General features: G+C 39.5%; 1 protein-coding gene and 6 long non-coding RNA genes across 22 annotated transcripts; 4 read left to right on the forward strand and 3 right to left on the reverse strand.

Annotated features, from left to right (window-relative positions):
- Nucleotides 1–33966: 33966 nt before the first annotated feature.
- On the forward strand, nucleotides 33967–44352 carry LOC143694707 (uncharacterized). Its single transcript, XR_013183356.1, has 3 exons — nucleotides 33967–34149; nucleotides 37089–37273; nucleotides 42976–44352. It is a non-coding gene; the product is annotated as an uncharacterized LOC143694707 (long non-coding RNA).
- Nucleotides 44353–46437: 2085 nt separating this feature from the next.
- On the forward strand, nucleotides 46438–57467 carry LOC143694708 (uncharacterized). The gene is made up of 3 exons (XR_013183357.1): nucleotides 46438–47865; nucleotides 54625–54687; nucleotides 57334–57467. It is a non-coding gene; the product is annotated as an uncharacterized LOC143694708 (long non-coding RNA).
- Nucleotides 57468–58776: 1309 nt separating this feature from the next.
- On the forward strand, nucleotides 58777–105116 carry LOC129123668 (uncharacterized). Of its 6 annotated transcripts, XR_013183262.1 has the most exons (6): nucleotides 58777–59416; nucleotides 60964–61209; nucleotides 63735–63849; nucleotides 63986–64151; nucleotides 84934–102276; nucleotides 102876–105116. It is a non-coding gene; the product is annotated as an uncharacterized LOC129123668 (long non-coding RNA). The 6 variants fall into 6 exon arrangements; XR_013183265.1 differs by lacking the exon at nucleotides 60964–61209 and having other exon boundaries at nucleotides 58778–59416; XR_013183264.1 differs by lacking the exons at nucleotides 58777–59416; nucleotides 60964–61209 and adding an exon at nucleotides 61627–61745.
- A 12076-nt stretch (nucleotides 105117–117192) lies between these two features.
- Nucleotides 117193–448914, forward strand: DPYD (dihydropyrimidine dehydrogenase). 10 transcript variants are annotated; one of them, XM_054638674.2, is made up of 23 exons: nucleotides 117193–117588; nucleotides 139827–139937; nucleotides 163236–163318; nucleotides 208294–208381; nucleotides 217888–218049; nucleotides 227143–227339; nucleotides 231169–231250; nucleotides 233664–233751; nucleotides 270935–271042; nucleotides 274056–274225; nucleotides 275887–276097; nucleotides 284177–284361; nucleotides 291654–291869; nucleotides 322489–322653; nucleotides 342919–342987; nucleotides 345414–345497; nucleotides 362972–363092; nucleotides 363955–364074; nucleotides 388016–388158; nucleotides 406510–406689; nucleotides 436719–436862; nucleotides 445319–445459; nucleotides 448148–448914. In XM_054638674.2, the coding sequence occupies exons 1-23, from the start codon at nucleotides 117550–117552 to the stop codon at nucleotides 448316–448318; spliced, it is 3078 nt and encodes a 1025-aa protein (XP_054494649.2). In that variant the 5' UTR covers nucleotides 117193–117549; the 3' UTR covers nucleotides 448319–448914. The 10 variants fall into 10 exon arrangements, 4 of the variants coding, with proteins under 4 accessions (XP_054494649.2, XP_077038304.1, XP_077038303.1 ...); XR_013183267.1 differs by lacking the exon at nucleotides 448148–448914 and adding an exon at nucleotides 441773–442340 and having other exon boundaries at nucleotides 117403–117588; nucleotides 445319–445454; XM_077182187.1 differs by lacking the exon at nucleotides 117193–117588 and adding an exon at nucleotides 123586–123683.
- On the reverse strand, nucleotides 214903–221962 carry LOC143694645 (uncharacterized). The gene is made up of 3 exons (XR_013183273.1): nucleotides 221758–221962; nucleotides 216903–217019; nucleotides 214903–215052 (listed from the first exon to the last, which is right to left on the reverse strand). It is a non-coding gene; the product is annotated as an uncharacterized LOC143694645 (long non-coding RNA).
- On the reverse strand, nucleotides 311582–317083 carry LOC143694709 (uncharacterized). Its single transcript, XR_013183358.1, has 4 exons — nucleotides 317027–317083; nucleotides 315987–316128; nucleotides 314734–314835; nucleotides 311582–311828 (listed from the first exon to the last, which is right to left on the reverse strand). It is a non-coding gene; the product is annotated as an uncharacterized LOC143694709 (long non-coding RNA).
- Nucleotides 448915–472835: 23921 nt separating the features above from the next.
- On the reverse strand, nucleotides 472836–487923 carry LOC143694646 (uncharacterized). 2 transcript variants are annotated; one of them, XR_013183275.1, is made up of 8 exons: nucleotides 487676–487923; nucleotides 484465–484519; nucleotides 483353–483495; nucleotides 482813–482954; nucleotides 482021–482089; nucleotides 477257–478334; nucleotides 473720–473820; nucleotides 472836–473035 (listed from the first exon to the last, which is right to left on the reverse strand). It is a non-coding gene; the product is annotated as an uncharacterized LOC143694646 (long non-coding RNA). The 2 variants fall into 2 exon arrangements; XR_013183274.1 differs by lacking the exon at nucleotides 487676–487923 and having other exon boundaries at nucleotides 483353–486888.
- Between the last annotated feature and the right edge of the window lie 20411 nt (nucleotides 487924–508334).

Below are 508334 nucleotides of genomic sequence, written 5' to 3' on the forward strand. Positions count from 1 at the left end.
AAAAAAAAGCAACTCAGTAAACACTAACTCCAAGATAGCACCAGAAGTCAAGTTCTGAGTGTTTTATATAAATGTTTTTCCCAAAAGTAATCTTGTAACTTTGATCTTCCTAACATGCTACTTCTAGCACAAATTCCTTTGAAGCAAAACAAAAGCACAGAGCAAACAGAAAAGTCAAGCCCAAAAAGTTTCCCATCAGCAGGCTTTGCAGTGAAATCATAGTGTATTCTCAAGCAATGATTTCTCTTGCTTCCTCCTTATTACCCTTATTTACCCTTCCTTTATCTTGATGCTTGAATTAAATCAGTATACAAGTGCTTTTCTTCTCTGAATGTCCTTTAATTTGACAGCCTCATGGCCTCAGTGCCCTTCTTTGCCAAATATTGCCTTTTTGTAGACACAAGTTAATTCCTCTCATATTGTGAGACAGGCCTTTGCACAGTGAAAGCCCAGCTTGCAAACTGCCTGGTTTCTTTCCAGCCCCTGAGGAATCCTGGATGTGTCAGTAAGAGCAGATAAAACTATCGGCATGTTCCTTCTCCTTTCTTCTGAAATTTTTTCTCAGCCATATCCCAAAACATGGGGTGTTTGTTTTTGTTCTTTTTATTTTGGCCACTATTTGCCCCATCCACTTTGTTTCCATCTCCCCCAGTTCCCACCTCCCCTGTAGGAGTGCAGTGGCGATGTATCTTCACTAGATCTCCTTGCTGGAAGGAAGTGCACTGTCACTCATGAGCCTTTACACCTGCCAGAGCTAATGAGCTACGTTTGACCCTCATCCTGATAGATTATTTAGAACTTCACACTCCTAGGAGAGTTGTAGTGTCCCAAAGGAGCAGCTGAGTGCTACTACAAATATTTCTAGTGACAAAAGATTTAATATGCTTTATGTAACATAGATATTGTTGAATAGATCCTATTTCAGATCTAAAATGCATTTTTTGTTGAATATCAAAATTCAAGAAAATCATAATAGCAGAAATATGATAATGGTATTTTTATTGATAGCTGATGCTTCAAAAGTTTATTTGGACCAATGGAGGTGATGTAGAAACAGCAATTTTTAGCAAAGGTCCTTCTGTCTGGCCTGACCTGTGGTCCTGTACTTTGTTTTTGGTGTATGTCTGCCCTCCTTGTTTTTGGTGTATGTCTTGTCTTCCTAATCACTGATGGCAGTGACTACTCCTGAGTGATGGATACTGAGCTGGGATCAGAACTGGGTCCTAAAACTCATTGTTTTGGTGGCATAACTCAAAATGATGACAAATAGGAAAAGGAGATGGGTAGTTGCTCTAAAGACATTAAGTGATTAGTGATGGGTGAACATGATGTCTGTGGTCTGATAAGAAAAGCACTCAGAAAACTAACCACACATTTTCCAGAGCTTGTCTGGTGGGGAAGGGGGTGATGAAAGGCTGGTGATGCACCCTTGAGACTTTCTCCATGTCCTTCTGGATGTGTAGCAGAGAGGGGCAGTGCTGCCAGTGGCACTCTGCTGATGTGGGGCAGGTGTCCCCGAAGAGAGGGAAGGCTGGTACTCTCTGAATTGTTGGGGATTTTTCTTTTACCTCTGTGGAGAGACTGTTACTTTTTGAGGAATTTTCAGATTAATGTCTAGACAACCTAGAGTGCCTTTCAAAAGATCCACAAACCCTCTGAGCCAGTGTGTTGTATTTATGTCTTAAGGAACCTTGTCATTAGGCTCAAATTAAAAATGAGCTGTCAGTTTCTATTAATAATTAATGCCGAAATGTTAGCACTTTGAAAGACTGTTTCAAGTGTAACACATTCCATTTAATGCTGAACAGTTTTATATTTACAGTAATTCCACCTTTCATCCCTTAATGTCAACCTCTAAATCTTTAATGCTTTAATCACACTTCTTATTTTGATATCCCAAGTGAGCTGTTCTAACCTGTGTCCGCTCCCTTTCGATAAGGTGCACATTTTATATTGGAAGGTTAGTCAGCAGCACTTGTTAATTATTAAGGAAAACAAAATGCTATTGCTGGAAAATTGTTTGTTCCCAGCTGTATGTGTTACCTTTAATCTGTACTGACAAGAAGCAAGAGGAATCATAAAATAATCAGAGGAGCCAGGAGAGAGGATTGTTTGTGAAGAATATTACCCAGCAGAAATGTAGACAGCCTTGATTTGATTCCATAAATGAACCTAATTACTGGGTAATGTATTTTTCTATGGAAATAACATATCTGTAAAATACATAGTTTAAGGAAGGCTCTGTGAATTTGAAAGCAGATGATTTTTACTTTTGAGCTGTGATTCCTAAAGCATATTCCTGGACAGCACCAACTCCCTGAGAGCTTTAGTCTTGTGCATAGGCAACACAAACATTGCCCATCCTGCAGCATCTGTCTGTGAGCCAAGTTCTTTATTTGCAGCCTTCCAGTTGTGAATAGGGGAAAATTCTGTAGAGAAACAGGCTGCCTAAATGTGCTGTGAAGTTTTCTTTTTAGAATGCTTGGCTCCTGTAAATATCCAAGACATAATAAAATAAATACTTGTAATTTTCTTAACTGCAAAGCAAATAAGGAATATTCTAAAAAACTAGAAAAGGCACTTACATTACTTCCAAAGAAAGGAGACATTTTTGAACTTGTAACTATAAAATATATTGCTCCAATTTGTTTCCCTTGCTCTTTCAGAATAACTTCTTGAAGTGAGATGTAGCTATACAGTGAAGGGTATTTGTGATCAACTTTACATAATATTAACAGGTTATAGAACAATATTAAACTAATCACCTACTGCTTGATTACTGGGATCAGTAGAATGAGACTCCACTTTGCATCTGACAGATTCATGTGCCTTGTATGACATATCTTGCTACCAATTTGTTAGCAATTTCTTACTGTGTTTTCTAGGATAGATACTTAAGATTATTATCTATATCTTTTTCCACAAGTGCTATTGCATGGAGAAGGCAGGAAGGTGCTTCACTGTAACAGAAACCTCAGCTTTGCCCTTCTTTTGAGAGACTGAAAACAAAGCCTGGTGCTGGGAGGGATCTGCTCTGGCCTTTGGGAGTCCCTATAGATGGGCCCCATAAGGCTGTCATTGTGTGGACCATGTTTTAATCATGTGTATCTATCTCTGGGAAGACACTCATCCTCTGAATTTGAATGCTAATCATTTTTCCTTAATAATGTGTTATTTCTTTTATTCCTCTGCGTCATGTACTCCTTTTTCTTACCTTGTTTGTAGCCATATTTCTCATAGGTGTACATGAAAAATCTCTCCATTGGCTTTGTGTTGGTAGCTGGGAGTTCAGACATGTGCAACTCACAGCAAGTACTACCTCAGTGCATGACAATTCATTTGAAATCAGGGGACTGTTAGACTGAGACTCAAAAAAAATCTCTATCCTATTTGGCCATTCCCACACAGGCAAGCAGAGTGTTGTGTCAGTCAGGTAGTAATTTTGCACCCATTTCACCTAAGTGCTAGTGAAAGCAAAGTGAAGTTTTGATACTGTATTATGATCAATTCTAGCAGCATTTCCACATTTCTAGCATGTATTTCAGTGAGACCAAAGTAGAGTAAAAGAAGGTAGGATATTCTCAGCCTGTAAACTTATGCTTTAGTATGAGCTCTCTGCAATATTATCTGCTTCTTTTATCAGGCTCTCATTGTCTGGGCTTTTTTATAATTACATGAAGAGTGGATGAAGTCCTATTAAGTTGTCTGTGACTAGAAAAAGAATTACTGCACTGATACTTTCAGTCCTCACTGACATGTAAAAAAGGCATTCAGAGTTTACTGAACCTCTGCCTCACACATCAAAAAAGAAATAGAAAAATTCCTGCTGATGCATTATCATGCAAGCATCCAATTCAGTCTTGTCTTGCTGTGGGGACATGCACAACATACAGGAAAGACTTAATATTTATAAGATGCCTAACAGGACTAAACAAATGGACATGTGTAGAATGTGTATGTTATTCATTACAAACGTGATTAGTGTTTCTATATAATAGATGTGCTGTTAAAGCACAGTGGATTCTTCGAAGTTTACAAGTTTGTTATGAATTGATTTATTCATGAAATGCTTTGTTTCTATGACAACTTTATTGGTTTGCCTGTGGTCTAAATACATATAGGCATGGCAGGAATTCTACAGTACAAAACAAATTACATGCTCCCACCTGAATGGCTTGATGCCTTTAGGGAATGTACAGAAATAGTCCACAATGAGGACTGAAATCACCATAGACTGTGCCAGTATGAGAGGGCTTACTTAATAAAGAAAAATGCTTAAAGGTCTTCCACAGGTTCCAACTCTGCAATGAAAGCAAAAGATGGAAGCGAAGAAAGGAATCTGGTAGGAAAACATAAAAGGCACCCAAAACCCAATTGCAGAGATGCTAGTGTATTCAAGAAAAAGCCACAGATCAAAGACCAGCACTCTCCCACAAATAGAGCTTGCAAGAAGCTATTAATATTCATAACAGATCTAGACCTACAAAAGAAACTGGAGAGCTATTTTTTAGTAAAAAATTAGTGTGAAAGGATAGGACATTAGTTGATAAAAGGATAGGAAGGCTTGCTAGGGCAACACAAAATGGCATCAGAGAAAAAAGTCAATAAGTGGCTCAAATAACAGAAATGAAAATACAAGAGTAATAATTAGGACAGGGAGTTGTAAGAGAGGTCAGAGACCTAAAGAGAGTAACAGTTTTCAAAGCATGCAAGACAAAATTTATGTAGCAGTGCTTCTATGAGTGACCCCATGACACAGGGGTCTCTCCAAGACAGTGTTGTAAACTATGGTAGAATGAGGATGCTTTGGCTCCTTCTGTCCTGTATGATGCAAAGCTTTTTGGGAAGTGATAAGCAAGAGCCATGGAAACTGAAAGTTTTCAAAGCAGGAGCAGTAGAGAGTGCACTTCCATGCAAAAGCAAGTTTTCCAGCAATGTTTTTTTAATCTAAACAAAGCTGAATAGTATTCTGGATCATTTTTAGAAAATTGGTATGAGAATTTCAAAGGGAAGAAGGGGCACTGATAATCCTCTGCTTAGCCTGAAAGCCTTAAATTAGAGCAAACCAGTGCAAATGCAAATTCTGCATTAGTAGACCACAAACTGCACCTCTGGCTCTTCTGCCTCTCTTGGGAAGCTGGGCTATGGTTTAGGTGTTCCATGCTCACTTGGCTCAGACCAGCTTTTTGCCTTGTAGTTTGGCTATTGGGCAGTCATTCATTCAAGTATTTCACTGATTTTGTCTCTTATCATAGAATGTTCAGAGGGCAGGCAGATTTTGCAGCACTCTGGATTTAAGGATGCATTGCCTCCCTTGCACTGCAGTGAAGCCAGACTGTAAAGCCAGTGGGGTCAGTACCTGAGATTGGGCTCAGGGAGTGCCTTAGTCAAATATTGTTTTGCATTTGTGGACCTGGTCATCTTCTTTGAAAGGTGACCAGGCTGATGCAGGCAGGCACTGCACGAGAGGCAGAGTCCTGAGGCCAGAAAGCAGAGAAGAGAAAATGCAGGGAGTGAGGTGGGAGAGGCTGCACATGGCTTTGTGCTGGGCACACAGCATTCATAGCTCACCCACTCAGTAAGTGCTTAAGACAATTGACTAATTTGACATGGAAGCACTAATAAAACAAAAAGCTTCTCCAATTAGTGCATGCTCTCTATTATTTCTGACTTGTGTTCTGACCCAGTCCCTTCCATATTCCTAGTTGCCCATGCTGCACTAAGTGATATCACCTTCCACACATTTTTATGAGCTGTGGTCTCCTGCAAGAGGAGAGATTTGTGAGTAGCAGCCTCCATGACTGACTTGAAATGACACTGTTGCTTCAGCTGGTCAAACTGAATATTTAAAAGCTATGGGATATCTACAGAGATAGACTTTAGAGGGAGGGAGTGATCACCTCCTAGAACAGCGAGCCTAATTCTCAGCTGGTCATCCTTGTGTATCTATTATGCTTGCTTCAAAGCCCTTCATAGTAGCAATGGATTTTATTTGGGTTTTTTGTTTTGCTTTTCTTCAGCCTGGGTATAAGCCTTGGCAGAGAAAGGAGTGTTGACATCAACCAAATAGTTCCTTATTTCACCATGCCTTTGGAACTGAGAAAATGCTGAAGTAAAACTACTGGGCATGCTGAAACAAAATGCAGGGGTTTTTTTGTTTTTTTAGTTCTGTATTTCTAGATACCAAGTCTTCTGTCTCTGGAAGGTGTAGTTGCCCTTTCAGGGTTCAGTCTGGATGTGAAACGTGTAGTGAAGATCTCTTTTCTTTCTCAAGGAAAAGAATAACCACAAAATCTTTTTCCATTATATTCCTTTCTTGCTGGTTTAACCCCTATGTGGTGCAAATAATGCATTTTCAATTTAGCTTTTAGTTTAAGGAAGTACATAGGCTGAGCAGTGGAACAGGCTATCCCTCAATAAGGCACAGAGCCAAAAGTAATTCTAAATCTCCCTGAATGAGCTGGTAGAGGTTCTGCTTTGCACTCCTGAAATATCTGCTGGCTTTTCAGCACTGTTCCCAAGAGACCTAGCAAAGAAGGGCTTCTGGTGGAGCACAGCAGGGCACCAGATGCACCAGAAGTTTGATGGCCAGAACAACCCCAGAACCCAAGGCAGCTGGTCAGAAGCCAGTGGTGCAGGCACTGCAGAGATGGGCAGCCTGCATGTGCATACAACTCAGCTGTTTTGTTACAGTTCTTTGTGCATCCTCTTCTCATTTGGAGACACTGGGAGATGTTTGGAACACGCATCACAGGGAGTGCTGCATCTCCAGCATCCCAGTAAGACTGTGGTACACACATGGCACCATCAGATAATGCTGCTTGCAATAGATCAGCCCAGCTCCTGCTACCTAGTGCAGGGGTTTCAGTAAAGAGTGGCTTTTGACAAACCTTCTTGGCAGTGAATTTAAAAACTATTTGTAAAGTCTCATAAATGGTTTTATGGGCTCTTTTAAATGTTGTCTGAGCTATGTAGGAAAATGTCATAGTTTATCCCATAACTAACAACAATATTTAGTTTAATGATGGCTATAAAACAAGTGCAACAAAGAGAAAACTGTTCTGAACTTTCTTGACACTGTATTCAGCAAATACTTGCTCTTTACCTGACATGTCATCATTTACTCCCTCAGCCCTCAGAGAACAGCATGATAGCTGAACTATCGACACAGTAGAAGAAATCATAGACAAGGAAAGTAAACTGTGATATTTTGAAATTAATGATGTAGTTCACTTGATGCACTGCATGCCTAATAATGAAAAATCTAAAGGGAAGAGCTTGCTTAATGAAATTGTGAAAATCTCTGCATTTCAGTCATAGACTGGGATGTCATTTGTGTGTATATAAGGATATGCCCTGTATAAGTGGTAAGTTTATGCAGACAGTACTTTACACACACATCAAATGCTTAACTTAATAGAAATGTCCCTTTTCACTGCCTCTCTGGGCAGTGTATGTTTGTGTGTGCATATACATGCATTCAGAGGGGCTGGGAACAGGTACCCTTTTTCATTAAGTAAGTGACATTTTCATGCTGGTACAGCATCTATCTATCTATCTTCTTTCTGGCAAAGCTGTGTGCCTTTCAGTCAGCATCTGACTAAAGATCAATGAGAGAAAGCTTTTTGAAGGTGCTTTCAGGTCCTGCGGCAAGGGAGATGATCAGAAAGCTGCCATAAGCTTCGGACCCACTTGACAAATGAGAAACTATTTTGGTGCTCTGTAAACTGCTGTCACATCAGTTAGAAACACTAATTAGAACTACTTTGCTGTTGAAAGTGTCCAGTGCATTAAATACCACTTCTGCTTATTGCAATTAGCTTATCCATTGACTTACACTTTATACCACAAGACTATCAAAGATGGAAATGCATAAGGGATTCTTTAATAATTTATGAGGGAAATTAGAACTGAATGGCAAATAGCTTTTGCCTGCTACCCTTTGACCTTTCATTCCTTGCAGAGCATGAAACTCACATGTGAAATGTGCTCATCCTTGGCTTTTTCTAGCTAGAGGAGAGTCAACAAACCAGGATGCAAATAAGCAAATATCAGGTTGTCTTTTTCTAGGTGATGTAGAGATTCAGTGATGTGGGTAGCTTCTGAAAAGCAACAGGACATCGGGGTACCACACAATCTGTAAAGAGAGAATTTTATACACTTCCTATACTGCTCTTCAAACTGGTTCTTGTTTTTGATCAAGCAGGGAGATTTTGTTCAATAATTTGTACCATGTGGAATTGGTGATGATTTTTAATGCCATTTTGTCTTTTAGAGGGCAAATTTTCAAATTAAACACCTAGTAAAGAAGTGAATTTGTAAGGACTGAGACAACTTCATGTTTTTCTTTTAAAGTTAAATTTTGAGTCCATAATATTTAAGCATGCCATAGGAATAAGAACAAGGAAACAAAATTTTCTGATACTGTAAAAGCCAGAAGTAATCCAGCCATTAGGAATGCCATGACTCTACATCGTACACAGAAGTTTTTGGCAGAGAGGGAAAAAGAAAATATCATTCCAAGTAGCTGACTTGCAATCTAGCACCCAACATAAAATCACAAGGCTTTGTTCCTCATTTTGCCTTTTTACCTTGGTCTAAGCACTTACTCTTTCTGCTTGGATTCCCACTGATGATATTAGTTCTTACTTTGGCTGCCAGGGTGTTAAAGACCGGGATTTGTAATTTGTTATTGTAAATATAAGATGGCAACCACTCCTGAGATTACCACCACTCATACTTTTCAAGAGCTAGTATTATTTCTTCCTGAAGTGCTTTTTAGGTTTTTGTTCTCAAATTTTTGTTGTTCTCTGGGACCAGTCCAAAGAGCACCCATGTTCTCTTCCTTCAATTAGTAAGGTGTAACTGTAATGCACATTTTTTTCTAACGTGCTCTTTTAAAGATGCAGACAGAAAACAAAGCAGCAATAGGCAGTTCCATCTAAAAGCTCCTGAGAGGAGTCACCTTCCATTATCTGATTCCAAATATATGAAATTCTCCCTGTCTTCAAATTTCTTCATGATGGATGTGGAATATCTGCCTGAAGCCCAGTATTTCATCAGACTGCTCCATACAGAAATTTCTGAAAAAAGTAATTACTATTTCATTTTCAAAAACTTTAAATGATAAAAGATAAAATACTATTAACAAAGGAATGGGCTTACATGACTTACCAAAATGCAAGTAAAAATTACAGTTTAAAATGTTTTGTTCTTTGAAGCTATTTACAAGTTTGGGGGTTTTTGTTGATTTAGGAAGGAAAAGTGTCAGGAAGAGCAGAAGATAATTGCAAGATCTCAAGCCATAACTGAGCCTCCTCAGCCTGCTAACACCAGAGACCAAAGCAGTGATCTCATTTGTGCCCTTCCCTTTGCTGCCTGTAGCTGGGAGAAGGGAGAGAATTGGTTTGGTTTTTTAAATTGGATTAACTTGAAAACCCAAAGATGATGGGACAGACCATAGCTTAGTGTCACATGCAGAGCTGTCTGAGGCCTGCTTTGGTTTGGAGCAGCTCAGCTCTTTGGGCCCTTGGGCAAGCTGCACTTCCTTCAAGGGGTTCTGCTCTTCTGGCTGCCATAGCAGGAGCACAATGCAGACATTCATTTTTAATTTTTTTCCCAGAAATTCATTGCATTGTTGAGAGTTTCTGGCCGTTAGGGAGGTCCAGATCCATGTGGGAATCACAGGAAACTTTTGAGGTTCAGCTGTGAATCCACCCTTGCCACCAGCAACGTTGCTATCAATGCCATTGCAGCCAAGAAGCAATGCCTGACCAGGAGGAGTGGAGTGTGTGTCTAAGTCCCAGCCTGAAGCTTTGCTTCCCTTCATTTCTAATTGTCTGCTGCCTTCTTTTAAGACTGGTAACCTTAGATCAGAGGGAAAAAGAGGATTATTTTTAAGCATGATGAAATTTAACTTGTAATTGCTGTTTCCACAGCAGCCAATTGAGAGGTAAGAGCATAACTTTACCAGGCAGCTCATAATCTCTAGGATTTACAGATGCTGAAAATGAGCAGGAAATCAGGGCAGCAGTGACCTACCTGGAGTTCAAGTACAACATACACTCAGATCTCCATGCTAAAGACACAACATTCTTAGCAAATTTTGTCTCTCCTTTGCAACTTTGAAAAATCTCATGGTTTGATGTTTGTGCCATGTTTCACCTAGTATTCATCACTAGGTGAAATAACACCTGCATTGTATTTAAAGTCAGTATTGGTATCCCTCTGCTTGAGACAGGAACAACATATTCTATTGCTGGCAAATTCAACAGGGAAAGCAATAACTTACTCATTGACTGCATCCTATGATGTTTCATGTTCCTGTAAAATCAGCTACTTAGAAAAAAGCCCAGCATTAATTTTAGATTGCTCTTTCCCAGGATACTGCTAAGACAGCCCCTGTAAAAAGCAGCACTCCTTCAGATGGCCAGTGTTTGTGGTGTGTGCTGCAATGCAAGTTTTGAGAGCCAGCACTGATTTGTGTTTGTCCTTCATTTAAAGCCCCTCTATGGTGGCTGGCTGAATTTCTTCAATTCTAAGGAGCAATTTGGTTTTCCTACACCACACAGGGTAAGCAGAAAGTGTGCTGTCATGTATATGGTGCCTATTGAAAGGGTGCAAGTGTAAGGGTTTCTGTCCTAGAGCATTGGTAGTGTTAATCAAATTCATATGTATTTCTCAGAGTGATCACTGAGGAAGTCTTAAAATCCATACCCCACATAGAATGTTCTGAAAAAATTGTTAGTTATTGTCATTCTGTTCAGCAACTACTTTTCTGGATTTGTGTAATCAACAAATATCTAAATGAAGTATTGGCAATCTTTTTGTGTAATCCCAAGGAAAACATGAAAGAGGAAGTTATACAAATAGCTTTAGATAATGTCTCTATCATTATATCAGGGAATCTTTTTTTTTTTCCTGCTTTAGACATTTTTGTAACTTTTTTGTTTGTTTTGTATAGAAGACTCCTAGCCCACTAGGGAGTGTTTGGCCTTTTCTCTAGAAAAAAGGTTTGTCTGTCAAATATCTCAGTTTATTTCCTTCCCCACCTGCTACTAATTTTAACATACCCCTCACCTGAGCAGCAATAAAGCTTCTTAAAGTGACTGTGGGCTGTGTGAGTGTGGCCATGTGCAGGGGCTGCTGCAGGGGCAGGGAGCTTGGCCATTCAGGTTTGTGCCTGGTGGGGGTGTCTGGGGGCTCTTGGCCCCTTTTTCCCTGCTAGAGGGCAGGATGTTCTGTGGGGGGACTTCTCCAGTGCAAGGTCCCCTCCTCACAATTCCCAGGTATTCTTCCATGGAGTGCTGCTGGGGCCCAACTCCTCCTTGTGCCCCTGTGGCTGGTCTTACCCAGCTGCTCTTGGTGTTGAGGAGGTGTTATTGCACAATAAGGTTATTTTTCCAATTGACAGAAATAGTTAATACATTAATTCTGTTTAATTTAACCAGTGTTATGTATTAAAAACTCCCAACAGAAGCAGGCACATCTAGGACAACTCAGTTGAATGCTGTTGTCTTGGGAGGAAAAGGCTGTTTGTAAATTAGAATTGGTCCAGAGATGTCATTTTGTGCTCTGAATTAGTGGGACAGCAAAACTCTTTGTATCAGCTTTCCTTGCCTGAGAAGTGCTCTTGTGAACTGTCATAGTCCCTTACAACTTCTGTAGATGGAAAAATTCCAGTGAGAATTTTAAAATGGTATTTGAAAATAAATATAGGGTATATAAAAATACTGAATAAGCAGCTGAGCAGTAGAAAACTCCAAGAAAAATTGCTATTGTGTAAAGATATATAGTTGCAACAGTAGACTGATATCCAATAATTTACTACTAAGTTCTAAAAACCAGATGACTGCAAAGTGTTTGCTAAACCATTCTTTTTCATCTGACATGTGGTTGGATTATGTGAACTGACTCACCATTTAAATGGGGCTACTGAGATTGGTGTGTTATTGATTCAGACAATCCTTGACCCCAGGGATAACACTTGCTGTGGCAGAGGAAACTGTCTCTTAGAATCCTACATCTCTCTCTGCATCTATGTTATTTGACAATACTGAAAACAAAAAGATTAGAGAAGCAAAGAATAAGTTAATACTGGCAAATTCAAGCAGCTTGATTGATGAAATAGTGCTGGTGCTCTCTGTAGAAAAATTGAGAGGTGCTGAGACTTTAGTCCTTTGGATTCAAATTCTTTTCAAGAAAGCTGTCAGTGGGCACTTGCCTGTATGCCTTCAGAACCTTTTTTTTTTCCAGAGAAACCTTAAAATAACAAGTAATGCAACAAACTGATGATTACAGTCTTAATTAACTGAAAACTTGCACATTTTTATTTTAAGGATGTCATCCTTAGGCCTGTTTGTCTACTTTCTCAATCTGTCATTCATCAAATTCTGAACAGTTATCAATCTCCAGACATTGAGCAGGTAGCCTGGCACTTGCCCAATAGGTACTGGATGATGCTGCAGCTGTTGAACAAGTACTTCATCAAAAATTATTCTTTGGCTTTTTATCAGCTTTTTCAAATCCTAGGTTGCAAATCAGTTGCTTCCTTTTTAGTTACACAGAAACAAAATGAGATGCACCTGAATACTTTTAAAAATAATTACTTCTAATACTATTTACCAAGGCAAACATTCATCCATCCTCCTGTCTTCCTCTGTAGACTATAGCCCTCAGTCCTTTATTACTCTTTCATATGCAAACACTATGTCTGTGTTATAATCACTGAACATAAGTCAGATAAAAGCAAAATCTGATGTATTAACAATTAAAATGTTCTTCTGAATAAAAACATGGATTACTGTGGAATTTTTGCTAGGATTATGCTAAGAGTCTCAGAACTTTTCTCTGAAAGACTTATTCTTCTAATCAAAGTGAACATCCCATTTTTCTATGCCTTTTTCCCAAGCAGGTTCACAAATGATCTCTCTATATGTACAGCTTTTCCTAGGCACAAATTTCACTAAAATGATCTGGGGAGAGGGCAATGGGAAATGTCTTATGAGTGATCTTCCTTTAGTCTCTCCAGTGCTATTGAAACAATATGCAGACTGGGTTGGTCTTTGGGAGCCTGAAATCTCCCACTCTGAATGGTGTTGTGAAAACAAATCTCATTTTGTGTGGGAGTATGTGCACAGAACAGCTGATGTGGGCTCTCCTTGCCGAGCACCGGCTGCCGTGTTCGCACTACGGGGCTGTAGGTTCCGTGGTGGGAGGGAGTCAAATGTGGATTCTGGTGGGATGTGTGTGTGCTAGGCTTTGGAGATATTTCTCTTGGAGTTTCAGACAGCCCTGAGCCGTTTGCTGACCTTTTGAAGGATTCCTAAAGCTGTTAGTCAGAAAGCATTAGTGTTAGATGCTGACAGTTCTGAATGGGTTACATACAATATGTTTCCTTTGCTTTTACATGCTTATATGATGCTTTACCAGTGCCAACTGGTGGCAGACAAAAAGTTATCAAAAATGGGTATGGACATGGATGGAAGGAGATGCTATCTGTGCAGCAATCTTGCTTTCCTCTCAGGACACAGGACTACTGTTCAGTATCACTGAAGTGCTGGTAATGTGTAAAACAACAGCCCTGCCCATGCCCACAAAATGCAATGGCAGTGTCCTACTGCCATCTGTGACTCAAGTCAGAGCACAGTCAGCACAGGTTCAGTGCATTTTTCCTAGTAGTAAAAAAATCTGGTCAAGTCTTCACAATTATTCCTAGCTGGATCAATGTAGCATAACGTAGTAGTGCACAGATCAGATGAGTCATATTGAAGCTGACTCCATGCTGACAGTGAATTGCTTTCACTTCAGCAAATTCTTGAAGCACCTAATTTCCTATGAGCTAGATTATTTTTTCATAAATTGTGGACAACAAATAAGATGAGTTTTAGCCCTTGCCTTTGTTGCTGAATGTGGCAAGCTGATCTGTGAGTAATGGAGCCAAAAAGAGCAATCTGTTCCAGAGCCTCCACAAAGTTTTCCATTGTTTGGGGAACGAATCAGTCCATTCTCTACGTGAAAGGGAAAGTCACGCTTAGGAACTTGATTTGTTGCAATGATCTTCTTTAATGTATTGCACTGCTGGTGACATTCTCGCTGATATTGGGGTCCTTTGTGTGCTTTGTATCAGTTTTATTTTCTTGCCAGGAAATTGGCTTCCTTACATGTATAGGTATTTCAGTCTTGGATCCCTTTGAGCCCAGAAGTGTGCCTGCTAACGTGTTCCAGACCTGAATGCTTCACAGTGGCACGGAACCAAAGTGTGAAAAGCTGACATTAAGGATTTTTTACCCCATCTTCTTATTGCAGAGTTAAGTTTCTTCTTAAAATTAACTCCAGTTTATATGGGACATAAAGAGTCATTTTGAGAGCTCAGAGTGGCATTTGGAAGGGCATGGCTTTTGCCATGCTCAGGTGGTTGCTAGATTGGAGTTGGTTCAATGTTTCTTCTATACTGAGACAGGACTAAGAGAAAAATGTAGCTTGAATTCATGTGATTTGGTGAGTGCTAGCCTGGATGTTCATTCCTTCCCAACAAGAAAGAACTGGTTTTACAGGGAATTCCTACCTGGACCGTCTAAATCTAAAATAAGTAATAGGTGTCAGTATTAAGAAACCTTTAGAAAGAAGAAAGAAAATGGAGACAGAATTGAGAAAGAGGGAAAGGGAGTGAAGAGGAGCAAAAGTTAAACCGTAAGGGCAGCTTTATCTGCACAGATGGGGAAATGGAGAATCCTGGAATTTCCTGAGAATAGTGGAATTTCCTTTCTGATGAAGAGCAGGTTTTCCTTTTCCCTTAGAATGATTATATCATGTGTATAGAAAGTCATTCACCATTGTCAGGTGTTACTGTAGCTGCTGGATAGGCAGTGAGCAAGAGCTCATTCTTCCAAAATGCCTCAGGGCCTTGAATAGGGTGTGTGAAGTGTGACTAAGGAAAAGGTGGTAGCCACCATTCTTCATTGTCTAGCAATGTGGATTGCTATAGGAATAGAGTGGAAGGCCCTGTTGGGTTCAGGGGTAGGCACTGAGATTGCATTTTTGCCCTCTTGTATAGGACTGTTGACATAGATCCCTTCTCAGCTCAGAAAAAAACGAAGAGCTTCTCTTCCCATGGCAGCACAGGCAAAGGCTAGGAGGATGAGGCTCATGCCATTATTCTGAGCTCCCTCTGGAGTCAGCAGAGCTGCAGCCAGTGGTTCTCAGCTCAAAGCTTTCATCACCTCCTCCAGAATCTTGCCATTTTAGTGTTCTTGCATGGTCAGACTAGCTGGGTACAAGTGAATCCAAGAGGTCACACGGAGTTCACACAGCGCCTGTCCTGTGACTTGGGGAGGCAAGTCTGAAGTCTCAGCTAAGTGGCTGAGAAATGACAGTGTAAAGAAAATCATGTTTTCATTAAGATTGCTTATACATCTGAGCAGTTTTAGGGCAAACTCACTGTGGTCTAAGGCCACCCTCAATAGGTTTGGGATCCCAGACATGTGCAGTGCAGGGCCCCTGTTGACCCCTAGTATCAAGCTGTGCTGAGGTGGGGTGTTCCTGTCCCTGCTCCTGCTTGCCAGGACATCTGTGACTCTCCCCAGCTCTCCTGTTGCACCTTTTATGCTTCATTGAGCATTTCTGTTTGCTGTATCCTACAGAAGTGCCCTGGTCTTCCAGTGACCAGAGCCCTGCCCCTCCCTGCACCTTGCCTACTAATAGCCCAGTATGTGCCTCATCTGGCAGGGGGAAAAGGGACTTAGCCAAGGCTTCCCAGCATCTCAGAGGCTCTGTAAAATCTGTGCAGGGTTACTGGTGTAAATCCCAGATGTCCTCTGGAGGCTGGAAATGCCTTCCTGAGCCACTTCAGCTGAGATGCAGCTGAGTCTGATCCATCAGCTTAAGAGGAGGCTGGAAATGCTTGTGAGAAGTTGCTGCTGCTGATAAAGGAGTTAATATTTTTCAGATTTTTTTTTACTTTTTTGGTTTGTTTTACTCTTCAGTTTTTCTCTTTGCTCCTCAGAGAGGAATGTGGGCTCAGCTTACAATGAGTTAGAACTACACCAGACTCTTTTTAAAGAAAAGCCTGAGGTTCCAGGGAAGGATTTTGTTCCTTTTGTCTGCTTTTCTGTAGAAGATACTCATTAAAAGCAGAGTCTGAATTTCAAGAGCAGGCCTATTAGAGAGGTAGAAAGCAACTCTAAAGCTTGACTTTGGATCCTGATTTCTTCCAAAGTCTGCTGAAATTCAGATTTAAGCTGGTGTGATGTGTGCTGCTCAGATATATGCCCTGCAGAATATTTCTGGGCTATACCAGGCTCAATTAACTCCTGGCAGCTTCTGGTGGTCGTTTTGAAGCACATTCTGTGGGGTGTTTTTTTCAGGGGTCATTCAGCAATGTCTTGCTACAGAGAAGAGCACTATTGAACTCCTTGGAAAAGCTATGAAATTTCATACACTGGTTGCAACCCCAGGGGACTAATCCAGCCCCAAACACTATCACTCTTAGATTTGTGTTTCATTCAAGAAGTCATGAAGCAATCTATTTTGCTAGGGGAAAAAAAGAAACCATTATTTTATCATCATTCTGAGTACTTTCCATAGGAACAAAATTTATCAAAAATGCCTGAGATCTTTGAGAAATATCTCAGTTGTGCAGAAAAGCATTACATTGATTGTGAACTTAGCCTTTCTTTGGGTTTTTCTGCTTGTCATTTCTACTTAAATACAAATATTAATGAAGACCTAAACATGCCCTTTTGCTATTGCCCTTTATTTTGCTTTTCTATAAAGATTGCTCATAATCCTACAGCTATCTTTTTGCACTTTAAAAGGTTCTTGCTTCTTATTGCTGTCAGGATAATATTGCTGCATCATTCCACCTAACTACCAATAAATAGAAATGCAGAGCCATGACTTCTATTCAAAAGCATGCAGGCTCCTTTGTATGTTTTGGTATATATAAATATATCTTTCAACTTGTAGCTGTAGTACAACATCTGAATTAAATCATGACTTATTCTTTCTATTAAAGCTGTGTTGTCCTTGCCATTATCCCTTTTTCCAGTAAATGAGTACAATGAAAAATTGATTCTAGCTGTATTGGACTGCAGCAAAGTAACAAAAGATGATTGTTACATTATCAAAGTCCTCACTGCATCCATAATATAAGAATTGAAAACACCTGTCTTTATCTTCTCAATCAATATTGCACCTGAGCCACATTTTCCTGGAAAATGCTTTAAAAGGTGTCCACTGTATGTTATTTAGATTTAACAAATGCATTTTTCAGGCTGTCTTCATTTATTTTGATTACCTGAGATTGCTCTGCCATCCCTGTGAGTTATAAAAAGCCTAATATTAAAAGCCACACTAGAACTAGTATGTCAGTAACAATATCAGATGGCTTCTCTTATGTGAAGCTGTGTGACAGCTGAACAAGTACACTTTGTAAAATGTGTGTGGAAAACTGGTGTTCAAGGGGGACATTTCATGTCATGGCACTCTCTTTCTATAAAGTGGAGCAGGGCAGAGGGCTTCAGTCAAGGGTAGCTTGACCAGTATGACCCAATTGGAAGCAGATTTGGGGGAAGTGGCAGTGGACATTAGTCTGCATTTCTAGAAAGGGTAAGCCAGAGCTGGTTGCCTGAGACTGTCAGCTGTGCTTTACAGAAATGCTTTCTAATATTTTTAACATGCAGTGCTTAAGAGCAGCTAATTTACTGCATGTCTCAATAGCAGTCTGAAACTGTTGAGCATCCAGTAAGAACAGAGAAATAAGTGAGCAGCTCTAGAGACATGGCCATCATTTCAACATGTGCATTTGCATATTCCATCTAATGCCTCAAGTCAGATGCCTAAAATTAGTAGATTTATTTGGATGTGTGGAAATAATTGTAATTTGTTTCACAGCAATCAATTTGTGATGCTTTGATTTCCCTTTCTGCAGAATTAAATTATTAAGGGGCAAATATGATTTTCAAGATACTTTTTATCATTCTCTCTGCTTGAAGTTTTGTCAAGTTTGACACACTATAACCCAACATTCTGCCATGAGTAATAAGTACTAAAAAAAAAACCCAATCAAATAAAAAACAAATTAAGTATGAGACATGCAAAGAAATGAGGGGCAGCAGGCTAGTAGTACCTTGCCAGGAAACGTGACCATAGTAGGGGTCCCTTTTCCATATCCCCCAATTATCTGCAACCATGAGAGAGCAGCAGTGCTCTGAGTGAGGAGACTGTGCCCCTCAGTTTCTGTGTGGGGCAGTATTGGGACTTCAGGGAGTCAGATGAAGGGTTGAGCTCTTCTTCAGAGGTGCCTTCATGATCCTCCACACACAGCCCTTCTCTCTGGCAGGTCCCACAGGGCACAGGCTGATGGCAACTGCAGCAGCTCCATCCCAGCAGAGACAGGGCTGCTGCAGTGGTGCTCAGCAAGGGCTACCTGCTCCAGGGTTTGGGGCTGGCAACAGGGAGAGATGGTGGTCATCTGAGTCCTGCTGCAGCTCCTCAGCTCCCTGAACAGAGCTGGGGCAGGACTCAGGGCAGAAGGAGTGTCCTTGCTCTCCAGGAGAGGTCTGGAACTACATCTGAGTGCTGTTTATATTGCCCCCAAGATGCCTGGTGGTGCCCCACAGTGACATGACCCACGCTTGGGAAGTAGGAGGAAGCAAGTTTGAGTGTTCAGATTTTGGTCAGTACCTGAGGCTAACTCATGCCAACTCGTTCCCCTAGCCCTGAAGAGCAAGAGCCCCCCTCTGGTTCCAGTGAAACCATCAAAGCCCCTGCCTACACTTCTCTTGCATTTGGCAGGAGTACCCATATTTTTTCCATCCTCTGCACTCATTTTGTTTCTGTTTAAAAACCTTGTTTTTTGTTTTAGCAGAGGAGTAAAAAGATCTGCTTAAAAATTAACTTCAAAGCCCTTAGTCATTGCACAGCTACAAGCACAGAAATATTCCCTCTCAGTCTTTTTTAATCTTGATTTTGGTTTTTTGCTTGTTTCGGGGTTTTTGTTTGGATTTTTTTGTTGTTGTTTTTGTTGATTTGCTTTTGTTTTTACAGCTGGGCACAGAAAGGCTGGACTGGTAAGTCAGAACCTCAGCTTAACCATGCCTGCACAGAGCCAGTGCTGAAACCTGGCCCTGCTGCTGCAGCATCCCTGGGACCACCCCATTCATGCCCCATCAGTACAGTGTTTTTCCAGGATCCAGTAAAGCTGTGAGAGTCCCTCACTTGTTTGTGCCAGTTCCTCAAGTCCCAGAGGGGTCAGACCTTGCTGTGGCTCTGGACAGGTGGGCACCAAATTGAGAAGGGAGCAGGACAGCCCAGGCAAGTGCAAAGCCTTGTCTTCAGCTGGCCTGGATATTTCCAGGGATAATTCAGCAACATCCAAAGTTTGCCTTGGCTCGGGGAGACCCCGAGTGCCAGGATGCCTCTGGCAAACATTTTGAACCTTTAAATGGCAATTTCACAGTGATACTTTGATGGGAACTGGCGTTCTCGGGAGCTGTGCACCCCTCTGCGGCCAGCACGGCCTTACTGGTGGCATTTTGGAGCTTCTACTTCTGATCCCACCAGACCAAAGGTAAGGAGGAGAACAAGAAATAAGATAATACATGGAAAAAATGTCTGGCTCTGGTTAAAGGTTACTCCTATTGGAACTTGACCCCTGTGCATCTGTCTGGCCCCCTTGCATATGCCTGTCCCCTGCACAGAGGTGTGAACAAAGGATATCTCAGCTGAATTTCTTCCTCTGCTCAGGCCAGGAGTATTCAGGAGGCTCTGCCTGTGCCACTGGGGGTGATGGGAGGGGGCTGTACACCTGGATCCGTGGGAACCTGCAGTCCTGCTATCTGCAGAAATGAGCTGCAAAACTGCTGCTTAGTTCTAACCCTTAATATATTCATATTCTCTCATCAGTGCAGCTAGCAAGTGAACTAAAAACTGAGTTTATGATGCGATTCTGGCTTTCATTAAGGAATTTTGTACCTATTTAAAAAATATATGCAGGAGCATGTTGCTGATTATTTTGAGAACCTATGCAAATTTATTGATTTGCAGAAGGAAAGGCTTGCTGTGAAGTGTAAATTAAGCCATTTAAATCATCTTGCATGGTAACTGGAGCATCAGCTCTGTTTGTTCACTGAGTTAATACCCTATTTCCCACCATAGTTTTATAGTTGCATTTGTGGTCATTGCTGGCCTAAAAGAGCTAGCTGCTGTCCTCCTGTTTATCTTTGCCAGCAGATAACCCTCCTGCTCTCTGGCCTGGGTTTTGTTTGTTGCTATTTGATGGTGTCCCAAGGTATGCTGCCTGCTCCTCTGGCCAGGCAGGACTGGCTCCCCTCAGTAGAACAGGACACGGGGGCCTTGAGTGGGGGCAGTCTGCAGAGCCAGGACATCAGTGGCTGTGTCAAGCTCTGCTTTTGATTGCTACAGATTACTTAAAAAATATCTCTCTGTGGGCAGAGTTTCCACCTAAATACTTCTGCCAAACACGATCAGGGATATATTCAGTTTCATCTCCATCCCAAGTCACCAGCGGGTCAGATGTAATTGAAGATTAGACAGACCCTAAATTTTTTTCATGTCCCTGCATATGAACATATGGAGGCTGTTTTAAAGATAGACCAAGGGATATATTAACACATAAATCCTGTGGATAGTTGTATTGGTTCTCAGGCAAACATACACATGAGCATGTTTTCAGAAACGTGGAGCTGAAGGCTGAGGTAGAAAAGATTCTCTGGAATCCCTAACTGAAGCTCTGCCCTCAAAGTGGGGGATTGCACAAAGTCACACACCAGACAGGTGAGGCCTCCTTCAGCAGGTGCTCTTCACTAATTAAAAAGACGAGATGGAAGTTTTCTGTGGTGGAATAACTTTCCCCTTCTCCTATGTTTTATGTAACATCACAGTTGAGGCTTTTAATGAGTTGCTCTCAAATCTGCTTCTTCCTGACAATAGAACTAGAGTAATTTAGTAATTGAGGGGTTATTTGATACAGGAATAATGCACATATCTGTCAAGGCAAAACCACCCTGACTTTTGAAGGCCTTGCATGTGATGCGTACAGCATTTGCCTGTTTAGAAAAGCAAAGGCTTTTAGGATAACAGACCATTGGCTGAGTCAAGTGATATTGGGTGGCTCAAATCTGTAACTCAGTCCTGATACGCAATGCTGCATCCATTCAGGGAAAAAACAATGTTCTGAAACTTCCAGATGAAACAGAGAGAAAAAATTAAATGCAAATGTTAAAATGCATGTTTTAGTTCTCACATTTTACAAATTTAAGAGGTGCTGAATTTTACTGACAGTTTTCTTGGCAGCAAGTGAATTCCAAAGATGCACATGCAAATATTTGTCAAAACTGAATTTTCAATTTTGCATGCATAAGGATTACTCCAGAAGTGCTGGCATACTCACTTGCTCCCAGAAGAAAAGTAATGTCATGTGGTATGTCTGGCCAATCACAGAAAAACAGTGTATTTTTAATTTTAAATATTCTGATTAATCCATAGAGTAAAAAAATATAGTGAAAAGAAAGCCACTGAATATATTTGAATAATAAATTCAAGATGGTGTGATTGGCTTATATATATTCCCCAAGCAAGGAGAAACAAAATTAATCAAATAAATTATTCATTTTGAAGTATTTGTTCAGGTCTGTTTTTACAAGTAATGCCTACTAGTGATGTCTGAATTTTGCAGTTTGCTACAGAAGCTCTTGTATCATGTGTCCTATTGTCCTGATACCCACTGCTTTTTTTGAGTCTGGTTTCTTCACAGGTGAGCTCTGCATTTGCTGTGCTGGTGTATCTTCTGTGAAAGAGCTGCTAAAAGCAATCAGGTCTTCAGTAGCAGGCACTGAAAGTCCAAGGTGCTCATTGACCAAAAGTCATTAGAAATATAATGGTGCCCATTTCTACTAAATCATTACAGCACAAATAGCATTGCTCTGCCTTGGCCTTTGAGCAGAATTAGATTCAGGTTAGAGTGCATCTGTACACGTACCCAGAGAAGCACTCAGTGCTGCTGTCCTAATTGCACCCCAGATATCCAGACCATATTTACAGGGAGGATTTAATGGTTCTGCCACCAAAAGTCTGTCTTTCATTGCATTTTTTTTCATCAGAGAATCCAATCACTGTGTTCTCTGAGATAAATACAGTAATTAAAATATAATTCTTCTTTCTTTGATAGCTACGTCATGTATGGTACTTGTCTACAGTCTTGTTCCAAGCTCATAGAGGAGGGAGAGCACAAAGTCGAACTATTTAAGCATTTATCAGTCTCCTGACATTGATAAAGCCCTGCACTGGGAAGGGGATAGCGAGTTTCTAAGCAGAACTGTGCCTCCTTGGCAGCCCAGTGCTGGGCCAGGAGCAGCAAACCACCCCTCATGGTGGATGGGGAGCTGAGTGTGTGCAGGGGGACCGGGGGGCTCTGAAGGGCAGTGTCTGCAGCTTGCCTGAAGCCCCAGCTCTCACCACTTCTGTGAAGCAAAGCAACAAGGTGCTAGAGCATGGTTTTCCTCCATCCACTAAAGGTGAGTGATGGAATGACAATTGATGCTGCAGCACAGTCCTGCTGAGGGAATTTAAAGTGCTAAACAATGTGCGTCTGCTCCAAAACCCACGTGTGAAGCTGGGGGTTTGATCAAGAGCCTGCCAGCCACATCCTGCTGCCCAGGCAGCAGCCAGGGCTGGTGCACAGGGGGATTGTGACAAGGCTGGCAAAACCTGGAGCAGTATGGTCAGCTTTTTTTTGTAAAAACTGCCAGATGATTGTGAATTTCATTGCCAAACATGACTCTATTTGAAACACAAAAGTGCACAAATGTAAGTGGCACTGTCAGCTCCCTAAAAATCACATTTTTGGAAGTCTGTAATAGTTGTTCTGTTCCATATGTGGAGGGATTTTTATGAAATGTTCCAGGCAGAAAGTGAAAAACTCTGTGGTGTACTGGCACGATAAAGCTATCTTGCATGAATGCAGTGCTTTCCACTTAAAGTGACTTGCATAAGTGGAAATATTATCCCCATTTTGCTGATGAAGAAACTGAAGCCCAGCATTTTCTTTGAGTCACATCCAGTGAGCAAGGATAAAGCCAAGAATGAATGTGCTGACATGCAGGATTTCCCATTGCCACCAGACAGGTTGTCACCACTGAAAATATTTCATTCTGACTTTATAGTTGTCTTCTCCCTGATTAAAGCACCATCTTACTAACCACTTTATTTCAACATGATAGAAAAAAAGGAATCATCTGAATTTGCTCCAATCTGTTCTCCAAGGCATCTCGTGATGTGGCAGGAGACTTTGCAAGCTGCACTTGCAGTGTCTGGGCACACCAGAGAAGAGGCCGTGTCCTAAATTAGCTGATGCAACTGGTGCCTGCACTAAATCTGTATCTGTGCAGGTCTACAATATATGGAAAGCAGAAAAATGTGGCTCCTAGAAGACTTATGTTGTCTGTAAGGAATCATTATAACTTTGCTTGGAATTGTTAACCATTCAGCAAAACGATACGAGACGTAATTATGTGAGTTATTGATCGATGCATATTAAGAAAGACCTTCATTTGTAGGTCATTATGAAGCATTATTGGGGCCTCCAAGTGCATCAATAAAATCATTTATTTCTTCACATGGATACTAAAGAAGACTTAGAAAGATGCCATTTGCAGAAAGCTGCTTGTGCCAGTAAATTATATTTACATCTGCTGCATATGGATAGGCGGGATACAGGCCAAGTATGTGATGGTGGGAAGCAGCTTGCTGCTTCTGTTTTGGGAAAGTTCATCACGGTTGAAATTTTGGACAAATTAGATTCTGAATCAAGCTAGAGAGAGAGCAGCAGATGAGCTCAAAACTTTAGTTGCTCCAGAAACTCCATTCAGAATGATATACTATCTCACATGTCTTGTCTTTCCATCAGAGTTCAGAGGATATTTTCTGGTTGCTGATGGGAGCAGAGAAGAAGAGAGGCTCTTGCACTGAAAGGGAGAAAAAAACCACATAATGCGCTTCACTTGAGTTTTGTGTTTGGAAAATGAGGACATGGAAGAGGTCCATCTTTGCTGCCATTTGGATACAACTGCAAGAAAAATTAAAAAGGTATGAAAGTCAAACTATGCCAGTGGCAAATCTGGTCTTCTGCACTGGTTTGTGCCCAAACACAATATACATGATAGATAAATTCAACTACAGTTTTTAGGCAAATTGTAATGCTTGGAAATGAAGGATACAGATACAGGCATTTTGTCCTCAGAGGCAAATGAGTGCAGTAATTTCCCTGGTACAAAACCAGAGCTGAGCCAACACCTTCCACAAGGTCCTCTGGCCTGGCTTTGCACCTTTTTAGGCTCTTGTTCTGCTGCCACCTCCCTCCATTGGGCAGCAGCTGGGGGCTGGTAGGGAATAACCTGGAGTGTTATAATCAGGGTCCAAGGCTTCCCCTGGGTAGGAGCTTCCCCTTGGACAGGAGGATTCCAGGCACAAGCTGCTGAAGTGTGGGGGGCAAGCAGCTTTTGCCTTTGCTGGTTGTGCATTTTGTCCCTCTGGATGAGCAAGAAGCTGGATCTGCCTCCCAGTGCTGTGCCCAAGGCAGGAGGAAAGCACCCTGTGTGGACAATTCATCCAGAAATGCAGCCTGCACTTTGCTGTTGCAAATCAGGAACACGGTGCAGACCCTGACATTGTTTGCAGTGCAGAAAAAGCAGCCTTTTCTTTAGAGAAATCTCTACACCTGAGGCTGGATTAGTGACTGAAGCAAGCAGAGCTCCTGCTCTGTAACCCAAATAATGTCTGAAATGCAGCTCAGTGGAAATGGCTGCACTGCATGTTTGGGGAAACAAACACAGAAGGAAGGGGAGGATGAAGGGCTTTGCAGTCACTGTGCTGATGGTTTGGTTTGTTGGCTTGTAGCTGTTCCATGTGGAGAGCTGGCTGAAAGGTCACCAGGTGCTGTCAGGGTTGGCTGCTGACAGGTGAGATGTGTGTCAGAGTGGGTGAGCAGGCTGTGCACAGCTGTCCCTCCCTTGCTGGGGAGGAAAGCCCCATGTGCTGGCAGAGGGGCTCAGGGGCTCCTCAGCATTGCTGCTGCTGCTGCTGCTGGAGTGCACAACAGGGCCCTTCTGCAGCACTCTGCACCTTAGCTGTGTGCAGCAGCACACAGAGGCCATGGCTTTGGTCCAGAGTTATGGACACTGACTGATCCCTGTGCATTGCCTGGCCAGGGAGCCAGGGATATCAGCATGGAGCACCCTGCAAGGATGGCACTGCCAGCCTTTGCTGCCCAGGGCATCCCTGTGGATTATCTCACAGCACCTACCTCTGTTCCTCTGGCAACTCTTTAACTTTAATCCATGTTCTGAGTCACACCCAGACAGTGACAGCTCACCACAGGAGATCACAAACTGAATATTTTGCAAATCTAAAATAAAATTGTCCTGCCATGGATATGGGATGGGGATCAAAGGAGACTGAAGACCCTTTCCCAAGCTTTCGCAGGACAAGTGCTGCTGAGGCTGGAGCAACCCTCACTCTGCTGCAGGCAGACTTCTGCCTTAAACTCAGTGGCTCCTGGCAAGTAAAATTACAGCAGGTACCACAGTGATTTCCAGAAGTAAATGTTTATTTCACCAGTAAAATGCAAACATCTGGTGTAGTCCCACAAAGTATATGCTCCTGCTGATGGCACTTGTTTGTGGCTATACAATTTTGGATTATGTTTGCCTCTCAAATTTAATAATTTTGACAAGTTAATTTCAGCCTGTTCTTGACAAGGAAAGTGACTGTGAGGATTGTAGTTTGATGTGTGTCAGTGCCAGGCCTGGGCTCTGCCACTTGCCTCCAAGGCTGTTTCTTTCAGTAAGGGGCACACCCCTCTCCCTCATGGGCTGCTGTGACCAGCCCTTTCTCTTTAGCTGGAGGGAGTAGCTAAGCCTGTGACTAAAATCCACTACACCAGAGACAGAGCAGCTCCCAGCAGATCTCAGAGGAGCTGGGATGGTTCTGGGGCTCCCTGGCAAGCCCTGCTCCCAGTGGCCAGGACCCCAGGCATGCCTCTGCCTTGAGCATCTCTGGCTGCCCTTACTCCATCCAGCCCCCTCCTCTACAGGTGATGAATACTTGGGTGCGTAAATTCAGCGAAAATTTAAGAAAAATTGGCTAGAGAAATTAAAACTGCCTCAGGCAGCTTAACTTGTACAGCGACACATACAGTACTTAGCACCCTAGATTTCATTATTCTTAACAGCATAACTGGAGTCCTATTTTCACACATTAAATATTCTTGGATTTTTTTTCCCCAATGAGCAGACATATGATTTTTTTTTTCTGCCATCAACATGGGTGTTTTGTCCTTTCAGAGACTTTTTTCAAATTGGAATACAGATTAGTTTTACCTACGATTTAAAGAACTCCAGTACTTGGTAAGGCCTCGATTCCTGTTTTTTATGGAAATGCATAGCTGTGGGGCTATGGGGAGCTGCTCACTGCTTAGCACTTCTGAGAGCAGAGCTGTGCAAGAATGCACTATTTTCACATCTTGGCTTTCACAGACAATGTGGAATTTGACTGTTTGCTATGATAAAACAGTCTCCTTAAGCAGGAATAAGCATGCTCTTGTATTCTCCCAGGCCAGACTTGCAAAACCCTGAGAGCATGAAGGGAGAGGAAATGTCAAAGCCTATAATAGGCAGGGGCTAAATGACCAAGGCCCATTGTATGTACCTGAGGTAGAGGCTGAGGGTGTATAATGAGGAGGCTGGCAATATCTGAGATTTCTATTTGCCACTGGAAACAGTGAGGGGAAAGGATCTCCCCACCAAGCCCTGTGGCAGGCAGACTCCCAGGTAGGATACCCACAGTGTGGTGGGAATACACCAGAAGGCATTTGCTGAAGCACACTGGGGGGAATCTGGGGGTGGCCAGCCTGGGGGGGAGGGTTGGGTGAGTCCTGTCATGGGCTTTGGGAGGGTTGCTAGCATTGGTGTCAGTATTACTTTTGCATTTCCACCTCATGGGTTAAGAGAGTGTGTGCAGTGAAAACTTGTGTGTCAGGGTTTCAGTCAAAGGCAGTTTTTGTGTGCACACATCCCTGCCTAGACCTTGCTGGGCTGTTTCCTCACATCCTTCTAAAGCCCTCGAGCCCTTCAGGGTGAGATTTGTGCAACAGAGAGCTGTTCATCAGAGAAGAGAGCCCAGGGAGTCTGCCAGCTCACTAAACATGAGTGTCTGCATTTGAGGATGCTGAGCAGCTAGCTAGGCTCCTCTGCTGTCTAGTGTAAAGCCCTATGGACTGAAAAAAAAGTCTGGGGCTGCTTGTGGAACTGAATCCCATCCTTGGGACTCTGTGCTGTGAGACAGAGGGTCCCCTTGTCTCTGCTCACATATCTTACCCTCCCCTGGCACTCCTGGGCTGTGGGTCCCTGCTGGTGCAGTGCTGTCCTGCTTTCAGGCATACCAGGCTACCTCGTGTGAAGTGTCAAGTGGCACTAGACATTCATGATTAGGAACTTAAATCTTTCTGTAATTGTCCTGGGACCAGAGTGAGTGAGTGCTCTGGTGCAGAGTATCATCTTTCCTAAGATGATCTTCAGGTGTTTCCGTCCTACTGCTCATTAAACTTAAGCCTCACCTGCTGGGATGATCCAGGCATAGCTCATCTAAATAATTCTTTGCTATTCCAGGGGGCTCAGATATTCCTGGCAGCTTTGTCTGTCTTGTTCTCAACCAGTGAAGCACAATTTAATCTTAGGACTTGAAATGTTTTACTCTAATGAAGTCTCTGAGTTTAGAGCACGGGTGAAATGTAGTATTTTATATAGTACAAGAGGTCAAACTAAATGAACTGATAGTCCATTTTGGCCCTAAATTATGAAGTTCACAGAATGATTTCTAATAATGAATGTATTTGTAAAACTTGGATGCCTTCTCAGGGATAATCCACAAACAGAAAAACAACTTGTTTTGTTAAGCAGACTGTGACAAACAGTTCTTCCAACTTTATGCTTTGCAGACGTGTATTTTTGGATATTCTTTGGGGGAAAAAAATCTACTGCAGTCAAATCTACATAACCTGCAAGAAAAGAATCTGAAATAAAACAAAAGATATATGTAGATTATGAAAGGTAGAGAATCAGGTTGGAATTCTAATGTAAATGTATGTCACTATCAGTAGAGATCACTTGTAAAGCACTATTTTAACTTGAAAAGTCAAGAACTAGAATATTAAAGTGAAAGTCTTTTTACATGTGCATTTAGAACAAAAGGTACCCTGTCATTAGAAATGATATGTAACAGGCAGATGAGGGTTGTTGTTTTCAGTGTTTGGTTTAAATGCAGTAAAGATGAACAAAATTAAAATATGTTCATTGATGCATGAGGATGAAGTCAAGATCAGAAGTACAATTTCCTAATTTTTAGATTTATTCAAAGACTCTTCCTTTGTATTAACTGCTACAGATGTTTAATGAATACTTAAAACCAAACACCGCTTCCCACCTCCCCCCCCACTGTGTTCAATGTGTTTCGTACAGGCAACCTGATAAAAAGAATATCTAGGAGGAGGGGAAGGCAAAATCAAAGTTGATGTATCAGAACATCTATTGCATGTCTAAATACAATGAAATTTGAACTGTGTGGGTGTATTCACTCATTTTAAAGAGCATTCATTGATTTTAGTTTTATTATGTTTGGAATTGTGGTATGTTACACAAAGACCATTTTACTGATCTTTATGATTCCATAAAAGCCTATAACAATTTGGATAAAACTGGCTGCTCTGTATTTTTTCTTTGTTTCTGCTGTTAGACTTTATGCTTAGCTCCAGGTATAATGAGAACCCAGAGCTTTCTCCTCATCTCACTGGAAACTATAGAAACATTGCTGCATACTCTGGGGCATCCAGGCACAGGATCCATCCTGAACCCTTCAACAAAGAAATCTGGTTTGGCCATGTGTGGAGTTGGGACAGGATGAGGCTGACATGAACTGAACCTGTGGTAACAACAGTGTTGGAAAGGTACCAGTATGACCAAATTTCCATGAGATTTCAGAGGTGCAATGCCCCGTTCTGATGAGATTCTCTCCTCCAGCCACCTGTCTGAAAGTTCACTTCCCAATGTGAACATGGAAAGAAGGATAAGCTTGGTGAAAAGGTGAGTCAGTGTCCAAGCAAAACTCTGAAATTTTCCTTTTTTTGTACAAACAGGAGGAGGGAATTGTAATCTGAGGAAAAGTAAGACACAATATTCAGGAGTGTCAGATATAACCAGAGAATGGTAAGAGGACTTAGAGCAAGGGAGTGGGAGTCCTGAGAGTTGGGGAATATTTATAACTCTGCAGAGATCCCACTGTGTGGACTTGGACAAAGTGCTCCAGATTGATGTGAATATCAGTAGCAATACATAAGACCCCTGTTGGCTTCCACAAGCTTTGAAGTATGTTTGAACCAGACTTCAGTGGCTCAGTATGCACTGCACTACCTGCTCCTCTTCTCCCAGGCTGAAGCACAGACCTCCTGTGTGCAGCTGCCAGGCCAGAGCTTTTTTTCTTCAAGACCTGGAGGAGACAGAACAAGGATGCAAGGTATTGGAAAGAAAGGCTTTTGTATGGAGAGACTGGACAGTGAAGGACTGGAAGGTGTCACTTTTATGGAAAGAGGCCCCACCTGGTTGGGCACTCCTTGCCTTGGGTGCCCAGGGCCATTTTCTCTGCACACAGCAGGGTCTGTTGGACACACTAAGACATGGCAATTAACCCTTCTGTACCCACTGGCTAGTGCTTGCAAGGAAGCCTGATAGGACAGGGTTGCTGTGCAGCTGTCCCCAGAGGGGACAAAAGGCCAGCTGCTGCCAGGCACAGGTGAACCATTAGTGTCACCTGCACCTCCCAACCTGGGGTTGGCAGCTGTAAAGCTGCAACTGCTTTTCTGTTCCATGAGTGAGGTTTTCACTATGGTTTCATTTCATTTGATGGGTGAGAGATATTTTCTATAGTTAAGCTGGACAGAAAACACATCATCCTGGCTACATTTTATGAGGGTGTTTTTAAGTTTGTGTACACAGGTTTTCCACAAGGACCCACTTTTTACTCACCCTCTCCCTTTGCTAAGTGATAGCAACCAAACCATGCTACATTCAAACTCCTAAGCTTTGAGATAAGAAAAAGATTTTCTGAGGAAGGGAGCTTACAGTCTAATTAGTTGATGGTGTTTCTCCTCACACAGTTTCAGTTGTACTTCTGGATTGAAGGTTGAGGCAATTTAAGCACTGGCTTTCACCACAACGAGTGCCCAGAGCTCAGCTAAATTCAGGCAAAGCCCAGGCTTCCAGGCACAGATTGTATGCCCTGTAACACCAACCACTATAAAGATGGAGACCTTAAAACTGATACTGTTATTGCTGATCCCAGCTGGAGAAATTTTGGTGTTAGAAATAAGCTCATGTTTAAAGAGATTTTTCTCTAATCCTGGCATGTTTCAAAATCCTGGGTGAGATTTAGTTAAATCCATGAAGGGAAAAGAGATAAATTCTAACCTCAATATCCACAACAGTCCTGAACCAAAATGGACACCACAGGATCATTAGAGAGTCTATCTCCATCTCACAGACAGGCCAACCCATGCAGACAGTGTCTGTGTGTCACAGGGAGGTGTCACACACCGGGAAGCTGGGTGACACAGGGATGCCTGTGGCAGGACACAGGAAACTCATTCCACTGCAGTGAGTGCCATTGCTGCCCCACCTGCCTTCCTCTTCTATTTATTAATAGCTAAACACAAGTATTTGTTCATCTCCCATGCTGAGACCACTGGGGTTGGGAGTAGAGGGGACGCAGCACTGCTGTGTGGGAGACGGGGCTGTGTGGGCAGCATGGGTTCCTTACCTCCTTACTGGCAACCATGCACAAATTCATTATTAGTTACCACTCAGAATTCTATCAGCAGTCTCAACTGAATTACTGTGCGAGGAGAAGAGGCCCAAAAAGGAAAGTTCCTGGTTTTGTGACAGCAGTGTCCTTCAGGAAGCTCTGGTTCAAAGGGCACTGTTGGCAGTGTAGTGTGGGGGGAGGAAGCCTCACGCTGCCATGCTCCTGGTGCTCTGCCATGCTCTTTATTTTCCCCAATTAACTTCTGGAGTGCTCTTGCTACAGCAGCACCAATTCAGTAGCTGTGAGTGGAAAGTCAGCAGCCCTAATGCAACAGCACAGCAGCATACTTCCATTAGATTTTTCCAAAAGAGACTCTTCAGGCTTCTGTCAGAACATATTCATGACTTCTTGAATGTAAACTGGTCTCTTTCAAGACGCTGAGTTGTATTTTTTAAAAATATCCTATTTAACCCAACAGCAATGAAGCTGAGGGCTATGGGTTTGCTTTAACTAACTGGTTAATGAATTTTTCACCACCACTTTGTTTCACACATTGTCAAAACAAGAAGCTTGTGCTTCAGAGGGAGGCTGGGTCATCTTATGTAGACTCTTTCAATGCTAATTTTAAAATTTATTGAGGGTATTTGTAATTTTTTCTCTTTTGAAAGTATCTAGTTGCACTTATTTTTCATCTTTTTATTTTTCAGAATTATGCTGATTAGACTTCACTTTTTGAAGCAGTTCCTTTTCTATCTGGATTTAGTGTGTGGTTTGTGTGCTCAGGGTGCTCGGTATTCTATTTTCTTGCTGTTTTGCAGGGCATGCACCACAAACCCTACATAATTTTGCTCAGTTTAGGACAGACAGTCCTGGTTTGTGTGAGAAATAAATTTATCTTACATGATATCTATCTCAATGGCCAGTAGGATAGTCAGTAAAAACATCAGACCCGTGGCATGTGTGAATTCAGCTCTCAGACTGGCCTCAGACTACCTTCTGCAGGTACAGGCAGAACCTGCACTTGAGTGCCATACAAACAGAAACTCCTCTTCATGTAGACAGCTTCCCTGGCTGAAAATATCCATTTCCTTCTCCCTTGCTGGGAATACTGCAGTAGTCTTACTGAGAAGCCAAGGACAGGAAAGTTCTGGTGCAAATTCTACTAAGCAGTTTTCCAGGCTGGTATTTTTAGACAGCATCATCTCTTGCATTCATTGTGCTCTCCCAAAGACATGGCGCTGTGGAGAGCATTAGAAGGTAATATTTGTGTTAACAGGATTCAAATGCACTCTGGTTTTTAGTCTGATTTGCACCCACATTTAATTGTTGCAAGATTTTTGTGCCTGACAATAATTTACTGCTGGTGAGAATGTCAAGATGTAGCCATTTAGCTCACTGATTTGTGGGAGCAATGAGGTAATTTTATGCCTAGGTCCTCTCATTTGTACCTGCCAGCAATGCAGAGGCAGTCTTTCCTAATCAAGCATTAAAAGTTCTTCTTGATTAATCTCTGACTTTGTTGGAGACATTCCAGATTTAAGCCAGTGTAATTCATTTCAGGATCAGACCCATTAAGCGTTTTCCAATGAGTAATATACTGTGTCACTCTTCTGCTCTTAAAGATTTCCAAAATCACAGAGGTATTGGTGTTGATCTGGGAGATACATGTATCTTCTGACTCCACTGGCACCTTCTCTCCCATTTCCTGACTTTTGGAGATTTTTCTCTAGGTTAAATTTCTTTATTTCAATTTCTTTCTGCATTCAGCTGGAAGAATTAACAAATGGTGAAGTGTGATACTGTCGATCCAGTGCTCTGTGTGGCCAGGCAATCAGGACAGAAATAATTAACACAGAAAGTGGCCTGCCAGTATCCTGCTGAATGAAATTGGAAGGAGTTCAAATACAAAAAGATTTTTTAGCTTACCACTTCTGGGCTACACATAGCAATAGCCATTTGGAAGGACAACTGCCAGCTTCCATTTCAGATTGCTTGACAGCACTAACTAGAGCACTAAGAGCATCACTCCATTTCAGCAGGAGCCGTTAGCCAGATTTGAGATGCGAAGCATTATTTCCAGACAAGGGAAGAGATCAAAGAGGGAATCAGGTGCTGCTCTGATGCGTTGTAAGAAGGTGAATTCCTCTGAACATGGAAGGAAACGTGGTGTGGGGAGTGCCTCTGGTTTCTAGCCTGCCAGGCAGCCACACATGATGTCCTTGCTGTGTGGAGACCCCCTGCTCCCCTGGGTGCCTGCTGCTGCTGGTTCCTGCCGCCTCCCTGTCCCTGTCTGCTGCAGCCTGCCCCCACACAGGGACGATGGCTGGGCATGGCCACAGTGCCCAGCTGTGTCACAGTGTCTGTGCTGTGGGGTGATAGAGGGGAGGGGAGCTGCAGCTCTCTGAAGACCACTCTCCCCTTCCTCTTTCTGCCCATTTCAAAAACAGCTGAAAGCATGATACAGCATGAAAAAGAACAAATGCTGGCTGTAGAGGTTAAGAAATCTTCCTCAGGAGAAGGGATTTCTCCTGCTGGAGATGTGACCATCCCCTCTCCTACCATGGTGTAGCATGGTGTACTGAGCACCTGCTGAGCATCCAGGTTAAAGATGTGTTTGTATGACACTGCTATGCTTTAGCTCATTTCTCTGGCTTTGCCTCCCAAAATGCTTGCAGAGCCATCCTGCTATAGCAGACTCCCATGCAAAGAGTAAGAAAATAGTGCTTTACTTGCTGTAAACTGGTTATCTGCTCTGATAAAAACTGCAGCTGTACAGAAAAAAAAATAGTTCTGTCCTGGCAAGTGCTGCATACCTTTCATGCCCTACAATTAGCAGTGTGTTGCTTTGTCTTATATCTGCCTACATATTCCTTTCAGGAATATGCTTGGTGCTTTCAGTGTTTGCAGAAATGGCAATAGAGCAGACAAATAGGAAAAACAAGGGAAGAGAAAAAATTAGGAGTAGCAAGCTTCTGAAATGGTTTTCCTTTGGAAACTGTTCAGACTGGTGAGCTGAGATGCCTGTGGTGAGACTGCATTGCTCTGTGGGGGCTGCCAGTTTGCATGTACAATCAACTGCACAGCATTTTTTACAGGATCCCCAGTTCTGCCTTCTCCTGCTTAGTGGTCCTGAGATGGCCCACTTGTGTCTCTGCCACTGGTATTTGTCATGGATGAGCCATTACCCCAAGATCTTACAGACCATGGCCTTGCTTTTTAAGCCACTGGACACCCAAATGGAAAAAGTGCCATGCAGGAGCTATGCATTGTTTGTATTTGCAGGTAAGTCTTGCCCTTCCTTTACTTGTGTTCTGTGGTTCTTCTTGTTGAGCATGAAAATGGTGGTCAGTCTCCTCTCTCTGTTGCAAGGAGATCTCATGATGGGCACCTGAGGAGAGAGGAAGAAGCACTGGGATCTAGCTGAGTATTAACTTTGAAAAATGGCCTCATTAGCTGCTTGTGAGAGTAGTGTTTCTCACTGACATTGTCATTTGCTTCCTATCAGATGAGTTCTGTTGTCTTGGTCTGCAGGTCTGGGGAGCTGTACCTTTTCTTAGAACCAGGCATGGGTTGAGATTATTATGGTGCCATTATTAAAATAGCACCATAATTATTATGAAGAATTTTACTTCAGGTTTTTCCATGACTTCCATTGCATCTTATTTTTTCCTCAATTTGTACCGAATGCATGTATTTCCTCCTTCTCATGAATCCTGAATTCAAGTTTTAAAATGGACCTTGCTTAATTTGACCTTATCTAGCTAATTTATCTTGTGCCTTCGTTTCTAAACTATGTTAAATGGAGCACGTTTCCGTGTATCTTCCCAAGTAACTAAGTCTCCTGCAAAATTCAAACCATTAAAAGTGAAGGTGATAGGAGAAGCTCCAAGAAGTGAGTGAACTTAATATAAAAATTTATAATCATGTCAATTCCACTTTTTAAACAATTTCTGAAATGTTAGTTTGCTCGAACGGCTGGTCAGAAGCACAAAGGTTAGGTTAAGCTTCCTTCGTTAATGGTTTGGCTCAATGCACCCAGCAGTATAATGTATTTTATCAGTGAGGGAAATGATATTGGTTTAAGAGGTTTCATGTAACAGTCATATCCTGGCCAAATGTAATTTTGAAAACAATCAAGGCCATTATGGCTCACACAGAAAGAAAGATAAAGACAGATAGCTGTATATGGGTTTTTAATAAGTAATTCACCCTGGGTCTTGAAACATCAGATTGCCAAGTAATATTATTAATGTATAAGCATGTTGCTAAAATCATGTATTCTTTCCCATTGGTTGACTATAGATATGTTTCTGATGCAAATATCATGTAAGTGTATTGAATCCGAGCTATGTAAATAGACTATATAGTACATCCATCAAGCAGTTGACTTGATTATTCCACACACTAAAGAGCATTTTCTGACATCAATCTACATTCTGCCTAAATAGAACATTTTTCACCAATGATATTATGCATCATTTACTGTATATTTGATACTAATTGTTCAGCATATCGATCACCTGTCACTCAGAGTTTAGTGATCTTTGCAACTTGTCCTGGCAACTTAGAAGTTGCAGGCAGTTCGTTGCCCATTGTCTGTGGTAGCAGACTGAGATTTCCTGGACAGTGCTGAAATCTTGCCCTGGGCAGGCAGCATGGAGAGGAGTTAAGTGGGGGTAAGGGCCTGCCAAATTGGTACTTGAAAAAATTACACCCTTTTGATTTTCAGAGATTAGGCTATAGCAGCACACAAACACACTGCAAAGGTTAACAGATGTCATTTATTCTGTGCCTTTCTGTTTGGAAGCAATATTTCATTAAAGGGTCAGGATGAGGGCTGACCAGCACCCTTTACATGGATGAACTGTGCCATTTTGTTCCATGAGTTCAGGATGCAGAAGGTCTGCGAGCTGTTTCTCTTTCACAAGTAGTTAAAGCAGGGATATCGAGGGACTGAAGAGTCTTTTTTGCGTGCAGACTCTGCATAGAAGGCAGTTACTCATCAAAGAACAAAACATATTGATAGCTAAAGGACATGGCTCTAACTATCAGAAAATCTCCACCCCCTTGATAAAAAAGGATGTGTTTTAATATAAATATGTTGAACTCTAATCAATTTTAAACATCTGCTTCATATATGAAAATGTGAAGATTATTTTAAAATAAGTTTAACCGCAGCTGGAGGGGGCTGTTAATATTGACTGTTCTGTATTTCTCACAGCACATACATTATTGAACTCAAAAACTACAGGAAGCAAAGGCTTTATAAATAGGAGAAGAATATATTGATTTAATCATTTCATTCGTTCAGCAGTTCTTTTACAACATTTTTTACAGCACAGAGTGGGGACTGTCTTCTTCCCACTCACTTTATTCACCAAGCAGGTCATATCTTTACTGTATTTTGCTTTATAACCCCTCTGTGTTCCAGGCCTTTCCCTTTTCAGGCTATCATAGCTCCTACTCCCTCCATGTAAAATTGCTGGCTTTACTCCTCCCCAAATCTTTGCTTAGGTACCAGGAGTGCTGGAATGCCAGCAGGGAGCCTTAAGGGCACTAGGGGTAGTCGGACATGGAAGGACTGAACTGAGCAGCCCACAGGAAGGGGACTGAAAGATTTTTGATGATGAACAGTAAATTTTCTGGAAAACGGCATTTCAGGGAAATCAAAATAGGTTAGGGTGAGACTCAACAGCCAAAGAAAAATACCTGGGAAGTAGCATGTGGCAAGAAATTTTGAAAACCTTGAGACAATTCACTCTGATATTTAAAGAACCCAAGCCTGTTGACTCTTTGCTTTGAAATGCATTTCTCAATTCCAAACTGAACTGAAAGAGGGGAAAAGATTATGGAATGGATTAAAATAACCCCAAACTTGAAGCAAAACTTTGTCTGGAGTTGAATGACAACAACTGACTGATCTGATTTGAAAAAAACCCATGGATTTTTTTCAGTTGCAGAACTCAAGTTTATGTTGTTTTCCCAGCTTCACCCGTTGAGCCCCTGGTGACATACACAAAGTGTAATGAATTACATACTAGCTGTTTCTTTCTCAGTCTGACCACCAAACTATAGTCATCTGTTTCCACTCCTTTCACACATTTTGCTTTTTTTTTAGAAGGAAGGACTGTACATCAACTCAAAAACTGGGCCAAAATCACTAATATAAAAAAAAAATATGCAAGAAGAACAGTGTCTCAGTGGCTTTGCTTTTCTCAAAGGTATGATCCTACACTGCTTCTGTGGGGATGTGGTCTGCCTCCTGCTCTGGGAATCTGCAGCCTCAGAGGTTGTCCATATTTCTCATGAATTCCTGACTCTCAGGTTCCAAACTTCTGCCAAAGGCTTCTCTGAGTCATTCTGGGGACATCATCACCAAGCAAGCAAAGGGAATTCTCACATTCAGGTACATGATTGCCTTTGCCGTGTATGTTTTGCTTCGAATCTTTTCAGCTGTCGTTGTGGAGACCTTCATCCCAGGGGTTATTTATAAAAGATGCTTTGATTCAGGCAGCATGTGGGTTGTATGTGTATCAGGTAGTGCACATAGTGCACTCCCCACAGTGGCTCCTTCTTCCTCTCTGCTCTTCCCTCCCATTCTCTGCACAGAGCATTGTCTGTCCCCTTCATCTCTGCCTCCTGGCTCCCTCCCTCCCACCCACTGCTTCTGTCCTCCAACACCGAAGAAATTTGCTGGATCCACAGCTGTTTTTGGAGGGAGAAAATTGTCTAGCAGCAGCTGCAGCAGCAGGCATAGCAGCGAATTACATGAGGATACAGATTATCTGAGCACTTGTTTCAGAGAGGTACAGCTTATCTCAGATGTAGACTCTGCATAAGCAGTATGGAAATGCCAGCAGCCCAGAAGGATGCGGCTGCCTCTGTTTATTTAGGCTCTTCCCTGCTGGGGCGGGCATGGCCCATGAGGGGAGGTGGGCACAGTGGGGTTGGGGGCTGTGTGCAGACAGCTGTCCTGCCTGCACCTCTGCCTGGCCCCAAGCATGGCCAGGGCACCCAGAGCAGCCAGCGTAAGCTCCTCAGGGCAGGAAATGTTTCCCTTACTTACCCATGAAGTATCATGCAGAGCAGCAGTGGTTTATAAATAATAGATGTTTAGAAACACTCAGGAAAAAGCCTTCAGTAGAATCTACACAGTGAAACCTTACGGAGGCATCCCTGCGCGTGCCGCAGCCACAGGCACGGTGAGCGGAGCCGTAATGCCCCCCATTCATCTCCCTAACAGCCATCACTCCCTGCTTTACATAGCTGTTTACTTTTGCAGGCATCTTATGCCACAGCATTAAGACACAACAGGGTGTGCTTTACTGGGACATTAATAATACATCGAGTGCACTGTGAGCCGTGACTGCAAAGGCTGAATGACTTCAGTAGCCCAAGAAATGTATTAATGCTCCAGTAAACCACATCCGAGAGTGGTAATTCAAGTTTTATTTTGTCATTTTATTAATGACGCAACTGACATGACATTAGATGTGACTCCACCTAATGGCACACGGGCAATGAGGGGGCAGCAGGTCACAGGCAATGCCAGGCACATCAGCTTCTGTCCCTGGCATGCAGGGAGGGCAGCTTTGGTCAGGGAATTTTAACCAGCTATTTATGCTTTGGGGAAATAGCACAGCAATAGTAGAGACAGCCCATGCAAACCTGCCTAACACATACAGGGAGGCTGGTAATGTTATGAAAGTGCACATATACTACCTGAAATGGGAAGATGGATCTTTTGTATATGCCTAATGCTGAAACTAATCGTATCCTTTGGTAGAAAAACCTGGGATACTTGGTAGTGAGAGAAATGATGAAAGATAGGAAAAAAAGAAAGAAAATTACATCCTAAAGAATGTGAGAAATAAGGAAAGACAGGCACCAGTTTATAGAAGCATCTCACCTCATTAAGCATCTTAATTCCCTTTTATTGTCCCTACTGCACTGAAGCCTACAAGATGTATGCATGATTTATAAGCAGTGCTGTGCATCAGCTGAGCAGTTTTATATAGGGCTCTGAAAGGCTGAGGCACATGTGACACTCAGGTTTAGTTGGGTGTTTCAGCAGTGTAAGAATCTTGCCTGATTTCATTCATGGTGTTACTTGGCTCTGCCATACTTGTGTGTTATTATTTTGATAAAGTAACTTGTACACCAAATGAAACCAGGTAAGTATGAGCCCCCTTTACTTGGATATAATTTTAAAATTAATTCATACCTGGATTGACCTGCATTTCATTAAAGTCCAGTAAATAAATTTCTGATGTTTATTTGGAAGAAAGCTTTATAGATAATTTTATAGTTGTTGAATATATTTGTTGACTTTAGCATATTTTAGATTTTCTTAAACTCTTGACTGTATAGCTGTACAGTCATAAAGAAAATGTAAAACAACAATGAAAAATGCCAGTGTTCAGATCCCGAGATAAATCCAATAACAGCTGTGACAGGATTGATTACAACAGAATCAGCAAAACCTCTAGACTCTTTTTAATGTGGTTTGAGACATAAAGAAGATAATGAAAGATGTTACTTGTCAGTTGTAGGATCTATGTTTAGAGCTAAAAGCAAATGGCTCTGAATTTGGGGGTTTTTGGTTGTTGAAACATTTTTCCACTGCAAAATAAGATTTTTGTCAAAATTGACATATTCATGAAATCACGTTAATTTTGATGACATTTTCTTCCCAAAAAAAGTATTTTTCAAATGAACCTTTGGAAAATTCTATTTGGGAAAATTAGATAAAAATGAAAAGCACTTTTGGAATTAAATTATTCATGTGTATTTATTGTTTCAGTGCCATTTTATGCTATGTCACTAGTGTTATCATTTTCTGTGCTCATCTTACCGAACCTAGTCCTATTTGCCTTCTCTTTCTGTACCTTCCTGCATCTCTGGGTAATTTCATCTGCAAGCACACCATCAGCTACTGTCCTTGTGCAACTAACTTGCAGATCTACCTGTGTGCTCCCAACCTGTCTCCTCGGTCCAGCCTCATCTCTGGGCTTGTTTCCTTGTCATTTCATGTAGACGACAGTCTGTCAACTCAAGCCCAATGTGGAAGAGACAGAACTTTTAATCTTCCCCAGTTCGTGTCTTCCCTGCAAGTCCCCTCTTTGATCACAGCAGACAACCTCACCACCTTGCTTGTCACTCAGGCCCATAATTTGTGTGCCATCTTTGACTCAGATCCTTTCTCAGGTCCTCACATCCAGGATATGGCATAATCCCAATGACTGCTGCTTCTTAGCATCACTGAGGTGTTGCCTTTCCTGTCCATCCCCATGGCTGAGGCCCTTGTCTAGCATCTTCTGTGTCTCAATTAGTTCAACACATTTTTTATCCAGCCTTGACAAATGCAACATAGGTCTTTTGGTGCCCACTTAAAATGACACTGTAAGTACTATTTTCTTAAGCCATCAATCTCCCATTTTTATGTCCAAACTTCTTCCCTCTCCTCTTTCAGCATTGCACCAAAAGTTACCTGTTTGTCCTCATTTTCATGCTGTATTACAGTATGGATCCAGTTATCAACAGCTGCTAAGTACTGCCAGCTGAGGTGACCCTGCTGCCAGCTCCATTTGCCCTCATGCTGGGGGCTCAGACTTGCACCCCCAGCTCCTCCTCCTTTTGAGGGGACCATCCTGCAAGCAGCCACCTTGCACCCTCCTCCCCATCCCACAACAAAAGTCTCTCTCTTTTCCTAACTAGAGCTGAACTCTTCCTTTGCTGCTGCCTATCCAGTTGCTCACTATCACTCTGTTTCCCTGTGTATGACACCATTTATTTGCTGTACCCCAATTCTGTCTCTTGCCTCATGTTGTAAGGCTTTAGGAGCATCTTTCTCTTTTTCCTAATAGTTTGAGGTTCAGCCCATAATCAGGTCTCGTGGGGTACAATCCATTATACTCATACACATTACGATAATATAAGCAGTTACTCTTCATTAATATTATTAGTGTGAGAATATGGCATGGTATTTATCAACCCAGGCCCTTTTATTACTTATTTAATATTCTACTGTTTTATTATCCTCTACTTCTATATTATTATTTTTATTTTAATAATTAGCTTTGATAGCTATTAAGCAGATATCTGAAGCCTCCTATTCTCTAGATCAAAGCATCCCCCACTTCTGTTATAATGAAACACTTGAATTCTTGGACAGTCTGAACAGAAAACTTAGGTAAGAGTCAAAGTGTTTCATTACGAACAACGAAGAGATGCTTTGATCAAGAGAATAGGATTTAAACTATTAATTTTTCATCTTTAAGATAAGATACATTGTAAATATAAAGTGAAATGACAGTAAAGTTCAGCTATTATATTCCATAATTTGCAGAATATGTTGGGGGAACTTATTCATCACATGAGGTCAGAAGCCTCCCTGGCCCACCGCCTCAGATGCTGTGAGTTTCAAAATTCAGTACCAAACTCTATAACAAAACTTGAATTTAAAGCTGAGAGGACATTGCTGGGAGCTTCCTGTGATGGAAGTGTCCAGTCAGGCCAATGCTGCAGTTGGTGGTGGTCCTGCTGTGCAAAGGGTGATTACAGGGGCTCTCTGTGATCCACCTAGTGCAAGCCACACCTGCTGCTAGCATGACACTACAGCCTCTTTGGGAAATTTCATGTTTGCACTGTGAAATTTCAACTGACTTTTTTTAGTTTTTTGGTGGGTTTTTTTTTTTTGTTTGTTTTTTGGCTTTTTTTTTGTTTGTTTTTTGTTTGTTTGTTTGGTTTGGTTTTTTTTGTTGTTTTGTTGTTGTTGTTAAATTCTTTCTATTCTGGCATATATTGATACCTGACAATGCTCTCATTTACGGTGGGTGTGAAATAGCTGCCTTTCCCATGAACAGTTGTTCAGGTTCTGGGTTTTGCAAGTGTATATAATTTACACTTCCACCTAAAATACACTATTTTGCCATTTTACTTTGCTAACAGAATGCACTTTAGTGTGGATATTTTGCAATGTCACCAGAAAGTGGGAGGAGAAAAGTGTTAAAGACTGCCAACAAAAAAAAAAGGAAAAAAATTTGTGGAAGATATATTCACTATATACACAGGGAAGAGCTATCTTCTCACAGAGATTTCCCCTAAGCCGTGGCAAAGGTGACCACTTCTTAAAGAGTCCTTCCTGCTCCTGCTGAGAAATCCATAGCCTGAGAAATCCATAGTGCCTCTTTCAGGGAGTGTGAGGTCCATGGAGGTGCTAAACTCCCAAAGATCCTTTTGGGAACCAACAGATGATGGATTAATATATTTCATAACAATCTCCATGGAGACCAAAGCCAGGCTGGCATGCTCCAGACTGATGGTGATAGAAAACCCTGTTGGCAATGTGGATTAGTGGGTGCTCCTGTCAGAGTCAGAGGCTACCCTGGATGATGTCGTTTATCTTGAGTGTAAATCAGATGTGACTCAGCGGCAGACGCTGCGCAGCCAAACATGCAGGAAAGTCGCGTCAGTGTTGAATCAAAGCCTGCAACACTGATCATTATTTCAAGAGAGTTATGAGAATGCCATGAGTCTCAAGAAGATGATCAGCGCTGCTGAAGAACTGAAAGCCAAGAATTAGAGATATACTGATAGGAAGCTCTTTGGATTTATTAACTGTTTTGTTTGGACTTATTAAAAAGGAATGACACCTGTTAAAGTATATCACAGGAATGAGCTATCTAGCAGCCCCAGGGCTGGGACTGAAGGGGAGCTCTGTGATAAGGTGAGGGCTCTCTATTGCTTTCCAGTGACGAGGCACTCAGTACAAAAAAAAAAAAAAGTTTTGCTTTATAAATTGCTTGTTCAATTCAAGAATTTTCTCAAGCAAATGACCCAATTCTCATGAAATACATATATCTGGGCATCAGTCTGAAAAGAACTCCCATAGCTGTGTTATTTAAGGATGATGTGCGCTGGCAGTCAGAAGGCCCACTGTGAGTGGGGGTGGGCAGGAGCCAGCCCTGCCAGGGCAGCCAGTATTCCTGCCTCCTGAGGGGCCTTTACTGGGGAGACCTTGGCAGTGCCCAAAACATTGCCATTGCTGTGGGGAACATGGATGAGTGAGAGTACTTTGACCATTCTTTTTTTGCTGTCTCTTCACAGTGGTACTTCAGGTTGCTGAACTGCAGGCTGTGCCCTATGTCTGTCTCTACTGAAGCATTTCTGTATTCACCGGTGCACTTTAGGTGCTGGAGGAAACACATGCTCTCTCCTCCCCATCTTTCCACCAGCCTCCTCGTCGCATCTTGCAAGCTTTGCATAAGCAAGAGCCACAGCTGAAGCAGCTTGGGGCTGCCCCCAGCAGCAGGAGCATCCCATCTCTTTCTGTTCCCTCTTGCTGTCTCTCATCTCTTTCAGTGTTTAGTCACTTTTTGGTGTCAGCAGCTTTCTCTCAGTGCAGAAGGGAGCTGGGTACTCGGAGGTATGATTTACTCACTGTACATACACACCCTTGGGTCCTTTGGAGAGGTGTTTCTAATCCCCTTTCCATGATGGTGTGTTTGCCCCCCTGCTGCCTGCTGTGCCCCCCAGCACCTCGATGCCTCTGGGGTTTTCTACTGTGTGTCTTAATAAGCAAGTACAAGTCTCAAGGTAAGATAAATCTCTTCATCTCCTTTTGTTACATCTGTAACAGCCTTTGAGTCGTGTCAAAACAACTCTAGGCTCACTTACCTGCATTCAGGAAATTCTTCTTTACCAATGTACACTTCAGACTGGGTAAAAATGAGGCTATTTCTTTCAAATGGTAATTCTCAGTGAGAACTTTGAGACACAAAAGATGCAATCCTGCTGCATGGAAGGTCAAAGAGCATAGCTTGATAGGTTCTAAAATACTGTTGCAGGTGGATTTCCAACATGTACTTGAGCTATTTACCATGCCCTTTCAACTAATTGTTTCTATTCAGACCATTTTGTTTTTTCAGTTTTAAAGTAGTGATGTGTTGAACCTCACCAGGAATACTGGGATTCAGCTGGCTGCCTTTCTTTTTTGGAAAATAATAATTCACTCCTCCTATGATACTGCAACAGGAGAACATCAGACATCTGGTTTTACAGTTTTCCACCACTGCCCCATGGGGATGATTGGTCTTTTGTGCATACTCTTTTTTTTATTATTATTATTTGGGCAAACTTCATTGCATCTTATTATTGAAAGTTAGAGAAGAGATTGAAGACTGATTACAAGGATATGGTGTACCATGGGAAAAGTCTAGTTATACAAAAGCTTTGTTTAGAGTCAACTAGTTTGTGTTCTGAAAAAGCTACTGCAGACATCCCTGTTGTTTTTATTGATCTTGTAGATTCAGTACTGGGGCATTTAGAGTTTGGCTTTACTTTGGAGACTGGCATATTTTATTTGAATTTGCTCAAATTTCAACAGATTAAAGTGATCTGACAGCTTTTTGAATGTTGGCCTAGAAAAGGAAATAGTTTGTCATACAAGGTGAGACAGCTGTCTCCAGAAGAAGAGTTATCACTCCACATTGTCACCAGATTTCCCAATGCCCAGAAACTCTGGTCAGGTAGGAAGCCTCTGCCAGGGCAGCCTGGCAGGTGGCATTGGATCAAGAATCCTGCTCTGCAGACACCTCTCTTCTTGCTGGCACTGTGCCTCCCTCTGGGGTTTCAATCAATTCAGATCAAGCAAGTCCTGAAAATCAGCTGGGAACCCAATCCCCAGCTCCCTATGCCATGTACCTTGCTTTCCAAATCTTTACTGCAGTGGCATTTTCTGTATTTTAAACAGAAATGTTTCAAAACTGTGATATTCCCAAGGATATAGAATAGTGCTGTAGTTGCTATTTTACTTAATATTAAAAGGTTAAGAAGCCCATGAAAACATATAGCTGTGTGGAAATTAATGATGCTTATCTCTTGTAAACTACTGCTGTATATGTACCTATCCACTCATAATGTTTTAAAATATACATAGCAGAGTGCAGATAGTGATAACACATTTGATTTTATCTGCTACAAATATATATATATATATATTTGTATGTCAGACAAATAACTTCTCTTTCTGCTCTCTGTATTGATAGAAGTCATAGAGGATTTAATCTGAGTGTGCCTCTCCATGTTATTCATCTCAACTGAGAACTCAGAAAGTTCAAATATTTAAATTGGTTGAAAGTTAGAATATTAATGGCTGTTCTTAGAAAGTCAGTAACAGTTACATTTTCCCAGCTGATGGATACTGTCACAAAGGGCTACTGCAGGAGTGTAGGTAGTTAATTACTCAGCAACAAAAGTACATGAAGACTTCCTAGTATGTGTAAAGAGAAACACTGGAGCACTCTGAGATCCTGATTGCTGTAGGAGTGTGTTACCAATCCTAGCTGATAAACCTTGGAGCAGCTGTTGGCAGCAGTGTTGTGTATCACCTGGGTGCTAGGTCTGGAAGAGTGCAGGTTACCCCCTCCAGGGGACACGGGATTGGGAGTAGATGAATGTTGTTTACTCTTAAAATATCAATCCTGGTGTAAGAGAAAACTGCCAAGGAGAAATACAGTTTCTCTCCAAAAGCGCAGGTTTTCAATTAGAAAGACAGAAAAAGAAGCATAAAATTTGCAGAGAATTCAGCAGGCAAGGAAGAAAGCTGTGTGCAATGTTACCCTGCAACTAGCCACCTCCTCTTAGTGCAAAGACAGAACACATGCTTCATTTAAAACCTGTTTTTAAGTACACCCCTAATTATGAAATCATTACCCGAGACCTGCATGATAAGGAAAGAAGAATTATTATATTAACCTGGGGTCCTCGGTGCACTCAGAAGCATCACAAAGCAGCTCTCCTGCAGTCAAAGCCTGCGCACTCCCTCTTTTCTCTCATCCAGTGAGTCACTTCTTCCTTTTAATCTCCTATTAAAATCCTTTCTATCCTCTTCAGTTTATGACTCTGTTGCTGCAAGGTGGTTTGTGGCACTCGGTATGGCTAATCCTTGGGATCGCGTCGTATTGAGAACAGAATAATTGAAAACAGCTTGAAGCAGTTGTAGTTAGGCACACAAATCAATGACAGATAATCATTTAAGCACAAACTGAAACAGACATTTACATGGAAAATAATCATGGCCTTGGAGTTACACCCTGTTCTTGCCATGCAAAATCTTTCATGGATTTGGCAGAGTACCATTGGATGCTAAATCCCACTGCCAATGTGCCCATTCCTTTGAGACAGCCCTGGCAAACCCCTGCCAGAAATCTGAGCTCAGCTGTAAATAGGTTTGCATGGAGGGCTGTCCACCTCTGGGTGAAATAAAACTGCACTGACCCCCAGGCTGTGTGAGGGTCTTGGTCTGCGATGAGCAGCCCAGAGCAGTGCAAAGCCACAAGGCAGACCTGGTGCCTGGGGCTGCATCTCCCCTTTCAGGCTCCTGCTCGCATCCCAAGGCCCCACCAACCGAGGGCTCATGCTCAGGTGCAGTGTTCTGGGTATGGAAGAGCAATGATAATGAAGAAAAACTCCTACATTGGAATGTTTCCTGGCTTGGTAGTGCAGATGGGAGCACATATTTCCCTGTCATTTTCCACTGACAATCATATTCATACCAGCTGGTTAAAATGTTTTAATAAATGATTACCTGATGAGAACACTTTCTCATGGCTATGGTGCTGGGGTTTGCTCATTTTTGCTGTATCCAAATAATCATTCAAATTAAAAAGCAGAAAAAACCCCAATACAATTAGAATCTTTAGAAAGGGACTTGGAAACCTAAATCCCAACTCACCTAAAGAGCTCTAATTTGAAGAAATTATGTTAGGGATGTCAAATGCTGTCTGTTGCTTGTCCTTGGGGGCTGGAAGAGCTGGGCCTCCATCCCTGTCTGAGGGTCTATTTCATACTCAGATTGAGTGAGTGAGCATTGTTATTTGTGTGGGTCCCACAGCTCTGAATTTCTCTGGGTGAATTTCTCTACAGAGAATATTCCAGAGCGAATATCCCCCTCTGCTTCTGTGTGAGGCTGGGAGTCACAGCTGGCCCAGCAGCCCCCAGCTCCCTCACTGCTCTCCTGGCTGCGGTGCCTCTGCCAGGAGCTGGCGCCCTGCCGCTGCTATGATGCACATGCAAGCACAGAAACCAGCCCAAAAGGGCTGGTCTAGTAAGTTCTTACTAGTCACGTCTGCTTATAAGTAGGCAAGTGGGGTTTTATCCTATTATTTAACCTTTTGCTTTGAAAACATCAACACCTGCACCAGAGAAGTTTCAAAAGTTTAGTTGCCAATTTTTCTTCCACTTTACATGACTCTGGTGAAAGGGTATTATTTATCAAATAAGCATGTATTATAATCTTTGCAAAATGGTAAAGATCAAAGACTACCTTGCATCAAGCAGAATTACAGTGCCATAACATTTTTTCTTGTTACAGCTGATATCAATCACGGCATGACAGCAAGCCACAGAGAAGATTTTTCAGTCAGTACCACTGACACTGCAACATCTGAAATAGAGCAGCCAGCTAGCATGTGCTCTGGGTGTGAAAGGGAGCAGCCAGCAGCATCAATAAGTGCCTTGGGTGTGGGTGCCGTTAAGTACGGCCATTTGGCAGCACAATGCATGCACACAACTTTAATTCTGCCCACGGCTGGTGCAGCCTTGTAAGGGAAGAGATAAAACCTCTATGAGAGGAGAGGGCTTGATTTCAAGTGACAGTGGTGACATTTTCAGCAATGACCCCCGAGTGCTGCAGAGTCTGCCATATGATACTGCTGCCCCAAAGGCATGGCACCACCCTCCTCTCTCTGGGAAGAGGTGGGAATTTGGGTGAGTGGTGAGGCACCAACCCAGCAGAGCCCTGAGTAACATCTGGCTCTGCACACAGGGCCGCTGCCGGCAGCTTTCCTGCACCAGCCTGGAGCCAGTTACTTTCTTCCCACCACTCACAATCATATCTTTGTTTACTTTAGGCTTGAGAGTCTTTTCACCACGGCCACAGACTACCCAAGGAAAGGAATGATTTGTCTTGCTCCTCCCCAGGACCCTGCCGGGCTGGTGAGTTTTACAGTTCCAGCACTTAAAGTACTGCATGCATTTGTCCCCCAGACTTACCTCTGGGGAGCATCTGGTGGAGAACAGAAAGGAAAGGGGAATTATACCAGATCTGTTTGCATACATATCCCTTCCATCTCTCCTCTGCACAACAAAAGCCAGCCCATGTACTTCTCCTTGCAATAGATACGAGTCCACAGCAGCATCATTCCATGCTGTGCTCACAGCCTGTGCTTCTGCCAAGTGCCACCTGAGCTCACAGCCCATGGAGGGCCCCCCGGGCCCTGCAGCAGGAGCCTGCAGCAGTGGGGCACACCGAGGTGCATCCTGCTGGGAGCCATGAGCAGCAGGGACCAGCCCGTGGAGCCAGTGCACTGCTGCACACAGGTGGGAGCCCAGGAGCTGCAGGCAGAGCCAGGCTGTAGTTGTATCGAGCAGTATTGATTCTGGCAGTGACTGGAGCACTTTGGTTTCTGTATCAGGGTTATATTAACATTATAATTTCATAAAATGCAACTTCACTTAAATGGTCCTGCAACTGTTTCTCAGGAACTTCAATCTCTGCAATGAAGAAGAAACAATGCAAATTCAGTTGGGAAAGTACAAGGTTCAACAAATTTAAACCTCCTGCATTTTTCAGGATTCTTCTGCTATTTGAATACAAAACTGCATGGTTTTAGACAAAGTGCCCATCTTCAATTTTTCAGACTCTTTCTTCTTTGCTGCTGAGAGCCACACAATGTACTTCCCTGCCAGTTACTAAAATGCTTCTAAAAACTTGAAGAATTATTTGAAAAAGGGCATTCCTATTCCTTATGCATAAAACATGCATGCATATTCATATAAAACATTTAGAAAAATTTGTACCAGTTATAATTAGCATGTTTTGTGCATCTATTTTCTTTGCTATTAAATAACAAATTTGTGGTAACCATAGCAACTGGAACATCACATGATACTGGTGCTATTTTGGGGATAACATAAGTACCTTTCTTAAAGAAGCATTCACACCTCTAAGCTATGAATTTTAATAATTTTCACAATAAAGTATTTGTTGGGTAGATTGTATTCATTCCTCACTCTAATGTTGATTTAATGTGGAATGCACTACCTTGTATTGCAGTGGCTGTGGCCACTTAAAAGCTGTGATGAGTCCTCTTGTTTTGCAAAAAGACAAGTGACTTAAGAAAGGCAGAAGAGAAGCTATGTGTGTTGAGGGGGAAAGCATAGTAAAATGGTGGATTTCTCTTATTGTTTCTGGGGAAGGAGCTCCCATTGGTTGTGTGCCTCTTCATGCATAATTGGAAGAAAGAAGGAAGGATGTGCCTTAATCCTGGATTGGTACAACTCCCACTGGCATAAGCCATAATATTGGATTGGTATTTCTCCTACTGGAATAAGCCAGAGGTGTTGCATCATTTCGAGTGGAAGATGGGAGAGGTGCTTGGGAAGTTTTGGGAAGAGACCAGTTTGGCCATCTAAGCCAGTTCCCTCCTGCTGCAGTCAAGTGTGTTCTTCTACTGAGTATGTGCTGTACACCACACCTCCTACCACGGGCCTTCCAACACAGATCTGAGCCTCCTAGCTAATGAGATAAAGAGCAAGAGATCAAATGCCACAACAGTAACAAGCCATTAAAAGAGATTAGGTGGCAACAAGGTCAGTATCCACATGCTAGGGTAGGGATTCTCTTAAATAAAGTTTGCTGAAGTGTCATATTACAGAAAAGAACAAAATGCCTCAAGAATCCCTGCCAATGTTGTGATGAATTGAGGAAAAATGGAAGAACATGGAAGAAATTCCCTGCAGTCTCTGAAACTGGTAATTCAGTTAATTGTGAGAAGGTAAGATGAACCAAACAGGCACTGATGAGAAATGAACACTATTAAAAATACACTGCCCACACTGATGTTCTAATGAAAAATGCTGGATGACATGATTAATTGTTTTATCACAGAAATGTCTGTAGAGATGAAACCCACCCTGAGCTTTCAGGATGGTGTTATCCATCTCCCAGAGCAGAGGTAATGAGGGATCATTCACCCTGGGTGGCTCAGGCAGGTGATTTGGGTTAATACACACACTGAAGAGCCATTAGGCAGGGAATTACTTTGCCTGAGTCTGCCTGCCATGGTGCAGTTTGGAGCAGAGGAATTTTACCAGAAGGTGAAGAAAGGTGCTGGGGTGGAGAAAGGGAGCTGTAAGGAGTATACCAGAGTATGTACAAAAAATGAGGGGGTGCAGGGCCTGCCAGGGCTGTGCTGGCAAAGGGCCCCCATCCCCAGACAGTGTCTGGGGCTGGAAGGTGGAGACCCTGGTGCAGCTCAGCAAAGCTGCAGGCAGGCTTGGGGCAAGTTGCAAGGAGTGAAAGTTAATGGGAACTTTTTGAGTTTATAAGCTCATCCAGGTTAAACCTTACAAATCTGAGCTGGTCTGTGGGTATGAGCCTGAGTAAAGATTCAGAAAGTAATGCTTTGCTTCTGGCTCCACTCTGTTCTACCCACCTTCAGTTTTTCTCCATTCAGGTATATCATTGGGAATTTTTTTAAGGTCATCCTTTCTTACTTCTGACTTCTGTTTTATCAAGAAAGTCTGATTCTTTTTTTATTAAAAAATAATAGGGTCTTTGTTTTCATGAATAATTACAAATGTTCAACTTCAGCTATTTGGAAATTATGGCTTTTGTTTCAAAAAGTGCTATAGCAAACAGATTGAAAAAGAAATTAAAGCAAACATTTAGATATCTCAAAAACTGAAAGTTTTGATTATCCTAAACTAACCCTTGATTGTTTCCTATCTTAGCATGTCCCCCAAGATAAATAATCCAAGATGGAGCAATCCTTTTCCCCCCTCTCTTGCTACAGCCCTGGGGCCTTGCAGTGCTTGTTTGAGGAGGTCCTGGCAGGATGTGCTGTGTGGTGGCTGCCTGAGAGAAGAGGCTCCCTGCTCCCCTCCATGCTCACGCCATGTGTTGTTATCCCCTCACGACTGAACCTGCTTTGTTCACTCTTGCTGCAGCTCTATTTGCCATGTGCTTCTCTGCCCACTGCCTGTCCCTCCCCTCCACAGTGCCTGGGGCATCTCCTCTCTTTGCCTGTGCTCTAGATAGGGACTGCTCCTTGGGTTGGCTGAGGAACACTCACTTTTCCCTCACTCCAGCACTTCCCTCATCTTCCATTCTTGTTCTCTTCCAAATGCCCGCTTCTTCAGGAAAATTTTGGCAAAAGGTCTAACAAGGCAGCAGTATGGGGTTTCAGCTAAACACATATGCAGGAGCCCTGAGGGGTGAAGCAAAAGTAAACCTATTAGAGGCAAAAAGGGAAAGTTGAACAATATGGTTTTTTCCTTTTCTTGATCCATTCTGCAAGACAGGAACTTCCCAATCTACTTTCTGTTTGGAAGGGGAGCAACACAAAGAAAAGGTTTGGAAGATGCTGGCAAGTGATAAAATACAAAGACATTCTTTTTCTTATATGGTAAATGAATGGCTTTCTGCCTTGCCTTTTGTTAAAGCTCTTAATCCAGCCTGTAAATAGGCACTTTCCCTTTGGACTGACTGTTTAGATATGAGATTAGAGCTGATCTGAAGTAATAGGATGAGAAAATAGGAGAGATATATGAAAGGGAATGATACATTGGCTCACACTTCTGAGCTTTCTCTTGTAGCACTTTTTGTATACTGTATGTAAATGTTCACAAGTACAAAGTGCACTTGATTTTACTGGAGACCTAAGCTAAAGCATGGGCTCAGAGAAGCCTGGCTGTTTGATCCCCGGGGGGCAGCTCACCTGCCTCAGGGCAAAGCACAGATTCTCTGCCACAAAGCAGAACTCAAGAGGTAATTTTGTTTCGTGGCCTGGTTTACGTTAACAAAATGCTGGAAGAGCTCTGCATTTAAGGATGCTGGAAGTGGAGATTCACACTCCCGGATCTCAGAAATGGCAATGGGAAGCCTGACCAAGCAAAAAAGTCAGCAGAACAGGGACTTGGGGCCAACAGAACTCTTAATCAAAAAACATTATCTTCAAAGAAAAACATATTCACATTCATGGAAAAACTTCTTACCCTACTTTTTAAGCTACAGAAACTTTTGCAATGAAGCTATAGTGTTTCTGGCTGTTTCTTTGGGACTATTCCATGGCTTTCTGTGAGTAAGGCTGTGGCAATGCATTGTTCTTCTTGGATTTGGAAGCCCTCCAATTCATATTCAGCTGCTGTGGAAAAAATCCTAAAAATTCACAGACTTGTCTTGTTTCCAAAGACACTTCTGACCCAGGCAACATATTCTAAAATCCTTAATCATTTTCTGCTTACTGAAAATCTTCACCAACTAAATAGGAATTTTTCCCAAGTCAGATATTAAAGGAGAGAAGAGATTTCTAGTATGATTCTTAAAGATTAACATATATATGTATATAAGCACAGTGAGAGTATAAATATAAAATATGATGCATATATTTTCTTCTAAATTTAAAATGAATAAATTAATCACTTGCTTTCCATTTTGTATTTAGGAATATTTAGATGCTATTTGATGCTATTTATATTTTCCAGGGCATCTCTTCATAAGAATAATTTTTTTATTAGGTGCTACTAGGACTCTATTTTAGAAGAAACTTAAAGCCATATAACAAGGTAAACTGCCAACCAGCACTATCAAGGTCATTTGAAAAAGATGTTCAGACTAGAGAGCTGCAAAAACAAACTTAGTTTCTTCCATTTCTTGTATTATACTTGTGAAAACCAAGTGGAACTTTGCAGATCAATAATTAGGCCCAAGGAAAAAAAACAGTACATGAACAAAATCTTTCTTGTGCTGCTTACATCTGCTTTATGCATCAGCAGAAGTAAAGATCAATATTTGTGAAAGTAATGTCCTGAGCAGATTTCCTTCCCCATTGAAAATACTGCACGACTAAATGGGAAACCTTTAGAGGAGGCAGCGCAGGATCTGCCCTGGGTTCCCAGTCTGAGGCTGTCAGGACAGAGCTGGTTGCTTGTAACATTCCCAGCTCTTTCACTGAACAGTATGAACAACAGACTGACATCCATGTGCCTGCTCTCTTTTTCTTTAAAATAGTCTTTATCCCCACTATGTACTCTTCTAAACTATATGGGTGAGTTCTTCTGATCTGCTACTGGCTTTTGTTTTCTTTTCAATGTAAACCTGTTATCTGTCAAAACCACAAGTTGCGTTAACAGCATTTAAAATGGTTTTCAGTATTTGTGTATAACACACTTTTTCCCAGCTGAAAGCTGGAAAAAGTTTGCTTTGAATTTTTCCCTAAGATATCTTTTTAAATACCAGTAGAAGGGAAGTTTTAATTCTGTGCTCTAAGCAGTACAACCACTTGAATATCCCCTATTCAAATACAAAGCCATAGCATTTAAAACATTAAAATAAATCCTTTATTTGACTTCAGTGTCAGTATGACTGTTAATAAAAGGTGTGTCCTCCACTGCCTGTTTTAACATGACACGGAGAAGGTTTCATTTCAATTGAATTAAACCTCAACTAAGTTAACTAATAAACAGGAATATCAGGCGATGGCATGGCACCACCCAAGTTACTAATGCAAAATGATGAGTGAGCAGTGAAAGGTCAGTCTTGCAACGGGGGCCTGCAAATGCAACCTGATTTTCATATTGATTGTGTTTTCCAGTGGGCTTCAGGTCAGGAGCTGCGACCTCAGGGCTTGCTCTGTCTGCAGCTGTCTCGCTGTTTTCTTTGCTTACCTTGAGCAAGTTCTGCAATATTTCTGTACTGCTTCTCCAAGGATAAAATACGTCTAATGTTTACCAGTGTTGCAAAGGCATCAATGCCTAGGAAAAGGTCTTAGGTGCTCCCTATGAGGAAGATGCTATGCACAGTAAAAGATTCACTCTGTGTGTGTGCATATATATAATCTCAAGGGTTAATGTTTCTCTGCAGGATTGCAGGATATTTATTTTTACCCATTATTAAATCCATTGTGAATTACTGTGCTTTTTTTTACAAAATGGGTTTGCAACCAGGAAAAGAGAGGATACAGGCACCTGTTCTGAGAGGGAAGCAACATAGAACTGTAAATGTTATACCGAAATCATTTGTTGATACATAACAGATCAATATGCAACTGCATAATAAGGTTGAGGGATGAGATTAAATGTTCAAATAGGTATACTAATTAGAAAGGACATGTACATCCACGTATAGAGAACCTGATGGTGAGAAAATGACAGAGATTCAGCACTACAGTGAATTATAAATGTCAAATTACAAGGATGCATGTAAAAAAAGCTTGTAACTGTTAGGAACTAGACTCTGTATTCATGTGAAAGCTGTTGCCTTTATCATCTTCTTAGATCCCTCTAAGGTGTTCTGTCATTCACTGTCAAATTTTCTACGTAAGATAGTAAGACGTATGTCACACAAGTGTCCAAAACTGCTCCTCTGCCTTTGTCAGGACACACCAATATATTTAGAGGGATTTGTAAGCAGAAAGAATATTAAGCAGGAGATCTGCTTAAGCATTAGCAGTTAGTTACAGAATTTTTCCCCCTTGGATGTGACAAAATCTAACACATGCCCAAAATGTAGGGGAAAAGGGAAGCAGCAATGAGTGTTCAGATGTCTGTGGGCTCAATAGGTTGTTGGAGAGCCATAGTCTGCACAATAAAAATGGATGCTAACTAAATTTTGATGTGCAAGAACATGTCTTTAATTTGCAAGGTATTTTTTTTTAATTAAAAGGTAAATAGCATTTATTATTCTTCTCACAGATCGAGAGCAGCAAGAGCTCTCAAGACACCTGAAGAACTTCTTTGATGCATCTGGTCCATGGGGTAGGTACATTTAACAATTGACTACTTTAAGTGATATTTTTTGTTTTTACACAATATTGGTTATTGCTTCTAAAAATTTCTAAACATCAGTTGCAAGATATTAGATGAAATCTAAACGTAAAACGTTCAACTATGAAAGTGTGGTGAAAGTCCCTCCCCAGGTATAATTGACTGGCAAGACATTTACCATGATGCAGATGACTTGCATTAAGCCAGGACTTCAAGTGAATATGAAAGTGCAAAGTCTGTCTGCACAAGTGGTGTTCAGACCCTTGCACACAAAGGCCTCACAGAATGGTACAGAGCAGTCACAGCTTCTGAAGGTTCCTTTTCTTTGCTATATCCTCTCCTTCAACACAAGCCTCCAAGCTTGCAGAATTTATAGTTCATTTCCTCTAAGGCCTTTGAGACTCAACACCCCATTACAGGTTTTGGGCAGTTGCAGTTCCTCCAGCAGAACCCATCCTCTGGCCAGGGTGCTGCTCACTCCCCACATGCTGAGGCGAGTCCATGGCTGCACCCACAGAGAAGCTCTCTGAAGGTTTCTCACATTTGTCAAACAGAGCAGCTGAAGCCCAGAAAGGAACCAAATGGGAAGGCAGTGCCAGCTCAGAGGTGGGTGTTGAGTGTGGCCGTGTCACCCTGCTCACTTACACAGCTGCACTCTGAAGCCTGAGCATCTTCTGCAGGCTGCCCAGCAGCACTCAGCAGCTACAGCTGCTGTGGAGGGGAACTGCCCAGTTCTGAGAGACAGATGCCTCTCTTGCCAGTGGTCTGTAGGGACAGTATCTCCAGGTCAGCTTTTCCAGTGGGGAGCCCAGCAGCTCACATTTTGTTAGGTTTCTTGAAGTGAGTACAATGGCTGGGAAGAGATGCAGGCTGCTGACACCAATCTCTCTAATATGTTAAAGCTGGATCATGTTCTGCTCAGAGGGTCTGATGGTATCAGCCTCCAGAGAATCAGTGTCTGACACTCCCAGTCTGTTGTTCATATTGGTTTGGTCTCAGCTGAGCTATTTCTAACAACGAAGAACATATCTGAGTGAGTTACAATTTGCTGTAATCATATTTTTCCAGTTTTTCTCTGTGATAATTACTCCCATAAATATCATTGCTTCACCTCAGCTCAACAGAGTGCTCTCTGTTTCTGTGCTCAGTCTCAACCTTCTGTACTTGGATTGCTGGGGAAGAGCAATGATAGCATTTGTTGTTACCAGAACCACTCCAGCTATGGGGCTGTTGGGGCTTCCCAAGCTAGTTCTGTTTTTTCACAGTATTAGCTGATAAAAATTGCCTTCTGAATTGAAAAATGGTAAAGAAAATGCATTAAATTGCACCTATGTTTAAATTAATTAGTTAATGATAATGATAGTAACAATAATAATAATAAAAAGGTTTGACTTGGTTTTCAACCATGCAGAGACTTGCAAACCAGAAGCCAGGATGCAGATTTTCAGTGAAATGTCTGTGGCTTTACTGCTGGTCCCTGGGCTTAGTTTAATGACAGAGAGTGGTTTTTAAGGTAATCAGTGGGCTGAAGACCTCAGGAATTCCAGTCCCTAGCATGGATACTAAAAGCTTTTCTGATAGACCCTTAGAGCCTAAAGACTTTTTAAGAGTATTGTCTATTTTTGACTGCTACTTAAGAGTTACAGAAACATTTCAACTTCAAAGTGCCAGGCACCAGCAGTACCCAGAAAGGAGGTGCTTGGTCTGAGACCTTAAGGTGGAAATGAGTACATGGAAAAGAAAAAGAGGCAAGAATAGGAAGATTGCTGTTTCCATTTTAAAAGTGGTGAAATGTGGCAAAAGACTAAAGGACTAGCTAAAGTTACCTCTGTTGCCTATGGCAGACCTGGCATTCGAAGCCACGTCTCCAGATTTCTAATGTACCCTCTTAACTACAAGGCCATTCTTCCTCTCCAGGAAATGATATATAGGTATATAAATGTGCATTGATGTAATGCCAAGTTATAAACCACAAGCCTTTCAGAACTCATGTCCCTGATAGATTACAAAAGAACTTGAAGTCAGGAGAATTGTGGTTTGTCTGACCTTATGCTAATCATTCTCCTTACTTGTGTCTTGGTCAAACTGAAAATGGATAGAATAATGAACCCTTTTGAAAACCGTAATTTCTGGGTGTTGGTCATGACCCAGTTTTTATAAGTTGCTAGGATATGAGTATAATCAGGGAAATGAAGATTCTATCTTATGAGACAAGACCGAAAAGCTTGATTTAAACAAAAGAAATTATGAGAAGGAATATTAGTACACTGTGAGGGAAGTAAATATCAGAACTAATTAAGTTCAAGGACAAAATTGGCATCTGAACAAATGGATATAAACGGGCCCCTAATAAACACAGCCTGGAAATCTTAAGCCAAGTTATGAGATTCAGGAACAGTTTTCCAAGGGGAATAGTAGGGCCAGAGAAAGTAAGGGCTTTCAAATGGATCTCAATCAGTTTGTGAACTAGGTATCATGCCTGAGAAAACCAGAGAACCAGACTATCATTCCAGGCAAGTCCAGTGTCCCCAGGTAAAAGCCAGGACACCACCAGGATGTAACCAGGTGGTGTTCTGGAAAAACATTGTGACTGGCTACTTCTGTCTCAAATTCCATCATGTGTATTTTGTTTTTTAGGCTCCTCAGTTCAGAGTCTCTTCAATTCCTTGATTATCTCACCAGCCTCGCACTTGAGATGTTATTCAACATTTCCAGGTAATCCTTCCCTGCTCTCAAGAACCGATGCAGGAGCAGACCTGGAACAGGTCAAGGTAACATTGAACAAGAAACTCCTCGTGTTGGCTGCTGAGGATGGGAGAGTGGGGTGGTGGCAGGGGCAAGTGGCAGGGCAGCGTTCTTCTAGAACGGCTGAAGCCTCTGTGCAGAAGCTGGGCCCTACCCCCACGGTGCAGCCCTCTGGAGGGGCCGCCTGCCGAGAGCCTGCTGGCAGTGCCTTCCTTCCCGAGGGCAGGCGACCGCTCCCGCTGCAGGAACAGGAGAGTGCAGATGCTGGCGCAGCCCCGCACCTCCGTTGTCCTGCCACGGGAAGGGGCGGCTGACCCGGCTCCCCTCCTTTCCCCGCCCTGCCTGTGCCCATACCCTCGTCCCCTGCCGTCACCCCGGGTGGGGACATCGCCTCGGGCGGGGTCGGGTGGGGCCGGGCGGGGCGGGCGCTCCTCGGGCGGGGCCCGGCCCGGCCCGGCTGCGGCCCCGTGCGCGGCCAGCAGGGGTCCCCGCCGCTCCGCCCCGCTCCGCGCAGGCGGGCTGAGCCCGGGGGCGGCCCGGCCCGGCCCGGCCCCGCTCCGCAGGCACCGGCAGCCCCCGGCAGCGCCCTCCCCCCGCCTGCCCGCCGACCCCACCGCGGCGGCGCTGCCGCGGCTCCGCGGGTGCGGGACGCGCCGGCCGGGCCCGGAACGCCCCCGCGCAGCTTCCGCCCGGCGCGGCTCGGGCCGGGGAACGCGGGACGGGCGGAGCGGCAGCACCCGGCCGGGATGGGCGGCGGCTGCCGGGAGACAAAAGGCCGGCGCGTGTCCGCCTCTGCGGCAGCGCGGGGTGCGCGGCCGCTGCCCCTCCCCGGGCCGCCTGCGGCAGGGACCGGGGCCGCCGCCTGGCCGCAGCCCAGCCGCCCTCCCCGCCTCGCTGCGGCTCCGGGAAAACACCGTCATATGCGAAAGGGTGATAGGCGGCAGCGCGGCGCAGGCAGCCCGCGGGGGCAGGCGGTCTGTGCCGAAGCCCGTGTGCAGTGTTAACCCCGGGCAGCAAGCGGAGAGAGGGTAATAGAGCGGGTCCTTACGAACCCGTGTGTAGGTGTGATGGGAAAAAGAAAGGGAGCGGCCACCTTTTATTAGGCACCGAATCTCCTGAATTATAAGTAGCAAAACCCCAACGCCGTAACACTAGGCTGGTTGGGGTTTTATTCTCTGGTACAGCGTTTTGTTCGTTACCGTGTAAGCGGTGCCGATGCGTGCGGAGGCACGGCAGAGCGTGACTGCCGGAGCGGCACCGGGCGGTGCCCTAAGTTCCCGCTGTCCCCGCAGGAGCAGGAAGCAGCATCCCTTTGGGTTGAGGGGCTGGGGCTGAGGGAGGGGCTGCTGCCGGGCTGCCCCCTCGCAGCCGCAGCCCGCCTGGCTTCCCGTGAGGTCTCCCTGGGATCGGGAGTGAGAGAAGCAAACTCTGAAGTTGTGCCCGAAGAAAAGTTGCCCGACTGGAGAAGTCGGGGGGATCCTGAGTGTCGCCACCCGCTCAATCCTGTTTGGTCCTGGGTTCTTCCTGCTTTTTCTGCAAACCCAGGGGAAGGGCAGGGTTTGCTAGGAAGCTTGCCGTAGTCTTATGCAGACAAGGGGAGAAAGGAAACGACACGTCTTCAGAGCGGCACCTCGCCTTTTTCAGTCTTCTCATCTCCTGGCCAGGGTTGGAATGGAGGCTGAGGGCGGCCTGAGCAGTGCTGGTGCCGGCTCTCCCCACTCGTAGCCCCTCCTAAAGAAAACACGTCTGAGCCCTCGTGGTGAAGAACCAAACCCAACAAAACTTGGATCTTTGTCGGAGAGGGGCCGGGGGCGCCGAGCCCGGCGGCTCCGTCCGTGGGGCGCTCGACAGCGGCGGAGCGCTCGCCGCGGCTGGGACTTGACCTGCAGAGGGCAATAGTTGGACGCAAATGCCAACAAAGGCAGCGGGGCTCGCTGGCTCGGCGCCGCGGCCGGGACCCGAGAATGCTGTGTAGGTAGGCAGCAGTGCTTAATTAACGTGTATTGAAACAAAAGATCGGGTAAAGTGTTTGGTTTGTCTTTAGGCTATGTTTTTAAGGCTATTCTAATTCGTAGCTGTTAGACTTCTTTAAAGATATTAACACAAACTTCCAGGAAAATCATGGGGTTGACTCCACAATTACCCTAAATGATAATTGTTTACCGGAACGTTTACATTCAGCTGCTTGGATTCGTATTATTTGCGTTATTTTTCTTTGCGACTCAGACAGGAGATATGGAAACGAAGGGGAACTTTCCTAATTGTTGTAGCGATTGTCAGGGCGACCGCGCAGACTTTGTGGGAGGAGGCGGCAGGCGCCCGGCGCCCTGCGCGGCGGAGCGGGGCCATTGTGTGCGGGGCCGGGCCCCGTTCAGCACCGGCGGGCGGACAGCTCCGGCCCGGCCCGCAGCCTCCGCTCGGGGCGGGCGCATGGGAACTCGCCTTCGCCTGCCCTAGTAGTCCTCCTCCCCGCTGGTAATGGATGCATCAGGGAGTGGAAAAGAGCTCACTTTGTCTCCCCGTTGGTGCGTGTAGATGCGGCTGCCGTAGGCGTCTGTGGCTTGTGTACATACATGGCTTTAATAATTATACATAAGGCGCTATAACCTCATAATTCAGGAAAGACTAGAAAACGCGACCAAATTGGCGTGTTGGCAGCAGGGGTGATCGCAGGTCTGGATGCATACTCTTCCCAACTCGCCGCCCCCTCCCTCCCCCCCCCAATCATATTTATCTGAGATTATGTCAAATTTCAGTGATCGGAAATGTCTTGCCCAAGCCCCATTCCCGCTGGAAAAAGTCAAAAGGGTTCCTGGCATTAACTCGACCTTGCATCATTCCTGATGAAATTAGAAGAACTACTTGTTTAGAGCTTTGCTAAGGATGCGCTTTGGTGACAGTAAGAAGTAAGGAATTTGGGGTTTAACCCCACATCTGAGCAGGATCCGTCTGCTTTCACTGGCTGCAAAGCCTGAGACCAGCACTTGAAAGCGCCTTAGACCCGCAGTCCATTTTTCACTTGTCTTTAAGTGCAAGCGATGGGAATTGCTAACCTCGGCTAAGAAAATTTCATTTTCCCCATCCTGCTAAACGGTTCTGGTCGACATATGTTTGTTATCAGAGAGAGGTGCTATGAACACAGAGCCATTTTCTTAGCAGCTCTTTGACTCTGTGTTACCATAGTCCCACACGGCATTGGTCCTTTCCCGTTGGGAAGTCATGAATAAGAGACTATGAAGCTTGCACGTCAGATCTTCCTCAATTAATCCACCATTAGTATGTTTGGGATCCTCTACTGGATGGTTAACAGCAGCTTTGGTAACTGTATGCTGTCCATACCCAATTATGCTCTGCTAAAAATGAACTCCGCAGAAGAACCTTCCTGAGCTGTCAGTGTCTCCCGTTTTCCTATTTTAACGCTTGTGTGTAGTGGCAGGCGACAGATGGTGTAGATCAGATCGATTTGATTGCATTAGGCGATTTTTTTTTTCCTCCTCTCCCCCCCGACTCCTTTTCTGGAAGCCCACATTCATCTGAGAGGCGATCGCCGGGGACATGGGAAGCAAGAGCAGCCGCCGATGTGTGAAAGCAACGAGACATGGCCAGCCAGAGGCGCCGGGGTCCCTTCACGGGGTTTGTTAACATGGTAATCCGGCACCAGGAGAGAAAGCTGCTTTCTGCTGCCTAGAGCCCATTCCCCATCACACATCAGATGACTCCCTGGCTTTACACACAGTTGGAGTTCTGCTCGAAACCTGGATTTAAAGGGTAAGCGCTTCAATAGAGGTGGATTTCTGGTGGTTATTTGGGTAGGTGGCAAAAGGAGCGATCTTCCAGCAATTTTAAAAAGAGGCTCCCTTTGAGCAGGCATGAATATTTTCTTCCTTTCTTTTCTCTCTTTTTTTTCTTTTTTTTTCTCCGGTGCCCCCTCCCCTTTGACCAGAGAGCCCCCTAAATCAGAACAATTTCTCACACGGAGAGACATCGCGCCTCTCTATTGACGGATGGGATCAATATTCCCCCCTCTGAAATTTGCTTTTCGTAGAGAGCCCGAGCTCTGCTCAGACCTTCGCTGCTGATAGCTTAATTGTTTTAATTCCCTCCATCCGATCCCCCTCCCTTCTGTGTGTGTGTGTGTGTGCGGTGTGTGCGTCCCCCTCCGCGGGCACGGCAGAGGAGGCGGAGGTGCTCCCCGGGGCCCTTCCCTGGCCCCGCCGGGCTGGCGCTCCGACACCCGGGCTCTTTTTGCGCGGAGCGGGGCGGCAGCGCCGATAAACATGGCTTTCCGGAGCCGGTGAACAAAGGTATTTAGTGCCGCGGCGCGCCGCCACGGGCACCTCCCGCACGGCGCGGAGAAGGTGCGAGCGGGCAGCGCGGCGGGGGCTCGGTGCCCCGGTGCCCGGGGCGTGCGGCCGCCGGGAGCGCCGGGGCCGGGGCGGGCAGGGGCGCGGGGCTGGCAGGGCCCGGCGGCGGCGGCGGCCCCGGGAGCGGCGCGGCGCTGTCCGCGGCCGCGGGTGCTGAGGGGCCCGCGGGTGGGGGTGCGCCGGGCCGGGCCGGTGCGGGGCGGCGGCGGCGGGGCTGGGCACGGGAAGTTTCGGCAGGCGCTGTATTAGCGGGAGTAGTGGGGGGGCTGTTGTTCTGGGAGGGGAAGGGCAGTGTCAGATGGACACAGCGAGCACAGCGCTGGCGCCGCGCGGGGCTGCTTTTCCCCGAGAATCGCATTCTTTAATATTAAAAAAAAAAAAAAAAAAACCAAAAAACAAACAAACAAAAAACCCCCAGCCCTACGCAAAGTTTGGATTTCTGCCTAATTCTCGATGCATTTGTGGAGCGCCTCCCAATTTCGGAGAATATCAGTCTAGGGTATCAGTATAGACTGTTTTCGCCATGACTCGGTACATTTCACTTTTTCAAACGGCTTTTGTTCAAGTTGAAGGAAACCCACTGCATCAGTTATTTGAGTTCCAATGCCAGCTAATGGGGTTACAGCCTTCAGTTTCACAGCGGGGAAAAATTACAGTGTTTGTTATTTACTTTCCAGCTGCCATTTAGAATACGACTAGAAAGCTTGCTCTGTTAGAGGATACAGGAAATAATACCTAAGATGAGATTAAAATAGAGGAGAGTGGTGTGTTGGAAATAATTTTTAAATTATTTAAGATAATGTACCTATCAAAGTATTTATTTTCTCTTTCACTGTTTTTCTCATTTCTTTCAAATTCAACTAAGAGTCTGTGATACAAAACAAATGCTGTCTTCTCGTATGTTTTCATAGGAAGCATAGTGGTAATACGTCAACGGAGGCAAGGGCTCATGTTAAGGAAGAAATCTGTAGAAAAAGCAAGCATCTTGTATTAATTTCAGTTGGAATCTAATCAACAAGGTGGTCAGTCACCGAGTGCAGTGTATAATGAGGGCTGTGTGTGCTGCATAATTACTCATGGCTGAAGAAGTGCGGAGTACCCCTGCTCTGCGCGGGTTCGGACCGTGCGGTGCTAATTTCATTGCCCCCTCCCCGCCACTCACACGGAAGCTGTTCTTAGCATCAAGAGCCGGGGTGAAATAGCACGGAGAAGTTCCTTAGCGCTAGGTGAAGTGTGCAGTGCCATGACGTTGCAGAGATCCTTTCTATTTAGTTGGCGAACAATAAACGTTTATTATCACCGCGGCAGATCATCAGACAAAGCTTCCCCCTCCCGCCTCCCCCAGGCACGAGCGCTGCTGATAAGGGAACTGCTCCGGGTGACAGGCAGAGCCGCAGGCGCCATTCGGAAATAACTTCTTTTATTATTGTTATTTTTTCCCCCGGTTCGCCTTTTGCAAACCCTGGCAGGGCGGCGGCAGGTGTCAGGGCGGAGGTGCGCTGCTGCCGCCGCCGCCGCCCCCGCCCGCGCCGCGGAGCCGCCTGCCCGGCTCGGCGCTCGCAGCCGCCCGGCTCCGCCGCTCGGGCACACGCGGGGAGCGGAGTGCGCTCAATCTGTACTTTGAAGCCTTTTTCGCCTTAGATTTTGATGGCTCTAGGAGGCCTGACAGAGGAGTGCCTCTGCTGAGATCGGAGCCTTTGCTATTTTTTTCTTTGATTTTTTTTTTCCCTCTCCATCGCCTTCCTTTCCACCCTCCCTCCTCTCGGTAGCACATCGAGTCAGTGTGAGTCAGGACTTGTAAAATGCATTTCCAAAGCCCAGATGAAAAGTCTCTCAGGCGTGTCTGCTGCTTTATCGGAGCCTTCCCAAGCCCACCTATGCAAACAGATTTGTAATATTTGTGTGCTTAACCGTGCATCTCTTTTACAGGAATCTGTTGCTGCGTATGACATCTCTCGCAAGCTCCCAGAGAGAATTGATGGAGCATACAGCTAGGGAATAGGATACCAGAGAAGCACAGAGAAAGAATCCAAGCAATCACCAGGTAAAGTCAGCCTTACTTTGATTTATTTCCTTTCATCTCGCCCGCAAGCTCTTGCCCGCTCCAGTAAGGGAGCAGGAGAGCAGAGGGACTGTACGTGTCTGTATTAAATGCCTACTCCTCTCGTTCGCTTCCTTAGGATGGGAAGGTTCAGCGTCCACTGGATATGGGACAAGATCGCTTGGCAACCCTTGTGGATTCTCCTTCTTCTGGAGGCGAATTATAGTTATGGATTTATTGTCCCGGTGCAGCACTTCCACCAGCAGCAGCAACAGCAGCAGCTTTCTGACTCTCTTCGGTGACGGGTATTCTTGGGTGGATAATACGGATTACGTTGTTATTGCTTAAGAATACGCGTAGTCGAGGAGAGTACCGGCGGCGGGCAGGCAGGCAGGCAGCGCGACCGCCCCCAGCCCACCAGCTGGCTCCTCACCTCCTCTAGTTGCCAAGGTAGCACCTTTTCCATCTTTTCCTACGCTTTGCAATGTTTCATTCTGTGTCTCTGCCCGGGCGGGGGGAGCTCGAACGCCCTGTCTCTTGCGGAGGGGGTGCCCGGAGTGTGTGTGTGCGTGGGAGCAAGCCCAGGGCTGGGCCAGCTCCTCGGCAGAGGGTGGCCGGGGCAGCCGCGGGCGCTGCGGGCTGCGCCTTGGCGGGCAGCGCTCCTTCGGCTGCTCCGGGGCCGGGGAGAGGCTCTCGCCCCGTCCGGGCAGCCCCGGTGCCCCGGCACTCGGTCGGCAGCCCCAGCCCGCTCCGTCCGCGGCCCCTCGCCCCTCTCCGGCGTGGGGCGCGGATGGGGATCCGAGGCGGCCGGCCTCGCCTCCCTGGGCTCCCTCCCACCGGGACACGGGGTGCCCGCAGGGCCCCGGCTCCGTCCGCGCCCCCGGCAGAGCCCGGGCTGCCGCCCCGCCGGCGGGCACGGCCCCGGGCCCGCAGCAGCCGGGCCGTGCGGGGCTGGGGGTGCCCGCGGGCGGGGAGGTGCCGAGCACCCCGTGCTAGCGGCGCCAGGGAGGGACACCTGCACGGCCAGAGCGCCCGATGCCCGGGGAAGCCCCTCTTCCCCGGCTGCCGAGGGGTTCGGCCATCCAGCGGGGGCTGCTCCTGGGGAGCAGTTTGAGGCCGCTTGCTTTCAATGGGAGCAATGCTCCTCTTGCTCTTTTATCCTCACCCTGCAACCTGGGGAGGGCAGGGTTAGGAATCCAACTTCACACCAGCTCCAGCCCAGCAGAGTTTATCAGCTTCTGAGGCTCCAGATTGAGACACACGTTCAGGGCCAAAGCTGAGGGGCTTTTTTCCCTCTGCAGCTCAGGTGGTGGCTTATTTGTGTCCTTTTCTAGAGCTCAGGACTCCTCAAATGCTACTTGCAGCTGGAGAGGTGGGAGACACAACTAAGGGATGTTGATTCCCATAACTGGCCAAGATGTGCCCCATTGCTTTAACACAGAAAAAGTGCATCTGTCCTGTCTAATCTCAGCAGCAGGGTACAGGATTTCGTTAAAACCCTGATCAGTCTTTCAGATGTTGTGCTTAGGAAAAACCAGGCATAGCATTCATAGTTCTGGTCTTTTCCCCCTGCTCCTCTGCCCACAAGCCTGGCAGAGAAAAGGAGCAGGGTGTGATCGTGCCTGTGTTCTGCCATTCAAGGCCTCTCCACATGCCCATATCATCCCAGGTCTTGTTGCCATGAAGTCATAATTGTGAGACCAGATTTCAGCCTTAAGTGAATTAGATTAGAAGCCATTTTAAAGCAAGACCAGGAGTCCTGTGATAAGACAGACTTTTTGAATGCATCCTTCCCCAACCTCAGCTATGATGGGGCTAGGAATGATTTTTAACGTAGACAAGCCAGACATGGGGTGATCATTGAGCGTGTGAGGTGGGCTGATGGAGAATGTCTTCCTCTCTGTCTTTTGCTTAGAGATTGAAAGGCTGTCGATGTTCTACTTAATAATTTCCAACAACTGCCAGAGCAATCTTAGTCTGTTGCCTTTAGTAGTGAGTGGAGCGCTCGTTGTAACACAGACGTGTGGATCTGTTATTCTTTAGACACATCTTTGATGCTAGCACTCTGATCCTCGTGTTTCTCTAATACCACTTGAAAGCAGATTTTTTTCCTTGTAGTTTAGTATGTTCAACAGCCTCAGAAATAATGTTAAGTTATGCTTTAAAAAGACACAATCAGCTGCTAAATCGTAGTCAGCTCAGCACCGTAACACAGCCACAATCACAAGTGCTGCAGGAACAGCGATGGAAACACTATTTTAAAATCCAGGTTTGTATTACAAACCTTCCTCTGGTTTTACAGAGCTTTTAGTTTACGTTTTCCATTGAGTCATGACTTAGAATATTATTAAGAGTTCCCATTTCATCACATAAAGGGCGTGGATTTGTTTGCTCTTTGCTTGGTTGAGTACCTTGTGTAGTATGTATTGGACTGGTACCCGTAAATACAAGCTTAGCAAATGGTTCTTTATACTGGGTTTCTTCTAGTTGCTTTCTGTAAAGCATGGTGAGATGGTTTTGCTGAATAATGCCTTAATGACAGGGCTGATGCATTTTTAATGCATGTACTCTTTGTCATTGTCAAAATTAACATTTTGATGATTGTAGATTTCTCTTCTCCAAAATCTTTTGGGAATTGCTATGCTATGTGGGTTAAAAGAGTGAAAGTGTAGGATCTGACTGGAGAAATACTGGATATGCTCGCCAAAATGATTCTAGAATATTGTGTAAATGCTCAATGTGGACTCTTGGATGATGTTTCCCAATAGCATGACCTCAGAGGGACTCCCCCCATTTATTAGCAGTTCCACAGGTCTGTCACATATACACATAGAAGGACAGAAGGGGTCATTTCTGAACAGAAGACGTCTAAGTAGTGACTGTTCATAATATGGGTCTGATCCTGGCAATGCATGCAGCTTCCACAGGACTGCTCAGGAAAGCAAGCTTGCTCACATTAAATCCAAAATATTTAGGGCCAAATCCTACTATCCAGTGCAATAGTGAAGTCCCAATTGATTTCACTGTGGGAAAGATTAGACCCCTACTGAAACAGATTTTTTACAATGCTACACTTCCTACTTTGCTTTAGAAATTGCAAATCCTGTGTGCTAAAAAAAATAACTCTAAAACCTTTCTGCCTCTAGTAGTTTAATGATATTTCATTAATGGAAAAAATTACTCTAAAAGTTTATAGTGGAACATAGTAAGAAATTACTTTATAAATAAGGGGGTTTAATTGTACCAGTATGAGCAATTCCTAAGACATTTTAGAATGAGGTTTGTGGCAGCACCAACTGTGCTTTAAAAGCTATTTTGGTGAGGGCATATTTAATTAATTCAGAATGCTAAGTTTCTGTTTTAAAATGGATTTTGTAATCTGCGTCCTGGTAGAAAATTAAATTAAAAAATTACCCCAAAAATAATTACTTGAACTTAGCCTTGTCTTTAAAGGCCATAATCCTATGAAGATTTATATCTCTGGGTAATTTTCTCTGCTGGAGTAGCCTTGGAGGCTGCTGCCATAGGTAAGTCTTTGTCACGCCAGGGCCCCCAGAGCGGCACAGGGGGTTGGTGGCAGAGCAGATGCTGGTGTGGCAGCAGCCCTGGTGCAGTGCAGGTGACCCTGTGACACTGGCTGTCCCCCACCCTGCTCACCCTTCCCAGAGCAGGGAGCTGCCCAAGGGCTGTGTCCCCGGGCACAACGGGCACATCATGCCCCAAGGCAGGGGTGGGAGTACAAAGAGTAGTTTTGGTCCCTGCTGTCCTGGGCAGGCAGGGTCACAGCCCTGCCTGGGTCTGCCCATAGTGAGAAGCATTTCTTTGCTTAGCAGTACCCTAAATTAAGTGCTGGGGACTGCCATTGGACTTCAGGTGCTCTTTCCAGAAATAATTAAAACTACAGCCCTTATGTATGTATATATCCCTGAATAGTATAAATATACATGCATACATGCAGGCACCCCTCTCTGAATTCAGAGAGGCTAGAGCATAGCAGAAAAGCCCCATTCTCCCAGACCTGACAGAGGCACAACACCCACTTACCTCAGCAGGGGCCGTGCTGTTGCAGTGCGTATTTATGACCTGTGTTATGATTCCTCTTGCTGCTGCAAATTTGCCTAAAATAAATGCCCACAGTGTTGCATGTAGATGTGTACAGTTATGCAGATGCTTTTACTTTCTGCTTTTAAGACTACATATGATTTTGAGGGGAGCGTAAGTTTTCTTCCCATGAGAAGTTAATGTCTTTCGTGTCAGTTTAGGTGGCTTCTAGTGTTCATAGGGTTTTCTTGAGGAAGCTGAAAACAGCAATATCTATACATCCACACAGCTCCACACATACTTTGCAGCTGTGAGAAAAAGCTAACTAGCCTTTTTCTCTGCCTTTTTACATCACGCTAGCCATAATGTACACAACAAATTTTTATGCACTTTTTTAAATAGATCACCTCTTTACATACACAAAAGGCTTTTTCTTCTCTTCCTTTTAATAGATTACTATTTTTCTGAAAAGCATCGCCCCCAGGTATTACCCATAGCTGTTATGACACCTCACCATTTAGTGTTGTACTGGTAAATCATAACACTCATTATTAAGAGCCATAAATTTTTACCAGAATCATCATCTACGTCCTGAAAGCTTTAATGGTAGAAACATTTCCTGGGCTAACGCCCATGATGATTACATGCTTTTTATTGCTATCATTTAGTAACCAAATTGCTCAAAAATCAAAGGACTTGATTATCCCATACCTGCAATGCATAGTGCTATTTATAAATGTTGGCTCGATAATAACAATGACTCAAAAGAAATTTAAATGACAGGCCAAAAATAAGTAGTCTAAAAGTAAAAAAAACAAGCCAGAATTCATAGAGGGGATAGAAAGAGTCTGACTGCAAAGGACAGAGAGGATCTTGAGGAAGGTAAAGAGAAGAGTCTAGGAGGTGATGGTAGAAGGTAGATGTGACCCAGCTTTTTCAGAGTCAGAGGGCAGAGGAGAGGTGAGCCACCAGGGACTGTAGGTGAGGAGGCATTGCAGTGTGGCGCTGGAAGTATGTACCAGAAGTGTTGAAACCAGGGCTGGAACATCACACAAGTTTGGTAGTTTGCCTCCTGGAAAAACAGTATCTAGTTATAAGCAGACAGCAAAATATGAGGTGAAATGTTCCAGAAACTAGAGCGGGTTGATTGATGGGAAAAATAAGAGCCTTGAATATATACCTGAAAGGTGGTTTATATATATATTTTTATATATACACACACACATATATATATGACTATACATATCTAGCCAAAATTACATAATAATGCCCATATAGATAAATGAAATGAGTATCCTGCTTTTGAAATCGTTCTCCTGCAGAAACCAGCAGGAAAGCAGTGTAGCCTGGTGTGTGCAAATAGACCTAGAAGCTATGTATGGAGAAAATGCGGCGTGGCTATCAAGAAACATTTCCTTTCAGTGAACCCAATACCCCTCTAGCCAGTGGAGATGATATAAAGCAACAGAGCCATCTCCAGGCAGGAAAGCCCTTGCCTAGGAGATGTAAAATTAACTTGGCCAAGACACAGCAAGCAGCAGTCACCTGGGAGGACTGGAGAGCTGTCTGGGGAGGCCTTCTTGCCTCTGACTGCTGCAGCACAGCTCCGTGGAGCTGAAATGGCCCCGATAATTTCTCAGTGCTTTATACCACTAGAAAGAAAGGGCTAGGCTCACAAGAGGTAACTTACACTTTCCAAACTACTCAAGAGTATTTCAGATTAAGTAGATCTTTTATCTCTTTTGGGATCAGTTGTCACCACCGTGTTGTTCTGTATCAGCTCATCTGAGTTGCATGCAATGTACACCCCTTTCACATTATTGCATGAGGCATGAAATGTTGGAAAAATATAGCTGACTTTAATATTAATGGCTGATTCATAACCTTGTTAGTAATATTAGCGGTTCCTTTACTAAATCAGGACAATACCACAAAGTTTATTAATGATCACAGGTCAAGCCAATCTTTTAAATCATTGGAAATCAAAGATAAAGTGATCAACATGGGGCTGGTCTTCTCTAATTGGAGAAAGAGGAACATTCTGAACCAGAACAGTACAGCATGCAATTGTGCAGCCTGTTACCAAAAAAAGAACCATCTCACTGCATCTTACAGAGACATTTACATAGATAATGTAGATTTCATATGACTACTCTTAGATTATCTGATAGTAAGAGCGGTGCAAATATTCACATTCTCCTAAAAGATGCCGATAAAAAATCAAATAAAAAGGCAATTACTGCATTATTAAGGATTTTTTTTTCTTCAATTTAGTAGAAAATAGTAAAAGCAGGGGGAGGCTTGATCCTTCTCACCATCTGGAAACTCTTCCTTTAACAATCATTCTTCAGGAGATAACTTACCTAGTTACTCCAAGAAAATGCATCTCATGTTACCTCTTCATCAATTTGCCATGATACATTCTTCTGTTTTACAGTTTATTGCTTGCTGTTTTACTGGAGCAACACTTATTACAGTCTTGATGATCTAGTTGTTAAAAATGACCGCTATGGTAAAAACTGTTTCTTGTTCCCCTACCTTCCTCCACTGCCTTGCTGTCTTTCTTCCTGTTCACAATGTATGCAAAAGATTTGAGGGGATGGAAGAGATTTTCTGTCTCAACATGTTTTATTTTAGAAATCTCAGGATCACTTAATTTCCTAATTTTTTTGATGAAGGTCTTGAATTATAGAGGAGAGCAGTGGAAAACTTTCTCAGACCTCAGCTTAAGAGGTCGCGATTTTTCCATTTTTAAGAAAGAGACCTTTTTCCCCAAGTGTTTGCCAGGGTCTGAGTTATGCAGAACATAGTAACAAAATTACCTTCAAGGTTTCAGTACAATCCTTTCTGGTTTTACTTCTCATTGTCCTTTGTTGTGTTATGACATCTTGTGGCTGTCCTATCATGTGTCACACATGTGATAACATAAATCCATTTGCCTTCAGTTGTTCAAAGAACCCCTTGATGAAAGCTGCATCTGCAAGTCCCTGCTCTAGGAAGCAAGAGCCAAACCCACTCCCTTTTGCTCTTCTTGTTGAGATGCTTGTCATTTCTGTCTATTTAAATTCTTACCAGCAAAGGAGGCAGGACCAGTCTAGACCTTTGGTTAGAGATGAACATAGACATGTTTAGTTTTCTTTTTCTGGAGCTGCAGTGAGGCAGTGCTGCTCACTCTGTTCCAGCCTCCCTGGTAGAGAGGGAGGAAAAACTACAACGGGGGAAAGAATGCTGAATGGGCGGGATGAGAAATCCAAGGAAAACAAATCAAATAAATAAATCCACACACACAATACAATACCTAGCTAGGCTTTTCAGGTTTTAGTTTTTATCAAATGCAACTCTCTTTTAAGTATTCCATGTTTCTTGAATGCTAAGCTTAAACATGTGCCATGTAGAGAGGCTCAGAACAATAGCTCTGCTTTCTCTAATAAAATCTCTCTTCTGAGATTAACTCTGGAGCTAGCAGTGAGGTCAGTGTTTCATTTCATATAAGTCAGCTCATGCTGACAAGGGTCTGGCCTTCTTAGTGATGGGCCGTTTGCTGCTCAGAAGTGTGAGGAATGGCTTTCTGAAATATCGATAGCTCGCCTTCACTAGAGTTCCTGATCAAATTTAGCTGGCAAGTATCAATGTGCTACAGCCAGACTGCAGGGCTGAGATGCTCAGGCTTGGGCCAGCTGCTAAGGTCTGCTTCCTAAATCAGAGGCTAACTCTTCCATTAGTGTAAATCAGTGGTTTATAACGATGTCAAATGAGATTTGTGTCAGAGTGGCCCAGACTACAGCCCGGTCTTGGGATTTGAAAAGGAATAGAAAAATTAGGCTGCAACCATTAGAATTCTTTTTTCATTTGGTTTTGTTGTGCATATTTGTAAATGTGCCTATACACACATGCACACACATGCATTTTGTTCCCATGGACTTGTGGCCGTGTGGCTGCCATTTAACATGGACCTAAGAGCACAGAATCTTCCTTCTGGTGTGGTTTGATTGACATGTGCAGAGATCTCACATAAAGGCTCTGGGATCCCGCTTTTCATCCATAAAAGGAAAGCAGGCAAGCTTCATCCCTGGCTAAACCCTTTGCACAATATACATCAATAATGAGGCAGCATCTATTTATACATTGCTCACTGGAAATGACTGAATTCAGACAGAAGTTGGTGAGGCAGCCTGAGCTCCACCAGCCTCCATGGAGTCTATTGTTAGTACCCAGGATGACTCCTCAGGCAAATGGAGAAGAGAGGCACGATTTGGAGCCTACCATGCCACGGGAGGAATACCAGCTTCCACGCTTGGCAGGCGGTGTCTCCTCTCAGAGAATGCCTTCTCTGGCTCTGCCAGAACCCGGCAGTCATGGAGGAGGAACGCAGGAGAAATGGTCACAAAGCTGCTGCTCCCCAGGCAGTGGAATGCTGACTTAGGTTTACCCACAGGGTGAGAGCTCCCTGCCTTTTTTCAGGAGAAAAGGACATGTCCAAGAGGGAATGGGAGGAAGGCAATTCTACCTTCATACACACTGATGCCGTCTTGCCATATTCTTGCAGAAGGTTTTCAACAATATTTCTTTACCTAGAAAAAGAAGGATGCAGTAAAAAAGCCCCATTCAGCATTATGGCATTGGTTAGGTACGTCTGTGTGCCGATTGTCCACCAACACATATCTGTGATGATGAAAACTGGCTTGTCTGTGAGACATTTATCATAAATAAGGTATTCAGAACACCTTAGCAGAGCACAATCCAGACAGTGCTTTTGCTCCATATCCTTCTTCACTCCTGCTTTCCTCTGTGGCTCTTGTGTACTTTGCCCATATGTTCTGAAGCTATTTTGTTTTCAGTTTTATGTAAATTAGAGGAATCAAGCTCCTCTGCTTGCTAAATTATAAATTGAGTGGAAATTGGCCGACTCTCTTTAGACTATGTAAGTTATACAAGATGTAAGTAATCAAGCTCAGCAGGCTGGGCTGGGGAGGGAAAACACGTCAATAGCATGGGCCACGTGAGCTGTGTCCGTGTGTCTCCGTGCACTGCTGCTTGCCTTTGCAGCCTCAAATATCTCTTTGCTCTAAAGTGCCAATCCAACTCCTTTCAGACCATTCTCCAAGATGCAGGTTTATTGCCTCCTTTGGTAGTTTGCTCGGTATATTCACTACACCTTGTATAAATTAACTGCTCTTAAATGCCTGTTTCCACTCTCTTGCTTTAGGATCAGAGTAGATTCAGACTGCCTCCTCTGGGAGCACTGATTCATTTTCCTTCCCTTCTTCCCCTGTAAGTTAAAATGCCTGTTGATTTTAATGTCTGTCTCCTTGGCTTACTCCCTGCTTTGGCTCTATTTCCCCTACCCCACACTGCTTTTCATATGCCTGAATCTTGCCCTGGGTTATCTTTTCCTTAGTAGCCCACTGCAACCTCACAGAGTAGGACTGTGGTGCAAGAGCAGGAGCCTGGCACTGGCTGGCAGCCTGTGAAACACTGCCAGGAGAGCAGGGAATTTGGTTGATGTCTTGGGTCTTGGTGAGATGGTGGAGAATCTGCTGCAGGGCAGAAAAGACAGTCTCACTGTAGCCTGTTAGGGCACCAGTTAGACTGTTTTTAGAAAAAGGGGCTTTAAATCAGACACCTAGGCCTATCTTTACACAGCCAAGTAGGACCAGTGTTATTATGAGCAGATATAAGTACCCCTAAGAGATGAGACTGACTGCAGTCTCAGCACAGACAGGCATTGGCTGCACCAGCATCCACATGCTGCCAGAGTGACCAGAGCAGCCTTGTGCTGTGGCCAGCAGCCTGTCCACCCCAGCAGCACCAAGCTGCATCTAGGCAGAGCTTGGGGTAGCTCTGCTCTTTGTCTTTTAGCTCCATGCCAGGCAGTGAACAGAGAAAAGCATCTTCAGTGTAGTGCAGTTCTTATCAACTGACCAACATTCTAAAGCCAGCATCATGGAGATTGAATCCCATTGCCATGGAAAATCCAGGTTCGAAATTTATTGCTGGGGGTGGGGAATTGAGGGCATTGGGTGGGCCCTGCAGGCATGGTCCCAGGCACAGACCTCTAGCAGGCAGCCTCTTCCCAGGTACTGCACAGCCCTGTGTGCTCTGCTGACTCTGGCAGGGTTGAAGCGTGTGCTCAACAAAAAGGGATCCCAAATGAGTACTCAGATAGCTTTCAGGAATCTCAGGCTGGGACTCACAGGGCTCAAAGGGGACCCCCTCTGCTCAGGCTGTGCCCTGCAGTTATTTGAGTTTGGGCTCTTTTCACCGAGTTCATAAAATACATACTTTTTCTTTTAATTAATTAAATACTTTGATTCAGTGATATACCTTCAGAAAGTGGTTTGTTCTGTGCAGTCAAATGTTTACTGGGGATGATAAAATATATCCAACCTGCCTTTTTAGAGCTGCTTCTTTTACTTCAAAGGGTAGGCATAACCTTTTGTTTCCTGGTGTGATTTTTACTGAACCTCTGCCTACTTTATTTATCAGGCCACATATAAATTTATTACCACTTGTGTTTCCAAATAAAAGACTCATAGGTTGGTAAGTAGTCTATAGTTGAGCTGCTATTCCCTGAAACTCATAAAAGGATGATTTTGATCCATGGAATCGCTAATTAAAGCTGCTTTTCAATACCCAAAAATTAAGTTAACAGTAATTAATGTAGCCAGCCTGGAACCTTAGGAAACTACTGCCAGCAAGTGTCTTTTGGTGCACTCAAGAGGATGCAGTTTGATTGTTGGCACCAACAGACAGGTTGGGAATTGTAAACATGGTAATTAGCAGTAAGTTTCTGGAACTCAACTTGCCAGACTGGCAGTCTGATTCTTGGAGTAGTTGTCGCATGGGAGGAGGGAAAAACAAAGTAAGGGAATTAGAGCAACCTTGCATTGCTCCACCAACATATGCCACTGGACCAATGTTTTTCTTGGCAAAGATCTCTGACAAGGCGCTTAAAAGCAGCATTGCAGCCCTACTGCAAACTGTGAACCTCACTGCAGGCATCAACCAGGCAACTGCCTCTGGCTCTTCTCTTTAAACTATGAGTGTTGCTCCGTGGTAAGGAATTTCAGAGTCGGAGATCCTTCCACTCCACCTCTGTGGTGGAGCACAGTGTTGATAAGGTTATCAACAATAATGGGATTAAAAGAGTTAAAATCCAGCTTTTGCGGTAATCCCGGAGTATTCTATTGTTGAGCTATCAAAGATTAAGGTTATAGTAACCTTATTAATCCTTGGTGTAGGGTAAATAAAAAGGAAATGTCAACCTTAATTCCACCATGAAATTAAATCTTCACTTCTCTAAATGATGATTCCAACGCAGCTTACTGCGGCCAATGTGGTTTATGAAAATGCGTAACTCATGTGAATTTAAGAAATCCAATCTGAGAGACAGAGAGGGGTGATAAAACATGGCACTTGTTTTGTTTAAAATGAAAAAAAAAATAATGTTCATTCAGCCTGGATGTCTGCAGAAACTATACCAAGACCCAAAAAAGTATGCAAAGAATTAGGAAGGGACTGTGAATGCTCAAGGTGTATATCCCTGTGAGGCAGAGAATGCAGCTGCCAGCTCAGAGCAGATCAGTCATCCCCGTGCCAGAGAGCAGCCACAGCGCTGCTGGTGCTGTCCCATTCCTGTCCCTGCTTGCAGGACACTGTGTGGCCTTGTCAGTGCTGCCTCAGTAGCAGGGACAGGGTGCCCTGACACAAGCATTGAGCATTGATCCACTTGTGCTTTCAGTGCCAGAGACAACGTGATCAAAACCAAAAAATGGCAGAAATGAAACGGTTGCTGAACCTTCTGCAAACAGCAAGACTTCACAGGTGCTGATGTGAAGGGCACACGTTTTCCTGGCTAAGGTGACTTCCAGAGGGGTGGGAGTTGCCTTTTTTGGCAGTGGATGGTTTCCTCCTCACTTGTGCTGGGCACAGCCCCTGCTCACCCTGCCCACAGAGGTTGAACCTATAAATAGGTCTGAAACTGCCTCTGGGACCAACTACCTGAAGAGACGGAAAGACAGACTGAGTTTTGCTTAGAAGTCAATGGGATCTGGTCCAGGTAGATCTGTGTTTCTTTGTGGGGAGTGGGTGGGGAATTACAGTAAGCAGAAGTGGGCTGAGTAGCCTTTCTTATGCTTTTTTGACTTGGAGGAGAAATAAAGCAGTGGTAAAATGAGGTGATTCTGAATGATTCTGCATATTAAGTATCTCAATCACTCACTCTAAGTCTAGGAGAGTGGTAGTTAAATATCAAGGAGCTGCCTATAGCAGGAGGGCAAAAGGCGTTGTGAGAGAATAAGAGATGGTTTTAGAGGGGCTGTTCCTAGGGAAAGGGGCTTTCCCATCTGCCCCATGGTTTCTGCATGTTCTGGAAATTACTGGGTTTGTGGACTGATAGAGCTGGAGAGTGGGCATGTTCTGCATCTTCGTATTGTTTGCTCCAGTTCTCATAAACTCTGATAAAGTTGCATAATGAAACTCCGGCTCATAAAAGAACTCATTTAAGGTGGGTTTTTTTCCTTCTTCACTCACTGAATCATGCTCTTCTTTGGTGTGAATTGTCCCAGCTCCAGAGCATGCACCAGTTCAGATGTGCCCGCTGGGTCCTGGGCTGTCTCCATCCCCTCTGCAGCTGCAGTTGCTGCCACAAACACAAATTGGCTCACTCTGGCTCCTCTTGTCTTTCCGCAGCGTAGGAACAGATAATGGGCCCATGGGGTTGTTCAGAAATATTGCTGGTTTCCAGTGCTAGCATAATGGTCCCTTCTAGGTAGTATCCCTTTCCTGGACAATTTCCCAGTAAAATAGTAAATGGCAACTGCAGAGCAGTAAAAGCAATGGCATATTTGTTTGACTGACATTTCAGAGCCTGCAGAGCAAATGCAATTAGGATCCACAGTGTGCTGCAGTTTGCTTCCTTCATTTCCCTGCCTTGGAAGAACTACTGTTAGGATCAGCTGAAGTTGGTCCCTGCTACCTTAGAGTGATGGAGATGCTCCAGGGATGGAAGGCAGTGTGTGTCCAAGCCTGTGTGAGCACCCTTTGGATTGAGACCAGTCAGGACCTCAGAGGGCTCAGCTGGGACAGGAGCTGCTGCCACTCCCCTGCTGGCACTGCAGCCCCAGGCAATAGTGACTTTGTTAGTGGGTGTGCACTTCCCCTGGACTCAGCAGAGCTGACACCAGGGTGGCTCTGTGGCACTAACCCTGCACTTATCACTGGGGAGAAATCTCTGTCCATGCCTATGGGTCTGTGCTGGGCAAAGCACCACAGGGTTTGGGCTACCCTGGCCTTCACCAGGGGCAGACAATGGTTTATTTGGAATATTGCAGGATCGACAGTTGATGTGCTTTGAGCACTTTGATACAGACTTGGCAGCAGAAAGAAATGTGAAAAAACTGGTGATAATTATTCAGATTTGCCTGAAGGAGGTAATTGGAAACAAATTGCTACTAAGAGCCACGGCCATGGTTAATTGTGGTGAAGCACTGTGGGCCACTCACCTGAAGGAAAAGACTGCTAGAGGACAAATGGGGATCAAAATTGTTTCTGCCCCGGGTCAGAAAGAGGGTCTCGGTGATATTATTTGGTTTTCTAGGGTTATTCTGTAACTCCTAGATTCTGACATGAAAATCCAAGCCTGTGGAGCAATGCTTTAATGACTGGAAATAATGCAGCCAGCGATGGCAGGAGCAGCTGTGGCTTGCCTTGGTGGCAGGGGGATGGCCAGGCTGTGTGGCATCCCTTGTGCCACAGGCAGGTCCAAGCTGACCCCCACAGGAGAGACTCGGGCAGCTGTCACGTCCCCTCCCAGCAGGATGGAGTCTGCAGTGTGCACAGAGCCACCACCCTACAGCCTGCTCCAACTGTGAGTTTTACCTTTCATGTGGAACATTGCTGCCATGCACTGTTTTATTTGTTAGCAAATTTAAACATTGCAATGTCTGCTGTTCCTGGTGCTTCTTGGATGTCTGGAGTCAGGCAGATGCTGATGCCTGTGTGAATTGATGAAGTGTTTAGCACTGTGGGTCGTCTGGGCACAGGGTCAGGGAAAGCCAGGACATGGGGTGGCATGCATGGATCTGCTGCCTGGGGGTGACAGGAGGTGGGTCTGCTCTTGCTGGGCAGTGGCTCCTCAGGACAAAACCTCTTTGTCTCTCAGAGAAGCTCTTTCCAAAATGCTATTGCATGGATTCAGGAGATGAAAACAATGGTGAAAAGGATGATCCATTTTTTACTAAATTTCACTTTTTCTAGATATTTTGATTCAGAGTTCCTGCAGGGTAAAAAAAATAATAAAATTCTGCAGCTTCCTCTATCTGGCGACATAGTCCATACCTGCCTCTTTCAGGACAGATCCTTGCTCTAGGTTCTTGCATATTTGCTTTGTGCTCAGGGAACCAAGTATAGGAGCACACTACAGCCTGTGCTGCTCTGTTTGCTCCCTGTGCCAAGGTGCAAGTGGGGAAAAGACAGGACAGCATGAAAAACGGGAACCAAAGTTTTCTTAAAGCAGTCTAAATGCAGGGCAACCCTGCTGAGTTTGTGATGTTATATGAGAATTGGCTGAAACAGGCCTGAGGGTTGGGCCACCCCAATTAGAGCGTCAATTGCAGCATTTCAAAAAGGACATTAAAACGTACACATATAGCACAAGTATTACAATATGAAACCCCCCATCTAATCTGAGATATGGGAAGAGCCATCACCTGGCTCTCTTTGGTACAGAGAGATCTATGATCCTTTGATAGTTTAACATACCCTTATATAGAAAACCAAAACATGCTGATCTGACTTATTATTCTTATTATTATTGACAGCTTTTGGGTAGTCTGGTATTTTAGCCATTTCTCTTCCTTTACAGCAAAATACCTCAGTGCTGTCAATGCAGAAAAGCCTGTCCCCAAACAGTGAGACTGGTGTGACAGTGTTAGGGACATGCAGTCATGCTCCCCTCTGTGGGAGTCTTACCTGCACGAGAGCTGCAGGCTGTCAGGCTTTCCCCTTGGAATGGCAGCTCTGCTGCACAGGGTACATGAGCAATTGCTCCTGTTTTTAACATGTGGGATCATGAGTTGCTCTTCCACTCGGTGTTGGGGTTGAAAAATACTGTTGAAAATACAGGAGGCTGACTGAGAAATCAGTGAGTAAACTCCCTGATGCTCCAAATTTAGATATCATGATTGATAAGGGATATAAAATTGATTACTCTTTTTTCAAGCCAAAAGATACTCTGTTGATATGATGCAATTTCAACATGTTTGTTTTAAGAATACAGCTGTGTTTTACAGTCAGGTGTGCACCTGTATGCGCAGGCACACGTGAATGGAATAACTGCAGTATTCCAGCACTGCCTGGAGTTAGGTGCTGTAGGAAGCTGGCAGTATGAAATGTACTATGAGTTCCCCAGAGTAAAGCACAGTACCTTTACAATAGCATGGATGTTGGAGTGGTGCTGAGTGAGAATGTTTTCCCCTACATAAATGTGCAGCTAGTAAATAGAATTTCACAATCCCCTTATTTTCCTTTATTTCCTTTTATTTCTTTAAGCTGAAGGGAAAAAAGGGGGGAAAATGGGTTTCCTATGGAAGGAAAAGTTCTTGGCAGGACAACAGCTCTGTGCATGCTCTAAAGGTTAATGGATCCAAGGAGCTGCTGAGCACAAGGTGTGTGTGGTGGGTGGGAGGGGTTCACAGAGGGCCGGGTGGGGTCACCTGGGGCCAGGACTTTTGGGAGCTCAGGGAGCTTCGGTGGTCAGGGTGCTGGGTTATTGTCATGAACAGACACAACCTAATCCCGCAGAAAAAGAACAGATAACCACATGCTCAAGGCCCTGCCGCGGCCCCGGGTTTGCCCCATGCCGCGCTCCTCGGGGTGTGGTGCTGTGTCGGCGCTGCTCTGCCTTAGTGGAGACACAGGGGCACAGCCAGCTCTCCAGCAGCCCTGCTCGCTCTGGGGAGCGGGTCTGTGCCCGGCCGGGCAGGGATGCCGCCGTGAGCAGCCGGCAGCCGCAGCCGGGGCTCCGCGGCCTGCGCGCTGCTCCCGAAGCCGAGCGGCGGCTCCGCCCGGCCCGGCCCGGCCCGAGGATGCGCCTCCGTGGCACCAGCGGGGCCCCGGCTCTCGGCCTTGGGTTTCCTCTTGCTTACGGATAAAGTACAGTGTGGTGTAAGAGGGTTTCCATGGAAGGAAACTGAGGAAGCCAGGAAATTATTTTCTACGGTAAATATTTATACGTATATTATTTAAACTAATACAATCTTAAAAGTTGATGGTTTTTGGTTTTTTTTTTTTTTCACCCAGAAATTTGGTATTACCTTTAGAATATAAGAGCAGGAACTCACTGGAAATCATAAGAGAGAGGTCTTGGTTAAAGAAACTGCAGCTAAGGACCTCTTTCTTTAGGAACTTCCAATCTTTCTACTGATGGATTCCAAATAGCTACTCCGAAGCTCTTGAGTATGATTTGCAGAGGATATATCCATACAATGATTTAAACCTGATATTCACAAGACAAAAGGTTTTATTGCATTAAACAAATCCCCGCAGTTCTCTGGGTTAACTTGCTGCTTGGTGAAAAGCTGGGGACACCAGATTGCCAAGTGGGTGAGGAAAGGAAGAGGGAATTGGTCTGATGAGCTGAGGAGTCACAATCCAGTACTGGAACCCATCCTGCACCCTCCCTGCCCTGCGCTGTTCTTCCAGGCAGGATTCAAGCCTCTGATACCTCAGTTTTCCTGCCCAATTACATGAAATGAGATCAGGAAAAAAACTGTTTACTACAGCGTGTTCTAGTTTTTGGATCCAAACAGATTGCTGTACATTGGGTGTGAAACTTCTTAATGTTTTAGAAATTATGCTGGAACGTCTCTGACTGACAGCTCTGAGCAAAGCACTTTCTGAGGTTATGTAAATGCCTAAAAAGAAATCTAACCCCAAATCTTAGTTGTGTAGCAGATTTGAGGCCTGTGAATTCTATGCACTGCCAGATTTTAAAGCCCTGCTGCTACCTTACCTTACATAAATACTCATAAATACTTACAGTAAGTGTCCTAAAAAGATCTTTGGTTACTCAAGTGAGCTAGAAGAAAGCATTGCAGGGCTGCCCCATCTCTATTGGTCACAAGGAACATGCAATTCTGCCCAGGGTGATTCAGCAAGAGTCAGGAACCTGCCCCCCTTCACGTCCAGATAGAGCTGTACGTACCAGGGATCACATCCCAGGCAGAGGAAGGAAGTTATTTTCATTTATGATGCCCAGTAACAGGGCAGAGACCTTTCCTTCTGTGTCTGTGCTCTAGCATGACGCAGAAATAATTTTAAGACATGTTTATAAATTCCACCTGGGTGTTGCAGCCCTTGCTATGAATCTCAAAATTGTATTCAAGATTTATTAGTATTGGGCTGCTTCTGACACAAGGGATGTGGGGGACAAAGAGCAGCAGCTTCTGTGCTATAAGGAAGCACAAAAAACATGTCAGTACACTTGTAATTTTATTCCTCTAAATGTTGTTATCCAAATGTCATTGTACTTGCAATATTCTGTGTGCATTAAATCTTAGGTGCAGAACCCTATCTTATATCAAAAACGTGAAAGTAGCATCATAGTCTCGCTAATGTTTTAGTGAGAACCCTTGTTAGCTCTTATTGCCTTGTCCTTTGTGTGACTTAAGGCAGAAAACCAAGAGTTTACTGCATTTTAAAGAGTTCAGAAAGATGTGCTTAAGTTAATGGAAGTCTTTCTTTTCAGGGTTTGAATAGGTATGTAAAAACAAGGGGATTGAATAATTGCAAAGTTGATGTGACAGAGCACACTAAATAATAGCTGTGATTAATTTTGTAGAATTGTTCATGAATAATTGGCAAAATGTTTTCTGTATGCGGCAACTTCTAGAACAAGCTGACTCATTATTGCATTTAAGGAGTGGTACCTTGAGTTGAGATCTGTGGTACCTTGAGTTGAGATCTGATGCCTATTAAAAATTGCAATTGATTTATTTTTTTGGAGAGATTGAATTGGGGTCCTAAAGGACCTGTGGCATTTTCAAACAAAATACCTGTTGTTTCCTTTGCTGCTTGTCCCCGGCTCGGTAAGAAATCAGCACTAAATTACAGCATTTCCCACTTCTCCTCTCGCGAAGGGAGCAGAGGAGAGGGACAGAACGCCTGAGCAAAGGGAAAAGATAGAGGAGGAACAGGGAAGACAGGAATGACTGGAAATAGTAGACAAAGAGGGGAAATGGGAGAAAAAGCAGAAAGGAGAGAGAAGCAGAAAGAGACAAGGGAATGAAAAGTCGGAGAGTGCAGGGCTCATGTGCCCATGGCTGCCCTAATGAGCTGCTGCTGGTCACAGGCTCTGTCTGGTGTTCATCCACGTTCAGCTGGCCTGAGGTCCACGAGGAGCATGAGTAAGCACCAGTTCCCAGCTAAATCTCAGCAGGTTTACTGTTTACCAAACCGTGACAAAAGATGAAGTTATGTCCTATCTGGCCACACACTGGGCTCTTTTTATTTTTTTTTTTTTCTAAGAGGAGAGCTAGCTGATGTTTCTTGCTACTGTCAGAAAAAAGAAAGTCAGTGATTGTGATTTAGAGGAGCTAAGCATTTAAAATAAAATATACATTCATATAAAGTGATTTCATATAAAGATTCAGTGATAACCAGATGACTCAAATCAATGCATCCTCATCAAAGGCCAAAGATTATTTTGTAAGGTGTTCATACACTGTCTCTGCCCTCATTGTATCCTCTTACAGATTTACAGATGGGGACAATGAAAACACGTGTTCCATGCAATTACTTGCTGCTGCCTTATAAAAAGCCAAAGCCCAATAAACTTCAATATGGAGTAAACTAATAGTGTCCTTGTGAAAGAGCAACCTCAGGAGTTGTGTCCTACTACTGATAGCAAATACAGACCTGTCACTGAGATTCAGTCTTCATAAAAAGCTAGGTTAAGATAAGATTTGAAATAGTTTGGCTTGGCATTTCCAACCAGTTGAGAATGAATTCTGGATTTGGGTTGGCAAGAGTTAAGAGCATATCTTCTATAAATCTTTATTTTGTGCTTTGGAGAGACCAGCACACTTGTCCTCTGGTAATCAGAAATATTGCCTACCCTCACACAAAGAGTAGAGATCTGATAAAAGCTCTGATCACAATTTGTGCTTTGCTTTCCTCATCATCAATGCAATTTTGAAGTCATGTTTAAGAGGAAGTCCATGCATTCCTCACTGAGCAGGAATAACCCATCGGGTCTGAGCAGGAAGAGTTAACATCCTAGACATAGTGCTTTGTACAAACCAAAGAACATAAAGAATATTCCAGGAAAGCCATAAAGAGAGATGATGCAGTAATTGTTTCTGGGACATTAGAAATACTGCTGTGCTTCCAAGTTGCTGAGTGAGCCTGACTGCAGTGTCTGGCTCAGGGTGACTCTGGGGATGGCACTTTCACAGATATCAGCAATGCAGGGTAGTCCCAAGCAGGTCCTGAAACTTTAACATGTGATGAGGCCAGAAAGTAGTTTGGTGCAGTGATAATGATTTATTTAATGCAACTAATGTATGTAAAGATTCATCCAAGACAGTGAGGAGTCTGCCAAGAGCACTTTCTTGGACACCACAGTGATCAATCCAGGCTGGAGGCTGAAGGCTTGAGGACAGGTCTGTGGGATCAAGCTACTAATTTTTAGTGGGTTTGAGCTGCTCTTAAATATACTTTCATTAGTTAGGGTGGCACCACCAAGTCTGCTTCCTACTGAGCAATAGGAAGACAGAAAGAGCATCTACAACAGTAATAGTTTTACACAAATTGATTTAGTGTCTGGAATAATAGGAAACTTACAGAGCTTGGATGAGGGATGAAGGAGGTGGACAGAAAGAGGTGGAAATAGAGGAAGAGATCTCAGCTGGCTGCAGACAAAGGAGAAATGTGTCTTCTCTCTTTTCTCCTGTCAGCTGAAGCACACCATGTTGCACACAGGTGCAGAGAATGCTTTTGGCACACCCATGAAGCCATTCTTGACTTTGTGACCTGTTTAGTGACAGGTGAACAGCCCCTGGGTGAAGTGGGTGTGCTGCCTTTTGCACCCTTCCGATGTCTTATTCCACAATTGGGTCCCACCACAGGGTCCTTCAGGCTGTGGTTTACTGAATGGTCTGCTAAGGGGCTTAATTACAGTCTCAAATTCCCAAAGGTTTTTCTAGTCTGTCTAAAATATTTATGTCTGCAACAATTCAGACCTGTTTATGTCTCTTTTTTTGCCTGCTGGGTAAAAAGTAGTTTGGCTTTTACAATGTGTCTGTATACAGGGTTTTAGTAGCTTGGATTGCTTTTATATGTTTATAATGAAAGTAACAGCCCCTTAAAAATTGGATTATTGATCATGGGAAGACAGTAGGTATTTTTAATCTTCGAGGCAAGACTACAAATAAATCAAATTATATGAAGTATTTTATTTAAAGGCATTTGATTTTATTAAAACTGCTACATCTGGTGTTTGCATAAATGGAATAATTCTGCTTGTTCATATGAGGGTTCAGAGGAAACCATGGTAGGCGTTAGTGCTTCTCACTCAGTAAAGTGCACTGATGTCAACAAGTCAAAACTAAACTCTTTCCAAATTGCAAAAAAAACACTGAAAGATTAAAAATTAAGGATTTTGACAGGTGTAAAATTCCCATTTCAGCTGATAAATTGTCCACAGGAGTTGTGATCTTTTTGCACACATGCACATGACGCACTGAAAATGTAGGATACCATCATGTGCACCTATACATACATACGAAATGTAGTTGAGCATGTGTGTAAGTGTGTGGATGTATATTTCTAAACCTAAATACCTACATACATATTGCACTGTCATGAGGCACCACAGCTGCTTTTGGCCCTGCAGTCTGTGGCACTTCTGTGGATGTCCTGTCCAGTACCTGTAGCAGTCTCTCCGACTGTCCTGCTTGGAATTCCCACCCTAGTGATGATGAACTGCAGCACAAACACCCTCCCTGTCCAGGTGTCTGAATCTGGGGGTTTGTTTGCACATTCCAGATGTTTGCTCTGCCAGATTTGACCACAGGAATGTGAGGCCAGTGGGCTGAGCCTCATGAAGCAGAGAAGAGAAGCAGTTAGCCTGGAGTTTGCATCTTCCATCATTTCCAAGGGCGAGGCAGAAAACTGGTTTCTCCCTGGGAGAAGTCAACCAAAGAGGAGCTGTGCCTTGAAGGAGGTGGGAATGTGTGCATGCCAATGGCCTTTGTCATTAAACAGCCCTCTTCAAGCTGGCTGAGGAGCTGACAGGATCTGTCGATTCAATCTTGCCTTCAAAAGACAGGAACAAAATCACCACTGTAACTTTTTGGCAAAGCAAAAGGTTTTGTTTGCTGGCAAGGGTTTAACTCACGTGCAGCCCTGCTGCCGTCCTAGGATGTCAAAGAAAGAGGCTTTGCAAGTCAAATGCTGCCTGCCTCACCAGCCTGTCTTACCCCAGTGATGAAGTGCTCCAGCATCAGAAGTCACCTTCTGTGTTCAGCTGAGCTCAACTGGAGTCGTGCTCTCTGGCTGTGCTGTTAAGTGGCTCTGAAGATGTTACAGGTGCAGAGCTGTGCTGCTGTATTTCAAGTGATCATAAAAAATCACTGGATAAATTGAAAAAGTGTGACTTTTCATTGTAGCAAGCTTGGACTGGATAAGCAACTCCATCATTGTGCTAAGGCAGCAGATGCAGTCAGTGTTTGGAGGAAATGGTCATGACCTGATGATCCAAGAGATTCAGTGAGGGAAAAAAGATGCTGGAAGCTCTTCATGTCAGAGTAACACTGGTGGGACAAGCAAGGGAAGCAGAAGGACCAGACAGTGGGAGAGGATGGGAAAGGATGAACAGAAAGGTGCAATGCAAGCAGAAAACCCCTTTGCTGTGCTTCAGGCTTACTCTTGTGCTCAAAGATGTGGGATAAAAAGCAATAGCTTCAGGAAAATCCCTTTCCTGAAGATCAGCAGAGCATGCCAGGAGGGTGCTGCAGCCATTGTCTCTGCAACCAAAGTGAGGAGCAAAGCCACAATCTGATGGGGTTGGGCTGCAGGGGTCAGATTCAAGATCTGGATCACCCTGAGAGTTGGGTCCGATGGGTCCCCAGAACCAGGGAAGGCCCTCAGGCCCTCTCCCCACATGGGGACTCACAACCAGCTGGGACAGGGTACCCTTGGATGCTGGGATGGACACTCCCCACAGAAGCATCACATCAAAGCTGGTCCTTAGCCAAGCAAACGTGGGTGGGCTGTTCCTGGAGTGTTTGGGTCGGTGAACAGCTGGCCCTGGGAATGTGTGGGCTCTGGGACCCCAGCCGTGACCTGAGGAGGGCCCAGGGGGCCAGGATGCTGCCCAGGGACTTGACCCTGAGGAAGGGCAGCTGTGAATCTTGGCAAAAGCCAAGCTGGTCTTGCATAAATTCTCTGGTGGTTCAGGCTGGCAAGGTTAAACATGTCCCTTACCTTGGCTTTGTCACAACTCTGACAGAAGTCCCAGGTGTGGGTCAGAGCTGCCCCTGTACATGGCACTTGCTGGAGCAGGAAGGGTGTGCAGAGATGGAGCCTGCCTCTGTCAGGGCTTGGCCATCATGCTCCCACATAGGTGACTCACTGAGGAGCCCTTTTGGCAGCAGGTGGACACAGCCTCTGTTCCCTCTGAGCCGCTCCATACAGGGGCTGGGCAGGGCAGCCATGCTGGGGCCATGGCTGCTCCCTGGAAGGAGGAGAGAGAGATCAGAGAGGGGAAGAGTGTGGACTGGGAGAAGGGGATAAAACAGGTCCTCGAGGCAGGGGCTGAGGTTGATATGCTGCTGTTGTGAGCTGCATTTCCTGACAGGACTTGCCCCATGCCAAGGGTAGGTCATCTTTCCTTTGACTCAAGAGGGTGTTGGGGGGTGTGTTTGCTAGGCCCAGAAACCAGTCGCTGCTGCACTGGGTCTTTACATGGTCAGTTTGGTATGTTCTGCTGCCCTCTGATCTGCAATTTCTGTTTAATTGTTTACATGAACTCAGGCTCTTGCTGTCTTGGGGGAATTTCACCTAAGTAAGCGCTGGGAAAATTTACCTTTATTCAAATCATAGCACATAATTTTTCACTGTATTACGTTGTTTAGGTCCCTTTTAAAGAAGTTAATAAAGCTGGCAGCACAACTCCATTGACTCTCAGCAGAACATCTCTCTCATTCCTGAGGTCCCTTTCATAACCAGTTATATTAGTACCCTTCGTTAGCATCCTGCTTTTCTCTTCAGCATTGCCACGCAATGTGCTTTCTTTTGTAGTACCTAAAGCTTGTGAGATAACTCAGTTTGCCTCCCAGTGGGGGAGAAGGTATCTGTAATCTGCGTTTCGTGTCTTGGGTCTCTTGAAAGGACTAGAAATCCCAAATGAAGTAACTTGTGGGTTTTCTGTCTTAGAGAATTAGGATGTCTTTGCATTACTGAGCAGGCAAACAGTGAGCAGTGCTTGATCAATAAGAGGCATTGCCAGAGGTCTGCTATAGTCTGCCACTGCTGATGGTAAGTGTTGCTATAGGCTATGGAACTAGGAATATAAAATGTCAAATGACAGTAATAATTCATGCATCCTGGGACATATAAAACCAACAGCATGTCAATAGCTGTGGCATGCTCTGCAGAAAATATGCAGGATTTAGACGTTGCAGGAGTCTGTTTTATTTTAGACCACACTTTCCTTGGTGAAATATAGACTTTCCCTGTTTGTTAAAAGCATTTATTTTCAGTTTCATGTTGCTGCTTCTCTATTAACATTCTAAGAGCCACACAGCTCAAAAGGGGCCCTGAGATTCAAAAAGCAAAATATATGTATTTACTGAAGAAAAACACATAAAATATTTATAAAACAGAGGGTGCAATACTATTTGAGATTCATGGACCATTTCAGCATTCATAAAAGCAAATATGGTTCTAGTATTGGCTTCACCTGGAATCAGACTTTACTAGAGAGGTTACCCAGGAGGGACCTGCCTTAAAATGAAACTTATTACAATCATTAATTTTACATGGAAAATCATTACATTTTACATGGAAAGCAGAATGTCTTGTGAAATAAGTAAGAACTTCTCTAATATTCATCCTCTTTAAAAATACTTCAGGATAATTAATATCACTTTTCTTTTACAAAAAGATATGAAAAGGGTGAATTACTGCATCTGGGAGGGCACAGCAGGCATAAGAAGAAAGATTGTGTGTATCTGATACTTGTTTTCCCCTGTGCCTCTGCTGCTTGGGAACCTAAAAGTGAAGGGTGCTGTTTTACTGGCTAAGGCTCCCACAAAAATTCTTCAGATGAAACTTTAATGAGAGAAGGGTAAAAATATATTTGAGCAGCCCCATTCTTATGCTTTCAGCTGTTTGCTCCTGAGCACCTCAGCTGTGGGTTGTCAGGCCTCAATTTCTGTACATTTGCTTGAAAGTAGAAGGGCAAGACAGAAAAGTTGTGTGTCCCTCATGATTACATGAATATAGGGCTTAATGTACAGGTAATACTTCTAAAAGAATGTAAAATATTAACTGAAAAAAGAAAGAAGGAAAAGCATCACAAAGAAATCCACTACACATTATTTCAATCTCCCCCTGTGAGAGGCTGAGCATTCAAACACATACGAGTTGTCTGCTCTTCCATGTGGCAGCAACCCCTCTGCTTCAGAGTTGCACAGTCCTGGCGCTCAGTTGTCTGCTTGAGAATTTTTTTAAAAGTTATATATTAAAAAAAATGTCTTAAATATAATTTCCATTCTTTGAAGACCATAACGTGATTTTGGGGCAGTGGACTGTACCCATATAGACAGGCACTAATAGATATTTTGGCACATCTTGCTGAAGCTAGCTTGATATGGAGATGATTAAAATAAATAATAAGCAAAATTAATCCTGCTAACTGTCTGAGACCTAAGAAAAGGGATGTCTTTGTTCTGACGAGAACATCTTGGCTCGTTCTGCTCCTTTGGCTTGGTTTGGGGAGGATGTATTTAACAGTCCTCCCATGATACTTGGCAAATATAAAGCTGTCACATTGGATCCTGCTTCTCTTTGTATTAAAAGAATGTCTATGGTGTTTATGTTATGGGAAAAAAGCACTATTTCTACTTATTGTATTTTCATTGTCTCTTTTCTTATGACTGTACTGTTTGCCAGCAGCCGAGGGGCCACTTTGATGCTTGCTTTGATACCATGGTTTATTGTGTTGCACAGTTGAGCCTATGGTTTTCCTTTCAAATCAGAACTGGCATACTGGGTGAAAAAAAAACCAAACCAAAAATAAAGCTTTTCTCTAATTATGGTTATCTCATAAAGTCTGCATTTGTTACAGCTGCTGGGGTGTTGGAAATCAGTGTTTGTAAATACCTATATATTCTGATTTGTTTTCAGCCTCAGAGATGTTTTTGTCTGTCTGTGTTCCTCACCCCTGGCCACTCATGCAAGCAGCCTTCCCTACCTGCACGCCGAGCTGCACTGCCTCGGGAAGATACCAGCCTGTTACCCAGCTTATCTGCATGGTACCAACTTCACCTTGTTCCCTCTTCTCACTCTGAGGGATTAGCATCCAAAGAAAACCAAATTAGTCTGGTATCAATTCAGCCAGGAAAGCGAGTAGCCCAAGCGACCAGAAGGCTCCTGCTGGCAGGACTGAGTGCAGAAGGAGGCTGGCAGGGTGTGCTCTTTGTGTGCTGCCCAGCTCCACCACGCTCTCTCAGAGGCCCACAGGGACACCCTGGGTCCTGCTGTGGGGAACCAGACTCTCCTGTGCCCACAGGAAGCCTCACTTGCTGGCTCCATGCTCCATGTGGCAGTGCCAGTTAGGATGTGTATAATGCCTGCTTGGATGTGTCTGTTGCTTTTCTCCATGTGTCTTGTGGTCATCTGAGAACTGATGAGGAACCATTCTGTTTCCATTTTGCTGATGGAAAAGGAGAGCCTTTGAGAGGCTGAGTGATTTGTCCAGGATTATGCAGCAAATCAATGGGAGAAAAGGGGATCAGGCCATTCTACACAGGAGTGCCTTTAACTGTCCCATGGGCTTTCTAGGGAAAGGCATGCAGGTCCCCAAAGAGGCCTCTTCCAGCAGTGTTCCTCCATTATTTCTGTCAGATTATTGCTGTGAACAGTGGAGAAATGCAAAACATATTATTCATTTCTCCTACTTCTAAAATCAATAGCTATCAAAATACAAATACAATTTCAATCAAAAGGCACTTATTGAGTGCAGATCCTACTAATTAGGTATGATTTCCCAACACTTTCTTAAATTATTTATCCAAGGGATGGGTGAAAGGCGCTTTATATGTCCCAGAGTGAATATTATAAACCTCTTGTCATGATACAGAAAATGTGAAATGTAGTGCAATGCAGTGTGATTTGTAACCTTGATGAACTAATGTAATATCAATAGACATCAATCTGTGCAAAAAAATAAATCTGTCTCATCATAACATCTAACAAGATATGTCAAAAGTCAATAACCTTGTGAAATGGACACGTATCAGTGAAGGTTACAGACTTTGCTGCTAGGAATCAATTAAAAATGTAATACCCACTTGCAATGGAAATTACTACACCATCACCAAAAAGGAGGTTTACATCATGCATGGACATTTGTCATAAGGGCAGCTCCCTTTAGGCTGGCTGTTGGCTCTGTAAGCAATTCCACTGCAATAGATGGCTTTTTAGTTTTTTTTCTCTTATGCTGCTATTGCTTAGTTTAGCCCCATAACCAACATGCAAAAAATATTTATGCCATATCCAGTTAAATATATTTTTAAAACCCATACAGAAAAGAGCCAATGGTTTTGAAGATTTTTGTGTAAAAATTAGAAAGCAGCTCTCCTGTTAAATGAAAGATTTACAATTTTCAGACAATAATGTAGATCAATGTTCTTCAATTTTTAATTATAAGGATTTTTCTCAAGCTTCTTTGGATCTTAATTTTCAAACTTATACTTCCCATCCATACAGCAGATCTTAAGGCTCCACCACACCAACCATGTGTCAAGTGAAATTCTTGATCCCATCATATAGATGTGATACCCACTTACCAAATGCTTTCAAATCAATGATTTAAAAGAAGAGTACGAAATATTATATATGTTTTCTCCTCAATTTTTGAAACCAATTGATAAAATATTCACTTTTTAGGCATTTTACTTTGCCAATGTAATCTGATAATAACTTCAGGGCAAGTGTAACTTTGAGGCCAAAACTAAGGATTTGAATGGGAAGGGAGGTCCTATGGCTTCAGAGACAGCAGTATGTGAGGGGCTGAAGTAAAACTATCAGAGTAATTCAGAGCTTAAATTTTTATCTTGGTGCTTTCTTGTGTAGCCTTAATGGTGACCAGCCCCCAGGAAAGCCATCAGGAGCCTGAGCAAAAAGCTGCAGTGGTCCAAAGTGCCTGTGTGGTTCAGCTGCTGCCGGCAGCCCGCGATCACTCGGCAGCACTTCAGTGCAATTGTGCAACCTGGGATTCAAGGCAGAGCCATAACTCAGAATTTCATGGCATTTTAAAGCACAAGTCAGAATTTTAATGGTATTTCAACCTTCCTTATTAGTTGCACAATAAGTGTCTTTCAGCCAGTGTTCTGCAAATTCCTTCCTGGTGGTCTGCAAAAGACACAGCTTGAAAGTCAGAGCAGTGGAGGTGAATGCTGGGTGTGTGGAAATGGATCTTGAATTGATGGGAGGAATAAGGGATTCTGAAAAAGCACTGCAATAAGATGGCATGGGATAATAAGGGTAGTAGCAAAAAGTTTAAAAAAGCATGCCATGATTAAATTGGATATATAGGATAAATTCAACTTCAGTTATTCAGCTATCCTGCTTGTATTTTTGTTGGTTTTAATTAATGAAAGTTTGTCTGGCAGGTATGAAAGCAAAGTTCAATCTCAGAATGTTTGAATTAGAACTCCCAGCTCCATCAAGTGAAACAGGCAATGCTACATTTAATGTTTTGCATTTTCTCATTCTGTTTAAATGTGAATGAGTATCTGGAAGGAATATCCAACATTGCAGATACTGTTTAGTGATATATTCTTCTTATCTTCTTTTCTTCTGTCTAATGCCTTTCATACATGCTTAAAAACTGTGTGATTGTATCTCTGATTGTGTATTAGTGACTGCAAAGGTTACCTAAATTGAGACAATGGACTAATTTTTTTTTAAATGCAGGGTAGAAGCACATCTGTTTCAAACAGATTTTTGAAATGCCTTTTGTGAGTTCAAATCACATACAGTAATGACCACTTAAGTGAGCTCCTACACACACAACAAGTCATTTGCAACAGTGCTAACAAATGTATCTATAAAATGTCACTTGCATTTTGGTGTTCTGAAATAGGCTCATCCTCTCCATTGCCCTGGAAAATTCAGCCCTCTGTTATGTAGAGGATACTAAAGAAAAGCATGTGTTCTACCTCATGGAGGATGTGTTAGCTACTGTATAACTGTACTTGATAGATATTTTGTATTTTGCTTGGGTCTCCCTTTGAGAGAGGCATAAAATTTTTTTGAGTTGTAACTAACACTGTTTTCTAGCCATGAATTGTTATAATTATATAAGATTATGAATATAATTGAGGTAATAAAACCAAAGCAAACAGTCTAGATTATATCTCTGGATTGTATTCATAGGTCAGAAGTGTGGTTTTGCTGAATATCACATTGATTTCAGAAGAGTATAGTTTGGAAATGATCACATCAGCTGAGGGGCTATACCTTACCTATGAACCTACATCAAATAGCTCACTTAGCCTTTTTCCACAGATGTCCTTTCCAAAGATAAAGGTGTGTACAGCCTGCAGGTATCTACAGTGGGCAAACTGAAAGTAAACAAATAGAAATGTGTTCATTCAACAAATTTCTACTGTAAATGATTTTGCCTTAAACTGTGGAAGGATCAAAGAAAAGCTTTGCAGAACAGCTTCTCCATCATGGAGCTGGATTGCAGCAGTGCTGCCTGCCTCTGCTGAGATGCAATCTGTCCTGCACTTGTCCTGTGAAGCAGGAAAGTGCTATTATATTTAATTTTCAGAGAGAGAGCTAAGACATGGACAGAAACCACGGGACTTTTCTGCACACCTAAGGGAACTCTGCAGAAGCTGAGGAGCTGAAGAAAGCTGTGTGGAGGCCACGGCTAATAACCTAAACCATTAGACCATTCTCACAAAATCTATGTTGCCAAATCTGCTGCCACTGAAATCTGAAATCAAACATTAGCAGCCAAGAACATCATGCTAATTAATTGCCTCAGGAGGACACAATTTCCAAGATCTAATGAAAGATGGAATCCAGCTTCCATATGTCCCATTTGATAACCCAAGAAAACAGGCACACATTTTTCAAAGAAACAGTGACAAATGTCCAAGTACTTGTCTCTCAGCTGACTAAAACTAATCACCAGGTCCAGGGATAGAAATGGCTGCTCATCAGCACCTAGCCTGAAAAGCCAGCCCAGGATGTCGCTGACAAACCATTTTCCTTCAGAATGTTGAAGGCAGCTTCAGAAGGTGACAGCTGAGCACCAGAGCCCCTCTGTTCTGCCCACAGAGCAGCATTACTCCTGCCTTGCATGCAGCTGCCTTGTCATGGTGCTGGTTTATTTTAAAAAATAATAATTAGGGACAAAAAAAGTTAGCATGTCACATTCTTGACGAAATAGTGAGGAGAAGGCAGAGGTATCAGTACTCAGAGATATGTGCCAGGGCTGCCTTGCACTGCTATAAACTTGTCCTTGCTTGAACTTGCCATTCCTATAGATGGGATGTTTGTGCCAGAGTGGCAGTGGTGCACAGCCCAAGGGAAACAGTGAGGGCTGGAGAGCCTCTGCCCTCCCAGAGAGGCAGGCCTGCCTGGCTGGGGAAGCAGAGCCCCACTGGGATTGTCCTAGCTCTGCGTGGCTCTGAGGCATACAGAATCGTTCAGCCGGCTTAAAGACATAATGTTTCCTTTAAATATTTATTGTTTGAAGGATCCTGACATGCATGAGAAGGTCTGTAGTATGTAAAGACCACATGCTGTTGTGGCTGCACTCACAGTCTGCCACGTTTCAGGGGATGCAGGAGTCATCTCTGTGCACCCTGCTCCCACTCCTGCTTTGCTGGTGTGAGGTTTTTCACACAATTCCCAGGTTTGTTTGGATAGAGTTGAATGATCAGCTTGTTGTAGCAGACCTGACCATGAGGCATGAACATCTTTTGCTTGCCACAGCAACAGCCCCAGCCTGAGGGCCATGCTCAGAGGATGGTCGGGAATGTCTCGGTGCCCAGCGAGCAGCCTGGGAGGGGGCACAGCTATAGAGCAGGGCTGTGACAGGCCTTGGTGTCTAATCCAGGGTTTCTGAGTGACCCCTTATCCACACAAACAACATTAGTATTTTCTAAGGGGTCAATTCTTGGAAGCATACAACATTTTCACTTTCCTCTTTCACCTTTTACATATAATTAATGTGAAACTTCTAATCTAAAAAGAGTATCTTGACACCCTGTTTAGTAAAAATGGTTATGAGGAAAGCAGGTACAAATTGCACAGCAAATTTTCACTCTAAATATTGAAGAAAATATATTTTATTCTGTCTATCCTGAGGAGATTAAAGAAAAAAAATAAGAAGGTCAAGGTAAGTAATTGTAGCACACCATCTATTGTGTATTTCCTCAAGATTACTCCGGTTGTACAGAATAATGGCATTTCTGAACTTCAGTAACTTCCACCACACAAAGGCACAGCATTTTGACAGGACTCAGTAAATCATTTAAAATCATAAGGGCCATTATGCAGACTGTGTGATAAAGTTAGAGACAGGGTATTTTTCTGCAACTGGTCTTCAATTTCCCTCTAGATTTTAGGTGACATAAAGCTCAAAAGGAGCTCCTAGTGCTACTCTCCCAGAGATGAGATCAACACTTATGAGGACATGTTTTGATGACACAGCTCAGAAAATTGAAGGGATTATTATTATGGAAGGACCAAGGTGATAAGTACTGTGTTATATATGAATAACTGTCAGTCAGACAAGCCAAGAAAGGTCATAATCCATTATATTAATGTCATAAATGTTATCATAAACTGACATCAGGATGGTAAACTGGGATTCTTGCACTTTTTAAAGTGCTGCTGTTCTTAAATGACACTGTCCTGGAAAGACATGTTGATATTAATTTTTCTCTCAAAATAAAAGACTTTAAAGATTTTCAGCAAAACAGAAGTAGTATTTTACATATTTGTTTGGGGTGTTTAAACTTTTTTTTAAAAGAAACTGACTGAATTATCACAACAGTATCCAAGATACCATGAACAGATGGGAGAGGAGAGACCCAATCATTTCTGAATGTTTACTGTCCCCCTTTGCTTAATCTGAACTGTAACTTTCACACTTCACTAAGACACCTTCTGGGGGCCACTCTAGCTGAGGATAAGAGAAGCAGAAAGGCAGAGGTGGAAGCTCCTGGCCTGGCTGCTGACTGCCCCAAGTCAGAACTGCACTTCTCTGTAATTCACTCCCTTGACATTAGTATTTTTCCCATATCAGATATGAACTGTGATGATACTCAGGAATGTATGACAGTGAAAAAGACAGTTTTATGTCTTTTGTGTTGCTGAGCATTTTGATGCCCACAGAGAGCAGGCAGCTCAGTGGATGTTACCAGTGCATGGCTCCTCTGCCATCCTCCTTACCCTGGGCTCCCAGAGGAGGATCCCCAGGGATTCAAATGAGACTTTGTTCTTGCCAGCACCACAGAGTGCTCCATCCATTGCTGACCAGTTACGAGCCAGCAGTAAATTACTGTCACTTCTGTAAAGCTGCTCCCAGCACAGGCTCCCAGGTGAGAGTAAGGGAGGTGAACTCTGAGCCCATGCAAAACCAAATCCTTGTGTCCACACTCAGTAACATTGCAAATTCTACAAACAAACTGTGTAATGCTGAAATGTGGGTGCATCAGGGGTGAAACAACTGGACCACTCATTTCCAGCTTTGGGGAGAACGCCATGGTAAACTCCAGAAATGCAAGAGGAATTTAAGGTGAGTTTTCACATCCCACACAGAAGCCAAAAGAGAAAAGCAGGGTAAGTACTTCTGGAAGGTGTCATGCTGTATTTAATGACCACATCAGATCAGAGCCATGGTTTTCTGTCAGAAGTTAGAATGCAAGATGTCCAGCAGCCTCCTGCAGATGTATGGCTGTGGTGCCACTGTCGTGGGCAGGAGGCAGCCCTGGTGAGGCACTGCAGCACTTCCTGCAGGAGCTGGCTGTCTGCAGTAGGCATCCACTGGTGGAGGGTGCCTTGCAAAAATCACCCATCTAGTCCAGCTTGTACAATCCACAAATAAGCCATGTTTGTACCATGCAGGTAAAATGTTCAGGGTGAAACCAATGTGGGCTAACTTGAATTGTATAAATAACTGCAAATGATTACTTCAAATGAGAGCATAATGTCTGGAACCATAGGCAGGAAAATACATTTACAGACTATCAAATTATCTTGGGATAATAGTGCAATGCTTTTCACTGCTGTACTTTGTGTTCTTGTAGCTGAGCAAAGAATACTACTGCTGAAAAAGGCTCTGAATGTCAAAGAGAAGAGATTTCATAAGTAGAGTGCTTCCACATAAGAGACTGCCATTTCTGTTATTTTAGGGGAACATTAGAAAACCCCCAGCAAACAAAAAAGTTATTTTTTATGACTTGGAACTACACAGAATAACATCTGATGATAAACAAACCTTTAGAAAATTTGTCTACTTTATAATATAACCTGCAAAGTGCTTCCTTGTTCATATGAGGTTACTTATCCCTGTGATTGCAACAAAATGCTTTTGATCAAATGTGTTTTCAGAACTGGCACAACCAAATCAAGTAGCTAAGCTGTTATATCAGTTTACATGCACAAGTGCTGTTTGAGTATAGAATTTTTGGAGCACATTTTTAGAGAAAACAGAGTGCCCTTTGAAATCTTGGAACTAAAGCTGTATAAATGCCCTAATGCTGTTTATGATGTCTGTGGAAATACATGACACTCAAAGTGTTCTTAGGATGCTCCAAAGTATATCAAAGAGCATTAACTTCAGCACAGCTGGGAATGTCCCCAGCTTCACTTATGAATGCATGTTTCTTATATCCTGTATATTAACTACAGCTACATACAAGGCCACACTTAATATAGCCCTGCTCATTGAGAATAATCCACATAGTAAGCCTGTTAGGTAAGGTTTAGCATCTACATTTTTCTGCTCACATCTGCTTGCCTGACATATATAATCTGCCTGGATGTCACAGTTTACATCCTATTTTCATTGGACGATAATGAAACTTGATCAGTGTCTTCATCTCCTTCTCTGTCGCTCCAAGAAATATTTCTGCTTGTCAGCTCCCCCTTACCAGGACTCTCTGGAGTGACCCTTAGCCAGGTCCTTTATTAAAGGGTAGTGCATGCAAGGCTTGAAGGCAACTGTGCCATTTATCATTGTGCAAACTGTGTGCAGAAAGTGCTACTTACAAGACAGTAAGGAAATAAAAAGTGATATAGCAATTTCCTAACCTGAATTTTCTCTACTTCCTTTTCTCTCACAAAGGTCTGGCATATCACTATTTTAGTAGCAATAAGTCAGTATTTGCTTTCTGAAGACTTATGTTTCTGCTGAAGTCTTATGAAACTGAACTGTAGGCACCTCAGTAATTTTAGAACAGCTTAGTCTGAGAGGTAAATTAAAATTAGGGAAAATTAGACCATTTTTAATGAGATGGTTATTACACTGAATAATGATGATTATTGCTTCTGCTTAATAAAACTGTCAGCCAGTGCAAAATATATATTAAGGGAAATTACATTACATTCTATTTCTATCAAGTCAGAAATTTGGTGTGTTGCTATCCCAAAAACCATGGAAATAATGAAATGTTAGACAGGGCTTCCTTTTCCAAATAGGATCAAACATGGAGCTTTCAGAAGCAGCCCTTTAAAGCCCTGATGTAAAGCCTATTAAATCTAATGTTTGTGAAGATTTCTGCTGACTTCTGTGCCATGCAGATCAGGACTTGACTGAAATGAGCAGTGTTCCCCCTGTTGTCTCTACTAAATACCTAGACAACACCACATGGTGAATGCACACCATGCTCAATGCTTGTTGGCACACCTGCTTTTCTCTTCTGATTTACCTGGCAAATTAGGAGATGGACTGCATAGGGTGGGTGAGACACACTGTTATTCCCAAGGTGAAAACAATATTACAAGGAATATTACCTATTATCTGTTATAATAGATGTAAAAATTAAATCCTGCTGTGGAAACCTTGGTGTGGAAGCTCCAGACACTTAGAGGAGAGGCACCTCCCCAAAAGCCTGTCCAGAGACATAAATGACCAGGAAATTTGAGTGCTCAGCATTTTTTGTTCAAATGTAGGCCCACTGTCAAAGCCTGCCTTCAGCAAGAGCTGCTGTCCTGAGGAATGAGAGCTGGGGTGGCTCTCTCCTCTGTGCTGGGAGTCTACAGGACAGTAAACTGCCAAATGGACAAAGAAAGGAGGTGGGAAGTGAAGAGTGCATTCCTACTACCAGCCCTTCCCTGTGTAGGGTTCAATCTAAAAGGATATGTTTTTGTGGAATAATTTTATATAAATTAAGGCACGTTTTTCTTACAGAAAGGTGTTTATTGCAGCTGCAGTAAATTTTACAGATTCTGAGAGAGATCAAATAAGCAGCAAAAACTGCATGACTCAATTCATGCCTATACCAACTGAACCAGTGAACCAGGGCACAGAGGTGAGCAAGTCTTTCTATGGTGCATGTTAAAAACTGGACAAACAGAGATTTACCATATAATTTTATTTTTTGAGAGCACTATTCCTCATACAAAGAGCAATGTATTATCTTAAATGAGGATAACATGATTAGTAAGTCACAGCACATGTGTTTCTCAGGTTTTCATACTTTGAAACGTTTTCAAAACAACAAGATTTCTCATTTTATGAAGCCCATTTTGTAAAGTTCCATAAAACAGGTTCAACAGTCACAATTTCATTAGCATGATATTGTTGCCATGGTAATGTGGTACCAATTCAATGGATGGGCTTTTCATCCTGGGCTTATAGAATTGCTCTTCCTGTCAAAAATACATCTATATGGAAACAGCAAACAGACCTTACCACTGGAGTACGAGCACAAAATATCACATGCTAATTTGGCTAGGAATGCATCATATTACTGGCAGCAGACCCAGAAATCATCAGAAACATAGTAGAAGTTGCTAAGCACCATACACAATAGCAAAGTCACACTTCAAAATTAGGAAAGTTACACACATTCATTGATGCAGTATCTGAATGTATTATTGCAAAAGCCCTTGGTTCTACTGTGTTCATTCTCTGAAACCCTGTTAGGAGGGCACAGTGCAACTGGGAATAATGGAGGAAACAAAAGCAGTAACATACTAAAGAATAAAATGTGAGCTAAAGGTGTGTTGGCCCTTCTCCCATCTGGGTGTTCTGCAGCATGTTCTGGGCTAATTGCTGCCAAATGCAACACCTTGTTTCTCTGGTCTGTAAAACTGGGATAATGCCCCCTCTGCCCTTGTGCAGTGTACCTGGTGTATACCAGAGAGTGAGTGATGGCTGGTATTGCTAAACACTCTCATTAAGTAAAGTAGAAATGCTTTTAACAGCTCTGGGAACATGCACTGCACAGATCAACAATTTGAGAAATATCACTGGGAGGACCTGGACCCACCCAGGGAAATGCAGAAGAGATGACAGACTGAGCAGGTAACAGTACATATGAACTTATGGAGGAAGGATACTACATCATTAAAAAATCATGACACTTTGTAGGTTTTTAAAAATAAATATTGCAGGCTGCAGGAGAAGTATCCACAGCAATCTGAGCAAGGAATACAATATAAGAAATAGTACAATATAAGGCAACAGCGGGGTGGCTTGTTTATAATATGTTAAAACACTTTCTTGTGTATTTGCACTGGTTTTTATGATTATTTCTTATTTACATAGGAAAAGTCTTTTACCATCCTGACACATGATGTTCAGTCTATCATTCCTTAGTTTAATCATGTTGTGTCCTTTGTAGCAGCAAGGGAAATTACAGACAGGATAGTATTCCGTATAATCAAAGATGTGTTCCACTTTACATGATAAGTTTTGTCTGATTTACAAAAGCAGTATCTTCTCCAGCTGAGTAAGGAAAGAGAGACCTTAACTTGCAGATAAAAAAACTCAGAGAATAGGCTTCTCCTCCATTAGGATCCTATTGTTCACACACAAAAAGATAACTGTTGTCACCACTATTATCTATTTATTTACTTTTACCATGATATAGCCACAGGACCCAACTGAGGCCGGGACCTACTTGGCTAAGCACAGCAAAACCCCACAGAGTGCTGCAGTCTCTCCTTCAGACAATTTATAAGCCACAGGAGAGGAAAGAAAGAGAGAGGGAGAGAGAGCTCAAGTAACTAACTCTCTAGGTCAGAGGAGAAGTCAGTGGCAGAAGCAGCATGGATCTCCAGGCCCTGAACCCTCCATTGGGAGGCCTGTCCTGGTGGGTGAAGGATATATTTGGAGATATCCTCCACCAGATTCTGAGGATTCACATCTAACTCATACACAGAGCCATGCTTTACCCCCTCATTTCAATGGCTGCATCTGTGCTGCTGAGCAGGGGCAGCCTGAGGCAAAGCTTGAAGTCAGCTGTGAAGCCCACCCCTATTACCTATTAAACACCTTCAGGCTGGCTCCAGGACAACCCTGTTAATCCTCTCAGGGACAAAGGCTCAGGAATACCCTATGTTTTTTGAGCATGTTCAAGGGCACCAGGGTCAGGGTATCTGCCAGAGAAATATTAATGGGTTTCAACACCACAACTGAGGCAATAGGGATCAGGCTTTCTTCCTTTGGAGAAGGGACTTCCAAATCCAAGCTTGAACAGATGGAGGGAGGGGGAAAAAGACAGGAGATTTTGGTCACAAGAACAAGAAGTCAGTTTACATCAGAATTTGAAAGCTTTGATCAGATATGATGTCTTAGATTAGGAAAGCATTAGCTTTGAGTTTTTCTTGCTTTCTCCTCTCTCTCTCTCTCAAATCCATATAAAGTAAAACCATTAGACTCTCAGTGAAGAGAGACATTCATCTTCTGCTCGGTAAATACCTCCTTGTGCTGTGTGGTGCCTGCTGACTTTACTGCTGTTGCAGCCTTTTAAAATGCTTCCAGGGAATCTCATTCCATTTTAACTTTAATTTTTTTTTATTAAGGAATCCGCAGAGAGTTTATAATAATCCCAGTTTAACTTTTTAATAAAAACTGCAAATAATATGCTAGCATAGATTTGATCTCATATACATATCTGATAAAAATTCGGATCTGTAGTAAAATTTGTTAGCCAGGAGTCTGTTGTCATCATATTAATGAATATAAAAGCTGGCGGCTCCAAAATGGCAATATTACAGTAAGCCTACTTTTTTTATAATGGTTTTGCATTGTGCATTCAGTATTGATGAAGATTAAGATTTAGCATGCAGAAGTAATATCCATTATGATGGGATTGTCCACAGTGAATTGAGTAGGACATTTGCTTAATTAAAAGTATTTATCTTAGATGATTTAAGACATATGTCCTACTACTGAACTGATGATGTAAATTAGTTTCTTATAATCAGTTCACCACTGATGACTCCTTATACTAAATAGAAGAAGAAGAAAGTAAGAGAAGAGTCAGAGGAAAATAATAGATGCCACTGCCAGAGAATTTAAAAGAACTTTAGAAATAATGTTTAGCTAACCCTATGCTATGAGCAGGAAATATACATAATCACACCCCTAATGCAGAGATCTCATAGAGCCCTAAAAGGCTGCACTTCAAGCAGAAAGTTTGGAGATGAAGACATGAACACATACCCAGATTCCCACTCCCACCCACTGTAGCTGTGCCTCAGAGGTGTTTGGAGGGCAGAGCCTGGGGATAGGAGGTGGCACAGAGCCCGTGGTGGGTGAGCCCTGTGACACGGTGTGGGCATTCCCTGGCTTTGGGCACGGGCTGGGAGCTGAACTGCTGGGGCTGGCAAACTGGGGCAGAAGGGAGGGCAGGAACCAGTGGGATCTCCGCCTCAGGGTGGTTTTAAGTGTGTTTATAAAGGCATACTGAGTGGTTTAATCTCTTATACAAATATATTTTAAGGGAGAACCCCAATGGGTGGAATGCTTCAACCTCTCTCAATTTTACAGTCCTACAGCCCAAGTTTCCTGGACTAGTCCACCTTCCTTCCTGCCTCACCAAATGACTCATGGAAAGCTGTTGATCTTCAGTCTGTGGAGACAATCTAACATCAGCAACTTTCTGGGGGTGCAGCTACAAGGTAGGGCCACATCCAACTCCTTCGAGCCCTCCCATCAGCTCAGGTGTGCTAGTGACATGAAGAGCTCATGACTCCACTGCAGAGACCTACTTGTTTGCTTCCTGGAAACCCTGCAAAGCTGCCCCTGAGACAACTGGGCCTTCCATCAGCCAGACACACAAATCACTCACTAAATAGTTTTGGCTGGGGTTGTTGGACAAAATCTTCATAGACAGAGCCAAGAGGACGGGCAAGAAATATTTATGTTCTCTGTGCCACATGTTGTTTTTTCATAATTTCTTCTTTTCTCCTTTTCACACTCCAGGCATTTTTTCTTTCTACATAGGCTAATAGGAAGAAATACTGTGGCTTACTCCAGTCATTTAATTTAAGTAATTTGTTTTAATTCTAATGATGAGCATTCAAATAGCAAGTGACATTTGTTGATATATGTTACTCTTCTGAAACACTAGAAAAAATATCTGACCTATTCTCTGCTAATGCCTAGATGACATTTTAGGGACAGGAGCCACCCTGGGAAGGGCATGTGCAGGATGGGAGCTGTCAGTGGAGTGCATGGCCATGAATTTGGTTTTGATCTGTTCCCTGTGATTTTCCAGGTGAGCCTCGGACTCTGCCTATGGTCTGTGCTCCCAGATGACAGCCCCACGATGGCAGATGGAGGGACATCCCAGGCACTGCACGGGGCCTTTGCTGCTCCCAGAGCTGCCACATGCCATGGGACCCCAGCTGCTGGATGCCTGACCCAGCTCGACTGCTGCTGGAGATGTGCTGGGGCTGGCTCAGCCCTGCTTGCTGCTGCCTGTCTGCCTTATTCTTCTGAGTTATGCCCCAGCCCACTCCTGTCCTGTTGTGCTGCTGCCTCCAGGCTGTATTGAGTTTTCAATTATCACAATATACAGTGCAGATGCTATGCAAAACAGCCAGTGAGGCTGAGCACGCTGAACTCAGGAGAAACACAGTTAAATAAAAGTATTGCTATAATACCAGGAGGCTGATTGGAACCACAAGATACCAGTGTCATATCCTGTGGCTTTTATGTTGGTAGATGTAGATTTCAGCCATTAGAGTCTAGCTATCCAACAGATAGCAACTAGAGGAAACGGATCTGGGTACCTTCAGTTGTGAGTAAGTGAACCACATTTGCCAATAAATGCAGAACCTGGTAAACTGCAGAAGAAAGAAAACATTTGAGATACCTACAAATATATCCAGACATTTACTGTGGGGTAGCATCTAACTGTGTGCAACTTAAACTCCCTGAACACAAAATACACTTAAAGTGGTGCATCAAGAGAGCTCTGACTTCAGAGAAACAACGTGTGGTTACTTGTCAACCCCAAATTCAGGCAAGGAAATAGCCAACAAGTGTAGGTCTCAACTCCTCTATTTGTACATGCAGTAACAAGCTCCCAGATGATAATGATATTGTGATATCTATGTGGGGGTAAAAGACTATGACGAAAGAGGAAGAAATAAGCAATAAATACAATAATGTCAAACTTTCCTGTTATTAACTTCTAGAAAAGCCCAACAGCTGGAATTTTAAAATGTTTTACATAGACAAATGTAAAGAGAACAACACATCGAGTGTGGTTTTTTCCAAAGGAAAATGAAATAGGCATACAGAGAAAATTATTATATTTAGTACTCTCAGGGCAAATTCTAGTTAAGGACTATGAAATAATTTGAAAATATTAATGATTTAGCCTCACAGCTAGCTTTTAGGGAGATAATAATGATAATTATTACTATAAATAAATAGTATTATTATCATTTTTATTCAGAAGAATGGAATATTGATGCATAGAGAATTCCGTATTTGTCCAAAATACAGAATATATTTGTCTGTGTTTTACTACTATAACCATCCCTCTCAAGAACTATTGTATATATTAGGATTATCCTTTTCCAAATACTCTTTGATATACTATTCAGTTTATCAGTTCTAAAAACCAACCAACCAAGTTTCCTTGTGAAACAGTGCCAGTCAACATCTCCATTTGCATGTGAATTCTCTAGCAGCAACAGTCTTGGTTAAAAAAAAAAAAAGATGAAGAAGAGAAAAGGAATCATGAAAATCAGTACAAAAAAATCTGTCAAGGCCCCATCTGTGACTGGGTATCAGAATATCACCAAGAAGCTCTGAGGAACAAAGTTCATTCCAAGTCTAACACATAGAGCATTTTGGTCGATGAAATTAATTCAGGCAGGGAGAAATGAGAGTGCATATCGTGAAAAACTCTGTTCCTCCACTGAGGATCAAAGAAAAGAAGCATCACTGTGTGTGGTCTTGGGTTTGGTGCACAAAGCCATGCTTAAACACTACAATAATCAGTGTGCTCATGTCTTTTTTTGATAGCCAGCTGCTCCTCTGAGGAGTGCCAGGGAATGAGGGACCTCTGGTCCTGGCAAGATGAGGACTCCGATTACACGTGATTGCTGCAAAAAGCAAGATTTACAGCCAGCTACCTGAAGCAGTATGGAAACAGAATTATAGTCTCCACCCTGGCCTTGAAAATCCCTCTACAAACATGTTTATTTCCTTCTGAATGGGAATATATAAAGGCTGGGGACACTTATTTGTAGGCTATTTTTATATCTCCTCTTCAGGATCTGAATCTCGCATATTAATGAACTACAGGAAACAGGAAAACCAAACATTAACACCATTCTAATGCAGCATACTATTTTTCTTTCCCTTTTTTAAACTGTTAGAGTATGCAAATGTTCAGTTAACTGGTCCTCATGTTTTCTCTTTATTGAATTGCTTTCACTATGGCAAATAAATATTCATAAAGAAATGTGGACAATAAATCATTTCAAATAGTTCAAAGCCATTTTCTTTCTAGACTGCATATATTTTCAGCTGTAACTCGCCTTTAATATTTCATTCAAAAGACAGACTTGTAGAAGGACAATAGAGATAATGTGTCAAGTAGTAATTAAAACAGGGAGTAATGATTAAAACCATTTTGATCTACATTGTGCTCTGCCAGATTCATAATTTCCTGTGTTTGTTAGGATGACATTCTACTTGCTTTATACAGAAACTCAAAATAAACTTCTGTTTGAAGACATTGCTGAAAACACAAGATTTCAACCCCGAGCTTGTGGGTTTAGGTGTATCTTCTTTACCATGCTAGCAAGATAAACTCAGGCAGGCACTGTCTTTCCTGCTAATATTGTGACTTCTCTGGGAAGCAGATCCAGGTGCAGAGCAGAAGACATGGAAGGACCATCCCAGTGTGTACAGGTAAATGTCACCTGTCTCACCATTTAGATTTAAGCTAAGAGCTTCAAAAGAAATGGAATTTAAAGATCTGGTTAACTTATACATTTGGTTCAAATTCAAGTAATGATTACGCTCCTTGTCTCATTGTATGTTTTGGCTGTTAATACACATATTTGGCCCAAACTCATTATCTTTCCTGATATGTTGCTGACTTTAGACCCTGATTCAACAGAGCACTTACATACAGACTTAAATAAATTGATTTAGGATAGCATCCCTATTTGTGTTTAATCTTGGGCAGACATTCAACTTTCAAATCAATGGGACTTATGAAGAGCCCTGACCTTTGGGTCTAAATATTTGCCAAATCAGTGCATTGATAGAAATATATTGGAAAAGATACATGTCTAATAAGAATTTTAGTCCCTACTTTCATGGGTAAATACCCATAGATAACACATTATTCTGCTCAAGAAATCCATTTTATAGAATTTATCAGAAAGCCTTAAGTCATGTTCTCTGTTTATGTCAAAAATACCAGATGAACAGTGTCAGTCCTTGATAGTGTATCTGTAATATTCTTCAAATAAATAAATAAAAGTCAGGAAAAGTGCTGACACAAAAGGGCACTCATAATTATTTACCAATACCTTCTCAATTGCCTAGCATGTGGCAATTCTGTGGAGAGCAGAAAGGTGGAATGTCCCACAAACTTGAAGAAAATTGCATATGAAATACCATGGGAAACTCTTCCCTAAAACCAGCATTTATAACAGTCATTTATATACACATGGAATTTTGAGAGATCACATATTTTTATTAGAGAATGAGGGCAGCCAGGGTAAACCCATGGATGTTTCTAGTATCACAATGTAGAGGTTTTACAAGTGCACCTATAGCCAAATCTATGAGATTAAAAGAAGCAGATGCTAAAATAATTGATGCTATGAGTCTCTGAAATAAAATTATCTTCTTGCTGTTCTTAGAATATTCACACTTTAGTTTTCTTTATTATGTTATTAAGAAGGCAAACAGAGGCTGTCAAACATTGTTTATAGACTGGAAACAGATATAAAAGGGGAAGTAGATTACAACAGGTCCCATCATATAATGTAATTTGAAGAGTGATGAGTATGAATGTCAAAAGAAGACGCAGGAAGAATCAATGGGTGCTACATCTGTACAACCATAGGGCAGTACTGCAATCCACATTATCCCACTGGGTTCTGTGGGCAGAGTTTGGGAATAATGCACAAAAAACAGCTGTTGAGTGTTCACCTGGCTCACACAATCACATGGATCTATCCTAATGCTGCCTACACTCACTTTGGAGGTGGTGAGTCAGGAATTTGGAGCTGCTGTATTGTACACTCACTGCATGCAGGCTCTGGAGCAAGGCCCCTTCGAGCAAGGAGCAGAGTGCAAGGGGAAGCACAAGGGTCTTACCCTCCTCTATAACTCTCATATTACAAAAAAAAAAAAATTATAAAAAGCTCAATCTCCCTTTTGCATCTACTGTGCCACAGGGAGGGGGAGATTACAACAAATACAAAACAGTCACTATCTCTGATAGGCATTTCCATATTTAGTCATGAATTGGAGCTAAATTTGCTAATTTAAGTCACCTGCTCTCAATGAAATCAATTAGTGCCTAGCAGATGCAAAAGGATTATGAAGCTCAAGGTGAGCAGACATAGGTCCTTGGTGGATGAAAGGCATTTTCCAGTGTGGGGAGAGGATTTCTTTAATCAGTCCTTCAGTTTCTGCTGAAATTGTTCTGCTTTAGTGAACTTCATTCTAGAGGTATGTTTTGCAACTGATTTAAAGAATTTGGGGTTTCACATTTTTTCATCTTTCCTGATACCTTTGCTTAGAGTGTAGTAATGGTTTTTCTATGCTGCATATAACATACAGGTCATAGAAAAAAAAAATGTTCCCCCCTCACTTCACTAGTATTTACACTGTTATATCTTTTGAGGAACTAGAAAAAGTCACCAGCTCTGCTCTCAAACATTATCCTTTTATGCCTATTCCTGTTGTCAGAGTTTTTCTCCTTTTTAACTGATAATGATAATGATGTGTATCTGAAAGTCACTTTTATGAATCTGCCTTTTGACTTTATGTTTTGGTTTTGCTTACCAATATTGAGTCAAGTTCTGGAATATAATCCATTTGCACTGAGTTTGTCAGAGATAGGCAGGCTTCTAGATGCTTAATATTATATCCTAAGCAATTTAGCTTTTTTCATTACCCTTTTTACTAAAGAAAAGACTAGTGTATTCTTTTTGAAATGTGTAATAATAAGGAACATGTCAATGCATGCTACTCATAAGGAAGAAAGTCCTACAGATGCTCAAATTCTTATGCTTTTAGCAACAGTTTAGCATCTATTACTGTAGTTCCCTATGGAGCAAAAGAAGTTCATTGCAGGTTACCCTGTATACACCTCAGACCCTGGTGCAGCAGCCAAGCTAATGGCAGATGAAGTGCAACACAGATTAGAGTAACTTGATAGGAAAGAAATATTTCTAAATGTTCATCCACAGAAGTGGGGAAAGAAAAAACGTTTCCCACTGCAAGCATATTTCTTTTTTTCCATGTTTACCTGGAAATTGTGAAATCACCTGAAATAAGCGGGGTGTAAAGAACCCATTTGTATCTTGCATTGTGTTTGAATAATTTCCTTATGTTCAAAGCATCTTTACTGGAAGGATGCTTGGTTATGAGTTTTGGGTTTCTTTCTTTCTTTTTTATTTTAAATTTTTAAAATTTTCCAGTCCTCTGGCTTTTCTCCAAGCAGGAGAATAATTCTAACTTATAGCAGATGTAGTCCATTCCTTAAGACTCAGGATCAATCAGACAGAAGGTGATTGTTCTCGTTAACATCCTAAGATTTACTTGGGCTTAAAAGTCAGCTTTGTGTCCTGCAGACCCATTATGTACTAAAATAAATACTGCAAAAAGCAGCCATACTCTGCTTGAAAATTAACAGAAATTAGCTTGACTTTCTACTCAAAGATAAACAGCTCATCACAGAAGAGTAAGAAAACAAAGGGCTCCTGATGCTATGACAGAGTTAAAAAGCAAAAGTTCCACATGGATGATGGGCAAGTGAGCAAAGGGAATGAAGAACAGGTGGCAGAATGGAGAGAAGGGGAGGGGATAAAAAATGGGAAAGGTACATTAAAGGCAAAAGCTTAGACTAAAGAAACACATGCAGCCCCGGGGGTATGCCTGGGGCACTTCAAAAAAGTTATGAATAAAAACCCCAAACTCCACTGTGATGTATATCTTGATAACAGAAGTGGTATCTGTATTGTAGAAACTTCAGATAGTCAAGTAGGAATTGAGGTGTTATATACTAAAGCTTGGCCCAAACAGACTTTTATTTTGAGTGCTTTTCTCCACTCTTTGTATTTGATATGGTAGAATAGCAACCATAAGCTTAGTTGGTGGCCTCAAGGCTTCTGTGGTGTAGTAAAACAGCCCTGACAGAGTTGAGATTCTGGGCCTAGATGTTCCCTTAAAATGGGACATGAAGGGTCTAGTTTGCGTTTTAAGTTGGCAATAATTAATTGAGAAAGACCTTAATCAATACTTCATGTGATTTAAACCTGATGCAACCAAGTAGCCTGTCTCTGAGAAACTTTCCAACAGGGGTTTGCAATCTCCCTTGGACTCACTAGTATTTTGATGAATAATATTTCTAGCAGGCTAATTTTCTTGCTAATTATCATCAAACACCTAGACAGACATTCTGCTGTAGTAGATATGCTTTGAAAAAAACTAACAGTCCCTTCAATCATGGGCAAAAGGAAATTAAAAATTCATATATAAAGTGATATAAAGATTTTTAAATCTTAAAGCAATGTTTCATTACAATATCTTGGTGCTAAGATACAACATCTTATAGTTGATAGATAAAACACCCCCCATAATTGATTTTGAAATTGAAAGTCATATTCCATGGATAAGAGGCCTAAATTTTATATTTAAAAATAAATTAGGCTGTACAAATTCTAAATGGCTAACTGTGTTCTCCTCCAACCAAATGTGTTCTGACCAAAGGGATTCTATGAATTTTTGGTTTTGTTGAGTGTTTTATTTCCACTTTAAAAGAAAAAATAAACCCTACAATATAGCTTACCAAAATTCATGGATCTATAAAGAACTTTTGGCACATAAGTCCCAAGTGTATTCTTCCTGTTCCAAAATACTTTGAGGTTACACTTATTCATAATGTTTCTAGTATTCTTCATTCTATGCAAATGTTATGAGATGGAGGAGCAGACTTAAAAGGAAAAAAATTCTCACTGGAAGAAACAAAAGCAGGTATACTGTCTCTGCCATAGTCTGCATCCTTCCAAATCCCTCCTGCTGATGCCAAGGCTTGTCCCTCACAAGATCACAACTATGTCTGCAGTGAGCAGTACTTGCTTGGTATCATGTTACTCAAGCAGTGCAAAATCAGATCCAAGGAAACTTGTGTTACTGGGATCACTGGCTTTACTGGGAGCAGAGGGAGTTATCTTTAAAAGGCTGGGATGTACTTGCAAAGCACAGAACCCAAGCTCAGAGCTGGCAGTTTGAGGAGATGATGAGAGTAACAAGCAAGTGTACACCAAACAGATGGGCCAGCCAGGCTGTTACAACGGGGTTCAGCTGCAGCCCTGGCTCTGTGTGTGGGAGCTCCTCAGTCAGGCAGTATTGTCAGGCTGTATTGACTTTGGCATTTACAATACCTTTGCTTGTAGGATTATGATTAATTTCTTCTGTGATTGAGAAAAAAGATTAAAAAAATAAAAAAAAGCCTTTTAAGTCCTATGATATTCTGCTCCTTTCAGGCTTATAACAAATATCTAATGACAGTGATATAGGTTCTCTCTGCAATAAGTGTGAAATTACAAGTATGCATATGTATATGATCTCATTGTCAATATTTGACAAGCTTAAAAAAAAGATGTTTTGGCTATAGAAGCCACTGATGTAGCTGTTATGAGACATATGGGAGAGGTCTTTCAAATTTTTTGAATACTTGAGGCAGGAATTTGCTGTGTGGGCTAAAAGGACTGTAGATGTGGCCCAGCCAGGTGGAGATCACACTTCCCTAGCTGGCTGTTGTGGCAGTAGTCCACCTAAGCATTCTGCAAAAAGGTAGAATGCAGCATGGCCAAAAATTGCTATAGCAATAGATTATTGTGCAGCTAGAGTAAAATCTTGGGTAGGTGCATACTGCAATTAAAGGGATAATTGATTTGAATTTTTGGGAAGGAGCTCTACTGGACATAATCTTAAAAAACACAAACAAAACCTGAACAAAGCTACTCAACCAAAAGGGGAAAAAAGCCAGAAGAACATAAAACCTTTTATTCATTTGTGTAAGAAGTGGGTAGTTCCACAGCACCGTGATTTGTTTTTTTTTCCTCTTGCTAAAAGCTAAATTTTTGTGAGGTAACTGACATCCAGCATAATACACTACTTTTTTTGTCGGACATATCTTTCAGTTTCTGTGGAAATTGTTGTTTTGCAGTGTGAGACTTATATGCAATACACAGTAAAGAAACACAAACAAACACACATTTAGGCATGAGATTAGACAATGTAATCTTGTTTTATTGCAGAGGGAAGTTTTTTTTTTTAAATCATGCTGTGTTCTATAGCAGTAGTAATTTTCAGTAGAAATAAGATTCCCTACATTTATGGATACTGTTTGTTATAAAGGGTTAATTTCCAAAAGGAATCTGGTTTAGCTCAGATTTTTTTAATCAAATTGATTCTGCTTGATTTGATGTAGTGATCTAATATGACCTTGATTAAATTAGAGAGAAAATGATGATGCAGACTTGCAGAGGATCAGCAATGGGACATCACTCAATGATCAATGCGATCAAATGAAGCCAATTTATTGCAAGAACGAGCTATATTTATGTTGTGTTCTACTGTTCACGTGCCTCAAGCTAACATATGATTGGTTAAGCCTAACTGTGTGCACACGGCTCAAGCCTTCAGCTTGAGGTTGGTTGGTTAGTCTTCCTCCTTCATGTGTCTCAAGCATTCAGCTGGTTGGTTAGTCTTCCTCCTTCATGTGGCTCAAGCCTTCAGCTGGTTGGTTAGTCTTCCTCCTTCATGTGTCTCAAGCCTTCAGCTGGTTGGTTAGTCTTCCTCCTTCATGTGTCTCAAGCCTTCAGCTGGTTGGTTAGTCTTCCTCCTTCATGCACTCTGCTGTGGTTTTTGCACTGTCGTCTTAGCTTGCCCCACATACTGGACTTGTTTTTCTCCTGAGTAGGCTCTTCCTGTTTTCAAGCCATCAGGTATGCTGTGAAATTCTACTCAGACCCCATAAAGGCTGGCTTGAGCACTATGTCCATTTTCCTGCAAAAATCCCTCAACACAGACTGTTGGTCCTATTGACAATTGCTACCTTAGGCAAGGATGGCAGCGGATTAATGTCTTGCCCATATTTTGCAGGGACCTTGGCTAGGAATTAATTAATTTTTTCTATTCACTTTGACCTTGCTAAGAAGGCAATGGCTGTTGCTGCTCGTAAAGTTAGCCTATTTCACTGGTTCAGAAATAGCTACAGGAACTCACTCAAAACAGTCCAAGACAGATGACTGGCTTGCCATCTTGCCATCAGCCTAGTAGTTCACCAAGGACATAGGGAGGTACTAGAAGTAATTTATATTATTTGAACATCAGTTCTCCAGTCAACAGCTGAGATTGTGAATAGTCTTTATACATCATCTCACACCAGCAGTTGGGGGCTACATCTGAGATTGTAAGTGGAAATTTGCTTTCTTCTCTGCAGTGTAAATGTCCTGGGTAAAAGTCATCTATCTATATAGCAAGGTAGGGAAGAGATTTTCTTGAACTGTCCCATGGAAAACCTGGTTAAGTGTTTGTTTCTTTTGTCCTATTTGATGAAAGCTAGAGAGCAAAAGACGTGCTGGTTAGTGCTTTGGAAGCTTCTATTTAATTTTCATCCCAAGTACTATGTTACTTTACAGCAAATTTTTATAAACTGTAAAGCAATATAGAACTTTTTTCTTCAGCAACATTTCATTTCTTGGCTTAAACAAACCATTCACATTGTGTCTGTTAGTGCTGATGGCTGTTAAATACTATTATAAAATTCAAGTTCCAACTGAGGTTTGTTGCACTGAGCACTGTAAAGACCTATATAAGATAGTCTCTATTAGACAATGATTTTCAATATATAGTCTTTTAACTGTGTTTAAGTCTTGCAATAGGAGCAATACATTTCACTGTGTGTATGGCCACAAGTGCTGAAGTTACAGGACAGTGAAAATGGCTGGTGTCGTGAAAAGGGGAGACTTCCTCAACCCTTAGTGTGGTGAGGTTTACTTGATTCTTAGTGTTTAATTTGTCTGTCAATGCCCCAGGAAAGCTGAGACCCTCAGAGCAGTAAAAACCCAGCACATCAATTTAGCAATTCTCAGGCTTAGTAATAAATATAGAATTTGTCTACAGATGTCATCACTGGAGACTGGAGGGGGGAAAATGGCCAGATTTTTCTATCCCCTAAAATATCCTAATGAAACATTTAATGACACTTAAATGGGAAAAAATATGCCAAGCCAGGAACAAGTCTTACTTTTTAGTATTTCTTGGAATTGCATGGCAGTGGTTATCATAAGATGTTTGTGGTGTGAAAATACGTGGGTTCGTTTTTCCTAATTTTTTTTCCCCAAGATGATCATGTTGAAACTTGTGGTCCTTGCTACATCTTAGAAATTATTAAGCACTTTAGGAGACAAGCTTTTGTTTACACTGATACAGATGGCTGGAATAAATTAGTGGACTCACTAAAGAACAGCTCATTTGTAGTTTTTAAATGCATTTGGGCCCACATGGTGGCCATTTTGTTACTTATTCATCTATTTCTGCTTTACAGTTCCATGCCCAAAGGCTATGTCTGACTAATGGTCAGAGCTTCCTCCTAACAGAATTTATAATTATGTGTCTCTCACACCTAAAGAGCATTGGTACTCCTGCACTGTGCCATACCCTGGGTGATCATGTAGTTGCCCTCTCTGAAGAGCATTGAAGATTAAATCCAGCTGCAAATAAGCAGATTAGAAAGGCAGTGCATGTCTTCACTTCTGTGAATGTTTTAAGTTGAGCATTTTCCCTAAACTGGTGAAGAAATGCACAAAGTTGTAATTACATACTGCAACATCAGTGCTGCTATTTGGGAGAGGTAGTCAGAGCAAGCTTCCCTAAATTAAGTCTTGAATTCAAGTCCTCCTGTATTGGATTAGGATGGGTGAGGACAAATGATGGCAGAGTTACTCTATGGCTCTTCACTTATGCACTTTTCAGAAACAGTACAGTAAAATCTCTCTTTTGTACTTCAACTTTTTCATGTGTATACACTTGTTTCCTCCTTGCCACCAGTACACTGAAGACATGCAACACAAATCTCATGTTGATGAATCTGGCACTGGAATCAGCAGCACTGCTTTCAGCTTTAAGAGTGACTTACCTTGTCATGTTAAAGTCACCACCACTGCCACTATGACTCCTAGTGTAAGGGAAAAAATCAAAATAAATCTGAGAAGCTGTTGTGAGCCTTCAGAGGCAGCTTATATTCTTCATGGCATTTTCTTGCTAATCCAATTTCTCTTGGACTATGTGCATACTGGATATATCACCTTAACTTTGAATTTGGTTAAGCCAAACTAAGAGGGCAGAAGCAGCAAATAACTGAAATACAAATCTTTGCACTGTCATAAGTAGTAAGAAGGTAAAATAGCAACTTGGATTCACTTCAGGCTTTCCCAAATCCCATGACTTTGACAGGTGAACTTACTTGCTTATGTGTAATGAGCTATCTGGATAGCTAAATCAGGCATTCAGATGTTGGGAGATGCTAGCTGTGAGACTGTAACCATCACTCTTCATCATATGCAATGAGGGAGGAACCCAATCCTGGAATAAAAATAGCGTGGGATTAAAGAGTGCCCACTGTTCAAGGTACAACTACACAGCAAATTAAAGTCTGGAATGTCTGTCTCTCTAGTACTTGAACTGACGTGAAGCAGGGGCAGTTTTGATGAAAAAGTGGGGAGCTGCTTGTACCACATATCAGTACATGGAGACCTCTAGGCTCTCTAATACATCACTGCCAGAATTTGAATGCTGAACTTTCAGAGTTTACAGTTTACCCTTTAAACTTGGAGATTAAGTACTGCAATGGCTGGAGGAGGAATCCTTCATTTTAGATTGCAGGTTATGTTCCTGGAACCGTTTGAAATTGAAGGACATGGCTTTTCTCACCGTCTGCTGCCCTGCCCTCCTTTGCCCTCTCAGTGAGACAACCATTCCCAGCACAAGGCTGTAGCTGCTCTGGTAGCTGTGGGTGCCTGGAGCTTTTCTGAGAAAGTTCACATGCAATTATTTCTTTGGCATGTGAGCAAATTTTACCTGAAGAGCACCAGGAACAAAAGGTTAATGGCAATTTTTCAAAAGCCTATAACTCAACCAAGCCTCAACAGCATTTCATGTCAGAAGTGAAAGCTAAGTCTTTAGTATCCCTGCTCTGATTCTGCTGCTTTAAAAATCCTGTTGCCAGAAGAAAAAAATTAAAATCAGAGGCTGAGCACTTAATGAAAAAAAGGCCAAACTATATCTGCGTTAACACCTCTTACTAAAATTTCTTATAACTTCTACTTTAGAGAAGATTAAATATTTGTATTTTGATGCATATTTTGCATGTCTCCCTCTTTTTGTCCATTTTTTTCCTGAAACAAAGTTCAGCTGTAAACATGCTCAGTGCTGATAAAAGTGCTATTTGCCACAGCTGAGAATCCAGGCTTCAGATGGGTGATCCACGGAAGGCCAGCTCTCCCAAACTGCTGGGAAAGCTGGCAAACAGCAGCAGGCTGATACAGACTGGCTGACTGCCATGCTTTCAAGACAGTAAGTTGATTCTCAGCAGAAACATGGAAACAGAAATAAGAGGAGCTGTGAGTTAAAGCAGAATATGGTTAGGTCTGAGAATCCCTTTCTCTGACCTGTGTGTATTGACAGAGTAAGTTTTGCTTCATTTGCAGGAAAATTTCTATTCCCATGAAATCTAAATGGTTTATTGGTTTATAGGTAAAAATCCTGTGGGTGTCAGGTTCATTTGAGTTGCTAGATTACATGGGGGTAACCAAGAATTTACAACTTGCAGAACAAGACAGAAGATGTGTATAATGGAGAGTTCAGTGCCTGCTGCTAGTCTCTTCTAAGTAAATGCTCCTTTAGAACAAATGGAGGCAAACTCCAAGTGCTTGGTCACAAAGAAGTTTATTTCATATACACTGAAATATTCCTTGTGAAAATGACTTGCACCTAATGTACTTGCATAGTCAATATTGTGCTGAAGATGAGGAGCAAACACAACTAGAAAACTCCAGCTAGCATCACATCACTGAGCTGCTCAGCAATGTCAATATAAGTGAAATGAACCAAAGACTCTTGGATTTGTTAGAGATAAGTACTAGCAATGAAGGAGATCCTGCTTCTGATTATCCTGCCAACACTTCAGCTGCTTTACATGGGGGATTGTAATCAGCAAGAATTGTTATGCAATAGTGCTGAAGCAAAGACTTGAGAAAATATAGCTCTCACTTGAGACACAAAAGACCATAACCTTATTTCTTCACATCTTACAAAGGAAAAAAAAAACAAACCTCCACTGGGCATCTCTAAACTGCTCATTTACAGAGATGGAAAGAAATAAAATAATTACAAGGTAAAGAAAAATTTCCATGCTATTCTGTGAGAGACATTATCTCTGGAGATGTGAAAGGAAAAGGCAAACCAATTCTCTACTGCACCCAAAGGGTCACCAGTGTCCAGAAGCTACTTACAGTTTTCCAAGCTTTTTGTAAAGTAAATAGGAGTGGGAAACCCTTTTAAAATTTTTTTTTTAACACTGTACTAAGGAGTGGATAGTAAAAGCTAGCTGGATAAAATGAGTGCTGTAAAGGGAATAAAGAGCAGATCTGGGCTATGTTTTAAGAAGGAGAGGAAGAAGCCAGGAAGCTGCCTGGCATGCACATTGGAAAAAATAAAAGATTAGTTTTAAACTCCTCTATCCTTGTGAAATGGGGATAAATGTGCCCTTATTTTGATCAGTCATAGGCATGGCTAAATGAAAGTGCACCGTAGAAACAGATGTTACAGTGCTTGGTTGGCTGGTTGGTTTAGGTTGTTGCTTCCCGAAGTGGAGAATATTCGCTTTCTTTTCCTAGGCTTGTTGCAGCGAGAATGTTTGTTTCCGTGATATTATACATACCGTAAATATTGCGTTTCTAGTGTTAAACAATTGCAATGTTGGTAGGCTGTGACCTGGCCTTCGCGCACCACTCCCACCTGCTGGATGGATTGTGCGAGGGGAGGCTCCCAAGGGGGAAGGCTCGCTGTCCCTGCGGGGAGAAGGGTGAAGGTTCAGGGACAGCCCAGGCCGGTGCTGCTGGGAGGGTGTAACCCTGGGAAGGGTCACCGCTCTTTGCTGGGCAGGAGGGCGACCCCAGGCGCAGCAGGGCTGGCTTCAGCCGCGGCGTGCAGGCTGATCCTGTGGGATTTCATGAGTGGATAAACACAGCCAGGGCGGCGTTTGGTCCCTCCCGTGCAGTTTCTCGGCCACCACCAGGGATGAGAGGGGCAGGGCCGCAGGAGGCCGGGTGCGCGCATGGGGCCGTGCAGGGACCGTGCGGAGGGCGCAGCGGCGGGGCGCGGCCCCGGGCCGTTCCCGGCGGGGCGGTGTGCGGGGAGCCCCGAGCAGCGCTGCTGCCGAGCCGCGTCCCCGCCGCTCGGTGGCCATTGCCGCAGGCCCGGGGCGCGGGGCTCGGAGCGCTGCCGCCCCGCGGGACACCTGCCCTGCCCGGCGGGGCGGCCCCGGCCCGGCGCGGGGGCGCCCGCCCACCTGGGCGTTGCTGCCCGGGCTGCCGGCTCCGCCTCTTCCCGCTCTCCGCTCCCTTCCACTCCGGGACTGCGGGGAGCTGGGGGAAGGCGGTGCGGACACCATGGCTCGTGTGCTGAGCCGGGACCCGGTGGACATTGAGGTACCCACTCGCCCTGCCGGGACGTGCGGCTGTCATTAGCGGGGAGGGGGCTGTGTCCGGCGGCGCCGGCGCCCGATAAAGTTTGGCGGCGTTAGGAAGTCCCTCGCCGCTGCCTGCCGGCTGTGCCCGGAGCCTCGTCCCGCCGCCCCTTTCCGTGCTGTGCCGCGCCGTGCCGACCAGCCCCGGCACCGGCCCCTGGGGCTGTCCTGCTGCCCGGGCAGCCGCAGCCCTGGCGGGCAGGGGCTGTCGGGGCAGCGCCGGGCGCACCGCTCCAGCCGTGCCCCCGTCCTCGGCACGGCGAGCGCGGCCGGTGCCCGGCCGGGGGCCGTGAGGGGGCGGCGCCCGCCGCCTCCCCTCTGCTCGCCGCCTTCCGTCACTCCCCGGTGAACTCGAGGGCAGGATGTGACCGAGCCCCATCTCCGGGGCAGGTCGGGCTCCCGGCTCTGGCACGGTTCTTGAGGGGCGGGGCTGCTCGGGGTTCGTGACCTGGTGAGCCCTGGACGGTCTCAAGGTCCGTGGCCGATGGCCTCGGGCTCGGCGTCCCTTGGCTGGCTGTGGGCCAGAGGAGCTGTGCGGGACCCGGCTCATCGCTGTCCTTGTCACGGGTCAAGCTGCGCTCACGGACTGCACCCGGTCTGCTCGGACCAAAACAATTGCATGGGAGGCTGAGCAGGAGGGCCGGGCTAGTAGCCTCGCTGCAAGAGGCGTTCTCACCTGTGGCACTCGAGGTTTTTCGTGACATTCCTTGCTGCAGGTCGCTGGAAGGAGGTTCCGGACCTGGCCTTGGAAAGGCGGAGCTGAGGTGGGGTGTGACCAAGGCTGGTGCCCTGGCACACGTGGTGAGCTCCCGCTGGTGTTAGCCAGGTTGCAAGGTTGGACTTCAAGGTAGCATTTTCCTACCTTTCCCAGAACCTCACGTTTGGCTGTAAACTTCAGCTCTTTGTGAAGAGTCTAGTAAAACAAAAGCAATAACAAACGAACTTGTGGTTAATAGTCTTGTTCTAGCCTGACACAACTTTTTGTTGTTATATACCTTGAAGTGTAAAATGTTAAGTTTAGTTTGGGCTATTGCAGATCATTGAGGCCCAGACGTAATACACAAATACGCACAGCAAAAACTTGAACACATCTCTAGGTCAGTTGTGACTGAATTTTATCATTAGTTCTTGTATTGAGTTTTTGTGTCCAGTCCATTTCCTAGCTGAGCTGCTGTTTAAACCATGACTAATGTCCAGAAATGATCTTACAGATACTCTGATAAAACTGAAGCATGGAATGGATAGGAAGAATGAACTATCGCAGAAGTCTTCCTGGCAATTAGGGAGACACTGTGGTATGAAATCGTCACTGTCTCTTACCAGCTCAGTGTTTTCAGAGCAGCCAGTCTTGGATTTTTCTTCAAATGTTAAAGTTCATTTTTCTATGATAAAGTTTTGATTTTAGTTGTTTGGGTTTTTGAGTACTTTCCTTAAATTTTTAATGCAAAATGTTTTTTGTATAGCATTGTTTTGCATTTCTAGATACTTGTTACTCAGATTGAAAGAACAATGTTATGATAGGATCCTGTGTTGGTAGCAGTATGCAGTAGTACATGGTTTAGGAGATGAGTTGATGGATTTTTAAAAGGCTGGCGTTTACTTTACTCTGAGGTTTCAGATACAAACTTTGGTCAGTATCTACTGTATATTTGTTTTCAGCAGTCCTTTAAACTAGCAAGGAAATCAACGCAGTCTCCTTCTAACCAAACGTATTGTCCTGTCCTGCCCCCATCTATTCGAATAAATTTAGTCATTGTATGGTTTGTCTCACAGATGAGTGTATCAATAATTACTGATAATCTAATTGCAGCATTGTAGCATAGGACTTTATTTTTTTGGGGGAGGAAGTGCTGCATTTTCAAAAAATGTGTTTTATCTTTGTCTTTGAAGTAGGGACAGTGCCTGCTAGCTAATCCTATCATTGTAGATAAATATTTTCAGTAATTTGTTTGTTGAGTGGAGGAGTCTATCAATGTGAGCACTGGCAGCACAACTTGAATATTTTGGTCACTTTCTTGGCTACAGTATAAATGATGATGACATTTGTCTCAATGGTTAGTATCTCAAATTTCTATAATAAAATATTAAAAATGATCTCTTAAGTCCTGGTGCTACTTTACAATGTATTTAAATAGTTAAGGCTGGATAAAAAGACATTGGTTAAAGAAGAGGCAAGAATCTGTGCTAGAGGTAGCTAAAATCATGGATGATTCTCCAAGTTATTTTACAAAAGAAAACTTCCAGGAAACTGTCCCTGAGAAATCTTGTCCCTCTTGCTTGGCTTAGCCAGCAGCTTCAGTCTCTGGACCTAACTAAAGAAAATGAATAAATTACATAGAGAGTTGTTTTTTCTAAAACCTGCCTTCCAAATTGTGGAAGACTAGGCGTGTTGTGATTTAAATGCTTTTTGTTGTGATTTATATGCTTTTCTCCAATTTGATTTTTTTTAACACTAAAACAAAAATAACACCCAAAATACAAAAAAAAACCAACAACTCTCCCCTCAACTACCAGGAACTCCACAAACCCCAAACATTGCCTTTTTAAAAATAAAGTCAACTATCAAAGTGTGCTGCTAATATTCCTTGGACACTGATACTCTAAGCAAAAGGAAAGAAAGCTTGTTTAAAAATAGCTCCATGTGAAAGTACCTACCTTGGATTTATGGTATAAGGACTTGCCTTGGGTTTTTGTTTATTATCTCTCTAAATCTTTACAAGAACTTTTGAAATCTACACTATGAGGGCAGCATTTCCTTTCTAACTTGTAATGTGAAACTGTTAAATGTACATTTGAGCTCCAGAGAGTGTTTACAGACTTCATGTAAACTTCCCAATGATACTCTGGGAAGGAAAGTCTTCCATTCTTTTGTCTTCTCTTTTGTTTCACCTGATTCCTGACTATCACTGTGTGTAAACCATATATAATTACATCTATTGCAATCTTCAGGATTCTTTGAGGAATTAAAGTTGTGAAATCAAGTATTCAGAAATTAATGAATTGCAAAATGAATAGAACAGAATCTTGACTGACATAGTTTAGCATTGTTCTCTGCACCCTGTGTTTTCCTGACTGCATTCCAGTGTTGCTCTATAGTCTCTCCTCTTTACTCGGTGATGTTTGGGTTGTGGATGCTTTCCAGCTCTCTGTCCCCTTGACTACAGTCTGGGGAGAAGAGTAGGTCTCCCACTTTTTTGGAAGGGGCTTCTTCTCAGCAGAGTGGGGACACTTTGCCACGCTGTTGTCACAAATCTGAAACATTCAGAGAAAACGAAAACCAGCCGCCCAACACAAGTTAGTACGAAACAGCAGTATTGTTCTTGCAGTAGGTAGGCAGTATGTTGGCACTTCACAGATCTGTCCTTCCTTCTGAATCGTGTGTGTAGGTTTAAAGGGGAATTGGGTGTTGATGAGTGGGTAATTTCCTGCTAGACCAGCAGCTGGGTACCTAGAATGCTGTCACAGCTGTTTCCACCCCAACACTGAACCTTGACTTGTGAGAATAAAGTGAAAGGTGCAAAGGGCTAGAGCCATGCTCTGAAATTGCAATCAGGGAATTGTGTATTATCAGGGTAAATTTGTGTCACTTTCACTTAAAATGCAATGAACAGTGTTCAGTGGACAATGAACTATAACGATGTTATGCTTTCTCTTCATTTAGCTTCAGAAAGTATAAATGGCTCTTATATAATGTATTTTCATTTCAAAAGTTATATAATTCATCCACGTATTTCTTTGGTGTTACTTCAGGGTTCTGAGAAATGTTTCTTAATGGCCAGACTGTGTCCATTGGGTGCTGACCTTAGTGAGGACACAAGAGGCTCCAGGAGTTCCTCAATGCTCAGTAGGCAGTGTGTTTGTTCATTTTGAGTTCCTTCAGCAGCAAGTTCTACACTGCTGTCTGAATGTCCTAATGAATGTGGGGTGAGGCTATGGGCTGTTTGAGCAGCTCACTGATGGTACAGACAGCACATCTGCACTAAAGGCCTGCAGCTGGTTCCAGAGTCAGGCAGGGGAGCAGAGTCCCTTGTGCCATGTTTCCTGCTGCATGGAAGGGTCACTTGGGAAGTGCTCCTAAGTCTTGAGAAAGCATTATTGTACAGCCTGCAAATTCCACAGTGTTTTAAGCAGCAGGTTTGATAGCGGTGGCAGTTCTTCATTGCCTGGGATATAGTTAGCAGCTGTTACCAAGCATGGGCAAGGACAGGAAGGTTGGCAAGTTTCACATTTATTTTTCTCCCAATGCAAATGGACAAGAACAGTGAAAAAGTTGCAGGTAGAAAGGTATGTCTCAGGGCTAGGCTTGGTGTGCTCACAGTGGGAAGGAGGGCAAAGATTGAAAAATAAAGAATACTGTAAAAAACAGGAAACCTCCAGCATGATAGCAGGGAACTCTACTAGTCAGCATGGCTCACAAAGTTGCTAGGCAAAGGTCATGTGAATAAATATCTGAAGCTAGCTTTCTTTGATCTAGGCTAAACTTTTATTTTAAAAGCCCCACTTATTACAGTATCTCTCTCTGTTGTAAATACCTGCTAGTTTTTTGAAGTTCCATAATGAAGCTTTAATATGTAGAATGTTTTTATGCTACTGCTTTATAGCTTGTTGTGATGATCAGATGGCTGTTCCAGATTGACGGCTGTGTCTTCCTAGGGTCATTTCACAAGCAGTCAGTGAGAAAACAAAACTTTGCTGTTTTTGCCTAATGAATTTCTCAAGCCTTTTCATTGTTTTAGTGGTTTTATTGTAATAAACTCTTAGCTGAGTGGAACAGCAATTATAGCATGATTGCTTAGACCTTGTGGAAGATTGTAGACCACAATTATCACGTCGGTCTTAGAGAATTGAACAATGATTTACTCATCAGGTTAAAATTTGATCTGGCAAGTAGGGAGGAAAGTCTTCTGTGTGAAATATTTTTTCTTTTCATGTTTTATATGCAAATCCTGTTGATGCTCAAGGAATTATGTATGGTCTTGCCTCTACTGTTGATAGTCTGCCAGTCTGTAGCAGTCAAGCCCTCCAAATAATTATGTCGGGGGAAAAAAAATCCCTTTTCAAAACTTGTGCATTTCATTTTTCTTCAACCTTTGTGTTTTAATGTTACTTTCAAATTAAACTCCCATTTTCCCCATCCTTTAAATTTTTACTCTTTTTGTGAGGTCTTTCATGTAAGAACTGCTATTCTCACCCTTCTCATGGCCGAGATTTACAATTAATCTGCAGTTAGCAACTCTGAAAACAAGAAGGAACTGAAATTGATTTTATTTTAGTTACAGAAATGAATTTTGTGATGATTTTATGTTGTAGACCAAACTGGAAATTTATTCTTCCCTCTGCTTAGTGTCACATCTTTTAAGAAAGTGTAATTACATGCTGATATAGAAAGCTGATATCCATGAGGCAGGATTTTGCCGATCTGCTGTGACAAGAGTGCAGCACTGCAGGGCAGGCATTTGAGATGCATTTGGAAGAGTGCAATTTTAGCAGCAGGGCAGGACTTGCCCAGTTTTCAGTGCAGCCCAGAGGGGTGTGGCTGCATCTGATGGGCTGGTATTTGCTTGGACCCAAGACTGCTTGGCTCTCTCCATCCTATTGGCCAGTGTACATGTGTGGTGCAGTTTGTGCTACCCAAAGACACAAGCTGCTGCTTTTCAAATTTACACTTTGAAAAATTCTACTGTCCCTCCTATCCTATACCATTTTGCCAGTGTCAGTAAAATGACTCAGGGAACACAAAAGTAACTGGTACTGAGTTGGGAGCACACTTCTAGTTAAAATATTGAGAAAAGATGAAATTCCTGGTGGCTGCAGACAAGCTGGATTGAATGTGTCCTGTTTGTTCTGGCTATGCTAACCCTTTGACAGCACCGAGTTCAAATCAAAAACTGCTTTCTCTCCCTCCCTGGTTGCCTGGCAACCTCCCTCCTCTTATTAGCATATGATTTCTATTCCTTTTTTTATTTCATCAGTACAGTGTTACACACTCTGCTCCCTGCCCTGTGCTGCCGCCTTTGAGAAGAGCAGGATTTGTGCCTTTATATGAGACTTCGGCAAGTATGTGATTTGGCAAAGAAATCAAACATTTGGGATTAGGAACCTTTGGCCATAAATGCCTTATCAGAAGCTCAGAGGGTGGTGTTTGTGTGGGCATGTTTTTCAAAGTCTTTTCAGTTGCATTTGCTGTCATTTTTATACTAAGGGCAGAATTCTTGCAAATCAGCACAGCATAAATCTCTGGCATCCCGACATGTGCAGAGCATCAGTTTGTGAAACCTGCCAACAGAGATTGGCTACACAGATCTTGGGGGGCATTTTGCCCTCTTGGTCTTTATGCAGTTCCGTAATGCAGTATGCAATGCCATAATTCAAAATATAAATTTATAAAATATCCAGGTCAAATTGTGATTGGGGAAGAAGGCAGCTAAAGTAGTAAGTGGGAGAATTGAACTAAATTCTTCAGTTTTCTTCTCATAATAATGCTTTTTTGAAATTAGAACATTTTGCCTTTCAGTTGGCCAGGTGTATTCTTTTATGAAATAACAGGTGATTCAGACTGGGTCTATACTTTAAATTGCTTTTTTTCTGTTCATAGACTCTTACAACTATAATAAAGATTCCAATTTTTTTTTGCTCTTGCATAGGGCAAAGAATGTAAGATACAAGTAGGAGTAGAAAAAAACAGCACTAGCAGCAGAAATTAGAAGATGCAGTGAGGAGGAAATGACAAAGCATGTAAGTTTGAGGAGTGTTTATATCAAGATATGTAAAGGAATTTTTTCTTAATATTATCCAAATCATAAATCACAAGTGAAATAATCTACTTTTTCAACATCCTTGTTCTGAAGGAGGGTCAGGTGTCTCAGGAAGTATTTAAGGGGGTTGCTAGGGCATGTAGGAAAAAAATGAGGGAGGCCAAAGCTCAGTTCTTACTTAATTTGGCAACTTTTATAAAGGATAATAAAAAATATTTTTATAAATGTATTAATGGCAAAAGGAAGGGTGAGGCCAAACTTTGTTCTCTACTGGTTGTGGAAGGGAACTTAGTAATTGCAGATAAGAAGGCAGTAGAAGTGCTTAACACCTTCTTTGCCTCAGCCTTTAGTGGGAAGATGGCTTGTCCTCAGGACAGCTGTCCTCCTGGGCTGGTAGATGGTGTCAGGGAGCAGAATGGTCCCCCTGTTATCCAGGAGGAGGCAGTCAGAGAAATGCTGAGCTGCTTGGATGTTCATAAATCTATGGGACCAGATGGGATCCATCCCAGGGTGATGAGGGAGCTGGCAGATGAACTTGCAAAGCCACTCTCCATCATTTTCCAATAGTCCTGGCTCCCTGGGGAGATTCCAGATGACTGGAAGCTGGCCAATGTGACACCCATTCACAAAAAGGGTGGGAAGGAGGATCCTGGTAATTATAGGCCAGTCAGCCTGACCTCAGTACCCAGTAAGGTGATGGAACAGTTTATAGTGAGTGTCATCACACAGCACTTACAGGATGGCCAGGGTATTGGACCCAGCATAGGTTCAGGAGAGGTAGGCTGGGTTTGACCAACCTGATCTCCTTTTATGGCCAGGTGACCTTCCTGGTGGATGCAGGGAAGGCTGTGGATGTTGTCTGTTTGGACTTCAGCAAGGGCCTTTGACACTGTCTCCCACAGCACACTCCTGGAAAAGCTGGCAGCCCATGGCTTGGACAGGAGCACTCTGTGCTGGGTTCAGAACTGGCTGGATGGCTGGGCCCAGAGGGTACTGGTGAATGGTGCTGCATCCAGCTGGTAGCCAGTCACCAGTGATGTCCCTCAGGGGTCTGTGGTGGGGCCAGTTCTGTTCAATATCTTTATTGATTACATGGATGAGAGGATTGAGTCTTTCATTAGTAAGTTTGTGGATGACATTAAGCTGGCAGCATGTGTTGAGCATGTGGGAAATATAGGTTGGATATTAGGAAAAAGTTTTTCACAGAAAGAGTGATAAAGTGCTGTAATGGTCTGCCCAGGGAGGTGATGGAGTCACCATCCCTGGATGTGTTTAAAAAAAGATGGGATGTGGCACTTGGTGCCATGGTTTAGTTGAAGTGTTAGGGCATGGGACTCAATGATCTTGAAGGTCTCTTCCAACCTAGTGATTCTGTGATTCTTATGCTATGGTCTGAGTTTGGCAATTTCACTTATTTCCTCTGTCAAAATACTTAGACCTTCCTGTGAAACATCTGGGTTCTTACTGTAGTCATAGCTGCCTTCCTAAACCAGTGCAGAATTTTAAGTGGTTTTAGGTGTTGCAGAGACATTTGAATTAAGAGTAAGCCCACCTATAGGAGTATTTTGTTTTTAATAATGCTTTCAGTATTTAAAGATATCATTTCAGAAAGCATTCTTAGTTTGATAAATATTAATGTATGTGATGTTGGTATTTAATTTGTAGATTTAAAGTGATAAACACAATGAAGTCCTTGAAATGCCAAACCTTTCATCTCTGCTCAAGCCAAGGTTCAATTTTATTTTCAGTATGACATTTGCTGCCTGAAGTGTTACAAGTGACTTGACCTTAAAATTACGTTTATTTTAGTTCATTGAAATGGTTGGCCTTTCCAGTTCAACTTGACACCAACAGTGCAAATGGGAGAAGGCAGACATGCTTGCCTGTGACTCTATTTGAAAGCAAATTAAAAAGGTATCTAGGTGATGAATCTAAATATTTCCATTTAGATGGGATGCTAGTCATCAGTTAAAGGCAATCATGGTGCATTCTGACATTTTAATTTCAGGTTCAAAAACAATTATATATGTAATTAAGGAGCAAAGTGTCCAGGCAGCCAACCTGTCTGATTTACATGTCTTGTTGGGGTGTGTGTGTGTGGTTTTTTTAATAGAGGTACCTGTGCACACCACTTTGAGACTGTAGAAGGTGGAAAACTGGAAGGTTTGATTTTAGTTAATGTGTTCTTCCTAAGGACACTCTTCTTTCAAGTATCAGTCACGCATTCAATGTCATTAGGCTTGTATTTATCATGGAGATTGGACTCCACTCCATTTGCAAAGTGGTTGTTGGGAAACCTAGTTTATTTATTAGTATATTGCTGCATGTTTGCCTTGGTTTTTGGTGTGATTTTGTTGACTGTGCTCTGAGAGGCCTTATTTAAATTGGAACGTCCATTGAAATGAACTTTTCTGGCTGGGTTTTTTCTCAGTCAACAAAACATTTGGCCAATGTGGAGAGAATGAAGCAGGCTGCTGTGCATGCCTCCTAAGGCAGGGATGTTTTGTTGCACTGTGCACTCTGTGCAGGGCTGTCTGCACAGCATTGAGAGGGGTCCTCATGCTGCCCAATTGCATCTCTGTCAGTCAATTAAGGAATGAGAATACTGTGCTCTGAAGGGAGCCCTTTGCACTCTTGCGATGAAAGGACAGAAGGCAGGAAGAGCTTCTGAGAGAGGAAAAAATGCTAATAAATATGTGGAGGGATCTACAGGGAAGGAGAAATAAAATATACACTGAAAGCAGGCTATTGCTGAGTTTAATAATCACAGCATTTTCCTGTCCAGCCGTTGCACTGTTAGCATCTATACTAGTGTCTTGCTCATTATGAAATGCTTGGGTTTTCACTGATTGTGAAGGGCATTCTATGAAACCCAACTCTATTCTGCTCTTAACAATGCCTGACTACCCTTCCATCCAGGCATGTCTAGCATCCATGCAAAACTCCAGAATTCATTTGTGAAAGTAGGTAGAAATGTTAGAATAAGTTATTAAAAATGTAGACCCATAATGGGAGCAAAGAAGATTGGAAGCATAAAGGGAGGTTTTACACCTGGAAGTTATTATAGTTATTTAGATTGAGCGAGAATAATAACCAATTGTTTTCTAAGATGTATGACACATTTATGAAAAACCTTGAAGGATAAATGGATCTTTTTAGTATGCTACTTCCACAAAGGACTCTATGAATAAAATAATAGTGAGAGAACTCTCAGTGGATGCTGAATACTGCTAATTGATGAAATTATTACTTATTACACTGCAACTGAACTCTGCTTAGAAACACTATTTTCAGTATGATTTTTTGAAAATGACAGCTGAAGTGTGAGAGGCTTTGTATTGAAAGTGAATAGTGATAATTTCTTGATATCTTTGAAATGAAAGATATTTCAATGACAGTTAAAACTGAAAAACGTGTTTTTTCTTAAGTGCACAAACCATGGACTATGACTATGAAAATAAAATGAACTTTTCTAAAATCAATAAAGTAGACTTAATGTGGATTTATGAAGCATTTTAAAAATAACTTCAAGTATTCTATTTATAATAAAGCAGTCAATTATTTGTGTCAGCAGTTTTCATATTATGTCACATTTTAAGGTTAAAAATGGGGTTTGTGAGATAGAGTGTAGCCATCATATTAAGGAAAAATCTTAATTGTAAATTAAATCAGTATTGAAGAATACTGCTGATTTACTGCTCAGGGCAAAAACGGAAAAGACTACCAGATTTTCCTTGGTTTTCTATTGATGAAATTAGAGCCTGCTGTCCTTCTTGGTGTGTCTAGTTAGGTCTGTATACTAACTCTTATGGATTGTTATCAGTAATTGGTGTGAGCATCTGCGCTCAAAGGATCACGTGTAGTGTAACATTTTGGAATATGATACTGGTGAATACAAGATCTAATTTTAGCCTTAGCAAATCTGTTCATCAGTGCTAAGATGAACCTCTCTGTTAATTTCAACAGACTGCAGCATCTGAGGGACAAAGTAGGCTTGTGCAAAGTTATGCACACGCTTGTGTGGGGATGTGTGTGTATGCTACAGGAGCACAAGATGGGAGACTAAAAGTGGTTCCCAGACTTAACTCTGTTTCTGTTTTAAAGTTGTGTTTGTTATTGCCCTTTTTTCAGTTCCAATCGAAAATGCAAAATTTGAAAGATTTTAGTAAGCATGAACATAGCTTTTCAAAACAGATGGAAGTGAGATAGTGACAAAAGAGTTGGGAGGAAAAAAGCGAAGAAGATAACCACAACAGAAGCTGTTCTAGAATGTTGGTGATGAAATGTAGAAATAAAATGAATACAGAGCAGAAGAAAATGAAAATATTATCTCTTCTGAAAGTATCTATAGTGTGAGTAAAGTTTCAGTAGTCAGCAGTAACCAATACTAAGCTGAAGGGCCAGTGCACTTTTGTTAGGATAGGGTATGATAAGAAAGAGATTCTGGAAGACAGTAGAATAAGAACCGGTTCTTCAGTGAAGCAGAATAGCTTGCATGCGGCTAAATCATGGCACTAGGTGAGGAGAGAAGATGAATTGATTTAGGAACCCCAAGAAGTATTTAGCAATAAACCAAAGTTAGATAGTTTTTAACTTCCAGTATAATGTTCTTTATGCACTTAATCAATGAGCTCTTGGTGAAAAATACATAAGAAGTCTTTAGAGTTGCACAGTGCTGGAGCAGGATTCTTGTCATGTTCTCTGATTTGCTTTTGTAATCTTAGCTGAACAGCAAATGAGTTCAACTTATCATCCAGGTTTTCCTTCCATCCTGTGCAGGACAGATCAAGAACATGGGGATGGAGGCCTTCTTGTTCCAGGGGTGACTCCAGTAATGATTAGACTATTTTACCAAAGTGTCTGTTCTTGTAACTATTTGTGACACTTCCCCAATTTTTTCCATATTTCAAATGGAAGCTGGGAACTCATGTATTTGAGTACAGGTAAGTATTTAAACTTAGGTAGAGTTTCAGGCTGGGAGCCATCATCCTAGAGGCTGGTGTATAAGTCCAGGAGGGTAAGAGAGAACAACTTGTGGTTGTGTACCTCCTGTCTCTTTGGTGTTTTGTCAGAGCCGTCTAAGGAGTCCTGCTTGGCATACTGGCAGCTGTGAATCCCCTTCTCAGGTACTGTAAGAAGAAGCTTAATTGGCTGTGCAACTTCCACTCCTGGAGTTAGTCACCTGCCCTTACTTACAAAGCTTCCATGTCTGTGAATATTGGCCCTGACTCAGGAAAAGGGAGCAAACAATAGCTAAAAGAAGAGCTGACCTGAAGTTGAGTGGAAAGAGCTCAGTGTGACTTGGCAACAGGGCTCAACTATATCCTGAGCTGCATCAAAAGAAGTGTGGCCAGCAGTTCGAAGGAGGTGATTCTTCCTCTCTACTCTGCCCTTGTAAGACCTCCAGCTAGAGTACTGCACCCAGCTCTGAGGTCCCCAGCATAAAGAAGATGTGGACTTTTTAGAGTGAGTCCAGAGGAGAGCCAGAAAAATGGTCACGGGGCTGGAATACATCTCCTCTGAAGACAGGCTGAGAGAGTTGAGTTTTCAGAAGAGAAGATTCAAGAGAGACCTTAGAGCAGCCTTCTGGTACCTGAAGAGGGCCTACAAGAAAGCTGGAGAGGGACTTTTTTTTTTAACAAGGACATGTTGTGGTGTGCCAAGGTGGATTAGCTTTAAACTGAAAGAATCGGTTTAGATGAGATATTAGGAAGAAACTCTATATTGTGAGGGTGTTAGGATTCAGTTTAAACCCAGAAAAGCAAAGAAAACTGTCTCTGTGTATAAACCAGAAAGAACTTAGAAAGTTCAAAATATACCCAAAAATTAGATTAGAACCAAATGAGGTTAGATGTTGGTGCAAAAAAATTGGTATGTTTTATTTAATAGTAGAAGAGCCAAAGAGGAAGGAAAGAAAGAAAAGTGTGTGTGGGGGTTGGGGAGGCAGGGAGACAGTGACCGGGGTTAGGTGGAAGCGCATCACTCATCCGAAGGTCCCAGTCATGTCTTGTTGCTCCCCTCCACCTGGTGGTGAGAGTCCCCTGCCTCATGCCACATGCTGAAGAGTGTGGAATTCCCTGGATTAATGCATGCTGTGGGCCAGGTGGGAGTGCCCACGTGCCTCCCTTGCAGGGGCCAGTTTGACACTGTCCCTGCAGCAGGGGGGGGGGGGGTCTGTTGCATCATGCTGCAGTGCTCTGGTGCAGGGTCTGGGCACCCTTTGGGGGTCTTTGAGGGCCATGTCAGCCCCTTTGCTGGGGATAGGCTTTTCCCGGGGTGAAGGGCCCCTTAGCTGAGCTTCTCTGCCCACAGGAGGATGGGTGGTCACTGCCTCTCACCAGAGGCCTTTCCAACACACACCCAAAGCCTCTCTCCCTCCACCCTTTGGTGTCAGGGTCTGTTCCAGCCTGGCAGCTGATAGCCCTGGGGCTATCATCTCCACCCCATTAGGCTTGTACTTTGTGAATGTACCCATCCCTGACTTGTTACTTTATCTTATCTTCATCGGTGAAGGTCCAGGGTCTCTCAGAGGCCTATTCAGGCTGTGCTCGTGATCTCTTTAGCTTTTGTAACACAGTTCTGCTGTAATAGGCAAAAGTCTTTCATGAAAACGTTTAAGTCATAAACGATAATATTTCAGTCTCTGTGGTAAGGCACTGAACAGGTTGCCCAGAGAAGTTGTGGGTGCCTCATCCCTGGCAGTGTTTGAGGCCAGGTTGAATGGGTTTGAGCAACCTGGTGTAGTAGAAGGTTCCCCTGCCCATCACGGGGATTGGAACTGAATGAGCTTCAAAGTCCCTTCCAACACAAACCATTCTATGATTCCATGAAGTAAAGATTAAATCCACATTTCTGAAGCTGTCAGGCACAGAAGTGCAGGAAGAGGGTACTTACAGAAGAGTAATCTGGGTGCCTTTCCTTTATTTAGTTTCTAAAAAATGTTACTTCTGTTACAGCTCTCCCTGTTGCTCTGCAGGATGTGCTCCTGCTCATAACAAACAGCAAACAAAGGGATGCTGCTCTGAGACAAATGGTTTTTAATACTTCCATCCTAATTGAATGATAGCATTGTGGTCTTGTATCTTCTGTTCTAGGAAAGAGAACTTGGACCTGCCAGCAAGATGGGAATTTTACTTTTTTTTAAAGTCCAATACTTAGATTTTGATGCAGTTTGAAATCCACAGCCTTAAAATCATTACAGTATGTTTATAGGAGAAATATTTTGCTGTAATTTTAGAAAACCTTACAAATGATAAAAATAGTTCTTCCCTGTTCAGAGGTCTCACAGCAGAGGTGTAATTTTGCTTAATAAATAAAAGAATAAGAAAATGCTTCTACATACAATGCTCTTTAATAAGTATTTAAAAGTAAGTGTTCTCTACAAGCATGAGACAAAGTATAATAGATCAGAATCCAAATGTTTGCTGGCATGTTTCTAGATTGGGCAGCCTTATCTCATTATTTTATTTTGAGTATCACCTCTGCTTCCACCCCACACATTCATCAGTATTTAATGTCCATAAGATTTGAAAATCAAAATTGTAAGAGTAAAGAACTCCAAGGAATTTTCTATATTTCCTATTACTGATATATGTTCCACTCTCATCTATAGCATGTGAGTCCCTGTATACTTACAGAGTGTCAAGTTTCTTTGCTTGGAGGTGTCAGCATCACTGTGTGCTTCTGCAAAAGAAGACAATGACATTTTAAAACAAAAAGGAGAAACTGGCAACAGTTTCTTCTTGCCTTTCTGGCGCGGGCTGTCAGACTTTGTTGCTTGAAAATATGGTGTGGTTTTGGTTTTTTTAAAATTATCAGACATTTAATAATATGACTTCACATATACCTATTGCTTATAGGACACAATTAACAAATCATTTACATTTCCATTTATTTCTACATGCTAATTTTTTTTTCCTTTTTGATTAGGATGCTCTTGTGTATGCTCAAAGTTAATAGAAAGTTTGTAGTCCCATTGTCAATTTTGCATTTTACCATTGTATTAAACAGTTGCTATTGACATTTTTGTAAGAAGTTTGCACAGTAGTTGCAAAAAGGTAGGTTTACTTGTTACTTCTTCATGTTGCAACAGATTTAGAAAGTCAGTACTGATATGTAGTTGGCACGTTCTTGGAACAAATACAAATGTTCACATTTGTTTCAAGCACTGAATGTACTAGATCTTTTGGATGTATATTTTTAGTCTCATCCTTGCGTTTCAAGTTCATTTATTAGACTTTGAAAATCACCTTTTAACAAAGTTTTCAGAACATTGCTTTGCTCAGCTAAAATTAGTTCCGCTGATTTTGCCAATGATTAAACTTAAGCAGTATTAACTTTGCTAATTTCTCTCCTCTGATCAAAAGTTAGTAGAGCATTGGCTTGTCATTAACAGACGTGTCCCTAATGCAGGTTTGGGTTTTGCTTAAGCAAACACTCACAATTGAGGGTCCAATTCAGAGATTCAATTATGGGGATACAGTAGCCTTTTATTGGTTCTGAAAAAGTTTATTTTCAAAGGCAACTGAGATTGCTTTGCCTTGTGATCTGTTTGTCTTGTAGAAAAATAGAAGTGAGATGTAAATGTATATATGTGATAATGATCCTTTTTGCAGTGATCCTTTCAATAAATGACTGTGTGAGTGAGCTCTTATCAAATAACATTTGTATTCCTCATGTAAGAGAGCAATTTAATGTGCAAGCATTTGAGACATAGATCAATTTTACACTGAGGAAAAGGAAAAGTTCTGATATACCTGTGATGCAAACCTAATATTTTTCTGAAGCTTTAAGTTTTGATTTGTAAGGGAGGAAGATGTTTTTGTTAGGAAGATGAAAAAATGTGACTTTTGAATGTAGTGGGTATGGCAGACTGGAGACCATGTACGTGCTTACTTCTAAAGTAACAGCAGTCGTGAAGCTAAGAATCAAGGCTGTGACGTGTGTTGCTCTGGTTTTTTTTGCACTTTGCCAATTAGTTGGATGATTAAAGTTGATGTCCAGTTAGGGAGAAAAATTACTAAAATATTAACTGTGTGTAGAGGGATAGCTTTAAAAAAATTCAAAACCTTGCATTTTAAAGGCTGTAAATTAAGCAATGTTTTATTCAGCCAAATGAATACAAATAGTGAATTCAATGCTGAGTACATTGACAAGAGCTGTGCTCAGCTATGTCTTCTCTGAATTTTGTATGTAAAGGCTAATATTTTTGGATGTATTTTTTATAGTGCAAAAACTATAATGATGATCATGTTACACAGTAGTAGTGTCCCTGGAGGAGCCTCAGAACTGATCCTGTGTTGTGGTGAAGTTTAAGCCTGCTTTAGGCTGTGTGGTTTTGATTTATATATGCTTGTGTTAAATGCATGAATAATTCACTGATACTGGTACTACTTGGATACTCCAGTAAAGCCCGGAGGGTGAGTATTTGCTTTGGTATTCCCTGTGAGGTCAATGCATTTCTGCAGAGATTAGTTGTGTCAAGGAGGTAGCATGCAGAGTTTCCAAGAGCATAATTTACCACCCAGAGCACTTCCCATAGAGGAGAGTAGTTGGTATCTATGGGAAACAAGTAACACTTTTTGGGTTTCATTTTAATAAACCTTTTAGAATTTACAGTAATACCTAGCACAAAAATGCATTGCTGAGTTAGAGAAATCAAGCGCTCAATCTGAAAGTTAAAGTTTACAGCACGATTGTGTAAACCCTGCTTAGGGCTGTGTAATTTTGCTGCTTTGTTCATGTGTAATGCATTAACTTTGTTATGTAACAGAAAGTGCATGAAGTCTAACACACTTTTGTTAACATAGATGTATTCATGACTAAGACTTTCCCGACTTTTGTGGGAGTGATTTAGAAAACTGCTCATTTTGTTAAGATGTAGTATTTATATATTGTGGGAAAATCTGAGGACCATGAAATTCTGTAGTGGTAAAATTGAAAATCCCAATATCTAAGTACCTAGTAATGGATCTAGGACTACACCTCTAGGATACTAGTATGCTATGAGGGTGTCACAGGGTAAATTGTCATTCTCTAAGTTTTAGAGGCTTTGCAAGGGGTGCAAGAAATCAGAAAAGTGTTTATTGTGCTATCAGCAGTTTGTTTTATGGGGAAATGTGAAGATGGAGATATAGCACTGAAATGCTGTTATAGGCATATGGCAGTGCACAGGTAGCACATGCTTATCACTAGGTCATCCATTGGCCTTAGTTCTTGATCCATTTTGAAACTATCAGCTTGTGTGGCTCAAAGAAGAAATTTGTCTTGTGATTGAAAGTTGAGTCTTTTTCCAGCTGGGTTTGAATTCATGCCTTGGTCATCTTCTACACTGATGTGATTTTTCAACAAAGTTCCTTATTGTGGTTCATCTAATCTCATGAAAACAAATACGTTTGAGTTCTTTAGCCTTTGATTGAAGAGCAATTATTCCATTAGTTTCATATTCAGATATACTAGAAAATATTAGCGTAAAAGCCCCAGGTATTTGTTTCTGTCAGTGAAGTAACACTTGCATAGCTTTGAAATTAATTGTTTAGTATGCTCATTACTCTTAGAAAAAATAAATATGTTCTCATTATGTTCACTTGGTGAGCATATGTATCTTGCAATACATTTAATATTACTTGCTGTGAGGGAGATTACAACTCTTTTTAAGGAAATTGGGTAGATTAATGGAATGGGGTGGGTTAAATTGCTCTCCACATGCATTCCCTAGCATGCCTGGCCTACTCCCGAATTTTAATTGATGTATATAAAAGTGTTTAGCTGAGGGGGCTCTGTGAAGCAACAGGATTAAATCAGGATATAGCCAGTGTTCTGCAGGGGCTGGGCTAAGGAAATGAGCTGTGTGCTAAAACAAGGAGACTGACACATGGGACCTTGTTTTATTCCCGATCACAGTCTGTATGTGAACTGTTGCATTTTCCACATCTTCACTGTGACAGTACACCTATTGATCTGTGGTGAACTTCAGGAGGTGTTTTGGGGCTGTTCCTAGGAAACTTTCTCAACAAGCTACAGGAAATCCACAGAATCCTTGAAACAAGCAAATATTTACTTAGTCTTTTTAGAATTTTACGGAGTTTTGATATCACAACCTGTGACAGAGCCTGAAGATAGGTTTTCTGATCCTTATTCTGGCTTTGACTGAGCAGTAATGAATATGAGGATTACTAAGCACTAAATATTCTTGGTGCAACTCATTGGTTTCAGTAGGAGGCTCTCCAGAAGAAGAGTGAACTTTAACCATTGAATTTTTCCAAGTTTATTGTTTTGAATCAGAAATAGAGTCCACATAAGGAAGACACCTTGCTAAAGTTGTTACTTTTGGGGAGAAAAATGTAAAGCCAAAGATTTCACACCACAGTGCTTTAAAGAAAAGCTTTCAAAATTTGAATTAATGTCACATAATTTACAAACACGCTGCTAAACTCACAGGACTTTTTGATGACTGTCTTAAAGTTACTGCAGTCCCACGTCCCACCTGTGTTCTAAATCCTACTTTTTTCTTGACAACATCCCCTCTCTGCTGCATGCCTCCCAGTCCCCACTGGCTTTGGAGCATTCCCAATGAGCAAAGTGATTCCATAACTTTATATTTTATTTTGCAGAATATGCACTTAATTAAGAATCACATTTAATTGAAATAGCTTCTTCCGATTTCAGGAAAAGAGTGGCTTTATGAGATGAGAATAAAAAGTGCTTTTAATGAAATTAAAAGCAAAATGAAATGTCTTTAGAAATTTATGTTGCATCACTGCAGAGCATGTGCCAAGCCTGTCTTGATTTACCTGAAAGTGCTGTATCAGAGACAGGACTCCCAGCTGGAGAGTGTATCCTGTCCTGGATGACTGCTTTGAAATCACTTACTTGGAGTAATATTAATTCAAATTCCTGATAAATTACTCACTGTGATATAACACGCTGTTTTAAAACTTTTACAGCCTTTTCATTAATAGATGATAGTGAAAATTAGAGCTAGTATTTTTTGTGTAGACTTCTTAATCATGCCATTTAAAGTAGAAGCTAAGCAATAAACATCTAATGAATGGCTTATGGTAAGTTTAATCTCAGAAGCTATGTTGCTATTGGCACAGATCAACATAACCATCTATCAATAAATTCTCAAAATTTAAAAACTGTAGCTATGACTTATGCATGCTAGTCATTCTCAATGCACATTACATATGAGTAGTTTATTGCATTTTAGGATACTTGCAACCTAAATCGATATCTATTAGACATAACAAATATGTTCCTTTCTAGAAGGGGATGTATTCTGAAATTGAACCATTCTCCTGTATTTTTTAGCTTTTAATAATTGTTGTCTTTTAAAAGACCTGAAAGAAATAATTGTTATGGGTAATTATTAAAGGAATTCCTTAAGGTAATGATATTTGAGCAAGTCATCTGCAGAATATATTTGAGTTGCATTCCACAGAGATGGGCTCCTTGGCTTTTTTACTGAAGTGAAGTCTTCAAATTAATCTATGGAAATAGTGAAGGAAAATATAATACTTTGGTGGTGCCCATAATCATCAGTGCTGTGCAGAGCTGCAGCTTTAACTCAATTCTGTGTGTTGTGCTTCTGCACCAAGAGTCACAAACTCAACATGGGTTCAGTTCACTTCTGTGTCCTTAGCCATAGCTCTGTCTCTTTCTTGATCAGCAGAGTACCACAATGGATTTCTACTGAAGTAAAGTATCCTTATATTCTGATTTGCAGCCATTAATGATAATGGACTTATATCTACTATTAATGAAATAAATGGAGCCAGTTATGTAAAACTGTAAAGATAAAATTCCTAGGTTCTGCATTACTGTACAAATAGCATCTTAATGTGAAATCCAGAGTTCTTAGTACTTTGAAAAGGGATGCATTATGCACCTGCATCCTCTGTGGGGGAGCTTGAGTCTTGGCCTTTCAACATCTGGAGATATCAAACAACAGCTCATCTGTCAAGAATGAGAATTTATGTGGCAGAATAAGCATGGGATTCAGACAAGCAAGATTGCAGGTGCCCAAATAATTCTCTTCACCAATGAACTCTTCCCCTGCTTGGATGACCAGTGTGTTTGAGAGACTGGAGGTCTCAGGTTTCCTTTCTTGCCTATCCATGTGTTTGGTTTTTTTTTCGGTTTTTTTTTTTTTTTGTTTTTTGTTTTTTTTTTTTGTTTTTTTTTTGTTTAGTTGTGTGTATTCATTGTTATTTGCAGTATCTATTCTAGAACTTTCTTCTCAGTAATTTTGCACTTACTGACTGACCCATCTGAATTTATTTGTTAAATTTACTAAATGTTTGACTAGCCATAAGCTGTGAAAAGCCAACCAGGGAACTGAAATGAATAGGAAGAAAACACCCTCACTAATTTCACTTCTGACAGTTCAACTGACCCAAGAGCATTTACATTATTTTCCCATTTAAGCAGTTAACTTCTGAGTTGTTCTTAAACACCAGGGACCCCTAGCTAGAGCAGCCACTTTGGTCAGCAATCCAAGATTTAAGCAGGTAGTATATTATTTATGTAGTGGAAATACAAGCAATTTTTATATTTTATATGTGATTTAGTGTTTTCTGTGCCAGTTTTATTTCAGATTTAATTCTGGGACATGCTGTGCTATGTAGTCCTTTTGGATTTCTGCAACTGTTGCTCTTGGAGCCATGCTCCTGCTGCAGAATTCCAACAGGAGCAAACATATGGGGATTCTTCCGTCCTTGGCTTGCCCCACCATTTGTTCCATGTTTTAAACCAACTGGTGCTGTACCCAGTGGAGTACATCTGTTACAGTTTATTGCTAGAAATTTGCAATTCATTTCAGTTTGCTAAAATAATATTCATGGCCAAGCATTAAGCAATTACAAAAGAGAGTAGGCAAAATTTTCCTGAAGTTTTTATGTGATGCAGAACCTACTGCCCAGCTTGGGTAATTTGGGTACTGAACAGTCAGATAATGGTCTGACAGTTGAGTTTGATCATCCTGAGAAAATCAACTATCCACTGAGATATCCCTTATGTGGATGTCCAATGCTCTGTTTTAATTAAGGGCAAAATAAATTGGCATAAATAACCACTGAATGCATTTGGTTGACACATCTTGCCTGAGGTACTCATCTGGGGAGCACCCTGAACTGCAGCAGAGTCTTTGCTGCTGGAATTACAGGGGCACATCCAATAACAGCCTGTAACTCTTACTGAAAGTCAGCAGCATGTAGGCTGCTAAATAGTCTATATGTTTTTTGAATGTTGTACCTCACTTTTTGTCTCTGTGCTTCAGACTGTGTTGGGCTATGTTGTTGTTTGCAGAGGTGAGGTTTCTGGTTTGAGGGAAAATTGGATTACCAGTCATTACCTTCAGAGTAAGGCGTTAAGTAGTTGAGTAGAAAGTGACTCCTTCATATTTGACATAAGAAGTCCCCATAATCAGTGCAATAACATCTTAGTTCAAGAGATGACTGTTTCATCATTATCACCCTCTGAAGCAGATTTTTAAAATTAGGAAGAATCACAATATAATATTCATAACCCCATCACACTCATCATGTTTCTGTAAGTCAGTCTCGCACATCTTTGACATATAGTAACAGAATAAACACACTCTGCTCACTGTAGTGGAGACATGTAGTTCTAAAGCCAAGGCTTTTTTATAGGTAAACTTGCAAACGAATTCCAGAAGTTACAAGCTACAGTGTGCCTATTTTTGTTCTCCATCACAGACCTGAGCCTGGATCTGTCTCTTGGAAGCCTTTCATATTCATCCCTTGATATTAATGAGGTTGCTTTTGCTATAGAAATCTGTTACTTGCCTAATTTGTAAAAGAGTTTTGGTTCCAAAAATTTGATTTGATTTGTTGAGTTACATTAGGGTAGTGCAAGACATTGCAAGCTTCATTCTGCCTGTGTTATGAGACCACCACTTTGCCTTAAAAGTATGGCTACGTTCCTGAGATTTATTTATGTCCTTGCAAATAAAAGCATTTGAAGATGAATGAGTTAACTCATCAGCTCACTAGGCTTAGAAGGAGATTGTTTTGATGGGGAAATTGGAGTTTATACTGAAATGATGAAACATTCAGAAATAACCCAGATATTTTAAAATATTTTTGCTTGTTTTGCTTTACAAATGTTACTTGGAATGATACAATGAACCCGAATTATGTGTTTCTACATGCTGTACATAAAAAATATCTAGGAATGGAAACCGTTATTAAAGCTACTAAATATAATTCTGTTTTCTAGTAATCCTGGAAATGTCTTTAAATATCCATCATTTAAGTGGCATGGACAATGCAATCTAAACAAATTAGTATGGAGTTGGGCTATAATGTGGAATAATTGCATTTGGTTTTACAGAGAGAGCACTGTAAATAAGTGTGTAAAGAGGCTTTGAACCTTTATGGAAATCTGAATCTATATTTTAATGTCTTTTGTTCTTTTTCCACAGAACATTCTGGCTTTAAATCCCCGAAAACAAACACATGCAACTCTTCACTCAACTGCAGCAAAGAAATTAGTCAAGAAGCAATGGAAAAGGAATTCTGACAAAAACTGTTCAGTAAGTGCACGTTTATCATTGCATCTGGAACATGTTTATCATTGCATCTGGAACAATCATTGAGGCTGAAATCACAGCTGTGGGAGAAACAAATTAGTGTTATTCAGTAGCCACATTTGGCTTCTAGTTTGTTCTTGTAGATACAGAGTTACTTTGTGATGAGCTCTTTTCTTTGCAGAACCTATTTGCAGTCCATACTTTTTTCATTTTTGGTGATTTTAGTAAGTGGTTGATACAACTTTTGTGCCTTTTGTTATGGAGCTTGATCCCTCTCAAGTATCGCATCCTGAGCCGTGCTGAGCCCCTTGATTTCCCTGGGTAGCCTCTTCTGCCACTTCCTCCTTATCTTTCTGTTTTCCAAGAATCACACTGGGCTGAGCAGCACTTCACTATCCTTTCTGAGACTTCTAAAGCTAATTTTATTTTGCTACAGAAGTAGGGGAGCCTTTCATATGTACCTATTTTATATAAATACATAAATCTTAGATTAAAACATAACTCCGGAATTTAAATTTTGTGCATTGTAATTTTCAGGAAATAGTTGATTTTGGAATAAATACTTTTCTTGCTGTAAATTGTCTATACTCTTCTGTATTTCTGCCATTATATATCATCATTTTCTCTCTAGGTATTTGAATTCCTAGTCTCAGCGTGATATTTGACTAATCCTATCAGAATTTTTATGTCTCTTTGATCCCTCATCTGATTAGAAGTTTTGTACTGTTTTTACTGTCTTCCTACAGGTTGTCTTACAAAATCCTCAAAATTCAGAAACCTTTTAGGTAGAGTACTAGTTTCCTTATGAGTATAAGGATAGTGGTGTCTTTTCATAGTGCTGTCAAAACACCTCCCACTAAAAAGGAAAATTCAGGTAGGAAATTGATTATGTTTGTAATTAAAAATATGTCATCCAAAACCCAACAAAACACAAACCAAATCAAAAATACCAGAAAGTTCCTCAGTTTCTTAAAATCACGAAATCCAGTAGGAACAACAAATATTTGCTGGATAGGATATCCTTAGCATTTCAGCAATGCTCTTAGTGCAGTTTCCTGTTTTATAGTATTGATTATAAGAATCTCTTTTTTGCTATAGCTATTATTCCTATTTTCATGTATTTATTGGCATAGATAATGTTACATGAACTAGAAACTTATGTACATGAAAACCTTCTGGTTTTGAACTTGGATGATTATTTTGAGGTGTCTGATGCAGATATTGCCCACAACTGTCTGGTCCTGCTGCAGAAAATGTTGGGCTGCTTAGCGAGCGGCTCCTGGGCAGCTGCAGTTCACTGTCATGTTTGCAGGTGACCTGAAATCAATACTGGGCTGTAAACTCCTCTGCTTTCAGAAACTGTTAGGAAGCCCAGGTATCCATGCAGCAGGGCAGCTGGGTATCTGTGTAGTAGCCTAATTAGCTGTTCCAATGTAAATTATTCTGGTTAGTTAAACTGTAACAGTCACAGAAATATTGTACTAATGGGTGTGTTAATGCACATTTCCTAAAGCCTCTAGGCTTTTAAGTCACTCTTTGTCATTCCTGAGCTGTTCTTCATGTCAGCCTTGCTTGGTTTTTGTATTCAGTTTACTCATAAAGTGTTTGATATTTGCTGTTGATTTTGAAAGTGCACGGTTTTTTAGAAATTGTCTCTCTTCCTGTGTTCCTGCTGTTAGCTGTATGTGTGTACCTCATGGTGTCTCAAATATTTCTGGATTCCCAAGGTCTGAGCTTCTTGGGTTGTGCAAACACCATGGATTTGGGTTCAATGCCAGCTTTTGTGCCTTGTCTGTATTTTCAGTTGAGAGAAATTCTGAACATTGTCAAATATTGCAGGATGATGTTTTGGCATAGGCTTGCAGTCTAATAAACAACTTGGTTTTATAGTTCTGCAGTACTGCTTGGAGATCTGTGCAGTTATTAGCACCCTGTCCTGACAGGAATCTGCTCATGGAATACAGTTTACAGGATTAAAAGTAGAAGGAAACAAATGTGTATATGGGCAGATATAACTACTTTCATAGCAGATACTTTCAATACTGCATTATTATGTATTATTTGGTAGAAACATCACATTATTTGGTTTGGAAGCTATTATAAGAAGTGTAAAGTGGTAGAAGGAACTGTAAAGGGCTAGTCCTTATTTCTAGATGGGTAATGATCCTAGTTTTTAAAACTGACAAACTTTTTTTTGCTCAGAGATATGTAGCTTACTCTTACTGTGTAAGATTTACCACATAGCTTACTATTACCTTACTATAGCAGAAAAAGCCCTGAAAAATGAAAAAATAAAATATTTGTCTGGTCTCCCATTACATAAAAGACATCAGTAAAAAATAAGAGACCTTTTACATTCTCCAGATCATTGTTGTTGAGTGGCTTTAATAAAAAAATAAAATAAAATGGTTGAATCCTTTTATTGCCTCCCTAAATTAGGAAAGCTAATGTAGGAAAGGATCCACTGAACACAGTTTTCTGTTTTGGTCTAAAGAGCCACTGGCAATAATGTTTAGGCCTGCTAATGAATAGATCAATCTCCATTTGAAATCCATATGAACTTTATTTGTTTCCATTTCCTTAAAATCTGAATTTGGCTTTTAGCTTTGGATTCTTTTAAAGCTGTTCTGATGCTGCCTTTGCAGAACTACTGTTGAAAGGAAGGTGGGAGTATGAAAATACAAAACTAATTAAATTAACAGCCCTCAAAACTCTGAACAAAAGCTGCATCTGCTGAGGCATGCACACAGTGACTTTGTAATGTCTAATAGACTTCCAGATGGCAGACTTACATATTTCTTCAGAATAATTACACAAGCGAAATTTTAACTCCTAGCCTGCTCTGAGACACTTTGGGTTGCCCATTTAATTAGTTCTGAAGTGGAAATGGAATGTCAATATCTTTCCTCAGCATTGGAAAAGTATCCTCCTAAAGGAAGGTTCAATTATGCTTTCAATGAGTGCTATTGTTTATTTACTATGTTAGCAACCAAGTGTTGCTGTACAAATTATTTATAGTTTTAGGTGCAAGATTAGCCAGCTTTACTTCAGAAATTTTAACTCAGAGATATGTATCAGAGTAGGAAAACTCTTTATTGCTGTGTCACCCTCAGTAACAGTGTTAGACCTAAGCATTAACACTCTTATTTCTTATGAGTCATGCTGAAAAGGGGTATGTACTCATGCCTCTAGTTATCTGGGGGAACAAAGATTTCTGTTGTCCAGAAAAAATTACAAGTAGAAGAGTTTTGAAATAGCTGTTCTAATAGTAAGCATTAAAGAAGGGTGCAAAATTTAGGTCACATTAGATCATCAATTTACAGATAGAACAAAAGCAAAGGGATCAACTGTGAAACGATGAGGATTTGCTTTGATTTCAGGTCTTTCCTAAGTAGTTCAGGGTTGTTTAGACTTTGGGTAAATATTTTTATTTGTGGTTTCTAACTCTTTATAATTGCATTTTGGTGTGTATTTTGTGCTTGCCTACATTTAGGTCACTAACTAGGGGGGCACACATTGTGTGCGTTTGCATTGCACCCAGCACACTGAATTCCTTGCTTTATCAATAGGGTTTCAAGTATTATGGGACAAGTTTTGTTCTACCTTGTACATGTGCTGGTTTGTAATTTAAATGAAATTCACCTCCACAAGTTTTATAAATTGACTTGTCACTGGAGAATTCAGTGGGATATTCTAGTCCAGCCTTCTTTTTGGTAATGAAATCTTGTAGATACCTACTAAGGACAGGTGAGAAGTTGACATAGATGCACCTATGTATTCAGACTTGCTTCAGTTTCTGCGTTTAGAAATAATTGTAACATTTGCTCCAGATGGAAATGCTGGAAGTATTTCAACACGACAAGAAGGTGAAAAGGAAATGGGGTTTAAATTGGTTTGTAGCTAATTGCCATAGCCTGTAACAGTATTGATTTTCTGGCAGTATTAGCATTGTTCTTTGTTCTTACATGTGCTAAGCCTGATCAGCATTGTGCAAAAAGAGCCTCTCTTCCACGAACAAAACAATTTTGATGCTCACCTCTTTTTGGTTTTGGGTTTTTTTGGGTTTTTTTTTTCCTTTTTGGCAAGGGCTCACTTTGAGAAAGAGACTTTAACTATATTCTAATTCTTTCCAGCCATTAGAGAAAACCAAATTCTTCACCTTGTCTTTTTCTGTCCAACATTAAGTTGCAACTACCAGATCATTTTGTGCTAATGATGGAGCATGAGATCTGCAATTCATTGCAAGATATAACAGCTCATGTTGCTCTTGAAGTTCAGAGGACAAGGGTACTTTCTTAAAACAGTAGTAATAAGAGCTTGCTAAAACTTCTAACTTCTTTTCACTTTGATAGTATTTCTGTGGCTGTCACTGCTATATATGAGCATCTGTATAAAGAAATTCTTTAAAAAAGAATTACGTACGTAAGTAACTCTTGATGCACATATGTCCAAGCTTGCATAGAAAAATCTGTAAACAAGATGATCTTTCTCAGCTACAATCAGTATGTTACTCTAAGTATTGCCTTCCAGTGAAGTGGAAAAAGTTCACATGACTTTTGTGCTTAATAATGTATCATGCTTACAGAATAATCAAGTTAGCATTTCACAAATAACTGATGGATTGAAGCAGAAATAGTGGAAATTATAAACAAGTAGATATAAAACCCAGTACACCAAAGGCCTGAAATCAGGAACCTTAGTGAATAAATGCTTTTTCAGGGAATAATTTGTCCGTTTCTAGACATGTATTGATGAAAGATTCTATATTTATAAATAAAAAATAATCCCAAATATTGTAAAATAGAGAACACTCATTAAAGGAAATCAACTCAATTATATTTATAATCTAAACGTATAGTTTACCTTTGCAAATATTTATTTTTGTCTTCATTGCATATGAATATGCAAGTTTAGCTCTTTTCTGAATGGGTATACAATGGCAGATGTCTCTCTAATCGCTGCTCTATTCAAACATTAATTGGTAGAACATATGTAGAATTCTACTAGTCTGAATAGGTATAGGATAGCAGCAGTCTCTTTAATCACATCACTATTCAACCACTAATTGGTGTGATGATTAAGGGACATTAGAGGGAGCACTTTGACATCTGATTCTTTGAACTGATGTCTGCTCGAGCTGCGCTGTATTCATCATGGCCAGACTGATTTCTTAAATAAAACGCTCTGATTCCCAAATGTGGAAAATATTGCGTTAGGATCTATTGAGGTGATTAGGGAATTTGAGAATGATTCTTTTATTTAACTAGTGATTGACTGTATATGCACAAACTATTCATATGAATAATACATGTGTTGCTGAGTATCAGAAAGAGCTGAGAAGTAACATCAAGAGATTTTCTCTTTTCTCATAGTGTCAATAATTAAATATTAATACGCATTTTAAAATGTACCAGTTTAATCATTTAGCAGTCAAATTCCTACTCATGCATTTTTTAGATTAACTAATTACTCTGCATTTTCTCTTATCGATAGCATATGCTGGCATTTAAACCCTTTCACTGGAATAAAGTGGTTTACATGTTTATATATGATATCACATATAGTGGGTCTAAGAAATGCATATTATGAATTTCCTTGAATCTTATGTTTTATATGCATTTCAGTATCTTGAGGAGTTTTCATTAGAACATCTCAATATCTCCTAACTTGCCTGGATGCAACAAATTAGTGGTTTTATGCACATTTTCTGTGTATTAAATTGCAAATACTGGGTGATGGCAAGTTGTGCCAAATGCTTTCTTAGTACTGTGCAAAAGGTTCCTTCTGACCCCATGGCTCTTCTGGAGTGCTGTGCTAAACCACCTCCAGCCTTTTAACTGCTACTGCTGCTCAGAGTTCTTCATGTTTGGTGCTCCTCTTATTTGATGTTGGATGATTCCTCTTCTATAGAGAAGCATTCACCTTTTAGTGAGCAGCATTTAGTTCCAGTTATATATCTGATCTTAACCAATTAAAAATGGAAGTGTTTCAGAGTTGCAAATTGTTTAGCTTTGCACTTCAGTGTGTGACAAAAATGAAAAATGCTTGTCTGCTTAGAGTGCTGAATTTTAGGTAGGTCCAATTCATTCCCCTTCATTAAAGCTGAGCAAATCAGAATAGGGATAGGATCAGAAACCATCTTCACTGTCAACTTTCAACTTTTGCTTAGTATTATATTCTTTCAGATGTAGAATTCTGTATACTTTCCTGTGGTTACTAGATGGAGATAAAGACGCCTTCTTATGCTGGTTTTTTTTGGAAAACAGAAAAAAAATCAAGACTAGCTTATCTTTCTTCAGACCTTCTACTCCCACCTATTTTTTTTTTGCTTTTGTAAACTCTTGCCTATGCTGAAACCAAGATTGCTCTTTCCTGTACTAGACTTCCCTCACAGTGAAGGCCATCAGACATGTGCTGTTCCTTCTGCAAGAGTGTTGGATTATCTTGTATTTATGGCCCAAATTCTGACCTCTTAGTTTGCTTTGATTTTGAAATTCTCTTCTTGCCTTTTGAAATGTTTAGGATTTCTTCATTCCCTGTTTTCCTTATTCCACCAAACATTATGACAGTAGAAGCCATTAGTACATTAATTTTTTTTCCAGTTAGTCAAGTCACTGAGGTCTTGGGTGGATCATGAATCATTTTGATTCAGGTTATTTTTTGGTGATAGAAAAGAACCAAGTTGTTTTTCAGTTAGTTGCACACTCGCTGGATATTTGTTTAGTCTAGTCTACATTTTTAGTTGGCTTGTGAAAATGTGCTGTGGAATAATTGGGGGAGAAAAATGTTTATTCCAGATTTGCCACATCTACTCTGCCAGTTATTCTTGGCCAGTTTTACATGGCTGTGTTGGCACTTTTTATATCACAATGTAAGTTTTAATATATGTACTCCATTTTCTCTGCCTGGGAGTATGATTTCTGTTTTCACCTTTTTTTTTATTTTTTTTTTCCTTTTTTCCCCTCCCCCCAATCTCCCTCTGTAAGGGGAAGCATTATGTCTGTCTCTTCTCTTCTTTTGGAACCACAAGCCTTCTAGTGGGTGCAATTGATAGTGCTCCATGCATTGCTTCAGTTACTTCCTCAATGACTCAGTGATACATGAGCTGAATCAGTCTGATTAAAAAGATAAATTATTCTTTTTTTTTCATGCTCAAGCCTGCAATCTCATGTTATTGCTAAAAATTTATTTTTTTTAGTTGTAGTTATGGCTATATGTGCTATCTCCATGAAGAAAGCAGGGAGGGCTGTTTATTCTGCATCACTTATTTGCTCTGTTGTACATAATCTATACTTCTCTTCATTTTCTTCTTGCTTCTCATGTATATAGAACAGTTTTCTTACTATCATTTTATAGTTTTCTCCTCTTCCTTTTTAACTTAAATTTGCATAACTTTCTGGTTTTATTCCCACAGTGTTTATGCAGTTCATTTATACTTAGAAATTTATCTACTCTAGGTATGTGTCAGTTTCCCTGCTTTTATGATTTTGATTTCCAGGCCATTGGGGGGAGGCATGATATGATCATAAAGGTGTGCTAAGAACACTCTTTTGGGTGAGTTTTTGTTTTGTTTATTTCCTGTTTGTTTTGTTTTGTTTGTGGGGTTATGGTTTTTTTTTTCCTTTTTATTTGCTTTGCTTAGGAATAGTTCCCCCTTGTGAATTTCAGTAGGGTTTGCTCTTTCTCCTGCTTTCCTTTACTGATCAGTATAACTCTCAGGAGACATACCAGAAATTATGTTTTCTGAAGTTCACCATCCTCATTCTTTTACCCTCGCTGCTTTCTGCACTTGGAATTGATTGTAATCTATTACAGAGGTAAGTCATTGATTGTAAGATCCTTTGACTTTTTAAATGTAACCTGTAAAACACAGATCTTAATAATGGTAGCATGCAAGTATTCTTTGATGTATTAACTGACAAACTTTGTTAATAACAGTCATTTAATCAGAAACACTAATACAGAATTTTAAAAACAGTATCAACTCATGCCAATCTTACCCATTCTGGTATGAATCTGAATGGACTTTATCCCTTTAGCAAGTGGATGAAGTCATAGAATAAATACAGAATATAATTTTCATCAATCTTTTTTTTTAAAGTTCAATATAAATTGTATAGAATAAGGTAAACAATTTAAAGACATTATTTTTGAGAAGATTATTAGTATTTGAAATATACAAAATTTATTTGGAATTTGAATCCCAATTTGTAAAGAATAGTTCACACTGAACTGTTAAACAACTTCAAAAAGTGAAGACTATGAGGATTAGCCATAGGGACTTGAAACAAATGGGATTGATTGGCAAAGCAGGAAATACAGAGGAAAAAATGAGAACTTTCAAAAGTCAAGTTGAGTCACTCTGGGTGAAAGAAATTAAAACAAATATTAAAAGGTTATTCAGCTATATAAAACAAATAGTAGAAGATTCTTAAGCTATTTAAACTAAAAGAAATAAAAGAACAAGCAAAGTCAGTGTGAAGATAGGATTAAGGATCTTAGGTGTTGTCTGAAGTCTTTGTAAATTGTTGTCCTACTTTCAGTAAAATGGGAATGAAGCAAGAGGTGGCTAAATGGGCAGAAAAGTGCAGAAGTGGAAATTACACCAGACAGGCCAGAAAGAAAACTTGGAGTGTTTTATGTTTGAAGTCAAAGGAACAGTACAACATCCATAAAAGTATCACAGAAAAATTGACATGTGAAATTACAAGCTTTGTAGTAGAGCAAGTTCTTGATTAAAGAATAGGCAATGCAGTTTGTGTGTGCTAAAAGATAGAGAACTGACAGGCAACTCTTGCTTTGTTGGTCTTGTATTGGCATCATGCAAAACTTTGAAAACAAAATTTTGAAGCAGAGATTTATTAAATGCATTAAGGAAAATGGAAGATAGGATGAGGCATATTGGGCTTTATTCTTAGGGATAAATCGTGACACACTAACCAGGATTTTGGGTTTTTATTTTTGCCAAGTAATAACGAAGTGTCATCTGCTTAGATTAGAATAGAGCATGGATAAGGAACTGGATAGAGGGGAAATGAGAGTGAGAAGTGCTTAAAAAAGATCTGCTGGGCTTTTAGCAGAGCTTTTTGAAGGATCAGTCTTCAGATTCATAACATTTAATATTTTCATTAATGAGCTTGACATAAATATTAGGAGCATGTTACAAGAAAGTCGACAGGCACTGCCAATACAGAAGGAACTAGAACATCATAAAGGACTGTGTGACACTGAAGTTTAGAATAAAAAAAAGATAAGAATAAATTTAATAGTGCAATTAGGAGGCTGTACAGCCAAGGGCTGAGGATGAGAATGACTGGGGGCCTAATGTCTGGAATTAAGCAAGAAGAGGATTTAGAAATACCAGCTGATCAGAGGATGATGGTTCCATGAACTGGGTAAGAAAATCTGAATATGAACTGAATGTGAAAGCAAGAGCTTAATTGTGATTGTCCAAGTTGTCACTTCTAGTCTCTAGACTAGACTTCTATGCTTTAATGTTTTGGACTGTGGGGACTATGTAGAATAAATTGCATTTGAATCACATCAGATACCTAGTGAGTGTCATTGAAATGTTCATGGGGAAAAATGGGTCTGCCTTCAAGTAAGATCTGGTTAGTGGCCAGTAAACAAGGCTGCACACTGAGCCCAAATGCTGAAAGGCTAATGATTAGGTGTGCCCTCTCTGTTGTGTTTTCTAAGTCATGAAACATTTCTATGTAAAATAGTATCTGACTGTGTAGTTAAAACTGGGTTTGCTGCATATATGCGCAGGAGCCAAATAAAGTTTTGAAACCTTTTTTAGGCATTTTAAATTTAAGTGCCTGACTGTGCAATGCCTATGTTTGTTTTATGGAGTGTATGAGCTATGGGTTCTTCTATGTTCTCTAGCCAACTCTATGTACCTTACTTCAGCCTTCTATTTTTACAAACATTACTTGGGGAATGGGTTTAATTGAGTACCTGAATGTTAATTTCTGTCCTTTGTTTATTTGTGTGGATCATTTGCAGCCTGTCTTTACCAAGTAACAAGTTGTAGCTGATAGATGTAGATTAACGCTGTTAAATATCTTTTTAAGGTATGTGCTCTCTGATCTGCTTTCTTTTCACTTGCTACTGATGCAAGTGCTATGCAGACATGAAATTGCTTTGAGACTGATTTAGCTATATATAAAATTTCCAAGAAAGAATGCTGATTTTTGATGCCCTTCAGAAATTCAATGTTAATATTTTCATCATTTTGTGGGGCTTCGTTGTAGGTTTGTCCTTAGCTAAATATGTAGCTACCTTTTGTTTTAGCATTTCTAGTTTTTGACTCCCCTCCTAAGACTCCAAATATCCTTAAAGTTTCAGTCCCTTGCATAGGTGTCATTTCATCCACTTTCTTTCTCAGAGGTGGTTGGTGAAAGAAGTCTTTCACTGCTGTGGAACAAAACAAAAATGACTGTTGGTGAAGCTAGCTTAATATCTTTGTAACTCAGTGTAGCTCATGCTGAATCATTAATACTTTGAAAAGTGTGGACTTAATGAGCATTTGTTTCTAACTTCTGAGGACGGAGCCCGTAAACTTGCATTTTAAAGAGAACTGTTAGGAGGAGAATTCACTTTACTTTCACTTCTGTCATATCTGAAGTAATTAGAAGTAATACATATTGAAAATCTTTTAATAGTGAATCTATAATTTTTGGGGACAAACCTCACTTTCCTTATAATTCCACTTCATTTTTGACCATGCTTGCACCATTATTCCGACCCTATACAATCTGCAGGCTGTCTTTTATTTTTTAGTGTAAAGCTTTCAGAAGAGGCCAGTGAATCTCAGCCACTATTGCATCCACAGTGACTATATAAGAGTTGGTTGAATTTAGCACGTTTTAATTGCATAAGAAATCTTGTTTACAATCTGTTTCTCAAGGATTGTAACAGTAGTAGTATTGGTGAACAGCAATAACATAAAAGTTGCACATGTTTTGCAGAGTCCATTAGAGACAAGAGGGCAGTGTGCATCAGAGTAGGTGGTCATTTCTTGTGCTGTTGCTGATGCTTTCTCTGGAGTTTTTCTTTTTCATTTGTTTTCCTCTGCATTTATTTTTCAGTGAATGGCCAAACAATGTGAGAAGGATCTTGCATATATTTGTAGCAATAAGTCTGAAAAGCTCTGTTGCCACCAGGGCTCTAGAAAAGCTGTGGAGAGGTACAGGGCGTTGCTAGGCAACACCGCATGGCCACAGATAGTATTTTTCTTTTAATTTATTTATTCTTCAGTTTGAGTGTGTCCTGCTTGGAGCCATTTGGGTAATAGTTAAGCAAGCACATAGAAATCAGAGAGCTGCAGGAGTGGAATAAAGGAATGCAATATAAAAATGTAAGAAAGGAAAAGCCATGGCACATAATTAAACGACCAAGAGACATGAAATAATTAGTAAGGACTGGAGCAAAAAAGTAAACAAGCATGAGGAAATAAGAGCAGGAGAGAAAAAAAATGAAGTTATGAAAAAAAGAGAATAGAAAAGATAGGGCACTATTGAAGAAAAATTAAAAATTGAAAGCTCAAACAGTTTATACACAAGGGGAACAAGGAGCTTGCTGCATAGGAATAAGAATTAAAAATTAGAGATAAAAATTACTTCAAGAAGAAAAGGGAAAAATTTGGTAATGATATTAAAAGAATGATGATTTTTGTTTCGTTTTGATTTGTATCATCCTGTTCATTCCTATTACTCTGTTTGCACATATGCAATAGTAGCAGTGACACTCAGGAGCTGGGGACTGATTAATAAGTCCAATATGTTTCCCAGAGAGGAAAAATAATTTAAAGTAAGAGTTTCAGTGTTATTTAGAAATTATTCAATCTGTCTGTTTGGAAATAGCATTTTCAAAACCGGGTTATTGCATTTTATTGAAAAAGTGTGGGTGATTATACCAAGGGTGTTAGGTCAAGCACTGGTTGCAGAGAGGGAGTGGGTTGTTCATACTCTCTGACTTAAACACGATAAGCAGGGGCAGGTCTGTCCTGTGCAGTGTTCAGGGAACTAAAAGGCCTTCATCTGCAATAGTTGGAGCCATTTATAGGCTTGAATAGCATAGCAATGTGAGGAAAATTCTGTGCCAGAGCCAGCCTGGCTGAGAGACCCATTTAATTAGCTCAGGAGCTGTGCTACCTGGCCCAAATGTCTTGAACACTGTTTGTGGGACCCGAACTAGTCTCCTGCAAGCAGTGCTAAGCCAAATTCAATCTAGGAGTCTTGCATTGCAGTTCTCTTCTGGTGTATCCTGGCTCTGTATGGCCCTGATTGCTTGGGAATTGCTGGGAAGGTGCTTGGCTTGGGCCATGTTCATATTGTTCACCTCAGCTTGAACACAGCAATTTTCAAGATACTAGCAAGCCTGAGCTGTCTGAAGACAGGCCAGAAGGTTTTGGGAGAAGAAAACTATTCAGACTGAGATATGAAAGCTTCCAAAGAAGTAAAAACCTTACAAAGAAGACAGTCAATGGGATACAGAACCAGAAGAGTGCATAGTGCCATAGTGAGGTATTGAGTAGTTAGTGCTTTTCTCTCTAACACAGTAAATGGAACTGAGACCTGAGGCAATATATTTATCCTGGATGCTGTTCTCAAGCTACATGTGAATAAACAACCAGCATTACAGCAGCATTCTCTTAATGCTCTTTTGAATGCCTTGCTGAAAGATGTAGCTACATATAAGCCCTGTTCATTTCTGTGTATAGGAAAGTTATTTTTCAGGTAATTTTTAGGGAAAATAAATCAATACCACTTATTTTCTTAAATTTCTTTTGGAATTTTCTGAAGCTTGTTAAACATGCATGGTATCTTCAAAGAAGATTGCACTTATTTGAGCAGTTTTCCCTAATTTTTGATTATGCCTGTGTGTCTGTAAATAGATGGCACAACAGATGGTGACAACTTCATAGGATTTGCAACCATTGTAATAGCCTCATACCTATGATTTTCTGAATTTTTTTGAGAGGGAAAAAGCATTTTAAGTGTTTGTACTGTCCTACTTGGTTGGTTGTTTTGTACACCGTCCCCACCAAGACTTAATTTTCCGCCTTCTTAGCAGTGAGTGTAAGCTTTTGTTTTGACTAACTCAGCTTGATGCATGATATTTAAAAATAAGTAGTTGTGTTGACTATTAAACAGCTTTGTGAGTCTTTCTGCATTCTTATTCATGCTTTCCTTTTTTTATTTTGCCCTTCCATTTGTTTTTTCTAATTTGTGTATATTACAGAGACTGAGGCCACTGTCTTACTGTATCTTTTGCAATGAGGTTTGAGATACCAGTCATTGCTAAGCACAGTAAGGGATGCATGTAATTATTGTACTTTTTGCACAATTTTTTTTCTATATGGTATTTTGAAAACAGAAGGAAGATTTTAGAAAATTCTAAATCAGAAGAGCTGATTTAGCTATTTTAGATGGCAATGAATATAAATATGCTTAAATACTTGGCTTTTCTGGACATCTCAGCACATGTCATTTCAATCTCAAAGAAAATTGAAATAGAAGAGAAATTACAGCCTGTTTTTTTTTCCAAAGAGATGTGATTTCTCAACCCACTTATGTATCTTCTCCTGGCATGTCTCCTGTCACCTACAGTTACTTCTGAGTTAACAGACTTAAAAACATAAGAGCTGAGGTAGCATTTTGTTGGGTGTTCGCATATGGTTTCCATACTTTGTAAATGAACTTGAATTTTTTTAATATTATTATTCAGTTATTTGATTAATACTATTTTTATCATAGCTTATGAAAACCTGAAGAATAGTGATGGAAAATCTGAAACACAATGCCAGCATGTAACACAACTGCACCAGGGTCTTGATACAAGGGTTGTATTTCAATGTCTGCAACCTTTTTTCTAGTACTTCTTTGACTTGGATAGACACTTCTCATTGAATATTTCAAATTACTCCTCTGAGGAAATTTAGTCTCAATTTCATATTTTGCTTTATTTCTTTGCTACTTAAGTAGCAATGTGAAACTGATGCTAATTTTAGATAACAGAATAACCCAGAATATAAGTGTATATACTCTTCTCTGGATAATTCACCTGGTCAGGTACCTGATGACATCTTATAATATTCTTTGTGGAATTGTTTCAGTCACAACACTGAAGTATTTCACATGTTGCTGTTTTCTTCTCCTAAGCCAAGCAGACAGAGGATGGGATTTTTCCCACTCCTTCTACCAGACAATTAAATGATTATTAAATGAAAATATATGAAGTTCATTTGTGAAGTGTAGAAACCATATGCAAACATACAACAAAATGTTACCTCAGCTCTTATGTTTTTAACTATATGTTAACTCATATGTTAACTCAGAAGTAACTGTAGGTGACAGGAGACATCCCAGGAGAAGATAAATAAGTGAGTTGACAAATCACATATCTTCAGAAAAAAAACCAGGCTGTAATTTCTCTTCTATAAACTCATATTGAATACTATTTTATGGAAGTCTTTTAGCTGTTGGAGAGAATTAGGAGCACACAATTTAGTAAGTAGTACATGGAAGGGGGTAGTGCTCGTGTTTCTATAACTGGCAGTAGAAGGACACGATCTAAGATGTGATCTGTAAGATTAGGAGACAAGGACCTTGGTATGACCTCGCTGTTGTGGTTTAACCCCAGATGGCAACTAAGCACCACAGCCACTTGCTGACCCCCCAGTGCAATGGGGGAGACACACAGAAGGGTAAAAGTGAGAAAACTTCTGGGTTGAGCCATAGACAGTTTAGTAGGTAAAGCAAAAAAGCAAAAGCTGCACATGCAAGCAAAGCAAGGAATTGATTCAGTACTTCCTGTGGCAGGCAGGTTTCAGCCACCTCCAGGAAAGCCAGGCTCCATTGCACATAATGGGAAGACAAACACCATCACAGAATCATTAAAGTTGGAAAAGACCTCCAAGATGATCAACTCCAACCTTGGCTACATACTGCCATGCCCACTAAACCATATTGCAGACAGTAACCAACCTGGACCTCCCCTCTTCTTGCCCCAGCTTTATGTGCTGAGCAAGACTCCACATGGTCTGGGATATGCCTGTGGTCAGCTGGGGTCACCTGTCCTGGCTGTGTCCCCTCCCAAATCCTTGTGCACTCCCAGTCTCCTTGCTTGGGGTCTTGATGCTGAGTAAGTGCTGCTCAGCAATAGCTAAAACATCCCTGTGTTATCAACACTGTTTTCAGCACAAACCCAAAACACAGCCCCAGAGCAGCTGCTGTGAAGAAAATTAACTCTACCCCTCCCAAACCAAGTTATTTTTGGCAAGAATCTTATGTGAAACCATGAGAAATAGCTGAAACAGATTAGCTTCTGCAGAACTGTTTGGGAAATATTTTATTTACTTTTTTTAAATATTGAGGCAACAGCACGATGAAAGAAAATGTTTTGTTGTGGCCTGTCTGAACAATACTGCTGTTGGACAATAAAATGTGCCATGTAGGAGATGAGAGGTGGCATCCTGGGCTGAGGAAGCAAGCTTGTTACATATAATTTGCTTTTTTTCCACTACATAAGGCAGGACTATACTGTTTCAGGATGGTGTTTAAGCATTTAATTGTAAATTTAATTTTTAAAAAACTTTCATATTTGATAATTCTTTAGCTATGCATGAAAAATAAGAGATATCCTCTAAGTTAGTACTCTCAAATATGTGGAGTTAATTCCTTAAATTCTTGATCATTTGGGTTCTAAAAGAGCAAGGACTTTTGGGTATGTTTTTCCTTATAGTCTTTGTTGAAGGTCAGGAACATAAGCTGCTCCGTAGGAGTGCAGTTCTCCCTACATTTTAAAGATTCTTCCTTTTTTCCCAGGTTATGAGCTCTGTAAATGTTAATTCTCAATATGAGTCTGGTCTTTACCTGCATAGTCTCATTTTATTTAATCTCAAAGAGTCAAGGGAATATTTACCTAAGCAGAGTAAAGAATCCCAGGGGAAGAGCAAGCAGGGTTGAGGTATGTGAAAGTAATAGGAGAGGAAGGAAGTATAGCATTTGGGATATTTTTTTTTCTTAGTCATTAGTTATATTTTCACTATCAAGTAGAAATAGTATATTTAGAAATTCTGTGAAGAGTCTGTGTCTCTTTATTTAAACTTAGTGCTCTTGAAGAATTAGATTGTAAATTCATGTTAAGAATACCAGGCTCTTCAAGAGGAAAAAGCCAGAATACAACCACATATTGAAAAAGAAACAGTATTTAGATGAAGCTTTTGATATTCATGATGTGTATTGTTCCTGCTGCAGAACCCTGTCCCATAAAGGGAAGCAGTCTTGTAACTGTCCCTTCAAATGCAGGGGGACCAGTAGTTTGTTGCCAAGTCTTCTCATTCATCTGCTGATTAAGTTTAACATTTGTTTTGCTAAGAGAAAGAGAAATGTGGGAGGCAAAGGTTTTCCTTTTTTTTTGTCCTCCCTGAACGTGTTTTTTCCTGTCTTTTAAAGCTGAGTCACAAGAGAAAGGAGCACTATAAGTTGTCCTATCTAGTTAGTGGCATCACCTGTGTTCTTTGCTCCGTTATTATTTCCAGCTGTGCCTCTGGTTTCTTGCATATCTTTTGTAGCTCTTTATTCTTTTGAGTTCCTTGGTCTACTATTTTTTGTGTTGAATGCTTGGTCCTTTCAGAATGTTTTTTCTCACCCTCCGTGTATCACTACTATCTGATGTGTTATCCATTGCCAAAACACGTGGTGTCTGCATCTGCTCTGACAACAGCAGGTTGAATTCAAGCAAGATACCATACCCTTATGTGAGCATGAAGGCTGTGATAAATTTGCCACTTGAAATTTCTGCGTGAAACAGCATGAAAAGGAAGTTAGCAGAATGCCATCTCTGCACTGAACATCTTTCACAGCACCAGTAAAATTGCAAACTAGAGTGTTAACTATGTTTAACAAGTAATTAGCTTCTATATGATTACCTGTCTTTAAGGATTAAATGTTCCATATTTTGAACTGGGAAAAGTTAAAAAAATCCAAAATTGTCTGCTTTCATTTAAGAATTTACACTTGCTTTAACTGTAGTATTTCTGTAATAATTATTACCAAAATTCCACACTTGCAGTTTCAGAAAACAGCACATGCATCAGTATTTCCTGGTATCAGTTCTGTATTAGCAATATATCTCTCCTGTTTGTGGAGAAAATGTGATACTTGTTCTTGAGTTTGCATGTGTGCTGTTTTTAGTGCCTTAAATTAATATACTGCTAAAAAAATCCTGAGAAAATTAACATGGTTATGCTAATAAGGCATTGATTAAAGCCTCCCACAATTCTATGAAATGATGTTTCTATTGATTCTTATTTGATTACTAACACTTAGGCTGGTTTTCTCTTGGAATTCTGCTTTTTTGGATGTACTAATATCTATACTTTTCTAAGAGCTTGTCTGGACAATGTGGCTGTATCACGTAATGAAAAAAATATTATAACAAATGTTCATGTATTATGAATGGCATGCAGCCAAATGTTATGTAAATACCTGAGGGCTCAATATACTTTCTGCTGATATTAGGAATATGTATGTATTTAAATTTTTTTTTAAGAGCTATTTTTCCTCTGTGAACAACTGGTCAGTTAGCAGTTTAAAGCTGCTCTTTCCCCCTTTTGAAAAAAGAACCCCGTGAGAATGAGTCACAGCAAATAGGAAGAAGGAATTCAGTAACCAGACATTGCAAAGATGGTAATATGTTACAAATAGGATCAAACAGTCCTTTTATGTGTTTAGTTTTTAAGATTGTTCTTAAGGTAAGGCCCTCTGGCAAATGGCATCAGTTTTGTTAAGTTTCTCAGTATGAAGACGGTTTCAGGAGGCTTCCTGTATGGAATGCAGCTATTGGCTCTTGAATAACATTAGGATAAATGCAATATATGTAAGTCATTTTACCCTATAGCAGATGGGAGCTTAAGTCATTGAGAGAAGATCAATGGAATCATTTAGCTTTTTGTGTAGAAAGACAGTCTGGTCTTTCAGTGTAGAAAGACAGTCTGGTCCAAATCAAGAGAGGAGTCTGCTAAGGATATTTAGGTTTCATTGAAATAAAGCACAGCTCACATCAAAAGAAGATGTGCTATTTCAAATTCATAACAATTGACTATTAGTCTGTTTTTAATATTTTTCTTTGGCATGTAATCCTGTTTAATTAGATTCTACTCTCTCTGTTGTTTCAAGATTCCATAAACTGGAGTCTTATATACCAGCTGCTAAAGCAGGAGTTACTGTCTAAATGATATTCACAATGAGTATTTGGAAGGTTTACAATTATACCCTTGCTAATAAATTGTGCTATTTTCCCCAACAGTTTTAAGTGCTAATCTTCAGAAGGCATTTTAAAATTAGCTAAAATTCTGTCAAGAGATTTACAAAAATTGTTAGCATGAAGATAATTATGTCACAGTCCTTGGACTCCATCTCTGATTGTGTGCATAAATCAGAAAATGTCAGCTGTGTTTTCCCTTAATAATTATCCTTGCAGCAATATATTACAGTTTGGATTACTATTATAGTGTTGCTTTAGGTTTATAAACCACAAGTTCGTTATTTCTGAAGTTTTCTGCTGATGAAATAATTCACATTTCTGTAATAAGTAATATTTGTGTTAACACTTCATATCTATCAATAAGTGAAAATCAGCGTTCTACACTTTTTTACACAGTCCCCCAAAATAGTCAGCTTTTTTGTTACTATTTTGTTAAAGGAGGTCACTTCTATAGTATGGCCAGCATTTTCAAAAGAGCTAGCTGATGTGGTCACCCTTGTAGCATATGTGGAATTTGAAGTTTTAAGGACTTTTTGGACCAATCTTTGGAAATCTTCCTGCTGGATTTGTCCCAGATGTAGGTATTTACAGTAGATTTTGTAGGTCTTCAACAGTTTTGGTAATCTCTTCTGAGAACTACCTCCTTAAACATAATGAGTTGAAATATTAGAGTGAGTTAGTAAATCCTTCAGAATTTGGACCAGGTTGTCTCATTTTAAGGACTCAGAAATTTAGGTACAAATACACTTAATAAATTAAATTTGTCTGCATAAAGAGTAGGAAATTGACACAACATACTCTAGGAACCTTTCTCATGGGTTATAAAGAAGAAAATGGGAAAAATGAATTTGTTTTAGCAGTAGTGGTAATAGCAAATTTGAACTGAATAGGTAAGAGCTGTTCTGTCTTTCAATTGCTGTACATTCCTTATGTTTAATACTCAGGAAATTTGACATTAAAAGTGTGAGATTTACTCAGGCTTTCTAAGAAAATTTTCTAAAACCTATGCAGAAGCAATGGATTCTGAGAATTCAACACTCGTTGTACTAACCTTAAAAACCTCTTTCATAGAAGAGAGATGGTATTTCAAGTAGGGCTTTGAATTTGGCAGTGTATCAACAAGGATAAGAGATCTCCTCAACCTCAGTGGTGCAGGCTGCCTTAGAATAGGTCTTACACTGCTGTCAGTACAAAAGATTTTTATTTCTCAACTATCTCAAAATTTGTGTAGAGAAATTATCTGTAATTTTGAAAGTCTTCTGTGAAGTATTTCAGGATAGATTTAAAGTAGCAGGATATGGCTTATTGTGATTCCACTCTTGCTTTGGTGCTTGGAAGATTTATGGTTGATTTCAGTGGGAGTGGGGTCATATTTAGTCCTACTGTATCACAGAATGGGCAAGTTTGAGTTATGATTTTCCAAGACTGACTCTTACTTCTGAGCAGAGCAGAGGCAGCAGTGCTTTTGTCATTTAGGGACATCCTCAGTGGTGACACCAGGCAGCAGACTGCTGTGCTAGTCTGTTGGTTTCTGAGCTACATCTGCTAGGTTCTTCATTTGACTCAAATGAAGAATTCCTTTTCCAATAAGTCAACAAAGAGGGCTTTTTCATCCAAGACAAAAACATAGGTAAGAAAGCTAAGCCGATCAATGTTAAGAGATGGGTTTTAAAGAGTGTGACTTCACTTTTGCCAGAATATCCCAGGTTTTTATTTAAAACCTTGAGGGTTTCTTTATTTCTATTGCTTGAGCTAGATGGTTTCTTCAACCAGTGTCAGAGTACTTTGGACTTGTCACTTGAAATATCTGAAAATACAGAATTGTGAACACATAGTCTTTGCTCCCAAAGCTTGCAGTTTATTTTATTAACAGAAATAAATTGTAGCAGGGAAAAGTCATATTTTTGTGATTATGAGAGGAAAAGCTTTTCAACTTGTTCATTAATCTTCCTTCTTCCTCATCTTCATACACTCATTATTCATCTTTCTCATTTCTGGTTATACATTTTACCAGTCTGCTGTGTGTCATGCCACAGATAGTTGTGAATATCCAGTCCACATCTCCATTTTTAACTAGCTGTCATGAAGCTCAAGATCTCATATGATAAATAAGCCATTTATTTATAGATAAAATAGAAATACTTACTTCCTGCTCTTGCTTTTTCACTAAAAGAATTCCAAGTATTTATCCTAAAATCCTATAAGAAGCAGTATTTAGACTTATGTGGCTTTTTTCTGTGTAATGGCATTTTGACTTATGATGACCATGTCCCTAATTGCAACTCTGTACTTATTTTTCCTCCCAAACTTCTCAAGGGTGATATTTAATTTAGTATTGTGCAGAACTATAGATCTGCCAACGGCGATAACATATAGACTGCTATATAATTATTGAATCAGAGAGTTAAAACTTCTAGACTGTATCTATACCCACAAAAAAATCACTTGGCAGTGAGCCACCAAAAGCAATTTTTTTCATTGCTTGCGTTTTGATTTTTTTACTTTAGCTGTTGCTCAAAATGAAACACCTTGGACTTGAATTGCTCATTAGACTTAAATGTATTGTGATGTATTATGGGCCAAAATACACTGTCCTGTGCAATGTGCTTATACATATGAATTGTTTGGTAGCATGGATAATAGAATGAACTCAGTTTTTGCTAGTGATTTAATACTTCAGAATGTAAAACTCACCCTGGTCATGGTCTACTGAAGTTTCCTCATTTTCCAGACATATTCTTCAGAGTATTCTCATGCTTATAATTTCATTTCAAGCCTTTCTCAGAAACTGATACCCTTTCAGATGATCTACAATATTGCATGTGAGCTGACACTCAGACACATGAAGTGCCCTCTATGCACCTGTGACTATGCTTATATTTGGTATTTCAGACACCCTTTTCTCCTTCCTCTGAGATGATCAAGCATGCTTGCATGAGTGGAAAAGCAGTGGGGATGATCAGCAGTTGCTTACTCTCCTAGTCAGGACAAATGCAGTAACTGATGTCATGGTCCTATTATATCATTCTCCTTCATGAGTTTGCTTCTGGCTCCTTCTCAGTCTGCTTCTGAGCTTTTTTAGCTCATTTTCTTCTAGTGACTCTACGGTTTGCTCTCCAACTACTGTACCTTGCATGAGAGCTATTTGGCTGAAAGTAGCTGAGAAAAATACTCTCCAGAAACAATTCTCAGAAATGGTAGAAGTAAGTTCACAACAATGAACTGTGTGCTCCTCAGATTTTTTGAATCTCCAGTGAGGTGCTAGTGAACAATGGATCTTGGAGCAATATTCCAAATTATATTTTCTCTGGCTTCTATTTTCCTGGAGGATTAATTTTGCTTGCACAGATACTTGCGTCTTAGCATTGATGAATTGAGAATCCTTCATTAATTAGTATTGTTGATTTGGATTTCTTTTATATATTTTAAATGACTAGCCTGCCTGTATGTGCTTGGAGCTGAAGGTCAGTGTATGCTGATCTGATTAATGGAATACTTCATTGTACAGCTTCCATATTTCTTTTGCAATCCCTTTGACTCTTGAAGTGTGATTTTGCTATGCAAAGGACAACTCATTGTAATATAAACAAACAAATTACCAAATCACTTTAACTGTGGGACGAGACTTACTGTGACATGCGTAGATTTTACAAAGGAGAAAAAAGATGTCAAAATATGTCAAATATGTGTAGCTCTGTTAATTTTTCTGCTCAGAAATGTATTGTTGAAGCATTAAAACTTTGTATTAAAAGATCTGTAATCTTATCTAAAAATAATGATAGTTTAAATGTTAATTGGGCAAGATAAAATACGTTGCTAGGTCATTTATAAGAGTCTAATAATTTCCTTTTCAGTAATGCTTTTGTAGCCTCAGATTGAATGTAATTATAAAAATAAGGAATCAATGCAAATAAGAAAAAAACAATAGATAACTCCTATTGTATTTATTATAACTAGTTTTAAGATGTGGTCTTAAAAATGAAGTCACTTATTAAATACTATGAAAGCAATATGACCAAATAATAGTGCCCATAATGTCTTTAAAATTATGGCTACATATAGAACCTGGCAATCCTGACTTCGAGTTTGTTAGCAAAAGGAGCTGTTCTGCTTGCAACTGGTTTCTTTTAAACCCATATGGCAAAATTATGCCTCCTTGAGGTAACTTTTGGTATTGGAGAAAGTTGTTGTGTAGAACAGGGGTAACCTAAAAGCCTCCTGTATTGATGAAGCCTCAAGAGAATATAAAAATCTTATGGAAGATGCAGATGATTAGAGAATTCTTGTTCGCTGTCATTTCAGACTCACTTTGTACAGACACAAATTACTGCACTTCCCAGCATCTTCTGAATCAATTTTACTGTCTTTGTGGCAGCAGAAGAAAAGCATCAGTGCTCTGAAGTAATGGAACCAGTCACACATTTAGTAATAATTTACAGAATATATCAAAGTTTTACTTCATTTATTATGACAAAATTGTTGGTTTCATATTACTTTTATAAATATTGCTTAGCTCTAATCTGGAAGAAACATTGTAGTTGAGGTGTCTGTAAACAATTAAGCTTTTCAATTTCTGTTATGTTTTAAAAATTAAATAGGAATTAAATACAACTAGTTTTTTCCAACAACCCTGCCTGTTTTATTGGGATGTAATTTATAAATTTTATTACAATAATAATAAAAAATGCTCATTTAGGTTTCTGTTCTCCTATTTGTGTGCTATAGTAGCATTGTAGCCTCACACACATAAATAAAAAAAAATAAAGAAGAAAAAGTAAAAATTCTATACATTTCATTATGGAAAATTTATAAGATGATTTCCATGACAACCATATAATAAGATTCATGTTTACTTTAATTCTGAGTTCTCAATGGCTTTTTAATGACTCCCATGTAATTAAAACAGAATGCATAATTTGAGGTAACATAGTATAAATCAGTTTTGTTTGCGTGATGCTGAATACTGTTAATACATGTACAATGAACTGTTTAAGAGCCTTACATGGATATGTCCATTTGTTGCAGAACTGTGAGAAACTGGAAAATAATTTTGATGACATCAAGCACACGACTCTTAGTGAGCGAGGAGCACTTCGAGAAGCAATGAGGTAAGTCTGGGTCACCATAGCAACAGTCACAGATGTGGTAAAGAAAGAGTCATTCTTCATTATTGGGGGAACAAATGAGTTCATTGCCACCATTCAGCTCTATTCTCTAAGGTATTAATTTGTCAGTGGAGAGGCTTCCCTTGAGGCTGTACTTTGGTTTTGAAGCTGCATAAATGTTAAGCCTGACTGCACAGTAAAAAATGTAAATGTTTAATTTGTTATTTAAAATGCTTAAGGGGTGCCTTGCTTTATATTTATACTAAACTGTGAGTGAATGAAAATATTGTTCATCTAAATTCTGTAAGTGTTAAAGCAATTGTACAATGGTGTCTGAACAAACCTGTATTTGCTTTAAATTGAATTTGATTTTTATGTATGTAGTTCCTGTGTACTCTGATTTTATCACCAAAATGATGTGATTTTGGTTTTGATAATGGAATGTAAGAATCTGTCAGGTCCTTTATGTGTTGTAGAGATGTATATTTTGTTTAATATCATATTTTTATGCTTAATACTTATTAGAGGAGGTTAAAATTACGCAGAAGATGAATTTTCTGCCATCCTTACTTGCACTGCAGAGTATCTGGGTACAGGACTCCAAAGTCCTGCCAGATACAGTGCCTGGAAAAGGGAGTGATTGCTATGCAGAAAGGTGGTGGAATCGAAGACAGGTTTTCTAAAGTAACTCACCAAATAATCAGGAAGATGTTATTTATAGTATTATCTGTGAATCAGAAAATTATATAAGCTTCACTTTTAAAGGTTTTGAAATTGGATAGTAAAATGTAATGATGCAAACATAGTGCTTCATCTCATTTGCCTCATCTCAGAGTAACTTCTTACACTTGAACCAGTGCAGTAAAAAGTAAAAACAACAATCCCCCTAAGAATCTACTTGATGAAATAAATACACCTATTTGCTTTGACTGTGTCCGTTATCCATTAGAATTTATAGATGTGTGTGAATGACTTGATTTGCATGAATTACGTTCATGATGCTCGTCTCATGTGCACTGACTGTTTGAAAAGGTATTCTTACCTACAAGTGTTCTGAATATTTCAACTACCAGTGCTGCAAATAACTGTAAAAATAATGGCATTCACCTTTCTAATAGTGATTTTTGCTTTATGCTTGTGTTACTTCATATGTTTAGGGTTTTCTCCAATGTGGTTGGTCATCTGCATATGTAAGTCTTGCATTCTAGTGTCAGAAAATGGAAAGTGATTTAAAGTAAAGATGGGGAATTTTTGGCAAATGAAGCTGCCTTTAATATTTCCAACAAATTGGATTTCAAGTTGTTGCTGTCCTGTAACAGTGTTCAGGTTTGTGACGTTTTGCAATACATGACTCAGCAGGGATAATATTTAAAAAACTTGGGAGCTGACAGCTCTTCCGTGATCAACATTGAATAGCAAGAGGAGCTTTGGCATTTCAAAGGTCATGTTTCTGTTACAAAGCCTGTTTAGAAGACTCTTGTGATTCTTTGCTGTGCAAAAGCACTTTACTATCTCATAAATTTGTATCCTGGCTATTTCTGCTAGTGTAAAAGCCATTCTGAGAAATAGTTATTGATTGTGAAGAGTGACAGATATTGTGCAGTGCTGGAATTCTCTTAATTGCAGTCAGTATTGTATGGTTGTTTGTTTCCTTAGTTGCTTTTTTATTTTGAGATAAAGAAAATACCCGACTTACTAAATTTATACTGTTGTGTGTTTTTATAACATACTTGAGTGCCACATGAAAGATGGAAAATGTTAATTTAGAGAGTTATCTGCATGTAGGTGTACATATTTTTCTAAATGTGTGTGAAAGACACTTGTTGTTTTAGCTTGTACAGTTCTTTCTGCTGTATAGTCACCTCATTTACTGGGTTGGCTGCGTTTTTCTGTTTGGATCCCAAGATTATCTGTATGTGTGTAATTCAAATGGTACATTTTTATAGATTCAAGTTCACTTTCCCTTTCCATGACAAGAGTGGACATTGGACCAGGCATGGGAGGACATAGATTTGCTAACCTCAGTATTATGAGGTACCTGCCTCCTTTGGCTAAGGGAAGTTGTGGAGAGGGTTGCATGTTGCACAAAAGCACTAAAATCATGTGGGCATGAAAGCAACAGCAACAAAAAAATCCTAGTTGGATAGCTAAGTGGATATATGTGGATCTCAGATGAGCCTTAAGTTGAGTGGGCAGTCTGCCCAAGTCCTCTCTGATTTCCCAGAGTGGTACTACTGGTCTGCCAGATGAGAAAGACAATGAACACTTTTTCCCAGTGCTCCTGTTTGGAACAAGACCTTCCATTTTAACTTCATCTTTGAGAAAAACGGCCAATTTAATATGGGTTTCAGTACACTTCTAGTCTATGAGTATCACTGTGCTCTGCATAAACAAATACTAATATCCAAGAAGGATCTTGTTCTGTTTCCAGCTCTTCAGTATTCAAATTGAGGACTACATTAAAATTATCTTTCTTGTTTATATATATAGATGTATGCAAAATAAACTTTCTGAAGGGTTTTGAAATTATCACAAAGCCTACAAACTTTTTCTACTACTTTACACTTATTTTAGATTTTAAATGAGATAATGAGCTGATAGTAGTTTGCCATTATTCAGTATATAAAGAGTGGCATTCTAAGAATTTGATTTACTTGTGATTGCACATAAAATCCATAAAGCATTCAATTCATTTAATGTTTTGCTTATTTTGTTAATGTACTCCAAATGTTTTATTTATTACTATATTTTAATGCAGCTGCAAAGCTGAAGTAAACAATAAAAATCCATTAGTTGTTTTGAATTGGAGCTTATAAATGGACAGACTATTGCTTGCTTACCTTGAATGTGTATATGATAAATTAATTGGGTATTTTATGTAGTAACTTGTCAGAAAAATATAGCTATATACCTATAATGTCAGGTTGCATAAGTAAAAGCACTTTGTTATTTCATTAAACAAAGCTCAATTTGTTTTTAACATATAATCGGTGGGAAAAATCTGGATCCAAATCACCAGTAAAGATTCATCTAGAATTTTAAAGGAGCTTTTAGACTGGTTTTTCTGGTACAAGGAGATAAGTATTTGAGGAGCAGGAAGTGGTGTAGCTGGGTGTTGACACTGGGAGTCTTTTCATAGGTGGTAAAACCAGAATGTGGACTGCTACAGGAGGCATTTCTAGGGAAACTAGTGTAGAGTAGCCTTGAGGAGTCTTTAAATTAAGCGAACAATAATGATAAATACCCGTGCCCCCTCAAATTATAAGGTAACTTTAGGGAGAAGTGTGGCAGGAATCCAAACTCAGTTATTAATGTCAAATTAGATATTAATAAATTACTAAGAAAAGGTTTAGTGAGTTACTGGGTTTAAAAAGGACAAATTTCAAAAAGCAGCAGAAATCAGCAGGCAGGAATTCCTTTTCCTGCTGAATCTGTTCATTCTGTGTACAGGCATTCATTGTTGTCATCAAGAGAGAGAATCAGAATTGATGAAATTGGGAGGTTGAAGATGATCTAAACATGTGGTCTCTGCATTTTTTTGATTGCAGACCAGCAAAATATTTTTGAGCATGCATGCCCCATGTTTGTGTGTTTGTACATGTATTGCCACTATTCTAATATTTTATGTGCCTTATAGAACACACCCAAGAATGGAAATTAAAAAAAAAAAGACAGATAAAGATGACATAAAGACTACTTAATTAAAAAAAATCATTTATTAATTGCACAGAAAATATTTTCTTCCCACATTGACATGGTTTGTCTTGTGCATACTCTGCTTTGGAGATTATTGGTCTGGACTGTCTTTCCAGCTCAGAGCAGGGTCAAGTAGAGCAGGTTGCTTAGGACTGTGTCCAACAAAGTTTTTTTTGCATCTTCCAGGATGGATGTTTCACAGACTGTCTAGGCAAACATCCTCACATTAAACAACAGCAAAACTGAAACAAAAAAGCTTCCAACACCCTCCCCCCCGACCCTGTTTTTTTTTTTTTTTTTTTTTTTAAAAAAAACGAATTCCACTTCAGCTTGTGCCTGTTGTTTCTTGCCCTTTTGCTGGGGACTGCTCAGGACAATCTGGCTCTGTTGTCTTTATTTCCTCCCATCAGGTATTTATACATTTGGTAAGATTCCCCCCTGAGCCTTCTCTGCTCAGGGCTGCATATCCCTAGGTCTGTCAGCCTCTCCTCATATGACAGACACTCCAGTCCCTCAGACACCTCAGTGCCCCTTTGCTGGGCTCCCTCCTGTACATCCCCCTTTCCCTTGGCCTTGGGGGACCCAGCACAGGACCCAGCACTCCAGATCTGTCTGCCAGTACTGGGCAGCAGAGAAGACTCTCCACTCTCAACCTACAGGTAATGCTGCACCTGACACAGCCCTGGGTGCTGCTGGCCTTTGCTGCAAGGACTGTCTCATGGTTTGTCTTGTCCTTCAGGACCCCCAGGGCCTTTCCTGCAAAGCTGATTTCCAGCTGGTTGTTTGCGGCCTGTACTGGTGCCTGGGGTTGTTCCTCCCTGGGGGCAGGATTTCATGGTGGGTTTGTTTGTTTGTTGGTTTTTGTTTGTATTTTTTTAATGTGGTTTCTGCAGGCTTGTTCCTCCATCCTGTCAACAGCAGCCCAACCCTTTGGAGGTTCACTCAGTAGGTGGTAGATTGATTTTGAATGCTGTATGTATGTTACTATGTGTTCTAGACCCATGTCTAGTGTACATTTCATGATCCTGGTGTCAGGCAAATGAAGCCATAGAATTTCAAAGCAAACTTTTTCCGAATCTAGTGTTTCAGTTGCTTACTTACTGACTGAGTTGGTGAGCCACCATGGTGGGTTAAGGCAGTGAGCAATCAGCAAGGCTGGAGAGGTGTTAATACGTAAATGGGTCCTACTCGTAGGTGGATATGGAGATGGTCTGTCTTGTGAACACTGAGTATGTGTGAAAGCTTTGCAAGTCAAAATTAAAGCTGAGTATTTTTGTGTAGTCTTCTTGTTATTAAAGGAAAATTGAAACATATTTATTCATACTTGAAATGGGAAAGGAAAGTTTGCTTATCTGTTTAAATCAGTATAAAAGATACCAAAGTTCATTTAGAATTTTCTTTTGCATTCATATATTTGCATATGGTTTTAGATAATATGAACAAGGGAGTGAAGCTTCAACTGTGATTTCCAGTTTGCTAGAAACAGTTTCTGTTAATGATGATATTCACTGTTGTCTTGACAACTGTGCAAGCTGGGGTTAGTAATAATCAGGCTTCTTTTAATATGGTCTAGACTCTCAGATGTATTTGACAAATAGTTTCTATGACTGGGCAAAACCCAAGAAAATTGCAGTGTAAGAAGTTCCAAGGTTTCACAAGTATTCATTAGTTTGCATAGTAAAAGCTGGAAATTTAAACATGTAAACAAAACAGGTCTGCAGTGCAGACTACAAAACACGTAGTAGTGAGGAGTGGCTGAGGGAGCTGGGGTTTGGTCTGGAGAGGAGGCGGCTCAGGGCAGAATTTACCATTCTCTGCAACTGCCCACAAGGAGGGTTTAACAAGATGGGTTTAACTCTTCTCCCAGGCAAACAGAGATAGAGCAAGAGGGCATGGCCTCAAGCTGTGCCAGGGAAGGTTCAGGTTGGACATCAGGAGGGATTTTTTCCCTGAAAGAGTTGTCAAACATTGGAGCAGGCTGCTCAGGGAGGTGGTGGAGTCACCATCCTGGAAATGTTCAAGAAGCAACTGGATGTGGCACTTAGTGCTGTGGTTTAGTTGACAAGGTGGTGTTTGGTCAAAGGTTGGTTTCAATGATCTCAGGGATGTTTTCCAAACTTAATGATGCTATGAAAGTAGCCACTAGCCTTGTGTTAGTGTGTTTTGTTGGGACTGAGGGAGTAAGTTGAAGTTTCTCTTCTACCTTCTTCTATATTTACATTTATCTCCAGTGCAATCACTTGAATGCTGCTTAGGGCATGCTTTTTGGGGAAAAGCAAGTGACTGATTCTAATGTATTTAACAAAAATGTTGTGCTGCTTCCAAACTGCAACAACACTTTGCATCTTGGGTGACCAGCTCATGTTCCTCTGATATATCTATCTCAGCACCAAGAAACAAACATCCTCTGCCACAGAGGACATATTAATTAGGTAAGCCACTGATTGGATTATTGATTTAGACCCTTATTTAGACTGCATTTGGCTTAGAGATATTCCCTACAAAGATTAGCTGCAGAGGTGTTCTCAGAGTGAAAACAAAAAATCCCATAAAACTGTGGAGTTGAGGGAATGTTTAACTTACTCTCCTTGGAATTTATTTTCTATATATGCATCTTCAAAATTTTATAAATTTACCATATTATTAATAGCAAATGGAGATGAGATGCTGCAAAATGCTAGTGTTTCTAGTTGTGTTTGGTGTTGCATAGAAATGCATGCAGAATGTTAAAGCACTTGAGAACTTTTAATAGTACTTCCTTTATAAAAACCCACGTGGCTATAATTTTGAGTGCCATTTTGAAATCAGAACTTCACTATCACTCTTAGTTTACATTACAGATCAAACAGATTGCCAGCATCACTTGCACTGACGAAGCATTAGCCATATGCCTTCGCAGTGCAAGGCTGCCCTGGATAAGGAGAGCTATGACTAACCAAGCTGCTTATGTGCTAGAAGCTGTTTAGTGGCATTAACAAGGCACTGTTAAGCTCTGCCCATGCAATTCTACCATGCTCTTTGTTGGCTAACTAACTTCTGAGTCACTCACTAGACATCCTTTGAGAGCCTGGGATGAATTGCTCAGATCTGGCCACGATGGAATAATTTTGGTCTATAGACAGATGCTGCAGAGCTGTAACACCAAACATATTTAGGAAACCATGACATTAATGTAAATATTTTTGTGATAATTATTATAACTTGCATTGTCTTTGTCATTTCTATGGAAAGTTAAAGAACTTCATATTTCATTTTGCAACCAAAAAGAAAGTTCTGATATGCGTTAAGACCATTTTTTCAGGTGTCACTGAAAATTTTGTGGAACTAGTGATAATGCTTAACTTTGGCACTAAAGAATGTAACTGAATTGCCTTATATAAATCAAGAAAGTTATAAAGTACCTTGTTTTGGGCTTGAATGTGATAGACTGTTCTGTTGAATATCAGCTTCATAATACTTTCCCCAGAAATTTTAAAACTGAAAAGAATTTCCAAGTTTGTCAGCCGATTGCTGCACATCCCTTGTTCAAAGTATTGTATTTAATTTCTTATTTTTAATTTACGAGCTACATAATTTTTTTGTTCCAGTGATAGGCTGGTTTATTTAGATGTTACAGAGGAGGAGATTAAGATAAGTTAGATTGTTTTCCTTTGAATGTTCCTTTAGTCACCTAGCCAGGATAAACTGACAAATACAACTTTCACTGATTATGTTTCTGAATGGCAAATATGAAAGGATATTGATTTTTTTTTGCTATTCCAGTTGGCAATGTAGATTTGCAGTTACTTTGCATCAGAGGTTTGAATTATGCCTTGTAGTGTATATAACTTGTACATGGATATAGAACAAAAGCATTGTGAGCAAAATAGCAAAATAAATAATATTTACGGCTTTGGAAACTGCATTATAATTGCTGCTTTTGTTGATATACTGAAACGTGCTTTAGGAAGCATCTTACATGAACATTTTAGATAAAATCTTGTATGTTTCTCATGTGCTCTTTTATATGTATTACTGTATATATATGTATATATATATGTATATGTATATTTCACTATACATATATATATATATATATGTATACTGAAATATGCTTTGGGTCTGTTCTGAGTATGGTAAATACAATGTTTCTGTATTTGTGTGTAGTATTCCCAAGAAATATTTCAGAGAGGAGAGGAAAAAAAACCACCTACTTTGTGTCACTTCCACTGAGGAGAGCTAGTTTTGGTTTTGAATCATTTAGTTTTATGATTTAAAGAAAAGAATTGGATAACAGTCAAAATTTGGTTTTTAACAACCTGCAGGAGATGTTTTCTGATGTTGGTGGTAAAGAGATTTTGAAAACCACTGTGACAGATGGTTTACCACAAAGACTCCAAAGGTGGCGTGCAGGGGGTGCAGCATCGTACTCTTCAGTGACTAACAGCCACTCGTGCAAACAGAGTAGAAAATTACACTGCAGAATTTGGAGTTCACTCCATGGGTTCCCTCTTTGTTGTTTTGTAAAATGCAAAGTTTGAAAATATTTCTGAAATCTTTTCTTTGCTACCATTAGCGTTCAGGAAAATGTGTTCTGAATTGCCAGAGAGACAATGTATAAAATATGGACTACCAGCCTCTACATTTCAAAAAAGGTTTTGGTTCATGAAATATAAATGTAAAAAAAAAAGTACAGATATGAGTGAAGAAAATCTTCTGGTGGTTTTGCTGTGAGCCATGGCTTTTTGTAGATTTTTGATGCTTGATTTTGTGTTGCAGGGCTTTGGATGGTTTAGGTAGAAGGCTGCATTTTACCATTTTAAACCATAATGAAAGTTGGGGATGTATACAGAAGCTGGGTGTGTTGCAGCTTTGACAAAGAAGTCAGATGTTTTAGTGGAAGATGTTGAAGCTCATGCTGTTTTATTTAGAAATCATTAGTTTAATCTGTAGCCAGTCTACTGAGAGTACCACATTCCACATGTATTTAACAAAGGCCATTTCCAACAGTTTTGTCTACAGTCAGAAACCAGTCTGTCTTTACAAATGCTGTTTTACGTATATCTGCACTTATTTCTTTTCAGACATTTACTGTAGTTCTCAAAAGCCTGAAAAAAGATTTCCTCCTTTATTGTTGTCCTTGGAGTTTCTGTTGGAATGGATGTCTTTGAGTACATTCTCTTTGGAGTTCAGGATACAAAGCAAGGCTAAGGGTTTGAGGAAAAAATACAATCTTCATTGAAAATTGCATTAATAGGTAGTGTGTCCTTCTATTGTATGTTGATTGTTGCCAGGTAATCATTATCTTTTCTGATTATGGTGGTGTGCTGATTTGTGTGGGATACAGTTAGCTTTCTTCACAGCAGCTGCTCTGGGGCTGTGTTTTGGGTTTGTGCTGAAAGCAGTGTTGATAACACAGGGATGTTTCAGCTATTGCTGAGCAGCATTTGCACAGAGTCAAGGCCTTTCCTGTTCCTCACCCTATCCCCCAGCAAGGTGGCTGGGAGGGGACACAGCCAGGACAGCTGACCCCAGCTGACCCAAGGGATATCCCAGACAGGTATGGAGGTGTATGGGAAGAAGGGTGGGGTGGACATTCAGAGTTATGGTCTTTAGTTTCTTCCCAAGACACTAGACTGCCAGTGTAACATAGTGAATGTGTTACACTGGTTTTGCTTTGCTTGTGTATGCAGCTTTTGCTTTATCTACTCAACTGATTTTGTCTCAGCCCGTGAGGTTTCACTTTTACTGTTCCAATTCGCTTCCTTATTCCATCAGGAGAGTGTGAATGAGTGGCTTGGTGAGGCTTAGTTTCTGGCTGGGGTTAAACCATGACATGTGTTTAGAACCCCTTGGTTATAATGACTGTTATTAACTACTGGTACTTACCTTTTTTGCTGCCTCTCAAGAGCTCCAGTTTTATATTATACCGGCTGTTGCAGTTTTTGGATGTAAGAGCAAACATCCATTTTCCTAGAAATGTTTTGTATGTTGGGGTGAGGGTGTTTCAGAGATTAAACTGTGGGTCCAGCTCTGCCCTAAGATATTTACCTTCCATAAAAATTAATCTGTCTTCCCCTGTAGACTTCTGAATTTAAATCCTGTTTATTTACTTGAGGCTGTTTGGGAAAAGAAGAAAAGATTATCTAAATTTAATGTTCTAATGGAATCAACCTGTTTATTGAAAGTAAGACTGTAAAGTGTATTGGACTTGTTAAGATACACTGGAATCAGTACCATACATTTAACTAACTGGATAGGAAATTTAACAGAAACCGTTTCCCATCCTTGTTTCTTCAGAACAAAGATACTTTACATAGGAATCTGTTTCATTGGAGCTTGCTGTTGAAAAGTTGATGGGCAGCCATTTAAGCCCTAGACCACTTTGTTTTTCAGGACACCACCCAGAGGCTTTCCCTGCTAGTGCCTAAGGCAAGGCTACTAAATCTCGAAGGCATTTCTAGGACTGAGGAAGGTTAGGATCTCAGGCAACAGTTTGTACAGAGAAGCTGCTTACAGAGTGAGACAAACATAAGAGTTGTGGCAGAGAATAAAGGAACAAACTCTTCTGGAGTGACGCTTCCTGCCATCTTGAGTGCCCATGACTGCTTATCTAGGGTGTGCTTTGTAAGGTGCACAGAGTATTGGCAGTGACAAGGTTCTTTGTGGAGCAGACATTTGCAGAAGGCTTCAATTTGTATGTATTAAGTGTATTTAGGTTGTTCAGCATTTCGTTCTGGTTTGGTCCAATACCAAAAATTAAGGTGATTTGTGGTTTGTTGGTTGTTTTGTTGGGTTTCTTTTGTCCCCAGGAAGAAAAAAAAAGGTCTCTTCTTTAAAATAAATCCTGACTTGTTCTAAATATCACCATAGAATTGCACCATTTCAAATGAATTTTAATAGTTGATCTGTGTATGGAATGGAATGTAATGGAAAGAATTATAATGTGATTTCCATCAGAATACTTAAAAAGACTTGATTTATAATCTAATGCCATAACAACACAATAATCTTTTAAAATTAAGTTATTTTAAAATAGTATGACTACTTTTTAAAGTCCTATTTTTAATAGTATTAAATCTTTCTACTATTGCCACATTAAAAATTAGGGATTACTATTACTATATATAGTACTTTTTACATTTAATAAAGTTATTACAGCTGCTATATTTATAAAGACTATTAATTTTATTACTACTATCAAATAGTAGTGTTTAATGGTACTGATCAATGCCCCAAATACTTTTCTTACTACTATTTTGCCTATTGAAGATTTTTCCACATTTGTGGTCCTTAATTAGTATTAACCAAGCATTTCCTTTGTAATTGTTAGAATGACAAATGAAAAAAAAAAAATTAAATTGATATCTGACAGTATTACCAAAAAGACAAGAAAACACTCTTTGAGGAGTGTTGTAAAATAGCAAAAAAAAAATTATAAAATAATTTTTCTCTTTATCCTACCTGATGTATCTTCCTGATTGAGCAAAAAGTGGTTTTCCTAGTGCCTCTGCTTGCTTGTCTGTGTTTTTCTAATGAAGAGAAGATGCACTTGAGCACGTGCAGAACAGTTTCTGTTCGCAGGGAGCTACAGTGGCTTGCTTGGCTCATGGCTGGCTGTTACATGTTGGGCTGTGCCTCACAGTATCCACCCCTCAGTCTTCCCATTGCGAATTTGCTTGCATGGCAACTGCTGGTGCTGTTAACCCTCTTCTGTCCTGAAGGGTGTTCCCTTGTGGCTTCTCAGATTAAATATTTAATTGGGCTGGGAATTGTTCTTGTAATTAAAGAACCATACAGAGCTGTTTAAAAATACTTTACTAGGAATGGTTATATATTTAGAAGAGGTTGTGGCTGCACTGAGTGTGTTCCACTGAAGAGAGCTGTGGCAGCATGGCTGAGAACTGCTGGCCGTGTGGCTGCAGTAGCCTACACAGAAGAGGTTTCTTGAGCGCATCTTTCAGCCTGTGCTGAGGTGCAGCTGCACGCTGAGCAGCATGTGGCACGGCTTCTCTCTGGGTACCTAGAGGAGCACAAATGGCTCCTGTGTGAGTCACACGTTCAGTCACAGCCCGCCTGTCAGGTGCTCGGTGTCACCTCCAGACAGCGGTGCCAGCTGTGCGAGGGCGGCAGGGCAGGGCAGTGCGTGCCGGGCGGGGATGCGCTGCTGCCCCAGGCAGGTGAGAGCTCCCGTGCTGTCCCTGCCGTGGCTGGCACAGGGAAGCTTCAGGAACACACTTGCTCAAGCCTACAGGACTAGGTTAGAAGTAAGCTGAAATAAGCACTTTACAGGCAGGGTTGTGTCAGGCTTAATGCCAGCTGTTTTGTTATAGAAACCCTCTGCTTCTGGGCCACACTGTTCATAGACACAGTCATTTTCAGGTGTCTTCTACAATTAGAGATGTAGCCATTCCAGGCACAAATCCTTCTGCGGGCAGAATCATAGGGAAAGGCTGGTTATCACCTCAGAGGAAAGAGACCCACTCTTCACCCAACTGCAGATGAAATCCCTGATTTTCCTTTTATACTACAGGAAGGCATTTAATGAGCAGGGACTATACAGAATGAATCTTTTCTCCTTTTTCTTAGTTGAAATAGATGTGTTTCAGTAAGTGTAAAACTTAACTCCCTGCTTCTATGATCAATTTTTATTCCTTTATTCTATTTGGGTATATTGGATGAATGAAGACTTTGCCTCTAATTTGGAAAGGTCTGAGTAATCTTTTTGCTATTGGGAGTGTTAACTATTCTTTCTCCTGCCAGTATAACAGTGTCATAACACATAAAATTTATTTTGTTTTAAAACTAAAACTGAAAACAGAGCCTTGAAATGCAATTTCTCTTAATATTTTCTCTTCTATCATACTCATTTAATTCTTGATGTAAAAGAAGAATTCATTGGTTTTGTGCTGGGAGCACGAAGCCACAAGTTGATAATGGTAACTCGATGTTTGTAATATAAAGTGCTGTTCCTGTAGTGTGGTCCAATTACACAATAGTAAAGCAGGGATGTAACACAGCAATGCTGCTTTCCTATTTGTTTCAGTAAGTTTAGCACAGCGGGAAACATGGCATTCTTCCAAGGTAATGCGTCAAGCTTACAGTTGGATGGAAGTGCCATGGAAATTATTCCAAGTCTTCGCGTGCCAGCTAATAACTCACGCTGAATGTATGCGACAATTGTCTTGTGAAATGTATTTGATGTCATTTCATTACAAGGATTTTACATTTTAATTTTGAGATATTATGGTATTCTAGAGATATTTGAAAAAGTTTCTCTGTAGGTGCTACATTTATGGCATTGTAGTTTTAGTAATCAAATGCAATTTCTGTCTGGTTAGAGAGCGTGTACACCCTTTTAAAAAATCCTGCTGTATCTTCTGAAATCAGAAGGAAGTACTCCATTAATTAGATCAAATTATGTACATTGTTCCTCAAAAAATGTCCTATTTTTTGAGGAAGAATATATCTAAAACAAAAATCTTAACTGAAAATACATGCATGATAGCAACAGAATGTCTCCTTTCATTTTGAAGTGTGGAAAGTAATAATGTATCAGCCATTTGGCAGCTGGGAGAAACCAGAACTGTCGAGGCATCTTTTTTGGTAGTCATTTTGCTGTAGAGACCTGAGGGTTGGATAGGAATCAGAATTTTTGCAGTTGGTGTTATTCTTCACTAGTTTTCACATTGCTATAAAGCCATTCCCCAAGTCAGTAAATATCGCTGTTGCACTGTGGCATCAACCCACTGCGACTGTCTTAAAGATACATTGATATTCTTTACAGCTTTGAACAGTCCTCAGCAAAATATATACATTTCAAATACCATGGCAGTGGCTTTATAAATAGCTCTATGGTATATATTTTAATGTTTCAAATGTGGTGAGGAGCAGCCGCTGCTTTTGGAGCATTAGCAAATAGTTCACAATTAAGGAGTTTAATCTTTAGCCTCACTCGCAATCTTGGAACAGAGGGTGTCAGTGCATACTAAAAACAGTATTGGGTTTTCTTTTTGTGAACCACAGAGAGCTCAGAGTACATCAGTTAGTTCCAAACAGGCTATTGAATGCTATAATAGGTAAAAATATCAGCTGTACTGCACCTGGTTTAATTTTATGATTACAAAAGTAAAATTCCTAAGTCTCAGGCTTTTTTTTTGTTATTAATCCCCACTGCTCATTTTCAGTCAGTATTCTTAGAAGTGTATCTGACACCTCTTGCTCAGAGACATTTTCTCTGTTGGGCATACAATAAAGATAATAATTAGTACTAGTGTTTAAAGCTTTCCAAAGGTCTTTAGTTAAATACATACATATACCTTTCTTGAAGCATTTCTGAATGCCTTTGGCAGCCCTGATCCAGCAAGTGGAAGGTTCATTGTCATTGGCAGTGTTTGTTGTTCCAGAGGGTGTGTTTGTTCTGGTGGGAGTTGTTTCAATGCTGACATGTGAGGAGTATATAAAAGAAAATAAAGAGCAGAGGAGATGCACAGGGGTTAATCAGCCAACCATCAGCCTTGGCCCATGCTCCTGCAGGCAGAAGTAGTATCAGGTTTGGGAAAAAAATGAAAGACTACTGAGCTAGCTGAGCATCAAGATCTGCACAGGTTCAGCAAAGCAAACTGCGGACAATTATTAATGGGACTGAAATTGGGGATTAATCACTGCTGATATCCCATAGTAATTCCTACTAGCATCAAGAGAATCAACAAATTCTCTGTGCAGTTAATATGGTGAGCTTGCTGACTGCAAATGTGTGCTGTGTATGTTGTCAGCATTTAAGGGTCCTTGTGTATGAGAATTGCCTCACGCAGTGGGGAGTGAAAGAAGAGCGTGTTGAGTGGACGAGGGTACATGCTGATTTGGCAAAGGATATAGGATGAATTCCTGGGTCAATAGTGATAATGATCAGAGTGCCTTTCTGATGAATAATTAAGTATGGGGTGGTCAAAATTTTCCTCTCAGTAGTGACATAATTTGGCATAGTAAGTGCCAATATTTAATGAAGAATACACATTTGGGATTGTCCAAGCTGGTTTTAGGCTCTTACAGCTGCTTTCATAGCTTTGAAAGCTCTCTTTTGGATTGTAAAAAAACCAAAACCCAACCAACCCTCCTCCCCACATTTGAACATTACCTGTCAGGGGTTTTGGGGACAGCAATCACAAAAAGAGGATCAGTCAAAGATAAAGATCAAAACCACAGAGTGACAAAACATGCTTGTCCCTGGATATCCTGGATCAGAGTATCTGCTCAACACCTTGCTTTGCTTTGATGACTAGTGCTGACACTGAGATGGTGCTGCTTTTTCAGTAACAAAACTCCAGCTGAAGCACTGAGTCAGTATATGTAACATGTTGTGATTTTTTTTCACCTATTTCCCTGCAGACAAACAAACATACAGTGAGAGAACAAGTCATTACAGTATGCATTTCGAAGGCTACAAGCAGGCCTGAATTAGAAATAAAAAATGAAATCAAAATTCTATGAAATTAAATAGCATGTCTCTTTAATCCAAAGCCTCCTACCTATGGCTGTACAAAGCAGAATGACTGGAAAATTTAAACTTGGTGTTTTGTTTATTGTTATGAGTCACTCATTAATTCCCTTGTTAAATTTCATAATTTAATGTTTTCCAGACCTTCAATTATTGTGGCATTGAATTTTCACCAGTACATTTGTAATTATGTCTGTGCATTGTGTGGCAGTGTTGTCTTTTATATTTAGTGTGGAATTCATTTTAGACAGTAGTAGTGCAAAATAATTTTGAGTGTTCAGAGGCGAAAGAACTATACCACTTAGATGAAGTGAGGAATATTTCTGAAAGCATAACCTACATTGCTGCTGCAGTCTTACATATGTCTTAGTGCTTTATTTGCTTTAATATTTAAAATTAGTTTAAAAAGTTTGATGGTTAATGTTGGAAGTTACTGCAAGAAGGGAAAGGAAACTTTCAGCTCTTTTTTACTGCATCTTGGCTGCAGTTGGAACAATGGGTCAGTGGCACTAAGTATAGTCTGTTAGTTTCCTGATTTTATTTTACCTTTCCTCCAGTGGATGGATAACAGTCAGTTAATACCTTTAATAATCTTTTATTCATTTTTAATATATTAAAAAAAAGTAAGAAAAAAAAGCAGTGGAGAGGATTTTTTCTCATCATCATCTCTGATTGCCAAGTTATTTGTATGTAGAGGGAAGATTCTTTTGGTATAATCAATCTGCTGCTACCCATTTTACTGCCAAGCATTCCTTCTCTATGGTAGCGTAATGTTACCTAGGGAACAGCTTAAAGCTGACACATACAGTGGTGCCACAAATTAATTTCACAGTTATCAGGATATAGGGTGATAACAACAACATGAGCTACTGTGAAATTACCATTGTTCCTATTGAGTTACAGTGTAATTATTACTTTTGTGGCAACTATGCAAATAACTCATGTCAGCACTGTAGGATGGGATGTGCATTCCTTTCTCTGATTCAGTACTTTGTGCTTCAGAAACATCTTTATGTGCTATAAACTAGAGCTCTGCTTTGAATTAAAAGCTAAATATGGTTATATCTTCACAAAAAAGAAAGATGAAAAAGAGAAAAGCAGTACTTAAGAGACTAAAAACCAAAATCCATTGCAGTCTGTCTATTATCACCTGGAATCAGATCTGCAAATAAGCGATAATTTAATAGAATAATAAACACACTGTTATTCTTTCGTTGCTTCCAGAATGAGAGTTGGAACATTGCTTCAAAAAGGGAGCTTTGAATTAGTTACTTCTATTATGGGATGTTTTCATGTTTCCTTGCTGCCATTTTGGTTTGGTAAAAAGGACAGGCAAAGAGATGTTTGATTACATTTATTCTAATTGACAAGTAGAAAAAAAATAGTGGAGCAAGGTTAAGGTGCTGTTTCTAGTATATAAGATGGAATGTATCCTTGGCCCTGGACATTGGACCCTGGTTAAAGCAAAACAGCTGCTGAGGGTTAATGATGGCAGAAGAGCAGGTCAGATTGTATGGTGAAACTGGCACGGGTGCTCCTTATAGTGCTTGCTTAGAACCAGAAAAAAGTGAGCAAGCTTTGGGGGCTGCAGGGCAGCTTACATGTTTTCAGAAAGGTAAGATCCTTGAGGTGGTTTTTTTTTTTTATTATTTTTCTACCCATAGACTGAGATTTTCTAAAATTCCTATGGAGAGCTTGGATGTGCAACTTGCAATTATGTATGGATAGATCACCATAAGAAGCTTTCAAGATTTTTATTCTAGATAAGTGGCTAATGACCAGATTTTCAAAATTGCTGAGAATTCAAGAGCTCGTAATGTTTAAACATTAAAGAAAGAATGTTTTTGAGATGTGCCATTTAGAAAAAACATCACAGCTACTATTGCATGTAAAGAATGAACAAATGAAATTTGATTAAATAAGTCCATAATCGTCCAAGAGAAAATCTGTATCTGTAAGATAACTCACTATTATAAAAATTGAGAGCAAGATAAATTTCCCTGAAGGACAAAAGTCTGATGATGGGCAAGTTTTTTTCTTTTTTAGAGTTTAGTGAAACTTCATTGACAAATAATTGTAATGTAATGATACTCTCTGATGTTTCCCCCCAATTTAAACTCTTACTTTATATTTTGTGGTATATCAAAAATGAAATTGAAGAAAACATTATTTCATTTTAGTTATGACTTTTCAGATATTCTTTTGCAAAAGAATGTTTTTTTAATTAATTTTGAAGTATTGTTTTAAATTGCAAGTAGCTTCCAAAAGGAATCTGTTTCCTCAGTTCTTATTTCACTGTATGAACAGAAATACTGAACAGCTTGATGAGCCCGTTTCTGTGAAGGAGTAAATATGAACAACATTCTGAGGGAGCTGTCTGTGTCTGTGAGCATTTCTAAAATGTCTGTCTGTACTGTATCACCAAGATTTGAACTGCAGTAGTTGGGGTATTTTTCAGTAGTTTGATAGTTGTAAGTCTGTCTATAGAAAAGCAATGTTCTGTTTCTTTCTTGTTCTGGATTTTTTTTTTGTTGTTGGATCAACACAATCTGCTCAGGTTTTGCACTGATGGAATGTGTAGCAGTACCATAAAACCTCTGCAACTGATGATCTGGGGGGAAGTAATCACAAGATAAATAAACCTTATGTTATGGCTCATTTATTATCCATGTGATGAATAATGGTGGAAAAGTGTGTGGTAATTAATGGACTGGCTTCATGGAAAGACTCCGGTTTATCATATGGTTGTTGCTCTTTCTAGTGGTTTGCTGACAAGTATATTTATTGCAGTATGAGGAGGTCACTAATTGATATGGATATTAGTAAGGCTTTGTGATAATACTCTGAAAAATCTGATTGTTTAAAAATTTTCTCTCTGTTCTCCATTCAGTTTTTTTGGTTCTATGCATTGAAGAGCTAAGTCAGTATTTGATGCCACGTTATTGCCCAGGTGCAGTAATTTTTAACCCATATATGTAGGGGATAGAATATAAGAAAATAAAGATAGTGTAGCAAGTAATCTTACCCCTAAGTAGTTGCAGCTGGGTCAATTATCAAAGATTAGGAACAGGCCTGACTTTAACAGAAGTAGAATTTCATTAGAAAAATCAAATTATGTGTTTTGTATACCTGATGATACCTGATGACCCATACACTGTTTAGAATAAGTGTTACTTATTCACAACTCTTTTAATATAAGTAAATAAAATAAAGTTGTTGAGGTTTTTTTTTTGGTGTGGGTTTTTTTTTTTTTGTAAGAGCGTAATTTTGAACTATATGATAGACTCTTTTGTTCTAGTGTAACTACAACCTACCACCACAACTGCTTGCATAAAATTCTCTGGCTTGCCATAGAACAAAAATCAGGAATAATTTTCTTGTGAAATAGGTAGTGTCAATTATTTTATTGCTTTTGGTGTCATTTATTTATGGTTTCTTAGCTTTACTAGACAAATAATGGTAATTTTGTGCTGCATGTTGAGATAGATATTGTTTCAAGAGAGCAAGGGAGTTTAGATCTCTTCCTATGTTTTCAAGTAAGAGGATGCTCTCAGGTGATTATTTTGATAGATTTCTTTCCCCTCATCCATGATGACCAGTTTCAGATATCCTAATAGGGAGATAGGAGTGAGCTTTTTTTGGTGTTAGGCAGCTAACCTTGTCCCTTTCTGTTCCTTTTAATTTTTTTTTTTGTCTCCAGGTTACTTTTTAGCAGTTCCCCTATGTGTCCCACTAGCACTTCACTAGGGAAGAGGAGGTCCTGTCCTGTCCTGTACAGGAGCCAAGTCCTGTACTGTAATCTTTCTTCCTTTGCTTGTGGAATAGCTGTAGGAAAGGTGGTAGCTTTCCAGACTGATCTTACATTTTCTTCTTCAATCTCTGTGTGATTGATGAGTGGTCAAAGTTCTCAACAGGAGCAGCCTGAGAACTGAGATCCAGCCCTGACTGCCAGGGAAGCAGATTAGGATGTGATGGTTTATAAAGGGTCAAACCCGACATAATAACTGAGTCACTCTGCTGCTGCATGGTCACTTTAAGCCTCTGAAGTCAGGTCTGTAAGCAGAGTCCTGGGAAGGTCCCTTGACAGGTTCTCATGACCCCTGTCACACACAGGCAGCCTAATCTGAGCAGGAAATGCAACCTGAGCTATAGTATGCACTGTAAGGACGGATAAGTGGATGTGGTATTGGAATGGTGGTGTGTAAAGGTGAGTAAAATCTTTTTTCAGAAGTCTTACTGAAAAGGGCATCAGAATATAAGATACCTGTTGTTTTTATGTTTTCACAACTGACACCACTTTTTGCTTCATGCTTTGACTGGGAAAAAAATGAACCATGTGAGAATGAGAGAAGTCCATAGCAATGTTTCACTTGATGGAAGGTGAACTTGTAATGTGAAATTTGCATGTCCCTTCCTGTTTGTCACAGGTGCTGACACTGAGAGCACTATGGCCATGTTCTTACTTGAAAAAGCTTTCCTTGGAAGTTCCACCTTCTGGAAAAGACTTAAAATGGCTTGACTGAAATTGTGGCTCTTTATCAGACTGAAAACTGTGGTCTTCTTGTTTCAAAATAATAAACCTACAATTTCTTTATGCAGGGCCACTGAAAATTAACAATTATCATCTGTGCTCTGAAGAATATAAATAGTTCCTCCAGGGAAAAATACATAAATCAGTGCCAAATCTCACTAAATTAAAAAAACAAATAACCTATTTCATTTTGGCAGGGTTGATAATGTTCTGATCCTTGGCTTCAGGGCCAACATATTTTTCTAGGTCTACATAGAAAGATGTTCATGTCATTCTGCCTCTACAGTAAATAAAAAGCTGGATCAGCTCTCCTATGTTGTCTGTAATGAGTTCCAACTGGAGTACTATCCCTCCATCCTTGGCAGCCTAGGCAGCTTTTCAGTGGAAAATATTCTGTTTTTCAGAAAGCAAGATTTTTAACCTCTTCCTTGCTCAGAAAGGTATAGACATTGTAACATTAGAGATTACCTTAAAAACTGCATCAAAGTTTTGAGATTTATGGACATTAGTATATTTTGTGTTTAGCCAGAAGAGTCCTTCTGACAAGTCTTATTTCTTGTTTGGAGAATAGACTTTCAGTTTTGTTCTTTGTTATAAGATTGAAGTTCTGAATAAAGCCTGGTACTAAGAGTTGTCTCATACCAGCTACTTCTATATGATATAAATTTCTTTATATCTCTCTCTCTCTCTCTCTCCCCCTCTGCCCTGCAATTACTTTGCTCAGTAGTAATCTTTTGTAATGTTTTTTCTCATTGAAATACTGAAGCCTGCAAGAAGTTAGTTCATGGTGAAGTGATTTGTCTGGTCAGTTTACCTCTGACCAAGGCAACAAGTTCAGCAGTAGTGAAGTTTTAACCGAAGGCATTGTATGGCATTGTATATCAAACAATGCCAAACAGGTAAAACTGTATTACAGCAGAAATGTGATCTATACCAGGTTCTCTAGGACATTATATGTGATTAAGGAATTCCTTAGAAAAGAATGAACCCTTTTCATTGTCCTTCACTAAGAACTGTGACAAGCTTGCTTTGTCTTCCTATTTTGCCAATTTTGAGATACTCATGGTGGATAAATCAGATCAGTGTGCTGCTTTTACAGCTATGAATTCCTTCCCTCAGCACACATGGAAGACTCAGCAAAGTCCTGAGCACTTTGGCCAGCACTGAGAAAGCTCTTGCTCTTGCATTTGATTTTAAATGAAAGCAAATTCTTATGCTTAAACTTGAACATGAGCTTCAGTGTGTGCACAGCCTAGAGCCACAGTGCTTGTGTCAGTAAAGGTAATATCTGTGCTGTATATTGTATTGATGTTGGTTCACGGAAACAGACTCAAGCCATAGGAATTCAGCTGTTGCTTCTTTTGAGATGATGCCTGCCACGTGGCCAGTGACCTGCCCTGAAGCAGCTCATTTGCTGGAAGTTCTCAGTGGATCAATCCTGAGTTTCATCCAGAGACTACCTTCTAAGAACACTAATACTCCTGTAACACCATGGATCGTCCTGATCTTGTGTGAGTACGTTTCTGTGAGGAGTAGGATTAATAATTAATGCATGTTCCCTCTGTGTAAAACAGGATAATCTCTGACAGATGGTGATTTTTAACAAGAACATTGCAGCAATTCAGCATGAAAAGCATGCTTTTTCTGTGCCTCAAAACCAAAAGATGCTTACACGGAAGTATGTAAAACCTGCATGGCTTTCTTGTACTCTGTTACTAGTTTTGGATCATGGATACACTGAATTTTTGAGAGGTTGTAATAATAGTGGTGGTAGTGTGATTTTGTCAGATTTCATGGCATTATAAAAATGTCTGAATACTTCCTGTCGGTTGCACTATCCGTAGGTGAACAGCTGAGAGAAAAACCAAATTGCAACCAATAGTAGCAACCAATTAAAAAAAGTCTGTCAAAATATTTTTTATCATTTTTACTATTATGGGCAATATAAGCATACAAAAGCTGGGGGTTTTATTCATTATATGCCTTCTATAGTGTTTTTGAGGAAACAAGATGGTTAATCAGTTCTTAATCTTTTTGTGGTATGAAATGCTCTCCAGAGATCTGGAGGTCAAACTAGGCACCCATCCGTAGAGTGAAGCTGTGCTGGTCTCCAAGGGAAGATCCTCTGTCTCTTCCTGAAAGCTGCAGAGATGTATATTAATGAATGATTGAATGGTTGATGTGCTGTCAGGTGCCCCTCCAACATCAGCATCGGGCTGGTGTACTAGAAAGACTGCCTGCTATGTTATAAACATGTTGTATTTATTGAGAAAATTTAGATTTTCTCATTGTATGTAAAGAACTGTTAGAAAAAACCATGCACCACTGCATACTTCAGATGGATGGGTGTCACTGCTTAAATGAAGGCTTTGAGTCACAAATGTATGTGCAAGTAGCTATTTTCTTCCATTTGTAAAATACTCAGCTAACTATTTCTCAGGATGAGTAATGTACCATATATAGCACCAAAACAGTGTCTGTAGTGCTTTGTATCATTCTAAGCAGAAATAGATATGTTTATTGAATACAGCATCTAGTTTGCATCCTTGGAAGTATCCATTTGGACCTTCTTTCTCTGGAAATGGGATTTTTAAAATGCTGCACATCTGTTCAACAGAATATATCTATTTTTGAAGTTTATTGAACAGTATATAGTATTTTTCAAAGAAATGAACCGAGTATTTAATCAGTTTTTATATTGAGGAGGCTAAGAACATGTGAGAATATCTTTTTGATTACCAGGTCAGATAAAGTACCCCTGGTAGTTATGAGACAGTGGAGGGGAATTGTTAAAGTCACTTAGGAGTTGGCACTTTACCTTTCTAAAGCCCAAGAGCACCTAAAGGCTGCCAGAGTACTTAAGGCTGCACTTCCATAAAAGAGCTTCTCAGCACTGCACTCTGTAGTAGGTTTCCAAATAGGCTCTTCTTGTTCCTTGTTGATTCAGTCCCTCCAGATTGACCAAGCCAGATGTACAAATGATGTAGTCCCTACATGTATATCTAATTCTAGTGCAAAATAGTTTAATCCAAATATTTTTATTGGTCAAAGTATGACTGCATTCAATAGTTTGACAATATAGAAAAAAAAAGTCAAGAGATCCTACCAGTAGAAGAAACAGATCATTTATTTTAAAACACAGAGAGAGGAGGAGGAAGAAAGGTAAAACATCGGTAAAACAAAATGTCATTTCTATAGTGCTCAAGTACTCTGGGTAGTTCCTGCTAAGGTGGTTAGACTATTCAAGTTTTAATCAACAGAGCCCTATTCTGCTGCAGATGCTAACATCTGTAGAAGTTTCACCTCCTTCAGGCATTGTAGCACCTGGAGAAGCCACATGGAGTCTTCTTGACATTACTGCAGCAGCTGTCTGCTCAGGAGGAGGCTTATTCCGACTTGCACCAGACAGCAGCATTGTACTAACCTACACTCCCTCTTATCAAATACAGTTTATAAGCAACACTAGGAATTCTGTATTGAGAACAGACTTACCATATGATAAAAATATCAGAATTCATTAGTGAGATGTACTTAAAGCTTTTAATTTTGTCACATGGGTATAGATCTTGATTTGGCAATTGTTTCATGTGGCAGATACACCGCTAACAAAATCATACCATTTATGGTGACATTGCAACTTCTGTCTAACAGTGCAATATCTTTGATTTAAACACATAAATTTTAACAGGACTGTTGTTTAAAACCACAACCAAAAAGTTGAAAAATATTTGTTACACATGAACTTATTTTCGTGACTTCTCTTTTCAGTGGGTCTACTAACTGTAAGTAAAAAGGTAGGCACTAATGAGAAAACATTAGTACAAGAACCCAAAAAAGATATACTGGACACTACAGACAACTGTTCATGCTTCACCTGTCCAATCTTGGAACAAAGGACCAACAGTTTATTCCTTTTTGAAAGCACATCCCAGTTGCAAAATGAGCGCCACAAAGTTCCCCAAAGTGAGTTACAGAGCTGTGAATACAGCAGGATCAGTACAAAGAAAAGACTGCACCCCTTCCCATGTAAAGGCCATACCATGCCACACCACAATCCCAAAAAGTAACAAGCAAAAGCTTAAAATATTGGACATGCATTCATTGGGATTTCTTTTACAATTGTATACTAACAATAATGATCACTTTTCCAGGTTAAAGTCCCATCCGATTTGTCTGCATGGAAATAAACGTTAATATCAACAAACTACACTGCAGTGGCAGAAAAGCAGTCTCATCGCTCCTAGGTTTTCATTTGCTATTTACTCAAATCCTCTCCAAAGCCCTGGCACCCCAGTACACATTCATGAGAGAGGTATTTTTCATCAGCAACGTGCCCAGGAATATCAGGAGTTACAAAAAGTGAAGTACTCAAGTTTCCCTCAACTTCACAACACTAGAATGCCATGAAATAAAAACAGAGTGAAAGGCTGGTAACTTCAATATGTCTCCCAGATCCAGTGCAATAACAGCATAGCCTAGCAAGTCCCATAATATTTAATAATCTTGCTGCAAATCAGTGCAGCAAGAACAATCTTCCTTGTTCTTGCAATAAACTGCTGTTAGGCTCTTCCTAACTCCACAGAAATACTCTCTGAGCATTTCCACTGTGCTACAATAACTAACCTGAACACTAAAAAGTGCAGTACTAATGCCATGTACCAACACAACTCAGAACTTCAAATTTTTTTATACTCTTACGAGTCAATCCATTTCTACACAATGAAGTTTCTTGGATTGACTAAGATTGTGTAGAAATGGATTGACTTGTAAGAGTCAATCCATTTCTACACAATCTTAGTTTGTGTATCATTTAATGCAGTGATACACAAACTAAGGAGACAATAGATTTTACAGATTAGTGAATTTGTAGATACCACCATTATTTGTTCAGTACCACATTGTCATACTCAGCTCACGTGGAGAGGACAGGCATACCTCTCCCTTTTTGAACACTGCTTTATTGTACTGTTTCCTTTTCACTCATGGCTCTGCTATGCAGAGTATTTCTGGATCTGCCTGCTTCAGTTCTTGCTCTTTAGTGCAGAATGCATTTCCAGTCTCTGTCCAGTAAATCCAGTGAGATGATCACTTCATAAACACATCCATACACCACACATACTCCACACTAATAACACATACACCTAAGCAATCATCAGGCCTTTCAGATCCTCATCACAGTGATATCAGACCGGGAAGCAGCATACACAGCTCCCAGTCATTCCTTACATTGCTTCAAGTCTCCACAGCAGTCTAAAACAGAGATGACACTGGGATGGCTCCTATCATAAAATCCCTCTCCCATTGTCCAGGGCCAAGTAATGTATCCAGAGGAATTATTTTGATAACTTATGCTAATACTGAAATTATAATATAAAACAAGGTGTTAGAAGATGAGTGTATTCAAAACTCAGAGAATACAAAACTAAATCTCATTTTACTTCAAAGGAGACAAAGTCAGTTCCCCAGGCAGACACTCAGTTATTGATCCACTCGCATCTCAAGATTTTGAATCTAATTATTAAATCAAGAAGAGTAAGAGCTCAAATATGCCCAAGGGAGAGAGATTCTTGGGGGTTCCTGACAGATATGTAATTTTTAACACAGCTCTTACACTCCCTGTGGTTATCCTCTCTCATTTGCTTACATTTGTGAAAAACAGAGAGATGTGAATGATGAAAAAAACTTGTGGATACAACCTAAGGGGCCTTGAAGTCTAAACTGAGCCCAGCCATGCTAGATTATATCCCCTTGAGCTGTTTCTAATTCACCTCAACACAAACAGGACTAGAATGATAACAGTTATCTTGAGAATTGCAGTACACCTACTTGCACTGCCACACACATGGGAATTACCTTTGCACAAATCACTTGGGTGACCCTGCATAGTGGTTCAGGCTTGAAGATACAGAAGTAAGATTGGCTCTTCTCACTGTTCCAAAACTTAAGGGGTATTTTAAAATATCCTACCTTCTAATCTTACATTCAGCAGTATAACCTCTCATTCAGAAAATTAGCTTTTATTTTGTGTCATTCAGGCACGTGCTATTCCTTTTCCAGGAATTCAAAATGCAAGTATTGAAGCAGTATTTTTGACTGCTGTTTCATCTTCAAAAGCAAGACTTGAGCTTTGAAGACCCAAAGTTAACTAAAGCTGACTTCTTCAACCCAACTTGGATATTCATGCTCCTAACACACACTAAATGAATGGACAGAGCAGGTAGGGGTGTATGTAAGAAATTCTCAAATAAACAGCCAAGATGCTAGCTGCTAAGTGTTAAGTTGCTAAATATCTGACAGGGTCAGAGACAAACTAGAGCCATGCCTTCCTTTTACCAAAGGTTGCCACTATGCACTTGCTCATGAAGGAATAAATTTAAGCTCTGCTTTTCCATCTGAAAATAGAAAAAAAATCAAAACAGTTTCACAGCAACTATTATCAGACAACTTATATTTGAGCCCTGAGCTGAACGTTCTAAATTCAGGCATTTACTCAAAAATCAGGAAGAGTAGGGATTTGAACTCGCATATTTAACACATGAAATTCTTGGTAAACCTCTAACCTATTAACTTTAGGTGTCAGAGAGTTCCTAAGCTCATTTACAATCCTGATACATATCATTTAATACTAAATAGAATAAATCAGTCTCTAGGCTGTAACTTGCCTGCTGGATGGTCATGACAGTGGATGCATGGTACACTCCTCTGTGAGCAGTCCACATAGTGCTCATTTTAGAAGATCTGGAAAACATCTCTTTACTCAGTGTTGTGAGAGATGTATGTTTTCTGTACTCTGGGACAAAGTTTCATATGCTACTTTGCATAGCAGAGGGTGAAGCACCAAAATTTGGTTCTGTAGAAATGGCTGAAGAAGGATGAATCTTATGTGTAACTGACCTAGAAATGCAGCTCTAGCTATGATAGGGTAGGACGCAGGTGAAATTTGTGAGGACTGGCTGTGTGAGGATTCAGTGTGGGTGATTCCTTCCCTATCTAAGATATACTAAGGATATGAAAAGTATGTACAGTTAGAGGTAAATAGCTGTCCTGCTTCCAAATTCTTTCTGGTAGCATTTTGTGGTAGAGGTATTTCCAGGAAAGCCTAGTTTTAAGATTTAAGAGAACCACTTTTGGGAGGAATTTTTCTTAAGTCACTTCATGTACTGAAGGTTCCAGAATCCTACACTGTGTGCATCTTCTGTTAACTGGCAGCAGCTTTCATCTCATACATCTAATTATGACTTATATCTGGGCATATTCTGGTTTTTGTATTTCCTTGTTTCTTGTTCTTGATAATGGTTCTTGATAAATGCTTAGTGTTGAAATCTGTGTATTACCTACTCGTTTCTGGAATGGGGAGTAACTGCATTGGTTTCCTGCAAACTTGTTAGAAACTCATGAGGATGTTCCTGCATGCCACTTACCAGTATAAGTGTTTGCCTAGTTTGAGACAGCATTTAAGATGTTCATGTACCTATTTTAGAGAGACTTATAAGGACCAGTGATTTTTAATTAGCTGGGAGGGTGATGGTGCTCTTCTGAATGTGGCAGTACAGCACTGCTGTTGTGCTGGGCAGTCAAGGTAAGGGCTCATCATTCAAATGAAAAGCTGCTCTGTAATTCCTGGCTCTGCTGTGGCTTGGATCTGGTTACCTTGAGAGCATCTTATAAGCATCCTCTGCATCACCAGGCTTTTTCTGGAGCAGGGGAAAGCTGGCAAGAACTTTCTATTGTGTTCGTTCTTGTAATTTTTTTGTTTATACTAGCATTGATACTTTAAAGGTGAGAAAAAAATTCAAAGGGAAGGTAGGCTTTCATTATGTATTATAGATCAAAATAATGTGTTAGTTTGTTGGGTAGTTTTGTTTGTCTGTTTTTCTATTTCAACCAGGATATAAGTCAAACTTTCAGTTGATGATGTAGCTGCTGACCTTAGGAACAGTTCAAAAAGAGCTGAAAATTTAGCTTCTTGCATTTCTTCTGCACTCCATATAATGTCTTGTAATTTGAGGCTTCCCTCACACTGCTCCAAGGACGTTATTGGAGACTTTATCCCCTCTTAGTGCAGAGTTTCACTGAAACACAGACTTTGCAGCTCGCTAGGTACTGCAAGTTTAAAACCCCCCCTGTCACCTAGCTTGGCTCCCTGTAGGCTGGAAGTACTTTGGAAATTGTAGCACTAAAAGGCAACTTTCAGATGGGACTGATGGTTAGAGGCAGGAGGGCTTCTTCTCTGTGGTTAAGTTGCCTTTTGGCGGTGTGGCTCTGTCAGGAAGATGTGTTTAGTATGCTGGCTAAAAATAGGAGAACTCTGAGGCCTATCATGACAAGCCTCTCTTAATACCACAGATGGTTTAATTTAGAGATTGCTAAAGTATTTTGAGGGAATATAAGTCTTGTTAGGTGGAAGGGTCTTGTTTCCTTCTAACAAATTCCCTTTTATTGAATAACTTTGGAGTCATTCAATAGAACTTTTAGGTACCATAGTCAAACTTCAGTTTCACTGCGTGCATCAGATGGGTGCATGCTTTGTATGACAGGTAAGAGAGGAGGTTTCCTTCAGAATAGTTTCTTTTCAAAGTTGTTTTTTTACGGACTGCAGCCTCGGGATAGCACTAATTCTTTTGTTAGCTACTGATTTATGCTAGCCCCAATCCAAATAAAACATTTGGTTTGTGCATTCTATTTTAAACAGATGTACACATGCTTGCTCTCTTCAGACATACTGTATTTTATCAACACAAGGGATTCTTATTTATTTTATTACAGTGTGTAGTAACTACTGAGAGACAACAGTGTAGCAAGAAAGTTACCTAACATTAAGTTCAGACAAGAAGTGATAGTCTACCATTCAGAATGTCTTCAAAGTGCTTCATGCAGCTGGAAAACATTTGTGTGACTTTGTGGGAAGAAACTGTGAATATTGTTTGGATTCCTATTTAACCGAAAAAAACCTGACAGCTTCATTTTAATACTGTTTCTGATATGTTTGGTGATATCTTGAGCAGGTTAAATAATTTTATTCCATGTAGTAATCACAGTGTACAGAGCACTGTTTTGTTCAGTATATTTTGAATGTAGTTTGTTAACGTGCATTAATCTTCATGGGGTTTTTTTTCTTTAAAAACAATCCTAACACAGAGCCCCAGAACTTAGATGTAAAATAAAATGTTTATTTGAGGTAATGATGCAGTATGTACCCATGCTAAATTACACCTTATTTTTGTCATGAAACTGATGCAGAACCTACTAGATACTCTCTGTATGATTGCTGTTGAAGTTGATCAGAGAATCATTAGGGGAAAGACACTTCAAAAAGTCCTCTGTAGGATTTCTCATTAGTGTGAGAGTATATTCTTTATTGCAGTAATTACTGCTGTACTTACGTGCAGTGGAGGACAATGTAAAGTGAACTGAATATTGTGGTTGTGTGAAGATATTCAGTCTTTCCTGTTTACCAGTAATTTCAAACTTACTTTGTGCTTTTTGTTTAAAGAACTGTAATAAGAACAAATAAGACTACTTAGTTTTCTGAAAGTGTTAAATACTAAATATGAATTTACTTTAATAATAACAGGAATATGGCATATCTTCAGAAATTTTTGTGGACTTCTAACAGTGCTGGTCGCAAGACCTCTCTGAGCAGTAAAAAAAAAAAAAAACAACCACAATTTAGACACTTGAAATGTCTCACAAGTTACATCTCTTTCACCCTAAATATAAAAAGCATTTTATAAGCCATAATGCTGATCTTCACTGTTGAGGCTTCATCTGTATCTAACAGAAGTTGAAAAAAGATATGTTCTATACTATGAGATTTTATACTAGAAAACAACTGTTTCTTTTGACATGCATAAATATAGGGGTTTTTTAATAACTGTATTTCACGTCATTCTCATGCAAATGTTAAATACAATTACCTTGGTGCTCCAGTCAGTGTTCATTCACAAATGTATGATATGAAAAAAAGCGATGTAACCTGACATTATTTATTAAGGCATTTTCTTTTATCAAAGGAAATTTTAAAAATGTCATTAAGGAACTGATTATCTGAGTTCTAAATGTACTGGCTCTGTTTACATGTTATTTTTCCTTTAAAAATGTCTAAGCAATAGGCCTCCAACTTCAACAGAAGTCTAAAGATAAAACTTTTCTTTTTTACATTCGTATTAATGTCTGTGACAAGAATTCTTCATCTGACACTCAGCAGTCTTGCTGATGTTCAGTTGCAGCCTAAATTCCACGGAACTTCTGAATTGCCTTCACTCTTCAGAATAAATACAAAGTAAAAGTAGCAAAAATGTTGCTACAACTTCGCCTTGTGGTACACTGTGTGTGTGTCAAGACAGACATCTCATTTACTTCCTGGGAGCATGATTTTGTTTGCTTGGAGCAACAGGTTGGGAGTTACTCTCTTTATCACTGTAGCTTTTAAATAAAAATTTTCAGAAAACTCTTGTTAACCTAAGAAAGACTATATCATTGAACTTGATGGTCCAGCGGAGCACCCAGGATTGAGGGACAGCTTGGTGGTTCTGGTATTGCCTGGGAGGCTGGGATACAAGTGGTTTCTGTGCTGCAGGCTGCTGGAACTGCCAACATACTCTGTACCTTAGTCCTTTGTTGTCAAAACTGAAATAATATTTCATTACCTTGTATCTGGATGGGGAGAGGAGTACAAAGCAAGAGTGAGAGGTGCTCAGGGTCTTTGCTGAGGGTGACTGGGTAAATGTGGGTAGATAAACACAGTCTCTTGTACAGGAGTGAGCTTGCCTTGTCTGAGTTCTGTGTTGATGGGGGTTAGCATAGCTCTAGGGACCCTGGGAGGGCAGGCAGGCATAAATGATCTTCAAGCAGGTGGTTTAGTTATCTCTTGTACTATCACAGTCACTGAGACTGGAAGGGACATAGGGAGGTTGTCTAATCCAATCCTCTTATTCAGACATTGTTGACTAGAGCAGATTGCCCTGAGCTGTGTCCAGCCAGGTTTTGAATACCTCCAAGAATGGACATTTCACAGTCTCTGTGGGCAAACAGAGAATGTCTCAGCCTCATACTCAGCCTAAATTAACCGGCAGAATAAGAAATGGACAGAGCTAATTCTTTCATATGTGGTTATAGGCACTGACCTAGCTTTATTACTTCCAGATTCAAAGTGAAGGGTTATGGCTTTGCTTTCACCTGGCCCACTTCCCCAAGGAAGATCTGAACAATGCTGAGGGTTGGACAACACACTGAGAGTCAGTTATATTCTTAGGGCTGCTGAGATGCTGAACAAATCAAAGACCCTTATATTTTAAGGAACTAGATTTCTACATTCAAAACTGTAACAGACCATTTTCACGATGAACACTAATCACAGGAGTCACAATGCAGCTAAGTTTTATGTTAGCAAGAAGTCATGGTTTTCAAAATAATATTTTTGAAAAGTGGCTCATTGATTCATGACACTAGGTTCAGGTGTCTGTGCTTTTATCTCTTGATAAGTGAGGTAAAAGTTGTGTCACCTATTTTTAGTTTATGGTATAAGGCTGGGTTCTGAGCCTACAAAAATGCTGCTGGTCTCTATTAAAGAAATATCAGGTGATAGCTGGGCAGAAAAATTCAGACCAGCTGTGTTATCTCTTTAGAGATAAGTTTGTCACAAGATGTACCAATATAATGATTTAGTACAATAGAGCATACATGTTCATGAAACACTATGCAAATTTAAGCATTTTCATCTTGGAATATGACTCAAATACCTGTTTTTGTTTAAAAGGAGAATGTGACATTCTGAAAAATCAGCAAATTTAATATTAGTGTGTTTTCAACACACCTGTAGGTTTACAGCCAACTGTAGGTTTCTGTGCTGTAAGTAGTGGTCCCAGACTGGCATCTGGAGCATTCTGACACACTTGGCCACTTGGAATAGGTTTGGCATGAAAACTTGGCCTAGCAAGGTGTTTGTGTTTGGTTAATGCTTGCTGCTGTTGGGTTTTTGTTTTTGTTTTCCTAATCGACGTTTTTCCCACTTATATTTCCCCACCCCTGGATACAGTGTCAGTAATTGAATCTTTTATTTCTCAAAGAATAAGGTAGTAATGTCATACTTTATATTCATGATAAATTCATAAAATATTTAATAGATACTAGCAAGAGCCGTTATGAACTGACTATGTAAAAGGATGGAATACTTGAGGGCATTTGTCACACATAATTCATGGCTGACGACTAAACTAATTTCAGCTCTTCTGGTTGAGTTGGGTTGAGTCCCATGCCTTACGTTGCATATATTGTAAGAATATTGAAAATGCTGGAACTTGTTTTTTTTTTTGTCTTAATAGAAAGATAACACTAAATCACAGCATCTGAAAATAAGTCATGGGATCTTGTTCTTCTGGAACATAAAACTTAGTTAAAATGTTCATAATATTATTTGCATTGTGTGTGTTGTGTAAATAGTACACAGACCGTAGTAATGAGGTAGATGCATTAAGAAAAACCCTTCTTCCTCCAAAAATGCTGGTGCATGCAAAGCAATACTATAGTTGAACTATACTTGAATGATTTTTTGTCTGAATCTAAAACCAAAATATGATGTTTAATTTTTTTCATGGAACCTGCATCTAATTGAGGTTTATCTCTACACAATTACTTTGGCTTCTATATTGGAAAAGTGCGTGTTAGAGAAGGACAGGTACAATGTTACTGGTGTGGCAGTAATAGGATTCATCCAGTGAAGAGATGACTTCAGTTCAAAATATGTGAATAGTAGTGCGATCAGAAGCAACTCAGAAAAAAAATAGCTTTATATTGTCATGCTAAGCAGAAAAAAATGCTGGTGAGTGATATACTCTCACCAGGCTGATGTTGAGAGATATGTTTGGAGGTTGTGTAGAGCTATTTTCAGGTTCAAAATAATCACCCAAGAATTTCATTTGACCATGTAACATTTTTTCATCTTCTCAAAGGCAACAAACATGCAAAGTATAGTATACATTTGACATGTATTTTTAACTATGTGCTAGAAAATCACTAATTTGCACTAACGATAGGGAGACTCTTTTATGAATTACTGAATCGTGCAAATTAGCAAGTGAACAAACACAATAAAAAAAGAATAATGTATCACATAATGTTCTTAGTATGTTTTGACATTTGTGGTTCAGTGTTAACTGTTTTTGCCAGTACATCATCTTGCACAGTGCTAGTAAACATATTCAAGTATATTTTAGGAAAGATCATGCTGAGCTATCAGTAGAGCATTTTTCCAGAGCAGTGTCACTCCCTCTTTGCTGAAACCAGAGAGGGTTATTTTGCTGTATCTAATATATTGTGCATATTTCTATTGCTTTTGTTTTGAATTCAGGACAGAGTTTTGCATGGTTGTGTTTTGTAAGCAAAAGAGTGTAACTTAGGTTACTGGATCTTAGCATGTGTAAAGCACCAAAATGGATTTGTAGAGAGGTCTTCCAAAATACTGTCAGGAACTCTGCTCTTAATTACTCTGATTTTAATTGTTTTTTGCATTTTGGGGATTGATTTTTTTAAAAAAAAGTTCTCTTTGAGTGATAACTGTCAAACTCCTGTCTCTCTGAAAAGCTCCTGCTCTTTGAAGGGGCTAAAGAGACTGATCATGAGTAAGGAAATGAAGGGATGAAGAAAAGGTAGAGCTTTTACTGTTCTTCATTCCTGTCTTCATTTCCAAAAAGACAGACTTCTTATGATTGGAAAAATATCCCATCTGGTTTTGCAAAAAAATTACTTTAGTGTAGGAAACAATAAGTAGAGGCTATTTCCAAGAAATTGTTTCTAGTCATAAGAGAACTAATAGTACATTTCACATCCTTAGTGAAATAGGAAATTAAAGAGTGGAGAATTCTCTTTCCACTATTCTAGGCTTGCAAAAGAAAACCAAATTGCATTGACTAAATTAGAAGTGACTAAACACTCTTTAGTTGCATTTGTTGTCCTCTGTTCCATTGCTTCATGTTACATGCTTGAACACATATTGACAACACCACAAACACCCAAATGTGGGTTTGAATTTATATTGATAATCTTTGTTGAACTGACTAACTTCAGTCAGAGACTGAAGATGAAACCTAAGTAGCTCTAGGATCTTTGGGAGCCTTTCTTGACTGAGCAATGTTTAACTTCATCCAGCCCATCATAGAAAATACAGCCCCTGAATATACCTGAAATGGGAGTGGGATTCTAACACAAAGTATCTTTCCTTCTCCTGCTTAAAATTTGGAAGGCAATATCAAGATACCTTCATGAAAGTGAGCTAACTGCTTTTAAAATTGCTAACCAAGCAAGTCCTGCCAGAAAGGAATCTGATAAAGCAGCAGCATCATTCACAATCAAACTCTTACTGGTCTACAGTAACCCCAAACTGGAATATATTCTGCTGTGATCAGATTCTGGCCAAGGATGGTAGGGGGAACAATAGGTAGCCTTGCCTCCTGACATCCTGGAGCCAGGGATGCAGGAATGGAGCAGACTGACAGTAGTAGCTGTCAGGGAGTTTTTCTTGTTGGCTTAATTTGTAGCATGGGTACAGAGCTTCAGGATTCTTACTGCTGAGAAATGTAATATGAGCTGTCTGAGTTTGCAGCCAGCAGACTTGGGCATTCACCTGGAGTAAAGAAAACAATTGGCATCCCTCAGTGTTAAGGAAAAGAGACACTGGTAAGTAAGCTATACCTGTGATTGTGTTGATATCATAGGATCCTGCAAATCCTGAGGTATGAAACTCTGGAAGTTATTGGATGCATTCATTAAATCCTAATGCTTCTGGGTTAGAAAGAGCAATGCTAAAATCAGAGCATCTAAGTCTGGGATGCAGGAACAGTTGGGGAGTTGCTAATGTGTACTCTGTGTGATTTTGTGTAGAGGAGGTACTAATGGAGGGTGGATGAGGAGAAGCATTTTGTACTGATTCCTAGGCTTTCTGAAATGTCTGTGTGACTAGTCTGAGAAATGCAGATCTTTGTGGTGGTTTTTTTTATATATAAATTTTAATATTTTTCTGTAATTGTTTTCAAATAACTGTATAAAAAAGGATTGCCAAAAGGCAGACATCTGCTCATTTGTAGCAAGCAAAACTATCTACCAAAAGAGAATATTTAAATCCTTCCAGCAGGTTTTTGAAAATGCGGTGCCTTTGGGAAAAAATGGGAAAAGTGTGCTTTTTCAGCCACACTACATTTACAGTCATGGGATTGCTGTATTTGATGTAGGTCTAACAATTTAAGCATGTACAAAAAAGAACAATGCCACAAATTCAAGAACAAGTGATCTATCAAACTGTCGTGAACCAACAGATTAATTTTTTTTATGCATCCTAAGATTTCTTAAAGCTGTGTTTCTCTGAAAAAAAACCAAAAACAACCAAACCAACATTTCTTTTAATATTTTCCAGGCAGCACTTAACTGCTGAACCATCACAGAAAATGTATTCATTCTTATGCCATTAACTTCAGTATGGGAGGAAATGTGACAAATACTTCTTTTATATAATCTTCTTAAAAGGATGTGAAAATTCTCCCTGCTTAGCTTACAAAGGCAAAACCTAAAATGCAAGATTTTTGTGCCTTCCTTTTAGCAACAAATATTTGTCCTATTTTTGCAAACACTGATTATTCTCAAGTTACCCTGCCCAAGCCTTCTTGACATTGAGTCCAGAGTCTTCTCTATGTGTAGCTTGTAGATGGAGTTTTCTTTGCCAATATGCATTGACCTACAAGGCCATGCTGTAGTGCTCAGAAATCAAGCTGTTTTTAAAAGATTTTCATGTGGTTATCCTTACAAAATCCTTGTATATATTTCATATTTTAGATCCTTTGGGTCCTGTTATTTTAACTACAGTTCCTTTTATTTGTCCTAATTTTGGGGTGCCTGGTAGAGTGCTGAAGTAGTTTGCATTTTGGAGATTTGCATGTCAGAGATTTCTGCACTGGAAGAAGGAAGCTGTGAAGAGGTACTAGTGTACAGTGGGGTGCTTCTCTAGGCAGCCTTGCTACCAAGGAGATCAGGTGTTAAATTTATTTGGTGATCTACAGAAAGGCTTTGTCAGTTTTGTTTTGTTTTGTTGTTTGGTGGGGTTTTTTTGGTTTTTTTTTTGCTTTGGTTTGATGTTTTTTAGCTGGGGGAGATGCCCAGCTAAAAAAAATGTAAATGATGTATTGGTTTCACATAATGTGAAGTCTGGACAGTGACTTTCAGCTATGTGATTTATTCATATTATCATACTGTGAATGCGTGAATATTATAAAATTTTTCCCAGTGAAGGTGGTTATAGCAAAATTTGGATATAGCACATACAAGACCAATCATTTAGTCTTAATGAGTTAGTGTATTTCCCTCTTGCAAATAATTAAGACTGAATTTTCAGCTATCTACTATTAAAATGTTACTTACATCTTTAAACTCAAGATATAAAGAATGCAACATTGATTCTTAGTGTAATTTGTTCAGGGTTTGTTTTCAGTCTGTGCTCACCCCTCTAGTTTCCCTCTGTGATTTCTGTAATTGTTTCATGAAGCTCTTTCCATTTGCTGAGGGGATGCTGGTTTTGAATCTTTACTCTTAGGATAAATTTAGGGTAGAAAGCAAAGCCAAATAATTATCTTAAACATCAGTGCTTGAAAGAAAATGCCACCTTTTTAAAAAGATGTCTATATATTATAAGCAGGGTAACATTATTTTCTTATGACTAAAAAATGTACCAGTTATTTGCAGTGTAGAAAATCGGAACTGAAATAGCAGGCAGATTTCCTTTTTTCTGGGTCTTGATTACTGAGCATATTAACAAGTTACAGTATCACTTATTAAAGTATCTTAAACAAACCTCCTCATTTGAAAGAGAGGATGAAAGACAGTCCTTGTACACATGCAGTTTCTAGACAGAACATTAAATCTTAGAATCCTCTGCTGAATTCTCGCAGTTTCCAAAAGAGGGAAAAGACAGGAGTAGTGACACATGGATCTCAAATCTGAAGCTGCAGCAATTTTAAGTGAGGAAGGGTGAGGACACTGGAGTGCTGGGAGCTCACTTCTGAAGACTTGCATGAGGCTGGCTTAAGAAACTGCTTAAGCCTTTTCATTATAAGCAATTGAGTGGTCTGGGTCCCACTGGGGGCTACATATGTTAAAATAGAGCACATTTAAGCAGTCTGATAATGAACTGGAGTGTTCATTGTCTGGAAGGACTGAGCTTGATTTACTAAGGAAACTCTGCCTTTCTTTCCAAGTTTTAAAACTTGGAAAAGGGTGGTCAGCTGAGGTCAATGACTTATCTCCTCCCTTGGAAGAAGCATCTTTATCAGGTTTGCCGTGGAAAGGTGACTGACCTCTCAATTTTCTTTGGAGTACTGAACTGTAGTAGCAGCCAAAACAGATATTTCTTTTTTGTTGCTGCAAATCTGAAAGCAAGAGCAATTGAAACCTTTGAAGTTTTTAGTTTTATTCTGAAGTTCAATGATTTAATTTCTGCTTTTGCCTGCCTCCAGATTATGCCCAGTGTAGGATCAAATATTCAGGTGACACCAACAGCAAAGCTAAAACCCTCCTGGTCTTTTGCTCTCTTTTCTCCTTTTCTCCCACCTTCCCTACTCCTTGCTAATATCAGCATCGTGAGTTGGGAAATGCATTGTGTGCAGAGATCAGTGCAGCCTGACTTGTGAGTGGCAGGGTTCTGGATCTGCATTCAGTCAGATCTGTGGATAATGGCAGGCTGATAAAAAAGAGAGAGTTGGGGAATTTTTTGGTGCTCAGATCCTAAAAAGGGAAGCTTTAGCTTATTATGCTGTTATTGCCTTTCCCAAAACTAATTCTCCACAGAAGTTCTTCGTTTAAATCACTCTTCTCTTAATTGTGATAGAATTGCTGGCATGCCTAAATTGCAAGACTGATTGTGGTACTGTAGTGAGGCAATCCATTTCTTCTGGGTTTGAGTTATAATTGAGAACATTTTCTTAAACTTTCAATTAATGCATTTTAGTTAGGTTATATTGTATCATAGATTGTTTAAAAATGTTATTCTTATATTTAATCAATTTTTTCAGTGCAAATAAATGGTAGATTTGTACTACTGATATTGATATATTGAACAGAGTGGTGTTTGTAAGATGTGCATAGATGATTAAGGCATTTTGGGAGAAAAATGTCTTTGACTAAACTTGTGAAGTGTATCTTTCCTGAAGTGAACCCAGAGGACTTTTGTTGACATTAAGATAAAAAGACAACAAGTGTTTAATATTTTGGAAAGGTAATTTACACAGGACAAGAGTCATGCCACATAAAGCTCATTTCTGATCTCCTAAAAACCCTAGAAAGGATACTTGATGTAAGTCAAAAAATCTGTAACACTTCTGGGAGAATAGTCCAGGCGAAAGAAGATTATTGTGTACAGGACAAGCCATAATAAAAACTGTCAGTTCTGTCAACCTTTCTGTCTGCGGTCTATAGAGGATTAAAAGGATATTGAACATTGTGTAACAGCTGTCTCTTATGTGAAAGGGATCACTGTTGTGGTGAACAGAAATGTACCCATTTAAAAAGCTCCATAAGGCCAGGTGTGGCCGGGCCACAAGTGGCTGCTTTGGCAGGTAAACTGCTGCTTTCAAGGACTTGAAGAGCACAGTGCGAGGTCTAATAGGTACTATCAGTGTTTTATCAACAAGCGGGTTTCTTGTGTGTCTTTTACACTACTGGAATAGTATGGGTACTATCAAGTTTATTGTCATAAGCAGGAAACTATATTGTGTTCCTAGGATGTTGAGAAAATACTAATTAATATGTGGTGTGAAATTTAATCAAGTGTTAACAGAGAAGTTGCAGATTGACTTTTAAGTATTTGGTTTTTGTAACTCTAAAAACTTCAATATTTCAATAAGAATATTTTGTTGGCAACAATAAAACGTTTAACTAGACATAGTTTTTCTGGGACAATTTAATGAACTTTGAATGTTGATTAATACTGTTGAAAACACAGCAATTTCCTAATCCTTATCATGAAACAAGAAAAAAGGGGACCATGCTTAGAATTAATGTTGCTGTAATGGATGGTTAAAATTACTTTCACCATCAATATAAAAAAAAATTGATTTCTAATAGGTCAATAGGATTGAACAGTTTTTCTGATTTGGCATCAGCTGATATGCATGCTTTGTGCCACAGTATTCTGTAAGCAGAATTGTGTTTTCTATTTTTAATCCCTCTAATTTATATAACAGCTTTATTCAGCAACATTATAAATTGGAGAAATGCAATTAAAGTAATATATACAAGTTATATACATGAAGTTTGTGAAAGGCAGCAATCTTTTAGGTTATATTGCAAAATGATTGGTGAAATATTCTGTGTCCCAGTGAGATGACAGGAGGAATATAAGGAGAATATAACTTCCCATGAACTGTCTTGGAGCAGGCTGCTTCCCACAGTGCAGTGCAGACAGAGCCCGGCTGTGTTCCCACTGCTCAGCAAGGGGTTAAGAGGAGATCCCACCAACCTGCTTTTCCTCTGCTAGGCTCCATTTGTGGGTCTGATCACAGACCAAGATAGCTCTGTCCAAAGTATGCAGAAGACATGACATTAGGAAATGACAGTTTTAGTGCAGAAATGGAGGTTTCTGATGGGCTGAATGGTAGTTGACAACAACTCAGAAGATGGACTGTAAAATGAGTGGTGCACACTTTACTACACCACTGTCACTGATACCTGATGACAGACAGTGGCTCCTCTATTATATTATCAACATTGTCCGTTAAAATGAAGTTATGATGGAAGATGATAAAAAGTTATAGGACAGAGAAGTGGAAAAGTTTCAGATGAATGGGGAAGAAAGACTACAGAAAACGGGAAGACAGCCAAGCAGAAGCAAAGAGGAGAGGAGAGTTGCTGCACTTAAAGGGGATTCAGAGGTAGATAAGAAAAGAATTACGGCTGTGTAGAGAGCCAAAGAAGAAAAGAGAAAGATGAGGCATTGATGAATAGAATGATTTGGAGCCTATGTCCATATGATTCACCACCTCTTAAGTGTCCAAAAATAACCTTGTCTGTAAGTGCCATTATTCTGCACTAGGGTAGGAGGTTTTGTGTCTAAAGACTAAGTTTCAACTCTGATCATTTCTTCTTTTCGATAAAAAGCACCTCCCTTATGAGTCCTGTAACTGCCAGCAGCAATGCCACGTCTGTCTCTCATCCTGTACAGTGCCTCTATTTAAAATTTGCTTCCTCTAGTCATGTGAACTTACAGACAGAGAAGTAGTGCCATTTTTTATGGATCTGCAGAAGGCTTACAGGACTTCAGGTGACTGAAGAGGCAACAGGAACAGTGTGGGAGTCTTTCCTGCTTTCTTTAGATATGAGCTAGTATTGCCAATTTACATGATACCGAATGTTTGGTTTCTTACAGCTTCTGTGCATTGCTAACAGGCCAAGCATTTCTCACAAACAGAATTTTTCACATGTCATTCTGCAATATAACCTAAAAGACTGCTGCCTTTCACCCACTATTAAATATCCAGGACCAGGATATCTACTTGTCTGTATTGCTGTGTTTTGTACAGTTTCTGGTGCCCTTTATACTAGAGGTGTTTCTTGGCAATTAGATTTGTTTTTTCTGTAATCCAAAATTGTTTTCACAGTTGATTCTAATTTAAGATTTTGTGCTCTTTGCTACATTATATTTTCCACAACTGTACTTTGTGTTGTACATTGCACAACAGAGTCCTTGGCCTCGCATGTGAGAATTCTTTTTTCTGTTTCTTGATTTCTAGTATTCCTGTATCATTTGTCTTTGGTGCTCATCAGACCCATGTATCAACTGTTACGGTGTTTTGATATTTAAACCTGGCAAAGCATCTCCCAGTTACTTTATAATCCCTTTCTCCACTCCATTGAGAAATGCAATGAACACAAACACAAAAAAATGTAAGATTTTTATCTGTGAATGTTAGTTTTGGGTGTGTGGTTTTTTTGTTTGTTTGTTTGTTTTTAATTAGGGAAATAATGGCAGCTTTTTTTTTTTTTTAGCTGCCAACAGTAAGTTTTCACCAATGGCTTATCATTTACATAGTGGATCTTTATCCTGGCATCCCTTACCTTTATTAAACGAGTCTATATATGTCCAAATCTCAGTTTAGGTTTGTCCTTGACCTTCTTTCAGTACAGCAAGAAGTAAGACCAAATGGGGAGTATGGCTACAGGATTAGCCATAAGTAATTAAAGGATTGAACTTTAAGAGAAAAAGCTATGTAATGCTTTTCACTTTGGCCATCAAAGGCAAGGGGCATTCAACTTGGGATTTAGATTTATTTGGAAATGATAGATTCATTTCTTCCTGACATGCAGCTTTCTTATCTCTGTGCTTACTGTCCCCAGCTCAGGGTTTAGAGTGGTGCAAGAGACTTGGAACCAAGAAGAGCTTTGGTTGGGTCAAAGTTGGGTCTCCTGTTCATGCTGACCTCTTATTTACTGGGTGCAGTTAGCTCTACCATTCTCTTAAAGTTAATTGACCAAAGCCTCAGAAAGTACATACAGACCTTCACTGGGGCTATTTCTTGGAGTAGCAGATAAAGTTTTAGAAATTTCTACAAGTACTAGAGCTGGAAGCCTTTTTTCAAAATGACTGTTTATGTCCTGCAGAAATGAATTAGGATTCAATTTGCTTCTAAACCTCTGCCAGCAGTAACCATAATAAAGGTTATTTGCTCTGTTTTGTGATACATGAAGATTTGATGGGTTATCAGCTACAATTTGTTGAGGAATATTATTCCAGATTATCTGTTTCACCCCTGGTCTTTCAGCATTCATGTGCTTGCACTTCAGGTGATATTATTGCCAGTTACATAGACAATTGTTCACTGCATTTTTAGGTAACAATACAACTAAATTGTCCTTTGTTTGGAAGCAAAAGTGTGTTAAGAGCTGGCCTATACCTGGAAATGGGGCTGTTGGTCAGATATTTCAATTTAAAAATAAAATATTGGGTGATATTTCAACAACTGTACAACAAAGGTATTAACTGAAGACTATCTTGGCTATGACTTCCTTTTCTCCTCTGCAGTGCAAAGACTGTGGTGTTGCCTTTTATATGGAAATTAATATGCATGTGAAGTGAATGTGGTGTCTTTTGAGATTCAAAGCAGCCTATGTTTCTAAAGGAGATGATGTTCCATGAGCAGTGGGAGAAGAATCCATAATATAGGGTGTTTTCTGATAGTTGGTAGGAGTTTTCCTTTATTTTTACTAAGAAGCGCTGAGATATATATTCTCAGATTAATGTAGGTCCATAGGTAGTCCAGAATGTTGTTTGTTTGGGTTTTTTTTAGTTATGAGCATGCACCTCTTCATTTAATTTGCTAGGAGCTAACAGGTGAATTAGAAACATTTAATCTAAATTTCTAATTTGTTTACAATATTTTGAACCAAAATCATAGTAATGAAATAACCTTGTAAAAGGAAAGGTGGGATTTCTCAGCATGGGAGGATGGTTGAAGAAAAAGAAAGTAAGTACAATGCTTAATGTTTCTCCACTGGAGTATATGCATGTGGAACTGAAGCTCATGGTAATGGTGTGCTCCCTTGAGCAGGGTATTTTGCCTGTGATTTTTGAAAGGATCAGTCACTTGCAGCAATTTATGTAATAACTTTCTGGTGTGTGACTCTACTACTTTATTTATTCTTTTTGCCTGATTCACCAGAATGCAATACCTTTGCTCCTTTGTACAGTAAATGCACTCTGTGATATCTGTGATGGTATGGTCAAAGGATAATTTATTGTCAGATAGAAAAATAGGTCAACACTAATGTCACTTGATGATCAACCCCCCAAGTTTAATAAAACACCTCACCAGCATGCATTCAGCACAGTGCTTGATGTTTTATTAGGACTACAGTACCTTACAGTACCTAGCTATAGCAGGCATGTAATTACTGAGCTGTCATGGTGATAAGTGGGATTAATGGCAGCCTGGTGCACTTTAGTGTGCAGAGTGCCTGGAAGATGGTATTATTATAGGAGAAAGTCTGGACTGGCATATTCATGGCACCCTCCCCCCCCTCCCCAAAGCTCACATTCAAGTTTGTGTTACCTGCCCCTCCCAGCAGCTGACATTTTCAGCAGCTGTTATTTGTGAAGCAGCTCAAAAATCAAAAGAGAAATAATTTGGTAAAGATGCTTGCTAGTCTGAACAAGTAATCTGTACACATTTCATCCTGCCAGGTGCCATGCAGTTTTGACACGAGATTGTTCTATATGTAATCCACAGAATGCATTTTATGTTCAGTGTGCTTCCTCTGATTTTGAATACAGGACTGTTGTATTTTAAAGAAAACATCACTGAGGAAAGTGAAGAGTAAAAGATCATAATGGAATTGATGTCTTAATTGCATGATTTTGAGTTCTGTTATTTCCTTATTGCCTACACAGGCAAACTGCTCATCTGAGTCCGCATAGTGGTGTTATTTTGTGTAGTGCATCTCCTTTTTTGCTGGCTTCAAGTACTAGAACTTTGCTTTTTTTTTTTTTTTTTTAAAGAAGAGGAATTCTTGTTTGCTTAGAGACCACAACCTTTTGAGGTCTCCCTGTTCCACCTTTCCTTGTTAAGACCTTTTTAACATGTACCTGTCACAGGTAGTGCTGGGCAGTGTTTTGTTCAGCTGCCACAGCTAAAGCTGCCGATGCTTTTGTGACATCCCACCTAGCTGAACTTGTAACCCAGTGTGGTGTTGGGCCCAGGTTTGGCTTCTGCACGTTTCCCGTCCTTTGGAGCCTGTGAGACTTGTTTACTTTAAGTATGTGCTCTGGGGCCTTTTTTCAATGACTATTCTTGTGAGAAAATCCAAACAGCCATTACCACATGTGCCTTCAAATTTTTCTGTTGCCATATTGTCTGCAATAACCAGCTAGATGGTAATGAATAACAAGATGAAAGGCTAATTAATCTTTTACTTAACTAGCTGTTCCTTATCTTGTATTCCACCCTTAACTGTAAAAATGACAACAAAAAACCCCTAATATGTGTGATTGACAAAGTCAGGACAGTGTTTTGTTGCAGGTACTCCAGTAATTTCCTTTTAATGTAATCTTAATTTCTTTGTATATAGTCCACTGGCTTCTTGCAGCTTTTCTCTGTTTTAAAATATTCAGTTCCACAATGTTGTTACCTAGCACTGAATAAAAATAGTTAAGATAGACTTGTGGAACTTATGTATCTGGGCTCAAATAATACGTTAGAACCAAATTTTATTTCATTTTGCATACATTGTTAAACCCACAATTTACATTAATTCTGACTGTTACTAAAGCAATATCAAAGAGCATCTGGAATAACCTAATGAATTCTGAGACAAGTAGTGAGGCATTTGACCTGTGATAATCCTTGATCTATAAAACCAAGGCTGTGTTCTAATACCTTGGTACCTAATAGAGAACCATTTTACTCCTGCAGCTGACTTTTATCTTTTTTTGAGGTTTGCTTAATGCAATTGTGTAGACTGTCCTGAGGACTTAAGCCTTAGATGGGAGGGATACAAGCAACCAGATCATCACACCCCCATGTATGACTATGCAGAAACAGAAAATCAATCTTTATTATTTAGGATGTTTTGTCTCCTTATTGCTTAGTTAGCTTTTGTCATTAGAAATGACAGGAAGAAGGTCTTAGGGATTTTGGCTGGGGGTATGCATAAGACTTCTGAATTGTTTTCAGAAGTCACAGACTTATCACTGGAAATTCATAGAAACATGACTTGAAAATTCATCAGCTATTCTTATTCTTTGGACATACAGTAAGATGTATGAAATATCTGACCACATTTCCTTTGTGGAAATACTGTTGCTTTTGTAGGTCTGATGGTCCAACATTCAGCATTTAATCCATAATGAGACTTCGAGAACTTAGTTAATAAATTTAGGTTTACAGCACAAGTATTTTCAAATAGAAAAATGAACTGGTCAGAAGTTTAGCAACCATGCATTCCAGGGAAAAAATTACCTCTATGTAATTTGAGGGTTTCCTAATGCTTCAACAGGTGTTGTCTGTGTGCTTGTAAATGGTAGCCTCTGCCTTCCTATGTAGAGTACAGTCAACAAAACATAACTAATCTGTGTGATGACAGTCAATAATGATTATGTAGTGCTTTGAGATTTTAAACAGAAATTCTTTGTAAGTGTTTTGCATTATTGCTTTGTGACTTATCTTTTAGCATGTTAACTTGAAAACCTTTTGCTATTGGCAGCACTTGTATTCCATGTCTCCTTGACACATTTTCTTTTATTCCTAGATGCCTAAAGTGTGCAGATGCCCCCTGTCAGAAGAGTTGCCCAACTAATCTGGACATCAAGTCATTCATCACAAGTATTGCAAACAAGGTAAAGTCAGGCTTGCAGTTGTACATGGCAGGAGATAACATATAATGTCCCTTTGTAACTTGGTGGAAGGGGTAAGTTTTTAAAGGCAGATTAATTTTGAATTCTATGTTTCTGTTACAGAGCAGAGACAATAAAAGTGGGGTGACTGCAGAGCTTTGAGAGTTGTGTTTTGGCAATGCTGTACTGGAATAATATTAGTAAACTGCCTTGAAGGTTTGAAGTAGTCTTTGCCTTGCTAAGCCAATGAGTACATGCTTACTGATTCTAATAGGGCAGATTTAACCTGTCAGATGGTGAGTGAGGTGGATCAATCCTACAGAATTTGGGTTGTTTGATGACTTTTGAATCCTCCTGGAAGCTGCATATGCAGGGTAAGACACTGGCTTTGCCCTGAGCAGGTGACTTGATCACTCGGTGTTTTATCAGAATATCTTGCTCTAGAAAAGAGTTGCAGCTTACTACTATTCTCTCAGTAGATATGACTTTTTTTGTGGAGAACCCAAAGTATCTTAGATTACTCATAGATTAATATAAAGTTTCTTAGATTAATCATAGCATGTCTTTTTGGACTCTGTCCCTACCTATCAATATCGTCTGTATCCACTCTGAAACTTATGATAAAAGGTATAACACAGCTTTAGTGGCTGCTTTTACCTCGTGTTTATGTCTGGTGTTGTGTAAGCAGCAGGAAACATTCACACACAGGAAGTTTTGAAAAGTTGGATATTTGGTTTCTGCTGTTCAAGATGTTAGAATGGAAAATTGCATGCCTAAATCAGCACTGCTTCTGTTAATTCAACTTTCAAGTTTGAGTTTATGTACAGTCTTATGCTCTTCTTTCTCTCCTTACCCTATAAGGAGAAATCTTACATGGCATGATTGTGGAAGCATTTCTCTGCAACAACTCTAATGCTCGCTTTAAAACTAAACAGCCAGAAAACCAAACCAAAAGAAGAAACCTCCTAAAATTAGAATTTAGTAAAACCCCCAGGGGGACATGCTTAGCAAGTAGCTGAATTCATGGGCTGAGAAACAAGGCAGGAGAGTAGTGCATGCCCAAGGCAGGGGATTTGGAACTAGATGGTCTTCAAGGTCCTCTTCCAACCCAAACCAGTCTATGATTCTGTTTTGTAGCCTCCATGTCAATGGCTATGCCTCCTGTAATTCATGTGCCGAGCAACTTAAGGAAACTAACAGCGCAGAGAGAACCCAGCCTTGATGTGATGACTGCAGTCTGCTGGGTTGAATTTTCCTTTTGATGTATTAGTTTCTCATGCCTTTGCCATAAAATATCTCTCATAACAAATTCTGTTATTCAGAAAATTACTGGAAATTCTTATGGTTTACTTTATTAATGGAATCTTTTTATAGTTGTAGGTATGTACTGCTGTTTCTACAGTACAGCATTTTGAAACTCCTTGCTTTCTGTCAAAGGTACAGGATGAAGTTGAGAGGGGGGTACCAAAAGTTGAATTATTCACCTGAAATCATGACCTGGCCGAATCTCTGTAAGAGCCCACTACCATGGCTGCTCCTGTGGTGTCCTCTGCTCTCTTTGATTCTGCTGCTTGGTAGTACCTGCACCATACACATTTAGAGCAGATAGAAGACAAGAATAGTGTGCTTTTGAAAACTAAAACATATCATTTATAATTTTGATAGTTTTTAATGGAACCAGTAAGTAATTTTTCACTTTGTTATGCGTTTTGCTGAACTTCTATTGAAATAATAAGTTAGATATTTATCATTCATCAGTCTGAATATTCAGCTTGATGAGAATTTCTGCATTATTGTCACTGAAGTTCTTGCTTAAGATGATCAAGGATATTTTGCATGTCATTGAATATAATTTTCAAAATGATAAATTTGTTTTTGCTGTTTTCATCATATAAATAAACTTCCATTTCTAATCCAAAAGCTTATAAATATGTATGATAGCTTCTAGAAGAAATAAATAGGTGAAACATAGAACATTCAGGTGTTTGAGGTAAATAGATTCAGGGAATTGGGGTGCATTTTCTAGACTTCCTGAAGATTCGTGTCTGAATCTCTCATCACCCACTTGAGAAACTTGCTTCAGCTGGTACCTTTCTACTTGTTTAGAGAAGATTGTGTTCAATAAATTCCCTGTCCTTATCCTTGTGTAAGCAGTACTGCATGTAGGTATTTATTTAAACATGATTCATTATTAATATAGACTATTTAGACAGCAGTAAACTGAAAATGAATTACTTTGTCAGGTATTAAAAAGCTCTATTGTATGTGGTTTATTTTGTTGGGAATGGCTATAGTAATCATAAAGGGTCAGGGATTCTTGTTCTCTTAAGCCTGAGGCTTTTTAGATATTTACAGGCCATGTACAATGTAGCTGTTTTGGCTGTTCTGCCATTAGACCTGAGCTCTGAAGTAGAAGAGGGACAAGGGAGGAGGGTTGTTCCTGGGTTGAGAGGGTAATTGAATTGCCAGACTCAATGAGCCTTGAGCCTCTTTGAGAGAAAGGATGTCACTTACGCTGTATTGTGTTAGCTGCTGTGACTCAGTAGAGTTTAGGCCACAACTTCCATTCTCTTTTTCCATACAAACTGGATTACAACTCCACTTTATAAAGGTACAATCTATTCCATTGTGTCTTCCCAGTTCGTGTTTCTCAGTTCATAAAGGCCGCTTGCAATTGTGTCTCTCAGAGATCAGACTTTAAATTCACCAGGCACACGTTACTATTTTTGTTTCCAAACATCAGAAGAGGGCAAACAAGAATTCTGACTTCCAGCTGTCCTCTTTAAATACCACCACATTGCAAAACCTGTATTTCTTGCTTTATAATGAACGAGTGCTGTCATAGTTGTTTATTTCTTTAAAAAGAAAAAAATACACTAAAGAAAGTCCAAATGTGTTCAGCTGCTGCAGGAGAAGCTCTTCCCCCAACCCTGAAGTAGTACCAGGAATGATTTTAGGATTTTATGCTCTCCTTTTCCTGTGTTGATATGTCAAGCAAGAAGGAATTTGTAAAATGGAGCTTTAGCACTTGTCATCCTTTAGGACTGGCACAAGCAAATGTTTTACAGCAGCAGAAAATCCTACAATTTCCCAGAAGCATCTCTCAGCCTGAACACTTCTAGGGTGGGCAGCTTTTCTCCTGTTCAGCAAAACCGTGCCAGAGAAGCAGCCCTTTAGAAGGCAGCAGCTCCTCACATGCTTTACCTTTGAACTGCTCAGTGGGAGAGTCTTGGAGCTTTTTGTTATCAGATCCCTTATGGTTTGAGTAGTAGCATTGAAAAACAACTGTTGGTGTACACAGGGATATCAACTTTTGTTACACAGCACAGGCATAGGGAATGAGTGACTCAGCCTTTACAGTCTCAGTCTGTAATGAAGAACTGGGGGTACAGAAGTATCTTTTTTGTTATCTATACTCATAGAACTCACTTTGTTACTGACTAGCTCTCACAATTTTATTTCAAGCCATGCATTAATACAGTGATTCCTGACATTGACTCTACAGCTTTTTCTGTGTTCTGAAAGACCACCTTTTCCCACATCCTTAATGATAAAGATAAGCTGGTTTGCACTGACACATCAAGTTTTTTTAACGGACTATATGGAGGCCAACATTAGAAAAAGAACAAAAACAACAAAGAACCCAGTGCCCCCCCAAAAAATCCCAAACCAAATGAATACTCCACATTGGAAAACAAACTCAAAAAACAACCCAATCCCCAAAATCAGCAAAGCCATGCTGCCCTCTGGATAAAAGGTTGTCCCTGGGCTGTGCAGAACACTGGCAGGGAAATGGAGGAGGGAGAAATTAATGTCAGGAGCAGTACAGAGAAACTTGTGGAACCCAGGGGAAAGTTTTAGGATTTCAGAGGAATCTTTAGGTTTAAATGAAACCAAAGGAAATTCGTGTGGGATTTTCAAGAATGAAATTCTGTGTTTTTTCAAAGGAGAAATCAGAAAGGGAACAAACTGGAAGACAGAGAAGAACTCAAAGGGATAAGGGCAAATCTGAAGTTTGGGAGATTTAGGGAGTAAAGGAAACCATGTTTGTGGTAATATACTAGAAATAAGAAAAATGGCAAGTGTGTAGACAGAGGAAAAGAAGATACAAAAATTTGTGGAATTGCTAAGAGAAAATAAATGAAGAGAAGATTGCCACAGAGAAAGGGTGTTGAGAGACATAGGATTATGACAGGTGAGAAAAACAGAATGATGGGTTTTTTTCTGTGCCAGAGGAACTCTGACTAAACTAACAAAAGACATCTATATGCCATTGCAAAGACTGTAGAAAATGACGAGTCACAGTTCATATGTAAAATACTGTAGGTGGGGTACTGTTAATACAATGAAGGATTGTGGAAGTCAGAAAGCTGCTAGGTGACTGGTAATAATTATATACAGATATTAATCAAAATTAATCTTTAAGTACTACTTTGAGGCCCCAGGTTTTTCGAAAGTGCTGTTTTATTCAGCTTTCTCGTTAATCGTAGTATATTTCAGGTCACTAAATAAAATAGTAAGGAAAAAAAATAATTTAAAAGAAAAATTAGGAATGATGTTAAATTGATGCACATGAAACAGTGACTTTTCTTGAGATGTCTGTTTGTACTTAGTGTAATGGAATGGCTGACAGCTGGTTTCAGTCGCCGTAGTGTAATTATGTAGAATAGACTTTTGCGATGACACTATGTCAATTAAGGAATCTCTCACATTCTAGACTACAAAGGACAAAATGACAGTACAAGATATTTCTTCCGTTCTTTTTCATAAAAAGATAGTGACACTGTGTGAAATTACAGTCCTGTTATGATGACACAAGTCAAATGATGTGAAAGATTTCTGGATTGATTAAAAATCATCAGCATTATAATATAGAATATGTATGATTTGATAAGTTGCTGTTATGTTTTGTTCATTCTTCTTGGGAAGATATTTGGGGGGGCTGACAGACTGACGGTGTTTCTTGTTATATTTGAACTGGTGTGTGTCAGTGTGAAAAATGCTCCTTATATAACAACGTACTTTAAAAAGTGACTCTTCGCTCTGTGGAAATGTTTTAATCCAATACATCTTGAGTAAATTTTTAAGCCATCACAGAACATGAACTAGAATAAGAGGTAGTGATATTTTTCCATGTATTTTGCTAGGTCTCCCTTTGTTAAACTTAAATCTAGATGAAAAAGAAATAATATGACTGTTTTCTTCTTTCCGTTTAAAGTATTCACACTGTCTCCAAATTCTGATAAAGTCCGTGTATTAATTTGTATTACATAAAGCATAATAATACATATTCTTCAGGGTTTTTTTTAGAAAACTGCAATATCAAAACATCCTGATGCATAATGAATTTATTTAAAAAGCTCTTGAATTGAATTGAAAGAAAGGATGCTATAAGCATTTCCTGATAGTAAATACAATTTCTTCTGGTCTCTCAGTATTGATCCTATGTGTTTTAATAGATTTTTTTCAAGTAAAAAACAGTCTAATTTGCATGCAAATTATATAATGCTTCCAAATGATACATGTGGAGATCCTCTTCTGCCTGTTTTCCTCCGATTATTGATATCTGTTTAAGGCTTCTTTTTGTTCCCTATGTTAGCAATGTAGTATTTATTGACATTTTGTTGTAGGAAACCACAAAACAACTTATCCAGTTAGATTAATTTATTTCCATGGAAATCCACAGGAGAAAAAATTCTGTGAACAAAGGCAGGAGCAGATATTTATCTCATTAAAAAATTCAGAATTCTTGTTTTAGATTGCTTCCTCTGTGACGTCTGTAAGAAACTGGCCAACTGAGTCATCTTATTATTTAAACATCTACAAAAATTACTCCAAACTGTTAAGGTAGCTTGCATTATTCTATGCAGTGAAGCAACTGTGTCATTTTAATGAAGCCAGTCTCCCTTTAATTATGATCCTTTCTCATGTACAACATGTGCGTGGTTACCAGCCTGCCAGATCTGCATCTCTGCATGTCTATTTTATATGCAGCCTACTACACACTAGTTTTGTAAAATGAAGTGATCAATATTTTTTTAAATGGGAATATTCTATGAATATTTTACTTCTAGTGTCACTGATAAATATAATGATCATTAATACATGCTTTTAGCTTAAAAAGGATAAAGTTGCATAAGCAAAATGTTGGTGTAATTAAACATTTAAGATAATAGACACATTCTACAAACTCTCATTTATTATTGTACTACCATGCTTTGTAGTTTTGTAACACAGTTTGCATAACACCACTCAGTGTAACTTACTAGACTTACTGAATTTATCTGTCAGTGTTTGTCAAGTATTGTAAAACATTTTTCTAATTTTTTGGTATGTTAGATAATTTCACAGTAAGGATAAGATAAATAATAGAATAGGACAGAAAAGAATAGAATAGAATGACAAAAAGATGAAGCAACTCAGAGCAACTCAGGCCCATGCAGCCCTGCCCAGAGCCCAGCCTCCACACTGCACTGTGCCCTGGCAGGCAGGCGGTTTGCAGCTGGACTCGCTCTCGAGGCACCGCGCAGTTGTGGTGGCAGCACATGGCAATGTCCTTTCACTGGGAGTGAGCAGGAACAGTGGCAATGGGAACACTGCTGACACCGATCTTCAGCAAGGTAGAAGGGGAATAAGAGAACTGTGGCTCTTCTGAGAGAATGTTGTAAGTTTACCTATGGTAAAATTAGCACAGAGGAGTTAAGTTTTGGCAGACCATGAAACCAAGTCCAGTCCAAACCTGTGCTTCCATTGCATCTCTAGAGGTGCCCATGTTAGCACAGTTGGAACACACTAGTGAAGCAGTGCAGAAGCCTTGCCCTGCTGTTCTCAAATGTGACTGTCTTTTAATTTATCATTAAAATTATTTTAGGTGCTAAGACTAGAAGATACATACTGGTTGATACAATTTATTTAAGGTCTTAATATTTAGCATGGCAATGTGTACTATGTAGTTTTTGATATTCTTATTTGAAGAGAATGCAGTTCTTTTTTTTCTGATGCTACCACTAGTAGTGCCCACTGCAGGAACTCATGATCATGACAGCAATATCTCAAAACTTTCCAAATCACGTCTCAATCTTCATATACTCAATCATGTTTCTCTCAAAGTAAGGGTTCAGCAGTAGCTGGCCTTACCCCTATTGAATCTTCAGTTCCAGCTTCCTTTTTACCAAACTCTGGTATGGTGTTCTGAGACAGATTTCCTTAGATATCCCCTTAACAAACTGTGATCTTGGTCCTATACCCCTACTGACCCTGGGCCTTTCTCTCTGAAGTCAGTTGTGCCCTTTCTGTAGCATAGCTGTGCTCAAAGTTTGGTTTGAGCTTTCAAAAGAAGTAACATGTGCCAGCTGTGTTGACGTTGTATTGGCTCAGTTCAAGTGTGAGAATATGCTTAAAGATGCAAGAAAATTAATTTTAAAAAAGGAATATTTAACAGCTTTGCTTTATAGGTATAATAACTAGGTCTGTATATAGATTTTAATTACAAAGCTGAAAAATGTAGACAGTCCTTAATGAGGTTGCTTAAATAGAAATGCACTTTGTTTCCATTGAACCAGAGTTGAAGATAATAAATGTAATGATACTGGACAACACAGGAAGGAAAACTGGAAGTCTAATATGTGTGAAACATAAAAGAGAACAAAAGTTCATTGAAAACCATTTTGTCTTTGAGTTAGTGAGAAAAATAACCAGCACTAATTTGTAATTATTCCTTTAGAGTAGAAGAAAGGAAAGGCTAGATGTAATTGCCTGAGGAACAGGCATCTAGTGCCACTTAAGATGCTGCAGGGTAACTAGGCTGGTCTCATTGCTGCTTTGGAAAGATGTGGGTTTTCTCCATTGATTTTCACCTCTGCTGTCTGCAAATTTGTGTCAGTGACATCTCCAATATAGCTGGACTTCTTTAATTTGCTGCCAAATTGAGCTTGCAGGCTTTTTCTTCTTTACAGGTTTTTTTAAGCATCCCTAATAATCTCTGATATCAAAACAGTATAATAATCTGGAAGAACAAAACTGTTTGCTAATACGTACAATTCCATTTTAACTAATACTCCTTTACATTGGAATAAATGAGAATTAGGGCTAATAAAATGCCTCACTAATCACCATAGGGGAAATGGCCGAAGGTTCTTCAGAACGGTTGTATAAAGGTGTTGCCTGTTCAGCCAGGATTAGAATTTCAATGGGATTTAATGCTGTCTAGGCAGCTGGTTTGTGTTTCCAGATGAATGAGAGAGGCTTGTGGTCTGCCTTAGCAGACCAGCAGCTGTAAGCAAGGAGTCCAGTTATGTTTATAAATACATTTCTTGAATGTTGGCATTTTCTTGGAAATTTCTGTTTGTGTCTGTATGATCTGATTTAACTTTTAGAGAATTGCATGCTCAGTCTAATAATATGCCTGTAGTGAATTTGAACCTCCCAAACCAAATTCTTGTTACCCATTGTTGTTAAATTGTCAGATCTTGACACTGGTCTTTTTATTCCTCAGTGGATTCTTACTCTTTGTGGCAAAGGATACAATATGATTTCATAAACGTAGGTGCAGAACTGCCAACAGTAGTTCTCTCTCTTTAAATGACACTTCAGGTCACTCCTGGCATTTCCTCTGATTCTTCTTCTTAAGACAATTATCTAGCTGAAAAAAACACCAGAGGTTGTTTACTCATGGCATCAGACACTGGGAACTTGCTAAAGTCCATTCCTTAGAGTTTTAGTATGGAAAGAATCCTTGCTAGTTCTCATATAGCTGGTGACTATTCCTTTTCTGAAGAAGCCCACTGAATATTGAGAATCTTTGAAGCTGTGAATTGTAGGTAACATCTTTAATTAGTTCCCTGGTTTATGATTTAAGGAAACAGGAGAGTAAGTGTTTGCCCTGATCAGTATGTGTTGAGAAAAAAAAGATCAAAAAGAATTCAGTGCTGCAATATCTGCAGGTGGCTACATGGGAAGTCTTCTCATCATGTGTCTGGGAAAATTGGCACTACTGGTCTGGTGTGAAGGACAGGAATATCGACAGAGATGGTGTGCACAGATGTGTAAAATAAGATTTTCATTCCTGAGCTGTAAAGAACTGGTAATATAACTGGCACTTTCTGGTCATCCTTTAACAAGGGTTGCAACTCAGCTACTGCCCAATTGACCTAGAAATGGAGAGAATATTTTCAAGTACATAATGCAGCAGTTGTAATATTTGAAGTTAGATTTGTTAAGCTACTAAAAATCCTACAACCACCTCAGACTGAAGATGCTTTTCACCATTTTGCAAGCTAAAAAGCAACAGTTTACCTTTGCATAATCCACAGTTTTTGCTGACTTTCTTCTCAGTATCTTTGATGGGATTTTGCATAACATGTTAGTACATTTCAGTAATGTCAGTGTTATTTAACACATATGCTTATATATTATTTTGTTACAAAATTCTCTCTTGAAGGTTTGAATTTTTGCTTCATTGGTATGTGACTGTTGTTTTTATTTCTTCTTCCTTTCTCTTTTTCCTTCAGAATTACTATGGTGCTGCCAAAATGATTCTTTCTGACAATCCGCTTGGCCTGACATGCGGAATGGTGTGTCCAACGTCGGATCTCTGTGTTGGTGGCTGCAACTTGTATGCCACTGAGGAAGGACCAATTAATATTGGTGGATTGCAGCAGTTTGCTACTGAGGTAGGACTTACAAATGTCCTAAATTCTTTGTATGTACTATTGAGTATTGCCTGTGGTTACCTTTGGTAATGATTTTCTTCAAGAAAAGTTGATACTAATAAAATTAAAGCATAGAAAGCTTTAATAGTTATCCTTTTTCTTACAGCACACTCAAATGCTTAGAAATACTTTCATAATGCAGTACATTATAGGAACATAAGGAACATTATTTGTGAACAAGATGATTCTTTAGACATACTGGTAGTTGAGACAATTTCTTTTATAATGAAAACTTTATTTCAGGTGAAATTGTGGATGTTGCTCCATTGTAGGCTGCATAGGGGAAAAGATCAAGTGCAGCTGTATCTGTAAATGCATATTAAGGAGATCTAGAACTGTTCTTGGCATAGGATAGATTCTGTAGCAGAATTAATGTGTGTTTGTGCTGGCTTTGAGACAAAGGATAAACTTCAGATGATTTTTTCTTCTTAATGTGTTTACTTTATTTATTTTCCAAACCTAAGTAAATACATAGTTTAAGGTTGACCTAAAATACATGTCCATGTGTATCTATTTATATAGGTAAGATTCACAGTGTATATGTGTAAATTTACTAGTTCATAAAGGTAGGTGCATGTTTTGGCTACTGAAGCAAAGGTTGTTACTTGCTGCTTCACATTAGAAATTCTTTGCATGGGTTTTTGTTGAGCTTCTTGTGCATTGCTTGGGATTATGTAGTTTTAATGCTCCAATTTCTGTCTGAAGAAAGAGGCAACTACTCAGTTGTTAATTTCTTTTGAGGGCATGGAGAATTTTTACCTCACTTAAGGTGTAAGATGCTACCTCATTTGATCTGTCTGAAGCAAAATTTTGTAAAAGTGATTATTTTGGCCTCTGTAAAAGTGACAGAGTTATGGCTATATTAAAACCAGCATATTCACGTGTTAGGATTGTACATTTCTATACAGTCCTTAACTAATGTGCGTGTCCCTATTCTGTATCATGAGCCATTTGGCTGATCTTATTTACAAACATACAATGAAGTTCCAGTCAACTTTGCAAAGCCTGGGAAAAAAACAACTTTGTAGAACAGACCAAAATAGAAATGCAAATCAATCTGGAAGTTTGAGACCAGTATTTTCCTCTAGTGTCAAGCATAGACTTCACACTTTCTTCTCAATGGCTGTGGGTCATGATTTGATGAGCAAATATTACTACCTGCTGCTGCTGTTCTCCTTTTACCTGTTTGTATCCCTCTTTTCTTCTCTCCAGGAGACTTGTAAATCTTCTGGAGTGCCTGATAAACTTTGCTGCTAGCTGTTGCTGAATCTTCTCCCCTCTCTGTCATTTAAGTAGTTATCCACTTCATTTTTCTTGAGATTTGAACACACAAGTGTGTTCCAAGTTCTCATTTACAGGATGAGACTAGAGACACGGAACTGTGTTAGTTCTGTGTGTATGTTTTATAGTTGGGCTTTATCAGTCAAGAAACACTTTTATTAGCTTTTCTTCTAGTGGCCTTTATTCTGTATATGTAAAAAGCTAGTATTTGTTGCAAAGCAGAAGACTACTTCTTTCCTTAACCCCCCCACAAAACCAAAGATAGAAACCCGAAACCAACCGACCAAACAAAAAAGATTAAACAGTTGGCAAGTAGATCATAAATACAATAGTGAAATATTACTGTTTAGGAACCAAATGAAAGTAATATCTGTTATAATTTGATTTGTGTCTTCTTTTAGCTCTTATTGTATGATTAATAGAGAGGAATTATGACTTGGTAGATAATGCTAAATATCTGCCATTTTTCTTCAGAAATGTTCAGAACTCTATTAAAAAAACCCCAGTGATAGCATAATGATGGATATGAAAACTGCAGAGGATGAATAGTTTTCAATGTTTCAAGTTTGTTTAAAATTATGTTAGTTCCAGGAGCTCTAACAGAATAAAATTGTTATATAGTTCTATATGGCAGTCCAACAAAAAGAACGTTTCAAAAAATGTTATTATCTTTAGTATTTTCATAGTATCTATGTTTTTATACATTTAATATATAAAAAATGTAAAAGAAAAAAAATTGTTGTTAATAACCTTTAGGTTTACTGCTGTTCAACACAGAATTTGTATGTATTGTAGCACTCTCAATTAGTAATAATAGGCAGACACTTTTGCAATTAGTACTTTTTTACTTTTCAGTTAAATTTTGCTGTGAAAGTAGGTATAGTTGAAAAAATATAATGGTATGAGTGCTTCCAAGTAAAAATCATTATAAAAATATAGATTATAATATTGAAGAAAATTGTAAGGTGCTACTGTTCATACAAGAATTGGCCCAGATAGCGTGTTCACAGCTCTACCTGTAAAAGTAACTTAGCAAATTGTGTAATTTAGGCATGCAACATGTGTTAGTCTTAATGAGAGCTGCATGGTGATTCTCATGCATGGTGTAATATTTGTCCCACAGGGGCTTATTTACTGAAAACTCCATTGTGCATGAAGCCAGTTTTAGGCTTTTTTTTCCCTCAGAATTAGTCTGAGGATCATACACTTGATGCATTATGAGAGTGAGCAATAATAAAAGGGCACAACTGCTAGCTGAGATAATAGATAAAATTGCAGTAAAGCAGGAATATGGATTTAAAATGGAAAATATATGGGTATGACATGTGCCTGTTTGTGCTTCTGAACAATGACTGATCATCTGTTCATACTGCAGATAAACCTCCCTAATTGTAAAATATTTGTCTTGCATACGGTAGAACAGTAAAAAAAAATGGCACCTTATGCTGCCTGCGTTTCCCTTCTGCCCTTTCATAGTTTTGTAACTATGTTTGGCTCATTCTCAAAGTGAATGGTAATCCAGCCTGAGAAAATGTGGATTTTGACAATTAAATGTTTAAGGGGGAAAAGGGAAATGTCCGTTTGTATTTGTGATGGGGAATGTGTGTACTGGGATGCAGTTACCATGGTAACTGTTGCATCTAGAGAATAACATGGAGTAAATCTCACTATTATAAATGACGAGTGTCAAGCTCAGGTTACACCTGCTACTTGCACAGGTCAAAATTATATTAATGCCTTTATCTGTCTCCTTTGCCCAAGTACTCCAGAATCAGGCAACATCCATTTTTTGAACACAAGTTCAGTGAAAATATACTGAGATTGCAGTGACAGTACATATAAGCATGAGGTATATGGCTGTGAGTCCCAAAATGAACTAAAATCACTGGTTACTCAAGTACAAGTTTGCAAGCTCGTAGTGAAAAGAAACGAGGTCTATTACCTTATCTGCTGTCGTATTAGTAAGAAACCCTCAAATTATTATGGTTTTGGATAGACTTTATTGAATATAAAGGTTCTTTTCTGTTTCTGTTTAATCATTCTGAATGGTGCAGCCCAAGCTAAATAGAAAATGTAATATTTTCATCTCTGCATGCTAGATATAAACACTAGATCATTTAGTACTGTGGCTCTTGTGCCAGTTACAGTTCTGGTGATTTGTTCCTCTTTGCAGATACAGTCTGACTGCTGCTGCCGCAGAAAGGAATTGAAAAAGGAAATTAGATACGTGTTTTTTCTGAAAAAGAGGGATTGTGTGAGCTTACCTGCTGCTCACCTAGGGACAGCTCAGCAGAGTACCTGTGCTGGAAGGAGTGTTCTGGTGAGGGACCTGAGTGCTGAACCTCCCTTCTCCCTCAGCCCACCACAGTCAAGGAAGAAATGTCTTACCTGAGGGATTGCCATGGAGTGGCACACTGTGCCCTTGGGCTTAGGCTCCTCTTTGAGTTGCAAATTGACAGCTCTGATCAGTCTGTAGTGCAGCTGTGAGGAGAAGGTGGCTCTCATGGGGCTGCCACTTCTGCAGTAGGACGGCCTTGAGGTGCCAGACTGGGCATCATCACAGGCATGGATACATGAGCTGCATCTGCAAGAGGAGGGTTGTTCTGGGGAGCTAAGACAGCAGGACAAATAGAAAAAGCCCTTTATTTGTCAGCATTAAAATTTTAAGACATCTTTAGATAATTATATCTTTAAGTCATGTTAAAATCCATGATAATAATAAATAAAATTTCAGGCTTGTCTGAAGGGAGTGGTGTAGCTTTCTACAATAGTTCAGGGGATGAGTCTGAGGACTTCTGATTTCTCTGGCCAATGCTGAAAGATTTCCTGATATTTTGGCAAGTTATATAAACTTCCCTACAGCTTGTTTTACAGATGTTAAGCATTTTTTTTGGTTTTTAATGCATTTGCATGAATGTTGCTAAGTCCATTTAGTGGTGAGATTCATGAAATGTTGAGATTTGGACTCTGCAATGTCCTAGATCCATGGGGTATCTTAGGACTAGAATACTGGAGGTTTTAAAAGTCTTTAATAAGATGTTTTGGGGCCTAGTTTTGTAAGCACTCACCTATTTCCATAGAATTTTGAAATATTGCAACTTTAACTCTTAAATTGTGGAGGGAAGATCACGAGCGTTTCATAACTAGCATGTGTCTGTGGAAAAAACTCTTCATGTAGCATCCTATGATATCCACTGCAATTAAATGGAATTAATTGGGTGATCATGTAATTTGACAGCTTCAGGAATGTTACTGTGCATGCAATTTGCTTTATTTTGCATTAAAATATGTGCAGAATATGATTTTCTTCTTTAAATATTCAACTGCCCCATATTAATGTAAACCAGCCTACAGAAAAATATCCATGGAAACCAGTGGGAAAGTGTGAAACTAGTAAAACAAGTTCCTAAATGTTCCTGATTTCATTGCCTGTATTCTAGTGTCTGTGCACTAGTAAAATGTGATAACAATTCAGTGTATACTGATACATTTCACTCTAAAATTAATCCCAGCTAGGTTCTAATGTCTGTGTCAGTAACCGGTATCTCACTGCCTTAGTGAAGGATGTTTAACTGTAAGCCTTACTGATAAACTTATTTCTAGAGTCTTTTAAGCATGGAACCAAGCATTATATGTGAAGAATATAGAAAATTTAGTTATCAAGTCAAAACTTGTATTACTAAAAGGTTAAGTTGTCCTTCTGTGTGTCCTGAAATGCGTCCTTCTCTGTATATCTTGGATATGCAAAGTATGTTTTGATAGTCTCATTTTGCAGGATTAGGCAAAAGTTTTTCACATTTTAACACTGAGATTGATCTTTCAATCTATTTACTGTTTTGTTGTACATTGTCATAGTCTAAAAATAATTTTAAGCAATCACGGAATAGAAGAATGGCTTGTGTTGGAAGGGAGCTTAAAGATTATCTAGTTCCAACTCCCCTGCCTTGGGCAAGGACACCTTCCACTAGATGATGTTGCTCAAAGACCCCTCCAACCTGGCCTTGAACACTGCCAGGGATCATGGAATCATTAAGTTTGGAAGAGATCTCCGAGATCATCAAGTCCAACCTTTGACCAAACAACAGCTTGTAAACTAAACCGTAGCTCTAAGTGCCACACTGATTGAAATTAGGTATTTTATTTACTTTAAATTGTATAGAATTTGAGGTAAAAATTCTGAATATCAGTTCTAGCCTGTTTTAATGGTTTAAAATGTTTTGTACTCATGTAAGTCATGCTTACTTTGCCTTAAAATTATTTTCATCTGATTAGCAAAATACATTTCTCTGAGTCACCTGCTACTCTTTGCCGAATGTCACATCTTTGCATCAAAACATTCTAATACAAGAGTGGTGCAGTGAAGAAAAGAACCAGAATTTTACTACATGAGGCTAACAATAAGCTTTTCCCTATCTGCATTTTCAAAAGCAGCTAAAATGATTTGGCTAAGACTTTCCAGGAAATTTAAACTGGAATCAGTTGCTCAACAATTGAAACCACTGTTGTTGGCTCAAGCAGGGCGTGTTGTGGAACCTGAGTATAAACTCATGTTGTGCATTATTTTTATATATTTTGGAATTTTTCTCTTTGTTGAATATTTTGGAACATGACCCTTTTGCAGTGAAAGGATGTTTTATTTACAATAGGGAATGCAACAAACTGTTGGATTTCATACTGTAGAGAACCATGCTGTAGAGAGCATTGAGCAAGTGCACTCACACCTTTACACAGTGAAGTGATGAAAATAGGACAACTATAATATGTTACAAATGTGTGATTCAAGAGAGCATTTTTTCAGTTGTTGGAACTTAGCAGAATAGATTGCCTGTTTTGGTTTGGTCAAATTGGAACTCACTTGTGGACTAAGTCTCCATGTTTTATAAACTGGGATATCCTCTTGGAGGACTCTAATGCACATGAGGCATAAGAAGTGGACAGAATCAATGTAGGTTTAATTTGAATAGGCCCTAGACAGTGAAGTAATGATAATTGTGTAATATTTGATAAAAAGTTTAAGAATAAATGCCTAATGTTATTAATGTCTGTTATTAATCTGTGTATGAGAGAGCCAGAAGGAAAGACAGACATGAGGATGATGATTGAGGCTTTTCACTGAGACACTCTGCTTCAAAATTCATCATTTGGTCTTATTTTCCTGACTGGGTCTTGGTTAAAAAGCCCTGCAAAACAAAGGAAAAACTCCATCCAAACACCCAGCAAGAAAGAAATCATGTTTTTGAAGGAAAAGTGGAGAGAAGGGTAATAGTATTAAATTTTACCTGCATGCTGAACACAGTCTGAAGAGATTAGAAGCAGAAAGGACAGTTGAATGTAATGTGCCACTGAACACTTGCTTGCCAGTTGCTCATCTATGGCCACCAAAGGATTTATACAGAGGAATTCAGTGATATTTAATTAAGTAACTTAGAGTATAGGGAAACTTCACCATGAGGTGAATAAAAATCCTTTGAAATGCATTAAAGCAGTTTGCTATTTTCACACAGTTACCCTGCCAGCCTTAATATGCAAAACTGCCACTGAATTCCAGATGGCAAGATACTGCCACACAAGCTGGCTGAGCTGCCTAAAGACAGTTTTACCCTGTTTGCAAATAGGCAGAATTAAAGTTGACCATTCAGCCTGAACTCCGAGGATTTTCTGCATGAGTGCTTGGTTTCTGAAGCTTAACACTGCGCCACAGTAGTGTGGAACTTCAGTGTAACATTTATTAGATAGGTATGACTATTCAATAATACATATAAAAATAGTTATGTTAACAATAAAGTAAATTTAGTAGTAAATTTGTTAAGCATATGCATATTCAGAGTGTTCAATATGCACATTAAATATGCAAGTTATATAATTTTTGTTACAGAATAGCCTTTTTAAACAACTATATGAGTCTAATGAAAATTTGCTATAATTCAAGCAATTTCTTATGAATATAACAAAGCAGACATTTTAGAAATATCATTGCATTAGGGTTATCATAATCTAGTTTCACAGTACAATATGAGCTTTTCAGCCTGTGAAATCCATTAATAACTACATTAAACTTTCCCATATTGTATGAATTTTCAGGTTTAAATGATTCTTTCTTTAAAACAATTATCTGTCTCTTGCTTCATGCAGTTTGTTAAACCGCTGTGTCAATTTACAAAGACTGGGGGAGTTTGACACAGAAATTTTAGAGAGGGAAGGAACTAATCATTGGTTTACCTAGCATGAGTGCTCAAGTGCATATGAAGAAAATGAACATTGATTCAAAATATAAATGAAAAATTCTAATCATGAGTGGAATTGCCAAAGTTTAACTTGAAAACCCTTTGCTTCTTGAGTTCTAAGGAAAGTAAAATCTGTTAGTAAGCTTCTAAATAGTTGAAATATGCTATTTTTTAAGACGAATGTCAGTGTATGTATTTTAGAGGACTAGCTAGTACTTAGGGAGCACAGCTCTGCATTGAAATAGGTGGGGAGCAGTGTGGTCTTCTGGTAGTTTTTGAGATTCTACATTGACAGTATTTGTGATATGACTGAGAATCCCCATGCAATGCATTCTTGAATTATTTTTTCTGCTACAAATATGTTCTGCTTGGGTTTAAGATATTTCCTCCTAATGCCTAAAGTAAAAAGAAGGTGTACCTGTGCTCTTCCATGCTTCTGATGTTTAGTGGCCTCTAAGGCTGTGCGTCTGTTCTTTTTCGTTTCGTAGATCATACAAGATAGAGGCTCAATCCTTTCTCTACAATTTCTGTAGTAAAGCAGGAATATGGACTGTAGTAAAGCAGGAATATGCACTTACAATTTCTGTAAGTGCAGAGGAGAGTGAAATCTTGCTTGGGCAATACAGAATATTTCTGCCTTCACCTCTTACCCTTATGTCTGAGTATAGAATTGATTTAATGCAAATCTGAAAAATTGTGTGACATTACAACCAGGTTAGCCGCCCATTGCATTGGGTTCTATAGAAATACAAAACAGTGGACAGAGATTGTTCCTAAGTATTTTTAGTAGTCAGGACAGATTGGAGCAGATCACCACCATTATGCAGGTGAATGAATAATTGGGGCTTAGGGAGAACAGTCTAACTTTCACATGTGTCTACAGTTTTTGGAAACTCAAGTAAAAAGTGGTCAACAAATTAAATAAGTAAGAAATGGAAATCAAGTCCTATAAAAATTGTCCAAGAGGAGGCATCCAAAGCATAGGTTAACAATGAAAATATAGCACTGAAGACTAAGTGTAGTTCCTAAAAAACATTTCAAACCCACCTGAAATTTGTCACCTACCACCTCTAAAATTCAAGCTATAAGTGATTTTTCCAGGATCATGCAGGTTGTCTCTTGAAGAAGCACTTTACTTACTGGCACTATAATCCTTTGCATTACTTGCGGAGGTATTTTTCTACTAGTAAGAATAATTTGTTTGCAGGGAAATTTTTTGGCATTGCAGAGATTCTCTACCATCTGGCTGACTTTGCATTGCTATTCTGTCACTGGTAGTCTGGATCTGTCTGCTCTGTAAAATTTACAGTAGTGAAAAACCTGACTTCAGAGCTTTTTAAAACAAAAAGACCGATAGAAGGACCAAACCCTGCTAATACAACATCCCTCACAAATGCACAGATCATGTCATTTGGAAACCTCTATAATGTTGTGAGTTTGCTATAATATATCAGCTATGTGACAGCACTAGCAGAAGCTTCCATCATGTCAGTCATAATAAAATTTAAAGAGGGAATGTGTTTAACCTGTTGATTGTATTGCTTTTCAGGTTTTCAAAGCCATGAATATTCCTCAGATCAGAAACCCTTCCTTACCTCCTCTAGAAGATATGCCTGAAGCATATCAGGTGAAGATAGCTCTTATTGGTGCAGGACCTGCAAGTTTAAGTTGTGCTTCCTTTTTGGCTCGACTAGGCTATTCAAACATCACCATATTTGAAAAGCAGGAGTACCTTGGGGGCTTAAGGTAATAAAACAATGATAACAAAGCACTGTTTGCAATTATTGTAGAAAGCATAGCAAAAACTGTTGTACATACATAGTTTATATATGATCACTTGACTTTTAGCATAGGAAGAGAACAGAAGATTTCAGATCTGTAAAAGTCACCTTTTAATTAAATAATTGATCATTCATGTTAAAAGAGGTACAGTTAAAGGCAAGCTTTAACTGAAAATCTAGTGGCTATCTCCTATAGTCTCTTCATATGACTTGTTAAATTCTAGGGTGCAATTGTTATGATCAAATTTTAACGTATTAGAAAATCATGTCAGGAACCATTTTCCCTTATCCTTAAAACAAGATTAAGTCCCTGTAGCCCTAGTGAAAGAATGTTTCAAATGCTTTAGATAGTAATTTCATGGAGAGTTTTTGTTTTAGCATGCTTTCCTGGACTACCTTGTGTAAATAAAGGTGACAGTGGCAATCAGCCATCAGTGGATCTGCTTTAGCAGACCATACCATATGGGTGAAATAAACCCTGCAAGTCAACCTTCAAAAAGTTACAAATACATAAAAGAAGGTACGTTTGCAGTTTTCCTCTGTGGTAAACCCTTGGCTAGTCTTTGCATGTTGTCAGTCCTCTACACTAGAAAATTAATTTTTGCCACTGCAGTAATGGCTGTGATCAAATCTAGTAGGTTTGTTGGAATCCCTGTGTATGAGATAATTCAGGCACTAATAGTGGATACCAAGCCATTCAAAATCAAAATTAAATTCTGCAATGTAAGATGTGCAAGAGTACAAAATGCGCTCACACAATGTGTTTAAAAAATATAATGAAACAGAGAGAGAAAGAAGGGTGATGCACTTACATTTCTTAACGCAGCATCACTGAGATCAATAGAGTTGACGCGGTTAATGAAATTGATCCATAATGTCATAATGTCAAATACTTATTCAGTGCTCTGCAAGAAAGAGAATCAGTTCTGGAGAAGTTGAACCGATTACTTGCGTTTTTCCCAGTGAGGTTCAGAATTGTTCTACCTAATTACCAAGGTGTTAATCCATAGGCATTTAACTGTGAAGCTGTTTCACTTGAACTATTTACCATAGAGGATTGCAAATTTAGTATGTGAAATGCCTATTTACCTGTTCAGTAGCACATGTTGTCATAAATGCCAGATTAAAATCAGTTTTGTTACTGTAAAGCAGTCAGAATTAGTAAGAGGTTTTTAACAAAAAGGCTCTTTTTGGTGACAGGTTGGACTCAGGCTGGACTTGGCAATACAATGCAGGACTTCCTGCAGCTGCTTCAGTGCTGTAGTACAATGCTACAGTTGCTTAGTAGGTGCTTGTGTATTTTAAGCAGTGTGGTCTTAAGTTCTTTGTGGTTTAACTTGAATTTAAAATAATGTTTTGCCTGTTGTTTCTCCTAATGCAAAAAGCCTTACACAGAGTTTTGCCTGTTCTCTTAGTATCCTTAATGGTTGAGGAGTGTATTTTTAAATGTATTTCTTTCTTTTGAGTCTTAACATGTATTAATCAAGGTCAAATTTGACTTCCATTCACTGTAGAAATGCTCATGTGTTGTTTAAGGGCATCAATTCCTTTTGTCCTTACTTTAATCTTGAAACAGAAGGGGGGCTGGCCTGTGGCAGCAGTCATCCATTATTGCATTTCTAAGTCTTTGCAACACGTCTTTTAACAAATTTAGGTTATTGATGAGCATGTTTTCAAGGCTTCATAAAGTATTGCAAATTGCTAAGAAGACCAAATCAATTTTGTATTTGGAATCAACTGTTTATAATGGCAGTGTTTTTGCCTTCCTAAAGTTTTTTCCAATTGTTTTTAATTAGGATGTTTCTTGCATCATAGCTAATTTTCATAATATTGTGACACTAGAAAGGTGTGTAGTGATTGCAATTCCTGTGGTGGGATATTTAAATATAACGTAAATCCATGCTTCTCTGAACGTGTCTGGATTTTTCATATTTATGGGTGGGTTTTCCTACATTTCACCGATTGTGTAAAATTTATGCTTTATAGTAGAGTAGGCATGAGCACACCATGCTCTTGCTTAGAGACCATAAACAAGCTTTACTACTTTTGCTCCTATCTGCGCCACTGCTTTATAATGTATCAAAGTATTTCTCTCCCTAAGCCAAAGAGTTGTCCCTTGAGCAGCAGTAATTTGAGGTCTCTGAGAAACACCAAGCACCTCTGACTTGGGTCAAATTTGAGGTTGATGTGAATTTGTGGGACACTTTGCATCCACTGCATCCCTCCTCCATCTCTGCCCCATTTCCTTTTCCCCTCTGTCTCTCCATTGCAGAGTCAGAGACCTGCTGCTGCTGAAAGAAATTGCATCAAAATTATTGATGTATAGGTGACTTTCATGAAAAGCCTATTTTCATAGTTAATGTGCATGCATGTGGGTATACCTCACAGCATAAAACGAAGTGTTTAATAAGAGCAAAAAAAAAAAGTGTTTACAAATTCCAACAGTGATGTAACAGCTAGTGGTGTTCTGGGAGCATGTTGTGGAGACATCATAGGTGGCCTGGAAAATAGAACTTTCCTCTTTTTTGATTAGATTTCTTTATTGAATCTCTGTTGCAGAATCATATTGATACATTAGTTTCTGCCTCAGACACCTTTATTTAGCATGACCTGTGAAAGTTGTATTGACACATTCATTATATCTGATATTTACAACACTTCTCATTGCACACTGGTCAAGAAAGGTGTAAAAACGGCAGTATTAGAAATAAGGAAGAACACCAGTTTCTTATCAGTATAATTGAAGTTGATGCAGCTTAAAAGAAATAAAACTATTCTGGCCTGTCAAAGTTAGATGCTAAAGATGTGTGGTCAATATCAATATGTAAAATAAGCTGGAGTGAATCTCTTGTGCCTCTGCTTTGTTATGGATATTACAGATTCATTAATTTGAAAACAGATTAGACCGTTTGAAGCTTAGAAGTATCTGGGGAGAAGCCTTTACTTTTCTGCATATTTAGGTTTTTATCTTCATTGAACAAAAGTATCTAAAATATAACTTCACTGTTTATCTGCAACATGTTTTACAGTAGGAATTTAGAACTGGTCTATATAGATGTAATTCCACTGGAGATAAATATATATTTATTTTAGATCTGTATCAGTAGATATAAACTGAGATTCTATACTGGCACTGCAGTTTTTCCCTTCTGTGATTCTGGGAACTTGAAGATGTCATTCTTAATCTTCCCCAGGAGGAAAAAATGCTGGTTAATAAACATTATGTCAAAAAACAGACACGAAATCAACAACTGATAAAATATTTGTCCATCCTGAAAAATAATTTAAAATTTATGAAGTAGAAATGGAGGTACAGTTTTAAATACCCTAGCTCAAAATAGCATATGTACTACTTTTAAAAAATTGTATGGGAAATTTGATACTGTAGTATTAGATAGCTTAATGAAAGATTGCTATGTCACTTTGCTTTCAGTAGCCTTGAGGTCTTTTTTTAAATGGGTATCCTAAGCTTAGTGTTAATGTATTCTGGTGAACAAAAGGAATGGAGCTGAAGTCCTTTAGAATTCAAACATAACATATGTTAATTAGTCACCTACAAGAGTGGGCAGTGTTGGCCTCAAGGTACTGCCTTTCTGGCCTATATTTTTAGCATTGGATGAATAATGCTTTTTTTGTTGCTCTAAAAATTAAAAAAAGTCAAGAGTCACACTTCAACGTGTTTCCGTTCTCATATGTCAAAATTAACTAAGGTATATCATAAGTATTTTAGCAAATAATAATAAATTTTAAACTAATATTTTCCTAATAGTTACAAGCATTTTTTTTTGTTTTAGTACTTCTGAAATCCCCCAGTTCCGTTTGCCATATGATGTAGTGAATTTTGAAGCCGAGCTTATGAAGGATCTTGGAGTGAAGGTAATGAAAAATATGTCCTGCCTATGTATAGCTCAAAAAAAAAAAAAAAAGAACAAGAACTCTGCCAAAGATTAACAGCAAAATGTCATGCACATTAGTAAAGAACGATTAAAAGCTATGCTAGACAGAGGCAGGAAGATGCTTCCTCTTGCTCAGGGCATTTGTCTGTCTCCTGTCTGAATGCCACTAGTTTGGAAAAGGGCAATCAATAGTTCTCATCTGGAATGCCTGCATGTGATTAATTGTCTGTAAGAAACAAATTCCTAAATTGCTTTAGGGGTTCAATGTAGCTATTGGAATGATTTGATTTTTTTCAATCAAGTTTTTTTCATGCAAGTTTGGCACTACTTAAACCTTTCATATTTGATACTTCTTTTGTTCCTTCTCCCTGAGTTTTTTTTCCTAATGGGTTATCATATAGTCTTGCATCCAAGTTAATCTTATAATAAAATGCATCAAATTAAAGTGTTAACATGATCATCTGTTACAAACAATAACAATCTATTCAACTTCTTGGAAAGCAATAGTTATGCATTATTCTGTTAAATATTCTGTGTGTTGTTTATAGATAATGGGAACAGCGATTTATTGTAATTTAGGACTTGAGCTGATGATTTAGATAGTATTTAAAATTGTTGCACATTTTAATAGAAGTTACAAATGTACCACTGGATCAAATTTTTGAGTACCAGGAGAGATAGTTTATGTTTAACACATTACTAAAGCCTTCTGTGAAGCAAGAAATTCTTGGATTAAATTCTTTCATGTCGATTCTTTTTGTAAAAGCAGTAGACTTTGGTCATAAGACTTGAGTAAAAACATTGTCCTGCCTGGGTTTTTTTAAAAATGCTAGTAAGATGCAAGATAAGGTTTTAAGCGCTAAAGGTCTGTTTTTCTCCTTTAAAGTTCCCTTTGCAACCCTCAAAAAGACTGACAGAATTGTGGTTTAGTTAGGGATGGTGTTAAACAGAGCACTGAGACACCTTTAGACAAAACTGCTGGGCATAGACTCCTGGGACTCTTCTGCCAGCCTCAGTTCCCAGGGCCTCTGTGTTATGACAAGGTCTCCAGAATGGACTGATAGAGCCACCATGTCATCCTGACCTGCAAGTCCTCTGTGCTTCTGGAGTGCAGCAGAGAATCTCAATGTAAATTTGTTTCAAAGCTCTGCCACTGGTTTGCAATTGACCCTTTGGCAAGTTGGTTAAATAAGTACCTTAGCTTTATGCCTCTATAAGCTGGAAATATTTTCTGGTGTTTACTTAAAGCATTTCAAATCTGTGGTGGAAAGTGCTGTGTTGTGTAAATGCTCAGTAGTGCTGTTTATTCAAGTAATTCCACTGAAATTAGTAAGAATTAGTCAGCTGGATAAGGATTACAGAGCTAGGCCCTAGAAGTATTATGAATCCTTACATAAAATAGTATTGCTATTTAAATTCCTCCATTAGGTTTTCATAACACATGTACACAACAGGATAAAAAAATGTAATGACAATTTATGGAATGTCTTTTGTTGCAAGTGAGGATGGAGTCTGTATTCTTATAAGGATTGCAATAGTACATGACTTTTCACCTCTGATAAAATTTATACTAAATCTCCAAAGATAAAGTAAGTCAGTGTTTTAAGTAGTGTAAATTCTATTTTACCTCTGCCTTTTTTCCCCACCGACCTGAAAAGTATACTAAATAAAATATAGGCAGATTGAATAACAAACAAGATACACAGTGACTTGAAGGCTAAACTGTTAAGATCACAAAGTAGAGAGCTTACACAACAGCGCTGCATTTTGTGAAGTAAAATCACATGTGATATAAAAAAACCTGAGGGAAAACATTCAGGTTCAGAGAATCTAAGATGTGGAGATAAAAACACACATACCTATGTCAAGAAGTATGAAATATCAGAAGAGGAATCACACACGCTTTTTGTGCTCAAAGGCCTTGGGGTTAGGAGTGATGAACAAAAGGTGTGTGTATCTCCAGTTGCATGACCTCTGCACAGGCACTGCCATCCTTGGTTTCCTGAGCACACAGAGAGCCCCATTCCTTGTCTCACACTTACAGCTCCTCTAGGTGCTCCGCCTGGGCAGTGGCTGCTCAGAGCAGGATTAGTGGTGGAGAATAGCTCCAGAAAAAAAATTGCAGCTTTTGCTTCTGGAAGCAAAAAGCAATTGATAAGAAACAAGTGTAGATTATAGGTGAGTTTTGATTGCTGGGAGTTATTTCTTTCAATAAATGAACATCATTACTGCACTATGGACACGGTTTCTTGTCTAAATTAGAATTAAAAATTGCAAGTCTAAATCAAAACTTATGTTATGCATAATTTTGAAAACCTTTGTTAGTTTACCATGTAGAAAGTGCTGCTTCATTGTAATTGCAATTTTTACCGAACCATTTTTAATTGTTTCAGATAATTTTTAGGAAAGGCCTTGCAGTGGATGGAATGACACTCCATACCCTGAAAGAAGATGGCTATAAAGCAGTCTTTATTGGAATAGGTAAGAGCTCATGGTCCCATGCTTTGTCATACTGAAATTGAAGGACTGCCTAGGAATAAACTGAAATTTGTATCTTTGTTAATAACATGATAGGAGAAAGCTTTAATTTGGTGCATTATGGAAGTATGGAGTATAAGAAAAATTTTAAAATCAGGAAGCTAAAATTAGTGGCCTTAATAGGATTACTAAAATTTTCAGATTTATGTTACAGATCTTTAAGTAATATGTAAATGTAGCCGAACGGGTTGATTTATTGTTTGTTTAGATAGTTTAAAATGGATGAACTAAAAATTTGCTTGTAATTAATTGCCATATTGGCCTAGAGCGATACACAAGTTTAGTTTTCAATTTTGTGAACAGCTTACTACACCCACACAATTACTGAGTCTATATGTAAGCCAGTGATATCATGCTTGGTTGCTTTTTTTCTTTCATCCATTTAAAATGTGCCACATCCTTCAGACAGACCGTAGTGAAATGTACTTATGGAGTGGGTTAACAAAATAAGCTGATTTTGACTTGTACAAAACTGGCATCATAGGTCTGTCTTCTCTCATATACTAGAGAAGTCCTGCACCTCTCTGCTGTTTGAATCATCGCTTCTTTTTAATGTTAGATTAGAATTATTATCCATTTACAATTATTTTGAAGTACAGCTGGACCCATTGCTGCCATATGATAGGCATGTTGAGCAGGCATTGTCTACAGTTGGTATGAGGCTTAATGCTCTTTATTGATCTAGACGTTGCCTAAGTGAACATAATAGGAAACAAGTTGGCCAACTGTTCCTCCTTCCTATTATTGATTACAGAGATGTAATTCTTAGTACAATGACAACTGTTGTTTACCATCTGGTTATGCAGTATAATCAGCTTTGCAGGTCTATTCTGTTGTGTAATGATAGCACCGAGTGTTGTGATTTATGTAATCCTAAATCCTCACATTGTTAGGGAACTTCCACGTAAAGGAATTCTGATGTATCATATTTAGATGTAATTGTATAAGAGGAAAGTGGTGTGACTTATGTTTTTTATTGTTTTCCTCTGTGTCTTTCAAACCACATTGCACAATCTCACCAATGAGGAATTAATTCATGAGCATTTGTTTTCTGTGAGTCTAGCACTTAGGAAAAAAATTTCAGTCATTTTTTTTTAACATCAGCATCGTTCCTCTGCATTTCTGACCCAGAAGCTTAGAATAACAGTTCAGTTTAGTGTCAGCAAAAGTGACCACTGAGCACTTCACATAGAATTGGAGTGTTTGGTTTATGTATCTGGGTTTATTTTCTGACCTTAATAAAGCTATGCTAATATAAAATATTTTTGGTTAGAAATATATTTTTATATATGTATATACCTACAGAGAACATTTTTCCATACAGATATTAGGTAAAGGGACACAGCCAGAGTTTTAATAAACAAGACAAGGTATCTGAAGCATAATTCTCCTGTAAAGCATGTGTTCATTGATTATACTAGGAAACAGAGTGTATAAATGCTAATGAAGGATTATGTGTACCTGCAAAGTTTTGTTATTGGACACTATCTTGCATTTATGATGCCCTTTCTGTACCCCTTGTCTGCCTGTCATCTCACTTTTGCAGTACTGTGTAAGCCACTGGACAGTAAAGTGGCCTTGCATACTGGCAGAGAGAGGGGGAGGACGTGCTGAGGGGTTGCATATTTGTGGAGTTAACAGTATTAATGCAATAGAGCATTTATAAGCTATCAGTAACAGCCATTTCTCCATAATGAGTCTGAACTGCATTTCTTTTTGTGTTCTTTGCCTACTGAACAAACATATTCAATGAAATACCACATTTGAACATTACTCTGAATCATAGGGGTAAAATAATTATGGAGCTACTTACATAAAATGGAAGATTTATTTTTTGTTGTAATTTGCTTCAGAATGAATTTGTACCTTGATGGAAAAGAAATATGGTAGTTTGAAATTTTCCCTGTTAGTGGAAAAAAGAAGTAAATGAGCCTGTAAAAGAAAATGAAATCCCTGATAGTATGAGTACAGTGTGAGAGGACTTTTTCGCAGCAATGTGATTTTTGAAGAGTACACCTTTAGTCTTGCAAATGAGTTGGAATTCAAGATTCACTCAGTTGGGATTGTACAAAAGTCCATGTGTGATTCATGAAACAGAAGATCACTTGTAAATAACCAGCTACCTGAGGGCAGGTGGAGTTGCAAAGAGAACTTTGAAAACTGTTTTTCACACAGTTATGCATCAGGGAAAATCTGTTGCCTGTGGGAATATTGTGTGTGGTAGGGAAAGTGCCCTCCACTGCGGGTTCTGCTGATGGTGAAACACAGTGACTGAGGTTTGAGCATTCTAGCCCGTGACCATGTTGAAGAGAAATGAACAGCAAAGGCTTTTGGTGAGAGCTGTTTGGACAGGTGTTAAAAGCATGCCCTAATCAGCTGTTGGCAGTGTTTCTGACAAGAGAGGTAAAGAATTCCTAAGTTCACAGAAGGATACAGGTTAACAGACTTATTTGAAATGAATAGTAACAAAAGAGTGTGCTTTGCTTCAATTCTTTGCTTACTGAAGCATTGAGGCTACAATGGTTTATCTTAAGGGGAAAGATGCTCTCCAGCAGCCAGTAGGTCTGTGATATTTAGTCACTGGCTCAAAGTTGAGAAAAATACCTTGTACTAGACTTGAAAACAAGCAGGTGGCCAGTATATGTCACCAATATTGCACAACCCCTGGGGTCTCAATGTGAGTCACACCTTACCTCCATCTTACCTTTCCCAATTAGCCTGTGAAGACTGATGTGAAATTTGGGGTTATGAAGGCCTATGTTGAAGTAGGAAAGACTAAATCCTAGAAAAAGTTTTCATAGTTACCTGGATAAGCAGTAAGGATCCAGCTGGGCAATGGGAATTTAAGAAATACACCATGCTTCTGGTTTTCTCCAGAAAGTCACAGTTTCAGATTACAGCTAACACAAGTATTAGGGGATAGTCCATGAATCTCAGTTTCTTACATCAGAATTAATAATAGACAATGGTATGCGTGATAATTTTTAAAGGAACAAAAGGTAGCAGCTAAACAATATTCTTGGAGTCTCTACTGTGGTTTTTTTATGTTTTTTTTCATTGTCATTTAAGTAGGTGCTATTTCTAAACTTATTTCATTGGACAATTAAAAGTGTTAATTAAGACTTAGAGATGAAAAATTAGTCCTTAAAGTTTTCATCTTAGAATTGCAATTCTCTTCAGTTACAAAACTTTTGGCTTTGTTTTGTTACTCACAAACATTAATTAATAGGAATTAAGTCTCCTAATTAAACTGTCAAAGTTTTTAAACCAACCTCTAAACGTAAGCATAGTAAAAAAAAAAATTCCTATCCTGTCCTGATTTGAAAGATTACTCAATGTACTCTGCCTTGAATCAGCTCTGCTTTTGATAAGAAGGGTTTGTGAAGAATTTGTGACTGAACTGACAAATCAGTTTGAAAATTTTGCTTTAAAAAAAAAAAGTCTTGCATCAGTTGCTGCCTTCTGTAAACACCGTAGAGACTCAGGGCAACAGAGAATAAGCATGCTGAGAGCAAAAGGAGAAATCAATGGAGGGGTGAGGGGCTAGAGGAGAGAGCACATGGTCCTCAGAGACAGCAGAGGAAGGCAGCCAGGGGTATCCTGCGGGGAGCAGAGCAGTCTGAACGCTTTGTGTTCCTGTGCCTCTTCATGGCTTTTCAGAGGGGAATATGATTTTTACCAATAAGAAAATCCAAAACAAAACACGTGTATGTGTCTCTCATGGCTATCTGAGCAAATGCAGAAATACCAGGCTTTTATTCCTCAACTTTCTAGAAGTTCAGCTGCCTTCTTTGGAAAACAGGATTCTGTTATTCTGTCTTTTAAGACTCCACAAAGCATTTCAAATCCTTTTTGAAAGAGGAAATACATAGGAGTTTCTTTGTAGAACTACTTAATTGAATAAAAATGAATGAACTAAATATTTAAAGGACATTCTTCATGTGACATTCAAATGACTACATGGAAATGCTATCACCATAAACATATTTTCTGCAGACTTTTGCATAAACCTCTAGCCTTATTCTCTAATATTTTCTCACAACATTTACATTCTCCTTAGAGAATATCAGATAAAAATATATCCTGAAATATTGTTTTATTTGGCGACTTTTTAAGAAAAATCCAAAGCTCCCATTCCCAGAAATTGCTTAAACACTTTAACTTCAGTGTTTGTAGATTTAAACTTGCAGCACTAAGTTTCTACTTAACTTCTCATTGAGTAATGCAGATTGCTTGTTTATTCCTCCATCTTGTGCTACTGAATTGCTGTGAAGTTAGTTTTATTGTATATGGTATTCAGAGGTCTATTAAATACTGTGAAATGGTGGGTTAGGTGAGTGTACCAAGTAAATCTAAGCAGATTGTTGTTTGAATGTATTCTAAATAGCATATTCTGCTTACAAGGGTTAAAACTGTACATAAAAAAAAAAAAAGAAAATACATGAAACACCTTGTGGAGTGAACCTTTGTCATAATTGCAGTAATTCATAGTTAATTAACATCACATTCAAACAATGATATAATAAGATCATGTCATTGATTGGAGTGAAATTACACACACAGAAAAAAAAAGGATTTTAAAGTGCAAGCATTAATGTACCTTGTTTTAAAAAAAAATCTGTGAGATTGATTTACTCTCTCTTCCCCAAAAAGTAAGTAATCTCCTCATGCCTGTTATTATCTTCTGATTAACTATGCAGTGCCACCTGGTGTGCAGATGGGAGGACTATTACACATCAAGAGCTCTGTTCACACCCACCCACACAGATATAAACCTACGTGGCAAAAAGTGAACAGATGTTCATTTTGCTTGTGCTATAGGAAAAAATTGTGCATCGTACTCCTGATTCATAAACTAAATTTGGAGGACATGAAATCTGCATATGGGGCCCGTAGGCCCATGGCCAGCACACATTTATGGAGGAAATATGTCATGTTCAAAATAGCTCTCATTTCAGGTTGTGAACAGACTTTTATTTGCTTGCTTCTCTGGTTTTGGTTTACCTTTTATTTCTGAGTTTTCTTTTTCTTTTCGTCTGCAATTTCACTTGCCTACTGCAAAGGAGGAGTTTAGACACAAAGTTATTTGAAAATATATCAGGGATTTATCTGTTAGTTGGTTGCTTTTCAGAGTTGATTTGTGTTTCTTGGTGTTTGTGATGTTGTGGGAGGCTGTTAGGCCCTTGGTGAAGAGCTGTTTGTCTCAGTGGTAATGTAGCAAGTCATGTAAGTGGCAGTGCACCTTGGTGAATGATAGAGCTTTAGGACAGGCCTTGTGCAGCCTTAGGCTCTTAGGATCACCAGCTGTGTTGTTGGAGGGTTTTTCTATTGCTTTGTATTATTTTATAATTTCATAAATATTTTGACACTTTATAGATTATATAGGTTTTGCTGCAAGGAAGCCAAAGCCTAAAGACAGGCAGATGAAAGACAACAACTAAGGGAGGAAAATAATACCTTGGAAGGTCATGCAGGAAAGAATGATGTTGTTGGAAACATGATCAGCTAGCTACTTAAAATAAACATGTGCCTGGCATAGTTTCTGGGTTTGTTTCATTGCTCCTTGTAGACAAGGGAGATGACTGTATCAGAATCTTGCAAACTTTAAGTGCTTTTCACCAAGGATTTTAAATGGTGACAACAATGCCCTTTTAAGCATTGGTATCCATATACAGTTGAAGATATTAAAGGCTACACAATTAGGGAAACCACTTGAAATTTTATTCTATTATTGCAAGCTGACATATTCAAATTCATGTATCTGCAAAAAGATGTGAGCCTTTGGTATTAGAAATAATGAGAATGAAATAATTGAGATGAATCATGAAGTCAGAGTACTTTGAAGAGTTTGAAGAACAGCAGTGGTGAAGAGCAGTGCCAGGATCTGGGCAAAGCTAATTCAAAATATTTCATAATTGCCTTACAGCCCCTAAACTAATATTAAAATTAAATTTAAAAAAGTTTTTTAAATAAGGATTCTGTGAGAAGGCCAGTGATAGATGTGTTTGCACTTTGTACAAAACAGGGTAAAAACTTCTCACTGAACTGCAGCTGCCTGAAGGGAAGTCCCAAGGAAGGTCTGTACAAGTCTGTGCATTCAAGTATAGGAGTTCTTTATAACCAGCCTCCTGGAGAGCCTTAAACTCATGGCTCATAGCTTGGAGAATAAATGCCTCCTTCTTTAACACTACATTTCTTGTTTCATGTCCCATGTGAATAATATTCTAAATGAATTATACAATGAGTTGGTTCTAATACAAAACTTGTTCATCTTTGTTATTGTCTGCTACTCTTTAATCTAAAAAGCATTGTTATTAAAAACCAAATACTTACATTAAGAAAGGAATTCTGTGAAAGAACCTGTTCTTACATGCTACGGCATGGAAGAATTTGAACTTGCTATTATTCCCAATGCAGCATCTTTCCTGGAGACCAACCATGTACATCAATCTGAGAATTTTTATGCTCGAGGCATTTTTGTCTACTATTGGCATTTGTAGTAAACTGTTATTTCAGATCTTTAGTTCCTCGGTACTGCTCTGGGTATTGGTGGAATATTCCTCTATATACATCGGAAGCACTAGGCAGTTGAAAGCTTTTAGGGCTAAGATTCACAAAACAGCTTATTTATTATTAATAGTCCTAGGACACTTTCAAAAAATACTAATAAACTGCCCTTAGGCATCCTTATGATATTCATTTGTAAATTACACAGATTTTTCTGCTCTTCCTTACTTATCTTATCTTTCCTACCAAAACAGCTACTTAGCATAACAATCTATCCTGCATATGTTTTACAAAACACTCTCCTGTCTTTTTCCATGATGCTGGACAGTCTGCCTGAAGAACTGATAATTTAAATATAATAACAAAATTATTTTGATTCTTGTTGTTTTAAGAGTAGTATTTTTTTTCATATTTTAGTGGATTATGTAACCTAACATTTTTTAAAATTCAAACATATATTTTTAAGCATTTTTATGTTTGAGGTGTATAAAACCAGAAAGACAAAATTGTGATGTTATATTTTCCTATTTTGATGTTACACACTTGAATGCTTTACCCCTAAAGAAAAGACCTGTGCTTGCTTGCCTGCTGTTTCCAGAAGTTCACTCCATGATTCAGTTACTTTTATCTTTTAGATGTGCAAATATTAATTGTGCTGCCATCTTTTTACTTCCACATTAATATTCAGAGACAGAATGAACAACCTCCTAAAGTGCAGTTTGTGAGTTGATCCATATCCTTTACTTCAGCTGAGCCCTCTGGTTTTTCTTGTAAGAAAAGTGTATGTGGTTCTGTATGGGTTTAATGTGATCAGACACTTTTTGAAATGTTGTTCTACCTAATACTATAGGAGGACTGGCATAATACAAAATCTAAATAAGAGTTTTAGAAATTCATTACTTTCCTAAATCTTGTTTGCAAAAGGTAAAACACTGGTTAAAAACTTAAACTTGGCGCATTTAATTTTTTTTTTAATATTATTCACAAATAGAATATCTCAATCTCGCTTACTTAGTGCCAATTATTGGTGAGAAGATGACATGCAATTTTTTGTGTTAATGAATAAAGTTTTAAGCAGTCTTCCTGTGATATTTATGTCTCATAAATATAATGTTCCTGAATTCATATGCCTTTCACTGCCCACTCAGCAACGGGTGTATCCCCTTGATGAATTCAATGGACAAAGTTAAGACAAAACTGTGTTTTTTCTGTGAATTTGTAGTACAACTTGAAAGAATTTTAGAGATTGCTTTAGGAGATCTTCTTGCTCTGCCACTTCTCTGGTTCATGAGAGTGGTGCCTTGGAAGCCACTGCTGGGCATGGGTAGGGCTCAGGGCTTCAATCTGACCCAGTGATCGTTTTGTGTTCTCAGTTCTCTGCCTCCCTTTTCATCATTGCTCAGGAGTCAGGCCTTTGTTGGTTTAGGAGCAGTTTGATACCATGAAAGGCAGTTACCTCATTTTGGGGGAGGACCCTGGTGGTGCTTGAAGCCAGTTTGATTCTTCATTTACCTTGGAGCACATGCACTAGTGATTCTGTTTCTGACTGGGATTCACAGTCTGAGGGCCTTCTGAGTCCTGTAATGGCCTGCAGTGGGTGCCCAAGGGCATCCCTCACCCCTCCTTCAAAGTCAACACGTTAATGGGAAAGCTTTCCTCTCCCAGAAGCATTTGTAAGTGTATTGTCCAATGCAGTAGCCTCCATCATCATGGGAAGGCACATCCTCTGCCCTTCGTTAGTTTAATGCCATGGACATTTTTATAGGGAGCAAATATCTGAGAAGAAAATTGTACATGTGCAATATAACAAGTAATCTTTAGCTAAGCTATAGAAATGTTTATGCTGCTGTGTCTCTGCTTTTGCATATATGCTGGTTGTCCAGGCTTTTGGACCACTTGCTATGGTCATGATACTTGAAAGTTGTTTCTTAACTATTCTAAGCTATACTTTTCAGATAGGCCTCTTATATCATTGCTTTTAGTATGAAATTTAAAATAACTATGCAAATGCATATATTTATGAATACAAAATGAAAGGTTAGGAGGCATACAAATATTTCTCTGGGTTTATGTGATATGTTGGTGTGTTCTATAGATTTGAGATCAACTTTGTCATTCCTTGTGCATAAAGTCACATAGAGAGTTTTCTGGATACTTTTTATAGTATCAAACGATATTCAAAATTTGACACTTGGTGACATCATAAGGTGTGAGGTACATGTAGTAATTAAGATTGACTTTTTGTACTGTTAGGGTTTTCAGTGTGTTAGTGCTAAATTTACTGTAAATTTTTTAATAAAAATTGTTTATAAGACTAAAGCACAGAAATAAGCACACTAAGTACTTAGAGTGTTTGGATAATGCTAATACAAATTACATGTTTATCTAACAGAGAAAATTATTTTCCAAATGTTGTCCTTGATGCTGTTTATTTTGGAAATCCTGGGCTATTGTTCCTTAATTTGTGCTAAAAATGTATTGAGCTGAATATGAACCATTAGAGAAAGTGAAAATGCATTCAATAGCTAGTGTGATAACTCAATATTCCCTCAAATGATCTTTGGTGATCAGTTTCATAGGAAGAAAAAGGAAGAAAAATAAGAATTGAAAGATCAGCAGATTTCAGCCAATTAATCTTTAATGTTAGTGTTGTCACAGTATTGAAATGGTAGTCACCAAGTAGAAACTTGCAGTGTATTACTGCATTTCTAAGAGTTGTCAAGGTTTTGTTTGTTACTGTTCAATTGATGTAATAGGAGATGGTGTAACTCACTTCAGATTTCATAGGATTATTTTTGTTAGAAATTATTCTTTGTTTATTTGTGACCATTGATAAGAGATGTGTATTTGAGTGTGATGCATTTGTTTAAATAGATTCTAACACTTCAGTAGATAGTAGAATGTCAGTACCTGATTGTTATTTAAATTGAAATTCAATTATTAAGCATTATTAAAGATAATTTCTAAATAATACAATATTTATAGCCTTTTCACTAATACATTGGATTTTTTTAAATGAGAACAGAACTATCTTCCAACGGAAATAATTATTCTAATTTTATAAATAACCTATTGCTTAGTAGTTAGACATTGGAAATACCACAGTTCATTATTTCAATATCTGAGTGACTTAGACATGATTTCATTTCTGTTTCTTGGTAAATACAGGCTTGATGTTTTTATTATGGCCCAGCACAAATCTTCTGTAGGTGAAAAATGATGGCCAAATTTTTATCTGTGAGAAATTTCTGACCCTGAGATTAGCTCAGTTGGTCGAGCATGGTGCTAATGACACCAAGTTTGTGGCCTGAAGCCCTTCCTGGGTCATTCACTTAAGAGTTGAACTTAATGGTTCTTGTGGGTCCTTTCCACCTCAGCGTGTTCTGTGATCTGGAAATATTTATATTTTGTTAAACTTTATCAAGTTAGAAAAGAGTCTCTCCAAAAAAAAAAAAAAAAAAGAAATGTTCTCTAAAAGACTTTACATACTTGGGCGACCACATAGCCTCTGTTTACTTTTTTATTGCTTGTCTCCTTACACTCGAAGTTTGAGTTCTTGACTGAATGAAGTCTCTTGCAGAAAGAAATTTGCAGTTAGAGGAGATAGAGTGATCATTCTGTGCATGAAGCATAAAGTACTTGGTTGTGGTCTCTGCACTAATCACTGGGGTAAAGTTCCTGCCTGTTTTCTTTCTATATTAGCTGCTTGATAAAAAAGCTTGGTGGAAATTTGCATGAAAAAAATTTCCTTCCTGCAGTAGACAGAATCTGAAGAAATCACCACTAATTGTTACAACCTATCCCTTCTTTGTGCACAGTTTTTTTCTGGAAATCCCAACAAAACTAAGTAAAGAAAGTTCTGAAATGTTAGCACTCTTTAAATTGTAGGGACATAAGAGTCTTAATACAACCTCTACATTGATGAGTTGGTTTCTTATTTTTCAGATGCAAATATGGGCCTTTGCATGTGCTGAACGTGCCCTTTATTGTATTGAGGCATAGAAAATACACATCGTAGCTCAGTCCCTTCTGTAGACCTGCCAAGAATGGAATATGTTTAATCAGCCTTGGAGGGTGAATAATCCTAGATACAAGTGTGGCATTCAACACTCATTCAGAAAGATGTAGAATATGCAAACAAAGTGTTTAGTTAAAGGAGAGTTGAGTGAATTGCTGCTGTGGAAGGAGATGGTAATAGTTTTTCACCTGAAGCATGCTCATTGCCTTTAATTTTTCACTTGGTTAATAACAAAAATATGAATCATGTGCAGCACAATAGATCACTGGAAGGAAGCATTGTGGTGTGATGGTCTGCTGAGGGTTACACTTTTGGGCTCTGGCTATTGGCATCCTGACTGAGTTAATTCTTCTCTAAAATCATGCTGGAAGATTGAAATGGAGCCCTAAAAGGACTGTGAAAAGGACTGTAAAATGCTGTGGGGAAGCCATACTGTTTCCTTGCTGGCAAATGTTCAGGCTGTTTCTTGAAGCTGTAGAAGTCTTCATTCCTAAGCACTTGCAGTTGTGTGGTTCACCCAATTTCATTTCTATTCCAGCATTTTGAAAAATATGTGTAACAACCAATAGAGCAGATGAAATAACGCAGATTTTATTCGGCATTATTGGCATGAATCCAGTAATATATCAATGATCACAAGGAAGTTGAAATTTTCAATCAGATAACTTCTTACTCGCATTGAAACATTTTCTTTAGATTTTTCCCCACCAGGATTATGCTGGTAAGGATGTATTGTATCCTACATACTGTTTTCTGAAATGAAATTTTAATAATTTATCAAAAATGAAATGTATCTTGCATAGTGCCTTTCAGATATGCAATGATCTAGACCAGAAATAGTTTGCTTACATGGTTATATTTTACTTAGGTGCTGGGAAAGAGCTTTGAAGGCAATTTGATTGCATTTGTGTTGCCAATTTGAAGAGCTGCCTGACTTTGTTTCCTTTGGTTTTTAAAGAAAAAATGCTTCTGCTTGTATAACACCCCTTCAAAAACTCCATGTAGTAGTAGGATCTGCCATGCAGTAGGTGTTTCTAATAAGCGTGCAGCAGAAGAAGGGTCAGGGACTAACCAGTGAATAAAAGTCAAAACTCAAAATGAGGTGCCTTTCTGTTTAGCACTGGGCAGTGATAGATACTGATAATGTTTGATTAATGAGCACCAGACTTGCACTGGGTGAAAACATCTGTAAGAAATGATTTATTATTTCAAAGGTATTGGAAGCTTACTGTATCTTGTAGATTCAACTGTGTGTGCCTGAATAAAATAAATGAGATGCAACATGTGAAAAATGAAAACACATTACTTGTAAAGGATATGTCACAAGCAGGGTATTTTTGTTCAAGTATACTTTGTCACTTTGGGGATTTTTAATGTTGGTCTGAATACAAATCATTTAACTGGCTCATAAAATCAACCTAGTTGGAATTCTTGCATCTATCATTGAGACAGAAATGAGGGTTAAACTTAATATGCTGGAACATCCCTTAAATTTTTGCATTTGGCATCATACACAGCTGTTCCAAATGTCCATGTGAACAGAAAGAATTCTCCTAGCAATGTCATAGGAGTGAAAGAATGTAATGATGCAAATTTAACATTGAAATTAGAAAAATTAATTCATTTTTAGAGTCATTAAAAGATAGTGTCATTAAAGTTGATAAAGTTTCGTGTAAATATGTCTATGAACCAATGTCTGATTCTCTTCTCCCTCCTCAAGCTGTGTTTGAAAATGAACCATGACTTGTAGATGGAGATTTTACTTTTGTGTACTTGCAGTTTAGTCGTGTAGTTGCCGGGTAGTCTTTTGGCCTGCCTTTGGTTTATAAAGTGACCTTATTCTGTGCTGTGTGTCAGTGGCTGTCGATCTGGTGTCAGCTGCCTTGGTTCTGTTCAGAGCTGCCATGGAGCTGGGAGCACAGGCAGCTAATGCTGGTGCAGACTCACCACCGTCAAACTGCACTGTGTGTTCAGACAAGCCAGAGTGCCCTGACTCCAGGATCAGAGAAAACTGCCTTTTCTCTAGTTTTGGAAATAGGAAAGGTGGGGCAGTGGAAATGTAATCTGCTCTCCAAATTTCTCCTCTTTTGCTGGGTCAGTGACTGTGAAACACTTCTCTGTAGTGGGTAATGTTTGGAAATTCTGTTGATGCTGTTCCATAAATCTGCACCTATTATGTGTATATATCTTATCCGCTTTCTTACTTTTCTGTTCTAATTCAGTAGACAGCTAAAATATTTTTCTTCTTGGGATTCATCACTGGTTATTTATATGTGTATAGATGCTAGTCAAAAAAATACATGTTTTTATGTTGTGCAAAAAAAGTATAACCTGATAAAGGTCTTAAAAAAGGTGTGCCAATTTTTGGTAAAATTGGATGATACGCTGCAATGTCCTTTGAACCTAATTTGACACTGATTTTTGTGTGTAATTTAGTACTGAATAGCAAATAACATTTTTAGTTTCTTAGGGTCAAAATTGTTTATCAGAAGTTTTGTTTAAGATCTTTTTTGGTAGATTCTATTCATAGCATTTGATCTGTTCTTCATCTTGTTTTCATCTTACAGGGTCTGATATAGTGGGAGTTAAAGAATAGGAAAAAAAAATCTTTATCTTCAGTTCTTTCTCATATTATATCTGAAATAGAAAGAAAAGGAAATTAATCTTGTCCTTGGACTGTGCCTCCAGCCAGTTCCTTAGAGTCCTTGAGTAATGTCATAGCTTTGAGTTAGACGGTTCTCTTGTTCATGGAGAGGTTGCCTCATCCTCTCATCAGGCCCTAGAAGTTACTTTTTTTAAGATGTACTATACAGTTAAAGCTATTATGAAAGTGGAAGGCATCAGGTTTTACTGTCACTGGATTTCATGAAACAGAGCTCCAGCAGTGACAGCTCCCTCTCTTTAATGTGGAAGCCACAAATGGACTACATTAAAGGAGTGACCTTTCAACCTACAAACTGAGTGGAGTTAGAGCAGCTTGCCAACTATGAGGTCCTGGTAGCATCTCTGCAGCAGGTGCTAGCCTAGAGAACATATGGATCAACAGCTGGATACTAAGTCCTCTGAGCACTCTCAGGATCCTGACCCATTTGTATTTACAGAGGGAGAGGGGAAAAAAACCCCAGAATCCAAACCACCTAACCTAAAGAAGTAGATAAGTAGAATTTATAATGATGCTACATGGATGTTGCAATAATTTAGTCGAGAAGCCAGATTGAAAGTTCAGAAGAAAAAGCTGTCAAAAACATTGTCAATGTGGTAATTTCTGCACTGAAAAATCTGGATCCAGGTTCTTTGGTCAGGCAGCTAAGTCTACAAGCAGTGAAGCATGGAAGAGGTCAGATCTGCTGCAGGCGATTTGCAGGTTTCTTTTGTAAAAAGTATGCAGAAAGCCAAGCATGATATTTTCCCCTTTCCATGTTGTCCACCAGTTTCACAAGAAAATCATAGTACCCCTATAGTTAACACATCTTTCAATGTCCTTTTTTGCTGTTTTGTTTAGTGATTACATGCAGCTTCTGAATTAAACTGGCTTGCATTTTAGATGACCTCTAAAATGCCACTGAATTAAGGTTATGATTAAGGATGGAACTCTTTAATGCAGCCAGATTTTTGCATGCAACATGTTTTGTTGTTTTGTTGGGGTTTTTTTTTTTGTGCTTTTTCTTTAATGTCTTTAATAAAAATATTAAATCTTGGATATCTTTATTAAAGATATTTTGCACAGTGAAATCTGTGCAACCATTTGATCTGTATTATTAAACAATATTTACAGCAAGTTTGATGTCTGGCCCTTTGTATATAAGCAGAAATGGAAAATGGAAATGGAACACCTTATAATGGCTTTTCCTTGCAGTTCTGAGCAGGAACCACACAAAACATACTATCACTGCTCTCAGGAGTGCCAGAATTGTGCTACTACTACTTCTTGGCATGTCACCTTTTCTAAGCACTAGATACAAGTATTTGATCATCACCATTTTGTGGCAGAGACCTTTTGTTAAAGGCACAAAATAACTTTAATAGTTGTAGAATAGGCAAGCAAAATTAAGACAACTCAAACTTGAAAAGTCAAGTTCATTCTTCAGTTTTAAGTCTGGAAATTCATTATTTGTTGCTAAGACTCTGCAGACAACAAAATTTGTCCCAAGATTGACTTCTGGTTAAGTGACTTAGAAGATGAAGCAGGAGAATAGGAAAAGAGAAGCCTGGTTTAAGCAAGTTTATGTTTGCTTGAAATAACTAGCAGACCAAAGAATCATTTAGCATCCTCTCTCTCCAGTTTGTCAGAATTCACTTTAATTGATTGATTACCTTTCCTCATGTATGTGTGCATCTGTGAACATGTTGGAAAAGGACTCTGTCAAAGGTTGGTCCAGCTGCTGTTTTGGTTGCATCGGTGCACAACAGGAAGGAACAGTGTCACATGTAGGTAAGGGTTTGAATCCATGATTTAAGTTCCATGTGTTTTGTGCAGAACAAGCCCAGCTCGCTAGTCAAGGCAGGTTTCCTGGTACATACTTAAAATAATTTGGAAAATCTGTGGTTGAACATATTGGAGCTATTTCTCATATTTTAGTTAAAGAATAGTAGAGCCTGCTTGCATAACAAATTCTGTGTCTACAAAGGAAGAATTTTATACAAGGACAAAAAAGTATTCTTAAATTTGGAGATTATTTTTCACTATTTAAAAAAAAAGTTCATAAACTGATTCATGCGTCTAAAAATGTCTTATTAGGATTTTTGGTGCCTCTTGAAGCTTCTGCCACTGTAGAATATGTATGTATGTTTTATTGGCATTTTTAAATTTGAAAACAGATTCAGGACTTAGTATTTCAAATGTGCATGGAAATGCGTGACTAAGGATCCCTCCTTAATTCAGGAGCTATTCACAAAGTAAGTAGTAGTCACAGATGTTGAAATACATCTTGCAGTCATCTTAGTGGCTGTATTACATCCCAGGGGTATGCAAAAGTCCTCTACTCGAGCCACTGTTATTTTGAAAAGACACTGATTTGGGGTCCTTCAGCTGTCATTGTTTTCCAGTGCAGTGAGACCTGGAAAATAAACTGCCATATGCAAGAATTATAAACTAATGCTGCAAGATAAAGTTCATTATGCCATTGTGTGCTTTTAAAATCCTGTGCTATTTTTGCTCATGTTCTTCAGCTGGGATGGAAGTGTATCTGTAACAGTGACTAATTATCTTTACATGCATTTATCACTAAATAAACTTCACACAAGACAGCAAGATTGTTTACTTAAGCAGTAAAATACTGGGAATGGAAGATAGCTCTAGAACATAGGATTACATTGCCAGAATGGCACTATTTATTAAGCTATGATAACGCTAATGTTCCTTTTTGATGTATAGCATGTGTGACTTCAGCTGAACTTGTAGAGAGCCTTAAGGATGTTTCATTGAACATTTAGTATGGCAGCAAGCCAGAATACATTTAGCCTAAACCCAGATGACAGGTTGGTAATGAGGTAGTGATTGATGACCACTGCTTCCATATGAAAACCTGCTTGATATGCTGGGGGGGAAATGCATTGCTAGCTCTTTTTATTTCATTCCCTCTGTATTAGTTATTCTTACTATGGAGGAGTAGCATTGGCTGCTGGTTATTCAATCCTGGTTTCACTTTTGGATGAGAATTGAGTACTCAGCTGAGATTGTGGAAGCACAGCCCAATGGCTACATTTATATGTATTTCAAATCCTAATTTCAATGGATTTTTATTGTCAAAATAACTGCAATTATATCACTGAATGAAGCAGCCTATAATATTATTACCTGCCTCTGTAATTTTACAAGTCTTTATGATTCACTTTCTGTGCCATCTAAATGGCATTGCTTTCCTTTCCCATATAAAAGGAGAAACTTGGCCCAAAGGTTGTAACACATGGGTCAGGCAAACATGCCTAAACAAAAGACTGCTGATTATTTTGCCTGGTCCTGTTGAATGCTTCTGTGTAAAGACACTGCAGTCCTTATTTAGATGAGGGGCAAACTGTGGTTCTATGCACTAAGAAGGGTATTTAAGCAACATCCTTCAGCCGGATTCCAGCCTGATGTCTGGATTAGCAGTTAGGGTTAGGAGGAGGCAGCAGAGGCCTGTAGGGGTTATGGCCATAGCTGTACCCAGTCAGACAGAGTGGATATTAGATGTCCTCAAAGCTGGAGGATAACTAATGGGATCACATTAAGGCCTGGTTAGAAATCACCCAGGGATGCAGCAAAGGGCACTAGGGCAGCATAAATATCTAATGTCAAAAGAGACTCATTATTAGTGTTTTCCCAGGCAGAAGTGACTTTTGGTCAGGAAGGGGCGAGGAAGCTTGTCACCCAAACCAGAGTGACATTGCACTTCCTCAGGGCAAAAATATGAGCAACAAAAATAGGGATCAGTGGTAGAATCAACAGCCAGAATAAGGAGGTCGTGAAGCAGGGCTGGGGCAGTTTCCATTCTTCTCCTGCTGCTTCCAGAGATGTAAGGGAAGTTTTCATGCCCTCTGGAGACAAAAGTGATTGACTTTTCAATGAGGAATGAATGCAGTATTAGAATGGCAGTTTTGTGGGGTGAACATGCATTGGACCCAAATGCATGGGTCCAGGAGTGAGTCCAGGAGTGTGCAAAGTAAGAGCTAAAGTGATCAGTAATGCCTCTTGGTGAAAGAGAGGGTTCTTGTGGAATTGCAATAGTCTACATGTGTAAAGGAAAGGGAGAAAGGAGAAAGGACGGCCACAGCGCTGGGCTGGATTCAGATACGCAGAGCAGAAGTTTATCTCTATGTGCACAAATGGAAAATGGTTATGACAGGACAGGAATCATCTGGTCTATCTAGGTCATTTAACTATTTAACTCCCACAAAATTAACACTGTTTTTCTTACTAAACCATACCCCTCTGATGTTTTCATTCTTCTTGTGGCTTTCACTTTTACACTTACTTGAAATCTTTTTTGCAAACCTATTTATTGCATGGAAAGCTCTTTGAGGAGCACTGGTCTTCTTTTTCTGTTTGGCAGGTACCCTCATCCCACATGTTCAGTACCAGAAATTAGTACATTTTAGGTTAGATATGTCATTCACTTGAAATTCCCATTCATTTGGCACTTCCATAAATTCCTGTGTATAGCTGCAGCATCCCCAGGCAGGCGTCCTGTGAGCTGCAGAATTTGTCAATTCAAGTAAAAAACTGCTTTCTTTTGAATATTTTGAGTGAGTTTGTCAAATGTTCACGCCTATAAGCTGTCCTTAATTGAGACAACCACATTTTGTTGTTCACTGACCAGTGACAAGATGGAGCAGGTCCATTGATTTTTACCCTCTTCCGCGAAGACCTTAGTTTTAACAAGTAGTGGCAAGTGAGGACATAGTCTTTCAGTGGAGATTAATGGCCATATGGTGTTGTTACTTATACACTGGAAAGCTTAGTTATTTACTGTAAAATCTGACTCAAAATTCTATACGCAAATCAGAAACTCCTACTTGGTTTGTTTCCATAACAACACACAAAACAACATCAATCACTTATAGTAGAGCTCCACACTCCATAATTAGGGATGCAGTTTTAAGAAGTGTGGGAGGAGTTCTGTAAAGTGTTTTTATGTTAAAAACAACATTAAGCCTTGTTCTCACAAAAGCTTATGCACAAACTTCACTTAACAGAATGTAATTAATTCCATTGGCATTTATGGTATGTCTCCACAGCTCTGATGCAGTGTCTGGAGTGACTACGCATGCCCTGCTCTGTCGTGTCTGAATGACTGGAGTATGAGCAAGGTTTCCTTGAAGGCAAGCTTGCCTTCTGTATAGAGAGCAAATGGGGGTTTACCCCCACAGACAGAGTCACCACTTTACCCTGCCAGGCATGGATTTCAGTATGAGAGTAAATGCTTCCAGTACAACAAACTGTAATATTGGAGAAAAGTGTATCAAGAAAAAATTGCTTAAAGCACTTTGTGTAGGAAAAAAATTATAAAATTTCCTGTGTAACTTTTTAATGTAGAATTTAAGCCAAAGGGATATCTACCATATATGGTATCTTCCACTAGTATCAGGAATATTTATACCTGAAATGGCAGAGAATACTCTCCATGCTGTCTTCACTATCGCAGTGGAGGACAGGTACTGCCATATGAAGCTGTTACAACATCAAAACACCTTCAGTGAGGCAGTTCCACAGTCCCACTGATGCCTTGCAGTAATTTACAGATTGGAACAGTTTGAAATAATCAAATGCAAAGTATTATTTCTCCTCTCTACTTGGCTAAAAAATGGGGAGGGTTGTATGTAATTGCATTTTTTTGTGTTGTTTGTTCGTGTTTGGGGATTTTTGTTGATTTTTTAAAAATACGCATTGTCTATATTTTAATGAACTAACAAAACATGCTTTAAGTTCTCCTGGCGTTTTTGAGGCAATAACTAAAACATTTTCTCTAAAGCATCTTGTAGCTGACAAATCCCTGGGCCCTTAGGCAAGCTGTGTTTGAGTCTTGTTGCTTTCAGCTACTCCAGAGACAACATGTGGTGTGTGCCTCGGAAGGAAAGGCTGAAGGGGAAAACCCTGAACAAAATGAGGGACAGTTAAGAAAAAAATAGTAGATAAATGAGAGAGGAGACAATAGTAGATAAATGGGAGAAAAGAGTTTCTTTAATAAAAGGAAACAAAAAAATTAAGGAAATAAAAAGAAAGAAAAAGTAGATAGGATAAATAAACTGGGGAAAAAAGGCAATTAGGGGAAATAAAAGTGGAAAGACATTAGATTATCCATAAAGATGATAAAAATGGGAAAGATTAAAATAAAACACAAGCTCATATAGTTGTTCTGGCCACATTTTCAATAGTTTTCTTACTTTGATAACCTAGATGTCAGCTTTCTCTTTAAAGAAAAGGAGCAGCTGAATAGAATAAGTGTTTTACTGAGTTTTGATCCTTCCTGTCCTTCATAAATTATTAATTGTCATATATACCAAATAAGTAAGATCTAAAAGTTAAAAAAAAGGTATTTACATGAAAACCTCTCCTGACTGGTCAGCTGTAGTAAGTTAAAACATGGGGAAATGTGTATTTTCTGAGAATTTTTACACCAGTTTTGATTATGTTTCTTATTAATCTCAAAGAACAAGCATATTGTTATATCAGTGGATAAATTATGGGATATTAAAAAAACCCCTCATAATTAAATCACATCTAAGGTTGCTAGGTGACAAGTAAGAGAAGCTATATAATTAGACACGTTCAAAAAAAAGTCAAATAGTGGAAAGTAGTAATCCTGAAGGAAGGTTGCCATTGTCTGTGCTGACACCAAATGACCATCTCATTCAAATGTGCACTTCATTAAAGAGTCACCTCCTGCTTGGCTTCTGCAGCTGAGGTCTTACTACTCTGTGTGGAGTCGGTGGAAACAGGGAGACTTTTAATTAAGTGTGAATTTTGATTTGCTCTCTGAATATCCCTTTGACAGCATATTATTTCTTGGTTTTTAATATTAGCAATCACATGTTTTTCCCGAAGACAAAGGTAGTAGCTGCCCACTGATTTGTGTGAGTCTTTCTACCTGTGTCAAACCTGTCCAGGCTACTGGCAAAATAGCTATGATGTGACACAGTCTGTAGATGTAATCCATCTCCTTAAAGCAAGGAAGGGAAAACAGTTGCAAAAATAAGCATTTTACAATAATTAATAGATATTGGAGGCTTGATTCCTGTCTCTAGTAATTGAGGAGCTCTCCCAGTACAACAGGCCTTTCTAAGACCATAGAGAGTGGCCTTTCAAGGACATTGCTCCCATCTCTCAGCACCCTGGATGATCCCTGTGTGGGGCACGGGTGCTCTGGCTTCCTCCAGTGCCCCAGTTTGGAGCAGGATAAGTGTTCAGACAATGCTTGCACTAGCACGGTTGGTGGCAGGAAGTAGTCTGCATGCTTCCCACACCATAAAAGTCCTAGCTTGAAGATCCATTCTTCAAGCCTTCTGAAATCCCATTGTATGAATTGCCCAGGAGCCATCACAACCTTGCTTCTATTCTATGGTCCTCAGCAAATCACTTAAATTTCTTTGCACATCTGTAAAATGCAGGGATAAATGTTGATCTCTTATCTGGGTCCTGGATATTTTGAGGCTTGACTGTTTATGTAGCACCTTGCAAATAGAAAGTGCTACAAACAGTAAATGCTATTTGTTACTCATGGTATCAAAATAACTCATGCAGCCAAGCGTGGAGTATGGCTTGCTGTCTGCCTACCTGATTTGCATTCCTACATGCAGTGAAAATAGGAAGGTGTTGCTATAATATCAATACCTGCATTTTTATAAATTTTATGGCTCTTCTGTCTGGTCAGAATTTCTGCATTACATCTGCTATACATTTAATTACAAGGCTTCAGAAATTTTAAATATTATGTTTTCTTCCATTTTTCATTAATGTCACAACACCATTCCATTTCTGGCATCTTTCTCAAGGCTTCATTTGCTGAATGTGTAGTTCTGTTAATTTCTTCCGAGGTGTTTAGTTGGATGTATGATTTACCCTTTAATAATAAATGTTCCCCCATTCTGTAAAATGTATGCAATTAGGAATTTTGGTTTCAGCCCAGTGTTCTAAATGATCTGTGTAAATGATTGAATGAATAAATAAGTAAAGAGTGAAGTGTCCTCCCCTATGGTGCATCAATAATAATGCTTTATCTTGCAAAGACTGCATTTAGAAACTGTCACTTCTTGCCCCTTCAACAGGTTTTTATTCAGATATTCTGAAATATATCTTAATTCATTATGTTTATTCCTGAGCTATGAGTCTCTGGAAATGGCTTTTTTCTTTTAAGTTGGTGATAGAGATGAGCATGGAAAAAAAAAAGTTGTCTGATATATAAATGTATATCTGCCCAGCATTTGATTTCAGGCTCAAGGGTTTCTGTAATTGTAATCTCTCCCTGCAAAAATTGGAGGGCATGAGCTTTTGGGAAGATGAGTCCTTAAAGGTATGGAACTGTATCTGTGCATACACTTGGTGACATGAGTGCCAGTGCAGGGTTAACCAACTTTCATCCCACATGCTGTACCTTCAACACGAAGATTTGATTTTGCATTTGAATGCTTAAGTGAATACTTGTTTTCTATTTATATGTATACTATAATCAGGCATAAAGAATTCAGAATCAGAGGTAGACTTTGTTTTAGAAGATGATTCTGTTTATCTGAGTCCCTCTCTCTTACACAACTGTTGTTGTTGCTAAGGTTAATTAAAGTCATTTTATGTCTAATTTTATATGTAAAGCAAAACAAATTTATAATTTAAAATTGTTGTGTAAAAGTCTTGGTTCCATATAACTGATTTGGTGATGCTGTACTTCTGAAAGATAATTTTATCAGTAGGGCAGTGGATGTACAAATCAAGTTTTCCATCTATGTGGTGGAATTTTTCCATGGACTTTCAGGAAGCTCCAGGATTGATCAGTATCAGTTGTAACCTGTTATAAAATGACATGAGAAATAGAATTACTGTTGTTACATGTTACAAACATCCACAGCTGTAAATAGTGATCTTTGGGAAGTTGTTTTTAAATTCTAACAACTGAAATAATCTGTGAATGGAGGAAAATTGTATTCAGTTTTTGATTTTAAGCTGTTGTCCTTATCCTACACTCTGATTTTACAAGGTTATTGAGTCATTTTGTTGAATAAGGCAAGCCCAATTCCATCATTTGCTCAGAAAGAGTGAGTAGCTAAGATGTGCTTTTTGAAAAAAAGTATGTGTGGCACTAATTAGAAGGATGGAATGAGGTTTTGGAGAGAAGACATTTCAGAAATTAGCTCTTGACAGTTGTGTGAGATCTGTGTTTTCTGGTTTTCCATATCTGACCTTTGTTTCTTTGTAGTGTGGGTGGAGGAAGGAGGGGTCTGATTCCAGGTACACTGCCACTGGCTTGGAGAGCTCTGTAGCTGACAGAAACACACCAGCTATTGAATTTCTCTGTTCTATGAGTGTCTGGTACCTATGCCCTAATAGGGAATACTTTTCTTTTACCTAACTGTAGTAGTGGATTTTTTAAATCCCAGATAAAAAACTCAGAAATCTTTCCCTGGCTTAGGACCTCAACCAGGGCATATTTCATAGAATTGTGAAATAATTGGAAGGGGCCTTCGGTGATTGTCTAGTGTAGCCCCCTAGGTCAAAGCAGGGTCAGCTGGAGTAGGTTGCCTAGGACTATATCCAGTTTTGAACATCTCTAAATACATAAGAATGCCTGCTCTGAAAGTCTCCTGGCACTCCTGAGGTTCTTTTCCTCCACATCAGTAATGTACAGACATACAGATCTTTTGGCAGACAAGGGATGGGTCCCAAAGGTACTTAGGCCCAAATCAATCAGAGTATTTAGGGGCACATGTTGGAAGGGGTTTGTTTGAGGCACTGTACTCAGTTTGGTCTGTAACACCTGTAACTGTGTTACAGTTAATGTCATATTTCTGCAGGGAAGCCTTTTTCAAAACTTGATTTTATTGTGAATGCTTTCACAGATGTATCTGACTTTCACTACCCAGCTTGCTGAAAAATCCTTAGTAGGATTTCCTTCTGGCACTTGGGTAGTCACAGAAGACTTCCAATTATTTTTCTAGATGTGTTTCTGTGTTAAAAAATTTTTGTACTAATATGAAAGTAAGCAAGTTCTTTATGTTTTGATTTTCTGCATATTTTCATTTCAACTCTAGGGAACATGTTATTTGTGGTTGTATTTTTTAATTGCATCTAATTATGTAATTATATAATTTTTTTTTTACTACTGTCAGAATATTTTTTAAAAAGTTTGATACTTTTTAAAAAATCAGTTTTACTATTATAATATTACACTGATGAGTTGTTTCTCCTTTGTGCTTTGTACAGACAATATTTCTGGTAAGGCAGATGTAGATAGAATTTAGCAATTTTTTAGCACAGAGAAAATTGGGTAGAATATCTGCTTTCCTAATTTATTGATTAGCCCAGGAAAGTTCGATAGCTAACTGAGGGTTTCCAAACTGTCAAAATATTCAGTGACAAGTTGATGTTGACATAATTGAAATGGAATGTATTAATTTTGTCTTAGTGATCTGGAAATCAATGCATTTTAATACTGACTTTGTTCTGGGCTGGATCCAAAGCACAGTGAAAGGCCTAATGCTGTGAACAACTAAACTTTTTCTTTAATTGTGCAGCTCTTAGCCATTTCAGATAGTGGAAAGCATATCAAGTAGGTAGGTCTAATTATGGACAGAGAGCAAAAGGTGACAGTGTGCAGAGATTAATTTTTGTTTAAAAAATTGAATATTTAAAATTAGCTTAGTCTGTGCTTATATGTTTGCATTATAGCATATTCTCAAAGCCTTTGACAGTTTTGAACAAAAGTTACCTTTTATTTCAAAACACAACAGCAATTCCATATAATTCCATAGATCCCCAAACATCATTGTTTCAATGAGCCTGGTTTTGTTTCTCTCACAGAAATTTATTTTCAGTTTTCTTCTGATGGATTAATAGAAAAGCTGCATTATACTAAACTGCCAAATTCTACATTTGACAAGAAATTAAATATTTTTAAATGAACAAATAGCACAAGCTGCATCTTAGATTTATGCTAGTGCCATTGGATTTAGGCACTCAAAACTTGAAGAGCAGATTTTACATACAACAGAAACCTGTAAGCAAATTGAAAGTGCTGCTTAGGATTCATAGAGTAACAACATGCATACTCCATCTCTGACATTATTTGTCTTGAGGTTTATGAAATAATTTTTCATCGGATTATAATATTTAAAGTAATTAAAGATACAATTTAATATTTAATAAACAATGCATTTTGTAACTTCATTAAAGATGCTGCCTTTCTTAATTGTAATGGTCCAAAAGGTTGTCAGTGAACTGTACATTAATTGCAGAGATAATAATAATTTTATATGCTAATAATTTTTAAATTAATAACTCATGTAGTTTTTCAGCCACATGGGGAAAATAAATTACATTCTTAAAGCTTACTTTGGTATTAACCACTTTACTTGGGGAGAGTGGATATCCTCATATAAAATGTTCATTTGTTTTACATTAGCACTAATGCAAGCATGTAGGACCCACTGGTGTGAAAGGATTAAAAGCAGCAGCAATAGACAAGCATGAACATTTCAGAGAGAAATCCTTGTTAGAGGGACCTATTGGGACTGTGTAACTTGATTTTCTATTTATTGATCTTGTTTTTGTTACCATTTGAAACTGTTCGGAGAGAACCTTCCTATTGTAGTACTGCAAATAAAAACTGCACCAAGCAGACATAAAGGCTTCATGTTCACTCCCAGGTAGATTTGTGTGCCTTGGTTGGCTTTAGCATGGGTTGGATGCCTTTTTAGAGGAAACATATGCTCCCTTGGGAGTATTTGCATCATCACTGCAGGTAATTTGAGAAGTCTCATTTTAACTTTCTGGCATCTCTTTGTCATAGAAATCTCTTCATGGACTGAAAAGAGACATACAGTCCTACCTCACTGATGCTTTATCACAAAAAAACATTTTTCCTTAAAAAAAGTACAAATTTCCCATTTTGATTGTTTCACTTCCCCACCAAAAGAGTAAGTTTAACAGGAGGAGGAAGCTTCTGTGAATGTTTGTGCAGGTATCTGCACCTACAAGCCAAGTACGTGACCCATGATCTCCAGTGACTGTGTTTCACTTCATCTTCCTGACTGCTGGGCATCGAGGAGGCATTTGGAGATGTGCACCACCATTTCTGTCTGTTTTCTAGATAGTAGCCTTAAAATATTGGAGGTTCAACTACACTGTCTTTTTGACCCAAAGTCTCAGATTTAGTGCCCTGTCATCAGTGTGGAAAATGCCCACGGAAAATGCAGGCACTTGATGAAAATAGCATAATGAGTTAATAAAGACACTTTGTCTTTAAGTGAAATTTTATATGAAATGCCACATATGCTGTTTTTGAGAAAGGAATTCAGATTCAGTTAATAGAACTCATGAATTGTCTAAACGTTTTTTAATCTTTCTGTCATTTACCCTTACTCAGAACAGGACTTGATCAAAGCATGAACTTGCTTAGTTGCTTCCAGTGTGGAAAACTTTGAAGGGATAGCTATGCAGTAGCTGTAATGTTTCTGAGCTGATCTACCTGTGTAGGAGAGTATCAGTTTAACAGAATGTTTTCATGAAACTCCTTGCTACAGCTGCTTTTAAAAGGAAAGGCAGATAAATATGTGCTTAATAAGGACATTGATGTGTAGGGGGTAAATGACCTGAGTGAGAATGCTTATTGACCCTCCAGCATGTTATGAGAATGTCATATTTGTTGCAGAGTATTCTGTACTGACAGTGTGTGGCAATCTGAGAAGATAAAGCCTCTGATGACACGTAGTTATTATTCACCTGCAATTATAAAACTCTGTGTGCTTTTTTTCATAATTCATAGTGAACACTGAAGCCTAATCATGTTGAAAGTGTCTCTTCAGAATGTTGCTTTAAAGAAATGAGTAAGAAAATCTTCTCAAATGTTTTGATAGATGATTCATGGCACTGGAGCTGCTGATGAGGAGCCAATATAGCCAAATATGCAGTTACGAGAACTGTGGAAACATGATTTCTGGTAGTGTGACAGATTCAAAAAGCACTTTTTCTACTGGAGTAGGTTTCTAAAGTTGCTCTCTTCCTGTTCTACATTCAGATGCCGTTGTCTAATTAGGCTAATTGGCTGGCAAATTTGCCAGCTTTTAAATTAAATTAGTTTGGAGGTGAGAGAACAAATACCATCAGAAACGTGATTTATTCTTTTTTTCCATAATAATTGTTTCTTTTTAACTGAGCAGAGCTAGGCTTTATTATTTCTAGGGAATTTCTGCTTAATTTACTGTATATGACACATTTCCAGAAGAAATGAATATTGGCAGCCTATTACTAAACCTTTAAGCAAAGTAATCATAATGGAGAAACTGACCTCTACCTTACCTGGCAGTAATGGATAAAGCTCTAGCAAATAACGGTTACCTGATGTTATTTTAACAAATTCAGCTTTCCTTGGGTCAGTACATGTGCATTTTCCTGTGTTTCCCATTGCTTCTGAAGATCCAAAATACACTGAGGGTAATGAGAATGAATGATAGCTTAGATGTGTTTTTTCCTTCAGCTGCTGGTTGTATTAAATCCACAGCTCCTGTGCAGACCTACAAATCTATAACATCCGTTTCAGATGAATTTGGAAACAAGGGGCTGCGTTCTTTTATTCTTGGTTCAGAGATTAAAATTGATCACAGCAGACACAAGGGAGCAGATTTGAGTATCACAGCTCAATGTGGTTAACTGGCACAGTGCAGGGCTCCTGCTCCTTAACTGTGCACATACAGGTTACGAATATTATTGATTGCAAGGGTCAGGGGAGGCTGCAGGGAGGTTATGCTGCATGATGCTATTTGGTAATTTTTAAGGGACAAGAGCTATGAATTCTCATAGCATCTGGGACAGGTACAGTTTAAACCTGACAAATGGAGACTTATGTTTGTGTGAGCTGGAAAAGCCCTTCAGGTAGAAATAATAAATGGAAATTTGATTGGATGGGTTTTTTATCGTAGGTCAAATATTGTGCTGTAGAAAAAGGGAAAAAAGAGATTTAATTATTACCTTTTCATCAGAATATACTGATGATAGGTTTTCAGTTGTAGATCTGTGCTGCAGGATAATGAATAATGTTTAGAAGTCTTTTTAAGGAATCATTTTAAAATATATGTAGAGATGGTTTACCTGAAATGATTAAAAATGCAGAGTAGGCAAATGATACAGTAGTAGTTACTGAATAAATTTTAGAGTATCTTTTTGTTCTTTCATGTGGACAAAACCAGTATATAAATATATGTTTTAAAATAAAAATATGCTAAGATTTAGATGAGACAATATAATACATTAACAAAGAACTGGGGAAAAAAATTGTTTCCTAGAAATTGTTTCCTATATTGAAATTTCACATAGAGTGCTAATTACTTATTAGCTTTTTTTTGTGGCAGACCTTGCTGAATTACACTGATGACTTCTACATATGAAAAAAGAAGATGAATCCTTGTAATGCTTTAAAAATAGGAATGACCTGAAATTTGTATTTTGCAAATATTATTTAGCATGTGGGATTTACTTCTTAAAGGAGTAAGTTTTTACAAATATTTCATATAGAGCAAGTTATACAGGGTGCAAAGCTGTAGATATTTCTGTGTAGATATTTCTATGATTCTTCCTCTTCCATCAAAATTAGGAAACAATATTATAAAAACAATATTATAAAAATCAGTGTTTAGAATTGCAACACAAATATCACCCATTGGCTATTATATTCCTAATATAATAGGTTTTATTAGGAATATAACAGGTTGAGTTTAGGTAGTATAAGTTGATGTTGACTCAGTATACCTCATTGCAACTTCCTTGCTGTACAGTGCCTGAGGTCTGACAAAGGTGTTATTCCAGAATATTAATGACTTAATTACTCCTCATGTTTCTACAGGATGAATTTGCTGCCATTGATGGTTTTTTTCAGCTGTTGCTTTGTGATAGTGTAGAGGCTTAGTATTTATTTTTCTTCGTGATGCCAACTAAGTATTTGTGGTTTTTTCTTTGTGAATGTTTATCATCAGTTTTGCTCTCATTTCATCCATTCCCTGTGTATTTGTTTTATGTAGCCTCTATTGATCCAGCTTTTCAAGATTTTTTTCCATGTTTTTAAATGAAAAATTAATATGAAGAGATCTTTTCTATGTTAACATTTGATTTTCCCTTTATAAATTTTCATTTGCTTAGATTATTTCAATATACCAGCATGGCTCCTTATAAACAGGGCATATTAGACAGTTAAGTTATAATGAGTCTGCTTGGGAAAGATATTATTTCCATTGCAAATGGGTATGGTAGTATTTTCTGCTTTCTTTTAGGAGTCTGTTGCTCTCAGTCTCACAATCCAGTTTATTTTGCTTTCACTTCCACGTATTTTGATTTTCTGTGCTGGATAAAAATCATTTTACTGTAGCATATGGTTTCTGAGATGATAGATGTTTTGGTGTCCTTTAAGTTACTGATGGGCAGTCCCTGAGGAGGGGATCTTGCTTTGGGGCCACTCAGTACTGTTTGCTGAACACCAGTAAGCACTGGGACAGTTTCTGTTCCTCTGGAGTGGTGCAGTGTGTCACACTGGCAAATATTACCCAGCTGGTGTCAGGAGGAAGCACAGCCCCCCTGTCTTTCCTTTGGGACGTTACTGCTAGGAACAAACATGTAGAAGAAAGAGGGAAAGGAGCTGACAACATCAGCATGTCAGATCTTAAACTTCAGCCTTCCTGGTTCAAGAATGCTCCTGAAAAATGACAGCTCAAGTCCATGATGGGAAGTGACCAAATTCCAGTCAGGATTAAAATCCAGTTTAGCTCTATTGTAAGCAGACTGGAGCAAGCTCTGCTCCTGGGTGGAATGATACATTCTTGTGGTAGAGATGGATTGGACTCAGACTGCTAAATGCATTTTCGCTAGTGACCTTTTCAAATTTGTCGCCAGTATAATAAATGTTGCCCAGATGACTTAAGAAAGGTTTGCAGCAATATTCCACTTTATTTTTTACAGCAGATGTTTCTTCAGTTACTCTGTATTACAATTTACAGAACTCTTATGTTCTACAAATCAAGATTCATAGCAAACTGTTTCAGTGCTTTAAGTCCTGCAATAAACAACACCAGGCAGAACAGAACCAGAGGGAAGGTAAGCAGACGTCTGCATTCATCCTTCCCTGTGATGAGGTTTGCTTCATAGTGATCTTCACATTTCAGCAAGCTCATTCACCAGGGCTACCAGCTAACTTCCTAAAATTCTCAACTTCAAATATGAGGAACATTAAGTATCAGCTTCCAAACACAGAAGAAAGGGCAGAATTACTATCTGTTTCTTAGTTTAGAAATCTGTATATGTTTGTACAATCTAGTACAATTCTAGTGTGTCCTGTACAGAATTATGTTTTAAAAACACTTAGTGATACTGTCTGGTTCAGTTCTGAGGTATGCATTTTAAAAGAGTACTTTTAGAGTATTAGGGCTCAAAATGTTGAGTTCAAAATCTTCTTGGTGCTTATATATGAACAGCCAGATATTGAGATTTGAAAAAAATATTACATCATTTCTCCTGATCTTTGTTTTATCATCTTGAAACACTGATGTTTTTCATTAAAATACAATATTTTAGTCATACTTTAGTGTTGCCCTATTAAAATTCAAAGCACAGGTCCCATAAATTAACCATAATAAAATTAAAAACAGCAATTAAGACTAGTGGTAGGCTGTAGATGGTAGACTAGAGCCTTGAGTAAGGCTGGACTGATTACAAAAAAATCTGATGAGGGGTGGAGTCTATATCTGACGAGGCTGATGAGTTATGGTTCATCTTTGGGCACTTTGGCCAGTATTATAGTATTATAGATGTCAGCCAGATGTGATCATGGGATCACTAGATGTGGTGAGGGCAGACCACAAGGCTGGTTTCTATTCCATGCTCAGGCAGACAACACTGGCTGTGTTGTCATAATCCTAATTTCCATCACTCACATGGACTGATTCTGAACTCTGCCTGTCGTTCCCATCTGCACTTTCTGATGTCTAGCTCGGGTGAATTTTGGCTACCTCTAAATTTGGCTTAGAAAATTGGTACTCAAAGACAAATTGGATTATAAGAACAAATTTAGTGCTAAATAAAATTATTTCTTTACCATTTGCAAGAGTTCAGATACTTGTCATGTGTCTAATTTAGCCACAAAGTAAGGTGTGAGACCTACAGACTGCATTGCTTCCAGGTTCAGCTGCTTATTCAGATGTTTTTAAAAGCCATGTTATGGATATAGCTGCTCAATTTAGAATGCACTGCAGCAATTGTGTATGGCTCATGCTGGTAGATGTGAAAGGTGTTTTCACATATGCTGTACACACTGCTCATTCTAACTTGAGGGTAAGAGAAGGCTAACCCTAGTGTAGTTCTTTTACTTTTTTCCCTTTGCTTCTAATTTTCTATGAATGAGGCCTTTAGCCATTGTTAGGGAATAACTGCTAAAAACCTTGGAAGCATACATTTTCCAAAGAAAATAAATCATTAATAAAAACTACAGAAAAGGAGCAGTTATATTGCAAAATTAATCTACCAGGCTTACAGAGAAAACAAATTTAAAGAAGCCACCTGCTGTGGAGATGAGGCAGTAATCTCAACAGCAGGAAATAAAGGGAGGGAGGGAGAAAATACAAAAGAATAGACATTAAAAAAGTAATTAAAACACTTATCTCCATCAACATACGTATCAAACAAAAAAAAATCAACCACCTAGAAAACATACTCTATTGAACGTCACAACAGGAAGTAACAAAGCTGTCCCCATATAAAAAATGTCCAGCAAAATGAGAGAGATTCTTTACAAATACAAGCCTCAAAAGTATTTACTGAAGTGCTAATCACTAATGGACTGACCTTGAGAAAAGCTGAGCGCTTGCAGAGTATTTGCAACTTTTCTGTAAGTCTAGATACCCATACCAAGCCTTTAAATATGTTAAGAAAGTTACTCTCTAGATACCAATGGTTGTCTTTCCATTTATGGTGCATCTCATAGCATGAGTTGTACTGGTATATTTAGTATAATCAGCTCTGGGGCACACTGTATTTGGATTCTGCATTTCAATATAGATAATTTCTAAATTGTGCAGTATTGACCCGTGGAGAGCAATGTGATCAGTAGTGGCTGTGGGTGAATGTGGTGGCTTAGAAACAAATACATAGAGAATATCCCACTGCATACAAGTAGTTTTTGTCATGTCTAGGTAAAACTATACATTTGACAGTTATGAAAGTTTACAGTTTCAGTGTTATCATTCAAGAAAATAACATATTTAAAACTCATGGTCCAATTTATATGTATCCCAGATTGTGTGACATTAAATAACATAGCTTTAAATATATAGATTTTGATCTCCAGTTCCCCAGCCCACAAAGGAGACTTGTTCAAAAAGATCAGAGCATTCAGCATTATTAAAGTAGTGCTTATGTGCTTGGATTTTACAGTGTGCCATCTACCTTTGTAGTCACAGTCTAACCATATGGTACCTGTAGCTGCAAGTCTCTGGGCAAGTGTGAAATGTCATCAGATCTGCTACATCTGAAATATCTTTGTATGGGCTCACAAGGAGCAAGTTGGAACACTCAGTGTGTAAAAAGGCAGGGACATGGGACAAAGTGGTGCTTTTCTGTTAATTCAAAAGAACTCTTCCAGAAGACAAATGGTGGATTTAGAATTTACCTTCAGAGGGAAATTGCTGTAGCTCTGTACTACTTTAGCATATCCTTTTAAAGAAAATTTAAAGAACAATATAAAAAAAACTTGGTTAACAAAAAAAATGTATCTGTCATTTCCTGTATAAAATTCACCTCAGTCTCTGGTTATCAGCCTTCCATGGCTCCTTTCCCCAGGACACATGAAGGGGCACAGCCTTCTCCTGGCCAGAGGTGCAGAACTGCTGCTGCAGGATCTGTGCTGCCTCCTTGCCAGACTGTGCTCAAGCTTCTCCTGCTGAGTAACAGGCTGGGCTCAGCTTGTCTGGGCTTGGTCTCTCGGATGTTATTTCAGAAGATTTGCATTGCCCCCAGAGCAGATATGCAGAAAATCAATCCCATGGTTCTTCTCTCCAGTTTTGTGTGGAATTCACGGATTTTTCTCCTCATTCTCAGTAAAATCTAACAGTTAAAGCCTTTCCACCCAATCTTAGGATTTCCTGTAATAGAGGCTGTGAAGGACAGAAGAGGAGTCTTCCTTGTAAATGTGATTTAAAAAAAAATCTGGTTTAACTCTGAAACATGGAGATGTTAAAAAGGTGGAAAGATGTCCTTGCCCTCTAACATTCTAGCTCCAGATGTAAGGCAAGAGAAAATTTAAAAAATAATCCATAAATTTGTGAATGTGGTTTGATGTTTGGCTTCCTTGTTTTAAAAGTTAGAAAAAGGAATGTGCATAGCCAGTGAATCACATTTTGTTTCTTTTTTATTGAATTTGGGTAAATTTATGTATGCAATGTAATTTCAAAACAAATTTGAAAGACTCAATATAAAAATTGTACTAAGGAAGTGTCTTCACTTTTAAAAAGTAGCTCTTGGTATTTTCAAATACGGATTGCATTCACCTGCAAAATTCAGTATTATCACAATTAAAAATAAAGGCAAAAAACCTTTTCAGTGTTTGATGTGAGGAAAAAGAGAAAAAAAAATGTTCTAGTTAGTTTTGTCCCAGACGGCTCCTGTATATTTACCCTTCACCTTCAGCTCCGTTTTGTCTTTTTGTCTGGAGTTTTTTTGTCTGACTGTTTTTAGTCAACTCCCAGTGAAAACTGTATTTAACCCTTATCAAGGATGAGAGCTTATTTTGTCTGTCAGTTATTAAGATGGGTTGAGAAGTTCATTTGAAACTGCAGATTTGGCCAACCATATCAGATTTAAGTAGTCCAATGAGTAAGTTCAGGCTCAGAAGCATAGCTGTTGCTGGGGAGAGGGGATTTGATCAAAACAAGAGGTAGATATGCAGTGCCTGTACTTGCTTTAGTTTCCCTTTCCAGATCAGGCTCATATTAGAGTAGTAGCAGACTTAGCTGATTGATGTGTTGACATGCCTGGATTTACTTGGTGCAGCAGCTGAGTGGACTTGGTGCCCTGCTCTGCAAGCCAATCCCTTACATTGTCTATGCATCCTTCTGGTACATTGCCTTGTACATCTGACAAATTTACTCTAATCATTTAGCAATTCATATCTCAACTGGACTAGGGAATTGTATCTAAATTTTCTTTAAAGGGAAAACAATGGATTTGAGACTGTGCATGAAGCAAATGTATATGCATCAGTATTGTGAGAACAGAAAGTACAAGATCTTAACAGGAGGCAGATGATGTTTTTGTTAATACATATGTACGCATAGATATTTATATGTCTATATAAAGGATATAAAAAGGGGAAGATAAGATTGTGTTTTCAAAAGCCACTATTGTAATGGTTAAGAACTTTGGAAAGTATATGGTATGTCATAGATGGGAGAGGCTTTGGTGCTGGGGAATTGCAAACTGGAGAAGGAGTTGTGGGGTTCAAATGAAGGAAAGAAACAAAGAGAGTAGTGATGCCTGCTGAGGGATAGCTGGAGCATCTGGAGATGGAAGGCAGAGCACAGCAAACCAGAGGATCAGGAATCAAGATGAATTGCTTTCTGTGCTGCACCTGACCCAGATTGGGACTGTCTAGGTTAGATTTTGCAAAGCTGAACTAGATCTGTCATGCAAGCTGTTATTTTCACAATGTTTCTACTTTCTCTATTCTTAGTAAATGCAGTTTTCCACAGCCCATGAGGCTTCATTGCCTGGTTTGGATATCAGTTCCTTCAGAAGCCTCCCTGGCACCAGCAAGCACAGCAGCTGAGGCTTCAGGAAGCCCAGGGCTGTGGCTGCAGAAGATGGGGGGCTCAGCACAGCCCTCTGCTTGTAGCGGGGTGTGCAGAGCCCATCCAAGCATCACCAGGGGAGCTGCCTTTCTAATCTGCCTCCTCTTGCTTGCCCTTCAAAAGAGCTGTTCTTCAGTGCAGGGGAAGGAAATAATTGTTATCACTAGATATTGATACAGATTATTTAATGATGGAAGATGACAGATTTTTTCAGAACATGCAATAGCAAATAATAAATAAAAAAATCTTTTTAGATGGCTTGCAAGTGGATTTGGAGAACAGAGAACTGACTTATTTGGCTTCAGCCTAAAAGCTAGGGAAAAGACCTTATATTTTTCTAAGCATTTTTTGTTGGGTGGCTCTTGGCTATTTTGTACTAGTGTGTGAATTACCTTTGTCTAAAGGATCTCTCTGATTTATCTTCAAAGAGTGTTTCTCTTGGTTCATTATTTTGACCTAAATTGTGGCTTTCATAGGTGACTGGATTTTTTTAAATTTTATTTTTTCTCTAAAACCATTTGCTCAAAATTGCATTTTTCCTCTACAGCTATTTTTTGTTGAATATTCTCTCTCCCAAGAGGCTGTTGGCTATTTATCAATATTTGATCTCTCTGTAAAGCATACTTCTGTGGGGTGAATGTTTATTATGAAATGGTGTCTCTAAAGTGAATCTTATCTGTTCTTGATCTCTTTCTCTGTCTGCCTCAGTCTGTCTCTTTCTTAGCTTGCCTTGTGGCTTGAAGTAATAAATCTCTCTATTTTAACAAAAGTAAATGCAGTCATTAGAATAGCAAATACTGAACAGGAAAAGAGATGCATCAGAATCTAGCACAATACAATTTCTAGCAGGTGCTTAGCAAAGAGCTTCAATCTGTGCTAAGTGTTTATAAGTATAAAAGAAGAAATCCCCTGCATTTCCTTAAAGTGTAAATATCACAAAACTGTTTTTCAGGGAGTTTTCAGCAAAATGAAAATAGTAAAATAAATAGCAGGTAATGCCAAGTATATTGACTACCTCTTTGGCAGTTGTTTGGTCATATCAGCCAGGCTAAACATTATTGAACCCAATGCACTCTTAATCCAACTCCTTTTATTTCAGTGATGAATCTGAAAAGACTAGTGATGAACCTAGACAAAGAACATTGCAACACTTTCTTTATTATACTCTTTATTCAGCCTATGGGAGCTAAAATACTGATGCTGTTAGAGACCAAATAGTTTTCATTAGGAGATGATAAAAGCGGCAAAAAAGAAGTGGGAAAAAATATTTTGAGAGTTTCTCTTTGATTTTGAATGGAGGTACATATTAGGTGGAAAGGAAATTATTTTTAATGCAGGCTGCACATCCCACTAATGACAAGAGTGTTTCTCCCAAGAGTAAACTGAGACCTCTGAGTTGGTTTATGGATATCTCAATAGGAATGGTTGCATTACTCTGTCCTCTGCCTGCAGGCAGTCACTGAGAGCTTTTTCTGAGGTGCTCTTCTTGCCATAGATGATTTTGCAATAAATACATAGAGAAAAATCGATGCCCTTTTAAAAATAGTTTCTTTAATGCATTTTACATATTGTACTTTCAATAGTACTGAGTATTTCTGGCAGCCTCTTAAGATATCCATTATTCATTATTCAGTATCTGAAATTCCAGTCTACCCAGAAAGTACAGCATCCAAAGGTCTTGAAGTTCAGGACGTGCTATTATTTTTTTAACCTTATTTTTCTCAATATCCAACTATAGATCAGTGTTGGTTTCAGAGTTGGGTGTTCAGCAACTGAGTCATGATTTTTCTTTAGAAATAGAGATCAAATTTCAGGATTTTTTAAATTTGCTTTTTGGCTTGTAAGCATTTTGAATTCACTGAGAGTTTTATTTTGTTTTGCTTCACTGAAACTAATAAATCTAAAAATGTATTTTATTTTTCTAGTAATATAGTAACTACATTTGGAGTTCTAAAAGTTCAAAAAACTTCCTTCATATAGGTAACTTATGAAAAATACTGAGTTTTCTCATTAGGTAGTTCTGGTCCTATGTTGTAATGAGACGGATTTTTGTTGCTTAATTAATAGAAAAAGACCACAAGCCTTCCCTATTTGGAAAATTGCTCCTCAACGTGCAATTCTGCATTATTGTAGATGCTAAAATTGTGTTGTTAGGGTTTTCCAGACCAGTGTTTCTCAAAGAGGAGTAATATTAGTCTGCTGCCACCCATGCCTGAGAATGGAGGGAACACAGATTGCTTTGTATGCTCCTGTTCTTCCTGCTTGCTCAGGATGCCTCAGTGCTAGTATGTTTTCTTACAAAAATTGTTGACATTTACTCCATTTCAGTATGTAATCATCAATTAGCATACTTTTGATAATATTATGGGGTTTTAGATGTAAACGTGAAAGTTGAGCGTGTTGAAAATACCCTGATTGCATTTCCATGAATAAAATGGCTTAACTGGTGTGTCAGCCATGCTAGGTTTTGGCACTGTCCAACCATTCACACCAAAATGAGATGATGTTCTTTGGTGATTGGAAGATGCTTTTTGTTGCTTTCTTTTAACTGAAAGGTATTTGTTGCTATTAATAGTTGTGTGGTAAATCCTTGCCTGTATCCTATGGATTCTGTCTAAATGTGTGGTTTTGATAACTAGGAATAAATGTCAGCCAATCAGGCCTTCAAGGTTTTGAGAAAATAATCAAGAATGGCAAAAATTATGGCATACAAATACAGATCAGACCTACAGCACTGCCATTTGCCCTCCTGCCCTCATCAGTTGAGCTGTTTGTTACTGCCTCATTTGTATTATCTGCTTTTGCACCCTGTTCTCTCTAATCCCGTCCCCTGCATTTGTTTTATTATGAGTTAGACAAGTACACACATTGTCAAGGAACCTGATTTTCAAGTGCCTGTAATATTAAACAATCACCAGTTATGTAAGCTGCAGACTACAAATGTGATCATTTGCAATGTTATTTTGGAAACATCTAAGGGTTTGTGAAAGTGCTTGTATGGATGATGTTTTTGAGAACATGCATATAATTCAAAATATATGTTGGTCACTAAAATTTTCTGTGTAATTCTTATGTGCCATAAAATGTCTATTTCAGGTTTGCCAGAACCAAACAGAGAGAGTATATTCCAAGGGCTGAAAATGAATCAAGGATTCTACACATCTAAAGACTTCTTACCTTTGGTAGCAATGGCAAGTAAACCAGGTGTGTGGTACTGTGTTCTTGTTGTAATCACATTCAGTAAGTCATTAGCAGTTATTGTTATATCAAACTGTTGGGCTACAAAGCAGCACATCCAGTTACAAAGTACCTTCCACTGAATATGTCTGGGACAGGATTTTCTCTTGGTGAGTGGCAACCTCAGGAGCATGGTCAGGAAAGTTAGATCCAGAGATTATAAACTGAATAATCATGTAAACTAAATTTATGGTAAATAATTTCCCCTAATTAGTTATATTTGTTAGTTTGAATTATAGTCTAAAGATGACACAAGCTTCTCCTTTGTATGAAGTATCATGATAAAAATGGTATATGTAAAATGGATTGAAAAAATCTGATATTAAAAAAGGTGTTTCTAACTTATATATGCAGCTGATTTGCAGATTGCTGATAGATTCTTTTATTTGATCCCGAGTCATGTGCTGCAGGCTTTATAGACACATTTAGATCAGCACTCGTTCTTTACCCAATGAACTTACAGTCTAAGACTCAGGACACCAGGATTATGACAGGAGTTAATAAGAAAGTGCTCAGTTCATAGGCACCAAATGAAGTCTTGTTGTATGGTTTCACATCTTTCTTTGAGCTCAGACATAGCTGCATTTGCTCCCTAAGGAGTACAGATGCTTTCAGTGTCCCTGAATATGAACTCATAAGCCCCAAATATGTGATTTCTATGCCACATTTTTTCATGGTCTAGATTCCCCAGAAAAAAAGAAATCAGTATACAGGTTTTTTGGTTTTTTTTTTTTTTTTTACTTGGGACAGAATGTGGTATTTTACATATGACTTAATATAACTTGTTTTATCTACAAACTGATTTTTAGCATCATATAGGATTATTTAGTGGACTTTTCTTAAACAATTTTGAGAAATATATATTCTATGGCAGATTATTCTGCTTATAAGAGTAACATTTATTACCCCATTTGATGCAAAATTTCAGAAGTGAAATTCTGCATCCCATCTGTCCCATCTCCTAGCTGTTTTTACCAAATGCTTATTTCTGTCTGTTTTCTTAAGCTCAGAGTAATCTTAAATGATTTGGAAGAAAAGGGTGAACTTTTGGGTTTTCTTTTTGAAGACAGAGATGTTTAAAAGTAAAACAGATTGATAATATGCAGTGCAGCACATTCATAGATTAACAAAGGAAAAGTAAATTCTGCAAAACAAAACTCTCTTGAAACAATTTGACTAAAAATACTTTGTAGAATTCTGAGAAGATATGTAGCAGTTGTGTACTGTAAGTCACCTGCCTGCAGGAGGATCTATATACTGTGATCCACATATTTCAAAATATTGCAAAGTAACCCTCTTGATAAGCTAGCAAATATGATAATATGATTTTTTTATATTAAGTCTACAATGGGAAAAAGGATGAACTTGGAAGAACTAACCTTTTCTGATTGACAGTAATAGATAGGTCTTTGGTGTTGTCTGTTAATTAACATGGTCTCTTTTACTTAATTCTCCTAGTGTCTGTCTGTAGCTATAGCACCTTTTGCTCTTTAAGGCATGGAATTATAAAATAAAATATACACGTACTACATCCTACGCTATCCTCCTTTTTTCACTGTGACAGTTATCTAAATAATAGACATAATAGACTTATTCATGGTAAAATATATATTCTGCCTGCTTATTAATTCTGAATGCCACTTGTTAATACACTTTCCTCCAAAAGGGTTTCCTCTTGCAAATACATAGCTGTGAATTTACCTCAGGAGTGTGTTCCCAGGAGCAAAGCAGGCTGCTCTGACTGATCCCATCTACACTCACACTCTAATGGCACTCTGAGCTGCCAGCCCCCTGCTTCACTTGTGCTTTTTCCACTGGTCAATTTGTATGGAGTATTAAGTTCACTAAAAATAAATGAGAAAAGTTTTTAGAGAGAATTTCAGACTAAGAATCCTGTTAAATAAATAGCCAATGTGATGCCACGTTCATGGGTGAGCGGGGGAATTTCTCACTCTGCTTGTATGTCTAAATGAAAAGGATTGTTTACTTCAGTAATGCTTGTGTTCCACAATTACATATGAAAATCTGCTACAGAAGGGTACTTGAGTTAAAGTATAGTAAGTAAATGGCCAGCTTAGTGCCTCCTGACTGGAACTGTCCTGTACTCGGTAAGAATATAGCTTTGTATGATTTATGTCAATATTTTCCAAGTTGTAACCATTTGCCTAATCAGCAGTTAGTTGTACTTAAACATGTCATAAAGTGCAGTCTCATACAGGGAACAGGCACAGTTCAGTTTCACTTAACTATTTCTTGTTTAATTGAATCATTAAATACAAGCTGTAGATGATAAACACATAATGTTGTCATTTTCTCCATGTAACTTTTTACAAATGATTTATAGAAAACGACTGTAGATTAAGCATTTTCTTCCAGTAGAAGAACTAGGAATTGCTGTTAAAATATTCTTTTCCTTCATGTTCAGCTGATGAATAGCCTCAGAGAATCATGTCACCACCAGAACAGTGTCAGAGCTTTATAGAAATCTGAGGGGACTGATGTTGGTATACTATTACACAAAACTATAACTAACAACAACTGGTCATCTTTTTTGTTGTTGTTGTTTTGTCCCGTTGTTGTTGTTTTGGATTGGTTTTGTTTTTGTTTTTTGGTTTTTTTTTTAGCTGGGAGGATGATGAATCTGATGAGAGAGAAACTTACTTTTTGAATAAAAAGATCTCACAATTCTAGTTTCAATCTGACACGACCCACAATCCTACAAACATGTTGTCATTTGAATTCTTTCTCAATAGGAAGATGCAGCTGTTTAGAGTACTGACTATGAAATTATGTATATGAGCATATCTTAAAAGGGGGAATGAAACTGTCTTTCAGTAGCGCAGAATAATTTGATAGTGACACACCATGCTTGGAAACTGTAAGATGCAATTTTACACTGCTTTGAGTACAAGTACCTTTTGAGCTGTCATGCAGAAATGGCTTCTCTACTTGAAAATGGGGTTTTCCTTTTATCTTTCAGGGATGTGTGCCTGTCACTCTCCATTGCCACCAATCCATGGAACTGTGATTGTACTCGGGGCAGGAGACACTGCTTTTGACTGTGCAACATCTGCTCTGCGCTGCGGAGCTCGTCGCGTCTTCGTGGTCTTCAGGAAGGGATTCACTCATATCAGGGCTGTCCCAGAAGAGGTAAAACTGAATAGCAGCATTTCTGAGAAGGCATATTAGGTACTTCTATGTGACCTGAAAGCATGCTATAGGTACTTAGCAAACATCTGCTACAGGTTTTGGTTATAAAAATGCTCTTAAAATATGTTAATGTCTATTAAAGACCTGAGGCTCACTTTGTATACTGTGTGTTTAAATAATTTTCCACTGTTGTATTTGTTTCCTGACAAGGCAGAGAGATGTATTTGCAAACGGGGTTAGAATTTCTTATAAGTTAGGAAATGAACTAAAATTTTAAATGTTGGAATCAAACAACCATTAGAGTATTGTAGGTAGCTCTTCAGATCATGGTTAGATCCTATAATGATACCTTCTAGCTGTTGTTTAAGGAATCTCAGTGATTCTGACATTGCCTTATGAGCCTATAGAAGGCTTTCTTTCTTTCTTACCTTTCCTTTCTTTCTGGTGAGAAAATTACTTACAGTGATTTTGGCTTTGAATCACTGCCAATGATAGTGAAGCAATGTTATTCATCACACATTTCAGCATTCCAATCCATTTGGTTTTAGTTTGGCTTTGTAGTTTGGCATTTATTAGATCATCTGCACATTTTGAAATTATTCTGCTTCCTCAATTTATATGTACTACAGGAGTTTTTTCAGATTTTTTTTCTTATTTTGGTGGTCTTTTTCTGTTTTTATTTATTTGGTGCATTACACTTTTATATACTTGAGAATAGCACACCATCTAATGCATCTTTATAATGAGATTTACGGTAGTTTGGTCGTCTGGTTCAAGAATGTGGGCATCTTAGATCTTCCAGAAGGGAAATGGAGCTGCAAAGGAAGTAATAGAGGGTTTCTTGGTGCATGATTTACTTCTGTTGCACTTCAGTCAAGAGTTCTAGACACCACGAGATTACCAAGCCATTGCACAGACTCATGTGCTATTCAGATTCTTACTATAATCTGAACTAAAATCTTTCATAGAAGCCTGGGTAAATTTCTAAAAGTTGTCAATATTTTTACTCATCCAGTCGTGCAGTGGGTCTTGAAAACAGTAAAATAAAAGTAGCTTCATTTAGTAATGGCCATGATAAAATCATGTCAGGTGGGATATTGCATGTTCAAAAAAGTTGTATAGATAGAGACAGTCAAATTCTGAGGATTATTGACTTTAACAGTTTTACCACAGCAGAGATTCAGAAGATCCTTAAGTCTGGATTGTCACTCAGAAAACTGTTGCTTGTACACGGTAGTCAGCATTTAATAAAATCTTAAAATCATAGTAAACATAAATCAGGGCATGGACTAAGTTAATACTAGGCCACTTCTTAAAAGACACAGATATTAACGTAAGAGAAATCTTTTGCCCTAAAAAAAGTTAAACATATTCAAAGTAACAGAAAAATAAAAAAAGTATATTGGAGAAATAAGAAAATATTTGAGAAATATTTGCCTTGAAAGTTTACTTACTGCCACTGCTTGATGTGATAGCATGAGAGGCTCTGAAGCTGACTGTAAGATGACTCTCTGCATACTGGACAAGGCTGATTTCTGCTGTAGTAGAATCCATGGTAACATCTTGAGTCAAAAAATATTTCCTGGTTGGTTTGTTTGGGGCTTTTTTCCCTGAAAATGCAGCATGTTAAAGTTATATATTTTATTGCTTCTACTCTACAGATGGAACTTGCAAAAGAGGAGAAGTGTGAATTTCTGCCTTTCCTCTCTCCTCGGAAAGTTGTTCTTAAAGGTGGACAAATTGTTGCTATGGAATTTGTTCGAACGGAGCAGGACAGCGATGGAAGCTGGAGAGAGGATGAGGATCAGGTTGTTCGTCTGAAAGCCAACGTGGTGATCAGTGCCTTTGGCTCCGTTCTGAGCGATGATAAAGGTAACCCTGACCAATGCAAATACAGATTGCTCTTTTAGCTGCATGTCCTGTCCCTTAACAGTTTTGTCAGATGGGTCTTTTGGAGATTACTTAGCTTGTGACTGCTGGTCCTCTTACAGGAGTTTGTCCTTCAAACTGTTTGTCCTAGGAAGACCTTTTAGAAAAAGACTCAGAGGTCTGGTAACTAAGCAGTTCTCTGCAAATTGCTGTATAGAGCTGGAACTCAGCATTGAAGTACAGTTCCTCAGCATATATTTTTCTTCTCAGTGCAAGTGGGATCTCAAAGAAACTCTTGGGAATTTCTTCTGGTCTCATTAATTAACTCTAGAGAAACTCATTATGTTACATCTTTAAGCTGAACTGATCTGATCTCTGAAATATCTTTTTTTTAACTTTGCAAATTAAACGGGCATTGAAACATTCATTATTCTGGTTCAGCTGGTCTGGGTATTAGTTATTTCTTGTGCATATACAAGAGAACTGAGACTTCTCTCTTACACAATATTTCTTAGTTGCACTTTACAAGGTTTAGTCTTAAAAATTATCAATTACTTCATTCTGTATTAAAGATGCAATTGGAACATTGATAACATTTCAGAGATTGGATGAATTGTCTCCATTTAGCAGAGAGATGAACATGAATATAGTCAACATGGGAACTGAGCAGTGTTTAGATTGTTCTCTTCTGACACTAGGTTAGATTTTAGAAGTTCAGGCACATACATTGAACGTGCCTCAGAATAAAAACACTGACTCAGCAGAAGACACACTGATAGAATGAGAAGGTCTTTGGCTTGGAGATGGTCATCTAGGCTAGCAAATTCTGAAAGCCTTGGTGAACAATGTGCCTGCCTCTCCAGGGCATGGTCATGCCAGCTAATTAACCCATGGCATGTTTTCATGGTCCTTTGGGTATAAATGCTCTGACAGAGGACTTGGCAAGTGCCTCAGATAGCACAAGACCAGAAAATTTGATATTCAGAATTTCTTAGCATGATGTACTTTTGTGAATCTTTGAAATCAAGTAAAATGGTAAATCCTAAGTGATGTAAGCAGGCTCTAAACCTGAATGATGCACTCCCTGCTCCACATCCAGTTGTATAGAATGGTAAACCATCCTGCAACCATGAGAAGAGTCTAAACCTTCTCCTACAGTAAAAAGGATCAGCCTGGTATTTTGAGGAACCTGTGAAGTGAGCACCAGGAGCAGTCCTATCTTGTGTGTGCTGCTAATGCTTTGGAGCAGTTTTTGGCATCCTAGGCTGTTTCTAGACAGTGACTGCTCCCAGCTCACTCCTCAGGGCTGCCTGCTGGCCTGCTGCTGCTGCCTCCCGCTGTACAGGGCACAGGAGAGAACAGATTCCCATTCCTCTTGGAGATGTATTGCTGTGGAAAGATTGTCATTTGTGTGGGTCATATTTCAAAGCTCAGTCTAACCTCCAGGGTGCAGGAAGAAGAGGTTTTAAGGGCTTTTTTAAAGAGATTCATTAACTACTCTCATGACGGTGTTGATTAACTGAGAATTTTGGCAAATTTTGTTGGTTCTGGTGGTAATTTTGCTTTTAAAACTCTGTGTTTAGATTTTTTGGAAGGGTTTCTAGAATCTCATGTGGTAAATCAATATTAACCTATTCAGTCAATATATTTTGTTGTGATTCATAGACCCCACGATACAGGAATGATTCTGTTTTCTCCCACGTTAAAAATTATCTCAATTAAAAGATTGAATTTACTGTGCTAAGCAGCCAGTAAGTACTGTGCTATAGTACTGTGCCAGTCTTGTATTTCCTAGGGCACATTCACAGTCTAAATTAATTGTTGAGAGGTTTTTAAATAGGAACATAAAATGGGAGGGGAACAGTCATGCAGTGAGCTGATCATGAGAGAATAGAGTAATTTAATTTGGGGGTGAGCAAAACACCTCAGTTTCATGCTGTATTTTGGGTGAAACTGCTGTTAGAAAAGCAATCAATAAACAGGAAAAATGCAAGTCATTTGTGTTGGATGTTGTAAAAGTGAAAAGAAACTAAGACTTGAGTGCACAAAGTGCTTATTTTGAGCATACCATTTCAGTTGCTTTTAAGTCTTTTTTTTTTTAGGCTGTCTTAATGAAAGTCAAATTTGCTTTTCACTATTGAGCTCGATTACAACCAAAACTCCAGACTACTTCAGTGTACATAACAAAACTAAATGAAAAATTAAAAAAAAAAAAACACCAAAACATCATCTTAGTGTCTTGTTGTGGTTTTTTGTTTTTGTGGTTGATTGGTTTTTCTAAATGAAGTACAATTCATTTAGTAACACTTCTGTATTCAAGAGATGAAAATATTCAGGTATTCCCCATCAATAGAGAGAGATGAAAATGCTTGAGGTACTCAAAACTGGACAATGCCATGAGCAAACTGATTTGACTTGGAACTTGATCTAACTTTGAAGGGAATGGAATAGGTAACCTCCAGAGGGCCCTTCTGGTCTCAATTATCCTGTGACTGGGTGACTCAGGTGCAGGTTGAATAAACATGTTAATTGCTGCTCATACAAAGAGCTCTATCAATTGACCTAATTCGTATGGCACCTCAAGGAACTGCAAATGCAGTATTGGTATGGGCTAAGATAGCAGGTTATATCCTGTAAAACCTGGTTCTACTGATAAAAGAATAAAGAAAATACTGTCAAAACCAGAGAGATTAAAATTAGACTTAGCCCCAGTTCAACAAAGTGTTCAGGGCAGCCTTGATGCTCATGTTGGAAAGTTTTGTAAGAAGCCATAAGTGTGTGGGTGACTGAGCAGAAATAGCTCATAGGTTAGAAAGTTTTTTCTGGTCTATTATCCTCAACAAGATGTTTCCTATTCTTGCCTGGTAACTATTAAATTTGCAACTGAGATTCCATGTGTTCACAATAGGTACTTAGTCTTTTTTGTTTTGTTAAAATAAAATGGTTGATGGTGTTTTTAAGCAGCATTTCTAGTGGGTATTCATCCTCCCATTGAGAATCATATAAATGTATCACTTACTTTAAAAAATTGACTCCTAGTTTGATTTTATGCTCCTGGAGTTGCTCATAGATGAAACAGGGGAGTTGCCTTCTAGACTGTTTTAAGAAGGTTACCATTTTACTAAAACCAGTAAAAAACCATTGTTCAAATCCAACTACTGCAGATGGACTAAGAAAAATGTTTTGCTTCTTCTTGAAAAAAAAATTTTTTGCAAGTACAGGCTGCTTTATTTTAACTGCACAGCTTACCAGAACCTTCAAGCCATCGTAATTGACCCACAGAAGAAAGAGCTGTGAGAGAAATTTTGTACTTTTTCTTTGGTTATTGCCTTTTTGCTTATTTTGTTATTTTTGAGGCTTACAATGTGCTAGTGAATTGCTGAAGTATCTTCTGTCACCATTCCTAATTGCAACTACTCAACATGTACACTTGCAATTCTGTGTGCTCCCTCATACTGTGTCCAGCCTCTACATCCTAGTTAACATCAGTCCCATTGGTTTTAAAGCCTGAACTTTGAATAACCCTTTTCTAATCCTTCCGATAAGCGAAGGGAACAATACTTTAGGACTGCAAGATTTTGTAACAAATGCCTTTGTTCGGATTTATTTTCTTGAATGTCTGGTGAGAACAATGGAGAAAGTATGGAAAATAGTGCTGAATATGTGCTACAAAATTCAGTGCAGAGCAAAGGACTAAGCCAGGATAGGGGACTGGCAACCTAACTTTAGTTTGACACTCTGTTTAGTGGGCGGCATTAAAGAGGAAGAATTCACATGTAACCAGAACACTGAATCTTAGCATGATAATGTCTGTTTTATTTTCTTGAAACAGCAAAAAAGAGAAATGAAAAAAATATCCAAGCAAAATCCAAGTACCACCTTTGTAAAAAAATCCCAGAAGTAGTAAGTTATTTGTGAACCAAAATATGTTTTATGAAAATTTTGATAGTAGCTAGCTGTTGCATCGTTGACTGAAGGGCAAAACTTTATTTCATAATTCCAGGAATCAGTCACAATTTTCAGATATTTTGATTTTACTTTTAGTACAACAGTCATCTTTCTTGGAAACTGCAGCAGCAAACCCAATCCTTACTGCTTCCCTAGAATAGTTCAACATAAAGTAACGATAACTTTTCCCAAGTTGTTTATAATTTTATAATTTAACCTACTCATAGTTAATTTTTATGTCTACAGTTTGAGAAGCATTTGCTAGGGAACAAAGGAAAAGAAGCTTTCAGAGCTCTGATCTCATAAGTGAAAAAGATTTTCGTTTTCCTTTGATCAAATATAGAACTCCAAATGGCACAGAAACCAGGAGTCCTGGAACTTGGGGGGACTGTTGAGTTTCTTCATAGAGCCTGCTCAGACAGCTGGGTAACTTTGCCCTCAGAGCACTGAAGCCTTGGCTATCTAATGGAAGAGTAAAGGGCGGAGGGGAGGCTGTGATACCCCAGCTGGGAATGCCCTGGCATCTGCCTGCTGGCACAGCATCTGCCTTCCACCAACAGGCTTTGAGGCACTAGAGTTGCAAAAAAATTGTTATTTAAAACTGAAAATTATATATGTTCAAAAGATTCCTATTCAAATAGATAGGAGTTTTCTTGCTGAGTCATTTGGAATAGGATTTTTCTCTACAAATAGGTTTACTGAATGAGTTTGGGTGCAGCAATGCCATGCTCTGAAATCATTACCCATTCCCAATATCAAAAAGTGGCTTCATGATGATTTCTAAAGCCCTGTTTACTTAGGGCAGAAATTCTTCTCTTTGAGTTGATACACATCAGACACTTCTGCTTGCTAGTGACAGAAAACAAAGGCAGTAGCAGCCTGCAGCAGGACCCTCTCCCACCATAGCTGGACCTAGCTTTATCCAGTCAAACCATTTTTTAATCCTGTTCAGGACACTAGTGGGGTAGAGGATGTTGGAAGCATGATTCTGCCTTTCTTTATTTGCTGGGCATTTAGACTGGGCAGTGTCAGCAGTTAATCAGTTAGTGCATGCAACAGCTGTAGTTATACATTTCAGATTAAGAAAGTTACTGTATATTTGTATTTTTCAGAAGTAACTCTACTATTCACTTTAAAGGAATTCTGTAAGATGGATATCAAAAATAGCATTAATGAGCTACTAAAGCTAAAATTATAGGAACTTACCAAATTGGTTAAACATAAAAACCATTAAACTGTTTATTGAAGCTTCACAGATATACTGCAGCTAATGAGCATTTCTGCTATTTAAATAAGCCCAAATTGAACACACATTACATAGATGCATAATTAGTCATGGCAGTCACACAGAGACTCACTTTTAAAGCTTTATTTGAGGAATCTTTTCCATTTGATTTGTTTCGTTAATTAAAATATTTTTTCTGTATTCACTTATATTTTAATATTGTTTTTGCAAATGCTATAATTTGCTGCTGTGTTTCCATTTGTGTTTGTTTGCTCTGTGAATATAGTGAATTTGGAAAATATATTCAGCACTGTTCTTTTGTTTTGTTAGCATCACTTGATAGCGGTAGAATAATTAAATTGTATGTTGTCGTTCATCCAGAAGGATCTTTTCAAATGATATATAATATCTCACTAGGCTTGGGGGGAGATGGCAGCACAAACACAGGTTTGTGTTTGCAGTTTGAATTTTCAAGAGAAACGATGTGTTAGTTTTAACTTTGAAGACTGAAACTGAGAGGGTGAAGGTTTTTAAAGATACTTTTTGCCTCTGTCCCAAATGATGCACCGAGCATTAAATATCTGATTTGCTTGTTGTTCAGTGTCAAACACCAATTCAGGGAACCAATAGTTCAAGCTCACATTTGGCCCCTGGGCTCTCTTTCACCCTTGCAGGGGCAGAGAAAGGACTTTCCTTTCTGAAGACAAAAGTTCTCCCCTGCTTTGTGCATGTGGTCTGGGAGGTGCTCCCTTCAGTCTCTCAGTTGCACCAGGTATCAGATCCAAATTGTGAGGATGTTAGGAACTCTTATATAAAATGCTTTTGAACCATGCCCTTTTTTTATATAACCTAAATCTTGGAGATTTTAAGAAAGAAATAAATAGCAGTTGGATACCATGTCAACCTTGCCACCAGGGAAATGTTCTTTCTTGATTTTAAAAATACTGATCACGCAGACAAATCCCCAGGCCTGGAGAGATGTTTCAGGTGAAGATAAGTTGGGCATTCTTCATACTCAAAAAGCGTTTTGTATAATTATGTCCAGACAGCTATTTTAGAACAAAGCAATTCAAAGAGATTTGAGAAATGTAATAGATACAGGATAACAGAAGTAATACCCTGTTTTTCCACAAAATGAAATAAGTAGTCATAACTCCCAGTTTTACATAATTTCTTTTGAAAAACTACATTTTCGACAGCATATTGTCCTCAGAAACCTTTACTGTGGTTCAGTCCTGTCTCAGACAGAAGTCATCTATTAAATCCCCAGTACCAAGTTTTCCTCTGTTTTTTTCCAAACATGTCTTTACAAGCCTGTACATATTTAACTTGTGAGAGCCGTCTAGACCACATGCTGAGATGGTACCACTGGATGCAATAAGTTATCCTATATATGACAAATATAAGATGATCAAAAGCTTTCTTGAAGTACACACAGTCTGAGGCACAAAGAGAAAGTTAATGTATTGATTTCTGAAGGATTTTTGATAAAACTGCTATCAGCCAACTCTTTCTTTTAAAAAACCCACACAAACAGAAAAAGCCCAAACCCAAACAAACAAACCCCTCATTTTCCAGATGAAAAATGTCTCAGTCTGAAGGTTGTGTTCCATGTGATCTTTCAGTAATTTAGATATTTTTACAGGACACAATTTCTTAAGTTTTTGAGTTTGTTGCTACCCAAATATTATTTTTGTCAACTTAAGCCTCATGTATATGCCACGTGGGAGAGACTGTGAAGGCAATAGGTCTTGCAGATAGATTAAATACTTCTGGTAGAAAATCTGGTACAGGCTTTCAGTTAGAACTGTCTTCTCTGACTCAAGCTTCTGAACAAGTTGCAAAAAATCCTTTGAGTCCTCTGGATATGTTTGTAAATGCCAAGGTTGAGGAGGAGAGTGTAGGTGGGACAAATAGGTGACAATGTTTGTGTCTTGCTTCTTGTTTCATTATTTTGCCCCTGATTATACACAGCCTCCACTTTGAAATACATTTCTAATATGGAAGTGAAAGGAGACACAGAGCCTTGGATGAAAATCCCATCACTGTGATGTGTGGGAAAGCTGTGTTTGAAGCTTGCTCTGTACTGAGGCATGTGCTGGGACAATACCATGACTTTGCCCTTTGTGTTGGAGAAGTCTTCATCTTAAACTGGCAGGTTTCTCTTTTACGTTTATGACAGTGCAACTACATCAGTTTAATTGACCTTGGCAATCTGCATCTGCCAGTGGTACGTCCCTGAGGGACATTGCAATTTTAAACTGCATTTTATTGCAGCATGTTCTGTTACTGCAGACAAAGTTATATAGCCCCCCCCCCCATTTTGATAGATGCCATCAAAATTTGCTAAAACTATTTATTGAAAAGAATATTCTCTTAATGAAGATACTTTGAAGTGCCTTGTGAATGTAGTAATTTAAAAAATATTAACAGAATATTCTTCTGAGCATTTATGTGTATTTAATGACATTTATATAATGCCAAGCAGCTTAAAAATATTTTTTTTGTTTTCAAATCTACATTATTTGGAGGAAAATAATACTTCTTGTGCAAAATGCCTCTATGTGCTGTTTCCTAACAGCATGAAAAAGATTAGAGTCTCTAAATACATGCATTAAAAAAATTCAGAAGTTGTAGTGAAAAGATACAAAAGATACTGTCTTCTTCTAACCATTTGATTTTGATTGTGGTTTTATGGTTTCATTTGTAATATGTGTAACATGTTTTGAAGTGAGCCTTTCTTCCAGGATGTTCTGAGTTTGAATATTAAGTCAGGATGGATTTGACTTTAATGAGAGATATCTTTCTCAGCATTCGATTTTCCTATTGTTATCATCAAATATTTGACAGATTTTAGCAACAGATTTTTCTTTCTTTTATTAACATATTTTTCATTTATTTAATTATAGTCAGAGAGGCCATGGCACCTATCAAGTTTAACAGATGGGGTCTCCCTGAAGTAGACCCAGAAACGATGCAAACAAGTGAGCCCTGGGTGTTTGCAGGGGGCGACGTTGGTGGTCTTGCCAACACTACGGTGGAATCCGTGAACGATGGCAAACAAGCTTCCTGGTACATGCACAGATACATACAGGTGACTTCTTCAAAAGTACTTTTCTCTTTCCCAGTTTGATCTCCTTTTAGATACTTTGAAAAATATTTTCATTGTGGTTTTGATTCATTATACAAATTTTGAGAAATAATACCGAGATTATCTGGTGATTAGAACATTACATATTCATTCATCTTGGATCACATATTAGAGTTTGGGTAGGTGAACTCAGCTTTCTTGTATTATCTTAACACTAAAATTCAAGCAACGTTTTCTTGGCCCCAGCTCTGAATTCTGCTCAATGGTAGTAAGTCTCCCTGCACAACAGACACTGCAAGCAGAAGCCCTAATTGGGTAATTGGGGAAAAAGAGTGAGCTTCATAAGTATTAAAAAGTAAAATCTTCCAGTAGTGCATAAAGTAAAAATTAACTACTGCCAATGTTGTTACCCGAGGAAGACATTTTTAGTTTACTAACAGTTTACAGAGTGCTCAGGTTATCTACACTGGAACCCAAGTTTGCTCTGATGAGACTGATGAACTGGATACAAGAGCTTGACAAAAACTAAACATTAAATGCACAGAGGCAAGTAATGCAAAGGAGAATTTATGTGAGAAATGTAATACATACAAACCTGAAAAACCTCATGTCTCCCTTTGGTTCTCCTTGCATGTTGCTGACTCTGCCCTAATTTTTCTAGTAGATGAGCACAAAGTCTAGAGGAGCTGAATAGAAACCTCCCGAGACAGAGACACAGCCTGGAGAACCAACTGACAAAAAGTGTGTTCATAGTGCAGGGAACTTTTGAGAAACATGATACATGATTCATTCTCCCACATAAAGAGATTTGAACAACTGAAGTTGGGACTGTAACAGCTCAATGTCTTTCTCCCCCATCCATCTGCTCAAAGCCTCTCTGATTGCATGTTTGTGCAATTTCATGCTGTTGGGGTCTGATTTCACTTCCTAAAAATACTTCAGCTGAAAGCTTGTTGTTAGTATCTGTGCATATTTTTTCGCACTTGTTGTAAAGCACTGTTTGTGTCCTGCCTTCTTAGACCCGATGAAAATGCTGAGTGTGAAAAATCTTTAATCCCTGACCTGCTTGCTTAATTTCTCAATGCACAGTGATTTTGGGTAACTGTGGCAGGGGAGAGAAGGTATCTCCTTCTTTTTGTCTCCTTATTCAACCTCTTAGAAATACAGGCAACCCTCATTTATCATGTTGCTTTTTCCACAAAGCTTTTTTTTTTTATTTTTCCCCTCTGCAATGTATTTAATACTTTGGAAAAAAATCTGAATAGTCATGGCTTAAGAATTAGAATTTTAAATCAAGCAGACTTGTGATATTAGAGCATTTCTGTTACCCTTTGCAGGTTTCAAGGCAGCTTATTCAACCTTACAATCTCACCAGGAAGCTAATGGGAAAGCCTTACAGCAATCTTCACAGGAAAGTTTCCAAATGTCAAGTGTCACCTTTCCAGCTGTTAGATGAATGGGTTGCCCAAGGGCATTTATTTGGATGTGCAACCCTTGTAAAATCTGGTTGCTGTGGTGCAAAATGCTGTAATTTGGCAATTTACTTCACCAGTGTTTGGAGCTGGTAGAAATTTTAGTGACTGGAGGAGTTTGTTTTTAAAGAAGTTGTTTAGGGAAGGATAAGAGAAGGATTGTATTATCCTACTGTTTATAGGGACAGGTGTGTGCACATGTGCCTGCCTTTGTGCTCATGTGCGTGCCCATGCACTCAGTTCACAGCTGAGCTGTATTCTGGAAACTTCCAAAAGCAAATGAAAAAATACCCTTGCACACCACCTTACTTTCTCTCTGCTGTGAGATTCTAAAGCAGGCAACCATCCTGTGAACTGAGTGTCTGAATCAAGTGCACATTAAATTTTAAATAAATGCATTGATACTGTCTGTTTCAGTTAAGGAGTAGGTAGCCATTTCCAAAATCACCAACTATCTCAGCACCAGGATCTATAAATGATGTAGTCAGTCTTCATCAAAATGAAACTATTCCATAGGATTTCTCAACTAGTCCAAGACAATGTCAAAGAGTATAACTCAAACCTCCCATCCTGACTACTTGCAGAATGCAGTGTTTGAACAGCACGCTGCTTGTATCCCAACCTACTCCAGGCAAAAGGCTAAGCGAACAGATGGGGCTGATATGTGCCCTGAAACTCCAGTCACTGCAAGCTCTGGCACGTGGTCAAGTCAGGCGTGAGATCCAGACTCCAGGACTCTTCAACAGAAATGCCTTATGTTCAATACTGAGAGTTATTTACAGAAGCTTCTTGGCTGCTCTTATGCTGGAAACTTTCCATCATTAGTTGCCTAAATATCTCCTGCCTCTTAACATATTCCTCCCACTATATGAGGCATAGGTTCATCTCAAAAATTGTTGCCTGCAGCTGTGTCAGGTTAGTTTCTATAAACATGACCGGTCAAAGCCTAACTAAGGATAGCTGTAGTAGAACCTGTTAGGAAATACAGTCAGTCTTCCTAGAACCATTCCTTGCAAATCTTTATTGATCCAAACAGAATCAGCCCAATTCATGCAAATTTCTACTACTCACGTTTTCTCTCAATTCAACCTTCTTTTGTTATTCCATGAATGACATAAAAATTTCAATTAAGTAATCTTAGTCATTTATTTAGTTTGGGGATTGTAAGCCTTTGCTTTTGTCCAACAGTGACTTTATGATCCTGTGCAGAAGCAATATGGGCTGCTGTTCTCTTTTAGGCCTCAGTTACCATTCACTTCTTTTTGATGTGTGAATGGATTTAATAGCATAATAGTTATATTGAGGGTAACTCACAAAAATTAAAAGGACTAACTTTTAATTTTCTATGCCTATCTTGAGAGCGAAGACAGTTCCAGTATTTTTGTCTTGGATGACTGTGCCAGCACTAATGCTTCACTCCTGCTCTATTCATGCACTTACCTGTAGCCTATTTTCCCTTATATGGCAGTCAAGTTGCCATCTTCTTCTCGCTAAAATCCCTCTTTAAAAGTGACTTTTTTTTCTAAATCACAATAAGTTTTCATTTATTTAAATCTATTTTCTTCTTTACTGTAACCTTCCACTGTGGAAGTTTCTTTTATATTTTTCCTAGACTGAAATGTACATGATACATTTAGAGAATAGAGGCCTAGATCCCCACTGATATAAATTGCACTTCAGTAAGACATCATTCAAGATGAATTTTGGGCACATCACAATGTTATTTTGAACCACTATTGTATATTTTCTATTTTTTTCTTTACCTAGGCTGTCAGAAAATATATGGGCTTTGTCTCTGAAGAGTATACTGTTGATTCTTTATCAAGATTGACCATTCTCATCTATTCCTTGAGCATGCTTTATATATTATTGAGCATGAATATACATTATTTCATAATCAATACCCAAATTGAGAGGTTCCCAGGAAGCTTGAATTTGAAGCCATTAGTTAGGTTGTCTGTTTCTTTTCAGGATAACTGCAGGAAAAAATTAATGTTCCTTTGTGTAGCTAGAACAACGTATGAAACACTAGCAGGCAGCAATAAAGCACCATTTGCAAAAAAGGTGAATTAAAGGCAGATTCAGGAAGCCTGGTAATTTAGTTGCTTGCTCCTGAATAAGCAATATGTCTGTTACAGAAAGAAAGCCAGAAAGGAACTGAGAAAATCTCTCTCAAAGTGCACCGAGCCCTGAGCAAAGCTGCAGTATCAAGGATGCTGGACAAGATAGTCCCCATGTGTCCTTCCAACCACAACCATTCAGAGATTGTATGAAATAATATAAACATATTTACCACCAAGTTAATTAATGGAGAGAGGATAGCAGAAGCAAGGGAGAAAAGACATGTTTTAAGATCAGACTTCAAAATGGAGAAAGCCAGAGTAAGATGGAAGTATTCAGGAAAACTCTTCCAGGCACTAGGACTTGTAGAGAAGGCTCTCTGTGAAAAATAACAGTAATACAACTACTTGCTTTCACAGTCTATCTTTGTTAAAGGCCAGAAAATGTAGTTAGACCGTATCACTCTGGTTAGGAATTTTCTCCATCTAAAGAAAAGTAATGTCAAAAATTGCATCAGGTCTAAAGCTGAGTTCCTGTCTTTCAGCCGTGCACTGCAGCTCCTGTGCTTTTGCCTTCAGGCCAGTCCTTTACCCTGTTTAGGATGAACTAGACCCACTGCTTGCAATGTGCTGGGGATTTTTCACCACCATGTTCCAGTCTCCAAAAAATTGTCATGATTGCAAGTACCTGCAATATTGGTAGCTCAGCTGGTTGGCATCAAATTGAGAGGAAGAATAGACCACACTTTTTGTCCTCTACTTCTGAAAATCAAGAGAAGAGATATTATAAATAAACTCTTGCCTGCAGGCTTTCTTTTCCTATTTGTTTGTGCAACGTCAGGGAAATCCTTCATTATAAAGATGATTTCACTTTCAGGAAACTATATACTATTTCTGTTTGCCAAAAATTTTGCTTTGTAGAAAACAATGTATCAAGGCTTATAAAACATATTTATTTTGCAAGCATTGTGCTGAAAGGAAAGAAACAGCAAAAAAGGAAGTGATAGGAGGAGGGAGATAAATCTCCAAAGATGTATTGCCACTGACTACTGAACCTTCAGCTGCATCCTGCCCCTGTGTGGTTTTAGATACTTGGTTTATTCCATTGAAACCTTGTATTTCTCCCCCTGCCACCTCTGCTTGGGTCACTTCATCATTAGCAAATCATTGGGGAAATACTGTGGGGCCTGAGTGCATGTGGGTGGAGTTCTTTGTGGTTCTGCTCTTTGGAACGGAAGTAAGGCAGGAGAAATGGACCCCTATATGCAGTTTGGGAAGTGGCTTTAGACTGGTCTGAATGATGGCATGCAGGAGGCAAGGCCTATTCCTGCATTTCATACATGGGTTATTTTCAACCATGTGCTTTCACTGCTTTGGTGCTATTTTTTGTTTTGTCTTGTATAGGATATATTTTCTGTTTTACCACAGAAAGGTTGCTAAGAATCACTTTCAAGCAGTGTTCATTTTAGGTGAGAACAATTTTCAGAGATTTAATTGTCCTGATTGGGCAAAGAAACAGTACAATGGAACTTCAGCTTCATATTCAGCACCCTCTGTCTATTTGTCTATAGCAAATTATATTTACAGTTGTACAAACTGTGAATTGTTTGTGATCAATCCTCAGACTGAAATGTATTCACAGGGAACATTTGAACGATTCTGAATAGCAAATTAATTCGAAGTAGCAAATTGCATTTATTGCTCACACGTGCGCAAAAGTGGAGTTGACCAAACAATTTTCCTTAAGTCTTTCTTTGTCATTCTTACAGAATGACAATCAAAGATTTTTTTGTAAGAATTCAGTATATCAGTTTTTATTTCAGTGGATTTCCCTACTTTCAGATATGTAGGAGACAAAAGTGCTGGCATTTACAAAACACTTTAATTTGAATTGTGTGATCCAGGATTTTCTGGTTTGGCATTGCAAACAACATTTTGCAGTTGAAATATTAGGTAAGAAAAAGTAAAAAAAAAATAAAATTAAAAGGATGAAATCAAACTCAAAGTAATAAAAAGACAAAATTCATTTTTCCTCCTTTTTTTTTTTTTTTTTTTGTTGCCAGTTAACAAAAGCTTTTGAGATGTAGAATGCCAGGCTGTTTGGTTTTGGAAGAACTCAGATGCTCCTGGTGTAGAAAAATAGCCCTACGGGATATGACATGGAAGAAGGAGTGAGCACTCAGGAAGGAAGAAATGGGGCATGTTTGGCTTTTTATCAAGTGTAACTGCACTGGTCTCCAGCTGAGAGAGGCCATGATACTGAAGCAAGTTTGGTCCCAAGTGTAGGGATCTTTAGAAATTAGCTTTTCTCAAAATGTCCACCATTAGGGACCCATTCAGGTTCTCATCATTCAGGCTAGGACAATTCCACTACTTTCAGTGCTTTTAAGCCATCAGAAAATTTGGCCCCAAAATTTATCCTCTTTGTTTGAAGATTCAAAGATCTGGGGTCAGAATAGTGTGAGGGGAATCTACACAATCCCAAAACAAAACAGGCATGAACTCTCAGGTTTTAAACCAGCCTAGGAAACAAAAGGCACCAAAAAAAAGGACAAAAAACTCCTCATCCCATCTGTGCTTTTTTAGTTTTCACAGGTAAAAATTGATTAAATAAGTTCCCTAAAGAAAAAAATAAATCAAAAAGCCCAAAAGGCAGCAATTTCTGAGTGGCTGAGGTTTTAAGTCTGCTACAGAAAGTCTTCTCCAAAATTCAAGTACTGGTTCTTTTTGTCCTGCTGAAAAAAAGTCTTCTTTTTTAAAGATAGAAGAAACTGCTGTGCTCTTAGCTGTGACTTACTAGGAACACAGACAGTGTAGGGCTTCTCTGTGTTAGAAGTTCCTGCTTTGTTTCTTTGTGATTTTATTGAGTCAACCATTTGAGTGAACAAAGATTTAAATTCTATCTACCACAGCTAATCAGGATGCTGTTCAGTATCCATACATGGAAAAAGCTTTTCTCTCTGCAATTTTTATATTATTAGATTCAACATATACACTGAATGCTTTTCACTGACTCTTCAGAGAAAAGACTTTCAAATGAAAACAATAGTGACTGTGGTGGCACAGCCATAATGTGTATGATGTTTTTGATGGCAATCAGACACTAAATTTTTTCAGTCTTGAAGTATATTCATACTACTACAATTAAATATAAACCCAAAATTAGTTTTGCATAGATATGCAATTGTATAGGCTGTATAAAAATCTTTCAAAGTGGGGGAAAAATGTTCAGAGGTTCAGAATACATAGAGTTAGGGCTGAGTGATCCTCCACATGATGTTTTCCCCTCATTTTTCACAATTTCTTATACTTTTTTTAGATTGGAACCTGAGGAGAGAAATAGAGAGGGTCTGTCTGCATACCCGTTTTTTTTTCAATCTCACTGTTACTGACTGCTGTAGGGAATAGAGATGGCTCTTCAGAAAGGCTGAACAAATGTTTGGACTTAACCAGGCTTATCAGTACAGGATGTAAAGTAACTTTTTCTTCATTAGTTTTGTTACTGTCAGTGTTATTTCCAGCATAGCATAGTATTTCAATATTTCAGCATGATGACTGTTTGGGCTGAAGATGTTACATAGGTGAGTGTTTGCATGTTTCGCTGATTTGCAAGTCTGAACACAAAATAGAGTATTTGAACTTTGGGTTATTATGTATTAATTATCCCATTTAACAGGATTAATAATAAATTGTATAAAAATATATACCAGAAAAAAAAAAATCAATGGTTTAGTGTTGTTTGTTTGTTTTTTTTTTTTTACAGTCCTTATATGGTGTTGCAGTTTCTGCAGTTCCAGAACTACCTCTCTTCTATACTCCTATAGATTTAGTGGATATCAGTGTAGAAATGGCTGGACTGAAGTTTCCAAATCCTTTTGGCATTGCCAGTGCAACCCCTGCTACTAGTTCTTCAATGATTCGAAGAGCATTTGAAGCTGGATGGGGCTTTGCTGTCACTAAAACATTCTCCCTGGATAAGGTGAGGAAATATTTTAATATTTTTAATATTTTATGTGTATTTTGCATGTAACCACATCTTTCTATAATTGAAAAATCTGAATCTTTGGGGAATGGTTCTGTTATATCCAACTAGCATGAAATAGCAGGGAATGGTTATGATGCATTGTGTAGTCCAACTAGCCTGTGAGCTTTCCACAGTGAAGTGACAATTTCTGGTTCTGTTTGTTGTTACATTCTTCCCTTATGTATGACTTCTAATATTAATCAACAATTAAGTGATTATTTTTTTTAAATGCTGCAGTGAAAATGTTTTGTGTGAAGGATCAGAATGCAAAGGGAATGAGTAACAGCTTTGTCACATAACCCATGAAAGGTGGATTCTGAGCCAGAGGCTGCCAAGATAAGCCATTGAACTGGAGGTGCAGCTGCAATGTGATCATGTGGCTGCAAGGGGGAGGCTGGGTGGGAAGTGAAAGAGAAGGATGGAGGCAGCAGAAAACCAAGCCTATGAAGAGAAAAAACACAGTGACATCATCAACCTTCAGTAACATGTAGTGGAGGAGGAAGGAGTTGGAATTAAGTCTTTAAGCCTATGGCTCAGTGTGGCACCTTATAAAAAGCATTTTCTGTAGTTTTAAGTGTGTAATTGCTTGTTTGAATTCAGGAGAATTGCAACTTCTTCTTACTACATTCAAAATGGTGAAGTGAGACTGAGCAAGAAGTTTAGAGTGAAAGAAAACAACAACTTTGATCAACAGATCATAGAGAAAAGAAACAGGTTTTGAGCTGAGATGTAGATACGGTTTTACTTGTGGAGAGAGGAAGAAAACGTGAATCCTTGAACATAGGCCTCAGTAACAGTGTGAGTAATAGCCATGTATTGTTAACCAGTAGCATAGAGTAGTGTGGGCTGAAGAAAGCTTTTGAATTTAATTTGGATACAAGGGCCTTTTATTCTTGGTTCAGAGGGGGGATATACAAAGGTACTGATGGATGGAGCAGAACAGAGAAGGTGGATTTGTTCCTCTTCCACCTTTCCATGGGTAAGTACTATAGGTGAATTAACTATAGTGGGTGCCTCTCTAGTAGGGGGAAGGTCAAGAACAAAATGCTGTGTTGCTGCAGAATGCTGTAAAATAAGTCAGGCTGGATTCTGCTGTCTCTTACACCTGAGGTAGTCCTGGGGAAGTAAGTGTTCATCTGGATTGCAGTGGAGATTCCAATCTACTTCTCAGGGCTTCTTATTAAAAGACTTTTTAGGACATAAATGTCATTCAAGTATGTTTACAACTGACTTACATGTATAACATACCATCAGCTGTAATTATTCTGTGCCTAGGCTACAGCCAACCCATAGCAAGTACTGAGACTTACTTTTTTAATCAGTTTTATTGCTGGTATGCTGGCAGTCCTGCCAGACTGCACGTTGATTACTGTGCATCTCGAGAGTTAAACAGACACAGGCTGAGTTCCAGCTTGGGTGGGAGTTCAGGAGGAAAGACATGCATGTTGTAGGAAGTGATGTTGGTGCTATACTAAGCAGCAGACTCTGAGTCATTTCTGAAATGGCGCCTGCGAAGTGTTCCACTGGATGCCATGCTCTGCAGGTGTGACTCAGATGAAGATCTCTCAAGTTTTTTTTTAAGTATTTGTTGCAATAAGATATTGCAAGTATTATTTAAGTTAGTAAGTTCAGAAAAGTGTTATCTAGTGAATTCTAGTTCAGTGATTGTTATTTCTGCTTAAGCTTCCTTCTAATATTCTGATATTGAATCGTGTTGTGTCTAGTAGAACTGTGTCCCACTCAAGTGCTGCCTAGTTTTTCTACTATTGTGTTCTTCCTAGTACTGCACTTCCTACAGGTGTATTTGTGGCATGATTTCAGGTGATTGGCTGAGAGGTGCTGCAGAAGCAAAATTGCTTTTATTTATCTGAGTAACATGGTACTTAATACTTCAAAAATAACTATTTCAAATGGGAAGAAAAGCTAAGTAGGGGTACGGCAGCTCTTACATAAACTGAGTATACAGAAAGACTGTTCTTGTTGACTTAATGCTAGAACAAGTTGTTGGTAGAGAGTTTGAAATATTATAGGTTGCCATAATGTGCTGACTTTTTTTTTGCTAATTTAGCTTCTTATTATGTAGACATAAATCTTGTACAGCTTTTAGCAGGGAGCAGAATGCTCTCTTGGGCTGTGGTACCAATATTGGGAATTTCAGATTCAGCTGTCCTGCACTAGTCAAAGCTAGTCAAAGCAAACTACGCAGCAGGATCAAGAGCAAAGATTTCCTGATCTAAGCCTGCAGAGTTGGTGGGAGGAGGGGGAGCATTTCCCCAGACAGTACAGTTCCCAAGAGTGGAAGAGCTTCTGAGAAGGGAGAGAGCTTGCTAGACACAGTTTTTGGCAGCTGAAGCTTTTCTACTTCAGCCTTGATTGTATGTGCAAGCAGGATTCTGTGTTCTTCCCTCATGTCCTCATTTTATCTGTCCTGGTAAGGCTTAACTGATGGGCTTCCTTCTGATTTGTCAAGCATAACCTGCCTCTGTGGCCATGGGGAACATAGCAGCAGCAGAAATTCTCCCTTATCCAGAGCCAATGACTGAATTTGCCATTGTGTTTAGACACTAATAGGGGAAAACAGTGAATTCCCTGTTTACCATGGGCATCCTTTGGGACTTCAGGGAAAGTGACTGATGCAGGCCAAAAATGAGTGACATATAGGTGGTGAAAAGCATATAGAGACCAATCACAAATTTCCATGCATTAACTACGGTGTGATGGAATAAGGTCAGAGAGAAAAGCATGGTAAATCTTGGAAGAAGGGGATCCAAGGATAGAGATAAAAAGGACTCAGGCTGAAGAGCTATGATTCTGGTAAGACACAGGATTTATTACATATGAGCTACTTCTTTTCTCTCTTCCATCATCTAGCACAGAAAGCTCTTCTAAAGCACAAGGCCAGGGATCCCTGCAGCCCATGTACTGCCTTGTGCAGAGGAGCTGTTGGGTAGCAGTGCTGAAGTTCAGCCTCTGGGCTCTAATTTACTCCCCTAGTCTTTCTAATCCTTGTGTGTCTTGGGCTCACCTTGAAAGCTTCACATTCTGCCCAGAGGGGGTTAGCACAGAGCTCACTGTTTGGTGCTGTGCTCGCTCCCTTTTTAAACACCCACGTACCTTGCTCATAATTGTCTTCATGACAACCTTTGTAGCATTTTCTGTTTGTAGGGTAAGCATTTCAACTGGGAGTGATTCAGCAAAGTTTGTTCTTGCATACTACTGTACTATTGTTGAAACCTACAAAAAAGCTAACGTAAGAAATAGCTGAAATTCCTTCAGGGTATTTATACTTCAAAATATACTGCACTCTACATACTTTAGAACTCTACATACTTTAGAAAGTGCTGGATATTATAGTGTAGAGCTAATATTAATCATAGGGGATTGTACCTGTATGTGTCTGATGGTATCTGGGAGGGAGATAGTGATTCGTACAATTTTATTTATTAAATTAAACATCTTTGCACAGCTGCTTTAGTATCAACTAGATTTGATTTCCTCCAAAAAGGGAATAACTGCTTTTGAAATGGACAATCACTAGGAAAGACAAATGGTAGCCGAATAGAAGTGTCTCTTCACACACATTTTTCTACATTCATGTCTTCCCTTTTTGACTGCAGGATCAATAGCTCATTGCTCTGTTGGTTCAAATAGTATTTCTGTCTTGTTCAGATAACTGTATGCAGCAACATTATTTGTGAATTCTGTTTGCAGGGTACTGAAGGGAAATGGGGGAGCTGCATATCATGTAGTCCACAATAAATGGATACCAATTATTACCTCTTTTAGAGCTTAGATGAACAGAAAACTACACGCAGAATGACACATACTGTATTAATTAGACACATAACTGTGAGTGGGAGGGTTTTAGGAGAAGTGTTATAGTGAGCTGGTTTATTTACTAAGAATTTATTAGTGAGTATTGTTTAGAACACAAAATTTGTATTAAAACATGTAATCAGAAAGTTTTTATAAACATAGTATCAAAATTAGTCAAAGGTTATATGAGGTGTGTGCATTCCTATGCCATATTCACTACCACAGCGAGGAGTTTATAGCAGAAATTAGGGTTTTATCAGCTGAATTCAGGCTTTGTTGTTCTCTCACTGCATTGTATGGGATGTTTAGAAAAAACAACTGGGTTAGCAGAAATGTTTGCTTTGATTTTTAGATGCTTCCTTCACTTCTAAAATTTAATTCTGATTAATCAGATACATCTGTCTTTATTTTGTTGTGACATGCATTGATTTGTGATGCTGTCGCTTTCAATAATGCAGAAACAGTTGCCTTTATTATGAGAACCAGCAGAAATCAACATGAAGACTAACTTCATTTTTAATCTTTAATTTTCTTCATTACATATGGAGCAAGTTGCATGGATGATTTTAAAAACAAAGCTACAATTAAAAGGAGATTAAATCTGAACTAAACCATAGCAGAGGAAACTTTCTAGCCGTAATATATGTTTATGCAGTTTACAGATGTAGATTTTACAATACATTTTCAGAACCATTTGTAAATAAAAATGATTGCTGGCAGAGAATTAATTAATTTGCCCAGTATATATTGCATTTCTATGTGCTGTTATTGTAATATACACATTCAGGCTCCAGCTAGTTCTCTCTCTCTACATTTGCACTGTGTGCACCTCGCTTCATAATTGAAGGTGGTAAAAAATCATAGTACAATGATGCATTGTTTTCCATAACATTAGTATTTCACAGAAGTGAATCTGTATTACAAAATGTATATTTTTGTATGATATTACAGCATAGTAATTTAGATTAAACTAGTTATAATTTATGGTGCCAAGCCAAAAAGCTATTTAAGATGCATTAAAATGCAGAACCATGACATTTGAAATTCTGATGTTCTTAATATGACAAAGGTTATTCTATGGAGTTTTGCTATAATATGAAATATTAATATTTCACAATACAGTTTTGATGAAGTACAATTTGCCTAGCTTGCATATGATAAAGAAATTAAATGCTTACCAAGGGAGTTCAGTGAGAATTAGAGCCCCGCCTGAACATCTGCTTGAAATGTTATTATCCTGTCCTACTGACAGCATCGCTCCCTCATTGTTTTTCAAGATTGACAGCTGAATATTGTACTGATTTCTGCAGCAAATATGTCTAGGTGAACTTTGTTTGGTTTTTAGGAATTTAGAACATGCTTTTGATTTCCATCCTATATTTTTTTTTTATACTCTTGACATTTGTAGATGCCAGATTGAGGTCTAGTATGCTGTAGCAAAGATAGACCATTGACTTGCAATGAAATGCCAGTTGATATCTCAGTAAACAGAAATATTACTATTCTTTATTGTGTGGTCTGTATGAAAGCTGTATGGGCTTTCTTTGGGGAGACAAATGATCTGATTGTTAATGTCAAATATAAAAGGGACTGTTTGCCTTTCTACTAAATAGCATTAGACAAGTTTTATTAACTACATTTTTGAACAGAAAAAGGACCATTTTATGGGATTCCTTAGCACACAAGACTCTTAAGCTAAATTATTTTCTTGTTTTAGAAGTTTTAAAAGTTTGGGGTTTTTTTAATTATTATTATTGGTTTTCATGTTTTTAGGAGTTATATCCTTCATTTTGTTCAATATTTCTGAAAGAATTTTAATAAGAAATACGGTCTTTGTTGTTTTATAATTTTTTGTATTTTTAGATCAGTGCACAAAATCAGCGATGTTTAACAGGAGAGGTAAAAGGCTATGCTAGAGAAGTGCTATAGAATGTAATTATTATCTTTTAAAATGCTGTAGTTATGCCCTTTTATTTTTTTCAGAAAACGTGTTATTTAGCTATAAAAAAGGGAACAAATAATTATGAGAATCTAAGTAGCAGGAAAACAGACTTTCCTCCTTTTTCCATGAAAAAACTATTTCTGTGTTTAACTTAAGGATCAGATCTCATCTCTCTACTTAGTTTTACCCTACCCCGTTTAAATAAGGCTGGAGACTTCTTTGTATGCAAATAACTTCAAAAGCTTCAAAATTGCTGTCCGAGGAACTGAAAGGACTGCATTTAACCATTCTTTTTCATCAGCCCATACCCCTGGTGATGTAGGGGTTTGGCATATCTTCACCCTGGAAGAATCCATCTGGAGAGATGTAGCACAGCTTGAACACAGTGAAAAAGAGACCAAAGATCCCAGGACTGAGAGCTTTAACAAGCTTATCAATAGCTTGGCTATTATTGATAAGCCAAAGCATTTCCTATCACAGCTCTAGTCTGCACAGGTAGATGCCCACCTTAAACTGGTGCACGTGTGCATCTTGGCACCAGTGAATTTGCAAGTGAGGTGCTTTGGACCATTCAAAAAGTCTGGTTTTGCCATCAGTAATTCTGGTTATTTTGGCCTATTAATATTTCAAATGCTGAAGATAACAAACTGCATTTTTAAAGCAAGAGTTTAGCAACAATCTGTAAAAAGTTTCTCTCTCTCTCTCTCTGTGATCGTGTTTACCACTTTAGAAACGAAAAACTTCTTACAGGTTCGTGATAAAAATTAAACCTCTGGGGAAATGTTTAGTCCCACTCTTCCTGTAGCATTAAATATCACAGAAATGCTGCACTTCTTCTGCAGTGGGAGTCTCTTTTCTGCACGGAGTCTCTCATGGAGAAGTCTGTTATCTCAAGGCGTGGAGCACAATGTGGCAATTCATCAGTGGAAGACAGAGGGATCTGTCATGCAGGGGTGGTGCACGTTGAGTCAGTAAACCTCATCTGTGCTGAAGGACAGATTTTTACAAACAGAGGATCAGCAGTTTTCTTCCATGTTATCACTTTTTCTGCCATTCACCCTCATGGAGCAGAGTGAGCGTGGCTGGAACTTTTATACCTTATGCCTTGAGGTCGTGGCATGAGTTCCACAAAGTCTAAGCTGGCAATGGCTTTCCTTCCTCACACAAAGCTGCACACAAAGCTGGCCAGCAAAGGTAAAACCAGATCCATGTCTAAAACTAGTGCTTGGTAGGCTGCAGGATTCTCAGTTACATCTAAAGTGTTTGGTTTCTATACATCTGGAGATTTTTTACATAGTATTTGGAGGTTGTTTCTTTTTCCTGTTTTTTTGTTCTGGAGTCTGGTTTAAAACAGTGTAGCCAGAGTGCATATACACCTACTAAGTGTAAGTGTGAACATTAATCTTGAGCTTGGATATTTCAGGCAGCTTATGTATAAAAGACTTGTAAATCAGTCTTTAAGCTATTTTTTAATCTGAAAACTAACTGCTGTGTATTGTAGTGAAACTTATAGTGCACTATAGTGCACTAGTGTAGTGAAACTATAGTGCACAGATTGGCATAACTGAGGAGCAGTTCAAGTGTAATGCTGAAAGAGCATACAGACTGCAACACTGAGGATTTTGCTACAAAAGCCTTTATATAAAACATAGCTTCCAAAAGAAGGAGTCTTCATTCCTGCTCAGCATAATATGTGCTGTTCTAATAGTGACCACTACTTGAGAGAGGACATAATTTCTATTCATAGTGCAACTATTACCCAGTGAGTCAAACAAAATGGATGCAAATTTTACACTGGTTAAGAATCAGAACTATTTATTTTTATCCTGAAGAAACTGCTTTGCTCTTTATTAATTTTGTTTGATTTACCTTATTCTTCTGAAAATACCTGCAAATATTTATCAAGAGAGACAAGTAGAGCACACATGCATGATTTTCCAAAACTGCTGAGGATCTGCACTTGGCTGTGTCTGAAGTACTCAACATTTTTGAATATCACATCCTGAATAAACAGGATTCTAAAAAGCAAATATGTAACATACTTGTGTAAAATACCATTCAGCTACATTTTTCTGTGGTTGTTTTTTATGTCCTTGGAAGGTTGTTGGTGATCTTGTAAATGACTCACATAATTTTTTGTCTGGAAGGAATTCAGCTAAAAGGGCAGTTTGAATGTAAGCTAGAAATTGGCAAGTGTAATTCTGAAATTTAGAATTTTCACATATTTTCCATGCTCAATTGAGATTTGTTGCAAACCTTTTTGTTTTGTGCCAACCAACTGCATCTAACTTTCTTAAGTAGCATTAATATATTTTATAATTTATTAGAAAAGATTGTAGGATATTTTTCTTAGTAGTTATATCTAAAACATACCTATGACAATCAAAGCATAAAGCCATACTTAATATTTTCGAGTTTCAGCATAAATTACAGACTTCCTTATTTTTTGAAATTATTATGATGCACTTTAAAAGCTAACCACTGGCATTCAGGAAAAAATGAAATCTTTATTTTGTCAATATAGAATGACAGAAGTTTCCCTTCTGTCAAGTCATTGGCTTTTTGATTCTCCCCATTTGATTAAGTGCATGTGTCAGAGTTCAGGTTTTTTTCATTCATTTCCACATTCTAATTATAAAAATAAATCCAGAATACCATCTAGACTCCAGTCTAGGCCTCCTGAGATACTGAAGTGGAATAAAGGAAAAGTGGTTGTCATGATTCAGTTGCTCTGCTTTACAGTTCAGCATTTTTGCTGAGGCCAAAGGCTGGCTTCTGCGAGGGCCCAGGGGACCCTTTGTGTCCCCACCTGTGACCACTGGCATGCCAAGGCTGAGGTGCCTTGGGGAGGACCTTCCAGCACTGGGGTCACCCCTGGCAGCAGCTGGTGGCTTCTGCTCCAGCTGGGCACCTTACAAGGCAGCCTTGCTGTGGGGTAGCTGCTTTTCTGCTCTGCACCACTGGCTGGGGAGACCTGGAGCACCTCATGCAGCAGCTCTTGCCCCAAGATTCCTGCTTGGACCACGCAGTCTTGCAAGATGTTTGCAGAAATGTGGGCCCAAATTGACTGTGCGGGGACGCTGAGATGGGTGTCAAGCATGTTTATGGTGCTGTACAGCTCCTGCTAAGAATTTTACAGGCATTAGCTGAAATGAAGTAACTATCTCTGAGCTGGCATTGTTTCCACACATGAGTTTACAGGGTTTAGCTTGATCATTTTTCAAGGAATTTTTGGTTATACCAGTGTAGCTTCTGTGTACAGGTGATACACTTCTCTTTAAGTGCTTGAGTCATCTCATGTCTTGAGTTCCCACTTGGTAAATTAAAAGGATAAGGCTGTGTTCAACATCTGATTTGCCCACACAAGACATTAAGAAAGCAAAGAGCTGATTTTTGAATCTCATGGTGATATAATTGCATTTACTCCTGATTGACAATGTTGCAAAAGCAGAATGAAGCCCCATATGTTTAAAAAACCTGACAGGTTCTTAAGTTAAAATACCTATTACTAATCCAAATATGTATGTGAGTGTATTCTAAATAACATTTCTTGTCATTATTTGAGATGCAGAATTATCTATTTTTTTAACTACAATAGTGATTGTGGGACTCTATCCTTCAGTCAGGTAGTGTAGGATTTTTGTGAATAAATCCTCTAGAGTTAATTCCAGGAGTTTCCATTCTGTGAACTATGGAATTACTACTTTAAGAATTATCCGAAAAGCTCTTGTCAATGCTAATTGCAAAATCCAATTTTCAGTCTATAGAAAAAGGAACACACATTTTTAGGAATCCTTTAATATTCATGTTATATTAGTCTTTAATTGTAATTTCTCACATCTTGTATTATGAGGACATACAACTTTAGATTTGTGTGGAGGATACTTGATAGTACTTCACAAATTATTTCTACTTAATTACACTAATGCTATTAAATTATTATTGAGTATTGACATTTTATACTTTATTTTAGCTTTCCTTGTGCATTTTAGACTATGAAGCAGTTAATTACAATGCAAGCTATAGGTCTCAAAAGCAGCTATCACCACCTTTTTACTGTTCTAGAACACATATTTAAACTTACAATATGTTAGTAAGTTTTAATTTTTTTCTTTAACTTCTACTTGCCTGACTTGATGATTTAGTGCAGTGTAAGAGGAAAAAAAAAGAAATTCCTTAACCACATTACAAATGAAAAAGGCATAAGCTAATGTTATAGCTGAACGTTTCTTTGTTATCAGCTGACCTCCTACTCCTAGAGAAAAGAAAGTCTTGGCTAGAAGACAGTTCAATAAATGAACAGGCTATATATTGATTTTTCTTCCTCTTCCCTTGTTATGTAATATGATTTCCCTTCCCTTGCAAGGGTTGCTGTTGTACAGGGTAGGGCTGGGATCATGGTCGTGGAAGCGTATGGGAATGTGTAGACTAAGGAAGGCTGTCACAGCAGTCAATAAGATCTGAGAGGTGTTGACTAATTGCCTGCTAATTACACAGTAAATTGTCTAATTAAGCTGATGGTTAATTAGGGTACGCTCGCACAGCAGTCTTATGGAATTTTTGTCTGATGTCTGGGAAGCAGCTTGTGTAATTGGCAAACTGGTAAGGACTGGCAGAGCCCATGGCTGGGAAGCGCGCTGCCAGTAGATGACAGAATAAGGATGCGTTTGCACAAAGGTTGTCATGTGAACACACAGGGGTTTGTTAGCCTTCTCCAGCTACGTGGCAGCCAGCACAACCAGCATTGAGCTGAGAGCTGCTGGAAGCTGTAAATAAAATAAGGATCAAGCATGTAATATTAGAAAAGCAGTGACATGTGCTCTTTTATTTTAGTCAGTTTGAACTTTAGATAAACACAGGGTATCAAAATTCTCATGTACAGAACTTCACCAAACTGTGTGACTTGACCATGGCAGTAATTATGGTATTGTGATCTATTTAGTGGAGTTCCAGAATGATCCTGTTTCCAGGGAACTGCTGTATGTATGTTGTTGTTGAAAAAGTATGGTTGTTAATAAGGATGCTTGCCAGCCATCATAACTATCGTGTGTGGCATTCTGAATGCACTTTAATAGGCATTGTGTCCGTCCCTAAATGTGACAGAGTATGAGCAGGTCATAATGGTGCTCTGAGTAAAATATGTGTGCACTGTGCATAACTACAATATCATTAATGGAAATCTACGTTCCAGATTCTTACCCAAAGCCAATGGAAATGGTCAAAAATATTAAGCAGAGAGAACCTGGGCAGTACAGGAGTACAGACATCAAATTCAGCCAAGCACGACTTTGTTGTGACCCAAATTTTTCATTCAGTAAAATGACATGGTAGCTGGCCTTTCTTGAAGTTATTTACAAAGGTAAATATCCTGCAGAATCAGAATTGCACAACACATGATTGGGTCTTCACATGACATCGTGGTTTAATTTTAAGTTAGCATCTGCAGAATCTGTGAACAATATAGCTCTTAGTGTATCGTGAGCTAAACCAAAGAAGGTGTGTATGTATATAGGTACTTATTTGTTAAGAATGTTTTGATGTCACTTGAGAAAAGTGAAAATTAATATCCACTTTGATTCCTGGAAATCACATTTGTTTCAGAGATCCACGTCATTTTTTCCTAAGCATTTGGGATATGTGGTTTGGGCACAGTGTCTTTCTGGAAGAAGAAGAAAAAAATTAGCTGAATTCTGGATTGCTACTGAAACTTGGTTTTATTTTTTTTTTCTTTTAAATTTAAACCACACATATGTTTCTTCTTCCATAGAAATAGAATTTTAAAACAATCAAAATTTGACAGATTAAATTATACTTTCTTTAAATTAAAAAAGCCAATTTTATCCTGTGATCTTGCTGCTTCTACTTACCTGCACAGTTAATAACACCTTTATGTAGCACCTTCTATGTAGTGAATGTTAGTTTATGATTTTTCCTTCAAAAATAATTGGGTAAAATCATGGTACACTAAGAACATTCTCACTGTGCCAGTCATCAAACACACAACTCCAAACACTCACAGGCTAATCTAAAAGGCCTTAAACCTTTTCTGAGGGGAATTTTAACTATACTTGTAATGTTGCTCCTGTGTGTATATTTCCACAGAAGAAAATGCTACAATTCCCCTGAATCAGATCCTGTGAGTTGTTGCATAAAACGAAAAAGGTGAAGTACACTGATTCAAGTCAAAACCATACAGGGAGGTCCTGTGTACATAATTTTCTTTCAAATAAAATATACTTTAAATTTACATTTAATATTTATATGTAGGATTTTTCCACATCCATCTGCACATATGTAAAAACAAACCTCTTCAATTAATTTTGTCTTACTGTTTTTAAGGTTTATTCTTTATAAGTATTGGCAAAACTATTGTTTTGCCTCTGACAGCATATTCAGGAACAAAGCTCACTTCACTAGCCAACTGAAGGAACTGAAAGCATACAGTGCAACCATCACAGTTGCTTTCATTTTCTGTCATGGGGCAGCAAATGGATATGTTCTAATGCATTTTATTTTCTGAAGACAAAGAAAGGAGTTGAGAGGATAATTGTTACCTTATTATATCCTTCAAAAGGAATTTCTGGCACATGCTATTATGATTTATGCTTTAATAAATCACACAAACATAGAAAAGCATGTTTCTAGTAATTCACATGGTATAGCAAATGTATGTGTGTAAAGCCCTATTGCAACATGACAGTCTGTAATAAAAATTGTGTGGCAACAATGCTGCTGTTAAACAGCATCAGCAGCCAACTTATTTTAGAAATAATTTGTTTTTCAAATTATTTTCATATGCAGTTGTTGGTTTGTCTTGTATGTCTGTGGAATCTATAGAAATTGGAAACATTTCCCAAATATCCCTGATGCAGTCTGTCCCAAAGCATCTTCCTGGTCCATTGTCCAGCCTCATGCTTAAACAATGGAGCGAGAGGAGCGTGGTGTCGGTGTGGTGTCAGTGTTGTGTTCAGCTTTACTGCCTGCGATGGTTCTGTCCCTGCGCAGTGCAGGAGGGTTCCTGTTTGCACCCTTTTATTTAATCTGTATATCAAGCCATAGAGAAGGTTTAGTGAAGTGACATTGATTGAAGTGTTTTCAATATGTCGAAACTCAGCTTTATAACTCTCAGCTGATTTAGCTGGAGCAGCTGATTGCATTGTTCAAGTGTTTGTGGGAGACTGGGGCATGGTTGAAAGCATGCTGAGCAAAAGTCAATCCAGACGAGATAGGAGTGATGTTGGGATCGTTAGAGGAAACGTCCAGAGGCTACAGCAAGAGAATTATCAGTCCTTCTGGCTGAGGGATGTACTTCCATTCCAGGCTGTAGCTGCAACAACAGATAAGAGCCAGAAGCCTACACCCCTTTTATTTTCTGAACACAAGCTTTGCCATGAGTATCCATGCTCTGTATTTCAAGATTAACCTACTGCCAGCCCGTGCTATATTGGACTGGGTCTTAAATCTATCCAAATATTGTCAGTGGTGATGAACTTCACGGCTTGAATTCTGCCAAGGGAATCAAAACTGCCCCCAGCCTGTACTGCCTGTTTTGGGTGTGCTGGGATGGAGCAGAAGGAGATGCTGGCAGTTCACAGAACCCACTTGTTGCATGTGCTTGGAGCTCCTGCCCTGGGTGATCTGTAAGAGCCCAAATCCCTTAACTCCAGCACAAACTTGGGCTTGTTTTTCCTCCCTAACTTTGCAAGAATTGAGGAGAGGATGAATATTGGGTTTCTCGTTGCTACTGGATTTTTATTATTCTGTTTAAGTTTATACTGCTGCCAAGAACAGTGTTCTCAGAAGGTCAGTTGATTGCTGCTCTTGTGTAGAAGGTATATTTTAATGTCTGACAGGATTACCTGAAATAGGTGATTTCACGTGGAGGTAACACAGGTCTCAAACACATAAATAAGCAAAATCTTATGTTCCTATATTCTGAGTATATTCAAACTCAGATGAATTTCTCTCTTGACGTTGGTGAATTTTTTTGTTTTATACCCAGAAAACTTCTTTTGTGCCTTTAAGAAGAACAGAATATTGGAATCCATGTCCAGATTTTTGGAGTATATATTTTTGAGTGTCACATTTCTCAAATGGTTATATTTTCATCATTTTTTATTCTAGGCTAAAAATTTGCATTTATCTTGGCTAAACTTGAACAAATCTATCAGCCAGAACATTCATAATAGTATATAACAATTTCTTTTTTCTAGAAACAGAAATGCAAATTTAATTTTTACTTCACCATCATATTGTCTATATATAAATACATATTTTTTTACTTGAGCAACTCTACTCTCATAACATAATTTACGTTTTCATTTCTATTTTAACACTGTGGTTAGAGAAGGCTCTAAGTAAGAATATATCTGAGAGTAGAGTACTGGATCATATAATCATGAAGTAAGAATATATCTGAGAGTAGAGTACTGAAATGGTAAACCAAGTACCATCAATCTCATGACTTCTTTCTTATGCCCCTCTCTACAATACTAAAAGTGATGCTTTGTTACCCTGACAGAAATTGTTCATACTATGTGTTGGGAGTTCTATACCTCCAGATACATAAGCTCTCTCTTGTGATGTTCATTTAATTGCTTTTTGGGTGGTGTGTTTTGTGTTTCTTGCATTCCTCCTTTAAAAAAATTTTTAAAAATAGTTCCAGAGAGTGCAAGGATTTAATGAGATTTTAAATGATAAAAAATAAAAGTTTCTAGAGAGTGACATATTTCAAGCTCTGCTAAAAATATACCTAATGGTTAAATTTATGCAGAGGAGAGACTTGATTCTGTCTCCAACATCCTCCATGTTTAGCCTGTTCAAGGATTCACATTCCTACTAGGTCTCTTCCTTATGTATGTTCCCTGTCTTTTAAGAAATCTTCTTCCAGCCAGCCATTTCTCTCTCTAAATGAGCAGGTATCATGGGAAGTGGAATATCCATACCTGTTTGGCTTTTGCAGCATGCACTGAACTGCTTCCTGCTCCTACTGTAAGTGTTGGAATACAGCATCACCCATATTCATGCTTTTCTATCTATTAGTCAGGAGTTCACAGTGTGCTTGCTGATATTCAAAAACACAGTGCTAGTGCCTGTTACATACAAAATAATATGACTTAATAGCATAATTGAGGATGTAGTATTTGCATTCAGAACGTGTGTTTACAGTGAAGTGTCTTGATACTGCCGAGCTCTCAGGGACAGAAACATCAAGTGCAACAAAGAAAAATATTTTTTTTCCAAGTGGTGGAAATGAGAGTTGTTTATTTTAAGAGATCTTATGTAAACATAACTGGGGGAGGAAAAGCAAGCCAGCATTTCCAGCCAATCCACACACACATCTTGGCTGGCCGGAGCTTTCCCCTTTGGTGCCGTTAGCATTTTCATTTCCAAAAACGACAGGCTGCTGTGGAAGCAGTAAAAATGTTCAACCTGTGGTTTAAATTATTGATTTTTTTGAATATTGAAGCAGTATTTCAAATGGGTTTTGTTTGAGTTACTTCTGGGTAGAGGGTTCCAAAGGTAATTTGATATCTAAAAGGCTGTGTATTTCAAAGCCATTTCGGTCTTTTGAGTTCTTCAGCTGATCAGCTGATTGGGTAAAATACCTTATTGTCTCCTGAATTGTAGGCAATAGATAAACTGCAGCTCAAGGCTAGCACATAGACCAGCACACAATGCTCTGGGTGATTTCTTATGTGTGCTCAGTGTCCAATCATCTGACAAAAAATACCTCATTTATTTTTAATGCAGTAACTTATCTTCACTTTAAAAAGAAAAAAATTTTTGAGATGCTAGTTTTCACAATCAAGATGGATAGAGGTCTGTTTCCTGTATCACTAGGCAATGATGCATAATTAAAACATGGTGAATTCATGGTATAAAATCCAGTATGTGTAAATAAGAAATCGGTGCATGTATTTTCACAAATAAATTGTTACATTACTACAGATCAGAATGGCTGTAGTGAAAGAGAAGACACTTTTAAGGAACTCATGTTCTTTCACAAAGGAGTGGGTTGTTGGTGTATGTACATGTACAATGTTTAGGAAATTAGCCATTCTCAGAACCCTTCTAGTCACAGAAAAAAAAAAGTAAAAAGGTATTACTTCAATAAGGCTCAGATCTGTCGGTGAAGCCATATTGGAATGAATATTGGAGTTGATGGGAACTGTGAAAATTAAATTATTGCAGGAATGAGCCTGGTTAAGAAGACTTAATACACTAATGACACTACCACAGAATAATGGTGTGAATCAGATTTTAAGCAGGTTTTTCCCTTAAGGAGGCTATGGGTTAAAGAGTACTAAAAAAAAAAAACTTCACTAATGTATGGATTATGCAACACTAAAGTATGGAATATGCAAATTAAGTTATTATGCAATTTATTTGGCAAATATGCATATATATGGCATATATGCTTAAATAAAATTAAAATATATGAATATAAATTGTGAAAAGATGTATGGCATAAAGAACTTATGTAATGCCCAGTTGGTTTCCATCTTAAAATAATGCTACAACTACAATACAGTCCTACAGTAACTAGTTTGTGTGAGTGTAGTTTAAGAATTTGCCAGATTTTGTCAATCCTCCTGGGATCTGCCCTACAGTGTTTTGCATTGTAGTTTACAAAATCCCTTTTAAATTGTGTGAGTTCCTGCTGTACTGGAGTGTGCACAAAATAATTTTATCCATCCTATTCTAGGTGTGGAGCAAAGGAAAAATCTGCCCTGCTCTGTACTGGCTGCACAAGGGGAAGGTTGTATAAAATAGCAGAGGTGTAAAAATCCAGACGCCTAATGCCTCCAAAACCAGAAACATGCAGTCTATACCTGCCTAAATACTTAATTGTTTTGCCCATTAAGTGAGCATTGGCTGTGCTGTATAGATGACTCTCCATATGTGGGGGTAAGCTTTGGGCTGAGGAGAGTCTGGGTAATTCCTGGGTGTGTGAGGTAACGCTGGGTGTTGGAGCTCTCCTTGGCTCTGGTGCAAACTTGGCTTCATTGCCCTTGGAGTGAGATTGCTCCTGTGATCTGGCATGTGCAAGTGTATATCCTATTTCTTAGTGATGTTTTGCAGTGACCTTTGCTTTAAACTCCATAGTTCCATGGTAGGAAAAAGGAGGCAAAACCAATCCCTACATTGTATTTATCCCTACTATAATTATCCCTAACCAAGGACTTCTTGTGGGGCTAAACCCCTTATTCCTCCTTAAATATCTTTGTCCCTGACTTTTTGTGTTTAGCATCAGAAGGCTTTTGAATCCTTGCCCAATCTTAAATCAGCATTCTGTTGGAATAAGCAGAGAGCCTCCCAGTCAAGCTGCCCTCTCTAGCCGAGGATGGATTTAGTCTTAGAATTCCAGGTTTGAGCATGTAAGGTAAGCCTTTTGCAGCAGGTCTCAGCTGGCTGTGCCATTAATGGTGCCAGAGATCCAGCCACAGCTGTCGTATACTTTCTTGCACCCTTGTCACAGTAATAGTGGGAACATTTACCACAGATTCCCAAATGAAACCCTAACTCAATTATAGTGTCTAACAGCCACCTTCCTATTGATTTCAAGGGAAATGGACTTCATATCTACCTTATCTGTGTGTGCTGCTAGATCCTCTGATGAGCATATTTACTTAACTGACAGACCTGAGCAATGACTCCAGAGAGGGCTGGGGCTTGGGACCTGGTATACATTTAATGAAAGAGGCCATGCTTAGCTTAGAATAATGTTTTCCCTCAGTGGTAAATAGGAGAAAGGTCCTGCTAGAAATTTCCGTGTATCATGGCTGCTTTCAGTTCTTACAAGAATATTTTAATGAGCTTTGATCTTTTTGCTTTATTAAATTTGTTTTATGTCCCACAGGGTGGATTTTTAAAAGCCAATAGAATATGTAATTTTTCATGGGCATTTAAAAAAGTTAATAGGCATTGGCTAAGCGACTGCTATGGAAACTTCAGGTGAATGTAGAGGAAAACCAGACTTGAGATGGGGCCTCTGTGTCTGCCACAAGCAGATGGGAAACAGGGCTTGTACTTTGGCATAAAAATTCTGTCTGCACTTCAGCACTTCTCTACATGGATTTCTGCCTGTCAGAGAGGGTATAACATCTGCAAACACTGAATGTTTATTTATTAAGAGCTCAGTCTGGAAAAGCAGACTCAGCCCATCAGGCCGGAAATCTCCACTTTGAAGCTCTCAAGTGGAAAAAGCCTTCCCTGTCTAGATTATTGAGCCCATGTGTGGTGCCCCTCATGATGACTGATGGATGATCACACAGTGCTCTCAGAGGAGCTCAGATCTCCTGATGACAGACTGGGGCATGCTGCTTCTACCCTTCCTGAGCTTGGTCCACCCAGGGTTTGCATTCCCAAATGCTCTCCCTGGCATGTATGCATCCTATCCCAAGTTCTGTATGAGCTGTCTTGCCAGAGAAGTACAGTGTCCTAATCAATCAAAATATGCCAGTAGAGTTTGTTCCATGATGGTGGGAGTCAGAAAAAACTTGTTAGTCATTAAAAAAATGGTAACTAATTCAGGATGATAGTTAAATTTGCAGTGCAAGGTTTGCGATGCCTTTCAAGTTGATTCATAGAAAAGTAATTTTGAAAGAATGTTGTCAATATTTTGTTTTTCTTTATTTAGCCTAAATCTGTTCTGAAAAGTAGTTCAGCTACTTTTTTGTCTGTGAACATAAAATCTAACAGTTTGCATGCAATATTCTTATGTGCGTCCTTACTCTGGTAGCCAGTACAAAGAGGGAAATGCTAGGGCTTTTTAAAGAATTTTAAGGTGGATGAGATCTCCAGTAAAAATCAAAATCTATTTTAAAGATCCTCTCTAAAATGTAGTGCTGAATTAAAATTGGTTTGAATCTCTTACAAGATGTTCAAATGCTGAGTTAAAATGCACAGGGGCTGATATTTTCATGGTTTGTTTATCCCCATGATTATATTATCCAGATCTCTGGATAATCAGGCTCTGAGAATGTGGCTTACCCTTGAAATCCCTGATCTTACAAAAGACCCTTTGACTTCCAGAGGAGTTTTACATAGAAAAAGATAAAAGGAGTATGTTCAAAACAAAGTTAATGTTCAAGAGCTCAGTTATCAAAGTAGTAATCTATGGTTAAATTATCATTGGGATGTAAAGGAAAATAGTCCTTTAAATACTTTCCCTGTACCTCTTTTTTTACAACTTGAAATTATTTAGTGCTACCTGGAGAATTGATACTTTTAAAGTTTTGTACCTGGCTATTTAAATAGCATCCCAAATAGAATTGGTATTGTTTCCTTGCATTTCTGACCCCGAAATACGCAGTAATGTTAATCAATGCTTATAGTATTTAGCATTCTTAATCCTAATGGAAAAAGAAAATACATAAGTAAGTTCAAGACATACCTCAATATTTGCAATTCATCCCCAGCAGAAAACTTAAATACATGCTTGAAGGAAGTAATGTGGCTCTCATCCTAATTACTCAATCCAGCAATAAAAATATTTTGGATTATACATAAATTTAAATATAACTTTGGTGATCTGTAACTCCCTAATGTTGATTCTTTGTGCAGGAATTTTAACAAGTCTTTAAATATGATTGTCCTTAAAAAAATTTTATTCTTGAAGAAATCATATATTTTTCCCCTGAAGGAAGTCATCTAGTCTTCCCTCCTCCTAGGAGAATATAATAGTCTTGATTTACTTAAAGCAATCTGGAGGAAAATATTTTAGTGATAGTTCACAATTTACTAATGGAGTTTTACAAAACAGCCTCTAGGAACAGCTAGAAATACATTGATTATATGGCTTCCCTTTGAGAAAACAGTAATTAAAATTATAACACAGATTCTATCAGGACATGTTAATATTTAATTAGGCAATAAATGAGCTTGGTACAGGTGTCCAGAGTTGTTGACAGGAGCTTTTTTAATCCATGTAGTATTGTCTCTTAAATAAATAGTTACCTCTTTGCTTTTTTCCAGTGTGAAGTTACATGCCTAATTAGCAGCAATTAGTATTGCAGCATTAGAATTATGAGATGAACCGCAATTCTCTTCTGTTTTTCTTGTAGAGGAGCTCATTCTGTGGTCTAGTGTGTCTTGGCTTCTAGGTCATCCTGTTAGGAGCCTCCCGATTCTGCTGCTGCCCTGTTGCCTTCCTACAGTAATTTGTGTAGCAATTAGAAAACAATATTATAGAAACTAACATTGAGTTTTCTCTAATGATGATGTTTGAAAAAATATATTAATTTGGCCTCCCCATCAAGTACAAGAAGAAAATTTGTATTCTCCTTGTAAGACTGACTCCCTTTAGTGACTCTTCCAAACCTGCTGCTGCAAACATGTAATGGAATTCTTCCTCCTCTTTCCTGGGTCTTATTTCTTTTTAAGGGGTCTTACCTAAGTTACTTCCTCACTGATTTTCTTAGACTCACATTTCTATAAGTGCCTTTTCATTCAATTTTCAGGGGACCGTTCAGTAGCACTCATCTAGAAAGAAGTCTTAAGAATTGCTACTCCTTTATTTGGTCAATTAAATACATTTACTTCACAACAAGTTTTGATCGCTGATTAGAGGATGATATTCCCTAACAGCTGAAAATGGGCTAATATTTTTAGATGTCTGTAAAATAATTAATCTGTTAAGGAAAGTTAAGTTTTTATGATCTAAATCCACTGTAGTCCCAAGGGTAAGCATTAGAGATTGAAGTACTATATTTCAGTTATTATGTACTCATTTTCAAACTTTTTGAATCTACACAGGTCCTTAGAAGCCATGGTACAGAAATACCAGTTTAGGATACAGATCAAAAGCTGCAATCAGTGCAGATATTTTATTTGCCCTTGTGCTTCTCTTCTCCTCAAATAGTTAGCATTGCATCATTTGCATCATGTTTTTCTGTTCTTATGACCTCTTACTGAAAATTAATTAATGTTTTAAGGCAATTACTGAATATTTTTCCCATCAGTCAGCTAAAGCAACCATTCATTGATTAGGCAGTTTACTATAGCAAAACACCAAGACCCAACAATCATGGAGTCATTTAGGTTGGAAAAGACCCTTAGGATCATCCAGTCCAACCAATAACCCTGAACTGCAAAACCAGATCCAAAAGTGAATGTCTGCATACAGATTAAACTTTCCTTCAAAAACTACAAGTTCTACATCTCTCTCCTTTGATGGGTGTAGTTTTTGATCACAATACATTTTGACAGCAGAAATTTAATCATGTCCTTCTGCTTAGACCTTTATCAGAAAGCTGATGAAATGTGTGCTCACACTGATCGCTAGCAAGAAATTTTTAAAATGTCCTTCAGGTTTTTTTTTCTTTCTCTTCTTTCCATCCCTCACTTCCCTGTCTCACAGAGAAACTGATACAAAGCTGATGAGAATTTGGATTTGCTTTGAAAGCATCTTTTGTTCAAAGACTAATTTTAACCTTGTGATAGAAATTGCTTTTTGTATTCTGTTGAATGTGATATCTAGTAATTGTTTGTCAAGACAAAGTGCTGTAGGACATAATACATTTTAAAAATTATCTTTCATAATTACAGTAAAAGTGCCCTTATATTCTAATAACTAGAAAACAAGCAAGTATGTAAAAAAAAAAGACGAAAAAATTTAAATGTTTTCATTTTAAAGCAATATGGCCTTGTATTGTTAAAAAGTGGCATTTTTAAACGGCTTCACCAAATGTAATTGTTAGCAAAGATCAAATACTTCATTTCCTTATGAAATATACAACTCAACTAGAAAATATTTGTAGATTTAATATAAACATTATAGTTGCTATTCTATTTTTTTTTTTACTTTTACTCCTAATTTCTGTTGTATTTGCATCTCCTAATTTATTATTTTAGCATGCTTAAGTTTATAATACTGTGACTTGGAGACAAACTTCATGTCACAATTAACAAAGTTTGGGGGCTGGCTGTTCTTTTAAGCAAGGGCAGCAAACCATTCGTATTTGACTTGCAGTGGGGAAGGGATTGTTCTGCAATTATTCTAAAGTAAAGAGCAGAATTTTTTTAAATTTAATACACTGATCTAGTGAGATTATCTAAAGGGCTTGGGATTTTGCTGTCTTCATCACAAGTTATGGGTACTGATGGCCTTCTGTGTGGGAATTGCATTAGTGAGGAAGGTGTGCTGAGCAAGCAGCAGTGATAAAAGCTTAGGTAGAAATGAAGTTCGGTGTCTGTAAATTTTGAAGTTTGTCATGTTGTTCTCATGGTTAAATCTTAAAGCACTAATGAGACAGTATAGAAAAGCATTAAATATGTGGTAACTAAACCTCTAACTTGTCATTTGTCTTTCACACAATGTGAGTGGTTCAGCAGTTTTTCTCCAAAGTCCTGACACATTGCTTTTTCCCTTATGGGGCTGCAGTTTTCTGTGCTAACTTAGTGATTTGGAAAGCCAGCTTACTTGCTGAAGTTGTAGTGTTAAATTGATTTAATAAACGCAAATGTGATGGTTTAATGCTGTAAAATAATTTATGAAGTAATGGTCTGTTTTTAAAAAAACATAGTATGTATAACTCAGATGATTCAGTCAAGAAATGGAGTAAGATATTAGGGAAGATTTACAAGCACTGTTTGTGTTCCAGACTTCTGGAATATAAGTACAGATTTGGGTACTTTCATCTTTGCAAACACAGAACAAACAGACATCAAAAGACAAATAAGAATATTTTAAGGTATCCTTTTCCCCTCTATAGCACAAAAGATCTTGTATGTAAAAGCTGAAGAAACACAATTGTAAGTTACAGCAAGGTTCCTTTTCAAGATGTGTTCTGTACTAGTGGAGAGATCAGAACACTTATGATTTAAATCACCAATGTGAAAAATGCTGGAAGGCTGAGGAAGTAATATGTTTTTAAATTCAGTTCTTATTTTGCTGAAGAAACTTAAAAATAATTATTTTACATCATATTATCATTATATACTATCTGTCTTCAAGGAAAGGAGAGCAATGAAGAGGAAAGAAGGCTAGGTATAGACTTCATTCACAAAAGCTATGAAAAAAAAAGAGGTGTCTTTATGGTGCTATATTTTTCATACCTGGTGGTGGAGAGATTAGAGCAGTTTCTGCATGGTGGGATCTTCTGAGATAAGTTTTTCTGTCAGGGTGGTTTTCATTTTTAAAATATGCCTCTGTGTGCACTGAGGGAAAGAGAAGGAGAGAGTGAGAAAGTGACATAGATGAGGTTTTGTGCTTGTATGGGAAGAATAAAGTCTGGCCTATTCCCTCAGTAAAAAAATGGTAAATGCAGGTGTTAGAAATTGACAGGCAGCACTGTGTGCAACATAGCAGTGGTTTGTGCACTGGAACGTGCCAGCCAGGGACTTCATCAAATCTCCTTGGGCAGAAATCGTAAGCAAATTTTCTTGCCTTTCTCCATAAGCCAGTAAATCTTCCCATGTTTTGCAAAAATCCTACTGTACTAGATAAGGTCTTGTAACTATTGGAATGGTTTTGTGTTTGTAGAGGTCCTTACTGTGCATTTATCTTCCAGTTCAGCTGGAAAAAATTCTGACTTGGGGAAATTCAGGACAGCGAGTCAGTGCTTTGGGCCTCATAAAAGAAACCCTGCAGGGGTGGAGCATGTCTGAGTTGTGATGGAGAGGGGAGGAAGAAGTTGGGAAGATTGTACAGGAACAGCGCTGTGTGCAGTGGTATTGTTGCTTCAGGTTTCACTTGCCTTTTGTGGATGGTTAAAACTCCAGAAGGGGTGATACTAGACACAGTCTGGCTAGACAGCTGAGTCACAGAAGAGGCAAATCATCACAAGACCTTGAGTGAGAGTTGGCAGGGAATTACGAGGACATAAGTCTGTGATGCCATTCCTATCTATGAGGGTGTGCAAACAGCAGTGAGCCAGATTTCCAGAATGCTTTAACTACTGTGATATTAGGCAGGAAAAGGCAAAGTCTCCCCATGTTTTCACAGAGGTGAAATTGTAATAAGGTTCTAGTAGGGAGCTTCAACTAGGGTAGTTAGGGAAAACTGAATCTTGATATTGGGGGGTTGATTAAAGGATTTAGAAAATTAGCCCTAAAAACATTTCACACATACTAGATATTGAAGTCTATTCAGCCTTTTCAATATATTTTTGAAATGATGGGGTGGAAAGCACATCATAATTTGGTTAAATAACTGCATTCTTCAGCTACTCTACTTTGTGATTAATTTAAAGAAGGTGGTGTATTGAACGTAGTAAGGTAGGAACTTACATCTGAGGTGGTTTTTTACATTGCAGTTTACTGCGCTGTAACTTTAAGTATGCTGTTTTGAAATACTGGACTTAAATTACCTTAGTAAGGTATTTATTTAGATCTCTCCTTCACAAAGAAGCCATTGTGGCTGCTTTGGTGCTCACTTTGACGTTTAATGAGCAGCAACCCCAGGAATGTACAGATGCATACTCCACTTGGCAAGTATAACGCCCTCCTTTCCTAGAAGAAAGGAAGGTCAAAGAAATTAACTTTGTTAGAAATAGTAATCTGCTCATTGTGTTTAATCTTTTTTCTCATATTAATGAAAAGAAACTGACAATGGTCACTAATTCCTATCTGCTTTCATATGTTAAAGCTCAGAAAAGCTTAATTTGAAGTATGAAGTGACTTTCATTGACCTTGGGGGCCAACACTGCAAGGCAAGTTCTCTGTGTGTCTTAGAAGTCTCTCAGAGTGAGGAAAACTCAGGTTAACACTTCTTACAGTGTGATTAAATTTATTTTTAAAATCTAAAAATCTTATTTGAAACCTTAATTGTGCTGCAGCCATTTACATCGCAGAACACCTGTACTTCAGGAGTGAATAGTTGTACAATTGCTTAATATATTAATAAAAGCTACAATTAATTTTTTTCCATATCCGCAATAAGAACTGCCAGGTGTTCTCTCAAACAGCTGTCATGTAAAAGGGTTGATTTTCTCAAACCATTTGTGTTTGATTAGTCTGTCAGTGCCCCAGGAAAGCTGATGCCCTTGTGCCCCACCAGTCTGTCAGTGTCCCATTAAGGGGACCCTTCACTGAACAGGCACTGGATCAGAGGGCAGCTCCACTGATGTGTTCAGGGTCACACAGCATAAGAGACAGCCCTTCCTGGGGCTCCACAATGGAGTGTGTGAGACACTGCCAGCACCTGCCAGCACCCTTGAACTCCCACTAACAGTGTACAGAATAACATTCTTTATTAATATAATAGAAGATTGTCACAGGTTAAAGATCAAAGATTGCTGGTGATAGTATCTGGCTGCAAGATTGTATTCAAAGCAGTATCTGGATAAGCTCTAATTCCTAACAAAAACTAGCTTGAGACAATCAGTGTACATAAAAATACAGTTCTTACCCAACAGGCATCCCTATGGGGGAGAAGGTGGCTCCCTCTGACTGTCCGAGAGGTTGTGATGGAGTATTCCCTATCTTCTGCCCTTTTTTAACTTACTTTTATACTATTTTTTTATGTTTGGGAGGAGCGTGTATTGTGAGTGGGAAGTTGGGCACGTTGACTGCATTCCATCTGGGGAGTAGCAACCACATTTTCTCCCTATAATTTTCCATACTGTTATAACTGTGTCTGTAACTTTCCACTCCTCTCTATATTTTGTTTCATCCCCCCCTTAGCATGTACATGAACTGCAATTTTTGTAATTTTCTTTAATTTCACCCGTCTTTTCCCCACAGCAACCCTGTTATTTCAAGTGTTCATCAACATACTTTTAGCAGAAATATTTTGAAAAAAAATTGGGCAGAAAAAGGATGTTTTGAGCTCTGCAAATCAATAGGAACACATCAGAGCTTTGATATGAAAAATCATACAGATTTAGTCTCTTGGTTCTTTTTATATTATTATATATCTTTTATTGTATTTGCCTAGTATAACTACATCAACTGAATAGGCATGAGGTGGCACAGCTCTTGGGAGACTGCTTTTCTGAAACTGGATTCTTAAAACATTTTTTCCAAATACTTTTTTTTCTTTTTTTCTTTTTTTTTTTAGTTTCTAGGAGACATGATTATGAAATAAAAAGTGAACTCAGTTAATGAAGAGCTGTCTTCTTGGTTCCCTTAAAACAATATGTCTGAGAGAGAGGTGAATGGTTTGATTAATTTCTACGTGTCATTAACTTCCATGCCCTCAGATGACAAAGTTAATATTCACAATGTGAATTATTTCTCAGCTGATTGGTTTAGGATGAACATGCAATGCATGTACTTATTGCATGATCTAGCGCTGTGCCCAGCAACCCTTTGGATGTCCTAAAACTTGAAATGCCCCTGCTTTCTTTGGTCATTATAGACAGCACGGTTGAGATTTTACAATGCAAAAATCTGTGGCAATTACCAACTGCAAATGTGGACAGTGTGAAGCAAAGCAAAATCCAGAATGACTAGTAAGGTATGGAGTGATATATTGATACATGCCTAAATAAATTTAGCTGACTAAAAGCTGCTGAGTGTCTCAACTTTATATTTAAACTGTTGTTTCAAATCTCCCAGCCCATTAGACTTAAGTAGTTTAGAATTCAATGATCTGATTGCAGAGTTCAGAGATTATTAGAAAAATGGAGCCTGATCAATGCCTTGGGTCATCTTTTCAGAGTGTTAATTAATTAATCAACAGGAACAGAAATATATGTGTAATGCAAATTAAGTCAGTCTCAAGTTACTAGAAAACCAGAATTGGTCGTACGCAGGAGAAGGGAATCCAAAAGCAGCAGAATATTAGTGCTTTTATCTGTGTAACACCACTTTCTTTGGTGATGACCTGAACTAGAGATATTTGCAGGACTAGTGTGATTGTTTCTGCTGTGCTCTCCTGGAGAAATGAATAAGCTTTTGAGGCAATGGAAGAAATTCAGTAACTGAAATATTCATGATCCACAGTCAGCCCTTGATTCTATTTGTTGTCACTGCTTCTCTTCATTTACATTAACCCCCAAACCAGGTTCTTTTGCTGTAATCTAGTACCAAATACAGTTTCCCTAATCCCCATGTCCACATTGAATTGCAATATTTCCCCATGAAACAAAGTAATTTTATGTGGTTTCTGTTATCTTTGCCAATTATTTCTTCAGGTTGTTTTTTTTTGGTTTTTTTTTTCCCACAGCTGTGTCTTTTAGTGTGGAAAGTTATAAGCTTTGTTCTCCCCTAGTTTCTCCTTATTAAAAGTCTTCTGTCTTTGGTCTTCAGAGTACATGAAAATGCTGTGCTGTTTTTCTCAAGGACCATATATTGTCTCCTTTGAATGAGGGAGTTAGATACTTGATTTGTTTTGGACATTGGAGACATTCTTCTATTCCTGTATGTGGACCTCTCCTGTCACCTGCAGGCAGGAACCAGACCAACTCATTGCTCAGGTCGTCTCTGTCTTTAGACCTAACAAAGTTTTTAGGTTCAAACCCTGAAGTACTTCCTTTCAGGCTTCTTTCTTCAGTTCTGTTGTGGCTTTTTATGCACACAGTAATTTTTATTAACAATAAAAGGGTTGTGTGCATAGTTGGGATAAAAGATAAAAAACTGGGGTTTCAGAGAAGAAAATGAATTATCAGTGTCAGAATTTGGCCTCACAATTCCTACAAAGAGGAAAAGAAAGCATTCAATTAAAACTCCAGAAGGTGGTTTGTCACAAACCCCATGGACTGGAGCTTAAGGGCTACTTCAGCTCTTCTGCCATCACCTGCTGGGTTTGGAGCCAGCAATAGCAATTGGCCTGCCACCAGAATTTCCTGTTAAAGTGAAACAACCTGTGGTACCATGTAGAATTCATTCCTAAAACCAAGGGCCATGAAGTTGGCTAAGCCCAGCCAATAGATCCTTTGCCCAGCTCTTCCCTTGTTCAGCTTTCTCATAGCCATGGCAGGAGACAAAAGATGAAGAGGTTGGTAAGGCAACTTCTGTGTAGGTATTTCACACTCATCTCAAAGAGATAATTTTCTATTCTGTCACTTGTGTGATTTTACTTTGTATGTACGTAGACAGATTCCTTGAATCATCACATAAGTTATAAATTCCATTTTGTTTCCATGAACTGTGAGTCTCCCTGTGCCTGGGGCTGTCATGTGCTAACAAGAGACAGGAGGAGTGCCAGAGTGTCAGTCATTACAGACTCTTTCCATCTAGTTTACTCTTAACTAGGAGGGGCAAATGAGGAATGAGATCTTAAATAAGGACAGCATATCCCTCCCACAAGGAATCAAGACAAAGCAGCCAGGTGGTAATGTTTGGATTTCAAAGCCAGGAAGGATTTTTGGAAGCAGAAATGGCTGGGTCAGGAAAGATAAAATGATGCACGGACACCAGAGAGGTCTTGAGACGCAGAGGCGGTGGGGAGGCAGTGGAAGCCTCCTCTTCATTGGAAGAAACTGATGTGTGTGCTTCTGGGGAATGGGAGAGGAAGGTCCCTGAGCACCAAAGGGGATCTCACAAAATCTCAAGGAAAATTCCACAGTGAGGAAATGTAGGCAGAGAGATGTATGTATGTTTACTATTTCGTATGGCTTTGTGTATCTCTTGTGGTCATTAAAGTGAAGAATGGCTGCTTTTGAGACAGTTTGCAAAGTCTGTGCATTCTCTGATTCAGCTCTGTGAGAGCCTGGAGAGAGAAATTGTCACTCAGATGTTGACTGAAACTGAGATCTGGGAAAGAGATCTGTGTCAAAGCCGTGGGACACCAGCACCAGTTGTAAAGTCTAAGCCAGGGTCTCTCCTTTTAGAAGGAAGAAGAGATTGCCTGGAGACCCAAGGCAGATAGGAAAAATTCAGAGTGTTTTTACATGGCAGCAGACAGAGGCTTTGAGAGAGCCTCACAAGAGGTATAATCTAGGCTGTAATATCTCAGTCTTTAAATTCTTACCTGTAGTAAAATGAAACTGAGTGAAAGAACGCCAAGGCTTGCACACAGTGAGATAGCAAGCGGGACCATTGGTGGCTCCAAGCATTATCTGGCAAACACATGCACACAAGTGAGCTGCAAAATGGAAGGCAGACCACGTACATCATCATCATTTGCATTAAACCCAGGAGTAATAATTCCCAGCAGCAGACAGGCTGTTAGCTCAGGCTTAGTGCCATGCTACAGTAGCTCCCTGGCTGCTGACTGCTGTGGAGCAGGGGAGAAGGCAGCCCCTGGCTGCTGGCAGTGTGGTCAGGGTGGGTCCCCCCTGCAGCTGCCCTGTGCACTGTGTGCCTGCAGGGCTCGGGTGGGACTGCCACTGCCTGGCTGTGTGTGCTCACAGGGCACCATGGCCAGTGGGCACCAACAGCCTTCCGGGATGGAGCCAAAGCACAAGCTCCTCTGGGGCAGTCTGAAAGAACTGAAATGCTCAGGAGGACAATGTGGAGCAACCTGATGTAAATGGTTCCTCTGCCTAAACTGCAATTTTTGTAATTTGAAAGTGTTCTGAATTTTTTTTTTCCTGAAAATATAACTTAACTGTTGAGAGGGAGGTGAAGGTTTTGTGATGAAAGGAAAATATTATAATAGGAAAATGGGGAATTAATGGCTTGTCCATGTTCCCGACATACTAGGTCTGAAAATAGATGAACTGGCTGGATTACCTTGTATGATTTTTACATATGTAAATGGACATATAACTATGTATCAATATAAAATATTAGTGCATATTTACGGTATAATAATTAATTCAACTTTATAAGCAAATTAAGATTGCCTCAAATTTACATACAATGTGAAGAAAAGTCCCTTTATCCTCTGTAACTGCAGCATTTGGCAGATTCAGGAATAAATAATCTTTTGTGGCAAGGGTATGCCTTATCAAACATATGCAGATCAGTGCTAATTAATGCTAATTAAGGTTTCCTGTCTATCTAGCTGGAAAAACGTCCAAATGTTATGAAATCCAGTTAGTATGCCTATTACCCTAATTGTTTTATATGGGATGGTTCTTAATTAAAATATGTAAATTTACCTTAATTGCTATATACTAATAGAGGTTCATGTTATCTCACTAAAAATGACAAGATGGTGAGGAGGGGTACTTAAACAAATAATTCTGATACGTTTGTAAATAAATGACCTTTACTCAAAATTATTTTTAATTGGAAATTGGCCAAAGGAACACTTTGCCATCTATGTTTCTCTTTCGTTTTAAATAATGTCAGAATTTATGGTTCTTTGTTAATATAGATCTGGTGACATTGTGGCTTAATTAAGACTGCTAAACAAGTCAACATTTTGTGTGTTTACAACGTGTTTCAAAATTGTTTGCTAACCTCACATTGACCTTCAGAAATGTCATTCTTTACAATATTAATCTTTATTTTCAACTTTTTTTGTTTTGTGGTGTTTTTTTTGATCACATGGTTTTGTTTGTGAAGTTTGATGTACTTTTGTACTTTTGCTGGTGCCTGGCCCATGCCTTTGCAGCAGAGCTGCACCTCTTTGAGCTTCACCCAGGAGTGTAGGACATGGACTTTGACCACCTTTGGGGGGATAGTTCCCATGTCTGCTGGGACATGACTGAGGCCCACACAGGTTTCTACAGAAGGTCTTGTGTGGCTTCTGCCCAACACAGAAGCACTATTTGGACAATATTTTGTATGGTGCTTTGTAGGTGTACAATACTGGTGTTTTCTTAATAATTATCATGCCATTTCACAGACAGCGAAAACATTTTTCTCCACTGCTGTAAAGAATTAAATTAGGAAATCTGCTATTTTAGAGAACTGCTCTATAGTTGTAGTTTTTTTTAAAACACCTGGTACATTTTAGCTTATATTGTATAATACACATCAACAACATAAAGCTCACTTTGCAAAATCCATCTGAAAGTATTTCCTCTTTTGCAGGATATTGTAACCAATGTTTCTCCAAGGATTGTGCGTGGAACTACTTCAGGTCCTCTGTATGGCCCAGGCCAAGGGTCTTTTCTAAACATTGAACTCATCAGCGAGAAAACAGCAGCATATTGGTGTAAAAGCATTGCTGAACTGAAGGCTGACTTTCCAAACCATGTAAGTGCCACTTAATCATAAAGATGCAACATACTTACTTGGAATCTCTAGTTTAGGGGTCTGTGAAACCCACATATTTAGTATCTTTTCAATAGAATGCAAATTGCTTTATTGACATACAAGTACATTGTTAAAAACCATGCAGAGGACAGTCATGATTTTTAATTAGACTGGTGTTTAGAGATAATATCAAGGGAAAGAGTTGATTCCAGTGTGGATGCTCAGCAGTTCTGTTGTGAATAATTTTGTATTTAAGATGATATGTAATTTATAATAAGAATTGTTACTCTGAATTGAATTTGATCATAAAATGAATAAGTGTTCTTTTCATTCTTAATCCAAATGAGAAAGATGCTTATAGTATTTTTATAAACAATTGAGTAATCTAGGTGAAAAAACCCAATACTTAAAGTTAAGTTCACTACAAGGATAGAGTTTTGTTAGAGCCTGTTTGGCTGTGGGGAATATCTGTCTCTGAAAGGTAATAATCACTGTTGGGAGTACTGACACCACCTAGCTGGTATAAATGGTTTTCAGCTACTGTTCTTCTGAATAAGGACAACGAGGTAGAAAGTAAAATTCTTCTCAATCATTATCTTGAATGGATAGAACTAGAAATCCCAGAGCCTGCATATCTTCTGGCTTGAAGTTTTTACCTCCATGCTTAATCTATGAGCAAAATAAATGAACATTCCTGAATATATTATGACATGAAGATAATCAGGAGGTTTTTTCTAATTCCTGGTGTTTAAATGTGCACATCAGCAAGTATAAAAGTGTTTAAACATTTAATATTGACAGTGAGAGTGCTGCATGTTTAATATCCTACTTCCCTGTGAATGGACTGTGTGTTTCATTGCTGAGATTCTTGTAACTTTATTTACTGTAACTAAGCTTCATCATAATGAAAGCATGAACCCAAAGATAATATCCTATTCCCTAATTTTGATTTTTATATCCTTTGTAAAAGTCCTGGATATTGCATGCAGGCAGACTGTTGGCCATTTCTGCTGTGGGAATGCTGTGCCACTTCATTCTTCACCAAAAACCCCTCACAGCACTTTATGCCTGAGATCAAACCATTCTCTTCTGTGAGGAAAAGCACTAGGAGCATTTCAAAAAGAAAATTTGAATTTTCTGAGACCTAGCATTGTGTGTGGGATGAAGAAGTCCCACTCTTCCAGAGTTCCTGGGGTGAACATCTTCTGATCATCCCTCATTATATGTGAGTTATTACTTTGAGAATGTGAATTCAGTCTCTGCACGTTGGCTATGGCTGCTACTGTGGCATCTTTGAGGTTGGTAATGTCTGCGTGGGCATAGGGGAAGCAGCACCCAGCAGCAGACCTTGGCATTGCTTACAGGGATTTTTAAACACATGCCTGTGAACTCATCTAAGAACTGTCATATAATTATAATGGTAAATTTGTCGCTAACTGAAAACAGAATTTTGTTCAGAGGAGAAGTATCTTGGTGCTTATTTTGAGATATTCTGTATAATTACAGCTCACAGAATTTTCTTCACCCAATTGCTGTTCACTCCCCTAGAAAGGGTTTTTCAACATTGTGTGTTTTATTACAACCAAAACCAGTTTCTGAGAACTGTTTGCATGAACTTAATTAACAAGCAAAGAATGACATTTTCTGCTCAAATGAAGGCCAAACAGATGAGGACACAAGTGATTACAGTAAAAAAACTGATCTTACTCTGGCAAATTTTAAAAGCAAATCAAAACTTACACATAATTACTTTTGCTGTGAAATACAAGTTAGTGTGGGATTTATGTTACAGATGAAAAGGATATGAGCAAAATAGGCGCCTCACTAGAAAATGATCCCACAACAGCATTCTGTCTCGTGCCATTGGGAAGAAGCAAACCATAAAGGACAGCTGAATTCCCCCAGCAGAGGCTAGGATGTAAACTGAATTTTGCAATATGTTGTGCAGAAGAGGACCACCAGTCACAGCTCCTTGGGCAATGCCACTTAACTGTGGCATGTTGCCTCTATAAATCAGGAACCAGCATCTCCCTTGTGCTGTCTTCAACCCCTGTCGTGGGTGGCCTCATTCTTTGTCTCTTCTGTCTTCTGATTCTTGCTTCTAGCTTGCAAATATCTCTGACTGCCAGTCTTTCTGTTTCTGCTCTTCTATTAGCTCCTCCCTTTGACCCCAAATCTACTTCAGGTGGATGAGGGAGAAGCTGCCATCACCAGGAACTTGCTTCAGTGCCACCCGCAGTGAACAAAATATTGTAAGGGTCCAAGGAGAGGAGAAAGCATAAAGTGTCTGGATTTTGTATGTTCCCTGGTAAAGTATTATCAAAAGCTGCTTACTGGGGTCAACCTACCACAGGTGGGAAATGCATAAATATCATTTCATGACTGAGACACACAGTGGTTTAAGTGCATTAGTTAGTGGGGTGAAAGAACTAACACTAATGTCACAGCAAGTCCCACTTTCATGTTTTATTCACCAAGGAGATACCTGATTATATGGTGTATTGGTGTACTTTTCAGCCAAAACATAGCTGAAAAAATGACAGAGTATGGTGCATTCAAGAAATTCATTTACCTAGGAAATATGAATTCAGCCAAGTAGAACTCTCCTGATGATATGAACAGGAATGAAAACTGTATGGAAAAAAAAATTGCTTTTATGTTAGCAAACATCTACAAAATTTAGTCATTGGAAAGTGGCTGAGAAAGTTGGAAAAAAAAAAGTTATAAAGTCTAGGAGGAGAACTTACTGCTAAAATTTTATATTCACATACTTGACAATAGCTACAGTCTGGCCATTATCTTTGCTGGGAACTGTGAAAACTGGTGGTGGCAGTATGTCTTGGTGACCTGGTAAAGCAAGGAGCTTTAGCATTTTCACTGAGGAGAACAAGCTTGAAAAGAGCAAGGTTTGAAAATAGTAACTTCTCTGCAGAAAAATGTTTACCAAGGTTTCACTAAGAAGGTGATGAACACAATTGCCAAATAGTCTTTCTACACCTTCCTGTAACTGGTGCCAAGTAGATGATAATAAGGTAAACAAATAAGTTAAAAACCTCAGTATGCTGATTAGTTTGGGTCTGGGTATGTGCAGGAGGTCACAGTAGTACAAATAGGGCGTTGACAGGACACTCCATGAAATAGATTTCAGGGGAAATGTCATTCCCTGACAGACTAAGAGAAGTCCATCACAAACAAGCAAATGTCTGAGAAATTTGTACCACAAGAAAGAACTGGGATCTTGAAAGAAGATGCCCAATTTATTATTTTTTAATATTGCTATGTTAGGATATTGAAGTCTTAAAAGTAAGTTTTTGGCCTCTTAGCGCAACACAAATGAGTTTGATCTCCTGCATGACTCTAGGGAATGTACATGGGATACCAGATTGTCAGCTGTGACACTGAATCTCTGATTCAGATATCAGTGGCATGATGTGTTGAATTGAGAAACCTCTTCTGCTAGAAGCAGTAAGTACTTGTGGACCCCCAAACTAAGCTGAAGAGTCTTGTCTTAATGTTTGTTCTGCTGCTTGTGGAATGTTGCTGACAGTCTCTCTGACAGTTACTCAGCAGACAGCAGCTTTTCAGGGCTGAAACTGTTAAAGATGTATTTTTGTTTAACATTGTGTTCAGAATGTCCCAGGAACACCTGTTGAGAGTAGCCATGCTAGAGAGTGTGAGAACAGATCACTGGATCCCAGGCTGATAACCATCTTCTTTGTAGCATTGTGGGGGTTTTGTTGCTTTTGGATTTTTTGGATTTTTTTTTTTAATCTCCTGGAATAGTGCAATTAGTTTTTATATGATGATTTTTTTTTCTACCGTAGAAGTATGAAATAAGGCTGCTGGTTTTGTTTGGATTTGATCTTTTTGGGTCCTTGGTTTAATTTTTTTAAAATTTGGATAACAAACCAGATTTGGTTTGATTCTACTCTGTGAGGATAGGAGAAGATAGCCTGCAGAGGAAGAAAAATACAATGTTAACAGGCATGTATGAGTGCATTGCTCCTACAAATAAATTTTGGTGCAGAAACATGCAATGTTCCAAGAGATGAAGTCATAAGGTGAATAGAAACAGACTTGCAACAGTTATTTGGCTATTTTGCATGGGGAGGTTTAATTGATTTGCCAGTGTGATCCCTGAAGTGGTGTCCTCCACATCAATCACGTTTGGTTCAGCCCAGGTTTTAAAAACAGGTTTTGTCTACAAAGTGGGAGCAGCATTAATCTATTTATATAAACCTTTTTCCTCACTAACTTTCTAATAGTAGACCCTGTAATTTGGTTACTGAGAGGGATTGACCAGAATATCTAAAATCGCTGTAGACTCCTTTGAGACTTAAAATTAAGGGACATAAGGTGGAAAACATTTTAAGATACAGAGGACTCATAGGCTTCACAGCTTTCCTTTGAGAAGGTCAAAGTTGGATTTCTCACTAGAGGTATTAGTAATAATTTATTTTTGCAGGTATTATTATAGCTTTTGCTTTTAATGGGTATTTAAAGGCCTGTGGGATGTTGTACATAGTATTTGCATTTTGAGATATCAGTCATGGACTTGCTTCAGGTTATACAAAGCAATAGTTTTGCTCTTCCTAGGCCTAGTATAGATAGCTTTACCTTTCCATCACAGAGAAACGCTACTTTGTACTCCAAACACCTGCTGAGTTGTATCTCCGTGTGATGAATTGTACGCATTTTGACATGCTCAGTATCTACAATCTTGAAATAAAACATTTCTAAACAATCAGGTAGGGCCATGTCCACGTGGACCTCACTTGGTACATCAGCATCAACCCATCACCTTAATGGGGAGGGTGTGTGCTGTGCATTCTCAGAGGACTTTGCTGAAAGTCCAGTTCTCCATGTGAACTGAAAAGGACAGATCATAGGGGGAGAGAACCGCAAGCTGGGCTGCCTAGAAGCCTGCACACTCCCAGAGTGCAGAACAGCTACCTGGGTTGCTTTATCTGAATTTCAGGCCCTCAAATCACATTAAAAAAGCTCCAGAAGTTGTTATTGCTGCAGCTTAAACTTCCCAAAGCCAGCCATCATGGATGCTTGGTAGGAGGTGAAAAAACCCACACAGCAGTTGTTAAATTCACCATATGGAAAAGATCCCTTTCACTACAGAAAACTGGCAGTAGGCCCATTCCCTTAACATCAGAGGAAATCCTAGCTGAAAAGGGAAGGTGAGGTTGGAATAAGGCACTCACACTCATTGCCGTGTCCAGGAATGGAATCACTTGGCCCTAGAGAGTGTGGAGTGGCCATAACACAGGAGTGGCCATAACTCCTCCATTTCCAGCAACTACTGTGGTGGTTAGAAAGGAAGAGATCTCAGAGCACATGGCTACATTTCCTTTTTCTCTTTGTCATTCACACAAGAAAAAGGGAGGATGAAAAAAGTAAAGAAAAATACTTCCTAGAAAAGAGAAGGAAACAAGCTGCCCCAAAAGAACAGCAGACACATCGACAACATAGCTCTGCATGTTCAGAGAAGCTTTTGCTTTTCCCCCATCCTGAGGGTGTTCCCATTGCTCCTGATCCTGGTTCAGCTCTTTGTGAGCCAGCAGGATGTGTTTTTTCCATGTTCAGTCCAAGGAGGAATTCAGCAAGAAGTCCAATTTACACAGTGAACAAAACCAAAAGCTAGTAACAGAAATGTTGATATGTTGTGTCTTTGGGATCACATTTGCTCATAGGGAAGGAAACTTTTTTAGAAAGGCTTTTCCACAACACATAAAATCTGCTTAAGCGAAAATACAGGAAAATTTTCATCTATCATCTCATCTACCAGCACATTTTGATAGTCATGTTGGCTATAGCAGATTCTGCTTCAGCCTTGAAAAGAAGCAGAGAAGTGGTGTGGAGTCAATGTAAAATCTCTTTTCTGGGAGAGATCTGGGAAACTACAGGGTTAACATCTTTTGTCCTTCTATGCAAATTGGTAAAAGCTGTTCTAAAAAATAGAACTAGTAGAAAGAAAAACAAAAGAGTGAAGAGCTCCCTTTGTAGTATGTTATGCCTTAAAAAAAGAAGTTCTTTGAGGACATCAAGAGAAATTCAGATGATAAAAGTGAGCTTGGGTTTCCAGAAGTATTTGGTAGGGACCTTCACTGAGGAATTTGAAAGAAATTAAGTTATTTTGAAATATATTTGAAATATTTGAAAGAAATTAAGATTAGAGGAAGAAATCTACATGAACAAATAACCAGTTAAACATGGGAAACAATATTAAGGAATAAATAGTCAAATTTCACAATGGATAGAGAGCTGCAAGAAAATTCTTTAGGGATCTCTACTGTGTTCTGTGCTATTCAAAATGTTTATTAACAATCTGGAGAGAAAATTTTAAGAATGTAAACTTTGCTGATAATAGTATATTATGTTGGGAGATAAAGATGAGAGCTGACATAAAGCTTTATGAAGAATCTTGCATTACTGATTGACTCACCAATAAACTGCCAGGGGAAAAAAATGAAAGTAGTATGCAGATGGAATAAACCAATGATAAATATGTACAGTGAGTGATTTTAAGCTAACTATACTAGGATTACAGTAAGAAAGCACTATGAAAATCTCAGCTTAATGCTGAATAACACTGAAATAAAGCTTATCAAACACAGAATTTCTAGGAAAGGAAGAAAACAAAGCAAAACCCATCACTATGTCAGCATGTTGATTCTTTTTTTTCTCTTCACATTTTGAATACACTTTGTGGTTCACATCTTGCTGGGTTGGAACCAGAAGGGTGATAGGTGGAAATGAGTGATAGGAGATTCTTCACCACATGGCTCAGCAGCTGTGGAGCTCATACTCGTGGGGCATTGCCAGTCCCAGAGGTACATGCAGGCTGAGAAAAACCCACTGGAAAAACTATCTGAAAGCATCACCTCTGACTCAGGGAATTCCTGTGCCACAGAGTTCTTAAAAGCTGGGCCAGCTTTTTAGGGAAATACTACTGTGAGCTTGCCCTAGGGAGCTGCTGCTGGTGCATGTGGGAGAAGGGGCACTGAGCTGTGTAAGCCATTCCTGGGATTTTCACTGTCCCTGCACAAAGAGGAGCTCGTAGGTGTGCACCCAGGAACAGAAGCTCTCTGTGCCTCCCAGTCCTGTCTCAACCTTTGGACCATTGTTCCTGTGTTACATTTTGACAACCTGATTAACATGTAACTACATTACTTGAACTGAAGCTGAGATATAGATATATTTTGTACTAGTCTGAAATGATGTGCTAAGGGGTTTGTAATTCAAATGCTACTTTCAATTTACTAAGATTTGCTGCATTTCCAGAGGGTCACCTCAGACAATCCCACATACAGTAATACAAGAAAATGTGCTAAAAATTTACCCACAGACAGTATTTGATCATGCCTGTTCAAATGACCATGAAGTACACGTCATAATGTTTGATCCCAGCTGCACAATATTTATACAGTGTTGGTTTTTTTTACTCTAAATTTGTTGAAAATATTATTAATCTGGCAAAGAAGTGTAAGCACATACTCTGGCCATCAATTTGAGGGAATTTTATTTTAGGAAAGCACATATCTGTTGCTGGAAACCGCAATCTGTAACTGAAAATAGGAGCACATATTAAGTTCAGTGAGATTTTTACAGTCAATTTAGGATTCAGATGTACATGTTTGTGATAACAAATTAGGATTTTGGGGAAAAATGGGAGAAGGTCTTTTTTGTTTTGCACTTGAAAACTAGTGCTTTGTTGAGAAACTTCGTTGAAAACTAGTTTAGTGCAGAACTGTACTTTCTTCCTAGACATGTTATAAAGTCATAACTTGTTTTGTTTGTTTTACTGTCACGGATAAGGTTTGAAAAATAGCGAGTAGTTCAATAAGGCAGAAGACTATTTGGACATATGCTAAGAATATACTTTTGATTTAAAAAGTGATTTATTGATCTCTGGGAAAAAAATATAAAATTCACAGTTCTGTGTGGACTATGAACACATCTTTAAAACTTTAGCCTTGGGGTAAGAAGTAGGGGAAAATTAAAGCAGTTTCTGAAATACTTCACCAACCATCTCCTGGAAAATGAACCAATCTGTTTGATTATTGGAAAAGACAAACTCCTTAATGGCTAGCATCAGCTGAAGCTGCTTCAGGATGTGCTTTGGCAGTTGCTGCTAAAAATTCTTTTCTGCAGAGATATGTGAGCGGTCATTAAGTAGGAGTATTGACAAAGGAAATGCCCCAAACATAAAGACAGTATGATTAAAAAGATATTTCTGGAATGTAACTCTGCTGACAGTGACATGAAGAGTTGCATATTTCTGTTCATCTTATTAAAGTGTGAACATGCAGGCTATTATTTAGAGGGAAAAGACAATCTCTTAAAAATCCCAACTGTTTTATCAGTTTGTGAGTTACTGTGTGTACAATGGAGTGCTTTAAAATGATCTGTGTGATCTGGTTGAGTATCAGGACTGTAGATTGTCGAAATGTCCTCCATAAACTGCAACAAAGGAAATGGCATCATGTGTTAAACCCCTGTATGCTCAGATATCCATTTCGCCCCCTCAATCTGTGCTTAAAATAGCAATAACAACCTTGGTGCAGGGCATTTCCTGGCGATTAGTAACTGGCCAGGGTTAATGGCCCTCAGCAGTGCCTCAGGCCATCAACTCCTCCCAGCCAGTCATTACTCCCTGGGAAATGCCCCTTTCTGGGTAGTTATTGTTTTAATATTAAGATGTAGATGCCATTGGATGGAGATAAAATGACCTTATGGCAATTTTACAAAATATATGTTAAAAAAAATAAAGGCAAAATTTTTAAGTTGTTAAGAGTCAAAAACCCATCAAAATTAAAATCTAAAGTTTGTAAAAATGCCAAATTCTGCTAGTCTGATTACCTGTGCAAAAGACATATCCCCTAAATATGTCTTCCTAATTTCCATTTCATGTTTGTCATAGTCAATTGGCTAAATTATAGAATTTGATCTTTTAAAATGCTCAGTACCTTTGACATTCATTTTATTGTCTGTGATACGGTTTTAGTCTTTTATGAAGCACTGAGTATATGTGATTTAGATAATTCTGCTTTTTCATCTTTCATATTACAGTATTTGTATTACAATAATAATAGGAAAGCAAATGTGTACCTGATCAAAGTAGTAAGTGTATGCTGTTCCTGTAGCCCATATTCTGTAAATTCTGTGGTGTGGTTTACATTTTAGGCATTCTGCTAGAGCTCTAATGAAGAAAAATATGAAGGCTAGGTCTATATTTAAAAGGCTTGCTCACATACTTATGTAGGCTAGGAATACTAAAAATAAAATGGCATCTAGCTGCTGTCCTGGCAGAACCCAGTGTAGATGCAGTTCTACCACCAAACTGTTTATTTTTGTTCAGAAGCAAGCGCGGCGTTTGCAGCTCTGAACTGTGCCGGTAGTAGGAGAGCTGGCTCTCTGCAGACATGTTCTAGCTCAGACAAGAAAGGCAGAGGCACATGCTTGAATCTATCACAATTAGAGCCAGCTCTTCAGTGTGATTGACAGCAGCTGGACTATATCCCAGCCTCCTGTGCTTTCTGGGGAGGGGGGCTAGGGAAAGAGCTCAAATTCTGAGCGAAATGTGGGAATAAAGTGTTCCAAGATGTTTTTTCTTTTCTTTATCTACCAAGAGGAACATGTAGATTAGCAGAATTCTTAGTGGGCTCTGAACTTATCTTATTCTACACCCTCAATACTGCTGGTAGCTTCTAAACTTTTTATGCATACTGTGTTTAAGAAATATGACCATAAACTTTTACATAGTCTTCATTACTAAACTTCTCATATCTGTCACAATTCTATATCCTAGATCTCAACTCACTCTGTTTTATTTTTGTAATTATTTTGTTTGGTTGGTTTGGGTTTTTTGTTTAGCTTTGTGGGGGTTGTTTGTTTGTTTGTGTTTTGTGTGTTTGTTTTTTGGGGTTTTTTTGGTGTTTTTTTTTTTTTTTTTGTGGTGAGGTTTTTTGGTGTTTTTGTTGTTGTTGTTGTTCTAATGAACTATGCTTAAAGGAGCAACTGCTAAACATGCAAAATGAGGTGGCCAGCAGGATCCAAAAAGCAATCTCGTTCTCTCCATACAGTCTTAGTCTAGTACACAGTTGTATGAACACAGACATGGCAACCAATTACCATGGGATAGCAAATTGCAGTGTGTCAGTGTGGTAACTACCCCTGTTGGGAACTTGCAGCAAATACAGCCTAATTCAACTTCATATGAATTTCTTCAATTTTGGACATAGCAAACCAGCCTTACCTCCTACTTTATGGGGTTTGAAAGAGCACTAGAGCAGCCACTGGCTGCAGGTGTGCCCAGGGTAGGTAACTCATAAATCAGCAGTAACCTGCTTGTGTGTTGAAGCCTTGTATGCAGAGCTAGTGGAGATGGTCTTTTGAGTGTTGAAGGAAGTGTGCGACAGTAAGTACTTATTTACTGAACACTTAAACTCAAATAAATATTTTAAAGGATGGTTTATAGGAGACTTAAGTACATCCTTTGTTGTGAGCCATGTAGGTTAAATGCAATCTAAGAAACCAACAGAGTGATTTTCTCTCCTGTTTCCTGCCACTACACTTTCCAGTCTCACAAATCTCAGGAAGAATGCTTTTTCACTGGTTATTTTTACATCTTTCTCACATTTTTTAAGTGCAGGGCTCCTAATCTATTTAAAATTTAATTTTCTTTTACTTCTTTTTATGTTAAATATTTTTTTATAAAATTGTAGTTACATTGATTTTTCTGTCTATTCATAAGGATGTAATTTAAGTCTTTTTTAAGTCTTATGTTTGGAAAAAATATCATGAAGCTCTATTCCTAAATTTCAGGGCAGCATTTATAAAAATCTGCTTCACTTTTCTTGCGGTGTAATATGATATGATAGACTTATTCTTAGCTATGCCATTCTTGGCCACCTAGACATTTATGCTCTCTCTCTATAACTGTATTAAAATCTGAATAAGCTTGCAGAATGTTTCATTTAACTTATATATGGCTCAGATGAGAGTATCTAAAGATTGTGGGATTTTATAGGTACCCCAATTCTTACCTGTGTGCAGTGTGTGCATCTTAAAGCAAAGGGTGGGCATTAAAAATGTATGTGTGTTATATTTGCATTCTCTCAATGTCTCTCTCAGCACACCTCTGGTTCCTAGTAGGACTTTTGCCTTTGATTCTGCCAAAGGCATCCACGCTTCACATGATTTATTTTCGATTTATCTTTTTGGGAACACACATACTCACAGCTGGGACATTGATAAAAATCTCACCAACATTAGGTCTTTCATTTGAATGATCATTTGAATGAGGCTATAAGGCTGTAGAAAATTCAATGCATTTTAACCTTAAAATATCCAATCACATAGCAGTACGCTGAACAAGTTAGGTAACAATTTTATTAAACTTCCAGATATGCAGTGAAATAGTAGGGCCTCTTTCACTTTCTCAGCATCTTCACATGAGCTTCCCTAAAATATGAAGAGGTGGGTCGAACTGGCACTTGAGGAGGAAAGATTAGTCAGAAGGTAACTGCCAACTTAGAGCCCTTAATTTTGTATCTTCTTTGCTGCTGGAGTGTAGCCAAAAAACTACTTGGGTCATCAGACATAACAGCTAGCTACTTAAGTAAATTCTTCTGTCTGCATAGGAAAAAAAAGCTACCCACTCATGAGATTTTTCTGATCATACCACAGATGGGAGCACTGCAGACCTGCCATCAGGAGGTTCAGTGCATAGTGGCACTGTTGTTCCCTGAATTTTTGGCCTGGCTGGGAAATACCAGGGAATGATAGGAAATATATATGAATAGATCAACAGAAAACACAGATTTTCATCTTCACTTCTTGAAAAGTTTTGCGCCTGACAGAAAGTAGAGTTTCTGTCTTTGATAATGGACTACTTTATTATAATTTTCACTATAGAAATATTTATACAGGAAACATTTTTTTTCCAAATGAAGGGTTCTGGTGGGGTTGGATCCCACTGGTGTTGCTTTGGCCATTGAAAAGATAGCATGCTTTTAGGCCTATGAACATTTGCAGATTGTCTCTGATCATGAGGTGAGCCTGCCCATTGATAGGGCAGGTGTGGGACTGCGAAGAAGCTCTCCTCTTTGTGACGTTGCATAGCTAGACTGATACCTAGGGAAATAGTATTTTTATACTATTTTTATATAGTATTTAAATACAAATAATATTTAGGGACTGATAGGTCTCCCTCATGAAACTGGCATTTAAAGCCATCAGATAACATCCTGAAGATGGGACAAGCCTTATAGCGTGTTCCTACACATCTTCTTAACTACCACACCCCCACCTCTCAGAAAAGCCCAACTGAATTTTTCTGCAAAACTCAGGTAAATTATCACTAATTTTCAGTATATCACTAGGAGGATAATGGTGCACAGAGAGAGAGTGGGTGAGTTGTGGAGGATGCAACCTGGCTGACAAAATCATTTAGTCCTTCCAAGCATCCCTCTGGCACCGGCAATATCACATGATGAAGTAGATCACAGGGCTCTGAAGTGTAAAAAGGGAGGGGTTTTCCTCTCTGCTCTCTAAGTCACAATTTTCTCCTCTACTAGCACTGATACTGCTAGCTTTCTTGAGATTTCAAAACCCAAGGAAGTGAATTAAAAGAAGCCCTGGGGGGTGATGGAACAAGAGAAGAGATAGGATGGACTTCTCAGAGATGCAAAGAGACAGATTTGACCTGGGGAATTGCTAGCTGACGGAGTGCAGGGGTTAGGAAACTGTGATGAAGTTATTAATTCTGTATTTTGTCTCTTTATATTTTCTGCTGAATTTGTTTTCTAATAAGTTAAGCAGCTTTGCTGCTGAGTAATTGGGGAAATATATCTGTATATATCTAGAGGCAGCCAAGGTCTAGAGGGGATCTTAGGGTTCCTTTCAGTCAACAGCTGCTCATTCCCTCTGTGGGAGCAGCCTACATGCCTTGAACATCTTTGTCTCCAGTTGGCTTCCCCTCTCAGAGGGGCACCCTGCAGAGAGTTGCCTGTGCTATTGTGAAAATAAAGAGCAACAATTAGTGAGGTGCTCAAAGAACTGTGGTTAAAAGGGCTTTGTGTATCTGGGCAGAGAATTTGATAAGAGAAAAATTTCTAAAGGTGGAGGAAAAAATTCACATATTTGTGCAGCCTTTTGCCAGCCTTGTTTTTCTTATGTGGTCTTGAGAATCAATAATGTGTCAGCACCCTGGTGAAAAGCTTTTGCTACAGGTCATAGCATGTGTCTGAAATATCATAGAATTAGATATATCCCTTTTCTCTTAGCTTCTCCAATAATGTATTGGCCTTCTCTGCTTTCTCTTTATATTAAATCGGTGTGGAAAGCACAGAAATACAGCAGGGGCTTACCAATTCCACAGGGGCTTGCAGGCATTGTTAGAAAGAAACAGTGCCAAAAATTAGTATCTGTCTTCACTCTTCTTTTGGATTCAGCCTTTATTTCCATGTACTCATATATTTGTTTTCACTCATTATCAAAGAGACTAAAGGTTGAACTAGGATAGGTTTCCTATGAAAAATAAAATCCCAGAGATTCTATCAAATTTCCAGGGAAGTCTTTAGCCACATAGGTAATTTTCAATGTAATTTGAAGGGTTTATCTGAAGTACTGAAATTTTCAACAGTCTGTCATAAAATGGACATACTTCTTCTAGTCATGTTAAATATTTGAGCTTCCCTGAAGTGCTCTATACAGGTGCAATATTCTCTTTCATTGTACATAGGCTTTGGGGAACTCTTATTCCATGGTTCCCTTTTCAGTGTTCAGAAGTTGCCACATCTTAATTAGAGTGCCCTGAGTCATGAGGGATGCATCAGATATTTTTTTGTTCTTGACCATTCACCTTTTTTCAGTTGCATTGTGAATTAGCAGCACTCTCATTAGGTCACATTTCATTTTCATTTATGCACATTTCCATGTCTGTGATGTGTGCCTGTACATTTCTGTGTAAGCAGGGCCAAGGTAGCTCCTCTGCTGCCCTGGTAGTGCTGACACTGAGTCTGAAGTGGTAGAGGGGCACTTCCAAAACCAAGCAGATCCCTTGTTTCTCTGCAGGTAAAGTGCAACCTGATTAACTTTCTGCTCCCATCAAAGACACAAGTTGTGTTATTTTGCAAAGAAAAATGTTTGTTCATAGCCTTTGGGTTTTGTTTGTCTGAGGGTGTTAGAACCTAACAACTCTAGGCCTGATTTTGAAGTTGTAGCCCAGTGTGCTCACTGAAATCCAACAAATAATCTCATCAAATAGGTGGATGTCATTGATAGAAGCAGAGTCATCATATGAAAATGACTACCTTTAGAAATAAGCATCTCCATTTAGCCTGGGATTAGAATCTATGGTGTTTTCTGCTCATGCTGACTTTTTTATGTAATATATAGAGCAAATCATAGCATTTTCAAACTTTTATCATCATCTTTCTAGACATAGCTGTGTGCTGATAATGTTTGGCCTATTTTTGTGTTGCTTTGTTGTATCTAATTTCTCCTTCCTTTAAAAAACAAATGGAAGCTCTCACTATAAAGTATCAAGGCACAGAAAGTGCTTTATTCCAAAGGTATGCTACAGCTGAATAATAAACATACTAACATCCCCTACTTGTCTCATTTTCATATACTCAAACATATGTATTTTAAGTGCAAGTGAAGGAGGAAAACAATGAATGGTTAGAGATTGTTAAATTATTTACTGGAGAGTAAATTCCCTGAAAAAAGAAGAAAGAAGAGAAGCAGAATTGCAGGTCAGCAGTGTCAAGACATTCTGCGTTGCTTGTCTTTATCATCATGCAGAATCTTTTTATTAACGCAGTGCAGAAAGAATAGATTTATGGACTGAAGGTACAATGTTTCATATGTCCATATCCATCTAGATTGACAGTTCCTACCAACATGAATTTCCCAGGAGAGACAGTGTTACTAGTGTCAGTGGATGGCATCATTTACTTCAGTGTTCCATTATTAAATTGATAACAAGATAATTCCTCTGCTTCTCAGAGACATGACAGGTTTTACAATTGTTAACTTTCTTATTGCATGGGATTTGATGTTCTAGGTAGGTTTTAATAAGGAGCTTATTTTTATTTCAGTTCTGCAACAAATCAAAATTTACAAGAATGTACAGGAAAGGAGAAACCAGGCTGAGTGTACGAGGCATCAAAATCAGGCTGGTTTCCAGAGGGTTATTTTTATAGCAGCAAATGTTTGTGCTCTTGTTGTTTTTCAGTACTGCACATTTGAGTGTATTTGTGCAGTACAGAATGTTTGCTGTGCTTGTACTCTTGTCTTGTGCAGTGGGTGTTAAAAGTGTTCTGTACATTGTAAATCTTGCTCTGTTTTTTTGAGGGGGATCATTTCATCAGCCAGTGACCATTTTGAAAAGCAGAGGGTGGCCAGAGGTGGCACTGGATAGCACAAAGCCTCCAAGAACTTTTCTGCTGGCTCAGTGTGGCACAGCTGGGACTCATCCTGGACCTGATGCTGTGTAAGAGGCAGGTTTAGAGAGCAAGGCTGTTGGTGTGAGTCTTCAGAAGTGGAACATCTTGAGTGGAACGACCCAAAAATCCTGTGTTGCTGTTGTTACTCCCTCACTGCCAGCTCTTTGCTGTTGATACTGCATCTATGGACATGATGAGAACTGCCCTCAAGTCTGGTGCAGCTATTAGAGGGTACAGGCAGGGAAGAGCAAGCAGAAATTTTGGCTGGATTTCCTGAAGTGCACAGAGATTATGCACAGGCCTGGAAGAGGAGATTCAGAACAGATATAGGCTCTGGCCAGTGTGTGTGATGACCAAAATAAATATGGTTATCACAGGCATGAGGATAGAGGATGGTGATTTCATTCTGTATGTTGAGAATTTTTCTTAAATTTGCAGGAATTGACAGTGTTCACATTTAAATCCAGACAGCTGAGACTTTTATTTCAGGCTGTTTGAGTATACTGAAACTCCCTTACTCCCTGCAGAGCAGTACTGGACAAATGGTAATTGTCAATGTAGAATTTTACTGCTCTCTGGCTTTAAATAGATGTGGCCCAAACTAGACCCAGTTGTTGTTTTTTTTTTCCTCCTTCTTTTTGTTTTGCAACCTCTTGCAGTGAATTCTGTGTGCTAGGAAAGAAAGATCACTTGAAAACATACACAGTGGCAAACCTCATCATTATTTCTTTTCATTCTGTTGCATTCATGAGACATCCACATAGAGATAATGGATGAGAAAAAAAACATTCACAAGGGAAATAGATTCTAGTTTAAGCTTCCAGGGGATTATTATAAACAGGGAGAAAAATATTTTAAGGATTATGAGAAGTACCTTGTCAGTGTTCTTTTAAGTAGAACAACTACTAATGCATTAGTCACAGAATTGTGTGAAATGTAGCTTTTTACTGCTTTAGCTACAGTATATTCATCTTATAATGGTGTCCTAACTGGTACATTACATACCCTCCCTTTTCCACCTCCCTTCCCTCCAACAAAAAGCAAGTTTTATTGAGGACCTCTTTGTTCCACGAATGATCAGGAAAACGCTGAACACAGAGCAGTGTGTGGTGTTGCAAAGGTGCATCTGTCCCTTTATAGGCATTTGGAGAAATTGTCAGTCACGTAGTGTGGGGTGAAAAGCCCTTGTCTGGTGACATGTGTCACAGGGATGGTCAGGGAGGGACAGAGCCCACAGGGCTGCTGTGTGGGGCGGGGCAGCAGCATCTCCCACCACGGGCAAAACAGCAGCTTGGATGGAGGAGAAGGGGGAGCAGCATCCACCAGCGATGATTGTGGTCTGCAATAAGGAATGGGCTGGGGGTCCCACTGTGCTTCAATCATGCACAGTTTGCAGGCAGCCCACACTCGAGCTATGACAAAGCTGCAATTTAGTCAACTCTCATTTACCACTTACCACACTTTAGCAGCAGCTTCATTGTAAGATCTGTCAGGAGTCTACTTTTGTAAGCTGGGAAGCGTGTGCAGCCTCACACTTGTGGCTCAAACCACTGTAATTAAGCTCACGTCAGGTTGCCACTGAAAATTTGAGGATTCAAAAGGAAGGATGTGCTCTCTGCAGATGCTCCAGGGCTGGGCCACGTGCTGGACTTCCATGAGATAGCAGCTGTTTGGGGCTGTTAAATTTGCAGGGGTGGTAATGTGGTACATGGCATTGCAGGCACTGAAAATATGAGTGAGAAGAGACAGAGAAGCTGAAATGTGATACAGTTCTCATTTATTACTTTCCAATATAACCTCTGCCTGTTATCACTTGTAATTCTTACTTTGTTCTTGCTATTCTTTTTTAGGTAGTCATAATAGTCTATATTTTCTTTATAAATTTCCATGTGTGATTTTAGGAGTAGATCCGAACCTCAGGCATCACCAATAGTTCCCTAAATGTTCACACATGACAGTGATAATTTCTTTTTCTTGGGCACTGAATCCAAATGAAGAGACTGTAAAGGTGTTTTGGGGAAGAGCTGTCACCTGAGACAGGACAGTTTTGTTAGCACAGAGTGCTGGGGGATATTATTTTACCTAGGAAATAAGTTTTTTTCAAGTTATAAGAGAACACTGAGGGGGGAAAAACCATAAAATAATCCCTACTATTTTTAAATTTTCGTTATTCCCTCTGAGATCATGGCTTTCCTGTGAACAGTCATGGCAAAAATGTAATTTTTGTTTTCAGTTGTTTTTGTTATTATAAACCACTGCTTCTGTCAAAAAGGATGGGCTTAATTTTAAATATGAATCCTAAAACTTATCAATATTAAATAAACATGTTGTCTTAATTAACAGCTCTTGGAAACATCACAGATCGTGTTCCTCCTCTTTTGTACACTCCCAGCAGAATTTTCAAATTTCATTAGTAACACTTGATGTAACCTAACTCAACTACTTATGAATCTAGTCAGCTGCCCTTGTTGTCTTACAACTTTCCCCAATGAAAAAATTGGTTTGTTTTAAAGCTCAGTTGTGCAGATTTCTGATGTACTTTGGATTGTGAATGCAACTGTGAAAATCCTTATCATGTTGTCAGTGTCTGAGCTGCTGGGTTGTTTTTTTACTTTAGTTGGTTTATAAAAAGCATGAATTTGACAAGATACTGTTTCTAGATAAATTCCAGTTGCTTTAAATTTTTCTATATAATTTCTTAGACAGATTTGTCACAATTTTTGCTTTTAAAAAATTGAAGTCCCTTAAAAGAGATTTCTGTTTATTTCCAGAGCCCTCAATTTATCTTGAATATTCAAATAGGAGACAGAGCAGATTTTGTTTCATTAACATTTGACCTATACAGCTATATAAGATTTTTCCCTATTTAAAAAATTATTGTATAGGAGAGAGACTCTTTTTCCCTGTCAGAGGGGAATAAAAGCGTGGGCAGTAATGATTGTGTGTGCTTAATGAAGAGTTTGGTCTTACATTTATGCCAGAGGTGAGCACAAATGGGCACCTGCAGGCAAGGCAGGCACTTCATCAAACACTTCCCTTCTCCCCAGACTGCCATCCTGCAAACAGGCCAGGAGGGTGGGTGGGTGGATGGGCAGTCTGCAGGTAGGTGGGTTCACTGTAGAGACTCATCAGAGAAAAACAATGGAAATAATGATGATGATACATGGTATTTCCTTTTAAATTAATATGTTTGGAATGTGTTTTGTTTTAAATTATTAGAATGTAACCTCACCATGTCCAATTTTCTCTATACCTGCCTTACTTTTCAAAGTGTGTTTCCCTCCCTTCTAAAGATACTAAATATCTCCTCCTTCTCATGCACATAATTTGGGAGTTTACAGTTTCCAGCAATTGTGTGTGTTGGACAATTTTTCTACACCATGCTTTTCAGTATTTGTTTGAAATGAATGAGTCATTAACCCTCAGCATTATGGGAAAGTTCAAGAGAAGTGTTAAAATGAGGGGGTGGCAGATTCAGCCAACCCTAGATATTAATGAGACAGTAAAGCTTGTTTGGAAAACAAAAAGATTAAAATCAAATGTCACGTTACCTGTCAATCAAACTTTCATGTGAAAGTTTCATGTAAGAAGGCCAAATAAACAAGAGCATGGCCAGACACTTCTATTCTCCTCTCCTTGTGTTTTCTTTGAACACAGACTTGTAGACTTCTGTTAAGTTTTCTGATATCTTTTCTGATTTAACCTTTTAGCTGCTGCAATATAGTTTTCTGTTGCATTTTTTCTTCCAAACATCATCCTTCTAAGAAGTTGTTCATGCAGGAGTTTGTGGGCTGATTTCTCTGCTGATCTTACCTCAAATCTGTCAACTTGATAATTTCACCTTTTGAGTCCAGAACACATTATTTTATTTTAGTCTTAAATGGAAATTAGCACTGTCACTTGAACTGGGCATTGACCAGAGGAGTAGTTAACATTATTCTAACAGTAAATAGCACTGTATGCAGCTGGTAAGGTGTATGTTTAGGTGCCCCCCCAAACACTGAAGAATCCTGTTAGATCTTATTTTACCTGAAAACGTAAATCTCAAGAAATATTTTAGAGGGAGCCAGCAGCTAGAGGCAGAATCTGGACTTGAAAGGTGCTCAGTGTAATGAAAAAGAAAGGCAATTACACAGAATAGCTCTGGGGAACTGGGGCTAGTCAGTGTACAGCAAATAAAATGTGCATCATGGAATAACAAAAGCTGGAGGTTCCCTGGGCCATTCTCCCAGTCCTGCAGAGTTTCCCCACATGCTGAAAGTCTCTTCCCAGTTGCCTCTGGGACACAAAATAGTTCTGGCTGTCTTTCACTGTCCTAAGGTTGCATGGTAAGAGACTCCAGGGTCTGGATTTGATGTGTCCTGGATTCCTGAAGTCCGCTGGAATAGTGTGTCTATACACTGCCACATTGGAGTGTAAACTCATGCACTGATGTCTTATCTACCTCTAAATAGTCAAAATACTTCTGTCATTTGTATTAATAGTAAATAGCAGCTTCCTTCCTCAGACCTCACGAACGAGTATGTCTGACAGTGTCCTGGTTGGCTCTGTGTGTAGGACAGACTCTGTTCTCACTGTGTCGCATGACAGAGAGAGTGCATGTGGATAGACCCCCTTCAAAACCCAGGGATGTAATAGATGAGTTTGTTCACTGTTTCTTGTCCCCAGTGAGGTCTGCAGCTGTATTTCACTCTCTAGCTCCTGGCAGACAGCTAGTAGTTCCCATGAGCAGGCTGTGCAGTTCATGTCTAGAGTCACAGTAATGTACAGTATCACAATAATGTATATATGCTCTTTCCAGGTTCTGATTGCCAGCATCATGTGCAGCTATAACAGGGAGGACTGGACTGAACTTTCAAAAATGGCTGAGGTAATGGTTTCCTAAATGTGTTTCCACATATTTTTGGTTTTAAATTCTCCTTGAAAACAAGAGCTGCAGTAAGGGATTTCTTGAAAGAAATAGATTCAAAGTGAAAAATGAGAATTTAAAACATGTCTGTTATAATTTGCTTATTCTGTGTTTTCATTAAAATGATGGAAATGTAAATTTAAAGGAAATCTGTTCCATAAAAATAGTCCCTCGGATTTTAAACAGTACCTGGAAAGCCTTTAGTCTTTGAATCTATATACTTTTTATTTGCATTTTAAGCAAACTGTATATTATGACAGATGCCCTGATAAAATTTAATTCTACCTTTGAGAGCCCAACTTGATCTTACCTTGCCTAGAGGCGCACTAGTTTGACAGCACCAGAAGAAATTTTGAATATAAAACTCTTGAATATTTAAAGTATAAAGGGCTCATTTAATGCTATTCTAGTTTTAATACAGACTTTCAAAAATGATAGCTGAGAAAGTCAGCATATATAATAGCAGTCAGCAGGCTTTCTATAATATAAATGCAATCTTACAGAAATGCAAACAGACAATGCACCCGAAATTTCTATTCAATTTGAGGAAAAAACTATTTAATAACATGTACCTGTGTCCATAGGAAGTAGTATAAGAAATACTTATCAGGACTGCACTAATTTCATTCAGAAGGGTGTCTATATCTGAATGGAAAGCAAAGTTTTTACGTTTAAATTAAAGCCTGTTTTCCACATAAAGTATCTAGAGGAAATTAAAAGCATAGCATTAACAAATTTGAGCAAAGAAAAAAATTACTGCGTCATTATTGCTAGCACTACCTCAGATTTAAATGTTTAAATTATAAATATGCTTTTATATATGTATAGATAGAGATGTGGATATTTTGAATTTGTGTTTTTATATGGCAGAATGTTTCAACATCATTGTTGCTTTATTCAGTGTCCTAAGCCCTCCTGTGGTTATGTAGGGTGACACTTCTCAGTTTTCTTTGAGCATTTTAAACCTATGAGGAAAAAAGTCACTTTGGGGACTTAGGGAAGTGAAATTAAACATTTTCAGTAGTTAGCTTCGTGATCTTCAACACTATTTCAATTTATACCTGTATTTACCTAATTGACCATGAAATCATATTTTGGAATCTATGCTTGACAGAAGCAGTGCCACACTTAAACTGATCAGGAAGAATGGCTTTACTCTGCCTTTGCTCCTGTTTCTTTAATCCGGTAGTACTGCTGCCCAACTTTAAGGCACTTATTTCCAATCTGTGCTTGTATTTATGTCACCCCTTTAGAAAAGAAGTGTTTCTCTAAATGCAGTCAATGATGTGTAACCTATGTGATAGAACACTCTTCTGGGTAGTTGTTGGTGTCTGCCCTGTGGAGAGCAGCACTAGTTTGGGGCGCCCTGGAATGCGCAGCTGAAGAGCAGGGATGTTTAATCGCACGCGTAGGATCCTGCCTGGGAGGTAATGGATGTGGCTTTCACAAGAGCAGAAGCCCCAGAAGGTAGCACAGTGTCTCAGCAGGAGGACGACCTATTCATCCAAAAGGTCAGCTTGTCAGGGAGGCCGACAGCCCCGGCATGGCCAGGCTGTGGGAGCCAGCCCGAGCGGGGAGGGTTCCTGGGAGTGATGGATGGCTTCTCCCTGCTCACGCACTTGGGGAGCTGCTGAACCATGGCCACACAGCAGGCAAAGTTACTCCAGTTCAATAAGCAAAACAAAATGCAGATGCAGAACAAAACCCTAGTTAGAGCCACTGGAAGGCAACAGGAAAGATGTTCGTGTCAGGCCAGAGCAGTTCAGAAAGGAAGAGGAACATGTCTGTGTGCTGCCCTCGGACAGCTCGGCTCCTTCCCCTTTTAATTGTAACTAATAGAGGGCGATGAACAGGAATTAGCATGACTAATATGTTTGTATAGACTTTTTTTTATTAACCTCTTGTTCTTTAGAAACAAATTTACTTAATGACAAAAGCTATGGCAGAGTACAGGTGCCTGCAGAAAATCTGGAGACTGAATCCATTAAAGCAAAAAGGAAACATTACTGAGTTACAGTTCTTCAGAGCACAGCAGCACCTGTGTAACATTGCCTGCCAAAACTCTTAGTGCTGCTCTTAGGCCCTGTAATTGCATTTAATTTTTTAACATTTTCCAGAACCAACTCTTTATTCTGCTCGTATCTTTTTATTTTGTTTTTTACTCTAATTCCTTAAGAATCTCTGGAAACCATATCAGTTTTTTGAAGTTTTTTCTCTCTAATGATCAACGTGCTTCTTTTCTAGGGTATCATAGCTTTTTTTCTTAGAAAAGAAAAATAAGTCAAATGTCTGAAGAAATCTATTTAACATGAACAGTAAATGCTACAGGAAAGAGTATATTACTTGAAATTTATTTTTCATTTTTTGTCCTTCCACGTGTTTTATAGGTTGCTGGTGCTGATGCGCTGGAGTTAAATTTATCATGTCCTCATGGTATGGGGGAGCGAGGCATGGGACTGGCCTGTGGGCAGGTAGGACTGTAACCACAATCTATTTAGTGTCTCTCCAGCAATCCTGCACTGCCACATTGATAGTTACACCTCAGGGGGCAAGACGCAAGCTGCAGATTACCAGCTTGAGATTTTTAGGTTGAATGTGTTTAAATATTTATTGATGAGAGGAAAAGAAAGAAAAAAAGAAGCTGAGAATGTACAAAATGCTTAGTTTTGCTGAGAACAAAAATGCATTATGTATTTGACAAGGAATATGATGAAAACAAATAATTTCAAAAAAGCACTTAGACAGAATTTGTTGATTTCCATTTCAGTGCCCTGTAGATGTCTTTTAAATCACAAGCTAGTAATTACTGCATATATCTGTAATGATTTTGAAGAACATGAGATATACACACATTTCATTTCACAGTTTTTAACATATGAGCCCAACTGTATTTCAGAATCACAGAAGAGTCCATACATTCTGGTAGTACTGTGTACAGTTAACACCTTCTCTTGTAATGGCCTGTGTTCTGTTACTATAGATTTGCTGGTTTATACGGTTGAGATTGGAATTATCCATGCCTGATGTCTCTGCCATGCAGAAATCTGTTGCAGGGTTTATCAGTACACCCCATGACTTCAGTTAGGAGAATGTGTGTTGTTTTGGCCATGAAAAGAAAATACACACATACAAACCGTCATTCTCATACTAATATCCTTTTGAAGTTTGTAGATTTTTGCATGTTTTGGTCATGCCTTGAAATTTGTTTTGGCTCTGAAAAATGCCCAAATATAGTGAATTGAAAGTCTTTGAAAAATCTTGGTTCACAGTCTACCAGGAGAGATTTTCTAGAGTTTGACCATCAAAGTTTCCAAATTATGAAGCCTGTTTGATTTCCCATCTTAATACATTTTGGGGACAGGGAGAAGAAGAGGATGAAGGGGATGCAGAATGGGAATCATGATTATATACCCTAAAGCTGACATATTATTGTTCACCTGACCCCTTTGTAGAGGGCTAGTAAGCATCTTAATTCATCCTCCCTTGCCCAGTTAACCACAAAATTTAGAAGACCTGAGATGTAGTTGGGTAACTAAACCATTCCCATTCTGAAACTAGGGAGGCACTAGGAACTGTAATCAGTGCAACACTTCAAGTGGACACACTTCAAGCATAGCTTTATCATAGCAATACTGTCAGGCACGGTGCTCTGGGCATTTTATTGTTTTCTGTGAACAAAATTATGTCAATCTGGTCCGTGCTGTAGATTATTATTTTCAATGAAAGTAATCTGGATGCTTTTTATGGCCAGTGGTCATTTACTGAAGTTGTGATTAAAATGGGAGAGAATCATAAAAGCCCTCCATGATAGCAGTAGCAAAACAGTAATAGTTATTATTAATTTTTTCCCTGAATTACATTCAAAAACAAATTGCTATTTTAGCCATGTTTATAAGTTGTTGAAGAAATTCCCTCCCTTCAGTCTTCAGAGCATAACTCAGTAGTTTGGTGTGTCCCTGCCTGAGAAGGCAGGACACTGTGGAAGGTGCAGCCTGGTCAGGGAGAGCCCTGGAGGTTCCAAACTGAAACAGGCTCCTTTCAAGCATGGGGTTTTTTTATTTTTTTTATGTATGTGTTATTTCTGGCTTTCAGTGGTTGGAGTAATGTATGCATGTGAAGTTGCTTAGATGTGTAGTCAGTAGGGAGCTGTCTGGCTACATGAGTTTTTACATATCTTTCAGCTATTGTAAAATCAGAGAAGCAAATGCAAAATCTGAGCACTCAGGGCTATTGTGTGGATTTGTGACTCTCCATGGAGGAGATCAGATCCATAAAGAAAAAAGATTTCTTTACATATACATGTATGCTTTTATAATAATAACATTTCTGTCTTTCCCATACAGTATGGATATTCCTTGGAATGTTTCATATATACTACTCTTGCCTAAACATTTTCCTGTGTTTTCTTATTTGTCTTATCAAAATGAGAGCTCAGAAAAGAATCAACTTATTTAAATGAATGAGTGAATAAAACAAGCCATGTTTAGCGAGCCAGATCCTGATGTTCTTCCTCAGAGTTGGCTAAAATTGAATTGTAGTGATTTTAAATGTAGATTATTGAAGCAAAGGGTGGGGATAAACTGGATTAAGTAATGATATGTGCAACAAGATTTATCAGTAGCCCTTCTGGGGGCTTCCATGCACGGTAGCCCCTGGAGACCCCATCAGAAGACACAAAAGTACGAGATAGTATTTTGGTATTCTAGTTGTTTCCCCCCCCGCCCTCCAGAGGTGAAGTCAAATAGGTCATACACATACACATACACATAGGTGGTGTGGGGAAGACAGGGCTCAGATATGCTCTGAGAAAAAAACCACCACTCGATATCTGGAAGTCAGGGCATGAGGCTTTGAGAGGCAGAGCAGCTTTCCTGGTTGTACAGTGAAGCAGGTTTTCTTAAATCTTTTTGATAACATAATCCATGTCTTCATAGGAATTTTTTTCAAGGATTAGGTCTCTTTCATGCCTAAGCACATTAAATCCTCAAGAAACTACAGAAATTGCTGAGATGAAGAATAATGCAGAAAAATGTGTCTTTTTTACTATTTATAATGTCTAACATGTTCTGCCTTTTTGTTGTTGTTAAAAAAAAAAGGGAAAGGAAAGGTTAATTACACTGTCTACTTTTTCTTCTCATTCCAATTCCTATGGTGTGCCCACAGGGTAAGTGTAGAAATCTGGGAACATCAGATTTGTTTTTCTCTATCCTATTTTGTTGCCTGGTATCAAACGCTTTCACTGTTTTATATCAACCACAAATTAAAAAGGATCCTGGTATATCCAAATTATATATATAAAAATGGGTACTAAGTATGGCTGTTTGTTTTATACTGAATTACAGTTCTCAGCTTTTATTTGATTTTAATTCCAAGTCATTAGTGCAGACACTCAGGCGCCCAAACAGCGTAGCTAGCCAGAGGGTAATATTAAGAGGTATCTGTATTGCTGCCAATAAGTTACTTAAAGCTGGTTCTGTATAAAATGTCAATTATATTTACTAATGCTGATTCATGATAATAAAGTTAAGGTTTGTATTCTTTTGTAACAATCTGCAATGGTATAAAAGTGGATATCGTTAAAAATTGTAATAGAATTTGTCATTAAATTTACCACCACTAATGCACAGATTTTCCTTGAATCAGATAACCCATGTGTACAAAACATTTAATAGTAAACATAAAGACAACATGGTGAAAAGCAGATTATTATAAAATGACAGTGTCACTTTCCCACTATAGTTCAATCCTGTAGTAATCTTAGCATAAAATTATGAAAATAATAAATCAAGCATGTGAGATGGTAGCACTCATATTTCAATGTCTAACTTGTGATGTATTTGTGGTGCACTTTTTGTCCTTCACTGGAAACCATGCAAAGATGTTTTAATTTTTTTTCTTACTTATCCTTCTAAAAAGTGGCATTGAATATTCAAAATTATTAATGTCATGTATGTCATGTGAAACCAACAAATATAAATGTTTGTCTTTTTGATTTTGTTCTGAAGGTCAACAAGTCTCTTCACCTGCTCTGCCAAGAATGTGTAGTTAAATAGAGTCAGTAATCTGGGTTTACTTTACATTCCTGCTAGATGATACCCCACATCTAAGAGCTGTAATGTGCATCTCCCAAGAAGCATTAGAACAAGATTGATTAGGACAAGTGATAGCAAAAGTCTTCAAAATTATCAGTGAGTCCTCTTGGCCTAGTGGGCAGCGAAAAACCACAGAGGGAAGGAAAGAGCAGTTTACAGCTACCTAAAGGATGTGACAAGATGCTGCAAGAGTAGCTACAAAGAGATGATTATTCTCTGTCATGTCAGATGGTAGAGCAAGGGCCAAATTGCAGGCTGAATGTTTGAAATTGTGCATTAGGAAAAGAATACCCTAACAAGGTACAAGGAAAAGGATACCCTAACACATACCCTGATGCAGATCAGGAATATGTTGTCTGGTGGAGCTGTGTGCTCTCCAGCTCTGGAGTTTTTAGGGCTCAGGCAGGCAAAGGTGTGGCCAACATCATGGTGGTGGTGTTAGTGCCAGTCCAAGTGGGACCTTCCAGTACCTGCCCTCCTGGAGTCCATTCAGACAACCATTTCTGTGGATTCACCGTGTTCAATTCCTCACCAAAGGCACTGTATTCTTTGTACCAGGAATAAGAAATGAGTGCTGTATAAAAGGACTTGGGTGTTCACTTGGAGTGAGATAATCAGTATGAACAAGGTCTCAAGCCAAAAGCAACTAATCTCATATTCAAAGATCTTAGCCTTAGTGCTATAAGCAAATATTGCAAAAGTTAATAGCATCCTGGCATATAACTATTTCTCATTAATTAGTCATACCTTCTAACCCTCAAAATAGAAAAAATCTTTGCCTATTTCAGCATTTAAGCCCTAGGTTTGGGGAATGATTTGATTTTTTTTTTTTTTAGTTTATATTGAAGAAGGAATATATATGTCTCTTGTGAGCATTGAAATCCAGATTCTGGTGGTTTAACTATTCAGATAATATGTAAAATGAACTTGCTTTGTGGTTCTTTTCTTACCTTTATTTTCATTTTGCTTCAGTGGTACTTGCTACAGTGTCTGCTGCTGGCTGTGCTTATGTTTATTGCCTGCAATTAGGAGGCAAGTTTCATAAAAGCCTACATTGCCTCATTCAGGGGATGACAAATCTGTCAAAAACAAAAAGAAAAAAACCCCAAAGCCCTGGTTACTCTGTGAAGATGAGAGCTGACTGCATGGCACAATTAGATTTGCTCTGCTGTACCTTGGAAATGGGAAAGATGAGGCTGCTTTTTAATTGAAGTGCACAGCATAGCATGCTAATTCGCTGTTGCTCTGCCAGTAAGGAGCTTGAAGTATTTTAAATAAATGATGCCCCAAACAGAATTTGATTATATCTGTGTTCATGTGACATTCTACTATCAGCCTACAATAATATGCTGGTTAAGTATAATTCATTGAGTCCTGCAGGCAGTATTAGTTCTTGCTCTTCTCTTCTATATCAGTTATTGCTACAAATTAATGCAAAGTACAGCAGAGTGGTGCTGCACTGGGCTGTAGCAGCAGTGTGGACATTGTCACCCAAAATCCAGTATAAACCAGCCTGAGTGAGGTTCGTGTTGGTGTTTGCTGTGGAGTTTCAGGACCTGTGTGTCTTTTTGTTCTCTTGCATTGGCCACTGTCATCCATTTTGGCTCGTTCTTCCAAATATAATCCGAGCTGATCTCAGTGTCTTTGCATCTGCCACTGTCCTCTCTTGCTTTGGGGCATGTCTTGACCAAATGACCTCTTTCAGTCGTGTTTCTCAGTGTCCAAAGTGTTTCAAAGGCAAATTCCATAAAACTGGGTGACTGGGGAGAGGAGGGAAATCGCCTGCTGCCCAAGCAAATGGATATGAAGAGGAGCCTTGGTAGTTCAACTGAGGGAAAAGCTCACCAGAAGCAAGAAATTCAGTTCCTGAGAAAGAAGGATTTCTCGGTTGAGGCAGTGGTGCTGTTACTCTGTGTGTGTGTGCAGGGATGTGCTGTACTGGGCATTGTTTTGCTGGGAGGGAAGCTAGGATGTGCAGGGAGAAGGGATGCAGCTGATTGCCTGCTTCAATTCCTACAAATGTAGACATAAGCACACTTTTTAGCTAGTCAGGAGATGTGTTTTGTGGCCTTATGTTCATGGTCCCACACTGATCATGGTCCAACATCTTCCTTTATGATAATTTGGTTTTGTTGTTTAACCTCTTTGGATTGGTTTTTAATCTTCTCTGTTGTCAGATGTCTCTTCTTTCTCTATTTCTTCATTCTTCAGAACTCTCCTCATAAACCAAACCCTTTTGCTGAGTTGCTTTAAAAGTAAAAATTTATTCATAAGCTATTTCACTGGAAATCTGAGCAGGAAAAGCTTGCTGGCTTTATGGTCACTCCTGGGTAAGTGACATTCACCTTCCTTCAGTACCTGAGTATTCATTTTTTTTTCTGTCACCATTGCGGGATTCAGGTGTAATTAAATGTTGTGATTTAAATGGATTTCTTTCATCCATCCTTTATGTCCTCATGTATTCTATCTTTTAAAAGGAGACAATACTTAATAATGAGGTACGACAGTTAATTGGTGTTTTGTCTAAAGAATTCTGCTTTTTATACACTCAAGGAGAAATGAATTGAAATGCAAAGTTTAATAAATTCATCATCAGAACTCTATTCTGTAATTTCGTATTGTGGTTTGACAACATTTAATCCACTGTTATTGCTTTGAAGGATTTCTAATTGAATTACTCAAAAGACAAAATGGAAAATAAAAAGGGATTATAAATTCGGCAATAATGTTAACAGCCATACCAACTTGCTGAAAGTTTTTAATGACATGCTATGGCTGTTAATAAGGTTTGAAATACTGATTATGTGTGGTGACTTATATTTATGTAAGGAAGGCATTCTCTACAGAATGCCTTAGCAAATGTAAAAGTGATTATGTTTCCTTGAAAATCACGAAGACATGAAAGCTATTTGGATTTACACTTAATTTTCAATCTTACTATGATAGAATCATTTCTGCTGAAATTCACATTATGGGTGACAGATGTCACAGAGAAGGTTAGTCTGGTCACTTTACCAGTGACCTGGCACTGTTTGACTGTTTTAATGACACTTCAGTAGCCTAACAGCAATGAAGTATATAATGAGTGCTTCCCATAAAGGAACAACCCTTTTTTTAAAATTTTAAACCAAGTAGTAACCTGTACTTGTTCTTGAAATGGTATTTTAATGCCCTGAGATGTTTTCAGAAGAGGGAAATGTAGAAAACTTGAGCAAATGCCCAGGCCCTTTGATGTGCCTTTGGATATGTTATTGCACCATGAAACATTGCAGTTTTTTGTAACCATGATATCTGTTAGACAGGATTTACTGGAATCAAAGTGATCACCAGCAAATAACTGTGCAGATAAAATAAAATATTTTAATATTTTTTATCTTGATGCACATTAGTAATTTTTTCTTTCCATGGTTTCAGTTTTATGCCAGTGTTTGATAAAGTTAATTAGCAATATATTAACTTGTCTCTTCACTGCCTACACTAGAGTTTTCAGGATTAGACTCATATTTCTTTAAATTTTTCCTTGGCTCCTAGGAAAGTTAGTTTGCTGGGAAGCTTGCTTTTTACAGTAGCCAAATCTGAATATATGCCCACTTGATGACCATTTTAAAACTGAGTGGCAAATTCTCAGAGCATAGGTTTTAAATTCCCTTTTTGTGTTTCAAAGGTTTATGCTTTCCTCAATTATTTAGTATTTTCTACCTTATTATTATAGCAAAGGACAGAGCTTGCCTACCTGACCACAAGAGAAAGCTATTTGTAGCTGCAGCCTTCACATATTCGAGTTCTGAGCTTCCCTTTAGAATATTTCACGTATGACGTAAACCTAATCAAACCCTTATGCCTTCTAGCAGGTGACCTCTGCATGAACTAAAGAGCTGAAATATTATTTAATCATGCTGCATTCCACTTTTTACAGTGCTATGAGAAACATTATTTTGGCTGGCTAGAAGCAACCAATATAAAATATTTTGTTCTGTCAGGGGTAAAAAGGCATTTTTATTAGTCAACACTTTGCGTAGACCAGCACTGTTAAATAAATCTTTCCAGTGTGTCCAAGAAGTTTACTAATGGTAAATGTGCAGTTTTGTATTTTTGACTTGGAATATTTAGGCCAGTTGATATTGCAACAAACAATTTGGTAATTTGGACTGCCAACCGTGCATCAACCTTTCAGGCCAACTATTAGTGATCTTTATTCTGGAAACCAAAGAAAATCATCTGACTTGAATGCCTTTAATATTGCATTAAAATCAATAGCTATAAATGCTCATTGCTAAAGTTCTAACAGACCTATTGTAATGAAGCAAAAGGACTGTTTTCCCTATCATGTAAGGTAACTATGAGCAATATAAAATGTCTTAATAGTTCATTTTTAAACTAGAAAGAAAAAAAAAAAACAAACCAATTCTTCGTGTTGCTTAGAATAACATTTTCAAATTAAAAACAAGTGAAACAAAACCCAAACATTCAGAATAAGGAAAAACACTATGGCTCAACCATCTTCAGAGAGAGAAGAATTGGTTTTCAAAACAAATTCAGTTATTTTCCTCTTTGTGCTGGGGAGAAAACAAAAAGCTTTTCTGTAATTCGAAAAAGGAGTAATTACAAAGCTGACTAAAGGCAGCAACCAACCTTTCAAGTCTCAGTTGTGCATGATCTTGACATCCCTCTAATTGCTGTTCTTACTCCAAACACAAATATATGTTTTCTACTTTCCTATACTGGTAAATCAAAAACCTCCAGCTCATTTTTGACCTTGTCTGCACACGGGTTTTCAGTCATGAGGTGCAGCATTATCCAGAAGGGGTGTAGGAGTGCCATGCTGCTAATAAGGTGTCCATAGAGGATCTCCCACACAGCACTTTGATAAATGTATTCTTGAGTTTGGATGCTGACCTGTGTTAAAATTGGCAGCTTTTAGATTAGGTAAGTGAAAACCCATTGGAGTGGGTTCTTTTTGTTTGGCTTATTTTTGTCTGGTTTTTGACATACCTAAAGCATCATTCGTTTGTGCAGCTCCAGTGAGTACTACAATAAAGAAACACTGTAACAAGGTACTTTTCTAATTTTTTTTTATGAAGTGAGGCAATCAAAGCTTATTTGTCTTGGGCATTTAACATCATTCAAAGGTTACAATTAAAGAGCTGACATAGGGAGAAATAGTTGTGATACCAAAGCAGAGTAAGAAAAAAAGGGAGAAAGGGATCTGCTAAAATTGAGACATTTATTGAAATTCTTATTCTATAGAAACCCTTTATGTGTCTTTTAAGATTTATTTTGTTATATGCTTTTGATTTTAAAGTTTCTTTGTTATGTACACCAATTTGTTCTTTCAGTTTTTCAAAGCAGTCTGAGGAGAGCCTGTGACTCCTTTGAGCAGTAGGAGCCCCAGTCTCTTGTTGGCTTTTCTCAATGCCCACTGTTGCCTCGCTCAGTATCAACGGGGTCTCAGAGTTATGACTTCTCAGTTCAGCCATGCCCAAAACCTGGACCTCATCCAGAGTGACTTGATTTAGCCCAGTGACACGTTGGTATCACTGGAAGAAAAGGAGAATCTCAATTAGGCTCCCCCGAGTGGAACTCACAGTGACAGATCTGAAAGAGTAGCTGATCAAATTTTGACACCTTGCTTGCAGCTTTACTTTAAATTAATAAAGTCCAAGCATCTAGGAATGGAGCTAAGTGACAGGAGTTTTTCAGTTCTTATAACTTACCACAGGAAAAAGAAAGTTCAGTCAGGTCTCTCAATTCTCACTTAGATTTTTACTTTAGCAAAAACATAATGAATCAGGAGTCATTACTCTGTAAGGCTGGGGTTTTTTTTTTAATTAAATTTAAAGATAAAAATATGTCTTTACTTTCAAGTGGTAATGTTTTTGCCTAATTGATAAATCTAAAACCAAAAGAATGAATGTAGTCTGCAAAAATGCATGGTAATTTTCCAAGCTATACTTCAACATCTTAATATGCAGTATTTTGTAAGCAAAAATGTGCTTCTTTCACTAGTAGGACATGCTTAGTTATATAAGTCATATGATATCTTCTCAGTTTAAAAATATTACAGTTTTTGTTCAAATTATAAAGGGAACATTTTGCTGTGTAAAAACAACATAAATGTCTTCATTTACTTAGTAGACTTGTTTCAAAAGCCTTTTTTTAAAGAAAGGAGCATTTTAGAGTGTGTAAGAGAGTAGAAAATAAGTATGTCCTTGAATTAAATCAGTGAACAATAGTCACAGAGCACATCGTTGCTATGGTAGTTTAGTGAAATGGTAACTATGTGGAATTTGCTTAATTTTTCTCATCTGAATCTCTGATCTTTTAGAAATGCTTCCAAAAACTCCACCTCTACAACCTCCCTTCACATTGAAAAGACCTCTTGTTTCAAAGTGCAAATTAATTAATAAAAGCTGAAGGCTTAAGTGGGATGAAACATTTTTATTCTCCTAGAACAAAATATGAAATTATTCATCTTTGGATGAATTGCTATCCTGAATGAACAGGGATTTTCCTGTACCATTTTATAGAAGATATTTAATGAGATTTTGAATTTGGGGGGGGTTGGTTCTTTCGGGTTTTTTTTTGGCTAAACTAGTACATCTTAGATCTTATGACAAAAAGCAATACAGTATTAACTGGAAAAGATTCCTGAATTCTATCATTATCTCTAAAATTTATTGTGTGGCATTGGTTTCACTTCACATCACATCATGGATTCTTTCTGGAGAGATATAAGCTCTCAAGCAGCAGCTACATTTTTGTGAGGCTGACCAGGCTAACCCAAGCCTCTGATGTAATTTAGGCCAGTTTTTTAATTTTTTCCTAATATATATAGATAGCTTCACATACTACTGTGAAAACTGTTATTCCTGCCTTAGGTTAAACTGCTTCATTTCTTTCTTTTTGACAGCTGCGGTCAATAGATGTTGACCAAAAGCTGTCAAATTTCCTGAGAAATGAGGAAGAATTTTTTACTCTAGATGAGAAGCTGAGAGTTATTCATCTTCTATCCTGGGAAATCCTTCCTTTATTTTGACAGGCTTTAAACAAATTGTTAGCTTTAATTAAGTTTGAAATGGGACAAATGCACAATTTAAACCGCTCCTTTCTAGGGTGTAAGAAGGCAGTAAAACTAACCATGAGATTCTGCAGTGGTGACTCTTGCTACAGTGATTGACTGTAATTCTGTGTTTTGGTACTGTGGAAATTTTGTGTAGGTTTAGAGAGAGACAGTTTTATGAAGACAGTCTTGGGCCTCCCATACGAGGAAGGAGAAGAGATAGTGGTGTAAAGGGTAAATATTAAAATACACACATAAATATATACATATATAAGTGGTGAAGGCTACAGATACTGATGTGCAATGCTTTAAGGTGGAATTCCCATACTTCTACTTTTTCTTCATATTTTAATGAATAGCAGAGGAATAGTTCTTCACACACAGAGTTGGGTTTTTCCTGTTATTAGGGTTGGGTTTTTTTTTTTTTTTTTTTTTTTTAAGTTATGATTTTCTAATGGTTTTCTGGACAAGAAGTACAGGATAGACACATTTAAACTAACAGCTTGTCAGGCTAGTACATCCTCATTACATTTATGGGATCTCTGTAAAAGATGCAGATCCACAGGTACACACTGAGCCAGTAGAGTGGACTGAATAGTGAGGGGTCTACCCAAATTAACATTACTCACTTTCTAAAGCTTCTCCAAATGCGTCCTGCCCCGGCCTTTCCACGCTACAGTAGTGCCACTGTAATGTTCAGAGGGAGAGTAGGATGCTCTAGAAAGTTGACCTGCTGCATGGAGGTTACCAGCAGATAGGGGAAGATCCTCCTCTCCTTTTTTTTGCTTTTCAGATGAGGATGCATTTGGGTCCTCTTGGGCCATCAGACAGCAATTTGACTGAGGATAGCTTTAACTCTTCCCTAGTAGACTATTGTTGAATGAAACAGTAAAGTGAGAGTAGTATATGTATTGAATTTAACAGAGAGAATCTTGCAAATTCTCACCTAGAAAGCTTTTCTTATTCTTATGCTTATACATCATCTTATGCTTATTCTTATTCTTATACATCATTCTTGTAATCATAAAAGCTCTCCCTCTTTTTCCATAGCTATGGGTACTATTTTGAAAACTCTATCGACTGCTCAGAATGAGAAGTTAACTGTAGAACATTTTTTCATATAAAAAATTTCTCCAATGCTAATAGATGCAAAAAAATACAAGATTTCTGTCTGAAGGGCCAGTACAGAAAGAAAATCTGCCATGAGAAGGATGCACTGTTGTTGCACTTACCTACCCTTGCCTATCTGCACATAAGAAAACTTATGTCTGCTTCATCTGTGCTAAATTAATAAAAAATAAGTCCTCTGTAACTTACTATCAGCATTTAAAATTGCAAACATGTTGAAATAATGCATTTAGCCATAAAACTCATAGGCAACAAATATACATCAGAATAGTCTTGTGGCCACCAAAGGTTTGACGTGTATGAGGAAGATTAAATTTACTCTTGCATTAAATATGATAAAGTATTTTAATTTCTGAAACTTTTTTGTTTAGGTCATTGTAGTCAGTGATGGATGAGGTTTAAGGACTTTACATGCAAGGTCTTGCTGTATCTTGCAACACTCATTGTGCCATCTAGAACTTCCCATCCTCAGAGTCAGAATAATGGACCAACACAAATCATCAATGTGACACGTGGTGATAAATCCAATAGGTCTATAATGAAGAAGTAATGAAGACTTCATACATGTACAGAGTCAGGATTTGGTCTGAGAAAAGCTGCCTTTTCATTCTTTCCACAACTGTACAAGTCCTTGTCTTGCTCTTAGTGAGACAGAACTGCCACCATTATTTAGGGACAGCCTGAAGATTGCAAGACATGGTCCATTATCTGTAGTGCTAATTAGACATGATCAACTAATGTGCTCTACTGGGTGTTAAACTTCCTTAAGAAGTTCTTGGGGAAAATTCCAGGTTTGAGGTTTTTTAAGACATCTTTCAGACTGCTATTTGTATTTTCTCTATATATATGCACACATGTTGATGTCCATGCACTCACACATGTGCTTCCCGAGTAGTGTTTGCATAGTTAACAAACACGTTTGTTACCCTAAAGTAGTTGTAATTCTATCTTTTGCATAATTCCAATGCTCTGAAAATCTGTTTAAATCCAAGTATTAAAAATATTTCTGTTGGTAAGGTGTAAAGTATGTCACGGTTTAAGGTAGTCCAGAGAATTAAGTGCGGTTTTCTGCCAGACAAACCTTTTCAAGTCCTTATGCAAATGACTTCTGCAGAACTGGGCACCAAAGCAAGGTGATTTGTGGAGGTGCACCTCAGGCCATCTGAGTCTCATCTTTCCATTTATTGAACAGGTATAATAGTAATTCTCTACCTCAGAAAAGTGTTCTGAATGCAGTGTAAAGATTGTGCAGTAACAGGATAGTGCAAAAATGAGGCCCCTGAAAGAACACTGAAAATAGGTCACAATAAAAATTTCTAAAAATCTGCACCCAGACATTTCTGTGGTAATCTCATCATGGTTTAATTTTTTCCTATGAAACACAAGGAGAGGTGACCTACTCTGTGCACAGCATTTTCACACTGCTTTTTAAACATGCAGGATGTATCTGCCTTGGGGCTGATAGGACAGGGGATTCATCTCATTACTGATGCCAAATGCAATCAGTAGACAACTTGCTGCTTTAATTTCTGAGGACTTATACTCATAGTTATGGTTGTAGTTAAGCTTATCATGTGATCATTTAGAAAAAAAAGGTGAATAGTTGTTTTTCCTCTAGTATATCTACCCATTGGCAATGAGTAGTTAGGATTAAAAGCTTCATCTAGCCCAAGGCTATAATGAATATTCAGGAAAAATGATTCTGTACTGTTGCTTAGGGAAGTAAAAAGACAACCCCTGTAACATTCAAATCTCCTGTGCCTTTGGAATAAACAAGCATTATTTGATTAACAGGAAGACAGAAGACACACTGATGTACAGCTTATACCAAAAGAGACTTTATATGGTATTAAATTACCAACAGATTCTTGTCGGTACGGTGTATGAATCAATATTACCTTTTAGCTGATGATAATTTTACCAAGATTTTATTTAGATGGAATTTATTTTAAAAAAAATTTAAATACAGCAGATAAACAAAATGTGCTGGCAGTAGATGTTACAGTCCATTGGAGCATTTGTTCATTCTTCTGGATTGACACACAGTGCAAAATTATGCTACACGTTCTGTTACAATCACACTGTATCATTCTTAATGAGAGAACCAACAAACCCAGTTATGTGTAATGAAAGAAGGTAATTTTTAGCAACATGGTAGACTCTGAACCAAAAGCAGTACAATCCTCTACTAAATTAAGCAGAATAATATTTTATTTAGTTCATATTGTTGGTTTTGTGAATACAAATGCCCAGCTGTTTTTACAGCTAGTAACATTTTACATATCAAGCCTTTTAGAAAATATTTCTTGACTAGGCAAGCTTCATCAACCACTTTATCAATGATAAAAGCTGCAGGCACTTTCATAAACTTAGATTGGAGGAAAAAAAGATATTTGTGTTGTATTAGCACTGACTGTTTTATAATGTGATTTGTGGGCCTCAAGATTCATTCTTTCACAAGTTACATGCTTATCCTTGAATGTTTTATAAATCCAAGAAAGAATCCGATAAAGCGATTTGTGAATTGGGGTCAGTCTTTCAGAAATCCAAGGAGGTGGGAGGTCCTCAATCAGTCAAATGAATTAGGCAAAAGGAGGCTTGTACATAACCTCTTAAAAATTAGTTTTTGGTATCATGCTACTCACTTTGCTAAATTTGTGCCTGAGTTTAAAACTTTTTTGGATGGGTCAAATTAGTATTCTCAGAAATCTGAAGTTTTGAGCTGCATTTCTTTAGTCAAGGACTGCATTTACAAATGAGTTCTCTGTATCTAATCAATTTAGTGTTTCTCAAAAGTGTTTTGTTGTGTGACCTCTGCAATTTGGTCTTAGTCTAAAGGCAAGGAAGCTTCTATGGGGAAATTGTGCACCATACAGTGAACTTCCATGGATTATACAAATGTAGTTTATTCATTTCCTATGAAAATTTTCTGTCCAGTGACATCAATATCTTCTGGTTTCAGCCATCTAATTGCTTAGAATGCATTTTTCCAAGTTCTTAGTGCAAATAGAGTAGGAAATTACAAAATTTATAAATTAACAAATGACTTCTCTTAATGATCTAAAGAAGAAAACGTGAAATTAAACAAAATGTGGTGAGGGTATTATTCCCCTTTGCAAATACATTAGTTGTCTTGTCTGTAGAGCGCAAAAGCTCTGGTATTCTCAGGCAGTGACTTCATGACAGAAATCCCTCTGGCAGCAGGGATGCTCAGGCTGTGCCCACTGGGCACTCCCAGTGTCACTGCTGGGAGGGGAGAGGGGGCTCAGGTGCCTTTCTGGTGTTCACTGTATCAGGAGCAACCCGAGCAGGAGGCTCTGGAGGCAGAACGAGGAGGAAGAGGGTGGAAGAAAGGCTCATCTGGATATTCCAGCACAACTCCATTGTAGGATTCACACTGTAAAGGGAAGCAGCAAGATACATCACATGGGTGTGGCACAAGGGTAAACTGACATTTTTTAGAGTTAACCAGCATGTTCTTCAGTATGAGATTTATTTAATGTGCAAATTAATTGTATAAAACATTATGGGGGGGAAATTACCTTCAGAAATACCTGTTTCTGTTCAGAATTGTCAAATTTAATGGGAGTTCTAATTTTTTTTGTATAAAATTCATCACCTTTCCAATTTCTATCAGTAACTGTCTCACTATACAACAGAGCACTGTTTTAACTTTTGTTTTGTTTTTTCAGTTATTACTCTCTAAACATTCATTTTTTTTTTTCCCTGGAATATTAAGTGAAATAGGGTGAAAGATTTTACCTCCTTCACTTGAATTTTTGAATTATTTTCCTATTAATTTATCTGTGATTTTATGGAGACCAAAAATGGGCAGTTTTCCAAGGCCGATGCAAGTGAGCCTTTCAAAAGGGCTTTTTCTAATCATGTGCTGTGCAATCAGATATTTAAACTGTTTACTAGCATGAGAAATAGAAGACCATTCCATTGCATTAATTGCATTAATCTTGGTTTGTCAGAAATAGAACTGATAGAAAATAAAGATCTTCACTTACTTTCAGGGGAAAAAACCAAACAATTATGGTTTATGATGAAAGACGAACTAGTTAAATTGTCTTAGGTAGGATGAAAACTGGGTTTTATGAAAGATGTCTCCCAAAAAGTTATTCAATGGGGTTTAAAATAATTGCATTTTTTAAGGCAGTAGTGTGTGTTAGAGTAAGAATTTTTATGGCAGCACTGTAAGCACAACGAAGTCAGCATAATGAGTTATGTGGTGCCAACATCCTGAACATTATCACAAGGATTTCTAAGGAGAAGAATTAACATAAAGGATATACAATTCATGTCTTCTAGAGGGTCTCTCATTTCTGCATTGGGCCTCAAGGAAATTCAAAACAGAAATGAAAGTCAAAGCTGCAACTACTTTCATACTGCCGGTGCAGCGTTTCATGCATATTTCATGGCAGCTGCATGGGCGAGAGAGCACCGCTTTTATTGGGATGCCAGAGCTAAGTCTTAAGATTTTACTATTCATGTCAAGCACTGTGTACTTTCTAGGAACACAGCCTGTGGGGTTTTTGTTTGTATTTAGCCATTGGTGTAAAAAGGAAAAACAACAAGGGGATATTTCCTGTGTTCACTAGATTGGCAACCTTGGTGTCCGCTGGATTGTTTTAAATTAAATTTCATTTAGTCTCATCCCATTCTCAGTTACTACATAGCAGTGCAGCTTTCTGAGTTTTACAGTATCCAAATGGGAGAAGATTATTCATATATGACAGATTTAATTATCTGAGAGAGTGATAAAGACTTAGTAAAAGTAAATAATTGCTGCAGTACTGATTAGCCCACCCACAGGTAATATTGTGCTGAATCTTGTAGTGGCACCATTCAATTTTTAACCAGAACATGCACCAGGTTCTCCATGCATCAGTATTGCAAATTTTAAGGTACTTGTTGAAGAGCATTACGAATTGCCCACAGAAAAATAAAACAAGAATTACATTGAGCAAGAACCCTTGTATGTGCCAGATGCAGGTGTTAGTTCCACTGAGCTGTCCTCAGTGGAAAGGGTAGCTGATTACTGTCTACATGAGATGTATTCCATAAGAGAAGTAAATGACTGGAAATCCGGAAAAGCTAACACTTGAAGATTTCGATTTCTGGCTTTAACAGAGATTTTGATCTTTCATTTACACTATGGCCATCCCAAGTTATTCTCAGAGTTCAGAAATGCTGAATTGCATTCTGATAGCCCTGCAACCTCGATTCATCCTTGTTCTGATCAAGGCAGGATCAAACAATGCTTCAGATTCACATTATTTTATAGGATAATGCTTGTTTTTAATGTACCTTACATAGAGTAAGTCATTAAAACTGAAAATTATTTTTTAAAAGAAATGGGTAAAATAGTCTGTCATCCAAAATGGTATTTTCCTCTTTCTGGGAAGGGAACATTTTGTGATATCTTTGTCTTCTGAAAAAAAAAAAAAATTCCTTTTTTTCACAAACCTTTCTGTAGTGGATTTGCAGTTACTTGGTGTGTCTGAAATAAGTTACCTAATGAGATGAAGCTCAATTCTGATGTGCAATTTTACAAAATTGCAGCATAGCCACTTAGAGCAAAGTTTTCTATTTCCTTAATATACATTTTGTTCATACTACTTTTAATTATGTTCTATATTTATCTGGCCTATTTGAACAGGATCCAGAGCTGGTACGAAACATCTGTCGCTGGGTTAGACAAGCTGTTCACATTCCTTTCTTTGCCAAACTGACCCCAAATGTCACTGATATTGTGAAAATTGCAATGGCTGCACAGGAAGGTGAGTGCCTCCAGTGCACAAGTTGTGCAGATTTACTGATTTGCTGCATGGGTTAAGATAGGAACATTGCTGGAATAACAGATAACAGAAACTAATAGGAAAATATTTTGTTTGATGTATTTAGAATAAGCACAGTGATCAAAGATTTCCTAATTTTGTTCATGCATCTGGAATAGAGCAATATATGAAGAGAACCATGTTAGACTGTTAACAATAAATTGTATAGTGTTTTCCTGTACGCTCTTAATTCAGTCATATTTATATGCTTACCATACCACTATAAATCCCCCTGTTCCTATATTAAGTAGTGAAAATGGTGTGTGTGTTCTGAGAAAACAAAAATACACTACTTGAAGGTATTTTTTTTTTTCCTTAGAGTTTAATGCACAAAGTGGCAGAAAGTAAGTTTGCAAGTAGGTGTATTAATCCATCATTTAGAACCATGGTAATTGTTTCTTCGTCACATTGCTTCTTTTGTCTTGCTGCACAGAAGCTTGGAGGAGGTGGCCACTGTTTTGGGGTAACTTCAGGTGTTGAACAACTGCTGTAGCAGGTTCTATCCCACACAGCTGAAGGGCAGAGATCTGCCTGTCAGCCCCAGCATTTCCACATGCTGTCTTATAGCCCTTACAGCTCTTTCAGCTGATGCAGCCTGCCTTGAAGCTAGTGCTAAATTTGTTCTCCCAGGATTGGTCATAAGGACCTTTCTGTGCATCCCCTTGCAGTTTGTTGCTTTTGCTCTCCAGCTGTTTATTTGAATTTCTAGTTATTTCAGAGTTTCACAGGTTTTCTTTAGTATTTTATCCTCTCTTGTTCTTATACACATGATTTAACAAAAAGCGACTGACCTTTTCTTTCACAGGTGGCGCAGATGGTGTTACAGCCACCAACACTGTGTCAGGACTGATGGGACTGAAAGCAGACAGCACACCTTGGCCAGCAGTTGGTCGAGGACTGAGGACCACATATGGTGGCATGTCAGGTAGGTGTTGCCCTTTTTGATGCATGGTACTTCCTTGGAGGCTTTCAAAACATCAGGAGGTCCTTGTAGTGGGCTAGAATATCATGTCTGCAGTCGCACCGAGTCCTTAAAGCTCACTGCTGGTCAATGTTTCTAAGTCATGACAGATGGAACAGATTAAGTGTGAAGGCTCTTGGGTTGCCCTTTCCTTAATGGTAAAGCACTGCATCAGAATACTGTGATAGGGTCACTGGAGAGGGAAGGAAATCTCTTCCCTCGTGACCCTCGCTTTTCCTCAAATTTTTCATCCTGTCACAATTGTCAGGCCCCACGTTAGACAGAGGCTAATGAAAGGGCATCGCAGGGGGAAATATCAACAATCCAAATGCAGTGTATGTTTCATAGCCCAATCTCCAGCCTTCCTTGCTCCTTCCCACTAAGTGCACCTTTTCCAGAGAGGTTATTTCCTCCTCTTCCCAACTGTGGTAAAAATGATAGACAGTATTAGGCAAATGTATGCATATTTTTGTAGCCTATTCCTCAAGATATATAAGAATATCTTGTGTAGCCCATATTTTCCACTCCCGCTTCACAGTTTAATTTTCAAACCAGCTGCAAAACTTTTACACTCCAGTTCAGTGCCGGTGCACACTAATGTATTAATCTATTGACCCTGTGAACTCTCTTGCTGTGACAACACAAACTTGGCCCTGAAGACAATGCTGTGAGTTTCTTGGCTTTACTGGTATGGAGATTAGTCTCCTTGGTGATAAAAGTAGCAGTAAATGTGCATAAAAGAAGTAATAGCATCCTCCCAGTTGAGTCAAATGTTATTCTATTGGACCCACCTCCTACCTCAACCCAAAAAAGTAATCAGAGGAGACCAGAGAGGCAAAAATATCCTTTCTTTTATGTGACTGGTGTTATCCTTAGAGAACCATAGGAAATGTAGCAAAAGATGACTTTTAAACAAACTTTAATTCAGATGAGTGTATTCAGTGGCAAATTGCGTTATTGCCTTAGATAACTACATAGAATTTGGAATTTTTTAGAGAAAGCTGAAAAGTAAGAAAGTGATAACAATCAGAAAAAATCATTATGCCTATCGCGTAATAGTTTCACAGTGACAGTCCAATAAGATGTTATATTTTAATATTATGTAAAATGGGAGGAAGAGGGGAACAAGAAGAGAACAGCTAAAGCCCATTTCAATTTCTCTAGCCTTCCATGTTGACAGGAAAAGAATAAAGGAGGTCACAGTGGGTGCTGTGCATTAAAAATTAATAAAAGAACTATTGCAGTAGTATTTTATATAAGTAACACCATTCACATTTTCTCATTTAAGTTGCAATTTGTGAATATTCCTTCCTACCGTAATTCTGCCTAATAAAATCTATAAAATGGCTGCATTTTAGAGAAGCGTGTCTATGTCACAAATTTGAAACATGTATGCAATGTAAATTACAGTGGCACCTGCATGTCCAGCTGTGAGGATGATCGAGCATTTCTGTGGTTTACAATACTAAATGGACCCAAAGAAAAGTTACTTCTTTATTTTATTTATATATATATGTGTGTGTGTGTATGTGTGTAAGTATAATTTTTTTTCCTGAATTTTTTTTGTGTATCAGAGAGAGAAAATTACATTTTAGGATGCACCATTACCTATGATGCAAATCTGCTTATTTAAAAAATATTTAAAATGCTGAAAGTGTTGTCAATTTATTGTGTTTTGAAAGAGTCATCACTGGGTCCCAATGCCACAACTCCTTGCACAAAAGAAAGCCACAGAGTCAATAAAGTCAATCGCTCGGCAGCATGTTGCAATACTTCCTGCTCAGCAGTCAGGTGTAGCAGTATACAAATTTCCAAAAGCAGGGAAGCAATTTTAAATCAGGAGAGCTAGCATGCCTACAAGCAGACAAAAAGTGGGAGAGTGTGTCATCTTGTCAGAGCAAGGGCCAGGGTGGCCGTACTCCTGTTCCAGCTGTGCCACGGCGGAGACACGTGGCCTGCAGCCAGACACTTGACCTTTCCGTGCTCTGTTTCCCCTGTCTGTGGAATGGCAGGAACACCACTTACATGCCTACAGGCTTGGTGGGAAGTGCTCTGTGGTCTTGGCATCAAAGTCGCTTCACAGCGTAACATATTGGGTTTCTATTTTGATGTGCATACATTTGTTTTATTTTATTATTTGATAGAGTCAGTAAGGTTTTGTTGTTTTTTCCAAATAATTCCTCTCAAGAGAGAATTAATTTTTGAAGTGAAAGGCAGCACTATTATAGAAGCAATAAGTCTGGTTCATTTTCAGCGTGTTTTCCCAAAGCACAGCTGGTTCATTCTTGTTCTGTCGTGCACAAACCTTGGGCAGATACAGCACACAGCCAGGCTGGATCAGGCTTTCTGGATTTTTCCATGCTCATAGATTGTGGACTGGCGGTGATGCTCCCATGGCCCAGAGGTACAGTGAGGGAGGCAGGAGTTCTGTCCCTCAGGGTGCCACGCTCATGGTGCTGTGTGACCGTGGGTGAGGTGGGAGCTGGCCCCAGCCCTGGAGGTCTCAGCACAGGGTCCCCTGAGGTGTCCTGGTGAGGTCTGAAATGCACCTTGGATCAACAGTGGTGACCCTCAGCATTACCCAGCCCCTGTGTCTGTCTGCTGACCCTGGCAGTGACCAGGTCACAGAACAAGAAGTTGGTCTCTTAAAGGACCAGTGTTCTCCAGAGATTTATAAATTCACTGTGTTAGAGAAGTGCAGGTTGCCTTCTCCAGGTGAATGCAGACTCCCTCCTCTGAGTTTGATGAAAGTTTCCAACAAAGAGCAAATAACAAAGATGGGTTAGTGCCCTGCCCCAGCAGCTGCCCAACATTTTGACTGACAGACGTCCCTGTCCTCCAGTTATCAAAAATGTCCTCCTACGTGGCCATGTACTGACAAAATGTTTTCCATATAAATTTCCCCTTGGCCTCTTCATCCCTTCTCTTCTTGTCTGTCTCATGCAGAAGCAGCTGTATGCAAGAAGTTCATTCTTCATTTTTGAAGCAGGAATTTTTTTTTGTAATTCCTCTTAAATTACAAAATCACACATAGTTTCCTACGGTTTATCTAACATAAAGAAAAATAATAAGAAGAAAAGTTTGCCCCATTTAGTTTTGAGTTGTCACAGTCAGTGTTTTCTTGCCAGCCAGTGCTCGGGCAGTGACCTTCCTGTTTTGATCTAATTTGATCAGCTGAAAATTGCTAAGCTGCAAGAGGCATCCCTGTTTCCTCCTTTCTACCCTCCTGTTTCTTGGCTGGTTTTGACAGGGAGGGATCCCGGTATCCCAGGTTTGGCGACCAGGCTGTAGGACTAGTCCCTCTCTTCTCCACTTCCCTGCAAATACTGAATTATTAATACAAAGTGAAACAGCTCTCACAGCACACACACACTCATACTAGCACAGCCTGCTGACCTGAACATGAGGAGAGCCAGATTTAAATCCCAGGTGTGAGCCCAGGTCATAGCTGGGCCCTCCTGGATTCCAAGTTTACCCTACAAATATTGAGCTTTATAAAATCTCTTAGGTTTTTCTTCTACTTTCACCTCTTTCCTTCTGACAAAGTATATATATTTTTTTTTTTTCAGGAAAAAATTCACTTTAATTTTGATATATTTTTGTTTTCTAAAGAAAATTAATTTCCAATCTGCACTGTGGAGCATCAGTGCAGTCTAAAGGCTGTTGTAGCCCTGCAGATTTTTGTGGCCCTGTTATCTGAGAGGACATTGTGTTTAGAGGATCCCCCAGTCTTCATCCATTTTTTTAAAATAATCTTTTAAAAATAAATTTAGAGGAACTTCCCATTACTCAAAAAGTGTAGTTATCCTAATGAAGTCCATACAAAATATGATTAAGGAAATTAGCCCTTATGATGAAAGAAAAAATATTAAAATTAAGATACAGTTTTTCAAGCAGTGTAACTGTCATATATGTTTGCAGCATTAGAGACAGTTCGATTTCCATTAAGAAGCTTTTAAAATGGATCTAGCAGTATTTCAGGTTTAAGAATGTAGAATATGTGAGATTTGGTCATGAGTTCTTCCTATAAATTGGAAGAGTATTTGCAAGGTATTTGTCTATTAAAAAGAGGCAAATAGTGGAGGTTTTATCCTCACAAAGAATTACGACCTCTGGCTCTGAAAGACGTGTTTTAGTTTGTGTATGTGTAAATTATTTTGGAAATGCTTATTCTGGTATTTTATAGATACCAGAAAAAGTTGCCAGGTTTCTGAGAAATGTTAATATACTGTCAGCAGCTGCACACTTCCCTAAGATTTCTTTCTTTGAAATGTATTTTAATTTTTTTAAAAGGTTTTTTCCATGAGCTTTCATACTGTGCTTCCATATTCCAGATGTGTTTTATAAAACACATCACATTGCAGCACAATGGGATATCTATTGCAGGCAAAATAGAGCAGAGCTTCTGTTTAAATTTCCATGGTTTTTTGTTCTTTGTCATCTGTTTGTTTCTTTGTTTTTGTCTGGAAGCCAAATCCTTAGGGGATAAATTTATAAAACCATACACTGGACTTAGGAAAAACTTAGGTTAAAAGCAAATCTCTCTACGGTGCACTCACTATGTATTCTTTTAATGCTTTGTTTCAGAAATATTGCAGTATTTTACAGTAGCAGTTCAAATACCTCATGTCTGTGTGCTGTTATTGCTTTGTCCATTTATTATATGCTGTAGTACTTTGGCATTATTTGCACAAATTATTGTACAGCATGTGCGAGTACATGTGCTTGTTTTCCAGAAGAAGAGATTCAGGAAGCTGTGTGCTATTACTTCATAGCTGCCCACAAGGGATATCAGAAGGAGGATATCTAGGTGGTGGATTCAGTCATTAAACACAGGAATAATTGGAAATTATTGGAAAACAGCAGAGACAGTTAATTTTAGTTACTTTCTGAAGTTAGCGGAGCTGTCTGTTTTTTCAGAAAAACACTGTCCAAGAGCAATTGTGGCATTTAAGGGAATGCTTTTCAGGAGTTATTAAATTAAAATGTATATTGACTTTATTAATAGAGACATATATTCTAATCTGAAATGTATGAATTATATTGAAAGAGAAAAAGTTGAAGTTACAATAATAAAGGCTGCCTTTTCATTTTAATTCAATGACACATGATTAAAAGAAAAGTGAAAAAACCAACTAAGAGCATTCACTTTACTCATCACAGTTCTGTCAGTGACAGTGCAGTGTGGATTTTGGTCAATAGAAATGAATGAAAAGCTGCCCGTCACTGGAAACAAAACAAAATGTATGTATGCTTAGGCACTCCAGTTTAGTATAAATATTTACCAAGAGTTAAAGACTATTTACATTAACGTATATTTATAAAACAGTGTGGAAAGGGGTGAAAAACAAATATATGCCATAGTACAATTTTAATTTTGTTTTATTATTCCTGTTCAATGTAGCCCAGCCATTAAAAGCCCTTATTTGCATATATTATGTCAGGATTCACAAAGAGTCCTCTGTTTTCTGTCGTGTCCTTGCAGCAGTCTGATTTCTCTTAGTGTACTGCCATCACTGGTCTGTGCAGGAGAGATCAGAGCCCTAATAATAGATTTTTGACAGGGAGCTCGCCTGCTACCTGCCCTACACAAATCCTCACTGTTCATGTTTGCTTCATGGCAACAAAGCAGACAGAAGGAAAATGCCAAGTGCTGAATTTGAGGTACAGCCCTGCCATAGCTTGACATTTCAGCAGAATAGCAGTTTATGAGATGCATAATTTTTCATCTGGGACTCAGCTGCCATTTTCATAGAGGCTTGCAGCTCATCGACTGACTGGAAGTAGGGCAAAGGTTTACAGCATAGATCAAGGTCTACATCCTTCCTATAGCTATTTAAAAATAAGTATTATTCTCTAAATAAGGTTAGAGAACTAAGCATATTTTTTCAGTTTTTAATATTTTCTAGCCAATTTCATTCCCACAAAGAAAACACTTTGCACTTTTAGCACATTGATTAAAAATGATCATAATTGATTTCATTCACCAAAAGATGAAATGAGTCCTGGAGAAAGAATGAAGGAGGAGTCTTTACACAGAGCATTTGAACAAAGCTGTGTTTTCTCCTCCTCCTACTTTGAAAAAAAGCTCATTCTAAGCTTGAAATGAATGAGGAGTCTTTACTCCTTGAGTGTAATTGGTTTGTGGTTTATTATTGTTAGAGATTGGATTTAAATTTTCACATTCATGCACATGTACTTGGGAAACAAATGCAGTGTAGGTACATGTAAGTGAGTGTTTAATTTAGAATTACACATCTCTGTGAGCTTCAGTAACAGTTCACCATGTCAGAGCCTCATATAGAACAATGGTACAGTACACTGGATTAATTAAAGAAGCCTTGCAGAGAACTGAATTCTCAGTATGTCAAGATTTCAATTTTATGTTAAATATTTTCTAAAGGCCAGACCCTTAAATCTCAGGGGCTGTACCAAGCAGTGAGCTGTGAATTTAACCATAGGCTAACTGCTAATGATAAGGAAAAGAGTCCAAGTTGAGGCAGCTGTAATACAGTCATTGGATTAGGCTATCAATCACTCGGTTCCCTGAGGAACAGGCAAAGACGACAAAACAGTGAAAAGGGAAATTAGGAAGGGAGGGCATGACTAGAATGAGATTCTTCACCAAATGTATCTGTTAGTTGGCTGAATCCCCCAAGCATCAGACAGGAATGTCCAGCATTGCTCTCAGACTAAAAGCCAAGTATTTGTTCCAAAGTCCTAGAAAACCATCAAATCATCATTAACTGTTGCTGTTCTGTGCAGGCTGCTAGAAATGCAATTGGCTACATTCTCCTGGTTTAATGGCCTGTAATTAGGTTAATCTCTAAACTGCTGCTGTTGAACACTCTGGATTTACTGTTTATATCAGAGCTCATATGGAATATGTACAGTTGAAATAATTCATTTCACAGTTGATTGGGTTTTTTTATAAACAGGTAAGTGTTAACTTATGGAGTCTAACTCATGGCAACCAAAGGCACGTGTCAGAAAACAATTCATATAAAATCATAAATTCTTCATAGACGTAATATGAGAAAAATAAGAAAAAATCACTATAGTATAGATTGCAGAAAAAGAACATGGGGAAAGAGAATGAAGGTTTATTCTGGGTGCAGGAAGATAAAATGGGAAATCTGTTCATATAGTGTTATAGATTAGCATGATTAAGTACTGAGTGTTCTCATAGTTGGCCTTTTGAAGACACAGTCTGATTAACAAAGAATGGAAATGAATAGAGAAGGTAAAAGAGATGTTTCAGAGCAGGTTTCAAAAGTGTTTCAAAGCAGGTTGGTGGAGCAGGAGCTTGTATTTACAGTAATGGGTATAGATGAAAGTACCACAAGTAAACTATGACCTGATAAGGAGGAGTAAGTCAGTCAGGAGCAGAAAATCTTTCCTTCTGGTCATATCAGCAAGATCAAACCCAGTGGTGGTGACTTCGTCAGCGCGAGTTGATTCTTTCCATGTCTCTCAGATCTGGGAAAAGGTGTCTTATGATCACCTCTTCTAATTTTAAGCAAAGACACACCCCAAAAAAAAATCTCTTTTGTGTCATGTCTTTTGAAGATTACTGAGTTTAAAACTGAAATTTTTCTGTTGTAAAAAGATTGCTATAATTAATTTCAGAGGTCATTTAACTACTTTCAGTATCTTATGAATTATTTATTTGAAAAGTACTTGGCATTTAAGTACTTTTTAGTTTATTCTAACACAGGAATGAAAATACTATCAAAATTTTCAAATGGACATTAATTAAAATAATAAAAATCAAGAAAAGTGTGGTGAAGTCTACTGCTAGGTTTGTTTGCCATTAAGTCTCAGCAGGTCTCAGTCTTGCTCACCTCTCTCCATGGACAGTCACAATGAAGTCAAAATTTATTTTGACTTCAAAATGATTCTTGAATGAGGTCTAGAGACTGTGATGGCATGCAGTATAACTCTCCAGCCTTTCCTACAACTGAAAGGCTACTGCTGACTACAGAAGTGTGTCTAAACTGGGAGAACTGTGTGCCCTGTGCTGTCCCAGTGACTGGCTGGCAGGGTCGCTCTGGCTGCTGACCTTTCTCTGGGGATCACTAAATTAGGGTTGGGCCAAGCTTTCCTCTCTCAGTGTGCAGGTGATGCACATGTACATTCTGTCATTCCAGAAGAAGTGACAGGCATGTGGTCATGGACTGGAGCACAAAGATGGCTCCAAGTGGCAGAGTTCAAGCACGTTTGTAGGTCTACGAAGCTTTGTTGCAGTGTATGTATATGGTGGGTTAAAACCTGCATACTTGTTACGAGAGTTTAAGGAGCTTCAGTGTAGGAGGCAGAGGAAAGACCTGACAAAGTAAATAGGGACCCAATTCATGTGATTTCATGTCGATGTTCCAAGCTCTGTGTTGCTGACGGTGCAGGGCCCATAATCATCTTTCCTGCTGACTTGTTGTTCCATATCTGAATCAACAGCAGGGCTTGTGGTACAGGTGGTGCTTAAGAGTGATCAATGAGACAAGTGCCTTCTGTGGAAATTATAAACTGTACCTGTCAGTCAGAGCAGAAGCTCTAATTATAATCTCCCCCCCTCAAAAAAAAAAACCCAAAACCACATCAAGAATCTGGTAGAATTTGTAAACAATTCTGAGTAACAATTGTATCAGCAGAGGTTAAAACCCCTGAGTTTGACCAGGTGTGTCTCAAGCACGTTGATCTTTTTCAGTATTGCTTTGCATATTGATTTGCTCTAGTCACTAAGTGGTATATATTGTCTGTAGAGCCCATCTTTATTCTGTGGAGGGCATATTCTCATGTGAAGAATAAACGCATTTTTGCATTTATGAAAAAAAAACACAGCATCACATTTACAGATCAAAATCAAAATAGGAGCTAAAAAATAATTAGAAAAATGACTTCTTATTTAACATTTACTAGCCTGGAGCTTCTTCCTGTTCTCCCTTCTCTCTGTGGGACAGCTGTGCTTGCAGAATAGGCTGACTGACTACTGTCTTCTCCATCACTGTGGGGATCCTACCACTGCTGCCAAAGCACCCCAACCTCTCTATTGTGTGTGAGCTCCTCCCTCTGGATCAGCAGCCTCAACAGCTTGTGCATCTCTTTGAGGATGTTGAGGCTCTCCCCATTCCTACCACTTACAAAGGACTTGATTGATGTGCTTTAGAAATGGGTCACAGTGTCTTGAAGAGAAAGTTTCACAGTTACATGAAGGTGTGCTTGCTGGGAGTAATCCTGTTTTGGGAGATTTTGACAATCAGACACAGGGGTTTAGAAAAAAATGAAGAAATTATTCTTGGAACAAGTTTAAATGCAAGGCATTTGTTTACACCAATCAGCTTTAGAAGGATATACTTACCTCATTAGTGCTGATGTCCTGCTTCTATGTAGCTTTGAAAAGTTCTACCACTGGTTAGCTATGATTTATTATAAACTCACCAGGGAATACATCTTTATTCACCTAAATCCTGCTAACATTCTGCATTTTCTAATATCCTGCTTGAATAAGGAATAAATCCTAATGCCAACTTCACACGTAAAATACAGAAGACGAAATAGAGCAATTTGTTTTACTGGGTAGATTCTGGATTTGTATTTCACTGGGTATCACTTCATTCCTAGCAAATGATTACCAGAAGCATTTATAAATGTATTTCAAAACCATCAGAACATTTTTTTTTAACCTTTCAAAAGAATGCATCTAATATACAGTAGTCAGTGAGGGAATCTGCATTTTAATGTGCCTTTTCATGCAAGCACCTCATTGTATACAATGAGCTGTATAAACGTCCTGCTCACATACAGGATATACAAACATATCCTACAAAATCTTTTAGGGAACCTGCTGTTGGAATTCAGTTTTCCATTTTATGATCAATTTGCAGTTTCTGCATTGCTGGATAATTGAAATTGTCTTTCCTATTAACATGCACCATGTAACCATCTTCCCTAAATTCCATTTAAATCCTGGAAGACACTCATAGTCAGGGATTGAGCCCCTGTTGTTTGGGTTAAGTGAGAGCCGAGGGAGAACTGTTGAGGAGAGTGTCCCACTGTTCCAGAATGAGAAATCCATTGCAGATACAAAGAGAGGGTGTTTTTAATGGCATGTGGTCTGTCCCTAGAATGTGTGGTACCACACCTGACTCAGCACCAAGGTAAGGCTGATGCTGTGAAGAACCTTGTTACAGGCAGCTCAAAATGAGGAGAAAGCTGTGTGGTTTTTGCAAGCAGGCATGTCAGTGAAGACACAGCTAGCTGTGTTACAGCAGTGTCTGTGCATTCACAAATGTTTCATGACCCTAGTGAGACCCGTTGGTTTCCAAAAGAATGTGTGGTTACTACAGTCCAGATTTTGGCTGGGCCCAGCTTATCTTACTCTTGTCAGCTATTGCTCTACTTATGCTGTTAAGGCCATGTCAGTTGCTCACCTATTTGAGTACCCCAGAAATGGCAGTGTTTTCACCAATTTTTGGATACATGCCTGCTCAAGAGCTGCTTAGCTTTCAATAGTGAGTAGTCAGAGAATCTTCTCATTCTAGGCACTGATAAATTTTGTGTGCTTGCAGAGAAGGTACTGCCAAACAATTCTCATAAGAATCTGTTCCTTTTTTTATGTATAAGAGGAGAAATTTCTTCAGAACGTACTCAAGGTGGATCTGAAGAATTCAGATTTCCAAGGAAGATCTCCTGGCACCTTACTTTGTCAAGAAATATTAGAAAAATCTACTATGTGGTACATTCTGATTTATTGGTATAACAGAGAGGTTGTTTGCATCTTTATTTATAAAAACATTTTAAATGATTAGCTCTTGGCAGGTATCCAGAAAGGAGGTAAACCCTGCCAGACGTAGGAAAGTCTTGCTCCATCTTGTTGTGGGGAGTTTTAGTGCGGAGTTCCCTTCTGAGTGGGGCTGGCAGAAAGATTTCTTTCCGGTATGTTTATTTTTCTTTTCTTTCAGGCTTAATATTTTGCAGCTCTGAAGACATCCCCAGCTTAATGTTAGAGTCAGATAGTGTGAAAGGGTCTTAAAAAAAATGTCACTCTTAGTCTCTTTTGCAAACTTGGGCTTTTCCAGGGCTGTCTCCTCTGTCCTTTGCTGTTTCTTTCTGTTTCTCACCAATGAGGCTAGCACAGAAGGCAGGCAGCAGTGGTGCTCTCTTCTGCCTGTGCTTCCTGCATTGCCCTCCTGAGCTGTGCCACTGCCACGTGTGTCTGTGTCCCTGAGTCTTCTGGGGCTGTCCCAGAATGGCCAAGCTCAGAGAGCACAGCAGATGGAAGCAGAGGTGCTGAGGGTTATCCCCTAAGCATCAGGCACTTCACTAGGAGACTCCCAGGCTTCCCCCTCATCCCTGTAAGGATTCTCAGAGGTGGCTTCCTTTCTCGCTCCATTGATGCATCAGAAATTTGAGGTTAGTGTATTCCTTACATATTAGTATATGTACTGCTGTCAAATGCCTAAGGCAGTGTGCACCTACATTTTGTGGCGAAATTCCAGTGGTTAGCCAAGTAAATGATGCGGGGTTTACTGGTGCAGCTTAGATTTCTCTTTTTGAAAATGCAGGTGTATGCTACTTTATCCCAGTCCATTTTCTAATCTGATGTTACAGGAGAAAGTGATATTTTTAAGCTTGGCATTAAATATCTTCCAATCACTTAATGTAAGCATCTGGTGTTTTTATGTATTTTTAAAGCCCTAATAACAGCATTGCAATCCCTTAATGCTCTTTCTCGCTTTCTTGTTACAGTAGGTATATGGTACGCATCTTCTGGTTTAAAAAGCTGAAAGCAAATTTCAGCATTTTAATCTCAGTGTTAGGAAAAGGATCACAGCAGCTGCTATAGTATTTTGTATTTATGCTAGTTTTTGTAAAGATTGATGACATACTCTCTGGGAGCTAAATATTGACAAGCATGCTCTAGCAAGCAAGATCAGGCTTGGTCAGCTAGCACAGCTCAAGTCTCTGCATTGACACTGTGACCCAAGTCTGGAAACTATTATCCTACACCATTTATTTTGGCTTTATAGGTGATACTGCCCACTTGAATTAGGGGTTTCTGCTGTATTTTTAATACTGTAATGGTGGATTCATATTTGATTTAGGACCACAGTACTTGCAAGGTTGGTTATACATCTGTGTTTGATGACATCTTCAGTAGTGTATTGTGTATAGAATCACAAATGACAGCATAAAACCTACATGATTTCAAACCTACAAGCCAGAAGTAAACATTGAGCATAAAATAATTTTAAAATCACATTTATCTTTTAAACTATAGAACAAACCATGTCCCAAAACTGTGGGTCTATGAAAGCTATTGATCAAAAGTGGAGTTTGGATGTGTATTCATTATGTGAGGTAATTTAAGAGATTAATTTTTTTTATGTTCTGTAGGTAAAAAGAAAAATCCACTTTTTTACTAATTGTAAGAGCACCATGTTTGGAATGCTTTTAGTTTACTTTTTGAAATTCTGAGCAAAGAACTTAAGCCAATTTGGGCTTCTAGTAAACTTGGCATATACATTAAATTGATTACCAGATGCATTGTGCAACATATGGCATTGTACAGCCTTTGTGTGCTTCATAGTATTTTCTTAAATTACCGTCATTTGTTTTGATTCCAAAAATGCACTTGTCTCAGCTTTCTAGTGCTTTGGACTTAAATGCAGGCTTTCCAGTGCTGAACAGATGTGTTAGAGTTTCACATGGAGCATTTATGCTTTTGTGAGTCTTCCTCTTCGAGTTTTCCATACACAGTATTGTGTCAGCAATAGCTCAAGTATCTTCATTTTGGTATGTACATTGATTGCCTAAAATAACCTTCAGAATTCTAAGAATTGTACATAATCAAGAAAAACACAGAAGCAACACAGTTTTCCCAAAGATCCTGGCCCCAAAGTGAATCATGTATGTTTTCTTTTAGGTTAGAGAAGGACAGGAAGGATGGAGAAAATAATTCCTTTATGCGTGACAGCAACAGTCAACCACAGTCCTGTGTGCTTATGTGAACCCCTGTATTTCCCTGCTTGAGGCAGTGGTGTGAATGGACATAACACCTCATCCATGAAAACCCACAGAATAAGGTGCTTGGCACATTAGTATGTAATTTACTTCTGAGAGGAGACTGCTTGAGTTGATTCACAAAGCATACTTCTAAAAAGTTATCCTTTAAATTACAAACAGTTTTAGAGAAAAGGGTAAGAGGACATTCTGGGACAGGGGATTTGTGACCAGGAGGACCAACTGCTGCCTCTTCTGCTCAGGTGGAATTGCTCTCTTTACACACATTTCTGGGCCTGCCTGTGTAGTTTTTTTATTCTTGGAGATAAAAATATTATACTTTTGTATAGCATTTGGACATCCTCTCCTAGAAGGCACTGTGTAAGTGCCAGATACTGCTGCTGTGTGTTTAACAGTAGCAGTGTGTGTTCTCATCAGTATTTTAAAATCAACAAACGCTTTGTGGGCCCCTGGCTTTCTGTTAATTGGCCTTTACTTTGATCACTGAAGACCAACAAATGCAGTTTAGGAGTTGTGTTGCTACCATTTTTCTTCAGTGGAAGCTGAGGGGATGAGTAAGTACATCAATTAAGTCCCTTACTCACCCTCTGAGCTACCCTCATTGGATAATTAAAGTGATCTGACAGAGCAATACACTAAATTCCCTTGCACCCCCTTCTGTTGCTCTGAATACATCAAACAAATGAATATTTAGGCCTATTAATGCTGTTATTTTTTATTAATGCAGAAAGCAGAGTTATGATATGGGTGTATAATTTCTTCTTGAAATCAGCACTGAGTTGTGTGGCTGGTCACAAGCAGGACTGATATAACCATGTTTTAATTAGCAACTCTCAGTAATATATCCAGAGCTAGTAAAGGCCTCTCCAAATAGGGTTTGGGCTTCCTTTATTCCACAGATATTTTACACAGCATGGACAAGCAATTATTTTGCTTTTCATTATGCCACTGACTCTTCAGCTTTCAGTACGTTCTCAGCTAAAGAAATGGCATGAAATTTCCTATGATTGTGAAGGTTATAAAAAAGAAGAAGAAAAGAAAGTTCTAAACTGTCATCCATGCACATCTAAGGCTTCAACTAAATCCAAGGTATCACCTCTCTGTGTGAGGGGAGTCTTTTTCATTCATGGAAAACTAAGTTTTGTCCTCCAAATTTCATTTAAAAAAAAATCACAGAATATGCTGAATTAGAAGGGACCCTCAAGGATCATCAAGTCCAGCTCACAGCCCTGCACAGCACCATCCCCGAGGGTCACACCATGTGCCCAAGGGTATTTTTCAAGTGCTTCTTGAGCTCTGTCAGGCTGGTGCTGTGACCACTGCCCTGGGGAGCCTGTTCCAGTGTCCCTCCACCCTCTGGGGGAAGAGTATTATTTTAATATCTGCCCTAAAAAAAAAAATAAAATAAAAAACAAACAAAGTGTAAGGAACTGAATATTTAGAAACTTATGTACCTGGTTATGAAAGTATAATTATAAGAAAGCGTTCTGGTGTAATGAGCGCTACATATCTGTCATAGAGTGTTTTAATGTCTACAGTAGTTGTTAGCTGAATATTTCCATTCTGTGAGCAACTGCCATTCTTGAAACTGATTGATGTTTATGAATAAAGCACTTTTATTATGTGTTGCCAACCTCTGAGGACTAATCTTATAACCTGCAGTGCCTACAAAGGAGTGATGATACCTGCTCTTTCTGGAACTAATCACATCTGAAGAAAGTGAAATGCTGAAAGCATTGTGGGTTTTTTCTGGAGAGCTTTAATTGCATTGTAGACTATTCTACTACAAAATGGTTGTAGTGTTTTACCTGACAAAAGTGACATGGGGAGGAAAATAATTTTACAGGAAGAGACATGTTTGAATATAGGCAACTAACACTGTGAAGTGGCTTGGCTCAAGGCAGTGAATTTATTTGTGAGCTGATGAAACTGTGGTCTCAGTTTTTCGTTGTCTGGCTGCAGAACAGTCTTCTGATAGGGCATGCTGGTTGCAGACTCTTCACTGGCCTTTCATTAGTTTGTTTTGTGGGTCTGTGCTCTGTCCATTCTGACCAACAGATCTGCAATTTCAGAGAAGAAAATGTACAAGAAAAAGAAAAGAGAATGCCTCTCCAAGTGTTTATCTTCTTAAAACCACACTGTCCTGCTAGGGCCTAGAAAATCTTTAATCATGCTTTTAAAGTTTTTCAAAGGAGGAAAGCTGTAAGAAAACATTACAGGCAAGTTAGTGGTAAATATTGCTCAGAGAGAACTCAAGGTTTGTGGAGGTTTTGTGCATTATTTAAATTTTTTCATGCTTATCCTTCCTCTGTCCCTTAGATCTATAAAGGCATAGTGCCCTCTGGCTCCAGCGGGAGCTTCCAGAAAATGGAAGCTCCTTGTGCCTTCCTCCCAAAATAAAGCAGAGAAAGAAACTGATGCTAGCCAACACTGGCCTATAATGTAAGGTCTGAGCTCAGCTTGTAGGAGCAAGTTCAGCTGCTGACACTAACCTAACTGCTCAAAGCCCCCAGTGACTATATTTGTGCTTTGGAAACCACCTAAAGATGGAAGATTGCTGCTCCAAAGACCCATCAGGTTCTGTATTAAAATTAAGGCAGATCTTGAGCTGAAGAGCCCTCCCAATAAACTGTTTTCTGCAGGTAAAGTGAGAACCCAGATGATATCTAACTCATAATTTGATCACCAGAATATAGCTGGTCCTGCAACAATCACATCCCATCCAGCCCTCAGGATGAACAGCTCTAGGTTTTGCTCTTGATCACATAAATCTTTGTCTGCCCAGAAGCTTTTGTGTCAGAGTCAGAAACAGCAAAGTGAAATTCTCAAAAGGCCCCATGCTTTGCTTCTTTTCCCAACCCTACCCTGGTAGCTGTAGCCTGCTTCCCAAATATCTCAGAAGACTCTGGTATGGCACTTCTTTCCAAATGATGACACAGCCCACCAGCTTACAGGCACATGCAGATCCCCACGAACAGTCAAGGTAGGTAGTTTCCATTTATTGCTGGGAGGAAAAAAAGTGTCAAGTAACTTCCTACTCATCCTATGGCAAGCAGAGTAGGGCTGTGTGCTTCAGCTACCTTAGGTATAGCTATCAGTTCTCCTACTCTTGGTTGTGTGAGTCTTGAGAAATGGGAAGTGTTGAAATAAATGGCTATGATACACATAGTGTTGAAATAAACATTTATTTTAACACATTGTATGTGATGAGCCATTTATTTTAACACTTTTCACTTGAAGTGTTGAAATAACAGGTTTTATCAGGGGACGTGTCATCCACTGTTTTATGTATATGTGAATATGGAAATACATCTACTGAGTGTGCATGTATATATATACTCACACAGATTATACGGATATGTAATAATACTGTGGTAGATATGTATGTAGACACTAATGCACAGGCAAATACAGTGTTTTCTACTCAAATTGAGTCTTTTGTTTCACAAAAATTTGTGTTTGTGACGTGTTTTTAATATAGCTATGTATCTATAAATAGATCTAAGTATATTGGTACATAAAATTGTTTATTACTACATAATAGCAACTGGATGAGATAGATAAAATAGAGAAATAGACAATAAAATGGATAAACCTCAAAATAGGACAATGGTTAACTTGAGTTATGTAAAGCAAGAAAGAAATACTTTGTCTGAGCTTTCTAGTTGTCTAGGCCTGGTTTCTTTTGTTTGCCATTGTTTCTAAAGTTCTGCATCCCTTTCTGTGATGGACTTCTTAGGCAAGTGGTTATTAAACAGGACAAGGTATGAGTCAGGTTTTGTAAATGGCCTGAAAAGTTGTTGTACTGCATTTTTCAGTAATTTTGGCTTTTTAAATGCAGTGTAGGAACCTCAATTCCCTGCTCAGCAGGCAGTCATGTCTCTTTCAGTGTGTCCTTACTTGTACTAAATTGCCTTTTTGCAGTTAGAATTATGTATGTGCTAAAGCACTGGCACAGCCATGTGGGCACACACACCCCTCCTGGCTCCAGGGTCGTGTTGACCGGGGTGGTTGTTATGGAGGTTAAAACCAGCTCAAACAAAGGTAGCACTGCCGAGGCTGACAGAGGCAAGGCTGCCTTTGAACAAATCTGTAAACAGCCAGAACCATTTCTACCACACTTCAGGTTAAATGTCACTCTCTGCATTGGAATAAAAGGGCAGCAAGCCCTACCCCGTGATAAAGTGAACTACTCACGCTTTTGAGGGGAAAGATTCAGCAGGAACTCATTTGTCCCTTTGAGATGGCTGCAGTGATCTCGTCTGGTAACTGGGCAATATTTTCTAAATGTTTGTTGGCTCTTATGCTGGTCTATCCACGTGTCCTTGTCCTTGTATTGCGTCAGGAGCTTACCCTGGCTCTTAGCACTATTTGATTACCTTTTCATTGCTGTTGTATCATTGTTTGTTTTATTGATTGGCACTGGCACTCTCTGGGCAGCAGGCAGGGTTTGTCTGGCCAGGGGAGGGTTGCAGTGCAGGAGGTGCCAGACTTCCTGCAGCAGCACCAGCCCCAGCACACTGGAGCAGCTGACTCGGGCTGGGCAGCAAGAGCAAGGCAGTCAAGGCAAAGAAAGGGCTTCCTGAGCCACCCAAGGAACATGGAAAGCATTCTGTCAGACAATTTCCAGCTCCAACTCAAACCAAACTAAAAGCCATGAGTGAAATTAAATAATGAACGTGTGATGAATTGCAACAGAAAATGCTTTGCTAGGTTTCATGCTGACGACCAGAAGTATTGACTTTTTGTGAATCTGTAGTTTTCAGTGAGAGAATGGCTTTGTTAGGAAATGTTTAACCACTTCTTGCAGCATTCACAAAACAATTTGTATCTGTCCTCTTGGTTTTTCCTACTGAAGTTTGATATGAGTGAAAATTCCCCCAGGTCTCCATGGATAAATAATATTTACAGATAAGAAAAATTTAATTTTTCCCTCTCTCTTTCTCTGATTCTAGCCTTTTTTTAATTGAGAGAATTCTCTGATGAGTACTAAACATTTATTGAATGAGAGCTCTGATGATTTTCTGAATTTTTAGCTGAAAGAGCATAAATAACCATTTGTATTAATTAAAAATGGTAAAATTAAATCCTAAAAAGGACACTGATTTTTCTCTGTGATTATGGAAGTTCAAGGGTTTTTTTTTTTTTCTATTTGAGTACAACTTTTTTTAAAGGAAATATGAAGCAAAATTACTGCCTCTTTTTTCCATTCAGAGGTTTGATTCAATTCTGTCTGTATCACAAATAGAATCACATCTGATGTAAGCTTTGAAATTAAGAGGAAGGGTCAGTGGTCATCAGAAGAACTATTGACACACTATCAGTATATCAAGGAAGTCATGATATGCTGACAAAAATCCTGTCAGTTGATAGGGTATCAAGAGTCTGCTATAGCAGAGTTAGATATAAGTTCCTTCAAATCTGCAGGATCATTAACTTTGTTCTGAAGTCTTGTGACAAAGTCCTGATTTCTCTGTAGTCAGCAGAACCTTTGCTATTGATTTGGTAGAGTTGGTGCATTGCCCATCGCAACTTTTGAACAACATGAAACCTTGAGTAGCCATTAGTTTGATGGTGTAGGCTGACTGATGTAGAGATGTTCCATAAAAGGACTGTTCCCTTGAATTCTCCATTGGCTAATTCTCCATGAACTAAAATTTTCAGTTGGAAATAGCTGGAGCCTGAGTAAATGGTACGTTATTGTTAGTGATTTTGGCAAATGCTATTAATGAGTAATAATGGACTGAAGGACTGACCAGGCAGGGAAACAGGGAGCGGTGAGACGAGTCATCTCTGGATCTTCAGAAGTGCTGGGCTGTGCAACATTTAAGTTGTGGCAAGGTCCATCCTGCTCTTGCTTTCTGGGAACTCCCTGTATTTTTTGCTGCACTAAATATTGTGTGTCCCGTTTGCAGCTCTCATAACAACTGTGGATAGTCTTTGTCTCTAAACACGTCTGTTCACTGGGTTTTCTTCTGCATATAAATGCATTCTCTGGTCATTTTGAAGGATGTGTCTGCTACACTGTTTCATTAAGCTGCCGCGTTATCAGGTAATTGTTTAAACATAATGCCATAGCACTATCAAAAGGAAAGGTGAACTAATGGCATTTGCAAATGTCAGGGATTATCTTAACACTTTTATTATAGTTTATAAAAAGTAGGTTCAGGGCATTCCATGGCAATTATTTCCACAGAAATTGGTTATTTAAATAAATTGCTAATTATCTGGATATGACAGTATTGAAAACCCTGCTAATGAGTTATTTGATAAGTGTAGCTTATGGTGGCCACCTACAGGTGGCAGAAAGAAAGAGCGAGCAGAGTGATTGCAGTCGGAAGGAATGTGAGGGAAATGGTTTGTGTGTAACCTGCAGGTTTCCCTGGACTGTTTGCAAATGCAGAGTATGTAAAGTACTTTGAATGCCAGCATTAGGCAGCATATACACTATGCAGAAAATGTCTTAACAAAGAATTATTTTTTCTGGGCTTTTTCCCTGATCTCCAAACTTTCTTACCTACTTACTTTCCGAAGCATTGGATCGATATCTATGATGACTGAACTTTTTCAGACCATTTTCCATGAATAATGCTTTTCATGCAAGTTTATTATTTGCTGCCGTTACGTTAATTTTTCATTAACATGATTAATTTTAACAGTCTGGGATATAACCATGTCAGTTTTCTTCCAAGAAGGTATCTACAGATGGAGGAAAGGTGTTGTTGCTTAGATTTGGGGGCTTACATTTTTTAGAAGCACAGACTTTAGCAATGACTAACTAGTAAAAATTATGTATCAACTGCTTCTTTGTAATATTCAGGCTCAGTGGTTTAAATCTCAAATTTGTAATATAATATAATGGAAATTAAAAAATAACTTTACTTGAAAATGCACAGAGTGGGGAGAATTGACCCAAATTCATTTTTATTCTATCTAGTATCCATAGAAACAAATATTTGGTTTGGCTTGATATACAATCCAAAGCATGAAGGTTTGCTTTCCTTTAAAATCTGTTTCTCTTGTTCATAGAGTGTTTGATAAAGACCACTGAGACTGTTTCAAGATTCAGTCTCAGTGGTACCAGTCTGAATTGACTCTGTTGGCTGTTTTTTTATGGACCAGGATCATCTTTACTTAAAGGCCTCATTAGAGCTACCTCATATACGCATTGAAAGCTATAAACTATCAAATTGCTCTAATATATTGCAAGTGAGAATGTAGCCCAGTATTCAAGACATTTGAGATTATTTTTCTTCCATTGCTGGATCACTGGGATCAGAAGATCTGAATCGTGTCTGCTAGGAATTCCCAAAGCTACTGGGTGCTTGAAACTTAACACCACTTTCTTCTTCCTGAAGAAAGTTTGGCTCTCAAGCCTCAATCTAGTGAACATTTTTGGTGTTTGACAAGATCAAGTCCTCTCAGGACTCGTAGTAATTATGAAGTCATAATAAAACATGTGTGTTGTGGCATTGGGAAGGGGTGTTTTACTCCCTAAGGAAAAACAAACACATAAGCAGGTGTATTATCTTTCATCAGTTTGTCATCAGCCTGCTATCCTCAGTGGACAAGAGCAGCTCTGCCTACCTGTGCTGATGAGGGAGAGACATTTGCTTGATGTATGTTCTGCTTCTCCTTCATGTTGTGTTTTCACTATTGGATTTCTTCCACTGATAGTCTGGAAATTCTTATTTTTTATAAAACAAAGCAAACCAATAGAGAAAGCCAAAGCTCTTTGTTTTAAGGCAAGGAAAAGGTCAGGGACTTTCCCATCTTAAACTTTTTTCATTGTTTATGTCTTTCCATAATAGCAAATATTTGTTCCATAATTAATGAGACCTGAAAGAGTAGCTTTCAACAGAGAGTAGCATGTCATCTCCATGAGGTATTTTTCTGTCTTTCATTTTTATATCTCACTCCCCTGTCTGAGGTCTTGATAAATGGACTTTGTTTATTAAATCTCATTATTTTACAGCAAGGTAAATGATAGCCACATCTAGCATCTGGTAGCAGCTGTAGCACTTCTATCAGGAGAGTACCATATCAGCAGTTTCCTCAGCTACGGGTGCTTAACTAGTGGAATTACAGATCCCAACGTGTCAAACTATGTGGTAGATGCTTATCTTTTAGTATGTGAGCTGTCTTTCAAATGCATGCTGGATTTGGATCTCAGCTCCTTAAATACCATTGGATTTATCAGAAAACGTTCTGCAAATTCCCACTACTACTAACAGATCTTTTAAAAGTTGGCATTAAATCTCCTTAATTTCAACCTTTTAAAAACTCCTTCTCCACAAATCTCTATAATGGAATTTATTACCTTCCTACATACTTGTATGAAAATGCAGGAACATAGAGATTGTTAGTCAAATTGAGTGTTCATTTCCTTTTTCGTTTTTTTAGATTTGCCTTCTTTTTTAATAGCTTGGCATTACTATTGTTTCTGTTGTCTGTATTGGTTTTTTTTCTTTAATCTGGTGGGTTGTTTCACCATTTCATTAGGCAGTCGGATCTCTATCACAAGCAAATCACATTTTATTCCAGCCCAGCAGCTTTTGTTACAGAGGGGGAAGCTTCTGAACTGTTGATGAAAAAAATGTAAGGGAGAACGGCTTCAGCTTATGTTGTGCTTGTTCCATATGAGTAGACTAATAAAAAAAATGCTGGGATAAATGGTGAGACCTTAGTGAACCCTCTGATTGTCATTACATCCATTTATTTACTCTCATCAGAAGCACTTCTGAAATGTTTTTAAATTCATTTGGGTGAATTATAAATGAATGGAATACTTTTGCAATCATACCAATTTATCACTAATTTACTAATCACCAAATGTAAGTAATAACTCATATTATAAATATCAAATTCAGCAAGTACTAAGAAGTACCTGTGTTCCATAATAAATTCTAAGTCTCATTGCTAATTCTGCTAGACTTTGTTGAATCATATGCTTGATTTCTTTGGGCTGAATGAAAGCTTTTCTGATTACCTATTGTGCTGAAACCTTAAATAAGCTGACATTTGGTCATTTTCCTGAACTGACCACTGTACAGAGACAGTCATTTAAGAGAGAAGGGGGCTAATTATATTCTGGAAATATTTTCTTGTGGAACTCTTTGCTACAAGGTATCTTTAAGGCCAAGGGTCTACAAGCCTTTAAAACCCATTGAAAGCAAATTCTTAAGAGTTGTATTGGGGTTAGAAGTATATAAACCTTCATGCCTCAAAGCAGATTGGGAAGAAATTTCCCTGTAGCCACATGATTTCAGAGTTACCAGTGTCTGTATTTATTCATCTTTCTAAAAAACAGCTACCTCATCACACTGAGATTCTGGAGTTGTGTTAGGCTGAAAGCAATGTAGCAAGTCTGATGCTTACTTCTAGCTTCAATTTCAAAAACTGAATATTTGAAGAATTTCTTGAACTACTGTTTTTTATGAGATTACTTTCAGTGGTTTTGGCAGTGTAGTGTATGTTTTGGCCTGTATGCCTTCCAAAAGACTTTATTTATAAATCTGTCAGAGCAAACAGCATAGTTTCCTTTTTTTTTTTTCCTCAAGCATATCTCTAAGACTGGACCATGAATTATGTCATAATATTTGCTCTTTGGACACTTAGCAGTCAGCCTCTTTTAAAGAATTGTTCTGTTCCTTTCAAACACATTACATTAAATCCTGACCAAACAATGGGAAATAATCCCTAGTGTCCTAGGGAAAGTTCCTGCTCACCTCCAGATCCTTTCTGTCATCTGTTCTGTTGGGATCTTAGATTCTTTAAAGCAGTTTTGGTGAGATTTCACATTTTTATCTATCAGGCTCTAGTTTTCCTGAAAACATATCAATAGTGCATCTTGGGTTAGGCTGTGCTTTTCATGTGCATAAAGTTTAGTTGCTGTTAACTCATGCAGTACTGAGGGGGAAAAACAACCTGACAGCCACAGCCATACGGGTCCTCTGGGAGTGATGTGTCCTCTCTTCCACTATTGCCCAATGATGGCCTCAAATTATCCTAAAGCTTCTCTAAATTAAGTAGAAATTTTAATAATGTGGAGGTTATCTAGAGAAATACCAACTAGCCTCAAAAATAACTGGAAGTGTCATCTGTCTATGCTGTCCATCATTTAATGAGCAGCATCTGTAGGCATATTTTTAATACTTGCATACCATCAGTAGAATGTAGTCAAAACAAATGCACTGCAGACACAGTGTAATAAGAGTTTAATCATAATCCTCTAAATATAGCAGGGAATTGTCTGACTCAACCTCTGTGTACCATTTGAAATATGAGCTCCAGTTTTGGAGATATTGCCATAAATGAATATACTTTTTTTCTTTTGAGAATTTGACTATCATATTAATTGTTAGAGAGGGCTTACTTAAAGAATTTTCTTAATCTACAGACATGCAGAAGGGGAAACAAAATATTAAATGTCAAGTGCTGTGAAATGGCACTTTTAAACAATTTTTAGGTGAACATAAAAAAATGAGATGTTTGCTCTTAGTTGGACAGCATTTAGGTTCAAAAAATCAACCCGATTCTCTATGTAGAAACATAGATCTCTTTATCTACAGTGTACTGTATGGTAAAGTATTGCTTCCTGTCTCAGACATTGTTAGTCCTTGTTTTGAGCATCAGCTAAAATGGTCAAGCTAGCTTTGCATTGTTCATGCAAATGTTCTGCCATTTTCTGTATTCAGCCACGTGCATAAATTGCTGTACAAGCATTGGTACCACTTGCAACCCACTTGGTGTCAGTTTATAAATGAATCTAACCCCTGCACCTCGGAGTAGATGTTAGTTCCTGATGTTGCTGTAGCATGCGGGATGTGCAGGTTCCACCAGGGCCAGTTGGGATGTTGCTAACGCGGTGTCCTGGTTTCTGCAGGAAATGCTATCCGGCCCATCGCCCTGCGCGCAGTGTCCGCCATCGCCCGGGCTCTCCCAGGATTTCCCATCTTGGCCACTGGAGGCATCGATTCTGCTGAGGCTGGGCTTCAGTTTCTGCACAGTGGAGCTTCTGTCCTGCAGGTACTGCTTCTTTCTTTAAAATGTTAACGTTCGAGTAGCTGTGATTAAGATTGTAATGTGGCTTCCTTTCAAACATTCAGGTAGTGTGGAGTTTCTACCATTGAATTTTCATGTTTTTCACTTCATGCTACTTGCTAAGAAACATTCATTTCACATGGAGGTGGAGGAGGAGTTGCCAGAAGAGAACTCTGGGCGTTCCAATACCAATCTGGGAAAAAGCTAACCATGAGTTTGTTAGTACTTATTATCTCTAGCTTAAATGATTTAAAATTTAAACATCTCTCTCTCTTGTCATACAAACCAGGTTGACACGAAGTTTAGCTCGACCTATCTGTTCTTCCTGTATTCTCAGTTTTTCTTTTCTGCAAAGAGCCTTCTCAAGGTGAGAGGGCTTCCAAAGAGCACTATGTTGGTCTCTCAGGGAGCCACTTTAAAGTAACTATGAGGCATCTGTGTCCCTCAGGGATGTTCATTGGAACAGGAGGTGTAGCACTGCACCCACTGCTGAGGTGCTGGTGTTGCACTGGACTGAGGTGTCAGCTGCATTCAGCAGCCAGGCTGTTTGCATTGCCTGAGGGTTGGTTTTAGCTGCTGGCCACACTGGAATGGTTGGTGTGTCCCTGGCATGGTAGGAAGCCTTGGTGGCCTCGTATTACAGGCACCAGGAAATTGGCCGAAAATCAGCCCCTTACCTCTGCCAGGCATGTCAGGGCACCATTGCAGCATGCATGTTAGACTGGCTGAGGAGCAGGTGGTCTTTATGTCCCATTGTTCCATTGTATATTGTTACATTCTGGTAGATGTTCATCCCCTTTATCTGTGGGTCCCACCATAGACAACAGCAGCTGTGGAGCCTGTGAATATCGGCTTTGTGTCACTCCATGGGATGACTAGAGTGGTTTCATTCCCACAATTCACTTTGACATTGAAATTAGATTCAGTGTGACCATCCTTTTTACACAGCTACAGTGACTGCTGCGATTAGTCATTTGTTTGCTGTTTCACCAAAAAAAAAAAAAAAGCCAGCTCAATATTTTGGTCTGGTTGGTTTTTTAATACACATCAAAGCTAGCATCTCTGGGAGCTCAAGCAGAAGGCTGTTCCTTTTTTATCGACTTGCTATGCTCCTTGGATTTATTAATACCATTTCCTTTTTTGTTTCAGTTATATTAAAGTGATTCAAACTTTTCTTTTTCATGGGCAGATAAGAGATTGGCCTTTTGTACACAATTGTCTGAGAGCTTCTTCCATATAAATATTAAGTAATGGTGCAAATTGCAGGGCAGCATTTGTCTACCAAAAAAAATTAGGATTGGCAAGGATTGTTTTTAGTGCTCTAGATGCATTTAATTTGTTATTGCTAATAGAGCTGCACTCTCAATGACTTTGTCTGCAGCAATGTTACATGATCTGAATTACACAGAATGAAATGATTTTCTGTTCTATGTCTGCTGTATCTGTTTCTGGATGACTAAAAGTCAAGGGGTTTAATGTCCCTTTTGCACTTCTATTTTATATAGATTGTGTAGCTGTTTTTTCTTTATTCTTTTCTTTTCCTGTTGATTTGTCCCAATGGTAATGGGAAATTCTGAAATATAATTTCATGCAGACATCCCAGTCAGTGCTTGAGAGAAAGACTATTCGATTTACAAGACATTAATTATTGTTTTCTTTTTAGTAGTAATCAAATTCTCTGAAACTGGCTTCCACAAATGACTTGGATCTATAGAGATCTTTTGCCCTGTATAGAACAATTTCTCTTTTCAACAAATTTTTCCCAGAGATGCTGAAAAAAGTCTGATTTTGTTCTTAGGTTTCACCAGTTTAACTTAAGTCATCTCTAGAACTGATTTTAAACTCCTCTGGATCAAAAATATCCTCAGTTTGAGTGATTTATTTCTGTTTCACTAAAGTAGGGAAGTAGTTTAAACTGATCTCAGATAAATAGATTCTAAAGTGGCTGTGTAGGTAAGGATCTGAACTAGTTCAATTGCATCCATTTTAAAATAAACCTTTAGTAAGCTTGATGCTAGATTGTGAATACAGGCCATACGTCTTTCCCTTACGATGGGAAGGACAGATGGAAGGGAGAAGGAAATGAGTAATCGCTATGGAAAGTCGTTAAAGAAATGCACTTTCTGGGACTAGACTGAAACATATTTGCTTCTCAGATGAGATACATTGTAGAAAAAGACAGCCTCATCTTCACAGGTTGCCTTTGGACCCTAATTAGGATAATGAGGATCATTTCCATTGTTTTCCTTCTAAACAAGGTCATACAAATAGCCAGCTGATATTCTTTTCCCTGAATCCCAATCTCACACATGTCCTGGGTATCAAATGCCCAACTTGCTCCTTCAGCAGCCACAACCTCTGTTGCCTACAGCTTTGACATTCACTTCTGCTTTCTCCGTACTGACATACAGAGTGAGTACAGAATTTGTAGATAACATCAAATAACGTGATCTACTGAATGATTCAGTATTTAAGATGCACTGCATAGCAAGTCCCTGAGTTAAGCAGGTAGGAGGTGGGACTGTAGTGGGGGAATTCTGTATGTGTGTGATAGCCTTATCTAAAGTACCTGCTTTGGATACTGTTGGAGGTGGTTCTGAAGAGACACTCAGACTGACACACCACTGCACATTTTGTGATCTGACTTCACATTTCCAAAGCCACGAGGATGCCTTATGACTGATCCAGAGGCAGGAAGAAAGCAGCCTGGGCTTTGGCAGTGATGGAGCAGCCTCTGTGCTCAGCTGTGCCAAACAGGCACAGGGGGCTTAAAACTGGGCTGTGTCATTGCTCTCACCACCCTGTTACCCAGCAGTGCTTGAAGAAGGGCAGGGGCTGCCAGATCGTCCAGCATTCCACATGGTCCCATACTGCAGAGCAGCTCAGGCTGTACTGATCTGTCCATGGAGCCCAGCTTGAGAGCCTGGGACAGCAGCTCTTGCTTGGCCACTGGGCTTCCCTTCCTTGTGTCCCAACAAGTCCTGTGCCTTCTCTGCCATGGCAGCAGGACATTCATGGCCTAGGATAATAAGGAGGCTTTGTGTGAGTTGATTTAACTGCAATGTAGCGTATCTGTTAGAGGAAAGGTTTATGAATAATAAATGTTCTTCCATTAAAAGCAAGATCAGGTTTTCCTCTTCAGATATTTCACCTGCAATCAGTTCTCCATTATTTTTTCCAAATGCTTTTATTTTTAAAACATGGGGATTTATTTTCCATTTGCAAAATCATCATACACAGGAATGCAAGTCAGGAGTCAGGTGGTAAGCCATATTTTGCTGTATGCCATAACCACCTCAAGTGGTATTAAGCAGGTATATTAGGAAATGATGGGGGGAGAGAGTTTCAGTAATCAAAATATGTCCTATCCCCTCCTTTAGAAGATGGAGGACAACATCTTATTGTTCACAAAAAGGTTTGGATGTAAGGGATTTTGCAGCAGGTATGGAAAACAAACTAGGTTATTGTAGTCAGTAGTAGCTGGGCTGAAGATTTTAGACAGCAATTCAACAGAGCATTCCTCCCCTTTATGGACTTCAGAAACACTTGCAAAAAGACCCCACTTGTGTTTTAATTTCTCCTTAAAGATGCTGAAACATTTCATTCATTCTTCAGCTGAATCCATGGCACCATAGTTTTTTAACGTACCTGAACCTACCAACCCCTTTTCAGTACAGGCATGAAAATTAAAAAAAAAACCAAGAATTTTAATATGGAGATAATCCTGCACTCATTGTATACCAGGAGCTCCAGAAATATCTAGAAAGCACCTTTCTGTGATACATGTCATTATTACAATTTTCCAGTGAGGCTGAGGTATTTTATTTGTAATTTAAATAGGCTTTTTTTAAAGCCCCAATTTATCAAAATTAGACGTATATCAAAAATTTTTTGCATGTTTTGCAACATTTATGTGATTTACCATGTCACACTGATGGTTTGTTATATTTTTGCAAGGTTTTGAAAGAGACATACATTTTTTTAAACTCATCTTGCTGCAGGAAATTAAAATGGGAAACAATTATAGAAAATTCCAGTGGAAAGAGAAAATGCATTATGGAAAAAGCAATAAAAGCATAAAAATATTAAAGTAAAAATCACTTCACAGTAGCCTGTATGATTCAATTGTAGATCAATATTGTGTAGTTAATGCATTAGCAGTAGAGCATTAATTTGCAATTACAGCAGGTGATCTGATCCTCTGTGTTCTGTCCATTGACATAAATGACCTTTTGTTGAAAGAGATTCTGTAGTCATTATTTCTAGCAGATGTAACTAAAAAAAAGAGGTAGAACAAAGGGGTACTTTCTAAAGTATATTTGCTTCATGGTAGAACCTTTCAGCATTATATTCTTATATGGAATACTTTGTTCACATGGAATATTGGTCATTTTCATGTAAATAATATGGATTCCTTTTCAAATAAATGTCTTTCCCTAACAAAGTATGGAGATCACACCTGTCCTCTGATGCAGACAAGGATGTCTGTAAGCAATGGTTTAAAATCCAGCCATGGAATGTTGCTTCTCAGTGGGACAGCCTGTGGCTTTGCCCTGAGCCCTTTTTCAGATCCACCTTCATCCTCCCTCGTCCCCCTCTTGTCCTGGCTGGGCTGCAGTGCCTGGCAGTGCTGTTCCTGTGGGTGCTGTGCTCTTGTCCTCACCGTGCTGTGTCCAGCCCATGTGCCCCAGAGCTGCCATGAGCTGGGTCTGCCCCTGCCCTTCCCTCCTGCCCAGCACCACTGTGCTGGGACCTCGGGAATCTGAGGAAGAACAAAACCATTCTGGAAATGGGACAGCCCATGACAGGAAAGCATTAGTGATGAGTTTTGCCTCTGTAGGATAAACTCTCCCTCCAACATGAAGCACAGTGGTTTTTGTGAAACTGCTTGTAGATTTTTAATATTTTCAACAAGCCTTCTTGTTGGTACCACTTTGGAACAGAAGTCGCAAGGGATTCAGGACAATTTGATTATTATTTTTTCTTCAGCAGCATTTTTACTGAAGCATTTAGCTGAGAGATTTTTATAGCAGCAGGAGATGGCCCTTTGTGTGTGAATAAACAGGCTTTTCCATCACAAAATCATGGGGACTTGATCTATGAGACAGTATTTTTATTGTATTTGTGCAAATGTGAAACCCTGTAAGGAACTCTATAATTTTTTTTATGGCTACAGAACTGCTGAGTAGAGCTGGTTCTCCATTCACTTCATTACTCTCCTTTCTAGCTCATGTCAGTGTCTGTTGAAGCCAGAGAAGACTCTGATACTTTAGTTAAGTGAGGATTAGATCAGGCCAAAAAATTCTCAGCCTGGAATTACTATTCATGCCATTTAATGCAGAGTGAAGAACTAAAAGACATTCAAATCATGGGAGTGCAGAGCAGGGGAGTGAGGGAGCTGGCCCTGTGTTTTGAAATTCCAGGTTAAGTTTCTACTGATAATTGGGAAAAAAAAATACTTTGTCTTGCAATGAATAGCCATGATTTTGAATGCAGACAAAGAGTCCTTTGCCTCAGCCCTGCATGAGGAGAATGAAGTCGGGTGGATTGCTGCAAGTCTCAGCCAGCCACAGGGTGCCATGGGTGTGGCAGAGCAAGGCTGTGCTTCTCCTGCCTGACTCCCAGAGAGCCCACCCTGCCTGTGCCCCCTGCCTGTTCTCACACAGCACATGAGGGAGCACGGGCTGCAGGCTTTGCTCTGTGCCAGGCAGAGTGCTCCAAGGGCTGCTGAGCCCAACAACAGGCACGCTTGGGCACCAGCTGGGCACTGTGAGCTTTCTGACACAGGCTGTGGCTTTAGCGGTAGAAGAGCAAAAACTTTCTGTACTAAGCTGTCCATGACACTGAGAAGTTAAGGTGCTAGACCTAATTCTTCTCTCGTGATTAAAATTGAGGGAAGAATAGGTTGCTGAATGCAGTGTCAGGCTACCAAAATGATATGAGACAAGATTCAAGGGATGGTACTTCAGGCCCACCAAGATTTTTAAGAAAAAAAATGCCACTTAAGGCAAAACCACTTTTCAGATGTAAGTCCTTTGATTGAGATAAGTGTAGTCTCCTGTAGAAAGAGCAGTTTTTAGACTGTATTTCCAAAGAAACTTGATAGGTATTTGTACATCCATTTGAGTATCTTCCATCACAATTGAGCTTTTGTGGCCATTTTCACTGAAACTTGCCAGAATGGAGAGTGTTTTACTCAACAAATTTTGAGAAACAGAAAAGGAAGGCAGAGGAGAGAGTAGCTGCATTCCTTCGCTGTAAGCACAAGCTCACTATGAGCTCACCTTTATTAGACCTCTGAGAGCCCGCATGGGACAGCGCTGTGTCAGCCACAGGAAAGGCTTTAATTGGCAGTCACACCTTATTAGACGTCAGAGAACCCAACCAGGAGACACAGAGCTGCTGGAAGCCAGATATCATTAGCTCCACTGCTCACAGAGCCACGCACTGAGGAAAGTCTTCAATGGATACAGCACTGAATGGAGTGGCCCTTCTCTGCAGAGATGAAATTTGCAGTACATGCAGAAACAAAAGAGGGAACAAAGTGCTGTTTGAACATGTCGACATAAAATCCTAAGAAAAATGAATGTGAAAGAGAGAAAAGAGTTGGAACAGGCATATCCAAGCATTCGCTTCTGAAAACATTTCATTATTTTCTGTTTTTTTTCCTAGCCCAGTGCTAATTACAGAAATTCAACCTGTTCTCAACTGTATGTCTTTGCTAATAAAACAAAAAGTAATTAGTGGACTGCCACACTTGCTCCTTTACAGACTATTGGGAGAGAAATTGCTAATTGATAGTGAGAATCTTCTGTGAGAATTTCTTTTAAAGAAAATCAGAATTTGTCAAACAAAAACAATCTATAAAGTTTTTTCCTTTTAGTAGTTAAAAACCCCATCAAATTAGAACAGATTTTCATTATTGATTCTTACATGTTGTTTTTGCCACTTTTTTATGAAAAGTTGCAGTATTCAAATCAGCACATTGTAAAGTTACAGAGTAAATTCAACACTAATAATGCCTTTTATTTTCTGCAGTTTTGCATTAGTTCTACATTTGGAGCTGCTTAGGGGAATTATCTATTAGTTTTCCTTTATTTCTGCTCATTTCACCATCTAGTAAATGAAGTCTGCATAGATAGGATTGTTATTTCATAAATTTGTAAGAATGAAATAAAGCTTGTTCTGTAACAATTGCTATTTGTCATTCTTGTAATGAATTCTCATGCAAAGTAGTTTCAACGATCACTGTATGGCAGTAATTATTTACCAACAATTAGGTCTCAATTGAGCATCAGTTCAAATGCTGTCCTGTAGCAGTCATTCCCAGCCTCTGCAGGGGATTTGTTCTCCTGGGGACAGTGGGCCTGCTCCCCTTTCCTGCCCTGCCTGGGTGTCTACCCTGCTCCTCTGGGTCTGGCAACACAGGGACTTGCAGAATCCAGGGGATGGGAAGAATAATTGCTTTGGCAATATATTTTTCTCCATCTCTCCCAAGGATCCGCAGTATTGTTGGTCCTTTGAAAGCCCAGTAGTGCTGCACCTATTTTTGATGTGGATTCACACTGCTGATGTGGACTTGTGCTGCTGCTCTCTTGCATGAACAGGCACAGAGCTGTTCTCCATGTGGACAAAGCCCATGGTGTGAATTGACACCGAGTGAGTGTTGTTTAAAGTTTACAAAGTAAATGCAACATGGAGCTGACTCGTCACAAGAGGCTTGGTTAATTGTTGATTAACCAAATTATGGGCAAGTTGTTTTACTCTGCTCAGGTTGCTTTCAGACATGAAGCTAGCTCTGTTGTAGATTGAGTTCCCTTGAGTATGTGTGGAGGTGACTGGAAATTGAAACTGAAACTGTAGCCAGCTCCTAGTTGGATATTGAAAATAAATGCAAGGCAAGATAAGCATAGTGGAAAATGCTGTTTCTTCATTCCTTTCTGCCATCTCCAATAATTACTTAGGAAAATTCCTGTGGGGTTGTTTTTTTTAGGGTGGTTTTTTGGTTTTTTTTGATGTTATATGTGTTGTAACTGCAGGGAACTTGTTTTCCAAAAAGGGAGAAGGTAAAAACATTCAGTATTGCAAAGCTCTGTCAACAGAGAAGTTCTTGGAAACGCTGTCAGTCATACAAAGAAAACACATATTTAAGAAATTTTCCTTTTTATATCATAGCAGCTTTGTTGATCTTTCAGGCAGAGGCTGTACCTGGCAGTGAAAGGAAGAAAGGGGAAGCAAGCAGTGGAAGAGGCTTTGCTCAGGCATGGTCCTGGAGCCCACCCTGGCACAGGAATGCACTGCAGTGCAGCTCAGCTGGGGCTTGGTGCTGGGCTAGCTGCAGTTTGGTCACTGATCTTTTGCTTTTCCCAGTGGTAGAAAAATGGGTTTTCTGCTCAGGAAGGAGGGAGCAATAATTTTTTTCCTGTTTGAGCACAAGCCCCCTGACACAGCTTGATCTGACTGATGAGGGGTTCTTTTATCCATGCAATTAGAACAAAAGAAACAGAGAAAGCATTGTTTTTCTAAACTGTCATTTTGGAAGCTGTCAGTACATTTAAGAAAGGATTTAACTTCCTTCAATATCATCAGTTATGTTGCTGCTTTTCTTGCTTATATTTATTATTTGGATGGAGATAGGTAAAACAATCCCTAAGGAAAGTGGAAGTGGGTTTTTATCTCTGACACGAAGGATTTGCAGGGTCAGAACTATTTTGTTCACATGAATCTCACTCTTCAGTGGACACGGCAGCTGCTGCACAAATTCGTACAGGCAAGCTGATAGAGGATGAAAGTAATTTTGGCTGAAATATAATGTGAGAGTACTAGAGGGAAAGACTCACAAGGATGAGGGGTTAATCATTGCAGGACTGAATTGAGGTTCCAAGAGAGAAAAATTGCTTTTCTGTTTGATTTTGAGAGGTCTGCAGCTTTCAAAATTCTGGTCACAAGAGGGTGTTCCAAAGTAGATAGTTCTCATTAGAATTTGTTGAAAATTTCTTTGAGGGAACTGTTGTTCATTGACAAATTTCATTTAATCAGAATAGATCTAAAGTTGCTGCTGTGTCTGATTCAGAGTGTCCTGAGTGAACACTGAAGGTCTACCCTGGATCTGTTAGGCATTAATGAGACCAGCTTTGGCCTGTGATGAGGAAATAGTTATTCTGTCACAGGAAAGTTTAAGCATGGAAAACTTTTCCAGTTTAGACTGATAATCAAAATTCTAAAAACGTGTGGAATTAACACATTTAAAGACAAAAATATTATTTGGGCGAATCAAATCTGTTTCAATCTTTTTGCAACATATTTTGGTTTTGACCTTTTCATTCCAATTAACTTGGATTGCAAAACAGACATTTCCAAGTTAAATGCAGCCATTAGATTCCATGTTGTCAAACAGCACATATTGGTAATTCTGAAACTCTTTTCCACATGATTTTCAGAACACCATTCTTTCCTGAAAAGCATGCTTTCCTAGAACTACACTCATCTATGACAAATACACCTTCCTAAAAATGGGATAACAGACCAACTCAGTTCTAGAGATGATGGTGTTCCTGTTGGCTTCCTCTCAGAAAACAAAAACATAAAAACACTCAAACTGCTGTGTAATACTTGATTGCTTTTATCATCAAACTACCAGATCTGAGTGACTTAATTGGCACCTGCTATAGAAACTTCTTTGCAGCTGAAGTTTATGGCTTGTGGAAATGGGTCAAACAAATCTACATCTACCTGACACAGCTGGTGATGTCCCAGCAGCTACAGAGCCACTGGGAGAGCTCGAGGATTTCATTTTCCAGAACAGTACTTTTAAGACAGAGGCGAGACCTTTGGGTGTTAATAAATGAAATATGATGTGATATTCAGCATGTATTTAAAGATAGTTGTAGAACCTCTATGTGTGATTGGACTGTTTACACAGGGGAGTTAGTTCATCTGCTTCCAAAGCTATCATTCATTTTGTAGATCTGCAGTACAATGATACAATTTGCTATACATGGCTGATTATGAAGCTGTTTCCCTGACTCCTCAATGCTCAAGGCATGTGGAATCATATTTTTTTTCTTAGGAAAGATGATCATGATCAGCACTTTTATCAGTGTGTGTGCCCACCTACTGCATAAAGGTTCACTTTGTAGTTCCAAGAACTGACAGAATGCTTTAGTGAGATAAGGAAATATAACCATTCCTCTAGGGGTGGTTGACAGGGAAAAAACCCACAGTTACCTCAGGGAGCCTTCTGAAAATTCTTGATTTATTCTGCATTTCCCCTCTCAGAGACATGGGATATGAAATTGCATCGTTCAGGGTCCCTTGATAAGCACCAGTTTCCCACTCCCAAACACCCAGTTTAGCTATTTAGATCGAAGATACATTAATTGGCATTGGAGAACTTAAGGGGACGGAGGAAAAATAGGTTTGAGTAGGCTAGGAATTAAGGCATTGGATAACATTCCTAAAGGATCCCTTACAGTGCTCTTATCTCCTGCCATGGCCTCATCATCTGATAAGTGCCTAATGGATTCTCAGCTTTTTTCTCCTCCTTCATCGTTGGCCACTCACGACTGCCCAGGGTTGCTGGAGTGCAGTAGATGAACAAGATCTGTCTTGCAGCCCCCAAAATCAGGTACTTTGAGGTCTCTCTGCCAGGAAGAGTAGCCATCCCCTTGGTGCTGGGGAAGCTTCTCTGTAAGCCTGTGTGAGAAGGCTGCTGTGGCTTCAGCACAGAGCTGTGGGGCTCTTCCTGCTGCCCAGCTGCTACATCCAGATTTCCCTACCTGCCTCGATGCTCTCTAAGTGCCAGCTCAGCTCTGCTTGACACCACCTTAGTGTTTTGTGGACCTGTTGTAGAGAGGATCCAAGCTGTTACAGTGTTTATCCCATAAGCTTGTCTTGCACGGGCTGGAGACCTTTTCCTTTAAAGTAATTTTGAGCTCCATTATTTACTTACATTAGCCTGTACTTCGGATTAGAATGACGATTTATCTCAAGATTGTCTGGTGAAATTTCTTGAAGTATAACAAAATATCTGAAATACTTCACTGACTTACTGAGACCCACATGGCATAGGACTATCCAGTCCTCTTTTTTTTGTCAAAATAGATTTCGTAAGCCTTTTGTGAATGGTTGCATGCTTTTCAGAGCCTGGAGTTATCAGTATCTTTGAATCTTTCTTCTATGTGTTATCCCTCAAAGTGTCACTAGTAAGCCCTCCGCTTATTAGGACTTCAAGTCTAGGACTCAGTAAAAAAGATTAGGTGGGCTTTTTTCCCCATAATTCAGACAATTCATGGATGTAATATTTCAGTCCTTCAAACTGCTTTCTGAAAGCTGTACTAGACTCTGAAACAAACAGTAGTTCATTAGCTCATGTATATTAGTTCGGCTGTAATGTTTTAAAAAGGCTATCAGCTATCATCCAATTCAGTTTTGCGTCGATCCAGTTTCTGAAGACTTGTTAAGTAACATCCCATCTGCTAACCTCTATCTCTAGAGTCATTTAGGCAGCTAATGTGAGTGAATCAAATCATTCCATCTGTACTATATCAATATTTTGGAAGCTTTCTCTTTTCACAAATTCATTCTTCAAAACAAAGAGTCTTGAGGTTTTTTCCCGAGATTGTACCACATTGTCTGATAAACCACTTCCACTAATGTTGTTAATCCTCCAACCGTCTAGCAGAAGTAGTAATTAGATAGAAAGGATAATTTAGGCTACGCATTTAATGTTCTGGTAAGTTGGTTGTTCAACGAGACATGAGGAGGAGGATCCATAGTTATAGAGGCAGCCTTTCCACAGACATTGGTGTCCTGAAGGTTGTACACACAGAAATGCCTCTCAGAGGAGACTGTATTTGTCTGCATGCTCTCACACTGCAGCTCTTGCCACATTATTATGAGCACTGTGTCAGACAACCTGTGCAGTGTCTGCTGCTTTTTGCTTTGGAGATCTGGGCACAGATCTCCAAATTATTTTACAGGGGCTAGAAAATGCACATTTTAATTTCCATAGGCAAGAGCTATGCAGCATATAGATTGCATGGAACAGAAAGATCTCCCTTTATTCAAGTCAATTTTTGCTAGTTGCCTTTGAGAATAAATCCTAAATTGTGTCTGTGCCTCACCCAGATTATCATAATGCTCTTGCCCTCTACAATGAAATTAGCCTTCTTAATGTTGGCAATTCACATAGATACAAAGGTGGGCAGAAATAAGGTCCTTCCTGAAACATCTTGCATTCATTCACAGCTTCAGATTTTTTTCACAAGAATCCTAATCAATAGAACCTAAACAAGAAAGCAGTAGCTTCAATGATACGTTAAATAACAGGCATTCATAAATGTTTCTCCAACAAGAAGGTGAATTTATGTGTTGAGTACTTATCAGGAAGAATTTTTAATAGGAAAAGAAAGCTTCTACAGAAAGATGATTATTGCTAAAATTGAAAATATAGTATAAAATAGTAAACCTTTCATTTACCGTTTGAGCATACCAGAAAAAATATTTCAAAGAGAGTCAACCAAATTAATGGCAAAGCACAATTTTTAATGCATTGTAAACCCTCTCACAGGTATCTCAGAGGAATAATAGTTGTTTATCCCTTTGCTCTGGTCAGAATATTAGAAATTGTGAAGTCAAAGGCCAGTTTCTTAATCAAATGGCATTTAGAGAGCTATTTTATTTACAAAACCTGTACAGTTTAGAACCAAAGCTGAAATTAGTCTCCATCTTCTGGTGAGGCAAGATGGCATTCTGCTAAATGCTAGAATTTTATCATTTGAAGGGGAAAAAAGGCAAAAAGAAAGCAGCCAGTGAGACCTACGAATATAAAAGCATTTGAGATCTCAGAAGGAGTTTAAATCAATGCACTGCCACAGTTACAGCACAGATGAAAGAGCCTGCTGTCTCAATTGCCAGGAAACTACTTAGAAACTCTCACTTTGATTTTTTTTTTTTTGGTAGTCCGTTACATTACCACTAAATGGAGTATACGGAGACATCACTGCTTTGATGTTGTACAGCTACAACAAATGGAAACTAATATGGTAGAACAGTAAAGCTATGTGATTTGCATTTATATATACAAATATATACCCATCAATCTTCTAGACCATGTATCACTGCCACCCATCTGCCTCCTTACTGATACTTCTGTTTTCATAGAAGTGACAATTATTTTACACCCATATCCTGAAGAGAGATACATATATTTCAGAGGGGTGTAAAAATTAAAATTTTCTCCAAGCTATTGACTCCCAGAACAAATTTCTCACTTGCAAAGCCTTCTAAGAATGCTTTGAAACAATTTCAAGTTGGAGCACAACAGGATTTTTGTTCACACAGGTCTTGTCACACCAAGAATATTTACTGTCTTCTTGCAAAACAGCACATTATTGAGCAGTCTAGATTCTCTGACCTGCTCCACTCTTTTGAGGCGATCTAGCAGTATATAAGATTATACACAATAATTATTGTTGGGTGAAAGTAGTGTCGGGAAAAACTGACACAAGCATGTCTAGACCTGCATCTCCTCTGTGGCCTCTGCTGAAATCCCAGCTATTGATGGAATAGAAATAATGTAGGTAGGGACTAGAGCTCATTTTTGGCACTGTTTTCCCCATCATCACCTGTCCAGCTGGGATTTTGCCATATAATAATGAGTTTATGTAAAAACTGAAAGTTGCAGGGTAAAAGAGACTTCACTGGTTCCTCTTCTAGTGTTACAGAAAAATATTTCTCCTCTACAAGATCTCCCAAAGGGAAGATGCACTGAGCTTTACTGGGTGATCTGGCTGGAAATGCCTCAGGCACTCTGTCCAAATTCTGCATGGATGGCACAGGTCCTCCATGCAGTCCCTCAGGATATGCTAAAGTTTGGACAGGAACCACTTCCATTTTTGTAGAGAGTGAAACAGAAATAAAACTTAATGTCTGGGTATTTTTCCCATTGCTTCTAGAAACAGCCATGAACAAAACTGAAAGGTCTTAGACAGAGCTCTCAATAAACAGGGCAGGGTATTTGCCCCACTAAACACTTCAGAAATTGGCATCTCTTTATTGTGTAGTGATTCTGCTAACAGGAAAGGCGTTTACAATGTTTTGTGACTGATGTAGAAGTACTTGTCACCAGCAGTGAACTTTACTTCAAAATATATGAATTGAAAGTTTCAGATTCATGTGAATGTTCAATAAAAATCTTGTAACCCATAAAAATTATTTTACACAATAATAATCTCCTTACAATTTACTCCAGTTCCTCAAGTAAGACTTGTAATGTGTCTAGATCCTATGACAAAGTAAATTCACTTTTTATATTTATTTAATAATAGAGCAGACTGGGTATTTCTTATGAAAAACATCAGCAGGGACCTCTGTGTGCCCCTCCCATCATTGCATTTTGCAGAATAGTTTTACTTAGAGCCTTAACCTGTGATTCATTTCACATCCCCATTCCCCAATGAGATAATTTGGCTGTTTACCAGCAGCAAAGCAGGTATTGTGTCTTTTAGTATCTCAGACATGTCTGTATAGATTAGAATTGTAACTTACAGTTGCTTACAGCAACTTATGCTGAGCAGTTTTAGATTTCAGAATACTGAGAGCACAATGTCATTGACCATACATTGCATGTTGGCCTAGGTGCCTCTTTTGTGATATAAGGGGCAATCATTGGAGTCTGGATCTGGGAGAACAGGAAGGAGATCCCATGTTAAAAATTAAATTGTATAGTTCTGTTACTGGGACAGAGCCAGGCAATGCAGTAAAACCAAGCTTGTGCAAACTTATTTCCTTGTGTATTAGTGCAGTATGAATACTATGTTACCTTCCTAAACAGGAAAGATGTAGCACCTTTCTCTTCTAGTCCAGCTTCTAGAGACCAACACAAGCAAGACAGCAGGACAGCACTTGTCAGCAGTAGAGCTGACAGCTTTGTTGTGACCTGGGCTTTACTCTGTGCCATAGGATGTTCCACAGGGCCAGTCTCTCATCTTCCACAGAAGATACTTTCTACCTAAATGTTTCAGGTGAAAAGCTGGGTCAGTGAACAGCTGAATATTAATTTAGTCATTAAACAGATCCACTTGGATTATTTAGGATTAAGGGACATTAAGCAGGTGCCATCCCAGCCCTGCTGCTTGCCGGAGCCGGGGCTGCTGCACCGCGCATCCTGCGCGCTCTGCTCCGTGCACTCCTCCACGAGCGGCTTCTCTCGGCCACGGGAGGCTGACCACTGTCTCTGTGCTCTGGCACAACACAGCAGGGCTGTGCTCTCACTTGGAAAGTCTTACTGCTCTTCAGGTTTTTGCTTCAGGGTCTAAAGGGAAGCGCTGTGCTTGGTGGATACCAGCCTGACGCTGAGGAGAGGGGCAGGGCTGGCTGCAGTTCCTGCTGCTGCTCCATCGGAGTGCGAGGCAGGGACAGCAACCCCTTACACAGCACTTCTCACCTTTATCTCCTCCTCAGGTGGTTTGATAAGACATTAAATGAGAGGTGGTAGCCACCATTTTGGATACAGCAAGATCTGGAGTGCAGCAGAGGGGGCTCGGCAGCACTGAGCTGTGCAAGGGAGGGCAGTGCCTGCTCCCAGTGAAGCAGCTGGAGCAGAGCAGGGCGTTAATGAGGTGTGGAGGGGCCGGTTCAGTTCTTCTGTGATTTTTCCGGATGCCTGAGTTTAAGTCTCACCTGGTCTATTGCCACTTCTCTTGTGCTGAAAAGAGGACACAGTGTCATTTAAACTGGTGATTCAGAGGCAGCCAGGTATGATGCTAAAAACCTCTCTCCGTGGTGTAGGAATTGTCATGGCTGATGGGTCATGGCGACCTTTTATCCTGACTTTGTTCACCACCTTTTAAAATGCAGCAAAGGTTTCTACATTGACTGATGGTAGATACTGTAAACCTAAAATACAAATCTCACCATCTGATTTGTGCAACATAAGCTCAGAATTTTGGAATTTGCCAAATACATGGCAAAATTATTGCAGTTGGTTTTGTATGTGTTAATCTTTGAAGCTCTCTTGTTCTAGGAAAGGCCCATAAACATAAGCACTTGCTTTTATCCCAGTGAAATTAGTGGAAGGCATGTCTTTTGCTAATTATCCACACCACTGGGCACCACAATCATAAGGTTTCTACAGAAGAGGAGGATTTTTTGAGACCACTTCTTTGTTCTAAGCCTTTCCATGTCATATAGCATTTTTTTCTTTAGTGCAGACATTTACATGTTTCTTAAAAGTTGCATTTTGCCTTGAATTCTGGAACTTTCTTGGCTTTCCAGAGAAGTGCATATAGTGCATTGCATATAGAATCACAGAGAAGACAAATAGTTAGCTCTTAGTGTGTTATTATCTTCCACACATTTTTATATTATTGCAGTTCATAACACTGCACCACAAGCTGGAAAACAGTAAAAGCCTCTTTATTTATAAGATTATTACAGGTATCCTCGGGTGTATCTCATGTGTATACATCCTGTCAAAATATTTCAGGATTTTGACAAAAGTGTCTGAACTTGTTTCAAGTGACATGACATGGCTTTTAACTGCTTTTTTTTTACAGTTTTAGTATTTTTAAGAGTAGATAATAAAAGTGTTACCCATGCACTAAAAAAACCCAGAGAATTCCTTGCTGTACAGAAAACATCAGTGGAGTTTTGCAGTTAAATAACCTGCATAGGAAGTAATTATGATGGTCTCTATAATTGCCATTAAAAAAAAAAATACAGTCTTGAATCCTGTGGAAGGTATAACAGGCCTAATTAATGCCCACACTGTTTCTCCAGAGAAACAGTTTTTTTTTGTAATGTAAATGCACTGCATAGAAAATGTTATTGTGCTTATTTTATAGCTTTTTTTTTCTCTCGTTCAGCAGTAGTATGAGGTATTTCCCAATATGATGTGTACCTGTCTTCAGGACTGCAAGATGTCTTGTCATTTCTGAAATGGGGAAAACAATAGCGTATTTCCAATGCTTTTTAAATGTTGATGTCAATTATGATCTGAAGTGTGTTTCCACATTGAAGAAGTGTGGATATGTTTGTGCGTGTCTGTGTGCACCAATTCATGTTCTAAAGTAGGTGGCTATTTCATTGTTGTGTTCACTGTGTGTGCATGGAGTCAAGGTATTATCAGGAGCATTCCTTTCAGCTTTTACAATAAAAGCTGAATCAGAGGCTGAAAACACTGACACATGTGGAATTTCAGAGCATTTCCAGGGACTGATAATTAATGGCACTCAATCAACCCCGCACCTTGTCACTGATGGCTGATTAGAGTTTAGCTAATGAGAAGTATTCAGACAACAGTCAGGGATTTTTTTTATTCAGTTGTTAGTGTGGTTGGGGATCTCTGTGGGTTTAAGCCTGAGCTGATATCCCCAACATGCTCCAGAAGAACCCATGTAAATGGTCAGACTCTTTTCTGCTGTCTGTAGTTTTGTGTGTACATGTTAAGCAGGTCAGGGATCACTACTTTATATGTTTATAAAGCTACATTGCTATTTATGTTTCTAAAGTATCTAAAATAAAGTGGCCTCCCAGTTGCACTGAGTGGCAGAAGGGGATTGTTCTGTTCTGGGCCTGGCAATGCTCACCCCATACTAACAGGTCAGTTTAATGAGGGCTGTTTGCTGAGACACTTCCATTGGATCCAGATTCATCTCAGGGCTATCCTGTGGAATGGCAAGAAACAATGGGCACAAACTGAAACACAGGAAATTCCATTTAAATATAAGAAAAAGCTGCAAGGGAGATTGAACGCTGAACCAGGTTCCCCAGAGAGGTGTAGTTGGAGATATTCAAATCCTGACTGGATACAGTGTTGGGTAACCTCCTCTAGTTGGCCCTTCTCTGAGCTGGAGGTTGAATAACAGGATCTCAAGAGATGCTTTCCAGCCTTAGCAAGTCTGTGGCTCTGTGATTTGCCAGGCTGGGACCTAGCTGGTTATGCCTAGCTGGGGGGTACCACTGAGTGTCTGCAGGCAAAGCTCTGAGCACAGGTGGTGGTTTGTCAGTGTGCTGGCATGCTCAGCAGCAGCTTCCCAGCAGGCACATCTGGGGCTGGGCTTGTAGGTTTATCTCTGAACAGCCCTCAGGTCTTGTCCAAGGGCTGCTGCTGGGGAATCTGGGCATAACTGGTGTTATTGAGCCCTTTCTTTCCTGAACTGCAGTGGTGACATCATGACATAGGATTAATCAGACACTAATCCTGAATCCTTGTAGTTCTTGCCCAGTGGGGTTGCAGGAAGGGTCACCTGATAATCAGTAAATCCAAAAGGCTTGCTAATTCCATATGCTTCTCTGTCAGGATGGAGCTGATAACTGACTTGCATTTCGTAGGTGTGCAGTGCGATCCAAAATCAAGATTTCACTGTCATTGATGACTACTGCACCGGACTGCAAGCTCTTCTTTACCTGAAAAGCATTGAGGAGCTTGAAGACTGGGATGGACAGAGTCCTGCAACCATGCGCCATCAGAAAGGAAAACCAGTACCTAGAATTGCTGATCTGATGGGAAAGGTATGTTGTTTTATTGCCATTCCTGTATAGTAACACTATGTCTTTGTTTTGAATGTAATTCCATAATCATTGTATGCAGTTTCTGCTACTTACCTTGATTAATCACTGCTGCTGTCACAATTAGTCACCAAGTCATTTTCCTTCTGAATATTAACAAATATGTAGGCAGCTTAAGAAGACAAACTTGAAATGACTTGATACAGGCTAACGTTTTTACTATAAATATGATCTCTTCACGTGATTCATAACATCATGTCTTTAAAAAAATATAGGATGTAAAATTAAAAATGCATTAGAAAAAGTTCTGGAACTGTTTGTTTTAATGAAACTCACTTCAGATTGATCCTAATATTGTGCCAGAAGCTCCTGGGTGTTTTAGCCAGGGTGCATTGTTCAGGAGACATGCAAAAACCCTCTTGCTCTGGCTCTGAGCAGCTGAGACAGGAACAGCTCTTAGCTGCAACATGAGATCAGGTAGGAGTGGTCCTTCAGTCACCATACCTGAGCATCTCATGGTCTTTCATCTGTGCTGATTCCCAAACCCTCTGCAAGACAGGGAAGTTCTCAGTGAGGATTGGTGACACCAGACAATTTAATAAATTCTGCAAGATCATTCAAACCTAGAAAGTCTGTGTTGAAATGGGAATGTAAATGACGGTCAGCATGAAATCCTCACCTCTGGACTGTCTTTCCTCTCTGCTCTAGTAGTTCCCTGATACAAAAGCATTTTTGGAGATTTTTGACAGATGCAATGGGTTGCAGCTGCCCCAGCCCTGCTCACCCCTCTACCAGGGCACCTGCTGATCCATACTGAGAGGCAGGGAGGTGTAACTGGCTTCCTGCTGATGCCCGGCTGCCTCCTGCTCTAAGCAAAATACCTGCACAGCAGGGAGGCCAAGCTTTTGTTTCTGGTTACTAGAGGGGATCACTTTGAAGACTGATTTCAGTTATACATCATGCCTATTGATTATCCTTCCAAAAATCTGATGTACGACTGTTGAAAATGTTGTAAAAAGTAAAGAATTACAAAAGAATAGGATTTGGAGTGTCAAACGCCTCCAAATCTCTGCTTATCATTGCTGATGACTGGAATTGGATTTAGCAGGAGATTAGAGACTCCTATATTGTTGTTGTTCTCTGTGGAGCTCTGAAAATTATAACATTACCTTCAAGGAGGAAAGACAATCCTGTTCCTAAAGCTCTGGATAATACACTGCTTAAAAATAAACCAAGATATAAGCAGTTTCATTTTCATCTACTTATGTTAAGCAGTTAAACCAGGCTCAAAGGGTTATAGCTAAACTTCTTTCCTTTAACACCTGTGGAAACCTACACAGAATTTCCAAATCATGTTACAGATTTGTTGTAATTCTTCTTTCAAGCTGCACTCAGTGTTCTGTCTTTGTTTTACCTTTGTATTTTACTAAAGAGACAACCATTGTCAAAGATGTTTTTCCTGTCCTTTTGAATGAGGAAAAAAAAATTGTAATTTTTAGTCTTTTTTTGCCTGTCACTACATTGATAATTAACTTTAAAAAAGGTTGCGTGAAAATATGCTTTAAGGAAGCATTTAATAATTCAAAGGAATCTTAAGTTGAAACAGGTCACATGAAAAAGAATAAAAACAAAGCCCTATGTAGTCTTGTGTGGCTGGCTCTGTTAGACATTTAAAAGAATACAGAATATAATTTATTGTGTATTTGTATTAGCACTTAACTATAGCATTGTAACATTCCTACTAAATAATAGCATTTAAAGTTAAGCAGGCTGCATTGTTGATAAGCTATTGATACATTTTAGGCATAAGCTCAGGATGGCTGTTTGTCCAGGAATGAACATTCAAGGGAAAAGGAAGAAAAATAATATAACTCTGGTAACTGGAAATACCGTGATAAATGATCCTACTAGGGGCAATCAAATACAAAGACTTGATATCATTAATATTTATAATATCCTAATTAGCAAGACTGTGCCTAAGCAGTGTTATTAGTGTAACTAATTATGTTATCATAAACTAAGTTTGCAGTATTGTAGGAATCAGTATTGTTACTTTCATAAATTATTATCAATATTGGATTTCATGTACTTGTGCCTAGTAAATTTAGTTAAGTACTGTAGTTTCATCTCAATTCAAACACAAATATCTAACTTGCTTGGCAGCAAGTCATTAACACGTTTGTGAGTCTCTTTCTAAAATGAATTCACTAAAAAGCATGTCCTTACTCTCTGTTTGGAACAGAAAAAGAACCTATTGATATTTTCTCATTGATAAAATAATGTATGGGAATGTATATGTTATATATGAAGTAAAATGCGACAATCAAAATCCTGCCTTATAAACATAAGGAGCTGCCCCAGTGTGTGTTGGTATATACCATGAGAGGAAATGCAGTTTCTTCAGTAGGACCTCTTAAGAAGCTAAGCAGAAAATACAGATGAACACTTGCATTCAAAAACAACAACAACAAAAAAGTTAATCTGCTGATTTTGATATGTTGTGGGTTTGATGCAGTAGATTTTAAAATATACAGGAATCATCCTCCTTTGCATTACAATATCACTTTTATTTTCAAATAGAATCACAGGCATAGGAAGGTCAGACATTTGACATTTTAGTAATAAGGAAGTGAGGGAGAATTATTTTCACCAGCATCAAGAACCATTTGCTTTCTGATTGTATACAAATTCATTGAGCCTCTATCAGTTTAAATAAATTACAGATTTAGGAGCCATTCTGTTCCCAGATAAGTATGTTCATAATGGTATCTGTTTAGATTCACAGTGCAATATTGAATGTAAATGTCTGTATTTTTATGTAATGGTGGACTATTCTTTTTATAATTCATCGTCCATCCTGGTTTCAGCATCAAACAGATCCTGACTGCAGAGTGTTGCCAAAGGAGAGTGACACACTGGAGTTTTGTCATGAAATATTGTAGTATTTGATGACCAGAGTAAACTAAAAGATAAATAAACTAAAAGATAAATACCTTCTTCTAAATGGTACTCCTAACCTCAAACTGAAGTTGTCTTGCCATGCAGTCACCACATAAATGACAAACTGAACAGTTATCACTGTCAGGTGTTATATTTATCACAATAATTTCCTTCCTAAACAGAGAGACTATTGAAAGTACTGTGCTAGATAGTGTAATATAACAAGCAGTTAAATAGCAAACATAAAATGCTTTGGCTGAAAAAGAGATTCATGTTGATTAGTATCTGTTCATCCTTCTGCATTAATGAAGCTAATACTTCTGATAATTTATAACCCTTGAAATATCAGAAGCACCATAGCACTGGAAAATATTTTGGAAACTTGAGTGCTCTTTTTCTGTTTTTTATTGTTGCAGAATTTATTTATTTTTGTATGTAGACCCTAAATTTATCATCTTTGAGCCAGCAGTATTTATTTTCTGATAGTCTTTTCAGTAGCTTTTTCCCTTTTGCTAACACAGCAATTGCTGCTGGAGCCATGGTCTAGGATGTGACCTGTGGTACTACACTGCCTATAACAGGAGTGAGATTCCCACTTAGGAATGCCAGCCTCACTGGTTTCCAGTCACTGGGTGACACAGGTTTCCATAGCTCCACCAATTTTACTCATTCTTTCCTGTGGTTGTAACCTATCTGTAACAGCTCTGAAGAGAGTCCTAGCACAGATGCTGTGTCAGACTCACAAAGGTGGCCAAAGCCAGAGTTCTGGGCTTCCTTCCTCATTGCTTTTCAGATGGTTTATTGAGTTGGGTTTGGGTTGGTTTTTTTGTTTTTTTTCTGTGGGAGGACCTGACCCTTGAAACCTTGGCACAGGTGACTGTCATTAATATCAACTCTTAGTGGCCTTTGCATGGAATAAAATATGTCAGCCTGACACAGGTTTAATCTCAGTGTGCAAACCTTGATGCTGAGATGAGAGAAGGGCAAAGTAAGGATGACACCAGAGTGCTTCTCACTGACTCCTTCAAGGAAGAACTTGTGTAAAAGCACACTTACCTCAGAATGAATTTAGGACTGAGATAAAGTGCCTGATGCAGTCAGGAAGACAGTTAAGATGTAGTGCACACTCTTACAACCCAAAGTTATTAGGGTGACTGCATAAACCAGAGGGAGGGCACAGCTGGTCTCCTTACAATACAAAATTAATAGAATTATATTTTAAAATAATGTTCACGAGTTTCTCAGGAACATAAATGACCAGGAGCAATAAAGATAACTCTGTTCTCACTAGATATCTGAACATGGTGTAGTATTCCCCAGAGGTGCAATTTGATCCCCTGTGTGTCTCACTGTCTCACCTTGTCTGTTTGTTACAGGACTCTTTTATTAGTTGCTCACTGATCTTAATCCAGAGAGCTGAGGTGATTGTGTCCCAGAAATGCACTGTGTCAGCTGGTGATCACAGAAGTGGTACAGTGTGTCTCTGTAAAAACTCCCACTAATGTCAGCTGTAAAAATCATACTTAATGCAGTGGCTGCTATACATGCCAGGTAGCTAAACAAAAATCTTGCCATGCATTCAGCTGGTAGGTGTGGGTTTATAGCAAAAGAATATATATGGATGTTTCATACTTTGCTTTCAGCACCAGGAGTTACGAACAAGTGATATTTGTTTAATCATGTGTAAATGATAAAACAATTAAAAATAACAAAAACTAATAATTTAAGCATCTTTATTCCAGAAATCTACAATACCCCAAAGGAACTCAGTGGGTAGTTCTCAACTGTTTAGGTTGTGCTATACTAAAAATGTTTAAATTGTATCTGTTAAAAAGACATTATGGACATTTATGGCTTTATTCACCAGGCAGATGAAAGAGAATGATGCTGTATATGCACAGTGTATGACTTCAATGACATTTCATCACCTTAAATTTAGCAACCTTCTGATTTTCTTCTCTGAATGGACTTCCCATTGGAACAGACTTCCCGTTTGGACTAAAATGTTCATTTCCTAAAAGTTATCTGTGGGTACTAAAATCTGAGTCTTCCAAACAGTATAAACCTGCTAAATTCTAACTGTACTGCAGTCAAATCTAAGTAGTCTTTTGTATGGCAGAGAAAAAACCTTGGGAACTCAGCCATGCAAGAACCACTGCTGCATCATAGAGTTTTGTCTGCCTTCAGATTCTTCAAGACCTCTGACTACCATCACTGAGCAGAGGTTTTCACCCTTCATTTTTGGAAGTGCTCCTTGTTCTTTAGGAAAATAAATTTGTTGGAAGTTGTTCCTCTCACATGTTCTCCCTCCTCTCTTCTCCAAGTGCAATTACCTCTGTGCAATAATTTTTCTTTCCTTCTTAAATGTGTTATCACAGAGGCATTACTGTAATTCCTGACTGGCTCACTTATGGCCAGCCACGAGTCCATCACTGGCTGGCCTTGGCTCTATCAGACACGGGGAACCTTCTAACAGCTTCTCACAAAAGCCTTTCCAGTAGCTCCCCCTGCTACCAAACCTGGCCTCACAAACCCAAGAGAGCTGTTTGATCCTCTTTCCCATTAGCTAAAACTGGGACCCGAAATATGGCTTTCAGCCAGACAAAGCCTTTTAAGTCTAAGCCAGTATTGATCAAGAAACCTCTTACTTTAGGACATTATGGGAACTCGCGTCAGCACACTCAGGGACTCTTGCTGCAAATGCTTGTTGGGTTGCCCAAAAATAACGCTCTGCCAAAATATGTCTGCACCATTATCTGCAGGAAGATGAGGAAATAAGTCCTTTCCTTCTGCTCCCCGCTTAGCCTTTCAGCTCCTCATCTGATGATGAAAGGCCTCCACAGGCATTGCTTCAGGTGAGAGTCTGGTGGTTCTCTGCGGGGAGAGCCAGCAGAGCAGACTCTGCACCCCACTACACAAGTCATATTTACCAGCTTTGCTGCCATTGGTGAACCTCCCAGCCATTCAAGCTGAGCTCAATTATGAGTCTGACAAATTTGTAGAAAAAACCGGACCACTTCAGAATCTTTTTTTTCCCTAATTGTTCTATTATGGAAGTTTATGTTGTGATTACCTACAGCGCTGTTTCTCACAGAGAGAGCAGGTTACGTAAAATGTATCTTCCCTAACGGTGAAGCCATTTGCAGTAGAAATGTATGAAACAAAAGGAGCTAGGATTATTAAAGTGTATTTTAAATACTTTAATCTCTGGGGGGTTTATATGTACTGTATGCTAAATTTGCTTTGAGCATGGAGTTTAAAGTTTCAGATGCACAGGCAGTAAATGTGGCTATTAAGAAAACCGTGTATTTCACGCTAACTCCTTGGCTGTAGCAGTTTTAGTGCGTTCACTGCTGGCAGTGGACATCAAGCCAGGAAAATCCAACTCCTGATGCAAAAGGATTAAAAAAAAAAATTCCAGGCACTGCCAAAAATACATAATTCTTTTTTTGTACTCTGCAGTTTGTTTTACTTAGGGAAACGGCCTGGTCATACCCTGCAGCATGCATTCATTACAGTGATCTTTGACTGGCAGATGCAGAGTAATAAGATGCATATTTTAGTGCTTATTATAATACCCTGTCCAAAAACAACTTGACAAATTTGTGATTTCGACAGTATCTCATTTTGCTGGCTGCAGTGCTCTGTGATTGCCTGGTCCACGTGGCTTCCAGATTATGCATACCACCAATACTGCTCATTAAAATGGCCACAGTTCACCAGTTTCGGTAGCTTGGAACGAACTTGGAATGAATTATTATACAACAAAGAGGCTGCTGTCATGCAGAACAAAAGACAAGCAAAAGAGAGCTTCGGCTTAATGAGGCTAAGTGAGTGTCTCCCCTGCATCACCAGCTACTTGATGGCCTTTGAGCATGGATTTTTTTTCTCCACAGGCCAAAACCTTTGGTCTATTATTTTGTGTTTATGCACCTTGAGGCTAATATACATTTTAATATGCTGCACATGGAGAAAAAAATCAGCCATTAGATTAGAACATGTGCACTCCCTGTTAAGTTAATGACAGCCGAACATAGAGATAAATTTAGGTTTTCATATTTAATTATAGCACAGTGCAGTACGTTTAGCAAGGATAAATTGCACTATTATTATGCTTCATTTTTTTTGACATCTTTTCATATTAACCATGCACACTTACCCCCACTTCCTCCCCAGTGTCACACATAATGTCTCTGTGCATCATCCTTCTCTAACACCATTAATTTTTTATTCTGTACAGTTGTATATGTATTGTTGTATTTGTTACTTAGGGTTAGCTTGCTGGCTGGATAAAACCATTCAAAACAGGCCCTGTGTTAGGTGATCTACATAGGCACTAGAGACAGAAAAGACATAAAAAGAACTGGCCTGTGTGGCCAGAAATGGTTCCTCATTCTGCTCCCAGAGCAGGGTTCCCAGCCCTTCTTCCCTGGATGCTTTCAGAGTGGTGTACACTCTCTGACTGCAGAGGAGTAGCCCCTTTCTCAAGGAACCAAATAGGAAAAACCAGAGAAATAGTGTTTGGAAGAGGTTAAATAAGTTCTAAAGCAGATTTTAGTTGGATAATATTAATATGGGTGATGGCAATGTTAATATAAAAGGTCTAATGTTTTAGGTAGTATGTGGTATTTGTTGGGGTTTTGTACATATGCTGTCTCTGTTTGTCAAAGGTGTTGCTCCAAGAATGGCATCAGGAATTAGGCCAGACATCAACCTTATAGAAGACAACATGAAATTAAACATGGAGGCAAGTTGGCATGCAATTCAGTCTTTGAGTGTTCTTATAAAGTTTAATGTGGATATTTGATAGTTTCTGTGCTGCTGTGGATTTGATGGTGATGCTGGACTGTTTTTTATTACTTGAGAATGCTTTTAAGATTTGCTTTCAGCTCTGGTCTGAGCTATTCATGTAGCTGTAGTTTGTGAAATATATGTTTGCATGCTTCACAAAATTAAGGAAATACTGCTATTTTCCAAAGTGGATTAGAGCAGGTAATAACTCACAGGAAGAAGATTTTCTTCCTCCTGCTGTGTGTATAAGCAGGCAGAAGATATTATGCTACGGGCTTATTCCTAGATTATTCCTTATTGGGTAGTTGTTTCGTGACAAAAGACACTGTGGCTTGATGACCAGAGGGTCATGACAGGAATAATAATCACCATATGAAAGAGTGTCTGGATCTGGGTGATAAAGCATTCCTCATCACAATCAGTCAGCACTTGCTGGTGCAAGAATTTTCCTCAATGGCAGAGATCAGCTTTTTCATATTAATTGAGAGCCAATCGGTCTCTTTTCCTCTCCCTCTCCTCCCTCTTTCTCCAGCCTTCAGTTCTGTACCAGATTTTCCTGCTGAAGAGTATTTTCTTTGTCAGGTGAAGACAGATTTTGGGGATGTTTAGGATGCTGCAGTATTTGTGGGATTGGTATTGGTTGCAGAGCCTTACTCTTTGTGTTCACACTGAGTAAAGCTCAGGTCAGTAATGATTGATAGCTAATTGTCTGCAGTTCAAGCACTAGAAAATGGGTTGGCAATTAATTTATGTGTGCAAAATTCTTCTCCCTGATTTCGTAAGTGCAGATTTCGATGCAAATTGCATTCATGAAAGCAAGGTTGTGGCTTTCAAAATGTAAGCTATAATTACTAGTCTGAGAACCTGATGATACGAAAGTCTTCCTCTAGAATCTACCCCTAGTGAGAGAAGACATTTATTAACAACATTGTGTATTCCTAAGCAGCACTTCTAACCATCTTTAGTTCATTAAGCCCTGGTAAAATCTTGGTATTACATGGGGTACAGTCTCACGGAGTTGCTGTATCCTACAGACATCCAGATGGCTTAGAAATATCTGTGCAATCAGAAAGGCCCCTTCTGTATCTGTAGGTAGCTATTATTAGTAAAACCTGCTTTAATTTATGTGTCCCCATGTTGTTTATGGTACTAGTCACAGCCACACATATTGATGTGCAAGAAAAGACTTGGACTTTACGTTCTGAGAGAATCATTGTCCCTTTAATATTCTCATCTAAGAAATCTGTTTATTTGGATAGCAAGGTACTCTGTGGCCCACAATGTCCATGCAAGAAAAGTGCAAAATTAAGTAGGCGGTATTGGTCATAGACAGCAGACTTAGAATTAATTTTCAGCCTGTTTTCCAAGAACCCTTTTATTTTTATGCTAGTTTTGAGAGGAAGTTAGCAAGAACATCTTTTAATTTTCTTAGGAACAGATTTGGCCCATAAGAATAGCCTCAAGTGTAGTGGCATGCACATACATATGAGAAGTATAGAGGAGTTATTTATGGGGAGAGGCTAAAGAAGCTAAAAGTCCTAAAGTGTCCTGTAAACATAAGAGGTGGAGAACTCAGTGATGTATAAATATTTGACGTTTTCAATCAGTGAAGAAAGGGGGATTTTCTGATGTAGAGTGAAAACTCAGCTGAGACTGATGAGTTAAATTAGGAGGGGTGGGGAAAAGTGTTCAGGAAAAGTAGGAGAAAAATTATCTTGATTGGAAGAAAAGTGTTTTTGTAGAAATGATGGTGGTTTCCTGCTGTGCTGCTGAGATTAAAGGTGGAGAGGACTTGTAAAGCTTCAATGCAGAGAATCTAATGGAACTACTGCTGGGAGAAATTCTGGGTTGCCAGGACTATGTGCTGGACTTGCAGACTTCTCCTGTCTGCACAAGCTGGACCCTGACCCTTTCCAACATTACAGCTGTACAATAGGGGCTACCTATGGAAGCAACTGGATCCTTATAAAGTGTTCAGACAGTGACTTAGTGTAAGTATCTAACAGTATGCAATTGAAATGTCTTTTTATTTAAAGAATAAGATCAGACTTAAGGAACATGATTGTGACCTTTCCCATTTACTTTATTTTTATTGCTATGGAAAGCCCTTGAAGGTTTTTCTGTCATCTTGTGCAGTTTTGATTCAACCACATGGGTGTCTTAGTCAATGGGTGTCAACAGTCAAAGCTGTACTTCCTGAGTTTTTTATGGACATATGGACTAAAAATGTCTTTCTGTTCCATTGTCCACGAGTCACACGTTGGCACAGGACAACTGTCCCCCGTACCTGAACGGGGCTGGTGGCACACCATTTCTACATGGAGAAGTTGAGAAAAAAGATTTCTGCACTCAGCTGACCTATTCATGCTGAACAAAACTCATTAAGGCCCAAGAACTGCGTTTGGGTTGTTCCAGGGAAAAATTACAGCCAGCCTGTAATCTGTTACTCCACACTGGGGCTCTGTAATAGTTTGAAGTGGCCTGGCAAGAATTTTATTGATTTCTTGGGATCTCATTCAGGCTGATTGAACTTGTGTGCTGTGATGGTGGATGTTTAAGAACACCTTCCCTAGCTATTATTAAGAAGGTGGGTCTAATCCTCAGACAGGTAAGACCTTGTTTGCCCTTCATTCAACTCAGCAGACAAGTATTAATGAAATAGCTCCTTTTATATTTTATGCCATGGCTGTGTTTTTGATTTCCACACTTGGAAACTATCCAGTGTAAGTAAGTCAGTATATAGCCCATATATTGGTCAGGATATGTCACATTATGTATGTGTTCTTTCTTTAATCATTTTGTGTCTTTCTGGTTTGACTGCTTGGAATAATTAATACATTCCTTTCTATTACTATGTTGTATTTTTCCAGTTGATGATTTATTTATATAAAAGCCATAAAATACCTTGTTTTATACATTATGTCTGGATTCATGAGAAATGAAGACACATATCACTGAAATACAGGGGTTTTTTTAGATCAGCCAGGACAAGGTCTTGCAGTGGGGTTTAAAGTAGTTTAAGTCTAGAACCTATGAACTATAATTGTATTTATTTATATTAACCATCATTACAGCATAGGGCATTTTATCCTAAATGCTAATCATTACTTAATATTTTCTGAATATTTATTACTACTACTACTGCAACTAATAATAATACTAAATATATGCCAAAAGGCATGTTTTCCAACTGCAAACCAGAAGTCTAATCTAGTCTCTTCAGCAATTTTTCCTTGCCTTTACTGAGCCTTCTTTTAAATGCTGAGCGCTTCTGACATTTTGAAATGTCATTTCAAAATTTTCCATTTGTAAATTGACAACCAGAAGACCTATTGTAAACACAGAAAGCTCTATAAGCACAAGCATATCTATATTTTCTCTTTTACTAAAAATGTGTCACCAAACTGTAAACAGCTCAGGTACCATTTCCATTAGGAAAAATGATATTTTGAAGCTTCTAAAGTTACCAGTTAAAACAGAAGCAACCCAAAATCCTTTGGTGACTGTGGCATGAGTGTGCCTTTTTGTAATCACCGTTTCCTAAGGAGCACCCAAAGGAGCACGGCCTCAGGGCTGTTTTGGTTGGTGCAGAACAGGGCTAATAAATGCCTCACACTTCAGAGCTCCCTCTCTTTCTTCACAACAAAGTCATCATCTTTCATTTGATAGACTGCAGCCATTTTCTTATCAACTCTGTCATAGCTTGGTTTTGACCTTCAGTTCCTGGTCTGTGGGTGGGCTCTTGTGCCTGCTGCTGGATTTTGGACTTATTTACCAGGATAAAGCAGATGGAGGAAAAACAGTGTTTACATTTTTCTACAAGACCTAATTTATTTCTCTGTTGTTTATTGCTGAGTTATTTTTATCTACGTAGTATGAATAGTTCGCAGAGGTATTTATAACAACATTTCACTGATCAACATGCAGTCTGAAAAGCTTGAAAGTCTGCCTCTCTGTCTTCATTTAAAAAACCAGTTTCTCTCCATCCAGACTGTGCCTTTAGTTGCCCAGTTCCTAAATGGCAGTTTGGGAGGGCACGCCTCTGATTTTGACCACTATTTTGAGTACTGGCTCATAATTCAGCACACACTGGGAATATAATTTTTAGTGCAGAATCGAGCATTTATTGAGATGTATTTAGGTGAAATCTTAACACAGTCTGTTGTAAGACTCTAGCTCTCCAAATACCATCCCCAGCTCATCCACAGATAAAGGGCTCAGTGTAAAGTGTCTGACTGGGTGAGCTGCCCTTGGGATTCTCCAGCACAAGGGATGCAGGCCCTGACCATGAGCATTAGCCAGGATATGCACAGTTGCTGCTGTGCAAGGGACCATGCCACAACACAACTTGCTTTCAGTTTCGAGCGTTGAGAGGTTGTACAGTGCTATCATCCCAGTACAAGACAATTCCATAAAGCAATTGCAGTGAAACTTGGAGACTCAAGAATTGCATGGGTAGTGGTGGACACATCAAAATCTGAGCTCATACACCCTGTAGTGTCTCTGCCTCAGTCCCATAAGGGTACTTTAATTTTCTTCCTGTCTTGCAGCTCATATACATGCTTCTTTTGAGACCACACCCCAAATGCTGTTGGAAAAGGGCTGTAAAGTTTTAATGGTATATTTGAGGGTATTATACAAGCATATTAAAGTAAAAAAAACTACAAAGAAATTGAGGCTATGGGGATTTTTCCCCTCCAAAATAAGCTGAGTTTGAGACATTTGAGCTTTTCCCATAGTCTTTCACTTTCTAAGAAATAGTTGCAAAGAAGTTCAAAATATTCCCAGGTTTTCTCTGCCACAATAGCTCCACAGTGGCTGTTCCTGGCCCTCCATGCCCTACTTGCCACCCTGTGCCCATCTAGGGGATTCTCTGCAGCATAAACTCTGCCCCAAACCATGAACCCTGCAGTGGATAATCCTCATGGCCAGGTCCTGGCCATGTGTGTGACCTGTGCCATGAAACAGGCAGGATAGACATGAAAATTTTATGTTGTGGTGTTTATCTGGGCCCAAGTTCTTGAGGAATTTTTAAAATATAGTATGTGGCTTAGTGATCTACACTGGAACCAAGCTGAGAAGTGAGCTCAGCCAGAAAGTTCAACTTTGTTTGTGCCCCAGATGGCTTTATATGCATAAGAACAGTAAGACTTTTTAAAGGCCGTTGGAAATTTTTTCCTGTGATCTATTATAGCTGATATATCTTAAATTATTCTTCAACCCTTATCACAGCAATCAGGAACTTCAAATAAAGGTTGAAACGTGCTGTGCTTTGTCTTTCTACAGGAGCATGTTCTTCTCTCCAACTTGAAAAAAATAGGAAATCTTTTAAGGCATACTAAAATACAGCATGAAACTCAGTGTCTGTATCTAGTCTTCATGGGGGATGCTTGAAAGGAGTTGGATTGTTTTCCAGGGGGAACTTATGGCAGAGCGTTTGTGTATAAATTAACAGCAATGAAAGTGGTAAATTAAAATTGCACCGTCAATTTCATTCTTAGTTCTGCTTTGCATTTCTATAGAAGGATTTATTATTACTGTGATTTATCTTCTACTCCGAGGTAAAAGAATGGAGAGTATGGGGTAGCAGAAGTTGTAATTATCTTCTGGAAATCTCCAGCTTGTTTAAAATGCTGCAGCATGTCTGCTCAGAGACTCAAGTTGGTGTGAGTGCACCAGGCCAACCTCCCTCCATTTTCCAGGCTGGATTTCCAGCATTTTCCAGCAGAGCAGTTCAGCTGCAAGGTTCAGCACTCACTGAAGAAAAGATCTATCTTCCATCTCAGGTGAAGCACTCACCTCCTTTGTTGCCTCCATTTTTTTATTTTTTTTTTTCATTTTTTCCCTGGCTCCCTGCATGTGCTGGCAGTGAGGAGTGGTGGTGGTGGTGGTGTGGTGTGGAAGTCCCAGATGAGCCATCCAGGCACAGAACAGCAAACAGTGCTTGGCTTTTTTCCTCAGCACTGTCACTAAAAAGATCCTTTGCACCTTCTGTGCTGAAATCCCAGGGAAGGCTACACTCCATGACTCCCTGCATTCACTCCTTGGCTCGCTGGATTTTCAGCAGCACACTTTTATAACAGTGCTGTGTAAGGTGGCTGGATTGGCTTTGGGCCATGCACACAGCTGTGGGACAAGCTCTCACAGGACCTCAGACTCAGGTAATGCCCTTGCCTTTCACCCTGGCAGTAAAAGGCACTTTTCCAGCTTTACCTTCTCTGTGCAAAAGTGTGTCTGTGTTGCTACTTGCTTTTGTTTTTACAGGAAGGAAATCATTAAAATCTTAACCAAAACCAAGCAGCCTGATCCATACCAAAGAACAAGAATGAGAGAGCCGGTGAGACGTGCAAGATAGGTGGAGTTCATTACTTAAGGGAGACTGCTGGGATACTTTAATGATGAAGGTGGAATAAAACCTTTGCTAGGGAAGGTGACAATATGAAACAAGTGTCCATTTTATCTGGTTTCTTTTGTCCTCTGGAACAGAAACATAGACACTTAGAGGCAAGCTAAAGGAACCCAATTAAACACTGAAAGGAAATGAAAATGAGTTCACAGTTCTGTTCCCGAGACTCATTCCGTGAATATTCAGTTTGTATTATTTTCAGAAAAATGTAAGACATTATAATTCTCAAGATGTTTCTCATTCTTGAAGAGGGAAACTGGGTGCTTAGGCTGGTGTTTAAATATGATCCATACTCTCAGTAGTGTCATCGGGACCTGCCAAGTATTTGACATAGATCAATTTCATTGTTACAAAAAATGAGTCAGTGGATCCCTCAAATCTACTCATTTTTGTTGGGGAAATAAAGACTTAAAGACTTTAAAGCAAAGTTGTCTTAAGGGATAAACAATTGATAGTAAATAATATTAAAGAAGCTGGAAGCAATCATAAACAGTAACTTTTTAAAGCTATTATTTCACTTAGGAGTATTAAATCAAAATATTATAACTTTATGATCTGTCCATACTGGTGTCAGTATCAGTGTCCCTGATATCAGTAAAGTGTCAAAAAGAAAACTCTTTAGCATCCTGAGATTGCTTTGCTTCCTAATTAAGACTGCAACAGCATTTTAAAAAGTGTGAAAGGAACCCTGTGTGGTGTAAAGTAGCCATGGACTAACTGTTTTTTCCTGGTGCAGGAATTTGCTTTAAGACTAGGTTGAAGATACAGCTCATTCTTTGTCTCATGCTAGAACATTGTTAATTTTCTTGGTTTTTTAAAGCTCTAATTGTACTTCTCCTATTTTGGGGGAAAAAAAAAGAAAAAAAGGGAGAGAAAAAAGGGGTGTTCTTAAATGTTAAAAAATGCAGGGATAAATAATGCCATACCATTACACCTTTTATGGTTAGCATTAAGCTTTGTCTCTCTAGTTCCAGGGAGTCCCTTATGACAGAGAATAGCATTTTTTGAAGCTAGTTGGATGTTACACTGTTTTACTTCATTCTGCCTGGGCACTGACATCAGAAGTGATTCGATTCCTATAGGCACCTAACTTCAGAAAGGAGAGAAATGTCTGTACTTCCAAATTAAATGTACCCGGGAATATTCCTAGGTGCTCGGGCCAGCTGGCACCAAGCAGCCTGTGCCGATGATCAGAAGCTGTTAGTCTCCAAAGCAGGTTGGCTGCAGGCAGGCTGCCTGCTGGGAATGGCTCCTGGAGCATGCTGACTTCCAAAGGCTCTCCAGGAATTGCCTGGGACGCTGATAGTCAGCACAGGCCAAAAGCAGGCAAAAAATGCTGTAACGCTTTGTTAGGATAGATGAAAACATCCTTGTGCCCAGGAACATTCCCAGACACTGATTTACTACTGTGGGTATAGAGAGGATCTTGCAAAAGACTCTGAAGGGAAAAAAAAAAAGATAATGGCAGTATGTGACTGGGCATGAAAGATGGACAGATGGACACAGAAATGAGCTCTATTAGATGTTAGTGAAAATTGCACTCAGAAAAAAGCTCTAACAGCCTAAGGCTACAAAACCAAGAAAAGCAGTCAGAATTTTTAGAAAATCTCCAGAAATATCTTAAGATATAATAGGATGTAATGAAATGATATAAATGTGTGACTAATACACATATTTTTGTATGGTGTGACTAGTGTTACCCAAGTGTGGATAGTTTGAAAAAATGGTAAGTCCCTGTCTTTCCCAATGATATAAAGCAGCTAACCCATGAGTTCTTTGCATCCCAGAGCCTGAATTCAGTTTGTAGGTGGGACAAAGTTGCAGTGGTTCAGATGAGAGCACCCAGAGGTTCTGTTTGCATTAAGGAGTGGTGCAGACAGACAGGCCAGATAGGAGCAGGGTTGCAGAGTGAAGTGGTTGATGCTGCAGACTCCACACCGTGTGCATCCCAGGTTTTCTTCCTGACTTCGAGCTCTTGTCTGCTCTCATGGGCTAAATGCCCATTAGCAGCTGGAGCTCATTGCAGCTGCATCCATGGAGCACACACACTCACTCAGGTTTCATTTCATCCAAAATAAAATGCAGTTTGTGCTCTCTGCAGCTGCTGCTGTAAGAAGTGAGGTGCAGTGTGTGGGGACAAAGAAGAGATTCATGTCAAAGGTGTGCTCTGGTCTGAGCTAAACCATGAGTGCAGAGCTCAGGCAGCAGCACAGCAGCAATGCAGGGCTCCTGGGCACGAGCTGAGGCCACCAGTGGAGTAGAGACAAGCCCTTAACTGCCCAGAAAAGGTTTGCATAGACAAGGAAAAATTTTGTGCAAACACAAATGCATTAGCACAAAGCAGAGAAGAGAAATCTGGTAATTGTCTCATATATGGGATTTTTTGTATTGGCAAGAAGAGTGTTTTGCCAAAGCTTGCTTGCAGTAGCAAAAAGGAAAAATTTACCACATCAGGAAAACAAACTGACTCAGAAAATACAACTTTACTCATATCTGGCTTTGATGCACTACACAAGATCAAAAATAAACTTTGAGTGCCGTTTGCAGAAGCATGAACTTTAAACTAAGAGCAGCAGCACTAAAGAAGAGAAGAGTTTGAATGCCAGCTGGATAGTTAAAACATCAGTAAATACTAGACAACAGAGACTTTGTTGGCATTTTCTGGGAGTCTAAAACTGCTTACAAAAATGTACAGCATAGAAACAATCAAAAAATTACATGATAGAAACAATCAAAATACCAGCAGGACAATGTTGATTACAAAAAAAAAAAAAAAAAAAAAAAAAAAAGCTGAACAAATTTAAATACCAAAAAGTATAGATAACTCACAAATACTCTGCTTTTAACTAAATGAAGTGCATGAATAAAAGAAGCATGTGACAAAATTGGGGCAAACAATTAATAAAAGTTACAGACAAAAAGTCAGAAAACAGCTGAACTAGGTAGCACTCTGTAAGAGCCTCTGTAGCAAAGTATTTACATGGTGTTTTAAAGGTCTGGAAGTCTTCTAGGCAAAGAAAAGCTGGAAATGGACCCAGCGATGCAGCCAGGAGGGCACTTGATTGATAGAATGTCCTCAGCACTCAGAGAAAAGGCATTAAGGGAAGTGAAAGTAAGGAGAGCATGTCTCACTGCTGAGGTTTTGCAGAGCCACAGGTCAGATGGGCAGCCAGCCAGCTGTAGAGAAGATGGGAAGCTGTTCATATGCATAGTCTTTTAGCAATTTAACAAGGCATTACACAGACCTGCAGGTGGTAATGTAAATTCCATCTTAAAAAAAGACTTTACAGTTTCTGATGCAATATTAATATATTTGCAAATGTATTAGATGTAAGAATTACAGACTGTAGCTACCTCAGTATCTTTTGAGCATCTCTTGGTGTGGATACCAGTGGAATAAAATGCAATTTGATATCAAAACTGTGGTTGATGAATGCCAACAGTATCAGCAAGAGGAACTAATGGAGCTGGCGGGGATCACTGCCACAGCTGTAAAGGTGCAGAAACAGAACAGCAAAAGCTGTAGCTGATCATGATTACATTCTCATCTATCTGCTTGAAATGACCAAGGCAATAAATCTAAAATGAAATAAAATGAGATGAAATTGCATTTGACTCCTGGAGCACTGGGATAATTGCTGACCTCCTAAAGGCTATTACCTAGCTCCTAAAAAGTAAAAACCATGCAGGACAGACCCACACCTGAAAATGTCAGTTTGAAGATTAGTGGGATTCATAAACCATCTCACAATACCTTTCCACACTTTCCAGATCTGTACAGTCTCCTGAGGTGATTACTAAACAAAAGCATGCTATGAATACAACCGCTGTGATTTGCTGGAGTCTTCTCCTGCATAAAGGAGCTGCACAGAATACCCCACGGTGCAGCACTGCAGTATGTAAATGCTGAGGCCATTCCATTGCACAAGGCAGGGGCACAGCCCCTCCAAGGAGGCTTGTACCTCACCAGCAGTGTGGGAACAGACCAGATCACATGCACTGAGTCATGTGGGCAAGTGAAAATGTCAATCCTGATGTCCTAAGGGCAGAAAGGGTATGAGTACAAAGTGGCCATCAGTTATTAGAGAGGATTTTATAAAGCCAGAACTAGCACCCCCTCAGTAACCACAGGCTGCAGTGACTCTCCTTGCTCAGCATCTGGAAGGGATTGAGATGTACACCCCTGAGCTCTTACCAGGCTGCTGTACACAGAATCAGGACAACTGAACAGTTGCTGCAGTCAGGATGCACCACCCTACAAGTCCCACTACCAAACTGCATTTGGAGCCTGGGCTCGTTCATTCATACAAATCACCTGGCAACAAAAATCTCCTCCACTTCTCATCACTGCTACCACTGCAGCAAATTGCAGTTTGCCCTGCAGTGGTGTCATGGCTTGTTGGAGTGCTCTGCACCAGAAGGGCTGCATATTTGGGAACAGACTTATGCTCATGAGTGTTCTCTGGAGGCAAGAAATGGCCCAGCCTTCCCAAGGAGAAGCAGCAATTCTCTCCTGTGTGGTGCCTGCCCCTGTAAGCTGCTCAGACTGAAGCTCTCCTAGGAGCTTTATCCATTGAAATACACAGCACCTCTGAAAAATATGGAGAAAAAGAGTCAGGCAGACAGATGACATGGATTATCTATAATAACATAAATTATGTCATCTGTGACCTTTAGAGCAGCACTGCTATTGTAGACAGCATTAATGTAGAGAAGCTGCACTAAGTAGAAAATTTTGTTTCCCTCTCTGTCTTAATGGTCAAAATGGCCACAGATGATTTGTTTTTGAACTGTAGATTGAATCACTATAAATACCTGGCATAATTTTAACAAGTTGAATTATGTGAAGAAATAAAAATAATTTTTTTCACGATTTAAATGAGGATGAGATTTTTAAATATGGCACATTTTTCAGTAGCAATGCTCTGTAGGGCTTGCAGGATCACTCACTTGTGAAGAGGTTATCCTGTGGTTATTATCTGGAACTGAGTGCAGAATGGCTGGAGACAAGACAGTTTATTCAAGCAGCACAAAAGATGTGTCCACTGTGTGCTCTGTCTCACTTCATGGGAGCTGTGCAGCTCCAGGGATGAAGCCAGGTGTGCATGCCCAAGAAGGGTGGCTTGGCTGTGGGCAGCCAGTGGGACGTGGTGCTGGTTCCCCAGTCGCTGCACGGGGGCCCAGGCTCAGCCGGTGTAAATCCCTGCGCCGCGTGGAGAAGCTCTGCAGGATCAGCACTGGAGTTCCTTTGCATTTATTGGGTTGCCTGTGCCATGTCACCCGTTTGACCTGCCAAGTAGCCACAGTGAGCACACAGAGCAAAGTGATAGGTAAAGTTTTTCTGCCTCCTTTGTTTATCTGCAAGGAGCACACGAGCAGTGAAAAAGGGAATGGTCTATTCAAGCAATATGTGATTGTGGTTCTGCTTAATAGCAGAGGCCAGGCTGAATGCATATTCTTCTGAGCCTAACTGTGCATACAAATCAGTGAAGTCTTGCAGTACCAAGATGAACAGAACTCATTTTAAAGCTATTACAGTAATTTAAAACAAGATAGTTTTTTTAAAGTACAGTGATGGATGCCTGTAATCTGTATTTCTAATGATTTGCATGTTAGATTTTTAAAAATCAAATTCTTTCTCTGATTGACTTGAGTGAAAATCTAATCAAATTAGCATTTTAGAATATATGACCATTGTAATGCCATATTCAGAATATAATGATACTTTAGATACTTTAGCTGTTAAAAAGACAGATAAATATGCAAGAGAGGCACTGTGGGGGACTTGGACTCTAATGAGGACTCTTCCTGTTTTATACGTTTGGGTTTTATATAGTGTCTGTTACTTTAGTACCTACATATTGGTGTCTCCTCACTACTTGATGGTGATATAAGAAGCAGTTATATCAGTTTAGTGAAGCTCTCTTTTGTAATGTCTTATTTATATTTGATTCATAAGTTTGATGTAACATTAATTTTAAAGTGTTTAGCAATTACTTATTTCCTTTCAGATCTGTTTAAAAATTTTAATAGCTTGAAATTATAAAAATTATTATCACTTTCCTTTACTGCACCATTCAAATTTTTTCATCTAGCTATATTTTTTTTAATGTCATATGTTATGTGTTGCTTTGTCACATTTTCAAAACTGCTTAAAGGCCTTAATCAAACCAGAATATCCAAACTCTTCATAGGAGATTATTCAGCATTGTCTCATCCTTCCTCTCACCAACTGAAGTGGGAGGTTTGACTATTGAGGGTAGAAGTACTTGCTATTAATGCTAGAACTATTTGTATTATGACTCTTAGCATGAGATTTAGTGAGTTTAGGATATTGAGGTGATGATGAAAGGCATTGTGTTACTGAATATGAGGACTAAAAGGCAGCAGTAGGCTCCTTGGTCATAACTGCAAGAGTTGACTAGAGCTCTTTTGTCTGCACTGAATACTTTACATTTAAATTAGGATTGTGTGAAGTAGAGATGGAAGGATTACATGTGTGAGAGATGAATGAGGGAAAGTATTGTAGTCTGTGCAGGAGGAGGATAAGTGTTGTAGTTCATCTGCCATAAGAGATGGATTACAATGAATCTGAAGTGGAAGAAGGCTTAGATAGGAATTATTAGCAGTGATTTGCATTTAAGTAATCTATTAGTTCAATAATATATGTATAGTTATGCAGTGTGTAGTCTACCAGGGAAAAGTGGAGTTTATTTCTAGATATATTTAAATTATATGCTGTTTACAGTATAGACATTTGGTAATAAGTCTGGAGCTTCCATGCAAAAAAAAAATAGATCAAAACAAAAAGACAGGATAAACAAAAATCAAAACAAAAATCTGCAAAGGATCCAGCAGATGGGAAAAGTGTAGGCTCTTACCTCTTTTGGAAGGTTTGATTGCTAGCAGAAAGTACTTGACAGGCAAATTTGCAGCTGAAACACATACAGCAATGGTGGAAATGCACTTTCTTTGCACACAGGGGAAGCATTCGTTATTTTACTGAATGTACTGAAAGCCTTGTAGAGTGGCTTCCAGAATCTCAATTTCTCCAGAGTCTGGAAGAGGAGGTTGCCCTCTCTGTTCAGTCTCCCATTCCCCTGAGAGCATGAATCTGGTGGGCAATACTGACTGGTCTGGGAATGCTTTCTATGGCCCTGGTGCACACATAGCCTATTGATGAGTAATGCAGGGTCTGGAGCTGTATTTCCTCCAGGGGATGCTGGATTGGAAGTGGAAAAGCTAAGGCAGATGGAGATATTGCTCTTTTCATCTCCTCCTGGCCACAGGGATAAATTGGTGGGCTCTGTGGTAAAATGTTGAGTTGCTCAAGGAGCCCTTGAACTGATTCAAATGGGTCATTTAGGCACCTTAAATGCAGCTTCCTTGGCCTCAGAGTTCTCAAACAGGGCTATGCTGCTCCTGGTGCCTGGCCCAGCTCATTTAGCACAAGTGGAATTGGCAAACTCAGCTTGATGCTCACCTTGCTGGGTCAGCAGTATCTGTGATGGAGTGGCTGGTTGGTAACCACTATAGCAGCAAGGATATCCATGCTTTCTCATAGTTGGAAGACAAGATTTATTCTTCCCTTTTAATAGTCTAGCTGGCATCTCTGAGGCTTCTTTGAAAGGGCCTAGAAAACACACAGTTCTAGGACTGCTGGAGTCAATCCCATCAGTACATGTAGCCCCAGAAGAGAATGGTTAAATCCAAATAAACATGATTTTAGCAGTGGTCTCAACAGCTCAGTTACCAGCCAGTTTGGAGAAGGTGGGTAAAAGTATCTACCAATGGCATTTTCCATGTGATAATGTGATTTAAAGCATTCATATAAGAAGTGCATAAACTGAATGTATAGATATATGTATAAATGGTATATAGATACACATGAAAATGTGAATACTGCACTGATTATTTTTACTTAGGTATCAGTGAAAGTAAAAAATCTTGCTTGAAAAAAGTTTTTTCCAACCCTAAGTCTCAATTGATACGGATTCCTGTTTCCTAAACACATTTGAATACAGTTATATTTACTTGCCTGACACATATTTGTTAATAGCCATTCTGCTGACATCTTCTTTATGCTGCTGCTTAGCTGACAGAATTTCATCTGCATAAATGGGTGGAAAGTCCTTTCCTCACGTGTCCAACAAACTGGAGACAAAGTGCCTGCCAATGTTTTAATTTCTTTTCCATGTTCTGGTTAGAGAGTGAGAAGAATGCTTTCACTCCACAGTGTCATGAATATGGTAATCTATGGAAATCACAGAAAGCAGGTACTTAAGTTAAGCACATACTGTACTACAGGAATCCCTGATGAATTCAAGTCTCTTCTGTTTAGAGAAGATGTTGTTGTCTATTAAGTGACAGACTGCCAGATGTTCATGAAGTAGCACAGTAATGTGTATCAGTATCTTCTTTTCTTTACCCCAGAAGGTAACATTTTCTTTATCATCTATGTCATCCTGGTTTTTGATTGTAAATGTCTAAGCTTGCTTCAAATATTAACTCTTTTTTGTTTTATTGATGAATATTTCATTACTTCGGTACATTTGTAGCATGTAAGTTGTTGCTGCACTGTAGTAAGCCTATAATCCTAAAGTCTTTTCCCTCACCTGGTGTATGTAAACCAAACATTTGAGTTAGAACATGAAGAATAATTCATTTCTAATTTGGAGCTAGAAGAGAAAATTGTGTCAGTGTTAGAAAAATTACAAAAGGAGAAATAATTGTTATTTTAAATAATATTTTTATCTGCACATTCAAGCATGGCACTGTGTATCTCGTGGTGAGGTCACTGCAATGTGTTTCCCTAGAATACACATTATTGTTCTGTTTAGACTCAGAGTTACTGAAAGGCTGGGGGTTAGCTCACCCACTTCAAATAATCATGGTTTAAAGAGCAGGCAGAATAGTTGAGTAACTAAATGCAATGGTATATACACATGCTGTGGGCAGCAGAGGTTACAGAACAAGTATATGGGCAGTAATTGCAGATTACTGAGAGAGGGCTGTTTACCAAGCAAATAAAAGTTAAAAAAAAAAAACCAAAACTGAAAGGCAGAGTCTTTTTTCTGAATAATTGTTGTGTTCTGTCCTTTATTTTGATGGCATTCCCACATCATTAAAGGCACTGATGCCAGGAATGTATCACCTCTAAGAAACAGAGCCATGGGAACCCTTTAACACAAGGGACAAAGTTCTTGTGGCTTCTTGCTAATGCAACCACAGCAGCTCCAGGGACTGCAACAACTGATGTTGGCCCAAGAAACTCTCTGTCAGATGGAAACTGATAAAGTATCCCATCCTCTGCATGACACTCTTCTGCCCTGTGGGAGGACTCTTGCAGGATTCCCTGCTGGAGGTGTTGACATGAGCCCTAGTGCCAGCTCTGACCATGGCAGTGTATGGGACAGACACTGAGAAAAGCAACTATGTAAGAGGATTTAGCTTTGAATGCCTGAAAGAATAAGAATGTCTTGCAGGGTAACACTTTGTAGCTTCACTTTCTCCATTGCCACACATAGTTTTCATTAGTTAAGCTTTACATTCATTAGTTCAGCTTACCCGTGGGGAAAGCTTGTGCAAAATATTCTCTCCATATATCTATGAATATGAAAATGTGTATTATTTGCCACCTTCAGAGGAACAGAATTCAGCTGTTGTTGTTCTTGTTGGGTTTTTGGTTTTTTTTTTTTTATTTTCCCAGAAGAAACACAAGCTACCTTGACATTAGAGATTTTGTTGCTGTTACTGGTGCTGCTTTTGTTACTGGGACCTTGTGTTTTCTTTCTCTCTGGAAATGTTGGAGTCATGTTTCACTGTATTCCCTGAGAACAAGGAAGAAAGCAGATACTGTTTCAGGAAACTTTACAGTAATCTTTCTGTTGTTGTTATTGTTGTAAAGTTGCAAAAGGATGGAGGCAGACCACTGCTTGGAAATTGTAGCATAGTGTAAAGTATGTACTGCAAGTATTACATACCCATACAGTATGTAATGAGAGAAGAGTCAGAAAAACAAGACATAGAGAAGAGTCACCTCTTGTTTGATTTCTAAAACACACTAGTGCTTGCTACTGTGTGGCAAAGATTTGCTGTGACAATTTTCCATCTGTTTACGTAGCTATTCAACATGTGGACCTTTGTTTCGTGCATCTCTACTGCAACCAGTAGAGGATATTTCAGCAGTGCAATTTGTACTCTCTTTAATCAGTTCAGTTTGTCAAATATTTTTCAGTCTTTATTCTTGTTCTCACCTATTTTTGCTATGTGCAAGTAGAGACTTCCACAATTCAAAAACATAAAGTATGTGATAAAAGACAATTTGGCTTCAGTTTCATTTCCAGATTCATGAGGGACATTGTGTCACTTAAAATTGTTGACATGCTGAAAGTGCAAAGGAGGTATTGGAGCACATGAACACATACACACTTTCAGACCTTAGTCTGGAGACAAGACTCAAGTATAAAAGGAATGATATAATTACATTCAATGTGGGAAATTCACACATGATAGAAACAGTATTTTTTAAATATGTTGCCTCATCATTAAATGATACTGCTACCCAAAATGTTCATTAGCCAGTGATCCCTAGAAATACTTATGTAAGTTCTTCCTTTACCTTGTGACCACTTTCCTCTGATAATCCTTTAGTTAAAATTACTGTGTTCTAGTGTCCTTTTTGCTGCCATCTCATTAGTATACACTTCAAATCCACTGAGTACTGTAGGAGGCTGTTGCTTATTTTTGGTTTATGATGACACTTAACTGTGCATGGTGAGCTGAGCCTGGCTGGATGTTAAGTGCCCACCAAAGCTGCTCTATCACCCCCCTCCTCAATTGGACAGGGGACAGAAAATATAATAAAAGGCTTCTGGGCCATGGCAATCAGGTTGGTTAATCATTATTTTCCCTTGATGAATTCATGCTGACTAATCCTGATGACCTTCTTGTCTTCCCGTTGCCTAGAGATGGTGTCCAGGATCAGCCATTCCATCACCTTTCCAGGGTTTGAGGTGAGGCTGACCAGCCTCAGGTTGTTCCCTGTGTGCTCCTTTGTCCTTTCTGAAGACTGGTGTGGCATTTGCTTTCTCCCAGTTCTCAGGCATCTCTCCTGACTGCCATGACATTTGTAAGATGATCGAGCAATGGTCTCTGGCAGTTCCTCAGTACTTGCGGGTGTATCCCGTCAGGGTCCATGGACTTGGATGTCAAATTTCACTAAATGGTCTCTAACCCAATCCTCTTTTACTGAGGAGAAGTCTTTCTTTCTCCAGACCTTCTCCCTGCTTTCCTGGGTCAAGGATTCCTGAGGGCTGGATTTGGAAGAGAAGACTTCAAAGAAGGTGTTCACTGTCTCAGCCTCCTTTGCAAGCCCTTGCAGGGTTCCTTTTTCCATTCAATAGCAGCCCCACATTTTTCTTCCTATTCCTTTTGCTAGTGAGGTATTCATGTTATCCCAGAGGCACTCCCACCATTCCTGATGGGCTCAGCCCTGGCCAGCAGCAGGTCCCTCTTGGAGCCAGCTGCCCTTGGCTCAGTCAGACACAGGAGAAGCCTCTCCCTGAACCCCTGTAGCCCACCACTACCAAAACCTTGCCATGCAAACCCAATACACTGTGCCAGCTGAAACCTGTGTCTTCTAACAGTAGATGGCATCCAGCCCCTTAGGAGCAGACAGGTCCCAGATAAGCAACCCATGACTACATCATGGAGACAGACATGGATTTTCCCAGAGTAAGGATCAGATCAGTTTCCAAGTTAGAAATGAAGTCTGGGTCATCTGATGCCCTTTGCACTGCCCTGTTCACCAGCCTGCTCTGGTGCTTAGGCTGCTTGCTGGTGTGCCCATGAAAACTGCAGCACTCTGAAGTGGAGGATCCTCTCTACTTTTAGCCATTAGGAAACAAGCACCTTCTTTAGTTCATAATATGCTCAATTACCTTTAGATTGATCTGTGAATAAATTATAATCAAAACAGACTTACTCACCTTAAAGCTCTCTGGCTTAAGGTTTCATTGTTGATTCATTAAGCTGTCAGTTCTCTATTGGCAGGGTAATGCCTTTTTATATCTGAATAGAGACAGGTTTAGTGGAAGATACTGTTATCTTTAAATGAGCAGGATTTAGGTTTTTTGGTAAGAATAAATTCATCAATGATGAATCCCTGGAGAAAGTACTGAAACAAAAATCACAATGTTGCTGAAGATTTATACAGTTCATCAGTTAAAAGGCAGCTTTTGGAAGCAGAGGCGGAGGGAGGATTTGGATTTTTGTTTTCTTTCTGTAAAATACTCCAGCAAAATATTTCAAGCTTAAAGTTTTGTGATAATGCAATTATAAAGAATGAAATAATTCCATTTAATGTATTTATTTAGACTCCATTCTTGATGTTAGAACACAGAAACACATTGAATTATGTCTATATAGAGACAGATGGATACAAATAATGCAGCTATAGACATCACTGATACAGATATATAAGTAGACAAGAATTATCTAATTACCCTGTTTGTTGCAATCTTCTAAGCACTTGCTATGCTCCACATATTCATATTAATTGTTTTTTCTAGGCAGATGTTGGTCTGACAAAGATACCAGTGTATGGAGAGTTTAGTGACACTGGAATGTCTGGAAATTTAAAAAATAAAATTACTGTATAAAGATTACAAAAGCAAACAGAATTAAACACACTAAGCTCTGTGCTTGTGCTTTCATTGGGAATTTTGTTGTTAAATCCCCCATGTGCTCAGGAAGTTGTTCCCTACAATGATTAGAGGCAATTTAATTTTAAAATCTCTTCAATATCCATCTCTTCTGCAGTTATTTCAACATTTTTCCACCTTTGCTATATCCAGTAACACACTTCATTAAAATATTTCTTGCCATTTCATATGGCCTTTGACTGCAGAATGTTTGAAACCACAGCTCTGAACAATAAGCAGTCTCCTCAACATTCCATATGTCTGAGCATTACTCATAAGGGGAGCCATCAATAAGTCCTTCCTAAGCTCCTGAGGCTACATTTTCATGTATTATTTATTGCTATAGAAAAGATTGCTGGTTTTTGGTGTTGTTTAATGAAATTTGGCCTGGCTGCTTGTGAACTACTAGACCCCAAACACAAAATAACCAGGCCATTTGTATGGGCACACAGTCACCTTCTGTGAAGGCACTGGAAGCACACTGTGTATGGGCCCAAGCCTGGAACAAGACATACATGTTTCCTTAATTATTTTAAATTCTATGCAGTCAAATTCTTGATTGAAAAACAGCAGTCCACAGCCAATATGAAGATTGGAGTACAGTTTTGTAGATTAATCATAGTTTATTTTTAAAATATGTGGATTATATGATTTAATTTAACTGCATGTATGTCATTACAAAACATCTGAATTATGGAAATGAAGGCATTGCACACTTCTCAAAATGCCCGCTGTACATTCCAGCTAGCAGCTATGCTAGATATAAAAATCTAAATACTTCCATCTCACAACTGTGAAAATTAATTAACCTTTGCAATTCACTTTTCACCTATTCACAAAAATAGATTCCTTTCCCACACTTTTCTTTAGATCACCTATTTAATTTCAATATTCTTAGTGTTTCTGTCTGTAGAAATTGAGAGATTTGGCATATAGAAAAGTAAAGGACTTCTTCTGCAAAGATTTGGCTGTTGTTCCCAAAGATGATCTTCAATCAGTCAAGCCATGAACAACTGTCTCCTCTCTCTACTACTTCAGTTAAAACCTCAGCAAAATTAGCTTTGCTACCTACTCTCAAAGTCAGCAATTCAATTCCTGGCCAGACAGGAAAGAATCCAAAAATGCTTTGTCATCAGGTCTCCTGCCCTCTCAAACCAAAGTTGTTGGCATCAGCACATAAATTATGGAGAGGAAATAGTTCCTCCGTGACACAGCTACTACTTATTCATAGCCAAAAATATATTTCTAGTTGATTCAGCCCAGTAGACGTACAAAAACACTTTTTATCAAAATTTGTAATTTCTAGAATTCTGTGAAAAGTTTTAGGTTTTCTAAAAGTCATATAGAGAATTGAGTTTGTGTGTGCTTTAGTACCTATTGATTAGATTGGAATTAGACAAATTCTTCCTTCTACTTATTTTGCTGTTTAAAATAATTCTGCTTTTGCTGCCTTATTTGACTTCAGTATGTAAGGCCACCACCTCACTGTTGTTTGTTGGAATTCTCAAAGCCTGATTTTAAGATGTCCTAGAACATTTCATGTCCAGCAACTGCACAGAAAGGAAAGTTTGATGCCTGTAAGGAAGCCTTGAACATGACATGCAGGAGCAGAGTTCCCATTGATCAGACAAAATAAGAGCTCTCAGCCAGCAGGCAAACTCAGGCTAGCTCTGCATTTGGAACTGCAGCACCCCATCCTGCCGTGCTGTGCTCAAACTGTGGCTGTGACCCAGAGCAAGGCTCAGTCCCAGCCTGCAGGAGGCACCTCTGGAGGGCTCTGGGACAGGGTGAGCCTGGAGCTGACCTGCTGTTAAAAATGTGTTGAGACCACAAACCAAATCTTGGAAGCAGGGGAGCATTTCAAGGATGTCACCCTCTGGCTGTATGCTCAGAGTACCCAAACCCAGCAGCCAAGGAAGCTTCTGTTTGTCATAGCAAGGAGCTGAGGTGCCAGGGTTGAGTATGGTGACTGACAGAGATCATTGAGGAATTTTTCTCCTAAGGATTAGCAGAAGAGCAGGATAACCTCTTCTGGATTTACTTCATTTTAAAAAATAATAATTTTTAAATTTTTAAATAATCTGGGGTTTAAAATTCACATTGAAATTCCCTGTTAAAAAATTGATAAGCACGGCAGTACTGTATCTTGTTCGATATGCTCTTTGAGGTTGTATTATTAGCATGAATTAATGCCAGCAGCTGCTCAGGCTATGTATCCCCTGTTACTACCTGCTGCTTTCTGCAGTACTGCTGTAGTTTCTGAACAGGCTTGAGTTAGGTGGATAAAATACTTCTGCAGAATAGGGAACTAGTTTCATGGGAGGAAAGGCATGGTCTATTGCATCAAGCAAAAGTCCATTTTTCTACTGTTTTTCACTCACCTAAATCTGTGATCGTGGCACACTACAGTTGTCCGTGTCTCTTCCAGGTAAGCAAAAGGATTTTTTTTTTTGTTCAGGAAGATGAGTGTTTTAGGAAATCTGATCCAGCTCTTTCCTGTTCTTGGGTGAGACATGAGTTTTGCAATTCAGTGAAATCTTCCTCTGGAGTTTGCTTAATTGGGTTCAAGGACTAAATGTTCCTGAAAAGATTGCAAGTTGTACATAGAGGAAAATTAGGAGATTATAATGTGTTTCAGTTCATTTGGTGTTTGTTAGCCTTACTTTGACAGGTTAAAACAGCCTTCTGTTATCACACTGCCAAATACGTGTTTGTCAGTTTTAAAAGTATGTATTGATTTATTCAGATATTGATACAAATAATCTTAAATACTGGTGGAACTCTTCTAAGTAAACTGATACTTTTATGATACCTTTCCACATAGTATAAAATGAAACAGAAATAAAGTTAGCGTTTGAATTATTTAACATGATACATTTTTATATATAAGCAAGTATGCAATGGGGAAATAATAGACTGTTGGATGCTAACCTGCAACTCAGCTATTTTTCTGCTGTGAGATATTAATATTTTAATATTCAGTATATATTTCCAAGTCAGATCTCAATGTTCATATTTGATTTTTATTCACTTCTCACTCTGGTGCAGGCTTACTGATTTCAATTTCAGCTTCCTGAATAAGAAGCAAGTTGCAGTCAACATGGACTCGAGATCTCACCCTTGGGATCAGACTCATCTTTTTACTATACCCACTTACAAACCATAATCATGTGTACTGATTTTTGTTTCAGAAACTGCCCAGTTTTGGGCCTTACCTGGAGCAACGCAAAAAGATAATAGCTGAGAACAAGATAAAACTGAAGGCACAGAACATGGCTGCTGAGCTTCCTGAGAAAAACCACTTTGTTCCGAAGAAACCCATTCCAGCAATCAAGGTAACAAAAATACATGCATAAGATGTGATAGGCAGTTGACATGCACAGTCATTTCTAGCAGTTTGAGTTGGTTATTACTGCTTTTAAGCTTGTTAGAGGGCATCAAAGACAACTCTTTATGCAGACTTTCTAGCTTTTAACCAAAATCGATGGGAAATGATTTGTGATGTACGTGTACAGGTATTTCCCTAATGTCATTTTTCAGAATGAAGATATTCTGGCAGTGGAACAGTAGTTGCAGATCAAGCAGGAGTGATGCCTTGAAGAACAAAGCAGAACTGTTTAGAATTTCTCTCAGCTTGAATGCTACAGGATGAGCTGTTTTGCATTATACCTTTTGATTACATGCACTGTGCTAAATGCCTCCATCCCTCATGTAGGATCAATGGCAAAGGCTGGTGTTCAGTACATATAAAAGATGTGTCACAGGTTTAGAGATTGAACTTTTAAAGCTGGACAATGTTTGTCTAAGTAGCTGATCCACCGTCTACAATGAGTAAATGTCAAGGTAAAAATAAAACCTGTGACCCTTATCTACTGCATAATCCATACATTGAAGCTTTTCCCTTCCCTTAGGTAGTCAATAAATATCAATAAAATGAAACAGCATGAGCTAATTATTCTAGGTGTTCACTTTAGAGCTCACTTAAACACCAAGTCTGAATAGGAAAAATATTTTTTTTTTAAATCAGGATTTTCATGGAGATCTTTTATAAAGCAGTATGAAAATTATGTCTGTTGACCTTGTGGACTGTCTTCTTCATATATGGGAGAATATCAGACATGTACATGAGCAGACGTGTAAGAATTCTTGAAAAAATAAGGACAAGCATAAAATAAAACATGAGCTGTGGCTCAGAAAACAACATAATTCCCAAGAGAATATTGCAGTTTACTGATATTACAGTATTCCAAGCTAACTGGTGGGATGGCAGAACCAGACAAGGAGAAATTTTGAATCATCTTCCTGTTTAATTTAATTAGTTTGCCACCTCTCTCAGGTTTTTGGATTTCTTATTTTGATTTATGTCACACTTTTGAAAACCCCTCCCGTCCTCTTGTGCTGAGGTTCTCTTATATATATATATATATATATATATACACAAAAAGTTCCAAAGAACAGCAATCTACTCTTTTTTCCTCACTATGATGAGTATTTTCAAAGCCTGCTTGACCTCAGAGGTTTCATGGTTCTGTTCTCCTTGCAGGGAGGGTATTGATGTAGGGAAAAAGAGAAAGAAGAAGCAACAGCCAATAACTGCATTTTCAATGAGATGGCTTCCTTCTGAAAACAGCAGAAAACCAAAAAAACTGATAACTATCCAAAAGCAAGTAAACTGAATGAAGGGAAAAGTTTAGCAAGAGGGAAAAACAGACATGAAGACCAGGGGAAAAAAAAACCAACACATTAAAAAATTGAGATCAATAATTTATTATGCCTAACTCCAAGTAGAAAAGCAAAAAAAGATCCAAGTAGTAGGAGACAGATTAAAAAGATGAAAAGACAGCCCATTGCTGGGGAAGAGGAAAGCGAATTCCCTCAAACACATTTGTTTACACAGATATTGAATACTTCTGAGTGGTGTCTGAGGAGCTTCTCAGCCAGAGAAATCAGGGTATCATCTTGCTCACCCTGAAACTCTGACAAGAAGCCAGGCATTGCCAAAGCTGACTCCTGGCAGTCTTTGGCCATCTCCTTTGAAGGGAATGTGCTCACCATAATGCCAAAGGCACCAGTGAGAGGTCTTGCATTAGGTTTGCATGGCCAGCTTTGACTGAGCTGGGGCTGCAGGGTGGCTGCGTGAGAAGCTGCTGGAAGCTCCCCAGGGCCTGACAGAGCCTGGCAGAGCTGCAGGACAGACCCACCACTGGCCAAGGCCAGCCCAGCAGCAGCCATGGCAGCACCTCTGGGATAATCTCTTTTAAAAGGGGGAAAAACAGCAATTTCAGTCACAGGGAGGAGTGAGAATATGGCCTCTTCAGGGATCTGCTTGATAGAGGACCATGAAATAAAGCCCTGGAGGCAAGAGAGGCTCAAGCAAACTGGTAATATTCAAGGATCACCTACCCCAGGCTCAGGAGTGATGCACCCCAACAAAGAGGAAGTCAGGGAAAAATTCCCAGAGGCCTGCAGAGATGTACAGTAGCTCCTGGACAAACTCAGGCACAACAAAGAAGCCCTCAGAGAGTGACCAAGATGATCAAACAGCAGGAGCACTTTCCTATGTAGACAGAGAGACTTTTGGTTGTTCAGCCTGAAAAAGAGAAAGCTCTAGGGTGCTCTGGGGGCACCCTAGACCCCATTGTTGGACCTAAAGGAGAGATAGGTGCCCTTGAAAGGGTTATGACCTTTGTCTGGTTGTATTTTTGGGGGGTTGCTACAAATTTCCTGATGCCTCACCAAAATTTCCTCATCCATCTAATTGGCTGTTGGGTTGGTGATATATAAATTCCAACACTTATATAAATTCCACATGCTGTCAAATTGCCATTTATTTGTCAATTTAAAACCCCTCTGTGATTATCCAAAATCTAATTTATTTTTGGATGTCTTTTCACATGGCTTATTGCTTTTTTTTCTCTATTTTCCAATATTAATTGAAACTGCATATTTTGATATTTGGCAGAGTTGTTTATTCTTTTCTCACTAGTCTGTAATATTAGAAATTGTGCTCCATGTGGCTATGTGCCCTGGATCTTTTCTTTTCAGTTGCAGTTTTGTACAGCTCCCACAGATGTATTTGCCTACCTCAGGTTGCCTCCTTATTGCTTTAATTTCTTTCCTTACATGATCCCATGTTTTTCTCCCTAATAATTTAGTTCTTTGTCCTTCAGGGCCCATACCACAATATTCAGTCACCATTTATCTGCTTATTTTATTTCCTCCTTTTCTTTTATTCCGGAAGCCCGGCTGTAGAGATTGTTTGGTATTTCAAACATTCTGGCAAAACTCTCTTAGCTAGGGCATGACATGCTGTTCCACCTGCTGGAAAAATATCCACAGAGATCCTCAAGCTTAAATTCCTTTTGTTTGAGATTTTTTTCACCCTTGTTGGTACAGATACATTTACATGGTCTTTTGCACATACAAATATGCAAGTCTTTCTTTGCTGATGTGTAAGTACCCGTCTAAAAGCCAGCACTGCAGGAGGCATAAAGCCACATTTAGTCCAGTGCTGTGATAAATCTCTAAAAGCCTCTTGGGAGGTGAGGAGAATAGTGAAGTAAGGACAGCTCTACTTTGCCATAACTATTTTGTACCATTTGGATCCTTCCTGGCATATATCTGTGTGTTTAACATGAGCAGTTTTACCTTGTGCTTGCCTGCCTGGAAAAGACCATATTGTAATCTTCATCATAAGTGTGGAGATGTTTCATATTTCAGGTAGAACTATGCATGTGTCTCCCATAATTTATGGGAGTCTAAGGCTGATTCTCCCAAGTATTTACTTAAACATGAATCACAGAAATAATCTCCCCTGCAATAGCTCGTAATGGTCTTCTCTTCTCTTCTCTTCTCGTCTCGTCTCGTCTCGTCTCGTCTCGTCTCGTCTCGTCTCGTCTCGTCTCTCTTCTCTTCTCTTCTCTTCTCGTCTCCTCTTCTCTTCTCTTCTCTTCTCTTCTCTTCTCTTCTCTTCTCTTCTCTTCTCTTCTCTTCTCTTCTCTTCTCTTCTCTTCTCTTCTCTTCTCTTCCTTTCCTCTGCTCTGGTTGTATTTCTGCCTGGTGTTACTCTGTCCTTAGTGCAGAATCTGGCACTTGGAGTTGTTAACTTTCATCCCATTAATCATTGCCCAGTGCTCCAGGGCACTCTGCTGCTGTTGGTAACCCTGGAATGGCTGCATATTCCACATCATGGCTGATTAATTGGAACAACAGCACTGCAGTAGTTATGGGGGCTAGTTTGCCTCTGAACAGGACAGTTCCATGAGCTGTCAGTGGTGTCTCCCACCCTGTTTTTCTTTAATCTAGAATGTATCTGTTGGCAAGTTCAGCAAAAGTTACATTGATAAGCTGCTTGTCGAACTGCATTTTTTCACTGTGATAGTACCTGTTCATCTAGTTCTATAAAATATCTACAGGTTCCTTGGATTTTAATTTAGTTTAAATGAAAACTCGTATCAGCCTTACAGTCTTCTGGTTCAAAGCTTTTCCTGAAACACACTCAAGCATATTAAACAACATCATAGCTAAACTAGAAAATTGAGACACTTTGTTTTGCTAATGCTTTACCTTTTCTGAACATTTTGCTCTGTTTAGCCACTTCATGGCTAGGTAATTTCAGAGCTCTCTTGTGTCACAGGCCTCTGTCAGACACCTTGTCAAACATTAAAATTACTAGGGTTTTGGTTTTTTAAGAGTTTTCTTTTTTAATTTATTACTTCACAGTCTTCATAAATAATTGTGATCAATACAAGAAGCATAATTTTCATTATAGAAACCATATTGAATTGTGTCACAAAGGTTTATTTAAGTGGACAAGTGGACTCACAGGCAAGCAGTGTGATTTTTTGGGATTGTCCTGTGCACAGCCAGTAATTGGACTCAATGATGTGGGTCCCTTCCAACTCAGGATATTGTGTGATATGGTATGATTCTATGATTTGAATTATTTTTTTAAGGCCCACTTTAGCTAGTATTGCAGCTGTAATACTGAAAACAAGGCTTAGAGGTCCCTAAAGCCCAGAGTACCTTTTGTAGCCTTTTTTAAGTATTGGCAAAGTGTCTGTAATCTTTCAAGAAAAGTTAGTTTTATGTATTTTTAAGCTACTTTACTGTAAATTGACCTTGGTCATGTACCCTCAGATTCTAGTGACTTTTTATTTTTTAATCCATAGTTTTATTTCTAACGTTTCTTCTTTTCATCTCTTGCTCTCTGACCATGCCTCACCTTTATTGCCAAAATGTTCAGCTGGAAGGCAGGTACCTCCCTAATGTGTGTTCCCTTTGACTTGCTCCATGGCATGCAGTACCTGCACTGTGCATTGCTTTCTAATCAGAGGCCTGTGATGTTCATCATCTCTAGAACACAGCATGGTCTTTTACAAAAGCATCTGCATGAATATGGACACAGCAGGTCTACAAGGACCAGAGCTGAACCACGAATTGCATTTACAAATAGAGGTTCACTAATATGATGACTAATGAAAAGCTAATCATCACAAAATGGTTGATACATTAACATTAAAATGCACCTATTGCAGAATTGCAAAACTAATATCCTGCTGAACAGATCTTCTCCTTGTTTATACTCAAACCCACATCTGCTTAGCTTAGTGACAAAAAGAATGTTTTTTCTGTATTCATTAGTAACATAAAACTAATGGATTCTGCTCTGATTCTCTCCATAGCAACTGAATTCCCTGACAGTTCCAGTTGCAGGACTACATTCCTTTCCCAGTTTTTTCAGTTATGTTGAGAAGAGGAGGAGAGCACAACAGTAATCAAAAAGAGTACTCTAGGTCCCTGCTGTCACAGAGGTGCAGATTTAACTTCCAGTTTTGGAGGTTTTTTGGGTTATTTTGTTTTGGTGTTTGTTTTTTCTTTTAAATTGCTGCTGCCGATGCATAAGCCCAGAAAGAACACAGCTTGACTTTCAGTACCTGGCTTCTGTTTGCAGGTCTGGCAGTTGGCAAAAAAAAAATTAATCTGTAAACGGTGCAAATTTGATCTGGAGGCCATTGAGATATACCAAGTGTGGAGTCCCATAGTGCCATTTTAGACAGTTCCTGTTTGGAGTGAAACTGCTTTAAACAGTGAAAGCTGATTATTTCTTGCTGCACTGTTTATTTTGTTCCAAGCATTTATGATTTGAGAAAACAAGAAGCTCTGAGATGCTGTAAAAGAGTGCACCTGCAGAACATCTAAGTACCATTGCTTTTTTAGCCAATAATGTCTTGAAACTTTGCAGTCTTTGTTTGAGAGAAAGAAGTGATTAAAAGACACAACACCAATGAGTGTAAATGAGTAGTAAATCATTGACACAGTCTTTTGAAATCACTTTCAGGCCTCTAAAGTGCCATCATGCTCCCTATTTGGGATTCTAAGTCCCCGAAAGTGTATTTTTGTGAGCTGTGAGAAGTGAGGCTTGGTCAAAAATGCAGAAATCACCATGCCTTATGCCTTGTTTTTGTTATTCCCTTTGTAAGTTTGTAGTTGGAAAAATCAATTTTGATCATGTTGTTTCAAGCAACAATTTCCTGAGCTATCTAATGCTACCCTAAACTTTGGACTGTCTCCCCCATCTCCTCCAACTGTTTCCCTAGAAGGGCATTAACCACCTCACTCCTTTCCCATTTAAAAAGCCTCTTCTAATTTCTAGCTTTGAGTTTATTCATGGCTGGTGTACAATTGTGTGTTCTTGTGCCAACATTTTCATTAAGTTAAACAGCCCTTTTTCCTCCCTGATGTATATATAGAGAGAGACATGATATTCCTGCTCTGCCATCAGCTTCCTAGGCTAAACATCTTCTGAGGTTCTTGTTGTCTTATAAGCAACACACTCCATTCCGTGGTTACTGGAGTAGTACATCTCTGCAACCCACTTGAGCTCTGTGGGTTTTGTTAACATCCAAACAATATTTAAAGAATATAAATATGAATCCAGAACCTCCCTGAGAAAATGACCTATGCTTTTTAAACATATGGCTTTTTAGACTGAAAAGCTCTTCACTATCAGGAATCTCCCCCTGTTTATACTTTTGCAACACAAGCAGGCAGTGGAAAGCTACTCAATTGTATCTTGTGCAGGTTTTACATAATTTCTTTACATTCTTGAGCACATAGCTCATACTTGCAAGCTATGTGGATTTGTGGCAGTGGAATGTTTGGGGGCTGTATACACACAAGAGAATCTCAAAGATAATTAGCATTGCTGGGGCCAGCAGATCACACAAAAACATGTGTATTTTGAAACCTGTAGCAGATTCAAAATTCAAGGCTTGGTGACAGACAAGCCTACATGAGAGCTGAAACAAACTGGAGCTGAAGTCTACCACTACAGTATTTCAGCTGACACAGAAGACTGCAAACACCTGAACACTGCTGTAAATCCAGTAAATCCATTAATGTTTCTGATTAAGAATGGGACATGAAAAGATAGGGGTGTAAGCAGTTCCTAGGAGATCACATTTTATTTAGCTACCATAGTTCATCAGTAGAGTCAGCAAAGGGCTTCGAGTTCAAGTCTGCTTCTAGTAAAATGCATTAGCTGAAACACTTTCATAGTAGTTAATTGACCTTTTACAGTAGTTTAAGCAAACAGATTTTACTTCAAATTTGCAGTGATTTTGGACCATGCACAAAATCAGCTTGCACAGCTCGAGTGAGGAGTGTTAACTCATTAAGCTGTGATAACTTGCTCACAGTCATCTGTCCACACTCATCATGCTGCCTTTAGCAATGTGCCATAGCTGTTTTATGCTGAAAGAGCATTAATGTTCTCTGCAGGTTGCTGAGAAGAACTGAAGGCTTTTAGTATTGAATGAATGCAACCAAGGTATTTCACATGGCAGCAACTGTGGGGTTTGGCAGAGAGAAAACATTTGAGTGTTTCTGGAACAAGGAAATAGTACAATTTGCCAGTCTTTCTTCCTGGGCACAGGATTTGATTGAATTTTCTAACTCAACAGTCACTAGGAGAAACTTCATAGATGCTAATACTGCATCCAGTGAACAAAGTTTGTTCTTTGCATAAAGATACTATTGTACAAGTGCTGAAGACCAGGTAGACCTTATTCTTTCAAAGTAGTGCTGGGTTTTCAAGTTCTTAGCAGACTAGGAAGACAAGGTTGGACTCATTTCTGCATTTAATTTATGTAGCAGAGCTTTCCTTTTTGGTGTATGCTGTGCTGGCATACACCTTTTGCAGCACTGATGTGTAAGGTTGATGCAGCAAGTTCCTACTTGTGAAGTTAACTGATCTTGCAGGATTAGACCCAGAACTTACTTCTGTGCAGTATTTGCAATAAATTGATGATCATGTCATTTGTGTACCTTGGTAAAGAGAGAAGAGCTATTGTTGTTCTCTCTCAGTTTTGTTTTTTTTTCCTTGCTGTGAGTTCTTAAATCTGTGCTAGTGAGAAATGACCAAAGATGATCTGATTAGAGCATGTCACTCCTGTTTACATTCCATTTTGTTCCTTGAAGTTTCACCCAATCATGGCAAAACGACAGCACATGCAATATCAAGTACTAAATATGTAACCTATTTGTAGAACATCTTTGTACACAACGTGTGCTTCTAGTACTGTTCAAAATGTGCCTGTATGGAAAATTATTTGTATTTTTGAGGGGGTATGAAGGTCAGCCATTTGGAAATTTATAAGAAAAATCCTAACCATCATCAAAATGCATGGCCAAATCTTTCTTGTTGAAGTACTAGAGAGCTCTCCAGTGCAGCTGTGGAGACTGCCTAGGTATCTTATAAACGAGTCAATAACTTTTTTTTTCCCCCTAGGATGTAATTGGAAAAGCACTGCAGTATATTGGAACATATGGTGATCTGTGCAACACAGAGCAAGTTGTGGCTCTGATTGACGAGGAAATGTGTATCAACTGTGGCAAATGCTACATGACCTGTAATGATTCTGGCTACCAGGTAAGAGCACAGCTGTAATTAGCAGAAAGGCACGATGAGTTATCTTTCTGCTGCTGGGAAGAAAGAATTCACCTTCTGTTAATGAGCAGGTGGTAAGAACAGATGCCCAAAATGTTGAATTCAGAGCCCATCATGCTCCCAGGCTCTGGCTCACAAGCCTGCCCAAGCAGGGCTGGTCCTGGGGGCTGCACAGACCACATCACTGTCACAGGGCCCTGACTGCAACTGGGGCTCTTTGTAAGGGAAGAAATGAAGAAGCCCCAAGTTGAATGGCAGTAAATACAGCTCTTGATGGTTTTCAGGTTCATGAGAGAGAAAGGGAAGAACACATCCCTTCCCACCAAGGGGCTGTGGGGAGACATGGGCTGGTCTTATTGCCAAATGTTTTTTAAGAACCCAGTTCTTGTTCCCTCAGAGTAACCAAACTAATTCAGGTTTCAGGCAGATGGGGTTTTGTTTTGATCTTGATTGAGTTACAAATCCTTTCTCCAGGATAACTGCCAGGGTTTTTTGAGCAGCAGGTTGAAGCTTGCAGAAATCATTGTGACCAGAAAATGGCCCAATTTTTAGCTGAGACTCCTATTTGCAGCAAAGTATTTCTGATTGCTCAATATGGTAGCAAGTTGTATGAAACATATCAGCATGTCTAGGTGCCATTCCATGCCATGTCCACTGGAGCTGATGGACTGGTCTGCAGTAGAAAAGACAGTACAGGAGGATTCATTCTCTTTAAGAAAATCAAAATATGGTCTAGCATAACTTTCATGGAATCCAATATGCAGCAAACAGTAATTTCCACATGGGTGTTTCCATACATCTTAGTCTGAGATGAGCTTGTCAAAAACAAATACTTCAATTGAGCACGAAGTGTCCTCTGGACACTGTGAGTTTTTGTTTGTCTTGAATTCAGTCTAACCAATAATAGGTCTGATGACTTGAACTACATAAAGTCACAGAAAGAAGTCTTCCATTGTAAATCAACTGCATTTTGAAAGAAGTATGTCAGAGCAAAAGGTTTTTTCCGCTGATACAAGAAAATTAATGGTGTTTTTTTCCAAAAATAGATTACTACAGTAGCCTTTTAACTGTCTAAATTTCTTCTTGACATTGCAATCTTCACCTTTCCCCTTACATCAGATTTATCAGGAGAATTATATTTTTCATATAGCCCTTAGAGAGCAAAAGATTGGATTTAGATTTAGTAGATTTTATTTTCTATAACTGGAAATAAAAATCAGCACCAAAAGAACCAAAGTTTAAACCCCAAGAATGTTTTCTAAGCACAGAAGAAAAATTAAAGAAAAATGCTTTTTCCTTATTTAATTGAGGAAATTGAAAAGAAATTACTTGAACAGAATTGCAAAGGAATTCTTAATTGCAAATAAATCAAAAACAACCCCCCTCACCTTCAAAACAGCATCTGCTGTATGCTTCCCTTTGTTTCAGAAATATCCATGCTGCTCTACGCAGCTGTCACCTTGTATGACTCCAGCAGAAAAGCTTTCCTTAATTTAAAGTCAGCACTGTAGTCCTGACTTGCTCTCCCTCTTTGAACTCCCTTTCAAGATGTGCATTGTTGTTAGGGAGAGAGAAAGAAAGGAGTCCTCCTTAAATACTCACAAGCCAGAGCTCTCTTTGTGCTCAAGCTAAAGTAAAACTCAGAGATCCAGAGCAGTTACTACAGACTTTGTGCCCTTGCTGGTTGCTACAGCAACTTCTGTGCCTTCCTAGTAAATGAAACCCCAAACGCCTCAAATCTGCCTTAGGAGCCAACCCACAGCAGCACTAGTACATCCCATCACTCCCCTGCCTCCCCCAGATGCTGACAGTGGTCAGGGAGATTTGCTAAGGCACTGCTTGTTTGCCAGAGTTCAACTTTCAGGTCTCATTTTCTCTCCTAAACTCTTCAAAGTGGATATTCAGTCTTTCTGGTGCTTTTTAAAATTTTTTACTTTTCTAGTCTTGCTTCTTAGATATTGACATTTTGTGGTTTCGTGAAGCTTTTTTTTTTTCCTCCTTAGTTGCCATTTCCATTATAACCAGGAACTTATATCATTGAGACTGCAACCGTTATTTCACATTCAAATACACTTATCACCCTAATTGGTAATGAGGATTCACTGCATGGAACGTGAGAACTAAAGCAAGCTCTGCCTGCCCCAAACTCTGATATTCCTTTCAAAGATTTGCAAAGAAAAGTAATCACACGAGACACAATAAGCTGTGTTTTTCTCTGCTGTTTATTAATTAGATTGTTTATGCTGTGCTGAGAATAAAAGTCAAAAGAATGCCATGTGATGGGCATTGTGCTGAAGCTGTGCAGGTGTGGTCTGGTGTCTCCTCTAAACCAATGACCCCAGCATGTTTCTAGCTTAGGAAATACTTCCTTTCCATCAAGGAGAAATACCCTCTGGGAGTTTAAATATTGTGGAGCAAACTCCTCCTTTTGTAACCAGCCCCTGTGGCCCATGAGCTTTTGCCGAGGTGTAATCTGGCCCACCTCTCTAATTCCAGTGTGTGGAGAGGGGTTGTTTTGTTCCCTGCCAGTGGAGCAGTTGCTATAGCTGCAGTGCAGAATCACATCGAGGTGTCTCCAAGCGCTGCAGCGCAGGAGATGCCGACCCAAGGATGGGAGCAGCTCTGACCTTTCCCGCGCGTGCCATCAATAACGTTCATTCCTGCTTGCAGGCTATCCAGTTTGATCCCGAGACCCACCTGCCCACGGTGAGTGACAGCTGCACGGGCTGCACCCTGTGTCTCAGCGTGTGCCCTGTCATCGACTGCATCCGCATGGTTTCCAGGACAACCCCCTACGAGCCCCGGCGCGGGCTGCCCTTGGCCGTGAGCCCCGCGCGCTGAGCCAGGGCAGCCTCGCCCCGCTTTGATGCCATTGATTTGCTTTCTAATTAGCCCTTGCAAATCTTCTCCTGTATAACGTGTTATCCCGATAGATGGCACAGGGAAAACTGCTTTCCAATTATTATTTTTGCAACATTTAAGTTTTGAAATTACAGAAAGGTGGTCGTGGCTGTCGGTTGTCCGCTATTTGAAGTGTAACTTTCTTGTTTCAATTCATGCTGTGATTTCAAAACTTCTCTATAGTCTCTTTAATCTCTGTGCATTTTCTGGCTGGAAATATAATTAAGAAAGCATTTTTAATGAACTACAAATCAATGTACAAGCTAACTGTTTTCAAGGAGAGCATTTTGTAATTAAACATTACATTTAGTTTTAAAAGAGTTTCTTAGAAGATGTAATTAACTACATAGCATGCAAACAAAGCAATGTGGCTTCTATTTTTCTATAGACAGAAATGAAAGAGAGTTTAAAATAGGATTTAAGAACTGGATTAATCACTTTCAACTACTACAACATATGGTAGTGTATTTTTATAATCCTTTCTAATTCTTTTTCACACTAGTCACTTTATAGAATAAATTTGCTTTGCACTGACACATGCTGGACTCTTCAGATTTGTGTGTTGTATGGGTGGCTTGATCTTACTTTCCCCCCCTCAGTGAACACTTACATCATCTCTGCAAACAGTTAAAATGGCTTATTAGGAAATCCAGGTTGCGTTTCAGGATTCTGACAAGGAGCAACATTTTTTGCTCCAAGCTCATCCTCTAAATAACTTTTTAATTGTGCCAATTAATGTTCCAGAATGTACACGTTTCAGGTCAGAGATCTGATTGCCTACAAACGGACTACACACCCTGCAGGCTGTGTTTGCCAAACACAGACACACAGGGTAAACTGGCAAGGTGATTTCTCCCAGTGCTGTGTATAGTTCTAGCAGTTTCACAGCCAAAAATAAATACAGATTTAGCTGTCTTACTAAACAGTATCTCAATTTTAATCCATTTTTCACTCACAGTAGGAACTTTCTAATATGAACATATTGCTGTCTGCTTTACTCCACTTAAGAATATAAAGCCTTTAGTTTCATAACAATAATAAATGATCTATCAGTTCAATTTCTTATACCATATATTGTGAGCAGCAAAAGCTTTGATTAAAAAGATACCCTGGCTTCTGTTTCTTGATTTATGAATTGAACGCTGAATTATAAGTAAACGTTGAAACCAGCTTGGGTGTGTTTGTGATTTTTCTTTTTGCATTTACTAAACAGATTTTCCTTGTAGAGCCTTGTCAGTTGGTGTTTCATAATCTCTAAGATTCACTCCAGGAGCCATTAATGAGTTAACTCACATGTACATTATTCCATTGATTGCCTAGAGTGCAGAATGTATCATGCTCTTTGCCCCTCTCTGGCACCTCTTTGTCTGCCTTTGACTTGCCTTCCTTTTGCCTTCTCTCCCCACACACACAATGTAAATTTGAACATTTTCAAGTGTCATTTCATTTAGTGTCCTTGCTCCACCAATACTGTTTTGCTGGTGCTCTGGACTTGCTGGCAGGCTCAAGTCCAGTGTCTCCACTAACAGTTTTCTCTTTGTAATTTTAATTTTCCTATTTATCATTGTGGATTTTTCAGACTCAGATGAAACAGGAACAGACAGTCATACACCTTAGAAAATATTTGCTTGCAACTTCTTTAAAGCTCCTAGTCTTGCAGTAGTTTCTTATCTTACATGAGCTACTGTGGACTCACAGGAAGAACAAGTTGTTTTGTGAATGTTGGAGACAAAGCCTGGAGAGTCTCTGCATGTACTGCTTGTCCCTCTGCTGAGGAACTGCCTAAGAAGCACCATGCCCTTGAGTGGGGCAGAAAGAGACATCAAAATCAGATGGTCTGCAAATAACATTTTATCTTCTGAGACAGCAGATGCAAGGAAAGGTAGCATCTTCTGTCTTCTGCCAGGCTGTTATTACCATGCACTTGCCATTCTCCATCCTGCCTGCCACGAGCCCTGTGGCTGAGAGGTGCTGTGTCACCTGTGCCTGAGCAGGGCAGCCTCTGCAGGTTCCTGCATCCCCAGACCTAATTATCTTACTGTCCTGAAGATATCACACCTGCTAGTGTTTGGTTTCTTTGAAATACAGGACAATGCCAAGAGACCTAATTTAAGTATCTGAGCACAGGTACCTGATGAATGTAGCAGCAAAATCAGAGCTTTTCCAAGAATATTCAGTAGTCACAGGACATTCAGTGTTCCTCAGTGGCTGTGAAGTAATCTTTGGAGAGGTAAAGGCATTCTTTGTGAATCAAGACTAAAATCAAGGCTACAATTTGTTTACTAAAGGACTGATGTTATAGAGGCCTCTTTGTTACTACCCACCCTCTGCCCCACTCTTGTTCTGTCAAGTCAGTTAACAGTTTCAGGAAATGCCTTCCCAAATGCATTTGTTTCTGACTCTGACAGTCAGCAATAAATCTGTGTGTTGCAGGAACTCAGAGAAATAGCCACATTTAGGTCTCCTGCAGGAATGTCTTAAGTCGTCAGGGTAAGGCAAGGTGTAAACAGACAGGGGAGAGAGCCACAAAGGACATATTCCTGGGGTTTATATGTTTTTCACATTGGTCAGGGAATCATCCCATTTAAGAGCCAAGGAAACAAATTAGAGAAATCTGGTCTGGTCTGCAAATTCTGTAGCCAGTTAATAAAAAAGAGATATAAATTTTCAAAGTGTAAGAGGTTCCAAATTAAGCTCATATATTTCAGTGATTTAGTTGCACATTTAAGGAATTATGTATTATTAAAGACATGATGGTTGACATCCTCCAACCCTAGCCCTTGCAGGTTTTAGATATGTTGTGCTATTGATTATTATTATAAAATACTGTGAACTATATTTGACAAATTAAATTATGAGAGAAGTGCTCATCTTCTGGTAGCACATTCTTATTCATGTCATATTCCTCAACAGAAAATGCTCCCCATGTTTAGTGGATGCTCTGCAGGCCAAAAATTACTTGAAAAAGCTGCCAAATATGCTTGTGTGAATCCCAAAGCACCCATGTTCACTGGAAAAGAGATGTTTTTCCTCACTAACAGACTATACAGGCAGTTTGGGTTTTGGCCTCTAGGATGAACTGACATAATATTTCCAAGACACTGGATTGGCAACATAGAGACACATTTAAAAAAATCACACAGGATTTTTAAAATAGATAATTTCCTGATTTAAAATGGAATATTAATTTGATCTCATAGCAAAATTAAAACTAGTCTTTGCATGAATCTGTTGGGCAGCCTGTGTGTCCAGTGCTGCAGCCCTGCATGTGTATACTGCTGCTTGCTCAGATCCTTTACCAGTTGCTAGAGGAAGCTTTTTTTAGCAGCCATCCATTTGTTCAGTTCATAAAATTTAGCAGGAGCACAATGTAAGTTACACACCTAGAACTGCTGCTCTTTGTTGTGTCCTGGAGGACACAGAGCTCTGGGAGAGGTGACCTGGCAGCCACAGAGTGGCTCACTGTCATTTCTGCAGCCTCCCCACCTTACAGTGCCCACTGCTGTCACCTTTGACTCCTCCAGCTTTGTTGTCTTTAAGCCTTTTATCTCAAGGTGGCAAAAGTGACTGCTAGAGTCAAGGCAAATTATCCAAACCCCAGCTGAGTTCCATCAACCTCATGCCTCATAAAACCCCTTTGTTTAATACAATCCAAGATTCTAGCCTCAGAAAAAAAAATGCTAAGCATGGAGATTTCCTGTCAATAAGATCTTGCCAATGCATTCTGTAAGTATGTTTCATTATTTATCTACTGTAACATCAGGTTGGACATGTTGTTAAAATTTTATACTTTTCAACGATTCCTAGTAGAAAATATTTTTTAGATAAAATATTAATTTTATTGGCAGAGGTTTCACTTCACCAGGCAGCTCCAGTTCTTTGATGAACTGTGGAAGATAGGTTTTCATTGGCAACATCTGGCAACCTGGCAGACGCTCTCGGCAGCTGGATTGGTAACTTCAGAGTTGCTTCTGGGTCTTTCATATAATTAGTCTGCTTATGGGCCATCTGGGTTGCTTTGTTTCTGCTGTTGCCATTTCCTTTCTTTTCTGAGAAACTAATCTTTGCAGTTGTTACTCTGGGAGATCAATTTTTAATAATTCTTCTTCAGGTTAGTCTGCGGATCTTGTGCGAACGTCCACGCTGCCTTGCCCAGGAGTAGAGATCCTGCTTTTATCCCTTCTTTCTCAGAGTCTGAATCTGCCCATCATGATTTTTGTGATGTGGGAGCAGATCTCATTGCTATCAAGCAGTGAAGCTGGAGGTCAGCTTGGCAAGTGAACACTTACCACCTCTGCACAAAGAAAGCCACTCTCCCCATTTCTAGCTTAAGCACACTAAAGTTACCACAAGGAAATGCAATTGTTCCTTTTCTATTAAAGAACTGCAAGTTATTAAGCTTTCCCATGGCACACCTACCTGGATGCTGGGGCAGTGTATGGGAATTAGCTTGGACAGCCCTGAGCAGAGCAAAGTTCTTTCTGCTCAGCAGCTGAACACTGTAGCCCTTCAGTTTAACCAACCTTTGACAAATGCTAACAAACCTCTGAACTACCAGGGTTTCCTGTGGTGCTGCAGAAATACCAGCCTGCCCATGTACCCTCAGCACTGCAGTGCAATGGGTGCAGGAAGATTCCCTGTGCTCTGCAGGGAGCTGCCTTTGCACCCCACGGCCGGGCTTCCTCTGCAGGGCCACTGCAGCATCACCTTCTAGAGGTGGAGGTCACACAGAGCCCATCTGCCTGCACTGCATGGCCCTTTCCACACACACTGCAGCCAGAACCCTTCAGGGCAGCAGTTTAAAGCTGTTTCTCATCTGGTTTTGAGGTATTCTGTAAGGTTCAGGAGAATCTTAATAAATGATTTTCATACAAGTTGACTAAAATAGTGGCAACCATTGATCTGCCTTGTATTTTTGTAAGACCTAACATTTTACTGCAGCATAGTCATACAGTTAACATTGCTCCTCAGTGTTTCTGCCTCCAGTGGTGAGCTCTCTTTTATTGCATTTCAGCAAGAGGCAAGCAGTATCAAATGCCTCCAGTGGCCAGCTCACACTCACAATTGCTGATTAGAATCACATGCAACTGACTGGAGCTAATTATCATCCTAAAGGACATTGTTCTCACCTGTTTAGACTAGAGACTACTTATCATCACAGCTTTTACTTCTGCCTGTTGCAGACAGTTTTAGGCCTCAGTACTGAAAGCTTTATATTCAATTGTTGAGAAATTATGTTTCTCAGGAACATTACTGCCAATCTCATGCAAACCAGATGGCCTGCAGATAAAAGTCACCCATGTTGCTTGTGCAGGTGTAGGAGGCCAAATTTTCTGTCTGAGTTCAACAAGGGGAGCCAGTGAATTCTGTTTCTCCTGTGAGTGTGCTATATTGACTTTCATTTGTTACAGGCTGAGTGAGTGACATGGTGTTTGATAAATCTCACTGTAACAGCAGGGAGCCAAAGAATGGAAGTGCTCCCGTGCTTGGTGAAGGGCTCCAGCCTGGTGCAAGCCCTGGGGTGGGCAGTGCCATGACCCTCCCCAGCAGCTCCTGTCCCAGGGTGCCCTGGTTGTGCAGGCTCCTCTCAAGGGCAGTGTGGGCACTCCTCTTTCCTTTGCATAGGCTTCAGTAATTATAGTCTGTTCTCTGGCTGTTGGCAAGACCATGGGTCACCCTGTCCATGGCTTTCATGTTAAACAAAAGTAAGCACTGCAGGATTCCTCATTGAAACTTTACAGAATTATTATTTTTAATCAAAATCACATGAAATGCAGGTGAAAAGAACATAAAGTCTATTTTCCATAAGGTGAAATAGCTACCAGGAGGGTGTCTGGGCTGGTGCTGCAGTGGTTACCCCTGCAGGCACCTGCTCCCTGGGTGTAGGAGCTGCCCATTGTAAGACATTTGCTGCCTCACCATCACACACAGAGCAGGCTCTTAAAGCATCCCACACTGCACTCTGTGGATCCTTCTGGAGAACTGTGCAGAGGTAAACCCCTTTTGTAAGTTTATGAGGTGCCAACATATATGCTATTTTATGCTACTGGCCTATTTATTGGATTAGCTTGAGGATTTGATGCAAAAGCTGATGATATTGAAAATACACATCACTTCTATTGTGGCTAAGAAAATCAGCTTTAGAATTAGAGAGACCTTGTATCTGGCATTATGTATGGCCCTTTAGCTTTTTAGCATGGCTGTTCCTTGTTGCTATAGCAACCGAATTAACCATTTCATTAATATAATGGAATAAAACACATTTATTCATTTTTGCACTCACGGGTAATCCACATTCAGCTTTCAGCATACTTGTCAAGCTGTGCCCCTTTCACCTCAGCCCCAGATATTTCTTCAGCATTGCCAAAGGGTTTCTATTTGTATTTTTCCTTGTTGGAGAAAGAGTGAGCTGTTGGTTTTGAAGAACGTTATGGTTTTTGTAATTAAATTTACCTTCATTTCATTGGTTAGCTTCTGCTTAGCATCCCTTAAGTGGAAAAGCAGACTTCACAAGCAGCATTTGGTGCAGAGAAGAGGTGTTCTTTGCATCAGAAAAGAATAAATCGCTTGAAATAATGAAACCTGCGATCAGCTTGTAGGCTAAATTTGGCATAAGGTGTTCTACAGTAAATACTAACAGTGCTCAGCTCTGTGTGCTGCCCAAACAGTCAGGTTGCTGTTAAAAGCAGATGGAGTGCTACACTCTTTGTTTACTTTGGGTTTAATGCTGCCCAAGCCATGCCCACACACTGTAAGGGTTATTGAAATAATAGTTTAATTAAAATAAGATGTCTGCCCATCAGCAGAAAGAAGCAGGGCTGCTCCCTGGGTGTGGCAGAGCAGGGCAGTGGCAGCCCTGCCCGCGTTGCTCTCCTGAAGCGCTGCCATTCCCCGGGCTGTGCTCTCTCCACAACTCTGCCGAGGCCTGGGGTCAGGTGGGGCTTGGCTGAGCCCCCACAGCACCCGGCACTCCCTTGGCAGCCGGGGTTTGGCCAGCAGTGACCAAAACAGGCCCCACAGTCAGCTGGAAATGCACTTTGTGGCATGCTGTGCCAGGTGGCCATGGGCGCTGTGGTGACAGAGGTGTGGCCAGGAGCTGGAGATCCCCCGGCTCCAACTTCTGTCTGCCAGTGACAGGAGAGCCTGGCACACACCAGACACCCCAAACTGAGCCTGCTTGGCAGCAGTGATGGGACACTGACTACAACAGGCTCATGGCCATTGTTTATCTGCTGTCCTTCCAGCAAAATTACACACCAAATTTCAGCCCAAGGAAATCTATCATTATTAGCAATTCCACATCTGAACTCATTACAAATGAAGTAACCTGTCTGATACAAAGGGGGTTCAGTTTTGTTTTGTTTTTTTAAATGTAACTCAGAAGTTAAGAAACTAAGTTTTACTGGAAACAGAGCAGATGTGTAAATGATTTTGAGAAATGAGTTAATTAACTTTGAAGGTATAAATCCCTTCATTAAAAAGACAAGGCATAGAAGTAACAGCACAATAGCATATTGCCTGCTATAATATTGTTCATTCACTGCTGCTTGAGTGAATGTATAAATCATATAGTCTACAAGGGCTAGTAGAGTCAGTATCATTCATGTGCGCTGCCTTCCCTACCTGAATTAAATTTTAAGTGCTGCCTCCTAGGCAATCATTGTCTCAGAAATGCCCATAGACCCAGAAGGAGAGAGTTATGTAGCTGGCAAGGTGAAAGGCCTACCCTGGACAGAAAAAGCCTGAGCACTGCAGATTGTGCTGATGCCATATTCTCCTCATGCCTTTGTTTCTCTTTGTATATGCAAAGCATCCTCCGAGCTCTCTAGAAGTAATCCAGCAGCAACAATGTTCATTTCATATACTATGATACTGTAGGCTGAGTCTAACCATCACATGTTATGGTGATGTTTAGCCTTTGCATCTTTTGGTTTTGGGCAACTTGTCATCTGGTGTAAGTTTAGCCAGAACATCATTCCATGTAATGGCTAACAGAGTCTGTGGCTTCAAAAACCCTGCATCCAACACTTTTTCCCCCACACAGAGGTTAATACTGGTACAGGAATTAATATACATTACTCTTTTTTATTCCCAAAAATTTTCTATCCTTTGCTAGAACTTGGCATGCATTAAAAATGGCAACTGGGTACTTTATACATTCAACAAATGGGATGGAGTGATTATTGTTTACAGTTAAGTTTCTAATCAAGTCATGTGAGACAGTGATACAGGCTGGTTACCTCCAAAACTATCTCCAAAGGAACATGTCTGCAGCAGACAGATCTCAAAGCCTAGCTGGGGAGAGGAATGTGTCAGAGGTACTGATGGATGCATCCCTGAGATGCACAGCCAGAGCTGCCTGTAGCTGCTGGGTTTGGCAGCTGCACTGTGGGGCACAGGGAAGGGCAGGCAGGAGGGTCCTGCAGCCCCTACCAGGGCATGAGAACATTTACCTGCTCTTCACCACGAGACTTGTACATCTGCCCTGCTTTCAAAGAGTCTGTTCACAGCCACACAGAAAATCTGTGCTCTTCTCTGCATTCATATATAATTTGTCTGTGCTGTGTCTTTACACACTGACACATACCCTCACTGCCATCAGCACCAACCCAGCCACATACCTGGGCAAGGACAAGGGAAAGGAAGGGGACATTAAACCCAAGTCACACAGGGGCCCTAATGGCACCCGAATGGAGGTACTATGGTTATTTTCCTATTGCAAGGACACAGCCTCAAAACCTGCCCCCTGGGACAATGAGAATCCCTTGGGATTTCTCTCTTACAGGAGACCCAGGCAGGTGTGTTACCTTGCCCTTAGCTGGTAAGCCACAACCTGAGAGGTCTTGTCCAACAGGGCTTCATTATTTTTCAGGATTTCCATTTTTTTTTATTTCAGTAAAAAATACATTGGCTTAAAGGAGAATTCCCCACTGTAGATTCAAAAGCTCATTCCTGTAGTGCAGACATGTTTTGAGGGGGTGAATACAGGCACTCATCTGCCCTTCATTGCTCTGAAGACAGTGGCTCCCTGTCTCTTCACTTTTGCACATCGTGGCTCAGTGTCATGTCTGGAAGCTGGATGAGGAAACAAACAGAATATTGGCTCTGTTTGGAAATGAATCCTCATCTCTCTGCCTGTCTGCTCTGAGCTGAGAGTGGAGTGTGCCAGAGCCCAAATGGGCCCTGTGGTCCAGCGTGGTGTGTATGCAAATCCTTCTCCTGGCTGGTGTGCAATAATTACCTGTGATTATTGCACAGCTCAGCTCATGAGTCAGCCTGGCATGCTCACTGCCTCTGAAACATCACCCTGCACACCTTTCCTGACCTTGCACATCCTATTTCTTTACAGACACCAGTGCCTTCTGTCAGCTTTACACATTCATCACTCCACTTGCTCATTACTGCACACCCCAAATCAAAATTAAGGTCACCTAAAGCATTTTCAAAGCCCTGAGCTGTCTCAGGGCAGGATGTCTCAATGACTCCTCTGTTCTGCTAAACCTCAGCAAGCAGCCAACACCCCTGGCCCGAGCTCTGCTTCTTTCCAGCCAAGCCCCAGCCCTGTCTCACAGCAGGCTCTGAGCTGCTCAGCCAGCCATGCCATGGTGACAAGCAAGCAAAAGTCTCACCACTTACAGTTCCTGTGACACATCCCAGATTTCTCTGACCCAGCTTTGGCACAGGGAAGCCCATGACATCAGCCAGCTGATCCTTTAAATGTGGCAGAAAACAAGGAAGCTCCAACAGCCCATCTGTGAGGTTGGGTTTGTCCCTCCTCTGCTCAGCAGTTCTGTCCTGGCCTGTCTGTGCACTTGAAGAGCAGCCTGGAGGCATTTAACAATGCTGGTATGGTGTGAGCAACACACCAGGTGTTATTACACTGCACCTTTGGTTTGCACAGTGGGTTACACATCATGCTTACCTGTCTAGATGAAGGTGGGCTGGCACTGGGGATGAGCAGGGAAGCTTGGTCACTGCTGCAGGGCACCAAGGACAGTGCCCAGGGCTGCCTGCAGACAGCTACAAGGAGCTTTGCTTGGTGACACCACTCTCAGCAGCCTCTGCAGCATCTTCCATGGCTGCTGCAAGGCATAAGGATGAACAGAACCCTGTGAGCCCAGCCTTTCACTCCTGTTTGGTTTCTGACACGGGATTCAGCCTGCCTCAAGGCACAAGTCACTCCTTGGTGTTCAGGTTGTTAAATATGTGTGTTCCAAGGGGGCTGCCTCGCTGCTGGGAAGGCTGTAACTCACTGTGACTCGCTTAGAGCCATAAATTAGGCACTGCCACTCAGGGTAGCCTCTTGACACGCTGCAGGCACAGCACACTCCAGCCATGTGTGGCAGGGCAGGAGCCCCATGCCTGCCACCTCCCCCAGAGCAGCAGGGTGGAGGCACTGGCTGGGACAGCACAGGGAGAGGATGCTCTGGGAGAAAGGGACTGAGACACATGCCAACCATTTAAGAATTTTCCTGACAGCCAGCTGAAAAGATGCAGAACTTATTTCCCAGACATGAGTGCTGTGAATTTGGTAAGAGCTTGCAAGTTTTAGTGTTTACAGATGGCTTAATTTGACAGTCATAATCATTATAGGAGCTACTAACCCAATGGGACCTAAAGGCTGCCAGAAGAAAAGTATGACAATTAGAACAACACCCCATTCCATGAGTGCTCATAACTTAGTACCATTATAAACACCATCAGGTGCCCTAATGCATAAGCATCAGGTGTTTGGTTAATTGCACTCTAGTTAAAGCAAACACTAACACCAAGGAATAAATGGACAGTGAAAATCACACCTTCCTCTGTCCCTCCCCACCCAGCTCCTTGGCCACACAGCTCTCATGATATCAGGCTCAATTACTTTTAATTCAGAGGAAAAATGCAACACATGAAATCTAAGGAGTAGCCACAGAGCACACAGCCAAAGAACCTGCCATGTGAAGACAGTCACGGTGTGCATTTATAGCTTTTCATCATTCCACACGTTCAAAACCACATCTGTGTCACCAAGGGCATAGTCACAGACTAAACCAATGACTGAGTCAAGGAAAGGTGTCCAAACCAACCTGCACTGCCTGGCATTCAGTGGTGATGTTCAGCTGCAGAGAATCAGCTGATGGGCAGTCCCTGCTATCCTCTAAAAGCTCCTGGGGATGTGCAAAGCCCAAGAGGCACAAGCACAAACACCCATGCACACACAAACCACCCTGTTCTTTTTGGTTTACTGTTCTCCATCTAGTACACTGGCTGCCTGTTTTCTTTTTCCAGAGGCCCTGCACTGCTGGATATATTCTTTGGACCCATTTTGATAGCAGCTTCAGAAATCCTGTAATGTCCACATTATAGGGATGTTGTATTTTCCTTTGACATAGCCCCATCATTATCTATTATTCCTGCTCTTAAAATCCCACCTGCAAGGTCTGCTGTAGAACCTCCTGCTGTCCTGGGAAAGGCTGATTGCTAAGTCACTTAGTAATCTGCTGAAGGCTGGACAAAATATTGCTGCTGGGATGATGCTGCCATGCTGGACAGGGACATTTTCAGGGGACTGTGCCTGCTGGGGCAAACCACCCCCTTTGCTGAAGAAGTTTTCTCAGGTTCAGGATGGGGTTTTTGGCAGAAAGAAAAATATACTCTACATTTCTCTCATAAGTGTAATGGAAATATCCATTAAGGATAGAGATGAGTAACATTCAAGTTGAGGGCATTGGATCTTCTTGAATGAAAAGCTGGTTCCTCTCTAGGTTTGGAGCGTTGTATTTCAGTCTTTCCTGCTACCTTTCCTCCTCTGTACCAGGAAAAATTATAGCCCAGTTTAGGCTTAGTAGTCACATAAGAAGTAGGAGGTCTTACTATTGTCTCTGCACCAATTAATAGTTAATTAGTGGTAAGAGGAAGAGGTGCAATAGTCCATAATGTACATGACATCCAGCATTTGGGTGACTCTCCCCAGAGAGCCACAATCAGCACTTATATTTTAAAGAGAGATTAGGTCAGGACTCCTCACTCCAGCAAAGCAGAAAAGGCTTCATTTCTCTTGCTTTTGCTAGAAGATGTTTCCATCAGCAAGAGAGGAAAACAATTATTAACCACCAGGCTTCAACATAACAGTGGCGGTAGCAAAACAAACTCCATTATTAAACTAACTCTTGGTAAGAGCCAGATGATTTCTACAGACAATTTTGCATGCAACTGCTAGATGTAATTTGAAGAGTGAGTGCCAAATTGCCATACTAATTATTTCTGGGCTGATGTTCCCTCTGTGACATAGTGGCATTTGGAGAATGGGGACTAACCAACAAGTGAAGTGCTGAAGTGGGAGATCACTAATAGTGTTTCTGAGAAAGAGAAATACAGCAAATACCAATCTCCCTCTTCGTATGCTCACTCTCAATTTGCACAGAGACAATTTAATATGCTGAACTGTTCCATCTAGTTCATCTCTATTTCTGGCAGCCCTCAAAGCAGCGATGCCCACCCAGCCCTGGGCTGAGCAGGTACAGCTGAGGGGGCCCCATGCTCTGGCAAGGCTGGGGCTGGGGGGACCCTGGCCAGGCCTCCCTGCCCTGGGGGACACAGCTTGCTTAAACCTCTGATGTGCTGGCAGTGAACTCACTTAATCTGGTCTGTGAGCAGTTTTGTGTCTGCCTCCACTCCTGCTCTCTCACTAGCAGTTTGCTCTGAGTCAGTTTTTCACATTGCACACTGCATAATGTGAGATGGAAAAGAAAAGACTGCCTGGCATACAATGAATTTTTTTTTGCTTTCTGTTCATTTCTCTGTCATAGTTTCCTTTTTTGTTGTTGATGCAGTACTTTATCAAGTTTAAGCAGCATAATTTTAGTCTGGCACTACAGACATTGTGTTTAGTGAAAAGCAACAGGAAAAGAAAAGAGTAGGTTGGCTTCAAAGACTTCTAGGTCATATTTTCTTCTGTTAAAAGATCATTTAAATGTGTTAAAAAGAATGATTACTGAAAGTAGAATAACCATTTCATATTTGATTGGATAAAATTAGCAAATTTATTTAGATTTTGAATATCAAAAGCTGATGGGTGACAGTGAGATCTGGCCAAGGAAACAAAGGGTCCAAGGGGCAGGAATGTAATTTGTGTCTGCTAAAATGATGGTAATTTGCCATTGCCTTGTGCATTACTGTAGCAGAGACCTTGGACTAAGGGATACATCTGAGCTATTCCCAGTGGGACAGACTGGATGGATCACACTGAGCTGGCATGAAACCACCACCATATCAGTTCTGCATTGCAACAGCACTACATGGACAGATTTTAATTTAATTTACACCAAGATAAGACCACAGAGATCTAATGGATGGTTGAAGTGTGTGGGATATCAGAATTGGTGACTTAGAATACATCAGCAAATGCAAGCCTGTCTGGGGCCAGGTCTGCACAGTTCATGTCCACCTCTCCCCAGGGGTACTGTGCCTTCAGTGGGAACACCCCAGGTCTGCCCTGCAGAGGTTTGGGCCTGCTCTCCTAAATCCCTGTTTGGGTTTATGCCTTTTGGTGCTGTTCTCTATGGGATGCCCCTCTAGAGAAGCTGTATGCAGCACACTGAGAAAATAATGTGCAAATGCAGGACTATTCCTGCATATGCAATGACTTTGCTACCAGGTTGGTTTTTTTCCTATTCCCTGTATACTTTTACTTAAACTCATAACTAATTTAATCCATCCCAAACAAAATCTGTTTGTTCAAGGATAGCACAAACACATGCTGTCAGGTGTCTCATTCCAGCTACATTTATTTCAGGCTGCATTAATTCCCTTCCCTGCCCCTGGAAACATCCATTCCAGCCAACACCCCCTGGGACACAGCATCCCAGTGTGCTGGTCACTGCCTGAGCCCCTTGGGTCACAGGAGGGGCTCCACACACCCTGCCCCACCTCTGGGCTAAACCCAAAGCTCCCACCCCTGTCCACTCGTGTGCCCTGCTGCCCAGCACTGGGAGCATTGCTGACAAACCTCCCATTGCTGGGCACAGCACAGGGCACCTCACAAATATTTCCAGCTCTAACCACACTGTTTTCACCAGAGATGATCCTTTGAAGCTCCATTGGCATCTCATTCCCACAGCGAGGTGCATTGCTCACAGCCACCCCTTCCCTGCAGCAGTTCTCTTTCCACCCAAAAAGGAGGAGCCACCACCTCCTGGCATGGCCCTGGCACACTGGGACAGCCAGAACCACTTACATCCTCTCTGGTGCTACAATTGCCTCAGGATTGCCTCAGACCAAGATGAACTCATCAGTGGTTTAGTCTGTCCAAGGCTAATCTCATTATAAGTAATCTTATTTACCCCGTGTACTGGCCATAAAACAATTTTAGCTGTTAACTCTTGCTCTCCCCACAAACCAGCCTGACAGAAACACAACCAGATGAGTGCCTGTAGTCACCTAGCACATGTCCATTCCTAACTTTCACATCCTGACATCACATCTCACTGACATGTCAGCATCTTCACTCCCAGTGTGGGTGCCTTTTGTGATTAAGGTTAACCCTGCTATAGGCTCAGCACAGCCTCACATGAAAGACTTTTTTCTACTGACATCTTAAAAATACACCTAAAGCCCCTCTCCCTAATGCCTTCTCCACTCAGCTCCCATGGACTGATGCCGCAGGGATGTGAGGGGACAGCCCCACGCTGCTGTCCCAGCCCCTTCAGTGAGATTTCCCACTCCCTGCTGGTGTGTCCATGGACCACATGCACACACACATCCAGTCACAGGCACTGCAAGTCTGCTGGAAGTGTCCATACAGCTCCAAGTGGGGAGATGCCCTCAGTGCTGTGACTCTTCAGCCTCTCAAGCAGAGCTTGTGACTTTGTTTTGATTTTCTTCTCAAATATGTAATCTCAGAGGCTTTATCAGCCTCTCTCATGGGCCCAGTTTTGGCCAGCAGCATGTCCATCTTCAGAGCCATCAGGGATTGGCTCTGCAGGACATGGTGGAAGCTTCCAGCAGCTTCTCGCAGAAGCCATTTTGTGGCCCTCCTGCTACCAAAAACCAGGCCATGCAAAACCAATACAGTTTGTTAACATCTGTTCGGGTTTTTTTAATGTTTTCCTTATGATTATTTAAATTATTTCCCATTCCTAAAATGACAGTAGTCAATATTGAATTGAGAAGTCATTTTTAAATAAGCACTCAAAAGTGAAATTTTCATTTCCTTTTCTGAAAAAAAATAACCCAAACAAAACATTAAGTTAGGCTTTTCTTGTCTTTATCCAACATAAACGTTTCAAAAGCCTGCCATTTCCATTTCCTTTAAACAATTTAGTCTCACCAAAACACCTTTTTTCTTGCCAAAACCTTTCCCTCACCCATGTCCTGACCAGCCCCACTCCCAGTTTTCCTGACAGAGGGAATAAAGAAAGTGAGCTGCCCCAATGTTTAGGCTGCAGAGGAACAAGACATTTGGTACTGATGTTGAAAGACCTTCTAGCACAGCTGCCACCAGTTTCCCTTTAAAAAAGGGAAAGAGGGTGCTCTTTCCTCTTACAAGACACACAATCAAGGGGAGACATGATTAAACAGGAAAAAGAGAAAGCCATCAGTTCAGGAGATGTCACTGCCAGCACTGTGTGAGTGACATCAGCCCCAGCCACTGCTCCACCCTCAGTGCCCATTTGCCATGGACTTGTCCAGGTCCTTGGCCAATTCCAGCAAGTATTTCATAAATATTCCACAAGGCAACCTGCTGCCTTCTGCACTGTTTCCACAGACAGCACAGTAAGTTAATTTCCACCCATAATATTTGAAAATACCTTAATTATGAACTTAGCAAGTCTGCTTGTTAATGCAATTTTTCCTAAATTATTTCATGGTTGAGTGAGAATTTGGTCATTAAAAAGCAGTAATGAGCACACAGAGTGAAAAAAATGTGAGGCCTTTGGAAGGCTGCCTTGCAGAGCAAAGGGAGGAGGGAAAGGTCCTGTCTCTTTGGGACAAGGTCTGATCTTAAGCTATAGATGTGGTTATTTCTAACATTGCCCATGAAGAAGTGCTTCAGCCCTGCCTCTCCCTGCCCTGCTCTGCTGCTGGTCCCTGAGCACTGCCCAGCCCTTCCTGCTCTCTGCAGTGGGGATCACCCCCAGATGTGATGCCATGCAGGATAACCCACTGCAGCGCCAGGGCTGGAAGGACACACGAAACCCAGAGCACCGAGAAGCCAGCTGAGCAATCTGTGCCATGGGGCAGTGTGGATATCTTGTCCAGGGTAGTGCCAAGGGTAGCAATCCCAGTTACAGCCCAGCAGCTCTCCTTTGTTTCCCTAGCTCATGTCCCACTTGGGCCTCGTGCTACCTTCCTCAAGGCCTCCCCTCCCTGATCACAGTTACAGGGGGCACTGAAGGGCACAGCAGGAATGTCACACAGTGGGCTGCAGTCTCTATCTCAGGGGGCACGCTGCAGGGAGGAAAGGTGGCACTCACACACACCTTGGGTCCATCCTCCAGGCCTGCTCATCGTCACACTGTTTGATGCAGACTTGAACATTTCTCCAAGCAGGCACAAGCAGGATATGTCCAGGGGGTAAGCAGAGCCAGGGATCACATCCACAAACCAGATCCCACCCAGCGATTGCCTGAAGCCTCCCGGTTTTTAATGCACTGACAGAGACACAATCGTATCTCGGAGTTTCTCCAGCTTTCCAAAGGCAAATGCTGCAGTGCCTTCACTCCCTGAAGGACAGATGAAATCAGAGAGCAGTTGAATTATTAGCCTCTATACCGAGATATTTTTAATTTTTTCCAAAATTCTGCATATAATGCAAACAAATGGCAAGGGTGATTGGGGCAGTGGTTACCAGGGAAATATTTGTAGGAATTCGTGTTGGAAGTTTAGCTGTAAACCCATCCCTACAGAACTTTTGGATTGAAATTTAGTTTGAAATTAGTTTAGTTTTTAGTTTTGTTTAGTAATTTAGTTTGAAAATTAAATTTAAATTGGTTTGACACATGCTGTTGCTTATGCATTTATACACATCAAACAGTAACATAGTTAATATATTTTTAAGATGGCATTCTAAAGGATGATCAGAACCAAGGATGTATCTACCAGATACCTTGCAAATCAACTGTAAGGTATTGAATAAATTGACAAAAAATATTTTGGTTTATATATAAAGGGTGAAAGGGTGGGTAAATGACAATTGTTTGCTACTATTCTAATAATCCATGCAATGGAGACAGGAGACAGGGAGACAAAGGTTCAAACTCCCTCAAAGTATCTGTAAACCCAGCTATAATTTGAAGTTCCAGAGACTTCTTTGCTAGAGAAAAATATAACAAGTCCTGTGAATATATCAAAAAGTTGTTTTCTCTATTGCAAATGAATTGCATCAAATTTGTCTCCATTTCTTTCCTTCATCTCCAGCAAGGAACTCAGATTTGCATAGAATCAGTATTAGTCATTCCTTGTCAAATATCAGCTAGATATAATACACCAGTATTTTTCTTTTCCCATCTTAACTTTAACTATAATTTTACATATGTCCTGGTCTCCCTTGACTGATTTGAAAAAAATCTGGGCATTTAAAGGAATTAGGCTGGGAACTACTATGCTTTTTCTCTACAAGTGTTGCCCCCCACATCCCCCCTCCATTCACTCCCTGTTTGTTAGCTATTCCAAGGTAAGCAGAAAATAAACAATAACAGAAGTGGCTCTGGCAAGTTGCAAATGAGTTCAGTACTTAGCATTCACGACATTGATGCCTTCCCCAGGTGGAATGGGAAATGAAGAGAGAGTGATGGATTTGTTTGGTGGGTAGGGCAAGGGAAAGGACAGGGCTTGCTACAGATACATTTTTTCTTTTAGAAATTCAGAAATGTTTCTGCACACTGACCATTGCAGCCCTGCCAGATGATATGAAATGAAGGCTTAGAGATTACTAGGTGAATCTCACAAGGACAACTTTTAATCTTAAAAGGACTTAACTCAGACAGGGAGAAACTATCTTATGTACACTACTACCCTGGCATCCCTCATTCATAAACAATGCCTGGGCATGTGCTGCTCTTCTGCCAAGCTGCCCTCTCAGCACTGCAGATTTGAAGAAAACTGTGAGAGAAACAGCAGGAGTAAACCTGGGACTGACTGCAGAGCCGGGGGTACAAATGAGTGAAATAAAAGAGTCCATGATGAGACTCAAAATGTAGGCCAAGCCTATTCAGCTCTTGCAATCAAGTGTTTACCGTCTGCTGCAGCATCATTCTGCTCCCATCCTCTTCCCCTTCATTCTGAACAATACAACACTTCAATCTTCTTTAAATTCAAGGACACGAGGTCCCCGAGTGCCCCTCTCGCTAGCGCTGAATGGGAAAACAAACCTGCCCGGCCCCAGCAGCATCTTGGCTTACGTCAGTGATGCAGAACATATTGCTTCAAATGCATCCTCTTCTAGGGGTGCCATCCATCCATGCTGACAAGAAATAGAGCCTTCCCTGCCTTTATCGTGTCTGAGAGAGGGGAATGTGTGAAGCAAAGCTGAATGTGTGAAATGCAAATGCAAGCCACTACATTCCAGTCATACATTTCCTACATTGTCTGGGAGCATTGCAGGGCTGTGGTGTGGGGATGCTGATCCCCCCAACAGATGGCACATCAGCCCTACCTATGTAGGAAAGGCACATTTCTGAAAAAGCCAAGAGGCAGGAGCAACATGAGGCACGTGAGGGGGGCAGAGCCAGCCCTCCCATCCAGAGTCCTGCAGATCCGGGCTGGGGATCACAATGGAAGCTAAAGCAGCCCTATCCCAGGTGTTCTATCAGAGACAATACCCCCTGTAAGATTAAAAAAAAAAGTAATAATAAAAGATTCTTACAGGGTTTTAATTGGAAAAACCTTTTTGTAATACATTGTTTGGTATTTATAGTAGCATGTGGAGATTTGCATCCACACTTGATTTGCACACAAACACTTCTGCATATATGTATACTAAAGTCCATATACAAGCACAGTTTACCACATCTAGGCAAGGTAGATACACACAGCTATAGCTGGTGTCACAACAATTCTACTGAGATGCCTTGTTTTGGGCCAATCTGGCTATTTCTCATTAATAAATAAGCTCTAACAGAGCCTTGCTCTTGCTTAACTACATGCATCAGGCATGGCATCACTGCATATGATTAAAACAAAAAAAAACATCATGACTGAACTGAACCACTGATAAAAACTTGGAGTTTATAAAAAACCTAATCTGAACCAGCTTTGTTTTCTAGATATTTCCAGCTGGTGACTTTATTATAATGCATCCTCTCTTTTCCAAAATAATTTGGAAACGCTACTAAGTCCTGTGCAGGACTTCAGTGCCATGGGCCTTTACAAAGACATCATGAATCACCTGAGAAGACACTGCAGAACAGCCTGGACTCCTTGCTGGGGCCCACTTGTATCCAGACAAATACTGAGGCAACACCAGCATCCAGAGGTAGCCATGGACATGGTCTGCTCTTCTGGAAGTCACTAAGGTCTCTTTGGAAAATAGGTTTTCATGCATGAACAAGCCATTCCAGGAGCAGGAGCCATGCACTGAGCTGACATCTTATCCCAGGATGCTGTGGCACTGCTTGTGCTCCAGCTAGAGCCTGTCCCAGAGCTGAGCATGGCCTTTTCCCCTTCCACAGGCCCTGCTGCTGCAGGGACATGGTAAAACATGGTAAAACACGGTAAAACACGTGTCCCTGAGTGATGGCATCAAAGATTGCTGCAGAGCCTGTGGTAATTTGATATCTTTGAGGTATTTTACTGTCAAACTTATTTGAAATTGGTTGGTATAGTTGAAAAGCCCAAAAGGAGAAAAAGCTGTGAGTTAGCACATCTGTAGCATGACTATCTAGCTTGAGTTTCCTTGGGAAATTCAGTAGTAGTACCATTGTGATCCCTGAGGAAATTGTATGAAGATAACTTAATTATGTTAAGGTATTTGGGGATTCAAGAATTTTGCTGGTGGCAACTTGAGAAATATCAGTCATTTTTATCCAGTGGATATTATATTTAGTGGGTGAATGAAAAAAAAAATGAATGACACTGTTAGCGCTTTGAGAAAATTTTCTGTGATATGTTTAAAGTTCTTAGTGCATGGAGAGCTAAGAAAGCTGATGCAACCTTGCAATCTATAAACAACCAGTAAGAAGCAGCAGATGAAATGGCCAGTCCCAGCAGAAGTTCCTGAGCCTTCTGCCAGAGCTGACTGGATTGATTTTGCCACAGACATTTGGTGAGGGCTTTCTTACTATTTCTTGCTCTGAGCTGCAGGTTTTGCTGTGCCCAGCAATGTGCTTGTGATGTATTCCCTGCATAGCTGCAGTCTGACCAGTCCCTCACTTTCTTCCACAATATCATAGGCATACTAAACAAGCATAACACTAATTTTATCACTAAAACCTGCTTTCCTAATTGCTGACAAAAAAAAAAAAAAAAACAACCTTACAATATTGCCAATCTAAAATGTGATCACTTTTTTGATTTCCTGATGTTCTTAACAGTCACTCTGCCTTGGCCAGCTTGTAGTCTTTTGGATGCTGAGCTATAAAAGGAAGGCCAAGAGGCAGGACACAGCCTTAGAAGTACACTGCAAGTAGAAAAATGGGTGTAAAATTCAAACCTTTAAGGCAAGTTCTTTCATCTACCACATAAAATGAACAGGACAAGACACTTACCTTCCAGATTTTTACTGATATGTATCTGGTCTGAACTGAAGTTAACCTAGGAAAGAGTTGCACTGTCTCACCTGGATTAGAGCTGTCTATCCTAAACAGTTTTGTTTATAAACTAAATTTATCCTGTTTTCACAATGAAATTTATTCCTGAAATCCAATTAATATGTAATGAAGGGGAAAAAAATAATCATCAGCATCATGGTTGGACACTGGCCAAATGCCAAACACCCACGAGAGTCCTTCCCTTGCTCTCTCCTGCCACAGTTGGGCAGAGGAGAGGGAAAAAATATTAACAAAGGGCTCATGAAGTTAGAGAAGAACTGGGGGGAAAAAAAACCTCTAAGGGTTCAAATTTACAGGTATTAAGTAAAGTTATTATTAACAGAGTCAGAGAAGGATAACAAGAAGTAAAAATAAGCCTTTTAAAAAAGGCTTTTTTTTCCCCCCCAGCCCCTCCCTCCTTCCCACAGACAGTGCAGGGAGACATGGCATCAACATCATTAAAATTCATATTTGCACAAGGATTAGTGGCTTCTATTACACATAAAGATATTCTCCACAAATTCTGGACAAGAGCTAGAAAAGACCCTCAGAGGACACTTGTGCTTCAAATATTACACTGACCCCCATCTGCTCTGGACTTACCAGGATTAAACCTGTGAGCTGCCACCTGACTCCTCTTGGAGGTATTTAACTTCAAAACTCAAAGCCTCTAAACCTCCTTAGGCTACTATGTAACACTGAAAATGGCTCCCAATGGCTTTGGATGGCTCCAAAATTTCATCATAAATTTTTAGGCATGAAAATGCTGCTTTTGGGTAAAAAACCTCCCACATCCTACTAGGTTGAGAAGTAAAATATGAAAAATTTTCAGAAGCCACTAACCAGTTTTTCTGCCTGTCCTGTTTTTGAAGAAAACTAAAAACTGTTTGGAAGCAATCCTATGCAGAAAACAATTTGCATATGCCAACCTGCTTACAGATCTCCTCTTCTCTCCTAAAGGCCAGCAGTGTCTCTGCTTGATCCAATTACTGCATTGCACAGCTTATCACACTGACCCTTTTCTTTTCCTCCTTATCTTCAGAGCTGAGCCTCATTAAGGAGAAATATAACTTGTCCAGTCAGAGTTAAATCCAAACTCTTGGGTTAGTTCTGTATTTGGAGGCAGCCTTAAGATGAGTGAACTTCCATTCAAGACAAAAGCAGCCTCCTGGTACTCACTCTCTTCCATGGATTTGTGCCATTTGGAGTACTTGTGTTTGCCATATTGTTTTCCCCATTTTGTCACTAATAAAGATTAATATTTATATATGTGTTTGCACATACACATGTTTCTATGAAATGTCTTTCAGTACTCTGGTAAAACAGCAGGAAGATATTTTCCAATGGACTGAAAAGGTCTCTGGGGTATTTTTCACTCTGCTTCTCCAAAATGTCAGAAATATCAATGAAGTGATGCTTGAAGTGAAAAGGTAGCAGTGTCCTATCTTTAAGCTGGAATCATTCTGAGCAGACAGAGGTCCTATTCCTTTAAATTCTTCCTCCCCTTCAATTTTAACTCTCTTGTGCAGCCTCTCAGACATACAATAAGAAATAACCAACAGTTTTATTTCCCTACAAAAGCATTCAAGAAAAATGAATACTCCAGCTTCTCTGGGTCAGAACATTTCCACTGTAACACTTCACATAAACACAGAGCAATGGCTTACATACTAATTTGGTTCCTTGTTTAAGATGTAAAAGCAGGACTTGCAGAAGCAATGCACCTAGTGAGCTTCAAACCTGCAGTGAAGCCCAGCACTGCCTGCCTGGCCATGGCTCTCCATGGCAATGTGCCTCTCCCTGCTGCTGCCCAGCACAGGCAATCCCTTCAGCCTTGTCCAGTGCCAGGGGGGCTGGATGGATGCAAGGATTTCCTGGGCAGTACACAGCCTTTCCTTGAGTCTCTGCTCAGCTGGTTAAACCTGTGGCATGACCATCATGCTTGCATTACCCCACATTCATGGAGCACAGCACCTTCCCAAAGCCAGCAGAGCCACAAAGGTTCTAAAATAATAAACCAAATACAAATACAAATAAAACTATATTAAAAAAAAAAGCAAAAAAGCTCAGGGTCCTGGATTGGGCTGCTCTTCAGCCTTGGGGACAGCAATGCAAGAAGGATTTAAGGAGCTGTTCAGGAGCCAGTGTGTGGCTGGATGGGCTGATTAGCCTTGGCACAGATCCAGTGATGCCAGATCCAGGGTAATTTTCAATACAAATGGGAACACAATGCAGGAAGCCACAACCCATCTGTATGAAAAGTTAGGTCTGCAGAGTTTATTAGTCTGGGCTTCTGGCCACAAGAAAATACCTAATTTGCTTCTGGACTGCATCTAGCCCTGGGAACCACACAGGAGGTTTTTGCTGGGCTACATGTAAGCAGTGAGCAGATGTCACCTTGATTATCCTCTGTTATATATATCTTTAAGCAGGCCAGGCTGTTTTGCACCAGCAGCTTTCATGATGCATAATTAGTGCAGATAAATAAAGGATGAGGTGGGCAAGCATTTCTTACATTTATTCTTGCCTAGATGAGCTGTACTTTAGCTGTAATCCTGCAAAAAGAGCTGTGTCCAGCCTGACAAACAGCTGGATAGCATGGCTCCCCATGCACAGCCCATCCCAGGCTGGAGGGGAGGAGCACTGGGGGTTAAAGAAGGATGCTCCAGGGGCAGAGAAGGCCAGGCTGCTGTGGGCTGGAGAAAGCCAGCCAGGAGCAGAGGGGCTGTGCCCCAGGGAGCCCACTGGCACCCACAGCAGTGACAGCCACACCAGTGCTCAGGGCCCTCTTTTATATGGCCTTGAAATTAGCTGCAGAAAGGCAAACGGGGGATTATTCAACATCCTGCCACAATTCTGGGAAAGAGAGCACAATTCAGGTCTGCTCCTCCCTTCCATTAATATGCTGGGAAGGCACAGAAAGGATTCAGAGCAGCCTGGCCTTGAAGGGATGAGACCCAGGTTTTGCTGTCATGCCACATTAAAGCATTGGGCTCCTGTTGCAGATGAAGGTACATGTTAGGTACCACACTGCTCAGTCCTGACAGGACTGTGGCACTTTTAAACATGACCAGAAGCAAGATTTCAGATACCATGGAAGTTTCAATGTCAGAAATACAGGTGCCTCCTAATTTAGTCCCATCAATGGCTGAGCTTCTGCTCAGTGGGCATTTGGAGGAGCACAGTTTGACAGGTGGAGGTGCTCAAAGTGGGGCTGAGGTGTACAGGAAATCTGGCAGTACATCTGCAAACTTCAGCCTTGTGCAAGTCACTTACTTAAAGATCATTTTTAAGCTCAAACCCTCCAGTATCTCCCTGTAGTAGCATTTGAATGTCATAATTGTAATAAGACACACAAACCAAACTAAATAAACCAACCAAAAGAAACACAACCAAAAATCTCTGAACACATGAACTGCAGAAATGTGCACTCTGCTTTTCCTGTGTGAAATCTGGGCACTTTGTGAGTTTACATGCTCCAGCCAGCTGTGCAGCAGAAGTGCCAGCAGACAAACAACCCCCAGCTCCCCAGGCTGGGCATTCTCAGCCCCACAGCAGCAATCTGGAATCAGGGAATGGCAGCAGGGTCCGTGCACTCACAGACAAGTTAGCACCACTGATGGTATTCAGAAAATGTGCTTATCATACAACTCTTTCAAATATCCCCTCCAGTTCCCAGTTTCTTCTTACCTGTGTGCCTGGGTGCAGTCTGTGCCAGGACACGGTGCTGTGTGTGGCTGGTGCCCCAGCACTGATCCTGTGAGGCCCAGAGCTCCCTGGGCAGGCTGGATGGCAGCAGGATGGGCCACATCCTCTGTTTCCCCTCTCCACAGCCCTTCCCATGCAGCCTTGCCTGAACTTCCCAAGCTGCTGATCTCCATTCACAGCCCCATCCATGACTCCAGGCTGATGAACAGTCGCTGCTTTCCTACAGAAATGGGTGCAAGGAGACTTTTTTTCCACCAGAGAAATGTTGCCCTTTTTTTAGACTCTGCTTCTATGGGAAAGCATGCTTGAAGCTGTAAAAAGTGTTAAGCAGTATCCCAGGTTACCTTTTAACAGGAGAGCATTACCTTCCTCTTTCACCCTTCCCTTACAGTCCTGAGAACACCTGAAATTGCCACTGTCTGTGGTGTAGTGAGACAGAAAAGCTGTGTCTCACATGGTGAGGCACTGGATCACTGCACTGACTTTTATCTTCAGCAACAGGCTCCATGTATATCAGGACACAGTTTAAAAGGAATGATCATCTTTTTAATAGATCACATACTGAGTCGCAAGCTACATATTCAACAGAAAATCAAGCTAATTGCTCACTTCTTCTGAGATATCCCTGAAGGATAATCGACGTCTGCAGAGCTGTTTCTTAGTTGGAAACTAAATAATTAAGCTGAAGAAATGCATTTCTCTTTCAAGTTTCTCTCTGTATTTTCTTTTATTCTTCTTTGTACCAGATATGTCAGAATGAACATAAGCTATTGACTTTAATTAAAAATTAAAATTAGCTCTAGTTTTATTTGTTAAATCCACAGCTGTAAAACAAAAGAGACTGTCAAGACAGAAAGAGAAAACAGTCCAACCTTTCTGCCAGTTCCCATCCCTACACACTTACCCAGCAAATTGTACACACACCACACATCATCTTCTTCCTGCATGTAACTCAGCAGTCTTCAGCAGGATTTACTGCACTTGGAATTCAGCTTATAACTACAGCTGTGTGGAATATAAATAAAGAAATGGACTGTACCACATGATAGATTTGTGAATCCCCCAAATTTGATAGGAATCTTCTTTATTAATTTAACCTATTACTGGCTAATTGCTTATGTAATATAAATCTGCAAAGGTCAATCACCAAACAATAAGAAGGTATGAAACCCTAACAAGTCCTAATACAATAAGAATGTAAATCAATAGTCTAAATGAAGCCTTGTATTGCCAATGATGCATGAAAATGTATTATTGTCAGGGACTACAAGCATGGGTTTCACTGAAAGCAATAAAATAAAAAGCCATGTCTTTTGAGAGGAAGACAGTATAAACAGCATCTGTAAATACTGACTGTACAATGAACTTTTCCAAAAGGGCAGCTTCAAGAATAGGCCCTTTCACTGAAAGATACTTTCTTGCACAGAAAGTAAAAGGAAAAATGTGCTGATACAATAAAGAAATACTTGACAAAGGCCAGCTCTGAACTACATTGATGTAAGAGAAGAACTAGTTTTTTTATATTTAATACTGCATCTTAAACATATGTAAATAACTATTTCTATACATTAAACTTTAAAGCTGTTTCTAAAGCTGCAGCCTCACTCCAGACAGAATCCTACAGCTAACTCCTTTCAAACAACTGTGCCAAGAGGCCAGAGTTATTGCAGATGTGCACAGCTGGAGGAGTCAGCAGACCCCTCACCTGGAGGCTCACTGCACCTATTGCTGTATACAGCAATTCAGCAATTCAGACAATTCCCATTTAGAAAATTCCCGCCTTCTTGAGTTTCGAACTGGTTCAGATAAATGTTAAGGAAAAACACTATTTTTAACCCAGCTCTTAATTCTAAAAGGCTGCTGAAGAGTGTTGTGTTAGGAGGAGCAATTTAGCTTTATTAAGCAGCCTGCCACGGGCTGGGTGAGCTCAGAGAAGCCTCGTGCAGCAGCACAAGTCAGTCTAGAACCCATCCCTGGGAGCTGAGCTGACACACTGCAAGGAAGGGTGTCACACACTCAGCCCCCAAGCCAGACATCCCATTTCACCTCTGATATTATTGAAGGGATTTCTCATGGCAGCAGAGGTTTGGCAAATATACTTCTCAAAATATGTTTGTGTTTCTCCATTTTCATTAAGATTCTATGCCAAACTGCCAATTGTGAGGGTCATTTCACTTCCATGGCATTGTTAGAATATATTTCACAAGCAGTGTAGACAGCACTTACTGTGAAATCTGTATTTATTATTTTCCTGCTGGTAGGAAAATAGAACACTTAAAATCAGTTGGGAACCTGAAGAGTTAGACCTGCTACAGGCAGGTCTAAATTGCTATTATAAAAAGGTCCATTAGCAGGTTTGATCTGAGCAAGGAGGGTGTGCTAGTTTACCATATTAGTGTGATTTCTTCCCAACCAAAGTCTGCTCATGAATTTCAGCAGTATTGAATTAAAGGAATCTGGTTTTAAGGCCAGGCATGGATACTGGAAACAGTCACATAATAATCTACTCTTATGGTTTAGGCAGAAAAAAAGGAAGCATTATTCTTTCTGAACATTTCCTTCCTCTTTATATCTTCAGATACTCTGCTTTTGCTAAGGTCATTGCATGAATTTAAGATACACCATTCTGGAAACTAAATTAGCCCTCATTTACTGGGAAGTTGAATGCAGCCAGACTAATGGTGGTGCAAATATAATTGGTTCCCAACATGTGTCAGTGTGTATACTCCTCAAGCCACGGAAAAGATGCATTATGGGACTAATTTTTAAATGTTAATGGATATTGGATGTTTGCCAGACACCCAGCTGTGCACAAAACATTGAGATGGTAAATAGCTCTTGATCTGTTTAGAAACAAATTATAATGGCTGTTTGGATTCCACATGACTGAAGGCATGGTAACCAGCACAGGCTCACAGGCTGACCCTATTAACTGCACTAAGGGGAATGCGCTGATTTTTAAAATCAGAATAAGAGACATAAAATAAGGCTATTAAGATGCCATTTAAATTATTTTAGATTAATATTAAACAAACAACATCTCAACAACAACCCACAGCACCTGTTACCATTGCCTACATGAACTAACTTACTTAAGGGACTTATTTTTTGCTAGGTTTCCTTGGGAGGATGTAAAAAAGAAATGCTTTGATCACACAATTAATTTGATTCTAAAGCTGAGGTCTGAGTGAAAAGCTTACGTGCACTTATAGAATAAAATCTCTCCTGCCACACATCAACAATGTGCCTCAGTTAGATGCACCAAGGAATAAGATCTCCCTTTATTTGATATGTAATTTTACATATCATAATTTTAATTTAAGGTCTACAAATATCAGTATTTGCAGGAAATTCCCTACTTGAAATGTCTTACTAACTGTATTCATTTGGTCAGCACAACCCAACAGGGAATTTTTAATCAGCTGGATTAGGTGCTTTTGATTACTATACCATAGCATTAGCAGAAAGCACCATTTTGCAAGTGAAAAATATACTAATTGTCAGCAACACAGGAGAGCTCTTTTCCATAAACCTCTGTGTTCAGCAGTTTGAGACAAATAAATAAGACTGTCACATGTATATTAGGCGAGCTTCCCCTTTAGGATTTTGTTGCTGAGTCTGAAAAATTCTGAAAAAAAGTCCACACCAAAATTTCACCATAAAACCCCACAATACAGGAGGCAATTCCAAGCAGAGGGTACAGTTTCATTTCATCAACAGGGAATGACTCAAGACTGCCTAAGAGCTGACTGTGCAATATCATTAAATCACAGACTATCACTAATGCCAAATTTGTACTCCCCAAGTAACTCTGCAGTTGCAGCTTTGTATCTTGAATTTGTTCTTCCCAGCATCTATCCTGTAGGTTGTTTTTAACTGGGTGCTTTCTGCTAATCTGGGTACCTCATGTAGCTCACTGTCTAGGATCAGAAACACACTAATGTATTAGGAAAGGAAGCCTGAGAGTTACTTCTCAGACTTCTTCAAAATTCATTTTCTCTTTCTCAAAAGAATGTTGCTGTCTCCAGATGCAGAACATCTATGAAAATAAAAGCATCCTGACCATTAGGAGATGTGCTGTTCTTAGAGGCGCCATCAAAACGTGCCAAAGGAGGATATTTTTTCCTGACAGCTCCAAAGTCTTGATCCATTCTTACAGAGTACATAGAGGCCTTGGAGGAATGTTTTTCCCTACTGCCAATTTCAAGTGACAAGAAAATGAGACGACAAAACACAAAACCAAATGCCTCCCCTTCCTCAGCCCTGCAAGTGAGCAGCCGCGAGAGGCGGTGCGGCCCCATGGAGATGGGCCCAGGCACTGCTGCCATCCTCAGCCCTGAGCACACGGCTGCAGGGGCACCAGGACAGCCACAGCAGGGGAGTTTTGCTCTCCCAAACAGTCCAGGCACTCCAGGGGCAGGAGCCACACAAACAGCCTTACCTTCTCCTGCCAGCAGAACATGAGAAAGTCTGAGCACTGTCTGCAGCTACAGCAATACTGGGGAAGAGTCTGGGTTTGGACTTGTGAGCTTTGGCAGTGAATTGTTCTTGGAAGAGGGCAGCTGAGGTGGTAACCAGATCTCCTCTGAGCTTCAGGAGGGAGGACTTTATGCCTCTGACACTGCACTGAGATCTGCTGTGCTGCCTCCACTGATGCCAACAGGCGAAACACGAGGAGATGATGTCCCACAGGAGCCAGATGGGTGCAAACAAGCTCCTTGCTCATTCCTCATCCTGGCTGGGGGCTTGGGAGTGTGCCCACAGCCACGTGGATTTCACACCTTTATAGTGCTGTAGCATCATCCGTAGCAGCTGCAAGCAGACAAACAATTGAAGTTCCCCTTCCTAGTAAATCACTGACTCAACATCAGAATTCAGACAGCACAGCTACTTCAAGGATCAAGCTATAACTTCAGTTATGTTAGCATAAATCTGAAATAATTCTGCTAAGGCTGGAGAATCTATTCTTAATTTTCAAAAGCAAATGAGAACAGTCTGACCAGCAGCATTCAGGGTTTGAATGACCTACATACAAAGTGTGTTTTTGCAGATACAGAGTAATTTCATTAGAGTACCCTGCAAAATCTTTTATTTGCATAGCTTGTTTCCATTTCTTTTTAGTGTAATGAGATTTCATGATGAAAGTCAAATACAATCTAGTATAGCAAAAGTGCATGTTACACTGATCCTAATAAGCCCAATGAAAATCAATAATGCTGCTAGTTTCCCTGAAATCAGCCTACATAAGCTCCAAGCACCGTGTTCTGCCTAGAGCAGAGTATTAGCAGCTTATATAAGACAGATATTTCCTAGTAGAAAATCTGAAAACAGCCACAGTTGTGAAAGAGAAAATAAATAGCTGTTACAAATACCACAAAAAACTTGGGATCATTGCCTCCTGTCCTTAAGGTGTGGATAAAAGATCAGTTCCCTTTTCATCCAGTCACCAGCTGTACCAAAGCCCTGTGCTGGCTGCAGCCTGCATGAGGGGGAGTCCCACACCCTGGCTTCTCTGTGCCCTGCAAAAGAAAAACAGCATTGTCCACCCATCTGCTGAAAAAGGATGAGAAATTTTGCTCAGAGAGCAGAAGCCCCATTTTTGCTGGTATAGAAATGAGGGTTATAATAACACTGGGGGAAAAAAGTCAAGCCCACTGTCTCAAGGAGTAGTATTAAAAATTCAGGCAACCTGATGCAATGAACTTTGCCAAGATGCATGTATCATCTATCATATTTCACTCCTCTTGCTTGCAGCCTGCCCTGCATTCAGTAATGGGAAATGCTGAGCTAAGGGGGGAAGAGAGGCAGGTCTGAAAGCAAAGACAAGAACACACAAATGTCAGGAGACAGAAAAAGACAATTCATCTATATGTTATATAGTATATCTGTGAGCAATAGCCATCATTACAGAGATTTTCACTCTGCATGTATTTCAAATAAAATCCTTCTTTGAAGTTTGCTTCTTCTTAAATAAGCTAATAAATGGAGGAAGCTTAAAATATAATTTACATTGCATTAGCAGGCTATTTTTTATTTGCATAAGAAAACGTTTCTCTGTAATGATCTACCTTATGAATGACCTGGGGAAATAATTTCAGGTTGCTTTAAAATGCAACCATTTGTTTCTTATTGGTGAGTTCAATTTCACTAAAAGTTATGGAGTGAGCAGCAATTTGCAATATTGGATAGCCAAAGGTGCATAATTATTTCCAGTTTACTATTAAAATAATATTTAAATAATTCAGCATGCAGTTGCTTTTTCTTCTAATGGTGTACTATTAACAGGTTGGCAGATTTGCAAGAGTGAAGCATTTTGTGAATTTTTTGAATTAGGAAATTCTTACAAATGTGAGCACAAGCCTTTATTTTGTGTAATGTTTGCATGGTAAAGTCTTCCCTCAGGACAAGAATAGATTGAATTTTTGCTAGTGTACAACTTCATGTAAGTAGCACATTTGTATTTATTTACCAAATGTAAGTAGGGTAATCCTGAATAAAATGATTGTACATAGGGACCAGGCATAGGTAGCATACAGCAAAACGTGCCATGGCTACACCAGAGATGTACTTCTGCCTTCCACGGGGGATGGAGCAGGCTCGTTCTGCCTGGTTCAGAGGTTGTAGCAGCTTCTGCCTGTACATCACAGGTGTACGGTACTGTTGCTATGGAGACGGGCTCAAATGAGCAGGAAATTTCATTTTGATAAAGTTCTATTCTTGGGCAGAGGAAGAAGGCTCTATTTTCAGCATCACATATGGCATTTTTTAATGTTTGAGACACAAGTTCTGTAAACAACAACAGACTCGAAGAGCAAATTGCATTTTCCCTCCTGATGCCAGCACCTGAAAAGATCCCCTTGGAGCTGGTGGTGCAGCTGGGAACATTCCCTGCTCAGAGCCCTGCTCTGTCCAGAGAGCTGGGAACATCCCAGCTGGGAACACCCATCCCTGCCCGGGCCCTACCCTGTGCAGGGAGCTGGGAACATCCCAGCTGGGAACACCCATCCCTGCCCGGGCCCTGCCCTGTCCAGAGAGCTGGGAACATCCCAGCTGGGAACACCCATCCCTGCCTGGAGCCCTGCCGTGTGCAGGGAGCTGGGAACATCCCAGCTGGGAACATCCATCCCTGCCTGGAGCCCTGCTCTGTGCAGGGAGCTGGGAACATCCCAGCTGGGAACACCCATCCCTGCCCGGGCCCTGCCGTGTGCAGGGAGCCCCAGCAGGGAGCGGGGCAGGGATGCAGGAGCAGCTCCCGAGCTCCCACCGACCCTGCCTGGCCCGGCCATCCCTGCCCCAGGAACCAATGGCCAAACCAGCGGGGCTTGAGTCAGCTGGAAAGTGGGGAACTGCAGGTGAAATGGTTCATTAATCGTAACTTGTGTAAAAATATTAATGTTTGTTAAACAAAGAAATCAAACTTTTTAAATGGAAGATCTTTTCAATGTGATAAAACAGTGCTTTGAAAACAGTGAAATTAAATATTTCCACTTTTTCCAGTTCTCCACATAACAGGATTTATCAACCCTATCAATTCACTAGGGCTGAGAGAAATTTGCTAAGCAATTCCACAGATCAGAACCTGCATTTTTTAGGAGAAAGAGGATTTGACTGAAAGCTGCCCCCCAGTTCTCTTCATTAAAGTGAAAGCAAAGACAGTATCACGGCGTGGAGAGCATCTGAAGTAGTTGCCTCCTCTTTTTCTTTAACCCCCAGCCCTCAGCAGCACCTTCTGCCCCAGGGACATCCCAGGGTGGGGATCCATCCATGGCTTTCCTCAGCTCCTGCCCTGTGAGCCTCCTCAATCCAGTGTGTGCTCCATCCACAGACGGAACAAAATCTAATTGTGGGCAAAGACAGCGGGGGGGATAAAAGCAGGAGGAGGTCTGGAGATGGCACAGAGTTGCCAAAGGGCAATGGAGCCCCTTGCCTGGGGGCTGAGGGGAGGAAAGTTCACAGGTCACTTGGCAAAGAAGGATCAGGAGATATTTGTGGTGGTGGTGGAGGTGTTTTGTTGATATTTTTGTTTGGTGATTTGTGGTGGGTTTTTTCCTTTCCAATTTAAATCTCAGTATTTGAAAGCTCCTGGCTATTTACATCTAGCAGCCTTATGCAAACAGTTAATGTACACAGACCTTTCTGGGATCATGGGAATTTTTTCGGCTCTAATTTGTAGCAAAAATAATTTAAATACTAAGGAATTCACTACTACTCTTAGACTTTATGCAATGACTGGAAAGTGCAGAGTATTAAAAGCCTTTTAACTCAGAAATACCTTTCCTTATTATAACTAATGTCTCACTCAAAAAGCCATGGTGAAACCAATTCTGCTTCTGGCATATATTAAGCAGTAGTCATTGCTGGGAAGGCCTGTTGGCAAAACTGAGCCTTTAGCTATCATAATTCTTTCCTTAAACTATATCTTAACTTCCATAAATAACCAATGAAGTGGAATCTCCTTTTGCACCTCAATATTTTGTTCTTTTATTACAAAAAAAAAAAAAAATCTATTTTGTACCATAATAATATCACTTGCCACAATAAAAAACAAGGATTAGCTTCTCCCCCATCCCCTCCTGCACCAAGCACCTAGACTGCAGTAAGATAAAGAAAAACCAAAGAAAATGAAAAATATAAATAGTTATACTGGTAAATTGAAACATTTACTATCTTGGGCGGAAAACCTATTATTAAAAAAAAAAATACCTGAGATAGTGTCAGGCAGTGTGACAATGAAGATGTCACTACTAAACAGGACTTTTCAGTCTCCTAGCTGTCAATAATTAATACATTATTTACACTTGCACATTCTCATTTCCCAGCTTTCAAGATTTCATTTACGCTCTGATCCTTTGCTTAGCAGAAAACTTAACATCATTGCGACCTTCCTCTTCCTGACACCATGCACCTATCAAACAGAGAAGGGGAATGGCATCTAATATGTGCATTTTTTAAAGGAGAAAGCATCAGTTACTGGAAGAAGTGACAAATGCCAGTGTTTGCCACAATAAAATGGGAGTGAACCGAAAAGAAAAATTGATTAAGAAACCATCTTACTAATACTGTTTGTGAGGGCCCCAGCATTTGCATGTTTTAGGGAAATATAGCTGAATGTTTTTAATTAAAAGCCAAAGGAATTAGCAAAGCTATGAAAGCCATGCCACAAACTGCAGACAACGTTATGTTAAAGATAAAACATTTTGACTACCTGAAATTAAGATATTCTGTTAGGTTGAAACAGCATCTTCCTCATCATGCTGGGGAGGTACAGCCACTCCTAGGAGAAACAGTGTCAGACAGTCATATGAGATGTAAATCACTGCTACATCACACTGTACATAAATGTACATATTTGTTTAGTATAAGGATATGCAAACTATCAGCATAAAATTTAACATATGGTAAAACTATGCTGTAAGCAAGGATTGCCACAACCATAGGTGACTGGGATAATCCTTTTGAAGTCAGTGCAGTGCCAAATTTAATGTTGAAGTTAATTTTTCTGTTTTGAAAAAAAAGTGTTTTGGACCTATCCTGGCACATTGGGGCCAGACAATGGACGATCTTGAATTGAGAAAACCACATAAATTTGTGATTTGGGCTCTCAGGAAATTTTTCTGTTGACTTCAGTGGTTTTTGGAGCATGTCCTCAGTGCAATCAAAAACTATTGGGAATAATGGCAGCAATAATCCTGCTCCAAAGGAGGAAATGCTGGGAAAAGGAAATAGCCCAGAGATGCTTTTCCACATGCCAAACAAGTTACTTTGTCATTTTTTGGGTGAATTGAGTTTATGGTCATAATTGAGAAGACCTTCTTCCAAGTCTGTAGAAATGTGAAGCTCTGCTGTTACTTTCTGGTAACTTTGCAGAAGGCGCTGCATTGTCTCAGCCAAGCAGGCACTCCCCCCAGCTGCAGTGTGGCTACACTGCCAGCACAGCAGGGCTGCCTCAGGCAGAAGAGATGATTTCTACAGCTGACAGGTTCAGAATTAACCATACCACTGGCTCCCTTGCTCTCTCCAAGCTCCTCTGCTGAGGGGTTGCCACAGTTCTTACACTCCTCTGTGATGGGGATGGCATCCTTGTTAGGCATGCAGAGGCCTGGCTGGATTTGGCACTTTCTGGAATTTCATCTCAGGACCTGTAATGACAGAGAAAACACAGACACACTGGACAGCCTCTGCAAACTGCTGCACCATCTGCTTGGCAAAAAGGAGCACACCAGCCAGGAGGAAGCACTGAAGTGATGCAAACCTTGTCCAGTCTAAGGCTGGGCTTTGTCACTGTGTTCAGGCACTGTGGACACAGAAATCCACCTGAGGTGAACTTAAACTTCATTTCACCTAGGCACAAACACAGCAGCCATCCAAGGGTGCAATAAAATAATTGCAGTGATAACCATCTCCCACTTTCTTCTTGTACAGCCAGCATCAGCTGGCACTGTCAAAACCATGTAAACAGGGAGGTCTGCCTTAACTCTTATAACCACTCAAAAGTTAATATCTCATTAATTGACTTGCCATGGCAGGACATACTTACTGCAGTTTGAGCAGTCCTCTTTCCCTCATCATCAGCTGGTGATCTGCAGTTGGCACTGGAGTGGGCACAGGTTACTGCACCTGTGGTGACTGCTGCATCCTACATCCCCTTCTCTTCCCAACCAGCTTTACAACAACTGATTGCTACAATGCCTTAAAAAAAAAAAACAACTAGTTAATATTCAGCAAAAGGAAGTTCATGCATTATTTTGCATTCAGAGAAATTAGTATCATTCTCTGCAAATAAAAATTTCCAGGATGAATTCTTGCATGCCAGTTCTTAGCCAGGAGCACAATATATTGGTTGAATTGTGTTTTCTTGTTAGCGATAGAGATTTTATGGCAGAGGCCCTGGCAATCTTTATGATGGAGGAGCAAACACTACTGCATCCACTCTGACATAAAAAGTAATCATTTCTGGAAGACTCTATCACAGTGAAAATTCCAGGCTGTCGACTGGATTCAAATTGGTGAGCACCCAAACTGTGCCCAAATGCCACCCATTTGCAAGATCTGCTCTGAATTCCTGAGCTATTAGGGGAAAGTAGTGTTTATGAGATGTGCCAGATTGATTGCATCAGCATGTAAATCCTTTTTTGCTTGTCACACAACAAATACACATGGAAATCAGACTAAAAATTTTCCTCCGCTGTCCTTATCTGTAAATACCTCCTGGACAAGTGATGGACCAGCTTTATTTAATGAGTTAAGAAAATAGATCACTTTCCCAATACAGTTGTTCCTCAGTTCTATTTGCTCTCATTTTTATGATTAACAGAAATATTAGTTACCAAATGAAGAGTTTGGCAATATGAGTAATTCTGAAGAAATGCTGTTCACTCATCAACTACGGGGGGAAGTCTAGCTCTCCCTTCATCACCATGCACACCTTTGACTGTGAGAGAACATTCTTGTAAGTGTAACATGAGATTACTGCTCCAAAGAATGACTTGAACACAGCTGAACCCTCAGCTCCTTAGGCTCAAATTGGGAGAAAATACACCAGACACTTCTGAGGACAGAAGTCTGACTAGCCATGTTTCTGCTTCATAGCATGCGAGTAGTTTGTGCCACAGATATCTCATGTATCATTTGGAGGATGAATTCATTTACCTGTGAACTACTGAAGGGGGCAGGCTGTAAGGACCTTGTGGCTGGGACAGCCTGCCTGAAGGGAGCAAAAGAAAGAAATGGCAGAGCTATTTAGAAACAGGAGGAAAAGAAACCATTGATGAGAACAGAAAGACTAAGGAAACAAAAGTAGGAGTGCCAGGGAGAGACCAGGAGACACCAGCACGGGACAGGGAGAGCAGTGCCCTCCAGCAGGGCTGGCTCCCTGCTTCCCCTGCCACAGCTCACACTGCCTGGAAACAGGCACAAAACTGCTGCAATGAAGTGCATGGGTACTTACAGATAAACAAATGCGTGGGGTTACGGATCTGGTTAAGCAGAGGCATAAACAGAACTAAATACTAAGGGCAGGTCTATTAATGCTCTTCTCCAAATCACAGGCTTTTCCTTTTTATTTTTTTCTGTTCTTTTTTTTTTTAATGTTTTGTCTTGAAAATAAGAGGAAACAGAAGCAGTTTTGGTTTTATATGGTCAGGCTTGCTGCTTTTGATAGTTTTGGAACATAGCTGCTGATCCATTTAGAAAATACAATTTGGCAGTGTCAGCCCACGCTGTGTGCCGGTCTGTCATGTGGGGGTGGGGATGGAGAAGGATCACAATGCAAAATGGGAACCGTGTGTTAAACCACAGTAACTCATCTCCAGAAGAGAAGTTTATGGAAATCACCATTAAAGCCTTTACTCTTGTTTGCTGATAAATTTATAGGCATTAGCATCAAGGTAGCAATCAGGATTCATCAGCTTTACTTTTTTTATAACCTGTTAGTCTCTGATAACTTCTCTCTTCAAGTGACATACTGTAACATTGTGCAGTATTAAATGATATGCACAAATAAGTACCTAATGGTAGATTTAAAGATATTGCAGCAGTCCAAGTTCTTTCATTTTCCTGATTATAATGGCATTTGCATAATGTATGAATTCAAACATTATTGCTGTTAAATAATGCATAAATATTCTCCCATGCTGAAATACATCTATTTCCTCTCCATGAATTATTTTGAATGTATCATTCAGTTGTTTTTCTATTTAAAAATGTAGTTAGAACTCTGCATATATCAGTATTATGACTGGAAGAAGTATCATCACAAGTAGTTGGCTAACACTCCAAACTGTAAATGAAGTATACATTATTAAATGGGCCATTCCTTCCTTCTTCAGAAAGCATTATCACCAGAATACAATATTTAGCATTTCTGAAATGTCAGAAAGAAATGTAGGTACATAGTTGATAATCTGCCAGGTCTTAAGAAAGAAAAAAAGAAGAACAACATATTGTTACCTGACCTGAAGGGAATATGAACATGGTCATATATAAAGAGATAAATCTGTAAGAGGGGATTGTGTGAGTTCTTGAATAGGTCTTTGTGAAACTAAGCACCTTCAACACCCATTGACTTCCAGTCCCATATCCCCCAGGTGATGGACCCTTTTATTTATATTTGACTCTGTAAAATGTGCCATCCAGCAAACTCTTAGATAAATTCTGTCAACACTGTCACAGAAGTCAGTTACATCAATGACAGATGACAGGATAAATAAGAGGACTTCAGGATCCAAGTAGCTAAAGTTGAGCACAAAAAAATTTAAGTCTGCACAACATCTAACCATAAAAATGTCAAAATGAAAAGAACATAAAATGTATGTCCCTCCTGGGTCTGTAGCCCAGCTGAAATGGTCAAAGAAGGTGAGGAATGTAATAAACACCCAAGGACACAAAAATATGTGGTCTCTATGCTTACCTAGAAATATGCAAATGTACAATTTGCGTGCTTCACTCCAGCGTCGTTCCCCCCTGCTTGTGCCATTGCAAAATCTTATTTATGAAATATCTGCTTTTCTGCAATTGCAGTGCTTAAGTAAGATTTAAGTATTGACTTCTAATTGTGTTTCCTCTCTCTTTTCCCTCCTCTAAAACTGGTGATTCCTTTTTTAATTACTTTTTACTTGCCATGTAGACATGACTTAGTGTTTCAATTTGGGCTCTAACTTGCTGGATTCTATTGTCTCAGTCAATTTTCTGTTTGGTGAAGGTAGGAAATAATCAAGTCTCCAATAAACATCATCTTTTTTTTTAACATGTGTCATCTTTTACAATTTGTCATTATAATGCTAAAACACGTCTGCTTCATCAGTGCCATCACCATTACTTTACCCATATAAACCCACACACCTATACATACATATGTGCAAAGAAACTATTTATTCTGTCAAATAGATTTTCTGTCATTGCTCCTTCCTTTTCCCCTTTACTGGTGTCGATGGTAGAATGGAAATGCACTTTTAAAACCTAATAAATTGATCCAGTGGTGAAATGAACGCATTTTGCTTACACTTCTTTAAAGCGAGTTTGCATAAAATAGAGAACATTCTGAAATAGATTTGATCAACTTGAAACTACTGCAAATAAAGCACAGAAAATGTAGTTTCTTAAATTCAATACACTTGTTAAACCTAACAAAATGACTGTGAAAATTCATGTCAGTTTCTAGTGCACAGACATCTGGAAAAAAAAAAGAAAAAGAGAAGTTACTGCACAAGTGCTTTTACCATGAATAAAGTCCTTGATTTTCAAGCCTGGCTATCACTACACAGATTGACCATGGAGCCATGAGCATATAGTTAAAAATACTTGTTTTACTTGGTGAAGATATCTTTATAGCTGAGCTGATAAGGAAAGACTCCACCCAGAACTGCCTAGTGAGAATTAACTCTTCTTTCCCTTTCCTGTGGGGTGTTTTCTTTCTGCAGAGAGATGGTTTTTCAAACCACTCTACTCCTCCCTCCTTGGGAGCAGAGCAGCATCCTGGGGCAGGCTGTGCCCAGCCCCTGCAGGGAGCTCAGCACCTGGTGCCCTTTGCTCAGAGCAGCAAGGGCCACGCTCAGGGCTAAGCCCAGGCAGTGAATCTGGGTTACTTTCTCTCTGGGAGAAACATCTGCAAGATGTAGCTGAGCTGGAATACTCTTTCTTCTCCTGTTTAAACAAATTGTCTTGATTCCCAATGTACAATTAGTGAAAGGCTGGAGGCAAATGGGTTCCCAGAGCAAAGCTGCCCTGTGTGATACGGGACATGCTGGATTTGACTAATTTTCACAAGTCATAAAGAAAGGACAAGGCAGGTGGAAAGATACACACTTGAGCTAAAAACACCTTTGTTTAATTCACAAATGAATTAATGAGGTATGAAACTCACCTCCTTATCTCATTGTGGGTTTGCTGTCAGGAGCAGAGGGGCACAGTGCAGAACAGTGACAAAAAAAGAGCAGCAGTGTACATCTGAAACACTTCTTCCCATGGGTCCCATGCTTTTGATTTCTGCCTTTAATACTGATAAGAAGTGACAGTAGTTGGATAAAACAATCAAAATTGGAGTTGAGGAGCTTATAAACCTCCTGACACTCCAATAAGCCAAAAGCCAATACAAACTTTAAAAAAAATCATATATCCATTTTGACTGTGCAAGGCCACACAAAGAGAACTGAAACACACTCAGAGGGCTAGAAGTTTATCTCCTGATTTGTTTTACTTTCATTTCATAAATTTTAAATAAAAAAAATAAATGCTAAATTCTACATGGAGAAGTAAAATCTTTTATAATCTTTTAGACAGTTACAGCCAGTTCTCAGAAGAGCTTTATGCCTGCTGCTAAATGTCTACAAATCAATATTTAATATTTTGGAAGATGAAGTCTTAATTATCTATCTCCCCTTTAAGCATCAAACCATGTTTCATTGAAAATACAACTATTGTGCTTATTAACACTCCTTTTCCTGTGGGCCAGAGAGAAACACTTCCAAGCACATTTCTTGCCTGACTTTAATTTCACCTGATTTTATTCATCTACAAGCTGATCTTGGATGGTTTCTAAAAACCCCTGCCACAGTCAATGGCACATCCAAGCACTTTGGGCAAGGTGTTGTTTCAGGTAACACTGTGAGCTGAGATTTGCTGTCATTCCCCAGTGCCCCCAAGCTGGCACCTAAACCACAAACTTGTTCTTACATGTGTTTACATGACACCTCCCAACAGCACCTTCCTGCAGCACACCCTTCTAAAAGACCAAGACTTTTGTATAAGAACTTGTGGCTTTATGAGGCTAATATGTACTAAAAAAAAAAGTTATTTAAAGCAGATAAAATCCTAGCTCAGGGCACCAGTTCAACCTTGCAGCACAAAGGCACAGAGGATGGGCTTTGTGGTGGCTCAGCCATGGCCAGGTGGCCACCCTGTGAAAAAGACAAGCCAGAGCAGAGCTCTCCCAGGCCTTCCCTTTTGGCCAGCTCAGATCCCATTGCCTGCTCCTCTGTGCCATTCCCCAGCTGTAAGCAGCTGCCAGCAGGATCTGCTGCTGCTCTGCCACAAGTGGGAGGCTGTGAGAGGGGATGGTGTCCACAGCACCTCTGAGAACAGAGGCAGGCTACTCCAGACCAGCTGGTGTGTGGCATCCTGGCTCCCTTTGAAATGATAACCCCTTGGCAAGGTCTTTCTGTGATCAAAAAACATCTGAGACATCTCACAGGGAAGAAGAGGGAAAAATGGAGCCTTCAGGGCATCATGCCTTCAAAGAACCCAGCTGAGCAGCCTGGCAGTCTGCCTAGAGCAGGGAGGGCTTCCCTGGCAGATCTGTGATGTGCACACCTTTCAGTCTCCAGCCAGCTATTTTTATGGTGGCTTCAGACAAGTGGAGAGTGTATTGAAGATGCAGTTCTCTAGCAACTGTCGTTTCTTTGAAGAGTTTTGGTGCAATGGTAACATCTTTTCACCTTTCCTATTTCATACTTGTGTTCAGGCATTAAAAGAATTCCATTGCATAATTCAATGACAATCACAGGTGACAGCCATCAGTGCAGCTCTGCTGAATCCAAGAGCCCCATGCTGACTTACTCAAATTTCTGGCCACAAGCTACTTCAAGGGATTTAATTTACTGCACAGAAAATTTCTTCAAAAGATTTTTTTTTCCTCGGGATGGAAACTGTCCTCAATACCATGAGTGCACAGCAGCTGTATCAAACATTTGGTCCACTAATTAAGAGAACTAGAATAATCAGCTTTAAAGCTCTAATACCCATCTCTAAATACCTCTAAATGATTTCTAACTAATTTCTACACAAGCAGTGGAGAGTACTACTTCTTACAGAGACATGTCATATTGGTATAACCTGAGGCCTTTTTACTTTATCTGGTTTTATTTTTTGGGGGGGGGAAATTATTAGCAATCTGATCCTCTCCACTTAGGGTTAAAAAAGAGACTTTTTTTCCTGGCATGAGTAGAATCAAGATCAAACCCTAAATACATGCCTTCCCTAGAGGACCAGCATATGCTGATGTGAGAGATTGCTTCAGCAAGCAGAAAAATGAGCTGGAACTTCTACTTTTGCTTTGTCCTTTGCATTTTTCATACTCTGTATTGACAGCTTCTAGATGTGCAGCATTCTGTGGCTGGTGATCCTTCCTACGCCCATGTACTTGGCTGTCTACAACCCTATTAACCTCAGATTTATTAGCTAGTTTGTCAGCCACTTACACTGTCAACTTCCCAAAAGGCAAATACATCCCTATGTGAAGATGCACCAAAAAGACAGCAATGGAAAAAAGCACAATCCATCTCACCCTTTAAAAGCTTAAAACCATTTAAACAAAAAGTGAATATTCTAAATGCATGCAACAAAGCTTTTAAATTTAAGTCAAGGTTAAAACACATGTAGCAAACTTCAGTATTCCTCTTACCTTCAGTATTCCTTCTTACCTTCAGAAAATATTATTTTCTTGTTATTTTGTATTGCTGGAGGAGAGACAAATACATGGAATTATCAAAAAGACCACAGTGGATATTTGTTGGGAAAGTAAGATATTAATAACAAAAAAAGCTATAATAATGAAAAGATTGTTTTGTGTGATAAGGGTGGTTGATAAAATATCTCAAAGGGAAGTTATTCTGTTTCTTCTACTTGAGACTCAACAACATGCTACAATTTCATTGCTGGGTGCAATAACTGGTGTATGGACACAGACTTGCTTTATCACCCACTCCGGGAAATGGCTGTGACACCAAAGCAACATGTAAGGTCTTGAACTTCATAAAGACCTGGCTCTGCATGCCAGCTGGAGGCTGGAAATCAAACCAGAAAGGGTGCAGCAGGAGAGCCTCTGAAATACTGAGATAGGTAGAAAAATAAAGTTAGGTTTGTTTGCTCACACATAGGACAAGCAGGGAAACTTTATGAAAAGGTAATGAACACCTTATAGGTTTTCTCTGTGTAAATCACTGAACGCTTTTTTTTTTTAGGCATATTTCTGCAGTTAGGATAGATTTGATAAATAGCGACTTCACCAAGAAACATAATAAAACATCAGTTGCCTCAATGTCACTGAGGCTATTTTAAACAAAACCTCCTCCTGTGTTTCCCTGGTGTGCATCTTGGAAATTTAGGAGGGGAAGTTTGTTTTTTTTACTTTATCTTGTGGGAAAAAATACGAGAATGCATATAAACCTGGCTAAAAGGGAGGCAGTGTGGGAGAGGATGTAACAGGAATTTCAGGAACTAATGTTGAGTTTCTAGCCATCCTATGTTTTATCTCCCCATGCCATCAAGAACTCAGTGGTAGCTATTGCACTAAATGCAAGGTGTACTTGGGACAAACAAATAATTTGCAATAAGCTTAAATGAAAAACAGCCTGGCAAAATGGATTTTTTTAAAGTAGCATGATATAAAAAGCACGACCAAAATAAAATCCATGATGGTCTACTGAAACAGTCTATTTCACTTATTGAACAAGTCTGTTATTTATTGAGAAAATAAAAGGAACAGAAAAGGGAAAGTAGAAATACTGGAAGTTTTACTGTTGTTTACAATGATTGCAGTTTAATTCTAACAGATCTTCTCCCAACCATATACTCAACACAGTTCTTCAAAAATGGAAAGAAAAGATACAAACATGCATCTATGAAGTAACTAGGGTCTGCTTTGCTTTTTTTTCTTAAATTTCCTTGCAAAGATGTTGAATGCACCAAGTTTCATAAAATGCAGAATAGTGGAGGCCTCAGATTGTGCTGGCAGGTCCAGGGTACCTATGGCTATTGCAATGATACTAATTGATAAATTCACAGTGCACAAACCCAGTCCTTACAGGAGTAGGTGCAGACCATCCTGCCCCTTTGGAGACTTCTTACCTGCAGGACTAATTTGCAGTTAATTACCAGAACACTCATTAACACTGCAGTAAGTGCTGCTGACAGCCCTGTGGGGCTGGCCTGTGGCAGCAGCTCTCTGGCCACAGAGAGAAACACAACTTTCCCAGACATCATCCAGGCTGTGAGAAGATCAGAGAAAAGAATGAGAAACAATTCTTATCTTAACTTGCTGCACCTGTTCTTGTGAACATGTGGAATGTGCTATGGAGATTTGTTTACCAAACAAATTAATTAATTAATTAGCCAATGGTGATGGTGTTTTAAGAAAAGGACCAATCAATTACACCTGTAGCAAACTAGTCCATAAGAGCAATGGGTTTCTTAATAAAGATTATTGATCATCCTTCTGTAATACGTGGAGTCTATGCCAATTATTACCCAGCTGGGGACCTGTTGCTATGATATTGGCCAAGGTCTGGTGAGGAATCAAGGTGTCAGTTCTTTGATATGAGGAATCTGTGAGGAATCAAGGTGTCAGTTCTTTGATACAAGGAATCAAGGTGTCGGTTCTTTGATATGAGGAATCTGTGAGGAATCAAGGTGTCAGTTCTTTGCTGCACTTGCTCATCACAGGCCATGTTTCACAGCTGACCTCCCTGCCCCTGGCAGAGGAGCAGGAGGCTGCTGCCATGCAGGAATGGGAACTGAGCCCTGCTGAGTGCTCATGCACATTAAAAACTGCGCCCGCTGAGTGCTCCGTGTGCCCTAGCACTGCCTGGCCTCCCCTTGGGCCAGGCCAGCAAAGCCCCTCTGAGCAGTTCAGCCACCACTACAGCAAGTGTGCTGGGCACAGCCACAGGAGGGCCACTTTGATCCCACACCTCAAACCTGGCTGCACTGGAAACTGAAAACTGCTGGTTTGGGTCAGAATTACTGCTGGATGAGAATGGCTTTGCAAGCTGTTTTGTTGAGAAGGCTATGGAGAACAGACTAGCAGGGTATGTTTTTGGGGAATAAGAGTGAAAATATTTTTCAGAGAGTATTTCCACAAACTCAAAGGTTGTCTCTGGATAATAGGCTAGAGCTTTGCTTCTACAAATGTATCTATATGTAAGGTTTCATGAAGCTTGGAGGACAGAAATCTGTGCTGGAAAACACTGTTCCTGTAAAAAGGCTTCTTAAGACAGGATGGGAGAAGTGTTCCACACAGGGATGTATGCAGGCAGATATTTTGAAGTGTTAATTCTTAAAAGTGCCATAGCCTTCTCCTTCTGTGCATAATATTTTTAATACAAGGTATTTAAAAGCTTTTAAATAGCAGAGTCTGACCCAGTAATTTCCCTGAAAGGCACTCAGATGTGCAGGTAGAATGGAAGTCTGGGGAGTTCTGTTACATCATATCACATCCATGCATTCCTTTTCCTTTCTTCTACCTATTCTACACAGGAACCTTTCTGAATATAATAGAACTAATATAAAAAAGAACTAAAAAGAAATAAACTAAAATTACTAAAGGTAATTATTTTGATTTGTGCTGCCCATTTATGAGCCTTTTTGTATGACTTTATCAGCCTAACTCTTTAATAATGAAGTTGTGATATAGAAAGCATCCTTCATTTCAAAAACAAATCACACATTATTAATTCTGCATGTTAATTTGATGTCCAGTATTGATACCCATGTAAGTACATTTTCTAAAAAATAAAAAAATGCATTAATCCCAGTTTTTTCAATTTCCTTCTAAATACTTACTGTATTTGACATTTGTAGCTACATACGTACATTCAGTTACTCTTCACTATTGTGTTTATTGATTGAAATGCCATTCATTTTTGTGCAGCCAAAATAAATGTGTCTTAGCCTGTTTCTGTTTATTAAGATGTTGCAAGCAGGAATTTCACTTCGTTTTAAAAAGCTCAGAGAATACTTTCCTTGCATTTACTTCACATATACACTGTTTGAAATTCTGAAGAGAATTATTATAGAATGCACTCATTCACCTCTGTTTAGCTCCTATGAGCATAATGGCTTCTGCAATCCTCTTTGCCAGTGGTTATCCAGTGGTTTACACACTCTACACACATGTGCATGAACTGTAATACTAACCTTAGAACACGGAAATGAAAGATCAATTGAAGAAAAGTGAAACACAAGGAATTCGGGAAGGTTAGAGAATTGTAGAATGCAGCTCTTTATTCCAACCAACCCATTAGGATTTCTGACCTGAAACCAATCACAATCTTTTTAATTGCTATGGCTAAATAGGATTCATTCCCCTCTAGTGATTGAGAGGGAGGATATAAGACTTCTACTGCTACTAGATAACAAAGCAGATTGAAGCTCAGATTGCATGGCTCATACCCACTGATAATATGCAGTCAAGAGATCATTAAAAAAAAAAAAAAGACGTATTTTAAATGTTATAGCAGAACTTCCCTCAAGAAGAAAATATCACAGTTAAGAAATAATAAAGAATTCTTCTGGAACACCATTAGAGATACAGAGAAAGATGGGCTCAGATATGGTAAGAAAAAGTAAAGGAGCAGAGTGACAAAGGTCCCCAAAACTGAAGATAAAACCCGCAACTTGATACTGCAGAAACCCAGACAGATATTAAACCCAGGAAATTATTAGTTCAAACCAATAAGCTTCTGTATTTTTCTGCCAGGGTAAGATTTCTGTGTGCACCAAAATGATCAGAGGAGGAGCCTTGCGGGAGCGGAGGCCGAGGGCTGCCCAGTGCCTCACACCCGAGAGGTTCGGAGGCAGCAGCGGCGCTGGGGCTCTGAGCGCTCCCCAGCAGGGCCCTCCTGGGCACACAGCAACAACTGAGCCCAGAGCAGCACCGAGAGCACCCGGCCACCACCACAAAACCCTCACTTGACAAGGAGCACTGACCTATAATGGGGTAAATAACACTAAATAAGAACTGTTTGAATGCTAACATTGCTATAGCTTCAGAGGGATAAAGCAATAGCCATAAGTGAGTTAGGAATGGATCCTGCTGTTTATTTGTCTATATCCACATTAGCTGTTGTGTACCACTACTGAAGTTTCTTCTTAACCTGCTTTCTGATGCTTGAGTTTAACCACAGTGAAGGAGACAAATGCTTGTCAATTCCTGATCCTTTGGAAAGATATTTAATTTAGCATAAATTCCTTGTGATCCATCCACAATTTATTAGAAGTTTGGAAATGAGTGTTGCACATCTTCCTCCATTTGCTATCTTCTGCCAGCTGTATAAGGACTCAATAAAAGAGTCATCCATCCTCTTTTGTCAACCAGTAGTTCTCTAGTCTCTAGCTATAAATGAACAGCACAATAAATTAAATGTTTGACAGGGAAGATGTATAGCTTCACAACACTCTGAGGTACGTTTTTAAGGAGAAAGCATTGAAACCCAGAGTTCCAGTTGTGCTATTGATTACTGGAAAAAATGTGTTTAAGTAAAGAGTAAAGAACATTTCATTTTCACCCAGCCTTGGAAATTATTCTAATTCACAATCAGGAGAAACAACAAGAAAATAAAAGGCAATAACTTAAAATCAGGGCAGCAAATCCAGGTGATGCTTTACACACAAAGACTTTTTTTTCATAATTAAAAAGAAGGATATTGATAGCTGAAATGGAAAAGATACTTTTGGAAAACAGAACAAAGAAGAGAGCTTCCCTTGCCTTGCTGTCAAAAGTCACTAAATGAAGTCAGAAAGAATGGAGAAAAACAGTTACCTCCAGAGATGACTTAACTCCCTATCTCTGCCAGAAACCTCCCTTGCCACAGGTACTGTTGAGCTGCTTATCTCTGATGACTAATTTTGAGACTAGGGTAGATGACTGGTTCAGATGAGATGCCTAATATTTAGGCAGCTAAATTTAGGGGAGATGAATCACACTGAAGAGCTTGCTTAGGTGCTGTTAACAATCAATAGCAAGACAAGTTTCATTTGACTGGTGCACCATGAATGGCAAACCGGCCATTTTAACAACTCAGCCATGCCCCTGTCTCGCTGTAACATACTGTACCCAAACCTGCAGGCACTCAGCTGTTCCCAGCACTGCAGGATGCCTCTAATCCAGGTTAAGCACAGCTTTCTGTATTTATCATCTGAGATAAATTGCAGCTCAGGAAGCCACAGATGTGGGCAGTTTGACTGGGTTGTTAGAATGGCTTTCAGACAAGCAAGAGAAGGAAATGTTATGGTTTAGTCATTAAAACCACTAAAGGTATGGAATCCAACATGCATTGGGAGGAACTTTTATCCTGTGAAACTGCTGTACCCTTACCTCTGTGGGTAAGAAACAGCAATACACACAGCAGCTGGGAGAGAGGTGGCAATAGCTGGCACTCAGGAATGAGCTAGAGTTCCAGGAATCAGGAAAACCACTGTACTGTAGTTCTCTGACAGCCTTTAGGGGGACCTCAGCACTACTGGAAAAATCCTGCTCTACATTCCAATGTCTTGAGGAAGACAGGCCCAGACTGAGGGCACTGTCCTTTTCAGTGAGCATCAGCAAATCCATATTAGACCAAGATCACAAGAGCACAAAAGGTAACTACCCCCAACAGGGCAGCACAGGGATGTCTTTTGTAGATAAAAAAGTCTGTTATTTCCATGTCCATCTTTTCTTGACATATGAACTTTCAGCTTCCAGTGCTGTGTGAAATAACTGCAATTTTCCTTCAAGCACCTATTAACAGTGATGAGCTGACAGATGGGAAGCACATGATCAGCCCACTCAACTTTCTTCATACCTGCCAAAACAATTATGCTACAGAATGAAACCTGCTCTCATCTTTGGATATTTTCTGAGAAGCTGGTGTGAAAACTTTTGGAACATCTGTAAAGTAATAGGAGAATCAGTAGCAAACAATTTGTGAGGTGTCAGCCTGACATTTGTTTCAGATAGTACATAAATAATGGAGATAACAGGAAAGTAGATGTTTTCTGCAATTTAAAGTTTATGCAAAGCGTAATTTTTAAGAAACTTTCCTCTACCAACAATTCACTAATCTGTCTGTAGGAGGCAATTTTCAAGTACTTCCCACACATAGACACAAAGATTACAGGGCTATCTCTCTCTGCTGCAAACCTTAGGCTCCTTTCTATTGAGCACGTTTTTGTTGTAAAAGGAACTACAAAAGACTGAGTAATTCTCTGTTTTAAAAACAGCTTTTTAATCAATTTAGTTATCTGACTGGAAGGAGTAACAGAAAAAGAAAACATCTCAGCCTGAGTTAACTTCTCCACCAACCACAAATTTTTCAAAAGTTCTCTCTGAAAACAAGACTCAGACTCCCAACCTGACACTCCAGAAAAATCCTGAACTCCTGCAATCAGCTGGAATTTAGGGGCAGACCTTAGGCCGGGTTGCATGGGCACAGAAGGTGTGCCATGTGAACACCAAAGGTCTTGCTTCTTCCTCACACTAAATATGAATTCAAATATCTCAGTTTAAGGTCAATGCAAGCCATGCCATCAATAGCCATGCCCCCTTTGCACAGGTGGGATCAGGTGGTGGATACAATTCAGCTCAAGTGGAAAAGAGCTCTGAGCAAGGGCCCTGGGCTAAGCTGCATCTTTGTGTTGGAAGTGAAGCAGCCTGGTGAGTGCTTACCTGGGTGCTTTGGTGCCACATTTCAGATTTAGGGGGGAAGCCCTAAAGTTCACCTCCTCCAGGTTTACCTGTATCCTTCCTGCTCTTAACCTGCACTACCTAAAGAATTATTGGTTAGAGTCATTTCAGTCAGAAAACACTGATGCACCACCAAGAAAATATATTAATCCTCCAGAGCAAGAGTTTTCCCAATGCCCCCAAAGGGTTTTTTTGGTAATCAGCGAAAAACTTTGCTGTTTCTACACTGCCCCACAAGTCATGCAGTATGGTCCTTGCTCTGAACCCATTAGACATACAACAAACTGGCCAAAGGCTCTGCCCTCACAAAAGAAATGCTATGCCAGATGGACAATATGCAGACCAGGTGCCAATTCTGTGGTGCTTGCATGGCCTCAAATGCATTTACTGCTCAATCTCTTCAGCATCTGGTACATCTGATGGCCTCAAGACACAAGAGCCTGAAGTTTAGAATGAAGTTCCTCCAAAGTCTTCAGACAACTGGCAATTAAAATGCATAAAATTGTTCCAGAAAACCCAGTGGCAGCTGCTCCTAGGTTTGTTATTGGAAGTACTGTGGTTTCTTAGACAGTATCTGGTTACTTCTGTGGGTAAACCATCTCCTGGTATCCTCCTGGGACATGGTGTTCATACCCATGTGTTCTTCAGGAGAATGCAGGACTGGGTGCAAGGTGGCCAGGGATTCATCTGAACAGCACCACTGGGCCTCAGGAGCTGGTTAGGCAGCAAGATGACAAACAGTTGGTAGGATGTGTGTAAAGAGAATGACAACAGTGAGATTCCTGGGAAAAGCCAGAGAAAACTGGGTGTGTCCTGCAATCCAGGGGTCACTGCAAGCTGCTGTTGGTATCTCTGTCTGCACTAGTGGGATAAAGAGCCACACAGGTGTGCCACATGTGCTGTTTAAAGGTATCTTCAGTGTTACAAGAAGAACTCAGCACTTCTTAAGAGATAACATAACTACCATTAACCACCATCTCATGTCCTGCAATAGTAACCAAGTTATTTTTCCCTGATGCAGTGCCTGGAAATCACAGTAAAAAGAAAAATCACGATTCAGAAATGGAATCCTAAAAGACTGCTCTCTTGAAGAGAGCTCAGTAAACCTCTCTAAATTAGTTTCTGAATAGCTGTAAATTAACTTCTATTCAGGACTAGATTAAGGCAGGCTAGGTTCAAAGATGCCTTATGAGAGAAAGCCACCAAATGATCCTGCAATCATCCAAATAATCCACCTGGGACAGTCAGAATGACTGAAAGAATGGCTCAGGCCCTTCCTCCCTCTCAGGAGCACTGCCCAGGTCTGCTCTCTGGCCTGAAGAAGGGAGATAAGCTCTGGTGGGCACGTGGGCAATGGCACAGGGAGACAGTGGCACTGTGACACTGCCCAGCCACTCTCTCAGTGGGGTTTCAGGCTGGTGCTCAGACTCTGGTAGCACCATGAAATGTGCTGCAGCTTCAGGCTCTGGGAGGCAGAGGCAGCTCAAGCAGTGTCAAACACAGGCTACATTTCTGACATCTGCTTATTTATTGCTTGAGACACAGCGATGCCATATGCATTTGCACTGGAAGCAAATTTTAAAAAAAATATTTGCCTGTAATCTGGTAATTCCTTAATAGCTTATTCAAGATTCCCAGAACCTTAGTGCTGTTTTTATGAAGAACTAGCATCACCTTCATCTGAACTCCCAAAAGTTAGATTACATTCACTCCAGAATATTCATTTTATATTCAGCTTCACAAGTTTTTTGCTATATCTTGCAGCTCTTATACATGGAGGTGATTCCTAGTTTGCAGTAAAATAGAGAGCTTTGCATACCTTGCCATACCTTGCCATACCTCTACCCATTATTTGACCTTGTTTTGTCTGCCTTATCCTCACACAAAATAAACAATCAGCCTCCAATGACTTTTTCCCCCATTGGTGCCAGTTTTGCTGATTTCTGTGCCCCAGGCTGGTATTTCTGACATATTTTCCTAGGCAATCCCAGCCTGATGTGGCATGACTGACAGGGTTACCTGGCTGCTGTTTGCCTTGCCAGACTGTTCCCCAGCAGAGACAGTTTTCAAAGATGAGGCCTGATCCCACTTCCTTGAGTCCTGTAATTTCATTATTCAGAAGCAGTGATAAATATATTGAAAAAAACATCATAACTGTCAGCTCTTTGAAACAAGATTCACTTTTAAATTGAAGTGGTAATTTCAAGTATCATGTCATGTGCCTAAGATTTGACTTAAGAAAACTCCACACTGTGCATTCTACTTCTTCTGCATAAGCAATGGACACCTCTACTGCACTATTTAGATCATGGGGGACTAACAATTGTGATTAGAGGCTGATATTAGAAAATCTCCAACTTTAAAAAGGATTAAGGCAATAGCTTACCCTCTCAATAAGCTGCCTTGGCATAAAAAGCACCCTGCCTTGTTAATACTTACACACTGACAGGAAAATTTGAAATACTAATTACTATAGGTGGTCAGGACCTGCAGAAATGCAAACATTTTCATGAATATGTGCTGTAATTCCAGAAATTTTTTTGTTAAGTGCCTTTTGCTAAAACCATTTCCTGTTTTGAGTATGAATCACAGCGTGTGCTGATTTGGAAGGGACCCACAGGATCATCGAGTCCAAGTCCTGGCCCTGCATGGGACCATCCCCACAAGTCACACCCTGTGCCTGAGAGTGCTCTCTAACAGCTTCTTGACCTCTGCCAGGCTGCTGCTGTGACCACTGCCCTGGGCAGCCTGTTCCAGTGCCCAGACACCCTCTGGGTGAAGATCTTTTCCTGATATCCAGCCTAAACCTCCCAAGACACAACTTCAGCCCATTTGCTCGAGTCCTGTCACTGTCCCCACAGAGCAGAGATCAGTGCCTGCCCCTCCTCTTCCCCTCACAAGGAAGCTGTAACTGCAGTGAGCTCTCCCCTCAGTGTCCTTTTCTCCAGGCTGAACAGACCAAGTGACCTCAGCCACTCCTCACACAGCTTCCCTTCTGGAGCTTTCACCATCCTTTGGACCCTCTCTAACAGCTCAATGTCTTTTTTGTATTGTGGCACCCAGAACTGCCCCCAGCACTTGAGGTGAGGCCGCCCCAGCTCAGAGCAGAGCGGGACAGTCCCCTCCCTTGCCTGGCTGTGATGCTGTCCCTGATGTCCCCAGGACAGGGATGTCCCTCCTGGCTGCCCAGGGCACTGCTGGCTCATGTTCAACTTTCCCTTGACCGGGTCCCCCAGGCCCCTTTCTGTGGCCTCTTTCTGCTGTCCAGCCTCTCATTGCCCAGCCTGTCTGTACACCAGGCTTGCCCCATGTCAGGTGCCAAGCCCTGCACTTTCCCTTGTAGAGCTCCCTGTGGCTGGTGATTGCCCACCCTCTCCCTGCAGGGCCTCCCTGCCTTCCAATGCCCCAACAGCTCCTGCCAGTTTGTATCATCTGTGAACAGATCTGTGTGCTCAGTGTCCCTTCCAGTCCCGTGTCCAGGTCATTAATGAACAGACTGAAGAGCACAGGGCCAAGAATGGAGCCCTGAGAAACCCTCCAAACAAGAATAAACCTAAGTGCCTTTTGCTAAAGCCCAAAATTGTACCATTAACATATTTTCTTTCCTTTGAGTATAGAGTATTTTTTGCTACCAAGAGGGTAGCAAAAAGCATTAGAAGTGAAATTTACATCTTAGCAAATAAAGAGGTGGGCACCCACAGAATGGTTTTCAATTGGCACCTTTTATGTCTCCTAGCCCATGACCTGCCTAAAAGTAATGACAATTTTCATACACTCTGCACTGATTTATAGAAACCAATCTTGGGCATAAGGAAAGAGTGAATAACTTCTTCCTTTTACACTGACACCAGCTGTAAATATCTTAAAGCAAAAAATCACCAAGGGAAAGCATCATGAACTTGGAACTTGTGTTTCTCTCCTGCTTGCACAATGATCATCTTGGTCTCTGTGAATTTTCTGCTGTTTCTTGCTCTGGGTTTTTGTTTAATTTTAAACAATTCTTTCTGGGAACCCGAGATCCATACCACTGCAGTTGATTATTCTTTTCAGATGGTTTCCTTCACTAACATCCTGAGACTTAATTCTTGTTACAGTCCTCTCCCTACCCCGAGGAGCAAATTTTCTATTGACCAATACTCAGCTCAATTCTGATTATAATTGTAAAGGCACTGCACTGAGATTAAACCTCCTACTTCCACATCTCATGCACAGCAATCTGAGAGGGTTATTAAAATAGACTCCCTTCTGATCATCTCTGTAGATGTTTTAATCTTACATTTAGTGTTTTTATATCCAAACCTTGTTCCTTACACACAAGGGGAAGGGAATTAATTGAATTGGGTGGGAGGTTGATTTGGTGGAGTCCATTGGAACTGAGCTAAAGTATCTCTCATCTATTGAAAAGCATTTACCCTGAATTCTAACAAAATAAGCCCATTTTTAAACTGCTCACTTAAAGGGGAAGAGTGGGAATTGTTTGTGCTCTGTCTTTCCTCACAATTGTTTCTATTATTTTTTTTAAAAGCAACACGGGCACCTGGGAAAAGATGATACAGCTGCAGTGTATGAAGTGGAGTGTGGTTGGGTTTTTTTCCCTGTTAATGTTATTTCTAGTACAGAAATGTGAGAGGCTTTTCAGTGGACTCATGGGATGAGAATGGGCTGAAGGAGGCAGTGAGGTAGGCAGTTAACACTACTTCATTTTCTCTCTCTGCCCACTGCATGAAAGCAAACGGCCTGGTGCCTGGGCTCACTTGCTGATTTTCTCACTTCTTCTCATTTATATGTAAAGGACAGAATAAGTAGGAACAGTAGGAAAAAGCATCTGCCTAAAGCCTCTACTCAAGATGTTAGTGCACAATACAAACTGCAGCTTCCCTGCTAGGTCTGTGAAACTTTCCATAAACCCCCACAACTCCCAGAACAAAGGCGCTGTAGAGAACAGAGTACAGGGTTTGCTTTGGAAGAGACAAGGATCATGAATCCTGAGCACATGGGGTGTGCTGCTAGGTTTACTCCCATGACCTATCAGCATCTGTGGAAAGATGTGCTCTTTGGGAATGAATCAGGATTTGCATGAATCAAGGAAATGAGGACACTCAGGTGTCCCATACCCCACACTCACACTGCCCATCTTTAGCAAGAGGCAGAATATTTGTCATGAAGGTCAGAGATGAGGACCAACACTAATACTAAGCACAGGGATACTCATGTGTCTGACCCCCAAGTCTGAAGCCAAGGCTTAGAAACAGATCTTTAAATCTCAACATCCTTCCAACTCTTTCAATAACATAAACATGACAATAGCAGAGTATTTTAACATAACATTGACAGCGAGCTCAAAATCTCCTCTGCTTTCCTGGGCCATGTTAGGACTAATTACATACAAGCCTCTAAAGAAACTCTGGGTGCTTGCAATCCAACTAGAAATCCTGGGAGACAAGACCTTATTTTCTGCTGTGCTTCAGTGGTTGGTTCAATGTGAACAGCATCAAATACTGAAGCACAAGAGGCCCCTGGAATCAAAGTTCTCTCTAGCAAGTAACAAGGAGTCACAAGTTCGTGCATAACTTCAGGAACATCAGCAGTTCTGTAGCCTCTTGTTCTTCCAAATGTTAAAGCTCCCCTTACTTTTATTCAACCTCCTCACTATTTTCAATTAATTGCTTTTATTTACCAGATTTTACATTTGTTAATCTGATCAATATCAAATTAACCTCACCTTCAAGGTCATTAGAGAACATGCTGAAAGAAATTGTTTTAAGAAAACCCTGAGAGCAGCACATACATTTTCCCTGCTCAACACCAGCAATCACCCTTTCTCTTGTCAATTGATCCTTTCTCATTACTAGCCCTTCCTTTAGTACAGCAGTAGATTTTTTGATCTAAAAAACCCAGACTAACTAGCAATTCTGCCATAACCCCTAAGTATCTTTCCTGAGAAACAGACCCATGCAGATGGAAAGGGACTGGGTCAGAACGTTAAAAAAACCTTTAAAAAATGGATGTGCATTTTGCTTTGCACATCAATAAAATAGAAAGCTCTGGCACGTGTTTAGAAGCGCTGCTACCACCATTATAACTATCCAGCAAGATTTAAAGTCTGATTTTAACCTGTATATACACCTATAAAAAACACATCCTCAGCATCCCCACCCCTCATTTCAGCATTAAGACCGTCACTGTTACCTGGACATCTTGCTGTAAAGCTTGTGATGTTCTGAACAGACAACAGGTCTTGCTCAAGTGCCCCGTTGCACAGTCCCTGATGCACTTGCAGGTGAGGTCTCCTGTACACAGGACATGAAGGATGAAGATGGTTCATCACAAGGCAGCGCTCTCTGTGCTCAGGTTTACAATCATTAAGTCCTCCCAAGGTCAGCTGTGGCTGGAGAAGAGAAGGCATTCCTGAAACTGCTCCCAAACCCAGGAGTTCCCAGCATGCTGACACCTGCAGAGGGCCAACAACAGCATTTGGGTGCTGGGTTTGCCACAGCACCTTTACACCTCCAACCAGCAAAGGGAGCCCAAAGAGAGAGCGTGGGGATCATTCACGGGGACACAGAGGACAAGGAGGCAGCAGCATCAGGGGAATAAGGTACAAGGATGCAATGCTGGATGGAGAACACATCAGGAGAGCAGCTTTCAAAACCAATCAATGTAAACAATGCAAATGCTCCAAACCTGGGGCAGGTGGTGTGATGGATGACAGGCAGGTGTTAAGGTAGAGAAAAGAAAAACATTAATGTCATTTAAGGTTTGGTGTATCTAGGCTGAGATAAATTGAAAATGGAAAAGGAGACATGATTGAGCAAGGGGAAAAAGAGGTGCAAAGTTTTAGAAAAGAGTAAACCAAGTCTAGCAGAACTTTTTTGGTTTTCAGTTCAATTTTCTATCTGCTTTGACTCCAAAGAACAGAGCTATTTATACACTTCAGAAATTTAGTACAAGAACTAATCTACAGCTACCTTTGCAGCATGTAATCAGCTGTAAGAATGACACTGCTTATCACCTTTACATTGTGATTACATATAAACAGAAATATTTCAGTCTATTTCTCAAGAACCTCCCTTATTATAGCTTCTTAAAATAATCCCATAGCACTGAATCAATTTGGTAAAACACCTGTATTTTTGGCTCACTTTCTATGACATCCAGATCCATGTTAATATACATGGCAATTATGTTCTAAGTAGAAATGCCACAATATTTTACTGTATTTATTACTACATAAATATGTAGATTTATGTGCATGGCTCATAAGTAGTAAATATTACCATTATCTGTCACCATAAAGCAGGAAAATCCTGGCTCATGAAGCACCATTTTTTTTTGTCTTTCTCCTCTTATATGTGACGAGGCAAAAATCAGAAGTCTTTATTTGAGAATTCTTACGGCCCTTACGACATATCTGACACCTAAAAATCAAAGAGAAGCTTTGCTTTTAGAAAATTATGGTATAAATGTCAGCCCAATTCCATCATTTAAAAGCAAACTTAATTCTTAGCATGATTAACAAGGACTAATACATTGTTTCAAAAGAGCATGTCTGGAAACAGAACAGGAAAATCCCACCCAGATAATAACCAGAGATTTCAAAAGAGCTGTGCCTGGTGAATCCTGCTTGGACCTAAAGCAGCAATGACAGAAACACAACAAAAGAGTCATGATAGGCAAAAGGTAGGGGAAAAAACCACAACCCCCCCAAAAAACCCATGCAAAATAAACAGCATCCCAGAGATCATTAATCCATAATTACAAGTATTATTTCCTTTTTCACTGAAGGAAAAACATTAAGAAGTTAAATAACATTACTTAAGCAAAACATTTCACATAGCCCATGAAGCTGATGTAATCCGCTTATTTGGCAGCATGTGGCAGACCATTTCATAAGATGCTGTTGTAAAGTGATGTGTTTATTATGTTAATTTATGTTACAACTCAGTGTAATATACAGTATTTTAGTAATTATTAATGTCTATAAACTAAAGAGATTCATATGGGCACTCAGGTCAATAAATATCAAGGTGTTTATTATCTGAAGTCCTAGAGTAACTCAGTATTTCCACCTGTATCTAAAATCTGTGACAGTTCCAGCCTTTAGGGCTGGAACAGGGATATCAGCTAAAATGTTCTAAATTGAGCTTTTGTTACATTTTAGCTGATCTATGACTTCAGTTGAAGCAGGGAGAATTGTTTTCCCCCCTCCTCCTAGAAGTATGCTCCATCTCCTTCTGTAACCATTCAGTGACCAGGTTCAGTCCACCAAAGGGCAAAAACCAGTATCAAAAGGGGAGAAGGAGAAGACAAGGCAGAAGTTTAACTTTTTTGGTGTAGGGATGCTGTCTGTTTAGCATGTTGAATCATGCAGATGAAGGGCAAGAAGTCAGGCACCAGAGCTGGCAAAAGACCCCAAGCAAGTATGGCAGGAGCAGAGCTAATCCCTTGGATAGCAACAAGCCTTAAGAGCAGCCCAGCTGTAAAGTGAAAGCACCTCCTGAACGATTCCTGGCTACTGCTTGCAGCACAAGAGGAGCTTTTGGCACCTCCCCTCCTTGACAGCCATGTTAGCCAGGGGATAGGAGAGAGAAATAGGTTACATTATTAGTACCGATATATTTAAAGTGTAGCTAAATCTTTCATCACATTTTGCACAAAGCATCAGGCAGCTGTACATGTTAGACTTTAAAAATCCAGTTGCAATTTTACAAGCATTAAATATTTAAAACCAAATTTGGAACAAAGCTGACATCCAAAATATTTGAAACTTGTAACTGTTCCATCTACCTTACTGCTTGATATGATTGCAAAAGAAGGTGCTTAAACGCTAACAAGTGTAAGATATTTTGACATTTTAACACTTCTAAAATTGCCAAACACAGAAGAATAAGGAAGTCTGTAACAAACCTGATAACTCATATAAATCAACCGGTTTAAAACATCAGCTCTTCATCAGTAGAAGGAGTTGTTAGTGTCTCTGAACAATAGAGTGGTGGCAAATAGGCATTCTGTTCCCTGACAGAGAAAGGCAACTCGATGTACACATACTTACTCAACAGCAGATTTTGTACTATAGATTAAGGCAGCCCAAAGATCAGAGCTCTGTTTGTGACAATTATTAATCTGTGAAAGTGAAGTCTCAGCTACATTCAGTGTCTTACATTATTTCCAGTTTTAAGTGAATCACACCTGGCCTCACAGTGACACACAGCTCATCTGCATTGTGCTGCTTGACAGATTTAAAAAAACCCTAAACCACTGCAACTTAAAAACTTGCAAATTCATTTTTGAAATTGGAAAAGGAAGATAAAGCAGTCTTATAAAAAGGAATGCAAGGATATAGGCTGAAACCAACAGAGAGGGTATAAGTTCAGGACAGGTGCCCTGCAGTAGCCACCTTCCACACGGTGTGTGCAGAGGAAGCTTTCAGCCACTTGTCTCATCTCTAGGGAGCTGAAGTTCCTGTGTAGCAGATCAGTATTTACAGGATTTTTCCTCAGTTTCATTTTCTTTGCATACTCAGTCACTACATCTGGATGAACTTTCTCTTCTCCCTAGGAACATGGTTTTGGCAGGGCAGATGTCTGCACAAGAGAGGATCTTGGCATGCAGTAGCAGTTGCCTAGCTACCACCTTCTAAGTGCCAGAAGCCTGGACTTGTTTTTTCCAGCACAGAAAACTAATGCCTATTGTTCTAAGTGGTAATCCTCCTGCAAGTTCACCAACTTCTACATTGACTATTACTAAATTCTGCTAAAATAAACCTAAGTAACATTTACTACAGAAATACAAAGTAGGGGACTGAAAAATATAAGTTTTTAATTACAAAAGCATTAGTCAGAGCATAACATTAAGTTCCAAAAATATTTTAAAAAACCACCTGCATTTTAAGAGCTTCTCTTGGAGTGTTACAAGGATGTTGGTTACTCGGGATTCAAGCATGTTGTTAAATCTTAAGTGAAGCTGAAATAGATATAACTTTCAATATCTAGTGACTTCTTATGAGGGAACTTTCTCAAAACAGATTGAAGGGTTCCCAGATTTTTCTAGGGCTACTCAGTGTCTTAATCCAAGAGCCTTAAGTGCAGAGAACCCTAATCTCACTACAGTACTCACCCCAAAAGTTCTGAAATCATGGATGCAACCTGCTATTGTTACCTAAGGATCTCAAGTGCTGAAGAGCTCCATGAACACTGATTCTGCAAGGCCTGAATTCCAAGGAATCTAACAGCTGCAGCACATAACCAGGTTTTGCTTCACATGAGGGCTTGCTAAGGAAGTTTAGGGTTTGTACTGCTGTCCAGGTACAGCAAAGCACAATGTATTTCCTTTCCAGCACATCTTTCTGGAAGCTTACCATGCAGTTGTAAGCCCAGAAGGCAACTGGGTAACTGCTCCCAGCATGGGAAGAATCTTTGTGCCTTTCTTTAGCTGTGCAGGAGTATGTAATGTATGTTGTTTGAAATCACCCTGTGAAAAAGCTATGTTTTACATAATTCCCATCTTCAGAAAGTGAGGAAGCTGCTGTGGACTGAAAAAGGGTACGTATGAAAGGGTATATTATTTCAAATAAGTAAAAATCCAAGTTTTCAACTGGCTCAAGACTTGCAAAAGCTGGAATTAGAAATTAAATGAAATGTGGAATCCCTTTCCTTAGGGCAACTTATTCAGAAGATCTGTGTAAAAATTTATAGATCATAGCTTATACAAACCAAGAGTCTACATTCCTGTGAAAAAAGTTCAGATACTTTACCTGTTTCCTCTGAAAAGCAAACTACTTTTAAAGACTTCCAGGTATCCTTAAGAAAATTGCAAATAAATGTTAATATTGGCCTGTTAGCAAGATCACTTGCACTCTGCAGACTTCACTTTTGCTGAGCAACTCCAGTCACTTACCATTAATAATGGGTCGTGATGTGGCAATTCTTCCATTGCCACAATTGACAGCACATCCCTTGGTGGACCAAAATTTGCTGTACATGTACTCAACCTGTATGTGTACAGCAGGAAAAAACCTGCAGGAAAAAACCTATTTAGAGTTCACCCACAGCAGTGCAGAAGTGCTTGATGTTACCATTCTCTA

The sequence above is a fragment of the Agelaius phoeniceus genome, chromosome 8 (assembly GCF_051311805.1).
Source record: "Agelaius phoeniceus isolate bAgePho1 chromosome 8, bAgePho1.hap1, whole genome shotgun sequence".
In the NCBI taxonomy this organism is placed as follows: domain Eukaryota; kingdom Metazoa; phylum Chordata; class Aves; order Passeriformes; family Icteridae; genus Agelaius; species Agelaius phoeniceus.

Excerpts from the sequence above, each read along its gene's own strand:
- DPYD (XM_054638674.2), top strand. The coding sequence starts at position 117,550 with ATGGCTCGTGTGCTGAGCCGGGACCCGGTGGACATTGAG. Across the intron at positions 208,382-217,887 it reads TCACAAGTATTGCAAACAAG|AATTACTATGGTGCTGCCAA; the intron begins GTAAAGTCAGGC and ends TTTTTCCTTCAG. Across the intron at positions 276,098-284,176 it reads CGTTCTGAGCGATGATAAAG|TCAGAGAGGCCATGGCACCT; the intron begins GTAACCCTGACC and ends ATTTAATTATAG.